Genomic DNA, 576,716 nt, shown 5'->3' with positions numbered 1-576,716 from the left:
TGTATATATGTATATGTATGATTTATCTAGATATCATTAAACTCTCCTGATCTGCCTTTGTGACTGACTGTCAAAAGATATTAGTAGATTGTAGGTTTCAAACAAAACTTAAAATGAAGCTTCTAATTTAGATAGAACTCATTGATTTTATTGTCTCTTGACAAAATGAAAATACAAAGAAGTTCTCGTGTATGGGAAGACTGCACTCAAGCCATGTGTACAAATGATAAACCAAACCCACAATTAAATTATGGAAGTTGTTAAAGATAACAAGGGAAGTGACAAGGAGTAAAATGCCTTCCTCGAGGAGTAAATAAATCAGTATATAATACAGCAGGATCTTGCAACTGTCTTATTTTTAGGCCAGGTTCTGGAGTATACTACTGAGTACATAGTGATTGCCAAGTGAATCTGAAAACATGGAAGATAAAGATTTTTCTCTCTCTCTTTCTTTATTTTTTTTTTCCCTAGAGGGATTACTAGAACTGTTTTCATAAAACATTACTATAAACATAAGCAAAGTCATAGGAGAAATGTTGGAAGCAACTCAAAATGTATCTGATCAGCAGAGGTGCAAGTTCAAGGGTCATATTTGGGAGACTGAGTAAATCAATGCCTTTCTCTTCAAAGTGAACTTATCTGAGCCTCTAATGCTACAAAATCCCTATGAAACCTGCTGATGAAACAGTCTCTCTAGAAACTAACCCACAAAAGAGAAACCTCAAACCCTCTCAAAAACCAATCACAACCAAAACACCCATCCTGCCCCTCTCAGATAATGTTACTTCTTCAGGTTGTGGTTTCATATTACCGATCTGCCGTGAGTGTTCATTGATACAGAAAACAAAATGCAGTTGTTTTCCTTTCAGATTTATTTTTAGCTAGCAGCAGACAGGTCTAGATCTCTACAGAAGCGCAGCCTAGGGCAGCCAGGTACTGTAGGACTCTACTGTGAGGTCAAAGAACTCACACCCTTCTGATGACTCACATGACAGTAACGATAATGAGATTTAATGAAATTTCCTTTTTTTTTTTTTTTTTGATTTTGTGGAGTATTAATCCCACAATTTTCAAATATTAGCCAGATTAAAATATGTCATCAAGGACCATAAATTTAGCTTGAAAGATTAGGGAATATCAGAATTACCTCTGCTTGAGTAAAGTTCCTTTAACTCTATCAGGCACAAGTGGTATGACTTGGCTTTTAATTACATGATCACACGCTATTTTCCAACAGTAACCCTGCCTCATTTAGTTAATAGGTCATCTCTGTTCCAAGAATGGTTCCAGCTTGTGTAGTTAAGGATGCTCATAGCTTACACGTGGAACCACAGTTCCTCATGCCTTAGTCCTCCACATGTAAATTAGGTATAATAATAGAATGCTGTCTCACTGGTATGTTGTGAAAATAACTTAATTGGTGTTTGTGCATCACTTGGTGACTACAGCAGGCTACAGGAAAGCCCAGGAGGAAAATAATAATTTTGTATCTAGAGAAAACCTTGAGTCACATGCATTATACAGGGTGTGGGACACACTTTGGACAATGACTAACAAACAATATGTGGAAAGAGAACAGATCAACAGTGCCATCAGATATCACACGTTGGCTGCACTTGATTTAGGCAGGTTAAGTGCATCCTGAATCATCTGCTTGAAAGGTAAAGGAGAGGAAGGAGCAGAAGCACAAGAATTAACACAGTTCAGTCTGCACACTGAAGAGGTTATTTACTGATGGGAAAAGAAAAGCGTATGTGGCCAGGGAAATAGAAAATACAGTGTAATCCAAGGGTTGCACAGAATACATTACTTTGCTATTCTCTAGCTTCCGAGTGGTATAACTTATAACCTAACCACACTCCTCTGAACACATATATCTATCTTTTAATGTATCTACTTAGATTCCATCTACTCAAAGAAACATCCTAACTGCTCTAGATTCTTCTCTGGCAGTCTTTAAACTGACATTCATGAAACAATGTATTCATTCCACCAATAACCCAAAGCATTCAAGATCCGTATCATGATCTATCCCTGCTAACGGAAACCTATCTGGTCTTGCAGCAGTCCTGGTAATTTCTCAGCTAAGTCTTTAGTCAATCATGCTGATGAGATAGCTGATGAAAGAAGGCCTCTGCAAAAATGAAAAGCCCTAGAAAAGATTAGACTGTCAAACTGAGACATCTTTGTGATCATAACTGGCAGGATAGTTTCAGACAAGTCTCATTTTTAGGGAGTTCAGGATTGTAGAAGACAAAACAAATCTCTAAATATCCAGTTGTTTTTTTATTCAGAAAGCCAGAGGCAAAGCCAAGTTCTGTATCAAAAAAATACCCTAAAATTCTCATAATAAAATATGACAAGGAAAGCAGTCAAAATTTTCACCACTTTTAGGTATCAGTTTACATATAAGTTGAAAAGAAAATCTATCCCAACAGTCCAAATGCAGTTTTATAGAAAAAAAGAATCACAGTCTCAATCTAGAAATGTAAATATATGTATCAAATGTATGTAAATATGTATCAAATTACAGCTGAAAATTCTGTATTGTAAGGAAACTGGCCAAACCTTAATGATATTTTGGTTAAGAGAGCATACTTCTGCAGCTGGTACTTAATCTGATAGTAGTTGGAAATCAGAACAAAGAAAAATCACTGCAAATATCAACAACTTCATAGAAAAAGATAGGGCCATTGGCTCAAAACAAGCTGAAGGAGAGAGGATAAAGCCTCAATATGTTTCAAAGCATTATCAATTTCATCTTGGTTCTGTGTTTTTATGTAACTCTTATTTAACTACATTTAATCCTATTAATGCTTAAAAAAAGCCTAAGATGATTACCTAAAAGGTAGGAACCTTATTTCATCCCTTCACTGTTTTCTTATCCAAATCTATAATGAATTTTATGCTCTGCATATTTCTCACACAGAATCACAGCTAAAAAAGCTGCTTAGAAATGAAAGTCTTAGATGAACTCTGCCGCCTGCTATTAAAGGTGCTTTGATAATTATTTGTAGCAATTCTGTCATGCCATGAACATCAGTTACTATGCTGCAAATAGCTGGAGTAGGTTCAGAGTACAGTATTTTCTTGTATCAGAGCCTCCATCAACTCCATCAAGCTCCTTTGCTGTCAAAGGAGCAAATTCCGTATTTCGTAAATAACTATACGACTGCAAGAATGATCAACTCCCCCTTGATCCTGAACTTGTGCAGGATCTCCTGCTCCAGCTGGATCCCTACAAACCTAGGGGGCCTGATGGGGTTCATCCAAGAATCCTCAAAGAGCTGGCTGATGTCATCACAAAACCTCTCCTGAAGGTTTCTGAAACTGTCTTGGGAATCTGGAGAGGTCTCAGCTGTTGGAAAGTGGTTGTTCTGAGTTTCAAGAAAGGATTACCCTGGAAACTACAGGCCTGTCTGTGTCAGTTTAGTGCCTGGTAAAAGCACAGAAAAGATTATTTTGAGAAATATTGGAAAATACCTGGAGGACAACACAGCCATCAGTCACAGCCAACATGAATTCATGAGAGGAAAATCCTGTTTGTCACACCTGATTTCCTTCTATGGCAGGGCAACCCACCTGGCTGATCAAGGGAAGCCAGGAGATATAATCTTTTTGGACTTCAGCAAAGCTTTGAAAACTGTCTCTCACAACCTCCTTCTGGACTCAGTGATCCTGATAGGTCCCCTCCAAATCAGCCTTTTCTATGATTCCATGAACCTGTATGAAAGGAACCACTTAGCAGTAACTGGAATGAAATGCTCTCAAAAGCCCAGCCAAAGCAGGGAGGTTGGACTGGTTTTCCACACAGCTGCTTATGAAGCAGCCTTAGCTTGTTAGTTCTTCTGGGTATATCAAATGTGTTTCGGTATCTTTCCTGACAGTTTGTGAGTGTTTTTTGTTCTCAACAGTAGAAAGCTTAATAGAAGAGAGCATTTGTAATATGATACAGCGATCCTCTATCTCTGATAACATTTTGCTCTCTGTTGCCAGAAAGATTGTGTGGAAAGTGAATTTTTGCAGTGAGGAGAAGCGACATTCTCCAAAAGCACCAGATGCAAGAAATACTTTTTTAAAATATAATGAGAAAAAAAAAATTAAGAAAACAAAACTCTCCACATTTAGCAATATAAGCAAAACCTTGTAACTTTTCTTTTAAATATGTTTCTATTCTCTGAAAATATTTTAAGAAAGTATTCTAGTGAGAATTACCCAGAAGCAATACGTTTAATTGAAAACTATAGAAATATTTTGCAGATGTACTCATAAAGTTTCTATTTCCAGTGGAGTGAAACTGAGTGAAAAAAAATCATAGGGTTGGTTTGTTTAAAAATAAATTTTCTCATGCAACAATTAATTAATATAATTCATCCATTTCTATCAAAAAGTTAATGAATATACTGGGATAGAGTGTTGACATGGAGCTAAGAAACATTGCTTAAAACTCTACCACCTCCTGCAAGTCAAACAAAAAACACAAAGCTGATGGAACACTTTCTTTGTTGAAAGATAAAACCAAAGTAAAAATAAGTATTTTCAGTTATCCCAGATTTTATTTTCTCCTGAAGTCTTTTAAAACATTTTTTTTAAATAAATGAAATAGCAAAAATTAAATGCAGAAACTACAAGTGAAATATTTCAGCTTCTCACAATTACCTACTACTTCTGCTGTAGTCCCAAATCTGTGAATGATCATTTCAATCAGTCCAAAACCACCCTTCAGGATTTTTTCTTTTTCTTTTTTTCTTTTCTCTCTCTTTTTTTTTTTTTTTTTAATTTTTTTTTAGAAGAAATTAAATGAAATATTTGTAACAAAGCATAGGGTTTCAAACAGTGCTCCCATGCACAGATGACTGTTAAATTCTTCCCCAGCTAAGTGGTCAGTGAGGATTCAGGCTAGGTGTGTTGGCCCCCTGCACTCATGGTTCCAAAATAAGTGAAGCAGCAAGTCTCTGCTCCAAAACTGTGTTGACAGCACGTGCTGGAAGAGGATCTGTTTTGATGAGTGAGATCTGAGTGGTTCAAAAGGTCAAGCAGCTGTCAGACATGCAGGAAGAGGAAGAAGGGGACCCAGTAAAAGACCTGGTACCAGATGAAGATCACCATAATGTATTTTTCAGGGGATTTTTCATCTGCTGACTATGGAAGGGGTTTTTGCTACAGTGGTTTCTCATTTTGAGGAACTGGTCACTCAGGAATGGGGAAATGGCATTGCACTGGCTGTTCAGTACAATAGCAAGGACCCTGCTCCTGTGTAGCTGTGGTAGGATCTGCCGAGCTGGAGAGCACTGAGTAACAGTCTGTAAAGATAATGGAGAGCACAGATGAGCCCTGTGATCCCATTACAGCTTTCCATTCCTTGCACCAGGGTACTTACCAGCCAGCACACTCCTTTTTGCAGAGAGCCAAGACTGAACTTATTTTGCTCTTTCAGCTGTCATGGACAAACTTCCTTGGAATAATTTAAGCCACTTGAATACCAAGTGTATCATCTGGCTGAGTATTTCATTATAGCCCCACCCAAGTTACACAACTCTGAATATAACCTTTTGTTTTGTAAGGAGAACTACCACCAACTGAATTGCCTGGAGTTTCACAACAAGGACTTTGCATTTGCATAGTTTTCCCCATAATCCATCCTGCAATATCAGGAACTCTAGTCTTGTCATAGTAAATATGGCAATGCTTTTGTTCCATCAAACCCTCTTACAGGCTAAACAAATCAGCATACAGTTTTTAATAATTTTGGAGAACATGGGAATTTTGACTTGCCTTTATGGTGTTTAAATCAATGTAACACATATATAGCTGTTCCTTAAAATCATGTTTATTTTTTTGTAGTCTAATTGCAAGTTTGTCCTGCATCAACAGGAATTTGTAAACGAAAAATCGACATTTTTTCTTAATTTTGGAGAACATTGCTACTGTCCCTAGATGAAAATTAGTTTCTCCAGGGAATTAATTATCAAAATAATCTTCAATATCCTTCATTGATTCACTTGTACTGCACAACTCTTACAGAGAAATATCTGCTGATGTCAATGTCTGGTTTTATTGTTTGCTCAGCCAAGAGTTTGAAGCAATTCTAAAGTATAGATGATGCCTTTATTTTGGTAACAAAGTACAATAGTATTTTGCCTGCAAATACAGAATTAAGAAAAGTGAGGGAGGAGTTTTGGGTAGTGGGTGGTGTGGTGGTGGTGGTGATAAGCACTGAAAGGAATAACACCATAAAGAGTTGAGACTAGGAAAGCTCTCTGAACTACATGGCAAAATGTAAAAATTGTGTAATGGTAGAGAAATACTAAAATATTAATGAAGAGTTTCTGAAAGCAACCAACCTTTTTATGTTACTGTTTTTTTTGGACATAGTTACTGCTTTTGTTTTGATACCAGAATATAAGTCAATGGGGCTGCAGAGAGTGACTAATTGAGGCTATAGCATCCTTCTTGCTGTCAGTTAAATATTTTGTCCATGAGAAGTCAAGATTTTAATATATGGAGTTTCAAGTAAAAATATAATAATATTGGAATATGGAAAAGGACAAGTCTTGGAGAAACAAAACAAAAATCCATCTACTCTGTTATGCTCTTTCTCTCAGTAGTTAATGCTGGATATTCTATGACAAGACAAAAAAAAAAAAAAAAAAAAAAAAAAAGAGAGAGAGAGAAAAGCAACTTCTGCCAACACATAAATAGACTAATAATCTCTTAATTTTTATACTACAGGGGTTTTCCTAAAATCCAATTATTTAGGTCAGCGTGATGTAGACAGTGGTATAGACAGTGGTATGAGTAAAATGAAAATATATTTGAACCTGCTGTTTGATATCCCAAGTCAAGAAATGTGATAAAAGTACTTTGTGAGTCATAAGTTGTGTAAGCAAGCAAAATAGTTGACACATCTTTCTCCCGATTGATTATAGGAGAGGTATTTGCTGTTCTAGTAACTAGAGTACAACAGTAACATATTGGGCAGCAGATTTAACACAAACAAAGGAAGTAGTTTTCCTTTTGACAGCTAATTAACTGATTGAACTTAGTGACACAGGATGTTGAGGAGTCCAGAAACAGCTTAAAAAGAGTAAGAAAATTTTGCTAAGAACAGATCATCAGTGACTGTTTAATAACATAGGGAATAGCACACTCAGAAATTCCTTGAACAGCTGGCTGCTGAAAAATAAGTGTTCAAAGTGGCAGCGTCAGACTGTGATTTCTGTGGTTTAATATCTTTAATACTGTGGCATCCACTTCTGTTAATCTGTGGAAAATGATTCTGGGATAGATGGATTTTTGGTGTGACACAGTCTCGTGAATCATTTTTGTGCTCCTGTTAAGAAATGAGAGAATACAGAGCTGAAAAATCCCATCTGACTGGCAATATTGTTTGGCCCAAGCTTATTGAACTTAAAAGTCTCCGAGTTATGAGCTGAAGTATTTTGCCAGCCTCCTTCGTGTTGGATTTAGAAGGATTTGGTGTCTTCCCACCTCTAACAGCAGCTTGATGAGTACTTGGTAGTTGTTTTTCATCTTTGTATCTGAGCTTCTCTATAACTTCCGAGCAAAGAGAATGCTGACCTGCAATTAGAGATCTTCCTGTTAAAAGCACCTGCAACCTCCCCATCCCTAATTTTTGTTACTACATTAGCGTTAACTGTTTGCTGTAAAGTGTTTAACTTTTGGTAAAATTCATGCTTGTCTAGAAAACTAATTTATTTTGAGCTTTAAACCCACCTTTCATTCACAAATACTTCATTTTAGTGGCCACACTGAATTGCTGGGACCCCAGTAGAAATGTGGACCGTAAAGGCACCCAGGCATCTTTGTTTTCTGTAATCTGGTCGAGTTTTGCCTTTCAGGTGAGTTTTCCTGTCGCTTTTCTGGGAGGCGTTACTCCATCGCGACATGACGTCACCGCTGCCGGCGGTGGGGCCGGGCCGGGCGGAGCAGCAGCGCCCTCTGCTGGTACCGGGCTCCGGGCGCACGGCGGGCAAACCCCGCGCCGGGACTCCTCCTTGCAGGGGGGGGCGCTCCCTGCGTTCCTCTTCTCTGTTACAGAAACGGGGACTCCTGCGTCCTTTTCCCTCACTTAAAATGGAGATGCAGTTCTGTGCCCAGTTGTGCTTCTTCTGGATTTCTATCGCTGCTGCACACTCGAAGGTTTTTCTGCTTTTATGTAGGAAGACTCAGAGAAGAAAGCAAAAAACACCAAAGAAATAAGCAGTGACTTAGAAAGCACAGCTATCTTTTTCTAGGCATCTTTTGGAAATTATGTGAAAATATTTTCCCACATTAAAAGAAAATCAAATAGCATATAAATATATCTGGGAGGTTGTCTGTATAAAACCAAACACTTGGGATTTGTACAGAGGTTTCCCAAAATGAATATGGGCTCAACTGAAGCAGAGATAAAGCTCTTTAGAAAGAAAAGATATTATTTAACTAAAAAAGTGAATTGAAAATACACAGTAAGCCTTGCAAGTGCCGTGTTTTTTAGCAACTAGTTAAGGAGTGTTTTGTGAGTTGCAGAGGTTAAAACAGTGAAGTGTGGTGTGACTCAGGATATCAGAAACACACTTCTATTGCAAGCACACTTTGTTTCTCTCAGTATGAGAGAAAAGGTCACCCTGCCATCTCCATGGTAAGAGCCCCAAGAAGGGCTCAAAGATTAGTGTCACCTCAGAATGTTTTTTTTACTAACATGGTAGAGCAGTTTGTTTTTCAGGAAGATTAAGTATCAACCACGACAGCCAGGAGAAGGGAGGGGAAGAGGGAATAAAGATTAAAGACTCAATAATAAGTTCTCCCAGTCTTGGCAGAGATGCTTCTCCTGTGCTGTCCAGAGGCCAGACCTGCAGCTGGAATGAGGAATGAAGATAAATGGTGTGGCTGAAGAGGAAAATATTAAATGGAAAAGGAGTAGAAAATTGTGACATGAAAAGTGAGGGATCAATGGCTTAAAATGGCTTTTAAGTAGCCTTTATTTGGGACAAAGTACCAGATCTTATAAGTGATGAATTGAGATGTTGCCAAAAAACCTTTTCTCGGGGACTGACAAAGATGCTGAATTCCCACAGCTTCTAGTGACTTTGGTAGGACCTTTGAGTCTTTGGTATCTGAAAATCAGTTAAAAAACATGTTCTTAGTCTAAAAGTACCTCAAGAAGAGGAAATAACTTCTGTAAAGCTGAAGATTCACAAAAAAAGTGATAAGTATAGCTTTTTATGATCTGACTCCAAAAATTATGTTTAGACTAGGCATGAATATAATTTATTAGCAAAAGACAAAAAAAAAAAAAAAAAAAAAAAAAACCAAACAAACCCCAAAGACATCACATATGCAGAATAGTGAGTTTGACATAAACAGCAGGAGTTAGACAAGTGTTAAAAGAGGAAAGTCTGAGTGTTGAAAAAATTCTTCAGGGGCCAGACATGGTTTGATACTAGAATGATGCATACTGTTGCAAGTTAAGTAGAAACACAGGTACTAAATAAGGTTCACAAAATATCACAAACAAACAAACAAACAAACAAAAAATTACAAAAGAATTCACATGTGGGATTGTTACAGCCTATCCAGACAAAAAGAAAAAAAAATTCAAAACCAAACACAGCAACCTATCAACCAAAAAAAAAAAACTAACAAAAAACCAACCAACCAAAACCCTAACCAAACAAACAAACAAACAAAAAAACCCCAAAAAAACCCCACCCAAAAAAAACCCAAAAAAACCCCCACAAAACAAAACAAAACAAAACAAAACAAAACCCCAAAACCCCCCCCAAAAAACACCAAAAAACAACCCAAACAAAACAAGAGACCTCAACAAACCAATGAACCAATCAGGTAACCAACAAAAAATCATAATACATTATAAAAAACTGCAAATGTTTGCAGAACTTAAGTAGTGGGGAAGAAAAAAAGTTAACAGGATTATCTAAATAATGTTTTTAATATTTACGTTTTCTGAAATCTCTCTCGGATTACATTTGTTCTTCTAGTTTCTTCTGGAAAGTAATTTCAGATAATTGTACTAGTCTGATTGCCAAAAAAACCTTTTGGACTGCTGCTAACATGGCTGTTGGAGTTGGATTGCAATGTTCCATCTAAATACAGTTTCTGAAAAAAATGCATTGAAAGGAAGGAATATATATTTCCCATCCTGATAGCTATCTTATTCTAAACGCATTAAAAAACTTTCAGCAAATTTTGGTACAACACCTGAGGGAACTGTATTTGGAATGCTTCATTTACCTTTGGAAAGACATTCCAAAGCTGGGAAGGAGAGAACTTCAACCAGGGACACCTTTTTCATCTTGATTATGTGTTTAATAGAAAAGCCCCAAAATGTCACATTGTTTCATGGAATAAGTGGCTGGTTATTTATCTCCACTAAGCTACAGATCATTTATCATGAGTCATAAATTTTGTCTCTCTCTTTTTAATAAATATGAGCTTCAAAGATTCAGAATTATGCATCATTTTCAGATTCACTGTGTCCAGTGGCTTGGCAATAAAAGTTTTTCCATTTCTTTCTGCAGAGTGTTTTATTTTTGTAGCAGATGGGAACAGAAAGGATCATCCTGACACAGCACACAGCTGCACAGCTCAGCAAACTGCCCCTGCTGCTGGGAGAGCTGTGACTCGACAGTTTCCTTATGTCTGGGTCACCCAAGAGAGAAATGCTCTGGGTGTTTCAGGCATGATCTACAAAGCCTCTTACCATTCTTGAAGCAATTCTGCAGCTTAGATAGCACAGTGCTGTTGTCAATGGGGCTGAGGTAAGGGAAAGGTGAGTACATCCTGGGAAAGGCAACTTTATTGGGCTAGTAACACAATCCATAGGGTAGGTCATCTCAGAAGCTGGAAGCAAACAGAGATGTTAATTTAAATAGATTTGTTTATGCTGAGTGCTCTGGGGGCCCCTGGCCATAATATAAAGTGTCTAAGTGCCATCCACAGCCTTTCAGCAGTTGCAATGGTAGGGCCAAATGGATTCATCTAAGGCAGTTGTCATATATCCTGTCCTGCCCTCAACATTATTGCCATTTCAAAGGTTTTGCCACTTGAGCTTATTATATCTATTTTTTGCCATCATAGATTATTATCTAGTATGAAAGCTTAACATTACTGACACACAAGGCCTTCTGCTGAAAGAAGTATTAGGGACATAGACTTTTTCTCCTGGGATAGTCACATAAAAGATGGTAAATGACAAAATAATTTAGTCATTCTTATGCTGAAGGAACATAGCTTTTTGTATCTGAAAACATCAGGATTGTTCATCTACAGAACATAGGAAAGGGCACAAGGAAGATTTAAAGGAGATCCTCAGATGTTCAGTACAAAAGATCAAAGGACCAAAGAGTTTGAATCTCTTAAATTTTCCTGTGTCAGGGAATTTTCCTGATAGCCAAGAAACTTGTGATTCTTATATCATTGTCAGGACTCCTCCCAGCCCATACCAGCTTCTCAAGGTAAGCATCTTATGGAGACAAGAAAAGCAGCTTTTTATAATATCATCACTCAGACAACAAGCACTTCAATTTTTGCAAATTTAAAGGAATGAGCTATCAGCAGGAAACACAGAATAGTTAAGGTGTGTAACAAGTACATGGAGCTCGTGTAATACCCAGATGATGCATGGCCAGACTCTATTACTGAAAGAAAAGATCATGGCCATCAGTGAGATCTGTGGCCCGGGTTGTAAGAGATTTAGAGCTTGAACATCTGTCTGTGATGTCTGTCCATCTTGTGCCATTGTGAATTTTGGTCAGTTGTGAAGAAAGGAGAGTTCACGTGCCTCTACCAATCCATCATTTTTTATTTTTATTATCTGGTGAGTGGGGGTGGGAAGCCCTACTTTTTGTTGACAAAAGCTCTTATCTGAGATTATTGCCATTCTGAGCCTATGCCAAGCCTGTTGGAGTGGAACAGACACTTGTCCCCTTTCTTCTCCTATATCTCTTTTGCTGTTTCTTGGCTAGACTCCAAAAAGGAAAAGACAGTTAGAGCAAAATGTTTTTCCAAGAGCTGTGACTTGAAGGGATAAGATAATATTAATTATCTTGAGCAGTATTGTGAGTTCACTAAGGGAGCTTGCAGAAATATTACTAAGGAGTTGATGCTCCTAGAAAAGACCTGTGCAGTGTAGCTTGCTCAGTGTGAGACAATGAAAAGAGCCTCCAAACAGACTATGGGTTAAAAACCCACTCTGCCCTGGGACAAATGCACCCCTGACAGAAATAAAATATAATTAGTAATTCTTTGATTTTTTTAAACACATTTAGACAGAGTTGTGACCTGTTTTCACTCCTCTGTCCTGAACAATGTGAACTAATGAAGATTATGATGGTGATGATGTCAGTGTCTCGTTAAACAAAAGGCACTGTTTAACAGGTCATCCGGGAAACCTGAGTTCATGTCCCTTTTTCAGGCTGTTGTTTACACATTGAAAATATCCACAGCTGTTTGATCTGCAGAATTCATTATTATATATATTATGTACATACAGCACCTCAAAGAGCTGTGTTGTTGGTGAAACAAAAGGCAAATCTATGCTGAAAAAAACCCCAAACCATTTCTTCTTCAGGAAAATTGCTGGTGTCATGGACTATCTTGATGCATACAGAATTGGATAGTTGGTTTCTCTTTCAGATTCTTTCTGTATACTTCCCAGAATTCACAGAATTTTTCCTCTGACCACCATGGAAACTTCTCCATTTCATGTTGACAGCCATAGTTTTAGTTAGATCTATTTGCAAAAAAATTTAGTTACTTTTGGGAGGGCTAAGTTTGCTAGGCATGTAGGGGATGTTAGTCTGCTGCACAGTCCTTTATCTGTGCTGTTTTATCTAACCAATATGCCCTCTCCTTGTGTTGCTCATGTTAGACACAAACTTTGTTCACCCTGTTACTGCTTACAACTATGTTGAGCAATATCTTCCCAAATCAATTCTTTCTATGGTTCATAAATATCAGTTCTGATTTCATACAATCCTACCCATCCCCTAATAGTTCTAACTTTTGCTTTGCTTATCCATGTACACAAGGAATCTGCTTTTATTTATGCTCTGATTTAGTTCCATTATTGCTTGTAATTTACCATCTGTCTCATAAAAGAGATCCCGAAAAAGCTTTGTATTTGTGCTCTTTTGTATTTCTAGACCTGCTTGCTGCTTAGACCCACACTTGCTCATCTGTGTATAGCCTCGGACACTTCCTTTTCTTCTCTCAGTTAGAAAAAGCTGCTTACTCTGGATTATTTTAACTACCTCTTGGTCTTGCCTTTTGCTGCTTTGCTGGTCTGATTTCCTGGGTGGCAGACACTAATCCTGCAGTCAGCTTGGTGCTGTGCTACTCCTGGCCCTGGGAAGGTACAACAGAGTGGCCAAACATCCCTAGTGATGCAATGTCTCATTTTACCAATCATCTTTTGTCTGTTTATAAAGGTAACACTGTGCTTCTGAATGAGAAGCAAAGGAAAGTTCTCACTAAAAGAAAAATACCTTATTTACAATACAACAATATTATCATGTTGTTTAATTACTTTGGTTCTATTGAATCACTGGTAGATATCTTTTTACCTGAGCAGAGTGTATTACAATAGTATATTTTTCAAAATTTGTCTTTTGTTTCCATCTGTCACCTAACTATCCTTCAGAAAACCTGCCTAATACACAAGCAGGGTATTGAAAAATGCTAATTTACTGTCATCATACAGTTCCTCTTCTTAAACATTTTCCAGTGTTTAGCTCTTACATTAGAGTTTCAGAAACCAGAACCATTAATCTGTTAGATTCTGTTGGTTTCTTTGGGGCTTTTTTTTTTGTTTGTTTGTTTTGTTTGTTTGTTTGTTTGTTTGGGTTTTATTTTTTTTTTTTTTTTTTTTTTTTTTTTAAATTTTATTTTTTATTTTTTTTCCCACTTAGTTTGGCTTTCTTGGCTTGGTTTAGAAAAGCCTCTTTTTCAAAATGCAGTCTCATGGGGGGAACTTACTTTAGTTAGATGCAGATGTCTTGCATATAGACTTTGTGTGTCTGAGCAACTCACTCAAGATTCCTTTAAGAAAAATGCACTTTCAGGGTACTCTTTGTCTCACCTCATCTCATTTTACCATGTTTTTAAAACAGCTTAGAAAAATCGCACACTTAAAGTTATATTTCTCCCATGCTGACATGGGAGATGAAATTAGGTAGAATAAAATTTGCTCATGATGTCACACCTAGAATCTATTAGAGTAACTTCTACCTTTTCTTTAAGCAAAATCTTGTCCTTCACAAACTGCTGTAGTAGTGAATAGTCTCTTGTGCCATGTGCTTCTTGTGATTTGATTAACCAGGGAACATTTATTATTTTAATGTCTTCAGAAACCTACACTGTCCAATACTTCATTAGATTTTGTGAGGTCTTCAACAAGCAGTGCAAAAGGGGGTTTGCATCTTGTCAGACAGCATCAGTAGTGCCAAAGATCTGTATGGTGTACTTAAGTGTCTGCTTTTAAGTGTATTTAAGAACAATGGCTCTTATCAGCTGTGTATGATCAAACATCACAGCCAAAGGTGGCTGCTTTTTACTCATTTCCAGTTCAGCACTTCCATAAAGTTGCAGTACTTTGGAACTGATGTGCTGCAGATGATATTCTTGTCCCTTTCAAAACACTGTCCTTGATGTCCCTACATTGACCACCATTATTCTACAGGTATTTTGAAGTCAATAATATCAGAAATAGCCTTCTTGTAAAAGAACTTATTTTGTTTGTTTTTACTTTTGTGTGTGTGTGTATTAGAGGTATGTCTGTGGGGTTTTTAGTTTGTTGGTTTTTTTTAAAGACTAGTCAGCCCCTTCAGATTTCTAATTATTCAGTTTCTTCTTAGTTTAAGTTTATACAAGGGGCATATGGCAAATAAAACTTCTGGACCCTCTGCCTGGATAGACCCACATTGTTTTGTGTGACTGGATATCTTTATCCTCTGGCAAAGAAAATTTATTAACTCTTTGATGTACTAGTGCAGCCTTTCACTGAGGCTGCTGCATGCACATCTTACAGAAAGCCTGTGTGCTCTGTTATAGCTGAAAGGTCATACAGTAATCTCTATAAATTTATACTTTAATAACATATAAAACTTAACTTTTTCTAACCTTCTTCTATAGAAAAGATACACGTGCATTTCTGAAAAGTAGATGTTATCCCTTTTTTAGGAGCAGAGAAAGTAAGAGAGAGAAAAATGATGGACGTTGTTTAAGACGAGTAAAGGAGGGATGAGGGGTAGAACATAATTCTGAGTCTTGGTCCAGTGGTTTATCTATTGGACCTTGATGCCCCTATGATAATTCATTAAAATTTATAAAGTGTTAATGCTCAGTAATGACACAGGCAAATATCACAGCTTAAAGTCCATTGTGTTCAATATAACCACCAAAGTAATTCTGAACACTTCCTAGGAGGGTAGATAGGATGTTTTAAGCTTGTTTGCCGTATCATAAAATGTATGCATGAGTTTATTTATTTATTACCAGAATAATTGCTGTGTTGAGAGAGATGGTCTCTCTCTCTTATTCTTGCTTTCTGCTTTTTTTAGAGGATATTTGTTTCAGTAGCTGTTTAACTTCAGCAGTGATAGACAGATTATTGCCTGTCAGTTTTTGTTTAGGTTTCACAGACTACATTGTGGTTTGCTCAGCTGTCTTAACCTCACAGCTGGTAACAGACCATACCTAGGATGCATTATTGCAAACACTCAGTTCCCCTAACTCTTCCCAAGAGTAGGTAATGACCTTGTCTTTGTCAACAAACCAGCCCAGCAAGACAAGTTATGCCCCTATGGTCCTCTCCTGACAGAACGGGAATAAAGTTATCTGGTATCCATCCAGTGATTTTCTCTGTGGCAAGATGTCAAGCCCCTGCTCCTCTCTACCACAGATAGTTGGTGCATAAAGAGATAACCGAGGGGCTAAAAGGCCCAGCAAGGGGTCATCTCTGGAGCCAAAGGGGCTCAGATCTTGGCTAAGAATCAACATCTTAGTCTGGAGAGCAGATGTGGGAAGAGATAAAAGAAATATTCTTGACTGAGAGGCACTGTTTTACAAATTGTAAAAGACACACGAATTATCAGAGATAGCAGCCTTCTTCATACACACCCTGAAAGTGTGGGAGACCTCTCCCTGGAGCCTGGACACAGGTTCCATGGTTACTTCTCTGGGATTGAGGGAAAGGATCTCGATGTGTGCTGCACCAAAAATTGGATGATAAGATACATGGAATCCTAAATGATATTATTTCTTCACTGGCTCTAACATGAACAGGTACCTTTAACTTTGTGCTATGTATAACTACAAGTAGTTTCTCTTTTCTTTTTGTCTTTATTCCTGTGCAGTATTGGTTTAAGTCTTATGTCTGTTAGTTTTCTGTCTATTAAGTAAATAATTCATTCTATAATAGACCAAATCAACTATTATTGAAGAACTTGTGAATGAGAGTGAGTTTTTGGGGTGCTGGCCACCTCAATAAAGCTACTGCCTGCTGCCAGAGGCCTGGGCGAAAGGCAGGGACTTATCTAACCCCACACATTCATTTGTAACACCAGGGCACATATTTCCTCAAGCAGGATTTTACCATATTGAATTGAGCAGATTCTCGTAGCGATTCATGCTATCTTTCTATTCCCCCAATACAGGACAAGCAGGCCAATTTAGGAAGCCAGACTCAGCAGGTGCAAAGACATTATTCATGGTGGCAAAGAAGAGGAAGGGAAAAAATAGCACAAAATATGGTATACAGAAATACAGAATAATGATGAAATAACTACTATGGTTTAAAAATAACTAATTGTTGCTTCGCGTATCTGTCTCTCAGGTCAGCTCAGCGTCAGCTGGGCCACCCTGCTAGCTGTGATACGCCCAACAGTACCTTTGCGTGGGTCCTTGGCTCCGCAGCGCTTTTGCCTTAGCTGTCTCGGCCGTGGTTTGAAAGAGGGGACACTCCGGAGGCTCAGGGAGAAAAGGTTTTATTCGGGTAACTCAGGGGCAGCCCCTGGTTCCAGGCCTGTGCCTCTGGGGAGTGACCCCGGGCCTCGGTTACAGGGGGTTTTTGTTCCCCCAAAATCTCAGGGGTGGACACAAGTTACAGAGACCAATCACACAAAGCCAGGTGGGTAAGGTCAAAATGCAATACACAACATTAACAAATCAGGTGGATTTGGGATGTGGCCCTGGGAGACCCACCAATCCCTGTCAGACACCTCTCCTGAAGGTCTGGGGTCTGGGGGATGGTGGACATGTGGGGGAGAAGTACAATGGGATGGGGGAAAACACAATAGGACGATCGAAACCCAGGGCAGAGGATTAGAGTTGTCTTGGCAACTCTTATCAACCTCTGATAAGCACAATCCAAGACAGGAACTTTACCAGGCTAGGGTTAAAGTCCAAATCACATCAAACCTACAACTAAGAAACTTATGATACTATTCCAGCACCCCCACAACTAATAATAATAATTGCTATAGTTTAAAAAGAGACCACTGAATGGGCTACCTACATCAGGTGGTTGAATGAGCTCTTGAAGCAGAAGGGTAGGTAAGTCCTAGGCAGTGATGAACACAATATATATATGTAAATGTAGAGTGACTACTAAAATTCTTTCTTCAGGTTTGTAAAAATATGAGATATAAAAGATGAGGAAGAGATCAGTTCTATGCAGCAAGTTTATTTCTGTAACTGTGGAGATAATAAATGGAAGGATAGAATATTAGTTAGACTATAATATGTTCACACTACTGTTAATGAAGTAAATTTGAATATTATGCCACTGTCCTTCATCTCCACCTGAGACTGTCAATAGGGTAAATTAATTTCACTGTGTGAAGCTAGTTTTAGGGACTTTTTAACATGAAATATTCTCTAAAGAATGTTTGGATAAGTCGAGTGCATATGAATACATCTTCCTCAATGGCAGGACAGAGTGAGTTATTGTTGGTGGGAAAAAAAAAAGGTAGAGACTGTTACAAGGTTCAGTGTCACAGGAGATTTCTGTGTTGGCAAGGGAACTGCTTGCATTAGTGTTACATCCACAGTGAAAAACCTCTCAGCTTTGAAACAGCTTAGCAGAAGCCAAGGTGAGGGCAGTACAAAGCACTGAGTGCATGGGAGAGACACAAGCATTTGTTTCACATAAAGCATCTGCTTATGTACCCAGAGGGCAGATGGAGGCTGTAACAACTCTTCTTTCCAACTTTCAGAAGCAGCAAGAGCAGTTCTGTGACTCAATGCATTGCAAGGTTCACATTTTAAGTTTGTACTCCTTTTTTGTTTAATGCGCTGATCTCTTAATGAAGGAATTAAAGACAATGAGACATCCTTGCATGGCTCACTGGAAGTCTGGATCAAAACATCTTTCTCATTCTTCTTGGATTCAGGGGAGCTTTTGTTCTGAATGTTCATAATAGAAAATGCTGCAGTGAAGCAGTGGATCAGAGATTATTGTTTTGAAATTATTATTTTTAGCAAAAAAAGGCCAGAAGACTTGAAACATCTGAGAGGAACATTAGCTGGAAGTACTCAGGACTGTGCTGATTTAATTAATTGCCTGATAAGTGAGCCAGTAAGGGTCAGACTTCACCAACTATGAAGTCTTTACCATTTATTGCTTGCTGTACACCAACCATTGGGTCCACAATGACGATATTGCTTCTGTAAGGAACGTGCAGCCATTTCTGATCTTCTCTTCTGCCCCATCCCTTTTCTCTTTCTTAAGGGAATACAGTGATAATTTGAGGGAATTAGACATACTGGTGATTTTACTACTACTGATGGTTTTGCTGTCAAAAGTGAATGGTATTATCTTTTTTTCAGAGTTAGAACTCCTAGTTAAAGTTAAATTTAAAGCCAATAATTATCATCATTCTTTGCCAACTACCACAGGCTGTTATAATAAAGAAACAAATGAAACTCCCAGTCAGAAAAGTGATCTTCTTACATAAGCCATGGGAACTTAATAATTCTTTTCACCCTGAATGATCAAACAATAAAATAATTATTATGATAAAATAATGAAGAGAAGATAATTTTCTGGTACTCAACCCAAGGTCCTCAGGGTGTATCTGCACTGAAGCACAGGTGAAGGGAAAATAGTTCCTGCCTCTGGAAAGAGATAGAGAAAAAGACTCTCGAGAAATAGGAGAGTAGGAAGAAAAGGGAGTCAGAGAGAGTAAGGAAGAGGAGGAGAAGTCATCACAGACAGAGTATGTAAGGAAAGATCTGTAATTTCTGATCAAAGAATTTGCAAGAGACTGTATAATTTATACCTCTGTTATGTAGACATAAATGTTTACAGTCCAGTTTGTGCTAAAATGAAAGAAAAATGCACATGGTACTATGGCAGTGTACTTGATGGCTATGTTTTTTAAGGTGGTTTTCCTTAGAAAATAGCATACTTTATCCTGATGGAGAAAAATCCATTTAGAAAATTTGAACATTTTTTTTGCAATATTAAAATTTTGAAAAACCGGGGATCAGTTGATTTTTAAAATTCTTTTAATGTGTTTGAACTGGTTTTGTTATTACATATGCTAATAATTCTGCCTTAGGAATTTTTCTTGTTATCTTGCAAAGTTTTTAGAAAGAATAATTTGTGCTTGAACTTATTAGTTTAAGCAGGTTCACAATTAGAAGGAAACATGAATTCTGTATATGGGGATTAGTTTGTGAATTAATGAGGTGAAGGGTCATAATTGAATAATGTTGCATTGCAATCTTTCCTGAAAATAGGTGCAGAATACGTATTTTCATTCAGAAGACCTGCAAATATAACCCTGACCACCAGAGGTCATTAAATACTAAGAAATTTTTTTTTAAAATACCATCTTCAAACTGAAATAGCCCTCAAAATCTTTCAGTTTCTTTTTTTTCCTCAGTTTCTGCAAGTTTATTGTTACAAACACCAAATAGTGCTTGATAATATCTCAAGGCTGGGAATAATCTGGGCAAATCTGCTCCTTTTCTTGACTATATCCTGTGATCAAATGACTCAGCTCCACATGCTGAAAGCTGCAGCTCTGTCTCTTGGATCTTTCTTGTGTGATAATACAGGGAGATTTGATTCATATAGGAGTTACTTGCTCTGTCTGATCAGATTATTTCCAGGAAGCATTGTTCCCTGCAGGAGGCACACGATGTGTCTGATTTAAAGCCGAGGCTGTCAGGTGCACACAGCTGTGCACTCCTTGGGCTCAGCTCCACACAGGGCACAGCTGGCACTGCCAGGGAACCCGGGGAGCCCCTTCCCACCCGCAGGAGCTCTGATCACACCGGCAGGGGCTGCGAGCCATAAGGGGCTTTATTGAACTTCATTTTTACAACACCTACCTTCTGTTTCCAAAGCAATAAAACAGGGGATGTGAAGAGACCTGTCAAACAGTTCTCTCTCTGTCTTTTATGGCTGCCTTTCCTCTATAGGAGAGAAAATTGCAATAAGGAGTAATGAGAAACCAGAATTTAGGTGACTAGTTTTTGTGGTTTCAATGGTGTTCAAACAAAAATGTGTATGACTGTCATTTTCATACCACCTTCATGAATAGAGGCTACAGTATTATTATCAGGGCAATTTTTCCTACATTTTTCTTAAATATCTCACTTTCTAAAGTGTTCTAATGCATTTTTCTCGTAGCAAACGCATTTGTATTTGTGAAAGACGTTACATGGGGAAAAAAAATATTGATTATTCAGGCAAGATGCTAGGAAATCTAAAAGCAAACTTGTTAGATTTGTTTTCTTTCTCATACATATACATTAAAATTTTTGAATATTTAGGCTCTGAAGTGTTTACCTAGGCCATATTTAAGAGTATAACACAAAGAAGCCATATATATTTCAGTAAGAACTTCAGGGGCCCAGAAAGAAGAAAATAACAAATTCAAATTATTTCTTATTTTTATTTTTTGGTGTTGGTATAATTAATTAGAATAATGAAAAGAAAATATGAATCAATTGCTACAGTACTTGGAAATAAATAGGAGGTGGGTCATAAAACTACCCCTCTATCCCAGTAAGGTGCCAAGAAATTAAAAATGCATAATTTCTTTCATGGATCCAGGAGAGAAAAGGAAGAAATACCTCCTGAGAAGCAAGAGAATAAGAACCTTAATGAACTGAATCCTGCCTTTGGATCTCACTTTAACTGAAACATATGGCAAAACTTTGGATGTGGAAATGATCCAGTTCATTCATTTGCCATATTAGATTACTCCAAAAGAGAGTAGAATTCTATTTTTTATATAACTAGATATATACAGAGACAAATCTTAAATTTAAAATTAAAATATTAAATAGGAGTATTTCAATTAATATATGATGCAAAAAGCTGCAACAATCACTTCCTAATTTTTGCATTATCAAGATGGCAATGGTAAGGATTTTTGTCAAATATTATCCCTTTTTGCAGTGACAGATGGTGACAGCTAGAACGGTAAGGGATGCCTAAATGGCACAGCACAAATCTATATGAGTAACAGTCAAATTTCAAAGCTTCATTGGTCTCCTCTGATCTGATAAAGCTTGGCACACATAAGGAAAGCTGACCTTTTTATGTCTGATCAGCTGTCTCTCAGGGATGCCAAACAATAGTTGTCTTCTAGATGTTTACCTAAGTCTTAAAAATCTGACGTAAAGCATAATTGCTGAAGACTTTTGAAGATATGGAAGAAAATGCTGAAGTCCCTTGACTTGGGGTGAGGGATGCAGGGATGGCGAAAAAAAACCCCAAAAATTAAGGAAATTTTAAATTCTATTTTGTCATCTTCACTTTTGAATCAATAGAATCAAAGTCCTGAAGGAGATGAAATTAAACTGAATGTTTGAAAACTGACCTGTAGGTACCATCTGAGGGGCTTGAGAACAATTATTCGTCAGGAACATTCTGTTGACCTGCTTGATTAATGAAACTGTAAAAACATCATGGAGAGAGAAACCTACCAGCCACTCCAAAAGACAAAGCCATTTGGTAGCTGGAAAGAATATGTAAGTTCAAGTACTTTAAAATTTAATTTATAAGTCAATAGCTTTGATGTTTTCTGAAGCACTTTTTGCTCTCATCTGCAGTGCTAAAGCATCCAACCCTCCCCAAATGATTTAGTTGTTCCACCTTATTTCTTGTTATATTCAGTCAGATATAATTTTCCAGCAGCCTCCAAATCGATTCTTACCTTTTGTCCTTCCACTACACACCTCAAGGAATAAATGAATATTTAGGCCACTAGAATACTTAGATTGCGAAGCTGTGATCCAAAGTAAGAATCAAAGTTGACAGCAGGTCTGGTGCAATGATATTTAGTCTTGAATGTCTTTGGGTCAATTAAATTTTACATGAGAGGCAAAAAAATCTAATTTTTTCTCTTTTTTTCTTTTTTTTTTTTTCCTTAAATTTCTTTTCTTTTTTCTCTCCTTTTGTTTTGTTTTATCTGAAAGTGTTTAGGATTATAGATAATCCTAAAAAAATTGCAAAAGTACAGCAGTATAAATTTTTTATTATTATTCAATTATTTTGTCTACTAATTTTCTGCTGTTACCTGTATATTTGTTATTTATTTTTAAAGTATATGATTAATTTTCATTTAAAATATGTCTCTTTTTAAATTTAATGGGGATATTTCTCTCTTTTGAACTATGCAATCACAATTTCTGTTATTTTTTGTGAATTATTGTGTGCATTAAAGAAAAGCAGATTTAATTTTTAATTGTTTCTTCTGGATCATGACTTGTTGCTAACTTTGAAGGGGTGGTTGAGGCTGGAAGGCACTTCTGGAGGTCCCTGCTCCCACTCCCTGCTCAGAGCAGGGTCTGCTGGGGAAGGGCTGTGTCCAGATGGGGTTTGACTTCAGTCGCAAAACTGGAGACTCCACAATCTCCCAGCTCAACCTGTGTTTGAACACTGTTTACATTAATGGAGTCTTTCTACTATTTAAAAGGCATTTCTCTTACTTCTGCTTGTGCCCACTGTTTCTAATAAAAGCATGCCTTTATTATTTACTGTTGTATATGTAACCTGAAATAATAACATGTTCTTTGAATATATAGACTTAGATTATTTTTCTTCCTTTCAATAAACCAGTTAAGAAGCTGATACTTATTGGAAAACCACATAACATGACCTGATTTCTGTAAATCAGCCCTCAAGTTATTTTCATTGTTAATAATTCAATTTACCAGTCTAAAGGAAATTTTAATTTCATTAAGAAGTTTAAAGACTTTCCTGAGAAGTATTCTGCATGTCCTTTTGTGGTAGGCTTGACTGCCTACAATAACCAAATGAAAAGAGGTTGCAGCAATCTCCTGCACTAGACTGAAAGGCTGCAATTAGGTCCTGAATCCTGAGCCATAAGGAGTTAGCATTGGCTATTTCAGAGAGCTGTATATAAATGATAAAAAAAAATCCCAAAAAATACATGACCACTTTTTTAGGGAGTTCAGTTCATATACGTCCAATATGTTTATTTTTTCCTAGGGAGAAGTCAGATTGTCAGTAAAATCTCCTTGAGTTTAAAACAACAAAAGATGTATTTATCTGATTATCAAAGCTGAAGTCCTTTGATGTATCAGCTTCTACTGCACTGCCAAAAGGAAACTTAGCTAGAATATTGGAGGACTCAGATATGGAGCTTTTTCTCACTTTATAAAGGTATTTTCTTACACTGGAAAAAAAAAAAAAAAAAAAAAGTCCCCCAAGAAAAGTATGGAGAAAGAAAAAAAATCATTATGCAAATTCAGCGTACTCTTTTTCAGAAGACTTTTGCATCTGTACAAACGAAACTGATTTTTTGATGTTCAGTATTCAGCTAAATTTGAAGGAAAAGCTATAAACCAGCACAGATTATGAAAATCCTTAAGTATTCCAAATCTAAAAAACATTAGTTCAAGATATATTTCAAATGTATAGCTTCTTATTTTAGACAAGATCCACTGATTACTCAGCTTCCTCTCTTGCAAACTAACAGTCATATTGCAAAAAATCATTGACGTCAGTGAAATTAGTTTTCTCAGCAAAACTTAACTTCTGCAGTTTTTTGGAAAGATTGAGCTGATAAAATTGATTTTGCTGGGACTAGCCAGGAATTGTCTGAGTTAGCCCAGTTGTAGTCCCTTCTTTCATGTTAACATACGGCTTTGTTCCACATCATGAGCCAAAATATGCATTTGCCAGGCCTGTACAAAGTTTATGTGTAATTTATTCCAAAGGCAGACAAAGTCTATAGTCCTCTTTTATCCAGAACCTAAAAATCTAGTTTAATTTTAAATTCAGCATTTCCTTCATTCTGGATGTATTCCTAACTTGTATGTTTAGAGGAGGAAGTGGTGTAAAGAAAGGCAGAGGTAAAGCCCCATGGCTCCTAGTTATTGTATTGAGAAACACTGAACACAGACCTTGGGGCAAGCAATAAAAATTGAAGCTATCTTTGTTTATACACTGCATTATATTTAGAAAGTAATTCTTTGATGTGGTGCCAGAAGAGACTTGGGAAAAAGTCTTTAACGCACAGCAAGGGTTAGCTGTCTAATGAGGTATGAGACAATTATATTAATCAGCTATGTCTTTTCTTACTGTTTTTTCTTAGTCTCTCAGGGTAAAGAACTGCACATTGGCTGTACCTCATTTTTATTGGGTCTGCCAAACTTAACTGCAAGTTAGAGTTCAGGAAGCTCCTAGAGACATCTGTCTAATATTTGTCTTGCTACAGCTGCTGATTAATTTATCTGTGTGGAGCAAAACATTTATCCCTTGTGCAAGTCTGCTTCCTTTCCTTTTTCTTAATTCCTAGGTTAAGACAGTTACAGATGTTTTTCTTCTTCAGACATTTCAAATTTGGAACCATCCAGGCATCTTGTTTCTCCTGTATATGTATCTATATATTCTTACACTGTGAATAGGCATCCAGAAACAACCCCTAATACACCCCAAAATGATTGGCTTGTAATGGGTTTGTGTGGCCAGGTTTTGGTTGCAGGGAGGACAGCGGGGTGCCTTCTGTGAGAGGCTGCCAGGAGCTTTCCCCATGTCCAACAGGGTCAGAGCCAGCTGGGTCTGAGATGGACCCACTGCCGGCCAAGGCAGAGCCCGCCAGTGACAGTGAAGGCCGTGGTGAGGCAGGCTGTCCACCTGAAACCCATGAAGGTCCACCTGGAGCCCTGGAGGATCCCTATGCTGGAGCAGGTGGATGCTCAAAACAAGCTGTGGTCTGGTGGGAAGGCAATGCTGGAGCAGGATCCTTGCAAGACCTGTGGTCACACAAAACAAGGAGTCCATGCTGAAGCAGGATGCTGGCAGGACCTGTGAGCCCACTGGGCTGCAGGAGCAGTGTGTTCCTGAAGGACTGAACCCTATGGAAGGGGCCCCTGTTTGAGCAGTTCATGAAGGAACTGTGGCCTGTGGGAAGGACTCACTTTGGAGACGTTCTTGGCAAACTGATTCCCATGGGAAGGATCCCGCTCTGGTTGGGAACAGTGTGAGGAGCCTTCCCCCAGAGGAGGAAGGACCAACAGACACAAAATGTGATAAGCTGATGACAGACCTCATTCTTTATCCTTCCATGGTGCTGTAGACAAGGATGTAGAGAAAATCAGGAGAAAACTTGAGCCCAGGGAGAATGGAGGAGTGAAGGGAAGGTGTTTTAGGTTTTGGGTTTATTTTTCATTCCCTTACTCTTGACTTGATGGGTAACAATTAAAACTGTTTTGCCCATGTCCAGAAACTGGACCTCTCCCTGTCCTTATCTTGAACCACAAGCCTTTTGTTTTCTCTCCCCTTGTCCATCTGAGGAGGAGAGTGATAGAGTGGCTTGGGTGGGCATCTGACATCCTGTCAGGGTCCAGCCACCACATGGGTATACAAGTTTAATGTTAATGCTGGATAATCTGATCTTGTTTACACTGGTGTGTTTTTAGGTACTTGTTCATATCCTGATGTCTGCCTTTTACAGATCATTTTTGTAGCTACCATTTCTGCTTGTTTGTTGGTAGTCCAGTAGTTGCCCAGCATGCTCACCTACTGTGAGATGGAGAGAGAAACTTGCACCTGCATGAAACATGCAGGAGTGCCTCAATATCCCATACACTGGTTTTCAGTGTGTCCTGCTTTATCTTGCTCCTTTCCTTGTAGTAGTCCATTTCTCATGGGTGATACCCGGAATTTCATCTCCAGAAAACACTCAAGGTAGTTTATCAACAGCAAGCTTCTTGTTTAAATGCACCACTAATTGCTCCTTTTTAAATAATGTATACAATTAAATGAGGGAGCTTGGAATTGCACAATACAGATATTCCCTTGATGCCATTCATCCCACTCAGCTGCCTGAAGGAAAGATGTATTGTAGAACCAGAAGTGAGGGGTTTGTTCTCCTTCGACCAATTGTGTGTGGCATGAACATGCACAATAAAACTCAGACTTTACTCAAAGTAAAGGAACTGCACTGCAGAAAGCCCTATCAGACAATAATAACACCTTTATTTCAGCAGCAGCATTAGTAATAGTAGGAGCCAGCTGTCTAAAGCTTCAGTCTGTAAGCTCATCCTGGATATTGTCTGAAGTGGGATTTGGAGAATACTACATTCAGAGAAAAGCAAGTTTAGAGGGATTTTGCTGATATCAGATTTGAAGAAAACCTAACATGATGTGCTTCTCTGAAGATGAAAAATCTTCCAGCTGACAGCTAATACAGGTGTCCATAGTTAGATATAACAGAGTGTTAATGTATCTATGGTGTAAAGAGAGATAAAACCTTGCTTATGATTTAGGCTCATTTATATGTGTGAGAAGTATTATCCAGAAGTTGCAGGTTATGATGGTAACAAGTTAATCAATAAGACAGAAAAAGGAGACAGGAATGAAAAGGAAGTGTTTTCATCCTGATTGAAAAGAGGGTTCTTCAGAGAGCTCAGGAAGGATAGTTACAGCATGAATTTTAGACATTTGGTTAAAGTTCATAAATTAAAAGAGTCAGTCCACAGTTTACTCCAATGGGAGAAGGAGACAGAATAATGTCTTTTTTTTTTTTTTTTTTTTTTTTTTTTTTTTTTTTTAAATCTTTCTTGTTCAAATCTCTAATGAGGTCATTTAATCTGGTTTGCATTAGCGCTGTAATTTGAGTCAGCAGAATTCTTTTGAAATAAATTTTCTTATCACTCCTGCTTGCCATAGTTTTGCAGAAAGGAAAAGGCTTGGGGTTTCAACTGAGAGCATCTCAAAATGTGAGGTACAGGAGTCTTCAGGTATTCAGCCTAGCGAAGCACACTAGAAATGATCTGAAGTTAAGCCTCCACAGTGCAGGTGGTATGGAAACTCCTGCTCTCTAGATCAGTTCTTGCTATGCTGCCCTGTTGATGCAGACAGTCTGCTAATATCAGCCCCTGTAAATGCCCACACCAGTATTGGCTGATGGTGGCACAGAAACCTACACTATTGCCAGAACCCAACCCATGTTACTAAAACTCAGTTTAGGGAGGTCAAAATTATTTTGAAATCAGATTTTTGTGAAAGGTATTTTATGATTACTATTTCCCTGAAAGTCTGTTTGAAGGTGACTAGGACAGAAGGAAAAGGTGTTAAACAATTTGTGCTTAAGTTTCTCTCAATCATTCATACTCTAAAATTGCCAGACTCTCTTAAATCTCAGAATTGTCCACAACTTGCCCTACAAATCCTTCTTGCAATACTTTGCTCAGTGATATGTATAGTCAGGACACTGGTCTAAATTTGGAGTTGCAGTCAATGCTTGTGTGTTGGATTTTCTTTGGTGGTCTGAGACTCACTTCCATCAGATGTCAGCATTAGCATTTGTGGTGGCTGCAACTGGTTGTAAATTCAGCAAACATTTTTCCCACTGCAGAAAATTCTGATTGACAAAAAGATCATGCCAAAGTTCACTTCAAGTCATGAATATAGTGTAATTCTTTAAAAAAAAGAAAAATCTGTTCCTTGTTGAACCCCAACAAAGGTATCTGCTTTACTGACAGATTATTAGTATCTAGTAGATTAAGCACTGAATAAAGAAATTAATAGTCTTATCTGTTGTTAATTTTCTCAGGCATCTTAGAATGTTGGATTTTATTCTGCCTGTGTCTCATTTTCACATCCTGATGGAAAAATCATTTTTTTTCTATCACAATATATGAGACAAGAAAAAAAGATGTATCTCTCTACAAAGGAAATATAAATCAAGTAATTTTTAAAATTTCATTCTTCCAGATGATCTTAATATTAAAGTGCATATTGGAAAGGTTGAGGCAACTCTGTGAAAAGAACACAAAATCTGCTTGGGAAAGGTGAGCTGGTGGATCTTCAAAGGCTCACACCATAAAGTATGAGTTCCTCCTACTAAATAGGAATGTGATTCCTCTGGTAAAGCTTTGAGGATGCAAATTGAAATGCTGACAGGGAGCTGCTGAAGCCAGTAGCATGGCAGAGGAGGTGTGGCAGCCCTGTATCTCCAGGTTTAGCCTGCATCAAGACCAAGCATGTATTCCCAAGAGGAAAATCACACACATGATTCATATAAACAAACACACACACACATGTATATGTTATACACCTCATATATAAATACATTTATACCTCACAGAGTGCACACAGGGGACACTGCCTGCCCCAGGGTCTCCCAGCCTGGTCACGCTGTGCAGGGAGTGACCTCTTACCACACAGCCTGATGGATGCAATGTGAGGCTCTGAGACAACTGGCTTCCTGTGCAATTGAAATGTGTGAGCAGCTCAGTGTGCAGCTGAGCAGGTGAGAAAACCAAAGATGTAAACAGGAACTGAGAAGTGTGCTTGTCCCCAGGTGAAAGCTGAGGCCTGGCTGACACAGAGATATCACCCAGGAAATCCTGTGTAGCTCAGAGTATATAGAGGATTTTTTTTTCTGTTCACTGTTATGATCTAACTAACAATATTTATCTTTTTTTTCCCCAGAAGATTGTAACCACCTCACTTATATGGTTACAAATACCTATATCTTTTTTATTGCTTTGAACTGAGCTCTAAATTTCAGCTCTCACTTTGCAGTACATTCCTCACTTCGAGATTGGAGAGGTGCAAGAGACAATCCAATCTGTTGTTAAGGGCTGTTCTGGGTGCAGGCGCCTGCCCTCCTGCCCTACCAACAGTGCACAGTGCTGCTTCTATACTATACTGCTCATGGGCCAGCAGAACTGGCAGTGCTGTAGCTCTCAGGGAGCCTGGAAAACTTCAGCCATATGCCCTTTATTGCAGCCAGATTCCTCCTCACAGAAATGCGAATTTCCCCGCCCCTCATTAGAGCAGGTGTGCCCTTGAATGCAATTACCTTCCCTTTTTCTGCTCCTTCAAAGCACAGAAGGACCATCAAGTTGCTCACCAAAGACTTTGTATTCCAGCAAGGTGCTACCAAATCGTGGAAATTTAGTTGTGCCCGCCATCAAGAATATTTCTCTTGAAGCAAATAATTTCCTCTGCATTTCAAGGCTTTTGTTGTTGTTGTTGTTTTTATAGTATTTTACTCTATAGTGACTGAGATTTGTGTGTGTGTATATACACATATATATTTAAATGCTAGTTGTTTGAGACTGCATTTGCAGATGCACAGTGGTCAGAAATTTAGCTTCAGAGACTTGTGTACCTGCCTGAACACCCACATGCATTTTTTGTTCAGTTTAATGTTAAAATGTCATACTGACATCACAAGATCTGACAACATTGACATAATGAAAATGTCAGGATATATGATGGTGGTAGTTTGCAAAAAAAAAAAAAGTAGTTGGTTTGACTGGCAATTGAGGAACTTGCAGAGCTCTTAATCTCATATAAGTTTTATTTTCCACAATGAAACAAAGCTCTTTTAATAAAAATGTTCTAATCATTAGGCTTCTGTTTACCTAGTTGTTAAAAAGTTCCCAAATTGAGGTTTATTAAAATAACTACAAAAATATCCAGTAATAAATTTTGGCCATAATTCATAAACCTCGACTTGCAATGAAGATAATATGCTTTTCACATATTTTTCGAAGATTGCCTTAAATTTGAGACGCTTCTCCCAAGATGTCTTTTTTTTTTTTTTTTCTGATAACACACTTGAAAAGTAAATGCAAAAAAGATTAAATCTTAATTGAAACAAATTATTGTAAAATGAGGTCTTTTAGGTCCAACAAGCTTTAGAGATCCATACTGAGGTTTATTTTAACAAGAATGCTAATTAATTGCTAAGTGCTGTGGTTGTTTTAAACTTTGACCATTAGCCTGCTATAAGTATTTGCTCATGTTCAGTGGTCCTTGAAACAGCCTTCACACAGAATGGCCAAACATTAGCTGGATTTTGTGACATTCCAGGGGGTGAAAAGCCTTCTTACCCTGACATTGGAGGTTGGATATCATTACACTGAGCTTGCACATACAGGTTTTCAAAGACCAGTATTGTGTGAAGACAACTACAACCACATTATTTGGGAGTTTTGTATCTGAGGAGGACAAATCTGTCTCCTCCACATCTAGGGAGTGCACTGTGCAGGATGCTGACCTGGGAAATGGCAGAGATCTACTAATTTTTAAAGTCTATTGATCCAATTGTTCATTCATTCCCTTCTTATATCCACTGTCTCTCTTCCACTTTTAATTTTTTTTCTTAATCCAAGTCTCATTCCTGTATGGCTTGTTTTGGTTTTTTTACTCTGCTGTGCAATCACCATTACTCAAAGACCTCAGGAGCTGATATATTTTCTCCTGAGATTTGGGTTTGTTTGGTTGTCTTTTTTTTTAATTCAACACTCACTGGCTTCTAAAAGAGATGTCAGAACAGCACCTCTGCTTGCATCTCCTTACCTACTCAGAGATGCAACAAGACAATAAATAAATAAAGTATCTTAAAGTCAGTCTCTGCCATGAAACCATGTATAGGTCCTTGCAACCCTGAAAAGCGTTAAAGAGGTCTGGTCACGGGAAACCAGCTTTGGGTGTATTTATAGTCTTTTTATCATATTGTAATTTTTTTGTACTCTTGATAAAGCCCATTCATCAGATAGATATAAAGAGTCTAGGAAAAATTCTTGTCACTTTGAGCTTTGATATTTGTGCATTCACAACACAGAGGAACGGCCAAACACTGTTCATCAAATTTTAAGTATAACTTAAACTGTTTTTACTCTCCATCAGGAAATGAAAGAAAAAGAGAGAGAACATTAGAGGGAGCTGTTGTACAATGGAAAAAAAAACAGCAGTATTTAAAAACCCTTTTATTTCTTGTAGGCAAAATAATAATAATAAATACGATGCAGAAGAAAAAAAGAGGGGAGTGAGCATGTAGGAAAGAAGCCATGACAGTTATAAAAGGAAATATGATTATGTTTAGTGATTTGATGAACACGTCCCAAAACACTGATCTTTGGGATAGCACAACTGGGAGGGCTGCTGTGCAACAGACAGGCTGCTTAAAAATGTCAGTGTAACAGTCACCCTGCAACCACCCGAGTCCTTGACCTGATTAATTTTGCATGGCTTGACAGAGCTTCCTTCAGGTTCATTCATTACTTCAAAGCACAAAGCTTGTGCTGCTCTTTGTGCTGGGGAGAAAGAGGGAGAGGGACAGGGCAGGGAAGTCAGTGTGGTCTGGGGGGCTCCTGCAGAGGAATCATCCCTTTTAAGGCAGAATGGTGACCTGGAAGATGTTTAGTGACCTCATCTCTTCTGTGGCTTGTATTTTCCTTCTGCTGTGCTATCCTGGGCACTCAGTCTGCTTTAAAAGGATGCACCCACCAGTGAGGAAGGGGTGGCTCCCACTGTTTGGAGGAACTGGGCTTTATTATAATTTACTAAAACACTGTTACAAAAAACCCATGAAACTGCTTGTTACTTTCCCTGTCATGCATGTAAAATGCAAATTTCGGGGCTTTGTTCCCTGAAAAAAGATAATTTTTTCAGCTCCCTTTCCCACATGAAGACTTCACACCATAAAAATGAGACAATTTGGGAGCAGGTCTTGATAATTTATGACTATTTTCCAGATCCTGCAGGTTATTGTTACAAACAGGACTGAGTGAATGATTAGGAGCCAATTCCTTAGCAGACCCCACAATTAGGATTCGAAGTAGCAAGTGAGCCATTTTTTTAACATGAGATTCTGTGAAATTAGGTCTCAGCCGAAACAGTAACTGAAGTAATTTCTGTTCTGCGTGCTTCTGGTTTTATTTTTCCCTTCCTTTTAAAATAATGATTCATAAAGCATAGTAGGGACTTGCAGTAATTTTTTTTTTTTCTGTTTCAGGACATTACTTCCTGGAAAACCAAGAGAACACATTTGCTAGATTGAGATGAATTCAATCTCACTTTTTTGGTGGTCTAGTATCCAATTTTTTCTATATTTTCCTTAAATTGTTCAGACTACCAGACAGCTGCTAACTTTTGAATTTTTTGGTTTTGTGCATTTTCATTGTTTTCATATATACAGACCAGAGCATTGCATTTTGGAATTTACTTAAATTATGAAATGTGCTTTTATTTAACAAGCATCTCTTGGTGTTAATTTGTTTTCAGTTATCTTGGAGACACTTCTTCAATCCACAGGGTCATTTTGAAACAGGAGAGTCTATAGAACTGGGATTCCTTAATAGTAGCACTACAATCCTGACAAGCTTCACTCTTAGGAACTATAATAGATAAGGAAGTATAGAAAATTCTGTTCACTTAGGATTGCAGCTTGAAGGGCTGTGCACAGGCCTTTTAAGGGCACAAAATAAGATGGAGAACAGTTTCCATCCCTACCTCACAATGACTAACTATCCCGTTCTGTGCATTCTGGGCATGCTTATTTGATACATAGGCTTTCAAAATTAATTTCAGTTAAGGATTGGCCTCACTTATTTATTTTTTTCAAGAAAATAAAAGCAGAAGTAAAAACATGAAAATAAAACCATTTGGAGGAAGAACAAAAAGTCTCTTTCCATCTGTAAATCCCTCTATTTTGAATTCTCTCACAGCTTTACTCTTCCTGCACGTGGTGAGCAGATGACTTAATTTTACATTCTCTCTGTAAAAGTGTATCACTAGCTGCATTTGCCATACTGTTGAATACATTAAAGAAACTTATTCAAAGAAAGTTTAAAATTATTTCAAAACTAGAATGTTAATGTATGCCATTTTGGAATTCAAAGGAGTGACCCGTATCAGTACCTCTGATAAATATGTGACATTGATAGTTTTGATTTATTGATGATTTTGAATTCTGGTGGAATCAAAATTGATATTGAATGCAGCGAATTTAAGATTTTTTGTATTTGAATACTGGCAAATTTAATAGAAATCGGGTCTTAATATTAAGGATACTAGATTTCTTGAAACATAATGGCATTCTATACTATTTAATTCCAGCATCTGAATTCTTCTGCATCTCAAGAAACAAATGGAATAACACAAAACTATAATGACAGGTAAGTATATTTCGTGTGTGTCTGTGTGTGTTCAATGGTATTAAAATATCTGGGGCTTTGTATTCAAATTATGAACTCTCTGGCAAGATAACTAAACCTGTTTGGAATTTGATTTGAAAATATTCATGAAGAACTGGAATCTCTTCATGTTGCTTTGACATAAGGGTGTGGTGGTGCTTAAATTCAATTCCAATTGGGTTTTTACTGCTCCAGTTTGGTTTTATAATTTGTGTTTTATAATTTTGTAATTATTACTATTGTTTAAGATGGCCTCTCCTTCCCTCTCCTTCTCTCCTTCCCTCTCCTTCTCCCCTTCTCTCCTTCCCCCAGACTTTCCCGCCAAAACCTTGGTTGTCCTGGTAACCCTATCCCATAATAGTTGTTTACCACTTTTCTGTTAAGTGTCAATCTTTAAGTTATATAACTTCCCCACCCCCTCATCATGTATTCCTCCTCCCCAAGTTACTTATTATTGGTTCAAAAGTTGTGCATCCCCTCATTATACGATGGCAAAAGGTTGTGATTGGTCCCACGCAATCCCACCCCTGTAACCCACTCAATAAAAAGCCGTGCCATTTCGAGGCCAGCGTCTCTCCTCGGAGCGCTGCCTTGGGACCACGCACCCCTTGGTTGCACACCCTGAGAGTCCCGCCTTTCTATTCTGCGCACTATCCACACCGTGGTCGAGTTTGCCCACGCCTCTGGCAAAGTGGCCCCTGGATGTAGTGGCGGCAGGGCTGACCGGAACTGCACCCAATGGAAAGCCGAACCACTGCATAAGGGCCTCTTCTAAACCATTCTATTCTAATATTTATACAATGCCAGAGGTACATGTGAGAGTATCATTATGTGTCTGGAAGAAATGTCCTTTATTTAACTGCCTGTTTTTTTTTGCATCTTGGTTGGAGACTCAATTGCCAGATGTGGATTGTTAAAAAGGTAATTAGGAAACATGAGATTAATGCAGTCTTGCTGACTTAATTAGCCTTACCATACCACTTCAGTCAGAAATATTAGATAGGATATAGAATAATGGAAACACCTCAGCCTCACTGACAGTGGCAGGAGGAAGCATCTCTGTCATCATGCCTGGACAAAGGCTCACTGAAATTTGCCTCAAATTGAACTCAACTCCAGGAAACAAATTTTGCTGATGTCTGGAGCTGTAGTGAACAGATTCATATCCTCTGAAATAGGAGTCTTATCTTGGTCTTTTTTTTTTTTTTCTTGTCCCTTTTGGATAACCTTTTAACAACTGATAGCTGACAAAGCACAAAACCCTTGCAACCAAATGTGAGCTTTAGATGCAACTTTGGAAGAATGGGATTAATTAGTTTTGGAATAGGATTATTTGGGGTAATTGAAGCAAAATTTTCCGTGGGTTTTTTTTTTGTTTTTTTTTTTTTTTTTTTTTTTTTTTTTGTCATACCATTCTATGAGATGAAGAAGACAGACTCAGTGAAAAAGTTTTCTGAAGATGCTGAATTTCAAAATGTAAGAAGAAAAGAATACCTGATGTGCACAGCATCTTTTCCTCCCAACTGATCTAGTTCCACTTTCCTTACAGGGCTGTGGACATGACCCCTTTCAGACAGCTCTGCCTGGGACATGCAAATCCCCATTACCTAATACCTTTGAGCATATGTCAGAAAACTGCTTATGACACAAGTCTAAATGCAGGTCAAACACAGACCCATTTTATAATCACCGTGTTGCTGAAAGTGCTTTTAGGAGAATTTTATTGGACAGGTGTAATCAAATAAGATACACTATTTGCAGGGTTTCATAAATAACTTTGACTAGATAGATGGAGATAATTACACTTTGTCTTTAGTAGGACTAGAGTTATAGAATATATATTGCTGAACGCAAAACCACTGAAATACCTTACAAATTCAAAATAGCAGGCAGAAATATGGATATCTCTGAATTCCACAGCTGTCAGTCTGGCTTCTATCTTTAGCAGAAAGAAAGGTAGGTAGAATCCGAAGATTATTTTAACCTCTATTCTATCTATAGGAGATCTTCTACAGCAATATACCAATGGGCTTCCTAAAACAGGTTATCTCATCTTTTCATAAGCAGTTGTACCTGATTTTTTTTTAAAAGCATTATATTACCCCAGTATATGTCACTGTTGAACTCTTTTGTTTGTAAATACTGCTCTTGTATAGGCTGCTCCCTTCTCCCTTTATCACAGCTTCTTTTAAATGACTTCTACATTCTTCTTCTATGGACTGGAGATCCGTGTGTGAGGCTGCAGGGAGAAGGTTGTAGGCAGTATAGATGCAGTCCTTACAGAAACAAGCTTTCCTTGAGGGCACCCAGTTAGGAGTAGGTATGACACGAAGCCTCTTTTTGACTGCAGTAAAGACAAAAGCTTGTCTCCATTGGGTAAAAACAAGCAGGATAATAATCCTTAGATTTGTGAAGGTCCTGAACTGCCCTGCAGAACAAGAAAAGAAGGGGATACTAAACCCAGAGCATGTGGAGTTCTTTCTGTCACCCCTATGAGGGAAATAAGCTCTTATCAAGGTAAATGAGCAGTATTTAACTGAATTCAACTGAACTAATTTATATAGCCTTAAAAAAAAAAAAAAACAAAAAAAAAAAACAAAACAACAAACTTTGTTCAGGAAAAGAATCTTCAAGAAAAGATTATAAAATTAAAGTAGGAAGAAATAAAGATGACAACAGACTTTTATGTTGTTGGAAAGACAGTAACCATGCCAACAGTACCAAAGTCAGGGATTCACCACTAGCTCTGTGGAGTATGCTTCACTGAATAACTCTGTTTGGGTATTCAAGCTGCTCTTGCTGAAAGGACTTGTTACCTGGTAGTAGGATGCTGCATCTTATGTTTTGCAAGCCAATTTTTTTGTGTGTGAGAGCATGACCCTATTTTTTTCCTTCTGTTTCTCATTTGGAAGAATTGTAATCTTTATTTCATTATTTTGACTTTTCAATTCTTCATAACGCTTTCACTCTAAGTAGATCTAGATGATCAAGGTGGACGGTAAGTGAGTAGAAAAAAAATAGAATATTTGAAATTACATAATAGATAAATAGATTCTTTGAACTAGAAGTATGTAAGAATGTGTTTGACACACTGAAAAAAAAAGTTAATTTTAAATGTTTCTGCAGTAAGAATTACTGTTTTACTCTATGGGCTACGTTTGTAGTACTTTTCACTCAGTAATCACTGTCACTACTAGTATAGTCAATAATATGATTGGTATTGCTCAATAATCAAAATCAGTTAAGTATTAATTACCCTTGCTGCTGACTACCATGGAATTTTGGATGGTAATTATTTAGAAATAAACGGGGGTTTTTTTAGAAATAAATAGTAGAAATGAGTATCACATACTAAAGTAACAGAACAACAGAAAGAAATGAGGGTATAATTCAAAAATTTATAGAAGCAAATGAAATGTGACACACTCGCTGGTAGGAGAAAACTTCTACAATTGTATTGTTACCTATGCATAGCTGCAAGCAAGTCAAGTAATGCTACATCTCAAAAAAAACTTGGCAGTAAGTCTCATGATCCAAAACTTTTGTCCCTGTGATTCAACAGAAAAGAGATATTTGAGGCAGTGAAGCCAGACCTTTTCCATGTACCTCCACCACAGGAGCTCCCTGTGTGAAATGGTGTGTCCCAGTTAGTATCTGATTTGCACTTTGGATTATTTTTTTTTTTTACTTTTCAGTGAGGAGGACTTACATGTCTGACTCGCCTTCTGGAAACTAGTTCAATGAGCTTCATTTGCCCAAATTAAAACGTCTAAATTTGAAACACTGAATCTGAACTAATCACTTCTGTATCATCTGTAGTTCTGAGGAGAAATCTTCTGCAGAGAAGTCCTTGCAGATGGCATTCCTCTAATGGTGGATATTCACATATGGAGCAGCCAGGCATCTTTTGCAAGTGCTGCTAATGTTTGATTCATCTGATCTGCTAAGAACATCTATATCAATATAGAAGATCTCATTTCAGAATTTTCTATTGCTGTTCTCTATTGTCTACAATGTAACTGTGACTGATTATTTTCCAAGGTGATGCATTGTCCCCTAAATACTACCTGAATTGAATCCAACTAAAAACTGGTTTTTTGAAAGTTGTTATTCTCTAAGCCTAGTGTAATGCTTGAAAAAAATCATCCAATATTTGACTGTGGGTATCATGAGGATTGACAAAGGCCAGAATGGGTTGGGGAAGAGTGATTGATCCAGGGTTAATGAGCTGCCATGCACTCAGCCTGTGAAATGTACTTCTGAGTCATGTTAGACTTTGAGGCAAAAGTAATAAAGGAAAATCACAGACCAGCTGAGGTTGGACTAAAGAACAAGTGCAGACCTTTGGTCCCTGGTGAGGTCTTGCCTGAAAACAGAAGTTTATTGGATTGTTTCTAGCAGTTGATTCACCCTTTTGTGTGAGGGTCTGACTCTGAAGTGGCATTTTGAGATTCCTGATCCTGACTACAGTTGCTACACTTCTATCCCTGCAAAAAGGTAATTCCATCCTAGCTGCCAATTTATGTTTGTTTGTGGACTTCTAAACCTCCATAAACTTCCTTAGCTATACAAATGTAATTGTCTTTGTGGAATGGTAGAAAGAAGAAATGTCTCACTGAGAGACTGCCTTGGGAGAAGAAATGGCTCTTTATTACACATTGGCACACAGTTTTAATCATGCTAATGCATTTCTTTTCAAGATAAAGAAAGGTTTTTCCTTTCCTTCAGATGCTCATGTCTTTAGCTTTTAGGATTCACTACGTATCAGAGATTTATTGATACATTTTTGGTAGCAGCATCCATTTCAGGTCTCCATAGCTCCAGGGTGCCACTCCAAAATGGAACTTCAAGCAGCAACTTCTGTGGCCAAACACCATGGCAGGTGCAGTGCTTCAGTGTTACTTTTTTGCTGTGAGAAAAGAAGAGGAAAGAAAAAAAGAAAAAAGAAAAGAATAAAGAGCACTTTTAATACCTTTATTTTCTTTGATAATGCCTCTCATAACATACCGTGCTTTTTCAGTAATATCTCTCTTTAAATACTTCAGTTCAATTTCACAGAAAAGTTCAAAGTCTATTTTTATATAGTTTTCCTTTCTCAGTCATTATCCATTGCAAATAATTCTTTTGTTTCCTTAAATTGAAGCTGTAATGTGTAACCTTTTCCCCAAAAGTTATTCTCTAGTTATTCAAAGCAAGAAAGCAATGATATTGTTTCCAAGACAAATACGTACCCCTAAATTGATTTATTATAAAACATTTTCATTAAATAAATGATAAAAGGATGACCAGCACAAAAACTGACTTAGTAGGAACAAATAATTTGCAAAAAGGAAATAAATAGGGATATGTAACATGAGGAAAAAAATCCCAAAGGAAAAGATCCATTATTAGTCAAAATAATGGCTAACAAATTACTTGCATCTAAGATGTTACTCCAGTATAGGACATTGCAGCCTGGTAATGACAATGGTGAAACAGCCAACTGTGAAAATGCCACATTTTTATTATTATTTAATTCCCTGCTTCATTATTTTTAAATATCTCATGTTAAAAAACATTGATAAAACACGTTAAAGTGGCTAATTACTGAGCCCTATGTGTTCTCTAAAGTCCAAAACACTTTTCTCATGCTGTCAACTGATCGTTAAAAACTTAGCTGAGGAAATAATATCAGAAAATCATTTATATTGGTATGTTTGGTCACAGCAATCCAGTCCTGATTAGACTTCACACGGAAGGCCCTGGAAAAAGCCAAACTATGACTAGAAGGTCAGCAGCATACCTAGACAAAATGATATTGAACTGAGCGTGAGGAAACTGAATTTCCTGAGTAAGGCTCTGCTGTGGTGACAACGCTTGTCTATCCAATGCAAAGTTGCATAGGTTGCTTTATAAAATACTCAGGCAATGAACCCCACTCAATTTTGACAGGAAGATTCACCCAGAGTAAACCCTCACCATCTGCTACCACGTTGGAATGAAATAATGTGATGGTTCTGCAATGACATCTTGTGTGATGTATGTGGGCTAAAGAAACACAAACATCACATGAGAATTCCCTTTGTATGGGAAACATAGAATTCAACATTAGCTTAATTGAAGTATTTTACAGTATAATGAATGTACAACAAACAGGTATTATGAGTTTGGCAACAATGACATTGAAATCATACTGTAAATTATCTATAGAATACCAAAAAGACTAAAAACAACATACAATATATATCAAATTTTTCTTTTATAGTCTTACCGTTTCTCTGAGTCTTAAGTTGATGTCTTTGGTCTGGATGAAAGGGTTAAAAGCATCATCAATTTCCCAGGTACCTCAGGTGAAGAAGTATGATTTTAGAAGTGAGGGATTTCTTCCTTCTTCTTGCTGAGAGGAGTATGTTGGTTATACATATTTCCCCTTCACACTGGCATCCACGCACGGCTATTTTTAATATATGCTCTAGCCCAGTTTATACTTTGATTTTTCTTTATTGGTCTCTGATTTCATGTTGTATCCAAATGTATTACATATGGTAGCCACTATATATAAAGTAAAAGTACTGGTTCTTTGTTTCCTTTGTTACACCTTAAGCTGGTTTTAGGTACCTACCTAACTCCTAAGGATGCCTTATTTAATATTCAGTAATTGTTCATTATTGATTTGATTATAACTCCTGAGCTTGTGTTCAAACTTTCTGGGCCTTTGCTTGCATTGCACCCTTGTATTCCTCTGCCACATCTGTGTTCCAGGGTTGTCAATAGCAGTTCATTCTGTATAGAGCAACTACATGTTAACACTCTCTATTCCTTTCAGGAATCTATCAAAATTATTGCAATAATTGGCTTTGCATGTTCCAATTGCAAAAGCTAAGCAAGTCTGAAAATAATTGGATGACAGCCACCTTGTCATTACAAAACTGATTTTAGAGATAAAACAAGTAACCTCCAGGCAAGCCTAAGATAGGCTTGCTGGACTAAGCAAGCCTGACAAGACCCAGTCCTGAGGCCTCACAGGGCCAGAAAAATGCCATCAGTCTTTTATTAGCAAAAGCAATACATATTTACTGGGCTACATGAAACTACCCTTTTCTGGTTTAGTCTTCTCTAGTTTGTAGTAATGGTCTCAACAAACACTCAGGATCTTAGCACCCCTGCAGGGTTTGCAAGTACCTTTTATTGCATATTTCACAAGGAAACAAATCTCAGGAGAATTGAGGTCCTTCTCTCCTGGATTTGTGTTTTTCATATAGTGTACTCTTCAATTTTTTAAGCCAATTAATATGCTCAGAAGTATACTTTCAACATACTCTTCTCCACTCTGGCAGTGTTTCAGAATACATGATAGGACAGAATTATGTTGCAGTAGTTCTGAAAGTGAAAAAAGAAATCAGTTATTCAGCTGTGTTCCTCTTTTATATAAAAAAATAATGCTGTTTAAGTTTCTAGTAGTGGTTGAAAGCAAATTCCTCTCCGTTGGTATATATAGATGAAAAGTTAGTTGTAGAACTAGTTGTAAGAGGCTCTAGATCATCCTCTTTGGACCTATTTTTAGAATTCAATTAAAATTCAAACAAACAATAAAATCTCTGCCTGGATATAAACCCAGGGCAAGACTCAATTGCACTGAGATGTTACATTCAGGTTAGGGATTTTAGTGTTATTAAGTCAGACACAAAAGTCTAAAATTAAGGATGGGATTCATTTTACCTGCTTCCTCTAGGAAGTAATGATGAAATGAGTAAATCTTTGAAATTCCTGTTTGTCTCCTCTGACTCTAAAAGGGGTTTAAATAATTTCCTTGATGTATACACTCATATCTGATCTAATAAATCCAGTTGTAGGTGATGAAATATCTATACCCTAAGCATCTAAGTGTAAGAAAAGCTAGATGAAGTGAATACCATAGCCTAGTAATAACCACATAGGTTATTGAAACAAATCTAAATGCACTGATTTAGCATGACACTTGGAATATCTCTATGTAGATGAGACACAGTTTTTCTCTCCAGGAAATCAGGAAAAGAATATATGTCACTAATTAAGGATAACCTTGATGTGATGGTTGTCACCTACACTCTTAAGAGAACTTTTTGTGTTTAACACTTCTATAATTAGCACTCCTTTGCCTATAAATATTATCATGTACTAATGACATATTTTTTCACAAGTCTCCATGTGTAGTCCAGTTGTGCTGCAGATTTATAAAGGAATTCATTATCATGAGAAAAATTACTCAAATGGAAGGCAAACTTTGAAAGACCAGAACAAAGAAGATCTCATGGTCTTAAACAAGTCCAATAATTAAAACAGGCAAATAAAATTCTAAGAGATAAATATCATGTTTATACACAATATGGTAGAAGTATGCTTGTTTTATCAAAGTGAAATTATATTTTATAGATGGTGAAACTCTAGTTTAGGTTGTTAAGGAAGGCAAATGATCCAAATGGCACAAGATGGGACAATGGAATATATCTTAGGTTAGAAGAAAAATGGATCTGAAAAACTCCATGCAAAGTAGGAATTTTCTCACATGCAGGACACAGTGCCTGGAAAATCCTTTTATCCAGTCAGCACAATTATGTTATGTTGTCAGATTTTTGAGAAATATTCACTTTGCTTCTTATTATATTGAGTAAATATTCACATCAATCAATATTATAAGTTTCTAATTGTAATTTATTTTAGCTTTTGTGGATTTTTTTTTCTTTTCTATTTCAACAAACACACATTTGGCTACATTCATTTTGTGTCTTGCAGAATTATATTTGAAATAGTTGTTTCACCATCTTAAAAGCTAGTTGTGTTTTTAGGAGCAAATTAATCCAGAACCATTACTTGCCTAAATTGATCTAATATACAACAAAATTTGCAGGCAGCATGTATAGAGTTTGTTGACCATAAAACCAAAGAAATGTGCTTAACTGGGTCAGATCAATTTTCATTTTCTGAAAATGGCTCTACAACAGTTAAAGAGCAGAGTTACTTCCTTCTCCTAGTACTTTCCAAACCTTGTTAAGGTTGTCAGAGACTATATGCTTGTGTAGATTTTTATTATGCACTTAAGAACCTGTTGCCTATGAATTTGCCTTAACCTTTTTTGAACAAGCTCAGCTGTCTCCACAGTTGCCTTTTGCAACTAGTTCCAGAATTTCAGTACATGCTCAGTAAATTCAAATTAATTCTATTGCTGAAACAGTTTCACACAATAAAAACCTCATATTTAGCTTTTGTCCAAATAGTTCTTGAACTTAATGGAAATCCATGTTTATAATACAAATTATAATAAAAATTGTTTATAGGATATAATTTTCCCATTCTTCATTGTTATGCGTTTTACATTTGTGTGGAAAGGTTTTACTAGTAGGATAGGGAAACAGGATCTTCCAGCAACTTGAGTCATGTCTAACAGAGCCAATGTCAGCCAGCTCCAAGATGGATCTAGCAGCAATGATGGTAGTGCCTCTGAGAAAACAGAATCCAGAAGGGGGAAAAGAAGCTGGGCAACAGTTTCTGCAGCCAGAGAGAAGACAGAATATGTGAGACACACAGCCCCTGCAGAGACCGTGGCCAGGGAAGAAGGAGGGGGAGGAGGTGCTCCAGACGCTGGGACGGAGATTCCCCTGAGCCTGTGGTGCAGATAGACCATGGTGTGCCTCTGAAGCTCATGGAGATCAACATGGGAGCAGAGGAGACCCCATGCCAGAGTGGGTGGATTCCCAAAGGAGTCTGTGACCACAGAAAAGCCTGTGCTGGAGCAGGCTTCTGGCAGGCCCTGTGACCCCGTGAGGATCCACACTGGAGCAGCCTGCTCCTGAAGAACCCACTCTGGAGCAGGTCATGGAGAACTGCAGCTCCTGTGGAGGACTCATATCAGAAAAGTTCATGGAGAGGCTCCAGGCTGAAGAAGAGAAAGAGTGTGAGGAATCCTTCCCTGACGAGGAAGGAGTGGCAGAGGCAATGTGTGATGAACTGAATGTAGCCCCCATTCCCCATACCCCTGAGCTGCTGGAGGGGAGAGAGTACAGAAAATCAGGAGTTAAATTGCACCCAGGAAGAAGGGTGGGTTTAGGAGGAAGTTGTCCTTGAGATTTGGTTTTATTTCTCATTTCCCTTATCTGATTTGATTGGTAATAAATTAAATTTCCTCAAGTGGAGCCTGTTTTGCCCATGACTGTAACTGGTAAGTAATTTTTCCTTGCCCCTATCTCGACCCATGAGGTTTTCATTATATTTTTTCTCCCCTGTCCAGTTGTGGAGGATTGTGACAGAGAGGCTTGGGTACCTGACATTCAACCAAGATCAACCCACCACATTTTGCTAGGATATGGCTCAGTAGATTAATGGGATATGACACATAATTTTCTAGGTGTTTCCTGATATCCTTTCTTTCGGTGCCAATTGCTTCAGAATTCAAAAAAGCCTTGATAATTCCCAGCTGTAACTCTATTGCCTCCAGAATATCTAAACAATCTTATGATCTAAGGAAAATTAGCTCTTTTGGCATGGGGAAATTTATTTTATTACATTTCATTTTGGTTTATGCATTTACTTTTATGACTTACTGATAATCTTCTTCAAAGATCTGGGTTTGTAGTACTATGCTTTACATAGTAGAAAAATAGATTATTTACCCAAGATATGTAATAAGCCTAAAATATATGGTCTGTTTAAGTAAGAGAGTTAAAATATGTGGTGCTTTGGTTCCAAAACAGAGATATGAAAATATTCATTATATCAGGTTGTTAGGAATAAGATGAAGATTCCCAAATTTCAAGTATAAGTACATTTAGAAAACTTACTTTTAAACCTACTTTTGGCATACCAACTTAACTATTTCATTTTGTAGTGTTTTCATCAACATTCAATTTCTTTAAAAAAGGAGGAAAAATGAAGGAGTATGACAAAACCTGTGTTCAGAGTTCATGCTACATTTCTGCAGGGACCAGGAACTAAATAACTAATTTCAAAGCAACCAGGATGGCTTTAACACCTTTCTAGAAGCCTCTGAATTTCAAATTACAAACAGCACTCAAAGGCAGCAGAGCAATAGTGCTGAAAAGAGCATTTACTGAGAAGATCTAGCCCTTTATGTTCACCTTTTTTTGCAATGTTATTCCTATCTCTGTGAATTTTCTTGTAAGGTGAAAACATTTATCTTCATAAAAACTCTGATGACAGATTCAAAATATATTGACCTTGGAGAAAGACATTTTTAATGCTGCACTTCAGTTGAAGCAAAAATACTGCATTTCATAACATTTAGGTTGCAAACATCAAGGTATACATTTATATGCATCACCCTCATTTTTTTTGGTGATGTCATAATTCTTAATAACATTTCCGAATTTTTCTTTTATGTTTAATTTTTATGAAACAATTTTGATGTGAGATGTCATACGGCCTTTTTTTTTTTTTTTCCCTTTCTGGAAAAAAGGAACAGTCTTTTCATTAGTTGCAGTGAACAATATGGAAACAGAAAGCCTGTTACTTTATAGTAAATACAAAACCCCCTGAAAATTTAATGCTGAATATATCTAAATGCCTTTCTCATGAGTTCTCTTCTATTTACTGTCAAGAGATTGCTACAGAATCTTCTGTTGATTCTTTTTACATCATTTTTCTGCAAAGATCCTGTGAAATTTTCTGTTGTGGAAATTTGGTGAGTATATTCTCCAGTTGCAGCAGAAAGTTGGAGCTAAAACTTTTTGTTTTCCAAACATGAATGCATAACTCTAAACACAGTGACAATTGCTGTAGCATTTTTCCCTTTTCCTAACCAATCCCACAGCATTATTCACCTCCTCTGGGAACAGTTCTTGCTTTGCCAGCAGAAGATAGACTATCACGAAATTACAGCTTATATCACTTTTTGGTCTGTTGGCCTGTTTTGACTGCATTTCATTTCCAGCTCGTAAAATTTGATGTTTGTAAATGGCAAGCCCATCATTCTTTATCAGAGTATGTCCAGCATAACTGACATTAATTATAAAACTCTCCATCATCTCAGGTTACTCTGTTGAAAATATCATGAGAAGAAATTGCTGCTGAGACTTCTGTCATCAATTGAACATATATTTTCAATTTGTTTGTCAAAAACCAGTATAGATTATGCCTCTGGTTATGACTTGGTGAATGTTATTTTAATAATAGATAATGGTTTTCCCTGACTACCTGAATAATATGGAAAGATAGTAATATAGAATTTTAGCTAGGGATGAGGCAGGCACAAAGGAATGACTGTTTACATCTCTGCAGCATTTTGTTCTGACCTATATTTGGAAATTGCTACTTCCTTTGGATTTAAATATAAAGCCTGTTACTTTAATAAATTATACTCACATATACATAAGTTGTGAAAATTCCTAAATGTCCAAGGGTAACCCCCACCTTGTCACATGCACACACACATACAGACACACACACATACACATACACTGCAGGAAATGCAGAGTTGTTGGTCTAACCTCAGTTCCTGAAAAGAACTGTGGAGAACATAATACTGGTTATTGTTGAAAACTATTTATAAAATAGTGCAATCATTAGGCATACTCACCCTTGGGTCACAAAAGGAAAGGCTTGCTTAAATAATTTGATATCCTTCTATACATGGTCAGTAGCCTCATGGATAAAATCACACCAGTAGATAGAGTTTTCTGGGTTTTAATAAGGCTTTTGATACTGTCCCTCACAGCATCCTTCTGGGTAAGTTCTCCAGCTGTGAGATGAACACAGTGCGATGAGTGAAGACTGGCAGACAGTCAAGGCTCAAAGGGTTTTAATGTATGGGGCCACATCTGGCTGGTGTCTGGTCATCATTGGTGCTCCTCAGGGCTCAGTTCTAGAGCCAGCTCTGTTCAATACATTTATCAGTGCTCTGGATGCAGAAGGTGAATGCACCATTAGCAAATTTGCTCATGATACCACACTGGGAGGTGCTGTTTGCTGACTCCTTTGAGGGAAGTTTTGGGGTTTTGCAGAGGGATCTAGATAGATTAGAGCAATGATTAGTGGGATTAAATTTAACAAGAAAAATGTGGCATTCTGCAGCTAGGACAGAGTAAATCCAGACTAAATATAAATGAGGAGAGGAATGACTGGAGAGCAGCCCTGCAGAAAGGGAGCTGTGATTGCTGGTCACAGAAGGCTCAGTAGGAGTCAGCAGGGTGCCCTGGTAGCCACGAAGGCAAACCCCATCCTGGAGTGCATCAAATATAACACCGCCAGCTGCTCAAAAGAGGTGATTGTCTTGTTGTATTGAGTGTTGATGTGGCCTCACCTGGAGTACTGCATGCAGTTCTGGGCTTCCCAATTTAAGAAGGATTTGTAAGTGCTTGAGTACGCTCAGAGAAAGGCAACAAAGTTCATGAAAGGGCTGTTAGGAATGTCCTACGGGCAGCAGCTGGGGTCACTGTATTTGTCTAATTTAGAGAGGAGGTTGAGGAAGACCTCATTGCTCTGTACGGCTTCCTGAGGAGGGAAGTGCTTATCTCTTCTCCCTGGGATCCAGTGACGGGACACATGGGAATGGTGCAAAATTCTTCCAGGAGAGGTTTAGAATGGACATTGGGAATAATTTCTTTACCTAGAGTGTGGCAAAGTCCTGGAACAAACTTCTAGAGAAGTGTTAGATGTCTCAAGCCTGTCAGTATTTAGGAGGTATTTGGACATTCCCCTCAGGAACAGGCTTTAACTTTTGGTCAGTCCTGAGTCAGGCTGTTGGACGGATGATTCTCGGGTTTTATGGTTCTTTCTCTGCCTGAGATTTCAAGGCTGGTGGTTCGAGTGGGTCCAAGGGAGTGTTTTTCCCTCTCAGACCTCTGAAGGTTTTGAGTCTGCTGTCTCTGCTCTCTCAGACCTCTGAAGTATTTAAATTGGGGTCTAGCGCAGCACAAGAATGATGTGTAGTCTCAAGGTTTTGGTTTCCTTGGTTTCTCATGTTGTTTATTAATTCTTATCTTATAATTCTCTGTATCTGGCCAAGATGTTCAAGCAGCTCAGACATGATGTAACTCCCCGCGTGATGGGAGGTCACTCTGCTTTTATTCAGATAACTACGTGGTTGTTATTTACCATTTTATGCCAATGTCTCTCACCTATACTAACAGGGTCATTTCTACTTTGACCAAATCCACTGAAACCACTTTGTGCCCACGTCACTGCAGATGGATGCCAAGAGAGAAGAAGAAGAACCCAGGGTTCCACACCAATTCCACCATCTTGTCCCTTTGCATCTATATTCTAAAAATCCCAAAACTACAAAACTTTCTACACAGTGATAAACTACACTACTATCTGTTACACATTTGTGACTTGCAATTCTTTTCTGTGTTGGATGTTTTTCATATGGACCAAAATCAAAGACCGTGTCTTCCTGGGCCCTGTGCCAGGCAAACCCCCCTGCACAGACCCCAGACCCTCTTTTTTGGGTCCCAGGCCTCTCTACTGAGGTCTGTGACTTCCCAGGGTGCCCAGAGGGATGCCCTGGACTCCAACAGATGATTATCATTGATCTCTTCCAACTGACATTGCCATTCTATTCCATTCCATTCCATTCCATTCCATTCCATTCCATTCCATTCCATGCCATGCCATGCCATGCCATGCCATACACTGCTTCAACATTTTCTCCCTTTAATTTGCATCAATAGTCTTTTTTTCAGTTCAGCAAAACATATTCACAATAAAGAATATCTGCCAAATTTGCTTTGTTTGAAAAACAACTTCAAGAGAAACCTTAACTTTCATGTAATTTACAGAGATGTGCCTTAGAAGTGGTGGAGATCTTATATTTTCATGCTCTGACTTGGGCTAGTTAGCCTTAAAGTAATCAATCTGCTGACTAGAAAGACTAAGAAAAAAGGACTAAAATTGGAATGGATGTCTAGTGGCAACATGAGATGAAAATTTTTGGTGCAAGGATTTGGTGAATATTCAAATTTCTAGTCAATACTCAGGCTTGTTCCTCTGTCTGGAGACATGAAATTTTTGGAAAAAAGAATTTAATTAAGACAAAACTTATTTTAGGGAGAAAGAATGATTGTTCTAACTTATTTTTGTGATCTGTCCACTCTTAACAGAAAAGGGAGATGGTGGAGAGCTTTCCATATTTTGGCTTCGCCTTTCTAGCACCATTAATAGGAAAAGAAGAAACAGTGTTTCTGTTAGTTTGAAAGAAAATAGCAATTGTCCCTTTGTGATTGGCTGACCCCGGACTGCAATGAGGCACCCACTCCAGCACTTGTTATCACCCTTCCCAGTGGGCTGGGGTAGAAATTCAGAAAAACGACATCAGGAAAACTTGTGGTTTCAGTCAAATACTAATAATTGAAGGAAATAGAAAAAAAAAATCAAAAAACTCAAACCAAAAAACAAACAAACAAACAAACAAACAAACAAACAAAAAAAACAACCCAAAAAACCCCAACCTACCATCCAACAAGTAGATAAAACTCAAAGCAAGTGATGCAAAACTGTCATTCACCACCTTGTACAAGCAGATCAACCAGTTTTCGAGCAATAGCTTCAGAAGAAAGACCAAAATACTATTTTATATGGCTGCACATCATGCTATATGGTGCGGAACATTCCTTTGATCAGTTTGGGTGATCTGGCCTGGGTGTGTCCCTCTTTTTTGTGACCTCCTCCAGCCTACTCCCTGGTATGGCAGAATGAGTACCAGAGAATCTTGACACTGTACAAAGGACTACTTGTCAAAAAGTCTGACCCTGGTGTGTTATTAATATCATTTTAGCTGCAAATCCAAAAAGCAGCACTAAACGAAGGAAGTTAACTCCATCCCAGACACATCCAGTACACCCTTGATTTTTTCACAGCTTTTTATAGTATACTATTATAATATCATATCTCCCTCAAGCCATAAAGAGAATTATTTTCAGGATGCTAGTACATCTTATGTCCTCTGCTTCTGAGTTAGCACAGCAAAAGAGAAAGCTCTGGAGAGCTTTATTTTTAGGAAGGGTAAAAAAGATAAATAGTTCATCTTTTTTTCTCAAGAAAGAGGTCTGCATATTATTAGATAATAGTGGAGCAGGTGTTTTGAGGATCAAAATATTTATGAAGAGTGAAGACACAGTAGGAAATTACTAGATGACAAGTTACTGCAGGCTGGTAGCTATAAACATGCAATCAGAAAATAAGTTGAAGTAGCTTACCCCTTAATGAGAAAATAACAAGCTACCTCATTTTTTCATTGAAAGCAGAAGTTTACAAATAGGCAGTTTTCAGAGAATTGCTAATGTACAGGATCACATTGCCCCTTAGCAAGTGCTTGTGTGTGAGAGCATTCAAGTCCATATTTTCAGTACTAAAAAATTAATCTCCACAGTGACACAGAGAGTGGGTTGGACTGAAGCAAATCATGATTAAATGAAAACTTATGCAACATGCTTCACTCAGTAATCGCATTTATACCCTACTTTGTGAAACCCCAAACAATTATAGTTGAAAAGCACTGGGATAGTGCTAATATTTGCTAGACAACACACATTAAACTTTTTTTTTTCTGCATAAATATCAAGGGTGACTCTGAGGGTGTGCTGTGCTTGTCTGTATATTCTTAATGCAGATTGGTGACTCCCAGTGCATGCACCAGGCATAGAGCATGACCAGCTCAGCAGGGCAAGGGGCAGCTCCTGCAATCTCTAGAGAGTTGCAGCTATCCCATATTCCTGCATATTGCTGGTCTAGGAGAGGGACATAAGAGTCATTCCCTCACACAGACACAATAAGCTACTAGCAACCTCTAGCTCAGTTTCTTCTGGCTGTATCTCAATCATGGAAGCACATTGAAGACTGTTGGGCTTGCCTTCATCCTATTTACACCAGGTCAGGGTCAGGATCAGCATGATGCAGTCTGGGCAGAGGCATATCAGCAGCATCACATAGCCAAGGATCAAAGGAAACAGCCTGAGCTCAAATCAGCCAAAGCCTCTGAACTTTGGGGTCTTGAGAGCTAGCATGATAGAACTGAACAAGAGCAGGAGTCACATGTTTCTCCCTCAGTCCTAGCTGAGATAACTGGAGACCACATCAGCTCAAGATTCAAAGAATGACTGCAGAGGGCACTCTCCTTGTGCAAGTCCCCACTGTCACAGAGAGAAAAACACAATTTAGAACCCAACTGTTTGAACTGCTTAGAGCCATGGAAAGCTAAGCTAATACAAAATGCTATTTAAGGTAAGGATAATGAAAAAGGATGCCCAGCAGTTGTAACCTGGAGATATGGGCCTGACACAATACTAGTTGGAGAAGGATGTTTTGTGCTTGTAGTTGTTGCCATGTGAGCATATGGGTGATGACTGCAGAGGATAAGAAGGGAGGACAGGATTATGGCACACAACAGAGACCTGCAGTTAATGAGAGACTACTTTATACTGCATCAGACTTCCAAAACGGCTGAATGAAAATGCAGTTTGTCGAATGTAAGCACTTCCTTCTTTAAATGACCAGCAGACCTAGGAGGCAAATAAGAGATTAAAGCACATTCCTACTTGCAAGCAGAGTAAAATAGGGACCACATAGGCAGTTTCATTCATTTGCACTCAAGTCCCTTTCTAGGCCTGTTTTGGTCATTATTTGTCACCTTGTATTTATAAGCATGACAGTTCTCCTTAGTACAGAACAGAAGCCAGCCCTGAGTTTGTTTGAAATAAACAGTGAAAGATTTTCATCCAATAACCTCTAATTCAGCTGTCTTCACAGAAGCAATTACTAGAAATGAAAAGGAAATTTGTTTAATCATTCATTCATTCAGACATTTCCTGAAAACATTCTCTTTGACTGTCAGTGTAGTAGATTTTCAAACATCTACTAAAAAACCCCAAAACACAATAAACGAAAAAACCCAAGCACTTTTTTTTGAGTAATCTAATAAAAATATTTTGCATTTGACGTTTTCTCTTTTTTTCTGTGACATTGTCATCCCATCTAATGTTTAGATAAATATATCAGAAAAAATGAGCAGAATGGGAAAACTTTGGCTCAGAATTTTTTTTCAGAAAGGGATGTTCTGGATACCTAATGACCCGCAGCTCAGCTTTTCTGATTAGTAAGATTGCATGAATGGATAATTCTTTCGTAATCTGATGGCAACCAGAGAAATAGATTCTTTGTTCAAAACCTCTTGATTATGAATACAGATATGTTATCTGTGATGTTTTATACTGTCCATTAATAGTGCTTCATTTAAGGAAGATTTAATTGAAAGTAAGGCAAATTTAAAAGTGTGATTTTATTTTAAAGATAACATTCTGAATTCAGAAGCTTCATCTTTTCAGACCATTTGATAGTACAGATAAAAAAGAGAAGTAATATCTACATGCTGAATCTTGCAGAGGGAAAAATATCTCTCTCCTAGATAAATACAGCTATATCAAAAGTATCTATCACAAATCAAGTGAGGAACTGAACTGAGCAAATATGTTTTTAGAAGCTGCTCTTGAAAAAATAATTTATGAAGCATTGCCAACCATAAATATGCCTTGAGGTTTGGTGTTAATACATATTTCAGTTATCACTATGGAAACTCAGAGTAACGACTTAGCTAAAGATCTATAAATACGTGAGTAAAAACAGAAACAGATTTCCAAGCAGCAGCTGAAGGCAGAAACAAATGTATCTGTCTTTTCTTATGGCAGTAATTGCCAGAGTAGAAGTACCAAAAGGTTTCCACTGGCATTTCTAGGTTTCAGCTCCTTTTGAAAACAGTAAATTTGCAGTAACAATTCAGAAGACTTCAGCATATCTTTCAACTAAATGTTTCAATGTGCAAACAAATGTCTGGCTTCGCTGGAGAGGCATACAGCCTGAAAAGTACAAACTGCTTAAAATGTTCATTTCCTACAATACAATTCAACTTATGACTGAGAAAAACAAGTAAGCATTAACTATGTTAATGCTTGAAGGAAACAAGATGTTTCTCTCCTTTAAAGTTTTGTCAAATGCATATGTAAGTATGAACTGGGAAACTTGGTTATCAAGCAGACTGAATTGTTTATGATCAATATGTAACCTTCCTTCCCTCTGCCCAGCATTGCTTCAAAGCCCGTTATAGTTTGGTGTATCAAAGGATAACATACACGACTAGTGATAAAACATTGAGCTAAAGAGCTGTAGATCGATATGTACTTGAAAAATTTTTCATATTCCTAGATTTAAAAAAAAGTATCCTAAGTAAATCAGGAATGAAGTTCTAGATCTCAAATAATGTTAGGCCTCAGGAAAAAAAAAATTAAGACCTGTAACTCAATTACATCTACTTAAAAAATTCTTGGTGCCTATTCCTTATAACAGACATATCTATATATTACTATTTAAGATGTGTTGCGTAGAACTGATGTTTTTACAAGAAAATTCTCAAACATACATATTCAAGGATGTTCAGGCAAGAGCACTAAAAAGAAAAGGTTTGTGGGGAAGGGTAGTATCTTTTATTAAGACAGCTGATATAGAGGGGAAAAGAAGATATCTTTTGGACTTGCAGACCTTTTACAAAACCCCCTGTGTGTCAAATTTTTATCTACTTTTTTTTTCCAGTTGGTTGAGCAGGAGAGATTGCATCTTTATTTAAAAATTGCCTCTTTTGCTTTGTTGCTGTACTGTTTTACCACTACTACTTCTAAAATAGTACACAAATGTGCTTCAGTAACACATAGTAAAAAAATAAGAAATTTATTTTCTTTTCTGTATTGGTCCAATAATATACAGAGAGCACCAGTCTCGCTCTAGATACTTCCAGGAACAGCAGCTACCCTGCAGTGGTTCGGCTTTTTCCAATGGGTGCAGCTCCGGCCAGCCCTGCCGCCACTACATCCAGGGGCTCACTTTGCCAGAGGCGTGGGCAAACTCGACCAAGGTGCGGATGGTGTGCAGAATAGAAAGGCGGGACTCTCAAGGTGTGCAACCAAGGGATGCGTGTCCCCAAGGCCGCGCTCCGGAGAGAGACGCTGGCCTCAAGATGGCACGGCTTTTTATTAGGTGGGTTCAGGGGTGGGATTGCGTGGGACCAATTACAACCTTTTGCCAATGTATAATGAGGGGATGCACAACTTTTGAACCAGTAACAGGTAACTTGGGGAGGGGGAATACATGATGAGGGGGTGGGGAAGTTATATAGCTTAAAGATTGACAGGTAACCGAAAAGTGGTAAACAACTATTATGGGATGGGGTTACCAGGACAACCAAGATTTTGGCGGGAAGGTTTGAGGGGGGGGGGAAAGAAAGTCTGAGGGAAGGAGAGAAGGAGTGGGAAGGAGAGGGAAGGAGAGGCCATCTTAAACAATAGTAATAAATACAAAATTATAAAACACAAATTATAAAACCAAACTGGAACAGTGAAAACCCAATTGGAACTGAATTTAAGCACCACCACATCTCCCCCTTTTTTATTTTTTTGTGATGGCTTTTAGTATTGTCTGTTCGGGGGATAGATTTTCTGTTCTGTGAGCCACCTCTCATCATCAGTCTCCGGTGAAAAAGTCCTCTGGGTCAGGGTATTCCTCGTCTTCCCATGGCGGGAGCTGCTGCATCTCAATCTTCTCGACGGGAGGAACACTGGCCCAGACGTTGTTCACGCTGAGTGACGAGGTGGCTGCAGTGATGGTCTTTTGGGTGACTCGTCGGATGATGCCAAATGCAATTCCAATTATAAGTAACAAAAACAAAATTAAAAGTCCAGTTTTGACAGCAGAATTGACCCAGCCTGAGAGTCCCCAGTTACCAAACAATTGGTCAAACCAGTCCTTAGTTTCTTGTTGGATTTCATGGACCATGTCCTGGATCTTTTTGATTGAGGATCTTACGTTTTCCGCCCTGGAGGACAAATTAAAACAGCACAGACCCGCAAACTCCTCACACGTGTGGTGGTCGAGGAGTAAGAGGTAGTCTATAGCTGCCCTACTTTTCAGCGTGGCCTGCCTAGTTATTTCTTCGTCTTCGAGGAGGTCCGACAGGGCAGCTGAAGTCAGGCTGGCCTGCTTAGACACCCAACATTCCAATTGGCCTAATTCACCCAAAGCTTTTGCCACTGAAATCCAAGGGAGAAGAACCGTTATGTCTTTCGCCTTGGACCAGTGGATGACGTCCGATTTGCAGTCAGGGTCGAGATTTGCCATATCTCCCTTTTTGACTGGTGCGTGCCGTGTGGAATTTTTCAATATCCAATTCAGGATTGTGGTTTTATTTGGTGCCAGCAGGCTGAGCTTGCCCAGGGTGCATGGGCCTCCTAAAAGTCGAGAGGGGATGCCTGTGAACGCTCGGTCACCACAGATTAAAAACACACCTTTGGGGAGGGAAAGAGGGACCACACCAAGGGTAGAAGCCATTTTTACATGGGCGACCCGCCTACACCACGGGGTGGCGTAGTAGGCCTCTTTGACTTGCAGCAAATTGGTGAATTGTTTGGCTTCCCATTGGGGGGGATTAAATACAAACTGAATGCAATTTGGGGCAGGGGACGAACCCAGGAGTTCTAGCTCTCGAGGTTCGCTTTGGGCTCGGGGAAGGTAGGCTGACACCCATTGTCGCCATAACATCAAAGGATTGATGATGGGGTAGGGAAAGATTCTCTGGGGGGCGCGGTGCCGGCGACCAGATCTTGGGGGTGGAGGCGGACGGCTGTTAAACTCCGCTTTTAAATTCAGGAGATCGGGGGGGAGCTCCGATTCCTGGAAAGGGATCCCCACTAGGCAGGACGCTATAGGGTCTTGCGCCGAGCCCTGGGACAGGCAAATGTGGTCTTGCCCCATGACTTTGGCGAGGGTCCTCCAGATGTTAGCCTCAGGCTGCGGAACCTTCCAGGACATGGCTTGACTAAGGACAGTCAGGACGATCGCAAGACGGAAGATGCGCCGTCCTCCTGGGGCTCTCATTTGGCATCCGACTGGGCTGTTCTGTAACAAAATAAATTAATTAACAAAAAAGCCAGTGAGGAATGGGGAAGGAAGGAGCGGACCTCTCTTCCTCCGGACCAACGGGCTTCCTTTTTCTTCGCCAAGTTACATTTTTCACTTGATGATCCGATCCTTTGGAGGCCCTGGGAATGTAAGGTTTCACCCACTTGGCCGGCACCCATTTAAGTCCGGTGGGTGTCGATACGCAGGCGTACCCGCGACCCCAAGTGATTAAATTGTGTGGACCTTCCATTCTCATGGTCTCCGGGTCCTTGACGAGAACTGGCGGCTTGGATTCTAATTTCAAATTTGGGTTCCCTCCAAAGTGCCTAATTATTGGGGGATTCATAAGTTCGAATGAACAATTTAGAAAATTAATTGTGTGCAAGGCCCTGGCTAATCGAATTTGGGGTGACTCCAATTTTAGAATTTGTCCCTGTTGATTGAGGACTCTTTTGATGTTTTGGTGTGTCCTCTCCACAATTGCTTGGCCTGTCGGGGAATAGGGGATGCCAGTATTGTGTTCTACTCCCCATTGCTGGAGGAAGTTGCGGAACTCCTTGGAAATATAGCTTGGCCCGTTATCCGATTTGATGACTTTAGGGATGCCTAGGAAAGAGAAGGCTTGGAGAAGGTGTTTAACAACATCCCCTGCTTTCTCCCCTGTATGGGCGGATGCATAGACTGCTCCAGAAAAGGTGTCCACAGACACATGGACGTACTTCAGCCTCCCAAACTGAGGGACATGAGTAACGTCCATCTGCCATACCTCGTTGCTGCTCAGCCCTCGGGGGTTTACCCCGGCATGCAAGGTTGGGACTGCATGTCGCTGGCAGCTGGGACACGTCGCCACAATGGCCTTGGCCTGATCTCGGGTTAGTTTGAACCTTCGGACCAAACCTGGCACATTCTGATGGAACAGTTGGTGGCTGAGCTTTGCCTGCTGGAAAACGTCAGGCAGCGGGGCCTTCGCGACAGGGGCAGCAAGAGCATCAGCCCTCCTGTTTCCCTCCGCTATGAACCCCGGCAAATCCGTGTGCGACCTGGTGTGCATCACGTAAAACGGTTGCTCTCGGTGGGAGATCAGCCTTATTAGCTTCGAGAGCAACTTAAACAGAGCAATGTTAGTCACTTCTTGGAGAACTGAGTTCTCCGCTCTGGACACTACACCTGCAACGTAGCTCGAATCAGTTACCAAATTAAATGGTTCAGAGAACCTTTCGAAGGCCCTGACGACTGCGGCCAACTCAGCAATCTGAGGGGATCCTTCCACCTCAGCAACGTCAGACTCCCACTGCTGAGTCTGAGGATCTTTCCAAGTCACCACTGACTTGTGGGACCCTCCGGACGCGTCTGTGAAAACTGTCAAGGCATCGAGCGGTCTTTTGCTCTGAACACTCCTTAAATTTAATTTAAATTGAGCATCCGAATTAAAAATTTTGTGGGCAGGCCGATGGATTGAAATTTGTCCAGTGTAACTGTCCAGGGCAAACTGAAGTGCTTCGTTCTCTTGAAGCAAGTGCTCTAACATTGCCTTTGAAATTTGGCCCGAATTCAACCGAATTGGTACGTGGATCACCTCAAAGTCGCAGCCAGCCAGTTCTCTAATACGGACTCTGGCTTTCCGAATTAGATCAGCCATCAACTCCTGTGGGCGTGTCATCCTCTTGGACCTGTGATGGCTGAGAAAGACCCATTCTATAATAAGAAGAGGATCTCTCCCGCCTCGGTCCTTCCGGGGTATGCTGGTCACCCCGTTGTCCCACTGGAATATCATTCCATGGAGGTGCGGCAGGTTCCCTAGAATGACAAAACGAAAAGGCAAATCAGCATGGCATCGATTTGCCTGTCTGGTGGACATCAACTCTTGAACCTTTTCCAGTGCTTTCCGTGCGTCCGGGGTGAGTGACCTAGGGGAACTCAGCCCCTCTCCCCCTTTCAATAAATTGAAAAGAGGTGCTAGGTCCTCGGTAGTGAGACCCAGCCAAGGCCTCACCCAGTTCAAAGCCCCACACAGCTGGTGCACATCCGCTAAGGTCTCAATTTTGGTTCTGATCGCCAATTTTTGCGGAACAATGGTCCGCTTATTAATTTCGAGGCCAAGATATTTCCATGGTGGCATCTTTTGAATTTTCGCTTCCTGCAACTCAAACCCTGCAGCAACCAGTGCAGCCACTGTCAGGTCAAGCGCATGCGTCAACAGATCGTCGTTGGGGGCGCACACGAGCACGTCGTCCATATAATGAAAGATGACGGCCTGGTGTGCAGCTGCACGCACGGGGGTCAGCAAGGAAGACACGTACCACTGGCAAATGGCGGGCGAGTTCTTCATTCCTTGGGGAAGAACCCTCCAGTGATACCTCTTCCTTGGGGCCTCTCGGTTGATGTTAGGAACCGAGAATGCAAACCGCGGAGCATCGTCGGGGTGCAGAGGAATTTGGAAAAAGCAGTCTTTAATGTCAATCACTGCCAGATTGTAATTTTGGGGCAACATGGCTGGGGAAGGCATCCCTGGTTGGAGAGAGCCCATGTCCTCGATGACCTCGTTAATTTGTCTGAGGTCCTGGAGAAGCCTCCATCGGGTTTTATCCGATTTTTGTATTACGAACACCGGGGTGTTCCAAGGAGAGGTGGTCTCCTCTATGTGACCCTTCCGGAGTTGCTCTTCCACGAGCTCATTCAGCGCCTTTAACTTTTCCTTAGAAAGCGGCCACTGCTCCACCCAAACTGGAGAATCCGTTTTCCAATTCAGTTTTTGGGTGGGGCGCAGTTCAGTGACCGCAGCCTGAAAATTTTGTGGAGGGTCAGGGAATTCAATTGTTGCCCCCCACTGGGCCAGGACATCTCTCCCCCACAGGGGTGCTTTGTAATTCAAAACAAAGGGCTGGATGTTTGCCAATTGCCCATTGGACCCCTTAATTTGCACCATGTGCTTTGATTTTTTTGCCAATTGAAGGCCTCCAACACCCTCAACTTGCTCCACCACTGTCTGCAACAGCCAACGTGACGGCCATAGGTGTTCCGGGATTACCGTTACGTCCGCCCCCGAGTCAAGGAGACCTTTAATGATGGTGGTCTCCCCGCCCACCTTTAATTTGCACACCTCCTCAGGTCTGTCATGTGTAATGTACACGACCGTGCTTATCTGGGGGTGGCAGGTCTTGCAGTCGCCCTCGGGACACACCCTTTCAGGGAGTGATGGTATTGCCTGGGCGACTATCTGTCCCTTTGACAGATAAATGGGTGGAGTCGTGCAGCGGAGCCAGAGTTCAAACCACTTGGGATCCGCAGGAGTGGTTTGGGGAACAATCTCGATCTCTGGCGGGGTATGTTTACAATCCCCCACGACTACATATGTTGTGCCAATTTTGTGCCAGGTACCTCGATTTTTAGATACCGCCACGCGGTGCCATTCATCATCACGGATCCACAGGGCATCAGACAACTGAAGATGAAAGGGCACTCCCTCGCTTGTTGTTGTCAAGGACTTTCCTGTGAAAGGAACAGGCACATTCGGGTCAGGATCATCAGGTGAAGGACTCCTCAAAGGGGAGTCTCTTGTCTTGTCCGGTGAATTCCCTCTCAGAGGGCTCCTCTGCTGCCTCTGGGAAGAAAAAGTCAAGTCCGTTAAAATGTCATGTCCGGTACAACTCAAATCATCATTCCCCATTCCTCCTCCCCCGGCTTGGGCCACCCGATTGGGGTCATTGCACTGGGTGGCTCCGCGCTCCCTTATTCGTTTTTTTGTTGGGAGCGTCCTCCCCTCCCATTTCCTCCTCCTCCCTCTTTGGCTCGTTTAAATTCCTGAAACTCCCGTCTCAGGGGACAAGCCTGCCACCAGTGTCCTTGCTTGCCACATAAGGCGCAAGGCCTGTCAGCTGAATTTCCAGATGGACGCCTCCCTTTTGGTACCACGGCCGCGTTGTTCTGATGGCAGGTTGGGGTCTCTGTGGTTGCTGCATTCACCGCTTTCCGTCGCTGTTCCGGCCTTTCAGGTTTTGCTGATGTCATCAGGGGGACCACCTCAGTTACCACCTCGACATAGTCCTGTAATGTCGGCTTGGGAATCCGTGGAAGGGTCAGCATGGCTTGTTTGCAGACGTCATTGGCATGCCTGAACGCCAACGACGTGACCAGCCTCTCCCTTGCCACTTCATCCTCTTCCTGCTGCTCTATGGCTACCGTTAGCCTTTCCACAAACAGCAGGAAGTTTTCCTGAGGTCCCTGAAAAACATCTGAATAGGTTTCCATGGGGCCGGAAGGCCGCATGGTGGAAAACGCCTTGACAGCAACCTTAGCAATCTGCGTTAACAACGGCTTTGGGAGACTTTCAGCTTGTTTCTGGGGCATCTCCCATTCTCCCTCACCCATCACATGTGACAGCGTGATCATGTTCCCTTCATTGTCCACAGCTGTGTCAGGGTCATTTGACCATCCTGGGAGAGCGTCCTGCAAGTGCCTTTTCCAGGTTGCAAACCAGAGCTGATACTCAGTTCTGGAATGCAAGCACTTGAATAGGTACTTGATGTCATGTGGGACAACCTCACTCCCGGTAACTTGGCCATCTAACAAACCAAGGAAGTACGGACTCATGCGGCCGTACTCCTTGAGGGCCTTCATGAGTTCCCTGACAACATTCTGGGACAACTGCTGCCACTTTGCCTCCTCATGCCCTCCCCTACCCCTCCTGTAGGTAACTGGAGCGATAGAAGGGACATGGGGACCATCACTTCCTGGATCCCACCCCTCCCCCTCCTTGCCCCAAGCGTGGGAACTGAAAGAAGGGGCGTGGGAACCGGGAGGCAGTGGGCGGGACTTGGGCGTCACCAAGGGGAGTGGCTTGCGACGGGAGGGGGGCGTGCCAGGGTCTGGGAAAGGCACGCCTTCGGAGGAGTGGTTTTGGGAGGAGACTCGGGAGGAGCGGCAGGTGGGGGGGTCATAGGAAGGGGTTTCAGAGCAGTGACAGCCTCGGGGAAGGGTGGAAGGGGACGGAAAAGGGTTGGGGGGGGAAAACTCGGGAGACTGGGAAGGGGAAGGGAACGGGAGCGGGGCCATGGCGGCGGCGAGCGGCGCCCCCGGCAGCGGGCTGGCGGGCAGGGCGGACAAAGAGAACGACCGCGCCATGCGGCCGCCGCCATTCCGCGCCTCTGCCGCGCCGGCGCTGCGTGCCTGCGCCTCTGCCGCATGGCTGCCACGCGGTTCTCCCGCGCGGGCACCGCGTGCGCATTCCACGCGCGCGCAGCGCGCGCCTTCCGCGTGGACGCCGCATGCGCCTGCGGCATGGAAGCCGCATGCGCCTGTCGCATGGGCGGGGCGTGCGTCTGCCGCATGGACACCGCGTGCGTTTGCCGCATGGACGCCGCATGCCCGTGCCACGCGGTCGCCATGCGGTTCTTCCGCATGGACGCCTGCCGCGCGGGCGCCGAGCGGCTTTTCCCCCGCGCCTCCCGCGCGGGCGCCGAGCGGCTCCGCGCGGGCATTCTGTGTGCATTCACTTCCACTAACAGTGAACTGAACTCGGGGTTTGTTTAGGGAGGTTTGGGGAAGGGAAAATTCCTCGGGAGCATGGCCAGTGCTCTGTCGGACATCCCGGGCAGACTGCCCTGTCTGCCCCGGGCGGGGGGAGGGCGTCCTGAGAGCGCCAGGGCTGGCGGGCTGGGGTATGCCCGCTGCACCTCTGAGGATGCCACGGCGGGGAGAAGGGGAGGGGGACACAGAACGGGAAGAACAGGGGGAAACAGAGCTTTCTCCGGGAGACTGCTCTTTCTGCACTCCTTTCATGTTTTTCACGGCAGTTTGAATTTGCCGCGACCAGAACAGGTATTTCGCTGCATTTTTGTCTCCAGACGCAGCTAATTTGGTAAGTTTTAAGATGACAGGGCTCCAATATCGGAGCTCCGTCACAACTTCCGGGTTTGTTTTTGGAAAGTGCAGATAGAGCGTGCGCACAAAACGCTTCAGTTCTGCCTTTGAAAACTTAACATTATTAAAACTGAGAACTCCAACAAAACAACGAAAAATGTCTTTCTGTTCTGCCGAGAGCCTGGCACCCATTTTTCCTTCCAAACCGTACCGCAACACAAAATAAACTGAAAACCGAATTCCAGCACGAAAAAACTCCGGTCAGGCAGCCCCCCCACTGCCTCCGCCCCGAAGGTGCCTCGTAAAACAAAAAAACCCGCTTTAAACCCCGTCTGTGCCCGTGCGCAGACAAAAAGCGGGGGGGCTCCGCGCCGGGATCCGCCGAGTTCGCCGCGCCTTCCGCGGTCCCGGTCCAGACCGGGAATCGAACTCGCGTCTCCCGCGCCCGGGCCGGCAAAAAGACGAGCACGGCGCCGCTCCGGTCCCGCGATCCCGGTCTCGGAGCCGTCTCCGACCGGGATTCGAACCCAGGTCGCCGCGGCAAAAGCGCAGAGCTCTAACCACTACACCACGGGCTCAGCCGTGTTGCTCCCGCCTCGCGGCTTCTCGATACCTGCCCGCGGCGCGCCCGTGTCGCTTCCCCCGATACCCGAGCGAGCTGCTTCCCGCTCAGAGCCGCGAAAACTTAAAACATAAAACAACAAAACGAAATAAAAACAGGAACCGAAAGTAAAACCCGAGAGAGGAAAACAACCCCCCCCCCGGGCGCCGCGCGGCTGATTCCCCCCAGGACAGTTTCTCCTGGGCTGGATTCCCCTTTTTGGGTAGGGTGAGGGCGAGGGGCTCACACGCTTACCCGTCCCTGGTTCCTGCGTGGGTACAGCGGTTTGGTCTGGGGTAAATCCGCACTGAAGAGGACTTCGCTGGGTGCTGCGAAGCTACCCTCCTCTCCCTCCCGGGAGCGCAACTGACCACCAGGAGGCGCGACGACAATGAAAAATCCGTAAAAGGTCCCGATGGACCGGATTTGAGCACGTGGCTCTCAAATTGAGGGCACAGCGTCAGAGCCGTCGCCGTCGAGCTGCCAGATGTTCGCCCACGCGTGACAGCCCCGCGTTGGGAGCCAGCTTGCAGTGGTTCGGCTTTTTCCAATGGGTGCAGCTCCGGCCAGCCCTGCCGCCACTACATCCAGGGGCTCACTTTGCCAGAGGCGTGGGCAAACTCGACCAAGGTGCGGATGGTGTGCAGAATAGAAAGGCGGGACTCTCAAGGTGTGCAACCAAGGGATGCGTGTCCCCAAGGCCGCGCTCCGGAGAGAGACGCTGGCCTCAAGATGGCACGGCTTTTTATTAGGTGGGTTCAGGGGTGGGATTGCGTGGGACCAATTACAACCTTTTGCCAATGTATAATGAGGGGATGCACAACTTTTGAACCAGTAACAGGTAACTTGGGGAGGGGGAATACATGATGAGGGGGTGGGGAAGTTATATAGCTTAAAGATTGACAGGTAACCGAAAAGTGGTAAACAACTATTATGGGATGGGGTTACCAGGACAACCAAGATTTTGGCGGGAAGGTTTGAGGGGGGGGGGAAAGAAAGTCTGAGGGAAGGAGAGAAGGAGTGGGAAGGAGAGGGAAGGAGAGGCCATCTTAAACAATAGTAATAAATACAAAATTATAAAACACAAATTATAAAACCAAACTGGAACAGTGAAAACCCAATTGGAACTGAATTTAAGCACCACCACACTACCCCACTTCTTTTCCACCTGATTAACGCTTCAGACTTGTGCTTTTATCTCCCAACCCTTTCTGTTTCCCTGACTTAATTTCTCCTCAGTTCCCAGTTTTTTCTCTCTCACACCCTATCAGTGAGAGAGGAGATATCCTGACTTTCTTGACTCCTCATTTCAAAGCTTGCCTCATAGTGAGGCCAACTTCTCTGCTGGTCATATTATTATGTTTAGATAGATACTTGTTTATAAACAGAACAAATTATTGTAAGTTTAGTGCATATTCAAGAAATCTCTGATTTGAAATTATAGAAATCTTAAATACAGTGCCATAGTATCACAGGGGATTTTAGAACAGTCTTAACTTTTGTTTCTTCCTTGACATTCTTAAAATATCTGACTCACTCAGGTCAGCCTAAAAATAAGTGAATTGAACAATTTACTTATTCAGATCTGGCAGAGCTCGAGGAGGTTTCTATTTTAGGAGCATGATAGCCTTAAATTAGAAATCACGTGTCTGGCTTGAATGCTCCTAAGAAATACACATATTGACATCCTGATTTTCTCATAATTTAGCTACCAGCTATACTAAGAACAGAAACTAAGAGCAGCTGAGGGTTAAGCTATTCATAGATACAAAATGAAAGATGAAATATATGAATTTAGAAGGGAAATCTTGGCTCTAACAGTGTCTTCTGGGGAGGGCAAATCTAAGATATGCAAACACTTATAAAGATATGTACAAACAGGCTTCTCGTGAGCACTATATAGTGTGTTCTTTTGCTACAATACTGCTTTACAACAGCTTCTTCACTGAGACAGACAAGAACCAAACTTCTTTGAAATTAAAATACAGACTCAGACACAGAAAAGTAGTAGGGCTGAATCTAAAAGATATCTGAATGACTAAAAGGACAATTTTTGATGGTACATATTTAAGTCTAAATCTGAAATCCAGCTGGCAGTGCTCAGCAACAATTCTTGGCTCCTTAGATGATCTTTCTGGTCTTGAATGGTATCATCAGTTCTGTTTCCCTTCAGGCTGTAAGTGGTTTCAGACAATAACATTCCAGAGAAGATCTCTGTTCACACTAGAGGTTCTGAACTAAGAAAGCCCTCACTATTCCTTTCAATGATCAGAAGATTGTACTGATATTTCAAATTTTCTTTGTAGTCTCTTGTAGGTATCTACCTTGTAGTCATATTCCAGAAAGCCTAATGGCTTACCGGTACCCCTGTAGTCATTTAGTCCTTTTATTTCTTCCCTCACTTGTTTCTCTAAGCAATAATTCAGCCTGCGACAGAATGCAGTTATCACTGGTCATTACAAGGCAGTAGTTCCATGTTTTTTTCCTGAATTTCAATGTAATAAAAATATTTTAAAGCTTTTTTTATTCTTCTTCTACTTTTTCACATTTTACTAATGGTAACAGATAATAGCAGCCGCAAAGGATATCTACAAGTAAATGCCATACACATTCTGTCTGTTTTTATGCTTCACTTGTTCTTTAAAGCACTTTTCATCCAGATTAATGTATTCAAGACCTCATTTTAATTATTTTTATTATGCCTGGTTTCAGCTTTCTGCATTAAAAATGTGAGTGTACAGTTCATTTAAGGATTCAATACCCTTGTTAGACTGTAATTCATGTCATCTTCCCCATTTACATTCAAGCAATTCATGGAATTTAGTTGATTTATAGAAGCATTTGGACCTGGAACCCTGCCTCTGCCACTGAATGTGGTTTTGTGTAGGGACTATTTTACACACTAAAGCATAACAGTTAGTGAGCAATAAGCCATTTCTGTTTTGGGCAGCTGCTGTGGATACTGTGTTCTGTGATTATCTAAATGCAACTCTCCTTTTCCCTCCACTTTTAAAACATTGATTTCAATACTAAACTGTCCACTCCTCAGTGCTGAAGAAGACTGCTTGGACAGTCTTTTCATGAGTTCCAAATATTAGAAGTGAAAGAACTAAGACAGATAAAGAGGTGGAAGTAACATTTTTAGTGTTTATGTAAAAATTTCTTTTGCGATTCTGGTGAAATGTGTTGTTAGTTCTTACTGTGACAGTTTGATGAAGTGAAACCCTTTTTGGAGCAGGGCAAGACAAAATTATTGTATGCTTCAACTGGAAACTTTTGCAGTAGATTGTATTAAGACACGTATTTTTGAAGAGCTGAAGTTTTGGGATTTAGAGTTAATAAGTAAGAACAATACACAAATGTGTTTAGATATTTATTCTGAGAATATTGGTGCACCTTGCAGTGGTTTAGAGCATAATATCAGTGCTGCAAGGCTCTTCTTACCTGGAGAAATAAAACCCTATTCTGGGAAGTTCCCTCATCATGGACCTTATCCTTGTGGGACACATGCAATCTAAATAGATTTTAAGCAGCATACTTACGCTTTCTGCTACATATCTTTATTAGTGAAAATTTGTTGTTTGAATGCCTAATGTTGTTCACATTCACTTCATACACTCCCTCTGCTTTGAATTCATCACTAAAATTATTCTCCCTCTCAGGTATCTTGTGAAAGTCTTGTGGACTAGGAAAAATGGCTGTTCTTTCCTTAAAGGTAGTATCATACCATAACTTATTTATTGTTGTGTGGGAGCTGCATCACTGCTTCTACTGCTGTCCTTGACATTCTTGGCTTATCTACCTATTGCTTTCTTGAGGGACAAATCACTATGGAGCCTCAGTCTGAGTGAGAACCTAAGCAGGCTCCCTTACCCTAAATAATAGCCTTCTATCACTAAACCTGTTTATGGAGCTATTGAATTGTGTAAGTTCATGGAGGGCTGTGCTAGTATTTTCCGTGGGCTCCTATCCCATGAAATGATGATAAATGCCTCTCTCATAAATGAAATTTCAGAGGAAACTAAAGAGCTATCAGATTTAGTGATCATGGTATTATCTAATTTCTGAGGTCTTGTTGGTTATTTTTAGTTGCATAGCTGACGTGATTCCTTTCAGCCTGCAGGATTTTTAAATACCACCATTTTTTTTTCTTCTCCTGGATTACATTTTAGGTTAGACAATGTGGAATAGATCTGATAAGCTAAAACATATCTTCTTATCCACTCACCACCCCACAAAAAGAAATATTTGTATGTTAGGAATGATAGTGGAGTAAGAAGTTAGACTTTTCTTACTGCAGGAGCAGTGGGGGAGGAGCTGAACAGTGATGAACAATCAGATGACACTTGCACATGAAACAGTTGGGGAAGACAAAATGTAGGTGATCTGCTAGAATGTGAAATGCTAAGTAATTTATTCAAACTTCTACTCTTCTACTGTCTGAAAAATGCAGACAGTAAGAGGTAAAAATGACAAAAAGAAATTCCCATTCATCACATATTAGACGGATATATCTTTGGAAATATCCCAATAAACATAATACCAAAAAAAAGTTTTCACAAATTGTATAAGTAAATGCTTAACATTCATACACATGGCTTCAGTTTGAAATTTGATTCTCTTTTCTACTGCTCCTGTGTTAACCTAGGAGGATTTTAAATGAAGCAAATCACAAGGCTGAAAACTGAAGTAAATGAGATAAGAACTAGGTCCTATATTCATAAGCTTTGACTACATCAGATTAACTGTTCATGGAAAGTGATCCCAAAAGAAATTCAAACAAGTTCTACTTGAAATTAGTTTTCAGACTCAAATGAATTCTGACAATTTGGTATTGCTTCAGCTTTCCTTCTAGCAACTAAATGATAGTGACATTTGTATTAAAGCCACCTAATGTTTCTCATTAAAGTCTCTCAAATCTTAGCTATCAGTGGCTTACATTTTTTAGTAAAACTTGCCACTCATATTAATATATCCTGCCTTTTATCAAGCTTTTCTTTCTCCTCCCTGACACTCTAAAAAGTTTTGTTAATAATAAATTTTTCTTTCAAGTGTGAAATACAGAATACATGGAAAGACTCAACACCTATAATTTTTTCTTGTTCTATTAGGTAGGACTTTGGATACAGATGGTGGATTATTGAAGAAGCAATCAGTGCCCTGTGAGAACATGAAATAGAATCTCATTTTCTTTTGTGTTCAGTTTGTTCCAAAATCAAAACAATAGGTTAATGAACTGTCCCCTGGGTGAAAGAAATACTTAAAGCTAACACAGTAAAAAGGTACTTTCCTTCAATGTGAGAAGAGGTTGTTGATTTATAATATTTTCTAAGGTGAATGGCAGTCTACATGCCATTAAAGATCTGCTATCTATAGCTCTCTTTTTTATTCTGTGCATTAGGCAAGGGGTATTTCCAGTATTCAAGCAGTGAATTTCTGTAACCCGTTTTGTACACAAATTATTTAGAAATGCAAATATTTCCCTCATGTCAACTGACGTGCAAGATCAATGTAATTAATAATCCATTATTTCAAAATTGTTTAAAGCAGCTGGAATAGTAGCTTAGAAACAGAAAGAAGCAACTTGTAATTTTTCAAATTAGCATGAAGTCATTCTTCTCAGCAATTCTAATTATATGTGCTGCTAAAAGTGCTTTATTCCCCTTCTTTCTAAGAGGCTTTTCTGAAATGCCAGTGAAACTGGTATAATATTTCTTCAATTTTGTGTAGATTTTTTTTTCTAATTGCATTGTGCAAGGTAAGAAAATAATTTGGAAATAGGCAGAGAGTAAAATAGATTATGGTATTGCCGCCGTGCGCCTATCTGATGCGGCTAGCCCAGGCGCACGTGACAGTACACCAAAGCTTTGGGCTCTCCACCTAAGTCAGCTGCGACCCCGCCGCAATGGAGTTGGCGGTAACAGAGAGAGGACTCTCACAGAGTGGGTACAGGAAGGTTTATTCTCCGTCCCGGATCTCTGAGAGAGAGACTCTGAGACTGCTTGTGCACCGGCTTAAATACAGGTAGGTAAGTGGGTTGGAACAAGCTGCGGCAACCAATAACAGGGAACCAGGGAGTGGCATGCATGAGGGAAAACCCAATCAGGAAAAGAGCGGGAAGGAGCCCAGCCAATCCCCAGGCCCAGGCCTCATGGAGATTGACAGGGAGGGAGCAGGGTGATGGACAGGACAGGTGGCGGGAAGGAGCAGCCTATCAGGAGCTGTCTCCGGGGAAGGCAGGGGAAGGGTTATATAACTGAGGAGTAAACAACAAAATGGAGGACAGGGAACAAGAACCAGGGGAGCCATCTTGAACCATAGGAAACAATGAGAACTGGGGTACAAAGAACTTTAACAATACATAAAACATCAAAAGAACACCCACATGGTATTTTAGTGATTTTATTGATTTTTATATCCCTATATAAAAAAAAAAGCCTATTCCTCTTGGTTATATGATTCTTCTTAAACTTTGCATGGTGAGCCATCAGATCCATTGATCTATATGTGTCATGCAATGGCTGGCTGAAAAGAAAAGCTTACAGTTGCAAGGTACTTAATAATTATAGTTGAGCCACTGTATATTGGCTTCTGAGGGTGGGAAGGCAAGGGGGTTGGACTATATAATCTCCAAAAGTCCCTTTCAACCCCAGTCATGCTGTGATTCTCTGATACAAGTAATAGTTTATTATGCTCATCCGTGCTGCACCACAGGCATCTTTGAAGAATTAAGATTTTTTTCCTTTTTTTGTCCTTTCTCTGTTTCACAGAATTACTATATTATTGATAATGTATGCCAAATGTTCTGAGACATTGAGGTGTTGCAGATACACAAAGCAGGCTATTTTGATTCATTATAACCAAAAAAATAAACTGGCCAGCTCTGTATGTAAAATCAGTGCTACAAAGAAAACATTTGGGGGGAAAAACTGCATGAGGCTTATGAACATGTTCTCAAATCCTACACTCCTGTTTCAACCAAAATAACTTCCTCTTGGTACTTACAATTTCAATAAATAAAGACTATGTTTCCTTACTCTATCCCCATTTACCATTTTAATGCACCAAACAGTAAACATTAGAAGATGATTTGAGAATTATATGTGTATATTTTGCCTTTATTAGTGTCTGCTTGTAAAATGCAAATATATCCTGGGAAGTATAGCCTTGCAGACTTGTTCAAAGTCTTGAACAAATTTGAATGCAGTAAGATGCTATATATATGAAATATTAATAAGATATATTTTTTAAAAGTGAAAACAGTGGTTTGTGAATTTTGTAAGAAATGAAATAAGAGTTTATTTAATATTTTCTGTACAGTCTGAGTCTGCTTCAATCAGAAAACTGGGATATATGGCTTAGAGTGAAAACCCTAGCAGTGAAATCCTCCATCATTATGATTTTCAATGAGATTTGCATGTTCAGGTTTATTTTAAATGTGGAATTATCATTCCTTAAAAAAAAAAAAAAAAAAAAAAAAAAAAGGGAAACTGGAATCCAAAGTATCATATTTTGATTGAAATGTTGTTCCTTCATTTTAAGACCTAAAAAGGACAATGCAATAATAAAAATTATCAGATGAAGTCTCCTTCCTTTTTAGCCTCAACCACTGTATTGGTTTTCATTTTAGATTATGAGAAATTATGCAGCATGGAAATATTGCTTCCTACCTAAGTTTCCTTGATATCATGTCATCACTTCTACTTACCCTTCAAAAGAAACCAAATTCAGAGAATTCATGGTGGCTGAGTTTGGAAGGCAGCCCTGGAAGTCACGTTATCTAACCTTCCAAGTAACCTACAGTCAGTTTGCCTAGATTGTGTCCACCTCTTCCAAGGTGGGAGTTTTTATCACTTCCCTGGGTAGCCTGTGCCCATACTCAGTAATCTTCACAGTAAAAAACATTTCCTGATGTTCAGAGGGTAACTCCTGTGTTTCAGCATGTGACTGTTGTCTCTAGTCCTATCACCAGACACCACGGAAGACAGCCTGTCCTCTTTGCACTCTCCTTCAGGTATCAATGAGATTTCCCCTGAGCCTTCTTTTCTCCAGGCTTCTCCAGCTCTCTCAGCCTTTCCTCACAGGAGAGACACTCAGTACCTTAATCATTTTTGTGACCTTTTGCTGGAATTTCCCCTTGTTCACATTCCTCTTGTACTGGGGTGTCCAGGCCTGGACACACATTGCAGGTGTGACCACACTGGTGCTGAGGAGAGGGAAAGGATCATCTCCCCTGATCTGCTGGCAGTACTTTGTCTACAGGAGCACAAGGCCCATCAGCCTCCTTTGTAACAAGGGCACATTGCTCCTGCAGGTTCAACTCAGCATCCACCAGGATCCCCAGGGCCTTTTTCTGCCAAGCTCCTTTCCAGCTGGACAGCTCCCAGCATGTTCTGGTGCCTGAGGCTGCAGGTGCAGGACTCTGCATTTTTCCCTTTATGTGGTTTATTTTGGCCCCTTTCTCCAGCCTGACAAGGTACTTTGGGATGACTACATGACCCAGAGGTGCATCAGTCACTTCTCAGTTTGGTGTCCTATCGAACTTGCTGCAGGTTCACTATGCCCTACCCTGCCCTGGAGTTCATCAGTAGTTCCTGCCTTCTACTAGACTCCCTGCCACTGATCACCACCCTCTGGGCCTGGCCATTCAACCAGTTTTCAATCCACATCACAATATAACTCTGATATGGATAAAATGTTACAATCTTACAGTAATCTTATTTACAAATCTTATGTAACTTAAAATTTATAATTTCTGAAATAATGTATTAGTTGCGTAAATTCAAAATTAATAGTCACATCCATGTAATTATTTATGTATTTGCATAAGTTTTTTTCTGAATATTTGTCTTAAATTGGATACTAAAAGTTTCAATTCCTCTCTTGTTTTTATTGATTTTACAGATCTATAACTCCTCATTAGTAATGACACCTAATAAGGGACATATGTTAAAGGAGGATTAAGTCCTTATTATGGATCTATTTTTATTATGTAGAAACAAAGTATAAGACAGTTATTTAGTTCGAATTCCTTAATCTACACATAACTATTTCATATTGCAAAAAGTCAACTTGTATATAGTGATTTTTAATGTGATATAATTTTAATTTATATTCATAGCTGTATGCTGTTTTAACCTGCCATGAAAAAGTAGAATAACCTAACAAAACCTTTTCCTTAAAATGTTGAATCCCATAATTTTTTAAGTTCCATTTCCAACATGCAGATTGTCAATGACATGACATTTTTATGTTTTTTGAAACTGCTGAAGGAATTATAAATGTTAAACAGAGATCATAAGGAAAACCAAAACATCACATTGGGCACAGCAGTCAGTGTTCTTGCCCATGGGTTGGAGAACACAATTTTTTTGTTAGTAGCAGATGTCATGCATAGTAGTGCCCAACCTTAATTATGACAACAAATTATAGCCTACCTACTGCTTCCTGCAGTATTATTCCTCAAATCTGTTCACCATATCTTCTTATTTGATTTTTTTTCTCCTCCTAATCTCCTTCCTATCTCTGCCCATTTTTCAGTCTGTCTCTCACTTCTATTTACTTACACTCCTTTCCCTCCTTCTCCCTTTTTGGAACTCACCTACCTTGTTTCCCTTCCATGATGCTCTGTCCCAAATCTTCACATTGAATTCTTCATGATTTTTTTCTCTTCATTATTCCTTTAGGCTATCTTCCTGTGACTTTTTATATTTAAGAATAATGTTTCTGGCTCTTGGATGTGAGGCAGTCAGGGAAGAAAGCCTCTGTTCTTTCTTCCTTGGGAAAAGCAGAATTTAACATTTTTGCTCAAAGACCACACAGAAAAATACCATAATAAGAAAAGTGTTGATTTTGTTTTCTGTTTTTCACATGTTTTTCAAAATCTGTGTAGGCAATCAGTGAAAGAGTTAAATTCTGGATTGGCAGAAGCATCTGTCAAGGATGAATAAGAGGTGTGAATAGAACAGCTACTTTTATGATAAACAGAAGTGTTTGTCCCAAGAATAATAACATATGGTGATATAATCTGATACTGTATCACATTGCATTCATCTAGACAGTTTGCTCATGTGGCTGTCCCCCAGACAAAATGTTACAGCAGTGGAGTTGAAGAAAAGCTGAATGCTGCAAAATGACCCATCTAAGCAATCTTTATAACCTTGGACATCTTCAAATATAAACAACAAATGCAACGGAGTCTTCAAGATACCCATTCACTTTATTAATCTTAATTAATCAATGGCTAAAGATGAACATCCATCCCTTATATGTATTATCATCTATTGTGTGCAAAATAAGTACTATAGTTGTAAATAGCTAAGCTTCTGGAAAGTGTGCAAGCTCCATATTTTAAATAGCTAAGTCACTCAGATTTAGGAAAAGCATGCCTAACATAAATAATTTCTCTTCCACATTCCAAAGCCCAAAGATAGTGAAAGAATATGACAGGGAAAGGTCATCAACAGTTTTTTGTTTTGCTGAATTTGCACAATATTTTTTGTACTGCTCTCTAATCCCTTTCCTGAACAACTAAACAAAATTTGCAATATATTACCTGAAATGTAGAAACTGCGTATAAATAATCATAGTCTGAGTGATGTAAACTTGATAAGAACAGTATTTAATTTGAACCAAAGTCTATGCAATATTGCCTATAAGACACACCCTTAGCCACTTTAACAACATGTTCAGGCCAGGCTATTGATGCCATAGAACACAGAATTCCAAATAAAAGTGACTGAAATTTTAAATGTGGTTAATGATATAGCCTATAAAATTCCAAATATTTTAATTAGGAGGGAGACTTCTGAAGTTGGTTCTTGTTGTCCAAAGAACAACTTATTACCAGATTTCCCATGTGAAAAGAGAATATTCTATAAATTAATCTTGAAATTAATACCATAGTAAATAATCAACACAGTAAATGGCCCACTATAAGTAACATTTTCTGTGATAAAATTCTGAGAAAATGTAGCATTTAGTAATTATTTTTCTGTAATGTTTCAAAACTGCATTTTTATGATATTTTTCTCAGATATTGAATGATTTGTGGAGTTTTAATCCTTTCAGCTCTGATAGCTCTTCAGATTAGAAAGACTATTATCTTCGCATTTTCTATTATGCTAGATGTGTTTCTTGGCCTGTAAATGTCTTCTCTTGTTCAGCATGTAATTTTTCTTCCTGCTTCATTTTTATATTACCTTTTTTCCTTCCCATTTGAAATATCTGTCCATAGTCCTACCAGCATTTCAGGTAATTTTTTTCATTATGTTCTTAATAAACTCCAAAATGTCAATATCAGAAATAAAGGACTATTGTTTTTATTATCAATCTTGATCATCTTAATAATACACATTGCTGCCAAGATACCATTTCAGGATGAGAAAGTTCAAGTGCCAAAAGATAATGGGTTATGATTTAAGTGACCCCTGAGTTTAACAAGAATTTTATCACATTGTAACAGTCTTTTTCATGCTTGATTTCTCCTATAATCAAAGTACCCTGAAGGAAACACTGCATTTTGTTCTGAGCTAACAAAAGGATGATAAAAACAAGTCAGAGAAAAGGAAGCAGTACAAAGAAAACTTTGATGCATTATTTTTAAAGATCTCTGTGTCAGATTTTCAGATAACTTCCATTCATCTTTCTCAACTGATTTGAAAAAGGGAAATTAATGATTTGCACAATTTTACTTCCATTTAGAACAGTCACAGAAAGTTGTAGTTTGGCATGCTGCCAATACTACACTCACTGGAGAAGGCTGGTTCTGCACATCTGTAAGGTAAAGGGACTCATGTTTGCAAGGATACAATGTACTGCTGTAAGTGTAAAAATGATAAAAAAATTATTTGAAGGAGAAAAATAGTGCCACACATCACTGTGCTTCTAATGGGAAGTCTGGACCAATCTATCAGCATTAAAAAAATAAAAAATCATTAGTAGATCATTGGTTGATATGATGGATAAATTTCTGCTATGAATACCTCTTGTGCCATCCTATTATGAGTATATGGGGTTGTAATACTTCAACCTAAACCTAAATCTGACGCTGTATGATAAGGAAGATTTCAGTCTTTTTTTCATTTAACAAGATATCATAGCAATCTAATCTAGCTTCACTGATTCCAGTGGTGCAGGTCTTGATTTTCACCAGTCTGGTAGATGAAATGAAGGATATCTGAGTAACTGTCATTCTGTGCAATTTTGTAATTTGAAAAGAATGCTTTTACACATACACTGCCAAGGAAGTATGTTTCTCCAATGAGCATATCAACTCTGAAATAGGTGTTAAAATCATTTATGCAATTAAACAACTCCTTACCATAAAAGGTTTTTTTAAGTTCAGACAGTTATGAATACTGATTTAACTAATGATTTGTTTCAAACAAGTAAAAAGAAGACAAACTTGAGAGCTCCTGATAGACTTTGCTTAAAAATTGTGGGGCATGTTGAATTCAGCTTTTGAATTCAGAATCACAGAATCACAAAATCATAAGGATTGGAAGGGACCTCTGGAGACCACCCAGTCCAAACTCCTGTCAGAGCAGTGTCACCTACAGCAGGTGACAGAGGGATGTGTCCAGGTGGGTTTTGAGTATCTCCAGAGAGGGAGACTCCATGAGCCCCTGGGCAGCCTATTCAGGGCTCCGTTACTCTCTACGTAAAGAAGTTCATCCTCATGTTGAGGATGTCTTGTGTTTTAGTTTACGGCCACTACTCCTTGTCATGTCGGTGGGCACAGTTGAAAAGAGCACCATTCTCTTGGCACCCACCATTGAGATATTTATATGTATTGATGAGATCCAGTCTCAGTCTTCTCTCCTCTAGACTAAACAGGCCCAGCTCTTGCAGTCTTTTCTCCCAAGAGAGATGCTCCCATCCCCTAATCACCTTTGTGAGCCTCTGCTGGACCCTCTCCAGTAGCAATTTGTTTTTCTTATGCTGAGGAGAATTTATCACAATACTCCAGATATACCCCAGAGGTGTTGAAATTTTTGATGAAATATAACAGAAATTGATATGTACCCACCTCACCTTGGACAGTATCCAAAACACAGATCTTTACCTTTACTGAATGTTCTGGAAGGAAACCAGTTAATTTTGGTATAATGCTACTTTGATTGACTGAGACAGTGCTGGATTTTTACTGTATTAAAGCAAAGTGATTAAAGCAAAACAAAACTTTTTTTTTTTTTTTTAAGAAATCACTTTTTGAAAAGGTCTCTGAAAAGCTCTAAAAGCCAGATGCAATTGCAAAAATAATTATGAATTTGGGAGCACCATTTAAACATGAACTATAGTTACAGCAAGCAATAGAATGGTTGATTTTCATCTTACTTTCAAAAGCCTGATGTGGAAATAAGTGATTAAAATAATAAAACTGGCAGAATTTTTGCAGAAATTTCAAGGTAGATTTGGAGAGATTAGCAGCCAGTTTTCCACAAATCAAGATAGCATTTTATATTTTCTTATTGCAACAGAGAATCTTCTCAGAGGTATACAATAATCACACGGTATGCATGATATTCAAAACATACAGATTGAAATTTGCTTATGTACAGTTCTAATTATCTCATTTCCCTGGAGGTCCATGTTACTAACAGCATCTCCGCATAACATTTGCAGCACTAAATGAGAATTTTATGTGAATAATAAGCAAGGCTTTCTATCACAGATTTTGATCTTCAGATGTAGCTCCCTTATCATAAGGGAAACAAAAAGAATGCAACATTGTTCCTCCCACTACACATGGGGGTTTGAGGAATTTGCACGAGAGTCTGCTCAGTTCAATATGCTGACAAATTACTTGGAAGGAGTGAATAAAATGAACTCCTCTCTTACAAAGGATACAGTATTATTCAGGATAGTCATGTCTAAAGTGGACTAAAGATTATCTCATGATACTGAGTGGTGAAATGAGGAGACAAAAATCGTTGTTAAGAAGTGCACTTGAATAAATGTATTCTAAGTAGATCTGTATGTTCTCAGTTATTATGCTGTTGTCAGATTTCTGAGAGCATCAGCTCAGTGTTGCATGGCAATCAAAATGCCAAATAGATTACGAGAAGGTGTTAAAAAAGGAAAAGATAAATAGAAAATATCATACTGGTTTGACATAAATGCACTGTATACCATCTCCTTTAATGCCACGTGTGATCTCTAGAAGATACACCAAAACATGAAAGTGGATTAAAAAGATAAATATACAGAAGCACAGCTACTATGACAATTCTGAAGCCCTTTTCAACATGGAAAACAGGAAGGTTAAGACATCAAGAATAATATATCAAATATAGTCTGTAATGTTCATGTAAGAATGAATATAAAACATAAAAAATACCTATTTACTTCTAGAAATTAGATTGGATAATCTTGGGTCCTTTAATACTCAGGCTATTCTATTCTCATAATAAAATTAATGTTTGCAAGGGTGTGGGTTTGTGTTTTGTTGTTTTTGGGTTTTTTTTTTGCTTTAATATTGTGACATGAGTAGAAAATCAGAATTTTTGATAGGGATCTAGACTCTAGTGTTGCAAATTTACTGTTTGTTCTATTTAGGGTAGCCCTACTGAATACTTTTTCACTTATTTGTCTCCATTAAATGGCTTTAAAATAATGGAAATTACTATATACAGAAAGAAGATATTCAGAGCAGGAGAGAATCATACTTGTCATGGAAGGCAACATTGCCCATTTTGGGGCTGTAAAAGAAAAGACAATATAGTTCAGTGGGAGAGGAAGAGAAGAAAATATACATTTATGTAGATACAATCATAAAGGAACTTTAAGATGTGAGTTGAGCCATAAAGTCTTAGAAGTTGAGAAAGTAAGCCATGGGATTGACAAAAAATCCAATTAGTGTAGAAAACATAATTTCAGTTCTTATCAGAGTAGCCAGAAACTATACTAAAATTCAGGCAAAAAAAATGTGTAGTGTTTTCTTAGTTTTGTTTTAATCGGTGTGTCTCATGCATGAGATAGTCCATTGTTTTGGAATTCATACCAATAATAATAAAACTGCAAGAACAGTCTGTGGACTCAAGTCCAACAATGATTCCAACAGCTATGGAATGTTACAATCTCAATGACAACACCCAAGCGCTTGGACACAGAGGTTCACACCGAAAAAATATGCTTTCAGGTATGAAACCTCATTCTGTTTCTAGAGACCTGGGACATCCACCTCTATGGATCCCACTGGACTGACAAACATGGGAATTCTATTTGGGTATAAACTGACAACTCAGATCTGAACATCTCTCTGAATAAGTAAAGGCAAACTAGCAAAACAAAACCCAAAGATTTTTGCATGCAGTCTATTATGTCAGCTGAAAGAAGTTCTGTTATTTCAGTTATACAGCTCTATTATCCAGTATCATAGGTACTTTAATTGTATCTATGCTAAACAGAAGTATTATATATTACTCAACTCCATTTCTATTTGATTGCTTCCAAAAAAAACCCAAAAACAACCAAAAAACCTACCCACTCTACTGATATTAGAGGAGAAAAAGAGCAAATATGCCATCTATTTTCCTCAGACACATACTTTGTAGTGTCTTTTAACCCAATTTGCCTAGTTTCTAAATGGCAAGCATTGATCCATATACTATTACAAACTGTGACCTCACCCATGTTTCAGCCCACTGGCTTACAATGAGCAAACCGAGTAATTGAATGCAATCTCAGTGGCAAAACAGCATGAAGAACATTAGAAAAGCTGACCCCTTCTCTCCACTCTCACCTCAGCAGTCTATAAAATTTATAGAAAAGCTCATCAACTTCTGCAGTGCATTCCTCAAGGAGCAGAAGGGTTGCTGAACTCTGCCTGTAGCCACTTGATGAATTCTGCAGTACTCTCCATGCGAGTTCTTCTCCTCTGTCCTACTTGTTGAAGCATGCAACAAACCTAACCCTGCAGGGGTTTATGATGCTATTGAACCACTGTTGTGTAGTGGAGCATTTTGAAGATCTAAAATGCAGCCTTTACAAAAAGTAAAAATAAAAGGTCTCTTGGTTCTGGAAGATTAGAAAAAATTAAGCTGAATTGACTAACTCTACATGGTGTTTGTAGAATGCAGGCAGACATACAATAAAAGCTCTATATACTTAACATGGGAAGAAAAGCATGAAATAACTTAATTTTCTAAAGAACAACTAAAGGTTAGCCAACCAATTTATCAATATTTTTTGTACCTGCTGTGAGCAATGTCCCCATGCACATCTTTGTAATATTAACTAAGCTTTATTGTGATGTTCCAAAAGCTATCCATGCAGTTGAGCTACAGGCACCATATTTTAAAAGCAAGTTATACAAATTAAAATACTTGTGTATAGTCAACATTTTCTGGGATTGAAAAATTAAAAGGGCAAAATTCAGAAATCTTTGAGAAGGACCTGCTCTTCCTACTGATATTTTTTGTCATTCTCACCAGCTTATAAGGATTCCCAAACTATGTCTTAAGTGGGTGAGTGCAGGGAGTCAAGGAGAAAAAAGTGTCTTCCTTTTTTTTTTTTCTTTTCTTTTCTCCTCTCCTCAGCTGTAATATCACTTTTTCTTAGCTTCACTGGGAATGATGTATGTAAACATCCATGAAGAAATATGATGGTCTCTGCTTTTCCCACCCTTCTATTTTATTTTGCATTGTCAGATTCATATTCTATTACTCTTAAATCATTGTTGTTAAACACATACAAGCATTGCCACCAGACCCTTCTCCTGCCCAGACTTGGAGCAGGATCAGGAGCTGCTAGTATTTTCATATGGTAGAAAGTCACATCTAATTAGGTAGTCATTGCTGACTACCCAGTAAACTCCTCTGGTCAAGAGCTCTGGTCTGTGCCTTCATTAAAAATAGTTTGGGAGAGGGTAGCTTAGTAAATGACATGTGAGTATCTGATGTTCATGAAAGGAATGTATTTTCCTATTTTCTCCGCTTGTAGTTATCTGGGCTTCTTTGAGAATCAGCCAGGTAGGATGAGCTGGTAATTTGTGTGAGAGACAAAGGCTAATTGCCCAATTATCCTTAGGAGGACAGCTGGGAAACTTAGTGTCCAGAGCCAATTGGAACCAATTTGTGTTTAAGAACAGATTCCAGGCTATAATGCTGGATAAATGCTCTTCCTTGAAAAGAGTGCCTTAAAGTTACCACAAAATCCCTTTCTTTAAAACACAAAAAGAAAAAAAAAACGCAAACACTTAAACACTTACAAAACTAAAACTACATTTTGTATAGGTTAGTTATTCTTCTGTTGATGCTGGCTGGACACCAGATGCCTACTGAGGCCACTCCATCACTTGTCTTCTCAACTGGGCAGGGAAGGACAAATGTACCAAAAGGCTTGTGGTTTGATATAACGGTAGGAAGAGATCACTCATCAGTTACTGTCAAGGGCAAAACATACTTGGCTTGGGCAAATAATATTTTAAATAATTATCAATCAAGTCGCGAATGAATCCCTACTCACACTCTTCCCCTCTGCAGTGTGGGGTCATTTCCACAGGAGATAGCCCTCCACAAACCTGTCCAAACTGGGTCTTCCCCACAGGAAGCAGTTTTTCATGAACTGTTCCAGCCAGTTTTTCATGAACTGTTCCAGCATGGATCCTTCCATGGGGTGCAGTCCTTCAAGAACAGGCTGGGTTCCCCAGAGAATCACAGATGGTGACAGCAAACTTGCTCCAATGTGGGTTCATCTCTCCATGGGGCCACAAGTGATGTGTTCCAAGCACAGGCTTCCCAGGAGATCACAGCCTCCTTTGGTCGTTTACCTGCTCTGTCATGGGATCCTCTAGGGGCTTTAGGGGATTTATCCTCTGTTGTCTGGAGCACCTCCTCCCTCTTCTTTCAGTGATCTCAGTGTCTACAGGGCTGTTTCTCTCACATATTCCTCCCTCCACAGCTGTTCCATGGAAAGTTGATTTCTTTCCTGTCTTCTTCTCAAATCTGTTTTCCCAGAGGTACTACCACTGTCATGGATGGGCTCTGCCTCAGCCAGCAGCAGATCAGCCTTGGAGCTGGCTGGCATTGGCTCTGTCAGATAAGAGGGATGTTTCTGGCAGCTTCTCACAGAAACTTCCCCAGTAGTCCCACTGCTACCAAATCTTTGCCATGCAAACCCATAGACTATTCTACATGTTATGTTATTAAACTATTCCTTTAGCAAAAATTCCACTTTTAAGAAATCCAGAATGCATCTACATCCACATTTTTGTAATGAGACTGCTTTTGAAATGTATGTTCTGATTTTCCCTTCTTGTAGCTTTGTGAAGCAGCCTAAGATCATGCAAACTGGATGTGTTTCAGATTAAACTAAATTGAAAGATGAACTGCAGAATAATGCTTAATACCCTCCTACTACTAAGAAACAATCAAACTCAAGGCTAGGCTAGAGGTACTGTGAAATAAAAAGCTATATGAATGTGCATACTGTGAATACCAGGCCCTCAGCACCAATTGCTGTGCTGCACATATCTGCTTGTCCTTGTAGGACCAAATGATGTTGCTATTTGCCAATGTATATATAACATCAGATGCAATGAACTGGTTTCCTGTTCCTAATTGTTTTCTAGAGTTATCTTTTATTTCTATTGAGAATAGATGCTACAAAGGGAGATAAATTTTAGTAGACTAAAACAGACCTGTGTTAATATTCCCGTAATTTTTTATTATTAAAAATTACCTTCCATGTTTTAGAAAGTTTTATCTCTTTTCATAGTGATTTTCATCACCAATTTTTAAAATATTGTTAATACAGTGTTTATATGCATAGATATAGGTCCATATATTTTATATATGCATTACAGCAGACTTGCCAAGCTTATTTTAGATTTTGAAGCTCTTTCTTATGACTTTCATCACAAAATTCATGCACATATTTTTCTAACAAGCAAGTGAGAGACACATATGGTAAAAGCAGGATGATAGAAACTCAGTAGTAGAGGCCTAAGATATTAAATTTTACTGGTAAGTTTAAAGTATATATATTTGCTAGCCTACTGTACATATTTTAATCGGGTTTGCAAGAACATACTACTAAATTTTATTAGATAGTTACTTTTTACATTGCCTGCAGGAAATCTTTATGAAATATTACAATAAAAACATGTTCCTTCAAGAGGCTGTAATGTAATAAAATGCATCACTAGTTTTGATTGCATTGATAGCTTGTAGGAAGAAAAGTCCCTTTAGGGAGATGTGCTTTGTGTTCATAAGGAAGTGGAAAAACTATTTTGCAGTGCATTAAAACCATGGGAGCCATTAAGTTTGTATAATAAAAATCTTGTAAACACTGATAGTTTTATGGTTAGTTTTCTCAACAGCTGTTTTTATATAAGAACCTGTGGATACTTCAAGTCATAACACTTTTCAAAAGGGCCATATTAACTTTTTGTTTACTCAACCTATATTTTCATTCCCCTAACTTGCATAACCATGAATTGTGTTCCAATTTAAATCAATTGTAATAAAAAATTATTTTCAATTTATGTAATAAGAAACAATTTTGGAGGGTCCATTGACTTCAGAGTGTTTATATTATTTTCTAGTGAGGATACAAAAACAAAGAGCTCTTCTTAAAGAAGCAAAATGTGAAAAAAAGCTTTTAAAAAGCAGAAAAAAAAATTGATGTCACCAGAAAAGAGTTATACATGATGTCTCCAGACAGTGGGACAGATTAAATACAGATGGATATAGGTGCCAAGTCCTGATGCACCACATTTCATCTCTTATTTGTTATTCTACCTCCTTAATTTATTTTCTTAACCTGCTCTTTAAAAATCCACTGAAAAAACCAAAAAGCTAGATAAACTCCTATACAATGTTTAAAACAATGGGCAGAATGATAAGGGAACAGTATCAAAGTATTTCTAACTTTGTTTACTTATGTAAACAAAGACTTTTTCTTGGAATCTTATTAAAGAAAAAAAAACAGAAACACTGCAATGAGAAGACCATTAAATCAACTTTTGAGTAGAAGGCCTGTGCTAACAGACTTGGTGTTGAATATCAGTGTAAGAAAATTCCTGTTGGGAAAGAAACTCTCTAGAGATTAAGCCTTTTCTCCTAGGTGTTGAGAAAACCACTGCTGCTTAGTATCTCAGCTATATGACCAACTAATGTCTTTAGCCAAATGAAAGCTTTTTGGAAGCCCTATAGGAAATCTTCACTCAAGTTTTACATTCAAGCTAGAGGAACACATAATTTCCTTCAGAAGATGTTCAAAAGCACCATCTTTTTCAGGTTAATTCAGTGCATTAGGAGGAAACACAATTTTCACCAGAAGCTAAGACTGTAGGTATAAGTTGACCGTTTAACAAACACGACGTCAGATGAAATTGAGTAATGAATTATGCCTGAAAAATCAACATGAATACATATTCTTGTGCCTTTGATTTTACTGTTGTAAGTAAAAATGACTTGCAATGTGCAAGATCATTAATATAAAAATCTCCGTTTAATTACAGCTACCTTTCTTTTTTTTCCTTCTTTAATTCACCTCCTCATTTTTATAAGTCTTTACTAATTTCCTTTCATTGAGGAATAAATGTTGTTTTTCAACACATTCTCATTTTAAAGCTTAAATTCTAATGCTGCTAAAAAGAGACTTCATGAAGCAAGCCCTAAATAAAACATTCACTCTATTTGCTGGTGTTTCAAGCATTAAATTAATATTCTTAAAGTTCATTCATTAAGTCCCTAACTTGTAATTAGGATTCAGGCCATGCTTCTGATTAGACGGGAAAAAGAAATCAGCCCACAGAGAAAGGCAGCTTTTCATTTGAATCCAATCAGGGAGAGCAAACACACTCCAAAAAGGGTTTCTGTGGTATATAGATATAATTATCGTGAAGGAAAAGGGAAAAACAACATGGAACCTTAATGAACGTGAAAGAGGGTGTTTCAGCCTTGAAAACTCCCTGCAGCAATGTTACTCTTCTTAGCATCAATCCTATTGACCAAATCTTGGCAATAGACGACAAGAAAGTTTGCTCATAATTAATCTAGTGTGCTTCATTATACTCTAAAATGTCTGAGCTGATTTATTGCATCTGGTAGATCCATGTAAACGAAAGGAAAGATGGTATTTAGTACTCGCATGCAAGCAAGCAAGCAGAAAGATTGTGGCAGCCACATTAGAAACTAAACCAAACCAAACCAAACCAAACAAATCCCACACTCTGATGTATTGTAGGGATGGAGAACACTATTAGAGTGGCAGCCACTGGCACCATTGGAGGTAAAATCACAAAATATTTCAAATATACAGCATGGAAAAATGAAAATTTCTATTTGCTGCAGGGACTACAATTAAACTAATGTATGAAAAGGCAGAATCATGTTCTTAGTTAACATAGTTCTCTTAGTTCTTTGAAATCAACTGATATCTGAGGATTGATGAAGTGTTTTTATAAGTCAGATCACTTAAACTCTAGACAGTTTTAAGGATCTAATTTTAGACTTCTGGAATTCTTGTTTGGAATACAATAGTGAAGATTGCATAGCTGCTATTAGCTTATGAACTTCTCTTTGTCAGAAGATTTTATCAATAAGAAGCAAAACAATTAATTTTGACAGAAGGTGATGTGCAAAACTAAATGTTTGCAGTAGTGACCAAATAGCTAAATCTTGCTTAACAGATTTAAAAATATATATTAGCAGTTTCTTTTAGCTAGTTGATTCACTAGCTGAAGTAGTAATTTTTATGTAATGCATAATGTAAAACATAACTGAACACCATAGATCCTGTATAACAATTAGTTTTCCCAGCCATGTTGCCCCTAAGGATTCACTCCTTCTGCTTTCCAACATACATTCTCTCTTAAATCCACCCACTACCCTGCTCAGTAGGACTGCAGATATTTAACCAACATTAGCCTTTTTGAGAAGAGCCCACAGTAGGGCTAAAATAAAAGTAATTTGTCTCAACATTACATCCACTTCTAGATTCTAGTGAATTATTACTTCTTAATACCAAAATAAAAATAGAAGGGCCAATTCTAATATTTGCAAAAGGTAAAGGTATTTAGTTAATATAATTCTTTCTAGAACTTCCCATACACATTTATGAATAATTTTTTTGTGTTTATAAAGCTAAATTTTCAGATGTTAAGGTTAAGAAGCAGTTATGTAAAATCTTTTGCGGACACTAAGATATTTCTAGTTCTGGAGCAGTGGCTGTATTAGGAGCATTTGGACAAGTAAATAATCTTTTGTCATTACTAATTAAGGCCACAGAGTTTCTGTTGAACTCGTGCTGAGCATCTTATGACTTGTCTAAGGTTTCCACAACCTGAACCAGTCTTAACTTATTCTAACAATCATCTAAAAGTACTAACATAGCTATTGTCTAACCTGTTTTAGCTCAAAGAGATTAAAAAAAATAAAACCTTGTTGGAGTTGATGGCAATTTACGATCATTATGATTGAAAACCAGTATGGACAGAAGAAAAGTGGTGAGACTGTTTGGTCCAATATGTAGTATAATTTATAACATAGGTAACATAAAAAATACAACATTAGTATAGCATTCTGCCCTGATCAATTATGGTCTCACACAGTAGTTACACGGCATGACCCTGGGTCCTTCCCAGAAGCATCCAAAGGAATTCTGAAAGTCAAAGTATTTATATTTAATCTGCTGAAACATATTCAGATTCTTTCAAATCTGTATGCAAAGCAAATCTACCACAGTGGGGAAAAGAGTAAAAGTAAAACTGACTCTAACTGTTGAATTCATAATGTGAGAAGGGGAAGAAGAAAGGAGATGGTGGTAAGACATTACAGAAAACAAATAAATTCATTGATGGAAAAGAAATGAGAGACAGATAATTTTTCATCTACAACAGAACATATATTATGCAAAATTAACCATGTAGAAGTGGGAGAATAATCATCCCTTTGAAAAGTTTAAGTTCAATAAAAGCAACAGATAGACTGAAGCTTTTTATAATACAGAAACTGATAGCCCTTGCCTACTTGAGTGTGCTGGTTTCCTCTGGAACAATCAATTTTCGATACAGTGGCTAGTACAGCTGTTGTGAAATTGTGCTGTAAACAGTATTGATAATACAGGGATGTATTTTTACCTATTGCTGAGCAGGGCTTATGCAGAGCTGAGGTCTTCTGTGCCTCTCACCCCACCCCACTAGGGAGCAGGCTGGGGGAGCACAAGGAGCTGGGAGGGGACACAGCTGGGACAGCTGGTCCCAGCTGGCTCCAGAGATATCCAACACCTTATGACATCAGGCACAGCACATAAAGCTGGAAAGAGGAAGAGGGGGATGTTCGGAGCAATGTCTTCCCAAACCAACATTCTGTGTGATAGGACCCATTTTTCCTGGAGTGGCTGAACTCCTGCCTGCAAGTCACAAGTCTCAAGTGAATTCCTGTTTTTGCTTTTCTTGTGGGCATGACTTCTGCTTTAAAGTCACTATTAAATTGTCTTTATCTCAGCCCATGAATTTTCTCACTTCTGCTTTTCTCCTTCTGTACACATCTCTCTGCTACAGAGTGAGAGTCTGTATGAAGTTTAGTTGCTGGCTGGGGTTAAATCATAACACTGGAGAGCAAATGCACTTTAAAGAGTTCTATCTTTGAAATGAAAATTTTGAGTTTGCGGAATCAAATGCTAAAAAACACTGAGAATGAAAACAATGTTACTTGGGCAATTATTCAGAATCTAAATTTTCAAATGCATCTGAATTCTGTGTAAAAGCAACTTCTGTTCAGGCTAGACATACTGTTACGAAAAGTAAGGAGAAACAGAAACAACTTGAAGATTATCTAAGTATGTAATAAATAAAAACAGTGATATTATGGAACATAGTATAATGGGAGCTTGGCATAAATTAAATAGTAATAGTCCCGTGTTTCTATACTGGAATCATAGAAACACCATAGATTAAGTCTATTTAAGAATTTCAATATGGAATAATTATCTGACCATAAAAGAAAAGGAATTCATCACTTTAGAAATTAAATGGTTCAAAAACCTTGACACTTGTCTGTGAAAGCTTAGGTAGTTTCAGTTTCTACCACTGTTAACATTCAAACAATTTCAGAAAAAAGAAAAAAAAAAAAAAAAAAAAAAAAAAAAAAAAAAAAAAAAAAGCTGTGTTTGTAACTTACTTCTCTTGGAAGAAACTCAGGTAGATAACTAATTTGCTTATCAGTTAATAAAGGCTCCTTAGTACCTTTTTTTTTTTTTTTTTTTTCCCCAAAAAAAGACTACATTTGTAAATAATTTCTTCAAGGTTTCACATTTCTGACTGATACCTTACAGAATTAGAACATTCGCCTTATGAGTACTCCTCATATATTCCTTTTTGGAAGCTACCATGATAAAATCATGAAGACAGCTCCTAAAGGAGTTTCACTGGTCCTTTCAGAGCACATATATTTCTTTGAGAGATAAGGTTACTAGCAAACTAGAAAAAACAGTTTAATAATTTGAAGTGGTCAAGACATGGGTCCCAAATATTGTCAAAATTTTTTAAATGTTGACTGGTAGAAGGACATGTTTTAGCAATTTAAAATCATAGAAGGATATAAATAGCAAAGACAAATTATTTAAAGGGGAAAGGAAGAGTAAGAATGAAAAATGGAAAGTAATTTCATAAGCTGAAGGTGATTCATAATTTCAGAAATCATTTCTGTCCCAGCATCTCTTACGCATATTTCTGTGTGATGAGGCAAAGGAGCAATGGCTTGTGATATTTATGAGACCACAAATACTCTAGGTAGTAGAGGATTGAATTAGTGGGGTAAAGAATAGATAGAGGGCAGCAGAATTCCAGAGAGTAAAAATAAACAAGTTCTCTTATTACTTTCTCAATGTTATTCCCAGCTGAATTCTAGTCTAAGTAATACAGAAGCTGAATGAGGCAATTTTACTAATGTAAAATACCACAAACAAATCACAGAGGGTTTTTTTTGTTTGGTTGGGTTTTTTTTGTTTTGTTTTGTTTTATTTTGTTTTGTTTTGTTTTTACTATAGAAAGACAAACTAGAACACAGAACAGCACTGTATTCTGTGGATGAGAGGAGACACTTATCTAGGTAGGACAAAATTGATATCTCCAGGAATTATTGAATCCAGACTTCTCTTTAGATTGACAGCAGTGCCTTAATGCTTATTAATGATTATAAATTACAATCTTACCAACATAGGTTTCACCTGAACCATTGATATGGGTGAAGTTAAGAAGCACTGTGTTTTAGTCCAAGTATCTCTGCCCACAAAAATTATCATTTTAAATTGTGTTCATGACAGAGACATTTGCAATGAAGTAATCAAGAAACATATTTTAAAAAAACCTCAGCGAAAAAAATTCTTTTTCATCCTGACGAGGAAAACAATGACATGAAGAATATCTTAGAGAAGGAACCTGTAAGTGTCAGACCTAGAATATGTGCAGAGATTCATCTAAGCAGGACGCTAGGCCTGAAAAAAGGCCTGGTGCTGTGTACAATCTATTGCTCGGAATAATCAGGAAGAGAAGAACAAGCAGACAAAAAAAGCCCAAAAGTGGAACAACTTGAAAGGGAGAAAAAACCTTGAGTCATTGTCCTGGGTTGTAGTGTAAGATGTACACAAAGTATTCTATCACCATCTTCATGAACTGTTAAACCAGGTGGGGCAGTGTTTTCCCAGGCCCCCTGCCTTTGGGCTGCCTTCTGCTAATGGCCCATCAATGCCTTGCCCATGACTCACAGGTAACTCCCTCCAGGGGTTATCTCTGTTTAATGGGCCATCAAGGACCCACTTCACACTCATCATCCCATTGTGAGATGCTCCGCCCAGGGGAAGGAGCCAAGCATTCTCACCTGGATGTAATCTGGGATTTAGGACAGTACAAGCAGCCCTTACCCACTGGATTCCCAGAGGACCAGAGCTACCAGACCTTTCTACAGGATCTCTGCTTCAGGAAGACCACCTCACCTGGACTGCTTCCACCATCCTGCTCAGGTTGTATTCTGACTTTGTCAGTGATCTTTTGTATTATTGCATTTATTTTATTTTACCTTTCTTCTTATTAAATTGTATTTCTGACTTGGAGCCTCTCACTCATTTTGCTTTCAAACCATGACAGTCATTTATGTATGAAAGCTTGTATGGTACGTTGTTTCTTTTATTGAAGTTTTCAGTAGCCTCCTATAGACACAATTTGATATACTGATAGCTTTTAGCATTTCTTTAACCTTTCCAGCAATATCTGTTTTCACTGATATGTGAGAACATATGCTTTTATTTCAGCTGAGCATTCTGAAGTCTTTGATAAAAGATTTTTTTAGTTTTTGTTTTGAAAACAAGGCTATTTTTGGTCCTAAATATGTGTTTGATTAGGCTGATCCTGTCAGTGCAAATTTAGCATTCCAGAAAGGCAACGCATTGCAATTATTTACAGAATACATTTAGCATTTATATTTGGAGTTCATAGCTTTAGTGATTAGAACAAGGAACAATAATAATAATAGTAATTTAAAAATCCAATTTGTTTTCAGATGTAAGATTGTTAAATGTGTGTAGGGAAATTATATATGCAGACTTCATAAAGGTTGTACAGCAAACTTTGCTCTTTAGTCCTTGAAGATAAACTATACATTTGGAATAAATGTAGGAGAGGTTGAAAGGCTGACTTTGACAGTAGAGTTAAAGGAAGAATTCGCAGTCTCTGAGTCCCTGTGAGCATTTTGAAGTGCATCCTCTACTGTTTCATTTCCTCTTCCAACAGAAGGACCACACAGGTTTTCTACAATCATGGATATGCATGAAGCTGTAATTGTGGCAGCTACTGGCTAAGGAGTTTAAATAATTCATATTAGTACCCCTTAGAAATGCACCGTACACAGGACCATGGTTTCTCTAATGGTTTATAGCATAAAGTCACAGGAATATCAAGGGGTGTAGGGAGAAGTTTAAAATTTTGGGGGTGGGTATAATTTTGAAAAAAATGCTATTGAACATCCAGTACTGCTGAAGGTTACCTGTCATATAATTAATTTTTACCCAGGTAATATCACTAACATGATACTTTTTTCTGTGTAGTTAAAGCCTTAAGTTAAAAAGATCATCAATAACTGAAAAATATATCATTCCTTGCTATAGCAGGATTGACTCTTATACTCTAGTCTTCATAACCAGCTTTTCTGAGCATTCAAATACCCTTCATATTTCACTGGGATGTTCTCTTCATCTCATCATTTCCCTTTAAATCCTATTATAAATGATTTTTCATTTAGTGAATTTGATCAACTTTGAAAAAAATAAAGTATGACACTCAGCAAACTTAGATGTCTTAAAATTACACTTCAAGTGCAACATATCTGAATGTTGTAGCCTCCTCTTCCTCCTCTGCTCTTTCAAAGGCAAAAATACAGGTCTGCCCACAAGTGAAATTGAAATGCTAGTGATGAACACCCCTAGTGTGCTACCAGAGAAAACTACCATTATTTATCTTCTTTTCTACTTCAAATTTCCAGTTTAAATAGCCTTTCTTAAAGGCTTGCTGAAACCTAGCACCAAACCAAACCAAATCAAACCAAACCAAACCAAATAATAACAGCACCATAAACAAAAGGACTATTGTTTTTCTTCCTTGCCTGGTTTCAGCTGGGATTGAGTCAATTTTCTTCCTAGCAGGTAGTACAGTGCTGTGTTTCAGAGTTAGGATGAGAAAAATGTTGATAAGACAATGATTTTTAGTTGATATTGAGCAGTGCTTACAGTAAGTCACACTTTTCAGTTTCCCATCCTGCCCAGGCAGTGGGTAGATGTTCAGTGAATAAGGAGTTGGGAGGGGACACAGCTGGATAGCTGACTCCCTTTGATCAAAAGACTATTCCACACCATATGACACGATCAGCACATAAACTAAGAAGAAAGGTAGCCAGTGGGGAGCAGTGCTTGGAAACAGGCTGGACATTGGTCAGTTGATAATAAAAAATTGTTTTTCATTTGCATAGTTTGTCTTTCTTGAGTTTTCATTTATTATCATTATCATTATTGTACTGGTCTTAGCTCAAGTTTTCTTACTTTTAGGCTTCACATTCTGTCCTCCATCCCATTGTCTGTGTGGCTTAATTGCTGCCTGGAGCTGAACCATGACTTATTTTCCTTTAATCTCCTTTTCCTTTCTAATTTTTGGGTAAATTTAGTTATTTTCATACTTGGAAACATTTATTTCAAACAGATAATTTTCTTTTAGGCTTCATATTTAATTTAGTTATCTATAATTTTTTGTTTCTCACTCTCAATCATACATTTGTAGATTAGAGATTAAAAGAGAAAAAATGAAGTTTTTGGGTGATAATCAAGTATATAACATGTCCTCTTACACCTTCAAATCATTAAACAGTCATTGCATGAAGGAACTTAAAAGAGAGCACGTTAGATTTCAAAAAACGTGTAGATTTTTTTTAAAAAAAAAGAAGCTGGAGAGATTGAAAGTGGATAAAACCCAACTGGTAGTCTAAGTTATAAGGACAACAATTAGGCAGGCGGGATTAGTTAGAAAATACGTATTATTAATATTATTTCAGAGTTTTTACTCTTCAATTTCATCTTTTTCAAGATGCAAGAGTTAAAAAAGTCTTATTGACAATATTTTTCTAGGGATAATTTGATTGTGAATTCATTTGCTGATCAAGATGTAGAGTATCCATAATAGGTAAAATTGTGTTGCAATGCACATATATATTTCACGGGTAAAAGAAAAAAAAAACACCCTATGTTGAAATAACATAGGACTCAAAAGTTAACAATGGTCTGGTATGCAATTTGACCCTATTGTTACTGAAGTGCAAAGTTTGTTTATAGGATCTAGTTTTGTGCTATCTGCAATCTTACGGAGAGTGCACTTAGTACAGTCATACAGGAGGTCACCAGTGAAGACACTGAACAGCACTAGCCCTTGTATTCTTGGAGTACAGCACTAGTTACTGGCCTCCAGCTGAACTTGGTGGTGCTGATCACACCACTTGGAGTTCAACAGCTCTTCAGTTTCTCTTACTCATACTTGATCTACTCCTCTACAAGAACATTATGACAGATGGTGTTGAAAGCCTTGCTAAACTCCAGATAAACAATATCTCCTGTATTTCTTTCAGCCATTCTTCTTTTTCTACATCTTAGATGCTGCACAGACCACTGACTCTCTCCTGGAGTTCATTTCCTTGACAGAACAGTTTCTACCAGCACATACTTCCCATGGGAGAGGAGTCTCCCTACCTCGTGCCAGACCCAGCGAGGAGCACCAGGCAAAACTACAGCCTCAGATGTGTGTTTTCCCTTAGGAGTTCACACTGTGTGAAGGCCTCTGACTTTCCAGGGTCTGTTTCTCCAGGGTTTTTACTGGGAACTGTGCACTGTGGCAAGTCACTGCTGCTGTCCAGGCTGTGGTCATGACCCTCGGCTGAGCTTCTGGCCCTTTTCTGTGCTGACTGTGTGCGTTGGCTGACTCTGACAGCTGCACCCCTAGTGTGACAGAAAGATCATTGTCAGTGGTCTCAGACACTGCAATAGCAGGATGTTTGGTTAGATGCCCTTCCCAGAGCTCCTTGGCATTAAATCACACCCCAGCTGCAGAGGAAGCGTTTTTCCATAGCTTGGCTCACATGGCTGGAATACTCCTTCCGACTCTAATTCTGAAGACAAGATAAACCTGAATACAACAAACTTTGATTTTCATGCATGTCCTATCCCCTAAGCAGAAGTTGCTGCATGTTCAGAAGTTAACTAAAATATTTAGAAGCCGAGTTTTAGGTAAAGCTGAAAAAAAACGTTTACCTTGAATAAGAGGAAATTGAGTAGAGTGAGTTACTTGTAGACCTCTAAATAAAAGAGTTCTTTTGCACCTTATAAGATTCTGAATGTACCTTATGATTCAATGACATTTTCTTTCTCTTGGGGTAGTAGCATTTGAAGGATATTTCTCATAATAAAATTTAGAAATTGGGAAATATATGAAATTCTGTCATCTTGGTGGCACTTGCAATGGAAATTATAAATTGTTTTTTCCTTCATCTGGAAGTAAATTTTCCTAAAGAATGTATTTTTCTTTCTCATGCCATCTCCCCCTGAAAACATGTGCTTCACCTGTAAAACATCTAAGAATTCTGTTTTTTCCTCAAACTCTGCTATAATATTTCTTCTTGCTATAATAATTTAATTTTAAACACAACATGCTCCATAATGACATTAAGCAGGTAGCAAAAAGAAGCATTTCTTTTTGCTACATAGAATATTTTTCCTATTCTCGAGTAGCTATTTTGCTTTTATTTTCTTTTGTTTCTCATGACACTAGCATTTGTCTAGATAGATAGAGCATTTCTAAGAAAGAAAAACAAATCACCCTCTTTCTTTTGGGGAGAATAAAATTAAATTAGTTTTCATAAAGTGAAAAGAGGTATTGAGTGTTCTATCTCTGACTTTTCAATCAGGTTATTTGTCGTAGTATTTGCAGAACTCAAAAGTGCCATTTGCCTCAGGAGGACAGGAACTACTTGCTGTACCTTCTAAACTGTTGGTTGTACATTCTGCTACTGGGCAGCTGATTCCATCTGCAAAGAGAAATTTTGCCTCTTAGTGTACCACATCTATTCATTGTTAATGAAAAAAGAACTTTGAATAATAGAATCATGGAATGGTTTGGGTTGAAAGGGGGAAGGCAGGGATGCCTTCCCTAGACCAATTGGCTCCAAGTGAAGATACTCCTACGCTTTTTATTTTTTTTTTTTTTTTTAAGAAATGCAGTTTTTATACAAATTTGTATTTTATACAAATAAATTTTGTATAAATTAGGCAATACCATGTTTTATGAAGTTGTGAATAAGGTGAAATAAAAGCCTTCAAAGTTTTTCCTCAAGGGACAAATATATCTATCTCTATTTAAGTTGATACCCTACTTAAATATTTAATGTGGTAAGCTGTTAGAAACTGCCTTTAAATGCAGGCAAATTTCAGTGGCATAAGTTAATATTTTTAATAGGATACCTGTATCGGTTAGATTGAAATAGAAATGGAGACAGGCACACAAATAAAATCAGACATTTAGCAATCATGAAAATATAGCATGTTTCAGTAGCTTGTTGGTAGCTTCAAACTGCTGGAAAGGGCAACACTGTAGGTCAACAGTCTCTGGGGCAATTTATTATGAGAAATGTGATGTGTCCTATGGTTGTGGTTTCCTTCTTATATACTTGGCTTATACTTGGAGTCACTTTCATACTTCCTAACACATTTTTACAGCTATCTAGTATTTCGCTGATCTATAGCTCCAGGTTATATGAGAATTTTCTGCCTTTTACTTTTTTATATACTATTTATTTGTTCTTTGTTACACTGAGAACTGCTTTTGACTGCTTCTGTGCCTCCTTCTTTAAGAAACGCAAAAAAGCCAAAAACCCCACAACAAAACCCCTGCAATCGTTAGTGGATGTTTTATAGCTGTGGGCACAAACTAGTGCCTCCTTTCTTAAGTTCCCATGGTCATACTCCTCTTCCCTTGACACTGTGTCTACTTTTCAGAGTCTCCATAGCTGTACTTGGCCTCTGTTTCTCTGTCCTGATAAAGCTGTCTATGGGAAAAAAAAATCCTCACAAAGAGAAAGCTTAGAAAGCAGTGGCAGTTCACATATTGTCAACAGCTGATTAACTTCTTGGCCATCAGATTGATGGTTTTAGAAGGGTGTGGTTGCAGAAAGTGCCTAAAGTAGTACAGGAATTGAGACCTTCCTGATTGGGCAGATGGATCTGAAGGAAAAAAAAAAAAAAAAAAAACAAACAAAAAACAAAAAAACAAAAAAACAAAAAACAAAAAACCAAAGAGACACATTTGTCAGGTACTAAAAAAGCAGCTGAAAACAATTCCTAAATTATTTTCTATGGTTTGCTGCAATATGTATTTGAAGTCTAAACCAATTCTAATAAAAACCTTCTGTGTGTTTGACCTTAAACATTTCAAGTTTGATCATAAAAACAGCACCTTTGTACAAGTGTCCATAAGGCATCCTTTCCATTATGGAGATTTTGATACTCACTTTAAATATTTTTGTCATTAATTATGAATTTATTTATATAAGATTACTTAAGTGTGTAGTTTGAAAAACAATAAATGGTGTAGTAATCAAGTTACAATTTCCAAACCAAAAACCTTATAAATGGGAACATTTAAGAACAAGTATGAGATGGACATGAGGAAGCAGAAAGGATATATGACTTCTTGCTGAATCTGAACATTATTTCACTTAAAAATCTGTAATTGAATTATTGAGAAAAAATACTTCCAGTGGTGTAAAGATTAAAAAGATTTAATGGACAACATTTTTCTCATTTTAACAGTAGGATCATAATTGTATTCAATATTACTTACCTTCTATAAATCTAGATTTAGGCTTTGAGTTAGAAATTTTGAATAAATTACTCTGGCAGGGTCATTGGGGCCTTCTAAAAAATGTCTTAATCACTTTGCAAAGTATTGCACTCTGCTTAGGGGAAAATAAAAATTCTAGTTTGCCTAGAAAAAAAAAGGCAATGCTTCAGGATGCTTCATATGCTTTCTTTTTAGCTCCATAAACACATGGACTTATTAAGACATATACAATTACATGCCTCATGTTATCTTACAAGATTGCTGACAAACTAGTGCTTGTTTGCATCTCCTGACTTAGAATATCCAGGCTGAGAAGAACTCAGTGGAGTTCTCTGCTGCAAAGTCTCCTTAGTTACTAGAGTGTCACAGCTTCTGCTTTTATCTCTGACTGACATATCTACCTTCCACTAATTTAGTCTTCTTTTACAAAATTTCTGTATAGTTTCCTTACTTCTTTCCTTGTAATTGTTGTTCTTTCTGTATGTCTCCTCTTCTTCTATGCATTAATTTCTTCTGGACCAAAGAAAAATAGAATACTATACTGACTTACAGTAGACTGTTCGGCAAGACTGTGAAAAATAGTTGAATGGGAAGTGGAACAGGCTGGTCTGTGTGGTTTTGTGTTGGAGTTTTTTGTTTGTTTGGGTTTTATTTGTTCTGTTTTGATTTTGTGCACGTGTGTGTCTTATTTTTGTGATTGTTCAAGTATGCAGAAAACTGGTTACGCCAACTAACATTATTTGCTCTCAGGGAAAGTATGTACAAAAAGTTTTTGCAATCCTAGTATTGATTTTGCTGCTTTAGTTGCTTGGCAGTAATGAAGGAGTCACACATGACTACTTACCTTTATATTTCTGTTGTGGGAAAACTAAGGGAATTTCTCTCAATATTAAATAGTAACAACAAAGTCAGGAACAAAGAAGCTGTGATTTTTCTCTGGAGAATGGACTGCTGACAGTACATTTTTGGTAAGGCTATTTTTTAATCAAATTTCTAATGCAATGATGCAGATATTTTGTCCTTAAACAATAATTTGTTGATGTTACCAGATTTTTTTTTTCAGTGAATTGATGAAAAACTGTGAGTAATTAAAGCTTGAGGGATGTGTTGGATTGATGCCTTGGAGTGGCTAAGAGGCTAGACAGAGTTAGAGAACAAAGTGGATATTTATTAAAAGCCTTCAATTAATGCACCTTGGGCAGTGCAAAAGCCTCCCAGAGGTTACAACCAAGATGGACAGTGGTCATGAGTTTTTCAGACAGATATAAGTTTGGTCTTTTTTCATATCAGAGGTAAATTGTCCAATTACAGCCTCAGGTAATGAAGTCATATTCATTACCTAGGGTAATGAAGTCATATTCCCCTAGTTTGCTTTCACATCCCCTATACACTTTTGTTTATACTATCAAGCCTGAGGCAGAGGATGTCCTTGGTTCTCAGGCCTGGAAGGGCTGTTTTGTCTGACCAAAATGTGAAGACACCTTACTAACACTCTATGTGGAGTTCAGAGTTATACACTAATGCACTACAGGGTCTGAAAAATATAAAAGTTAAAAACTTATAGGCATCATTACATTTTAATTCAGATATAGGAAGGTGCCAAGCAGCTGTTTTTCTGTCAGGTTATGCAGAGATTTCAAAGCCTTACAGTGACTCGCCTCCTCCCTAAAGGATTTTGGGCACTTAAAATACAGAGCTTATGTGGAAGAAAATAGAATAGCATACAACCAAAGTGAGAAAGATAGGGATGAAATTCCAGCAAATTCCAAGATATTTTCTTAAAAGAACATTTGCAATTGGTGTCCTGAATTTCATTTTGAGAGAGCGAATATGTGTTGATGCTCCCTCAATTGACAGTTCAAAGAAAACAAGCGGCTTTTTCTGACAAGGAGGGTTTAAGTTTTCTGATTATGCTGACTACTTTTTTCTATTCCTCTTGAATTTGAAATTGAAGCCTGGTATTCTCTCAGTTATATAAATAAATCCATAAATAAGATGAAGATAAACATGTACCCAAAATTTCAGGTCTTGCACAGAGCGAATCCATTCTTGCTTTTTCTTCATTCTGTGCAGATGTCTTCATAAGCCACCACTTCTAATTACTCAGTTGCTATTCAGAATGAGTAGCACATCTCTTGAAGCGAGACAACTGAATGCTACTTTCATAATTATTTCAGTAACATCCTCATATGAATGTCTTCAAATATTATGTTTATTAATTAAAAGTACTTAGTCTATCTAAAATTAAACTATTATTTTAATGAGAAATGTCATTTAATGTTTTAGCCAAGGTTTATATTTGCAAAATCAGCACTTGTAAGAAAATTATTTTAACTGAATTTGTCTCTCTATTTCAGTACTTTTTATTTTATATCATTTCAGAGAAATAGTTTATTTTTCTTGATGTATCTTCAGACAAGCTTGCTTATTGACAGATATCAAGGTCAAGAAAAGCCAATAATTTTTATTGGGAATAACTGGTGTTTTCAAAAATTTTATTGTGATGAGTTTCCCTAAAACTATGCAGAGGAAAATCCTTCTTCTAAGGACCTAATCCTCAATTTTGCAATGTGTTCCATCTGGTTTTGTCTTTGTAGTAGTAACAGTAATGAAATGAACCCAGTCAGGTGATTCTAAAATTGTAAGACTGTTAAGAAATGTTCTTTTTTTATTATATTTTCTTGTAATGGGCTTTAAGAAAATGAATGCTTGTTTGTCTACCTATCCAAATAGGAAACATATAACTTAAAATGAAAATGTTACTATGTGAAACATTACCACCAGTTATAAAAGATGGGAAGTTTTATAAACAATGAGTAAGACAAAAAAAAGGAAATTCCTGTGCAGGGAAAGAATAAACAGGTAATGTTCTCATCACTGCTCTCTGCTGCATGAAGGGTGTCCATCTTTAAATAACATGGAAAAAATGTTATCAGTGTTCTTTGAATCGGGGGTGGGGAAGTCTAGTTTCAGTCTCACAGGGTAGATAAGGTACAGAGCTTAATACAGAGAGAAACATCTTGGAAATTAAAATTATCTTTTCTTGTCTTAGGTTTTCTTTATACAGTTGCTTCCATTCCTCAATTGTTTGGGTTTTTTAACTCTTACCTAAATTAAAGAAATTTTTTTTCTAATAAAGATGATTCTAAACTAATAGAGCCTGTCTCCTGTACTCTCATGACAGGTGATGTAATTACCTTCTTCTTAGTTTTTTTGGGGATGACATGCTACCTGGAGAAAGTTTGAGACATCCCAGCAGTGTTAGAATTTTTTTTTTGTTAAGGTGCAAGAGTTTATCATTAGACCTCTATTCTCACACTCAGCATAATGCATCTACAACCCAGAAATTAGAGAAGTTCTCATTCTCTGGAAGAACAGTCAAAGATAACATTTTACTTTATGAATAGCATTTGATTAGTACTTGTACTGAGGTATTGTACTTTGGCAATAAATAGAAAGTGAAATCTGAGGAAGTTTTTTTTTCGTTTCACTTATGTCTCAAAACTAACTAATTTCCTTTCTTTCTATCCATAACCTTTTAGAGAAACTGAAAGCTGGTTATTTGAATGAGATACATACTGATTAAAAAGATAGTTCTACATGTTATGTTTAGGCTTATAGGCCCGTGTGCAAATCCATAATATTAACAGAGAATCTGGACATATTTCTAGGATTAGCCCTGAAAACTGTTATATTCCTTTACGCTTTAAAGATTTGCGACACATATTTTCCAAAATTTAATCTAGAATATCTAGGTAGTTTTAACTTTAGAGGCCTGAGGAGAAACAAATCACATTTTGATAACCATTGGGACAAATTAACTCATTGAAATCTTCACATTTTACAGAATGGCTTTCCGAGGGGGAAAGGGAGGTGTTTGAGAGAGGAAAGATGGCACCCTAATTCTTCTTTTAAAGAATAAAATGGAAATGACACATCTTCTAGACACATGTATGGTCTAATATTCTAACCTGAAGATGATAAGCAATGATCACATTAAATATGGAGTACTTGCATGACCAGATATTGCCTGTAATTCCAGTTCCTCTCCTCAATCTCTGGGAAAGTGATGTATTACCTCTTTCTGGAGACCATTTCTATCCACATGGATGACAAGAAGATGATCAGAAGTAGTCAGCATGGATTCATTAAAGGTAAATCATGCCTGATCTACCATGATCTACATGATCTTCTATGATGAAACAACTTTCTGGACGGCTGAGGGAAGAGCAGTGGATATTGTCTATCTCAAACTCAGCAAGGCTTTTGACACAGTCTGTCACAACCTCCTCATCAGCAAACTCAGGAAGTGTGGACTGGATGAGTGGGCAGTGACATGGAGTGAGAACCAGCTAAACAACAGATCCCAGAGAGTCATAATCAGTTGCAGGTTGGACAACTTCATGGAGAACTCTTTCCTATGGGAGAGATCCCATGGTGGAGCAGAGGAAGGACTCTTCTCCATAAACAGTGGGAGAAGCCTCAGGTGATGAACTGGCCATAACCCCCATCCCCAGTCTCCTTGGGCCACTGGGGGAGGAGATAGTGCTAAGAAGGAGGGAGGGGTGGGAGGAAGGTACTTTTAAGGTCTTATTTTACTTTTCATTATCTTTTCTGACCTTGCTCATGATAAATTAATTTCATTTCAGTCTCTAATTTGAGCTTGTTTTTCCAGTGACAGTATTTGAGGAATGATAGTTCCCAGTCTTTATCTCAACTTGTGAACCCTTCATTATATTTTCTCTCCTCTGTCCAGCTGCAGAAGGAAGTGAGAGGGCTGCTCTGGTGGGTGCCTGGGATCCAGCCAGGGCCAACCCACTACAGTCTTTTTTGGTTTGTCCCTCATGCTCTACACTGGGTGCCAAAAAAGACTGGAGTGTTGACCTTGGTTGGATCCCAGGTGCTCACTAAGCTGCTCTATCACTTCCCTTTCTAGTGGAACAGGGAAGAGAAAAAAAAGATGGAAAACAGCTATGAGGTTAAAACAAAAGGCTTTACTAAAGCAAGGGAAAAAAAAAAAAAAAAAAAAAAAAAAAAAAAAAAAAAAAAGAAGGAAGTTTTTGCACATAAGCAAAGGGAAAACAAACAAACAAAAAATCTCTACTCCCCCATCTGTGAGTGATGTTCAGGCACTCCCCAGGAAGCATGGCTTCAGCACATATAGTGGTTACTCTGGAAGGCAAGCACTGTAAAATTACGAATGTTCCCTATTCCTTCTCCCTCCTTTTACTTTTTCTGAGCTGATACATACTCACATGTTATGGAATATCCCTTTGGTCAATTTTGGTCAGTTGGACTAGTTGTGCCCCCTCCCAGGATCTTGGAGAGACAGTCTTGGTGCTGTGTCTGCGCTGCTCAGCAGTAGCCAAAACACTGGTGTGTTATAAGCACCTCTACAGCTATTAGTGCAAAGAGAAGTACACTCTGAGGGCTGCTAAGGGAAAATGAACTCCAGCTCAGCCAGACTCAGTACACTAAATCTGCATACTTTTTTAATAAATCAGTCTTGTGCTGCAATGACAAAACATCACAGTGAATAATATATTTTTACTAGTCTAGTTTATGTCAGGGCACAGATAGTTTTCTGAAACAATTATATCTGTGATATATCTTTTCTTCTGCTGATTGTGCTTCAAACATCTTCACCACACGTTTGACAGGATTTCATCTGTGAAACTTCCTAGTGGGATATTTATGTCATTCAGAAAATGCCATGTAGCTGGTGAAGAGGAGAGAGGACCAACTTGAAGTTTATGGAGAGTATTGATTTGGAAAATCCTGATATGAATAAAAGGTAATCTTCATCAAGGACTTGTCTTCTCTTTGAAAATAACTTAGCTGCATTTTAAGAAGCTCAAGCAATACTGGTTGAAGGTTATAATGCATAAGTCAAGCAATTGCCACCAAGTCCTTTGCATCTGTTTCTTTGCTCTGACAATTTTCTATAGCTTCTTAAATAGTTTCTAAATTATTACACTTTTTCAAGTCAAGATGGTTTGTAGGATGCTGTTTACAGACTGGAAACAGCATTAGTTGCAAGGTCTTTTTAAAGATCATATTCAAGGCCTTTTTTAAAAGATAGGTGTTAGCTTGCTATAAGCTTTTCACAAGAACCAGAATTATGATACTTAGATTGGTTTGAGAAGAAAACTAAACTTACAGCTTATTTTTCATTAGATTTTGAGAAGCTTATCACACAAATGTTATTTTGATCTGATATAACATTGAGTCTGATCTTACAAAGACTTCAAATCTTATTTGTTTTTAGGGTTTCTAGGCTTCTGCTGCATCATCTGTCTTTCTCTCTCTGGAGAGCCCTACTACTAAATCATTTTGCAGCAGTAATTTGCTGTAATGTTAAGGAGCCACATAGAGAGGAGATGGTTTCTGTGCTGCTTGTATTTATGAGTGGTAATATGTCAAAACACTTGTAGGTGTTTGGCAAAAGCAGACCTGCTGGCCTTTTCCTTGTTATTACGTGAGCAAGAGATGACCAAGTTTTTCACTGCAAGAACAGCTAGCTCAATTCAGAAAATTTTTGAAAGAGGTTAAACTCTGATTGCGCTAGTTGCTGGTGTTGTGCAAATATTGTTGGATGATCAAATTTGGCCCAGTAACAAGGTCAGAAAACTTTGTCTACTCTTTGGGTTCTGGTGAGAAGGGTGGTACTCAAGCAGATGGTATTTTCTCCTTTCAACAGATTTCCACAAAGGCTCACCTTCAACTATTTATGTAAAAAATGCTCTATGTGCATGTGAGCAATTAGCAAATAGCAAGTTTGGCAAAGTTTTGGCTGAGTGATATCATAGAATGTGTTCAGTTCCAGTTCTGTTAGTTGTCCAAATTAAGTTACTAAAGTTTTTTGATTCTTTTAAAATGTGCGAAACTTAGTTATTTTCCATTCTTATCCCAGTGGTGTTTGGGGACTGATTGCAGATTCAACATTAACTCAAACACATCCTTCTGAAGGGGGCTCATGAGGAAAGGAATAACTTCCCTGATTATTCTGCTTTGAAGTCTTTTGCTTCTGTAGTGGTATTTCCTGACAATAAAACTGAGAAAATCTCTGATACTTTCTTAGGTATGGGGAACTGGGTGCACTCTTGGGAATCCTGCCTTTCCTGATTGTTTCTCAGCAAAGGAGATGTTTCTGAATATGATTCAATAGAGAATTAAATTTAACCAAAGCAGAAGAAATATTTTAATTAAACATTACCAGCTGTGTTATCTACACTGTATTTTAGGAATTTTAAACTGCTGAAAAAGTCTTGATGAGTGAATTAACAAACAGAATATGTATTGTGCTGGATCTCTATTTTTGTGCAGTGCTTAGTCTTTAATGTGCTGTCTTAATATATATTTTTAGACAAGTTTTTGTTGTCTTTCATCTGCTACTATCTGTTCCAGAGTTGCCAGATGTGGGATAATGAACCTAAATACAGTTATATATACTAACTGGATTTTGTTTCTCACTTCAGGAGGATTCTTCAGTAGCTGGGTATAGCCTGTATATTTGCAACATTGACAGACTTCCACTTTTTATGAAGAATAAATGTGGACACCCTCTGATTGTAGATAGAAAAGGATAATTCAACTTAGCAATCTCCTAGTGAGGCACTCATATTTCATATTCTGTAGTAACAGAAAGTAAAGAGCACTACATCTCTTCCACATGACTGAGGCTCTTAGGCTGTTTCCCACACTGCTCAGAAATAGTTTACATGTGCTTGGGTTAATGGTGATATTATACAGCCCTTCACCTCAAAACAGATTTATGTTTACTCACTTCTGACCATATATAAAACTGTATTGCTGTTCTGTCTTATTCTTCCTGCCCCTTATTTCCTTTAGTATTAGTCTGCAATCTAGGTTCTCTACTGCCTACTCTCTGAAACCACATAATTTTATTGGTCCTTAATCACTACTGTTAAAGCAAACTGAACTTAGGTAAGAAGCTGAAATAGGACTGGAAAAATCCTTTTTGTTTAGAATTAATGAAATTGGAAGAAGCATCCAGTCATTTCAGCCCCCTGGAAGGAGCACTCCTCATCAAATGTTTGTGCAATGATGTTAATAAGAAATAGTGTTTTATTTCTAACAAAAAAAAAAAAAAAAAAAAAAAAAAAAGAGGAGAAATCCATTAAAATGATTTTTGAAAAGGGCTACTTTTCTCTGATAATCTTAGAAATGCATGCATTGCTAAAATTAGGTGGAATATTCAAAAATCAAAGCATGAACTTGATAAAATGACAGTTTTAAAATTGCTTCTGGACTATTGTCACAGTTCAATAATGCAGAGAAAGCTATAATACCATAAGATAATATATTCCAAGGTCTATATAGACTTGATACTAAACAATAACTAGTGTAAAACATACCTGGAAATACATTAATTCTAGAGGTATTTTTTTAAAAAGCTACTTATAGCAAAGTTTAATTGAAAGTTTGAACAACAAGTAAAGAACTCTTCAAAAGATTGATAAATTTCTTTTAATTCTACAAATTAGTCATATTAGTCACAGTTTCTGAGACTGTCAAGCAAAATCTCTCTGCAATTCATGTAACCACCCACAGCAATATTAATAATCATAGCATAGAAGCAGAGTTGCTTTTTAGGGAAAGGCTCTCTGACACTGGTGTTATGAAATGATCTGCAGAAAGCCAGTCGCTCAAAATTTTTGTATGTTTCTCTGTTTCTTCCTGTGCAAACACCACAGAGGATTTAATTCTGAAAAGTCTATCAGCAAAATATAAGGGGTTTATACTTCACACTGTGTGCATAAATGAACATTTTTAGAACACTTTGCAGTTTAAAATAAAATATATTAATGTGAGATGCATTCAGCTTGTTAGTTGGTTGAGGTTTTTTCCGATTCGAATGATCCTACATGTAGAATACAAAGCCCATTTCAACTTATTTGAGGACACCAAAACTGAAAAACCAACCAACCAACAAACCAACAGACTGCAAAAAAACCACTTTAGAAAAGAGGGAAAAAAATTTAAGAGAAACCATGAAAACCAGTATGTAGAATTTTAGTTTGTGTCTTGCTCTAGTTTAACAATTATAAATGCCACTTTTTACAACCAAACTAATTTTTTGAAAATGGCTCTCTTTAATTACCTTGTCCAAAAAATCTTGTGAAATAGAATTTTTCAAAGCTATGATTTCCTGAATCTTTGAATTTTACCCTTGTTATGCAAAAACCTAAATTTTGTATCAGGCTAGCCAGTCTCAGCCTTATATCATTCCAAATCTCTTTTAATAGGAAGACATACTTCCTAGGGGACTTTGCATATTCAGGAATGCATGATAAATGTCTATTGAGAGAAATTAGGTAGAATTAAAATCTTAATAAATGAAAAAGAAAAAGTACTCAGGTTCTGAGAATGACTAATTTTATTGCTAATTATATTTATATCTTTAAGATTTTTAAAGGAATGCTAGCAGTCCAAATTTAGTCAACAAACTTACTATAAGGAGCCACCTAATGCACAAAAATGTGAGGTGAAACTGCCTTCAGTTCTGTTAGTGTTTCGGTTTAGATTAGAATTGCTTCTTTTGCAGCATATCTGATTCTGTCTGCTGATTGAGTTTGGTTCAATCATATAAAACAAAGTGTGCAAAATTGATTGTTTTCAGATGAAACTGAACCAGAAGATGTACTCAAAGAATTAATGTGGTCCTAATGGGTTTTCAGTCCACAGGTCCACATTTCAGTCAATTGAAATAGAATGTCTGAAACAGATAGTGGGCATCAGGTCACAGAATCACAGAATCGCCAGGTTGGAAGAGACCTTTGAGTCCAACCCAGCCCTAACACCTCAACTAAACCATGGCACTGAGTGCCACATCCAGTCATTTTTTAAACACATCCAGGAATGGTGACTCCACCACCGGACAATTCCAGTATTTTATCATACTTTATGTAAAAATATTTTTCTTAATGTTCAACCTATATTTCCCTTTGTGCAGCTTGAGACTGTGTCCTCTTGTTCTGTCAGTTGCTGCCTGGAGAAAGAGACCAACCCCCACCTGACTACAGATACCTTTCAGGGAGTTGTGATAAGGTCAGCTCTGAGTCTCCTTTTCTCCAGGCTAAACAATCCCAGCTCCCCCAGTTGTTCCTCATAGGGCTTGTGTTCCAAACCCTTCACCATTGTTATCTGCTGTTTTGCTCTATGAAACTGCTTTGATTGTCCTTCTATATTTACTAGTCTAGAGACAATTCATGATCTATATCATAATCCTACTTTCAGACAGATGAAATTTTTTTATATATACAGGATTTCACAAAATAATGCAAAATAATGAATAGTCAGAATGGATAGTTTAAGAAATTGTATCAAGAATGGATGATTTGGTAATGAAATAGGGGCACTTCCACTTGAAGCTTAGAAGAAGCTTTCAACTTGCTGGCATAAAATTTAGTGAATTTAATAAGAGGATTTGGTGGCCCCAATGAACACATTCTATTCATCTGTGCAATAAAGAGATTGCAGAAGGCTGGTATCCACTCATGGGTTGAGGGGCAGAACAAGTTGAAGGGTGAATAAAAATTGGACTTTAAAAAACTGTGCATGCTTTAATATTAAGAGCAATACATCTTCAGTGAAAAGTGATTGTCCATGAATAAAAGATAATATGAATTTCTCCTATGGAATGTGAGATTGTCTTTATCATCAAAGACAAACATCAGTCCTGGAATATACTGAAAAACAAAGCCCTTGTTTTTGTTGAACTTCTCTTTTTTCCTCTCTTTGAGTGAGCACGGACAGTGTTGAAATTTCAGGAAGCTGAAACCCAGCTAACGTGCATTTAATTTTCTTTCTTTGTCTCAGACAGAAGAATTCATTGAGACTTAATATCATCAGTTAAGGTAAGACACTGAGTGAAAGGAAATGTAGCATAAAGGATCAAGTGTTGACAAGAGTAATGGATGATGAATGGCTGTAGGACGAAAAAAAAATAAAGAATTTAAAAAGTGTCATTTCAATGTAGTTAGATTTTTTACTGATATATTAAACCTGTTTGATATTACAGCTTCTCATGTAACTGACAGAGAGGTGACAATTCAATTAAAAAAATCAGTAACACTAAACCCATATAAATATTAAAATAAATACCTTTGGGAGCTAGGTGGTTTCAGTACTTAAATGTATTTACATATGTAATTGCATACCATTTTACCTTGCTGGCTGTAGTTTGTTCTGAATGGTTGCATTGCATTATATATTCAACAGCCTCCTAAGATTGTGTTTACAAGTACTTGACCATTTGCTTGACATTTAGAAAGGAGCTTTCTTTGCTTGTCTGCGTTTGATAGAGATTTTATGGTTTCAGAGAAAATTGGCATCACGAGAAATTCATATTACCTTTTATTCATGGACTTTTCACTGAAGATGTATCGCTCTTAATATTAAAGTATGCACAGCTTTTTAAGGTCCAAATTTATTTACCCACTGTAGCTTTAAATGTTAAACACTCCATGTTTAAGTCTGGTTTCCTACAGGGAGTTTGAAAAGCACAGCCTTTTGCAGCGGAGAAATCTGCTGGACCATAACTTCCAGATTTCCAAAACTGAACTCATATTTCGGCTTCAGTGGCATTACTACTGTAAACAAGGCTAGTGAAGTCCAGTTATAAGCTGTAAAAAAGGACATTTTTTATTTTCCTTCAGTCATCATTTTCTGTGAATTTGCAAACAGATGTGAGAATCTCAGCCTACTTCCCATAATACTAAGTGAGCCAAGATCTTGTTTCTGGCAAGATCCTGTGTAGAGGAGCAATCCTCTACAGAGTGCATAGGAAAGAATCAGCAAAATGGTTTGCTATTACTCCAAAGAATAAAGTTGTTGGGGTTTTTTTTGTTTGTTTGTTTTTGTTTGTTTTTTTTTTTTTTTTTTTTTTTTTTTTTTTTTTTTTTTTTTTCCTACCTAGCAAGACAAAAGAAGAATATTACTGAATATATTGTGAGATGTGAATTTGGATGATAAGTTATATGGTGCCTTTATGACCCTTCTGGACCTTATCTGAACAGCTCTTTTAGAAATTATTACTTTTGAAAGCTCTTTTTTATTAAGTACAACCTCTCTCAAGAGAGATGACTCTGTTTACAATTCTAATTGCAGTTGAAAGACACTTTGGACAAGTTAAAAAACAAAGAACAGGGTTAATTTAAAAAAAAAATAAATACGTGAAGTACAGAAAGTTTCCATGATTATATAATATTTTGTAGAAGATGAAGTAGGTTTTCCCATCATTTTTGCTAGTAAAGGTTTATGTATATTTGACTTGGTAGTAAAAGTCAGAAAATAATATGAAATTTTATTTCTTTCAGCCATCAAATGAATGATGCAGGATCCAGCCTTATGCAAACAGAATTCTGTATTAGTGTTTATGTTAATAAATACAACTTGAAATATATACAGATTTGTAAATTTATAACTTCATGGTTAGGAAATGTTGAGTTTTCTGCATTGATAAGTTAGGCAAATGCATTGCTCTATATTTTCATTTTCTTCCTTTTAATAATAACACATAAGCATAAAAAGCAGTCAGGAAATATGTTAGACTCCAAGAACTTGGGAATGACCTTTTAAAACATTTCCTTTTTGGAGGTGCTATGGAGAGGTATGAGACATAGCAGTGTGGGGCTCCTTCCTCAGTGGATCACAGTGCACATATGAGCTGGGGCAATGGAGGTTGAGATTCAAATCCAGCTTCTGCTTGAGGCACTTTTTACCTCCCCATGGAGTGTTTTAACTTTCAGACCATCCTGCTGTCTGAGCTGTTAGACATAACTGAAAAGATTCAAAAAAAGACCCTCTAGTCACTAGGGTTGCACCAAAGCCAATGACACTGACCGGCACAATTAAGTATATTGTGGGTTTCTTTCAGAGATGCATGAAAATTCCTAGTGTGGCTTTGCACAAGGAACCATGAACATACTCTGAACTTTTTTTTAGGATGCCTTAAGTTTCTGGGGGAATAGTCTGTAATTAATAGCAGCAGAAGGATGTCCCTTTCTGTTCTTCCCTGTGGCTCACAGAAGAAATCACAGTGTTGTGCTTCTATCTGTTTGCTATTCTGCCCCCTGAATTTTTACTTCTTTCAGGTGGACTTTCCCTGTTAAAGGCCACAGTCCACAGACTTCCCGGAAAACTCCCTTCTGAACTACATGGGCTCAGAGTGTTTCCAGTAGGAAGGATTCAAATCTGATTTACCATACTTCAATTAAGAAATTTTACTCAAAACCCTATGAGTCTGAAAGGATCACTTTTTCCTGTTCTGTGATCTGAGAAGGAAAGTATTGAACAAACTGACCTTATTAATCAGATTTTTCATGCCTCAACCCTCTGACACCTTGGGGCCTTTTAGGATGTGTATAGATGATTCAGTACAGCACTGAGCTCAGAGAAATATACTATCACATGTAGAAGTAGCAGTGTAGCTCTGTTGATGTTCCTATTTCTGACCAAGCTATTTCAATATATCACTCTCAAAGAAGAAAATATTAAATGTAATATTCCTATTAATAATGTAATATTCCTATAATATGTAATATTTCTATTGAGGTATCAAAGAAGATTTTATCCAAAATAACATAAGCAGATTTAAATTATTGACCTTCCCATCTTTGAGGAGATCAACTTCCAGGTAATATGAATTCAGAAAAAAATCCCATAGTCCAGGTTTTCTTTAAAAACACTCGAATACTCACCCTGACTGACAATGTTCTCTGTTGAGGATGGGGTAAGACCGCTGCTTAATATACATACCATAATCTATCTATCTATCTATCTATCTATCTATCTATATATATAAACTAGCTCACAAATATCTCATATTCCATTGTGTGTTCTCCTGTCCATGCTCTATTTCTAAAATATCTTGAAATTATAGGTTTGGTTTCCATTACAGATGTTTCCAGTAAGCTCATTATTGTGGGTTGGCTGGTTGCAGCACTGATGGATACAGAGCTTGTTGGCTCTGGTACAGAACAAGGGGAGTGTTGTTAACTGAAGCCATTCTTCTGACTGTGACGTGTTGTTCCCAGGCAGAAACACTGGTTGGGAGATTATTTTGAATTGTTTTATTGTAACGGTATCTTTCACGAGGAATTAATTATATGGAAATAGAGCAACGATGATATGTGACAGTAATGGCTGCTGCAAGGCTGCTCCTTTACATCTTGTTTAAGCAATGAAGGTGAATTGTGTTTGTGCCAGTTTTTCTGTCAGACATGAAACTCTGGCTATGGGAATGGCAACAGTATACGATTTTTTTTTTTAAATTCAACAGTTTTGAATGTCCTGAAGTTTCAAGGTTCTCATGTGTGAAGAGAGAAGAAATGAAAGGTTTTCTTATTGATAGCTACAGGAAATCTCTGCTGAGCCAGGGTACGCTGAGACAGCAGATAAAACACAGATGTTTACAGAATGTGACTTATCCTAAGGAAGACAAATGGACATCTTCTGAACTGGACATCTGGCTCAGATTTAAGAGACCTGGGTTCAGTTCTGCCATGTATTTTCCTGAGCAAATTGTTTGGTCTCTGTACTTTGGTACCTCATCTGTTAAACAAGGTAGAACAATCCTTTTGCCTGACGCAGCTAATAGCTATTTAGGACTGAGATTGATCCTCCTTCTGTGTTCCTACAGCAATAAGCACATTAATATCCTACTCCCTGTGGGGCTCATCAGGTCCTGCTGCAAAGCAAATGAGTGCTAATTTTAAAGCCATGCAGAATATAGCGATAATTAAGTAATATTTTTCTTTTTCAATTTATTTCATACAAATAATTAGCACAGTATGGTGCACTTTGGAAAAGGGAAGACTGTGTTTGTGAGTAATTTATTAGAGGAGACAAACGGAAGTAGACTAGTTAAAAAGATGGAGATAGAGCATGCAGTCTTTTATGCTGATGCTGTTGAAGAATTAAAATTCAGAAGCTTTTTAATGGTGCAGTAATAATACCTGAAATCTGGAGTTGGCTAAAGCACTAAGCTTGGATTTCTGCCAAATGGCATACAGAGACTGCTATGACACAGAAAGAGAGGCAGGGAAGCTGTGTAGAAAAGTCCTGTAATGCACACAGTTATCACTGCTGGATAGATCATGGGCCTGCTGGCAGACTCAATTGAGAAACTGTTAAAAACAAACTAAAACCACAGCACTCAAGAGCAGGGAAACTGTTTGTCTTACAGGGTAAGCTTTGATGCAGTATTTATCAAGAGAGGTAGGAGGCTTGGAAGAACCAAGTGGCATAATTTTCTGCTTTTCTGGCATTTTCTTTGGACTGTTTCTAAGAATGATTTATAAAGTGCCACAAAAATAATTTTGATTCAGTTTCAGAGGACTTTATTGAAATGAGAAAGTCAACACAGAAAAATAAAATTTTCTTAAGAACACATTCACCTAAAATTAGTATGGATTAAATTTCAGAAAGTCATATTGTCAAATTTACCAAGTAATGAAAACATTGAGGATAAAAAAGAAAAGTCTAATACCTGCAGGACCACTTCTATATGTAATAGAAATCAGTGTTGAACCACTAGAAGTGAGGAATGCATTATTGGCTTTATGAGAGCTTATGATGGAATCTGAAGTGAAAAAAAAAAAGAGCCTCTGCATTTGCACTTTTTCTGTGCTTTTAGAACAGATTCAGGCTTTGCAGACTAGTGGGATGTGGTAACCATCAGTAAAATTAAAGAAGCAAACTTGTTTGTAAGTCATGATAATGCAGGTTATTTTTAATAAGGTTTTGTCTCTGTAACCCTCCACTTTTCAATTTGAACACTGAAATCATGAGTACTTCTTTAGGAAGACATTGAAATAGTACAAATCAAGGGTGGATCCACTTGGTTACATTTTACTTTGTCTTAGCTTTTTTTACTTAGCTTTATTTTTTTGGTAAGAAAGAAGAATCAAGATTTTAAAAATTTATTAATTTGCTTTTTCCTGCCCTTTATACTCCTATTTAATTGCCCACATATTGAGCAGAAGTAATACAGGAAGTGTATTTCTTTAACAGAAAAGGAGAAGATGCATTTTTTTCAGATATTTCCATACAAAAAGAAAGATTTATTCAACTATTGAAAAAGGAACAGGAGTGTAGGGCAGAAGGTTTGGGGTTGGTTTGTTTTAAAATTTGAATAAATTTTTTACTACTTTTAATTTTAAATATCTCAGCAACATGAGAACTCCATCTGTCAATTTGGAATCACAAAGAAAAAGGGAGAAAAGTTAAAAACGAATCTTTAAAGCGGTAACAGTACAAGGCTTTCTTTGTAACAGCTACAAAAGTTAAGATTTAAAGTTTGTTCAGGAAGTTTATTCAGATAAAAAACCCTTTCCCATATGGTAGCTGGGAGAAGAGGAGGGCATGGATGATTTCAGTATAGTAAATCACTTGGGCCGGTATATCTACAAAGCTGTTTGGCTACACTAAATGTTTGGAAATGTAAACAGCTACAAGAGAAAATATATATACCCAATGCATATGTAATGTTATGCCTCAGGGGAATTTTTTTATTCTACATCTGTATTTTAGCTAACGTAAGTAACATGAGTATATAGTTGGAGAGATATAATGACTAGTTTGGTTTAAATGCTGGTCCCCTTCCCAAACATACCTTGTTACTCTGCTACCTAGACAGTATGCAGTATTTCATTAAAATGTTTCCAGAGTACAGGCTGACCTTGAAGGGCCATATTATTACAAATGCGTAGTAAATCCCTCTCTTTATCTCTTGTAATCCTAGAGAGAAAAACTGTCATGTCTCTAAAACCTTTGTGGGGTAAGTCTCAGTTTCTCTACATGCCTATGTTTAGAGTGAGAAAGCCTGAGCAGGTTTTGAGGTGACAGACATAGCAAGTGCAGGTAGGTAATGCTGCCTGCCCATGGGGCTAAATGCAACCCTGGGAAACACATCTCAGCTAGGAATATTGGCTCTCGGTTCAGATTTGGCCAGTAATCAAGAGCATCTGCTTCTAACACTGCCTAGGTCCCAGATTCTTGAGGCAGAAATTGACTGAGTGCTTAAACACAGATTTAGCTGCCCTGTTGAGAAGATAACGTTCTTCCTCCAGCTGAGTTCCCTTGTTATATGACTTTAGACAGATAGCTTCCCAATTCTGTTTAAATCCCTAAAGAAGTCTACAGAGCAGGTCATTGTGCTGGTCCTCACAGACAGCTGCATCAGGCGGTGGGTGGTAGAAAACAGCAGAACAAAGTGACTTTTACAAATATTTCAGTGCCAATTTTCCTCAGAGACCCATCTTGTTCTGAAATAATTTGACTCTCACACACAGGGAGACAGGCTTCAGTGCCAGGATTGTGGGATGTCAGAGACATGTAAACTCTTAACCCTTGGCTTGAAGTTATGCTATCATACACTGAAAAAAAATATTCCCAGTAAGGAGGGCTAGCCAAAGAGATGTGATGTAAAACACAAACAGGCATGAGGTCTGGAGCTGAGTTCTTCTCTCTTCCAGGAAACAAGCAAGTTATTCTTGTTTGCTTGCCTTCTTTCCCTCTGACTCCTAAATTTGCAGCTGCAATATTCCTCAGATTTAATCAGAGAGATGAAGAGTCTTCCCAGTATTTTTCCTGCACATATTACAGCCCTGTACTGAGGACATTCGGGACATTTAAGGTCAAATTGTCTCCTGGGTGAGAAGAGCCCATGATTTAATTCTCCCTTAATATTTTTTTCAGTATAGCAGTGGATTAAATATAGGAACAGATCTCATTTGGAGGCCATGACAATGCTTAATGGCTGAGCTAGCCATACTTACTTCAAACAAGTCCAGAGAAACTTTTTAAACTTCCGTGCTTAAAAGAAAAGAAAAATAGAGTGTTGCAATGACAAGCAAAAGGAAGTGTCCTTAATAAAATGCTTATTATATCTTCTAAGAAAAAGTACCTTACTGATCTGTTGTCAGAGCACAGCAATACAGCATTTATTTCCTCCCTCCAAAGTGTCAGGGACAGAGCATCAGCTGTGAACATCAAAATCAGTGGAAGTGTATGAGTTTAAAATTCATCTAAGACTTTGGCCCTTTATTAAAAGTGTTAGAGCTCTCTTATTTGCAGTTATCCTTCAGAAAATCTGGCTACTTGGGGTTAACATTCTGTCAAAAAACTATCATATTCCCACTTCCACCATCCTCCTTTGCAGAAGCAGCCTGACTTGCTGTACAAATGTCATTAGTTCCACAGGGAGCTTCAGACCTTTGAATGTCGCAGAGCAGTCTATTATTTAGTACTGCTATAAGATAATCTTTTCAACTGCTGTTTTCTGCTGAGAAATCTCAAAGATGAACCTATAAAGAACAGATGCAAGTTTTCAGTCACTCAGGAATTCTGTCAGTTAAGTGACTTTTACCTTTATCCTCCGGGACTTTGATTTTTAGACACAGATATCAAGCTTAAAAAACCTGTGCTATCACTGACAAGTTTCATAAAGGTTTGTTTCTTTTTTCTTTCCCTCAAAATTTTACAATTCTAAAACCACCTTGTGCCTTCATCTGTCTATATTTTCTGGGACGAATGTTACCAAGAACAGTTATAAATACATTCTTAACACAGATCTGTAAGCAATGAAAAATGTAAGCTGAAACAGAAGGATTTCAAAATACAGTCATATTTCCTTTTCTCCTTAAATAATGCTATCTATGTGTGAGAATTTTAAGATTAATTTTGTCTGCAGCAAATGTTCTTTTTGTACGATGTTTTATAATAACTTACTGAGTTGAAGCTACCTTTTGCAGACAATAAACTCTAGACATATCTACACATGTGCAGTTTTGTCCTAGTTTAAGGCAAATTTTGGAAGGAAACCTCTGAATGGGGTCTCTCTAGAAAAACAAATTCGAATGGCCCCTCTCCCAGCTGGTTCAGAAAAAGATTTTCTTGAAGAAAAGTGGAAAAAACCAGTTTATTTAACAAACAAAGTATTCACAAGCATAAAAAATGAATAATATTAAATGATAAAACCTCTTGCTGTTCTGAAGAGATGGCAAATTCAGAAAAACCTTCCACGGGATGTAGCTCAGCTCACTCTGTCTCTTATCAGTCCCTCCTGTTCTTGGGATAATGTCGCATCCCAAGCCCCACTGGGTTGCAGGTGTGAGCTCTGGTGTGTTTCTGGGTTTTCAGTCCAGAGCAGGGCTGAACAGTTCCAAGAAAAAGAAAAGCCACAGTCTGGGGAACTTCTCTGGCTCAGCTAGCAAAAAACAAACAAATAAACAAAAAACTAAGTAAAAAGCAAAGGACAGCTTTCTCCTGCTGCCCGTATTGCAGACAACACAGAGGAGTTTCTGCAAACAAACTGGGCACTTCTCTCCCCTTTCACTCTCAGAACCAGTCTTAAAGGTGCAGAACTTAACATCCAGCATAAACGAAACAGACAGCTGGGGATACAAGCACCATAAAGTCAACCTAGGACAGATTTTTCTCAGATAAGTTCCCCAAAAGGCCCATCGAAGTGAAAAATAATGAATTATATTACTAAGGCATGGTTTGTAAGGCTCTCTCAGGTGTAACTGCTTTGGGTGCAAAAGAAGCAAGAAGCAGTGTGGAACATGACAGGTCAGACATGTTTTTCCTGCTGCTGGGCTGAACAAAGAATATTGTCTCTCCAATTACAATACAGAATAAACCAAAATACTACTTTTTGCATGAGAATCTAGAGCAGGTCAATGTGCACCATCTCCAGCTGCCACAGTTCAGTTTTGCTGCCAGTGTCCAGGGCTCTCAGTGGAGCCAAGGAGAGCAGCGAGGAAATCCAGAGCACAAGGAGATGGTGCACTGTGTCCTCACCACTTCTCATAGCAGTATGGGTATTTACAGGAGTTTGCCATCAAAAAATACCATACCTGCAATCTCTATTGAGAACAGGAAATGTGTTTTCTACAGTAATTTTTTAAAAATTTTGAACGTGAGTTTTACTAAATTTTCAGCCAAAGAAAGTACAAGAGAATACTACATGTTGTTGGGATTAGTGTTTTCAATAGGATTCAGTCTCTTTCAATATGACTTGCATTTTTTTTTTTTTAGAGTCCTAATTTTGTCGTACAGGAAGTTGCAATTCTTATTTAAGAGACTGTATCCTGCACAGCAAGACCATCAACAAAAAATTGTGATTTCAAATAGCCAGGGCAAATTATCATCTAGCCTACTGGTTTTGTTATTCTTTATCTCTATACATCTTGTTATTATAAGTGGAAAAACATCTCAATTCAAAATCTTTATTGCATTAGGGAAAAATAAGTTAATGCTTAATGCAATTCACAAATCAAAAATCTTGCTTGCAATATATTCTCTTTTAAATCTATATAGTGACAAGTCTTGCTACTGCTTTAAAAATAGATGAAAAAGATTGCACTAATATTTCAATAATCTAATAATGAAAGTTAAAAATCAATGTACATTGATTTATTTTTATTATTTTTCTTAAGGAACTTAAAACAATTATGGAAATTATTATAGTCAAATACATGAACTATTGATTTTTTTGTTTGTTTGTTTGACTATGATAAAATAATTTTCCAAATTAATTTCTGTCATTTATTTCCAGGAAAAAGAAATACTTGTACAATTTACTTTGAGATCTCAATGGTGTTCTGCTGGATTTGGAAGCAGCTTCTCCAGTGTTGTGTTGAATATGTCAAATGAACAAATACTAAACCACCATGCTAATATTTGACAAAACTAAAAAGCTCACTTTAAGTAAATTTATTTTCATACAAAGACAGACTTCTTCACTTGAGATATTGGGATGTATAGTATTATACGAATCTCTGCCTCTTCACTTTGTAAATCACTGGGTTTCTACTTCTGTATATAGTGGCAATCAAAAAACAATGACATCTGAAATGGAAAATTGCTTTTAATCTAATTTAGATAAACATTTTACCTGCTTAGCCAAAATGCATTTATTAGAGTCAGCAGTTTCCACAAGGCACACACTTTAATAATATGTGGAGTTTGAATAAACCCCTTTATGCCTAGGCCCTGGTAGTTTTGATATATTCACTGAGCAGTGCAAATGAGGAATGAATTGTGCCATCAGACGAGGTTCTCTAGTAGGCCTACAGTGTCCTGGAAAGGTGTATAACATTTTATGTGAAAAATAAAGCAACCCACAAAACTAAAGAAACAATTAAAAATACCCAAAAAACAGGAAGAGGCAATTCTCTTCCTTATAGCTACCAAAACAAAGTTGCCTTAACCACTTTTCTGAGCAATTTTTTATTACACATACCCAGATATATTTCATATGTCCAATTGAAGATTAAGTTTCATTAGAGGTAATAGATCATGTTTAACTGCATGAAAAATAAAAATACTAAAAGACAATGTGTGACAGTTCACAGCCTTGTCATCTTAATATGAGTTATTGTGGTGCTTTCTGCAGGCTTGAAACACTACTTACATTTTATTCAACATGAAACAACAATCAATTTGAATGGCAGTGAAAACCTTGTGTAAAATTGTTGCTACTCATAAAGTGGCAGTTTGATTTTAAAGTGATGCTATATGTTTTTAAAGAGCTCAATAACTATCAGTTTCATATGATCTTGATTGTGTTATGTTTTGTTTTGGTTTTTTTCTAGTGAGCCATTGTTAGCCTTATTCATTTTTTAGACTCACTAGACAAATAGTTTTTACTGAGTGATAGAATAACAGGGAAGACAACCTCAAACATGCAACCTAATTTCTGGGTTTTTAGATTTACTAATGAGTATGTTTTACTAATGAGTATATTTTGCCATTCTGTGCCCTCTGAATTGTGGAGTTGCTGAAGACCCTATTTGCTTCTGCATTGATTGGTTTGTATGTTGCATTCTTCATTATCCTTCATTATTCCATTGTAACCTTTTATTTGTACTTCCTTGATGCAATTTAGCATTTTTAAAGGCTGCACTTTGATTTTCCCCATCATCAGGAGAATACATGTTTAGTTTCTATTTTCATATTTTAAAAAATGTGCTCCTAAATTATTCTGCTTCAGATTACTTTTCACAGATGTTTGTAGAACTAATTATGTCATATAAAAAGAGGTTTAGTTCATCAGAGAGATTGACTCTTTTTTGAGTCCAACTATCGATGTGGTTTTGAAATTTTAAAGTATACAAAAATTGCTACATTATAAAGAATAAATATATTTTATGGATAAGATGAAACTTGAAAAAAATTAGTATTTCCTAAATCCTTATAAATACACAAAGCAAATTTCTGTGTCACTGTCATCCTTTACTTTGCTACATTTTCTATTTGGAGCAAGCTAGGGAGGTTTATCTTATAAAGTATTCTGTTTGATTTTTTTGACTTGTGATAGATTTGCTGTAATTTACTACTGTACATGGAGCCAAGAGGAGGTAGATGATGTGCTCCAAATACAGAAACAGAAAATTATTCTCCAGAGAAGGAATAGCAAAGTCATTTGAAAAAATCACAACTCTTATGTCTAATACTCTTCAGAGAGGGCCTCCGTGCTTCAGTCTCATGTTCTTGGAAGCAGGAATTTTCCAAAAATTATTACCTTCCACTTTAAAAGTCTTCTTTCTCAACAGAAACATTTTGTAATGAGCATTTGGCAGTGTTTTTTAAGATAACTTTAATTTCCAATTTCAACCTCCACTGGTGCAACTTGAGCCCATTTCCCATCATCCTATCACTTGCTATTTGAGAAAAGTGAATAGAACTTCCTAGAACTCTGGTGTGAGCAAAATCAGTCATTTACTGACCTTCTTCTTACAGATTCCCTTTTTCTCTCTTTGGCTGTATGATTCATCTTTCATGGTGGTAACTCAGTAAAAGCTATTTAGACATTGGTGGGCATGCTGACACACTCACAAAATGGTATAAAAAGAAAACTTACAAATTGTAAGCAGAAATGTAAATCAAGGTATCAATAAAGAGATGACAAAATAAAAATTATGAGGTACCAGCACGTGGAATATTGATTGAAGATTGGTGTGTTTCAAGGCAGCTATTGGCAGAAATGAAAAGGTCAAGTGAAAGGCAATTAAAATGATTAAAAATATCTCATTTTCAAAGGGATGCCAGCCTACAAGACTGTGATGCTTGTAATACTCTCAGGCTTGCTTCAGGCTAGAGATCACAGAAATTAATCTGTAAAAGAACAGATGAATGACTGGCAACTAGCTAGCATTAATTTTCACAACATCACAAGCAATCTTCAGTCAGGAGCTGATCCGGTTTCATTCCTCTTATATAAGACCCCTGAGCCTGGAGTTTCTTGTCCCCAGAGTAACCATAGACATCTGTACATACACTTGTAGAAAAATATGTGTTTCATGTGTGCAGTTGGAAATTTTCAGTTCTAACAAATAGGGTTATTATTTTTATGAACAAAGAGCACTAAGGAATCACAGAGATTAAATTATATAAGTAACCATTTATTCTGCCCAAACAAGTAGTGTTACATATGGGAAATATTCATAAATCAGTATTGATTACACTTCTGCTTCTAACTAATTAGATCTACACACTTTCAGTTAAAATGTCATGAGTGTAACGGATACAAGTGCCCTGCAGGAGTTCAGGAATTTACTTTATTATGTTGCCTGTCCAATGAAAATTTCTTTCTTTGGAGAAGCAAACTCTAGTGCCTCAGGTGATAAAGCAACATTACCATACTCCATTTTGTAGCATTATGCAGACCATTATTCAAATGGAATTATTGAATGGAGAAAAACCATCATCATTAAACATTAAAATACTACAGAGGCTCCCAGGTGTGAAAAAGAGAATAATTGGAAAAAAAAAAAAAATGAAAAGCAGGAAACTTTTATTCATTGTGAGCTGTGTCTGACTCAGCATGCCTTTGAAGGGTTTTTTTTGATTAGGAAGGGAACTTGGTTCAAGGTATCTAGCTGATTGAAACATTTCTCTTTCTATTTATTGTGAGGTAAGTTTTAAGTCTTTTATATCTTAACTGTCCAAACTGTAATTTGTTAACTCACTTCATTGATTCTGCTTTACACTAGTTTTTCTAATTACCATTTGAACTTGAGCATTTGTTTACATATCAAAAAATATGTATTCCTTGATGTATTTGAGGCAAAAATTTTAGAATCCCATAGGTGTATTTTTTTCCTTTGTTTCCTTTTTTTTTAATAGGTATAGGGAACATGTCACTATAATGAAAAGAAAAGGAAAAAGGAGTGTATTACTGTTACCAAAAAGGAAAAAAAAAATCAGGTTAGAAGAAAGATAGAGGTTAAAATATCATGACATAGGACTGGGAAAGAAAGATAAGAAAGAAGACAGAATATGCAGATTCATGAAGTTATAGGGAATAAAAATTTATTGTTCAGATGGTAGCTAACAGGAGTAACTCCAATAGATAAAGTTGAGGGGTCTACAAAACATGGCGTAGTTTGAAACTCATTTGATGTAAAGGGATTATCTTTCATTTAATGAGCTGAATATTCTAAACTTAGATGGTGTTTTCCCTTTCTGGATGTCAGATGACCGCCAAAGCGGCTCTATCACTTCCCTTGTCAATTGGGCTGGAGGGAGAAAATATAATGAAAGACACATAAATTGAGGTAAGGGCAGGGAGAGACCACTCAGCAGTTACTGTTATAAGCAAAACAGACTTAGCTTGGGAAAACTAAAAGAATTTATTACTAATTAAATCACAATAGGATAATGAGAAGTAAAACAAATGTTGAAAACACCTTTTCCCCACCCCTCCCTCCTTTCCAGGCTTAACTGTATTCTCACTTCTCTATCTCCTCTGCCCAACTGGCACAGGAAAATGGGGAATGGGTATACTGCTCACACATTTCCTCTGATGCTTCTTCCACAGGGGGAGAACTCCTCACCTTCTTCCCCTAATGGGCCTTCTTGTGGGACACTGTCTTCCATGAACTTCTCCACTGTGAATCTTTCCCATGGGCTGCAGCTCCCCACAAAGTGCTGCAGCATGGGTCCCTTCCATGGGATGTCATTCTTCAGGAATAAACTGATCCAGCCTGGCATTGTGACCTACCTCTGAGGCGTGGCAAATAAGGCCATTGTCAAATGACCCCTGAAAGTGGATTAAAGCAAAATGATGCTAAATAACCAATATAACAATGAGTATTGTTATAATAAATTCTACTCAGTACTATTCAATGGATTCTAAAAATAATTTGACAGAGATTTTTTAGAGGATGAAAGATAAGTTACTGTTTTTGTGATCTAAATGAGATAATTGATCTAGATTATCTACTTTTAATATCAAATCAAAAGTAAAAGAAAATTATCGGGTTTAAGCATGAAAAGAACAGTCTTTGTAGGACATACAGGAAAAGACTTGGACCATCCTACAGTTAATCAGCTAGTGTGATCTGTTGGTGTGATGTCATGGCAAAAATATCTGACATTTTGTATGGATTTAGCAATACAAAATCATCAAGTCAGAGCTGCCTGTAATCTTTGAGTGTCAAATAATATGAGGCCAAAGGTTGCAACCACAAATAGGAATATATCACACAATTTTAACAAAAATTGACTTCAATAAATAAAGCACTTTGTCAAATGGTGAAGAAAGCCCATCCCCTCCTTCCCTTTAATTTTTGAAGTTACTAAATTTTGAAATTGTGTATCTCTAAATGCACCATTTATTTCAGGTGCAGCTCTTAAGCCACATAAAAGAATTACTAGGTGAATTTTATGCCTTTTGATAGAATCAGTCGCACAGACATATGTTCAATAACTGTTCAGATGGCAAATTTACTGAAAATACTTTTTTTGCTGTTGTGAAAAAATATTTCAATTTAACATGTGGTGCTAAAAGTGCTAATTTAAAACTATTTGATCAAAATGCTGTAGTTTTCACAAAATCTGAGGTCTAAGGAAAGCCAACAACTGTCTCTGAGACTACATTTTCCCAGTCTCTTGTGGAAAGCATCCTTCAGACAAGTAATTCAGAAGAATAATACTCCCTCATAATTCTAAATTACCACAAGTGGTTAACAGCTAGTGATTAGCAACTGGGAGACAGAATTCAAATTTTTTTGTACTTATTATTTATTTATATTACAGCATTACATACTGTTGTGTAAAATATAAAAGATTATTAAATATAATGCTGCTTTCTTCATCCTCACCTTTGATAACATCTGTTTCAAAGATATAATGCCACTACTTTTAATTTCTGTAGACCAAATCTGTATTTGTATAGGGACAATGCATAAGATTTTTCTTAGTTCTAGCTCAGTTTAAAGAATTTGATATGTCACAAGTTATGTTCCTGATCACTGATTTGTCACATTCCTGTCATATTCCTGATCACTGATTTGGTATCTGGATCACTGATTAAACCAGGTTACTTATACACAGAAATATTTAGTCATAAAATATTATTTATTCTCCTAATTAATTTTATTTTTCAGTAAAGTACCCAAACATTTCTGTGCTTCATCATTTTATGGATATAGCCAAAAAAAAAAAAATCAGATGAAAGTTACTGTCAATGGTTTTTACTGAAAGTTTTTAATTCTTTTGAAAAAAAAGAAGAGCTAGTATTTTCATATTTTCTTCTGTATTTTATTTTGTAATTCTTACTTTTTAGGAGAAACCTTCCATATTTCATATTATACACTCTTGAGAAGAGATAGGATAAATTTTTTAAGGGAGTGAACATTATCAACAACCTAAAGTTTTTTCATTTTACTTTGAAATGGTTAGTCCAGTTAAGCAATTTTTAATGATATTGTTTGAATTCATCAGAAGGAAATCCCTAACCACTTAGGAAAATAAAAAGTTTTTTCCTATCTTCTCTCTTTCATTGATGCCCAAAATTTCATCTCTTGAAATTTTGAAAATTATAGTTTCTCATCAACAATTGCATTTTGTATTTTAGTAGTTACGGTCTCTCAGGAATCCTGCTACAATGAGAATTATAAGCACCATCAAAAAGAATAACACTTTTTTCCTCAATAAAACCATCAATGTTAAAATCCTATTTGATTTTTTTCTCCACATAAATTTTAATATATGAGGATAACAGTTAACAGTATTGACTAATATCTTTTTCATTATTTTGTTTTCTTGAGAATCCATATACCATTAAAGTACAGGATTGATCTTTGCCCAAAGCAAAATCAAGCAAATTGATTTCACAAGCCACAGAATCTATCATGATGTTAATATATTACTAATTGAAGAAGTTGTTAAATAAGTGTACCTCACAGTAGACTCAAGAGCTCGACACACTTTAAACCCAAAAGTCTGGTAAAAGAAATTCACCAGCAAATTTAGTTTTAATACAGGGACAGCATTATCCATATATGAGCTAAGTCAGTGTAAAGAACACAGTATTGTCTCAGCGTCATAGATGCTCTCCCCCAAAGGGAGGGTAAATACGTGGAGCGTGACATTCTTAAACTTTGATCAGAAATTTCTAAAAACTTAGGTGACAGTGAATATAAAACCCTACCAGCTTCTCTAATTGCATATAGAGATGTAACTTTTCTTCCCCCTCTCCTCAAAGATGAGCTGTGAAGCTCATCTTTGTCACCAGGTCATGGTAATGAACACTAAAAAATGTAATGCAGAACAATGGCCTTACAGATTTTTTCCCTCATTCTAATCTAATATATTCCATAGAAAACTTCTTCTGAATATCCTCACACTTTCTGTTCTGCCTCATGCCAGTGTTTTATCTAATGCTTAAAATTATTGACAAAGTATGAGAACCTGAGTAGGTCCGCACAGCTGCTCTAACATAAAAATAGGTAAACTAACATGTAGAGCCTGTGGTGCAGGAGGAGTAAACTTGTGTGTCTTTCCTGGACTCCTTATCTGCATGCTAACTCCATCACCGGCAAAAAATCAGAAAGTTTGTTTTTAAAGATCCTGTAACCTTCATTGTTGCCTTGAGCAGTAGTGAAGAAGTTGACAGATTGCTGGTTCCTATTTGTAGTCAGCAAAACTCCTTTTATATCTCATTCTCTGCCAGAAAAGAAAAGGAAGCTACTCAGTCAAGAAGATATAGTACAGCATTCAGGAAAACAGAAAAAGAAGTGAGAGACAAAGGGAGCTGATTGCTGGAGTTCGTTATTCCCAAGGAACTGAGTACAGGCAGAAGTAAATTAGAGCTCAGGACAGTCAGGGCATGTGAAGGAGAATCACAAAAAAACACTACTTATATTGATAAAAACCCTCTGTAATTCATGTCAATTACTCTTGCTGCAAAAGTGAATCTATATTTGTCTTCTAAATACTGCATGATTTTTAAAATCAAACCCTCATTTCAATTTTTAAATTTCTTTCTCCTTTTTTTTCCATGATTTTTTTTAAAAAAATCTTGTAGCATCACTTTCATGCCTTCCTGACTTTTTGCATTTCTTTCCTTTTTGTGCCCTGTAACATTGAAAATATCTTCTTTAACTTCAGAAGCATTAGTCACTGTCAAAATCACAGTTCTTCACCAGATTTTTGTCACAGTAATAAAATAGAGAACTTCAGTCCTTGTTTAATAAAACCTCAGGTTCTATTTAGGATGAAAATCAGGAAAGAACAGTTTCCACATCCTAAATAATCATAGACATATGTAGACAGTTTTCTCCTAAATTTAGAAGGTGACATAAAATTTATTTGTAGAACTAAAAAAACCAAAAGAGACACCAGCAAAGGGGGGTTAAAGGAATTTATGCACTTCTATATACTGACAAACACTTGTATTAGGCAAAATTTCTTTACAAAATGGTTGTCAAGTGTTGGAAGGGGCTTTCCAGGAAAGTGGTTGAGTCACTATCCGTAGATGTATTTAAAAGACATATGGATGGGGCACTTAGGAGTATGGTTTAGTTGTGGATTTGCCAGTGTTGGATTTACAGTCGGATGCATTGATTTAAAAGTCTTTTTCAGCCCAAATGATTCTATGATTCTATTCCCTTTCTCCTTGTGTGCGCTGCTTGCTTCACTGAGACTGTGCCAATTAAAAGACCTTCACTGACCCAGCCAATTAAATGCATAGGATTTCTCTAACTGGCTAAGCCCTACATGATAGCAGTTTTTGCCTCTTCAGCTCTTGCTTTACTTAATTACCTCAGTCTCCTTGAGAGAGGTCTCCATAGTCAGATAACACAAGTCTATTTATTTCCTATTTTCTTCTTCCTTTCTGTCCTCTCCCATTTATAGGCCTCAAACTTACTTGATACATCTTGAATGTTAGATAAGTTCTTGAGTGTTATCACTATGACTAAATTTCATGAAATGCATGTAATTTCAACAGAAAAGAGGCCAAGTCTAAAACATTGTAGATTAATACTATAATCAATATAATTTGTGCAATAATCTGTCATACATAAATAGATGTTACTTTTAATTTATTTGTATGCTAGTACATAGATGTTTATAATATGAAAAATATTTTAAACAACTGAGCTATTTACCTTAAAATGGAGGAAAATTCAGAAGATATATACAAAAATTTTCAAACTTATAAAAGGATTTTTAAGAAGGGAATATCAGTCTGTTCAACGAAACTGTGGAAGACAGAACAAACACTATGCTGCTTACATTGCATTAAATACCATTTAGTTTAGATATCAGGGAACCTTTTAGTAATTTCAAGCTTAGGGAAGCAGTGGAGTTGCCTGAGGAAGCTGTGAAATCTTACATGGGTCTTTATAAATTCCATCCTGAACATCTACTAAAAATCACATAAATATTGTTGTTCATTTTTAGTGGCATACATTGCACTAGTGACCTCCTGAAGTCTCTTCTAGTTGTTATTCATGTCCTATTTGGGGGGGAGAAGAGGGGAGCTACAGGAGTGGCTTCTTTGAGAAGCTTCCTCCATGTCCAACAGAAACAATTCCAGGTGGATCTGAGACAGACCTTCCCCAAGGTGGAGCACATCAGTGATGGTGGCAGCACCTCAGGGATAACTTATTTAAGTAAGGAGAAAAATATTCCTCAACAGCCTCTTGAAGAGAGGAGTGCAACAACCCTGCAGACACTAAGGTCAGTGAATAAAGGGGGTGAGGAGGAGCTGTGGGCATCAGAGTGGATATTCCCCTGCAGCCCATGATGCAGAGAGACCATGGTGAGGCAGCTGTGCCCCTACAGCCCACAGAGGTCCACAGTCGACCTGCAGCCTGTGTAGGACCCCTGCTGGAACTGGTGGATGCCCAAAGGAAAGCGAGTTCCATGGGAAGCAAGTTCCTGGCAGGACTTGTAGCCCCGTGGGGGACCCACACTGGAGCATTTCATTCCTGAGAGACTGAACTCTGTGGAAAGGACCCATGCCTCTAGCCCATGGGAAGGTTCCGTATTGGAGGAATTTACACTGGAATACCTATGAAAATTATTTTGTCTCCTTTTTTATCTTCAGTTGTTATTAAGGCTTTTCTTTTCGATTTCTTTCCTTTTTGATTGCTATTACCCAAAAATGTACCTTTTTGCAAAACATTAAAGACATTTTCTTCAGCATTTCTGTTGTTTCAGTTGTTTCAGTTTTTCTTTTATAATGTTCTGAATGGATGATCCAGAATTTAAATGGAAGTTAAACACTAAAGATGACTCTAAACCATATGTTAGGTAACCTAACCTGCTACCCTGCAACAGTTAATCTGTTGTGGGTTTTGTTTGTATTTTGCTTGGGTTTTTTTGTTTAATGATTGACTTCAATTTAGATCTTTTTACTGGTTTTAATAGTTATAATTTTACTGTGAAGTATACGGTTCACTTCAGACCAATTGGCATCATATTTTACTTTCAGTACTAATTTTCACAATCACCTCTTTTGATTTTTCATCCTAGGTATTTCACAATCATAGATGGACTTAAACTGTAAGGCAGTACTTCCAGTTACTCTACACTTACATAAAACAAAGATAGGAGGAGGCAGGGTGTTATTTGAGTATTTAGAAGGAGCTGGAATAAGTGGCTATATATAACGGAACAAGTTGCAGAATGCTTTTCCTCAAACATCCTTCAGGCTGAAAGACATTAAGTCATGACAAAGTGCAAGGAAATTTTCTGCAAAAAAGTTATAGAGGCATGTTTTGGTATGAAAATTGTACACAATTTAGTAGTTCTTCACCATTTTTCAGCTACTCCAGGATAAATAAAATCTACTTGACATACCACAGTGTAGAGTAATTTGGGGATGGGGAAGAAAATTGCAAACCTGGAGGTTTTGCCAGATTGACATAAACCCCCAAAAATGGCAACAAAATTCTTCTCATCTTTGTTCACATTCAAGTATGCTTAGAGTTATGAATTAGTCATCACATAAGACAATTGAAATCCCAATTTTTCGCTTCCATGGCACCAACAAAAATGTCAGGGTTGCTTAGTTAGCCATGAGGAATAAGCATTTATGAATGAAATCTCTTGGCTAGAAACAAGGCAGTATAGACATTCCCTGTGAATGACCTGAATTGCATCCAAGGAATATATAGCTCTTTTGGCATGAGTTTCTGTTTTCAGCAAAAACAACCCTGCAAAGCTCATAGTAACATTCTTAACTAATTGCTTAGTTTTCTAATTATCAATATTAGCTAATTGCTTTGGCCTGCAGCCAATACTAGCTGGTTTTATCATTCTTCACAGTCTTGTGAATTGAGTTGTACTCTTTCAAAGCTGCCTACTGTATCAAAATCCCCTAAGAAAGCAATGCAATGGCCTCCTTTATCCTGCTCAGCTTCACATCAGAAATAAATATATTTTTTCTGTGTGCTTATAACAGCATAAGAGTGTGTAGCTATAAAATTTTGTCAAAGCTGTACACATGGAAATATTTTGTTACTTTCAGTTGAACTCCATAACACAAATTACTTGTCTCTACTTTTGCATGGCCTATATGCCTCTTCTAGGCCAGCTAAACAGTAAATATCTGAAAACAACTTACCAATTCTTCTCAAAACTCCAGTGTGCTGCATTGTTGGAGGAATTCCAAATACATTTGATTTTCAAAATGAGACTTTCTTCCAACTTTTCAAGGAAGATAATTTTCATATCTTAGGGTAATTGCTCACACAACTGAATAGTTGAATATATCTCCTTGTTTTATTGTCAGCTAAAGTATCCAATTATCCTAAAGTATCCAAAGCATTCTACCAATCTTCTGTAGTAGATTTATGTATTGTAAGATTTAATTTAATGCAAATAATTTTAGAAAGCTTAATGTTGCTTAATTTAAAAATTATTTTCTACTATTTTGAGATTTTGGGGCACAATTCAAGTATGATCCTTTCTTTGCTTTACATTGGTTAAATTTTTGGTCATATACATTTAGCTCTTGTATGCATTTATTTTACATATGTTGTCGTGAATATTTTTCCTTCGATTTCTTTTAAGCTAACATTATTTCTTTTTCCACTGTTCTTTCACATGCCAAATAGTCATTATTTTTAATTTTGCTGGATAAGTATCAGCAGAGTATAGGTAAAAATAAATCAGAGAGTTGCTTACTATCATGAAGTAGTGTTGGTCCTGATGACATACCACCTGGAAATACTAGTTTATAAAATTCTTGAATGACAAAAAATTATAGATATCTCTGAATTTTTATTTAATAAATGATTAGATAAATGCTGGCCACTTAAGGTTCTCATTACTTCATATATATACAAAATATATGTATCATGTTTTTATATCTGTGTATGTGCATATAAAATTGAATAAGTATATTAAGTGGCAAGAACAAATACAGAAAGTTTTTCCCACTTAACTTGTTTCCTTCCAGTACCTGAATTAGAGCTCTTCTGCACTGTATCTTCAAAGGTTTGAAATGTTCAGATGGTGAGAATTTTTCCTTCCAGGCCTTCCTCTGAGCATTTAAAGGAGGATTCATTTCACACAGAATTATATTTAATATACAGATGTGTGCTTCCAAGTGAATCAGTCTGAATTCACTTACAGTCAAAGACACAATTAAGTTGATTTAATTAATGCTTCCTCTTATCTGCTGTAGGCATCTTCAATAAGGTGAGACAAAATATTCTCTGTCAGTGTTCATCTCTCTAAACTGTCTAGAGACAGACCTCTGGTTCAACAATTAGACAAATCCTTCCTTGAAGTTCCCATTTAGTTCTTTCTAAGCTGCTGAAATCTTGCCAAAAAAAAAAAAAAAAAAAAAAAAAATGACAATGCTCCTGCAACTACATTTCACATGCATTTTTATCATCTGCAAAGATGATCCAAATTCTGTCAACAATTCAGGTTCTTGGGATTGAACATTATTAGTTCTTTAAATATTTTCAACAAATGTAAATTATAGTGATTTTTTAGCAAGCTCACAGAAACAAGGCCTGGATTTAATCACATCAAAAAAAATTACAAATTTTTAAAAATAAATATACATTCTTTTTAATAGAAGTGCCTTCAAATGTAATGAAAGAATGTATGGAAAGCAATATTTCATCCCCACCTATTGGTTTCTTTCTGTTTAGTTACCTTTCTCTCCAATGGATATCACCAGAGCAGAATTTCTTGGACATAAGAAAGCGTAGAGAAGGTGCATATGGGCAACCTGCTTCGTCTTCTGGGCTTTAATTATATGACTTAAATTTGATCACTACTTTAGTCAAAGAAAAATTCCTAGAAGAATCTTTAGATAGATGGCAGTAATTTAAACCAAAACTTAAAGGTCAGCACATTTTCTTTCCTTTTTATAATTTTTTTTCTATTTTCTTTTCTTTTGGCATTGCTGCTACTGCACAATGTCAGGAAATAGCCTTCCCATTCAGCACTGAATAATATTTTCACTGATCCTTGAAAAACATCTGCCATTTGGCTAAGATTGGGTTTATTCCTAAAAATACGAATGTGCAAACAGCTATTAACCTTTTAAAATTGTGCTGCACACCTAATGGCATTTCTGTTTGAATCAGATTATATATTTAGAGGCTCAAGTTGGAATCTAAAAAACTAGACCAAATCAAACATGAAAAACAGAGCCGTGATGCACCAAACTTGAAAAAAACCACAAATAAAAACCTACACAATTCAGTAATTTAGAAAATACAGCAGGTTTTAAAAAAAAATTTTTTTAAACCACTGGAGATGGCAAAATAAGAGGAACTGTGGGTTATATGAAATCTATATTTAGAATATATTTGGTAACGTTTTAAAGAGTAGAAGAGGCAGACGGTATATGGTCCCAGTGATCAGCCTTGTCTTTAATGACATCTACATGATAGAATTGGGAAACTTAATAGAATCCATTGATGTTATAATTTCAGGTGGGTTGAGTTTGTTTGCCCAGAAGATGAGGTCTGCCTGAAGAAAAATAAACCTTTGTCTGCATGTGTAGTGAAAACTATTTTGAGCAATATTTTCTTTCCCAACGTAGCACTTCACAAATGCACAGTAATGAACATGGAAATCGACTCATGAGGTAATAATTAGGAGGCATACTTTTGTTGTGTGTTTTTCATGTGCTATCAAGCCATGGAAGGTAACACCTTCCTTTAGGACCTCTAAATGCAGTGAGTAAAACCTTACATTCAACGGCATTTGAAATTAACAGAAGTATTTCTGCTGCCCTGTATTTTTCTTCAGGTTAATGCTATTTTTCTTCAACAGCATAGCAATTGCTGCATCAAATCAGTACAACTGTAGGAAGCCCAGTCAACATGTGTTGTAAAATACAATCCAATCACACCTGGGTTGTAAAATAGCCAGATCAGACATGATTGGTATATTGAATTATCTGAAGATTGCTGTTGTTGAAAAGAGAATAGTTTATCTTGTCATAGAAAAAGAAAGCTTCGTTTCCTCACATCTTGGGGATCCTATGCTAAGGAGAGAGTAGCTGGCCACTTTGTGGTAGGAAAAAATAATCAGTGTTCAAGGACAGTTTAATTTTACCAGACAGGAGCTGGCAGAATGACTCACAAATTACGGTCATGATGATGTTTGCTGTCAACAGACTTGACACTGCCAAAGATGTGACAATGATTCTTTGAGAAAGATATGTCATGAAAGTGAATTTTCCCTAAGTAAAGGTACTTATAAACATTTATATGTATGCATCTTTGCCTGTTTATGTATTTTTTAAAATATATTTTTCCTTCTTGGAAGGCAGAGATGAATAAGGCTAAAATAGAAAGGGAATAATTGCACTCTCCTCCCTCCCCAACCCCAGGCACTTTGCTTTGCCCTTGAAAGCATCCTTTCAGAGGTCATGCTGAACCTTGAGAAATATAAAATTTTTGTTTAAGTGCTCTTTATTACAGCTAATTACCAGCCAAGCAATCATCTTTCAGAACAGTCTTCCTACTGGTGCTGGTTTTCTAAAATATTTTCAAATAGCTTTACAAAATGACTACACATCACAGCTACTTTTCCCAGAAACCCACTGAGAAAAATCTAGCCTCTGAAGAACTGAAATAAGCCCTATTTTTTCACTGAATTTCAGTCTACAAACACAAATTTAGAAATACAAGTAGGACACAATCCACTTTGACCCTTCCCGCAGTAGTTTCACATTTTTTCTTGTTTGTGAGACACTGGCTGAACTGTGTTAAACTAGTCTGTTCCACTGCACAAAATGATGGAGATTTATATTATGCTCTTCCCAAGCAGAATTAAGATTAATATTAATTTCAGATGTTTACTTAATATTAAATTCTATATCTTAGAAGTGTTTGAGGACACATATCATGCCCTCCCTTTTTTCCTCCTCTTGAAAAGAAGCTGTGCTTGATGCCAGAAGCCACTCAAGGTATACCCTGAAGAGTTACTATGAATCCTAGTTTCTGAGGTGAAAAAACTTGCACATATCTTGCTGGAAAAACAGGTAAGGTGAAGAGCACATGACAAATATAGATAGTACTACCGCAAAACTCAGAGTGATCCAAAAATGCACTTAATAACAATTAGCATAAATCAGTAAGTGTAATTGCATTTAAAAAAAGGAATAATAATGATCAGTTCTGACATTGACAGTGTTTGGTTGAAATTAGCCTTTTGTACTGATTGAGACAGAAGGTGATTTTTGAACAGAGTACCTTTCAAGGCTTTGTAAATATAGCGGTATCCTGTTTCTTCTCTTGTTCTTGCCTCTTCCTTTATTTTATATTTGAATAGTCCACAGTTCCCTCTTATTGCAAAAGAATACAGTACTAATTTAATATAGAAACATATTTGTGCTTTTTGGCTACTGGTTCCAATATCAGTTAACCTTACATTTAACACTTTTTTCCTCATAGTGACTTGTTGACTATGTTCCCTGTGAAACAGGTAAACACAGTTTGAAGCTACAGCAGACAAAAAACAATCAAACAAACAAACAAAACCCCATAATGGTTTAATGGATTGACACTGTGAAAATCTGCATTATATAAATTCATAAGGTTTTCCTCTCTATCAGACTTTAAACATATTTCATCTACAGTGTTCAAAATTCTGACCATGCCTCTCCAACAGTCAAACAGGGCCTATCAAAGTCATTCCAAAAACACATGTAGGCAAGAGCAAAGTAAAAACTGTATCAGACAACAGAAGGACAGAAACACAGTCTTTTTTTACTTTATTCATCATTCATATTGTGATCAAAATTATGTAAAGAAAATTCTGCTAGTGAAACATGCTTCAGAAAAATTGTCCAGGGTCAGCTATTTTTTCCTCTCAATCTGCTTTCTTATAGGGGTCGTTTATAATCTGTCAGCTTTTATTTTCAAATTTTACCTCACACATATGAGGTATCAAATATTTGGTATATTTAAATCTGTTTGTGCCATTGCTCTAATCTTTATGCATGTAATGGTCCATTTAAATTAGGATGACATGAATGTACCAGTTTTCCTGAAAAGTGTTACTTCAGAACTCTTCAGTATTGGGATAAAATGGGGACTACCTACTACATTTCCCCTTGTTTTTCTGTATCTTCCTTACTAGAAAGAAGCATGTCTAAAACTGGTTGGTCCCCATAGCTGATGCTTGACACTGTGAGAAGCTGGGTACATGAGCAGGGCAAACATTCACAGCAGTGGATTTAACCTCTTCCTTGTCAGAGGACTACCCTTGACGCCAAAGTTACCTCGAGAAAAAAAACACAGAAGACATATCAGATTGAGAGAGTTGTTATTCATTATGATGGCCTGGACAGAGTTCTCTTAACTCTCAAAATATTTAATTCCCTCGAAGCACTGTGAATTTGATATAGCATCAACTACTCTAGCATTGCTGAGTGGGTAAAAACTAACAAGGTTTTTCTAAGAAAATAATCTTATAGCAGTGAGTCAACGCAATGGAATTTTCATTAAAAAAACCAAGCAAGCAATTTGTATTTGTGGAAGGTGAATAGAAAGGCAAGCATCACAATGTGTCTTTGTCATAGTCCAAGAAAAAGACAGGTGGATACACAGACATGCAAAACCAGCTTTAAGGTAAAGGTAGTTCAATCATATGTTTGGTTATACTAGCCACTTCAGTTAAAAACAAACAAACATGGTTTTTGCACTGTTTGCAACAAAAGAAGAGTATTTCTTTTTCTGAGTGAATTCTAAAGAATCCACATTGATTGTCAACAAACCCTGCCATGAGCCTAGCACAGGATTCACTAAGTCTACCTAGTCTGTTTTCCAAACAGCTCTCTAACTTCGCTTACTGCATGTTCATGGAAATACCCTAGAAGAATTTTCTTTGGCACAGACAGAGGTTGAAGCACCTGCACTTTTAAAATTCATTAGTATGGTGCCAGTCAGTTTAAAAAAGCAAGTAAAATAAAATAAGAAGAGCATGTTCTGAAACATTTTTCTGATTTTGTATTCAAAAAATTTTCTGATTTTGTATTCAAAGAAAAATTTAAGCAGTAGATTTCTAAAATTAATTAATACTTTTTTTTTTTTTATTTGGGATAAAATCTCACCATTTTACTTTTTTATTGGATTTGTCTATTTTTGGGCATTTTTCATTAATTTGGTTTTGTTTGGTTTTTGCTTGCTTTTTTTTTTTTTCTATTTGCTCTTTCCCAATATTTAACCAAAATATTTCTTGACCTCAATGGCTTGTTTTATCAAACGTGCTGAATCAACACTACTTTTCTAATGAAACAACATGTTTGGCCAGATATGTTACAACAAAATTGTTTTAACAACATGACATTTAAAGGCTGTTTACACGAGAAACCTCTATCATATGATTAAAAAAAAAAAAAAAAATGTTCTTGTTCACTCACCCCTTTTCTGCTTTCAGTCACATCATGTTGCTATCACTTCATTGCTTTTTGGTTCTGGTCCGAGTGGCTCAAACTCTGCAACTTGATATCAGTCAATACTGTTTGGAGATTGGGAGCTGTTTACAATAAAGGATTAAATCAAATGTCTGTCAGCAGTCTGAAAATCCATGCTCTAGCCAGAATGATTCACCTACATGGATAGATGAGACTTGGAAAAAAGTCTTATGCCAAAGCTATGACAAACTACTTCAGTGGACCATAGTTCAATTTCTAAACTGAAAAAGAAGTTAGGCTCCAAAATGCAATTGATTCTAGAATAATGAATGTGTGAGAAAGTAATTGGTGTTCAAGTCGAATATGGAAGAATTGTTTCTTCTGGTGAATGTTCAGCTCAATCTTCATTGCTTATTCCACCCCTGGTCTCCTGAGATGAGACTTCTTTCAGAGGTGCCAAATAAATCCAAAATGACTTGCAGTTCTTTTAGAAGGCAAGTACCCCTGACTTGGGTTGGATTGAACTAGAGCAGAGACGCTGAAAATAAACACCAAGATGTTCTATTAACAGCAATTTCCTGAAAAAAAAGTACCCACATTTATTACCACAAACTTATATATTTGTCAATTTGATCCTTGGACTGCAGAATAAGCTTAAGTATATTTCTGGAATTTGTGAAGCAAATCGTAATGAATAATGCCCATATCTCAGCAAGATATTAAGCTGATATGCAGCAGAACTACATATTGTGTGCTTATTAGTATCAGCTATAATGAAATTAAACCCACTGAAGAAAAGCTGGTAGGTCCTAACTGATGTCTGTTTTTCTAAACAGTCTGAAGGTAGTGTTTTCAGGTCTAATAAATACAGACCATATGTTTTAATATGTGGCTATCCCTCAAACAAAAAGCAAGAGCAAAGCAAATCACGCTTCTCTTTTCTTCCCAGGAATCAACCAATATCTATTCCTTTCAGATCAATAGCTTCCCTTACTGGAAGAATGTCATGCAAAGGAAAATTGACAAGTGGCTACCTCTTTTGACTGAGCAACCCTGAGCAGATTTCTAGGCATACTTTTTGAAAACATGTATTATAGCCTTGGCTCTGCATAGACAAGTTCCACTTTCACAGGAATTTTGTTGCCTTCTAGGTTTTTAGAGATAAAGGGCTCAGACAAGGCCTGTGAGTCTGCTATCAGAGCTGTAATTGCAGAATTGGGGCTTTTATTGCTCTTCCTTTCACCCTCCATATCTACAGGCACATAAACCTCCTTGAAACACTTGTTAACCAGAAAGCTTATGTGCTGGGCTTTAGCAGTACAGCACAGACATTATTACAAGGGAGAACTTACAGAATTGGCTGGAATACCTTGGAAAATGCTGAAGCTGGTAAGACATGGTAACACCTGTAATTAGTCTTGTCTGAAAGAGATAGGTAGATAGGTAAGTAGATGGTCAGAGAGATATAGACACACACAATTTCTAGGACATTTTTCCATTTTTTTTTTCACTTAGTTTTTCTTGAAAGTAATATTTCATGTTATAATAAATGAACATATGGAAATTCCAAGAATCTTTCAAGAAGTAATAAGACATTCCAGAGTAATGACAGTGCAGTGAAAGCTCATTTTGACTTTCAATGCTCAGTAAGTTGCTCTCTAACAGATTTCCATTTAAAGGTGCCATTAAAAAGCTGATTGTTTTAAATATATGATAGATAATATTCTCTATCTAAATAATTATTTTACAGATTATTTCTTCCCAAATAATTTTCATAAGGAAGATTACACACCTATCTCCTCACAGGGGAAAGAAATAGATATGGATTGACAAATGACAAGAAAAAAAATTCTTCGCTATTCTTGTAATGATTTTGTTTCAGTTTCATCAAAAACTTAATAGAAATACATTTAGTAGTGGAAATATAGATCAGAGAATCGTTGCTTTAGGTCACAGTACCAGCCAGAGCTCAGGGACTCTGAAACTTTCACCTTTTTTTTTGCCCATGCTTTGAAGAAAATCATGCCACTGTAAGGACAAATCTCTTACCCCATTCCATTTTTGCTTTCTGAATTTTACTTAATTGCAATACATCCAAAGAAGGGTTGCAATAAACTAAAGAGGAAAGAAAAAGAAAGTGGTGCCACTTTTTGGAATTACTTTTATGATTACACAAATACTGGTGTTTATAGCATGAAGCTGATTTAGAGGAGGTTTAGGCTGGATATTAAGAACAGGTTTTTCTCCCAGAGGGTGGTTGAGTACTGGAGGTCCTCAGTACTCAAGCCTGTCAGGCACAAGGTGTAGTTCTTGGGATATCCTATGCAGGGCCAGGAGTTGGACTTGATGATCCTGGTGTGTCTATTCCAACTCAGCATATTCTATGATTTTATAGTAGGCTAGAATGGCTCTTGTGCATTTACAGTTTTTGCCCTCAGCTAGGGAATCCAAAAATGAATTTTAGCAGCCAAAAACTAGTGAAAAACAGGGAAGCTAGGATTAGAACCTGTTCCATGTGTACCTCTTCAATGCCAAAAAGATATGGGGAGGCAAATACATTGCTACAGCAGCTCTCCATTATCAGACAATCCCCCCTTTACTGAACTAATCCTACTGTGCCTGTTAAAATGGCTTTATGGCTTTAATATACTGGAAAGTGGTAAGACCAGTGGGAGTCTGGAGATTTGGAACAGTAAACCTTTCCAGATGGAAAAGCTTCTATGATATATCAGATTCTCTCAAGCAACACAAGCAACTTTTTCAAGAGAGAAAAAACCAAAACAAAACGAACAACCCCTGTTCCCCCCTGCCAAAAACCCAATCCCCCCAACTTACCCTGCCAAAAAAAAAAACCAAAAGTGAGGGAAAAGAAAAGCAAAAGGGAAAAAAATTAAAAATTGTATTTTGGTTTTTCATTTAAATCTTCATTTCACTTTTTCAGCTGGGGTATGTGATTTAAAACTTCAGTTCAGTAAAAGAGGTCACTAAGGAGAAGGAATTTTCTCAAAGACACTCAGAATGGTTTGATCATCATTCAAATACTGAACCAAGAGTGTTTACTTGCCTACAAAGAGAATATGTTGGCATTCACTCAGTTCATTAAAAAAATTTAAATTTAAAAAAAAAAATTAAAAGAGTCCTTTAAACATAGGAATGAGTGTGGCAAGGATAGCAAACAAGATGCTATTTTGCATTGCTAATTTAGATGGAATGCATCTTTGAACTGCTTTGAATAGATTGAAATTTGAAATTTGAATTTTAAACTTGAAATTTCTGTTAATTTCTTCCATGGGATGAGCCTACGTTCCTCTTATGAGCACAATACTGGAATGTACACACTTCTATCCAAAATTATTAAAAATTATATCTAAAAAAAGTCAGTCCTGTGTGAATCATACAAGCTACAGCAAACATGCATGCATTTGTGTGTGTCTGAGTTGTGGTTTTACTCATCATCAACCAAGCCCACACAGCTGCTTGCCCACTCCCCCACCAGTGGGACTGGGGAGAGAATCAGAAGGGTAAAAGATAGAACACTTGTGGGTTGAGATAAAGACAGGTTAATAGGGCAACCAAAAGCCACTCATGCAAACTAAGCAAAACAAGGAATTAATTCACTGCTTCACATGGGCAGGCAAGTGGTCAGCCATCCCCAGGAGAGCCAGGGCCCATCAGGCATAATGTGACTTGGGAAGACACACACCATCACTCCGAATGTCCCCCTCTGTCTTCCTTCTTCCCCTAAGTTTATAGACTGTGCATTATTCTATATGGTATGGAATATTCCTTAGGTCATTTTGGCTCAGCTGCCGTATCTGTGCCTCCTCCTCCCAACATGCATCCCCTGTCTCCTTGCATGTTGCAATACTAAAAGCAGAAAAGGCATCAGCTCTGTGCAAGCATTACTCAGCAATAACAAAAACACCTCTATTATCAACCCTGTGTTCAGCAAAAAGCCAAACCACAGCCTCATAGCAGTTACTGTAAAGAAAAGTACCTTTAACCCAGCAAAATTGTAAAATCTTATATTTCTATTTTGCACTGGGATTCTGTTGTGAATCAATGCATATTAAAGACTTCTGATGGATGTCTTTGTCAAAAGTTGAATTCAGGTCATCTGACAGACTAAAGTTCAAGATACTGTTCTGTACACAATGAAAGAAATCCACCATGTATTCCTCTTCATTAAGTAGTAGGGATATTAAAATTTCTTGAACTTAAACATATATAGAATATTTTAACCGATTTAAGTACCACTGTGATTTGTATAACCTAAAGTACATTTCAGGAAAAGTACCCTATAGTAACCAAAAAAATGGAAAAAAAAATCAGTCCCCCCCTTATTATTCATTGTGAGTGAATCATCATATGGGTGACTTGTTGCTGCAAGTTATTGTCCTCAATCTCCCAACCGAGGATGAAGTTCTACAGTATGGAGTATCCCTTTGGCCAGTTCAAGCCAGCTGTCATGACAAAGCTCCCCTCTCAGCTTCTTGTGCAGATTTGCACTGGCAGAGCAGGAGACACTGATAAATCCTTGGCTTAGGGTAGGCATTGCTCAGCAAAAACTAAAACATCAGTGTGTTATCAACCTTATTCTCATACTAAATCTAAACCACAGCCCTTTATCAGCTACTAAGAAGAAAATTAACTCTATTTCAGCCAAGACCAGGGTAATAACTTTTCACTAAAAGCCCACTAAACACTCAAATAACAAATGTGTAGTCACTCCAGAATCACTGAAACTGGAATAGGTAGTTTAACCTCGGCTTCAGTACATCGACACAGTGCTTCCGACATGGTGGTGCAGGAATGTGCTTTATAAATAGTTTATGATCACAACCACTCCTATTGATCTGATGAACATGAGCTGAAAGCCTTGGGAAGAAGGAGCTAAATGTTTCCAAATGAAATATTACCTCATTAAAAAGATATGGATCAAAAGTGCTGCTTTTAAGAGGCCTTTGCATATTTCTTTCAGAAGAAAGTGCATACAGAAAAAGTACAAAAATTAGAGAAATTAGTAATGTGACTTAGGTTACTGAAAAAGTATCAAGAGTCATAGAATATAAAAATATGCTGCCCATCTTACCAATACACTGAAAAAAACCCTATAAAAATGACTATAGCTATTCTTATTTCTCTCCTCTAGTGATAACAAATACAGATTGATGCATTCTATTTCTTGTGATAAAAGCAACAATATTGGCTGTAATGGTCAATTGTTAAAGGTACCATTCATCAGGTTTGAATTCTAAGGGCCATCTGCCTTTGTATCTGACAGAGCAATTCTGCTGGGAAGAGCAAAGCTGGGAGAGAAGAGCAGCTGTGGTCAGCAGGAGGAGCCACAGCATCAAAGGGGAGATGGTACCTATGAAAATAAAATATACTTGAGGGCTGTCTAGGAATAACAGTGGCTGCTACATTGGAGGCAGGTGAGAGGGAGAAATAAGCTATGCTGGCTGCAAAAAAGCTGAGCTGTGAAGGGTATGGCAGGCATTTTGTTTTTGGGCTCATTCTTTTTCAAGAGAGGGAGAGAAAAAAGGGCTAAAAGTGAAATTAAACTTAAAATGTCTCTCTTCCAGAAAAAATTGGACTTGGCAATATTTGCTTTCCTCATGTTTGAGTTTTACTGGAGGGAAAGAAAATTACAGAAGGAAAAGGAGAAAAACCCCTGAGTATTACTGGCATCACCCATTCCTTTATGGTGGACATGTATCAATGAAGGAATGCAATCCTTTCTGTGGAGCAGTGAAATTGCACTGTGATTATAGAGCAGGCAAACTGTAGTTAATAACTATGCCAGATGGAGCTTCATCTACTGGGGATTTACTTTAGAAATGAAGAAATTATTGGTAAATATGGGCTCTGTCTTTTTAAATTTAAGATCTTGGGAAATACTGACATCCAGTTTTGATGTTTAGCCAGGAGAAACAGTTATCTTGAGGGATAAGGTGAAAGGAATGCTAATTTCAGCAGAGACATCAAAAGCTATTTGCATGCTAATCAAGCCAGCCTAAGCAAAGCCTCCAAATTCAGTGTACACTAGCTGAAGTTCTCACATAAACAGGTTTCTGCCTCATGAATGCTTGAGTACAAAGCTGTACAAAACTAAATTATTTGAAACATAATCTTGCACTTTGACACTAAAGAAGAGGGAGATGAGTTATTGAGTAAAAGCTGAATCCTATCCTTAGATATGATAGTGTTTCTGGGAGCAGGAATATTAAAAAAAACAAAACAAAACAAAACAAAAAAACCTCAGTGCAAAGTAAACCATAGATTAATTACTGAAATCAGCTTTTCTTGACAATACAGTTTATCATTAGATATTAATGAATTTACAGAATGCATGGAAGGGGAAAAAACCACAAAATCGTTAAATGCCAATAGACTGTTTGCTAGTATCAGACTCAGTCCCAAGAGTCATAAATCTACCACTGGCTTTCACTCAAAGCAGCAGGAGGAGCAAGGGAGGTCAGATTGAGTATCATAAAAAATTTCTTCACTGAGAAGGTTGTCAAGCACTGGAACAGGTTGCCCAGGGAAATAGTTTAGTCACCATCCCTGAAGCTATTTAAAAGACATGTAGATGTGACATGTGGGACATGGTTAGTACTGGATTTGGCAGTGCTGGGTTAATGGTTGGACTCAATGATTTTTAACGTCTTTTCTAGTCTAAATTATCCTAACTGGCTTGGTGTAATAAAACTGGAGAGTACTGCAAATATTGTAATAAGAGTATTACAGTGTTAGGTTATTACTAAGTAAGAGTATTACTGTTGTCATAACAGTATCTACAGTATTAGATTGGCTGGAACCCCTGTAGCCTTACTGTACCACTGTATCATCTCCTTCTGTTCCCAGTTCTCCTGGAAACACATCTCAGTGTAGCTTTGAGGATGGCACATTCCCATGGTGCCACAGAAGATTTTTTGCTGCAATCACCTTGTGCAGTGACATATGACCTGAAATTTGCTTGACATGACAGGTGTATTGGGTAGGTAGTGAGTTCTGTTCTAAAACTCACAAACGTACGCCCAAATCAAAGCCTAAAGCCACCAGTTCAAACTGCCAGAAGGTGGATCCTGGTGAACAGGACACTCCTGCTATTTTCAGACATGTCATATCTGCACCTGACATCTTGGCTATTACATGCAGTGTCTGGTGTTTGGGTGGAAGCTTTTACAAAGCAGTTAAAAGTATGTTTAGTATCTGTTACACCCCGAGGTCACTTCACACATGTTTTAAATCAGCTTAGGAATCGCATTGCCCTCAGCAGTGAATGGGAGGAAACAACAAACTTCTCAGGAGGTTTAACAGCAAATTGTACTTGCAAACTATAGAGAATAAGGTACTTGGAAAATTTTAAAGCATCATGCAGTCACACTGAGGTACTTCACAAAGCATTGACTTAGCAAAGTTACCCAGTTTCTGAGAAGAAGGAGTTAGGAGAAGAAAGATAGATAGAAGAGAAAAAGATCCATAGTTACAGCACTGGATCCAGTGTGGTCTCAGCTGCTGTGAAGTCTGAGGCAATGGGGTAGGTGAAATCAATGAAAGAAAAGCAGTACATACCTAGGTAACTTTTATACAGAGCTGCTCTTTGTAGTACAAGAGCAAATTGTTCATCCATTATTTGTATTTTTCTGATGTGCATATTGGAACATGGAATCTTTGAAAAAAGGTGGAATGAAATTTACTTTGTGTGACAGGTGTAGTTGGCAGATAGCAACTCCTTTTCTATAAAACAGTATCTATAAATGATGTCCTGAGCAGACTTTGTATTTTTTGTTTTGAAATGAGTCATATCATTAAAATTTTATAATCATCATTTTACCCCATATTTATTCAATAACTCCTTTCTCTTTCTACATGAATATGTACCCCTATCTGTATCTCTATCTATAGCTATACATATAAAGAAATATCTGGAAGGAGAGTTTTTTCAGTAATTAACAATACCTAAAACCACGGCAGTATTAACAATTTTTAAATATATGCTTTAAAAACTGTTATTTTTCTATGAATGATCTTGGGAATTTTAACAGTCCAAGAATTTTGAAAGATACTGCCAATAGTATGAGACTTGTACATGGCTTCACTGGTTGGAAAATCTGAGGAAGATATTGACACTCTTCCTTTTACTAAGACAAGTAAGTACTCTTTTTTCATAAACAAACAAACAAACAAAAAAACAAAAACAAAACCCACAAAAAATCAAGAAAAATGCAAATTTGTGCAAGTTGTTTCATAAGTTAGTCATTAAGTTTTTTGGGCACATTGGGTTTCAATACATTTGTAGTCAATATACAGATCTTAATAAGAATTTTTTGTATAGTTCAAGATATTTTTGATCAGTTATTGATGTGTATTAATGGGAGTATAAAAGGAATCCAGAATACATCAAAACAGGCCTACTTTGTCTAACCATTATAAAGTTTAATTCTTTAGAAAATTTATGAATGTAATTTGACTAAAGCATATTCAACCACAAATGTTCCCATATGTAAAGAAGAGATAATGATGACTATAAGTCAGTATTCAGGAAAAAAAATAAATCTTTTTGAGACAAATACAGTTAATAGTAAATAAAAATAGGTTTTTATTGACTATTATAAATGATTCATGTTCCTATATCTTTCTTCATTTCTTTTTAATGGTTTCTGTATCTTTTTTAAATATCCCAAGTTTGTTGAAAAGGGAGCTAAGAGAATTGATGATGCATATATCTGCAGGGAAGTATAATAAGGGTCTATTCTGGGGTACTGAGAGAAGTAGATGTAGGTGCCTTAGGGAAAAATGTATCAAGTAGTTACAAATCTGAATGCTGCTAGTTTGCAGATTTAGGATGTTTTTAGTAAAAACCCCTATAAACTAATTTTCCCTTAAAGAAAAAAGGAATCTAGATATCACTGAGATTTTGGCCTGAGTGAGACATAAACAGAGGTGACAAGTACATTGCTACATCTAGGCCATGACCCAAATGTAACTTTTTTTTACCTTTTGACCAAAAAGTAGAAAGTGTTTCTTCTTAAGCATTTCTTAATTCTCAATGCTCCGTCTAAAATGGCTTGTCAATATCTCCCACTATCTCCCACAGTGTACCTTGAGTCATGGGTATGTCTCTGAGATTGCAGTGTTTTGTATGCTTCCAGCCTCTTCCAAATGTTGTCAAAAGGCACATCTGCATATGAAAAAGAAATGTCTTCAATTAATTTTCTTCTTTCATTGCCCACTCATGATATATATTTCAATTTTTTTATTTTATGCCTCTTGAAATAACACAGAACATAAACAAGAAGCTTGAAAGACTAAGTAGAAAACTAGGAAGGATTAAATACATGTGAGACACTTTTGCATGAACAGATGGATTAGTGCATGGTGACATAGATGGCAGCTGATGTAAGGCTGTGGTGTGAGGTTTTGTATCCTCACCGCAGAGTTTCCCAACTGACTGCAGAAATATATTACTTATATTCGCTACCTGTCTTAACAGACTTAGACAAATGGTACTAAAAACCACTTCCTGAGTTTTTTGAAGGTTTTCACAGGGTTAAGACTTCTCCAGTCTGTATTTTATGAGTGGCAAATTCAACAAAGTGCATGAAGATACTACATTTCTGGAAGCATGTGTATCACATCTGCCCACTCCCTCACATCAGAGAAAGAAAATGTAAAGAAAGGGCTTACATTCAAAGATACAGAAAATAAAAAATTCTTACTCACACCTCTAAATTTTCTACCTGTAATACGATACAAAGATAAGGTCTATAAAAGTGTTATACATATTTCATGTGAATTAGGCTAGAATAAAAGATACATTGCAAGAGACAAAAGGTTCACAGGTGTGAGATTATTTTCTCTTTTTCTCATTGCAATTTCTAATTTCTGATCCTAATTTTCTAACTCTCTATTTTTATGAGCTAGCTTTTATCTCTGCATGTCATCAAAACTTCTAAGAGCTAATTTATATTTTCAGCATTTGGAAAGACTTGAAAAAGAGAAAATATTTTAGCTAGTATTTCTGAACATATAGTATTGCTGATTCTCTCTTCAGATCTGGCATTCACACAAACAAATCTTGTATCTTCTTCCCAAAGTAATATGTACTGTGTTCTTAAAACATAACACCTAGGGAATACATATTTACTGATCTCATAGCAGTAGCATTTATTTCATAGGTTAAAAATTATTTGGCAGAGAAAGCAGTAGAGATAATAAATAAGAAACTACATTTTATGAACAAACATTTTTATAAAACACTCAATTTTCTCCTTATTTCTGCCTTCTTCCTAGACTTTGGAATTTAGTACTTATAAATAACCCTCAAACCGTTGTTTAAAAATAGAGAGTTAATCCCAAACTCTTTGGGCATTAAATAGGTCTCCAACCTTGTTAATATGTGTTAACCTTACATGTGCAATAGTGCAAGGCTAGAGCCTAACTATATTGCAGAATTTCTGTATTTCCCAAAAATATACATATACCAAAGAATGCACAAAAGTAAAAATCTGCAAAATGGCAAGTTAGTTTCCTAGTGTCTATGAACCTTTTCAGAACATGCAAAGAAATTCTGAGTGAAATCTCATAAGTATGGGCATAATGACAGAAAAGAAATTGTGTAATCTTTACAAACTAAAGTGGAAAATTACTGCACTCTGTTTATTCTTTTTATTTTACTATGATCTTATGTGATGGTTTATTTAGAATAAAATAAGATAATATGCTTTAAGCCAAGCCTAAATAGTCCACTCCATTATGCAAAGCCAAGACTGACTGCTGGTGAACCTTTTAGGTGGGTCAGTCATCACAGCCAGGCTTCAGGAGTCAGGACAGGGGAGCCTAGGTTTCTCTTCTTTTTAGTATGACAATTTTTGGATGAAAAAAAAAAAAGACTGATGTCTGGTAATTTTATCTGTTTGTAAGTTTCATATGTTGGTGTTAGCCATGCCTTCTGAATGAGAATTGCCATAGGCAAGAAAACATCTTTTGAGTCTGCACTGAGGGCAGCAGTGTGCCACTGTGCTCGGGCACCTGCTGCCCCAGCACAAGCTCCCCTGTTGGAGAGCCAGAGGCTGGCAGTAAGACACAGCCCATCTAGCTCAGCCTTTCACCACTTCATAAGTCCTTTTGAGCCTTACGAGCATTAAAGTAGGTCTCATACTGATAACAAAGGTTAAGGCAATAATCTCTTTCCCTTTGCAGATAAGGACTTGAAAACTGCCTTTGCAGTCTCTCTCTCCTGTGCCGCACAGAGACATTTCTGCAGCCTGCGATTTCTCTTGGTTTAAGCAGTATTTATCAAATGGAAACATATGTATACAGTAGGTAAGTAAATATTTGCCACACTTTGAAGAGGAGCTTGCTTTGCTTTTGTTTTGTTGTTTTTTTTCCTTAGCAGAAGTATTCTTAAAATATACATAGGAACAGAAATATGATAAAGGAGCTTAATCATTTCAGCTCCCCTTGAACCGTAAAACAAATGAATTCTTAATCATGTTGCTTTGTGCTTGCTTATAGTCCCTACTGAGAGAAGGATGGAACAGCCTGAATTTAGACAATACTGTATTGTTCCTCACTACTGTTTATATATACTGAGATTGTAAAACATCTTGGGGAATAACTTAAAAAAAAATTAGGAAAATCTTGTAAATTTCCAAAGCAGAACTAGAACCCCAACTAACTTGGGCATATTTAACTTAAACTTTAAAAATCACTTGTGATTGTAAAAGAATATTTGGGGTGTTTTTTTCATGTGTGTTTTTGGGTTTTTGTTTGCTTGGTTTGGTGTTTGTTTGTTTGTTTGTTTTTGTTTTATTTTAATTTGGGATTTTTTGAGGTTTTGTTTTGGTTTTTTGTTTGTTTGGGGTTTTTTGTTGGTTTTGTCTTATTTAATTTGAGTTTTTAAAATGTGCTTTAAACTGTTCAAGAACTTTTCCCACAATTAGTGGTAACATTTGCAAGACTATGCTTTTATTCTTTTCTGACTTTCCCTCCAACATATTGTTCTTTTCATTTCCACTGTTGAACCACTGTTGAACCCTCCTATTAACCTTAAATGTAAGGGACAAGATCCTCAGATAGCATTTTTTCAACAAAATAAGTTCCACTGAAATGAACTGTAGTGTTTCAAACGAATATAGCATGTATAACTTTTCAAGTGCAATCACTGTTCCATTAGTCACCTCAAATAATGACCCAATGTTACTTTTTAAATCTTGCAAATTTATCAGCATCTATTACTTTTTTGACACTTCATGTCTAATCCTCATTGCCCAAAATTTTATTGTTCTTTGCAAGGTTTGGGAAATCCTATCCTGTGCAATTAGATATAAAATCAAGAGTAGTTTGAAGGTACAGGCAAAGAGCCAGCCTGATTTATTTAGGATGATCTTGGTTTTTTCCAACATGCACATTTTAGTACATTTCTATGTACTAAAATCGAAGGAGCCCTAACTAACATTCTGCATAAGATGAAGTAAAGGAAATTAGTATTCATTTTGTGAAATTTATTTATGCATTATGTTAAGGTGAAAAGTGGAAAGGTGCATCTAACTTTCTCTGGTACATTTCAAAAATCAGGTAAGAGTCTCATCTACTTAATACCATTTTTGAGCTCATCAGTCAGTTTTAATTTGGTCAAAGATATAATTGGGTTAGCATTTACTTAAGACTGCAGGTGGGGGTATGTAATTGAATACAGAGAAGTTGCACAAAATTCTACAGCTTTCTCCACTTATATCAAACTATTTAGCTAGTGATAAGTCTACTCTTACATTACTCTGATTCTGAATTATGATAAAAACAGAGACTGAACCTGAATAAAACCTATACAGTTAATAGAATTCTCTTCTATAAATCTAACCACACTCAGAAAAAAAAAAAAAAAAAAAAAAGGAAAAAAAAAACCCAGAAGACATTTTAACAATTTTTGAATTTTAATTTGCATTCAGGAAATTGATTTAAACTGCATCAACGAAATCATTCTTTTCCCATTATATGCTCAGACTCCACAGAGAAGAGGCTCTATTGCTATACTGATAAAGGTTCTTAAACGGAGAAAAGCTTATGTGAAAACCAATGCAGTACCTTGACATTTTCATTACTTTGTACACGCATGCGTGCAAAATATACAAACCATTCTTAATTTGTTTACCAAGATGTTTTTGGTAATAGCAGAATGAGTTGGGCAGGAAATAAACTTTAGGAATCTATTTATTAAAAAGAAAATTCTAACAAAGTAGAGTATATTGTTCTACATATATAATGCCATGTTTCTGAAACAGACATTGGAATAAAAACAAAAAATTATTTCAGAATCTCACCATCTATATTTGAGACGTATCTTTTTATTTTGGCTTTCATTTCTATTCCAAGGTGTTTTTGCCTGTTTCTATTTCTTGATTTTCTGTCTGTAGCTTCCAGTGACTTGAGTCTTTAGTCAGAATCTTCAAGCCAGTATTCTGTATTGTCTGAAAAATTAAAACAAATGTTATTTGAGTTCTGAAATAGCCATTTATTCCTTCCTGATTGTACCAGCCTTTTTAATGGCAACACTCTTCCAATTTTGCCACAGAACTACTTCTACTTCTCCATCGTTTTTTCAGGAATTCAATGTCACAGTTTTTGCAATTAAAAACAAACAAACAAACAAACAAACAAAAATAAAAATAAAATAAATAAAAAAAACAAACTGTGAAAGTTTGCTATGTTTTGGCCTTGTCTGGGCGGGCATTGGTTGGTTGGTTGGTTTGGATTTGTTTGGTTTGATTTTTTTTTAACTATGAGGGTGGTCAAACACTGGAACAGGTCACCCAGGACACCCTGGAGTCTTTATCCTTGGAATTAATAAACACCTGAAAGGACATAGCCTTGAGCAAGCTCTCAGCAGGTGATGGATCAAGAAAAACTGCAGAGGTGCCTTCCAGCCTAGGACATCCCCAGATTCTGTGCTTCTGTATGTGAATGAGGTAATTGTAGGCCATCCATCCTGAACTCCTGCTCTAGCCAAAATAATGAGAATGTTAGACAATTCAAGAAAGTCTTAAAATAGAAGCTTGTAATTGGTGCAAGTGTAGCTTTCTGTCAGCAAACAAGTGGCAGAAACATAGATTATATTTTAACTCAAAGGCATGAGCCCCTACCCATGGACTGAGATAATGAAAACAAAATTTATTATGGTAAGTTAACTAAATTTTTGTGTCTCTCAATCATTATTTGAAAGGTTACTTACCAAAGAATATTTTCAATAAAGCAGCAAAAGAACGCTCTAGGTAGGTTAAGACTAGGTGATATCTGGCTCTCAGAGTATGACCTTATTTATAGCAACTTCCACTGGAATGAAACGTTGAGGCTGACTAGATGTTCCTCTCCCTTCCACAGAGACCTCCATTCACTATTGCCATCCATCACTATAATAAAAAGGTTGTTTTTTATTAAGTAGGGAGCAATACTATTTACTGAGCTGGCCTGTTGTTCTGACTTGTTGCCAGATTTTCAGATTCTCATTTCCTTAACTTACCTCAGGGCACCAGCAGTTACGTCTCACCCGGCTCCTTACATTGCTAACCCATCCCATTCCCAACCCTTGGATTATGTCACCTTACAATACATTTTTTACTTTGGCTTATGAAAAGAAGCATAGAGAACTAATGCTTCAGTCACAGGAAACATAACTGAATTCATTTCTCACTCAATCATAGAAGACCAAAAGGTAAATGTGCCTGTCCTGATGGACATAATTTTCCCTTGCGTAAGCAGAAATTTGATGTTAATTTGGCTTCCCCTGAAAGGTTTTAAAGCTAATGTTCTTTTCCTCCTTCTCAAAATAACATCAGTACCATCTGGTTTTAAGGTAAACTTGCAGCCTAGAAGCCCCAAAGGAACACCAATATCCACAGTTCTGTGCAAACTAGAAATTAATAGGTCTGCTGGATATATATATATATCTCAAGAGTCCCATCTAATAACAAACTGCATTCTTATATATATAGTGGGTAAGTTGCTATAAGAGGAATTGACTTGTATAAAGGAGGACACCTTACCAGCGTAGACTAGAATTGTATGCATGCTCAATAAAGAAGTAAAGAGCTTAGACAACACATATCCACACATTCATAAGGTTTTAGAAACATAATAATGGAAACTAATAATAATGGAAAACGATGAGAAATAATGAAAAAGATACAAAGGTAAAATAGCTTGACAACTCTAACATGGTAAGGATTGTAAAAGGCTCACGAACCCAGTGTATTTTGAGTTATGCAGTTATAATAAGTTTTAATACACTTTCCTGTATTAAAAACAAACAATCAATCAAACAAACAAACAAAAAAAAAGCCCAAAACCAACCAAACAAAAAAGAAGAGGAGAGCTGCTTACAACTTCTACTAGCTAAGTATCTGTGCTCATAATTTTTTCTTGGGCATATAATTTATTATTTTCCTGACTTAAACTGTGAATAAGCTTCTGAAGTCCCTCTTTTCAGCCAGCTATATTGTTATATCTATTTCTGTAATCTGAACAATACTTCTTGTTTGTATTTCAGTGAGTTATTTAAAGCTATATGCTATGACTCTTAGATAAAAAAAAAGCTGAATAAACAGAGAAAAGAGATAAAATGGCTTTTTAAATAACTTCTCAGCATAATGGGTCATGTAAGAGTAATCTGAGGATTCTGTCTTCACAGGGCATATCACTGATATGATGGATGATGTGTGAGCTTCCTAGGGCAAAAGATTACTATTATTACTATCATTACTATTTACTGTGTTTAATTTTCAACTTCTGTCTGGTTTTAACATATGCTTGGAAAATCTTATTCCCTAACCATTGTATTCAATTAGCCTTTATAGCAGGAAATTGCATAAACTTTCCTACAAAACAAAATTTTATTAACTTTCTTAAGAAACATATAATCTACTTCATAGACAACATAGGCAGAATTAAGTAAATATGTCTAAAGAATCCCAGCTCATTGCAAGGAGAAGTATACCTCCTATCCTAAGGATAAGAACTCTCGTTTCTTCATATCTTAAAGTCAATCATGAATATTAAAGGTGCTCCTAGGCTACTGAGACATCTTAGCATCCTAATCTCTCCAACATATCTGTGAAACCTTCCACGGACACCTTATTCAGCAACATGGACAGTGAGATTGAATACAAGTTTAGTAAATTTGCCAGTGACATCAAGCTGTCTGGTGGCAACAACCTGCTGGAGGGAAGAGACCTCATCCAGAGAGGTTTACCCCAAAAATGCCCCATTTTCTATGGTTATTTTAAAATCCAGATTCAGTCAAGACAAAACTGAACAACTGACCACACGAAACACACCAAACAAAAAAAAGAAAGAGAGAAAACCTTGCAGGTTCTCATAAAACTGTTTCAAAGCATTAAAAACACCTTGCTGAATGAAATTTCCATGCATAAGCAGCATGTTCATTTTTTATATCTCTATATTTAATTACACTGTGATAGTGGTGCACACAATGGGAGATAATAGCAGTACTTGCTGCAAGACAAAGACACCATTTTTCATTAAAAACAAAATTATCATTCTGCACAGGAAAATGCTTTTTGTTTAACATAGAGATTTAATTGAAACACCGCTAGCAATTTTTAACATGGCTCATAAATGGGTTTAAATTTGGCTTAAGGAATCACTCATCAAAACTAGCAAGGTGCACCATGCACCTGCAAATGTCTTAATCTATGTTTTTGGATATAGTTCCCTTTTTTGTTTCTTCTTACTTTTTATCAGAACTGATCATGATATTTTATGGGATTTGAAAGTGACACTCAGAGTAGGAATGGAATCCAAACATCCTCACCTTCCTATTTCTGCACAAAATGCATGTCTATACCTAACACTGTATCTTCAACAATAACAGTAGTATTAGATCTATTTTATGTTCAGTGCTTGCCTGCTTACTTTTTCTTCAGTTGAAAGTCTTGAAGTCTTTTTCATTTCAGATCTTTAATTTTCTATCCAGTCATTTTCATGTCTGCACTTTTGTTTTCTTTAGCATTTTTCATTGATCAATATTATGCTGGTTTGTGTTTTCTTTCTTTTTATGATTTGGATTGCATGCTTTGGAACCTCTGAAGTTATCTCTAAGGCAATGGCAACTTACTGTCTATGCAGCATAAGCTATTTAAAAAACACTGACTGTTGCCTGGTATTTGTCTGAAGACTCCCTATTTTTGAACAAGTTGTAAGATCAACTTTATTGTTTATAAATAATAAAATTTGTTTATTTTTATTTTAATTGCAATATGTAAGTTTTTCTCTCTGAACAGAATTAATACAATTAAAATAAAAAGCAAATATGTTTTTCTCTCTGAACAGAATTGTTTAATACAATTAAAATAAAAAGCAAACTCAAATCCAACTGAAAGCCCTTTTCTATTTTAGAGTTATTGGCTGTTTCTTTGAAGGGAGTGGCAGAAGAAAAAAAGCAGGGAAATTAGAGTAGGAGGTGAGAGGAATAACTTACTCAGAAATAAAAAACATGTTAAAATGTCATTAAAAACAAATCACACACTTATCAACCTACTTGGTCTATTTTTCCAGTGTTCTCTATTTAAAAAGAAGAAAATAAATAAATAATAATTAAAAAAAACCCGAAAAACAAACAAAAAATACAAAACAACAAACAAACAAAATATAAAAAAATAAACCCCAATCAACCAACCAAACAGAAAACCAGAACAAAATTATTATATCAGACCTGGGTACAAAAATAACAAAAGCTACTGGATCAAACTATTAAAATATAAGCCATAAAGTGATTAAACCAGAGGTTTTATGCTTTTGACAAGATCAGAAGACACTTGCAGTGTTGACCTAAGAAAATGAGAAGGCTGTGGACAGGCAGCTCCTCCCAGAGAAGAACTGAAAAGGCTGTGGGGACAAGAATTTTTTAAAGCATGTAGTAATTTGTGGCTCAGGAAATCGATTTCTCTGCCCACTTTGACTGAACTGACAACTGTTCAAAACACTCTTTTCAGGTAGCCTTTCTTTATGCAACTAATCTTTGATGGCAATTGAAACAGAGAGAAACTGACACTTTAGTGAAGCTCTTCATTCAGCATAAGGAGACAAGGACTACTTGATGTTCCTTATAAGTGCATTATTGAAATCTAAAATTAGACAACACAGGGGAAAAAGCAACTACATCACTTTATTAACTTGACAGGGATTTTTCACTGGACTGCAAAGAATGAAGCTCTCTTGCCAAACCTACCTGAAGGAGTTTGAAGAAGGGTACATGGTAAGGCTTTTTCACCAACTATGGCAAATATTTGTAAAAGTGCAGTTTATTTTGTGTTTAAAAGACAATGGTTCACAGACCTCTGGGACATGATAAAGGACATATACATTTGCTATAAGCAGTTACTACAATTGAAGAATAAAATTTAGTTACAGATTGATTCCCTCATTGTAAGACATTCACTATAATACAAAATGTCAGACTTCCATAAATCAATCCTACTTAAATTACAGCTTTTCTTTTATATTTTTTAAAAATAATTATTTTATATTTTAAAAAATAATAAAAAAAATTAAAATTAAAAACATTCTTCATTTGAAGGAAAAAAATTTCAGTAAAACTGCCACAATATTTTGTATTTAATTCTAGTGGTTACTTACGATAATCATAAAAAATTGCCTATAAATTTTAAATGTAGTCAAACTTTTTCCAACAGTAAATCCTAGTACATTAAATTATATGTTTAAATATTAAAACAAATATCCTCCACTGTCTTTTTTTTTTTTTTTTTTTTGCACAAGTCTTTCTCAATAAGGATTAGGTTACCCCTTTTCTCTCTCCTGCCTAATGTTACCTGTATGTTTCGGTGTTTCTACCTGATATTAATAGGAAAATAAAAGTTTAAACTGTAAAGAAACTGTGAAGCCCCCACAAAATGGACTCAACTTTATGGGGAAAAAGTCCTTTAACTGTAGGATTGGGTAAGAAATCTTAGCAAGTTTCAGGTCTTGAGTGTGATTGAGACCAGACACCGTTCTGAGTAGGCAAAATAACTTGTTACTTCTCGCATGCACTCTTTTATAAAGTATTATCCTGGTTTGGATAGACAGGTATCTGCCAAGAAAGATTGGAGTCTCCCTTGGAATGTAAGCTCCCCTCTCTCTCCCTTTTCAAATTATTATAAATTTGCAATTAAAAGGCTGTCAGACAAAGATTTTGGGAATAGCTATAGCAGTTTTTTACTAGGAATATTAAAAATATGAATGTTGTAGTACAAAAGAATAAGCAAACAAGGAATCCCCAAAAACCCTGACAGAGTCAGAAATACAACCTGATGCCCTGTTGGTCAGGGTGCTGGAAACAGTCCAAAGTCAGCCCTCCTGGATTGGCAGATGTGGTCCTGTTGGGAGCAGAGATGATCTGGTGGAGCTAGGGGTCCAGAGATGGGTCTGGTCTTCCTTTGGGAGTCCCGTGGGAACACCGGAGTGCCTGGTGACACTTGTGGCTCCTTTTTATCTAGGTAGAAATGGTTTGGCTCCTTCTCCCTGGGTGGAGCATCTCACAGTAGGATGATGAAATGTGCCATGCCATTGGTGAGCTTTAATGGTCCATTAACAGAAGATATTCCCACGGGGGTAGTGGAAGAGTGAACAGAGGTAAGAAACACTGCTCCATCTGGTTTTTACAGCTGGCTTGGGAGGCAGTGGAAGGCTGAGTAGAGATAAGAAACAATACCCCACCTGGTTTTAACAGGTGGCTTGTTATCGGAGAAGGCCCTTCTGGAGTTACAGCAGATAAAGCAAAAGCTCCCCAACCAAGCTTTGTCCACCTCTTTGCTTTGGTCAAGTACTTTTAAGTATTTAACACTTAGTCTCCTTGATAACTCATGAGGAAAAAATTCTTTAAAGTGAAAAAGGAACAAACCTAATCCTCAAAAAGTATTAATTTATATGAAATAAAAATAGATAATTTCATTCTGAATTAGTGAAGAGAAGTTAGTTAATGGGAAAGAGACCAATTAGGGAAATTAGGGTAAGCAACAGAATACTCTGAATTTGTTATAAGGCAGCTCATACCCTGCATTCATTGAGCCATTCAGCCCCATACAGCTGTTTGCTCACTTCCTCTCCCAGTGGAGGAGAGAATAAAAAAAGGTAGAAAACTAGAAAACTCTTGGATTAAGATAAAGAGTTTGATAAGTGAAGCAAAAGCCATGCACATAAGCAAAGCAAAACCAAGGAATTAATTTACCACTTCTTATTGTCAGGCAGGTCTTCAGGAATCTCCAGTAAATCTGAGCTCCATAACATATAACAGAAGATTGGGAAGACAAACAGCATCCCTAAGAACATCCCTCATTTCCTCCTTCTTCCCCCAGCTCTTTATATTGATCATGTTGCTCTGCGGTGTGGGAGAGCTGTCTGGTCAGTTGGGGTCAGCTGTCCCAGCTGTCTCCCCTCCCAATTCCTCGTGTAAAACCCCAGCCTTCTTACTCAGGTGGGGTGAGGAGAGATGCAGAAAAGTCCTTGCAGCTGTGCAAGTGTTGCTCAGCAGTAGTTCTAGTCCACCACAGTGCTCCCATTGAGCTTGTTTGCCTTTGTGTCCTTCCTGTGTTGAGGTCCCCAGCACTGTAGGCAGTATCCAGACTTGCAGAGTGGGGAATGCTGCATTTCATTTAATGCATCCTGAGATACTGTTGGTTGCCTTCCCTGACAAAGCTCACTGATGGCTCATGTTCAGTCTCACATATGCTAGGAACCCCATGTACTTTTCAGCAAATTGGCATCCCAGCTTGTCCATCACGTATAGTTATAATTTATGAGTCTATAAATTGGTTATTATGAGATAAAAGGGTGCTAAAGAATAACTTGTTTAAATTGCTTTCCAAGGTGACATTGCATCTTGCTCGATTTTGTCTCGTTTCTGATGTAGCTGTTTTGAACTTGGAACCTATCCTTGTGAGAACTAATCTGCAGTGCTTTCAATAGAGCTGTAATTCATCATTTGTTCAGTTCTATTGAAAAGAAATTTGTATAATAGACTTCCTTTTCTTTTTAATAAAAACCTCAAAATTAAAGGCAAAGAAAATTCCACTAAACATAGAAAATACTGAGTTAGATATAAGTGTGTTTTGATCTAAGGCAAAATCCTTACCACACTGTCTTTTCCAGAAAATTTCTTCCTGACTTACTGGTACCTTTAATTGAATTTGAGAATTGAGAGTTGTGAGTAGGGATGTTTTAATACACATTTTTTATATTTACTGAGAGGGTTCATAAGTTATTTAGCAGTTGCATTACATGACCAAATCCATTTGGTTTTGGATTACAAGTTTTAGGCAGTTTCGTCTTGTACCGTGTGTCAGCTATTAATGATCTGCTTTTCTTGTTTTGCTACTTTCTGAGATTTGAGTTCTTTTCTTATGCTAAGTAATGAAATAAGTTTTTACTCTCACATAATTCCCGAGATAGTCTTCTACATCTGCAGTACAGCACAGTTGTGATTTTGGCAGGATTGTTTTGTATCATTGAACATAAATTTCCTTGTCCTCTCCTCTAACTTAGTCTGTTGTGCCTTCCCAGAATATACAATTCAACTGTTAGTGGTTTTTTGTTTGTTTGTTTGTTTGGTTGGTTTTTTTTTTTTTTTTTTTTTTTTTTTTTTTGTTTTGTTTTTGTTTTTTTATTTTAATTTTTTAAGACCTTGCAAATGAAAGCATTTGTCACTTTGTCATATCACTGCCAACAACTGCAACAACCCAGGCTTTAAGCCATTGAAATATGGGGAAATATCTTTGCCATGTACTGGAAGCACAGCAGTTAGAGCACAATGCCTTCGGAAAGTGCAGACCTTGCAAAGGAATGCGTGTTAATAGAGTGCATTTCTTTGAATCACAAACTACATCACCAATTCTTGCAAACTCCTAGTAACCAGAAAAGGCTGAACTATGGGAGAAGGACTACATATTTTAAGCTTACCCCCAAAGGCCTTGTATTTTCATCAAATGAAGAAGCTGATACGTTTTTAAAACATGATTTGTCTAATATTTGTGAAAGTTACAAAATATTATGCCACTCTGAAGAACACAGCAGGGTGCCTGAGGCTACCTATAAGCCCTCCTTTCCCTCCAAAAATTTACCAATGCCAAAAGTTCACCCACAGGGGTGTCATCTGATTTGACATCTCCAATACAGCATGTTGAAACTGAGATAAATTTTTATGTGGGATATTTCTTCCTCACAGTTACTCACTTAGTATTTGTAATGGAGCAAACTCAACAGGGAGAGGCACTGCATTCTGCTGCAGATGCTGCTGTTTTGGAGATACTCAGCACATTTAACCTACTTTAGCATTCACAGCCAATCACTGCTATAATGTGATCTTTACATGATGCTTGTAGCACTCATATAGCTTGTTAAGGTGCTATTTACAATCTAGGCACTCTTGTCAGATGACACCAGCATTTCCTAGCTGATAGACAAAGACCCATCACATCTGTAGTCTTAACATCCTTCCTTTTCCTCATCCCTTTAATCTTAAAAGACATTTCCTCATCATAGAATAATTTGTCTGATTGCAGTGCTTAGAGGATGAATCCTATTCATCAGCTTCATTCCTCTTTAACAGAATTGTTAAGCCTCCAGTTGCATTTATTACTGGTATCCAGATTTAAGATGTTCAAACTGAACTGCAGAGCCTATGAAGAAAAATGATCTGATAGCTGTCCAAGTGGTACTTGTTAAAAACCTTGTCCCAGTTTTCATGTTATTGTTGATACTGATGCTCTGATTAATTTTCTTCATTTGACAGTTCATCAGCATTTGCTGAGCTCTTACCATTCTGTTTTACATTAAGGCCTTTAAAAGCCCATTGTAAAAATCTTGAAAATAAAAGTAACACCCAAATATCAGCCATTGATCGTATACGTGGAATTTCAAGTAAGGATTTGTCTGGGCCCCCTGGAAATTCTGAGTATATTAGCTTATTTGTTAACAACTCTACTCATGGAAAGGAAAAGGAAGAACTACTCCTGATTAAGTACTTAACTTCCTTTTCCACACTGAAGAGTCATTGGCATAATAAAATTTATGGTTCTCTTCCCCTTAAGAATCAGAAATTAAGAGCCCTTGCTGCAGAAGTACTATCAACATGAGAAAGGAAGTTTACTACTATCTTAGCTCTTTAATCCTAACAGTTGCTTAAATAATCTGAACCAGACACAAGTATTACTGCAGAGAATAAGGGAACTCTAGTGAATAATTGTGCACAGTGATGCCATCAATGAAATAAGATTTGCAATTTTCCACAGAAACTTACATTCCCTAAGCACTAGTGGTCTCCTAGAGAACTATACCAATCTATCACAACTACATCTCTGCAAGGGCAGTGTTGAATTTTCTCCCTCACTTTGAATTTTTGTCCCTGCTACTGAGATTCTACAACAGCTCCAAAACCACACTATAAAATTCTGACAGAACAAATGTCGCTGGCTTCAGTTACTTTGCATGTGTTCAGTGTTCATGCAGGATGCTTACAGAGAGGCACCAAGGAGAGGAGTATGAAAGGCAGAGACATGAGTGTGAAATGTGCTGGGGCAAACACTTTGATGCCAGAAAGAAGCAAGTGGTGTCATGGTGCTGCTGTGTTCAAAAGACCAGTAGTGTTTGTAAGAAAGCAGAGCACCCTGTATTATTTTGGTGTTCAGGGTAAGGAACAGAAGGCAAGAAAGGGAGACATAAAGACGATTTGGAGAGCAAGAAGTGAAGCTGCGCAGAAGAGAAAAAGAGGACGAAAAGGGATGTTGGGGTGTGAGCAGGGGCCTGTCAATCCATGTGCCAGCAGCATCTGCAGAAGACAACACAGCACCTTCTGCCTCATCATTAAGCTCCCTTTTGAATGTTCTTTTCTACTCAAAGACTTCCTGAGGAGTGGGAGGGCTGAGCACCTGCCTGGTAATGGGGCTAGGGCTGCGTGGTGGTTTCACATTTGCTGAAATTTGTTTATTATCTTCGAGATTAAATTTTTGGGAGAAAAAGATGAAACAGGCTCAACTTAAAAGTAAACAGATTTTATTAACACACACTAAAAAAAAGAGGAAAAAGAAAAATGATACATTCAAACACTTTCTCCCCTACTCCAAACTGTTCACTTTCTTACTCAACGCAGAGAGAAAACTATGATTTTTAGTCAGTTGCTACTATTTAAACACAATTCTGCATCACTTTGGGAGAGGAGCTTCTCTAGAGGTTATGGAGATACATGCTACAAGAAAAGGTCTGGTGGCTCTCAATGTCACAAATCTGCAACTGACCAGAATTTTGCAGATTCTGTGCAGTTCTAAACAGTTTTCTAAGCTGCTTATGGGCTTCTGCATGTTTGGGGTACCATTTTAAGGATGCTTTTCTAGTACAAAGTAAGGATTATTTTCTTTTATCTATAAAATCATTTCTATCTCAAAAGAAATAGAGACCTCCTTTTATGCCCAGGAGCTGGGGTCTAATTACTTTCTTTCTAGAATTATCTTTGTCTCAAAGGCTGAGACTTCCTTATTTTTTTTTCAGGAGTCGGGGACATACTCTATTAAATTAAATTTAATTTATATCAGTACACACACAACTCTTTGACTAGAATTTGCATTCCCCCAAACAATATTATTATAGTCTATTTTTTCATAATTTACATTCAGAGGAGACTGGTCAGAAATGTCTACTTTCTTCATTCCTTCTTCTAATAGTTCTTATTTATTTATTTATTATTTAATTATTTATTTAGTCTTTATTTATTTATTCTTCATTCCTTCTTCTAATAGTCTTTATTGCTTCTTTCACTGACTTTGTCTCAATGTTGTCTTTCTACATTTCAAATTACTCTGTCTTCCACGGAGGAGGGAAAAGGGTTAGTGCCTTTGCTCAGAGTCTTTTTTTTCTCCTCTCCAGCTGACTTTTAAAACTTCAAGGCTGCAGGAGATGTTGGGGAGGAGGGGGAGAAGGAGCATGCTCAGGAACACTGCTGGATCACTCTCCTCCACCCCTGGTCAGATCTAAAGCAACTCAAACTTGGATCAGCTCCTTGGCGCTTCAGAAAAAAAGTTCTCAAGATTCTTTCTTCCCTTGGACCAGAGGCTCTGGCAGCCAGGCCCAGAGCACGGCTGCCACGGCCCCTGGTGCAGGGCCAGCACTGCTGATCCGAAATTCTCCTCTCCCCATCGGGGGAGCCAGGGAGAGGGGACACTGCGGCCCGGGCAGCTCTCCCATGGGCAGCAGCCCCAGCGAGGCCTGGCCCCGGGGGCCTAGCCTGAACTTGTGACTTATAAAGTGATGTTAGCTCCTCACCAGCCAGAAAAAGAAAAAGGGCCAAGTCACCTGGGACCTTTGATTTAAGACTGGATCTCCAGAGGTGAGTACAACACTCTTATTCCTCAGCCAAGCTGTCAATCTATGCTATAACTTCCGTAGAGAAAAAAAAACAACCTTCTTCACATTCATGCTAAACTACCACAGGCTGTGGGGCAGTGGGCAGCTCCAGATGGACCCACAGTGTAGATGTGTGGGGATGTATTTTTGTGTGTGCATGTAGAGGTTGGCTGTTCCTGCAGCAGGAGTGGTGTAGGCGAAGGGACCAAGGCAGCCTTGCCCCTGATAAGTAACAGCTTTGTTAATTACCCAATTCAGCCTGGCCTCTGATGAGTTACAGCTGTATCCAATAAAGATAAGTGTGATAAAATGGAGTGGGTTAGCTAGCAAGGGGTTCGTGAAGAAAGAATCTTGAGGAAGAGAGAATGAGAGGAGAAAATGATGAAGAAGAGAGATTCTGTGTAGAGAGAATCCCTGCTGTGAGGTCAGTCTGGGTCTGCGGTTAGAGCCTGTTGTTGGAACCTGCAGTCACAGTCTAGCTGGGTAAAAACCTGCAGTCAGAGTCTGCAAACTGGTACCTGCAGTCAGAGGCTGCAAGGGAAACCTACAGTAGGAGCTTGCTGCAGCTGGAGTCAGTGAATAGTTGGTGTCAGGATGGCTGAGCTGTAGAGAGAAATAAATCGGGGCCCTTTTCATACTGCGATAAACAAGAAGTTGTGCCTTGGCTCATTTTTGCTCTCGAATAAGAGGGGCTGCTGCAACAGAGTGGGTCCACAGCTAAAGAAGTTTGTAGATAAAGGTGCCAATAGGCTACCAGGAACAGCTAGTGTGTAGATGGTCTTAAGTACAGTTCCTTGAGAGTCTCATATTGTGTATATGTTTCTACATGAGTTTATTTTCTATTAACAGATCTTCATCCTGATCAGTCAACAAGAGGAACTGGAAGAGAGCTTTGGTATGCTCCTGTTTCCATGAGCGTCCATGCCTGCATTTCTCTCTGTGGTTTGCCAGCAGTGAAACCCTGGTGCTGGCAATACACATGCAACCCCACTGAGGTGGGAACAATGAGCAGGGAGCTGTGCAGCCTCTCTCCTGCTCCCTGGTTTGGCTACTTGTAACAAACATTGTTTTAGAATCTTTTATAGTCACTAATTTCACAGTTTATCTAAAATGAAAAACAGGTGCATCGCACCAATTACTGAAAATTGAACCAAGCCCCATCTATATGTGTTACCACCATGGTTAAGATGCTTGATCTAAATATGGATTTAGATCTTACAGTTGATTGATTTTCACTCCTTCATGCAAGGATTTTTTTTGTTTGTTTTTTTTTGTTTTTGTTTTTGTTTTTTGTTTTTTTGTTTGGCTGAAGGCACTAGTGCAAGTGTACCTCTTCTTCTCTGGGTACTGAGCATACATTCTAATTGTTTACCCAGGGAATTTCTGGGTAATTCAATATCCATTGGCAAATGACTCAAATACTAATGAAATCACCAAAATGCACAAGTCTTAGCCATAGACGTAAAGGAGAACAAGCTAGAGAAAACGATAAATCTACAAGGGTCACCAAAATAAACAAGATTCAAGTATGAGTCAGCAAATTGCAGGTAACAGTGAAAGGGTTTTTCTGGTATGGCACTCTGTAAACCTTAGGCAGTGAAGCTGGTGAGGGGTCTGGAGAGTAAGTCCTATGAGGAGTACTGAGGGGCAGTGTTTGTTTAGCCTGGAGAAAAGGAGCCTCACTTGAGAACTTTTCACCTGTACAGTCTCCTGAAACGAGATTGTATCTGGGTGGGGGTCAGCCCCTTCTCCCAGCCAAGCAGTGACAGGACAAAAGAACATAGCCTCAACCTGTACCAGAGTAGGTTCAGGTTGGACATCAGGAAGAAGTTCTTCACTGAAAGGATGGTCAGACATTGGAATGAGCTGCCCAAAGATGTGGTGAAGTCATCATCCCTGAAAGAATTGAAGAAAAGACTGGACATGCCACTTAGCACTATGGTTTAGTTTGTATGATGGTGTTTGGTCAAAGGTAGGACTCAATGATCTTAAAGATCTTTCCCAACCTCAATGATTCTACAGCTCTAAATATGGCCAGGACATCAATCCTGTAAAATAGAAGTGTACAAGTGTCTGAATATAAAAAAATAATTTTGGTAGAATGAGAGTTGCGTCACTATGAAAGCATGGTGAAACAGCTCTCATTCAATCACCAGTATTTTATCTTTGGGTGCTAAGTGGTACTATTGCGAATTAAGTCCCAATGTCATTGTCTCAGAGGAATCTCTGCATTGATTACAGAAACAGCTGTTTAAATGACATGGGAAGGAGAGCCACACAAACACTCTAAATTACCGGTTTACGTCACTTAAAGAATCATCCACAAAGTTGTCAGCAAAAGCAGGTCTAATACAAAAATGAAAGTATAACAAAAACCACTTATAGATGGTTAAAGTACACAGAGAACACCCTCCTTCTCCCCCCCCCCCCAAAAAAAAAAAAACCCAAACAAAAATAAACAACAAAAAAACCCCACATAAATCAATCTAAAACTAAAATCAACACAAAAATTATCTACATGGAGGGTGGGGTGAGTGGTGACCAGGAAAAGGGTAAGGATATAAAGAAATAAGGGAGGGTCTCCTGTTGTTCACTGTGGCTTTGATCAACAAATTAGGTCTAAAGGTTTTATCAGTACTTAATCAATACCATACTAAAACAAAATGAACAAAAATTCTTAAAACATTTACTATATCACAGCAGTTGCTCACTGATAAGTTTCTTACTTACACCTCTAACATATGTAAGAATCTAAGAGAGCAGCATTTGTAGTATGTTTGCTGTAGCTTATCCACACTCACATGCACACAGACCTAAATGAATATGGAAAAACTATACCTGTGAAAGATTTCCCATAAATTCAGTGGGGTATTTCTTTTGCATGCCTCTGCATCTTCTCAATGGGTTAAGGGTTGAACTTCTAGGAGTGGGGTATCAGCCCAGGCTCTCTGTTAGCATTCAGCAGTGATCCTCCAAGTACAGCAAACTTGAGAGTTTGCTGGCTTGGAAGGATGTCCTGCTCAGAGGAGATCAGGTTGCATCCTGCTGCTGTCCAGGAGAGCTCAAAGAATCTCACTTAGCATCACCTTTACAGACTTGTTAAATAGGTCATTTAAGTTGGCTTTACTCAAAATAATTTTTCATCCTGAATGCATTTTGGGTTGGTAGATTTCTTTTAAAGTTCAGTAGCAAATCATTCCACTTGTGTTGTTATTCAGGCAAGAAAAATAAGTTTCCAAACCTGTTCATTAAAAACAGGAACATTTTAGACAGCAGAAGTAGACAGTGTTTGGAGCAGACAGTGTTTCTGATAAACTCAAAAGGAGCTTAGTCTGAGTGTTGTTGATCAAGGCTGAGGCCTAATGAGCATTTCTGAGATCACAGAGCACCCCAAGGAGGAAAGGAGGGAATGCACTGCCCCAGGGAGGAACACTTTCTAATGATCATCAAACATTTTGTATTTCTGACTTGTCCAAATCACACTATGTACGATAACACCCTCAGAGCCATGCAGGTTTTGCTATGAAATAAAAGACGGGGAAGAGTGAACTAGTACTTTCAAACATTACTTTCACACACAAGTGAACATGAAAACTAATGTTTTATTGTGGCTCCAGTTACTGCATTCAAGAAAAGGCATACTGGATTTGACAATCAGGCAAACACCTGGAAGCACTTGAAGCATGTGATATTCAGCTGTCCCATGCTCAGTTCACCATAGAGTTGGTTTCTATCACCTGCACTTGAATATTTTCATTACAATTGAATGCTTACTTTGTTCTGAGATTGTACTTGGAAATGCTGTTCACTTTTACAATTCTTATCAACACAGGCTTCTCATGAACATGCTTCTGGTAAGTCAATTCTATAAATTTATTCTTTTTATTGCAGTGTATTTGTTACATTTCTAAATAGAAGAAACATTTAATGGTGAAAAAATTAAAAGGTTCTGGGACTGTACTCAAAAAAGTTACTAGATCTACTGGTAAAACAAGGAATTGTTTAAACTTTAAACAGAAATTAAAAATCATTGAAGCAGATATATTTTTAGCAATTTTCATGAAAGAACCACATCAAAATAAAGCAATTAATTTAAAGACTGGGAAAAAGATAAAATAATTTTAACATCTCCTCGTATCTTTGAAGGTAATAGTTGAGAGTAAAAAGAGCTGCTAAAAATGTACCCTAGGTAAAATAAAATAATGTTTGGGTTACTGCTATTTGAAGGAAGTAAGGTTAATATATATATCTGAACTGAGTTTAGAAAAGAAATGTGATATTACACTGGTGAGATCTTCAGTGTAGGGAATCAAGGCAAAGACTTTCCAAAAAGTCTTGGGCTTCTAGCTTGAAAAGTAAATGTGCAAAAGTATGCCTGAATTTTCTCCAAGCAAATTATCAAATTTAAAGAAAAATCCTCTCAGGTTCTCAGAGATAGGAAGAATGACAGAATGCTTTCAAAATTAGTTTGTGGGTCCACTGATAGAAATCTTTAAAGGAATAATTTCTACATATGACTGTAGGTTCCCTCCCTCAGCATTCTGAAGTAAGGCGATAACATTTCTTTTGCAGTGGACTGCTGAGCAAGCCACAAATGTAGACATGGTGAAAAAACCTTTTTTGTCTCTAGATAGTCTCAGTGAAGATTGAATCTGACAGCTGTTCTGGGAATATTCAAAGATGTGAAGAGGTCAACAGCAAGAAAAAAAAAAAAGAAAAAAACCCACCTTTTCTTATGAACTCAGCCACCTGGAATTGTAGAACAAATAAAACAGATGTTTAAACCAACACTAAAACAACTGTGAGAAAATAACCGGATGAAAAAGGAAAATTGGGATTTCATAATTCCCTAAGTTCCAACAGCTCCTCAAACCTTCCTTGCTAGTAACAGAAACATCTTTTGATGGAGTTTGAGGCTGAAGTATATACAAGACAGAACATCTGATGTGCTACAAGTACTGTCAGATACATGGGTTAAATCATTATGTAAACATTATGTTAATTTTGGAATCAGACATATTTTTAAGTAGCTACTAAATTACAGAAATCCAAGACAAGAGCAAAAGCTTGTTTTTACAAATTTCAGAGAGAGAGAATACCTGGGAGGGTGGAGATCTGGGGATGCAATTAGCCTATGCAAATCCTGAACATAGGCTGTGTCACAAATGCAATGGGCTGTAACCAAACTACAGGCAAGGTCAACCCTTTTGCAAATTGAAGTTACTGGAGAGAAGAAAGCAATAGATAAGTTTTACCATTCAAGTCAGCTGAAATTGTGCAAGTAAAGAAATTCTTCATGACTGTGGAGACCCATCTCTGATGTATTCATGCAAAGATGGGATTTGGAAGAAAGGTTAATTTTTGCTTTTTTCTTCTGAGTGGCTTTTAGAGAGCTGAATTTTGTGTTTGTAGGAGTTCTTGTAAAAATAGAGGCTAACATTTAGAATTACTGAAATGATCACCATAAGAATAAAAAATCAGAAGTTTTTAATTCAAGATGATACTATTTTAGGAGCGCAGTCTAATTAATTTATAGCTTTAAAAGGTTAATTTCCACTAGAAAAGTGATTAGATTTGTGTAAAACAAATTTTATCAAAGAAACTCAGGCAATTATGTATAAAATGTGAAAATTTTCTGCACCAGAGACTTTACACAATGCAGTAAGTCTGATTCAGGATGCAGATAACTTACACCATTCAGAATGCAGAATAATCTTTCAGATTCTCACTAAACACTGTGGCTCAATACCCTGTTATAACCTATTTTCTATGCTACAGACACAATGGAAAATTTAAATGTGGTCATACTTGAGATGGTAGAATATCAAGGAGAATCAATTGGAAGAGTTGTAGTGATGAGGCTGATCAAAATTTTATTTGTATGCTCTTATCCAAAGTTCACTGGCTTTTTTTAAGAGTCTATTGACTTCTGTGCCCTTTAAAAGGGGTTTAAGTGCCTCTTTCTGAGAGATTACTGCAGGATATTCTGCTCCCCCATGGTAAACTGCTCGATTTTTCATTGAACAGACTATTGCAACTGGAAGTAAAAATCTCAAGCACCTAAAATATAACAGCATTATTTTAAAGCAAAAGCATTATTCATTAATGCAAAAGGTAAATTTTAATTTATGCATTTGTGTTTGGAAAGAAATCAGTCAATGTTAATATCTGTCAATTTTAGATAAAGATATAATTTCTGAATTTCATGTTTTCACCCAAGAGTCTTTTAATGATTTTATGATTACACACAAGAGGTCACTTCAAGGTGAACTGATTACATTTCTATTCATCTGTTATATTCAAGATTGTATAGAGAGTTCATTTATTTTGCATACAAATAAATTTTTATGTATAAAGCTATATAAAAATTCTAGATAAACATTCTGCATAAATGGACTTGTATGTTGTCAAGCAGAAGATGAATAGAGTTGAGCTAATATGATCAGTTGCCAGAGCTCTCACTGGGCTGTGCACCTTAAGATCCAGCTGGGTTTAGGGGCCCTGGCTGCTGCCACTCCTCCTCATCTATAGCCCTTACATCAACAAAACAAATACATACAGTCAAAGAGCTACTCCACCCTTGACTGGATATGAAGTATTCTTTTTTGTGGTTCTGTGTGATAGATTAAAACCTCATTTGTCATGAAAGAAGGGTTTAAGCACACACACAAAAGCCACAATCTATAAATATAGTTGTTTAATGACTGTATAAAATATTTCTGTAATTAAAATTTAAACAACCTGTTTGTTCTGACTTTATCATTGCACTTTTGGTAGGCAAGTCAGTGAAGGCCTAATCCCAATGACAGGGTAATGTGCACTAAAATAAACAAATTTTCAGGGTGATCAGATACTTGAGAGATAATACTATGACATTAAATAGTAAGTCTCATTCTTATTTAATTTTTGAAATTTGTTATAACAGAATAGAATGATAACATTTGATAACAACATTGATAACAAAGCCTTATGGTTCAAAAAAAATATTTAAAAATACCACCACCTAAATTCTTCAGCCTTGATTGAAAATCATCTTAAGCCCAGTAGAAGATTCTTGAAAGTAAATAAACACGCCCCAATGTTTTCTTTATGTTGTGCAAGAAATAGACAAACCATTATTTACATAATTTTGATCTTATTTTGGTATGAATGGACAGATTATTGGACGCTGCACTGTCTGGAAGATTTTTCTGAAATGGTGGTGTCATCCTTGTGATGCTTAAAGACTCAAATTTTTATAGCCTTTTCTTTGAGGCAAATGAATATAAGGCAATATGTGAATTAGAGAGGCTAAAGTTGAAGAGGGACAAAGTTCTGCAGTATCTAGGAAAACTGATTTGCAATTCTAGATTAATCAGTCTTAAATATGAACTTTCTGCATGTGGATGCCAACTTAAGTTTTCAGTGTTAACCTTACATGGATTTTCTTTTTCAATACAGATAAAAGGCTGTTTTGTGAAGTTGGTATATAACCTTGACAATATCTTTTAACTTTTTCTCCAGAGTCTTAATATATTCCAGCTATCTCAACCTTTAGTATTTCAATTAAAATTTGAAAAGCAGTATGTTAGTAAATAAACAGTACAGAAATTTAAAAATGCTACTTATAGACTGTTCATCTACCTAAGCAAAAGTACAAAAAACTAGGAGCCTGAAAATTTATGTATGTATTCAGAAATGTCTCCAGTCTAAAGCAGAAATGAAAATATTTTGCTAGCTCCTTTTAAAACTCATTTTTCACAACTAGCATCAGCTTTCATCTATGCCCATATGGAAGAATACAAGCACTGAGTCTGGTTGTGTTAGACCACATAAACATTTCTGATACCTGTGTTGTAACTGACAAGCCTGTGAAGCCTCTAAGTACACACACAGACACACATTATAAGCATAACATTACAGTCTTGGGATTTAGTCCATCTGGCAGTAACTTGGCAATTTGCATGTATTTCGATGTAGCTCAAAGTTGTTCACTGAGCAGTAATTAATTTTCTCATCTACAACATATGCAAAGCCTAAGTTTGTAAGTTTCCATTACTGATATCTTTATTCCCATGTTTAAAAATAGTAATCATATACAGGTAAAGGCTTACAAGATGAAGAGTAAAAGTTAAAGACAAACCCCCACACGTAATAAATATACAAATTAAATGAGCTTCCGTAAAATTTTTTGATCAACTGGAAGGTCATTTGACATGCAAGAGTTTTATCTTCCTACTAGAGGTCGAAAGACCTGTCAGAATCAGGTCTTTTGTCGTTCTATTGTGGGTTTGTTCTGTGACCGTGGTCCATTCTTTGGGCCTTACTGACAATATTTTTTCATTGACACAGTTTGAATAATGTAGTTATCTAGCAGAAATATCCTAAAGCATTCACTAATTTATTTCATAATGCATAGAGATAAGAAATGACAGCCAGATGTTAAATATTACCCACATCACTAATCTCCATTTGATTGCAACAATGAACAACTAAGTGCTATATTTGGAAGACAGTACTTTTTCCTTCCGTAAGTCAAATTCTACAGTGAGGGTAGAAGTTCAGTCTCAAAGTTGTGCATTAGTTTTTAACAGAAGAAGCGTTAAAGCAAGAAAGTCTGAACTCTTCAAGTCAGATTTTATTGTGTAAGAAAGTTAATGTCAGAGACACTGTGGAAAAGGGGTGAGTAGTTGCATAAAATTAACTGGTTGCAACTGAGTTATGGAGTGTTGAGATAACTGAAACAAAGTTCAGCCTAGTTGCACCGCATCAAGATATGTGTGTTCTCACATCACCCATGTGAAGCACAATGTAGCATGAGAATATCTGAACAATAAAATGTTCCACATGGTGCCTGAGAGGTGTGATTTATACATGTACTTGCTATAAGGCATTAATAAAGGCACTTACCTGGGAAAGATAAGCACTTGAGAAAGGTATTCTGAAAACAAGGCATAAGTTGGAAACCTGTATGAGAAGAGATTATGTGCAGACTTTTAAAACAAGTGTTGTTTACAGGATCAAAATAATAATGTAAAATGTAGGCTGGGACACAGATAACATTTATTAATGAGCACATATTATATAGAAACACAGCAAGGCATAACAAAATAGACTGACACAATATGATGATTAGTATACTTGCTCACTTGGAAGTTGCCATTCAGATGGTCTCCTCTTCAGCAGCAAGGGACAAATTTGGTACTTGCTCTTGATCCTCTCATTCTTTTAAAATGTGTGTCTGTGTAAAAACTATCTTATTTACTTGCCTACTCTCCTTAGTATCCACACGGCCAATGCATGGCAGGCTAGACAATAAAATCATCTTTATTTTAGATTACCCCATACTGGTTTTGAATCAAATCTTTTCATATCAATTTCAAAATAATAAAAATAATAATTAATACAATTAGTACAAATAATAAATTAAATTTATCAAATTTCATATCAGCTTCAAATTAATTTGAATAATATAAGAAATTAAAGTACCCAAATTCAGTGTGATGTTTTAGAGCAGAGGAAGCTGATATTTTGCAAATTTTTAAGGGGAGTTAATTTCATCTATCACTAAAGAGACTTGTCTTGGATTCTTCTTGATTGACAACAATGACGTTTTTATTTTTTTGACAGAATTTTACATACTCTGCAAAAGTCAACAGGTGTTATCAGGCAGTCCTTTGCTTCAGTATGTTACTTACTCCAGCCTCCATAAACCTTAGGCAAGGCTGCTCTTCTGAGGGTTTGTTTTCTGTTTTTTATTTTTCAATGTAAGTTTGGAATCTGCACATATATCTGGCTATAGTTTATTCTCCTGGTAGGGTAACTTTATGTACTATAACCTTGCTTTCATCTTTTGGCTGTTTAGAGTGCATGACTTCCTGCTGGCGAGCTGTTCCTCGTGGTCTATTCAAAAAACAGACCTTTTGATCTTGATGAAAAAAACCCTCTGTTTTGCTTGGTTTTATTGCTTGTAGTGGTATTGCTGCTAAGCACTGCATTAGAGTGGCTTGTGCCTGTGAAAGTCTATATAGATCTAAGGCAAAGACTTGGCAGTATTACAGCTGGTTCTGGCAGTGCCTTTAAGTTTTATATCAAGGCGAATTTTATTAGTATTTTTTTTAAGCTGATTCAATTAGATTTTTATATTCGTGATTATGATTTAGAGTAACACCTGGATTTTGTTACTAATGGCAGCTTAATAAAGGAAGGATTTTCTAAGAAATACTGATTGTGCCCCGTATCTTCCCCAGGTAGACCCCCAAGGAAAATGGCGTTTACAACAGCAGCCATTTGTAGACAATTGAAAATGTCTGTTTCTTGAAATGCCCTAAATTATCAAAATAGCTAATTGGTCTTTGCATTGCAGTAGTCCTGAAATCTCTTTCCAGTCTGTGCTACAGAGCAGCTAGTGGTTAATAGAAGAAGAAAACTCTGTAATGAGCACATTCCTCTGCTAACTTTCTTTTGCAAAAATTGACCTTTTGCTGTCCTTTCACCCAATCTCTTTATCAAAATCTGAGTGTAAAATCACAATTTATTTACAAATTCATGCCAGCAAATTAGGACCACTTCATACAAGAACATGGGAATTTTGTGGAAAGGTCTTGGAGTAAGTTCTGGACGACACTGGAGGTGAATAGATACAAAATTTAAGACATAATGAATAGTGAGAATATAATTATTGATAGTCAACATGATTTACTGGAATATAAAAATTGCAAAGTAAATCCGATTTCACTGTCAGCCTTCATAAGATTATATATTTGGTAAATAGAGTTGAAATTATACAAAGTATTTGACTTAATATCATATAATGTTCTTGTGAAAGAAATCCCACAAGTAGATCATCAGTTGCCTTACAGACAGAGGAGTTACTACTCTGTTCTCTATCATATTCTGCAAAGATTTGACACAGTTCTGTTCAAAATTTTCATCAATGACTCGATAATAGATATAAATTACTGCTGAACAAAATGCACTGAAAGGAAGACACACAAACCCTATCAGTGGAATTACGGACAAAACAGAGCTGACTGAACTAAAAACAATGTCTTGGAGCAAAGTGGTAACAAAAATGTACTGTTTGTACTAGTAACTGTGTAAATAGCAGAAGTAGAATAGTAAATACAGCTGTGGGATATCAGATTTGTGTGATTCATATCTCTATTTTATAAGACAATGATAAAATGTTTTTAAAGGGTGGAAGGTGATACATTTCACAAAAAAACCAAATAACCAAACATTAATGACTGTGAAACATAGTATTCAGTTTGGCTGTCTTTAAAAGTCATAGAAATGGTAGAATCTTTTAGATTGGAAAATACCTCTAAGATCTTCACTCCTGTTAACCCAGCACTGCCAAGTCCTCCAATAAACTGTGTTGTGAAGTACCACATCCTTTGAATACTTCTGAGATTGATGACTCAAGCACTTCTCTTGGAAGCCTGTTCCAATACTTAATGACCTTTTTGGACCCCACCTCCCTCAACTGCTCCTCATAAGATTCATACTCCAGACCCTTCACCAGCTTTGTTGCCCATTCTTGGAAAATGCAAAAGTAAAGGTGTTGAACAACAAGGCCAGGGAAATTTCTGAGACTTTGAGTCTGCATTAATGTTTTGCTTGCTTTATAGGAGGCAGTTTTAAAGTAAATCTCTTGATACTGCTCCATCAATGTGCTTTGGGTTATACCACAGGGCCACCTCAGGCTGCATGTGGGTGAGTGTAGTGGTGTCCATTTGTGCTGGGAGTGCAGTAATTGTACCAGATGTTAATGAGAGCACATCCAGCCCAGAGCTTGCTCAGTGCACAAGGCCCCCAAACACTTGTACAGCAGATAACCCTCAAGAAGGTGTTTACCTACAAAACTAATCCTATGTTCTGCCAAAATGAGAATACAGCCAGAGTTAGAAATTACTCAAGGAGTTCTTTCTGTTTTATTAGACCTTGTTTTCCTACCATAAAACTAAAACACACTTTAAAACCTCCCCTCAAAAAAGCTCTCTTCCTGTAAGTTTCCAGGGTTTTATTTTCATGCCAAAGCAAAAAAGAAAAAAATTTCATTTAGTTGCTAGACTGTAATACTAAGTGGGATATGTTAAATCTTCTACCTGTAGAAATGAACAGTTTTTTGAAGATATATTTTACAGCTGCACTTTAGACATTTATAAAGTCTTTGACTCAATATTGGAAAAAAATGGTATATTGGTAAATGTATGACTTTCTGGATAAAAGGGTCATTTTCCTGTGGAAAAAAAAGTGTTACCGTTGGAGTTGTTTATGTGGAGATAAACCTCTATTTAAGGCTAACAGCCTCAAGGTTCAACCTTTTGCTCCATATTGTTACTCTGCAATATGACTTTTCAACCACCTTTTTAAAAAAGAAAATTACGCACAAGTATATATTTTCCAACCTGGCTGAAAATATATACTTAACTGAAAACTAATGCCTGTTTTTCCTTTTGAATTTCTTTACATCACAAGTAGAGTACTATAAAAATGTATTTTTAAAAAAATATTGAAAAGGTTTGTTTTCGTTTTCCTTTGGATAAGGTTTCTCATAGCACTTGAATATAAATTAACAGGGTGGAAAACAAGTGGAAAAATACCCAACTTTTCTTACGCTGTTTAATGTTCTGGACAGCAAGTGGTGCTGCTGTATATAGAATACATTGTAGTTAAAGATCAAAGGGAAATATGATCCCTATCAAGAAATTACTGTCCTCTGTCTCAGGCAGAATGCATGTCTGAAACATATTTATACTTATCTAGAATACTACTAGAATAGTAATATGTACACTCTTCCTATGTCAAGCACTTAGAGATGTTACAGAAGCTCTGACAGGAGAACAAAACAAAAGAAATTAAACTTTTTGTCTGATTTACTTAAATTTTAAGTTATTTACAGTTGATTCCTGAATTATTATTTTTATTTGTGTTAATCTATGATATATGCAAATTCTTAAGCAGCATCAGGGAGATATTACTTAAATTTATCAGCTTACAGTTTCATTAGGCAGAAAACCAGCTTCAGTTGGTGAAAATAGTATTACTGTATCATTATTATTATATTTTAAAATCTGCTAATATTTTAGTTTTAATAGTTCAAAATATGACTCATACTTGCCTAATGTAGTATTTAGGTTTTTTTCTGGTGCTTGCATAAATAATTATTCAACATCTGAAACAACTCTGTGTCTTTTATTATGTTCTTACTTCCAGACACAGAACATTGGATCAAGAATTATCTATGTGTGTATACATATATTATGTATGTGTGTATATATACATACGTGTATTTATGCCCTGAGTTTTTCAGAGAAACAGTTTCAGTGGCATCAAAACAATTCTCATACAAAAATATGTCCTAATAATCATCCATAGTACTTTGATGTCTTGTAGTCCATAAACTAACATAGTAAGATATCAAATTCCTATCTGAAAATGTTGTTATTATTCTGATATTTGTTCAGCTAAATGGGTAGAAGAGTTTTCTTTTTTATTTCTGCCTGACCAAACAATGAATTGCATGTTGTTATTCTCAGCTATCTAAAAATGTTATTTCTTCACATACACATGTATTTTGGACTGTGTTATTTCTACACGATAAGTTTTAGCCTTTTTTTACCCATCTTTTTGTTTTCTTCCAATCTACAAAAAATTACAAATTATCTGGACATCAGAACATGAAGCACAGAAAAAAAGCTGCACCCCTTATATGTTAGTACTCTTCAGATCCATATTGTCTGCTCTCTAAAGCCATCCAAATGAATTTTTTACCTCCGAAATGGTAACAGATGGAGTCCTTTCAAAAACAATGGGGAAAGAAATGTGAATACAACTTCAATTTTTTATGGCAACTTGAATCAGCGCCATCAGGCACTGAAGGTTCAAAGGGAAAACACAACAATAGTGAAATTCCAGGGAATATTACATCCTAATGAGGGAGAAATTTTCCTGTTTTATTTTCTATTGGACTAGGCACTGGTTACCAGAGAGCTGTATGCTACCAGCTTCCAAGCCAGAGATTATAATCATTATGTAACTCTTAGAAGTAAACTTAGTAAATTTCATAAATAAACTTATGAAACTTAGAAGAAGAAATGGAAAAACATTATTGTTTTTGAACTGCACACTGAGATGCAGAAAAAATGTAACACTTAACCTGAGCAGAAAAGATTAGGATTCACTTCTCCAATGCCTGTAAATCAGCCTCTAGATCTGCTCCTCTGCACTGTTTCTTTGCATGGCAAAATAGTTTCCTAACTGGAAGTTGTGCATTCCTCTTGTGTGGTGTAGAACAGGTATAGAAACTGTTCCTGAAGAATATTCCCTGAAGTTCAGCTTATGGGACCTTGTCCTGAAGATTTACTCCCATATTTAATCTGTGTGTCCACATTATAGGACTTTCCTCTGTTATCTTTCTACCAGCTCTGAAAAAAGGATGCATCCTCAATTCCTTTCATTCCACTTTTACTGATTTTCTTCTTTGAGATTGCTTTCTGGAAGGATGCCAAGCTAGCAGAGAAAAAGGCCAAAGTGAATCCTTCTGTTAAAATCCTTTATCCATTAGTTATTAATCTGATAATAGCACAGAACCCCATCTTTTCTTGGATTTATCATCTTGGGTTATGATAGGAGGAACTGGTTAAAAGAGATGAATACATTAAAAAAAAACCCAAAAAACCCATAACCAATCAGACCTGTGAAAAAAAATTACAAAGCTGTACAGAGTTTCTGCAATGTATATAGATTGAGTTTAATGTTAATAATCTTCCATTTATAGATGATTTCTTGTATTGTATTTTCAGAAAAAAATGATGAAATGTCCCACTTTGTCAAGATGCAAGGTTTTGAACAGAGAATATCTCCCAGGCATGTTTAGGTATGTTGGTTGAATGAGCAGAAAATCAAATGGAAGAAACATCTCACAAGAAAAACATAAACAGAGATGACCAAAGTTGACTGCTGAGCCTTTTCATGAATAAATTACAGTCAAAGTGAATTTTTACTGAGGAGAAAATCTCTAATCAGTTTTCAGTATACTAGCTTGTGCCTCATTTTATTTGCTGAATTCTGCTAGTCTTCCTTTTAAATTTTGACTATGAATCCTCCCACTAAGAGGTAAATAATGAAATAGGGGTAATGAATAGTGGAAATAACTCATGTTCAGTATTTATTCTTCTTGAATTGTTGTAATATGAGTGGTTTTTTCCAAGTACCTTTTAAGGAGTAAGAAAGTCAATTATCCTAGGAAAATATGGATAATAGATACCTCCCTCTCTTTTTAAGATATTTCTAACAGGATTTCTCATGAAACTCTGTTTTGAAGCAGAAAGTGTCTCAAAGTTCTGTCAACCTTTGATGACTATGGTAGACCTTACCTATACTTTACCACGGAAAACTCCAGAAATTAACAGTAGCTCAGGATAGTTTTGTCTAACATTTATGTGTTGAAAGCTAATTCTTTTTCTACAACCCATTCTCAAAATGCTGAAGGAAGAAACTCTTCTGGAATGAAAAAGCAGGAAACTCGATCATGACTCCTTCACTTGCTTCCTCCAAATAAGTTAATAATTTCTCTGTTGTTAAGGGAAAAATAGAACAGAAAACTGTTCCAGTCACAGGGGGAAAGCTCCCTCTTACTCAACGATATAAGGAAACTCATGGGGTTTGGCTCTTCCTGTCATGAGCCTAAGGACCAATCTGGGTAAATTCTTGTAGTCTCTCTTAAATAATACTTGGAAGAGATGGAGTATTGAATAAAGGCATAATTGTTATTGCAGGACAAACAAACAGTCGTAGTGATAGATTGCAGCAGTTTACATGACAAGGATAGAGCTAAATTGCAATTTAAACTAATTCATTAAATTCACTCCTTACAGGAAAAAGTGAAAAAGTGAAAGAAAACATATTACCCTAAATTGGAAGTAAAGCTTGTTAATTAAAGGGAAAAGGAAATTGGGTAAAAATGAGAGACTAACATAAATTGAGCTAGACTTCTGCATGAATAGGGGAAAATATATATTTGTTTGTTTACCTTATTAGAAGACTGCTATTCAGAACCACACTGTGTATCTTGCTGTCTCAATGGCTTACAGGATTAAGACTTCTCAAGCCTCTTCATTCTTATCCTTGTGGGTGCTGTGAATTTTAACAAAATGAAGGTGTTTCCTCAGATGCTTTTCTTTCTGCTCAGAAAACATGGAGTTGTGAGTGGCTAATGTCCTCTGACCTAAGGTAGCCACAGGTCACATCTCTTAGTGTAGCTCATTTTAGTAATCACATATCTCTTGACCACAGACACTATTCATTATAGATAAATTAAAAAAAATCTGAAGATAAAGAGGGCATTTGGTTGCCTAAAATGGCCATCTGCACCATTCAGATTATAGAATTTCACTAAAAAATGTTAAGGGTCAGAATCATGTTTTCTAGTGTAATTATTGTGGACTATATGATTTGCTCTGGAGATATGAAGAATTGGACAAGTGAGTAAACCTTCTTATAAAGCCTTCTGTAGTTCACTATTTCCCATTTGCAGATTGATTTGAAAATTTAAATAGAGTCACTGTTTGATGACAAATGAAAATAATATTATTTATTATTTTTGTTGGGGTTTTTTGTTTCCTTACTTGTTGGTTTGTTTTCAGCCTCTGGCTCCCTAACAGGTCTGTGAGAAGATGCTGAGGGCTCTCAGGGCCAGTCTGACAGATGAAGGACAGGATGTTTAATAAATGGTGAAGAAATGTTATAGATAAATTCTAACCACTATTATTTCTGTCTGACCTTATTTTGAGTTGTGCCTCATCTTTCTTTTGAACCTTTACATGTCACAAGGTTTTGCATAATTACATGTATTTCTCATACCACATTTTTATGTTGTAGTAGGACCTTGATATTTCAGCTAGCACACAACCCAGAAGGGTAGGGACTAGATGGTAGATATAGTGCTATTAATATTAACACCTGCATCAAAGTTCCCTGAGGGTCCTGTTATGACAGTCAAAAAATTATTTCAGAAATATGGCTTTCATGAATTATTTTAAACTGTAGTTTATAATCAAGTCACTTCAGCACTGCTTTCTAAACTAATAATGGATTGCAATGAAAGTTTGTGTAAGGTCACCTGTTATATAAAGTCAGTCCTAAACACCAAAATCTTTGAAAAGTGTTGTAGGTGCACGATTCTTTGTAACAAATTCTAGATCTGCTTTGTTTTATAAACCTGTCTAAACCAATTACTTGGTGTAAAAGGTCATCAGCAAAAGAAGTCTTTACTTGTGATTTTTGTCATCTTTGATTTAAGTTTATATATAAACATGAGAGTTGAGAAGGAAAACCATACTTCCCCTCTCTAACTTTCAGGTTCAATCTGATTCATAAAACTTGATGGGGATTTATTTTTGCCTTGCAACTGCAATTTAACTTGAACAAAAATCATATAAACACAGAAAATGCTCAAGGTGCTAATTCCAGACACTATGTATCTGGAATGATACAGAGATGCTTTTGAGATGCAGGGATTCTTCTGTCTTAGGTTGACACAGGCTGGACGCCAGGTGTTCACCAAACCATACTATTACTTCCCTTTCTCAGTGGGACAGAAAATAAGATGGAAAAAATGTTATGGTTCAGGACAAAGGCAGTGAAATAAAGCAAAAGCAAGGGTTATGTTCATGGAAACAAAGAAGAACAAATATTTTATTCTCTATTTGCCATCAGCAAGTTATGTCTGGCTACTTCCCTTGAAGCAAGGCTTCAGCACCCATAGTGTTTTCTCCTGAAGACAAACATCAGAACTTCTGGAGACTCTGAGCATCTCACTTTGCTGTGTAACTGTCCCAGGTACAGGGATAAGAGGTGCAGTCTTGGTGCTGTTTATTCTATACCACACACATCACCCTGGAGTGTGGGGAGCAGTTAGCAGGAGGGAATGCTGAGGCATCAAGAGTGGAACATTTTTCTTGCCCAGTGATGGAAGGGGAGTTGTTTTGTCATTGTTTAAAAACCATGAAGGGGTCCTTTTCCTTTTGCTGGCCTCACTCAGGAGGGGCAGTCACCCCACAAGTCTCCAGATGGCTCCTGCTGGGGAGCTCCCTCTGAGATTGCTGCCAATGGGGACAGCCCCTGCTTGGTGAGGTGGAATGAGCAGCTCGGCAGCAAAACTCCTTTCAGAGAAAATAGCTTTCACCCCTCTTTTCCCTGGTTTCCTGACTGGGGCAGGGTGTTAAACCTTGGAAACTCATCTGCAACATTGTTTCCTCATTCATTTTTCCTTACATTATTCCCTGGAGTCGCATGCTGTAGTGAGGGACACTGCTGCCATCTTGTCCTTGCTCCCCAGGGACCCATGTGGCACAGGTCATATCTTAGGTAGTGAACCCTTTCTATGGGTAAGCAATCCTCTCTGTTGTTCAATCTTTTATTATTATTATTGTGTTTATCAAGATTTCTTCAGTAAGTTGTGACTCCAATTTAGAATCTCTCCTAGTATGTTTCTTCTACTGTCAAAAGGGGGTGGTGATAAGAGTGGATTTAATTTTCCCATTGAGTTTTAAAAAGAGCACAAGGACATAATAGCATTACCAAATATTTTGATTAAATTTTATATAAATGGTTTTTAATCTGTAATTTACTTCCATTATACTTGCCCAGAACTTGATACAATTTTCAGAAAAAAACAACCAAACAAACCAACATGCAGATAAAATAGCTATGCCTTGTTTACATACAACAAAGAAATAAAATCAACACTACCATTAACACTTAAAGAAAAGATTGTGCATTTCAAAATTTCCCTTACATGTATTCACTATAACTGATTTTTTACCTCATTTCCAGGAAGAGAGAAGAAGGAGGTGACAGACATCTCTGTAAACCTCATCTCTTGGTTTCCTACGTGCCATGGCCAACTGCATGATTTGGGCCTGTGTTGCATTGCCATAACTTCTTTTCAAGTTTCTAGGGAAGAAAAAAAAAAAAAAAAAAAAAAAAAAAAAAAAAAAAAAAAAAAAAAAAGTGTTGCTGTGCACTGTTTAATAAATATGCCCACCTTTTCAGCTCCAGTTCTTTTTGTACTCCTACCCTTGTCTGCCCTGTCAGACATTTGGACTGACACAAGACTATTGGGGAGGACATAAAGCAAGGAGGAGATGAACATTACCTCAGGCACATCAAGGCTGTCCTTGAATAGGAAGCAAAGCTGTCCTTGAAAAGGATGTAGAGAAGTTTGGTCTATGCCCACAACATTCATAAATATAAGCTCAAGAGATTTGAACATCATGGTGTACAGAAAAGCTAATTTATGGGGTTTTTTTCCTTGGAGACCTGTAGATGTGGATATTTTTTTTCTGAAGCAGACTAGTTTTACAGATGACTGTATTCAGAGCAAAACTCTCTGAAGCATTTCTATAATAGCTTTACTTTGTAAAACAGGGAATTTTTCAACAGAGAATATACAGTTCTGCAGTGTAAAGATTTTATTGCTGTGTGTTTGGTATGAACTATATAACTCACAGCTTCACTATTCATATGAATTTACTGACTTCTTTATGTACAGAGCTCAGGAAATGTTTAAGGTTGAAAGATTCCTTAAAAACAAATGCTATGATCTTTACTTGATCATATAAATTACAAAGGTAGCCAGTAAAGCAAAAGTTACTGAACATTTACCTTTTGCAGGGGTCAGACCAGTGCAGAACTTCTTCATGACAAATAGCTTGCAATAAAGGGTTCAGTTTCAAAGAAGAAACAACAAAAACAATCTCTGCTCAGCAGAGATGAAGGAGAAGACCATCTTTATGATGTATCCCATCTATCTGGCAACTGTGTATAAATCTTGTATATAAATGTACTTTTTAGACAAGTAGGGTAAATATTTTTCTCCAGCTTGAAGTCATATTGGTTTATAAATATTTATATATATATATATGTGCAGGTGTAGGAGACATGGAGTGTTCAGCTACATCATATTATTTACAAGAGATCCATGCCCTCTAGGGCAGCAACTGGAGGCTGGCAGGGTAGTGCAGGGCCTTGGAAATAGCATGAACTACGGATAAGGCAACTGAAGTTGAAATATGTATCTCCATTGACAAGAATTTGAGGCGAGGCAACTAGTTCACATATACATTCTTCTGTGTTTTCACCTTAAAGCACAGTTAGAATTCTTAGTATAGATTTTGGATTCTACCAAAACTGCAAATGAAAGCTTTGATAGTGGTGTCAGTTTATTTTGATTTATGCTGAGTTCCCTATACTGTTAAAATTATCCAAGATTAATCAGGAAATTTTATCAACATCAGAGCTTGGACCCAGGGGTTGCATTACATCATGAAATTAGTAGAATCTTTGTAGTGGGAATTCTTGATGTTCATACACTCAAAATTATTATTAAACACACTATTACTGCAACACTCTCAACAGCTACATTTTATGTGGTACATTACACAGAATATCCTTTTATTTTTTTAAGCTTTCACAAAGGATATCTATACACAAACAACTAAGACACGGAACTGCTTCTTGTACTTACATGTGCTAGTAACAAGAATAATGCAGCATTTGAAATTTCGTCATTAGTGTCTGGCATAAAACTGATTAACAGCTTGGGCTGTGTTTTACACAGGAAATTTGATGGAAGTTTCTGCAAAGTATTGCATTGTAAAGCTGTTGCTTTAAAATCTAGTTGTGATCTTAGTAAGGTTGTTATGACAATGACAAAACCAGAAATGCTCACTAAGGCTGTAGACTTTCTAGAAAATTGTCCATGATATTTCTCAGTGGTGAGTAGAGTACTTGCAGTGTTGTCTTTTCTTTTTTCCACAGTAAAGCAGAACACAAGACATTTTGGTATTCTTCTCTGCTCCTCAATTATTCACCCTGAATATGGAAAATGCTTGACAGTACTACTTGGCCATTGTTATTATGATGATGGGATAAAGCATAACTCCACAAAAATTGATCAAAAATTTTATCTTGGAAGGTAAAATTAGACTCACACCAATTGTCACTAAAGATTCTCGTAGTTTGAAACATGAAATGGTATCCACAGTGCATTCAAGGACATTTAATTTCAGATTTTATTTTTATTAAAGCTTCTACGTTATTCCTGTAGGAATATATCTCAAAGGAGTTATTCCAAGCCACTTTGCATTTTTCTCACTCCATGTATGGCCCGTGTCCTATTTTATTTCAAACTGTTCAGATATTAGTCATAAAGTTAATAACTATCTTATGGAATTTTCTACCATGATGTCACTATGGATTTTCACAGTGTCATAGCCATTTAATAAAGTTTTCACAATGAATATGGAGATATAATTAAGGAATACTGAAGCCTTAAAAACCTTAGCACCAAAGCTGTTCAGTAAGCTTAGATGCCTATGTTCTGATTTTTAGATTATTCTTTTGGCACTTTCCCTTCCCAAAGTATTCCCTACTAAATGGCAGTTGTTGCTACTAAGCATTCAGCATGCCTGCTAATCTGATTCTCAGTTCTCAGTGGTATTCAGAACATGGAAAATATAGTTAGTGTGCATCTCAGAAAATGTTAATTTACATAATTTGCCTGTCATCACAGAGAAAGACCTGAACTGAAAGGACCAGATTGGTGATTATCTGCATTACCTGGGCAAAGATTGTTTTTCCTTCTGCCATTCTTAGTTCACTCACTCCACAAAATCCAATTTCTACAGCAGTTGAGACAAAGATCCTAGTTTATTTCAGAATTCAGTTTTGGTATCCTGACAAATAATTTGTGCAATTACAGAGGCACAATCTGTATAAAAATACCAAGTGACAAGGTAATTAAAGACTTAATCCATGTGCTTATACAAAACACGTTAAATTAGATTGTCACCCCTCGTTACCAGTATGAATAGATTTAAACTACAGTCTACGCTTTCCTATCCACTGATTGGATGTCATCAAGTGTCACGAAACAGAAAATTACAGCCTATATTGCTAAAGTTTGGCCAAATTACAGTAAGATGCAAGGTATTATGCTAAAGACCAGAGTCACCACTTAGAATACTAGTGATTTTCCAAGAACACAAAATGAAAGAATTTTTTCCACCTCAGCATCTACTCTTCTCAGGTTTACATTTAGGAAGTTGTTTCACCTCTCTACTGTGGAAACCATGATTCATTTTTCAGTTGCATGTAGTCCTCTATGGTTTCTGATTTTGCCTAGCATTCTTTTTTCTTATATCGATTCTTTGAGATTTTTCATGGACTATGTTGTCAGTTGTAAAAATCCTGTGGTGGTGTGTATCTCATGGAAGGAACACATTTGGAATCATTAAATGTCATCTTATGACTCAGAAGTATGAGTTTTGTTTTTCTAACTAGAAATTAAGGTGTTGTATTTATCTTCTAAAGTACTTGCAGATATCTTAAAAAATATCATGGCAAATTGTTTTTGAAATATAGCTAAGTTGCTAAAACTTGCTTGTGATATTATTCAAATGTACATATTAAAGAATCATTTCCTTTCTCAGGTGCATCATCTCAAATTGTGCTGGAGATTATATGCATGCATGCATATATGTATTTAATTGAAATATTCTTCCTTGATGGACATAGATATTAAGAACATTAAGGAATACATCTGATTTGAAAGCCATTCAGATAGGCTAGTATATATATAGGTTAGTAGCTCTCATACACTTTATAGCCAAATGTCTATAATGATACTGTTGGAACATGTGCATATGATTAGCCCATGATGAACAGTTAATGATTTCATTGTTCTTCTTCTTGCCCAGATAGTCTACCCAGATCTTTTTGTTTGTTTGTTTTCATTTATTCTGTATTTTCTTCCTTCAAGTGAGAATATATAAGTAAATTCCATTGACTTTATTTTAAAAACACTTCTTTAATTGCTTGTGAATTGCTATAAATTAATTGAAATAAAGTTTATAATTCCAGCAAAAGCTAATTGAAGTTACTATCATTGTAGATACTTCATTTTAATGAATATTCGGCCATGAATCTCATTTAGTTTCATTGGGAAGAGGTAATAGAAAAGACATTTCAAGTATTTTTGTCTTAGAATTTCCTTAATAGTCAGAATTCCTGAGGGTGAAATACATAAATTTTAAATAATGAATATTACTTGGTGTAAAGACAAGTGTAGATGCTTGTTAACCACTAATCACTGGCCTTGCACTACAGTTGTCTCCCTTTTTAAACTGGTTCCTTCCAACTTCACAGAAATACATTCTGTTTGAGGTCTGTCTCACAATTCCTTTCTATTGCTAGCTGTGGGAAATCATCATTTGACTTTTGCATTTTACTGGAATTTACATGGTATATAGCACTAGTCCTCTCATCAAAAGGACCAACCTCTCTCTTTGTTGCAACTTAAAAGTATGGAGGTCTCTCATTTCACAATATTTCTGTGTTTCCATTGAGCTGTTCTCACCTTTAGGTCCATGGATATCTTCTTTGATTCCTACTCTCTGAATTGCTTAGAAAGCATAGAGAGAGTAAAATTGGGGTCAATTCTTCTTTATCCAAATGAAGGGTGAAGTGTTTTTGCAGACCGTACACGATGCTTGAGGGGAAGCTTCCATTTTGATCTATCTTTCTTTCTAGGAAAGAGTTATAGTCTTGGGAAAAAAAAAAAACAAAAACAAAACAAAAACCAACCAACCAACCCAACAGAAAAGAAAAAAAACCAAAACAAAACCAAACAAAAAACACCCAACAAAACCAAAAAACCCTCCACCTTATTAATGTCTTCCAGAGCAGTTCTGACCTGCAGAAGACCAACAAAATGTTGTCCATTGCTTTACTAATGCACTTTACAAGAAGGTCTGCTGTGGCAGTAAGGGAAGATTTATTCTTTGAAAAAAAGAAACAAAGCTGTAGTTTAGTGAGGCTCTGACAGTGAACATTGCTCTGCTCACTTATATTAACAACAATGTCCAAACATATTGGAAATTCGTGATTACCCTGATCGTAGGAAACAGAGTTATTACTTAGGTCAATATATCAACTTGGAAAAATGAAACAGGAAGAAAAGATGATAGCCCAGCATTTATCCAGTGCATGTGGTATCATTATTCATCATTAGATATTAAATATGCTTTGATGGAAATGCAAAGGAGTCCTCTTAAAAGACAGGTTTGTTTTTTTCTGTTAGTTTATGGTTTCAAGTCTGAATCTCATTGATCTTTTCCACTTGCAAATTCCTTTTGATTTTATGTAAGTTCTGTGATTTTTAATCACTCCTGGGGTGACTAGAAATAAAGAATAATTTTGTAGTGGTTTTATATTTTTTAAATTTTATTTGACAATGTTTTTTCCACTGCATTCCAAAAGAGAATATGTTCTATAATACTCACTGTATCCTGTCAAACAGATTAATTTTGAAGAGTAGGGGGTGGCTTCTTGAAGTATAAAAATAATAAACAGTGAGTAGAAGTGATCTGAAGATAATAGGACAACTCTTAATTTATCAGTCATTGTGAAGCATTATCTCACAGTTTTTCCTTTAAGAAAAGTTAAGTTTTTTTCTTGACAAAAGTAGCAGAAACATACTAGATCCTTCTCTTTCTGTTATTAGCACCGTCTTTTCCCACATCTCCCCTTCCTGCCCTTTCCTTCTTCATCCCAACAGAGATACATGTCTTTAGTGAGTCTTTTTCAGATTCTGCAACTGTTGTTGGAGGAAGTCCAAGACATCCACAGAAAGTAACTTAGAAGGAAAATCAATTTTATGTAAAAGAGACACTTTTGGTTAATTTGAGTCCATATAAAGATAATGGGAGAAAGGAATAAAGAAGAAGAAAGCAGATTCCAATACTGCACAAACAAGAGTGGATTTCCTAATGGTTTGCTAACACAGTCACTTCTAGCTATTGTTATTTCTACATTACCTGATGGAGCATGATGAACAGAAAGGTATGCTATTTGTGAGCAAGTTTACTGAAGAACCCTGAGTAATAACCCTTGCCAACATGAAAACTTAATCAAGTCTCCCTAGAAAAGCAGTTATTGGGCCAAACAGATTCTTGACCTGCTCTTAAAAGCGTGTTATATTGCCAGATTTCATGAACCTGCACATATTTTCAGTTCTGCTGGCAAGATCTCAGGTTTAGATGATCAGTACTTGCAAAACTTGCCTGAACACTCACTATATTTCTTCTACTAGAAGAAAATTATTATAATAGAATTATATTGCTTGTACTATGCATTGCAAAAGCTTTTCATAAATTGAGCTGGATGGAGATTTTCCCTTAAGTTAGGGTAATGAGATGCTCAGAAATGTTTTCTTTTAAATAGAGAAGGAGAGCTGAACAGAGAAGCTGCCTTCAGAAATGGTAAGTGGAATATGTACTTCCTTTTGTCTAATAGTCTCTTAGGTTCCTAAAATGATTTATAATGCAATAAGTTTTTAAAATTCAAGAAGCAAGTTCAAAGTTTTAAGAAATACAGTGCATTAAAGGATTTTTTTAAGGCCAGTGGACTAAATATAACATCAATGCATTCAAGTTTTATCGGCAAGGAGTCATATCCAGTTGAATGAAAGACACACAAATGAAACTGTTAAATTCTGAGATTAATTAATTGTAAAGATGTGCTCAGAGTTTCTTTGAATACAGAAGATAAAAGAAGAAACCAGAAAGCATAGAAAGAAACTAGAAACTTGGCAGATTTTTGAGCAACAATTTTAGTTAAACAAAAGGCTAGGAGATGATAAAATGGGAGAAAACTTTGAGAGCAGAGAGATGACTGATAAAAAAAAAAGGACTAAGCCACAATATCAGCACTGTACTTATTACCCTTTAAGAATAACCAAAAATGATATTGACTTCAATAGTGTTTTAAGGCCCAAAAAACAAACTTGATGAGGCTTTTAAAAGGGCTCACAGTTGTTCATGTACTCTGGGTTAGATGCACAGAGGAAATACTAACAAGATATTCTCAAGAGATCAAAACAACAAAAAAGAATTTACTGGCAAATCAAAGAACTTTGGTGAAAGGCTTAGAGAAGCATTCAATCAACATAAAAAACTTCTCAACACATTAACTTAGTTCATTCAATTTAGCAAACTCTAAGCCCATTCAATTTTATCTACTCAATATTCTAAGAAGAAGGAATTAGAAGAGGAAGAAAGAGAAAAAGACAGAATATACATAGTAAAGGACATACATCGCTACCAATTCCTAGGTTCCAGTTATGTTCAACAGACAGAAATCCCAAGAGGAGGCAGGGTGAAGATATGTGCTTCCTGCATGTTCAGCCTTAAATATCCCTTGACACTCCTGGACCATTTCCCCACTTGGGACTTCTGGTAATTTGGCCACTCAGGAGCTGGGTTATGAGTTTGAAGCAGATATGGAGCATTGCCTCCTGTGTGCCAGTAATTGGCAGCCACTGCCAGGCTGGGATATAGGCTCTAGGGGGCTAGAGGATATGGGGCAGTTTGTTGCCTTGCCAGGGCAAGGCCCAACTTGCCCCTTTCTCACACACACGTACCCCAAAATATCTTGAGACATCAGTCCTTTCCAGTCTCAGTCTCTCACAAGTGTGGCTGATGATATCCTCATGATATGATATCCTCATATATCAGATACAAGAGTAGTGTTTTGTTATAGCATTTTATAATTTAATTCTTAATACTATAACCCAGTATTCACCAAATATAACCATCTTGTACAGTAAGAAAATTGAGATTTTTCTATTTCTAAAAGTGTACACTTAAAAAATTAAACACTTTCTTATTACCTGAAGAAAAGGCATCGTTGACTGTTTCATTCACGAAGGCTGAGGGCATATCTTTCATCATGAAAAAATAAAATTTTCATACATCATCAGTCATTTGCATTTCAGAAGGAAATGTACTATAGCAGCCAACCTTCACAGGTGAGGTCATACCATCCAGTACGTCTGACACCAGAGTTTAAAGTCTGTGTAGCAGAAGAGTTTTCTTAGATATCCTGATTCACCAAGACAAAGAAATCTTGTTCACAACTTAATAGCTCTCTGCTACTTCCTAGGCATCTTTTTTTCTGTGGGATGGGACACTCAGATTCAATAATATGAGATATCCTCAGTTTCCAAGCCAAATAAACTCTTGGGATGGAAATTATTTAAAACCTTTGAGTTTTTAGATTTTGACTAAGCAATCTGCTTGTAGACAAAAATTCTGTGTGCAAGGATGGAAGTGGAGGTTCAGATCAAATCCTAAGGATAAAAATCTGCTGTATTCTACAATTGTTAAAGGCTCTACCTCTTTATTGTTGGCAGTTGTAATACTATTGGTTGCTTTTTATTTTCCTTTTGATAACAGCATTAACAGATTTCTCTGACCATTGTGATCATATGCTTGCACTTCTGTTTACCTGAATTATACATGATAGTTTGTTGTATTTTCAGATTAGGTCATTCATGTTTTCTCCACAAATAAGGATCCAACCACTTCTCAGATATAGTGAACAACAATAAAAATTATCATTATTGTTATTATTGTTATAAATAATAATAATAATTTTGAATGTTATTCACTGTTTTGAACAGCCTATCAAGTTTTGTTCCTCTACAGAGAAACTTCAGTGAATCTAAACTGGTAACTGCTTTAATTCTTATCCTGCTTTATTTTTCTTCCCTTTGTATTAATTTTTTAGATCAAAACCAAACCAAAAAGATAAACTAAGGAACATAATTAGATGTTTCTGAAACTACTTTTTTTAAAAAAACTTTTTCCCTCAGACCTAACTGTAAGAATCCTTTATTTTTAATTATCAGTCTACGTGAGATTTTAAAATTTTGCCCTTCTTTTGCCTTAAGAGAAGATATAAGAGATACTATCTATTTATATGAAGGGTATATATTTATAGAGAGAATTTGTGAGCAGATCTGATATCAAGATCAGATATAGAAATGTAGATTCATCATGACTATCTCATGTGTGGCTTTAGTCAAGTCAGACTCCTGAGGTCCATAGTGAACTTAGGTTGATAGCAGATGGCATCAGCATTTGTGTTTGCTTAGGTTTAGTCAGAACTGCCTTTTGTCATTCTACAAAATGTACTAGATAAGTTTCCATCCATATACTGTAAGAGGACATGTTTTCAGTGCTCTAAGGAGTATTGAAAATTTGCTAAGGCAAATTTTTCTGTCACATACTGTGTATCATCCTTGGGGTTTTGTAGACAAGTGAAAACAAATACTTTTATTAAGTACATTTATATTACTAGTGTAAGATAATGTATTGAGTCTGGATAAATTTTCTTCTTTTCTTTCTGCTTTTGCAGTAGTTTCAGCAGCTCCAATATCAAGAGGGTCCAGCAGCAGAGAAGGAGCAAGTGTTTGCCTCTATGCTATGCATCTGGCTGACTCAGATGAAATCAAAAGTAGAGATCACTGCAGCTAAAAGCGTTGCGAATGGAAAATTGATCACATGATTCTAAAATTCAATAAATCATAGTCACTGTAGTCTCTATGGCTATAAAATCCTACAAAAATGCATTACTGAATGCACCTGAATATGGTAGTACGTGGGCAGCTTTCTGGTTCTAAACACTAGCTAAATTTACTTTACTCTTTGGAAAGAAGTTGATGACATTTTCCCTTGGTGGGTTTGTTTGTTTGGGTTTTGTGGGTTTTGTTTGTTTGTTTGTTTTTGTTTTGATTTGATTTTTGGTTTGGTTTGGGGTTTTTTGGTTTTTTTTCTGAATTTGAGAGATTTGGCAAGTTTGGAATGCATGATTTCTGAATTGTACACCTGAAGAAGAAGATATGTTAGGTTATAGAGGCACTTGTAAAGTATCTTGAGGTGGTGCTAGGTGGTGTGAGAAAGTAATTTAATACAAGTTTTACAGAAGAGATTGAGAAACAGAAAAACATTTCTACCTTAAATATTCTTCAAATCTATAGTAAAAAAGTAAACATGAAGTATAGAACTCCTGACTTTAAAAGAGATTGCTGCTTTACCTCGTTCAAAATAACTGTTGATCTGATCTCAGATTTTACTTATGAAATGATCTGTGAAACTCTATCCTTTCATAGCTGAACCACTGAAAATACGCCTTAATGTCCACTAAGATATGTTGCTTCGCGTATCTGTCTCTCAGGTCAGCTCAGCGCCAGCTGGGCCGCCCTGCTAGCTGTGATACACCCAACAGTACCTTCGCGTGGGTTTTTGGCTCCGCAGCCCCTTTGCCTTAGCTGTCTCGGCCGTGGTTAGAAAGAGGGGACACTCCAGGCTCAGGGAGAAAAGGTTTTATTCGGGTAACTCAGGGAGCAGCCCCTGGTTCCAGGCCTGTGCCTCTGGGGAGTGACCCCGGGCCTCGGTTACAGGGGGTTTTTGTTCCCCCAAAATCTCAGGGGTGGATACAGGTTACAAGACCAATCACACAAAGCCAGGTGGGTAAGGTCAAAATGCAATACACAACATTAACAAATCGGGTGGATTTGGGATGTGGCCCTGGGAGGCTCACCAATCCCTGTCAGACACCTCTCCTGAAGGTCTGGGGTCTGGGGGGTGGTGGACATGTGGGGGAGAAGTACAATGGGATGGGGGAAAACACAATAGGACGATCGAAACCCAGGGCAGAGGATTAGAGTTGTCTTGGCAACTCTTATCAACCTCTGATAAGCACATTCCAAGACAGTAGCTTTACCTGGCTAGGGTTAAAGTCCAATTCACATCAAACCTACAACTAAGAAACTTATGATACTATTCCAGCACCCCCACACCTCCCCCTTTTTCTTTTATTTGTGTCACTGGTCTGGAGTGTATATATCTGATTCACACTCGCTGCTGGAGTCAGAGTCCGGTGGGAATTCGATGGCAGGTGTCACTGAATGCACTGAGGGGGCAGTAGTGGGGAAAATTGCATTCATGATCAGGCTTTTGACCAAACCAGAAGCAATGGCTACAATTAAGATGATGAACAGAAACAACAGTCCGGTTTTGATCCACGAGCTGGCGATGTTAGAGAGTCCAACACCTTTAAAGAGGTTGTCAAACCAGTCCCCTGTTTCTTGTTTGATGGACTCGACCATTCCTCGCAGCTGCTGGATTGATTTTTTGACGCTTTCAGCCTTAGATGACAGGTTGAAGCAACACAGTCCTTCAAACTCCTCACATGAATGTTGGTTCAGTAGAAGTAAATAATCAATCGCGGCGCGGTTCTGAAGGGTTGCCTGCCTGGTAATCTGTTCGTCTGATAGGAGGTCACTTATAGCTTGAGTTGTTAAATTTGCCTGTTTGGCCACCCAACATTCCAAACGGCCTAATTCTCCCATGGATTTTGCTATCGAGACCCAGGGTAAAAAAACTGTCAGGGCTGTGGCCTTTGCCCTGGACCAGTGGATGATTTCCGAATTACAATCTGGGTCGAGACTTGTTAGGTCTCTTTTCTGGATTGGTACATGGAGAGAGGAATTTTTTCTGTGCCAATTGAGGATTTGAGTCATGTTTGGAGTAAACAGGCTCAGCTTGCCTAAGGTGCATGGGCCTCCGATCAGCCGAGCAGGAATGCCTGTAAAAGCTCTGTCACCACAAATAAGGAAAAGACCTTTGGGTAGGGAACGGGGAAAGGGACTGTGAGCATCAGTGGAAGGAGTGGTAACATGTGCAATTTTTGTGCACCAGTTTTTTGCTATATAAGAATCCTTAATTTGCAACAAATGATAAAATGACCTGGTGTGTTCGTCTTGGGGGGTGTAACGAAAGTGAACACAAAAAGGAGCTTTTGAGGACCCAAGAAGGTCTAATTCTTGGGGCTCTTGGGGGGCACGCGGGAGTGTCTGCAACCACTCTTTCCAAAAAGCAAGGGGATTTATAACAAAGGCAGAAGGGGCATCACCAATTTCTGTAAAGTGGTTAGCTTCAACAGGTTTTCGGTTGTATTTTTGTTGTATCTGGAGGAGTGAGAATGGAAACTCCTTCTCTTTCACAGGGATTCCTACCAGGCAGGATGACATGGGATCTTGGGCTGCTGCTGAGGCTAGGCAGATGTGATCTTGTCCTAGACTCTTTGCGAGCGTTTTCCATACATTGGTTTTGGGCTGTGGAACAATCCAGGGGGTGGCTATCGACAGGAAGCTGAGCAGCACTGCAAGGGCACAAACTGCTGTGCTGCGGACCTCCATGCTGATCATCTGGACTGCGGTTCTGTAACTTAGAAGAAAGGGGTCAGTTAAACAACCATCGAAAACACTCCTCTGGGGGAAACAGCTCTTCTGCTTCCACTTCATGACAGAAAACCCAGGAGGGAAGAGTAATTGGGCTGGGAGGACTTGCCTCTGGGCCCGCATCCTCCTCCTCCTTTTTCCTCCTTCTCCAGGAGGCCACAGTGACCTGGGGTACTTTCATTTCTGAACCCTTGGGAACATAGGGTCTCACATTTCTGGAGGGGATCCACCGCAAACCGGTGGGAGTGGAGACGCAGGCGTATCCACGTCCCCAGGTTACTAAATCATGGGGACCCTGTATCCTCAAGGTCTCTGGATCCTTGACAAGGACCTTTGGCCTTTCCCGGGGCTCCAACTGTGAGCTCCCACGGAAATGCCTTGTCACCGGCGGGTTCATGGTTTCAAAGGAACAGTTAAGAAAATTCAACGTGAACAAGGCACGGGCTAATCTTACAGACGGTGGCTCAATCTTGAGAATCGGTTGCTGTTGGCTGAGGACTCTTTTGAGGTTCTGATGAGTCCTTTCTACAATCGCCTGGCCTGTCGGAGAGTGGGGGATCCCAGTTTTGTGTTCCACTCCCCATTGTTGCAGAAAACTGCAGAATTCTTTGGACCTGTATGCTGGACCATTGTCTGTTTTCAGGGACTTTGGGATGCCCAGGACAGAGAAAGCCTGGATGAGATGCTTGATAGCATCCCCAGCCTTCTCCCCTGTGTGGGCAGAAGCAAAAACCGCTCCTGAGAATGTGTCCACAGAGACGTGCACGTATTTCTGCCTCCCAAAGGGGGCAAAGTGCGTGACGTCTGTCTGCCACACTTCACAACTGGACAAACCACGGGGATTCACGCCTGTGGGCATGGATGGGATGGCATACCTGTGACATTGCGGACAGCCAGTCACAATCGCTTTGGCCTGGTCACGGGTTAAGTTAAACTGCCTGACCAGACCTGGCGCGTTTTGATGGTGAAGCTGATGACTGATTCTGGCTTGCTCAAAACGGTTTGGCAGAGGGGCTACCTCCACAGGGGCAGCGAGAGCATCGGCTCTCCTGTTCCCCTCTGCTATGAAACCTGGGAGCTCTGTATGCGACCTGGTGTGCATCACATAAAAGGGTTGCTTTCTGTGGGAAATCAGTTTGACTAGCTTGGAAAGCAACTTAAATAGAGTGACATTGGAAACCTCCTGCAGCACAGAATGTTCTGCTCTAGAAACTATCCCTGCAACATAACTTGAATCTGTTACCAAATTGAAAGGTCCAGGGAACGTCTCAAATGCTCTAACGACTGCGGCCAGCTCGGCAACCTGAGGTGATCCTTCCACCTCAACCACCTCTGATTCCCACCTCTGGGTGAGGGGGTCCCGCCAAGTCATAACTGATTTGTGGGACTTTCCGGACGCGTCAGTGAAGACGGTTAGAGCCTTAAGAGGCTCCTTGCTTTGGACACTTTTTAATTCCAATCGAAATTGGGCATCCGAATTGAAAATTTTGTGGGCAGGCCGATGAATAGAAATTTGACCAGGGTAGTTATCTAGGGCAAACTGCAGCGCTTCGTTCTCTTGAAGCAGATGCTCTAGCATAGCTTTTGTAATTTGACCAGATTTCAATTTGATTGGCATGTGAATGCACTCGAAGTCACAACCAGCCAGTTCCCTAAGGCGCATTCTGGCTTTCCTAATCAGGTCAGCCATCAATTCTTGTGGCTTTGTCATTCTTTTGGTCCTGTGGTGGCTCAGAAAGACCCACTCTATAATAGAGAGAGGATCTTCTTTGCCTTGGACCTCCCTTGATTTTTTGAGGGTTTTGTTGTTCCACTGGAAAATCATCCCATGGAGATGTGGCAGCTTTCCTAAGATGATGAAACGAAAAGGCAGGTCAGGTTTGCATCTGTTGGCCTGTCTGGTGGACAATGCATGTTGAATGTTATCCAGTGCAATTTTTGCCTCTGGGGTGAGGGCCCTGGGTGAACTCAGTTCAGCTCCCCCTTTTAACAAATTGAAAAGGGGGGCCAGGTCTTCGGTAGAAAGGCCTAGCCAAGGTCTCACCCAATTCAGAGCTCCACACAGCTGATGGACATCTGCAAGGGTCTGAATTTGGGTTTTGATTTCCAATTTTTGAGGAACAATAGTCCTCTTCCCAATTTCCAGCCCTAGGTATTTCCAGGGTGGCATCTTTTGAATTTTGGATTCCTGTAGTTCAAAACCTGCATCAACCAGTGCAGCCACGGTGAGGTCAAGGGCATGTGCCAACAGGTCATCTGTTGGTGCAGAAATCAACACATCGTCGAAATAATGCTGGATTATCACTTGTGGCACCGCTGCACGCACAGGTGCGAGCAGGGAAGCAACATACCTTTGACAGATCACTGGTGAAACTTTTAGACCCTGCGGAAGGACTCTCCACTGATATCTCTTTCGTGGAGCCTCTCGGTTCAAGGTGGGCACCGAGAATGCAAACCTTGGGGCATCATCAGGATGGAGGGGAATGTGAAAGAAACAGTCCTTTATGTCAATTACAGTCAAACTCCAGTTTTCGGGGAGCATGCTTGGGGCAGGCATCCTTGGTTGCAGGGATCCCATGTCCTCAATTACCTCATTAATTTTGCGGAGGTCATGGAGGAGCCTCCACCTGGTCTTATCTGCTTTCTGAATGACAAACACTGGAGAGTTCCACGGTGAAGTGGTCTCTTCAATGTGGCCCTTTTTCAGCTGTTTTTCCACAAGCTCATTGAGCGCCTTTAACTTCTGTTTAGAAAGTGGCCACTGCTCTATCCAGATTGGTTCATCTGACAGCCAATTCAGTTTCTGTATAGGGCGCTCCTCAGTGACCACTGCCTGAAAAACCTTTGGAGGGTCAGGAATGTTAATCGTGACTCCCCATTGGGACATCAAATCTCTTCCCCACAGAGGTTCATCAAAATCTAAAACAAATGGGCGTAGCGTGGCTATTTGCCCGTTTGGCCCTTCAATTGTCACTGCCCTTTTTGACTGCTTGGCTAGTTGCAAGCCTCCAATACCATTTACATGTTTGGCAATGTCCTGCAGTTCCCAATGTGATGGCCACATCCTTTCTGGGACGACCGTCACATCAGCAGCTGTGTCCCAAGCTCCTTTAAGGAGTTTGGATTCCCCACTCATAGAAAGCTTACAGAAATCTTTTGGCCTGTTTGAGCCTATCTTTTTTACCACAGCGACAGTGGTGTCTTTGTCGCTTTCTCCTTTGCCACTCTCTGTGGCACTTTCCTCTGGACTAGTCTTTACTACAAGTCCTTGCACTGCAGGGATGGCCTGGGCAATAATTTGCCCTTTTGGTAGGAAGGTGGGTGGGTTTTCACTGCGGAGCCACACAACAAATCGCTCTGGGTCAGTTGTGATTGTCCCAGGGGCGATCTGTATGTCTGAGGGGGTGAACTTACAGTCCCCAATGACCACAAATTTTGTCTCCACCATGTGCCACGTGCCGGGTTCCTTTGAGACCATGGCTGTTTGCCACTGACTGTCCCGCAGGTGAAGAGGCTCAGCCAACTGGAGCCTAAATGGCCCATACCTGTCCGCTGTTGTCAAGGATCCTGATGGCTCAGGCAATACTATGTGCCTCGGTTTCCCTTGTTTTGTCAGGTCCTGTGAAGAGAGAGACAAATCTGATTTAGGTAACCTTTTTTCTTTTTGGGTTGTTTGGGCTGCCCGATTGGGATCGTCACGCTGGGCAGTTCCGCGCTCTCGGATCAGTTTTTTGACACCCTGGTGTTCTTTTTGTTCTCCCTCCCCTCATGTTCCCTTTCCTGTTTTAAGAAATTGTCAAATTGTCCCTTCAATGGACACTGATTGATCCAGTGACCGCTTTTTCCACACAGAAAACACTGGCTGTTAGCACGTGCAGGAGCGTTCTTCTTGTGTGGTTCTGGTGTTTTAGGTGTTTCCACAGCTGCAGCGGTGATTTTCTGGCGCGTTTTCCCCTCTTTAAGGGCTGGTTTCCTGCAGCGTGGGACGACGGCACTGACGGCTTGTAGCATCTCCTTGAGAGGAGGTGTCGAGCCTGGTTCTCTGGGTATCAGATTTATTGCAGCAGTGCACTCCTCGTTCGCATGAGAGAAAGCCAACTGCTGAATCACTTGTTTCTGTGCCTCCTCTCCATTAAATTGCTGTTCCACAGCTGAAGCAAGTCGCTCCACAAATTTGACATAGGGTTCTTGTGGTTCCTGAAAAATGTCTAAGTAATATTGTGAGGGGCCATCGGGCCGCATTTTCAGAAAGGCTTTGCATGCTTGATTAGCTACAAACTCAAGGACATTTTGGGGAATGTTGGTAGCCTGGTCTGCGGCTGCTTTCCAATCCCCTTCCCCTAACAGGTGGTTTAGGGTAATAGGATTGCCTGCATTATCAGTTGCTGTGGTTGGGTCCTCTAGCAAACCTGGCAATGCAGCTTTCAGCAGTTTTCTCCAAGTGACCTCCCATAGCTCAAATTCCATTTTGCTTGAGAGGCACTTGAAAATCTGCTTCAAATCAAAAGGTACAACTGTGATTCCACCAAAAGAAGTAAATAACAAGCCTTCGAAATAAGGACTATGTCGCCCATATTCCTTTAATGCCTTCATGAGGTCTTTAACAAGCGTCTGTGACAACGCTTTCCAGGTGGCTACTGTGGTTCCCTGCCCCCTGCTCCTTCGGTATGTCACCGGAGTAACTGTGGGTACCCCATCTGCATTGGCATCCCCGAGCTCCTGCTTCTCTCTCTCTCGGACTCCAGCCACTGCCTCAGGTTCCCAGTTGTAAGCTGGGGGCTGCTCCCAGCCTGCCTGTGGCACGGGTGGCTGTGGCCGTTGAAAGCTTGGAAAAGCATTCCCCAAAGGAGGTGCTGTTGGGGACACCGTGTTCCCGAATGGGGGGTAGGGCGGGGGCGGTGCCGGTGGGGCTCCCCCTGTGGGAGGTGGCTGCGGGGGGGCGGGCTGGGGCAGGGGCGGCGCCTCGCTCGCGCCGTGGGGGGGAGGGAAGGGGCTCCACGGCGCTGAGGGGTGCTGCTGCGGCGGGGGGAGAAAGGGAGGGGGGGCCACGGAGTCCGGTCTTTTCAGCCACTGTCCCGGGAACCCGGCAAAAGCGGCTGCAGCGCCGGCATTCGGTGGGGGGAGGGGAACGGGCGGCTGCGGTTCCGGGAAGGGCGCCGGCAGCCCGGGCAGGGGAGGGGCAGTCGGCAGCCCCGACGGGGGAGGGGGGGCCGGCAGTGCCGGCGGGGGAGGGGCAGCCGACAGCCCCGGGGGCAGCGGCGAGCCCCACGCTGTTGAGGTCGCGCCATGATCCCTTCCCGGTCCCAGGGGCAGGGGTGGGGGAGGTGGGGGGTGCAGGGCTTTTTCGGGACCACAAGGCTCGGGATAAATCGGTTCCGGAAAAGCAGGCTGAGGAAAAAGGGGGTGGGGTGGATAAGGAGTCTTCCCGGAGGAAGGAACCGCCCACTCCGGGGGCGGGGCGGGCAGGGGGAAGGTTCTGGGCGGAGTTGGGGCGGTGCCCTCACAGTAGGAGTGGGGTAAACCCCACCCCTGGCTCTGAGGGGGCGTGGGAAGGGGCGGGGGAAGGGGCGTGGGAAGGGGCGTGGGGAGGGGCGGGGGAAGGGGCGGAGGCAAGCCTTGTGAGGAAAAAGGGGGCGGGTACAGGGAGGGGCCAGTAGGAGGGGGCTGAAAGGGATTCTGGGAACAAGAAGGGGGAAGGGCACCAAGAGGCTGCACCTCGTGGCTGTCGCCATTATGGAGGCCTTTTCCTTTGTTCTCTGGGGAGGGGGGGGTCTCTGTGTCTCCCTTCGGGGGTTTCTCACAGCCGTTTTCGCTGCCGGACCCACCCGGGGTATTTGGGGACTGGCGGTTTTCCTCGGCGAATGAGAAACGGACTCTGGGTTTGTTGGCTGGGGAAATCGGGGGGGTAGTGGGGGGGGTTTGGGCGTTCTGGCCAGCCAGACTGCCCCGGGAGCCCCGAACAGCCCGGCCGTGGCTGCGGGGCGCGGGGGACCCAGGAATTCTCAAAATGCTTGGCGAGGGGGAACCGTGGGGGGCCGGAGCATTTTTTAAAATACCTGGGGGGGTTTTGGGGGTTTTAGGGGACTTGGGGGGCTTGGGCGATTTCGGGGAGGGGAAAAGGGGAGACCTGGGGGGTTTGGGAGATTTCGGGGAGGCCGGGGAATGGGACCGGGGGGGTTGGGGGGACTTGGGAGAGGCAGGGGGAGGGGTATGGGGGGAAGGGACTGAGGGACGGCAGTGAGAGAATGCAACTTTGTTATCTTGCATTCCTGTGATCTCTTCTAAGGCAGCTTTTATTTGCCACGGCCAGAATGCAAATTTTGCAGCCAGGACGTCTCCTGACTTCCCTAATTTTTCCAACTTTTTAGAAGCATTTTCCCAGAACCAAATGCTGTTCACTTGGTCCGAATTAACATTCGGAAAATGCAAAAACAAATACCTAATAAACTTTTTCAGTTCCTTTTTTGAGTATTTAATTTTGGCAACAATTAAAACTCCAATTAAACTTTTAAAAACCTCTTTCTGGGTGGTGTTTAGTCCGTTTCCCATTCCGACTAGCTGTTATCTTTTTCCACCACCCCTTCCCAGCAAAACCACCCCCCAAATCCCTGTGGGCGTCCTTTCCTAGGGGTAAGGGCTTCCTTCGGGTGGACCCCCGGTCCCCCCCTGTCCCGTCCCTCCTAGGGTTCCCTGAGGCTTCCCAAGCCTCTGTGGTGGGTATCCTTCCCTCCCTTAGAGGAAATATACTCACCAAGCCCTCGGGACACTGGAGACGTTGCTGGGGCAACCACGAGCCTGAAGGGACTCCTCTGGGCAGGAGCTGTTCCCTTCTTCCACCAGGGGTGCTTTTTTAGCAACCCCAGTGGCTCCGTGAAATGCTGAAGACCTCGGGACACGACAAGGCGACGTCCTCTCAGAAGGTCTCTGGGTCACAGGGTCCGAGTCTTCCTCAGGCCTCCGTGTCAGCTCCCACGGCACAGCGGGTCAAAAGGCGTCTGCAGGCCCCACAGTTGGCGCGCCAATCTGTTGCTTCGCGTATCTGTCTCTCAGGTCAGCTCAGCGCCAGCTGGGCCGCCCTGCTAGCTGTGATACACCCAACAGTACCTTCGCGTGGGTTTTTGGCTCCGCAGCCCCTTTGCCTTAGCTGTCTCGGCCGTGGTTAGAAAGAGGGGACACTCCAGGCTCAGGGAGAAAAGGTTTTATTCGGGTAACTCAGGGAGCAGCCCCTGGTTCCAGGCCTGTGCCTCTGGGGAGTGACCCCGGGCCTCGGTTACAGGGGGTTTTTGTTCCCCCAAAATCTCAGGGGTGGATACAGGTTACAAGACCAATCACACAAAGCCAGGTGGGTAAGGTCAAAATGCAATACACAACATTAACAAATCGGGTGGATTTGGGATGTGGCCCTGGGAGGCTCACCAATCCCTGTCAGACACCTCTCCTGAAGGTCTGGGGTCTGGGGGGTGGTGGACATGTGGGGGAGAAGTACAATGGGATGGGGGAAAACACAATAGGACGATCGAAACCCAGGGCAGAGGATTAGAGTTGTCTTGGCAACTCTTATCAACCTCTGATAAGCACATTCCAAGACAGTAGCTTTACCTGGCTAGGGTTAAAGTCCAATTCACATCAAACCTACAACTAAGAAACTTATGATACTATTCCAGCACCCCCACAAAGATATTTAATCATTTTTGATTCCCTCTCTTCATGGCCTTCTGCCCCCTCCTATTTTTAAAGTTTTTCCTGGGTTTATGGGGATCTATTTGCAAGAGTGTACTTCGCTTAAATGATTTGGATATTGTTTTATCTAAAGTTTAAAAAGATTATGCAGTAGAGCATTAGGTGGAAAAAATAAAGTGAAGTTTAAAGTATGATGTGTTAAATATGAAGCATGTAACTTTTTGAACCAAAAAGGTCAAGGCATAAGAAAGAAAACAGTTCAAATATCTTGCAGTCCTTTTACAAAAAGCTCTTAAACCACTTTCATGTATATGATGGAATTAATTATTTTGGTGAAATACAAGTGTTCAGGTAAACTCAGCTCTTTATTCATAAAATCACAAAATTGCAATTATTTATGCAATTAATATATATTTTTATCTAACATATAACATGTATATAAAATTCTTAATATATTCATATTAATGTTCCAATACTGGTATCACAAATTAGATAAATATTAATTTCTAATATTTTTCCTTTTTAAGAAAGAATTTAGAATAACACATTAATTAAGTAGGTGGACTTGATAATAATTTCAGTGTAACTTTATTATCACTGTATCATAGAATCTTCAGATTTAGTATTTAGTCCCAGAATACGAAACAGTGGAATTACCACAAATTGTCGATTTAATCCAGAAGAGAAGTTACTCCTAGAGAGTGTGCATTCCTTTTGAGTTAACTGTCTGCAAGTATGTGAATACTTCTAATACTTTAAAATGTCTTCAATAAAGTGAACATTTTTTATGTACACTGTCTAAGAGCACCACATAAATCTATTCTATATTGGACTGGTGTGCATATATTCCTTTTGGCTTTTACTTTTTTTTGAATCTGGGCATATTTATCTTTTTTCAGATTTTAAGCTGATGCTATTTCTTTAACTTATAATGACCTCTTAAGCAGAACATGGGTAACTAATTCCTGCAACAACTATTTTCAGGGGGAAATTGCCAGATGATTGCCTGGTCCTGCTTTGGAAATTATGAAATTGTGATGAATTAAGAGCAATCTATTAGTTTCATCAAAACCTACTAGTTTTGAAGAAGAAAATTTGTTTTAAAGAAGTTTTTGGCTGTAAAAATGCCATAAAAATCTGTATTACAAACATGGAAGAAAAACACGAGTAGTCTAGTAAGAACTGATATCATTTGGATTGGATCAAAGGGATATTATGATATTAGATGAAGAATTTAAAACATATCAGCTATTTTGAAAAGAATAACAAAATTTTCTGCCTACAATACACATATATAGTATATTATTCTTTTTTCTGCATTTGAGTTTTCTACATAAAGAAAACTTGATTATGTCTCAATTGTCTACTAGGTTGGTCAAACAACATTATTATCATAGAACTGTAGAATTGTTAAGATCACCAGGTCCAGCCCTCACCTAGCACCATCACCACGTTCACCATTAAACCATGTCCTCAAGTGCCACATCAACACATTTTTTGAATGTATCCAGGGATGGTAATTCCATCACTTACCTTGATAGTCTGCTGAAATGATTTACAACCCTTACTGTAATTTTTTTTCCTAATATCCCATTTAAACCTCTCTTGGTGCAACTTGAGACCATTATTTAATGGTCTCTGTATAGAGGGTGGCTGAAATAAATGTGAATATTATTTAAAATTTTGTGTTTAAATGTTGGTCTTTTTGTTTATGTAACTGTATTGAGTCATCTTGGTGATCAGAGCAGTGGCCAAGAGTTCCAATTATATTTTCTGAAAGCTAAACCTATCTCAAAGGGATTGTGCTATACTGAATTGGAAATATTTTTGTTTTTCTCATGTAATTTATAAATTTTGCTTTCTATAAAAAGCAAAATTTGCATGATACTTTAAAACTCAAATATTTTGGACATTTATGAAAAAGATATTCAAAAACTCTAGTTTCAGGCAATAGTTTGTATTTTCTATTTACCCTCTAGCCAAAGGCAGCCCAGGAGGACGTGGAGTTTGTTCTTCTAAAACAGAGATACTTGATTTCTGAGTGCAGATTTTTTTTTCCTTCTAGCTGAATTTGTTAATCTATTCTGGTCAACACAATGGAAGCAAATACTAAGACAGGTTTTCATGTCTTTACATGGAATATGGCACATAGAGCTTAAATAAGAAGATTAACTACTGTGTATTTTATATTGAATTTATTTTCTTCCTCCAATCCATTCCTATCCTGCAAAGAGGAAGAGCAAAGTATATGTCACCAATATTTTAAAGTCATGGAAAAAAATCAGAGCACTGCCAGTAAGAAGTTCTATTTCCATGTATTTTCAAATACAGCATTCATAAATGTTGTCTTTTTATATTAATCATTTTTTTTAATATCTCTATTTATAATTGCTTTGTAGACTTGTCTATTTCCTTTTTGTTTCTTTCCTCACTGTGTTTACTTTTTGACTAGCAAGGTTTCAATTGTCGGTGTTCCCTGACTTTTGTTCTCATCTTCTATTTTAGGATGAAAGAAAAAATGATGAAAGAGAAATTTTCTTGTGAGAAATGCGCATGGAAAAAGCACAACCTTACTGTGAGCTGTTTATCATATTCACAGGTTTTAGAGAGTCTACAAGCAACATAAATATAAGAAATTAATTTTTGACAAATGAAAATATAAAGAAGATTTATAAAAGCTCTAGTCTACTTTTATCTTCTGTTGTTACCCAGAATTTTAATTCTTCTTGCCTGTGAAACACTTCGAAACAGAGTACACCTTAGTTTTTAAAATAGGTATTAAAATAGTTTTTGCAAATAACTGATTCAGGTCTTGCCTTCTTCACTGTAATTCTTTAGAAATATTCCAACTACATATTTCATCTTCTTAAGTGAAGCAAAGCACTTTTCTTCTGTGTTCACTTTCTGGGTCCCATTTTTGGCTGCAGCTTTGAGGAGATGTTTTATCACCTAATTCTCAGGGTGGGGAGTACAGGATCCCTACCAGTATTTAAGAATGATTAATCCACAATGCTTTCCCCTGTGGAGAATGCCCAGCCCAAAGGTGCACAGCATATTCTGAGGCTGAACAAAATATTTCCTGGTCTGCAGTCAGCCACCTTGCTTTAGAGAGTCTGAGAGTTTAAGAGTGTGGAAAGACGCCATTCACTGTCAGCTGACGTAAGTGCCAGAGAACAGCATAAGTACATTTAATTTACTAATGTAGGCATATCATATGACTCACCTTCTAGCTGAGGGAACTTTCTCATTATGTTACTGTCAGATTCTCTTCTGTATTCAGAAATATTTCATTTTTGAATATAAACCAGCCTGAATTAAAACAAAGATTGCCTTGGAAGTAAGAGGCATTTGGACAACGCTCTTAGTAACATGCTTTACATTTGGTCAGTCTTGAATTGGTCAGACAGTTGGACTAGAAGATTGTTGTAGGTCCCTTCCACCTGGAAATATTCTATTCTATTCTATTCTATTCTATTCTATTCTATTCTATTCTATTCTATTCTATTCTATTCTATTCTATTCTATTCTATTCTATTCTATTCCATCCTATTCTATTTAATTTGTCTTCACATTACCTTCATGGTGTTTTTGTCAATTGCTTACCACTATTTAATGATTTACAAATCCACCTCCTATGAGTCGTGTTTTTTAAAATAAAAGACACTTGTGATGTTTAACATGTCAAATACAGTGTTTGATTTAGACACCTAACTTCTTATGAGTGGATTTCCAGACTGTCAGGATCTTTTTAATTTTCTGTCAGAGTCCTTTGAAATGAATGACTCAAAGTTTTTATATAAGAGTTGCTCCATAGCAAGAGACCATGTTGATTCCATTGAAGAGTGTTTATGACCCATATGAATAGTTATGTTTTTATTTGATTTTTCACTCTCTATGATATCCATTTTTAAAAGTAAAATTAAATATTAGCTACACTGTTAATGGCATTATTTCCTTGTTGGGATCTACATGTTAGGTGTAAGACATCATGATAATATATATATAACTATATATATATTATATATAATATATATAATATATAATATATAATATATAATATATAATATATAATATATATATATATTATATATATATAACTATAGATATTCCCTGAATGTACCAGTGCATTTGAACAGTTTAAAGCCTTGCAGAAATCCAATACAATATTCTGTTTTCTTGTCCGAGTTCTTCACTGTTTTCATTTTTCTAAATTTTATTTTTTAAGAATTTTCTCTGAGCATTTGTGTACAATAGCACTCACTTTAGTTCTCTTTACCTATACGGGCTTCTATAAGTCTCTTAAATGTCAGCATGCTCATGCTCTTATAAGGGATAAAATGTAGGAAAATTGAGTAGGAATGTCACAGCAGCATTTCAGTAATACTTTGAAAATTTTTAATATAAAATCAGATTAGTATTAATACAAATGAGGAGAAGAAAAGATACCCAGGGACTTTAACATAAAACAAAGTTTATATTTGTACATTAACTCGAGTTTCTTAGTTGTCATCCTTTTTATTTGAACAATCAAAGTATGGTATTCTCTGTGAATGTAAAGTCAAGGATTTTGTCCTACAGATAGGGTTGCTGTATTGAACCTATTTTACAGAGGAGAGAAAAAAGTAGCTTTATTCCTAGCCAGAAAAGATTCACCCTTCATGTTTATCTTCAGAGGGGTATCATAAAAGAAACAGAGTTAGATCAAGGCAAAAAGCATATTCCTTGAATTGGCCTGCTTTCAGGTAATGAGTGGTCATACAGTTGGAGTTCTAGATATTCTAGTCCTTCTATATCATAATTTTAACAGTGTGGAATTGCTGTTTGTATATACTTTTAGCATAATTTTTAAGGTATAAATGCATGTCAGACAATATTTGGCTGGCAAATTATGCCTGAAAGTTTTCTTTAATCCTAGAAACAACAATTTTTGATCACCTTGAAGGTGGCAGTAGGTGGTCAACTACATTGTTTTCAGAAAGACCTCTTAAGTAGAGTATGAAGTGGTTGAGGATCCATAGAATTGGGACAAGTTGTTACATCCGAATTTGTCAGTTGACTTCACCATCATTACTTTGCTAAACGTTAACTCAGATATGGATGCATAGGACAGCTATGAGTGTTACAAGCATGATCTTGAAATTGTGATTGACCTTTGGTTTTAAGGTCTGGTCTTCAGTTTTAAGGTTTCAAGGTTTCATGAGTCTGTGAGAACCAAGCCAAAACTAAACAGTTGACTTTTCACACCAATCTGTATGAAATTTTTTTCTAACTAGTTTCCCAAAGTTAGGAAAGAATCCTTAAAGTTATACTACAAATCTAAATGGGTGACAATGGATTTGGATTGACTTGTCCATCCTATTTTTTTCTTTTCTTTACATATTTTAAACTTTGTTACTATGGTTTTGATTGTGGACAACCATAAACTGAGGATTATTTTGCAGTTCTGTAGAATTTTCCAGAAGAGATGAGAAAAGAGAAAAGGTGAATGTTATCAGCAAAAGTGGAAGAGTTTCACAGATGAAATTTTTTCTCTGTTGTAATGCTTATCTCTGTCAATGGTTTTTCTTAGGCCAGTGTTTTTAAAAATGAAATAACTGAAAAAATCTAAATACAGAAGTCAATTAACTCTAAGTGTAACATTAATATATTGCCTGACCTTATCTCAGCTAGTTGTATGGTACGCTTTGGTCAAAGAGGACAGTTCTCAGAAGGCAAATAGCAGCAGCATGGGGCCATTGTAAATTGACTTCTACAGAAATTGACTGTAAATCTATGCCACTGGAATTAAAGCGTGTAACTGAGGGATTGATTTATAGAATCATAAAATATCCCTAATTGGAAGGGACGCACAAGGACCATTGAAGTCCAGCTGAGATTTCCCTAGTATTTTATTGAAAACTTTAAAAACTATAATTCTGTTTTCTAAATTCTGCCCTCTGCAGCAGCATACAGCTCTGTGCATTAATTTTTTTTTTTTTATTTTTTTTTATTTTTTTTTTTTTTTTTTTTGGGGGGGTGGGGTAGGAGGTGTGGGTGAAGTGCATAGACTCTGGTGTAAGTATGAATATATTCATTTATGATGCCAAGTCAAACCTCTTACCAATACTAAGGTCTTTATTTTGCAATGGTTGTCTGTCAAAGTAGGTAAGGTCTGAGTTAAACCTTTTATTGCACATAAGTAGCCATAAGTAGCCATTTAGCATGTCTTTGAATTTCCCACTGCTAGTAACAATAATGTGCATTGACAGTTGTAAATTTTCATCTTATCTTTAAAATAGGACAAAGCAGATTTATTGATTTTTCTCAAGACGTATTGTACTTTTAAAACTTGCTTTCTAAGTGATCAGCAGTTCATGACAAAGTGAAAAAGTAAAACCTTAATGTCAAACTTCTGAACAGTAATCTGACATGAACTACTAAGGCTACTGCATAAGCACTGCAGTCTGTCTACGCCTTTTCTCTTATGTGTGATTTTTCAAATCTAGTAACATTATATGAGACAGCTTTAAGCACAACAGGCACCTCTTCAAAGTTCTTAAAATAAACATAGTTAGAGTGTATTTACCAATCCATGTAATATAGTTCTTTCAATTCTGACTATTTAAATATGTGTAATGTAGAGATTTTTTTCTTTGATAAAATAAATAAAATATAGAAATATATTTTCTTATTTTTTCTCACCTAATATGTCCTTATTTTAAATAGTATTCTCATTTTTTCATTTGAGAAGTCAAAGCTTAAAAAAATTCTTCAAGTTTCTTACTTTTTAGGTCATGTCTTCTGTTTACTAGAGGTAGCTTGTTGGCTAGATAAATTCTATCTTCTAGGCCCCAAAGATGCCTAAAGAACAAACTCAAGCCAACTGACACAACAGTGATTGAAAAGGGAATGGCCTAGCCTAAACAAACTTCGTTCAAAGGATTTGTTCTTGCTTTATTAAAGTTCTTTAAAAAGTTCTTGTCATCTGCTCAGGGCTAATTTATGACACCCATCCAAATTTTTACTTCACTTAGCTCTGCTGGCATGAAAGCTTTGGAATATTGCATAGACCAGTTCAACTAAAAAAATAGGTATCAATATAGAACATTTGATTAATTTATAAACTGGATAACTATAATTAACTTTCTTGTTACTTTTGTTTTCTTAAATACAGGAAAAAAAACCCAAACCCAGTGAAGAAAATAAACACTGACCACTTTGCCAAAGCCACTCTGTATCTTTCTTGTATGTTGACTTTCATCTTGGGAACTTCAGCAGGTATTCATATTTTTCTTGTACTCCATCATATTAAAAAGAATATAGTCAAATTGTCTTTCAAGTATATGAGATATCTATCCACAGCTGTGAAGAAAGAAAACGTTTTTAACATGTACATTTTAAAAAATAGCATATTTTAAAGTATTTGTAATTTAATTGAAAAAAAATCCATTTCACCTAGCAGTTTCAGCCTATGAATCATTTCCCATCAAAGAAGTATGTTTTTGATCCTTAATATACTATATTCTCAAAATATGGAATTCCTTTTTTTCTTCCTTTCCCTACCCTCCCCCAGGAACTGTAGAGAAAAAAAAATGGAGAAGAAATACAAAAAACATTAGAAGCAAAGAGGAGTAGTATAATGGTTACTCCTATAAATAAATTTGAGGAAAAAATTACATAGTAAACAATAAAAGATGACGTAAAATAAAAACATCAAATAAAATATATGTTAAAAATTCCTTCTTGATTAGATTCTGGTAGGCACTGTGGCACTCATTAGTCTTGAGAAAGAATTCAGTTAGACAGTGCTTTTATGAATTCATGTAGTGGTTAAGGGGGTCCTCCATGCATGTTACCATAGCAGTAAGATTAGATAGCATTGAGTCATAGAGAAAGTAAAAATAAAGTCAAGACTAAATGAAATGGAAGCGGAGTAGTTGAAAGCTGTGTTTCCAGCTTTAAAGTTCAAAAATAGGTTGAGGTCATACAAATCTGAGTTTAACTCTGTACAAAGAATTTGAGTATTTTTGTATGCAGCTGTTTGCCTTTCCCTTTTATATTTCGATCCTCAATCACCTTTACGGACTTAAAGAAAGTAATACCCATGGCCAAAGGTAAACAGTGAGGTTCTATAATGAAGAAAAAAAAATCTTATTTTAAGCAGGTTTGCTTATTAACAAACAAATAACAAACTCCAATACTATATAGCATAAAAACTGAGAAATTTCAGAATTAGTAATTGTCTGATGATTGTTTCAGCAGCCTTTTGCTCAGTACAGCTAGTGGTTTACTGGAATAGTTGAGATTATAATAAAGTGATTTCTCGCAGCAGGGTTTTGCTGTTTTCTTTTTTTTTTTATTTTCCCAGATTGAATTTAGAACAAGCTAATGTAGATTTCATTGGACTACTAATTACATTTTCTTTCCAAATGAAATTGTGAAGGAAATTATTTGATTTACTAGCTTAAAAGATGAGATGTCATGTACAATTTGTATGTTCCAAGATAACAACTTTATGGGTACACATAACTGAAATTATAAATGTCCTAATATTGATGTTTAGATTATACAATGGGAGGACATCAATGATATTCTTCTCTTTCAGCATGGTGTATAAAAACTAGCTGAAGAAATAAAGTCATAAGCACTCAAATTATAAAAAAAAGCAAAATAGTCACCATTAGGAAGTGAGTGAAAGGCAAACAAAATTAAAATATTGTTCTTATGTTTTTGCTTTGAATTCTAAAGGAGTGAATTGCCAAAGAAACAAGGCATGACTTCTAATAAGAATTTTAAGTACCAGCAGCTGTGAACATTTTTGATGCCAAAGAGTCCATCAAACACACACCTTTGTCATTCAATAGCATTGGCTTTGATTCACACATTCCTTTTACTTCTGTTTGCCTCAGTTCCAGAATCATTTTTATTCCTCAGAAGTCTTTCCAAACATCATTGGCTACCTCTGCAGAGGCTCATCCACTGACTTTGGCTTGTGGGATTTTTTGCACTTTCCCTGGACTGGGGATTTTAAGTGTTTAAATGACAGAAATTGAACATTGCCTTCTGAAAAAAAAAAAAAAAAAAAAAAAAAAAATCTTATAAAAGGCATGAAATTCTGGGTAAAAGTCTACAATTGAAAATAGAGTTTGAGTAGAATAAAAGCTTGGATTCCACAGTCATTCACAGTTTCTGAAAAATTGATGGTTGATACGATAATATGCTGATATATCACCCATGAGAGGAAACCTTCATAGCTGAAACATTCAACTGTGCTTTCACCCACAATTATTAATAAAATGGATTTTTTCTTCAACATAATTTTTATCCAAGAAAAAGAGATTTTGCCCTCCCACAGGCAGTGCTAGTCCCTTTGTACAGGCCTATGAAGTGAGTCTGACTTCATGAAGGCTGACAAAGCTGGAAACTGTCATGAAGTCATAGCTGTCACCTGGAGAAAGTCCCCTGCAGTCATTTTTATGCCAAACTTTGCCTGAAGTGATGTGTCAAATTAGCCAGGGATGAGGTCATGGAATTTGCCGATCACACATTTTCTGATTTAATGGTAGTTAAACCCAGCTGTGCTGAGCCAGAGGTATGGTATAACTAGGTGACATGGTCAGTCAGTCAGCTGCTGTTATATGGTGAGCACAGAAAAAGATAAGTGAATGGTTTAGCTAAAGAAAGAAGCAGATTTTATATTACCTGTGTTTATTTGCCTAACTATATATATCCAACAGGCTATCCTGGTTTCAGCTAGGACAGGGTTAATTTTATTCCTAGTAGCTAGTACAGTGTTTTGATATGGATTTAGAACAAGAATAAGGTTGATAACGCACTGAAGTTTCAGTTGTTGCTGAGAAGGTCTTATCTGCAGTCAGGGAATTTTTAGCTTTCCGTACTCTGCCAGTGAGGAGCTGCAAAACAGCTGTGAGAGAGCGTGACCAGGACATTGGACCTGAACTGGCCAAAGGGATATCCACTCCATAGAAGGATATTCCACACCATAGAGCATCAGGTACAATATGTAAGCTGGGGGAACTCTATGAGGACTGACCATCACTGTTCAAGTACTAGCCAGGTATCGTTCTGTGGCGGATGAGAAATTGCATTCTGCATCACTTGTCTGTCTTGGGGTTTATTCCCCCCTCTCTTTCTCTCTTATTTTCATTACAATTATTATTAGTGTTGTTATTATTCAATTGTTAAACTCTTTTTATCTCAACCACAGTGTACCTTTTCTGTCTGATTCTCTTCTCCACCAGCTACTAAAAAGAAAATAATTTGAGTTGAAACCACGACAGAGGCTTAATAGATACATGCCAGCACTGACAACCTCATCCATGAAGAACTCAGTATGATGGTGATACTATATTTGTAGACAATGCTTTAGACAATAATTCAGTATTTGTTGCTTACCAATTCTCCTGTCTAAAAGTATTTTACCAAGTGATATAGAGCTGCTTAACTGTACAGTACAAGATAAAGAAATAGGGTTACCCCTTCCCCCCCCTTTTCTTTTTTTTTTCTATTTTAATGTAGTGCCAAAAAGTGAGGACTTTATCCTTCTAGTGTTTCATATGTCTATTAATTACTTTTAGGATGATATTCAAGATGGTCCTGGATGTAATTCCCTCAAGAAAGCAGAATTTAATTCCATATTCGTGCTATAAAACATTAAAACAAAATAAATGTTGAGAAATTACAGCACAAATGTTAAAATTTCACATATCATGCCAAAACTAGGTACAAACATAATAAATACTGAAGACTTACACACAGAGTGTGAGTGTGTCTGCAAAAAAAAGAAACAAAATAAAGAAATATAAGCCACAGAATTCATGAAAGACTAAGTAATTATTCTAGGCATCAATCAAAGCTTTGCTGATGAGTGCTAAAATGCAAAGAACAGTGACTTCTGATTCTGCATTATAAAGGATCCATTTTTTTAAATCTCAAAGCATTTTATGAAGGCTTTTAGTCCAGCAGCCAGTTACCAAAAAGATAATAGGCTAGAACACTAAGCCCTTAGAAACTTCTTTGTAGAAATGGAAGGTTGTATAATGATTTTTCAAAGGTGAAAGAGTAAATATAGTTATAAGCCTATAGAAAAGCAAAATACATGCATTTAATAATGAGTTTTAGTTTTTACTGTATTTTCAGCGTCAGACTGAAAGCTGGAGCACATGGATGGGAAATTCATATTCAGATTAGGAAGCATCATGAGAGATATTTGATTCTCATGAGAACATGCATTGTGGACCTACTTTTATGCAAATGAAAGAGAAAAGGAAAAAAGTCATTCCAATTCAAAGAATTATCCATGGTTTTCCCATGAGCCCCTAATCAGAGAGTGCTATATCCATGCGAGATTGAATTAATTTTGCATTTCAGGTTAAAAGAAAGTTATTTTTCAAGCTTTTACACAGCCATTGAAACTATTTGTTCTCACACTGTTGTGTTGATGTGTCCTTCTTGTATTTTTCACAGAGAGAAAATGAGACCTAAAGGAAGTCAGCTAGTCTTGCCTAGACCATTCTGAGGTTTACTGACAAGTGCCTTTGGAAGAAAAGCTGCCAAAGGCTGTTCCTTTAGTCCAGAATTTTTCCAACTGGAAAGCAAGAGTGTCTCTTTTTTTATCTTTTCCTATTCTTGCCTTATTTATTCCCTCTGTGGGAAGGAGATGAGGTTAGGTGGGTTGCAGAAAAGGGCTTCACAGGAATGGAACACTTCTTTGATTTTGGATGACCATTATGAAACACAGTAGCTTGGAAAATGCTATATGAGATGGTTCAAAACTATTCTGCTGTTACCAGTTAAACCACAAGGGCTACACTAGGAGTCACAGCCTGAAGAGAGACAATGGTGGTGGAAAAAAGTTCTTTGGACTTAGCAATTGTTATGAACAATGTGAACAGCCAGAAAGGTAACTTGATTAGAACAGGAAAATTACTGAACAGAAGTTGTCTGCTAAAATACTGACAGGGAAAACACCTGCCAGACTGGAAACCATCTCTCTTGGCCTATGAACCAGAAGCATCCTTCAGAAGTGCAGCTGAAATCTTTGGAGTAGAAATGGGTACTTGAAGACCACTGACATCCTGAGATATCATCGATTACAGAAAATACAACTGTAATGGAAGCTTAAAAGAAAAAAAGCCAAAAAACAGTCTGGAAAGAGGGAGAAACATCCTAAAAGAATGAGAATTGAAAGCTTTCATGGGCTGTTTTAATTGCTAGAGCAGGAAAACAGTTTAGAAAAGCAAAAGTTGGTCTGAAAAGAAAAATCAACTTAATCTCTATGCTGCCTCAGATAACGACACCTGTTGGCTGCTTGAAGTGTTGGTGTCCTATGCATTCTTATATGCCTAAAATACAAAAATTACTTATTTTTTGTCCAAAATTGATACTGTCTCTTGGAAATTCATTGTTGACTCCAAAGTCTGCGGTCATCTCTGAAGTGAGACTGTGTTACTCTGCTGGTCCTCTGCATTCACACTTCTGGGATTAGTTCAGTTTGTTCTCCCATTTCTGGGATGGTTGTGTCCTGCCCTCTGGGAATGAGTTATCCTGCTCCTTGAGAGAGTTTGGTCCTTTCTGAAATCTGTCTAATTTTCTTGACACTGATACTGTATATCTCTCATAAGTATATCCCCTGTTGTATTGTCTATAAACTTGCTTCACTAGAGATAAGTTTGTAGTAAATCGTTACAGTACTTGGACATTGCTTTTACATTGATTGTTGGTATAAAATTGATTATTTCTATTATTGATTGTTTATAGGAACTTATAATAGCTTGATAAATATATATTCATTTTATTAACCATAGTTATGCTTGCAAGTAGTGATTTCTGCGAAAACATATTTGCTTCTGGTGAATTGTATGGCATTTTTTGTAATCTGAAATAAAACAAAGAAACTTAGAGGAAAAAAGCCTCTGTAGTCTTGTGTGTTAGAGAATAAAATGAATGCACAGTCACAATCTTGGAACACCAACGGGCTGGGTAACCCTCTAGATTATGACATTGATATTATACAAAGAACAGAGCAGTCAGCTCTCTGAAAATCACAATTTCAACCTGTATCAGTTTTGCTGCTTAATGTCTTCAAGTTTGTATTCACAGTTTTGAAGACTATAATTTTTTTTCCACTCCATTAAAATCTGAGACGATATATTCTTAGACCTGATGGCTAAGGTTTATGAGGTACTCAACCCTCAGCTCTGTCAATCCTTTATGCTGGTACAAAAATTATGCACAAATATGGATTTTATAGCAGTTTTATTTTAGTGAACCTCATTTGCAAAGCACTTTATTTCCCATATTAATTCACTGTATAGGAAGATTAGAGTTAAATAAAAGGAAGCCAAGAATTTGCTTTAAACACCCCTTTAGATGAAATCTACCCAACCTCCATGTGTCTTAAAATAACACAGGTAATGTGTTACACGAGTTAAAATAACACACAATAACATGTAAATCTAAATCATCATCCAGAATAATGGGAACAGGGCAGTGCCCTGTAAGTTCTTAGCAATAACCTATGTGTGTTTGACTGACATCTGACATAGCCCAGTGCACTTTGCCATCAAAGTCACACCAGGTGTGAGTAAAGAAATAAGAGGTTTTTCTGTAGACTTCAGAAGATATTTTGCTATCGTGTGCTGCAAAAAACAACTGTAGAGTTTGTAAGGTCTGCATTTCCACCGTTACTGATTAAAGGAATGTCTCAACAGAGTACACGAACATACGAACAACAGGCATTAGATGTCAGTTTCAAACAAAAACTACTCAGGTTTCAAACTGAAAGCTTATGAGGCATGCATAGATTCAGAATAGTATGGAATGAAAATTCAGGATATCACAATTCTGTTAAGTAAACAATGAATCTCACCTAAATTCGTACACAGAGAATTATCAGATATGTTTAAAAGGTTTAGTGAGTTTGGTAATTAAAGTAAAATCTCTCATTGATCACAATCAATTAAGATTCAGTCTCATCATATTGAACATCAACAGAGATGCAATGAAAACCCTAACAGCAGTTCTTAATAATGGATCTAGTAAACCAAAAAAAGAAAACCATTTTAGAATTGTAGCCACTTGTTGGTTTACTGGTTTAAGTTCTCAAACAACTGAACTGCAAATGTTTATTTTTTTCATTACACACTTGAAAGAAAAACCACAATCAATTTATTAAAATGAACAGTTGCCTACGCAAGCATTGCATTTCAAAGAATTCTTCTTCAGACTTAGCAATAAATTTGCCATTATTAATTGTGTTGCAACCCATTTTTCAAAGCCTTTGAGCAAGGTGTTTGATTACTGTGATTATTCTGGCATTAATATTCAGTCTAATGCAACAGTTGTCACGTTTATATTATTTATTTCAGCATGTTAATGTACTGATTTAATCCACAGCCAATTTAAAAGGAAAACTAAAGTCAGTATTACAAATGCTGTCCTTAAGTAATATTTAATATTCTGGATATGTAGAGATGATAGGACTTCTACAGATTTCATGAATGTGAGGTTGAATTATAATTAAGTCTCTGAATGAAATGCATAGTTGTTATTCCTCTGTACTTCCATATTATAATGTAGAACTTACAAAATGATGGCTGTAATAGAGAAAGTTATTTGTGAGGTTTTATCCTTTAAGTAGAAAAACTAACAGGACAAAGTAAGTACAGACATAGCTGATCTTTTTGCTACCAAATGCAATCATATACATCATTATGAAATATAATAACGATGTATTCCAGTGTCTGAGGTGCCCTAGTACCCTGGTCATAATAAGGGTAAGGGCATGTTCTTTGCAGCTCTGAAACCTTTCAGCCGTGCTGCTACAGCAGTGCTTTACTGGAGCCCTTTTGGTCTTATTTTTCCTTCTGTTTCCATACTGTTATTCTCAAACTGTTGATCTCATGGGCTTGCACCTGCACCTGTGTTGGTATGGTGGGTTATTGTGGGAAGTGGCTAAGACTGATGTACCAAGGAGTCCTTTTTACATGTCTATTCTTTCCTGTTGTTTGGCAGATTTCAGGTAATTAAATCTTTTTTAAATCCAGTTTTCTCCAATATAGACAAAACCAAACAGCATATGGTGAAATAGACTCTTAAATGTTTGTCATTATCCAATAATAGTTGTGCACAGAAGATTTAACACATAATCAATATTCAATAATCATACAACTCGTATATGTCAACCTATGCTAACACCATCACAAACAGGAACAGATTAAAGCAAACAAGAGAGGGTCATGGCAAAGTTATATAGTTCTAGGGGCTAAAGGCAAGACAAAGAAATCATCATCACAGCTGTCATGTTCCTCCTCATCACTTCTTTCACTGAAGAGAACCACCTTTGGAGGATGCTCATCTGGGATCCTGTCAGTGCTCTTCCAGGCCAGTTACTGGTGAGTCTTCATCTTCCCTTGTCCTTGCTTTTGCCCAGTTTTCCTCCTTTTCCTCTCTCTCTTCCCCTTTTTTTATTCTTCCACCAAAGTAACTTTCCCCATTAGAGTTGCTGTATGCTGTCAGCTGTTGCACCCACTAATAATTAACTTGACCATGTGGCTGTGGCTATTAAAATCTTAGACTGTTCTTATGACATTCTGATTTTTAAATCAATGGGCTGTTCAAGGAGAGAAAATATCTTTACCAGATCTCCCTCCAAATGACTTTAATTTTAATTTTTCATTATCATACTGACTTTGTTAAAACCTCTTGGTGACAATTTCTTTGAACATTAATAAATTAGTGTTGAATTAAAGATGACAGAATATTTCTCCCATAAGACACACCAGAATTTGATTTTTCCCTTTGATAGTTCTTTAAAAAAACCTAACGTAATGAAATACTAGTTTCACCTAAAAATTGTTGATAAAGCAAATATTACTATTTGTATATTTTGAGTAAAATCTTTTATGTTTCATTCATTTTCAAAGGCTATTAATAGGCCTAGTCAAAGCCCACGGTTATTTTCCTAGATTAAAAAGGGTAAAAAAAATTTAAAAGTGCTGCTCAGTCTTAGTTGTAAACACAATAACTCAAAGATAATGTGAGGATAACCTTCATGTGACCAAGTGTAGGAATGTTTGGAGAAAGGCTTTAACCCTTGTTCAGAGCTGGAATATTTGATCAGGTGCTATTTCTTATTGTTCATTTTCCTGCATCTACTGCAGGGCTATGGTGTAATATAAGAGGTCCTGGCCCAGTGTTCCCAAGAGCACTACCATGTGCCCTCAGTGATCAAAATAACTAAGAATAAAATCAATGCTATCATGTTAAATTTTAAAATAAGTATACTTTGGCTTAATAAATAACTAATAGACACATATAAATAAGTACTATGGCAGAATAAGTAAATAACAGTAATCTGAAAGATGAGAATGTGATGAGGAGAAAAAGGCATGAATTCAACAAAGGGGAGTCATGCTTGACAAGCTTATTTGCTTTCTATAAAAAAATGGCAGGCTTGGTAGATGAGGGGAGAATGGAGGATATTGTCTACCTGGAGACCAGTAAGGCTTTTGACATGATTCCCACAGAGGATTTGATGATGCAAAGATGCTAAGGTGGGTTGAAAATTGGCTACATGGCTGGGCCCAGAGGTTTATGATCAATTGGTACATCTAGTTGGAGGCTAATGACTAGTGCTGTACCCCAGGAGTGAATACTGGGTGCAAGCCTGTTTAACATCCACATTAATGATCTGGATGATGGGATGGAATGTACACCAAACTGTGAGGAGTGGCTGGCATGCCAGAGGGTCATGTTAGCATTCAGCGTGACTTTGACAGATTGGAGAAACAGGCTGACAAGGAACCAGCCTCTCGCACTGGTACTGGACTTGCACATTCAGCAAATGCTTAATGCAATACATTGATGCAAGTGCTTGTTATGCATTCTAGTAAGAAAGGCACTCAGGGTCTGTCAGATATTGATTAAAATGTAATTTACTGGACATAACAGGAGAAGGAAAAAGGGGATAACACGGATAACCTTACATTCCTTCAAATGGTGAGAACCCCAAGTTTTATAGGATTGAACAGTACTCCAGTAGTCAGAGCATGGTGTTCTGCACAGATGCTTTCTGTGCTGTTTGCCAGCACTGTTATCTTTAGAGGTTTTATAGTATTTCCTCATTAGCAAAACCAGCTCTATTCATCATTTCTATTGTCAAGCAGAGGAACAATCTATGTAAACATGCTGCTTAACCCTCAAGATAAGAAGATACATGAGGTGGCACAAAAGCCAGGGGCCAAGAGGGCTTTTGGACCTCATGTTACAATTAATCAATGAGGTTCATCTGCAGACCACAAGTGTGTACAACACAGCACAGACCTGCACATATTCAGGTCAGTTGCTCAGGGGATCACTGATTCCTGGATGCACAGTAGTGTTTGGGTTAGGACTGTACCCCGGCTTAGCTATTACATTCTCCCACATTATTGTAAGCACTCTTGACAAAAAAAAAAAAAAAAAAAAAAAAAAAAAAAAAACAAAAACACAAACAAACAAAAAAAACCCAACCAACCAAACACTGTCACAGTGTCACAGTCAATCAATAACTTCACATCATAAATTAGTGTCAGAGTAACGATATGACTATTTTCAGCACGGTGCACCAAAAGGATGGATAAAAGAAAGGTTAGAGTCAAAGGCTGCAGTAAATCTGAGCAATGGAGGCTGCATTTGCAACTGTTCTGACACTCTAAAATGCAATTTATTTCTAGACGACTTGTCTTGACTTCATCCCTGAGAAGATAAGCTGCAAGAGTTTGAGGAACTATTGTCCTTCTAGACTAGACACGTAAAGTAGTTTCGTGTTCATTATCTCAGGCATAATCCTACAATTTTGTGCATCCTGAAATGATATCTAATTAAAGATTATTCATGAGCTGGAAAAAGGGGAACATTGCATGACCAAATCCTACCAAATTTGCAGGCAGACTTCTTCCCTCTTACATTTTAATGTAACAAGGGAGTATGCATTATTAAGAATTTAAATATAGAAGTGTTCAACAGTGGCACAGCATTGATCTGCACATGGTATGAGCTACTACAGAGAGCACCTGTTGTGTAAGTGGCACAATTAAACAAAAGAATGAGTGTAAATTATCCTCCCACATCAAGAAAAGAGTGCTGGGGTTAATAAGATGGAAAAAATGTATGAAATCTATCCAAATTAAAGGCATTCTATAATTAGAATCTTTCTTGCTGCATTATTCATTATAATAGAATTAATGGGGAAGAAATGTAGATTTATCTAGATGAAAAAATCATTTTCATTCATTTCTGTATCCATATAAATTATACAACCTATGAATTAGCTAATAATCTATTACTTGTCATAGCAGTCATGATATTACTCCAGTGCCAGGGTTCTGAGGGCATCACCAGCCCTGACTATCCCTGTCCAGCTGGGCTTTGGGACTGCATCTACCCTGCCTACATCCTAGGATCCAATTTCAGCTTCCTAAGATTTCCCTTATCCTGTCCACAGGCCAGTGTCTGAACAGGAAACTCCTAGTGACTGGGTAGTACCCCAAATTCAGCTGCTTTGACTTGTGTCCCTTCTTTCTGCCTCACATGAAGGATTTCAGTGTTCCTACTGCTGCAAGTAAAAGAGATTTCTTTAGCACATCTATTTAGTTAAATGGAATTTCTGACTACTTTTGTATCTATTTTTTTTTTCTAAATTCCAGTCTCATCAGCTACATTATAGCATTACTGTTCAGCTGGCACAAACACTGTGATGATGTCCTGCAGTAAGTTTAACATTTTTGCTTCCATCTCAGGATGGCAAATTCTGCATTTCTTTTCCCCATATTTGTTATGGACAGTCATATACACATGGTCTGCACAAGAAAAGAAGGAAAAGGGCATAAGGAACAGTGGTGGCAAAATTCTGAGTCTAAATTGTGTTCATAGTTTCATGGGGATTTCTGAAACTACACTCAGAGAGCAGAAAGAGAGCTTTTGCATTCCTCCTCTAAGAGTTCATGAACTTCAGAGAAATAGCATGAACCAACTGCTTAGTCTGCATTGCTTGGCTAAAAGCTAAGAGTCCAGTTTGCATTGCTTACAGAAATTGTCATAGTGATTTGTGAGTAGGGTTTCTCTGATTTGGATCTTGCAATCTGGTACCACTGCAGAAGTAAACTATGAATCTGACCTCGATTTACATCTGATGAGATTATCTGATCTGGAAACCTTTGGGAATGTAGGAGATTGCTCCTACATCTGTTGGGGCACCTGTGTCAGTCTTTATTTCCTTCTAGTTTGATTGAGGAGCTGGTCTCCCCAGCAGCAAGGCTGAATGTGTATTAGTAATAGGCAGCATACTCTGTATGCAATTTATACACATATATCCACTGCTGGCCACACAGCGAGCACAGGTGCACCCACAGAGACTCATGGACACAGGTAGTATGTGCCTGTGCTCCTCTAACTGAGCAGGAAGAGGGGCCAGTACTGAATGCCATTAATTCATCTCCATCCTGCTCACCTGGAATATATGTATGTATGTGTATATATATATATATATATATATATATATGAAAAAAAAAAGTCTCCATTTATATGTTAGTGCATGTTTGTTTATATGTACAGCATAGATCCCTCCAGAAACTAGACTTAGGTTTCTGGTATGCCCAGAAGCTGTACCTGCAACCCAGGCTCCCCAGTGGAAGGCATGTAGGAGACATACAAAGTCCACTCTCTTTGCTGATAAGGACTGTCTTGCCCTGCCACATCTGCAAACACACAAAACCACATGCACCCGCAGCCATCACTGGCTGGGACCCCTCTGATCCCCAGCAGCAACCTCCAAACCCATGGATCTTACCCTTAGAGAATTCTTAAAACACAGCTCACCTGGCTTGCTCTTCAGCAGTGCCCTCACACTTGTACTCCTGCATTCGCTCCAGGTATTCCATCACAGGCACATGTGGCTTTGACCCCTGGAACCACCCTGGTGCCTGTCACTATGCTTCACTCACTCAAGTATCTCCAGTAGCTGCCACCAGGGACACACAAATTATCTGGACCCATGTTTTGACTCCACTTGCTGGCACTCAGATCCCTCATAAGCACATACACACATGGGCTTAAGAGCCTATTACTGGAAAAATAACTGAAAGTAGAACCTAATGAGAAAACAGAACAGACTGCAGTGATCAGGTGCAGGATGTCTCTAGATTGTACAGAAAAGACCGTACTTACATGTGACTGGGCCTTTTTATTTCCTTATCTCTTAATTCGCCTGCCATGGTTCCTTCCACAAACCATGTAGATCCTTCCCTTATATCACCTTTGGTTCTGCCCACATATATCCCATAAAAACTCATGTAATCCCAAAAATCTATTCTCCTGCAACCTATACTGTGCCTAACATCTACAAGCAATAACCATCTTTTAGTCCAAAAAGGCGTTGCAGAGGGTTGCTCCCATTGTCTTAGTGCGTTTTATGCCTGAACAATGGATCTGCTGGTCCTGGAAAAGTCCTGTGAGGAGTCTGGACCGGATGTTCCTTCTCAGGATTCTGTAGTTTGTGTCCCTTTGCCTTTAATCCTGCCTGTGTGCTCCCATGTACCTGTGGAGATGGGCCTTTGGTGGTCTGGTGGTCAGTCCTCCTTTGACAAGCTTGAGAGCAGCCAGGAGAGGTTAATTTATCCCACTGACATTATTTCCTTTCTACTCAATTTATGTGTGCAGAAGAGTTGCTTATCACTACTCCTAAAAATAGCCTTCACTACGACTCAAACATTTGAATGTGAAATCTTATTTATTACACCTGATTTAATGAAATATTCTGTTTAAGCTATAGGCTTATTTTATAAGTACAAGTCCCTGTGTTGTCTTTCTGCAGTGCATCTGTAAAGAAATGGCTCATCTACCATGTTTTCAAATCACTTTGTGTCACCTATGATTCAGAGAGGCATTCTATGTGAGTACACTACGGAACAGTTTTAATTGAGGGATTAATCAGCAAAGGATCATTAATTAAATCTTTATTTCTTTAAGACTATTTGAGAGTATTAAGAACTACACTTGGGGAAAATATGTTCTGGAGAATTAATCCTATCTTCATCTTATTTTATCTTTTGAGTTTTATATATTGCAGAATAAAATTCAAAGACTATAGACATTTTTTTTTTTCCAACACAATGCACTGCTTTTTGGGAGGTTTCATTCTGAGCACAGAATTACTGAATCATTGCAGAATAATGCATTTTTCTATGCTGCCAATAGAGAAAGACTGATAACTTGCCCAGGTTTTCTGAATTGCTCCCTGGAGGTACCTAATTTTCCTTACTGAGTGTAAGGCATCATTACTGCCTGCTACTTTACCAAGTAGGACAGACTCTGCTGCCTAGGAATTGCAGTATACCAGTTGGGCACCCATAATACAGCATCTAACTCTAATTCAAAATAAAGAGCACCTACCCTGAGCTTCCTAAACCAGGAAAAATAAAAGTCCACTATATTACTTACTATTTTACAGTCGAAGCTTTATGATCTTCAAATTCTAGAAATATTCCAATGTTTTCTGATGATGAGTTTGCTTCTTCAGAAGCTGCAAAAATTTCAAGTGTAGTCTTCAATGCATTAAAGAAGTTAAATTCCTTCATTGAAAATTTCTATTGATTTGGATATGGTTTGGGGAAAAAAGTTAACAAAATCAGAATTTATGGAAAGTTCATTAAAAAAACCTGAAAAATTTCTACAGTCTTGTGCCAGTAGTGAGAGAAATATTCCTCAGGTTAATGAGGTTTTTTTATGAATATTCTTGTCCCACTCCTAAGAGGAATGAAGCATCCAAGATCCATAAAAGCCCATGGTAGGAAAAACGAAGGAATGAAAAATGTCAGAGGGACAAAAAATCTTGCAAATTTTTTTAGTAAATTATACCCTTGTCATTGAAATTGGTGCAAGCTAGTGTCTTATCGCCTAGTAGTAAGAGAAATACAAGGAAAAAAAAAAACATAAGAGACATATTAAAAGAAGGGAGAGAGAGAGAGAAAGTGGAAAGGACCTCATCAGTCCTGGGTGCAATGTTGATCTAGCCAGAGTCCAGAGTCCTGGGGGTCACCACCCAGGCTTTGTGAGGAAACCTTTTTACGGAAAAGTTTTCTCTGTCCCAGGGTTAAGGTTCTTACTTGCTATGCAAGAGTTAGCATGCACCGTCCATTCTTCTAGACATTTCTGGAAACTGATATAAAAAATTCAAGGACTTTTGCTGCTCTTCATTCCTCCTTTACTGGTCTTGCCCGATACCTGACTCTTTCCTGATCTTGCAATGTCCTTTGCTGTGGTTATCTCCAGGACCCAGGAGAGGCCACTTGCTACAGGAGAGTGCTGCCCCACCTCCATATGGCGCCCTTCTTCAGCCATATCCTGATCTTTCCTGCCTGCTTCCGTAGCATGTTCTTGTGCACCATGTTCTTAGTCCTTGGTTGACTCCGCAGCTATTGGTGTTGGAGACACACACATTAGCCCCTTATCTTCTGGGCTTCTACAAGTGGAAGTGGAAGTTAATATTATTTTATGTCACAAATATGCAGATTTCACAAAATGGCATACCCATTGTTGCTATTGTGACCATAAATGCTGAGTAGGTGATACACACTTCTGAAAAACCTGACAAAAACTTCTCACAAGTGTCTTAGTATCTCTTGGGAAAAGTATCAAGTCAAGCCTGAATGTATTTAATATATTATAAAACATATATATATATATATATATATATATATATATATATATATATGATATCCCTCCATAATCTTTTTCTCCACTGTACCAAAGCCATAATAGATTTTTTGGAGTCTACTCCAGAGAAACTTTCATTTAATCATCCACATTAGCTAGAGTAATTACAATATTCAGTACCTGACACTTCTAGACCTCCAAATAGAATTACCTTGAAGTGTTATTTGTACTGGCATCTTAGTATTCAGAAGATGCTGTGCAATTTCTGCCAAACTCCTGAGATTCGATAGCTGTAATGTCTTTTATCTGACTTCCACTTTCTTTCAATAAAGAAAGTGAGGGTGTATTTTCTTTGAGATATGTAAACCTATAAAATGGGTAACATCTAAGCAACAGAGCACTAACACTAATAAAAATCAGAGGCTGTGTGATCAAAATTTGTCAGGTATCAACCTGTCATGTACATTACTCATTGAAGAAAAATATCTCAGGTTAATAATTGTTTCTGATTGTAAGAGTAGGATATTGCATTGAACATTGAGGAACATTGAAATGTTGAGTTATTGACTATAATTCTGAGGTAACACCGATGATTTCAATATGAATGTTTACAGGAGACAAATAGGTCTTTATGTTTGAAATGCAATCCCCAATACATTAATTTAATCATGATCTTTTTCACTAGTGAAACTCTGAATGTTCAGTTGCGTCTAGACTGAAACATTATGATATTTAAACTGATGAGTCTTTTGTGTTGTGCCTATTTCCACATAGAATGCTGCAATGAAAATTTTCAGGTTTGCTGTGTCTTAGAGGAATACCTGGAGAGTTGTTTCACTTACTACACTAAAATGGCTAATGGGGGACTGCAGATAGGACAGCAGTCACACTCTTATCTCATCAAAATCTCTGCTGTTTTAGCTGAGATAAATCACATTGTTCACTTTGCAATTCCCACTATTAAACATTCTCTTTCTCCTATGCCTTCACTCCATTTTGTAGCTCAGTCCACATTTTATGAAGGAATTAAACATCCTTCCACAACTTTCTTGGAGACTTAAGGTTTAGTCATAATATATCATTTAATGGTTGTTCATAGGATGACAAATTAATTATGTGATATTGTAGGGACAATAAATTCTTTTTTTAGGATACTTAGATGGCATGATTTCTTTTGTGGTTAAATTCCAAACTATTCTGCACTACCGTTATATGTTACATTGGGATTGCAATAGGGAGTGACAGGCTAGGAAGGAAATCTAATCCTCTCTCAAGAAGAAATGTAGATTTTTCAAACCAGAGATTAGGTCTGGATTTAGGCAAGCCTTCTTGGGTAATGGAATGAGTCAGAAGCATTGATGAGAATGACAGTGGGAATTTGCCAGTGCCAGTACCAGTCTGATATTTGTTTACATAAATTTGTATGTGCTTTAAATGAGAGATATATGATCAATTGCTTTCAATTTTGCAATGTTTTCAGACTTTTCATTGTCCATCTTACCTGGGGAAGATGTGTCTGGAGGAAGGGATGAGTAAAAAACAAAACAAAACAAAAAAATGGAAATGGCATATGACTTTTTAGTCACTAAAGTGTTATTTACTTACTTGTCTTGCTAGCTTTATAGATGTCTGACATCGCCTGTGCTGAATATTATATTACCACATGTTCAGGAATTATATTTTTATTGCTCAACATTTCTGAAAATAAACATAAAAGCACAGTGAAAAAATAGAAGTTCTTAATATAAATCTGGACAGCTGTCATTAAAATAAAATATTAATATACATTCAAAAACTTTTTAAAGTTTTGGGGTTTTTTTGACAAGCCCAAAACCTTGTAAGAAATGAAAGTTATAACCTAGAGGAAAACATTTGAGAATCAGAATATTCTTTCTCTCTGTTTCTATTTCTGTAAGGTCTTTATTTTGGACTGCACAAAACCTGAATACCTGAAGTAGATTTCTGACAGTATATACTTCCGACATTATGAGATTTAAGATTCCAGTTTGAAATTCATGCACATTTGAATTAATGATAGATTACATTTGAATGAAAAAACATTGTTTTCCAGTATAGCACAATATCCATGTCCAAATTTAGGTATAAATATTAATCATCTTACCATTGCAACCTTTCTCTTTTAAGGTTTAAAATTATGACCTTCCAGTACCTGAAGGGAGCCTACAAGAAAGATAGAAAAGCATTTTTTTACAAGAGCATATATTAGTAGGACAAAGAGGAATGGCTTCAATGGAAAGATATCTATAGATATCAGGAAGAAATTCTTTACAGTGAGGTGAATGAGACATGGGATGTGTGTGGCCCATTCCTGGAAGTGCTCAAGGCCAGGTTGGATGAGGCTTGAAGCAACCTGGTCTAGTGGGAGGGGTCCCTGGACGCAGCACAGGGGTTGGAACTAAAATGATTGTTAAGGGCCCTTCCAACCCAAACTATTCTATTGCTTCTTCAAGTGAATTCACTGGCTAAACCTTAAAATTTTGTAGGGATATTTTACCATATATCTAAAAGTAGTGTTACTGCCCACTCTTTTGAGTATCAATGTTCTTTGAAAAAGTTAAAAAATGTAGGAGAAAAAAATAGGTTTGTTGGAAATAGAAAATAAAAATGTCCATAGTTTTGTTCTTACTCTCTAATAAACATATTTGTTTGATTGGTGTTGCACTCTATCTGTGAATTGCCTACTTTAGGTTGCCTTCCATGCAAATAATTTCTGTCAATAAGATATTCTCATGAGTTAAAGTTTTTACTGTTTATGAGGTAGTTTCAATAAATGTCAAAAATTTATTTTAATAAAAAGTGACCTTCTAGAACTTGTTGAATACGCTGAATGATCAATAGAAAGAATTTCCCACTTTCCGGCTCCATAGCTGTGGAACACCATTGTGGTTCCTTCAACAGGGACTGTCTCATGAACAAATTGTTTATAATTATCACACTTATTATGCTATATGACAAGAACAAAACTTTTACACAATAGGAATTTAATGACCTCCAGTTTATATTAACCTCCAAGTACTTTTCTATGGAAACCTGGAACCTCGGGAGGTGGGATGTCAATAAGATGCTAATGGAGTAAGCCCCATTGGTTCAAGAAATGAGACTGAAAAGGGCAAGCCCCTCCCCTGTAATTACGATTGGACACTGGCACCAGGTAAAACCCTATGAAATGCCAGTTTAACCACACCCCCTGGTCTCTGGATGCAGCCTACAGTCTGATGCATTAAAAGGATATCTCTGGGCTATCCATTGTACCCACCTTATTTATTAGCCATGTTCACCCAGCCATACTGGGACTGGGGTCACAGGGATACCACCCCCTTGTGACACTTTTTGTAACTTTTTTTTATTTATGAGGAAAAACAAACAAACAAAAGAAGTAAAGAAACAAAAAAGAGAATAAAAACAGCAAATGTTTTTAACAAAACACTAAAATACTGACCTTGTTTTTTTTTTGGTTCAGAAATGAAACAACAATTTCTATTTGAGAAAATTTAACACTCGTTGCAGCTAAATGGAATAAGTATATTTAGAAATAATAAAAATATTTTAAATAAATTACATATCATAGAAATAAATTAATCCTATTATTTTAAATTATGTTCAATGGTTTTGATAGAAACCATAGGAAATACGTCCTGACTTTGTCTATATCTGTTTTTTATTTTAAAACTTACACATGAGTGAAGGGTACATACGCAGGGAAAAAGATAACCATCTAATCATGCTAAATAAAGAATAAGTCTAGCTCAGTAAAAATAAATGAGACCATTTTGTGAAAACAAATTACACTCAAAACTAGCGATCGCTCAAATTTCACCAAGATTACATATATTCAATTGAGCATAAATAAAGACTGCATTTTTTAATTTGAAATTTTCTTTAACAGCTGCCATGTTTGTTTTGAGAGAGAAACATGATTTAGCTTAATCTAGTTTTGGCACAATTTTAATTTAATACTGACTAACAATATCAAGTGTTCATTCTGCTTTATTGCTCTAGCCTTTCACATGGAACGACTGTCAGACTATGAAATTCCCAAAGCAGAGTTTTTATTAGTACTTCACTATTAAATAAAGCACTTTCTACCCCTTTAATCAGTTTTCTCTTAATTCAACAGGGGAACATTCTCCATAAAGATTCCTTTGAATTTCTGTAATATCAAACTATCCTTTGATTTAAAAGGTTAAACAGTTCAAGTAATTTGATAAAGATTTATATTCAGCTAGAAAAATCCGAGAAATTGTGACAAATTATTAATTAATATTGATTCAATAAACTGAATTTGTTAATTTTTTTTGTGGGTTATTCAGAATTCATTCTGACAATTCAAATTAATATTTGAATTTTTTGCATTTTTTTACTTATCATAAGAATATTTATTCAATTTTTATGGCTTATCTATAGGCAAATACTGGATTTTGATATACTTCCTGGATTTGAGCAAGATTTTAATGTGCAAATTATCTTCTGCTGTTAATGGCATCATTTGAACTGGAAATAATACATAAACTTAGTAAAATCATCATCCACCCCAAAATTATACTGTCACTGATTAAAGAAAAAAACAAAAATCACCTCCTGTAAAATATATTACTTCCCAAAGGAAGGAGAGTGTGCAGATGACACTCATTTTCATGGACTGACTGAGACACATTAATGCCTCCTATTAAAAATGAAACCTGAAGACATTTGAAGTTTTTAATTGTTTTAGGCCTACCCCATTACCAGAATGAAAGCAAGGGATTCTTAAAATATGACGTCAGTTATTTCAAGTTTTCACTGTGACATGTTGAAGCTGTTCAGCATTTGAAGGGAGTTTGTAAGAAAGATAAGAACAGATGTTTTAGTGGTTGTAATGGTTTTACAATAAAGGAGGCTTGGTTTAGACTCAGTATAAGGAAGAATTTTCTTACAGAGCATGGGGAAACACTGGCACATGTTGCCCAGAGAGATGTGTCGCCCTGATTTCAGCCTTCTGATCTTGTTTACATAATTCTACTGGAGTTTCTCTCATATTTAACCTAAACAAAAGTAGATTGTTTTTGCATTCCTCTCTGTGATGAACTGCTGGTTTGACCACTGGGGTCAGAGGGGTGTTCCTCTCATCCCCCAATCCTTGATCAAATTTCAAATCGTATTTAAACCCCAAATCATAATAAACCTTCTCTTTCTCTGCTCACTTCACAACATGACTGGTAAGTGTCGTTCTTTCGTGTTGTGCTTGCAACAAGCTGGATGCCCCATCTCCAGAAACATCCAAGATCAAGTTGAATGTGGCTCTGTGCAACCTTATTAAAATGAAGTGCGTCCCTGTTCTTTGCAGGAAAGTTAGACTACCTTACCTTTGAATGTGTATTCCAACCCAAATTTTCTATGAGTCTGTCAATCTACAAACTTTCAAAAGTGATGTTATCTAAGCATTTTCTGAGAATCTGATTGTTTATATAAATTTGTGGAGGGAGCAAACCAACAAAACACAAAAGCCCAAACACAAACTAACAAAAAAATTTGAAAGCCAAAACTGGATTGCAAATGTAGAATTTTGAAAGAATTACCGAGCATTCTGATATCTGCAGCTGAAAAGAAGGATGCAGTATGCCCTCATGTGTCACATGTTATAACATTACATATTGGTCTGTAAGTATGAGAAAACAGAACATAAGTAAACAATAGACAACAATAAATCAAAATTAAGATAATTGCTACTTCAGTGTAAGAAATGTGTTTTTGGAAGCCACTTGACTTTGCAAGTAGTCCGTGTTCTATAATGTGTCAATGATAATGTGTTTAGAGTTGGCAAAGAACAAATTTGCAGGTCATGTCAAACTACATTAAGTTGTTTGTTATGAGCTAAATGAATGACAATAAAAGCTTTATAATGTTTAATGCTTGAGCAGATTTTCATCTAACTTCTCTCTTACTTTTTTATCTGTCAGAATAACAGTGTAGCTCATTAGCCTTTTCTTCATCACCTTTGACTAGTAAAGTGAGAGTGAGCTATTTAATAAAAGTCAAAAAAACCCTAGGACCTATGGACATTAGGACAAAACGTAGACTTATTTGACAAACTCACAAAATTATTCTGCATTATTTTTATTGGGAAAAGTGAGAAGAAAAAGGAAAAAGAAATGTTTACTTAGCAACACTTAAAATCCCATAATTTATTACTTTCTTCAACAAGTAGCATTGGAGTAGTTTGTTTTAGGAGAGACCATACTACTAGTAATTTATTTAAATCAATGGAAAGTGGGTCGGGCAAGCAGCACATCAGCTAATGATATGTTAATTAGATTATCACGTCCATTCTGAAATAGTAGAGTCCCTGTAGAAGCACTAGGCAGAGGATACTATAATTTGTCTGATGAGGTAGAGTACTTCAGCTTTGTCTGTACAGAACTACTGAACATTTCTGTTATAGCATTGACAGAATGCTAATCACTATTCTATTTTCCTACTGGAGTCACTGTAACTTACAGATGAACTTTAGACCAGATGGGGAAGATTTGTCTGCTTTTATTTAGTAAGTTAAATGATAATATCTTAGGCGCCTAAATTTGAATTGGCTATTTCAAGTTATTTTTTGCCACTGCTCTTCCACAGGTTTTGGAAAACAAAAGCATCTTTTCCCTTATGATAGAATTTTGCTGGCCACACTAACATAAAAAAAAGAGGCAGTCAGTGTGTATGCAGCAAGAATAGTGAAAGATTTCATGAACGTCAACTGTTGCATCATTCATCTAGTAATTTTCTACCTGACATCTTCCACCATGTCTTGTACCAGGAGGACAAAAACACAGGATTGTTTTCAGACTCCAAAAGAAAAGGCATGACAGAAAATATTACAATAAAACTGCTTTAATAACAAGATATAGAAAAGAAAGAAATAAAAACAACCAGTATATCTTCCGTCCCTTTAGGTGATTTCATGTAGCACCAGATGGGCCTCAGGCAGCCAGCCACGGCATGCTGTGCAAAGCCTACCCATGGGAATTGTCATTTTCCCTATGCAATGGCTTCTGTAGTGTAACAAACAAAACCATACAGCTGGTTTTGACAGACAAAAATGTTATCTCTTAATGTCCACTACAGCAATATTAGCTCCACATCTACAAGCTATATTTAATCACAGTGATTGTACAAGGTATATCAGCACAATCTCTTATGCTCAGATAGATAGATAGATAGATAGATAGATAGATATACAGGGTTATACTGTGGTGACTTACGAGAACGTATGGGTTTCTCAAGCCCTAAATACAAAACCTAGTATGGCTATTTTGGCTTGCTGTACATCTCTACCTCCTTAACTGTCTTAACTCTGTCTTCTGCAAGGCTCCTAATACATAACATCAATAGACATAGACTCCCAAGCATCAAGTGCATGTTTTTATTTGAGAGCAAGTGATTCACACAGTCTTTCGAACTTTTGTGAAATGACCAGAATTGCACACTATAGGGATGCAATAACTTATTTTAAAATATTATTATTCATATTGATACCACTGACCTTACTCCAGAAACTGAAAAAAAAAATCTCAGGTTATTTGGGAAGATACTTCCATTATAAGAAAGAAAGTGAGGTTACCAATGGTAAGCCACACTTCTTAATTCTACTTCTTCCCTATGCTGTGAATACAAGTACCACAAGGCAGAGAATGCAAAAAAAAAAAAATTTGGCGTTAGGGCTCAGAACAAAAGGTATATGCTCATAACCTTAGAGAAATTATTTATGGAAGAGTATTTTTTTGCTTCTTTGTCTGGAAAGTTGTAATGTTTATTGGCTTATTTTGATGAATAATGTTACAGGGAGGTTAAGACTTGAAATAAGATGTGGTCATCTCTGACTGATGATTGCCTTGTGAAACAAAAAACAAAACAACCTACTTATGTTTCCTGTCTTCATAAAAATATGCAAAGTCATAGAAGAGATTTTCTTGGTTCTCAGCTGACTGTGACCTTTCCCATTACTGAAGTATACTGATACAGCTGGACTTTTGTTGACAGATAAAAGCCTAAAAAATGTTATGACTTGACAGAAGAGCTAATAGATCATCTGCTCCTGCTCTGTCTACACATTAAGTCCTTGCCTACTATAGATCCTTTTCCAGAATTTTTCCTTCAAGTGCCTGTGTAGTATCATCCATTTCTCTCGTAGAGTATAACACTGCAAAAAGCCTTAAAAATGTTCACAGATGACAGAGGATATCAGAAAGCTAGAGAGACTAGTGATAAAAGAAAATGAACCAGCCAGGAAACAGGGACTGCACACAGCATTTGTAATAAAGGATCAGCTAGCTTCCAGGGTTATATAGACTGTTTTCAGGGATATAACTTTGCGACTCAAGGAATTGCTCATGATCTATGCTGAGACATTTTCAAGGATATAAAGCTTCAAAATAATGAGATCAACTACTCTCAAACTGTAGAATATGCTTTTTTGGGAAATGAGAAGGTTGCATCCTATCCAAGTAGTTCAAAGAATTGTTTAAGTTACTAGTATGGAGCAGACATTGAGAACAGACAAAATATTTTGGGAATTATTAGAAGACAGTTTTGGAATACATATGTTAAATAATACATCTGTTTTATGTACTGTTTATGAATGATGAATGGTCTCTATAAAGGCACAAGGAATATAACCTCAATAACCATATTGAGAATATGGGAATTTTACACTGGTTTTTTTCTTATGAAATATGGTGCATAACTCCTGTGTAAATGTGGGGAATCACATAATGGAACTAAGTCATAAACAGTTTACTTGTGGAATAGACTGGAATATTTCAGTTGGAAAGGAACTATAACAATCATCCAGACCAATGGCCTGACCAATTCAGGGCTGACCAACAGTTTAAACATATTGTTAAGGACACTGTCCAAATACTTCTTAAACATTGGCAAGTTTGGAACATTGACCGTCTCTCCAAGAAGTCTGCTTTAGGGTTTATCCACTCTCCAGGTAGAAGAATGGTTCCTGGTACCCAGTAAACTTCCTCTGACACAGGTTTGAACCATTCTCATGAACTGAATTCAGGACCAGGTGGCTCGATTTCTACTGTTATTATTAAAGACTGGGGGAAAAAAAAACCCTCAAATCTGCCTTGAAGGCCTCTACTTTTTCTCCATGCATATTTGTTAAATGACCATCTTCAACAAGTATTGGTCCAATGTTTTCTCTAGACCCCATCTTGATACTAATAAACTTACAAAAGCCCTTGTTGTAATCCTACCCAATGGCCATGGCACTTTAACTTCGTGTGAAGCCTGACCTGACTTCCAGAGGTGATGGCAGAAAGACTGACATTAAATCTGAAGTTTTTTAATAAGTATGTGAATATGTAGGAGCAAAGGCAGTTAGTAGTATGCAACCATTTCTACACTGCAATAAAGGGAAAATATCAATGTTGTTTGAGAAATTTACTCTGGAGTGATAAAAAAAAAAGAGTATGTTCATATTAAGGTTCATCTGGTAAAAGAGATGTGATTTTTCTTCTGAGAAAATATTTAAAAATGCATCAATGCAATTACTTCTATGTGGGAGTAATTATAAATATCTCCTAATGGATATACTGACACAGCATTAAAATGCACATATAACAGTTAAAATCATCCTTTCCAATGATGATAAGTATATGCAAAAGCACATAGTCATAGCAAGATAATAGATAAGAAGGTAATTATGATTCATATGAACATGGAATATCACTGTAATTGCATATTGCATGATGTTGAAAGATAATTAGTCCAGCGAGAAATTTTAATATGGATTGAATGTGCTGAAAGAAGTACTTTGCCTCAAAAGTAGAGAATAAAGACTGGATGCTCTTTGCCCAATTCCTATTAATCTTCTGAAGATCAGTGGTTATGTACCTCTATCTTTCAAAACTCCTCTAAGAAACTCAGCCTAAATATGTCTTGGGGTTTTAAGCAAAGGCAAAAGAGAAACATAGCTTTTATCTGACACGCAGAACAGAGAATAAATTATTAACATACACAAGTATAAAGAACTATTAGAAGATAAAGTGAAGGAAAGAAATATTTAATCTGTAAAACAAATACTATTTCTAGACAGTGCTTCCTGATATGTGAGAGATAAGTAAGACTTTTAATCCTTCACTCTATTAAAAATACAGTTCTAGTGGGGAAAAAAAATCCCACTGTAGCAATAAAATGTTTAAAATACTCTAATAGGTCTTTCATACCTCTAACTTTTCTGACAATTTTGTGACTAAACAGTATTTTAGGGATACCATTTTAGTTGTATTCATATGGCAGTTACTCAGATAGAAAACTGAATTAAATGATTCATTGCCTCCATGGCAGACGGGTTGGAACTATATGATCTTTAAGGTCCCTTCAAACTCAAACTATTCTGTAATTCCATTATTCTATTATTTCTGTGATTTCTATCTGTATAAATGGACTAATATCATGTTGCATCTGTAGCAGCACACTCTGCCTGAGCAGCCAAAATTCTATCTTGTTTACAAGTTATTAATGATGGCTTGAGCAAGGACGGTCTGCTGACCAGTGATAAGATAGAGCAAAAACGATCCCTTGTTTTAATGTTGAAGAACTGTACAGCCAGTTTGACCAAACTATCAGACCCATCTACAGGACGTGCAAGACAAATCTTCCTGACTGAGGCAGGAACCAGAAGACATGTGCAGTCCCAGATACAAAGTGAGAGTTGGAAATGTTGAGCAGAAGAAGCCATAGCTGATAACACCTTTTTCAGCAGCAATGCATATTTTACTGAATAAACCAGACAATACATAATCCTGAAAGGTATGTGACTGACATTTAATCACTATACTAGAAAATATCCCTGTTTCATGGTAAGGACTTTTAGCATATCTCTTGAATGTGTGTGAAAATAATTCCCTTGAGTGGGGACAGTCTTCAAGGTTACTTCTCAAGACCAAGCAAAACAGTTTTATCCACAGTTGTTCACATAAGCGAGTAATATCAATCACTACCTATTAAGTATTTTGCTAGCTTTAATGTAATTGCTTCAATATAATTTATTTAATTTATTTGTTGCAATATTGCTTCAAAAATATTTTATTACACTAGTAGTTACAACTATCCATACTGTTTAGTAAATAATTCTTATAAAGGTATTTTATTTAAACATTATCACTATTGTAATCCACTTAAATAAATAAATAATTGTATCTATATAATTATATTTGATTTTTCATCCTTAATCCTCTGGGATAAAGTTGTTGAAAAGTTTAATTGCACCAGTATAATCTTTTAAACATAAACCACTGACTAAGTCTGGGGCTAAGATTGGAGCTAACTGAGACCCCTCTGTGAGAATGCAAGGGAGGCTTTTCGACCTTGTGACTGAACTGGAGGGTTTCCCCAATAAATTTTTCTGAAGCTCCCATTCTGTCTATGAGAGCACCTTCAGTTACCATATTATTAACTGAAGGGCATCCCTATTCTGATATTTTATACAAAGGTTAAAGAATATCTTTTAATACTGTTATTCTTATGGTCAGAGTTTCTGCTCTTTCTTCTTCATTTTGAAGATAAAAGTTATGATTTTCATCATATATTCTGCTTATTTGCATGGTTAAAGCCAAGTTGTAAACTTTCTGTCCCTGCTTCTAAGCATTGCTGCACTTTTTATGCAGAAAAGTTTGAGGAACTGATCCATCAACTGCAGAGAGATAGAAATATATAAAAGTTAGACAATTTTAAGTGCCACAGAAGTCAAGTTTGAAGTCTTGGAGTAGAGAAATTCAGACTTTTTAGCTCCCTTCATAGCTTCACTCTTCTCCTTTTGATGAACTATGAGTCTTAAGGAATGCAGGAGAGCTGTCTTTGTACTTTTATTGGTCCACAGTATGTGTCAATTTTTCCTTTTCTGTAGGAATAGATCAATGAACAGAAATATGTGATTGCTGTAAAAATGTGTGCCGCCATTACTGGTGGTAAATGTAGTAATATGGACAGTTGCTCTTGTTGCAACTTGGACAGGAATTTGTTAATGCAAATTTGAAGTTTTTGGCTCTGCTTCTATCCTGAATAAAAAAAGCCTTTAGTTTATTGGAGGAATCATCACAAGAAAAATTATTTGCATAGAGAGTTTCCATATCCGTCTTGATTGTGTTAAAAAAACTCTTAGGATTTTTTTTTAATTGACATGGTATTGCATTGAATTGTTATATTGTATATCAAAAATATGTTCATATTACTCACTTTGTAGAACTCTTAAAATGAAAGCTTTGTTAATTTCTTCATTTATGTTTTCCTTTGTAAAAATCTCATTTACTGACTGCATTAGTTACAGGCCTCTCTAGTGAGGCAGACTAACTATGAATAAACTTAGCCCAGCAACTAAGGAATATTTTCATCTGCTCTCTATCATTGTCAAAGGTTATAAGGCATTACAGTAGGTCACGTAATTTTTTGCCCAGCTGAGGGCTGCAAAGAGCAACATAGACACTCAACAAGCAATTTTCAGCCAAGCTGAATGACATGTAGGAAAATTTAGGAAGGATATATCAATATACATGTTTGAGTCATGTTCCATGACTCAAACAGCCAGTTTTGCAAGGATGATAAGCAGAAGACTGTGTGTCTCATAAATGTAAATAAAAGCAATTCCTCACAGAGTGCATTGATTCAGAGCCAAAATGCGACTCCAGTTTTCATTAAATCTGATCATCTGTATCCTATAGGCTGCTGCATGTGCCATAGGTCTTCCTAGAAATAGGGCAGTGCTTAAAAATGTGTAAAGTCCAAACACTTAAAAAAGATAAACCAGTTATCAATTTCTTTTTTAGCTTTGAATAAATAAGAATCTATCAATTAGAAGTAATTTATTTTACTTTGTAACTTTTCCATATAAACTAATCATTGTGAACATTTATGTCCATGTCAAATCAGCAGAAAAACCTCAAAGGATTAAATACCTTATCAGTTTAAAAAACAGTGTATAATGGCATTCCTATACAAAAAGTCAGTTTTGTTTTGTTTTGTTTTGTTTTGTTTTTCCTGATGAAATGCCTCCATGCTCAAGAAAGAAGAATTTTTGTAACACAGGAGAGAAAGCTTTGGTGCTACTGTCAACTCTGATGAAAGAGAATAAGGGATTTCACCTTCAAAGCTGAAAGAGAAATGAATAGGTAGTGATAGGAAGGATAAATGAGAAGCCAATGCAGTCATACAAACACTCATCCTAAGAGGGCTGACAGGAGCTATTAGGATTCACCCCACAGTTCTCATTTTCACATTAGCAGGGTGAGTGAGCAACAAAGGCTATTGATGCAGCCTCTGGGCATGGGCTTCACCAGCGGCACATTGTGTGTTATGGATTACCATTGTGATGCCCCTGATGTGAATTCCAATAAAATATATCTCAAAAAATAACTCAGTGTGTGTGTGTGTATGTGCATCTGCTCCCTTTATTATTCCCATATATTCCCAATATGTTGTCAAAGTTATCCCACAACAATAAATAATTGTCGAATTAGATTATTTGATATTGCCTCTCCTCAATTTTAAATAATAATCTTACACGAATACTTTGAGAAAATGCATGCAGATATGCATTTTGCAACCCAGCTTTCAGCATTCAGACATGCTAAATCATCAGAAAACTTCACCCTTTGCTCTTAATAAATATTCTAACTGGTTATCTCAGCCTTCTCATGGGATGAGTGTCTTAAGTAGCAACTGTCTCACTTGGCAAGATAGGAATTCAGGAAGATGAGCAAAACTCCAGAGATTAAGCTATAGTAAAGACAACATCTCAACCCCAATGACAACTCAAGTTTTGGGGTATTTTTTTGAGAGATGAAATGCAACTCATATGCTAGTGAGAGATTCTCTGGAAGTGCTTTAACCCTTGGCCTTAAATTGCACCAGGGAAGGTTTGGATTGGATATTAGAAAAAAAGAAAAAAAATCACTGAAAGGGTGGTTAGGCATTGGAATAAATTGCCCAGGGAGTTGGTGGAGTCACCTCCTCTGGAAGTGTTCAAGAGGTGTCTGGATGTGTCACCTGGGGATGTGGTCATACCTGACAGCACTTTTAGACTATAGTATCAGAGGCAAACTGACCTTAATTTCTGCCCTCAGAAAAATGCAAAAGAAATAGTTTGCTTTTATTGAGCTTTTAGCTTCACTGTTGCCCTCAAATCTTTACTGTTGTCAGCAGCCCTTTTTAATTAGATGCCTAAATGCAGTTGCACCCCATTTTTCAAACAATGTCAGATATTTCCTCTTGTGGGAAAAATGGGAAAGAAAAGGTAAACCATATGAGTTTGCTGCAATGTGCATTTTGAGTTTCCTAAAGTTCTGTATGTTTTTGTTACTAAATTTTTGTAATGGTTTATCCCTACAAACCCCCCTTTCCCACATCCCTGTGGTTTCTCCCTTACAATAGCCCACCCTCAGTTCATTGTAATCCTTCCCTGATAATACCCACTGCCACACCCTAAGGCTTGAGTGCTCTGGTAAAAGCTCAGCCGGGCATCAGGTTCTCCCCACCCTCCTTTTCCCTAGATGGTCCTCCTGTTCTGGGTCACATCCCTTTGCCCCTGCTATTGGCCCTGGGTTCTCCCCTCCCTGGGGAACACCCACAAGGTGAAAAGGGGAAGGCAAGAGCCCCGGGGCTCCCTGGACAGATGGGCAGGAGCCCAGAGTAAACATCTTTGCTTTACAAGTTTGAGCCCTCCTTCTTCCAACCATGACCATGTTTCTGTCTGAGGTTTGGAGCCACAGATATAACTCGTTTATATGGTTATCTGAAGAGCAGGGCTGGCTGGGGAGCAGCTCAGAAGTAACCATATGAATTAAGAACAATTTAACAGTTAAAACTAAATATACTACTAATAAATATACTAATAATAATATTATATGGCTATTATTGTTACAAGTCATTATTATTATTATTATTAATTAAAAGGGCAAAGGAATAAAACCCAACAGAAAAAATTGAGAGACAATAAAACTGCTCATCACCTGCTGACTGAGGTCCTGCCTGGATATAAACAATGAATGGTCCCTTCTGGCCAGCTCTCCCCAGTTTATATACTGAGCATGATGTACTTCCTCAGCTTTCAGAAGACCCCAGCTTGTTCAAAAAAACCCAATTCTGCACATTAGAGCAGTAAGTGCACCCACAGGCTCCGTCTGTCCTTGCCCTGAGGAGTCTGGCTACACATGCTCAGGACAGCTCTGTGACAACCTAGTTGAGTGTCATGGGATCATACGGTTTGCAAAGAGCTGGGGCAGAAAGAGCTAAGAGATAGACAGGGTTTTGGTGTGTTCTACCCATAACATGCTTGTTGTGGAGCTACAGAGATGTGTATTGGTTAATTGAAAACAGATCATCGTACTTAAAAGGTAGAGGTGCACAGGAAAAGGTCCAGATGGACCTGTGTTACAAAAAAGATCCTCAAGTGACACTAAAGGGATGATGCCACTTAAAGGCGTCATTATTGTCAGAGTGATAGACCAAAATCCACCCTCTGCAAGCTGAAGGAAAATGACAGGAAACACTCAGATGTACAATAGGACCTACAAAATTTTCATGGGGGCCAGCAAAAGGAAATTCAGTGTTTTGCACCTGAGGTATCAGGAACTGTGCTTCAGTATAAGATAGGAACTGCATGGATAAAAAATAACCCTGTAGATCAGGACCTGATATTCTCTTGGGACAACGTGTTATCACTGAGCCAAGTGTGAGAAAGGCTAACTGCACATCAGTACTGGGCTGCAAAGATGAAGCCAGAATAGTGAGGAAAATTATTATCTCCCCTTCTCAGCATCCAGCACCTACATTTTTCATTGATCATATGATCAAGGTAAAATTGTTTTAATTATTCTGTCTTCACTTAATAGCGAATATAGTATTCCTGAAAGCTCATGAGTTTGTTGCAATCTGCTTCTCTTCAAATCAGAGATCTGAGTGTTGCAAGAGTGCTATAAATGTTCTGATAACTTCAGTCCAACACTGGATTTTTGGATCTAATTTTGTAGCTGTACAGCTCAGTAGCAATAGTTAATTGGTTTGATTGACCAGGAAGTCTGATGTTTTTCTGAGCATTAGTGGGTAACAAAACAGAATCCTAGAAGCACTTTCTGCACTGGAAAAACATGCCTGATTGCTTGCATGCAGAAAAGCAGCTATTTTGAGAAATTTATCAGCAACAGACAAAGTGTAGATGCAATTTAGAAGTGTACAAAATAGGATTGTACAATTAAAACTTCCACACTGAAGGTAACTTCTTCAATTAAGAGGCAGATCTTGAATATTTGGGGATATTTTTTTTTTTTAATTTGACAATTAATGAATATTTTAAATGTACTGTAATTTACAGTAAAATTCAAGGAATTCAGCAGATTTGGTGCCAACATTGAGTACTTGAAAAGAATCATCGAGAGATACAATTTATTTTTATTTCTGGTTGTTGTGATTGTTATTGGTTATTTTAACTTCTTTTTTTTTTTTTTTTTCTACAGCAATATGTAAATAGCAGGGAAAAAAAGTGCTTACAGATATCGTTGGAAGTCAAATGATATTTCTTTCAATCTATTTATTCAGCATCATGCACTTAAAATAGTCAAGTTTTGATTGGTGGTCCCAGAACTGCTTCACACCCTAGCAGGCAGCAAATGCATGATGAATGAGCTTTAAAACCGTGAAATAAACAGCTGCCAAAATCAAAATCAACAGGAGAAAAGACCTAAATCCAACAAGGAAATTGAAAAACGATGTATCTCTTATCTTCATCTTATATCTATAATCAGTTTGATAGATGAGAAATGTTTCAAAGTTATTGCAGTGGCAGCTTTAAAGGAAGACTTAGAACTAAGAATAACTTTATGACTACAAACTGCAGAAGTAATCTTAATGAGATGATCACTCAGGAAGGAACATGGCAAGGAATCAAACGATAAGTTGCATGGTTTTATGAGCCTTTAACTATGGACAATTAACTTACATTTCTTAACATTGTAATGGCAACAGTATGAAGTGCCCTTAATCAAAAAGCTACAGCATTGCACAGTTAATAAACATGCAGACATAATCTCTCTCTTTTTTTTTTTTTCAAAACATTTAGCTAATTATTCAAATACATTCATTTGTTTCATGTTTTGTCAACATTCAGAAATGCATATGGCATTTACTGAATCCCAAAGAAAACAGCAGGAACTGCATTCATTTCACTCTCTGATTTTCCAATGACAAAATTAGCTTTTAATAACATAACTGGAAATTTGAAGATGAATAATATGTATCTAATAGGCATGAGAGACAGTATTGTAAATGTTTACAGACTTAAAGACTCAAACTGAAAATGTTCAATCTAATGTTTTTATAGGATTGGTTAATTCTTTCTGTTTAAGAAGGAATGAATGAAGGAACCCCAAAAGGAACAAAGAAAAGTGCACAATATACATACTTATTGATATTTATAATATTGAATTCAATTTATCTTAAAAAGTTGTCAGTGGTCTACTAAGTACAGCCGTATCCACTTTCCTGTTATGAATTGTTTGAGATGCTATTCATTTACTCTTCGTGGTATCTTGATTCCACAGAATACCTGCGGTGTCATGAAAGAGCCCCTGTTAAAATGCCAATGGCAAAAAGTAGTTTCAAGCACTTTCTATGATCCAGCAGATGTTCCTGATCAGAACAGATCAAATCTGCCAGCACATAGATATGTTTGGAAGACAGTATGGTGGAATATCTAACATCTCCATCTTTCACCCACGACACAATTCTTCACAAGCTGTTCAGCTTGTATTTAACCTGATACACTCAAAATCTTCAAAACAGCAAAAGGGACACAATTTAAGAGTAGAGACAAGAATTAGTTATTAGTATAATTAAAATCTCAGGAATCTAGTCAAAACAATTATTTGTCCAGATTTAATTATTAGAATAAAAGGCCCAAAGTAGATTTCATCATCATCATCATCATCACCATCATTATAGTAATATAATAGTAATGCACTTAGGATTGTTGCATGCTCATTCTTAGTATTTACTCATTTTCCAGCTGTTATGCTCACCCTTCTGATGTCCATTTCAATTATAAGCCTGACAGCAACAGTTTTGCTGGTGAGCATAGCAACGGTTGGATCAGACAGTAAGTTTTCTGGGTTCTTTACTGCCTTCTTATTTCTCTTCTCTGTGCCTCTTTTTGGGGGGCAGTTTACCAGAGTTGATTTGTATGTGTTTTCCAAAGTGCTTTTAAGCCTTTTTCTCTCTTCTTTTTTCTTTGATTTGAAATCTACTTCTTTTGAGGTTTTTTTTTTTGTTTTTTTTTTTTGTTTTTTTTTTTTTTGGAGGGGGGTTGACTCCTATAAAAATGTGGCCCTTATAGCAACTTAATAATCAGGAGGAAAAAAAAAAAAGAAAAACCAAACACCAAAATAACCCAAAAAAACCCAAACAAAAAAATCCCAAAACCAACCAACCAAACAAAACAGACAAACAAAAAAATAAAGAAAGCACATTAGAAAGCAAAGCTTCAGGCAGATCAAGAGAAGTTTAAACAAAGTAAGCCTGAGAAATTTCAGCCATGAGACCTTGAATACTCGCTCATGTCCTGGTAGTAGCAATGTCAATTGCTAGGCTACAGAGGTAAAAACTTCAAAGAGATGTGTTGCTTTAATCACCCTCCTGTTCTCTTCTACAGGCTGCATGACATCCTTGCTCTGAACATTTTTCTTTCTATTCAAACTATTCTTTCTATTCTTTCCATCCCCAGTTTCTGGGAAGAACTAAGTAATTTAGCTGACAATATTTTTGCTGCAAACATATTTCTTGGAACATGTATGTGGTGGTGCTTAAATTCAATTCCAATTGGGTTTTCACTGCTCCAGTTTGGTTTTATAATTTGTGTTTTATAATTTTGTATTTATTTCTATTGTTTAAGATGGCCTCTCCTTCCCTCTCCTTCTCCCCTTCTCTCCTTCCCCCATTCCCCCAGACTTTCCCGCCAAAACCTTGGTTGTCCTGGTAACCCCATCCCATAATAGTTGTTTACCACTTTTCGGTTACCTGTCAATCTTTAAGTTATATAACTTCCCCACCCCCTCATCATGTATTCCTCCTCCCCAAGTTACCTGTTACTGGTTCAAAAGTTGTGCATCCCCTCATTATACGTTGGCAAAGAGTTTTAATTGGTCCCACGCGATCCCACCCTCGAACCTACTCAATAAAAAGCCGTGCCATCTTGAGGCCAGCGTCTCTCTTCGGAGCGCTGCCTCGGGGACACGCATCCCCTTGTTGCACCTGTTGAGAGTCCCGCCTTTCTATTCTGCGCACCATCCGCACCTTGGTCGAGTTTGCCCACGCCTCTGGCAAAGTGGCCCCTGGATGTAGTGGCGGCAGGGCTGGCCGGAATTGCACCCATTGGAAAAAGCCGAACCACTGCAAGCTGGCGCCCAACGTGGGGCTGTCACGCGTGGGCGAACATCTGGCAGCTCGACGGCGACGGCTCTGACGCTGTGCCCTCAATTTGAGAGCCACGTGCTCGAATCCAGTCCGTCGGGACCTTTTACGGATTTTTCATTGTCGTCGCGCCTCCTAGTGGAAGCAGCCTTCAGGTGCGCTCCCGGGAGGAAGAAAAGGATAGCTTTGCAGCACCCAGCAAAGTCCTTTTCAGTGCGGATTTACCCCAGACCAAACCGCTGTACCCACGCAGGAACCAGGAAGGGTAAGCGTGTGAGCCCCATCGCCCTCACCCTACCCAAAAAGGGAAGATCCAGCCCAGGAGAGACTGTCCTGGGGGGACCAGCCGCGCGGCGCCCGGGGGGGGGTTGTTTTCCTCTCTCGGGTTTTACTTTCGGTTCCTGTTTTTATTTCTTTTTGTTGTTTTATGTTTTGAGTTTCCGCGGTTCCGAGCTGGTCCCAGCTCGCTCCGGGATCGGGGGAAGCGACACGGGCGCGCCGCGGGAAGAAACCGGGGCCGCGAGATCAGGAGCAGCACGGCAGAGCCCGTGGTGTAGTGGTTAGGGTTCAGCGCTCTGACCGCCGCGACCTGGGTTCGATTCCCGGTGAAGCCGGTTGCCCCGGGAGCGGGATCGCGGGACCGGAGCGGCGCCGTGCTCGTCTTTTTGCCGGCCCGGGCGCGGGAGACGTAGGTTCGAATCCCGGTCGGGACCGGGACCGCGGGAGGCGCGGAACCCCCGCTTTTTGTCTGCGCACGGGCACAGACGGGGTTTAAAGCGGGTTTTTTTGTTTTACGAGGCACCTTCGGGGCGGAGGCAGTGGGGGGGGCTGCCTGACCGGAGTTTTTCGTGCTGGGTTTTGATTTTCAGTTTATTTTTTTTTGCGGAACGGTTTGGAAGGAAAAATGGGTGCCAGGCTCTCGGCAGAACAGAAAGACGTTTTTTGTTGTTTTGTTGGAGTTCTGAGTTTTAACAAGGTTCAGTTTTCTAAGGGAGAACTGAAGCGTTTTGTGCGCATGCTCTGTTTGCACTTTCCCAGAACGAGCCCGGAAGTTGTGACGGACCCCCGATATTGGGAGCCCGTGGTTTTAAAACTTACCAAATTAGCTGCCTCCGGAGACAAAAATGCAGCGAAATACCTGTTCTGGTCGCGGCAAATTCAAACTGCCGTGAAAAATATGAAGGGAGTGCAGAAAGAGCAGTCTCCCGGAGAAAGCTCTGTTTCCCCCCGTTCTTCCCGTTCTGTGTCCCCCTCCCCTTCTCCCCGCCGTGGCATCCTCAGAGGTGCAGCGGGCATACCCCAGCCCGCCAGCCCTGGCGCTCTCAGGACGCCATCCCCCCGCCCGGGACAGACAGGGCAGTCTGCCTGGGATGTCCGACGGAGCACTGGCTATGCTCCCGAGGAATTTTCCCTTCCCCAAACCTCCCTAAACAAACCCCGAGTTCAGTTCAGTGTTAGTGGAAGTGAATGCACACAGAATGCCCGCGCGGAGCCAAACGGCGCCCGCGCGGGGGGGGCGGGAGGCGCCGGCGCGGAGCCGCTCGGCGCCCGCGCGGGAGGCGCGGGGGAAAAGCCGCTCGGCGCCCGCGCGGCAGGCGCGGAGCCGCGCGGCGACCGCGTGGCAAGCGTCCATGCGGAAGAACTGCATGGCGACCGCGTGGCACGGGCATGCGGCGTCCATGCGGCAAACGCACGCGGTGTCCATGAGGCAGGGGCACGCGCCGCCCATGCGACAAACGCACGCGGCTTCCATGCGGAAAGAGACCCCGCCGCCCATGCGACAGGCGCATGCGGCTTCCATGCCGCAGGCGCATGCGGCGTCCACGCGGAAGGCGCGCGCTGCGCGCGCGTGGAATGCGCACGCGGTGCCCACGCGGAAGGAGCGCGTGGCAGCCATGCGGCAAAGGCGCAGGCACGCAGCGCTCGCGCGGCACAGGCGCGGAATGGCGGTGGCCGCATGGCGCGGTCGTTCTCTTTGTCCGCCCTGCCCGCCAGCCCGCTGCCGGGGGCGCCGCTCGCCGCCGCCGCCGCCATGGCCCCGCTCCCGTTCCCTTCCCCTTCCCAGTCTTCCAAGTTTTCCCCCCCCAACCCTTTTCCGTCCCCTTCCACCCTTCCCCGAGGCTGTCACTGTTCTGAAACCCCTTCCTATGACCCCCCCACCTGCCGCTCCTCCCGAGTCTCCTCCCAAAACCACTCCTCCGAAGGCGTGTCTTTCCCAGACCCTGGCACGCCCCCCTCCCGTCGCAAGCCACTCCCCTTGGTGACGCCCAAGTCCCGCCCACTGCCTCCCGGTTCCCACGCCCCTTCTTTCGGTTCCCACGCTTGGGGCAAGGAGGGGGAGGGGTGGGATCCAGGAAGTGATGGTCCCCATGTCCCTTCTCTCGCTCCAGTTACCTACAGGAGGGGTAGGGGAGGGCATGAGGAGGCAAAGTGGCAGCAGTTGTCCCAGAATGTTGTCAGGGAACTCATGAAGGCCCTCAAGGAGTACGGCCGCATGAGTCCGTACTTCCTTGGTTTGTTAGATGGCCAGGTTACCGGGAGTGAGGTTGTCCCACATGACATCAAGTACCTATTCAAGTGCCTGCATTCCAGAACTGAGTATCAGCTCTGGTTTGCAACCTGGAAAAGGCACTTGCAGGACGCGCTCCCAGGGTGGTCAAATGACCCTGACACAGCTGTGGACAATGATGGAAACATGATCACGCTGTCACATGTGATGGGTGAGGGAGAATGGGAGATGCCCCAGAAGCAAGCTGAAAGCCTCCCAAAGCCGTTGTTGAGACAGATTGCTAAGGTTGCTGTCAAAGCGTTTTCCACCATGCGGCCTTCCGGCCCCATGGAATCCTATTCAGATGTTTTTCAGGGACCTCAGGAAAACTTCCTGCTGTTTGTGGAAAGGCTAACGGTAGCCATAGAGCAGCAGGAAGAGGATGAAGTGGCAAGGGAGAGGCTGGTCACGTCGCTGGCGTTCAGGCACGCCAACGAAGTCTGCAAACAGGCCATGCTGACCCTTCCACGGATTCCCAAGCCGACATTACAGGACTATGTCGAGGTGGTAACTGAGGTGGTCCCCCTGATGACACCAGCAAAACCTGAAAGGCCGGAACAGCGACGGAAAACCGTGAATGCAGCAACCACAGAGACCCCAACCATCCATCAGGACAACGCGGCCGTGGTACCAAAAGGGAGGCGTCCATCTGAAAATTCAGCTGACAGGCCTTGCGCCTTATGTGGCAAGCAAGGACACTGGTGGCAGGCTTGTCCCCTGAGACGGGAGTTTCAGGAATTTAAACAAGCCAAAGAGGGAGGAGGAGGAAATGGGAGGGGAGGACGCTCCCAGCAAAAAAACGAATAAGGGAGCGCGGAGCCACCCAGTGCGATGACCCCAATCGGGTGGCCCAAGCCGGGGGAGGAGGAATGGGGAATGATGATTTGAGTTGTACCGGACATGACATTTTAACGGACTTGACTTTTTCTTCCCAGAGGCAGCAGAGGAGCCCTCTGAGAGGGAATTCACCGGACAAGACAAGAGACTCCCCTTTGAGGAGTCCTTCACCTGATGATCCTGACCCGAATGTGCCTGTTCCTTTCACAGGAAAGTCCTTGACAACAACAAGCGAGGGAGTGCCCTTTCATCTTCAATTGTCTGATGCCCTGTGGATCCGTGATGATGAATGGCACCGCGTGGCGGTATCTAAAAATAGAGGTACCTGGCACAAAATTGGCACAACATATGTAGTCGTGGGGGATTGTAAACATACCCCGCCGGAGATCGAGATTGTTCCCCAAACCACTCCTGCGGATCCCGAGTGGTTTGAACTCTGGCTTCGCTGCACGAGTCCACCCATTTATCTGTCAAAGGGACAGATAGTCGCCCAGGCAATACCATCACTCCCTGAAAGGGTGTGTCCTGAGGGCGACTGCAAGACCTGCCACCCCCAGATAAGCACGGTCGTGTACATTACACATGACAGACCTGAGGAGGTGTGCAAACTAAGGGTGGGCGGGGAGACCACCACCATTAAAGGTCTCCTTGACTCGGGGGCGGACGTAACGGTGATCCCGGAACACCTATGGCCGTCACGTTGGCCGTTGCAGACAGTGGTGGAGCAAGTTGAGGGTGTTGGAGGCCTTCAATTGGCGAAAAAATCAAAGCACATGGTGCAAATTAAGGGGTCCAATGGGCAATTGGCAAACATCCAGCCCTTTGTTTTGAATTACAAAGCACCCCTGTGGGGGAGAGATGTCCTGGCCCAGTGGGGGGCAACAATTGACCCTCCACAAAATTTTCAGGCTGCGGTCACTGAACTGCGCCCCACCCAAAAACTGAATTGGAAGACGGATTCTCCAGTTTGGGTGGAGCAGTGGCCGCTTTCTAAGGAAAAGTTAAAGGCGCTGAATGAGCTCGTGGAAGAGCAACTCCGAAAGGGTCACATAGAGGAGACCACCTCTCCTTGGAACACCCCGGTGTTCGTAATACAAAAATCGGATAAGACCCGATGGAGGCTTCTCCAGGACCTCAGACAAATTAATGAGGTCATCGAGGACATGGGATCTCTCCAACCAGGGATGCCTTCCCCAGCCATGTTGCCCCAAAATTACAATTTGGCCGTGATTGACATCAAAGATTGTTTCTTTCAAATTCCTCTTCACCCCGACGATGCTCCGCGGTTTGCGTTCTCGGTTCCTAACATCAACCGAGAGGCCCCAAGGAAGAGGTATCACTGGAGGGTTCTTCCCCAAGGAATGAAGAACAGTCCTGCCATTTGCCAGTGGTACGTGTCTTCCTTGCTGACCCCCGTGCGTGCAGCTGCACACCAGGCCGTCATCTTTCATTATATGGACGACGTGCTCGTGTGCGCCCCCAACGACGACCTGTTGACGCATGCGCTTGACCTGACAGTGGCTGCACTGGTTGCTGCAGGGTTTGAGTTGCAGGAAGCGAAAATTCAAAAGATGCCACCATGGAAATATCTTGGCCTCGAAATTAATAAGCGGACCATTGTTCCGCAAAAATTGGCGATCAGAACCAAAATTGAAACCTTAGCGGATGTGCACCAGCTGTGTGGGGCTTTGAACTGGGTGAGGCCTTGGCTGGGTCTCACTACCGAGGACCTAGCACCTCTTTTCAGTTTATTGAAAGGGGGAGAGGGGCTGAGTTCCCCCAGGTCACTCACCCCGGAGGCACAGAAAGCACTGGAAAAGGTTCAAGAGTTGATGTCCACCAGACAGGCAAATCGATGCCATGCTGATTTGCCTTTCCGATTTGTCATTCTAGGGAATCTGCCGCACCTCCATGGAATGATATTCCAATGGGACAACGGGGTGACCAGCATACCCCGGAAGGACCGAGGCGGGAGAGATCCTCTTCTTATTATAGAATGGGTCTTTCTCAGCCATCACAGGTCCAAGAGGATGACACGCCCACAGGAGTTGATGGCTGAATTAATCCGGAAAGCCAGAATCCGCATTAGGGAACTGGCTGGCTGCGACTTTGAGGTGATCCACGTACCAATTCGGTTGAATTCGGGCCAAATTTCAAAGGCAATGTTAGAGCACTTGCTTCAAGAGAACGAAGCACTTCAGTTTGCCCTGGACAGTTACACTGGTCAAATTTCAATCCATCGGCCTGCCCACAAAATTTTTAATTCGGATGCTCAATTTAAATTAAATTTAAGGAGTGTTCAGAGCAAAAGACCGCTCGAAGCCGTGACAGTTTTCACAGACGCGTCCGGAGGGTCCCACAAGTCAGTGGTGACTTGGAAAGATCCTCAGACTCAGCAGTGGGAGTCTGACGTTGCTGAGGTGGAAGGATCCCCTCAGATTGCTGAGTTGGCCGCAGTCGTCAGGGCCTTTGAAAGGTTCTCTGAACCATTTAATTTGGTAACTGATTCGAGCTATGTTGCAGGTGTAGTGTCCAGAGCGGAGAACTCAGTTCTCCAAGAAGTGACTAACATTGCTCTGTTTAAGTTGCTCTCGAAGCTAATAAGGCTGATCTCCCACCGAGAGCAACCGTTTTACGTGATGCACACCAGGTCGCACACGGATTTGCCAGGGTTCATAGCGGAGGGAAACAGGAGGGCTGATGCTCTTGCTGCCCCTGTCGCGAAGGCCCCGCTGCCTGACGTTTTCCAGCAGGCAAAGCTCAGCCACCAACTGTTCCATCAGAATGTGCCAGGTTTGGTCCGAGGGTTCAAACTAACCCGAGATCAGGCCAAGGCCATTGTGGCGACGTGTCCCAGCTGCCAGCGACATGCAGTCCCAACCTTGCATGCCGGGGTAAACCCCCGAGGGCTGAGCAGCAACGAGGTTTGGCAGATGGACGTTACTCATGTCCCTCAGTTTGGGAGGCTGAAGTACGTCCATGTGTCTGTGGACACCTTTTCTGGAGCAGTCTATGCATCCGCCCATACAGGGGAGAAAGCAGGGGATGTTGTTAAACACCTTCTCCAAGCCTTCTCTTTCCTAGGCATCCCTAAAGTCATCAAATCGGACAACGGGCCAAGCTATATTTCCAAGGAGTTCCGCAACTTCCTCCAGCAATGGGGAGTAGAACACAAGACTGGCATCCCCTATTCCCCGACAGGCCAAGCAATTGTGGAGAGGACACACCAAAACATCAAAAGAGTCCTCAATCAACAGGGACAAATTCTGAAATTGGAGCCACCCCAAATTCGATTAGCCAGGGCCTTGCACACAATTAATTTTCTAAATTGTTCATTCGAACTTATGAATCCCCCAATAATTAGGCACTTTGGAGGGAACCCAAATTTAAAATTCGAGTCTAAGCCGCCAGTTCTTGTCAAGGACCCGGAGACCATGAGAATGGAAGGTCCACATGATTTAATCACTTGGGGACGCGGATATGCCTGCGTATCGACACCCACCGGACTTAAATGGGTGCCGGCCAAGTGGGTGAGACCTTATGTTCCCAGGGCCTCCAAGGAGTCGGATAATCAGGTGAAAAATGTCACTTGGCGAAGAAAAAGGAAGCCCGTTGGTCCGGAGGAAGAGAGGTCCGCTCCTTCCTTCCCCATTCCTCACTGGCTTTTTGTTGATTAATTTATTTTGTTATATTTTAAGTTACAGGAGAGACCAGTCAGATACCAACTGAGAGCCCCAGGAGGACTGGTTTGACCAACTGTTTGGAAACTGGGGACTCTCAGGCTGGGTCAATTCTGCTGTCAAAACTGGACTTTTAATTTTGTTTTTGTTACTTATAATTGGAATTGCATTTGGCATCATCCGACGAGTCACCCAAAAGACCATCACTGCAGCCACCTCGTCACTCAGCGTGAACAACGTCTGGGCCAGTGTTCCTCCCGTCGAGAAGATTGAGATGCAGCAGCTCCCGTCATGGGAAGATGAGGAATACCCTGACCCAGAGGACTTCTTCACCGGAGACTGATGACGAGAGGTGGCTCACGGAACAGAACATCTATCCCCCAAGCAGACACTACCAAAAGCCATCACAAAAAAATAAAAAAGGGGGAGATGTGGTGGTGCTTAAATTCAATTCCAATTGGGTTTTCACTGCTCCAGTTTGGTTTTATAATTTGTGTTTTATAATTTTGTATTTATTTCTATTGTTTAAGATGGCCTCTCCTTCCCTCTCCTTCTCCCCTTCTCTCCTTCCCCCATTCCCCCAGACTTTCCCGCCAAAACCTTGGTTGTCCTGGTAACCCCATCCCATAATAGTTGTTTACCACTTTTCGGTTACCTGTCAATCTTTAAGTTATATAACTTCCCCACCCCCTCATCATGTATTCCTCCTCCCCAAGTTACCTGTTACTGGTTCAAAAGTTGTGCATCCCCTCATTATACGTTGGCAAAGAGTTTTAATTGGTCCCACGCGATCCCACCCTCGAACCTACTCAATAAAAAGCCGTGCCATCTTGAGGCCAGCGTCTCTCTTCGGAGCGCTGCCTCGGGGACACGCATCCCCTTGTTGCACCTGTTGAGAGTCCCGCCTTTCTATTCTGCGCACCATCCGCACCTTGGTCGAGTTTGCCCACGCCTCTGGCAAAGTGGCCCCTGGATGTAGTGGCGGCAGGGCTGGCCGGAATTGCACCCATTGGAAAAAGCCGAACCACTGCACATGTCTGTTCTGCTTTCAAGTGAACTGATCAGGATGGGCTGAAGGTATTGCTACTGGCATATTAAGCACTTTTCCCACAAGAAATTCCTCTGACTTCCTCAAATTCCTCAACGCCAACGTTTTCTTACTTTTTTTTCTCTAGTAGGGTGAGGTTTTTTCTGCTTTGTTTCTCTTTTAATAATTTGGCACTTTGCTTCCTGATACCCTGCCCCTTAACTGATATCAGCAGCACAGACAGATTGCTGACACCCTGCTTTTGACCAGCACTGGCTGCATAAACACAAAAGACCTTGGCCCCTCAGCAGTATAGGCAGTGTAGGCAGGTTGCTGTCCATATTATTCATGCAAGATAGGTTCCTCTCAAATCACACCATCATTGCTGGAGCCAAAGAGTGCCATAACTCTTATCCACAATCAAAATGTTTTTGCACAACTGGCTGTTGCTGAGATTCCCTGGACACCAAGTGTCCCTGACTGTCCACTGTAGCATAGCTCTTTTACAATGTCACATTTGCTGTTGGTGATTGAGTTGCTGTATGGGCTTTTTGTTGCTCATCTTTCCTACTGCCTCAATAAAGCTTTGTTTTATAACATGTCAGATTCTATTACTCTTTAGACTGCACAATTGCATCTGAATTAATGATGATTCTTTGATTACAGTGTTAGGTTGGAGATTTTCTTAGAGAACAAGGATATGTTTTATATTTGGAGTAAAATTTGAACTAACCAGCCTGGGCCTCACTCTGAGGCCTGTGAAGCCTGTGGCGTAGTTAGAAATTAGTTGGTGAAATTTGTGACGCAGTTAAAATTAGGTATTAAGGTGTTAATGGGAGATAGTGGGTTTTCCAGGTATTAATAGGTATAGTTATTAGTGTGAATCCTTTAGCCACCTTAAGAAACAAGTGAAACAATATCTGTTTACATTCTTTTTCTGCTGTGTGCCAATGGAAGTGTCTGCATTTGTACACTATTTAGAAGAGTATATAACCTGCCATTTTAGATGAAATAAATGGAGAACGTAGCATTAATCACAGTAATTGGATCTGCATTTTTGCTCCCATCCAACTTCCTGTTATTTTTAAGGGTCTTCCCTGCTTTTAGTGTTAAGATTTTAGTTATATTAACAATTATATCTATAAGATGTGTTTCCTTTTTGACCATAAGAACATGTTGAACATAACAGACTATGTCTCCTTTAAGGTTCTGAATGGGTCTTATACTGAAATTGTTACCCAAAAGATGATAATGGCATAATCTTGTGAGTCATATATTAATCAAAAAATCACAGAATGGGTCAGTTTGGAAGGGACCACAGTGGGTCATCTGGTCCAACCTCCTTGTTCAAGCAGGGTCATCCAAGAGCACGTAGCACAGGATTGCGTCCAGCCTGGTTTTTCAATATCTTCAGTGAGGAAGACTCCACAACCTCTGTGAGACTCTGTCCCAGCATGTACAGTGCCACACAGTAAAGAAGTTCTTCATATTCAGGTGGAGCTTCTTGTGAATCAGGCTCATTGCCTCATCCTTTTGCTCAGCACCACCAAGCACAGCCTGAATCCATCTTCTTGATACCCTCCCTTTAGATACTGATAGACACCATGTCCCCTCTCAATCATCTCTTCTCCACACTAAACAAGCCCAGTTCGCTCAGCCTTTCCTCATAAGAGAGATGCTCCAGTCCCTGAATCAAATTTGTTGCCCTCTGCTGGACCTGCTCCAGGAGCTCCATGTCTCTCTCATACTGAGGAGCCCAGAACTGCACACAACATTCCTGATGTGGCCTCACCAGGGCCGATTAAAGGGGCAGGATCACCTCTCTGCTGGCAATGTTCTTCCTAATGTCCCCCGGGATCCCAATGGCCTTCTTGGTCACAAGGACCCTGCTGGCTCATGAATGCTTGTTGTCCACCAGGACTTCCAGGTCCTTCTATGCAGAACTGCTTTCCAGCAGGTTGCCACCAGCTTGTACTGGTCCATGAGGTTAACACTCCCCAGGTGCAGAACTCTGCATTTGCCTTTGATGAATTTTAGACAGTTCTTTTTTGCCCATCTTCCAACCTCCTGAGGTCCTTCTGATGAGCTGCACAGCACTTGGGGGTATTGGCCACTCCTCACAGCTTTGTGTTGTCACTGAACTTGTTGTGGAGGTATCTTTTCCTTCATCCAGGTCATTAATCAACAAGTTAAACAAAGCTTGGCCCAGCATTGGACCTTGGGGAACACCATTAGTAACAGGCCACCAACTAGACCCTGTGTCATTGGTTATGATTCTCTGGGATGACTCTCAATCCACCTCACTCTCCACTCATCTCACTCACACTTACTGGATTATACAAGGATGCCATGAGAGACTATGTCAAAAGTAATATAATAATAATACTTTTATGCTGAAATTTAAGGATGCATTTGAAAAGAACACATCTCTCTCTGGCAAGTTTTTTCTTCACCACCTGTGTCATGTCAGACTTGAACATTTGGTTCTGAGACACCAGATTTCGCCCTGCCGAGAAAAGGAAACTTTGTCTCCAAAGCACAGCTTTGAGTATAAAATATTAAAGATAGAGACTGGACTTTGAAATAATCAAGTTCTGTTACCATAAACTCTTGTGTTATATACCATTCTTTGTGAGTATATAGATCACAATATCTCAAGAGAGTGCTCGCTTGCCAGTCAAATTATTCCTAGTTTTTCAAGATTATTTTCCCATCCAGTAGAAGAATGCAGCAAAAATGATTACTGAGTGGCAGTTTTCAGTGCAAACAGAACATGAAGCAGTGGTATTACTTGCCTAATGTGATTTGAAAGTCTTATCGAAACAGCAATTTTCTATCATATCTTATTAGTCTTGCACTATGTTGAGGTAGCTGGTATTCTTTAATATGATTTGATATTCAGTAATGGAATGAGACTTTTCTTTTACCATAACAAACATCAGTGCAACACTATGGTGATATGAAATGATGTAAAATTCCTGATAACAAATTTAACAGCCCTTTTACCTAACTGAAGCCATTTTTGGTACAACTAAACCTTTACTTTTCCAAGACCATGTTTATGTTTCTCAAAGGCAAAAACCAAAAATTATTTGCAGAGAGACAGAACTGTTTTTCCCCTTCTGATTACTTTTGAAACTCACTTGATGGCATCAGTGTTCTTTTTCTGAGGATTTTTTTTTTTAGAGGAAAGATGTGAGAAAAAATATTGATCAAACTGACAATCATGTAAAGGATTGTGTATTCTTGGCAATGTAAGTACTATTTAGACATATGTACATTTAGGATCATCTTAAAGATAATTTCCCTGGCACAGAGTATATTTATTAATGGTATTCTTCAACCCCAAGTGGAGCCTGAATTTTTCACTGCACAATTCTTTATTTGATTTTGTTTGGTTATTAAATTCTAGAAGAACAAACATTAGAAAAAAGCAAACAAAAAAACTCAAACATCTGACCACAAGAAATAATTCTTTACAGCAGATTTTTTGCTCTAGTTGTATAATTTCTTGCCACTGTATTTTTGTTATTATTACCCAACTGCCAAAATTTAAGAGTTATCATGGAATAAAATTCTCTAATGCATTCGAATTATTACACTTACATTATTGAAAAAGAGACAGTGTTTTGGAGCAATCTTGATTAAGCTTTTCCTTACCTTTGAGCATTTGCTTTTATAGCCTTATGAGAATTTCTCTAAATAAGGCTACTTTTGTGTGTGCATAATGTATAATTAATGACAAATTTTCTCTTGGTGTAAGAACTTATATGGGGTGCATATATATCTCAATAATACTGCAGAAAGAAGTGAATACTTTACAATATATTTTCATTGCTTTTAATTCCAGAAATAATAATTTTATCAATAGTACTTGTAATAGTAAAGTGTATGTGTTTTTCTTAGAGAACTGTGAGCCAGTTTTGACTGGCTAATCAGCACCTTATCCACAGGATTTGAGACTGAATTTTTACTTTCAGAATTTGTCATTAATTTTCTTAAATTAAAACTCATTTAATGACTGTGATCGCTTATTTGGTTCACAAGTACCATGAGCTGATCAGAGAATTCACAATGGAATTATTTATTTGACTATCACCTAGATTAAATCATTATCAAACACCATCCACTTCCAAGCAAAAGGATAAAAAGAAGATATTTTAATTTCACCTAAGCAGGGAAAAAGGAAAATTGTATACAACAGGAAAAAAAAAAAAAAAAAAAAAAAAGAAAAAGATAGAAATATTATAATGAAACAGGTTAAATAAACCACAAGATAACTTCTTGCACCTTGATGTTGTTTGAATAATTGCATTATTTTTACTCTTTATTTGTACCTGTATGATTATGCACTACAGCATTTTCCTGAGCAAAGATATGTGGAAAATACAACTAAAAAGTTGAATGAACTAATCAAATTTCAAACAATTTCAGGAATCCTACTGATGCCTGACACCAAATACTTAGTATCTGAAGCCTCAGGTTTACGAATGAGATTTTTCTGAACCATCAGGTATTGGATCCAGCTCAGGCTTATTCAAGGTAGACAGCTTGCGAGGGATCAACACCACAGCTATAGACCTTATGATTATTTGACTCATGGAAGAGCACTGGGAAGAAAATTTATTGAATTGCTGCTGCTGAGTAGCAATTGGTTAGGCTATTCTCTCTGAAATAATGGTTAGAGTAGGAAACAGAGAGGAGGAATGAGACTACTGAAAGGGAAGGCATTATGAGGAAAGGCAAACTAAAGCAAAAAAGGAGAAAAGATCAGAGAAAGAGAAGAAAAGTGGTATCCACTTTAAAAAACTTGAATAAACAGTGTACTTTCAAGTTCCTTTTGGAGAACAGTACCTAAAGTAACAGCGAGACCTCTAGTGTCTCAGACACAAGGTGCTGCTATAATCCAAACCCATAAATCGTTTTCAAAATCCCACTAGGCACTCATCTTCATCTTTAGCTGCCTACAAATCTTTAACACAGCAGTTTCAGCCTCTTTTAATTGCTCCACTGAGTTTCCTACCTCACAACCATGGAGACTGAATAAATGTATGTAGGTTTTGAAGCAGTCTGATACCTTGGTAATGAGGTAAGAAGGAGCACAGCAGTATCACAAATGGACAGACTAAAGATAGCTTTATTAACAGCTCAAATGAAGGTTTCTGCTTTAGACCACCAGCATCTTTAATCTCTCAGCACTGTCAGAAATACCAATAGCTCTTTTGATCTTCTAATGTATTCTTAAGTGAAGTTATTGCCTAATTAATACTGATGAAGAAAAGTTTAATTTGAAACAGAAGGTTTTGTGTGAAGGATATATCCCAAAGGAATTAGTTCTTTGGGATTTATCTGATAGAAGATTTATCTTATTTAGCTTCTAAATGTTTCCTGAAGGGTTTAATTGTACTCTACTCCTATATAAAAAATACTAAAATATATTTTCCCTCCAAAAATACAGTTTTGACATGAACTATATTGAAGGAGAGAAAAAAAAAAGGCAAAGAAAGGCAAAATGGCTTTCAGAAGTCTCTGTCCAATTTTATTAATACTGAAAAATGCTCTATAACTGGAACACAAAACCAGCTGGTCGCAAAGAGCTTGATTTAGCTCAAGTACAATTTGAAACATCTTAAAAGCCAGCCACAGCAACAGGAAATATGGTAGGTGAAATATGAAACCTGAGAGAAGTGAAACCATCTACTCTTCCTTGACATGAGCTCCCACACCTAATCTCCATCAGAATCCTGAACTTTTGGCAAATACTATGTTGGGAGGAAGGACTTAAAAGCAAAAGAATAGCAATGAGGACAGAAGATTCACTCAAGTGACCTTGCAGCTAGGAATACCAGGGCCTGGAGAATAACAATGTGGGAAACTCAAATATGCTACTGCTGTTTATTCTCTGTCTGTTTTGAGAAGTAGAATTTCTGCGTAGAGATTGTCATGGGTTAACAAAGCTCGGCTTTTAGTTAATGGAGAAACAGTTCTCTGTGAACCTATAAGGACCTGTTAATTTCCTGTGGAAAGGACAGGGGCCTATCAGAGGCCAATTTTTAGATACTGACATATTGTTTAACCACTGAGGAAGCTGGATGCGACTTTGTGAATACACATATAAAGCTGACACTGTGTCTGAGCCGTCCCTTTTCCTCCTGGCCAGAGGAGCAGGTAACAGTGGACCCCTGGAGCACTCTGTGCCAGGCCCCACTGCTCCTCCCTGTTGGGGGGCAAAGCTGGCCCAGCCTGGCCGTGCCCCTGGGGCTGTGGCTGCCGCAGGGGAGGGGGAAGCCAAGGCTGTGAACATCCTGCCGACCCTCAGGCCTGCCCCACATGCCAGCTGGCCCGGGGAGATGTCTGCCCAGCCCCTGAGAGCAGCTATGGGCTAGGCTGGGCCCTCCCCGATTGTCACCAAGGGGGGTGGGCAGGAGGCATCTACCAGCCAGGTCAGGTGTGAGTTCTCTTCCCCCATCCCCACGGCTTTGAAATCCTAGCAGCTCCCCCCTGGCAGAGATTCCTTGGCCACTGCAGGCCTTGGGCAAGATATTAATTCTTTCATTGCACACATGAAACTTGCGGAACACTGATCCTCTCTAGAGTGTGAGAAAATGTCAGAGTGGGTGACATTTAAAGAGACAATATGAAGATACCAGGGCTGGTGAAAGAGAAGTTGTACCTTATGTGATGAGGAGATAGAGAAGATGCTTTGCTATTTTAGGCTGAAAGTAATCTGTGAGCCACGGTAACCGATGTAATATGCTAGAATATTTCTTTAAATCATGTAAATTTGGACTGGGGAAAATGATTGTTCAGACTGTAGATAAGCAAAGGTATTTGTGATGGACTAAGTGAATATTGAGTTAGTAGCTGTGATCCTGTGATCCCATGAGATGTTTAAACAGAGAGAGATGAAATAAGAAGCCCTCTATGCCAGTGAAGAAGTGAAAGGAGATCTCTGTTCCAAGAGAGGAAGAAAATCCTTTCCGTTTGAACTGTCCATTTTAAAATGTGACCCCAGCTGTGTCCATGACCTATATGCAGCTCAGGAAAGCTGCCTAAGGAAGAGACTTCACAAAAGCAGGTGACAACTAGTTAAGACACATAAGAGAACTCTTCTATGTTGTCAGTGGGGAAATTCCACGGTAAATTAAAGAGAATTCTCTCTCCAAATGAACTGATGAGAGAGTATTCCACGGCAACTAAGAGTTCATACCTTTAAGTTTGGGCCTGCTTTGCTTTTCTCCTGATCTTATCTCACAGAGAAAAAGAGTAAACACTCAGACCACTGTACTAAATTTGGCAGCTAGAAAGAGGCAAACATGAAACCATTACATTATTGGTGTTTCTGCCTGGTTATGGACTTAAAGGATCACAAGATAATGTAAGAGTTGTGTGAGACTTGGAGGCACTCTCATGGAAAAGCTTGAGCACCCTGTTTTGGGAGAGAGAAGATCAAAGCTCAGAGGTCATATAAAGCACAGAGATCACAGCATGGTAGTAAACTCCATGTGCACAGGCTTGTGATAAATTGGTGCAAACATCAGACTTGCTGCCTGCTAGCATTGAGTAAGCCAGGTGTTGTTTTGGAATCCTCTGTCTATCAAGTTAGTTTTTGGTGGACACTTTCAAAAGTAATTATTAAACTATGATTTTTCTCCCAAGGTGAGGTTTGTTTCTGAAAACAAAATATTTTGAAAATATATAATTTGTCTATTCTCTATATTATTTAAGTCTCCAGTATTAGAGATTTGCCTTGCAAGAACTTCTTATGTTTATTATCTTTTGTTGATCCCACTGTCAATGTTTCCATTTGTTCTTTGTCTCTCTTTATTATGCCTTTCCTTCACTCTGATTTTTAAAAGTCAATCTCTGCCAAAAGACTAAGCATAAATATCTGCCCTCAAAACCACAAAGAATAGCTGGAAACCCTGTGGACTTGATCTTGGACATAATCTGAAAAATCATTTAATAAAATACAGTGAAATGGAAAATTGGTGTAATTATTCATGATCAAATTTTTTGGAAAGCTCATTACAGATGATGCACAATTACTTATCTTAATGAAAATCTTTACCAAGTTGAACTGAATCAACTATAACTAGACTAAACTAAATCTACTACTTCAAACTAGTAAGCAAAATACAGGCTCTGCATACATGTAGATATGTATAAATATATAAATTAGTATATCAATGTGTATTTAAATATAAAGTCCACATTAGCACTTTGTTGATATAAGAATTAAATTCATGATTCATTTCCCAGACCACAGGAAATAATGTAAATATATACATGCTCTCTAAAAATAATACCTCTACATCTTCAAAGTGGTCAGGTATATCTAGCAAGGCGGAGATTTGTTAAGTTGCAGATTAGTTTTCTGAAGAAAGAAAAGAAAATTCATCTTGAAATATGCAAAAGGAAAAAGAAAATAAAAGAAAACAGAGTTGGAAAACGAGGGGTTCAAACAGATGATCCAACTGTAGCTGTGCATTACAGTTAAAACAATGTGCATGTTTCAAGCTATGTACCTCCAAGAAGTTAAATATGTGATGATTCCAAGAAAGTATTTCTACCCTATCTTATATAGCCCGGTAAGGACCCCTGTATTGTTGCACCTTTTAAATTACTTTTCTATGGCTTTTTTTGCTTTAAAGAATCTTCATATGTTCTTTGTTTTCTTCCTGATATTATATGATTTTTTTTTAAATCTCAGAATCTTTCACTTGCTGGAACATTCAATAATCACCTCCAGATACACTTACTCTTTTTTATTCCTAACGCTTTGAAATATATTTTTCACAGACTGCCAGAGCCTTCCACTGTGAGTGGAGCACGTTCAGTGCCTACAGAAATCGAGTACAACATCCGACTCCCATTTCTTGTGTTTACCATTCCCAGGTCTCAGACTAGAACAATATTTGCTGGCATAGAGAGTTCTCAGGTTTTTTGTTTTCTTTTCCCAAGATTCAGGCTGGTGGTTCGAGTAGGTCTTTTTCTGCCTCTGTGACCTCTGAAGGCTTTTGGTCTGGCACGAGAATGAAGTGGAGTCTCAAGATCTTGGTTTTCTTGGTTTCTCGCGTTGTTTATTAATTCTTATCTTACAAGTTCTTTGTGTCTGGCCAAGATGTTCACAGCAGCTCGGACATGATGTGACTCCCCCCGTGATGGGAGGTCACTCTGCTTTTATTCAGATAACTATGTGTCTCTTATTTACAATTCTATGCCAATGCCTAACACCTGTACAAGAAAGGTCATTTCTACTTTGATCCAATCCCAATATTTGAGATGATCAAAAAATTCTGAGAAAACTCTTGTGAAGAGTTAAAAGGAAACTGTCATTTAATTTACCATTGCAATTCTGGCTGTAAAAGAACAGTGTGAAAACATCTTCAGAAGAATAGTGCCATGATCTGAAATAAAAATCCGTGACTATGTAATTACACAGTCATGGATAAAACAATTTGCAAATACCAAAGAGAAGATCATGTTCAAGGCTGCTGATCAATATTTTGTTCCAGCCTGTGAGAATGGTAATGTTCTGTTGTCCTTTACTAAGGTTAGACCCAATGTGTTTTTGTCTCTATGTGCATTGAGGTGAGTTTAAATACATTTTGAAGAGTTATGCTTTGTAGTGTGACAGTGATGGAAAACTTACATGAAGACAGTTGGAAAACAAGACATTAACTCTGGAAAACTGAAATCTGAAAACTGTTTAATTAATGATTGAATTTATTTATTACTTCTCTTGTTGTTCACTTATTTTGTGGAACCTTGGAACAAAAACATAAAAAGCCCTTTACATTTTTAATACAAATTGTACTATAAATTTAGAACTGTCCCTTTTAGAAAGCAGGAAAATAGAAAAATATTTTAAAAGCTTTTTTATTTCTCTTTTCAGTGTGTCAGTTCAAGTAGAGGATATCATGGAACCCTCAGAAGTCCCTTAGTACATACTTGAGACATGTGTCTTTTAGAAAACATGTGACAGTATCCATAGGACTTTTTCTGTTATTTATGGCAGTCTCTACAGCTAGCATTAACAGAATGCAGCTCTTGAAAGAAAGGGGAGATTGAATTATTATCACTCTTAAAATAGCATTCTCTTAACTTTTGTTATTTAAATTGTATTTAAATTTCAAGGATTACCAAGTTGCAGAGGAATGCAAAATGAAGTTTAAAAAGCTTTCTCTAAACAGGTTTTTACCCACTTATACAAACACAGTTCAGGAGTAGGAGAAGATGGTTGCTAAACCTTTATGTTTCCAAATAGGTTGAATGCAAAGGGTTCAGATATTCATTCCTCAAGAAGAGCATTGCCTGCTCCCATACATATATTATTTGCCTTCCTTTCGATACTGTTTACCTTACTTTCCTTTTCCTCTGCAGCATACTTAATCTTCTGAGAAAGAAACACAACTCAGATTTACTGTCCTGTTCAAAATGCATAAAATTACATAACAAGGAAACTGAAGAAGATATATGGGGAGGTGTGTGAGTGTGTGTGTGAGTGTGTGTGTGTTGTGTGTGTGTTCAAAGAGCCTTCTAGTTGAGAGACAAAACAGTAAACTTTTTTCAAATAATGACTTAGCACAATAGGCACAGAGGTAGCTACTTTGAAGTGGTATTGCTTCCCTAGAGGGTTACGTGTGCTAGTGCATATTTCATTCTGATCTCTCTTTGGGACTAATTCACACATATATGGTACAAGTACTTGGCATCTGTGGGTTTGGGTGAAGTTCCCCGTCTCCTGATAAGAAAGAATGATGGACTATAATTGGTACTTTGCTAAAGGCTCTTTATTAAAGATTCTGCAAAAACAGAAGTGAGCCATAGGAGAGAGTCAGCCACATGTGTTTTAAAGGCAGATTATTAATGTTAAAAATAAGTTGGTGCTTTTTTTTTTTTTTTTTTTTTTTTTTTTTTTTTTTTTTTTTTTTTTTTTCAGTGGGTGAGACCAGGACAGATTTTGAAAATGCACAATCTGTATTTTTAGATTCAAGTGTACAATAGCAGGGTGGATTATTGAAAGAATGCTGATTAAATGTATAAACAACTTCTTCCTATATTCCTGTGCAAATGTCAATCTGTATTACAGACAGTAAGAGAGGATGAGTCTCTCTGGCAGCTATAAGATATTGTCAATGTATTTTAAATACTCTGTTTCAGGGATTATTTTTTAAAGCAATTCAAAGTTTTTCTAAAATTATCTGACTACTGAGGACAAAAGAAACAATAATTTGTATTCATATAGGGATGTCTTTCTTATGCTGGCACCATTTATTTCTTGAGGTAAAGCATTACAAACTGACTACTGTAATTTTTTTTCCAGAAACTTAAATCCAGAATTGTAGATAGAGCTCTGCTGGGGATTATCAGTGGGATGGATGTGTCTGGCATGAGTGTGATTCTTGGTTTGGCTTCATTAAATGAGCCATTACCGGGAAAGACAAGTTGTTGAACACTTTTATTGCTTTCTACCTTTTTATCTATCAAATCAATAATACTGTTTTGTAACTTTGGCTATAGCACTGGTTCTAAATCTATTTCATGCCTGTTGGAAAGAGTTCATTAGCTTTAAAAATGATGGGGAGGAAAAGTGCTCTTGAGCTGTAGAAGTGGACTTCTGTTGTTTTAGAAATGTCAGTATCATCTATTCTATGTGTTGATACGTAAAAATAAATAAAGAAAACAGTCATTCTATAACATTTTTTAACGTCCTCATATTTAAAAACAAAATAAAATAAACAAAATAAACAATAAAACCCCAGACCAGCAAACTATGGGTAGGGTATAGACAGTGACACAATTACTGTCTACAAAAGGGTTTATTTTCAGAAATCTCTCATTTTCCTAGTAATTTCTTATCATATTAATAATTATTATGCCATAGGTCATAATCAAGTAATTCAGATCCATGGGAAGAGGTCTTTAATGTCTATTATATACCACAAAATGCCTCCAGTTAAATGAATATGGTTTCCCATTTCCTCGGCATTACGCTGGTGATTTTCAGAGATGTCCTTAGTGGGTGGCTAAAGAGAAACCATGTCTTTACTCTTCTGATCACTAACACCCTCTTGAAGAACTGACCCTCCCACCATGTGACAGAGGAGAGAACACGCTGTCTCTTTACGTCATGCCACAGCAGACTTCTCTAATACACTGGTTGATAATATCAGCAGTATTAGCAGGATTTATTTAAAGAATAATGTAAAAAAATCGGTATTTTTTCTTCAAAACATATCCTGAAATTTTACTACAATAAATGAATAGTTTTTACCATAACTCTTCCTACCACACCTTCAAAGAATTGGAAATAAAGCATTTTACTACATTAGAAAATGCCCACTCTTTAAATAAAACACTTTTTTTTTTCCCCAAATGCTTGACAAAATATTCTGACTATTTCCCAAGTATAAAATATCTCATTTATACCTGATATGCAATAAAATGAAATATAATTTTAACACTACAGATATGTCATAGAAACATTCATACTGGTCTTATTTAGACAAAGCATTTGAAACATTCTCTGTAATATGTGTGATAATGAGTTCTACCTTAATAGTGCACAAAAAAGTAAAACATCTCAATAAAATGTGAATAGATTTTTTCAGACTTCTTCATGCTGAAGATTAAGTTTTAAACTGTCAGACAATAGATATTTGCTTTGTCAGATTCTTTGGTTCTGATATTCTTTGACATTATTTTAAAGATACATTTGTGGCATCTTACAGTAGGGTGCCTGTGAAACTTATTCCTCATGTTTAATATGATTCCTTACTCATCAGTTTATCAGAAGTAAGTAATTTACAACAAAAGAAAATTGTACCCCAACTAATTTTTTTTATAGTGAATGTGCCATCTTAATAATAAGTAGAAATTATTTTAAAACTAAAAGATTTCTTATATTTTAGAAGTTGAAAAACTTTGCTTGTAGATAATAATTAGCAGGAATCTCATCTATTCTGATTGCATATTTCACCTTCACACATTTTACAACATTGCTGCAACTGTTTTCTTGTATTTTACTCATCTTTCCAGAGATTAGGCACTTAAAGCAAAGGTATGAAAGATAGCAGCTTTCAGCTTTTGTTTTTGTTATTGCTTGAAGCAACTCACTTAGTTATGTAATTTCTGCAGTAGTCTCTGCAATAGCAAAGTCAGCAAGGAATATCTCACCTCAACATCTAAGAATGAGCTTTTAACTGAAGAACCTTTAGAGTGTATTAGACCAATAATGATATGCATACAAACTTGCCACACGTATAAATGCTTTATAGTTTTTCACTATATGTTGATAGCACTGTAGAAGCTAATTTTTTCTGGTTTTTTCGTTTCTTTTTTTTTTTTTTTTTTTTTTTTTTTTTTTTTTTTTTCATATCTCAATTTTTCTCTTTCCATGACACATTTAAATTATGTTCGAAAACTTTGTAATCATTAAAGAAAGAGAAGCACCTCCCCCCACCATGAGAAAATTGATAGCATATTGAGGGAAAAAGTACCATTTTTTAATAAAAAAACAGCATTCTTCTGCTTTTTATAAAAGCAGAATTTAATTAGATTCAGTGAATCCCAGTTTTTACACACAGACATATACACATGTAAATATATTTTACATTTAACCACACAGAGCATATACATGCACATACAACTCCCATACACCAAGTTCAAAATGACATCAAAAAACTTCTAAAGACTACTATTAGATGTCTTATAGTATTTCTTTTATCTACTCAAGGTTTGGATTCAAGAGGAAAGTCCCCCTGAACTCCTCTCAGCTAAATATTCTTAGCATGTATACTTGAACATGAGAGATAAGGAGGCCAAATGATCCCTAAGATTCATTATTTTCTGTTTATTTCAATGAATTATTATATTCAAGTTAAATTGTGCCCTTTACACAACACAGTGACAGTGAGATCTATACCTTTATGAATAATTAGGGTCATCGGGAAAAACATGGAAATAATTTTGAGTATAAAAAAGCCACAGCAGAAATATTCTAGTTGAATGAAATGCTGATGAATGTTTTGTGAGGAAAAAAGGACTATTTCCTATAGCATTTTAAATTTAAGACAAGGTTTTCCTACTTAACAAGAGCTTTGAAATTGCAGTAATTGTGCATCTTTTTTTAAGTGAAGAAATAACTTCTGTTTACATTTGCCACATTATATCATACCATCTGGTAAGGATTCTGAATTTAATGTAACTCAGAGAGAGTTTCCTTAGTCTTTGACAAATAGTATCCAGTGAAATCTATTAAAAAAAACAAAAAAAAAAAAAAAAAACAAAAACAAACAAAAAAAAAAAAACACAAAAACAAAAAACAAAAAAAAAAAAAACAAAAAAAAAAAAAAAAAAAAAAACAAAAAAAAAAACAGAAAAGAGGAATTGTAAGCTGTGGAGAGCTTGACCAAGGCAGAAATTCAGTGAAGGGAAAATTCAATGCCTGCACTGGACCTCATGGAGCATAACAATTCTGATACAATATTCAACTTTTCCATCAGTTAGCACGTGTTTCCCTGCAACTTGTATGTATCCATCATTTTACCAAGGATCATACATTCTAATATCAAAAAGTCATGCAAGCACAAAAGCTTCCAATTTGATGGTATTCAATGGAATATGTTATTTTATAAGGTATTCAGATAAATAGTAGTGTGTAATTAAGAAAAGTCATAATGAGTCTAGGTAATGAAATGGAGTAAAGCAACATTTTTTTCCTAGCATATACAAAACAGTAACTTAATACTAAGCAGCAGAGATTTAATGTAAATATAATTATTAGCATTATTATATTTAATTATTCCTGTTACTGCAATCTCTATTTGCACTTCAGGAATGCTAAAAGTTTCGACTTGTGAGACTGACTGTGGTACTATCCTAATAAAACTAGAAATTGTGATAAGTGCTTCAGGGAGCTTTAAACCTAGGCATAAAACCAGAAGAACTGAAAGAGATGAAAAGCAATGCATAATACATAGAAGTTTCATGGGTAATATTTTCTGTAGGGTATAAATTTAATTGTTTTCAAATATACCTATGATGGGAGCACATGAGTGAAGGAATGAAGATGTGGGATGAGAAATCTGCTGACGAGGGGAAAGGAGACTGGAGTCTAGACTGACTGAGGTGAAAGTTAATCTCCCAGTGATGAACGAAAGATGATAGAGTAGGAGTAGGCTATGAAACTGAAAACGGGGAAGAGAGAGAGCTGACACATTTATAAACCAAGAGAAAGATCTGCAAAGCAATATTGTGAAAAGAAATGAAAGGAACGAGGCTGCATTTCTTAGAATAGTAAATTTGTGTAAGACATGACAAGGTGGTTCAAATTCTAGTGAAGTTTTTTGAGATTTGATCCCTTAATCAAGCCTTAAATTATCATAGTTGAATGTTATTTTAAGCTAAAGGAGTACTCACACTAATTCAGTAATTTTTTAGAATTTTTTAGGGATTTTCAAAATTCTTATTTGAAGAACGATTTAGTAAGCAGGTGTTCATGTGTTTCTTACACAGTTTTTGTCTGTGTCCACAGGTTATTCATGATTTTATAGTAAGCCTAGTTGCTTTCAAGTGCTGTAATGGTGCCCTGGAAACAGGTCTCTCTTCCTTGTTTAACAAAATCTCTGTCTTGAGGAAGATAGGTGACAATAGCTGGGTCTCTTGGACCTCCCTGCATGCTATCACAGATATGCTTTAAAACATGGGACTCAATGTCTTGGTTTGGAAAGACAGGTATCTGCCAGGGGAAACAGAGCCTACATTAGAATGGGGAATGTAAACCCCCTACATCTGAATTATAATTATTTCCAAATTAAGGGGCTTTCAGGCAAAGATATGGGAATAGGAATACGAGTTCTTTACTAGGAATATTAAAATAAAAATGTAGTAGTACAAAAAAAGCAAACAAACGAAAAAAGAAAACACTAACAGAGTCAGAATACAACCTGTCAGTCAAGGTGTTGGTAGGAGTCCAATTAAATCCTCCTGGAGTGACAGATGTTGTTCTGATGAAGCAGATATGATCCTGTAGAAGGGTGGAGTTTTCCTCTGAAGGCCCAGTGGTGATGAGATGTGTCTGGCCTTCCTCTGGGAATCCAGTGGCAACAGGCTGTCCTGGTGTTCTGAATCTTAGACTTTATCCAGGTAGGAATGGTTGGCTCCTCCCGCTCCATGGAGTATCTCACAGTGAGATAATGTAATTGTATCCGTCATGTGGTGAGCCTTAATGGCCCATTAACAGATATTGCCCTCCCTCCAGATACTCTCCTGGAGGGAGGATGGGTCCTGGAAGAGATAAGAGCTCTGCCCCACCTCGTTTTAACAGCCGGCCCATTAACAGAAGACACCCACCCCCTCCCCCGTAGAGTTATGAGGAATGAGTTATACAAGAGATAAAGAAAACACCTCCCCAACCAGTTTCAACAGATGACAATAGAATACATACTTTTAGTTACATCTTCATTACAACTTAAGACACCCAAGAAAATAATTTTATAAGACAAAAAAAGTATATTTTTTAGGATATTACAAATACTTTCTAACTACATCAACTCAGGAAAATGAACTCACTAACTGAAAGCTGTTCCTTTTGATTCCTCAGAACTGAGCAGTAGTGCTTGGAAGAGTCACAGACGTGTGGAAGAGCTTATGGTATGCTCTGTTTTAACATAAATAATTCAGAATGTCAATATGGGTAAAGTTAAGCTTGGAAGGCTTGAGAGTTTTTTGGGAAATTTAATTATTTGGAACCATCTGTGTCCATATGTGTCTTCATGTTACTGTGGCAATGCTACTTGAACAAAAAGCCCTATATTGTTTTCTGTTTTGTTTCTTCTAGTTTGGCAAGAAAATGGTGCTCCTGTGTAAATGTAATGGTTTTCCTGCCAGAGTACACAGGATTTTGGCATTGGTACATCAGTCACACAAAGTGCTCAGCTAGTGATGGCCTCAAAAAGCAATTTTCTATTAATACTGAGAGATTGTCATCATGTTAGTTAAATTTCTAATAGTAGAAACCAAAATGTTTTCAGGAGGCTATAGAAAGTTCTAACATTACATTGCTTTTTTCTAACATAATATTATTAGAATAAAGCAGTAAAATGTATTAAAAGTATCCATAGTTATTGTCATTTCCATAGGGCTGCATAATTTAAATCCAGTACCTGGTGAATAGGATGGTTGAATCTTTAATACCAAAGAAAAACAAAGTAAAAACATAAACTAAATTAAATTCATGAGGCAACCATTTTGAAAAAATCTTCAAGTGGAAATGTAAGCTTGCTTGAAGGAAAAGTCATCCATTTTATGTCCGGAAAAAACAGATTTTTGTGGGAAATTGCTTCTATCTTAGCTAAGAGATTAAAAAATTACATTATAAAATGGAAAGGTTTTGCTCAGTTATAGCTGTGGTGTTTGCACATGATATGAGTTTTAATGATATTTTAGCATTTTTTGTTATACTTAGGTTCACATATATCAGGCTTCAAGTTTCAGAACTTTGATTTATTTCAAAGTGTAAGGTTTAATTCATTCAGAAATATTGCTCAGTTCAAGAGGGAATAGCAATGAATTTGGTTGCTAACTGAAGCTGCATAATATTAATCTTTCTGATCAGGAAGCATGGACACACACACAAAAATATACATGTGTTAAAAAAACCCCAACCAAACAAAAAAAACCTGACAACAACAAAAGGGGAAAAAACCCAATCCGTGGGTGCTCAGAGAACTGTCCTTTAAATATTTGCTATTCCTTCCTTTTTATAGTCCTGCTGGCAATGCAGCTATATCTTAAGTCATTATTTCCTCTATTTTCTTGTCAATGCATATAAACACTTGGATTAGCAGACTGGAAGTAGGTTAAAAGTATGAAGAAAGTGGCTCACAGTAATTTGATTCATTCTTTTCAGAAGAAAAGAAGTCCCACATAAAACAAAATTTTGTCCTTTCTGTCTAATACTTAGTTTTTTGAAATGAAAAATGCTCTTAAGCAGCTGTGAGTTTTAGAAGACTTGGTCACATAGTTACTGTGGGCAAAACTGTTACCCAGTGTTTTGTGGACTTTACACCATCAATGAAAAAAACCCTACTAGATTTTGCCACTGACTTCTGTGAGACATAAACTATTTATTTTTTTTATCCTTGGAAAACATGAATAAACTGTTGGGCAGAGTGGAAAAAAGGGGAGAGAGAATGAGCACATCAGCAGGTCCTGTGGGCCATGAATATAGCTTAGCAGCAAGATTCCGTGATCTTAAATTTCAAAAATTTACCTCAGTCAGACTGAAATAGTAAACCCTCCTTTTCTTCCCACCCAGTTTTCTGGCAATATGTCTTTCCAACATTGTCTTAAGAAGAGAAGTCTAGCTTCTCATAAGGATTCAAAGAAAGATTTGCTTTCAGTTGCCTTTGGCTAGGCAGTTCTTTTCCCCATTCATGGAAAGCCTTCATTTTCTGTATAACTACTCTCTCCAAAAGCCAAATTAGCTTTGTTTCAGCATAATTGTTATGATTAGCTCTAAATGTTTAGTTTTCCAACAGACATAATGCAGCGTAGGAGAATCTGTAATAAGCTGTTCCAGAAATATTTGCACAGAAATGTTCTGGAAAACATGAAAAAATTACATTTCCAAAGCCACATATATACTAATGTCTTTTGTCATCTTCTGGGATGAATGATACCACAAGCATATTATTTCACAAGAACCTATGAAGGAAATGAAAGCCAACCCATACCTACATAAAGGGAATTTTTTACAAGAATTTTCACCATGTTTTAAAGTTTTCAAAAGTTGCAAATATTTCTTATGTCTGTTGTATCTTGGTGGTAGTATTGGAGAAAAAGGGTTGCTTGTTTAGTATTTATCCGTTTCTTTATGGTTGTTGTTCTCTATGGAAATGCAGGAATGGCATGTGTCAAATAACTCCTGTTCACTGTTCAGAACAAAAATGGTTATTTAATTGCAGACTCTTTGAAATATTTGATCTCTCACAAGAACCAAGCAAGATTCGTTTTAAAAGCTTCAGTGCCTATGATCTAAAGTAAAGTAGTTACTCCTGTCACCCTTTTACTTACTGATCCAGATCTTCAGCTAATATAATCTGGGAAGAGACCCATTGGGATCTGTGAAGATCTGCTAATTCATGTTGCTGAAAAAAGTCCTATTAAGTGCTACTCTCTGCCTTGATTTGTCCTCACTTATTTCAAAACTCTGCACACTGAATGTGGGTCATGTTGTGGGTATTTTATTCCCATGTCAAGTTGGGGGTTTTTTTGCACAAATCATCTCATGCTGATATGAGAGAAATCTCTTGTATACTTGGCTCTCAATGTAAGCTGGAAGACAACAAGTAGGGACCAATCTAATACTTAAATAGACAATAACTAAAGCAGAACACAGATGATGGTAATTTTTTCGTTTATAGGGAGTGAGATGAGTGTCTGGCTAAGACTATTAAATATTAAATACCCGATGTGTAAATTAAGATCTAACAACAGTGAAAAAATAAATCATAATCTTTCTTTATGAACGTTATAGCAAGATGGTCAAATAAATAAAACCCACTAGAATGTTAATCACTATAAAATAGTTTAGGTAGGTAAAAAATATAAACCTAAGAATGAAAATAAAAGATTAATGTGCAAATTAGAAATAAATACTACCTTTAAAAAGTCCTTGCAAAGGAAAAATATAGTGCCTGATAAAGTTTGCAGAAAGTATATTTGAAGAATTTCAGGTTTCTTAAAGTTAATAAATGAGCTACCAAATAAGCTAATGATTTACAAATTGTTGACAGAAAATTGGCCTAAATTGCAGACTTGTCAAGAATGTTTTATGGGTGTGAGTTTGTGGTAGTATAATGGATAGTCTTGTTTATCCCTATGTTTCTGCATTAGGGCTCTGATTCAGTTGAATTTTAATTAAATTTCTTTCTAATAAGATATATTTATCATTATCTATCACAATTTGTAAGAAAGACTTTAGTGCCCATATCAAAGTTCAAATGCTGAAAAACATTGAAGACAAAGTGATTTGTGTATCTTTTAATACCTACCTTTCAAACAAGCATGCAGAAAATAGACTCTTTGTAGGGGAGGAAGATAAGATTTTTCTTGTACAATGTACTAATTGTGTAAATTTTTAATGCACAACAACAGACTGAATACATTGTCTAGTATGAATTATTTATAAAGAACAGTTTTGGTCATCACAAATTGGCTTCAGGTAACAACACAGAAATGGTCTTTCACATGTCTTTGTGGATAAAGATTTCTAAGGAGATCTCCGTAGTTAGTAGCCTTTTACTGGATGTTACATCTGACTTTCCTTTGATTTATAGGCAATTACTGTGTTCAGAGTTAAACCAGCACAGACCAACAGGTTTGGGTTCAGACAAATCAGAAGGCAATTTGCCACAGCCTGAAGAGACATCAGATGTGTCCCTAGAGACAGAGGGGCTGTTTCAGTGTGCTTGAACTAGATGGTAAGCTTCAGTCTTGTAGAAGTAGAATGTTTCAAACATTGCAACCATCAAACTCAGTCTTTCCATGATTGCTGTCAGCCCACATTAAGGTGTATTACTAAGCAAAGCGATGGCTCTTACTCATACCACTCTCAGTCTTGGACTTAGAAGTCCTTGATGTTCCCTGTGCGCAGAATCATAGAAACATGTAAATTGAAAATAGGCCATACCACTAAATGCTATGTCCAGTTGATTCTTTAGTACTTCCACTTCCACTTCCACTTCACCACATTCATGTAAACCCTATACCAGAAAAACCCATTGATTTTACTGTTAGAGGTACCTTTGCCATTCGACCATATTGATGGATGGCTTAATACTGTTCTGATGGCACACTCATGATGCCAGATCTTGGGAATGTCTTACGGGAGTTTCAGTGGTCCTCCAAGCACAGTAAGTCAGAAAAGTAATTTTTAGTGCACTGATGTCACAACTTTGGCTAACACTGGAAACCAGAAAATAGACCGTCTCTTTTAACAGTTTCCTTGGCTTATATGTCATCATGGATGTTTTCTCATTTTCTCTGTTAGACTTGTTGAGCTTTTCTTCTGCTGTTAGCAATAGTCTTCAAAGAGGAGGAGAGCCAAGAAAGAGCTTCCATTATGTCCAGTTTTGCCTTATGCATGTTTAACTTTCTGTACCATGTGCTACTTACCTGCTTGCCCTCCAGATATATGTTTACTTATGCTAAGGACAGCATCATGATATGAAGTGAAAAGATCATGGAAAGAGTTGAAGTATCCTGGCATGAATCTGCAAATATGACAGAAGGTGGGAGAAAATAGCAAACATAGCCTGAAACAGGAAAATTATGGGATGCTGATCCAAGGCATAGTTTTCAATTTACAAGACTCAAGTAATGTAATGAAGAGGTCCACGCAAGGGGACATGAATATGAAGCACTTTATTACCAGCTAATGAAACCAAACTCATAAAAGAATTTCCCCCTGGATATTTATTTTGGACATCCTAAACTGAAGTGAGCTCTAAAACAACAGATTCAAGCTTGACATCTGTGAGTGTGATCTTTACACTGAAAAATGGTAACACCTCAGAGGTGATTAATTTTGTGTTTTTCAATCTAGTCTAGAAAGTCAGCAGTCTAACAAATTCACTGTTTTAGATTTTATAATTTTTAGTACTTCACTGCACTGTAAGAGAAACAGAGGGAAATTATCAGCACACTAGGAATCTGTATAGTGTTCATTGTGACAGTGGCACTGAGCTGCCATGCTTGGTATCAACTTTCCTCAAATAACTTTGTAAGGATGACTTTCCAGATTAATTCTAGCATTGACTCTTTGCTTTAATTCCACTGCTTATGGTAGCTCTTTGGGGCTACTTAGTGAGCTACTACTACAGAGACACTAGAGATACTTTCTTTTTTCTTTTTCTTTTTTTTTTTTTTTTTAGAATAAACACTCAAACACTTTATTGGACTACAGCAGAGCAGCTACCGTAACAGTGTTTCGTGAACAGACATTGTGCAGCCCTCTATTTCGTAAAAGTACTTCTGCAGTTATGTATAAATGTTTCTCGGCTTTGAAATGTTCCAAAATATATGGACACTAAAGCTTTAGATTTACAGTATGTTTGTACCACAGTATTAAGCATAAATAAAGACATGCAATAAGGTCTTTCCAATTGTCAAAATGAATCCTTACACAACATTGAAATAGTTTCTTAAAATAAAAATTAATTGTTGTTCTTAGTCCATGGCAATTAAATTCCAATATGTTGATTGTAATGAAGAAACTAATAAAAAACCATTATAGTTATATTTATTCATCTTTTAGGTACTATGCATACATCTGCACTCCTATTCTAGACTTCTGACTTCAGAGCTACAGCTATAAATTTGCTATATAACCATTAATTTAGGATGTGTCCTTACTACTTGTAGGGCTTCTTTCACTGTTTAATTGTTTTGCCTTCCTTATGAGGACAGACTAAAATATTTCACGGGATTTTTTTTTTTTGGAAAAGCTTCAGTTTTCCACTTACAGAGCTGTGTTTTGCAAGTTCTCTTTTTTAGAGTTTCTACAATGTCACATGGGGTCTTCATGGTAGGATGTTATCTAAAGAGCAAAATGTCCAAGATGATGAAGTAACATAAACAGGAATATGATTCAAAGATAGTAAACAGTAATTACTTAGGAAGGCTTAGCCATCTTCTGTATTCTACACTAGCTGATTAATGGGAGAGTATTTCCCATCCTTCTTAAATTTTTTTTAAGGAAAATACAAGAGTATTTAAAAACTATGTCTTAGATGTCTCTTTCTTTTTCCTACTGTCCTTGAAACTGTGTATTGGCAATTTTCTGTCTGAAAGAAAATAAACTGCACCTAGATTAATTCTGAGTTATCATGTCTGGGTGTCTCCTATTATCCCATGGTATCTTCTATTATCCCATGTAATTTAGTCAAGTTTTGTCCTAGTGTTATGGTAGAAAAGGTCAGTGAGCTTCTGAAATTATCTCATTTTGTGAAGTGAAGCCTGAAATGATAATTAATGAACAACAGAAATGTTTTTGCATGAAGCAAACATGGGGCTTAAATATTACATGTATTATATTATGTTATGTTATAGTATAGTATATGTTTCTAATATTAAAATGTCTAGTTATTTTTGTATATTATTCACACAAATTAAAATAACACAGATTTCAAGATTCATCTTGTTAGAATTTTTGAATTTAGCATTTTACTTTGGTAAAGTTGTTGTGTTTCCTTTAGCTTAAAAATGCACAACAGTGTATAAATTTATCCAAGAATATGGAATCCAGTTTTTATCATGTGCTGTGCATTACCTGCCAATTATTAATTACTCCATTCATTGGTAGCATAATCTCATTACTGGAATGGATAACTTTTCTTAACAATATTTCAAAATCCTCCAAAAAAAATTGTTAGCCCAAATACATGTAAGTGGTTTTTGTTGTTTCAGTTTTTTTAAAACTATTATTATCGTTTTTTAAGAACTTAAAAACATCAATAATTTTAAAGCTGTTGGGTCAAGAAGCAGTTGGGATGAAGGAATATAACTCAAGGGCATTCAGTACATTTTAAGTTCCTCTATGAGCAGATGAGAAGAAAGGGAAGAATATGAGCACTAATTAAAGATTAATTTAAATGAGAAATGCCTTTACAAGCTCTTTTGTGGAAGAAAAGAAATGCCAGCATGAAAAAAAAGGAAGGCTGCCTGAGGTAGAAGGCTGAATTACAAAACTTCAACTGATAACAGCTTTTAATATTTAACATCTTTAGCAGCATCATCCCCACTTACACAAAAATGAGCAGAAGCTTCTCTGCAGAAAAGTAATTATTCTCAAATTCAAACTATGTTTGAGGTGAACTGACTGTTGAATCCACATGAGCCCAAGGTTTTTTATTTTGCACAGCTTTATTTAATCACATTTTGTGTTTCCATTCAGTGTTAAATTAAGGCTGGAGAAAAGGCCTTTCTGTGGTCTCTGAGTCTGATCATATTTGCTAGCATTACAGACAAGAAATGATTATAAGTATAGTTCTGACACCAATAAATTTTTCTTTCTAATTCACTCTATCTATTGCTGTGTTGTTCAAAGAATATCATCAAACAAAACAAAACCCCAAAAAACAAACCAAAACAAACAAAAAATAAACAACAAAATCAAAAGATTCTTCAACCATATAAATAACAAAGAGAAAAGGGTTGAATTGAATGCAGATAAAAGCTAAACATGGCTTCCAAACAGAATTAATACTTTGCCTCATTTCCTAATAAAGATGATGATACTGAATGTGGGAGAAAGGCAGGAAGGCTTGTGAAAACAGGGGCAAGGAAACAGAAAAAAAAAAACAAAAACAAAAGAGGAGGTAAAGAAGCTTACATTGCTTAGTACACTAATAGCAGGGAGCCTCAATAAACTGTGCTAGAACTGACAAAAACTGCCAAAGCTAGCTCAGGTCTGACAGTGGTTATTTTTTACAAATCTCTCATGGTACTTTACAACTGAAACAGTGTGCAGCATTTCTTCTGAATAGAAAGAGAGGTGAAGAATGAGGAAGGAAAAGACAGAAATAAACACAGTAGAATGATCTTAAGGCTATAAAAATATGAAATGAGTCTCTAATGAGAGTAAATAATATCAAAAGACATTTTTCTATATGTAAAAGGAGCTTAAATGCAACATGGACTTGCATAGATTACACTAAAATAAATTGACATCTTTTAAAAAATGAATTATTTTCTAGAAGATATTTTAATTAAAATCTACTTGGAGGACACTAAAATATTTAATTCAGGTATTTAATATGGTGCTATAAGAGAAACTTACTTGGGATGCAAAAATAGGAATTTAGCACAGAACCAGTAAACTGATGTGGGAATTGATCAAAGACGAAGGAGTAGAATGTAAAATTGAAAGGAGAAATATCTATAAAGATGTAGATGATCATTCTGTTTTCATTATTTCTATTATATTTTCAAAAATGACTGTGACTTGAAGAGTAAATACTAATAAAATATATTAATGATAAGATCAAGAAGACTATTAACTAAAGAAAATCAGAAATAACTGAGTGACCTTAAGGACTAGCATTCTACAACTGGGAATAAATAAAGCCATTAAAAGAAATAGATGGTGCGCCTCTAAAACTCTTTTTTTTCTTATAACCAAAACCCAAACCCAAACAAAACAAAACACCAAAAAAGAGAACCCAAACAACAAACAAAAAACCCTCTCCCCCAAAAAAACTTCAAACAAACAAAACTCCCCCAAAAAACCCAAGCACGTAAGACAACAATGTAAAGTAGCTACACAAAAAATAGTTTTTGATCTCAGAGCAAAAGATTTCTGGAAGAGATTGAGAAGTACTAACCATCGTTCAACATACTGATTGTTTCACATCTGAACATTTTATAATCAAGAAAAAAAGACCCACTCTAAGTAAAGCAAGTGAAACACTCTAAGTTAAGCAAGTAAATAAGATGACTAAGAAGTAGTATCTTTAAGTAGTTGCACACTAAGTCTGCATTCAGCTAGAGCTGAGAGATATTCACCAGTTCAGTGAGAAAACATGTAACTGTACTTACTTTTACTCCTGTGCCTGAGAGATAGCCTGGGACTGGGTTATACCACCTGTCATGGTGCTGATAAAGCTAGCATGCAATTGCAAAGATCTATTTTGAAGATGTGCTTTAAAAGTTCTTCACATCGAAAGAAGAAATCCTTTTGCTTACTAACCTCCTTCCAACTCAGAAATAACAAAATAGAGCTGAGGGAAGGAAAAGTTTCAAGAATAAGTAGGGAGAAGTGACAGATGGATAGTGGTCATATGACCACTGGCAGGAGAGAGAGAAGCAAGAGATTTTGAAGAAGGACCTTTTGGTCCATCCTTTTATCCACCCATCCCTACAGCATGGCAGAATAAAATTGAACATTCCGTGTACTCCACAGAAACTCCTGGAGAAATTAGATGAAGATAATTTAGGTATGTACTGTGGTTCCATGGGTCTAGAAAATCTCTTGCTTATCATAAGCAGAAAGTTCCAGAAAAGGTCAGGAATGGATATAGACTTCCTGCATGCAGCTTGAAAAAAAATAACCAAAACTTCAGTGACAGTACATTTCTGGGGAATCGCCAAATAATTTGCATGCTTTTTGTCACGTTGTAAGTGACAATACTTCTTCAAGTCATAATATTTGCTAGTGTTATCTGAATGCATTTTAATTCAAACACAACATTTTTTCCCTTGCAGATTTATGAAATATTTAGGGGGTTATATATGTATGCTTCAGCTGTGATACAGGGATTTAAGAATAAGTTGGCAGATGTATGGCCTGCTGGCCTGTCCAGTGAAAGGTCAGTGTCAAGTGAAATGAATCTCATTAAAGTCAACTGTTTCCCTACTACAACCAGAAATAAAAAGAAATTGCATTTTCACCTGCTAAAGAACTTGAAATACTGCTACAGCACTGTTTGGTGGTGTAATTTTCTCTGACAATTACATTGATCAAGGAATATATTTTTTGTTATTTAAAACTGGTTTCTTACCATCCCTCTCTAGCTTTGCACAGAGTAAGATTTAATATCAGAGCCTGAAGAAAATGAAAAATCATTTACTTTTATCTGTTGTCATGCAAAAATTTTGAAATCTTCCCAAGACTTAACTTTGAATTTTCCTGTGCAGTTCAATCCTTTGCAGTTCAGTTACTTTAACTACTACATTTTAGTCTTTACATTTGCAAATATGGAGACTTGAACACATAGATGAATTCCTTTAGTCCATGGAAAGGAATCTTGAAACAACAATTTGTGTTCTGTGAAGCTTTCACAGTCATGAATTTGAACTTGAAACTTTCAAGTCACAGTTGTTCTTATAAACTGCTTTATAGCTGATAATTTCTGCCAAATAATAATAATTAAAAAGACCTCAAACCAAAACAATGAACAAAAACCAGCTCTCTGGCCATTTTGTTTATTTACATCTCTAGAGAAAAGCAGGGACTTGTTTCTAACCCTTAACTGGACTTTATATTTGATTGGGTTTTTTTTCTGTGGCCTTCGGGACTCTATTCCCCCTTTGGGAAAAGAAGAGTGAACTACTACTCTTTTATTAATTCATGAGAGACATAGGAAAAAAAATTCCTACAAAGCAGATTTATTTTCAGAAAAAAAAGATAAATTTAGGTTGTGGAGGGAGAAAGCATTTATATCTTTAAAGATATGCTGTGGCCTCTTGACTTCTAATTGTGTGTAAAAAATAAGCAAAAAGCACTTTTTCCCTCCCTCCTTTCCAATAATCAGGTAGTAGAAGGAAAGCATACTCTTATTGCAAAAAGAGTATTCTGACAGTGTTCCTGGGACACTGAGAGACATATCCAAAAAGAAAGAATATTCTTTGGATTCCCTGAAAGTCAAACAGTACTTTAGATATTACTATTGGTTTCTTATGACCTCTGTTCATCATACTAATACTAGCTCTTGCATAATCTTGCTAAGATCTGAGGTGAGAAGCTATAACCTAGTGAGGAGGCAAGATACAATATTTTTCTGGTTTTGTCTAGGGTAGAGTTAACTTTTTTCACAGAAGCTAGTATGGAACTGTGTTTGGAATTTGTGCTAGAAACAGTATTGATAACACAGGAGTGTTTTATTTATTTCTGAGCAGTGCTTAACACAGAGCTCCTTACTCCACTCCACTGGTGAGCAGGCCGAGGGTGCACAAGGCATTGGGAGGGAATACAGATGAGAGAGATGACCCCAAGTGACCATAGGGGTATCCCACACCATATGCCACCATGCTCAGCATGTAAAGCTGGGGGGAAGAAGGAGGAAGGGAGCACATTTAGAGTGATGGCTTCCCAAGTCCCTGTCATATGGGATAGAGCCTGGCTTTCCTGGATGTGGTGGTGCTTAAATTCAATTCCAATTGGGTTTTCACTGCTCCAGTTTGGTTTTATAATTTGTGTTTTATAATTTTGTAATTATTACTATTGTTTAAGATGGCCTCTCCTTCCCTCTCCTTCTCTCCTTCCCTCTCCCTCTCCCCTTCTCTCCTTCCCCCAGACTTTCCCGCCAAAACCTTGGTTGTCTTGGTAACCCTATCCCATAATAGTTGTTTACCACTTTTCTGTTAAGTGTCAATCTTTAAGTTATATAACTTCCCCACCCCCTCATCATGTATTCCTCCTCCCCAAGTTACTTATTATTGGTTCAAAAGTTGTGCATTCCCTCATTATACGTTGGCAAAAGGTTGTGATTGGTCCCACGCAATCCCACCCCTGTAACCCACTCAATAAAGAGCCGTGCCATCTCGAGGCCAGCGTCTCTCCTCGGAGCGCTGCCTTGGGGACCATGCACCCCTTGGTTGCACACCCTGAGAGTCCCGCCTTTCTATTCTGCGCACTATCCGCACCGTGGTCGGGTTTGCCCACGCCTCTGGCAAAGTGGCCCCCTGGATGTAGTGGCGGCAGGGCTGGCCGGAGCTGCACCCATTGGAAAAGCTGAACCACTGCACCTGGAGATCACAGAATCCCAGGATAACAGGGTATGCTGTGTTCGAAGGCACCCAGAAGGATCTCTGAGTCCAACTCCCAGCCCTGCACGTCACCATCCCCAAGAGTAACACCACCTGCCTGAGAATATTATCCAAACTCTTCCTGAACTCTGTCAGGTTTGGTGCTGTGACCACTTCCCTGGGGAGCCTGTTCCAGTGCCCAACCACCTTCTGGGTGAGGAACGTTCTTCTAATATCTGATCTAAACCTCCCTTGACACAGCTTTAGTCTATTCCCTCAGGTTCTGTAACTGATCACCACAGAGAAAAGATCAGTTCTGCCCCTCCTCTTCCCCTCATGAGGAAGTTGTAGACTACCATGAGACTGAAGGTCTCCTTGCCCATAGAAAGTGGTGAGTAAATTCCTTGTTTTGTGCTCTGTGTAAATGACTGTTACTTTATCTATTACACTATCTTCTCAATCCATGAGTTTTCTCACTTTTAGTCTTGTAATTCGTTCACCCATCCCGCCAGAGGTGATGTGTGAGAATCTGGGTGATGTTTGGTTGCCAGCTGTGATTAAACCATAACACGTTTACTGTATACCACTGGAATTACTTAAATGCTCTTACTGGCTTCCATCCTCATTTAACTACTCAGTGTGTGCTCTCAGTTGGACAGCAGCCTTACAACTTTAAAGTAAGTCAAGTGGAGCTCACACTAGGCACAAAATGCTGTGCTTTCAAAGACAAAGTGAAAGTGCATGGCAATACAGTCACAGTTATCAAAAATCATGACACTGATTATGATGTTTCATTTTCAATTATCATTTCAACTTGGGTGAAAAATCTATGTCTATTCTTTCACCTTAAGTTGTTCTAGGGCATAAAGTTGTTGTTCCTTCCTAGCAGGGCAACAACTTGTCAGGAAGCAGTTATACTGTTCACAGTACCACTTTGAAAGAGTTAAGGCAGAGAAAAAAGAGACTGAATTTTGACACTGGAGATGTTATTTATTTTTGATGCTTAAATCACATCAGTTTCATTGGTATTATAAGAAAAATTATCTAGGGATGACTAATTGAGACAAACAAGTAAATCTGGCTGCATACCTATTAATCTATCTTCAGTCTGGAACTATATTCTGAAAGCAGTTGATATTCTGTACACGAGTAGGATTTTTGTTGTTCTGGCATACAGGAGTTCTGAGGGACTGCTTTTCACCAAGAAAATGAAATTCTTGAATTCACTATAGCAGTGCAGCTCTTTTCTTGTCTACTGCAAGAAGCATATGCATTAGCTGGAAAAAGAAAATCAACAATGTTCACTTTCCATCTTTGTAAACAGAGAATTTTGGGATGTTTATGAAACAGAAGTGCTCCAACACTTTTGAGACACTGTTTGATGTTACTTGTCTGGCATTTATTAACACAGAGCTCACAAGATGAAATCATGTTGGATCTATGCCTCTGCTACTTTCTACTTCCAACATGGTCATTTTGTATAAAGTAGATGAAAATGAAAGGAATGTCAAAATGTTGCCTATCACAGAAGAACAAGAAAGAAGTCAGAAGCAGAAATAAAATAACGAGAAAGAGGAATGAGTAATAAAAAAGAGGGAAAATATCTGGTACAAAATTCCAAGGAACCCACTTCGTTTGGTTGGGGTTTTTTTTCTGGAAAAAAGTGCCTAATTTTGCTTTAAGCACAAACTTTATATTTCAGTGGACTGAATGTTGGGAGGGAAAAAAAATGGAAAACCGGCATATATTCCCAAAAGACTTCCTCCATATTTTCCCTCGAATATATAGAACAAAACTTAATTATCAATGTGCACAAAATAATGGTCATGGGCGTGATTTTCTTTCAAACTGAGATTCACTGACCATTTTTTTTTTAACTCTGAAACTTAAACTTGTAATGTACTTGCTGTTGTGCTGTCTCCAGATACACATGAGAGATTCCCCAACAAATGTTCTGGGCATGATGGGAGCTGGGAAAATGCTAATATACTTGTGTAACACTAAGTGTCTCCGCCCATGACAGGGCAGGCTGGGACTAGATAATCCTTAAGGTCCATTCCAATCTCTTAACATTCTATGATACTACAATTGTCATCATTCCCTAACACAGCTGTTTGGCCTTTGATTCCTCTTTTTTCTTCAGTGTCTCCTGGCTGGCCTCTAGACTGCAACACTTCTGTTTTGTCCTTCCTTTTTCATGCTTAATGAGACCTTTAGCACCATCTAGCAGATAAATAACATGGAAAAAAAAAGCAGTTTAGAATCTTTTTTGTTGTTGTTGTTTGTATAGTTACAATGATGATAAATATGGACAAAAGTGGTCCCTTAATGCCCTGCAGTTAGGACCTTCCTCTTGAAAATTGTGACTTTTAGATTCTAATTCTTTGCATTTGAGAAGGATGAGGAACATATTTTAATCTACACAAAGACAGGGCCTCTTTAGGTATTTCCCTTCTGCCTCTAAATCATAGCTTGTTAAATGCTTCACACTTCAGGTTGGGGAAAATCTGTATCTTTTGAGCTAAAATTGAGACACCTAGGAAACTTTTCAGACTGCCTAGGCTTAGGCTTCTGATGTTCAGATGATCAAATGGAAAGTAGGGTAAAATAGGATCTTAGATTTTACCTTACATTGATCTAGGCAGGCTTACTAGATTTTTAAATATTGTAGGTGCTTGCTGTGACAACCAACAGGACAAAAAAAAAAAAATAAAATATTATTTCTATATAATAAAAAAGAATTATTTTCAGGGAAAAATTGGACATTGGGAAATAATTTTAGGCACTTAATAAATATTTCAGGAAAAATGGAAGAGTTAGGAGACAGTAAAGACGACTTTCTTTTTTACAGGTTGAAATTTCAATTATTCAAAATGCCATATTCTGATATTTTAAATATGGTAAATATCTGCAGCCCAGTTGATTTCAGTAAGGATGTTCAGCATCTCCCAGAAACTGCCTTAAACCAAATAATTTGGGGCATAAAAGTATTTTTAACTAATACTCTTTAAATTCCACCATCCTCTGACAGAAAGCCTAGATTTAAAAATAAAATATCTATTAATTGGCTGTTTCTATGTCTGAATTAGGACCATTATTCTGGGGAATAGGAAATTTGAGAAAGACAAATGTATGTTGCTTATTTGTTTAACAATACGAAAAACCATGATTATTTAATTTACACAGTATAGAATCTGGAAAACAAGGATTATTGTGCATCTTATGGACTCATATTCATAGTACATGCTTTTTCTTCACCTGTTTTCCCTTCTGCTTAATGTCGTTAGCCATGATAGCAAATTTGCTTATGGTTTAAATTTTAAATCAAATTATGGAAAATTATCATCTTTGCTTATCAGTACTATTTTAGAACAAATTAAATTTTCTTTACTTTTCAAACATCAAACATACTTGTGTTTGAAACATAGTTTAGCCCTTCCTTCACCTAATTTTTTTTATGCTTTCCCTCTAGAAGCTCATTTGAATTAGAGAAGATCAACTGTTTTCCCTGGAGAATATTATCTATATCCAACAATAGGAATTCTATACTGGTGACCAAAATGTCCTTGAAATTAGACTGCCAGGACTAGCTACAATTTTTCACAGTTATAATTAATTAATCAAATGAAGTACTTTGTTTCTGAGATATTAATTATATGCATCCAGCTCATACACTTTGAAGGTTATCTTGCATTATGAATTTCCTAACAGAATTTCAGTACTTATTTATGGATTATGGGTGCTTCTAACTATACTGGTTCAAAACCAAAATCTTAAAATCACACATATTTTTAGGTAATACTAGTTAAAAATAAGGAAATATTACATGAAACTTAAAACAGTTCAAAGAGAGAGTAAGCAGACAAAGTTTTCACATGAGAATGATGTCCAAATTCTGCTTAGCTATAACTTGATTATTTTTCCACAACAAAACCATTTTCTGTAGGCAATGGAACATACAGAAGGTCAGGAACATCTGGTCACTACATATAAGTACCAGAGTCACAGGAAATAGTCCTTGTCAGTAGCATAGTCCCCAAGCTCAAGTAGGTTCACAGTGTGTTATTCTCCATTAATCCCTGTATATATTATACTATCATGTTTGCTTTGGTTTTGCTTTGATTTCTGTGGTTTATTTCTGTTGTTGCTGTTGTGGGTTTTTTTGGGTTTTGTTTTGTTTTTATTTTTGTTTGGTTGTTGGGGATTTTTTGTGGCTTATTAGATTTAGTTGTTTTGTTGTTCTTTTGGTTTTTTTCTCTGTGTGTGTAGTATGTTTAATGAGCAAATGTAAACACAGATGAGCTTTCACCGCCTCTTAATTGCCTGGTAGCACCTGTCACTAAAGACAAGTAATGACAAAGGCCATGCAGGACTCTAAGAACAATCTTGAAGCAGCAAAGTGTTCATTTTATCACTTCATTAATATATAGGAACCTATGAAATTAGGTTCTGTCATTCACACAAGTGTCTTCAGGTTTAAGAAGAGCCATTTCATAATGGCTCACAAGTAGTACAGAAATTGTCCACATGCCATTGAAGAGCAGGAAACCTGAAATGACACACATGTGTACTGGAGGAACATGACAGCCCATAAAGAAAATCTGCTCTTTTTGCTTACCGAGTGGTGACTTATTTGTGTAGTCTTATCCTCAGTATATTGGTAATGCAAAACCATTGTGTGCTGGAATCAGGCTGACCCAACAGAGCAAAGGAGTCTATCTAAAACCACACCAGGTTTAATCCTGGAATCAGAGCTATTGTAATTCATTTACTATGTTATCTGGTAGTGCTTGTAAATAACTTTTATAGTTCACTTTTTATGTTTACATGTTCAAAGAAAATTAATTTAAAAAAACCTATTTTTCTGAAATGGAATAGCATAATATTTAATGAAGGCTTGCAATTTTCATTGTGGAGAATCAGCAGAAAGATGATTTTCCACATAAGGAGAAACTTTAGAAATTTTTTCTTGTTTTTGGAAAATAACATCAATTTGAAATGGTAAATTTGCTGCTGAAGAATATTTCTCACCAGGCTCTTAAAACACATAAATTCAGAACATGAAAAGTGCATTGATATCTATCAATTTAATGAAAAATACAGAAGCTGTAGACATATACATTACTCTGTTTTGTTGGACTTTGTTTCTTATTCTTTAAAGTAGATTTTATTGATCTGTATTATTCATGGTATGTTTCAAGGCAGTAGCAGATCTGTATACATGACAATGAATTGGCCTCTTAATGTTTCTAACTATTTCCCTCATGGTAAATTAGTTATTTTCACAAGACCAGAGAACAATTATTTTATCAGGTACTAGAATTAAGATCATGTAATTAGGTTGGCAATTGTGGTACAGAGATTAGGTTATTGTGCTTCATTAATTAATATTAAAATAAAGTGCCAGCTACAACATAACTAGATTGTTAGAGTACCGGTGTTCAGGGCATGCGGACATTCTTTGATCATTGCAGAATTTCTCTGAAGGTGACTTCAGGCTAGCTGTGTACAAGTGGAGTGAATTAATTTTTTTGGTGAAATTCAGTGGTGTAGGATGTTTTAAATAAACCCTGAAGAGTTTAGGGACTTGAAGGATATTTCTTAGCAGAAGACTTCATACATTCCTTTGTTGAAAATCTCATCCTAATAATTCATTGCAGTGATATTCAACTTCTCATCACCTGTCAGGCAGATGGATTAAGTTTTGGGCTGGGCTAGTTTACTATCCACGAATTAGAACTTGTGGTCTTAATACAAGTAGCCATAAATGGTAGCAGGTTAGGTGGAGGAGGTATTGGCAATGATTTCCAAGCAGTGCCTGGTTATCCAAGGCAAATTTCATCACACAGTGATTTCCTTTTCTTCTGTAGGTGAAGATTGCGGTCACCATCACGTGTGAGAGTAATTTGGTTGTGCTGAGCAGACAAAGCACAGCTTATCAGCCTAATCGGTGTAGCCTCCCAGTGGACTTTCTAGGTACATATTACATTTAGACTCAAAACAAGTAATTACCTCATTCTGAATGCTGGAAATTAAATCCCATAACTGAACAGAAATAGCATACCAATTCAATAGCATACCAAAATTAGCCATCAGATTAGGTCATATTTTACCTTCTTATCCACAAGGTTGTAGAAAAGGTAGAGAAGTACCTGCTGGATACACCCTAGATTTATGTATAATAAGATATCTTTTTTTTTTATTGCATGGCAGGTCATATTTTATGTTATACAAAAATAATTAACAGTTCTTCTGAGTGAGAAAACTCAGCAAAAGTTACAAATATTGACTTTAGGAATTAGGCATTTAGCCCAGCTCTCTGTGTAGAGCTGTTCTGGGAACACTGTAGACTGAGAGGCCAGTTACTGTGTTCATTATTCTTGAACACTGAAAGCTGGAATGGCAGTTCTTACCTTCCAAGGCAATCAGTATTACCTGTCAGAACGTCACCAACAGTTCTGATTTATGGGTTAGTAATTCCTCTGTTGTGAAGTAGATGGTTTAGATTATCCTAAGATAACATTAACCTTAATATAAAGAAAAAAAAAATTCCTCCAAATTAAAATTATCTTCTTCATATGCTAAATTTGCCACTAATTATTGAATAAATACCTATGGAGATTAATGAATAATATTGCAAACACTGTGGGGAAGGTTTCAATTCTCTACAAAGGACCTACAGTTATTTTGCCTTTCACTAATATTCCTCTGAATAAGAATTCTTATTCTCAAATTCACATTTTAATTGGAACAGAAAGGCCAAGCAGCTTAATGTGAGCAAAAAGGTGAAGGTTTAATTTACTACTATCAATAGAGAATGTATCAAATATTGAAAAAATTTCAAAAGGAAGTATTGGCGAATTATTGTCAGGAACTTAATCCTTAATTAATTCTGCATTTGCATGTTTTTAAGTTGAGTTTCAGTTAGAAGCATGAGGTATATGTTGTTGTTGTTGTTATTAGTATTATTATTTATTCTATTACTCAATAACAAAATGTGGGGTTGGGAAAATGTATAAGATTGTGATGGAAATATATTTGTATTCTAATAGAGTAATGAATGATCTGTCATTATTAGTAGCCAGGAATAGGATGGCAACTCAACCAGAAAAAATAAGAAAGAGCGTGACAGCCTGTCATTGCCTAATGAAGCTGAGACATTAAAGATATTGAATCATAGTATTTTACTTGTACACCTGGATTCTCTTTATTAAAAAGGCATTTGCCTAACGATGCAGAGCGAGGTATTTTCAGTAAATGAAGATGGTTTTCCTGATGGAAAGGATCAGGAGAGAAATAATGCTGTATTACCCAGACAGTGAGCATTAGTTCTGCATGTTTTTGTGCACACATTCAACTTAGTGAATATGAGTAACTCTGTTGTATTTTACATATAACTATTCATGAACATAAAATTACTGGTAAATTTAAACTATATGAGATTAAATTTTGGATAAAAGTGATCAATCCATATAGATTTGAAAACCTGGTGTACTCCTCCATAGACAGAAATTTTTTTGCCTTCAGCAAAAAATCCTTCACGTGGTTCAGAGGGATTCTGTTCTAGACAGAAATAAAGTCAAATAAATTAAGAACAGCTGATGGGTTTTCCATAAGTAAGAAAGGAGGGAAATTAATCCCATGAATGATTCACTGCAAATTACTCACTCGACTCAACCATATTCAAGGAAATTGATAGTCAAAATAATTGACTATAATTCTATTAATTTTTTCTTGCTTATTCACTGTGAGAAAAATATATATCCTAGAGTAGTACTGGTCAGAATATCTTTATTTGGATGCAGCAGAAAATTCTAATGTTTTGTGCTCCTGAGGAGGAAATAAAACAATATGACAAGTAGCAATAATAGGATTTTTCTGATGCTTGGACATGCATCTTGCTGAAAGGGGTAAGGAAAGTCATCTTAATTTTTAGAAGGAACTGGTATTTGAAGAAAAAAATATAAATCTGGAAATTCTGAATAGAAACCATTTTTGGTTTTTTGATTGTTTATTTGTAATTTAATACATAGATTAAAAAAATATTTTGTACATGTAATTTTGTACAAATTTATGATGATTTTGTCCCACAAATTTGCTTAAACTGCACTTCCAGTTTTTGAAGTTTTTACCTGGAAACAGAGTACAAGTGCGTCCAAAATTGACAGTGATTGCAGAATAAAGAAAGATGTAGGAGTAATCTTGCCATTGCAGGTTTTCTGCATATATAAAAGGGTCAATTAAATGTGCAGAAGAATTTTTCTAAATTCTATATTGAATTATTTCTTTGCACATTCAAGGTCAAACAATGATGGTATATGGAATCATCCTTTGTCCTGTTTGGCTATGAGATCTTATCTCTGAGAGATAATGACTGACTTGTTTTAGGTTTTGGAATTCTGTGGCTTCTCAAGTCTTTGGACTTGTCTTATCATTTTATTGGCAAGAGACAAATAAATTTTTGTTACAAAACTTATTTCCTTCCAGAAAAATGTTGATGGGAAAAAATATAAAAGGAAAATAGGAAAAAATAACACTTCCTGCTTGATTTATAGCAGTACTCCTTTACACCCAGCAAAGAAAATACTTGATTAGCAATGAGTCACCTTAATTTTGCATGTGTGTTTTGCTAATGAAGAGTTTTAAAACAAGTACCAAGTGGTTTGAGTTTCGAGAAGAATAAAATACACACTGTTTTGGTTTTATCAGACAATTTTGTTTTTATCAGACATAGCTGATGGAGAAGATGGGCTGAAATATTTTGTTGTACTTTTAGCTTCAGCATTAGTGTATCACTAATTACTTGTAATTTTTCTCAAGCCTCTTTTTTTTTTTTTCTTTAGAAAAACATTTTTGTTGAGGTCAGCCAAATGTTACAAATTTCAGCAATTATTGAAGGAAGGTCAAGTTGTTGCTTTCAACCCTACTAAAGCCTTCATAATAGTGTAATGTGTTAATAAAAAAGATACTGATAAAGTGAATATTGGATGTGAGAAATTTTAGGGGATCTATGTGTTAACCAGGTTAATAGGAACTTATGTTACCTCCAACCTGCCTTGTGAATACTTGTGAGATGAGAGAAATACCTCATTCCTTCCTGAATACCCTGTAGAATTAACCCCCCTTACCAGTGGCAGCTTATTCTGCCTGCTAAGTCAACTAAGTGAAGTTAACATGAAACACCACTCTTCTAACCCAAATATTCTGAAACTGTAAATATCAGCATAATCTAGCAGGCAATACTTACCTAAAAGTCTTCCTACATGTTAAATGTTCAGTTCCTGAATAGAGTCTTAGCTGCTAAATAGAAATGTGCACGGCTTAGTTCAAAGTACAGTATAATTTGCAACAACAGAATACATAGGTATTTATTTCTTCAAACTGACTAGTACATTTTGGAAAAAAGGTATTTCCAAACTGAAGAAAAATTTAAAATATATTTGGAGAATAAAAATGTATACCATTGCTACTTTTTGTTTTGTTCTCCTGGAAAATTTCCTTATTACATTTACTAGATTCTGAATTTGGAGCAATATTACTTCTCAGGTGGATCCTTTTGCCATATTGTGATATAATGAGGAGTCCTAAGAATTTCATCACATTTAATATGATGTATATTCCCAATAATGAATATATTACATTTGTGACCACAGAATATCTTTATCAATAGAGTTAATGTATAAGCCAAAATTTTTTATTCTGTTCAGAAGTAGGTTAATAAAGAGGATAGCTATAAGGAAAAATCTTATTAAGTAAGAAAATTAAATAGGGAATTCAATAAATTAGTACCAAATACAGAATATATTTCATTTTCTATTGATACTGCTATTTCTACTTTAACTAATGGGTGAAACAATTGTGTTTTGTAAATGAGTAGTCAGTTATGAGTTGCTGTTTTATATTAATTCTGCATATACCGTACCACTTTTGGAAGTCTTTCTGGGCAATATGATTTCATGATTTCATGATTTAATGTAAAATGACCAGATTTTGAGAAGAGACTTGGACCATCTGACATTTAGAATCACTCTCAGCCTAATTTTTTTTTTTGTGAGTCTATTTTATAATTCCATGAAATAAAAAAAAAAGCAAGTTTAACACTATTATTCTTATATTTGCCCTTCAGAAAAAGGATCTAATAAAAGAAAAGGAAATTTTTCATTCAAGCACTGGTGTATACAAATTCTTTTTTTCTGTTGTTTGCCTATTCTATTTCTCCTGCATAAAGTTCAATGAGACAAAGAGTGGAGCTGCTTTCTTTGTATTTTCTCCAATATTTATAATCCTTTGTGTGCCTGACCACTGAATATATCAAGCTTGTACTCAGCAAGTAAAGATCTCAGAAGGAACAAGGACAATCTCTCCATTTACCTACACTGCTCTAGCTCCCAGATGCTCTTTAGCATGGTATTTAAATCCTACCATTATTTCCTGTTTCAGCACAATTAATCCTCTCCTTCTGTCCAGCCTGTTTTATCTTCCTCCTATCTTCTTTTATATTTCAGCCTCTTTTGCATTTCATCCCGGCTAAGGGCTCTTCCTCTTCTCGGTTTTATCATTCCTTGGTATTAAAGTAGTTCTATAGTGGCATTATTTCATGTTCTTGTCATGTCCTTTTCTTAATTTCCTACAGCTTAGCTATGTTTTATTATCTTTTATTACAGCTTGTATGATCTCATCCAATTCTAACTACTACAGAGATTTGGTGATCAGATTTGGTGATGATATTCTCATGAGATATAGTCCCATGAGAGTTGCAAAACCAAAAAAAAGCATTTGATGGTTTTCTCCCCATTTTATAAAGATATTTTAATGTCCCAATAGAGGACAAATATATCTGGTTGTTTTTTTTTTTTTTTTTTTTTTAATTTACTAATGGTTTTTTCAAGTAGACTGGGAATATCTATACACTTATGCTTTATCTTAGTGCAGATTTTTATCTGATGTTCTCTGCAAGTATTTATTGTCTTCATCTTACAACAAACTGATGTTGATGCCGTATTATGGCATTAATTTCTAAATAGAAGTTTGGTACAATTTTTACAGTTGAATGTATGCCTGCTACATTTATTGAAGGATACTTGGTGTTCCTCACAGTCCTTGGAAAGCAGAGAGAAATAAGGTAAGAATAAACAGCTTTAACTACCAGAGGTGTTTTTATTACAAAAAGAATAGAAGTTGGTCTTATATAATACAGTAAAAAACAGCAACAACAACAACAAAAAGCATCAAAAGAAAAGGCAATTTTATTAAAGATTCAATCAACATTGTATAATAATAGTGAATCATTGTATCTGAGTAAGATATCGCTATTGTGACAATAGATACATCCCACTGGTGTGCCTGCCCAAGACAAATACAATTAGATAAATTATAGGCTGTTTTGGAAATGGTTTTCTCAACTTTTGCTGTAATAATCATTTTTAGGTTTGTTTACATACAGTTTTAGGCAGTTCATCAGAGGATAAGAGTAGAGCTGTTGAAAAATAGTACTTTGATATTTACCTATAATTTTCCATTTTTATTTAGGAATATATCTTGGAATTTTAAAATATTAACAAGATAATCATACAGAATAATAAAGCTAATGTGTTTTGGGTTTTTTTTACCATTTTTTCAGGCTCCCAGAGTGATGTCATCCAGGAAAAAATTATGGAAGGTTCAGTTCAGACTGGAAATCAGGACAATTATGGAAAGAATCTGTGAAGCATATGTTACATTTGTCATAAAACAGAGCCATAACTAATGTCTGAGGAATGAAAGAATTTGTTACAGGATGAAATGAGCAGTCATATAATACAGACTTAGGAGCTTTTGGATCACATATTCTTCAAATTCTTGAGAGATGTGTATAGCTGAATTTCTTGCTACTCAGTCATCTGATATGCAGATGTAATTAAAAGCGTATATTAAACTAACCGTAACTAAGAATTTAGATTTCAAAGTATCTGTTCTCACAGATGCACACTGGTAAGTTATATTGAAGAGAGTGTTTATGATGAAATTGCTTCTGGCAAAGATGCATGAGAATGTTTTTTAATATGCCATTAAAAACTTCTCTATCCCTTTAAACCAAACGGTTGTTCACCTGAGCTATCAGCTCAATAAAGATGTTTCACCACACAGACTTACCTATCCTGGGCATTTGATGAGGAGGGCTGATGGGTCTCAGCAGAGGTTACTGTGCTCAGTGATTTGCATGTCACAAGCTCTCATCTCAACATGGAAATCAAGTCCATTTTTTACTGTCATTCTTTCCACTTTGTGCTCTAACCCTCTGAAAGCATCTTCCCCTAGTGAAACTCATACCAGCCACTCACATTGTAATTATCCGAGCAGCCAAAAGCCCAGTGATTTATTGGCTTTATTCTAGCTGGAATAAAATGTAAATCTGGATAATAGCTGTCATTTTCAGGTTCAGAGCTGGGAATGTGAGATAGAGATTGATTTTTAACTGTCCATTTCCTTAGCTCAGAACATTATGCAGTGTTTCATTTTGGCTTGTGCTGAATGTCTGTCACTGCAGACACAACAACATCTGACCACATCAGAGTGTCTTAGCCCTTTTCAATTGCTTTGTTCTGGCACCTCCCAGAAATTCTCCATCAAAATAATTTTTAATTTGTGACTATGTGTTTTCTAGAATGGACAATATTTAGTAGGTTGTGGGTTTTTCGCCTTTTTCTTTTTTTCCCTACACCTCTCCCACCCTTCTACCCATAGCACTGAAAATTTGCAAGGTCAACTTGTCGATTATAGAAATTTGCCGGTAAGTAGTAGCAAGGGCTCTTTACAAAGATATATCTATGAGCAGTGAAGCAAATATTTTTAAAAAGCCAAAGAAAAAATACAGTGCTCAAGGATTGCTGTTATCCTTATAGTTTTTTATGAAAGTGAAAGAAGTTACATAAATAGACTACAGCTGGAAAAAAAAAGCATTTGTGTGAATCATTAAGGCAGAAAGTAGATATTGAAAAATGAGTTTCAGTGAACAAAAATATAAAGATCTTTTTACAGAAAAGAGAAAATTGAACTTTTTTTTTCCTAAAAATTTCAAATTATATTTAATCTTTACATAATAATATGATATTTGGCTATGTTCTATATATGAAGTATATTACATACTTAGTAGAATTTATTCTGTAATTGACAAGAAGATTAGTTTTTCATAATTAAAACTTCTTAGTCTCCACTGAGATACGCACACACACAAGAACAGTCAAAATCTATTAAATCCTTCTTCCTTTAAACATAGCCATCCTATTTCTACCAATCTCCATTTTCCATTATGCTGTGAACATAAGTGTTCTTGACAAGAAGTCTGTGCAGTCAGTAGTATTCTAGTTGTTACCAGATCTTTGATGAAATGTACATGTTTAAAATACAAATGATACCTCTTCAGATTTGCAAAACAAGATTATTTTTTACATAGAAGCCCATCAGCCCTCTTTTAAAAATAGGAAATAATTTATTTTATCTTCCAATTTTTTTTTTTTCTTTTTTAATTAGAGTTCACTTGTGTTTGGGTTTTAACTATGTTCTGGCAACAAACTATTCCAATGCAGTAACTCCATTAATTTTTCTAGTCTCCTTTTACTACTAGAAACAACTGAATTGCTAGTTACTAGGAGAATTGCTATTGTTTTGATTTGAAACAGTGATTATATAGAATGATGATTTGTACATTAGCAGACGTTAGATTATCAGAATTTTTTTACCATTGCAGTGTGTGGGCCTAGACAGTGACAATCTGTTGTTGTTCGTACTTGGTAAGTTTTTTGTTTTAGGTGAAGTGATGCTAGAGCTCACTGCAGTTATCAGTACCTGTTTTTGCAGTAGTCCATCATTTCACTAGCACTGTGGATGTTCTGCTGGCTGACATGTCATATTGCTCCCTGTTTACCACCTGCATAGTATTTGAGAGAAAGTGCCTTTCCCCACCAAATACGTTTTGTTTGGGTTGTTTGTCTGTAGAAGCTCATTCTGTGCAATGGTATTAAAAAATAATATACTGTTGGGTTAGGGGAGGTGACTTTTTAGCCCTTTGCAACAAAATAATTAATATTTTATATTCAGTTAGTTCAGTTTGGAGTCCTGGCTCTACTCCTCTAAAGCAGTTTCACCTTTGCAGATTGATAACAAGTTTACATAACTTTTCATAAAGGTAACATTTGATATTATTGAAAGGAAGATTCTTAGTGTTCTTGTAGAATCTGAGGAACCTCTATTTGTAACTGTATGGACCATAAAACATAAATAGATTTTGGAAGTTGGCATCGTCAGCATTTCTTCACAGTTCCAAACTGATTGTGTCTGTGGTCTGGTATGTTTTTATACTTGAGCAGATTTATCCCTTTCATACATATTTTTAGTTCTCTAGGTCTCTAATTTTTTTTTCCAGCCTGAGTATTTCAATTGCAAATGTGAATAAAGAGATAGAAAGACTATGAAGAAAGTATCCTAAATATAATTTTTGTTACGATTTGTAGATTTTCAACCCGTTCCATTCATTTGTTAGGTGCACTATTTGATCTCAATCATACTTAACAACCTCGAGTATAACCTACCATGGTTTTGACATTCTTCCTCATCATAGACAGAAAGTTATGTACATTCATTTTTCCTAAGAAGAACATCTTCTTGAACAAGTTGGAACAATCTGTTTTGAGCCCTCTACCTCTATCTGTTTTGAGCCTTCATTGTAAATTTTTTTCCTTTGGTTAATAAAGCAAGATAGAAATCCATGCTGGCTAAAGTTTCACTCATTATGAACACTTCTTTTGCTATTCTTATCCTTTACTACTCCACAAATGATAGATTTAGGTTAATGAGGTAATTTCAATTCACAATTTAGAATTGTTTAAGTCAGTAGAGATATGAGTATCTAAACTGAGTTCTACACAACAGAAAAAAAAATACACCTGAAAGATCATATAAGGAATGCATTAATTTGATTTTAGGATTTTCAGGTATACCCATGTGTTTACTAAGTGACACATACATGCAAGAATATAACTATCTCCCTTTATTTCCCTTCCCTCCACTCTTCCTAGCCCTTCCTTTCTTTCATTTATTAATTCTAGCTTTTATTGGTGCAGCTTTGTCTTAGGTTTTCCTAAGGTGTCTGAGGAAAGAAAACAACCCAGGAAAATGTTTTCTTGATGGTTTGGTATTGACATGTGTTCCGTGGTGTTCTCTTCCTTTAATTTTTACCAAATTGTGTAATCCAGGTTGTTAGGAAATTCAGAATACTATATATTTCAATCAGTGTTGGGTCTCTTTCAGGTGCTACATTTTACAGACTGAATGCAAGGTAAACTAAGCAGCTGCCTCAGGAGAATCCCACATTTCCCTTTCTTTCGTTGCTTAAAATAGAATTATAATTAAAGAAGAAACTCTAAAATATTATTTCTGTAATCTGGCCTGCCATTAGGTAGGAAACTGTGAACACTTTGTAAGTTTTAACCCAAATTTGAATCCAGCATGACAGAAGCCATAGGTCTTCAATAGTCTTTATTTATTGCCTTGTAAAATTTGCATTAACATACATTTTCAATACTAATAGACTCTGTTGTGCCCTAATGATTTTTGGAGTCTGATTTAATAGAACAGTCATAGCTCACCAGAGCAGTTTACCAAAACTTTCAGAAGCACAGTATTAGCAATTTCTGTTTGCTTCCCTGGTCAAAGTATGAATATTTTTAATGATTGATAGATAGATACATAGACAAACAGACAGATCAATGACAGAAGTTAAGGAAATGAGGATTATATCAACCAACCAATATCTTTGCCATTTCAGGATTCTGTGTTCTCTGGAGAACATAATAGAGTAGCAATGAGCAAATCTAAATCAGAGGAGATGATATATTTCTGTGAGGAAACAGTGATCAGGTGTGGATACAAATTGCATCTCAAAACTTAATAGTTGTTCCAAATTTAAAAGTAAGAAATAAAAAAACCCTCATTAAAATCAAAGCAAACAATTATTTTTAGCAGACTTCTTCATGTCAGACTAAATATTAAAGTTTTTAAATATCACTTTAAAGGTGAAATGAAAGTTTTTCTTGAAGACAGTATTAAAACTCAGAGTGAATTCTGTAAGATTAGGCTGTATGTGAAGAAAAATCTTAAGGAAAAAAACAAACATAGAAATCTGAATTATCCCCTTGTGGCCTGTGTGAATGATATATTTTAGTCTGAGAAGCCAACTTAAATAGAACTGCTGGCAAAAACTAATACACCAGATTTATTTATCTGACTGCTGCTTTCTCCAAATGGAAGCCTGACTTGCAAAATTACTTTCAGTTTATGAAATGTTTAATGTAGTAATATTTCTTTTTATGATGATTTAGAATAAACTGAAATCTTACAAACCAATATTTACTCAATAAATTTCCTTGTGCTGAAAATTTTCCAGTCTATAGAAACTAATTTCATATAGTGAGAGAGAAAAAAAAAGTGACATCTGCTTATAACAGGAAGCTTCTCTGATTCAGTTATACATAACTGAATTCTGTCTGATCTGGAATATTAACAAGGATTTATAAAAATTCTGTCATTATTTATAGAATACTTTCTCCAGAAAATCTCTTGATTTCATAAAAAACACATAGAACAAGGTCTACTAACATATAATGCATTTGAAGTACAAGATAATTCATTTGTGATTGCATATTTCTGTAATATCTTAATGTCACTTCAGTATTTACAACAACTGAGGGATAGAGGATCAAAAATGTTTTATTCACCAACACAGATACATTTGTTCACCTCCCATGACATTTTAAATAACTTCATGTATTTAACAGTAAAAAAAAAGTAAATTATAGTTTCCAAACCTGGAAGCTTATTTTTCAGTTCCAAATATTCATCCAAGATACTTTAAAAACTGGACTATACCTTTAAATGTACATACCAAATAGAGTTTTAAGTGAGAAGCATGACCATTTGGGTTCTTGTCATGACATAACCCCAGCTGGTAACCAAGTACCACTGCAGCAGCTCTGGCAGAATGCAAAAGAGAATTTAAAAAAGATACAATCTCTGAGTTGAGATAAAAACAACTTCAGCATTTAAACAAAATAAAATACAATATATTTATATCATTAATTATATTAACAATTATATTAATGATATTAATTAAATTAATGGTATTAATTATAGTAATAATGTGGAAAGGGAGATAACAAAAAGAGAGGGAGAGAGAAATCCCAAGCAGACAAATAATGCACAATTACTCCCCACCTGGACTGATGCCCAGCCTGTCTCCAAAGACCATTCAGCAGCTCCTTGCCAAGTTCTCCCAGTTTATATATTGGGCATGATGTTCAGTGAGATGGGATTTCCCTTTGGCCAGTTGCAGTCAGCTTTCCTGGCCGTGGCCTTTCCCAGATTCTTCTGTACCTGCTCAGTGGCAGATGATGGAAAACTGAAAAACCTTGACTTAGGAAAAGCTTGGAGACAGTTAAGCTCAGGAACAGCCAAGCCGTCACTGTGTTATCAACATTATTCTTGTACTAAATTAAACAAAACAAAAAACAAAACCCCAAACCAAAAAACCAAAACAAATGTACTCTACCAGCTTCTAGGAAGAAAATTACCCTAGTAAAAACCAGGACAGATCTTCATGACTATTTGAAATACAAAAAAAAGAAGTACATTTTATGATTCTGTTAACCTTTCCTCTTGCAAGCTGAAATACCATTTTGTTCTTTACATCTATTATAAACCCATTATATTCTTAATTATAGTAAATTAGCATTATATTTTTGAGTTTTTAATACAAAAGAAATACAGTAATATATTGAAGATAAATATTCTCTACTTTTCTGAATTACTTATTTCAGCAATTTTTGTGCCATCTTATAACACTATGGGACATTCTATATTGTATGTAGTATGCCTTTACTGAGGTCAAAGGGTAGCTGATGGATTTGTCATGACTGTATAGAAAAGGCCTGTGGATATTGACAAAAGTTATCTATTTCATCACCCTACCCTTAAAACACCAGTTTACATACTTTACATTTTTTAAAAATAAAGGTGTATTTACTTATGATATAAAACTAAAGGAAGAACAAGAAAGAAATACGTGTGTATACATATTATAGCAAAAAAACCCTGTATGTTGCAGGACAGGTACAGTACTGTGTTAGAGCTTCAATCTCTCAGAAATTTTGTGGATAGGTGCCTATATGCTGTAAGGGACATGTGCTACTGAAGTGCATGTATTTGTTCATTGTGTAGAAAACCAGCACAGAATACTTTTTCATGTGTTCCATATAAGCTGAACCCACAACTTTTGCAGAACTTAGTCAATGAACAGCAGTTTCTAAATAATTCTGCTGGATTTAGAGGACATATGCTGTAGTAAGCCTTTTAAATATGAGTCTCAGAGCTCATACATTTTGTTTCCCCCCCTAGAATATATAATATATACATAAATATTTTACCCAATTAATTTAGTTCTGATCTTCTGAGCTGAAAGCTATGAGTTTATATCATGTGCTGAGTGGATCCTCACCATGCTGGGGATGTACTCTGCTTACATTTTCATTACTGAAAGTTATAAAATTCAGAAGTTGGGGCAATTATAAAAAGCTGTGTATTCTTTCATTTTCTCTTTGCTTCTTGCAGAGCAAAGGCACTAACATAAAACCTCTCCTGATTATTTCTTTGGGCTATATGGGTAATTACAGAATAGATGATGGAATAGCATAAAGATTGACAGAAAATCCTTAGAAGCAATCTAAGTTTGTCTTTTTTAATGTATATGCTCATTAGCAGTCTGTCCATTTTTTATGCAGAAGTTTCTAGGATGACTCCAGGCTGTTCTTAGACTCAAAAGGGTCCTCAGTAAACTGCAAAGTAAAAATCTCTTTTTTGCTGCACTTTCAGAACTGTTATGTTACTGTCAAAAGAAATTCTTTTCACATGTCAAGGAATCTAGTACCTTAAACAATTATCTTTTTAACTTCTTCTTAACCTTAATATCTGTTATTTATAGTTATTGCTTACAGAGAAAGCATATATGCTTGTACTTTACCTAGGTAACATCTGTGCATGTATTTGCTGTTTGCTTTATATGTTGAAATAATTCTTAAAACATACTATTTTCCCATTTTTTTTCTCCTGTTCCAATGATGTCTTCTATGATTGATATGACACTATTTTCAGTGAGAAGTGGGAACTGAATTCTGGCTCCTGTGACGTAGGACTTAATGATGTTGTTCTCTTAAGCTTTTAGTTTTAACATGAGGCTTCTGAAGGCCACATTGCTACGAGAACTAGAAAAGTAAAATTATGCTTTTCACCAGCTTTTCATATTATAACGTTAAGTTTTGTATCAACGCAGCACCTAGGGATCAAAGTCTCATTTTACATACCATTATAGAAAAACAAGGCTATGGAAAAATGGGTCCCTATTACAAGTGATTTACAGAAAAACATATGGCTGGCAATTGTTTGAACACAGACGCTCTGAAACGGTGGTGAGGGTTATTTAAGTTTTATGGAAAAGGGTAAGGAAAGAATTTCTACAGAGAAAAAATGACTAATGTGTAAAAAAATTCTGTGGGATGGTGTTCTGACATTCCCAGTGAGAGGGGCAGCATAAGGTGCCAAAGGTAAATGAGTACATGGTGACAGAAAGTACCATATCAGAGGATAATTCCAGATGCTGAAGGTGAAAGAGATATTAGGTAGGTTGGGGATAATCCATGATGTGTTTGAAGAGAAGTGGTGTTCTTGACTCCGTTGAGAAGCGTAAGCCAGCAGAGTGTCAAAAAGAATGACACTGTCAAAGTGACAAGGTAGAGAAAATCACTGCAGACTCACTTGAAGTGGACAAAAATTGTGCTAGGCAGCAGTTTTCACAAAAAGGAAAGAAATGGATGGTTCAGAAATTGACAAGTTGACAAGAGACAGGATGGCTATTTTAGGTTTGGGGTCTGATAGCAAAGGCTGGTCCTTGATAAATGAGCACACACGGAAATGAAGACCAAAAGAGCTTTGACCTGAGCCAAAGATACATGAAAGAAATGGTGGAAAGTAACAAGACAAATTATATGATCAAAAAACATGGCATCTGGGAAAAGGGAATCCAGAGAAAACAGTTAAAGTTTGATGATTTTCTGTATTTCGTGGTGAACATTAGTAACCACAAAAAAGTCTTCTGTAGTACAATGCAATATGATCAAACATAAAATATTTGTAGCATAAGCATAAAGAGATCTATTTATAGCTTTTAATGAAATTTAATGTGTAAATAAGTGTGTAAAATCTATATGTATAAATAAACATGCAAATAAACACATGCATGTATAAAATTTAATTAAGTGGCAGATTTTTAAGGTTACCTTGCAGCAGGCCCTTGGTGGTTTTTTTTTTACCACCTATGTTCAATATTCAGTTACTAAAGGAATTACTTGACTCTTTGGGTTCTCCCTATATTTCATTACGCTCCACAAAAGCTTCCATGTTTCTGTTAAATCCTTTTTTTGTGCCATGTCTGAGTCCCTGAGCAACTACAGGTTAGGAACTCAGTTCTACCACCTGTTAAGCTAAGCATGATTACACTAAGTTCAGCTCGTTGTCTTGGACATTCTGTCCTTGAGTAAAGAGACAAGGAATATTGAAAAAGGATTGAATCACACATTTTGTGAAAAGTATTACTTGAACCACTTGTATGTCTATGAACATATATCTGAAAATATGTCTTCATAATCTTCACTAACAGTTTTTAGGATACCTTTGTGAAATACTCCTTTAGTCTGCTAAACAGACTAAATAGTTAAAATTTAGTTTTGCTAAACAGACTAAAAGAGCCTTCCCACATTCTCCAGTCCACCCATGTCTCCTTGCAAGTACCCTGGATTTGTAAAGGTCTGTAGAACTTTAAATCCCATCTTTCTAAATTGATGAAGCAACTACATCACATCAGCGCAGAACTTGTTACAATGCAATATAAGAGTCCATTTTAAAACAATAACTCTGGCTGATCTTCCACACTTTGCTGATATTCTGTTATTAATCATGGCATTTGGGAAGCAAAATCTTTTGGTCTAACCATCAAATGAAAAGATTGTTAATAAGCTGCTAACTGCTAATCATATACAAGTATTCTAACTGTGAAGTGAATGACTCCATTTAAAAATTATTGTATCTTGATATAAACATAATTTTCATAGTGTAGTCATCTCTGATCATAATGAATGGAGACTACAGTCATCTCGTCCATAGGAACAAGGAAGAATGGATGGACATGATGTGGTGTGTCCTCAGATAGTTTTTGAAATATATTCTCCTTCCTTACTCCTTAATCACAGCAGAGTTATACAGCCATGTGCTTTAGCTAGACCAGCAAATTGAAATCAGACTATCCTTAATTTTTGTTAACTTTTAGCAATATTAGCAATAAAAAAATAGCTGTTTTTTTCAATGAACATATTGGGAAATTTTGGGACGCAATAATTTTAACATCTGGAAAAAAGTTGATTTATTTTTTTTTAAGTCCACCTACTGAAGCACTAATTCCTATATTGTGTAAATGTTTTGCAGATTTTCCCCTGTCATGTCCAGGAAAGTATGCATTCATTGTCCTGGTCATATCTTATTTTTAATGGTGTCATAATAAGTCTCATTTAAAATAGGCACATGTTTACAGTAGAAAATCCCTCTGAAAAGTGTTTGTCCAAATCAAGAAAAAAAAAGAGTTTGCATAATGAACATGCTGTAAGCAATTTTACAAAAGTCAAAAAATGGCATCTTAATTCCTCACAAAAAAAAATTTTTTCTCTGCAATACTGTAATCTGGCCTTTTCATATAGAGCTCTGGTCTTACATTTCCTGGAGGCAGCTGATTGCCTTGACATGTCTTTATAACAGATGATTACAATCAGAGCACCATGTAATTCAGTATCTGTTTTCAAAGAATAAAGTTTAATCTAATAATGTTTTATTAAATTCTCAGTTCCTGTAGGACTGCTTTGGAAGGATATTCAAGGTAAATCATTTTATTTGGGAGCTCACTCAGCTTCTGGTTACTCTTATCTTTTCTAATGAAAATGTATTTCAATTCAACAGTAGATTCACTATTTGTTAAATTTTGGTATTTTGTGAGTGGGAGATTTTGTGTGTACATACTAAATTTTCAGCAGAGACTACATGACCTGAAACAAATTATTTCTTTCAATAATCTAAAATATCAACTCTTTTCTGCTTGAATATTATCCTTTAGAGGGGAAAATATTTTAAAGTGCTACAGTAGTGTGGTATCTCAGTGAACTGAAAAGGAAATTTTCATAGCAAAGAATATATACTTACTAAGGCTTTTTAAAACCCTTCTTTTTAAGGACAAGAAAAAAAAAAAGTAAATTTTTCCAAAGTTCCTTATTAAGTACACCAACTCTCCTTACATAAAAGCATATAATTTCAAGGTTCCTAAGGGATCTCTAGGTGTGAGGAGCTGCACTCACAGGAAGAATTCATACTTGTATCAAGTAATTTATAATCAGTATAGATAGATCAGCAAAGAATGAGAGAATTAAATCATTATCATAAGAAAATATTTTTCATAAATGAAATGTTAGCAGCTTGATGAAATCCCAAGGGTAATAAAATAGCTGGTTGCAAATATTTCAGGAAATTTGAGAATTCTGACAACTGCTTTTCATTTCTTAACTGAACAATTAATATTTCCCTTCCCTTCCCTTCCCTTCCCTTCCCTTCCCTTCCCTTCCCTTCCCTTCCCTTCCCCTCCCTTCCCATTTATGATCGTTCTATTTAAATACGTTTATGACTTTTAATCATGAAGAATACATATGTTGACTGATTGACTATTGTATAATTCTTGTAAACAAGTTTTGCTTTAGACTCTAAAATAAAAATGATGATAAGAATATTACAAAAAAAAAAAAATAAAACCAGATTGCTTAAATCTAATTTTGTATCATATTTTTAATCTGAGTTTCACAATTTGAAATATGTGAAGAAAATTTTTTCCCTACTTTACATCGAATATGGAGGAACTAAAATTTTAAAATGAAGTCTGTTTAGAAGATCCATCTTAGCCTTTTCAGGAAAGAAGTTCATGGTTTTAGAGCTAAATTCTCTAACTGTACCAATAGATTGCATTTGCTCCTTCATGACTGTAACAGACATTAATACAATCAGTGCTTGCTGTGTAGACACAGTTGCAAAGACCACAGAGTGGATTGCAAAACTTTCCAGGAATATGTGCGCCTTCTAGGTCAGTTAAATCTCTGCACTTCAGGATGTGCTGACATGACACTACTCATGCTTGTGTCCTTCTGTACACCAGCATGAATGACTAAATTTCGGTACGGCCTTCATTGTCTTTCAGGACCTTCATGTTTCAGCTACTGGATTGACTGGACCATGTATTTTCTTCTTTATTTAGGAATAAGAAAAATAAATTAAATACTTCTTTATAAACCATAATGATATTTTGTTGTGTTCAGCTGTTGGAACTAGTGGGGAAAAATAATCACAAAGGTAATATATATGATAGCACCTTGGGAAGACTGAGACTTTTGTTGTGAGATATGATTTATCTTTAATTATTGTGCTCTGATGCACTGTCTACCTTCAGGATTGGTTGTCTCATGCTGGGTCTCATTGTGATAAATCCAGGAAGAGAGTTACATCAGGTAAACAGAAAATGAAGAAGCTTTTTTAAAAATATCTTAATCCTATTTCAGATTTTGTGTTTTTCTTCAATTCATGCTTTTTTGCCTTATGTATCTTTTTGAAGAAGTGGTCCTTGGTAATTTGCAATATAATCTCTGTTATAAAAAAAGTAAAATATGTAGGCACTTTATCTTATTTTTTTTCAAATAGAATAATACATTTGTAATAATTTTAGTGGGTTTTTGTTTAGGTTTGTTTGTTTGGGGTTTTTTTTGTTTATCTGTAAAAGTGTGCCATTTTCCTAGATTAAACGTTAAATTTTTGCTGCCTTCTCAAGCCAAAAACCTGACTGCTTCTGACCTGCTGAATAACAGTTTGTATTCTTAACAGTCTATGCTATATGTGCTAATAAAAAATGTTTGCTGACATTTGTCGAACTAAATATGAATTACAGCTCCAATCTGCAGACACAGAGCACATCCTGTTTCAGAACTGATGAGCACTGGCTGAAGATATGATTTGTTTTCTGAAAAGACAATAAAAAGTCTACTGATGTCATTTACAGAAGGGTAGATATCTCCACAAATTTATTAACTGGGCATTAACCACTGAAAACCTTAAAGTAAAAAAGCTACATTTTGAAGAAAGTGAAAAAAAGATATTGTTCTGCCACAACTATGTGGGGAAAATACATCAGGAGACTGAACAGGTGAGTGTAATAATTTTAAATAAATAGCATGAGTGTTTCAAATAATATCCAGAGAATATAATGCTCTTTAAAAATTAACTTTCTGTATTCCTATGAATTTGAATAACTACAGAAATATATATGTATCTAAATTTCTACATAGTATTTTAAAAAAACCTCCAAAGAAGGCCCTCCCCAGTTTCAGTTATACAGCACAGCATTCCAGGTATGACCACATGTAAATAGATTAGTCCATTTGCACAAAACCCACAGCTGCCCGGCATTTTCAGAGCTGTCAGTGTTGCAATCATTTTTGATTGTGTTTTCTTAGTAAACAAATGGAGGCAGAGGTTCAGTTACAGAGTTAGTCATGAGCAGCAGTGGCATTGAATTCTACTGCAGGCCAGGGTTAATACCCTGCTGCTGGAGCAAGAAGATAGCAGAGCAGCAGGACCTGGGATCTGAGTTGTAATTGCCTCCTGAGGCTGAGCATGATATGGCTCTGTTCATCAGATCTTTGGAAGTAACAGGGAGAGAGAAAAATTGTCTCTAAGAGGATTGGTCCTAAGCCAAATATAAATGGGGAGCAGTTGTAAATAAAACAACCTGACAGTTTAATACTTTTGCTGGAAATATTTTTCAGCCTTATAAAACAGTGAAACAATAGTAGTGGATATTTACTACTTATCCGCTATTAAAACATTTCCTCACAAAGACCTTTTGGATTTCCATGTATTGATAAGTAAGTAAAAATCTCATAAAGAATAGGACATGATTTTATTACATTCCTTCTCTGCTGCATCTTTGATTCTCTTATCTTTCCCAGACTTTGTTTTATTTTGTTCATTTGCTGCTTATTGTTTTCCTTCCAAATATATGACTTATTTGCAAGTCTGTTGCATTTTAATTTTTACTTTCATTTACATTTATGTATCTTACACATTTCTAAATAAGTTTTAACTTGTTTGTTTGCTTCTTTGTTTAATCTTTGTCAGGCTGGCTTACTCTTTGTCTGGAGATTGACTTATTTAAGAATGACATTTCTAGCAAGATGAACATCATTGTGGCTTTATGTCATGAAAAAGAGATAAGCATAATACTCTAAGACTAGTCTATACTATGGTTTATTATATTAAATGGGTATAATAATATATTAAATGGCTGAAGCATTTCATGCAGCTGCGGATCTTGCATTTCTACATTTTACATTATTAACCCAGTTCTTTTCACAAGGGTCCTCATCCTTTTCTAATTTAGAGATTCCCTAAAAGCTCCAGCCTATGTCCACAAAGATTTACATGCTTAGTTCTTCCTTTTAGTTTCTTTTCTGTGTCAATATTTCTGATTAGGAACACTTCATACCTGGCTTAACTTGGCCCTGCAAAATACTTATATTTCTCTTTCATAAGGAATTTTGTGTATCCTTTATCTTTTTCTGAATCAGATTAACTAATTAGTTTATATGGAGGATTTTTCAAGCATTTCCATGAGTCTGATCACATAGGGACTATTTAAATTAGGAAAATCTGGGACTTTCAGATCTATAAAGAGATGGCACTGAAAAAATATGGTCTCAGTAGGATGGGGACCCAGAGAGAAGGCAGCAAATATCCTGTCTGGAGGGAAGATCATGGAAGTAGAGAAAGTTCTTGTACACTGGGGAGTAACATGGAAAAAAATGACCGGAGAAGACCCTGGCCTGTAATGGCCAAGGCTGACAGCTTCAAGCAGCTCTATGTCATTACCTTTTTTCCCAGTAATTTTCTTCCCAGTACCCCTGGTCTGGGTCTCATAAAAAGAGAATTCAAGACCTGCAGAACATAATGTTATAGGTGAGTGAGCAGGTGAAAGGAGAACCACTGGGTGTGTGAGAATCAAGTGCGTGAAAACCTCAAATTTTGATTCTTAAATGCACAACACTCTCCAGGTCCAATACATGTTGCCATTTAAACAGCCTCATCCATGTAGTAGGCAAAAGCCACTCTTTATCTGGCCCCATTAGTTCTATCCATTGTAAGAGAACTGTAGAGATCAGAAAGCAAATATGTAGTTTCACCACAGCTAATTTATTAATTGAAGAAGGCCCATGGATATTTAATATTCAGCACATAAAAAAGACAATTGCTGTCAAATGTTCAAAGGGTAATTTATGACAAGATATTCATAGTCCTAAAAGTAATAAATAGAAATCAAAAATCATTCAGATAAAAACTGCAATAAATACCAGCTTTTCTGCTTTGGTTCATTATAACATCGTGTAATGCACAGAATCGCAGAATCACAGAATGGGTCAGGTGGGAAGGGACCACAGTGGGTCACTTGGTCCAACCTCCCTGCTCAAGCAGGGGAATCCTAGAGCACAGGACACAGGATTGTGTCCAGGCACTGAATATCTCCAGTGAGGGAGACTCCACAATCTCTCTGGGCAACTTGTTCCAGAGATCAGTCACCTGTGCAATAGAGAAGTTCCTCCTCAGGTTCAAAAACTTCCTATGAATCAATTTCTGTCTGGTGCCTCTTGCACTATTGTTTGGCACCACCAAGCACAGCCTGGTCTGTCCTCTTGACACCCTGGAAAGGTTATCAAGCAAATCATCATGCTTGTTCACAAACACATGGAAGACAACAAGATTACTGTGACTTCTTTTTTTTTATTTTCTTTTTTGGATACACCTGAAAAATCTGAAGTTTCCAGGAGGAGATAACTAACTAGAAGGATAGGATGAGAGGAAAGCAGTGGATGTTTTTATCTTGACTTTAACAGGGCTTTTGATGCTGTCTGACAAAACAATCTCAAAGTAAAAATGATGACTCATGGGGAGTAGGACTAGAAACTGGCTGAGCTGCTGGACTTAAAGGATTGAAGCAGCACAAAGTCTAGTAGGAGGCTAGAAGAGGTTGGTACTTTAGCCAATACTGTTTAACACCTTTACTAGTTACCTACTGGATGATGGCTCTAAACACATCCTTTGCAAGTGTGTCGATGATGGGAGAAGCAGCCCCATGAGCCCCTGTTGACTCTCTGGGGGCTGACTGGGTGGAAAGGAACTGTGCAAAGCCAGTCAGGGGTCCCCTGGTGAGTGCTAAAGTTGAACATGTGTCCATAGGGCAAGAAGAGTGACTCAGTGATGCTCTCAGTGACAGGAAAAGAGGTAATGGGCACAACTGAAATACAGGAAATTCTAATTAAACAAAAGAAAAAACATCTCTATTACTGTGACAGTGGTCAAATCAGGCCAAGTTTTTTGTGGAATCTACATCCCTGGAGATAGTTAAACTCCAGCTTGGCATGATCTTGCGCAATCTGCTGTAGCTGACATTGGTCTGAGCAGGCTTGTTGAACTGGTGATGTCTGGAGATACCTTCCAGAAAAGCCACTCCATGATTCTATGGGAGAACAATATATAAGGCATAACAGGATGAGAATTTAATTAATTCAGTGCCTTTTATTATAAAATACAGAATTATTTTTTTTTCTTTTTGCCTGTGTAAATTTTTGGTTGCAATAAAGTAGAGAATATTATAATTTTTACTGAACAATATAGAAAGGTTTAAAAACTTAAAGAAAAGAAATAATTATTTTCTTTGCACAGTTTTTTAATATAGCTTTTAACTCAGACAAAACTCTGAAAGTTCATCGTCTGTTTCATCTGACATAACCTCTCCACTGGGGTATACTGCAAGTGTTCTGATTCCTCGAGTGTAGTTCCCTCTCCTGGTTTTTCCTATGACACCTTTTAAAAGCCACGTTCCATTTCCTAGTGTTTCAATCTTGCATACTTGTAATTTTGGAAAAAAAAAAATTTCACTTCTACCGCAAGGGGACCTACATCAACTCTTCTTTGATGACAATTTGACAAGTTTTATCTGTTCTGTCTCAGCAATATGTATTTGTGTTCTCTCTACCATTTCCATGGAAAGAGGTAAAAAAAAAAAAAAAGGAAAAAAGAAAAAATAAATTGTAAATCTTAATAATCCCTCAAAAAATCATAGAATAATAAAACGTTAAGGGGTTTTGAAGGGACCTTAAAATTCATCATCCCAACCCCCACTGCCATGGGCAGGGACACTCTACTACTAGACCAGGTTGCTCAAGGGCTTATCCAACCTGGTCTTGAAAACTTCCAGGGCTGGGGAGCCCACAACCTCCCTGGGCAATCTGTTCCATTGTGTCATCACCCTCACAGTAAATACTTTCTTCCTAATGTCTAACTTGAGTTTCCTCACTATTAGTTTGGACCATTACTCTTTGTCTTCTCACTACAGTTCCTGACTAAGGGTCCCTCTCTGGATTCTCTGTAGGCCTCCCTCAGATACTGGAAGATGCTATGAGGTTTCCATGCAACCTTCTCTTCTCCAGGCTGAACAGCTGCAACTTTCTCAGCCTGAAAATTCAGCCTTTATTCATCTCTCTAGTTTGTTTCAGAGATAACTTCAATACTACTACTACAGTTTCAAAATTATCCCTCTGACTTTAAACATTTATTACTTTATTTTTACAGATGTTTCCTTGGATATTTTTGGTAACTTTAGTTTAAAAAACCAATTATTATGTGTTCTTATAATCATAAATGTATGATTCTCTCACTCAGGATATTAAAGACCTGTCATATGTCAGCTAATTTATCTTTTATAGTGAAACCGTGAAGTTTCAATAAAGTTGGCTCTTCTATAATTTTGCAGAGTTATCAAAAGAGTATCACATTTTTGTTGTTCTGTTTTCTATAGATTAAGAATATTGGTTAAAACCGCTAATTTTTTCTGGTTATGTATGTCTCTACCAAAATATTGCAGTTGCAGAGATAAACTTTTCTGATAAATAATGAAGTTTCTGTAGTTTCACAGACCTGATTGACAATATGGTAATTTTACTGGGCATAAACCTTCAATAAGCTTTTGCTACAAGCTCTGCTTTTAATGACTTTGCCAAACTCTCATGTAATTAATCATTGACATTTTTTAAAGATATTATTCATAAGGTTGCAGAAAACTTCTAGTGAAGTAAGTTTTGTACAAAAAAAGTGATTTTTTTTTTGTTGTTTAATAGTAGGGTATAATTAAAATTTTTCAGCTTTTTAAACTTAAGACTTCGTCTAAGCAAAAGCAGCTGTCTCATTCTATCAACAAAAGAGATAGATTAAATGGGCTTCCTTGTAGCCTTGCTCAGCCTTGTCCTAAACATGCAGTGCAAATCAATCAGGATGCTTTCAGATAGAAAACTTTATTTAAACGATGATGTAATTTGCATGAGAGCAATTTTATATATGATTTAATGCATCCCAGCATGCTTTGGTGCAGTCAGTATCTTTCCAAAGTTATTTATTTTAGTGTGCATACTTAGTCACTTAATTCTTTCACCTTATTGGTGAACAATTTCTCCATTGACATGATATGGTGATGAAAAAGAGAAAATAAATACAGAGAGATAATCTTAATGAAGTAAGTAGTCCAATACAAAGAAATGTCATCAATACTAGGCATACCTTCAGACCAAGTTCTGTGAATATTCGTGAACATTACCAACAAAGGCTGAAGCTGAAAAACCAAACCATGATAACATCAGATTCAGTGTTTGGTGCAACATCAGCAGCAGTAAATGGGATTGAGATTCTTGAGCACTGGGATGGGCCTGAGCAGGCACTCCCAGCTTTGTTGATTTAACAGACCTGCTCTTTGCCACATTAATGACATGAGTTGGTTTAAAAGAAAGTCTTATCTTCTCCTTTTTTTTTGGTGTTCGTCTGAGGCAAATGCCCAGGAGTGCCACCTTTCTTTTCCTCTTCATATACTACTAACACTGTAGTTCACAGCTTAGGTCTGCGTAAATTAAAGACTTTACAAACATAGAACAAAACAAAGGAAATGAAAAGAAACATAATGGCCTTGCTTAATCCCACCTGAAGTAGGCACAAGACTAAATTAGAAATCTGTTTTTCAAAGTTCAGTTTGTAGCATTGGCAAGAGATAAATGGCTTTAGGGAACAACTCAGATCCTGGTGGGCTGAAAAGCTCTTTAGAAATTCCTGTGTCTCATCAATGACTGTATGCCTGGAGTCTGTTAAACATTAAAAGGCTTTTTATTTTTTCCTTTTCCCCTAAATTGCCTGGAAAAGGAATGGAAAAAATATAGTCTGAACTTTGATATTAAGCACTGTGAACAGTAAAGAGTAAATCCAACCAGGTAGAGACAGCTCAGGATAAATCTAAATCTATATTAGGTCTCTCTTTCCTCTCCTTCTCTCTTTAAATGAATAAACTCTCTTTAAAAAAAATGTTACATTAATCTTAAGCTTAGGCACCAAAAGTAGTTTGAACTGCTGTTTTTTCCCAAGACAGTAAAATTAAAGGTTTATTTTGTTCTTACTAGTTCAACATTCTAGCATCAAATTGTTTAAATCTCACTACTGGTGACAGTAGACTCATTATCTAAAATCAGTGGTAGATGTCCTCTGGTTTCTGTCTCTTTCTACAGGCCACTGATCCTAATATTATTATTCCATGTGTAAAAATTCAGAAGACCAAGTTTTCATCTCACTTTAAAGGACTGAAGATGGTTAATTTGAAGTATTTTAATTGGCCATGCATGACCAAAGCTAGCTGATTAAAATGTTTCTTCAGGGTTTTCATGAACATTCACATTAAATATATTTCGGTACTATTTTATTCCTGTAGTTCAAAATCCTTAACTAATTTATCTCATATTAAATTTAGATGCCAAGTAATATGCAGTCTAATTGGAAAGTACATTTTGAATGCTGAGAAAAATTATTCTTTTGCATAGCTTATATGGCAACACATTAATAAAAAAGTGTGAGTGAAATGAAACAGGAAAGAAGAAAGAGATGGGTTTTAAAAAAAAAGAAGAAAGAGTTAGTTGAAACTGGGAATGAAAATGACAAAGGTACTGGAAGCATACTGTTTGAGGGAGGCCAAAAAGCAAGAGGTAGTAAAATGGGAGGTAGTATTTGACCATAGACTCTTCAGACAACTTTCACTGACTTCCTATAAATTTTATTCTGTTTTTTAGCAATAAGTAGTCAACATGTTCTGAACTAATGTCCTTCCCTTGACATTTCAGTTAGTCTATAATTTCTTGATTTTAAATGCCTTTCAAACTGATACATGAAATTTAATGTAAATGAAAGTAAGTTGAGATGGGATACTATTCACATTCGTATTTCAGCTTTTGTTTTGCCTTGGTAAAAGGGGGAAAAATTAAAAGGCTAAAAACAAGGACAAGTGTGCTTGAAATACTCTGTTTTAAAGCTGAAGTATGAATGCTTTAAATTAAGATAAAACTATGTGTAATACTGAAAAAATGGATTAAATCTTTAACCTTGTACAGTGCAAGGATGGATACTATATATAGTGCATTTTTACAAGTCATCTTGTCAGAAATATGTGTTCCACAGCATTAACATAGTGGTAGCTGCTCATAAATATCATGATCTCAAGGTCACATCAAGAGGCACAAAATATAATTTTAAAGTTTCCTTTTGTTCTTTCTTAGTGGAGGATGCTCTATCCTCTCAGTTTGGGACATATAACTCCACAAAGTATTTTTCATTATGGTATTTCTGGAAGCTGAAAGACAGAACACACTTTAAGAAGCAATGTAATTAGTAATAGGAACCAAGGAACCAAAGAGGCAAACGAAAATAAAAGCAACTTCATAATCATTTCTCCTAGAAAAAGAGATGTGTAATTTATGGTGGTAGAAGCTGGATGATGATAGACTTCTCAGAGCAAGTGTTGATGATTGCTTGTATTTTTTTTAGACTTGTTACCCAAAATAGCTGATATGTGACTGTTGTGCTGAGCTAGTATGCCTGTCTATGGCAGATGCTAGTCACAATATCAATAAGCTGAGAGTGCAGAGGTATCCTGGAGAGATGATTGATTTTCAAGGATCATTTCTTGCCCGCTCAAGAACGGTCCAACCCAATGTAGAGCAAGTCAAAGAAAAGTGGCAGAAGGACTGCATGGGTGAGCAAGGAGCTCCTGATTAAACTGAAACAAAAAGAGGAAGCATGTAGCATATGCAAGCAGGGACATATGGCCCTAGAGAAGTATAAAGACATTGTCTGACCATATAGGGATGGGGTTAGGGAAGCCAAAGCCCATCTGGACTTAAACCTGCTGAGGGATGTGAAGGTCAACAAGATGGGCTTCTACAGCTACAGCAGCAGCAAAAGAAAAACCAGAGGAGATGAGAGCCAGCTGCTGAAGGGAGAAGGAGACCAGCTGGAATATGACAGGGAGAAGGCTGAAATAAACAATGTTTTCTTTACTTCAGCTTTTCATCAGTAAGAAAAGCTTCAGGAATTAGGAATATTCAAGATGTAGTGTTTGCCGTATACAGTCATATACCATGTGAAGAGGAGGTTTTGTGTAAAGGTAACGTACGTAGTCAAATGCCATATTAATAGGGATATTTAATACATGCTCTAGAACCAGGCGGAGGACATTCATGAAAAGTCAGATGTGAAACAGACTGGAGGAATACTACACTACCTTTTAAAGGCAAATGTACTGTCTACTCAAATCCAGGATTAAAAGTTATGTATTTTACTAATATGTCTTTTCTTTCCCTTCCATCTTTCAAATTTTCACAGAAGCAGAGAAAGATGCAGAAAGATAGGGCTACTTTTTTCCCCCCACAAATATAATGTGGCACAGTGTTGTGGCTTAATCCAGGGTGGTATCTAAGTACCAGACATTCATCACATGTCCGGGAATAACATAATATGCATTGGTCAGGAGTGTCCTTGCCTACCTTCCTTCAACCTGCACCAGAGTACAGAGAACTCTAGAGGTCTGATTCACCTGCTGATGCTGCCTATTGATCTCCTTTGTCTCTATAAGCTACTTTTAAATTATAACTCTCATAAAATTGCTTGAAGTTACAAAGTGTGTAACCAAGTTTAGCTGCCCATAACTTGATTAAAGGCAATCCTAAAACCTGTCAGCTTAATGCTTTAAATTTGTATATATTTTGGTGACTATTCTTTCCTTGATCATAAGCACATGAATGTCACAACTTCCCCCTACTAGCAAGATTCTCTTTAGACAGCTGACTGAAAGAAAGGCTCACTGTGTGATAAATTAACATGTTAGGAGAATGCAAATCTTTCAGAGCAATGCTAGCATCCAGCTAGCTACTGAAATATTACCCGGAGCAGTGTAGAGAGGCTCTAGTAGGTGAACCTGTGTGCTGGATTAATGACCTGTGGGTGTTAGTAGCTCCTCAAATGCTGTTGCCTGAATGACAGCAACTTTTCTGAAAATCACCTCAGTTAAATGACTCCTACCTGCAATACTCCGGTCTCCAACAGCTTCCATCCTCCTTTTGGATTGATTTGCAGTCCAAAATGATCAAGCTCCTTGAAAGCTTGCTTATAGGAATGTAAAGTGCATCAGAGTGCTCAGACTAGGTCAGTGCCCTCAATTGCCAAAGTTCGATGGAAAGTTAAGAGCAGATGTTGGGCCATTGTCAGTGTACGAAGCAAGAAAATTGGATCTTTGACACTGAGAAGGAGAAACAAACCATTGGTGATGTCATTCAACATACTAATATACCCATAAATATACATTCTACTTAACTGTTAGTGAGGAATTAGAAGACAAAATTGTAGAACTATTCTAGCATTAATACTGCCTTGTACTGCCCACACTATCATTCCTTCGATGTTATATTATTGTTCAGTTAACTGACTCCAGCTCACAGGTGTGGTCACTACCTGACATATCTCTAAATGCTTTATTCATAACCATCAAATTACACTCCTAAGTAACAAATGGCTGGATCATCTTGTGGTCTGGAACCCCCTTCGTTACCCATGTGCTTCTATGTCACCGGAAAAGCTTGTTAATACAAAAAAACAGGAAATAAACCTGTGTTTATCAAATACCTTTTCTTTAAAATGTCAGTAATACAGCTTCAGGAAAACATGTACTGAATATAATTTTCTTTATTATCCAAAACATAATTCAGTCTCAAAAATCTGAAATCCTTCTCACATTTTGACATCATCAGATGCTGCAGTAGCTTACAAGAACCAGCATGCCTGCACTGAAAGTAATACATTTTTCTCTTATCTCTTTGTATAGCTCTCTCCATGGTAGGTTAAGTTTCTTTGCATATTTCTTTATGTTTAACTGAGACATTAATGAAAATCATACAATATGGATTGATTTCCAGAGCCTAAGTATTTTTTATTTCTGACATCTCTGAATATATATCAGATATTCTCCATGGTAGAAGGAAGTATCTATCATAAATAGATATAATTAATATTAAATTTGCACTAAAAGAAACCCAAATCCAAAAAACTGAAAGTTCAAAGTTTTGAAAGTCATGTGAAATAAACAATAAGTATAGACATAGGGAATAAAAATATATTTTGTTCACAGATTTCATGATAATTCATGTTTCCATTGATTTACCTGAAATTATTACGTGCTTCTCATTTTTGCTTTATACTTTTATATAACTATAAAATACTAAACTGTGGAAAAGTCTACTATGTTTTTTTGGTTGTGCCTTTTTTATTTAGAAAACTACACTCTTGCTGTAAAAAATCTACATTATTTTTTCAAAAACATTGAACTTGAATGTCAAACAAAGGGTATATAGTGGATTACTTTATTCCCTTTCTCTTACAGAGAAGAATGATTTTGGTTGCAGAAAAGGCAACTTGAATAAGCAAGAAAACCCCTCTTTTTTTGAGATACTCATGTTTATGAATCAAAATTCGTTTTTTCTCTACAATTTTTCTATTATTAACAATTTTTAGATCTTAAATAAAATAAATGTCAACAATTTAAATGGACATGGCTATGATTCTTACAAATATTGTAAAGTTTCATAACAGTCTATTTTTTAATGCAGATTGGCAAAAAACGTTATTTATGATATCTTAGTATTTAAAGCATCAAAAAAATTATTGATCAATAAACGTAACAAGTTTATTGTTATGAAAGGGGAAAAAGATAGTCATGCCCTCAAGAGCTAGGGATGTAATAGACAAAAAAAAATTAATATAAAATTAAATTCTTTTGTTCAATTGCCTTTTTTTCTCTTCAGGTTTAGGCACTACATTGTTACTATTGTCCAAGTCCCATCCTATGTCTTCTCTTGGTGGATTGGAGATCATGGAAAGAGGCAGTACAGTATTTCTGTGTCTAAAATGCCACTGTGAACAGAACTATCTTTTCATTTCTGGTAGAGTATGTTTTTAAAGAGAATTATGTTTCAGCTACAGTGCTATTTCTCAGAACTGCCAGCTGTCTAAATGTATGACTGAGACTTTTCGTAGTAGTTTTATCTTGTGATTCCCTGTTGCAGGGATTTATTGACTAACATAAATTCTGTTATGTAATTGCCCAGCTACTAAAACACACTACATCATTCTCTGCCTTTCTTGTTGGAGCTGTTCCACTTGAAATAAATAAATATTCACTGAGCCAGAACAAATGAGTGATTGCCTCTATACACCAGTGATTAAGACACTTGCTTGGAAAATATGAGACAGATTGAAGTTGTGGCTCCAATTGTTAATTATACAAAGTAGAACAGCTCTGACTTGTCCTTTAATTTTTAGCAGTTTACATGGATTGCATGTCACATACAGGTACTTGAATCCCAGTTCTAAATCAGGCTAATAAGAAATAACTTGACACTATGTGGCTTGTACAATTGGGACAATTGGATGTACTGAGAGGGAAGGAGGAGTCAGTACTTTTCTACTACATTAACAAAAGCACGATATGTGTTCCAGAAATTTCTAAATTACAAAGAAGGATAATGAAATTAAATCTTTTGTTGAACTGCATTTGATTGCTCTTCGTAGGAACTATATATTTATTTAAAATGTTGTAGTTAATACTACATTGGCAAAATATATTTTAATTGCAAGAATGTACTTTGAGTCCCTTATTCATTATTGTATGAATATATGTAAACTGGATGTGAGTGTGTTACAGAAATGCTCTTCCCATAGCCTGTCAAGAAATTTGTTTACCATCACTACAAAAATAGGCACAAAACCCCCATGTTTTTTGGGTTTTTTTCCCTTTTTTATTTTTGAGGAGGAGGGAGCATGGAAGAGGAAATAATTAGAAAAAGTATACATGATGAAAAAAATCTGCCTTAAAGATAACTTCAGACATGTATAAAATAAACTTATACCTGAGAATGTTTTCTAACTGAGAGGGTGATCAATACAAGGAAAAAAGAGTATCTCATGTTCAATTTATATGACCCATTTTAGGCCTGAATATGAGGGTAAGATAAATCAAAGCCTGAAAGTGGCTATTTCTTTTCATTTGCTATAAACCTGGTCTAGATGACCAATTTAGGGCATGCCTGTGTTGTAAATTGCTGTTAAGATGAACCAAAATCCCTCTTCTCCTGGCAAAAATAGCTGTACAGAAAAGTTTGTCCTTTCTTAATCCCATTTTGTTTCAGTATTATCAGAGTGTTGTTATAACACGTCTAAGTGATTCCACCTGTTGCTATGCAAAGTTTTGTATCCAGTGAACTGAAGTGTATATTTGTTCCTGCTATTTAATTGCAGATATGTACATTATTTTGGGAAGCAGGATCTATGATAATGTTGTCTACTATTGTATTTAGGTAATATAATAGTCAAGGGTTATTAGGAAAAAATTAACTTTTCAAAGTCTATGTAATTTCTATGTATGTTTTTCTTTATTAATATGACTTATCTACATCTTATTTTCAAAAAAATATATTAAAAATAATCAATATTTTTTAAGGTTTCTGTTGCATTATCCAAAGCGTAAAATTTCAAATTCTAGCAGGAAAGGTCTTAACTAATATATAAGATGAAGGCATGTTTGATAACACAGAATCAAAAGACTTGAGCCACTGCCCAGAAACATGTCTGCTTTTAGAGACAGCTACTTGTTGGATTCATAGGTAATTTGGTTTTGAACTACTATACTTTTTTTGAGCCTCAGAAATTCAACCTGTCATTCTCAAGCTTCGGAAAACCAGTTTCTTAAGACCTCCTGCATTCTTACTGCACCTGATTTGAATGGTTCCTTAATAATCTACAGATTCCTAATTTCATTGTAGGTAATGAGATTTACTGTGATATGGTCCTTTTCAGAAAGCAAAATGTTTTTATTTACCTTTTTGATTTCAATACAGTGGTTACTGTTTGAAGAGTAAACAGGACAGTTACATTTCAGCAGCATAAAATCATCTTGACACATACTTGAAAATAAGGGAGACAATTTTCAAGAAGTTCAAACAATTGTCTACATAGTGCTTCAACATGTCAAAGGAAAGTTAAATAGTTAAAAAGAAGCAATTAAAGTAGACATAGGAGTTGGAAAAGAGCATCTGTGTGAGGGCAACATTTTCTAGACATCTTATATTGTACCTTCCCTAATAGTTTAAGGTGTTTATTGCAGACTAATAAATCCAAGGCTGTTAAGCTGATAATACTATTATTATATGATGATTGCAGAGTAAAAATATTTCAAGAAAAAAAAATCAGTTTACCCAGTAGTCTATGAAGAGGTAACATAGTAACATGTTTGTTACTCTACCTCAAAACTTGGTATGACACATACATATATTAGAGGCACAAAAGATACATTTGCCTGTAGCAATTTACTGTACTCAAACTCACATGAAATACTCTCAGTGACTTGAAACTGGTTACTAAAGTAAATAATACATGAATCAGTGACAATTATAATACACACCTTAACCTGGAAACATCAAGATCTAAATATAAAAAAAATCTGGTAATTGATTAGCCATCTATCAATATACCCTGAATGATTCAGTCCTTGTGTGTCTAACACATATCAATAAAGCCTATTTTATTTTAAAATATTTTGCCATTTTCAGCTACTTTATAGACAGTTACTTTGCACTACTATTAATTGCATTTCCTGCAATTAATTTTTTTGCTCATACTAGACTATTACAAATAGATGTACTGTCCATCACTCTCATACTGGCAAGAACTTAAAAATCTAAATTACCAAAGACATAAATTTTACTAACATTAATATATTTCAATTTATGTTGCGATTACTTTCCAAAAATATTATTTAAATATGAGTCTTTATGAAACTAATCTTTAAATTTACTAAAGAGTAAGATTACAAAAAAAAAAAAAAACAACTTGTGGCACTGATGCTTTAATTTTAATACCTTTTTTGGTACCAGGTGACTTATTCTATCAACCACCCTTTAATAAAAATGTCAGATTTACCTCCAATATGCTCAGAACCTAATTTATGTCTATACATTTAAAGTCTAGATGATATGAATTAAGACCTTGCATAATGAACTATGTCAAAATAAGCATGATGTTAATTCTAGTTTACCATATGGAGCAGATGGGAAATATGAACAAACCAGATCAAGAAACTGGATGCAAAGTAACTCTATGATGTCTACTTGTACAACTGTACAAATTATTTTATAAGACTGATCATGTGTGGTGCAGTTGTGTGCTAATGCAAGAGTGTCCTTTTCCCCAAGGATTTCAGTGAGCAATTTGCTGCTTTTCTGTATCATGTATAAATATGTCAGTTTGCTTGGAGCTACTCTCAGTATCTCTGACACAGCAACAGAGCAGAGGTGTGTCTGACCAGAGCAGAAGGAAGCTTAGACACTTGATTTACCTTATTGCTACAACCTGAAGAACTTATGGTCTCAACAAAAAAATGAGTAAGGGTAGGGGGGAAGCTGCAGGAGACCACCAAGAGGGAAAAAGCTATCAAATATCTGACATAGTCCTGTAAGAGCAGCTCTCTGTGCTTGATAGGCTATACGCAATGAGAAATGTTTATAGCACGTTGAGGAACTGGAAGAAAAATATATTCCAGAGCCTTACTTCTCATACATATATGTGTTTATACACATTTTTTATTTGCATTCTTATTTGGGTATAATTTCATGAATTCTATATATATCAAAGCTAATGCTTTATTTGAACCAGATAGCCTATCTGAATTTTCTAATTTTCCCAAAGTATTAGTGTCCTGGAGTTTGAAAAGTGACCTCTAATAGGCAACATTTAAAATTAGTATTTTTCTAGTGCACTCAGATGCCTAGTCAGTAGCTACTATCATTTTACTGAGAGATTAAAAAAAGAGTTGATAATTTATTTTAAAATATGCTAGATTTTTTGTTTATAAAATGATAGAAATAAATATTTTAGACTGCCTTGTAATTAAATTCAAAACTGGTTCAGTCAGCTACTAGATATTATTCTTATTACAGGAGACATTGTCTTTCCGTAGTTTAATATTTAACAGAAATCCACTGGAGCCAAGTGATTTCCCAGTTAATCTGGTTGCCATCAGAATTAGAGAGGAATCACCATTTCAGCCTATGAGTCAGTTACACATTGCATTTAGCCAGTAACTTTAACAGCTGATTGACAGAAAACAGTTGGTGCTGCACCAGGCTAATCCTCTAACTCAGAATTTAAGACAGTGTTATCCTGAATTATACTGACACAAAGACTGCTAAAAGTCTTCTAATTCTCCCTGAAGGGTCAAGAAAATATTATTTTTTCTTTGAAAAATGATGAAATTAGAAATATTTTTGAAACTCGGCTAGGAAAATATGGACTTAATTGATATTAAAAACACATCATTGACAAAAATTAAAATACTTTATTGGATCTCTATTTGTGTAATAGGTTGGGGGGGAATTCTGTGGTTATTTGGGAGGTCCATGAGCATTGGGGGTTTTTTTGGGTTATTTGCTTGTCTTTACTTGCTTCACAAAATTAAAGTGAAAGCTTAAAATAAAATTTTTTTAAAAATTAAAAAAAATAGAATTCTTTACTAGTGGTGCTTACTTTTGTGTTGTGGTGATATTTATAAAATAAAATAATTGAAAAATAGGAATCTAATTGTATTTCAGTACCCTTCCTCCAGCCTGCACTAATCCTTGCTCCCTGAAACTATTTGTAAAAACTCTAAACATCGGAATTTTTTAAGCAAGAAGAAGAAAAGGCAATGAAAACCACTGTCAGGAAAAAAAAAAGTCTTGACATATTTTTCACCATGGAACAGTTTCTTCTCTTCTTCAGCAGAACAGAACTGCTTGTTTGAGTCCTGAAACTGACAAAATTGTCTGAATGGGTGACAGGTATCTGATCTCATCAATTCACTACTAGAAATAGGTGCATTACACCCCAGGATTTCTAATGTGCTACAGGGCTCTGTAATCCATAGGAGCTGCAGAAACAGCAACTTGTATCTGTCGTATGGCTGGGACTATCTGTCTCTCAAGCCAGAATCTCCGTTTCTAAACGACAGCTGTACAGCTCTTTCTCTGAGGCTGTCCAAAATGGCACCACCCCTTGGCCTTCTTGCTAAACATTGCTTAGAAAAAGGCTATAAACTGCCACTTTACCAACTTGTCCAATTTCAGTTATAGCCAGATACCATCTCCCTGGTGAATATGCCTGCCACATAAAGCATTGCAGCAGTCACTGCTAAGAGTTGTAAAAAGACTTGTTTTTTAGATGTTAATTGTTTCCAGGTAAAAACAAAATCATATCTACAGAAGAAAAAAATGTAGCAGTGTTGTCTGCAGAATAAAAATATCTCACTTTGTACTCAAAAAGTCTGTGGTTTGCAAACACTGAAGTATACTGAGGGCAGACTGAGGAAGAAACTGATGGTCTTTCTTTTCTTTATCAGTCATCTGCTGTCAGTCACTGTCAAAGCCAAGACAATGAATTACATGGTCTTTTTGTTCTCTTTTGTAGGGACTTTTTTTTTTTTTTTTTTTCCAGTCTTGAGGAGAAAGAAGCAGAGCTGTAAAAGTCCCTTCCAGAAAATTTATTGCATTTGGGGATACAAACCCAACCTGACAAGTTAAGATCAAGGTCACAACTTTTCCCCTGGACTATTGACAGTTAAATTTAAGGGTCAAAATAAAGAAGTGAGTTAGGTATCCATAGTTCTAATGTGCAGACCTGTGGAATGATTTCTTTCACAGAAGTGTGGGATGTCCTGGATTAATCCACATGGCTTTCAGGTGCTGCTACTGGAACATGGGTCTTGTGTCTGCTTTGTTTCATATGCCCTAGATCTGTGTGGTAGTCTAGCAACATTTGAAGTGACACTGCACATCAAATTCTAGGCAAATGCTTTACTATTCCAATCAAAAAGTGAAGAAAGTTTACAGAATTATGCAGACAGTCTTTTTATTGATGTGAATAGATCTCAAGCCTATTAGCTACATATAGGTCTTAACTGACCTACTGATTTATACATATTTTTGAGAATTTAAAATTACTAGTTTACCTGAAGACTTCTGAATCTACAATACAAAGCTGAAAACCTATGGTGGTCTTGGTAGTATTCATTATTTGAACACAGAAACCTAGTGGCATTTCCAACTTGATTAGCTATTTAAGACACCCAGGGAGGTGTGTAGGACAACAATTCTGTTGGAAACATGCATCTTTCTGCAATAGCAGCCTAAGCCCAAGAAGGATACTAAGAAGATGCTAAAACAGCACTAAATCATTAAAACAATCTGATCATTTAGGAAGAAAATTTGAAGTTAGATGCCATTTCCTAAGCATCAACATTGTTTCTGGTGTGTGCATGTTGAAGAAATCCAACTGACCTCCAGCTGCCAGGCCAGAAAGGTTCTTACATAGACTATGTCTTTCAGATATGCTAAGGCATTCAAACAGCCCTAGTCACCTCCATTTAAACATCTGAAGTCCTCTGCTACTAATGTAGCACAAAACATAGTCATATTTTAAAATTTATATCAATATAAAGCTGAAAAAAGGAAAATATGTAAGTATTGAATACAGTATGAAGCCGGAAAGTGCATTGAAAGCTAGGAAATTCCACTTTAACTTTTGAACGTAAAACCCTCTGAGATAGTTATAAGTAAATTAATATTTAAAGAAATTCAGCAAGTAAGTATACTACTGTCAAACATCTAAAAATCCTTACAGCACATAGATCAAGTAATGTTGGTTGGCAATTTTTCTACTGGAAGAGGCTAGCAAATAGAAACAAACTATATGTGACTATAAAAGATGCCTGACAATATTTGGACACACGAAGGAAGGATATACAGTAAGGGAAGAATGAAAAACCCTCCCTGGAGGGGAGATAATTCTGTGTGGTTTTGTGTGGAGTTTTGACTATTTATTTAAAAAAAAAATCAAACCAAAGCAAACAAACAAACAAACAAACCCAAACACACAAATACACCTTGGAAAGATATAATGAAGACATGTTAAAATGACCAAAGATCAAGACAAGTTTTACAGAATAAGTTTTTGAGTAGCTTTATTTTCTTCTCTCTTAGATAATCAGGGGAAAAAAGACAATAGAGAAAATTGAATGATACAGTCCAAAGAACAGCAAATACTCATTAGCAAATGGCTACAGACTGTCAGAGAAGAAATTTCATCTGGTAATTAGATGTGCTTTGCCAAAGAGGCTGAAGTTCCAAAATAATCTGTAGAAGAATAAATGGTAGAAATAAGTCCCATTGTGACAATATCACAAAATTCTGAGTGCAAAAGAATGAAATTCTTTGGCCCAATAATGGGTTAGACTTCTGCCAGGAGATCACAACTGGTGACTGAGCTATTCATCTTAACTCCATACTACTGTTTATATCACAATTCTGTGCAAAATCTCAGCTAATTAGTGAGGAAATGCAAAGACAAATTTTAAAGAAAATTTTATCTGTAAATAGTTGGGCAATGTTTACAAAAAACCATTCAAAGCAAAATAGAGCGGGATTGAGGGACTGTTCTCAACTTTTCAATTTCCTAAAGACCTGCTAACATTTTGCTTTATCTCAGTGATGGGAAAAAATTGTGAACGACTGGTCTATTAGTCTGAAAACTAACAGTTTCTTTTAAACACCAACAACAGCAACAACAACAACAAGAAAAAAACCAAAAAAAACCCCCAAAAAAACAAAAACAAGCAACAAAAAAAAACCCCAGAAAATCTTTTCATCAGGAGAGTAGTACACACTTTGTTGTGTATTATTGGAATCTGGGTTTTCAAATAGCTGTTCTGTCACTAGGGTTTTCAATCTCTGTACAGGGAGTGAACCCAAAAAGGACAAGGGAAAGACTTGCCCCTGACTACTACCAGCTATCTGTGAGGGAAAGAAAATTTATATGCTTCTATAAGAAATGATACAAATGATGTCTTCCAGCTTTTAAAATGAGGATTGAGGAAAAGCCAGATTAACAGAACAAGAACTGCAGGGCATACTGCGGTCCTTATCGGACTTCTCCTTTTAAAAAAAACTTGTAGATTTCATTGGATTCCATTTCAAGTCCCAGATAATTTTCAGACATTGCTATGTAATTCTTTTCTGTGTGGGTTCTTGGCTTTCTAAACTATTCAGGGAAAGGAGAGAAAAATAACCAGTTAAACCATCAATTTCTCCTTATTAAACCAACATGAAATAATTTTACAAATTAATTTTATTCATGTTGTTTGTATGAGCACACATTTCAGAGGATCTGTAGTTTCAGTTAAACTGAAAGGATGGATCTTTCTGCAAAAATAAATTGAGATAGTTCAAATTCCTTTCTGCCATCTAATGCTGAAGCCAGATTTACAGTTTAGTTTTTATAGGTAGAATATCAATACCTCAAGAGGTCAAAATACATAATTTGTCTGGTTTTTATTGTTGGTTTTTATAATAAAAAATAAATTACTAAACTTTTAATACTATATATGGAATCATTAAGCTGTTACTTTCAGAATATTGTAAAATCCATAGAACTTGTAGCAAATTTGGAAATTGCTGCCCATATATTAATTTTTACATATTCACTCTCTAAAGCAACCCACAGACCAGACATTTTGGCCATATCTATAATATGTTGACATTTATGGTTGACAAATTTTCTTTTTTCCCTTTTATGTTTTAAAAAAAGCAGGGAAGATAAAATCAGAAAGAACAAGAATTGAAAGAAAAAAAAAGTGGTATAAAACAACAACAAGTAACTACTGCTGTAGCCAGTGAATCAGTTCCCATTGAATTCAAGGACACTTAAGCAGACAGTGTGATCATTTCAGAGTGTCTGCACATTCATATATTATCATGTACAAACCTAAAGGTGCTTTTTCAGAGAATTCTAGTACCATCTTTTTTAGCAACATTTGCTGACTTTAAACGATCCCACTTATAACCCAAAAGAAAAATACAAAAGTGGTGCTGCAGAAAAGAGATCCTGATATACATTTCAGCATGTGTTTTTAAATCCTCTGACTGAAACTCACAATCCTTTTACCAGCTTAGAACACTGATAGTAATTCTATTACCACTGCAATAGCCATCCCTCTCTAATTCTCTAGACACAATTACTGTGCACCATGCAAGATGAATACAAATTAACAGAAGAAAAAACACCATGGAAAAGAGAAAATCAGTGTGGGCTGTGATGTTCCTGCAGGGGATGCTCTTGCACTCTCAAGTTTAGCTAAATGAGCTTCCAGAAACAGTTGAAAAAGAACAGAAGCAAGAGGGGGGAGGGTGTCATTAAAAAAAAAACAAAAAAAAACCCAAAAAAAAAACCAACCAAAAAACCCCACAAACCCAAAACATCAAGCAATGTTCTGTATATGATTTTTATTCTGCCCTTGGTAATTCATACAGATACAATTAAAGTTTTAATTAACACTGTTATCTAGGGTAGGTTTTTTCATTGTATGTAGCTATTCACAACTTTAAAGAAAGCATTCACTGCTTATATTTAGAAAAAGAAATTGTTTTTCACTTTTTGGTCAGTAAATGTTTCTATTTAAACTTATGCTGAATTATAATGGAAAAAAATAAAGTTTTCTTTTCTTTAATAAAATTTCTGATTTCTGCCACCTTTGCAAAAAAGTACATGTACCATAAACAACCTTTAGCAATGTGCATAGAAGAAAATAAGGTGGAAAAAAACTCTTTGATTTTTTTAAACATAAAACTAGAGAAGTTGAAGACTACAGCTGCAGTTTACCACCACCTCTGCTGGAAGCATATGGCATGATGACAGCCTATTTTAGTTTCCACAGAAGAGAACTTAAAGGTGAACAATGCTACATAGTATTTCAGTTTTCAGAAACACAATGCTATGAATGAGTTGGGAAAAATGACTGTTGATTTTTGATGCTTCCTATTTTGCCTTACTCCACATATAGCCTTTTTAATGGGAGGCTACCTTCCAACTTTCTTAGCTTTTGTAATGTTTGTAAATCCTTACATCCCATCATGGTTTATAAATCTGAGAACATCTTCCTGGCTCAGTGTAATGCAGAATTACATGAATGCTGTATTTTCATAGAAAAGGACTTCCTCTACTGCTATGGAGAATTAAATGAGTTATGGTTTTCTAGTAGCTATATCATTAAAAACCTTTATTTATTAAAAATAGCAGTCTCAAGAAAGGAATTGGACTGTTCAACTTGGGTACTAAATTGGACTTCTATTTTTATCTCCACTGAGGCAAGTGCCCAGGCTAGAAGAGAAAAATATTGTTGGAGGTTGTAGAGACAGGTATCCTCTTCCATCTCAGTCAATGATTTAGGCATTTTATTCATATGGGTTATTTTCCTAAGTGCTTTATTTTACATCTAGGTTTTATGCTAATATTAAATAGACTCTATCCTGCCCTAACTACCCTAACCGCCTAAGAAGGAGGCAATACATTTTCTCTCATTTTAATATCACAAGATCTATCTAGAGGTCTGCCACAGCTATGCTGCGAACCTACATCCCTTCATCACCCTCTCATCTTATACTCAGTTTCATTTTGTATTTATTAATTTTTTCTCTTACAATTGTGAAATACATCAGTAGTGATCCTGTGACAAGGCATATTCAAGTTATCTTCTTCTCAGAGCCTTTTAGGCAGCTGGTAGATAACAGTTTTGCCATTTCTCTTCATGGGAATTGTCCTGGGTTGTAGCATAGGATGTACACAAAGTATTTATTTTATCACCATCTTCATGAGCTGTTGGAACCAGGTGGGGCACTGTTCTTCCCAGGCCCCCTGCCTTTGGGCTATTTTCTGTTAATGGCCCATCGATGCCTTGCCCATGACTCACAGGTAACTCCCTCCAGGGGTTATCTCTGTTTAATGGGCCATCAAGGACCCACTTCACAACTCATCATCCCATTGATGCTCTATCCAGGGGGACAAGCCAAGAATTCCCACCTGGATATAATCTGGGATTTGGGACAGTACAGGCAGCCCTTACCTACTGGGTTCCCAGAGGACCAGAGCTAACAGACCTTTCTACGGGGTCACTGCTTCAGGAAGAGCACCTCACCTGGACTGCTTCCACCATCCTGCTCAGGTTTTATTCTGACTCTGTCAGTGGTCTTTCGTATTATTGCATTACAGTGGTCTTTCGTATTATTGCATTAATTTTATTTTACCTTTTTACCTATCTTCTTCTTAAATTGTATTTCTGACTTGGAGTCTCTCACTCGTTTCGTGAAGGAAGGAAGGAAGGAAGGAAGGAAGGAAGGAAGGAAGGAAGGAAGGAAGGAAGGAAGGAAGGAAGGAAGGAAGGAAGGAAGGAAGGAAGGAAGGAAGGAAGGAAGGAAAGGAGCACTGCTCTGCTGTTGATTTCAAAAGCTTCCCACCTGCCATAGGGTTCAGTCTTATTTTAGCTCAACAATGTTAAGCTGAGTTAACAGACTATATTAACCACACCTGGGAAACACCTTGCCTTAAATTTCTCTGAAGAGCTTTTCACTGATCTAATTCTTGTCCAAGCTACACAAGATATAAAGTTCTATTTTGTGAATCTGAACTACTCCTCAAAAGAGTGAAATTTGTATGTTCTCAGAAAAAGCTGAAATATTGCCTCCAAATTCAGTAATGTCTCAAGGATATATTGGATACTGGAAATGCTTAGTGTCAGTATTTTCCATTGTATGTCTTAGAGGCAATTCATACAAAAACTAATAGAAAAAGTAAAGCTAAGGTTCAAATTTTTCTGAATCTGAATTGGTAGTATTTTGTATCAAATTATTCTTTTGCTATACCTACCTTTTCTATTTCAAACAAGTTTCCTAATATTCCTACTCCTGTTAATTCAATTTTTAATGCAATAGTTTAAAAAAAATGTGTTTGAAATCATTATCATAAGTTACATGCTTCCAAGGAATCTCTTTCCTTTTCATAATACTGTCTCTTTCTCTCAGAAATGTAGCAAAAATTCTGAATGAAACAGCAGAGGAAAGCTAAAAGGAAAGGTATGATAGACTGAGGAGGCAGAATCAAGAGACTATTGTATATAGTAGAGGCTAAATTTTCAAAAACACTTCAGAAAAATTTCCTTTTTTGAAGGAGGTCAGCCAAATTTCCACTTTCTTCTTCTAATTTAGTCTTACCACTGATTTTGAAAAAAATAAATTGTTCACAGTGATCTTTAGTTGTCCTTATTTTGTACTTCAGTCTCAGTAAATATGACCATTCTCTTTTTTTTTTTTTTTTTTTTTTTTTTTAGGAGAAAATTGTTTTCTTGTTTCTCCAATAAAATTGACTAGTAAATATACCACCTAATGTAGCACCACAGTAAACTTAACTTTAATTAAGTATTTCTTTCTGGCAATGGAGCATAAATTTGTTTTATGAAATCCTGAAAACAGTCTTTGCACAAAATTTACATACCTTTTTTTTTAAAGTGCAAAAATGAGATTCAAAATATTGATAAATTTATTCAAATTCACTACTACAAAGTTAAAAATATAATCTCTGTTCTTATTTTTATTTCTTTACTAAGTATTTATTGTTTTACCCGTACAGTGACAAAAAAAAAAAAAAAAAAAAAGAAAAAAAGAATTGGAAAAAAAATGAAAAGGAAAGAGCAAAAGAAATGAGTATAGCAAAGTTTGCTGGCCTTTGAGGCAGATCCAGTAAAGAATGATGGTTCCTAAATGTTTTCTGAAATGGAATCAAGGTTCACAAGCTGTAGTTGTGAGACAGCGGGTGAGTTAGAATCTTTGGAGTAATAAATCAAAACCACTCAAATAGTGCAACATCAGTACTTACAGTTATTTAACCACAAAATTTTAAACTCCACTTCCTATTATAAATTATTTGCTCTTACCAGTTCTGGATGTTATGTCCAGGGGAAACTCAGATAATAAAATATCTCCAGGAATGTCTATCTGAATAGATTATAGAGCTTTCATGGATTTTGTCAATTTTTAGTTTGTTGCAGTTCTGTTTGTTTGTAAGGTGTTTTTTTTGGTGTTTTTTGGTTTTTTGTTTTTTGTTTTTTTTTTTTTTTTTGGTTGTTTTGTTCCTACATTTTCTCTCTTTTTTTTTTTTTTTTTTTTCTCCTAAATTGTCTAGGGCTGAATCTTCTTTTTATAGTTTGAAAACTGATCACTAGGAGACTTTTCCAGCAGGCAGGAGAAGTGTATTAAAATTCCTCAGTACATGGAGGAGAATTATCTTTGATTTCCCCCTTCTCCAGAAGTTTTCTGCCAGTGAACTGCCATTCAAAAGGTAGTTCCAGCATCTCTAGCTTCAGCTGGCTTAGCTTTCAAGGAAAGTAAAACCAAATACAACAACACAAAAGATCTGGATAGAGTCATTCCAGGTCTCTTTCTACTTTAACAAAGAGGTACCTTGTGATACCTCTGGAGAAGTAAGTTCAGAGAGTGAATATATAGAATAGAAAGATTCTCAGGGACAATCCTCTTTGGAATTTTCTCTTGGCTGTTTTTCTGACCTAGTGCTCAACATTGTGGTTGTTGCGAATCTCTGTGTTGGTGACTAAATACTTCCAAGTAGGAGACTGAAGCATCTAAGGCCCCAAATGGACACTGAAGAACAACAGAGCCACCCACACACCTACACCCTACACCTTTCTTATCACATCACTCTCCAACCTTCTGGCTTCTTGCACTCAGTCGTACTTTTCTGGCTATGCTATTCCTTTCAAGCTTTTATGCATTCTGTACCTGGCTCGTACAAAATGGTCAGAGGGGAAAATGAAGAAATTACTGTTCTTATTACCACATCAGTTTCCAGATAATTCTCTGGAATTATCTGAAAATACACCTAAGCAGGCACAAGGATAAACAGAAAAATCTGTAGGCTCATAACACTTTCGAGAATTTAAAAATTGAAACAATTTTTGAGTACTGTGCCTAAGGTTGTTCACAAAACTTATATGTATAACAGTTTTTCCCCTTTCTTATGAATTAAATACCAAGTTTCATGATGATGAATTGGTCCTATTTTCCACCTTTTTAAATCTGTTTTTCCTAATTTTCACCTAGTAGGATGAAACTTTTCTAATAACTTTTTTTTTTTTTTTTTTTTTTTTTTTTTTTTTTTTGTCAGAAGAGTAGATGACAGATTTTTTAATTAAGCTGATTTATTCAGTAGGGCCAGGGGAAAAATAGTGTTATTTTTTACATTATGAAATTATTTCTCTCTTTTTTCCTTTAAATAACCCTTTGGGTAAAATGGTCCAAGGTTGCAAAATGAGATCCAGTATAAGAATAATTCTCACTAATATGTAGCCTTTTATTTATTGCTTACAAAATTAGTTTATCACACTTTAGAATTATTATCCTGATTACTTAAAACACAACGATTTATATATCCTCACAATATCTGTTGGGATTTGTGGTTTTGTTTTTATTATTATTTTCACTGTAAACATCACAGAATGAAATGTCTTCTTAATTACAGAGAATTTTTTACAGAGAATAATATTTCTGTGAGCATATTATATCATAAAGTTAATAAAAGTAGGCCCTTTAGGTATGAAAACTGCTTAAAAAGTAATTTCATTTTGAAAAATTAATTTTTCTAGGGCTTGTTTTGCTTTTTTTCTTCTAAATGCTGCTGAATATCAACTTTCAAGTATTTGCATCTTTTCAAACAAAAGTACAGGAATACCCACCTTATCTGCATTAATTGGGTCCTGGAGGTAAACTTTTTTCAGTCTACATATTTTCTTGCCAGCAAAGGTGGGACATTTGGGTCACTTTTACATATCTATATTGTTTGTGTTTACCTCAGAGCTAATTTATAACTTCATTTTTTAGCCAAGGAAGTAAAATGACACTTTAAAATTAGTTCATTTTATCTCTCAGTGGATGTGAACCTCTGAATTCTGTAGGGTAACATTTCTCTCTAGTGAGTTAAAAGGGAGTCTAATTAGGATCAAAAGTAGATATTCATGAGACACGTGATAGCTTAAATCAAATTATATCAACAAATATGTATGAGATTTGTATTTAACAAGGAATGGTATTCTATTCCCCAAGATCAGATATTTTAGAGTCAGATAACTTGAAATCGGATCCCTTGAAGCAATTTAAAAGCCAGCTTCAGAGATTTGCATAAGTTCAAGCTGTACCATTAAATGGGACCAAAATTTGGTGATTTCAAACTAGTTGTAGTGAGTCTATTGATTTGATTAATTGACATCTAATTTGACAATAAATTATCTTCAGGAAAATGACCCTATTTTTAGACATATATTTAGCTAGTCTCGACTAGCTCTCCTATAGGTTATAGAAAACTATGACTCTGCAATAATCAACTTAAAATCTTGGTAGCCAGCTGAAGGAATGTTTGCACAGTTCACAAAAAAGATCTGATATTCTGACAAATTTACAAACAGTGCCTTAGGCACCAGCACCAGTGTGGTTCACAGTAGAGGAACACAACATTATTCTTAGTCATGTCCTCCTAGACTTTTAGACAATAAATAACAAGGAGTTTTAGATGAGACAGCCGTGCAAGCTCAGCTGGGTTAGAGCATTGATCAGATAAAGTGAGATAACTTAGAGGACTATGACTGGCTGATGGAGTGAGAAGGAGTAGGGGGCAATGTGCAAGGGAAATACTGCATGGAGCAGGCTATGGGCAAAGAGAGACTTCCCTGACAGCCTGTTCTCTCATTTCTCATGTCCTTTTAAACAAAATCTCTACACATTTTAAGTTGTATTTCTAATATCATCACAGAATTCAAGTTTTCCACATGATTGCAATCATAGGGTAGCAAAGGATCAAGGGTGTCCTTGTTTGCATACCTAACACATTTAGTCAGAATTGCCTTAGGTGGTCAAAAAACTTCTTTAACACAATAAAGTTACTCGAGATATGTGTTTTACTGAAGTACTAACTGTCTCCACAGAAAAGTGTTTGACTTTTATAAGAGTTCTCAAGGTGGGACTTTCAGCCAGCCCTGAAGTTTCCCTACAGGCAGTCCCTGCTCTGAATAGACTCATTAATAGATGTTCTTTCAATGCTGGAGGAAGAATCTGTCTGTTCTAGGGACTTCTGAAAGTTGTTACTGCTGCAGGACCGAGTAAACTGAGCACAGATTAAATGTATGTAAATAGTCAGGAATGGACACATAGGATAGTCTGTTGGGAGTATTTAAGATACATTACTTAGGGTATGAAATATTTGGGATGTGGTTTGCAAGTAGTTTAAGCTAGTTAACATAAACAGATCATGCATAGGCTGGAGTAGTCACATTTGATATGGGCCAACTGGTTAAAAGAACTCACCAGAGCAGCAGTTCAGCAAGTCAGCGACTCTTTCGTGCCAACACAAAATGGAGACTGCTGCCATCACCAGCCAGGCAGTGAGTGACAACCCTGCTTCAGAGATTCGAATCACCACAAATGCTACCTATTGTAAAAGCTGCAATACATCAGTGTTATAGCAAACACCCAAACCATGCCTGGCTGTGCAACACCACCTCATTCTTGTACAACAGCCACACAAATTCAAAAGCATTGGCCCCACCCTGCAGCGAGTGAGGAGCTGCCATAGCTTCACAGATGGTAAATGATTCTAGGACGTCCATGGCAAAATTTGCCTCACAAAACTGTTATTTTCCTGGCATGCAAGCCCCACCCCCAATTTTGGTTACAGGATTGTATCCCTTCCTAATGTCAACAATTTTCTCCCAGCCCTTGTCCCCATCATGCCTTTACCACAAACCCAGCAGGTACTGTATACCTTGATTGTAATGATGCCAAATTTATGTATCAAAGCTTCTCAGAAAACATTTTACATCCTTCAGTTGTCTCCCTAGAATTCACTTTTAAGCTAATACTGCATCCTGATTACATTGCACAGTTTGACCCTAGATTATGAAGACAAAGCCAAAATGTACTTTAGCCCATATAGTACACATTGGAAGCTTTCCTAAAATTCCCATTACAAAATATAAATAGAGATGTGCTGTTTAGTCAGCTTTTATTGTTTGAGAACCACAGAATCTAAATGAAAATTCACTGTCAGGAATTGCATTTGGTGTTGTTATTCTGTGGCAGCCCTTCATATTGTTATTATGGAGCAGGCACCTAATCTGCTTAGCCTTGATCCAGACTGTGAATTTGCTGCTCGATTGAATTCTATGTTTAGTGCTGATGATACTGTGGTATCATGAACATCATAACATAGCTGCCAAGAACTGATGAGCTATGTGGAGATATGAGAACAGTGAAAGTCAGGATAAGCAAAGATATGTAAATCAGTGATGTCATACTCCAAGAAACACAGAGGAGAAATAAACTTTCATGAAACAGTGATTCAAATAAAGAGAACTTAAGGTTTGGAAGAGACTACTGTGCTGACCTATTCTTCTAATGTTTTATTAAAATTCAGGCAATTCATGGTATGTGCCTGGTTACAGGAAAGGATTTTTGAGCCCAGAGTGACAAATAATTGTTTCACATTATCATATTTTCAATTGCAGCTGGTATCTGAGGTTAATCAACGATAAATTAGAAAAGCTGATACTTCCCTTCTTCCCACTCCAATACGTGGGAAGATGTTTCAAAAATGTTAACGTATAAAATACTTCAATCCTGCTGACATAAATTCAAAAGTGGTGGTTACTTCCAGTGTTAATTTTTATTTTTCAATTTTTATTTTTCAATTTTTCTCTTTTTTTTTTCTGTCAAATTTCTCCCAACTTTAGTTTTATTAGATTAATTACCACTTTTAGATAAATTATTAAATTATTCAAATTTAAGCTGGTCCTCGTTGTGGAAGAAACAGCAAGTGACATTTTTCCAAACTTTTCCAAATTAGTCAACAGGTTATGTTTTAATCATCAGCTAACATATATGTATCTATTCCACTATATTGAAGACAATAAAACAGAAGAAATGAGTTTGAGTTCCTAAAAGCAATAGATTATTTTTTCTTTATCTTGAGGATTAAGGGATCTTTGTGATTTCTAAACAGGAAGCTGGAAAGCAACGCTGTTTTGCAGCAGTGCAGTCATTTCAGAGCACACAGAACAAATAAGCAATCTTCCAATTCCTAGAGAGATCAAATGTTAGAGGACAGAGAAGCCCTTGTAAAACATCCCTCTCCAGCTTTCTTGTAGATCTCTTTAGGTACTGGAAGGTGCTGTAAGTTCATCCTAGAGCCTTCTTTTCTCCTGTCCTGAATAACCCTGGCTCTCTCAGCCTGACTTCACAGAAGAAGTGTTCCAGCCCTTGGATCATCTTCATGGCCCTCCTCTGCACTCACTCCAGCAGGTCCCTGTCCTTCTGACTTTGGGGGCCCCAGAGGTGAGCACAGTACTTCAGCTGGGGCCTCACAAGAGTGGAGTAGAGTGAGACCATCACCTCCTTGGCTTGCTGCCCACACCTCTTTTGATGTAGGATAAAATCAGCTGTCTGAGCTGCAAGCCCATAGTACAAGGAAGGACCAAACATTTGGTCCTTCTTTTTTAGAAAGTCAAATAAATGCATAAATAAAACACAACCCCAGAATTTGCAATACTCACAAACATCTCTCCTTATATCTCACACAAAGCTTTAGTAGATTAAAGGGGGAAATGTTCCTTTAGCAGACTGTAAACAATTCAGAAAACCATTATTTAACCAGTTTTATTTTATTTGACTAAGGCTATTTCATCTGGTCCTTTTGTATTCCTTGGATAAAGCTTTCTGTGACAGCAAGTTTCTATACCAAGTTGACAATGCTAAATCATAGGGGGTGGGTTTTTAATCAGAGAATTGATATTTCATACACATTTCCATGAGTGCATTAACCAAGTATGTAAAAGATTATATTAGTTTTCACATAGCTATCTTGAAGTGTTTTGATAAATTAGTCTCATTTCTGCACTTTTTGAGTAATGTCAAGGGTTTAATTTTTTTGAGTTTATGACTCAGTAATTTTGCATCCCCTTGAAGAAATGCTGTCTTAGGTGAGGACTCCAGAAGACATATAAACCACAATATGTTAGAAAAATGCACAAGTACATCACTGATAATGGTATTTTTTATTTTGCTTTAGCAAGACCTAGAGTATTTATGTCTCAGGCCTACTGTTTGCAGATTTAGAAAGGCTGACACTGGATGTTATCAATGACAAGCACGTTAAGATTTTAATTTCCTACTGTTTTATTTTTGTCTTCCTCCTACTTCTGAGAATTATTGTTTTGTTTTTTGGTTTTTTTTTTAAGATGAAGACAGCATAACAGAATCCTTTTTTCTATTCATAAATCCATTTAATTGATGCTCCACAGCTAGTCTGCCGTTATGCATGCAGAGGGAGTCAATTACTTAAATTATATTAGCTACAAAAGAAAGAAGCTATTTTTATTTTGAATTTTTCATAGATGAAGTAATTATTCATTTACATACATATAAATCAAATTTTGAAGCTAGGTCTGTAGATGTTCTTATCAGGACTTTTTACTTTCATATTGCTTAATTTAACTAACTTTTGATAGTGATGTCTAAAGAGCTTGAAATATAACAATATAGTCCTTTTTGCAGAATGTATTTTCATAGAGAGATTAAAACCAGAAGACAACTTCCTTTTCCCTGCATTAACTCTCCCTTTTCCCTAGTCTTTTTATTCAATCTCCTTTCCTCTTAACCTGTAGATGCAAAATCTTCAACCTGGGGAATGAATGCTGTGTATAACTTTATCCATATTTGGCTGCAATCAAATTTGTTTTATCTCATTTTGTTTAACAGCACTGCACTCTGTGTTCATATGTGTCCTTCCGAAGGTCCCTGAAGCCTTTATTTAAGCAGCTTGAATCTATTCTTATAAGTTGGGGCTAAGACCATTTTCTTTTCACAAGGTCAGGTGTCAGAGAATTTTTATGCATGTTTATATGCATTTTATAGAGTAATTGATGTTATATCATACCTATGCTGCTTTTGACACCCTGCGGCTGTATCTCACCATAGCTGTTGCAGGTACAGTTTGTGCAGAGGCAGAAGGTGAAACCCCTGGGGGAGCAGGAGAACACGGCACTGTCCAGAAAATGGTACCGAAGAGGGCACAGAGTAAAGAGTGCCTTTACTCTGAAGGCTTATCCACAATGACTTAAGATAGCCTGAAATGAATTTAAAAAACTAACCAAACAAAACAAACAAACAAACAAAACCAAACACAGACAAAAAACAACAACAACAAATTGCAGAAGATCAGTAACCATGATTAACTTAAAACCACGGAGATAGTGACTGGTCTAGTGACCCAGCTTGCTTATTAGGCCTGGTTTTACCTCAATGTACAGATTTACACTGATGAAAGAAGTATAACTAATACAATTTATCTTTTCTATTTTGTTTTAAGACAAAATCTTTTAAAAACAGGTGTTAGATAATTTCAAAATAGAGAGGTGAAGAATTTCTCTGTTGTTTTTTAGTAATATACAACCCTAACACTTATTTATTGTCCTATCAATATTACATCATACAGCATGTAGAGGTGCATGGACAAAGTGTCAGTGTAATTTTTAATGGGCTTTTAGGTTATCCTTATGGAATCCAGTTCACCTACCTAATGAGGCTGATCACTTTACTCAGCTGAAATGGATAGGATAGGTAAACTATTTACCTTACTCTTTTCTTCCTTTTTTTTTTCCCTAATTAAGAAAATAATATCTGATGCTGTGCATATATTAATCAGATTTTGATTCATAGGTCTACATGCACTTATATTACTCACTTAATATATATATATATTTTAAATTGAGATTCAATACTTTCCTACATTTATTCTTTGGCATATCTTATAAACTGCATCTTGTTTTTCAAACCTTTTTCCTAGTTCCTTGGGAGTCCTCTAAATTCTTATTCCTTCAATACCCTGGCAATCTTTCCCAGTTTTGTACACTTGAAAATTTAATAGATAATCTATTACCTGCATTATCAGGTCAACCCTGATGATATTCTCTGGCTGCCAGTACAGGTCCTCAGTTTAGTCATCGATTTTTTGTTCCAGTGAAAGAGTGGTGATGTTATCTTTTTTGAAACATTTTTGCATGTTACAACCACTTTCCACCAGATGATGTTTTCTGAACTTCATTAAGAGAATGTCATACAAGACAGCATCAAAAAATGCACCAGAGTCAAGACATGACATCTATTTTGTCTCTTGCCACAAGGCTGTTCCTGTGTCATGGGAGGATATTAGACTGGTTTGACACAGTTTGTTTTTGACAAATTCATGATGGCTGGAGGTGTTATACACCCTTGTGTAGGGCATTGCCATAAAATAAGAAGAAATTGTAAGTACTAAAGGAAAAAATGTTATCTGAGTTATGTATGGGATATTTATTTTCTTCTTCCAATTTATAGGAGGTTTATTGATTTTCAATCTTTTCAGTCTCTCTGAACCCTGTGATTTTCTTTGTCTATTTTGCATAGGTATTTCCACTCTAAAAACAGTTGGAATAGCATCTTGATTGCAGGGTAAGTGGAAATATACAACCTTTAAATGAACACCAACTATTTTGCATTGGTCAGTTGCATCTGATGCCACAGGGAGGTCAGTGATTAAATAACTGGAAAATTGACGCTGTAGGGAAGAGATTCCACTACCAAGGAAAATGAAACTTCCGATTTTGGTGGGTTTGCTGAATGGTATTCAGAATCCTGTGCAGAGACATGATTCAAAGTATTCTTTACAAGAACATTTTCATCTGAAAAGCTTGGATATCCACACCTCACAGACATTTCCAACAGAAAAATCACATTTAACTTAAGCTGCTTAAGCTGATATAGGGCTTACTCCTTCACTTAACACTGTGCAAACCCTTTTCAGGAGCACAACATACAATTCAAACAAAAAGTAAAAGTAAACAGGAAAGGAGAAGTAAGTGTTAGACGTATTTAAAATGCTTCAAATAATATAATTAATCTTATATTGTAAGGATATAAATATGAAAATTAATACAAAGAAAAAAATAATAAATACATACAAAATGTATGATTAAGATAAACTACATGTGTTGGAACATAAAATGTGATTTTATAGTGCTTTGAGGATTATGCTGAGTATGAAATCATTATTAAAAATACGCACATTTTAACTCATTAAAATAAAAAATCTCATTAGGATTTATATCTATTCTATAGGAATTATAATTGTTAAATTTTGTTGGAATTTGAGGAACCATGACTAGAATGTGAAAAAAAACCCCAAAACAATAGTACAGCATACAACTTTTTTGAGCTCAGGCTACTTCTCAGATAGTAATGCAACATTTATCACACAAAATTCAACCTAAAGCTATCATTTTATGACCTTTAAAATTTATAGAAGACTACAATACAGAAGATAAATTAACCTGCTTTTTGTGCAGAGGAGGCATTATGACTAAGAGTAAAACACAACCCTTCCCTGAAAAATACTTGGCTTGCAGTAATACATGAAATGTGCCAGTGTTCTTTTCCTGTAAGCAGAATCACCTGCTTAGTTAGGCAGTTGTTTTATTTCTCCTCAGACCTGCTCTACTCAAACATTATTGAGAGCCATTTTGGCTGCTAGAAAGATTTGCTAGGGCATGTTTTCTTGGCTGCACAACAAAATTTTATTTCACGTTAGCAAACTATATTAAACAATATGGTATGTCAATGGTTTACTTATTTTCACAACTCACTAGAAGCAAATACCAACGGGTAATGCATTAGGAGCAAGATCACATTTTCTCATCCTTTTTGAAAAGACTTTTTTTCTTTTTGGTTGTTGTTGTTTGTAAAGTTTGTGTATTTTGTGGGTGACAATATGGGACCTCTATCTTAAGCTCACTCAGTAACATACTATAGTGCTCACTGGCCTTGTCTCTGACTTTTATTCAGTCTTAATCTCTTAATTGCATGTTCTATGTGAACCACTGTATCAAAGCAAACTTATCCTATTTATGCCCTAATTTTAAGTGTTGTTTTTTCTTTTTTAAAAAAGCAATTATCTCAGCTTTTATTGTGGTTGAGTTCTCTCATATATTAACATCATCAATTATTATAAATGTTAAAAGGTGATTTTCTTCTCTTTAATAAACACTAAGTTATAAACGTAGACAAAAATCCACCTAAGAAGTTCCAAGACAAAGATAGTAACATCATAACTTTTCTAGAGAACTTTAGAAAGTCAAGTAAGTCTTTGAAATGTTAATATTTTTGTGAATCTTGGAGGTTTCAAAAAGAGAATATTGGTATAGTTGCATAGAAGTGTAATCTAATTACTCAGTATGACATTAGCCTTGGTGAGATAGATTTTAAATACTTTTCTTTGTAAGAACATTTTCTAGACATTTATTTTAGAGATTAAATCAAAGTTGATGACAACATAGAAGCCTCATCAAGGTGGTTTTAAACTGAAATCTCCTCTCCTCATAGTACAAGAACCTTTTCTTAATGTAATTTTAAATTGAAAGGCAAAGAGGAAACAGCTATCGAAAAGGATTAGAAATGTTCCACATTGTCCCATCAAATTAGGGCCACAGACAGGCTGCATCAGAAATTTCATTTGTTGTTTGAAGGGACAAAATTTTATATATCATTAATCACTTACAAATTAATTAAACTTCATGTCAGGAAGAAAACACTTTTGGCAACTATGCTGTGCAAGACATTACTGTACTGACAGATTTTTCTAGCTGGATTCAAGGATTCAGTCATTACTAAGACTAACAGTTACCTTATTACCTATTGCTCTGTGTGAGAACTGACAGCTATTTAGCCTTGCCAATTAATATACAAACATGAGAAAGCCCATTATCTCTGCTTCTTAGCTACTTGGGGTCATGTCATTTCAGACTCTAGAGATCTTGGCTGGGAGTAATATTTGGACTTGCACAGTCCTTTTACACATTGAAAAGCTTGAGAAATAGTATTGTTCACAGATAAATGGAAGCTGGAACAGCAGGAATCATTGTTCATGGAGGAGAGGTATTTTCACTGAATTAAGACAGCAATATCCCTTGAAGGAAGGTACTTGAAAGGGTAAAATCAAAGGGTTTAAGAGAAACAGAGACAGATTTTGTCTGTTTGTTTGAAAATCACAAGGTAACAATTTCCTATGGAAAAATATTTTTATATTAGTAAGAGTAGGTGTATGGGGAAGTGTCCTAGACACAGACAAGGGAAGATGTCCACTCCATGTTTGTTAAAAAGATATTCTTCAAGATATATATTGGAAGAAATTGTATAAGAGTGCATATTTTATACTCTTCCTCTTTTCCAGAATCCTTGTTGTTATTTTTCCAAAGAGGGAGAAACACTCAGCCTCTATTTCCTTATAATAAATACCTAAATTTCCTAAAATTTGGGACTATGCACTTAGCTGGTGCAGTCCTGAAGGGGTATATTTCAAAATTAAGATCAATTTATGTTTTCTAAGAAAATCCCCTATGTCTATAAAATTTTAACATAAGTACTTTAGCACTTTAGAAAAATATGTCTTTTTTGGAAGTATGAGCATAAATTTTCCTCTATACTAGTTTTAAAATTGCTAGGTCTTTTATTGTGATCATATGTAATGTCAATAAACTTTTTTTGTTATTAATTTATGTAAACAATCACCGAAAGGTTTGAGGCTGGAAGACTCATCTGGAGAACATTTTGTCCAATATCCTGTTCAGAGCAGGGGCAGCTATGGCAGGTATCTCTAGCCTATGTGAAATCTTTACTTTGCCCATCAAGTGTTTATGCACATGAATAATATCCTCCTGAGTTTTCACTCTTCCAAGTTGAAATCTCCCAACTCTCTCAGCCTCTCCTCACACATCAGATGGTCCAGTCCTTTATTCATCTTTGTGTCTTTTCATTGGATTCACTTCATTATGCCCGTGTCTTTCTCATACTGAATGATGGGGCATTTTTTCCTTTGGCATCAAGCAGATAGTTGAGGAAGAAAAATATGACAGAAGAAAGAGTACAGCTGCCAGAAGTGACAGGTTTCACAGAGCAAAGTCTTCTATTGGCTTGTAGAAGTATCGTGGCAGGGCTGCTGCTACGCTAAGGTGTTGAAAATAGGTAACAATGTCTAGAGAGAACCTGTAATACACAGTAAAAGAGGACAAATCTTGTGTATTTAAAATGTCTGGGTGTTCCTCTATGAGTTTAATATTACAAAAAAAGAAATTCATTTATTACTAAGCAAATAGACAATATAGCAGTTCTTAATGAGAAAATGACATTTGATACATAATGTGAAAACCAGCTCTTGTCACTTTCCCTCTTGACTTCCTAACTGAAATTTATCTTCTATGCATCTATCACTGTATGTACCTTACAAAAATTTTGTCTACAACAAATAAATATCTTTATGCAGGGCTTTCAAAATGATTAATCAAATTTTGTCACTTACAATCTTATCTGCAGATGAGAGAATCATAATTATGGCACACAATATTAAACTACTAAACAGAGCTGTTCTGTGTGAATCTCTGACCTTATTTTTCTCTCTACCAGCACAATGGACTTTAGGGAGAAACAAAAATAATGGCTAGAACAGCAGCTTCTGGCCTCTGCAATTCAGTATCTTGCACAGATTAGCAGTTATAAAAAGTAGACTAAATTACGAAGGCAAGTGGAAGTTTAAATAAAATCCACTTTGATCATCCCCAAAATGATATATCTATGTATATATCTTGCATGAGGACTGTAACATATTTCAAATAGCCTTTTCCCTTGACTTTTCATTTTCCCTTTCCTTTTCCCTTTCTTTTCTGCAAATCATTATCGTTTTACACTAAGCAAAGCCAGTAAGCACACAACAAGACTATGACCTTGCCATTCATTCTACAGGAGAACAGATAAAAAGACACTCAGGATTCCTTTAAGTGTCCTAGTAGGAATTTACTAGAAAAGGATGAGAGACTCTGCCCCATGCTAGAGCAAAACCACCCAAGTCCTCCTGTCTCAGACAACCTTTTTGTTTTATTATAATATGTTCCATCACATTTTCTGAGATCCTGTCCAGAACTCTTCTATTTTGGTAGAAACTTGAAATGTAACAGTAAAACATCTTAATGATACAAACATGTCAGATTACTATGGTAAACCTGGAAAATTAATGAAATATTGACAGTCTGCACAGAAATGTTATTTCAATGTTTGGAGAAATCTCAGCCATATGTAGTTATGGAAAAGTTCACTGTTTTGAATTACACCAGTATTTTAAGCACTATTTAAATTCAGAGAAGTAGAAGTAAATGAAAAATTAAACCTCATGCATCTAGGACTCTTTCTCAGTGCATTGCATTAGGGCAGCTGTGTTTACAGTCAGATATCACCATCATTGTATGAGGACACAAATGAAGGCAGAAACAAAAACAACTGAGTAAGATCAAATATAAAATTTTAAAAATCACTTTTTTATTTTCCATGTGTGCCAGAGGTTTTTCCAGAGCTCCCTCCCTATGCCTGACTCTGATCAATATCAGTTTGTAACAGAAATAAGAGAAATTACATCAAACTTCCAATGAAATATGTGAGATCAGAGTTGGGAAAAATCTTTTTTCTATATTATTTGTGTGTAAGAAGTGATCATAATGTTAGGGAGTTCAGATTCTAAGTCTTTACACTTGAGTCTAAGAGTCATGAAAAGTTTTTCATTCAATTTTCCTTTGAATTTCTTCCCAGAAGAATGGTAGCTTTAGTGTGATCTCTGCCACTCTTGCAAACCTTATTTTTTGTCCAGAAATACAGCAAAATTCTCATTTTGTAGTTGCATTCTTCAACAAAAATTTTCAGTTAAGAGGTTCTTCAAGATGACTTTATGTTTCTTTTTCAAGAAACATGAATTTTTTTGATAAATTTGTTTCAACCCAAATGACACTTTTAAACTCAATACATGTATAAATTAATTTGGGGTTAAATTTTATTGAAAACAACTTGTACCTTATCAGGATTTTCTAAGAATTTATTTGATGTTTTTAATGGATGCCAACTGCCAACATGTATGATCTTTTCCCTGTTCAGATAATTGAAAAATATGGTATCAGTTTCCAAAAAAAAAAAAAAAAAAAAAAAAAAAAAAAAAAAAAAAAAAAGTAAAAAAGCTCTGAAGCCTTTTCTGACTTCCCAGAGCTCTCTACTTAGTGAGAGAAATGAAAAGAACATTTCTGCTATCTTAACAGATTAGGTTGATACCAGGAGCTATTTATGTTCAATTATACTGCCTCATTTATTTAGTGAGTGGGCAGATTTTGGTAATTTGTTTAATTACATAGTAGAATGATATTTATTTCATGATATAATTAAAAAGGTTGAATTGTAATATAATAAGATACTCACTGCATGTGAGTAATAACATTATATAATTACAGATTTCTCCATATTTCTGTGTGTTCAGCTGTATCAGTGTGGTGAGAGGTCTAGAATAAAAATATGGACACTTGAAGAAAACTAGAGTGTGAACTTTCATTGTAGGATAATCCTATCTATGAATGGTGCTTTGTATAAAGATAAATTCTGAGTAGTTGAAGATCACAACTCAAGACATTTTCATAAAGAAATATAAACTCTCGGTATTTACATAGAGAACTATTCATTGAGTTTCAAAATCAATTCTGCAAATATTTATATTTATTTTAATTAATTTATTGTATTTTTTTTAAAAAAAACTGTTGAAACTGTATTTATTCATGGAGCATAGAATTCCCACATGAAATAGGTGCTCTTTAATAGTCTCCAGTCTGTTTTCTGTATTTTCATTGTGGGTAGCATGACCTCCTCCAAGTTCTGATCAGTGCCAGACTTTACCAGAGATTTTTGCTATCAGACCTGGTATTGTCATTATCTACCAGATTTATAAGAACCATATCTTGTGATGCAGCAGGTGAGTTCTCATTCAGGCTTGCTATAGTAGCTGTAGCCTAAGAATGGCTATGCTCTATGTAAATATATGTCTATACACATAGAGAATAATTTATCAATAAGCCTATATTCCTGTTTGTTTGGTTTTTTCTTTCCCTGCAAACACTCAAGTTACTTTCCAATGGAAGCTGTTCCTCAAGGTTGGAACAGACAACTTAGGAAACTGGTAAGGTAATTATTGTCTCTTTGCCCCAACTTTTCAGAAAGTGCTTCACTTTAGTAATACCACTAACTATTTTCAGCAAAGTTACAGTTTCTTTTTCTGCTCAATTCAGTTCCATATAGCATCTCAGATCAGCGTGGAGTTACCAAATGCCAAGCCCAGTCATAGAATCCTTAGCAATCTACAAACTATGCCTCTCTGGAAAATTTTCAAGGATATGCACTACTTGTATTTTAGCTTTTTGATCAAATACATGTTTTATCTTACCTTTGTTTGCTAAAGGAAAAGACAACATATGTGTCATCTGAGAGTTTTCCTAGAAACATATAATAAGAAAATCTTTCTTGAAATGCCTTTTTTTTAAAGCCAAATATTAAAATAGCCAGAAGTTACATCTCTGAGAAATTTCTATGTCTTTCTTACCACAAAGGTTGAAGGAAGTTGCTCTTTAAAAAAAAGGTGCATCATTCCCTTGATTCCTTGATTCCCTTTTGCACTATGTAGGAGAAGAAAGGGCTCAGGAGTCATGGAAAGAAAATGAAAAAAAAGTGTTAATAGAAATCCATTGATGACACATCCAGACAGAGTGGAACTAACAACTTGCCTATCCCTTGTAGATACACTAACACATGGACACTTTGGATATAGTTTGTGAGAAATATTATTTAAAATGAGATTTTTTTCCCAGGCATTTATTTAGGTACTAATACACCATCTTATTTTTCAATATAATTGGTTCATAATTAGCTAAAAACAAAACAAGAACCAACCAAACAAACAAACACACAAAAAACCAAAAAAAACCCTATTGATGATTCATGCACCATGCATTTTTTAGATTGCTTGGTACAGACTTATCTTTCCCTCTTCTTTTCTCAAAGACAAATCTCCAACACAAATTCCCAGCAGAGATTTTATCTTACCTTTCTGAGTAGCACTCTCAATTTCCAAATATGGGAGTAATCTATTTGTAAACTACATATTTCATACCTTTAACAGGTATTGTGGTGTGGATTTTTTTTTTTTTTTTTTTTTTTTTTTTTAATTTCCTGGAGTCTGAGATTCATTTGCACAGGTGAAAGATTCACCTGTTCATTTTAACAGCCTTGCTCTGAGAAATTTTTACAGATGACTGAGGAGGGAAAGTCTACATGCTCCAGTGCATAAGCAGCTCTGAAACACACATAGTTTTGATGGAGTTTCATCTTTACTGAGTATTTGAAAGCTTATAACACTCGGGTAAGGCCAATTTCTTGCCCATACAAATTTAAAGTCTAAAGTAGCCATTAAATGTACTGTCTTGAATATCTTCCTGAATAGAATCATAGAATCTTTGGGTTAGTAGAAATACTTTGGGTTGGAAAAGACATCCAAAAATAAACTAATCCAGATTCCAAATAGATACAAATTATGTCTGAATGGAATGATAGTCTTGAAAATTTTATATGAATTCCCCTGGGTTTGACTTCAAATAAATGTATTTATTATTATAGTTGATATTTAAGGTATGTGCTGGTCAGACATGCTGTTTCGAGGTTGAGGTACTTAATGACTTTGAGCTTAATTCATGATCATTGGTTAAATGTCCTTATTCATTAAGGACACAAGCAATTTCAAGTATTCAATAAATTCAGTAGTATTTAAAATAACCAGGGAGATTTTATGCGTAATTATAAAAGAAATTATGAAGTAATAGCACACCCTCAGAAAAGGTGAAAAAACAGATGTATCTATGCTACTGGCTTCTTATAAATATCACTTCATAATTCTATCACAGATTCAACAAAGAAAGGGAAAAAAAGTCTTTTTTGAAGGAGTTAAGGTTTGGAATTTCAGCATCTAGACTAGCAAAACATATATTAATAAATGTTATTGAGGTATTTTTTTCCTTCCTGAAATGAAAATTTTAATTTTTCATTCATTAATAAATTAAAGAAGTATTTTTTTACAGAACGATGTAGAAAGAAAAGTGACCATCAAGGCCCAGTGTGGAGTTTCATAACAGCAAAAATAACAACTGCAGAGAAAGAAATAAATGTTTGGTTTAATTTCAAGCTTTCTTTGGTCTTCTACCAGTCACTGTGTAATAGTTAGGAGGATACAGAATCATAGAGTTGAGTGTGAAGGAACCCTCAAATACTTGCTAGTCCAAGACCCTACCATGGACCAGAATGCCTTTCACAACATCATGTTCCTCAAAGCCCCGTCCATCCTGATCTTGAACAATTGCAAGGATGGCATCCACACCTTCAACCTACGCCTGAGTGTCACTTCCTCATCATGAAAATGTCTTCCTTTTTTCCAGTCTAAACCTAACCGATTTCAATTTAAAACAATTGCCCCTTGCCTTGTTACTATAGGCCCTAGTAAACTGGTCCTATCCTGTTTTATAAGCCCCTCTGAGTATTGAAAGGCTGAAAGAGGGTCTTCTCAGGACTTTCTTCTTCCAGACTGAGCAACCCCAACTCTCTCAGCCTTTTTTCATAGGACAAATGTTTCAGTCCTCTGACTATTTTCACAACCCTTCTCAGGACCTGTGTTAAAAGATCCATGTCTTTTATGCCCTGGATGCAATAGTCCAGGTGGGATGTCATGACAGCAGAGCAGAGTAGGGGAATCTCTTTCCTGGACTTGCTGGTCATCCTTCCTTTGATGAAGCCCAGGATGCAATTTGCTTTCTGAACTGTGAACACAGACTGACAACTCCTGTCTAACTTTTCAGCCACAAATATCCCCAAGTTGTTCTCTGCTGGGCCACTCTAAATTCATCCATTCCTTAGTCTGTCTCAGTAATGGGAGTTGCACCCAACTAAGGCTCAAAACCTTGCACTTGGCTGCACCCTTTAAGCTTTTCAAGTTCCCTCTGAATGGCATCCATTCCCTCTAACAAATCTGCACCACTCAGCATGGTGAAATATGCAAACTTTCTGAGGGTGAGCTCAGTTCTACTGTCTGTGCCATTCATGAAAATAATCAGTCGTCTTGATCCTAGTACAGACCTTACCTTGGGTAAGCACTCATTGCTGGTTTTCACTTTGACACCAAACTGTTGGCTATAATTCTTTGGATGTGGCCATCCAGCCATTTCCTTGTCCATCTAACAGTTCATCCATCAAACCCCTATCTCCTAAATTTAGCAGCAAGAATGTTGTGGGGGGATTATATTGAAAACCTTACATATATCCAGGTAGATCACAGCTGTGGCTATTTGCTTATGCAGTCCCTCCACCACAGAAGACCACATGATTAGACAGATATCTACAATTACATGGATATCTATAATTTACATAATTTAAACCTGAAAAAAAAAAAAAAAAAAAAAAAAAGACAGAAAGAAGAATGGATTAGTACAGGCATCAAAACTTCTGTGCAATATTCTTCAGAAATAAAGTCTAATTGAATTTTGTGAATTTTTCATGTAAAAAAGGCTAAGGTTTAAGTCTTTTGTTTAATCATTCTCAAATTTCATTAATAAATCATATGTTATTAAACATTAACAGAAAAGATTTCTACTTAAATAAATGCAACACATTAACAAAGTGTCTGCTGTGGTGTAATAGAATAGTGCACTCACATATTGTAATACTTTAATAGAAGACATGTATGCTTGCAAAATCAAAGCTATGCATAATACACAATAACTTTAATTCTCAGTATTAGCTGGTATGTATAACTCCACATGCAAAACATTTTTGCATACACACAAAATTCAACATAAAGGAGAGTAATTTAATAAAACTTGAAGAATGGACAGAAATTGGGAAAATAAACAAGATTTGAAAAGATTTACGAGAAATTATATTTAAAAATACATACCTTCATGATCAAATGTATTAGTAAGTATTTAAAAATATGTCATTATAAATCATAGTATGCCATCCAGACACTGCACTGTGTAACAACAACAAAAAAAGATTCCATTAAAAAAGCGCCTTATTTGTCTGAAAAGGACATCAGACTTTTACCTTTGCAACATGAATACATGAGAAGAGGCTATTCCTTTATTTTTTAAATCAGACAACTGCAGCAGAAAACAGAATAATTTGCTTTTCAATCTCTCCCATGATCCCAAGTGAGCTGATAAATATATTTCTTTTCAAACAACCACTCCCCATTCCCCCTTCATTTATCTTTTTTTTAAATTATTTAATTTAGTAGACGAAATCAAGATATTGTGCACATAATTTTACTCATTTTAACCTATTTTTTAGACTTCATTTGCTCTTTTGCCAAATAGTTGGATATGACAACCGCCCCAGGCTTCACCTATTATTTTGAAAGTTCCTGAAAGTTTTCTCTTCCAGCAACCTGTGTATAAGTCTTTTCAGCCTCAACATATTTAGAGAAAGAAAAAAAAAGAAAAAAAAAAAGAAAAAAAAAAAACCAGAGAAAGCCACACATTTTACTTCAGCTCAAATCATCTTCAACATATCTTTGGGTGAAAGAAATTGGTATGCTAAAGTTTCATTCCTAATCTGCATAAAAAACTGAAAGTCTTGAAGTCTCTTGTGAGACATACTCTATTTTTTACTTAATTATAAACAGTGGTTTTGAAAGCAAAATCTAGCTGATTGTCTTCTGCAGTTATCTGTATTTAAATGACTTACACTAAAAAGGAACCTTCTAGCAAATGTCAGAATAAATATGGGTAAGAGAAAAATATTTACTCCATTTAGTCATCCATTCATTTTCTTCTGTCCATTTCTTTACTTTGGCATCACACTTCACAGCTTCCGGTGAAAGCTGTATGATGCAGCTCTTCAGTAAGTGGAAGTTTCATTTATTATAAAAATAACTCATTTCATACACTTCATGCTATATATTAGATGAGAGGGGGAGCATGTGACTAGATCAAATGATCATGTAGTTTTACTTGCCTAGTAGTACACATGGACAAAGCACTAACAATATTCTGCTTCTTATAGCATGATAAAAATTAGGTAACTCTAGCCTCATATTCTTATTTGGTTGAAAATTCTTCTAAGGTTTCATTAAAAGTATGCCATATATTTAGTATTTATGCTAAAAGCTTTACTTCATGAGCTTATTCTCTGAACTTGTAAGCTGGATTTTTATTGTTTGTTCCCAGTGGATCTGACCTTAGAAAAGCCTGGATTGCACACTAAAACATTATTATTTTGAACCTGAGAAGCATCTTTGTATAGCCAAACCTGGAAAAGGTGAGAGTATAGGAAATCTTTCTTACATGTAAGAAAGATCTTACACCAAATCAAACACCAGCACTGAGCTGGTGGATAATTTTCTTCATTGGAATTCTTTTTCGATCCCTGATTTTTGCAGATGGAATTTGAGTTTTTGAAATTCTTGTCCATGGAAAGAGTCAAAGTTGGTTGATACCTCTTGTGGGCAACTCTCTTTCTATCCAAAAGAACTTTAAATATTAACATTTACACAGAGCTTTCTATTAACTGATGGAAAGATGACCACAAAATTCAGAACATGGCAATGATATCACGGATGTCCCATTACAGCTGTAGATGCTGGGATTAGAAATTATTGATTTAAAGTGCATGCGCTGAGAAAGCCATGGCTGCCTGGAAATGTCCAAGGAACTTGGGCCAGAGCTATATCCATAGGTCACAACTCTTCTGCTCTTTATGAGGAGATGTATTTTTGTCCAGAGTTTGTCCCATCCAAAAGGTTGATTTGAGATGTCATGGGAACAGCCTGAGTGCCCAGAGTTATATCTTACCACCAAACTTAAAACCCAACAAGTCATATTGCAAAAACTACAGGCACAAAATTAATGTGTCTGACAGTTTGCAATTCCACGGAACTTAAATGGAAACTTTAAATTAAATAGAAGTCATTTATCCCTTAAAAATTTCCAGTTTGAAATCTTGGTGCCATATTTCATGTCAATATTCATTGAGAAGAAAAAACTATAAAGTGGCTTCATATTTCTTTGTATTAGAAAACATTAGATAACTTTAATGTTGTGGCTGTCATAGATATACAAGAAAGACTATGCCATTTCCTGTGACAAATGACCATGAAGGACTGAGGAGACTAGAATAGTAGGATAAAAATGCCCCAGTAAATTTTCAGATGAATAGGAATCTTTTCTTCAATGTAATTTGCAAGTATAATTTTTCTGTGATTCCTTACCTGTGTAGTGGCAGAGCACAGCAGAGAAAACAGCTGTATGAGGAGCAATGAGGTCAATGAAGCACTCAGCCTAGTGGCAGAGCTGGGAGATGAAGTAGAAAGATAAAGAAGTATTAGAGATTCTGAAGAAGACGTTCTCTGGTGGAGCTGCACTCTACTATTCCTGACACAAACAGATTCTCTTAATTCCTTTATCAATTGTAAATTGATCACTTTTCCAATCTTACGTTTCATTTACAAAATTGTTTACTGAACCTAGTAGAAATGGAAGGTATTGAAAGAAGTAGGTATATCTGGGTTTACATATAAAGGCTAAGGGATTTGTGGGGTTTTATACTCTTAGAAGTGAAAGTATTACAAATACTGATGTATCGCAGGCCACATTTTAATATACTAAGAGTAATCATGTCTTTACATTATTTGTTAAAATAAGCATAGACCCTCTAATTTTGTTAAAGATGAGCAAAAGATACTCCTTTCTGCGTTTTAAGCCCTCTAAAGATCTCCCTGATAAGACACAAATCCAGTTCCCCTTGGTTCTTCCTCACCCCATTCCAACTCTGCCACCCTCCTGCCCTTCTATCTGTGTGCCCTGGTTGTTCAGGCAAGCAAATGAAGCTGGAGTAGGAACTGAAGTGTAAATACAGCTCTGAGCTTTCTCATGCCTGAATTGTTTCTTCCATCTGAACAAGCAGAATCTGTAACTTCGTAAAAATATACTAAAATTGGAAGTCTCTTTATACGGAGATTCCATCTACACAGAGTTCATCCACTACAATTTGACATAAAAGTTATAAAAGGAAAATTGAGGCATAACACACAGATGATTTTTTCATTCCTGTAGCATTTTGCCTGAACATTAGAACTTACTAGACACACATAAAATATGTAATATACCCATAAAACTACTGCTTTATCAAATTCTGCAATGGAATGTTTTCCCCTGCCTAGACCTGAAAGTTCTGGTTGAAGGGATTTCCTTGGTCAAAATTGATTCATGACCTATCTCTGGAAAAGATTTAATTAAAGAAAAAACTCTAAAGCAGCAGTTTTATTGAAACACAAAAAAAGTGCTTATTTGCTTTTACACTATCCAAATTGATTCTTTATTAATGTTTTTTTCAGTGTTTTTAATCTATTAACATGATTTTCTTCTCACCCTTTGTCTCTATTAGTTGCGTCCTGTATGAAACATGTTCAAAACCTAAGCAAGATACGTCAATTGATTCTACTTTAGATACTCTTCATTGATACTTCAAAAATGTTCTAAAAAATAATTGTCTTTTAGAGAAAACTAGTCTTCTCCTTCTTTTGAAAATTTATTTTTACCTTATTCCAGCAATTTCAAATTTCACATATATTTTATTTTTACTGAGATTTTCTGCAATTACTACACTTACAGATAGGAAAGATATGATGGATTTACATAAGAATTTGTAATTTGCAAAATAGGAGAAGTCATTGCTACATTAAATTATAATCTCCTACATATCTTTATAATAACACTTGAGCACCTTCAAGTTAGCAGTCTGAAGTGCAGCTGCTAGTTTTAAACAGAAATGCATTTAATATGTTTGACTTTTTTGAGAATTGAAACTTTAAATTTTAGATACTTTCGATACTTCAACATTTAGATTGTAATAAAAAAGCAACACAAAAAAAGATACTGAAATTAAAAATTGTTTAAGTAATTACTTCAAATATTTTAAATTATCAATAATAAATTATTTAGTTTCCTGTTATGTAATATGAAGTTTTTAATCAATTGCCTACTATGAATTTGAAAATATTGAAATAACTAGGCACTGTAAATTTAATCAGTTCATGTGTCAAAATGCTGACAGCTAAGTATTATGAAAGCCTAATCCAAGCTTTCAATAATTGAAACTCATCCATCAGGCAAATGGTTTAGTTAAAGATTCTCTGATTTATGTTTTTTAAATTCAATCACAAAACAAGAGAAAAAAGATGAGCACTAGAAGAAGTGGCAATTTTGTTCACCTTCACTAACATGTCTTTTATAGTGCTAAACCCCTGTAAAATCTAAACCTATGCCATTTGACACCAGGTTGCTTTGCTGTGTAAAGATTTTTTTTTTCATTGTTTCACTTCTTCCCAAAGTGGTTTTTGTATTGGCTGCACTATATCATGCTGATCAAATACCAGTCTGATCTGACAATAATTCCCATCACATCAGATCTCTTCTATTTTGATTCACCATTCTCTTACTTCTTCATTGCATTTCTCTTTTCTTTGCCTGAGTCATACCCTGTCTCATGTCTACCTGCATCTTGCAAAGATGTAGCCAGAGTTTCCAGCAGTACAGGCAGGTCAGCACAAAGCTAATACACAGATAGGGAAAAGTGCATCAAGATAAGGCTTGTCCGCAGCACAATAAAAGGACAACTTTTCAATTCATTATTTAGTTCCCTTACATTTTTAGTATTTGTTCTTTAGGATCACGCTGAAGATCTTATTTTGTTGAGAGAAATGGGCAGATAGATCACTGAACTTCTGTCTTCCTCCCTTCTGTGTTTCTCATCCATTTTTCAAAACTGCCAGTTTCTTGTAATGTGGTTCCTCCTGGAATTAAGCATTTGTCTTCTGCAAATTTTTGCAAACCTGTTAACATATATTATTATTCTGAATTTCTTAAAAGAATTTTTTTTTTAATATAAAAACAAAGCCAATGTCACAAGTTGCATATTTTACATAAACTAGACATCATGAGAATATCTTAAGTATGTCTCAAAAACATATTGGAAAACTGTTGAAAACCAAAATTATCTGGAATTATTGAGCATACTTTAAAAAATAAATGAGGTAATTACCTACTCAGAAAATAAAGGGGACAATAATCCCCTGTTGTATCTAGTGACAATGATCTTATATTTTGTTTAGCACAACAGATTTTGAAAAACCAGAACTGTTCTGCAGAGCAACTTAATACTTTTCTATGACTAAAGCAACACTAAATGACAAAATTAAAAAAAAAAAGAGAAAAAGAAAAAAACCCCAAAACAACCCATAAGCAAACAAAAAAACCCCAACCAAAACCAAACCAGGATTAAAAAAACCCAACAAAATCAAAAAACAACAAAAACCAAAGTACAATAACAAAAAACACCCCAGAAACAGAAATATAAGGTATATAAACAAGAAAAAAGAAGAATTTTAAAAGAAAAAAGAAAAGCTAAAGCTTTTCAATAGAAAATAATAGAAAATAGTAGAATAGAAAATAATATTTCAGTTGGATGGGGCCTGCAATGATCTTCCAGTCCAATTGCCTGACCAATCCCCAGCTGATCAAAAGTTTAAGCATGTTCTGAGGGGGATTGCTCAAATGCCTCTTAAAGACAGACAGGCTTGGAGCATCAGCCAGCCTCTAGGAAGTCTGATCCAGGTTTTGACCACCCTCTTAGTAAAAAAATGACTCCTAATGTCCAGTCTAAGCCTCCCCTTGTGCATCTTTGAGCCATTCCTATGTGCCTTGTCATTGAATCCCAAGGGGAAGCGGTCAGCACTTACATCATCATTTCCCCTCTTCTGAGAAGAAGGGTCTTATTTTCCATAGTTAAATTTTTAATAATGATATCCAAGAAAATAAGTTCTAATTTTATGCATATACTTATAGAATCACTTTCATAGGCCTATAAAAAGGAAGAAGGAGCAATGTTTTACTAGAAGTTTTATGAAAGATGAGCAGTCTGCACAAAGGTTCCCCTTTTTAATTTCTGTTACTTATTTTTCATTACTAGAATCCTTGGCTACTCTTGAGAGCTCTTGAGCTGAAGAGGAAATATTGAGGTTCTGTTTGAACATAAGGAAACACTTACTGTGACACTGGAGATTGCTTAGAGCCTACAGTCTCCCTCTTCAGAAGTTTTAAAAGCTGTCTGAAAATGAGCCCAGGTAGTCTGTTCTTCATCGGATGTTTGAGCATTAGGTTTGGCTGGGTGGCATCCAGAGGTTGTTTTGAACATCAACTATTCTTTGAGTCTTTGAAGCCAGTGAGAACAGAAAACTGTAACTTGCAGGCCAAATATTTCCCTTTGAGAGAAGCATCTCAGTGACAAGGTTCCCCTTTCTTTATTGACTAGGTAAGAAGATAGGACTGTGGAGGATGTTCTGGATCATGTGGTTTGTTTCTATCTTCTGTAGCCAAATACACCATACAGCAATATCCATAAACACATCAATTCCTTATATAAACCCTCTATATATTTACAAGTTGCTCCAATTTATTTCTATCTAAATGGTCAGTATAATAATCCTATTTTCAGCCAAGATATTTCATTAAATATCATTACTTATTTTTAAACTTGAGTCATGCAACTTCTCATGGTAAATTTTATCCATTCAATACATACAGGGCATAGCTCTATCTGTCTATTTAGCTGCATATCTGGATTTGCATAGAAACAGTGAGAGGTACTTGTTAGCATAATAAAATGCTTTCCGAGTCATTGCTGGATTAGCCAGTGGCAAACTGCCAGCATATTTCAAGTGAGAAAGCTGTGAAAAGCTGGAAAAGTTTCCTTTCTTCTTAATGTTTATCTTTCAATGGATTTCTATAAATGTTGCACTAATGTGGTTTGGTAAAGATAAAACCCACCTCCTCTGGTTTTACCCTTTTGATTGATACGTGATCACAAGTGAATTCAACAAAGAAAGGTATGTAGAAATACTTCTACTCTTTCACATTTAGTAAGTCAGTGTCAGTGTCTCTACTATGAAATATTTGCTACCAAGCTTGCTGCTGGTGTTCTGACATCAGCAGGCAGTGTAAAAATCTGGGTCAAACCATCTTGCTGCAGAGAACAATTTTTCTCTAAGTTACAGTAAAATTAGGGAAACAAAGAGAGTCCACACACAGGAATTTTGAGGTATTTTGTTAGTTTATATGTGGACTAAGGAGTAAGTCCACTTGGAGCAGTACTCCTAATAAGCCTCTCAACTAGAAATTAATAATGGCTAGCATCTTAGAAATTCAGGCAGTGCAGCATGTACTGTTTGATGATAAATGGACAGAGAGATATCCTCTGAAGTGAGCAATCTCAGTGTCTCATATACACTTAGCTTTCTTAGGGCCAGATGGAGAGAAATGGTAGTATAATGACCTTCTCCCTATAGATTCAAACACCTGCAATCCAGCAGGCAATGCTGCTAATGTACTGCTGGCCATATAATTGCTGAACAGGTGTCTTCCAGGCAAAGAATGCAGCAGGACCAAGCTTCCAGGGCAGCTGCATTATGAGCATTTCAGCCTGCTCACTGAACAGACTGAACAGTAGATTAAATTATCAAAAATGATGAGGTTTTTATATATATATGTATATATATAGGCATCTATGGGAATCTCTATCTCTCATCTATCATTTAATTTTCCATTTTGTAACTGGGAGTAGTGCACCTAGGGAGGAAGGAATGTGAACAGAATAAAATTAAGAAGTAAAAGTACAGATCATTACGTACCCAATCCAAAATACAATGGAATGAAGCTTGGCTATTAAAATAATATAAAGCAGATGGTGAACTATCACCCTGCTTTTAGGAAAACCATGGATTGTGCTTATTCTCAGTGTGGTCTTTTTTATTATTTTATTTTATTTATTTATTTATTTTTTAATTTGTAAATTAATATAATTTTTTTATTTAATCTGTGCTATTTTCTACAGACATTTGCATTTTTTTGTTGTTGTTGTTTTTGTTGTTGTTGTATTGGCTGTGATGTAGAAACTGCTTTGGAAACCTGAATTATATTACTTTAAGACAAGTTTTCTACAGTACTGCATTCTTATGGGGATGTAGTTTTAAATGCATGAAGATATTGCAGTTCAGCTTAGTATAAGCCCTTTGTGCGTAGGAGTGTGCTTTACCAGCAATGTGCACTGTGGAAAGAGCAAGAACTGATGCAATCAAAGCAGGGTCACTTAGGAATACAGACAAATACTGGGAGACATGGTCTTTTTATCAGAAGTCTGGTCTTTTCATCAAAAAACTGCACCACTTCTGTATTTTATTATACTTCCTCTTACCACAAGTCACTCATTTCCTGAAATACAGATTTAGAACAGTGAATTTTAATCTCTTTAGATTTGCTGATTCATTTACAGTTACCCTTTAGAGTTGTAAAATTCACACAAAACAAATGAAAAGTTTCCCCCAAAGGAAATATTTCCTTAGTTCCATTTCACGGGTTGCTCACTAGTTGCTGGACTACTTGTTTATTACAGTGAAGAAAATGTGACACACATTATCTCTGCCTCAGAATTGGCAAGACTTCTTAATAAAACACAATCTCAAAAATTATTAATGCAAATAATGCCTATATAATGACAAAAAATTCCATGCAAATAGACCCTCAGAACAGGCTCAGTCACCTGCACTTTTGAATATCATTTAGGGCCCTGGGAGGATGTTCAATACCACTGCCACTGGCTTATTTCTCCCAGGAGTGCAATATTGAATCTTCATCAGGTATGGCATGAGGGTTAATTATGAGACTTCATGTTTCTCTCCAGAGCTCAGGAAACTGGAGTGCTCTGACTTATTACTTTAATACTCAGCTGCTGTTGTATCACTGCTCCCTTTATGTTTCTGTTGCTCTTATTTTATTTGCATCCATTAATTATTACTATTATTATTACCCTTATGTACCCATATAGACCCTCATTTCTCTCTTTTAAAAATAACTGTCTTGCATGTTCTCCAAAATTGTAAGAGGGGATTTTCTTTGTGAACCTAAAAATCCTGTTATTCCAGTAAAACATATGTCCTTATTGATATTTTATTCTATGTAACACACACACACACAAAACCAAAACCAAAAACAAAAACAAAACAAAACAAAACAAAACAAAACAAAAAAAAAAAAACAAAACCAAAAAAACCCACAAAACAACCCAAAAAAACCCTCAACCTCCCCAAAAAACATCTTCTTAAAACTTATGAACAGCCCGTGATATAATGTGTCCTGTTATGTCTTGAATAATACAGAATGAATTTGTCGAAGACTGTGCTTTTAGAACACAAATAAAATACCAGTATGTTCTACTTACATATGTGGTCCACATTTTTTCCTTGCATGGAATATGCATCTCCCTTTTAAAATCAAACAAAATCTATAGGTCCTTGCAAGGAGTTGTTCTTATTTTGCTGAGGGTTTGGGTTTTTTTTTTTCAGCTTTCTTTGTGAATCATGACAAAACTTTTCAGATGCAAAACTTAAGATCAGAGATTTAAATCCGTATGCAGCACATTATGATTCAAAGAGTAGAGTTTGAGCTGAGTTTTCTTTCTTCAAAACTTCTCTCATGTTGTTTGAGTAAAACCTGTTCAGTTTTCCAAACACTGTACCCTACACATGGTAAGCCCTCTGAAACACATACCAAAAAATTTAAACTCCATGCTATTGTGTTTTTAAAAACCCACAGAAATAAAATTCTAATAAGGGAAAAAACGTGTGACCAGGTAGAATGGACAATAATTAAAAGCACACTTACAAAATTGATTTAGTATTAATTAGCCAGAGGATATTGTTACAGGATTTTTATTGTTTTCATAATAATTTTTGGAAACTATTTTGTTATATACATAGTAATAGAAAATTATAGCTTCCCCAAAATACATATTTTTATGGGAACATACTAGATTGAACATAATTTTAATTGGTGAAATGATCTCAGTTTCAGAACCAGTGCCCCTGTGCTAAATAAATTCAGGTCAAATCTAGAATGGAATACCTGCCTCAGTCAGAAGTGACTCCTGAATTTACACATCTTGCTTGTGGTGAGACCTATTTCTTTTTTGAGGAGGAAGTAATGAAATCACAGTCATTCCCATCAGAACTGCTCTACTTCATATAAGTAGTCTTTGGGAGAAAGGGAACAAAAGGAACCTCTGCAGACTTACTTTGAAGTCTCTTATCAAAATCAGAACTTAGTTCTGTCATCTGAACTGAGTAACATAACCAAGGCATTTTCTTGCTTTCTTAAAAGAAGAACAACACAGTTATTTCAAAGGTTTCTGAACTGTTTGAAACTATTTATACTATAGCTCTGTTTGATGGTGAGGGAAAATAATTTCCCATCTTCACCTCTCACTCTCTTGCCAATATCACATTTTTTCTTGTTTAAATATTTACAGCTAACTGAACAAACAATCTATACTAGCTGATGTTTTGACCAGCTAGTCAGTGGCCAGTGTACCAGTGTGCATGTAATTATGTATTTCATAACATTTTTTCATCATTGCTATAATTATTTTAATATAATTTTCATCTTTATTTCAATTATATTTAGTTACACACATAAATGTAAGTGGTCCCTGGTCTTCAATAATTTGTTTTCCTCTATGTGTTCATAAACACTGTTTTTTCATTGAGCTATCAAAACAAGTCCAGAATGTCATTTAGACTTTTAATAGATAGATGTTCAGATGGCATTCCTCAGGTGAATTTAATTTCATATTCATGTGCTATTATGTGTTTCCTTTTTTATTCTTTTGGGGTTTTTATGTGCAAAAAAAGACCTCAACAAAGTTATCATGCTATCAAAATACTGCTTCCCTTCCCCTCCTTCCCTGTACCCTGAAATACAGAAACCAGTGTAGGGAATTATAGTTCTGACCACTCTACTTCCACCAGTTTTCAACTCTGTGATTTCCACTCTAGTCCATTCTTGAGATTTGTGCTTGAGGAGAGTCCAAGCAGATCTGCAATAGGAATGTAGTGTAGTTTCTAACTTAACATTCTTCAAAATTCCATAATACAATGCCTTTTAATTATACAAATATCTTCTGAAATATTCAAATTCAAATTTTAATTTTTAAATTATTTTTCAAGCTCAGTTTGTATTTCTGACCTTGAACACCAGTCAGTAGTCAGTAAATGGAAGACTCTTTCATCTTCCAGAAGTAGGAATAACCTATGATTGTCCTAGTTCTGCTAGGACATGATCTAGTAAATACTACTAATGTTACTTTCTGGGTCTACTATTCAGCTTTGCAGCCTGTTGTGCAGTGTTTTGGGTGCTTGTAAACTGCTTCTGTTATTCCTTAATTAAATATATAAAATCCACCTTTTCTATAAGTTAATTATATAAAATCCATTACCAAAGATCATTTTATTCATGCTACACTCTACTAGATTTGAAAAGTTTACTTACTGGCGAGAATGTCTAAGCATAGAGAACTGAAATATAGTGTAACTGAGTGCTCGAATCTATTTTAGTCAGGACTCCAGTCCAAGAACTGAGTCAATTCAGTGCAAGGAAGAGGAGAGGGCTGCCTCTCTGGTTTTAACAATGGTCATGAAATGTTTGTGCAGAAAGTCAAAGAAACAGCAGAAAGGAAAGAAAGAAGATATGGGGATGAAATAAGATACCAACAACTGGGTACAGAGGAATCATGAGGTAAGATATGAAGAAGCATGTTTTTGGACTTAAAAGCTATCAGTCTAGGAAACTGGAGAATGTAAGGACTGGTTTTGCAATGGGGCATGAAACAGATACTAAATGTGACAAAAAATAAAAATAAATTAAAATGTTATCACATATTTTTAAATATAACAAATATAACTATTTTTATGAAAACTTATGCTTGACATAAAATATCTTCAGTATAATTTTTGTTTCTTTTTTTATGTATTAGAACTCATAGAAAACTCATGGAATCACAAATATCATTGGCTTAGTAAAGAGTGGTATACTATTTGTTACAATTATCATATTTTCCTAGTAGGTAATTCCGTAGGAAAAGATGAAGCTCCCACTAGGAAACAGGCAAATAGAAGTCCATTTCTTATAAAAAGATTAGAAATAAGTTTGAAACAGAAGGCAGCAATCCTTCTATATGAATTCTGCTAATTTCTAAGGTAAATGAAATTTATTCCATTCCTAGCAAAGTTTGAAAAAGGACAATCCACGAGAAAACTACTCCATTCCTCAGGGGGAAAAAAAAAAAAAAAAAAAAGAAAAAAAAAAAAAAGAAAAAAAAAAAGAAAAAAAAAAAAAAAGAAAAAAAATAATTAAAGTCTTCTCTAAACAAAAGTTTAGAAGAATAAGTATTTAAAAATGGTTTTATTCACAGCAAATAGCTGTGAATTATAGGCAATAATAAGAAATCAGAACTGTTAATAATAGACAGCTCACCCATTATTGAAATTGATGCCTCAGAAATGTAAATAAAGACAACTAAAAATTAAAGAATCTAAAATAAATCCTTATAACTGACAGGGTTCAACTACATGTGTTTGTTACAAAGCCTTTGAGACTGGAAACACTTGAATTGTATTTGTGTTTGTTTGATTTTTTAACACAGTACAATTTCAGGAAAATACATGCAATAGACACTGAAATCAAGGCCATTTTGCTGAATTGGACATATTGTCAGTTGCTTCTTAAATCAATCACAGTATCCAAATAATAGGATTCTATTTTTGTATAAAAATAGCTTTTCTTTCCAAACATATATTTATAGAAGCCAGTAACTTTTCGCTGAATCAATACATTTTCATTTACATCAATACATTTATTTCTTAACTCCAAATTTTTCAGTCAGAATTACTCACCCATCCAATGCATATTTCCAGACAACACATATCCATTCAAGCTAACCCAATACAGCTGCATCTGCTATTCTGCTATGAAAAAATACAATGTTTTTCCATGGAATTGGATTCATATTATTGAAAACAACATATCCAAAGCTATCACACTTCACATTAAATCAGCATGGTGCAACTGCAACCAAGATTTGTCATTTATTTTTCAGCTTCTGCTGAATGCATCCTCACATATTGAATAGGTAGTGTTTTGCTGGTCAAAACCCAGAGCTAGTTGAATATATATATTCAGGTATTTTCCAAGTGGAGCTCAAATGCTTGCACTAGTGATGGAAAACCAGGCCTCATTACTCAAGCAATTTTGCTTTCCTGTAACTTCCAATTCTTAGGACTGACAGGTAAAGGGCAAAAGATTCTGGAGACTAACTCCTCAAAATCTCATTACAATCTCTTTCTCTTCTCTACTTGCTAAGTGCAAGTTGCCAGTAGTGAAAAAAGTGACTATTCTGGATACAGATTCAGAAAGTATGAACAGAGATTTCTATTATTTCTATTTACACTGTGGATTGCCAGGGAGAGACTTTATCCACAGGAAATTAAGATTTTAATTTTTAATTTTTTTTTTAGTTCAAAGTAAACATGAGGGTATGAAGAGCTAAGATACCTTCTTGTATCTGCCTTCTTGAGTCAGCACTTTTTTTAGTACTCTTTCATGATTCCTACACTGATATTTCATTCTGTCTACCATGGAAACATCTTCTGTTATTCAGTTCTGAAGATGAAAAAAGATGAGCACTTTTTCAGACCAAGTCACTTTTTAGTTATCTTTGTTGATACAATATTTGTGTTTGAAAAAGTATTTGACAGTACCATATATTTTGCCCTTCCCTCTCTCCTACAGAAGTTAAAAAGCTGATGAAGAAAGAAATACAGTAAAATAAATCGCTTGCCTATAAACTCTCTTTCCAATTAACAAATAATTAAGATGACTCTTTTAAGTGTATGTAGTATAATTAGAAAGAGAACATTTTTATGTATAGTGTTTATCAAAAATGTTTTCATGCTGTTCAAGAGATTTTTTTTCTGACAGTGGTAAACCAAGTAAAACAAGAATAGTGACAGCTGCAAAAGGAGAAATGAGTTCCATGTTAGCTTTTATTTAAAATAAATGATTTTCTTTTCCTTAACTCTAGAACCCACCAAAAGTGACTGATTGAGAAGATTTTTAGAAATTTAGTAAACCATGAACATTTCCTCAAAATGATTGTATAGTAACAGATTAAAATATCAGTCACATATGCATGGACCTACTCCCGTCTTTGCAGCCTTTTTGCAGTGGAGAGTAACATCCAGTGAAAGAAAACCACAATTATGCTTTCAGATAAGGATTTATATTTTCATTATAATGTTTGACCTTAGGCTGCAGATATTTATTCAATACAATTTCTTATAACGACCATACCAAATGTGACCTTAATGATACTCCACAGTTCTGCGATGCAAATTATAATCTCTTCATGATTCCTGATTGTGCAAATGAAGCCTAATTAAGTCTTTTCTATTCAGGGAAACATTAAACATTAAAAGAGGATTTTTTTTTTAATTGGAAAAGCAAGGTCAATATAAACAATTAAAAAGAATTTGTTGCTGAGCACTCTGAAAATGTAATTTCAAATGCTTTTTATTGGATTCAATTTAGGGGTTCCCTACTGGTTAATTTTTGAAGTACATTTATGAGAACTGCAAAATTCCCTGTGTCCTGGAATCTACTTCTTCATTAAATTAAGATAAAAGTGAACTAGACATACCTTAATAAATTTTGCATGTAGCCTTTTGCTCCATAAATCAAGATTTTTTTTGCTAGAGCCATCTTTTCTGCATTTGTCCTGAGCATACATATTTGTCAGTAGCAAATGTGCACTGCATAATAAGGGTTGACAGAAATTATTTTGAGGTACTGTCCAGAGAAAATAGAGGTCTAACACTTCAATTTTGAACAGTCCTTCTGAGGAACTTCATCTAATTTGCAAATACTTTCACAGATTACATTTAATTTATAGATTTGTTAAATTTCTTAGAATAATGTTGGTTTTCTCTATGTCTTATATATATTATTTGGACTTTAGATAAAGCTCTCCTGTACCCAGATACAGTAACATTATGAATAGAATAAAACACACAGTGGAGAAATGGAAGTGAGGAATCTAATATTCAATTTCCTTGGGTGGAATTCAACATAATTTGGACTGTGGAGGATTGCTACAATACAGTTACTAAAATACTGACAGAAATACTGACATTAAATGTCACTGGGTTTTTTTTTTAAAGTTTTGACTTTTTAAAATTGTATTTTTGCAGCTTATATAACTTTGTAGTTATATATGTTTATGGTAATAAAGTTTTCAACAACAGATTTTCTGACAGCGATTATAATGACATTGTGGCTTTAGTACTTCTGAATAGTACAGTTAATCTAAATTCATAAATCTAATGGCAACAAAACCCTTCAATGATCTGTAATAATCTCTTTTCCTCCCTTCACCCTATACCCTATCTCCATGACCCAATGGTCTACTCACTGCAAATGTTGGAATTGTGTCAGAACATTTTCCACCACTAAGGAAAAGACACTGATGGATACTTTTTTTAAACTAATCCCATTCAGAGAAGGCCTTCAGAAAAGTTTTCCTGTCCCTCCCTCCCTCCTCCTCTTCATTCTGCTTTCCTGTCCTCCCATCCTTTTTTTTCCTCTTTCTGTCATCTCATTTTCTTTTTCTCTGTTTCACTCTCTGTATTCTCTGCCTTGAAAAGTTCTCACCTTCTGACCTTTTATTCTGATTAATCTATTAATTCCTACTAGAAATTCTTGTTCCTTGTAGGCTTCCTGCGCTGCAGAGGTGATATTACACTAGACAATATTTTAACTTCAGAAATTAAGAAAAAGAAAGTACACATTAAAAAAGTAAACAGTTTTAAAACTTTTGAGGTGCAATTTCTTTGCACCTCAATTTCTTTGTAAGCAGTGATTTAGACCTTTCAATCTATCCTTATGTAAATCTATTGCTTTGCATTTAAATTTCTCTATTGCTTATCTAAGCTTGTTTACAAGAAATGGCTTAACTTGTGTTCTTCCTCCCTCCCCTCAGTTCAAAAATAAAAAGTATTTCATGCTCATAAACCTCAAATTTCATGGTAAATATCACAGAAATATTTTGTATCATCTGATTTTAGGCTAAGACTTGGAAATTTTGCTACCAGATATGTATATATATTTTTATATATACATTTGCCTTATAGGTAGGGATAAGATGGAGTTAAACTGTAATCTCTGCCTCTCAACTGAAATTCACAAGGCTAGAAATTGAAAAATGAAATTTTCTCTTCCATGTCCACAACAACAACAACAACAACAACAATGAAAAAAGCAATTATAATTTCTGCCCACGCAATATTTTACATAAATCTCATTATGGCATCTGGACAGCTATTACTCTGGTTATTCAACAACCTTGATGAGCTCTTTTTAAAGATGATCTAGCATCTATTTTTAGTATAGCACAAAAGTATGCTTTCAGGATGTAATTTTAATGTGTTGTCATTCCTCTCACATTTTTAGTACAAATCACTAAAAGACATGCTGTGAGTCTCATCTCAAACCTATTTTAGTTAATGGAAAGAATCTCTCTGACTCTAATGGATTTGGACCCATTCCTTTTTCATTTGGGTAGGTTGCTAAACTCATCCTTTTTCCAAGAGTTTTGGAAAAGGAAAGTATTTTCAAGATTGGGTCTGCATTTTATGTTTTGATTTCCTCTTTTTGTTTTGCCTCAAGGATGAATGGGAAATGTCTTTCTGGGGAAATCGAGTTTTTTTCCATTTCACTAGTATTGGAAGGGTGACAGTTAAAGATATTCAATGGGTTCATGCTTGTACATGTACATACACACACAAATTATCATATGAAAAAACGCATCAACATGTTCTTCTGTTCACCTCCCAGGAATGAACAGTACTTAAATTTCTAGAATACCCAACCATAATTACTTTGCAGACTATCAATCCACAGTTATGGAAAAATTATTACACAATTATGACATCATGATATTACCATGAAAGAAGGTAAGTCAGATCTCATGGACATGGGAATACGATACTTAAACTTAGGAGGAAAAAAAAACATAATACATAATAATTTCCTCGATAAGAAAGTTTCCAGAAACTAATTTGTTTTCTGTATTTTATCTCAAAATGAAGAGGAAAATAGCATAATCCCTCTGAGATAGTTAAAAAGGTGTTTTGACAGTGCAGCATATGCAACCAAGCACTGCCAATGGCTGTCACATCAACATATGCCCAGAGTTTCCTTGGTACAAACTGTTCCTGGCAGCTGCAGGCAATGTTATTACTATTAGAGCCATTTTATATTTATGTCCTTACTTGTTTTGAAGCGCAAGAAGAACTGGTGAGTGCTATGGAAAAATAATTATAAAGGTTGTGTTTGTGAGAATGTGTAAGAGGCCTCTTTATTCCAATTACTCCTATGAGAAACATGCACAGTAACAGACTGAATAGCCCAGTGTCAGGCACTTTTCCACCTCAGGCCGATGCTACCACTGCAGAGATGTGCTAGACAATGGGAAGGGAAAAAGTTCTGTCTCTCAGAGAATAGCATATTTAAAATATAAAATTTCTAAGTAGAAGGTAAAAAAATATTCTTCACTCTAAGGGTACAATAGCATTCTCCATGTACTGTGAAGGTCTAGATACTGAAAGGGTCTTAGCTGTCAAGGTAACTGCATTCACTGGCAGTTCTGTAAACAAAAGTAATCATTATGGCTGACTTTCAGCACCTGCAAATGTTCATGGCTAAAGACAGTCTGAATGCATATATGAGAAATACACACATGCCAAGCAGCTAAATGGAGGATTGGTTTTGTAGTTAAATGTGTTAGACTGCAAACATCTCTGTCAGAAAAATTACTTTTCTGTTTTAAGCTGGTTTTCCATATCAGCATTTTCTGGTCCACCTTAAAAGAATATATGGTGAAAAAAACCGACACACTTGCAATTTTAATGACGATAATTATTATAATGATTCATTTGGGGTTAAAAAATGGATTTCAATGTGAATACAATGAATATTCTCAGGAAAGAAACAGATCTCAGTTTTTCCAAATCAGAGGCCAGACCTGGTTGCCTGCCTGAAGAATACAGTGTGTTCTAAGTATCTGAGGTTTAACTGTAACACACAAATGGTTGTGTATTATCTGCATTTGAGGAAACCAGTAATTTATTTTGGTTCTTGTTTAAAACCAAGATTTGAGGTGATACCTGTATAGTGTCACAGGAATAGCAGGGATGGCTGAGCTGAATTCTCATGAGAAGGCACCTACTGTCCCTGTCCTTCACCCATGACTTTTCTTTCATCCTCAACTTTTAGACAAATGCTCTATTTCTTTTATATCACCTAATTCTCCACTACTGCCTGGAAATCAGGTTAAATAGGTTTGAGTTAATGTTCTAGCAGAAAACTATTACTGAAGATATTAATTTTTAAAAAATAGTTGGAGTTTCTGTTCTACTCTTTTCATCAGTTTGGATTTACATTCTTCTATACTGTAGAGGTTTTTTTAAAGACAGATACTTTCAAGAGGTTTTTTAAAGACAGATACTGTAATTTATGTAGCAGCCATTAGAAACATATCTTTACAACACAGCATTATCTAGTTGCTGCGTCCTTGGCTTTCAGAAATTTCAAAAAAAATCTGACTTCAATGAAAACTTTAAAAACCTATATTCATTTCAATATTTCATGGGATATATGTGTGATATATTTAATATGGATGGGAGAACAACAGTGTTATTTGACACAGCCTGAAGTAGTGACTGAACTACCTCATATAACAAGAGGTTAAGCATGCCATCAGTGTTGGTCTGATGCTAATTTACTGTAAGAGAAAGCAGACTATATGGAACAGAGGGAACTACAGCTAATAACGAGATACTGCTTTGCTTCAGAATCTACAGTTTTTGTATTCTATACCCTATACTGCAAAGACTACAGCTTACAACATAGTGAAAATAAATTTAGGAAGCAAATTTTGATGATGAAATTAAAGTTGGATCATAAAAAAGAAAGGGGGTGCTCTATAATATATTATTTTAAAAATTAAGGAACTGTGTCCTGTATTTTTACAGTAATGCAATATTTACCAGAAGTAAAATATATATAGAGAGATGGAAATAGGTCTCTTGTCCTTTAGAAATGCTTAAATGTTGCTGGAACTACCATTTTTTAGGGGGAAAATGCAGGTGTAAATGTTTAACATTAACAATTGAATACTGTAAAAAATTAAATAGCCTGTTTATTATTCTAAAATTATTTATGTTTATAAATTTTTGTTTTAAAAGTAAGAAAAATTTATCATTCTCTCTTTTTTTTTTGGTAAAAACATATATGATACTCTGAATTAAAAAGCACCAAAAAGATAGTTTAATTTTTATTCTGAAAAGACACAGGAATTTAGAAAGTCATTATAGATTAATATTTTTTAAAAAAAATACAGATTTGATAACCCTTATTTTAGCTCTGCTGAAAACTTCTAGGGAATTTAACAAGTGCTGAACAGAGAAGTGAGGCTTTGTTTGTTTTAGTTAAAAAATAACATCTGCCTTGCCTTTCTAGCAACAGGATCCATTCACATAACCATTGGAGCCAATTTAAGAAAAAGTCAGTCTGTCACTCATTGCTGTTTAAATCAATTTATAGATGATATTATCACGGGAACTAATCAATGTACACATTTTCTTAAAATTGGCAGCAGTGGCAGGCATCCAAGAACATATTTCAAATATAATTGTCGAGGATACACCTTTGCTATTTTGAGTATTTTATATATAAATACAGTAAAATAATTCACATCCATAAAAGACTAAAAATTATGCATATGTTTTATAGCATTTGGGGAAATATTGACTGCAGATCTTCAATGAGTCGTGCACTGTTTAACAATGGACTCTTTTCAGAATGCAAAAGGTCGGTTGTAGAAGTCCATAAATAAAACAGGGGCCTACTATTTGGAATAAATGATGACATGGCAGCCCCACAGTGCTGAATAAAGTTAGTGCAGTGGGCTGATGCTGGCAGGATGCCAGGCACCCACCAAAGCCATTCTATCATTCCCCTCCACAGCTGGGCAGGGGAGAAAAAATATAACAAAGGGTTCACAAGGTAAAATAAGGACAGGGAGAGATCACTCACCAGATATTGTCACGGGCAAAACAGCCTAGAATTAGAGCTATTCAATGAATTTATTACTAGCAAAATCAGAGCAGGATAATGAGAAGGAAAGTAAGCTCTTAAAACACCTTCCCCTTGCCCCTCCCTCCTTCTCAAGCTCTACCTCCTTCCCCAGAGGCACCGTGAGGTAGGGAATGGTCAGCTCATCACATGTTATTTTTCCTGCTGCTCAGTTAAAAGAATTGTTCCCTTGCTGCATCATGGAATCCATCCCATGGGAGACAATTCTCCATGGACTTCTCCAATGTTAGTCCATCTCACGAGCAACAGCTCCCTGTGAACTGCTGCAACATTTGTCACTCTTCCACAGGGAGAGGTCCTTGTAGTCTTTGGAGCTGCCGAGCACTGTCTCTGCCAGACATGGAGGAAGCTTCTGACAGCTTCTCACAAAAGCAACCCCTGCTATCAAATCTTAGCCATGCAAATCCAACACAGTTATTAACTCCCAAACACAGCAGCATTTAGAAAAACAAAAACCAGAAGACAAGCCTTCTGAAGAGATTCTCCAAGTTATTCCATAGATGAAAGGATCTCAAAGGATTCACAAAAGCTATACTTCCTGGAGTTTACTTTGCATTTCTCTTTTGCTGATTCCTGATGCTTCTTTTCTGAAGTTGTGACATTCAATAATGCTATAAAGTCACGGTTAAAAAACTCAAAGTTTCTTCATTTAATTTAATCCTTTATTTCTCTAGCAATGCTGTTAAGATTTTTAAACTATGCTCTGGAATTTAAGCATCAATTTCCTCCTCTATTCCATTTTTTAATGTTTTTATGGACAGGGCATGCAGTGTTTTAGTGTTTTGTCCCTTTTTTTTTTTTTGCCTGTGTATCAAAGGTCTCTTCTTTCACACTTTCTCAGAAGCTGAACATCTATCTTGATTACTGATCTAATACTGTAATCCATCAAGTTTTTACTTTCTTCTGCATAGTCTCAAAGTACTTTTCAGCAGACAGTGAAGCAATGAAAAGACTGGAGTCTTCAATAATAATAACAACAAAAAGAACAACTATTTTACAGTAAGGTAATGCAATTTTATCACCTGCTCATGCTCATCTGAGAAAGTAAATTTTAGAAATTTAAATAGAATGGAAAGAAAGTATTTTTCCAAATTCAACTTACTTAGATGTGTCAGAGACAAAATCACCACCAGCAAAAATTAACTGGTAGGCTATTGTCTATTCCCCTTAATTTACACACTCAGCTGAAACATTGATAGCAGACTTCTTCAGGTTAGACATCTGACACAGAGTTAATTTTGTAGCAAGTACACAAATAGCAGGAGGTGAAGCAAAATAACTTTACATATATATTTAAATGTCAAGGATGTTGATCAGACTAATAGGCAATTTTAAATCTTCTGTACAGTAGGAATTCCTCCTAAATTATCAGGAGGAAAAAAATATACTGGATGTGAAGAAGCCCTGATGCTGGTAGGAAATGAAAGGAATAACAGCAAAGAGTAATTTAATGTCTACTAATCTGATATACTCCTTGAAGGAAAAAACCCAACATAATGACAGGATGAATTTAGAATAGTCTGAAAGACTTCACTGAGTTTAGAAGTGACTTGCTTTAATCAAGACTAATATATTGCTGATTAATTCCTTAATTGTAGAAGTTTTTTCTAAGAGAAAGGCTATTAGTTCTGCATCTAGGAATGCCAAGTTAGCTCTTCTGAATATCTGTTTAGGAATTTTTTTTTTTTTTTTTTTTTTTTTTTTTTTGTCCTCCTGAAGTTTAGTTTGTGGAATATTTAAAATTACTGCATCTTATTACAAAATAAGATTCATTTCAGTAATATAATTTTTGAATGGATTCTAATAATTCAAGGTTAATATTGACAGATTCAAAAGAGATTTAATACATGTTTCAAAAAGCTCAAAATTTTATTCTTGAGTTTTAGGTGTAAATTTAAAGTATTTCATGAGAATTTGAGCTAATGAAGAATCTAGAACTGACACATTTATTTATTTATTTATTTATTTTACTTTGTGTTCTTTCAGTGTAAAGAAAGAACTGAATAGATCAAATTGTTGCTTGGTGTCCAAGAAGCAGCATAATGGAAAAGTTGGCTGAATGGTATTCCATAATGTCAATTCCAATGTATTGTTAAGTAGAAGAACAGGAATCTGTTATAGAAGTTATCAAGACTAAAATAGAAGTAAAAGAGTTAATATAAGATTTAAAAAGAGTGAGATATGGTTTAATGCTGTTTCAAACAACCATGATGCTTTCATTAGAAGGTGACTCACACTTTTCTGAGGAACCAAAAATTATTTTTATGTATAGTGACCCCTAGCCTTGTCATTCCAAATGTTTAAGCACTTCACTCTGAGAGTGCAGCCAGTGAACACATGTAGCTCAGTTCTCAGTGTAACCCAAGCAATAGTTTGCAAAGAAAAAGAATAACATTTGCATGATTCTTGGTCAGCAGGGTGCCAGAACAAGTCTCCTGGAAAATCTGAGTAAGACTTGTTGTCATCCCTGGTAGATGCACATCTCTGAGCAGCCATGGTAACTTTTCAGGTGAGACGTTGGGAGATAATGGCCATGTGACCAGTTAGCCATGGGAATGGGAGACACAGAGGCAGCTGACCTAGAAACATTCCTGTCAGATGATCTAAGTTATGGCAATGCCGCTTTTCTGTTTTGTTTTCATGGTCATACTTATTGTCTTGCTTGTCATGGTTACCTTATGTTAACTTTGCAACAGATTCTAAATATTCTTTTCCTGTAAGTGATTATTTAAAAATAGCTGCTCAAATTATCTTCTCTCTAGTATTTCCAGACAGAAAGTGTAAACGGTTTTAAAAATATTTTCAAATTACTAATAAACACTGTCTTTACTGCTTATTTTAATTTCGAGGGGGGGGTGGGGGTGGGGGTGGGGGGGTGGTTATTCTACGTAATTTCCCCTCTGCCTGTCTCACAAAATGTATGACAGCCAGAGAAATGCTGATCTTAAAACACACCAATGTGAAAAATTAAAAATCTTTATTCCCACCCATCATTGATTCATTTTGGAAAATATTTGACTAGGGTTATATTTTCCAATTTTGACTGCTTGAAGAGCCTTAACAGAGACACCTTAACAGAGAAACTAGTTTAGAAATGCTCCTAGAAATGTCTGTCCTGAGTACAGCTCTCCATCAGAATCTCCCAGGAACAACTGAACATTTTATGAATAAATTACTGTAATGAGTAGGCAGAAGTCTGTAGTGTTGGATTAGTTTCATTAATACTGAAAATATCTCTATTAGCCCAAGAGTGGATCTAATGTAAAATTTAATGTTAAATGAGTGCTATTAGAGTCACAGCTTTTGTAGCAGACTCAAGAATACTCATTTTCTTACACTGTGTGCTGTAAAATAGATGTTCTCTTCATATGGGTATTATTTGAACAATGTCTCTTAAGCATTAAACTTTAGATCACTAATTTGTGATCTAAGCATGTACATTTTAAGAGCTGTACATTTATAATGTACATTAAGCATGTACATTTTAAGAGATGACTTACAGTAATAGGTCTTATTTTGATTGGTTTTGGTTACTTTATTTAGCTGAGAGGAGTAATTATTCCTGATATTATATGCCTTTCTGGTAAATAGACAAATATCCTTCAAGCTCTTATGTAAGACTTGAGAGGAATATGTTTTATCACTTTGGCCCTGAGACCTCCACAAGTCCTGACTGCCCCTGCTAAGCCCCCACAGAGGCTCCCTCCCACCCTGGGCAGGACCTGTTTCAGCCCAGCTGTGGAGCCATCAGTCCCTGCCCCAGGCATTTTCCATGGTTGTTGGTCTCCAGCCCTTTGTAAGGAATTGCTGTGTTGGTTTGTGCATCCAGCCTTGTCTGTAGTTAGTGAGTGTCAGGGGGGTAAAAGGAGGCCTGACAGTGGCAGGAAGGGCATTCCAAACTCTCATCTAAATGAGTCACTTTTTCTGACTCTTATTGAAGTTTTTAATGCAATATGTACCAAACATTTGCTGAGTTGTCCAGATACATACCTGGAAACTTGGACCTCAATTTTCAATTATCTCAGTAACATCTGACTAACTTCCCTGTACTCCACACATAGAGTATTACTTTTTCCTGATAACCTTCCAGTTGTGTGCCTTTCTGCTCAAACTTGTCTGAGAGTAAACAAAGGCATTTCTTTCATCAATGTTAAGGATTCTGTATTTAGCTTTATTTTCTTGCAGAAAATGTAGATGGTCTTGAAATATGCCTCTTCCTGATAAGTTTTTTGCAAATATGTCTATGGAAGTCAGCATAGCAGTGACATGGCCACTACCAATTGTCTGCTGGGTGGGTATAGAGGTAAGTGGAAGTATTTTTTTGGAAAGCACTAGCACGCATGAGATAGCTGGAGCACACTGTCAACACAGTTGTCTCCAAACAGACACTGAAGTCAACAAAGGGTAAACATGTAGCTGGGTCAGCTTCAGCAGGCACTTGTGCCTTGCTATGGCAAACAGTAGTATTAGCAAGCATGGCCACACTCATATCAGGCATTGAATAAAGTGATTTTCAGCATGAACAGCAACTGGCAGTAGTTGTAACTTACATTTGCTCCTTTGAAATTCATTGTTGCTAAAAAGAAGCACAAATATTGCAAAACACAAATCACAAAGAAATAAAGACTTCTCACTAATTTTCAGATAACTCTTGACTTTGTCTGAAAGGAAAATGGTCTTCAGGAATACTTTGTTGCTAAATTTACTGTTACTAAAAGAGCTTTTGTGAGATGCGTTTCCTTTGAAAGAAAGGTAGAGAATCTTTTAAAATAAGTTATCAGCTGCCTATTTTTTTTTCTTTAAATATTTTTAATTCAAGCCTAAATTTTGTGATATTCTGGTTTAGACTCTTCCTGGTTTTGGAAGTGTTAGAAATAATAAAATTTAAGTTACGGTGAAAAATGTAGTTAAAGAGTGTTTATGCAATTATACTTATAGTATTATACTATTTTACCTTTTTCTTTTTACTTTATTTCAGTGCTGATGATAACTTTGCACATCTGGTGTGGTTCATTTGCAGCTAGATGAGGCACTGTCAAATGATCCTGCTGCAATCACACAAAACTTACACAATAAGCATCTGACCATCTTCATCCTATTTTTTTTTCACATTGGCCTATTGCTCCCCTTTTCAAATAACCAGAAAAGCTTTTATCTGATGACATTGTACATTGAGTGTCACAAAAGAAAACAGAGAAATATATTAGAACCTATGACTGCAAAGGTTATGTTAAGAATATGCTAGAACAAGTTAAGAGCTGTAGTAGGAGAAAAACAACATATCACTGGGGTTTTTTTTGTATTTCAAATTTCCTTTGATTCTATGAATTTCACTCTTTCATAACTTCTGTTAAAAATGTGTAAAATTTTTGATTAGTTTGTCACAATGTGGGACCAAACAACTGGGTATGACAGATTTAATTTTTCTGCAGAAGACCCATGTCCCTTGACACAGTGGCTGGGATCACCCAGTCAAAGCCAGAGTAAAGGTTAGGAAATACATCACAGTCAGTATGGCAGGAGGCATTTGATAACACCACAAATAACCTTATCCTTGCAAAGATTTAAAAACAGGAGGGAGGGAAAAAATGAAACAGGAAACTTTTTCAGAGCTTGATAACTCCTTTCAAGAAACCCTTTTCTCACTTTTCTGCGCCAACGCCTTTCAGTTATTAACTTTTTTCCCTGCTTAAAATTAGTGCAGTCTTTCTGGATGAAAAGACAAACAAATAATGAGACTTTCCAATATGAAACTTGGTTGATGCTTTGTATAAAAAAATAATTAGATTCTAAAACACAGCCTTCTTAGGCATGTCCAGAGAGTGATATATATAAATTGATTTTGATGGATCTAACAGCGAGGTAATCCAAAAAGCTGTAATGATAAAAAATACCGTTCTTAAAAATGTTGGTAATAGTAACAATACAGGTCCTAAATACTACATTAGCAGTCCCATTGAGAAAGCTAATGATTTCTCCCACTTATCTTTTAGAAATGCAGTCTTTTTTGAAGACAAAAGTCAAGTTATGGGACATAGCAACAGGCACAGTGTGATTTTGCTGGCCAGGGGGTAGAATTCTACCAAAAAGGTAATTTTAGGTAGAAATCACTGATGTTATAAGATCTTTTAAGCTGAAGAGTTAAATACTAGATTCCATTCCAGCCCTGTTGCTCCCTTCTTTCTTGTCAACTGCAGATTCTTAATCACACTAATCAAGCAACTATGATGGAGTCAGGTGACATTTTAATTGCTTAAAATCTGCCATTTAAAAACATATTCTTCGAAATATATTTGCTTCATGGCATGGATTTATTAACCTTACTTTAAGGATCAGAAACCTTAAGGGAAGATCTTAAATAGAAAGATTTGGTGTACTTTTTTTGGCCATTTTAATTGATTTCTTGACATGAAATTTAGCCTCAACATTGCAGTAACATAGATATGTGCTTTTAATTAAATCAAAGCTTTCGATTTCTTCAGATGGCCATGAAAGACAGTTTCATGTGAGTTATTTCCCAAAGTAGCAATACTGCTTGTTTCTCTCTGAGTAGCAAAAATAATATTACAGAGAACATCATGAATAATGCAAGAAGTCTGATTTAACACCAGGATTATTTCTGGCATTCAGTATCTGTGAATAGCATATTAATAGCATATATCAGTTTTTATGATTGAATGATAGAAATAACGAACTGGCACTGGGCCTTTGTGATTACTCGCCAAAAATGAGATCTGCTCCCTAAATCGAATAAATTTTATGTTGAAGTTTAAGCAATTCAGTGAGTTGGACTAGAACATTGGCTTTTGCTTTATTTTCAACTGTTAAGTGAATTTACATGAGACTGGTTATTGTAATGGTCACAAGGAAGTAAAATGTTGCTAATTTAAAAATGATACAGCATGTAAATGTAAAATAAATCATAAAATGTCATAAAAATGACCTATGACTTTCAGAAGAATGTGATGAATTGTGTAGCAGAAATAAAGCAATGTTTTGTCTTGACCATCCCCACAACACCATTTTCAGGTTCTAATTTAGCAGGGAGAACTCAAGACTTGCAGAGCTGTTTCAAGTTTCTCAGCAGTATAAATAACAAAAGAGATTACCAGAAGAGGAGCCCTGGAAAACAAAATTTGCTGTTGCTGTTTTTCCTTCAGTCCACACACATGAATGACTTTTTTTGGCAGCAGCCTGCCTGGCTTTTCCTCCTGTACAGCAGGAGGACAAACCATCTTTGTTCTGCTGATCACTGCAGCCTGGTGCCCAGACTACCAGAATAACTCTATCATTTATCCAGATCTGAAAGGAGTTTGGGGATAAAGCCAATATTCATTTAATCCATTAACCCCACCCCTTTTTAAAATCCTCTCTCAGATTTGCATCCAGCAAAGCTGAAATATGAGCCTGATTTGTAAAGAAAGATGCATATGGAAATGAAAACCTAATACATCAAGGTGTTCTACAGCACTGCAGCATTTTTCTCATAGAAAACTGGTGAATTACCAGTGAATTTTTGGAACTAAAGTTGAGCATTGCAGAGGCAGTTATCACAAATGTCAATTAGTTTGACAATACCTCTGATTTGAATACTCTTTTCAAGCACTCCTCAGTCCTGAATTAAGGTCATAAATGCAGAGATAAATCTCTTTAAAATGTAAAGGTTCCTACCAAACTCTGCAGCAAATACAAGCATGAACACTGCAGTACAGAGCAGTAGATGTAAATAGCTAGTCTTAATTAGTAAGCTGTTGTGGCATTTGATTTTGTATCCAAGAAAAGAGCAAAAATCTCAACAGGAATTTGTATTTAGAACTGCTGTTATATTAGCAGCTTTTAATGTCAGAGATTATATCTAAATTCCTATTAGAGTGATTTTTAATTTTTCTTTTCTGGTATCGTTTTAACTGGTTAAAGAAGGAAAAAAAGATGTAGTACTGCCTGGTCTTCTATCTTTACTCCCAAAATATTTAAATGGTGGGAATAATGAAATACACTGAAGAAACCTAGTCTAAAGGGCTTAGCATTTTTTCCCCTCTCTGTGAAACATTTCTTTTAGGGATTTTTTCTCTAAATCTGATTCCTGTTCTATTAGACATAGATAAATAGCTGCTTTCAGCCACAACAAGCTAGTTTCACTAAGCACAACTATGGATTAAAACACTCCATGTGTTCTCCCAGCTATGCAAGGAAATCATGATTCTAAACAGAAAATGTCCCTACTTTGTTGATTTGGTTCTTTTATTTTGCATTTTGCATTTATGATGTCGTATCATAGTTACTATAAAGATTAGATTTTTTTCTTCTAAGAGGTGTAAGAAAATCAGAAGACTGTGTTTTAGTGCATTTTTACTTGTGGGGAAAAGCCAAAACAGAACAACTGTGTATTCACTGTATCTGAAGTTGAAGAATATAATGTTGTGGGCAGTTTCTTATGACTGAAAGCAGAAGGTAGTAGAAACCTTTGTTCTTTGATTTGCAGCTGAAATACTTTTTCCTGTCTGTTCTTTTGGGAAACAGGATGGAAACTGTAATTCTTCCCTGGCTAGTCCAGTTTCCAGTGGCCATTTTATTGCAAGCTATATTTAATTTACCTGTGAGAGATTACATGCCCATTTTTCACAATGTGAATACCTATACAGTGAAAAGCTGTAAGTGCAATACCTTAAAACTTACACCTGTTAAGTCCAGTGGAAAGGTCACTGTGTTGCCAGCACATACACATTTAAAATCTTTAGAATTCAGCTTTCATTTTTCTTTTTTTCTCAAAGATTGTATAGGCCACTTCTCTGAGATCCTTTTCTTCTTATAAGTCAAAGCTCTGTTCACTTTCTTCAACTGTTAATTGATTCTGACATTTCCTTTTGAGTTGTAATTGCTTTTTGTAGCTTTACACAGGTTCATCTTGCTTTTTATTCAGGGGGTTATTGTGGTTTAACCTCAACCAGCAACTAAATACTACACAGCTGCTTGCTCACTTACCACCCTGCCACAGGGCTGGGAGGGGGAAAAATGGGTAAAACTCATGGGATGAGATAAGAAGAGTTTAATAACTGAAATAAATACCATATCAATAAAAAATAACCATATCAATAACAATAAATTATTATTATTATTATTCCAGTATAATAGTAATGAAACCAGAGACAGCAGAAAGGGAGAGCTATAAAAGCCAAGACAAGTTATGTCCAAATCAATTGCTCACCACCTGATGCGCCGTCTGTCTCTGAGCAGCAGTTCAGCCAGTTCCCAACACCCTCGGTTAATATACTGAACATGGCATTCCATTATATGGAATAGCTTTTGGCCTGTTTGGGTCAGCTGTCTTAGCTTGGGCCCTTCCTGGCTTCTTGTGCAGCTCTGCACTAGCAGAACACAAGACATTTAAAAGTCCTTGACTTAAGGTAACCATCATTCACTCAGCAACAACTAAAAAATCAACACTATTCTCATCCTAAATCCAGCATTGCACCAGCTACTAGGAAGAAAATTAACTCTGTCTCAAATGAAACCAGGACAGGAAAACAAAGAGAGAAATCCATCCAATCTGTCCTCCCAGTTGAAAGAATCCAAAAGTGGCTTCCAATAGCAAGCCACTGCTACAAGCTATTCAGCTTCCAATGAAAATATTTCATAAAAGAAGACATAGGCATCAAAATGCTACTTGTCCTGTCATAGATCCCAACTGTAAACTTTGTACATTTCTGCATAGTCAAATATCTAAACACTGTTTTTCAACACAGTAGAGATCTGCAAAAACTCAGGAGTACAACTACGTGTAATACAAGTAAAATATGATTCAATAGTATTAATTTTATTATTATTTTATATAAAAAAGATTAATTTAATTATTTTATTATTATTATAATTCTATAAGAAAAATAACTATAGCTATTTAAAAACATTCTATGTCCTTATATAACTACTGAGAATATTTAGGTTCCTCTCGGGTAAATTTTAAAAGGTCAGTTTTCACAACTTGTTCATCTAAATATTTTAGAAAGTGTGTTTTAAGCTTTTGATGCTATTTCTCCAACCACCCAAAAAAATGTAAAACACTGTGGTATGTTTGGTGGTTGCCAGCAGCTGCTCTGTGTGGGAAACGTAGAATCTTATTTAATACCTCCTCAGAGATGGCAAACAGATGGTTTAATGCACTCTTGAAATGTTTGTGCTTGAGATTCAATTATTTTTGTTCAGTTAACAGCCTATTCCTACATTCAGGATAAAATGATGTAACATTCCTGATCTTAAGGCCATACACTGGTACAGGCAAACATTTAAACATTATTATACAGTTTGATTAAGATTCCAGTTTTGTTTAAGATTTCCAGATCTCTGAGATCATCAAGTTCAACCTTTGAACACTGCCATGTCAACTGGACCGTAGCACTAAGTGCCAGAACCAGTCTTCATAAACACCTCCAGGGCCAGTGACTCCACCATGTAGCTGAGCAGTCCATTCCAATTTTTAATCACCCTTTCTGTAAAGAATTTGTCCCCAATATCTAACCTGAACCTTCCCTTTCACAACTTGAGACTATGTCCTCTTGTCTAGTTGCTGGTTGCCTGGGACAAGAGGCCAAGCCCCACCTGCCTACAACCACCTTTCAGGTAGTTGAAGAGTGAGAAGGTCATCCCTGAGCTACATTTTCTTCAGGCTGAATGACCCCAACTCCCTCGGTTGCTCTTCAAAGGATTTCTTCTTCATTTCTTTCCCTCCCTCTGAGTGTCCTGACTAGTAGGGATCAATGTCTGATAAATATTAGCCAGGGCCCAGCACATTGCTCAACTTCACACCTCTCTGGAACTGCTACATCATTTTTTCTTCACATATTTTATCACTGTAGGAGTCCTACAGTTGTTTGGGGTGAACTTCAAAAACCATTGTGGGAAGGAAGTCTGCAAAAATTGGCCTGTGTTCTCACATTCCTTGCCACTCATGACTATTCACTCTTCAAGGAGATCTCCAAATAGCCTCCCTAGAAATCTCTTTTTTGATTCTAAGCATGATGCAGACTGCACTGAGGAGACTTGGCAGGCTTAGAGACAAGAACACATTTTCCATACAAACTAAAGGGAATTCAGAAGTCTCAAATGCTGTTGTAACAGGCCTGAAAAAAGAAAAGGAGGTGGAAGGTTGAGGAAAATCACCATCCTCCCCTATTTCCTGCACAGACTGTGTACAATTATTACTGAATTCCCAGAGGTAGCACTCAGGGCCAGGGTGGGAAAGCAACACTGAATACACATTCCAGATGACCCTAACTGCCCTTCATGTTATCATGCCATAAAATTATATCCCCCAGTACATCAACAAAACAATCCTGATCCCTCTCCATGAAAAGAGCTCTGAAAAAGAGCATCATGAAGAGCACATAGTGTATATAGGGAAACATATGGGGGGTTAAATGCCACATCCACATGAACAGACCAAGCAACACTGTAACTAGCGGCTCTGTATCTAACAACAAATGTGTATATCAAATTTGTTTCCAACCCACTCTGGGCAGATCTGTTCTTATCTCAACCCTCTGTGCCACAACACAGTGTCAATTGCAACTGCCATGGTTTAGGAATGGTTCTCCCCAGTTCAGTGTCCTCACTGATACTCTCTCAGACCAGACATGTCTCCCCACTCCTTCCATGTGTCTTCCTGCTCCAGGGATGGAGTTGAGAATTGGAGACATAAAAGGTGAAAATTACAGATTGAGAAAAGAGCAATTTACAGGAAACAGCAATGAGATAAGAAAACAAACAGTAACAATATTAACAAGAGTGTGTAAAGTGAGACTGATTTACATACAAAATGCTTATTGAGCCTGACACTATGGGAGGACCCCAGCCAGCAGCACCCCACTCCAGTGCTCCATCTGCCGTGCTTGCTTCATTGGAAAGCTACACTCTTCTTGGAAGCCAGAGAGAGTCCTTTTCCCCCAACCCAGCAAAGACAAAACATGGTTTGAAGCAACCTCTTAGATGTGCCCGCAGACACACCCCCTCCTCTACTGCAAAAAAATTAAAATTTTCGTGGCAGAAACTAGGACAAATATCTTATCTAAAAGTGCCCATTTTTGTTATAAAGTTTTAATGCTTGTCCTTTGTAAAAAGTCCCTCTCAGCTTTCTTGTCACCCCTCCTCAGGTGCTAGGCTGCTACAAAGTCTCCCTGCAGCCTTCTCTTCTCCACGTTGAACAAAACAAACTCGGCTTGTCTGCAGAATAAAGGTGCTCCTTTGACCACCGTGTCCCTTCTCTGGACTCACTCATCTCCTCCTCCAAAGCCGAATGCAGTACTCCAGGTGGGTCTCACCAAAGTGGATTGGAGCAGCAGAATTAACTACCTTAACCTGCTGGTCACGCTCCTTTTTAATGCAGCTTAGGATATAGTTGGCTTTCTGGGCTGCAAGTGCATGTTTCCAGCTCATGTCAAGCTTTTCATCTGTCAAATAGCATGTTGCCTACTCTGTTTGTTTCAATTTACCTTGGGAGGGAGGGTGAAGTAATTTGATTGTTCTGAAACAATTATTAACATGACAATAATTTACACAAGTCCTTAACACTCAGAAAAAACCTGCTACTAAAACAAGAATTAAAATAAAGTAAGCATGAAATTTCAGATTTATTTGGAGGGAGCACACAGCACTCAACCTTCTTTAAGCTACTTATTATAAATAATTTAGTAGAAGTCATATACATCTGTACATGAGTTGTATGTGTAACTAACTCAGTGTGAGATTTCAGAATAGCTAGAAAACAGGGCATATTCAAAGGTCAATAAAGCAATGTTAATATAAATTTTCTTTTACTCTACAAATTTTTTCACTCAGTGGTCTACTTCTTCTTTAGAAACCTAGTTATTTGCCTCAATGGTGGAACCAGGGGGTGTGGCTTTCTCCCAAGTTAGACACAAAATATGTCCTTTTTCAATTAATGCTGAGAATATCAACGCTGACTCAACAAAATCCTGTACCCAATGCTCTGTTGGGCTATTACTTGAATAGCTAATGACAATATGTTGTACTTTTTCTAAAAAAATTAAGAAAACAAAATCACTTACACTGATGGTTACACTGATGGGAGTATATTTTCACTGAAAATCTAAAGATATGGAGGATACTTTAAGAATATAGAAAGTTAAACATTGAACAAAATTTTGCTGTTTCATTGTTATCAAATGAGAGGAAGATTGCAAAGGCATTTGGTTTGGTATGAAATGAAAAATTTCATGGAACATTTTTATATTTTTATACATCAAACTCTGATGTAAAACATTTTTCTTCCTTCTACAGTCTATTTTTTGCAGGCTTAATGAAAATAAATTTTTAAAAAAATAAGAAGAAAAAAAGCCCAAAAAACAAAAACCTTCCCACACATTCCTTTTCACAGAAAACTCAGTGAAATTTCAATAATTGGATCAGACACTGGTTCGTTATTTCATCTCTATGTGTGTGGGTTTTGGTTATATTTTTTTCCCCAATGAATTTAGCTTTGTTCTGAGTGACATGAAATTTTTTATGGGGAGTACCTAGAAGAAATGATAGAAAGACTCAAAATACGAACAAGAATTAAAGGAATGAAAGGAGAGAAAAAAAAATCCTATTTGCTATTGGAAACTTTTAGCTATAGTCTATTGGAACAGTATACATACTAACAAGAATTATTCTCCATGTGAGTAAACAAAGAAGAGTATTTGTTATTGTTTACAATAGCATGTTCATTAGCTTACATAAACTAGAGACCTTATAAGCCTCTTCAAATCAAACATTTTTTTACCAGGTATTTTAATTGCTGATACCTAGGCAACCATGAAATAAATTACAAGTTGCCCTTGCATGATTTAAAACTGGTGTGAGATTTGCCACAAACAAAAGAAATATTTCTCTGCTGGATTTCTTTCTGCATCATTTACTCCCTGCAGTTTAGAGCAGATTAATGTGTTCAGAGACTGATTGCAGTAATTACTCTGCCCTGCTGCTCTTCTATATTATGCAAACAAACGCACATGATGAAAGGGAGAAAATGGACAAGAATAGAGAGTCTTAGGCTCTCCTGATATACAACTTAAAACAATAGGTCATGAATAAAAGCTCAAACTTTGAGCTAAACTTGAGTGCAGTTCACAAAGATAATGATACATATCATTAATTCTTTTTCATGTTTGTTTGAATGACATTTTATGTAATAATTTTCCATTAAAATTGTTTTTTAATTCATTCTCTTAATTTAGGAACTTTGGAATGGTGACAGATTTTTCAGTGTTGGTAAATGTTAAAGTTCTTTTGAAAAGCTGCTTCCAAATTCTTGTTTGCCAGTAGCAATCATCAGTGGAAATAATTCACTTATATTTCAGTTACAGCAAATGACCATTGTAAATAGTTTAGTTTTGCTTTTTTATTCCAAAAAAGAGTAAAATAAGAATTTTTTAAAAATATGAAAGAAGATTGTAAAACCAAACAGGAAGTTTTCAATGGTAAACCCACAATTCCTACCAGTAATATGCTGACAATTTGTATACAGTATGTGTGTCTAAAATTTACACATTGATACACACTAATGATATCACTCATATTTTTTTTTTTTTTTTTTTTTTTTTTTTGGACTGCACTTTACCTCTCTAGCCCACTGCAAGACATCTGGTCAATCTGTCCCATTTCAAAAAAAAGGCTCAACCTGGTGACCTTCAGGGGTCTCTTTCTACCAATGTTTTTGTGGGCTTATGAACCCAGCCTTCCTGGAAACAGACTGAAACTCCCATTGCCTTTGTAAACCTACAATCCAAAACTGTCAAGTAAGTGGTCCTGCATTGGTCAAGTGGGTTAAAATCTACTGCTGGTTATGGTTTACATAAATGTGACAGTTATGGCAGAGAAGTTGACAAAGTTCATTCTTAGTATTGTGTAGGTTGGTTTTTTTCCTCACCTCCTTTTTTTAAAACTTTTGTGAATAATAATAAAGATATGCATAGAATGGGGATGGATGTACTTCCCTTTCTTGTTGCTTATATTTCCTTCCCTGGGTAATTATCAAGAAGGGCAGCGTAGTGATTTTTTGTAATTGATACTAAGTAGCCTGTATTTGTAAATTCCTCTGTTTCCAAGCTAGAGGACACCTCCATTTTAGGAGCACCTAAAAAGATCTCACAACACTGATGCTATATTAAAAATTAATTCCAAACTTTCAACTGGTAGAAAAATCTTTTTTCTTCATTTCCTTTGCAAATACTTTTCACTATTTTTGTGCTCTATCACTTAAATGTCTATTAAATGCTGTTTTGTAAATATGTTTTCCCATTAAAGTAATGATCTTTTAAAAATTAATACACAATATTATATATACATACAAGGTATATATTATGTATATAATAATATATAGAAATGTTTTATAGCTATGCAGATATATTGACATATAGACATGCAGATATAGCTATAAATACAGAGAAAACTTAAAACTTAAATTTCATTCAAGAAAGACAGAAAGGAAAAAAAAAAAATCAAAAATTAGCCTTGAAACAGCATACTGAGAAATGACAAACTTGTTTTTCTGCCACAAGGAGTTATGTGCTAAAGTCATTGGCAGTCAGCACGATCTCAGATAAGAATGCATATTGTCTCTTATAGGATTAGAAGAATATGTGTCTGCTTTATCTAGTTGCTTCCTTTGAGACATACATCTTACTTATATTTGTCTCTTCAGACTCATGCTTTAAACTCCAAGATCAGATTACCTTCTCATGTATCTAAGTATATTTATGGAAATTTTTGCAAATTCAGCTAGAGCTTTGTACTATATTTTTAAAATTGTCCAATGATGCTTGTTTCATCATTGTACTAAGACAAAACCAAAACACAAATAAACAAAAAAAACACACACACACAAAAACCCAAAAAACCAAAACACCCCCAAACTAAAAACCACCCAAAAGCAAACCCCAAACACAGAAACAAAACATAAACAACATAAAAATTCAACCAAAGAGAAGGAAAGAGTTTTTATGAGGATGTCAGTCTGATGAATGTGGCTCACTCTGTAAATGGAAAATGAATATTTGGGGCACAGGTCTCAGGAAAACCATCTGTTGTCAGAAATCCATAACTATTGCAGGGCTAGAATGATTCTAGAAGGTAAAAGCCATATAATCCAGTGGCCAATAAAGGTACTGAATAAATGAACTGGATATACTCTGCCTGTTCTGTTTTCACTTTCATAGCTCAAAGTTTATTTGCACATAAAAATAACCCTTTTTAGCTTTTCAGTATCTCCCACTAGAAAGCTTTCTGTTCAAAGTTCACCTATCATGAAACTTGCATCTCAACCAGAATACCATTACATTCAATCAGACTGCAAACAGGTTTAGTTCAAACTGAATTATGAGTTCAGTTAATTTGCAAACAAATGCTAGAAGTAAATCTTTCAGGTTTTATGTGCTTTTGGATATTGTTACTATGGTTACTAAAACCATAGCATGGTCTGTATGGTCTTGAAAATCCAAATTTTATTGCATTAAGTTTCCAGTTAAGGCAAGCTCTTCGCAGAGAATCAGGCTGGAGCAGTACCTTGTTTATACACTGAGGTCTTCCCCCCTTTCCCTGACCCCTGTCTCAGGCTATCCTGCCATTCTTGCAGTCATGCCTGTGACTCATCTCTGTTAATCATTTGTTTTTCGTGGCTTGGGAAATATTTATGTATGTTCTGTCTTGTACCAGAACTTTTCACCCTTGATCATATTACCATTTAGAATAGGTGAATCAGTTTAGCAGGGAGATGTTCAGAAGTCATTTCTTCCTTGCCTTCATCTATTAATTACAGCCTGCCATCTCGGATTTCATAAGTGACAGCGTGAAAGTTCCCAGTCTGTTCTAGTGCATCCTCAAATAAATTTTACTTCAGCAGCAGTTGAAAAGCTCTCATATCATGCTGGAGCATCAGGAAATAATTTCTCTTGAATTCTATTTATGAGGGCTTAAGCCATTACAGTTCAAATTCACACTGTAACAAATTTAGACTGATATTCACATCCTCATTTGTGATTTCTCAGAAGACGATTACCAAGGAAAATAGTCTCATACTATCTTTCACATTTAATGAAATAGATGTGCACACCTACTCCATTACACTATAATGAAGCCCTATTCTTTGATGAAGACCAGAAACAAGGGAAATCTAGCTTAAAGTGAGTGGTGAAAGCAACATTTCAGAAACAGGCTTTCCTCTTTCACTTTAACAACCTTATTTATGCTCATTATTGTGAAGCTTTATTTCCTTTAGTAAGTAAATGATAAGGTATTTTACAATTCTATGCCAAACTAGAATATTGATGGAAGGAATTATAGACCTGAACATCACAATGTCTACACTTCATTCTCAGATACCTTTCTATCTATTTTTTCTTAAGAAGATACCAAGTAAAAATTATTGCATGCCTTTTACCAAAGTTGAATAAAATGGTAGAAGTCAAGTCCAGACACAAAAAGTCAGACTCAAATCACTGGATATTGATAAGCACTTGTTGTGGTTTGACTGAAGTCAAAAACTAAGCCTCACAGAGCTGCTCACTCACCCTCCTCCTCTGGGACTGTAGAAAAATCAGAAGAGTAAAAGTGAGAAAACCTGTGGGTTAAAATAAAAATCACACATAATGGAGACTTAGGAAGACAATACCATAATTCCAAATGTTGCCTCCTTCCTCCTTCTTCTCCCAGCCTTATGAACATGACACCTCGTGGTGGGATATCCCTCTGTACAGTTGGAGACAGCTGTCTCAGCTGTGTTCCCCCCAAACTCGTGCATCCCCAGCCTGTGCTGGAGGGCTGGGGTGAGAAGCAGAAATTGCCTTGGCTCTGTGTAAACACTGGTTAGTAGCAGCTAAAGCATCCCTGTATTATCAACACTGTTTCCTACCCTATCCAAAGCATAGATCCATAGAGCTACTTTGAAGAAAATTCATTTTATCACAGCCAAAGCCAGCTCACCACTACCTACCCTTGCAAATCTACCTTAGATTTATCACAGCATGGTAGATCATATATTAATATCTTAACCAGGAGAGCCACTCTGCTGTCTTTTGCTACCACTGCTTTCTTTGGAACCCTGAAAACTATGTGCAGGTATTACATAAGAGAAAAAGACCCTACATTAAGTTAAAAAGTATACAGACCAGAAAATTATATAAATAAGTCTGTAAATAACCTGAAATGTACTAAATAAAAACAAAGAAAAAAAAAACCTTCGAGAAAACTTCAAGTGAAGATGGCATTTTTTTTCAAAGGGAACATCTAGCTTTTCCTTTTCTTTCTTTTATTATTATTATTTTATTTTATTTTATTTTTTCCCGAGGCATGGGTGGAAAATTCCTTATCAAAACAATTTTTTGCTCAAATAAACGGACATAATAGCGTGATGTTTAAAAGCAGATTGGATACTGCTCTACTGACAACTTTAATTTTCGCTCATGTGTTGTGCTAGAGTCAATGACTGATTACTTTGTTAAGAATACATCAGTGCAATCAGATAAAAATATTGAAAATCTGAAAAATAGAAAAAAAGTATGTTAGCCTGTTGCTCAGCTGATATATTTGCTAAATTATGAATCAGGCTTAGCCAGAACTTAAAACTTGTCAATATCACCTGATTTTTCCATTATGCAAATAACATACTGTGAAATCTAACTCAATGGTGGTTTGATTTTATTTTTGTATAACTATATCACTCTTTTGAAATATTTGAATTTTACATAGTTTCATTAAAAAAAAAAAAAGGCAATTTAAAGCCAGCAGTTACTTAATTCAATTTTGAGTTTGTTATTCAATCCAAAAAAGACTGAGTGAAGGGCTCAGCCTTGGGTTTTACAAGAAGCTCTTGTAGTTTAAATGAAAATGATATTTGTAATTTCCACTAACTTTTGTGCTTGCCTCTGATAAGAGATATTTTCCCTGAGCTGATCATAAGATTAATCACCTTTAGTCACTATCCCTATTAATATTTCTATTTTATTATGTATGAAACGGAACAGCAAATTTTTGTCTGGGGACATAATATAAAGTATTCAGTCAAGAATGATTCCAGGGCAGTTAAACAAAGCTTTGTGACAAATGATGAAGAAATAACAAAATCTCAGCCATGGGAGGTCGAGAAGTCTCAAGTAGTTGATTATTTTATTACCTTTTTTCCCCCTAATGCCTGTGCCCAGATCCAGAATGAATCTTGGTAGAAAAGGATGATATCGCATAGCCTTGTTGTTTCTAATTTTCTGGATTTGATCTTGGAAATATTTTGTTGCAACTCCCTGAGTCTACAAATGTTGCCTTGTGAGAGTCAAACTGAGTTTTTAATATGAAAACCATATGCTACTAATCTCAGAAATGTCAGTGATGAGTGCCTGTAGACCTGGGAAGCTGCAAAGAAACAACAATCACATTATCATGAGGAGATAACTGTTCTCTCCTTGAAATGCCTTATATAGAACAATCAATATCTTGTTAAATGAATATACTTTTCTCAATTTTTCTCTCTCATTTTTGTGTATACACAGGGAGATGATTAATTCACATAAACTCTATCTAATATAAATTATTTTCTCTGTTTTCCATTCTTTGGTCTTTTACTCAAACTAATATCAGGTTTGCAAACTACGGAGTAGATTATAGCTTTGCTTAATGATACAATAACTAATCCCTATACTTTTCTTTTTAATTGTTTTCATATAACTTTTTAACCTTAGGTAGGTAAAAAAGTAGAGTGTTTTTAAAGCATTCACTATTTAATTATAGGGCACTTAAAAAAAATATTGCTGTTAAATGTGTTTTCTTAAGATATCTTGATGCTATTGTGATTTCCCATGAAATGATTTTCATTTATTCAGAAAGTTTTACTTTAATTATAACAGGTCTATTCTGAATTAATAGACATGACTCAACAGTGCTTCAGCATCCTGTCAACATTAAAGAGGTTTAATAAGTTCCTGACAAAGACACATCACCTTGAAGTGAACCAGACTTTATCAACTCAACTTTTTTACCTCATTGGCTTCTTAAAAAGGCAACAAACAAGGGGGAATTCTTTTCTCTGACTTTTCAGTAAATTCCCTCTAGGCAATGTAGGATAAAAATCAAAATACTTAATAATAAAACTTCTAAAAATAATGGGTTTTGTTATTATATAGATTAAAAATCTTTGAAAGGGAACAAGGGAAACACTGGTTTTTTTCTTATGATGACATATGATTCTGCATATGCACTTCAAACTAAAATTTGTAACTAGCCAACACTTAGTAGAAGTTCCTTCAAGTTTAAAACTTTAGCCTCCTGGTGATAATTTTTGTGTTTATTTCCATATTATTCTACAATTATGTTGTGTTAGTTTAATATTCCTTGTTTGTTATAAATATATTAATGTACCTTTTTCTTTTAGTCTAAAAACTTCTCTCTTTTTTGGTGTCTTTTATATGCTTAAATATTTACTCAGGTATTTATAAAATTGTGTTTCCTTTGGTCTGATCATCTACATGAAAGACTGTCCTCCAATTTACATTCAGTTTTCCATGACCCACCACTTAATTTTCTGTAACAGTGCTATCTGGAGATTATTCCTTTCACAAACAACAACAGTATCTTTACATTAGATCATAATTATTCTAATTTTCTAAAATGCTGTGAGAATCAAGAAGCATAATACTATGAATATTATTTACTCAGACCCTTAATAGTCATCTGTTTTGTTCTTCCTGTTTATAGATACTGTATTCTTACTTCTTTATGAAGTATTTGGGGTTTTATTTCTCTAACTGGTGACTTGTGCAGCATATCAAGTAACACTAAAAAGGACAGCCCATATGGAATCTTGAGATGCAAGAAAACAGGGTGATTTAATTTTTTTTTTCATCAAATGCCATAAAATATAGCTCTCCCAGTGTATAAGAAATGAGATTACTAAATTTTTTTTTTTACTGTTTAAAAGGTGGCAATAGAGTAAAAGGTAACAATGATGTTTCAGAAAATGTATGAAACATTCTATAGCTGAAAAACTCTGGCTTAAATATTACTGAAATTTCACATGCTGCTTGCACAGTTTATATGATGCTGCTGTACTCAACAATTGAAAACTCATAGGATTTTACACTAAATTTGATTTTTTTAATCTACTTGCTTTTACCCAGCTGCCAGAACACCTTTTTATATGCTCCGAATCTATATATATCCAATAAAAGAACATTCTATATATAAATTCTCCTTCAAATACAAGATTTTTGTAACACTGCACTTTCCTGAGTACAAAATGATCACTTTATAAGTTTCAAATCCATCAAAAGTCATAGTCTGTTTAGAACAAAGGTGATGCTAGTGACAGCAAATACATGCAGACTGGAAAAATAGGGGCAGGATGTCCCAGTAGAGGTACTCCATGGCGATTGACTTCTTGTAGTTTTTTCCCCATAAGGGTTGGAGGCTGCCTGCTGTAGGTTACCAATTTCACATCCTTTTCCTTCATAAATGACTAGTGGTAACATATTTAATGTTTCTGAGCAAGAAACTCAGTACAAATTATAACCAGAAATTTCTGTATTCATGATTAAGACAGCATACTAAGTTGTTATTATTTTCTTTCCCAAGAAAGATCTGGGGTATTCTCAGTAAATTTCATCCTTTAAAAAAAAAAAACCAAAAAACTAAAAAAAATTCTTCTAATAAGTGAGATTAGATTAACTTCAGGGAAATCATTAACCCCCTTACCAACACCTTTTTGTTTCATGCAGTCTTTTTGACAAAAAGTACCTGTGAAAGTAATTCAACAAGATTTATTTTCTTTCCAAAATATGAGATAAAAAAGGTGTGCTGGAATACAGATAGACATAAATATTCATAAAAAGAAAGGGATTAAGGAGCTTTGTGTATTTTTTTTTTTTCGGGGGGGGGGGTGGTTTGCTGTTGTTTGTTTGTTTGTGTTTGTTTGGTTTTGTTGGGTTTTTTGTTTGTTTGTTTTTTGTAAATAGTATTTTTAAAAGTTTTAGATTCTGGACTTCCCTTGTATTTGAGTAAATAGTTTTTTGTTAATCTTTGAACTTTATGTGAAAATTTCCCTCACTTTTCTTCAGTTAAATAGTATTTCTTTCATTGAAATTACTGGTTTAGGCTTATGTTCTATGTTCTTTACTCTTATTTTTAATATTTTCTACTCTTTATTTATTCTTTCTATGTATGAGAATCAGGTCATTAAAATGTTCAAATTATTTTTATCTGAAATTCCAGTTAAGGAATTATCTCCAAGGTAAAATACAAACTTGATATTAATATGAATTTTTCTTGTTTATTTTTTACTGTGCTGCTTCTTCCTTTAAAAAAATACTTATGTCTTTCTGACTACACGTGCGATTTACATAGTTGCATTACATATCAGAATACTCGAGAGAAGAGAGAAATATATAATTTAATTTTGTGTGCTTGCTTGCTACAGTTGGGCCAAGATCCTTATAAAATAATCAAAGATAGTTTAGCTGGAATGAGGTTCAGTATGGACTGAAATGATTTTAAAAATCCAATTATCACCTTATCAGATTCAAGGCAGTGAAACTACCTTTGCAATATCTTCCCTTAGCTTTAATACATATAGAGTTTGTTTGTTTATATTGTTTGATCTAACCTAGTAGTAATTTGTTAAGGCTGAAACACATTGCTTTTAAAGAAGACTTTCCAAAGATACAGGAAAAGTCAAAAGATGGTAATTACGCACTTTTCAGCCCATGTTCCCTCATTTCTTTTTATGGGTAAGGACCATGATCCTTGTTAAATCTCCATTAGAACAACTGAAATTTGCTGTGATGCCTTAGGAAGGCTGAATAGAAACAGAGACTGGACAAAGCTAGAGAATAAAGTAGGTATTTCTTGAAAGGTCTTTAAGGGTACACCTTGGGCAGGACAAGAGCCTGACCAGGGCTACACCCAAGGTGGACTAAGAATGGTCACAAAATGGCTGAGCGATCATGAGGTCTTACACTTATGTAAATTTTGGTCCATTTTTATATTGGGGTTTAATTGTCTAATTACAGCTTCAGGTTATGGAGTCCCATCCTTCTTGTTCCTCCCTTGAGTCCACTATTTTTAATGCTTTTGGGTCTGAAAGTTGTCATTGGTCTTCAGCAGGAAAGGATTTGTTTTGTCTATCTACTCTGTGAAGAGAGTTTAGTGGCACTTAATATGAGGTTCAGAGCTACACTCCTAGGCAGCACAGAACCTGAAAACACGAAAGCTAAAACTCAAGGCATCGGCTGTAATTTTTTTTTTTTTAATCTAACCCTGATAGGCAGCATATAGTGACTTAATTACTCCATACTTTTCATAGTCACCGTTCCAAAAAGTTGATGTACTTGAATGTACTTGAGTGTAAATAAAACCCTTTATAGCTGGTGATCTACCTTTATGGTAAAAGTCATGTAAATGAGATTGAGTCCAGATACAAGCCTCCATTGATGACTGGAGGACAGTCTTGTTAGGGGAGGAAAGAACACACATTCACAAAATTGTGTGCGGTGCTTTATTTCAGAGCTCTGGAAGCTGAGGGGTCCGGACAGACGACCCAAATCTTGGTTTGTCCAACATGCTAAGTGGTTACAATTTTATACCTTTCTTGTTACATAAGGATTCGTGTTAATCATTAAACCCCATTGTTCCATTGATTCTATCCCGAGGAACAATGGTCTGTGTGATTCTTGCTCAAGATTCTGGTTTGAGAAAATACTCATATTTAATTACCAAACTAATATCATAATCGACAATTCTAGCATGCGTCATCGGTACAGATCCTCCTGACCTAACTTTATTCTTTTAAGGTCTATATGTTCTACCAGTGTTCCCCCCTTTCTCCCCCCATCACCTGAGCAAAGTTATACTTGATTTAGTTAAAACAATAGCATGGAATAACATCCTGGTTACAGTGGAGCCGATCCCCTGTTCTCAGGCCCTTGCTACTTCAGAAATCAATTTAACCCTATGCCATCAGTCTTAGGAGTGCATTAATGAACTTGTTTCCTTTTGGAAAAAGGAGAGGAACCTCTTTGGTCACAGCCGAAAATTATGCTTTATTCATGGTGTGGCTATACCTATAACATAAGGGAATGTATAGGTACCTTCCTGGGCCTGATTTAGCATCATGAGAAGTCAGTAAAAGAAATTCCAGTGACTATGAATGACACAAGCCTGCAGTATGTTACTTGGGAATGAGTTTCCCATTTAGACAAGTATTCAAACTATCTGTTTTTCCACCAGTTCTGATTCTCTCAAGAGCCGAATACACATCATGCCTTTTCCAATGTTTTTGTCAGACTGTCAGATTACATTACCAAATGAAAAATTGACTTCTCTGGTGTAAAACCAGTAAGTGACAGCATAATTCCATCTTTGTGCTGTAAGATGAGAACTCTACAAAGCAGGTCAGAAATGTGATTATACAAGAAAATTCACCTAAGAGCTTTCAAATTAAGTTTTTCAAATTCCATAACCTGATGTCAATTTATAAGAACAGGTTTAATATAGATGAAAATATTTTTACTTTTGCTCAGCTCTTTTAACTCAAGAGCAGATGCTGTTGTATGGTTTGTTTTTTTAACTTGGCATAGTTCTGAAATTATAGATGTGCATTGTGGTGCTGAGTGACACCAATAGCTGTGTTTATGCTTAGTGTCTTATTCAAAGACAGTCGAGAGCATTGCAGAAGATAGTTTCATATATTTAACAGTGACAAAAATGTGTGTTTAGGCACATCAGAAACATCAGAACTGGAAAGGGGCAGCTTCCATCTCTGTGGTTCAGGTGAATATCTTCATTAAAGTTGGTACTGTTATAATTTTGTCAGATACAAACATTCCACTGAGAGGTTGTGTGACTTCTGAGAATTCAATGTAGTATGTTGAGCTGTACAGCTGGCTCACACTTGAATTTGCGTCTTCATCCTACGGAAAATTCTAATTAATTGGTTTGGCAGAGTGAATGCTGGGGTCTGTATCTCAGTAACTTCTCTTTTCTGAGAAATATATTGGCAAGATTATTTCAGCTTAATACGTTCTCTCATTTAAGTTAAATATTTGGTGTCTCGGAGTGAGCTTGATTGTCCTTTAAGACAGCTCTGGGCATGTCTGGTGCCTTTTTATAATGGATAAAAAAGTGTAAACTACTTTCTGCAACGGGGCAAGGCAAATATAGTAACTTCTGACAAGCTGTGACAATGTACAATGTATCATCTGTTCCTTACGCTCGAGTGAAAATCTGCATCCCTGCAGAGAGGCAAGTTAGACACCTGGCAATAGCTGCCTATGTGCAAGACACTTGGTAAATTTTCTGTGGTATAAAGCACTAGTGGTGGAAGAAGAATGACCTATCATATATTTATTGTAGACTAGAATATATAGAGACATAGCTGGTAGTTTGACTATGTACAGCCATGATAATTTGCTTTATTATTAAAGCGTGTTTGGGTATCCATGAAGACTGTTACATAGTGATTGCTTATGTATGAGCTTTGCTGTGTTAATATAAAGTGATTACCACATTTGGGTTGAAATTAAAAAAAAAAAAAAACAAACAAACAAAAAAAAAAAAAAAAAAAAAAAAAAAAAAACAAAACAAAAAAAAAAACCTCACACTTTTGAAATCTAGATTGCATATCAGAATTCTACATTAATGGATTAATCCTAAAAGCCACAGTTAAGATTTTTTTTATTTTTTCCAGTCCTGATTGACTAAAAATATCTTTTCTTTTTTTCATATTAGTTAGTATTTGTAAAGTAATGCTGCGTGTGAATTTGCAAAACAGGTTGTCACCTGTACAAAACTAGAATATATATGTGTATAAGTAAAAATCAGTAGAATATTTTCAGAAACAAAAATATATGAATAATTGTCATGAATAGTGACCATTTTTTGTTTTCTGCTTTTATTGTGAAACTATTCAGAAGAAAACTTAAAAAAATTACATAAGACTACACATTATTAAAAACTACAATTTTTAAATTACATCTGAACAGATATACTATTATACATTCTTGAATTCGAGGGGAAAGAAATTACTCCTCAAACTTTTCAGAACAGGCATTGCATGCATTTTTTCTATGATTTGGTTTATTCATCTAAATTATTTCATACTAGTTAGCAAACCACAATCAGATTTTAATGTCTTTGACAGAGCTGACTTGCTACAGTAAGTTAAGAAATAAAGCTCCATACTTGTTACTAGAGCTATTTAAAATGTAAGAATGTTGGCAATAGTTTTGATATGATACTCTATCCTTCTTTCTCCTATCATGCTATCTAACTGCATTCAGTTCCATCATTCCTCATGTCTGCTCTAATAATCCATTTCAGAAGGAATCCAAGCTGTCCACTCTATTTTTCATCTATTTTTAATAGTGCAAAAAAGAGGAATAAAAATTACAATGGAAAGTATTTTGAAACTGTGCTTTAGAATACAGGTTTTCCTATGCTAAGAGGTAGTCTTCCATCCCACCTAATTAATTCAGTCTTGCTTTTGAAAGAGCATACCCATGCTCCTGCTTTTATGCTTTTCAAGTCTCTTGAAGTACCTACAACAAAAAATTTGCAGATGATTTTATGGGCTGTGCTCTAGTTCAGATCCTCAGATCAGATGGTAGCAGCTTCACTTGAGCAAAATCTTTTCCCATTTATTTCTACTTCCCTGACTAATATCTATTCTTCACTTGCTATATTAACTCTGATCAGATTTTAACTCAAAGCCTGTCATTCTTTTCTAGGTGACTTTTGGAAAGGCTTATTGATGTATTTATCTTATGAGCTATAAAATGTTTGCCTCCTTTTTTATAAGGGCAATTGCCCAGGTGTTCCAATCCGATTGCTCTTCAAAACATCAAGAGTGACCTCTGGTTCAAGGAGGAAATGCAGGTTATAAGCAGGAAGATAGAGTTTTAATTAGTGTATCTATAACTCCAGCCACAAGATCAATAATTAAATCAGTCTGGTCCAATTACTATTTCGATCAGATTCAGATTTTATAGTTTGCTGTGTAATACTGTAGCCATCTTACTTCTTTTAAGCATCTAAAGAGCATCTTATGAATACAATCTTGTGTCCATTGTACTATGAGAGAGCACTAGAAACGTTCTTAAATGCTTGGTGTTGTACAGCAGGATAAACAGGGCTGTGTTTGACAACCTCAGAGTCTTTTAGGAGGTTACATCACTGTTTGCCAAGGCAGAGTTTACGTGGGACAACACCACCAGCATCACACTGTCCAGCCATACATAACCTGGAAATACTCATCAGGATGGGGTTTTTATAGCTGCACAGTGATTTCTGTCAAAAGGTCTCTATTATAGCTGGCATCCACATGCATGCACACATCTGGTGTACCCTACCCCACTGAGAATTACTTTCCTGTAGTTGAGACTGTGTTCTCAGTAGATGCTTATAGTAATATTTTATTCCTAAACTGCTCCTGTTGTATGCATGAAGCATTGGTATGCTTGTCCTATTCCATATTAAAATCACCATCTCAACATTATTGCAGGGCCTTTTGAGGACTATTTGATTTTCAGTGTGTTGAAATCCACAATATTTGTGACAGAAAAAATTTTAAAAAGAAAGGCAAAACAAGAAACCTCTGAAAGAGCAAACGTAAATTCAGGGAGAAAATTTTTTGCATAATGCTTCATTTGTCAACAGTACCTTAAAGACTTTTCCTGTGCTGAAATCAATATTTCTGTTGAATAAGAAATATACCTCTTCCTACTAGTCAAAACAATTGTTTTGAAGGAAGTAGCATTTAGTATAAGATCAGCATGTTTTCTTAATGTTTTGCTTGATGATGTTGAGATATATTCCTATAGCATAGTACTTTTTAAAAGAAATAATTTAAATATGAGTGTTAGTATATCAAATATGCTGAGAATAAAGGGAATAGAAAAATTGGGCTTTCTAGCAATTTGATTTTATCGCATATTTCCCCCAACATGCAGGAAAACCCCCATGCTGTTTCAAGGACATTTATTTGGATGAAGATCTTTGAATAATCTAGGGAAAAAATTACAGATGTCTTAGTATCAAAAGAACAAGGTTTGTATGATAATGAAGATTTTTTTTTTGTCTATGCTTTATGTAGGTAGATGAAAACGTTTTCCAATGGTGACATTACAAAAGAAAAAATATTTTTGAGGACAATTTTTAGTCTAATGATAAAAAACTTTCTAGTTAGAGGAACTTTAATTAAAAAACCTACCACTTATTAAAAACTTTTAAATTAAAAAAAAAAAAAAAAAACAAAAACAAACAAACAAAAAAAAAAAAAAAAAACCCCAAAAAAAACCAACCAAAACTTTATGGAAAATTATGAGGAAGGAATTAATGGCTTCAAATTTAACAAGCTATTTTTTTAGACAGATTTAGATTACCCATCTTTAAACCCATACTAGGAGAATATTTGTGAAACAACTGACAGATTCCTTCCTAATTGCTACTACAAGAGAAGAAACCTATGGTTTCTGCTGTCAAATTATAAAACTTAATTGCTAGGTTGGGCCTTAATAATGGTAAGCCAATATTTAAGTATTTGTGGTGCACAAAGCAGCTTCACTACTGAAATACAAACAAATTCCCCATGTATCCACAATGCTTTTAAAATAATGTAAGAAGTGAGAATAAAAAGACCCTATTAAAAAAAACCCAAACACAATAATGTTGAAGGTAATAGATAGGGATGTTAGGGACTAACACAGACCAGACCAGAAAGTGCTGCCCAGGGAAGCCAAGGGCACATCACTGCCACCACTCTTCTGGTGCCTGTTTTCCAAACTATTGTAGACGAACTTTTCCCTATTCTTCCAAGTTGTGTGGTAACATCTGCCACGATGTAGCTGTCCTTAAATTAGTGATGTATAAAATAGATATGATTTTAGTCTTCTCTTAGATTTTGAGACCACAGAATGAAGCCAGATTATAATATTAGGCATTCTTTTGGAGTTATGAAAGCTAAAAAGTAACTTGTGTGCTGTATGTATCCATACCTTTGGTTAAGATAATTAATGTTTGATTAATTTTATATAATTATTATATTACTTTTTGGTATTTTATTTAAACATTAGGACTACAATATTTAAAAGGAAATCAAATGCTTTAGCATTTTAAAGCATCATAAAGAAATGGCTTACCAACAAGACTTTCATGCAGCATTCTTCAGACATTGGTTTACAGTGATTTTCACTAGTTATTTACTGGAGGTCTTTTAAGAGTCATCCTAATACCTAGGTGTAACACTGATCTAATAGCGATGTCCTGAGAGCTAATTGACTCATTATAGGTAGACTGTACCTACTAAATTATAGTAAAAGTATTTTCTAACTTTACATTTAATAGAAAATAGCTGGGACAAAGAGAAGAAAAGTTTTTGATAGCCACTGGACTTCTTTCTGTCCAAATGATCTTATGTTGTGTAGAGTCTCTTTCTAAAACAAGCCATTGAAAAATTACATGGTTCTGCTTATACTTTCAATAGCTTCTAAAGGCTAAAATCCTCTCAGAATGACAGCCATGTACAAAGGTGAGTAGTACTCATGTGCATTAAGAGCTGATCAAAGAGTAAAGGTAAGTCATACACCTAGGCAACAATTAATACCACTTCAAGTTAAAGGAGATTTTCTTCCAATATTGTCATTTTGTAGTACGCACATTGGCTCCCATTCAGTCAAACATATACCAGACCAAGTTATTACTTTGAATAGACAAAAAATGTTTCAAAATCAGAATCCCCTGCAGATTAGGAAGCAGCTGTGTTCATTGTGTCCTTCAGGCTTGTTTTCCTTTAACAATACTGGGATGATCCCTTTTTTTCCCCTCTTTCTGTTGCACATATTCTACACAGTGTTCAATGCTCCACAGAAGCACTTATATCAGGAGAGAAAGTAGCCTGGGCTCTTTAATGCAGATCATTAAAAATAAGTACATCCTTCCTTTGGCTGTAAAGGGAACCCAAGGCTGCTTTTCTTTCAAGTTAGATAACTCCTTCAATAGCAGTTCCCATCAGATTTCTCCTGTAAATGCGCAGAACTTCTCCCAACAGAAACACTTATCTCTAGAATCATTAATAATTGCTTCCTACAAATTGGAAGCAGTTATCATAGGAAAAGGAAATTTACTCATAGTCAGATGGCTACTACACAAGGAATATAAGATCCAAGTGTTATGTTATTGTGCCTGTGAGAGTATTGCACCTGTTATGGCCTTTAGGTAATCACTTTGCTCTTTACTTTCTGCTCATTCTATTTCCCAAGGCTGTTACCTCCTTCTTTCTTAATTTCAAAGATTTCATCCAGTTTACGAAAAAAAAAAAAAAAAAAAAAAAAAAAAAGGTGTATTCCTAATATTTACAAGCCATTATACCATTTTTTTTGCAAAAAATGGGCTCAAGGAGTCAGCAAATCTCAAGCCTCTAAGATGAGGAGACTGAGGACCAGAAGGGCAGGATGAGCTTTAAGTGCTTGAGCTGTGAATTCAGAGTATAGGAACAAATTGATCAGTACTACAGGAACTGAGAACTATGTTGTTGCAGGTCAGCTACATCAGAATTCAGTGAAAGAAGTAAACTAATAAGGAACTGTGAAATAGAGTAGTATTATGCTAGTCAATATTTTGCGAAGAGCTGAACAGAATTTGGATCTTCCTTGCTAATTTGTATGTCTCTATATTTGGAAATATTAGGCCAGGAAAGAGAGGGCTCAGAGCTCTGATGCTCTGCTATTTTACAAGAGTCATTTCCAGCGAACAAATCTGCAATTTTCTAATATGAATTTTGGATGGTTCCTTGTAATATTGAAATATTCTAATTCCAGTGTATTCATAGCTTTAGTGATTATGATTAGACTGCGGCTTTTCTACCAATGTATGTGCATTTTTTCCTTAGAATGTGTATTTAGAACACCAGTTTAATGCTTTACAGTAAAAATATCCCATATTTGAATAAAATATGCAGCATAGATTTCCTGGAACTGAGTATATTTTACACATTGTTAATAACTCTCAATGAATTTACCACAGTAGAAATCTGCCTCTCAAAAGCTCAAACACTAGTAGACTCTTGCAATTACCAAATGGTATAATTCATGTCAATGTGTATTTGAATTTGTCAATTTGACAGATAAAATTTAGCAAAGATTGTTTTGTCTCTAAAAATCAGGTGTGAAAAAGTATCTTTCTCTCATTGAACCCATGGGAAACAGTAGAAAATTCATTTTATTAAACAAAACCCAAACGTTCAAAAGTTTCAGTGAGAATGCAAATCTTTGAACATTATTAGAGAGGAAAAAAAAAGGTGCACAATGTAATAAAGCATCCCCCACCCCCGAGTAGGCATCTCTGTATAAAAAAAGAGTTTCAGTTTACCTCTAGACATTTTAGGAAGTTTACCTAGAACTTTCCATACCCTTCTGACAGTGATTGGCCCAGTGCCAAGAGAGAAGAGCCTGTTGGACCTCTTCGCTGTTCTTCAAAATCCTGTACCTCTCCCTATTGGCAGCAAGCCAAATTGTCCCTCCTAAAACATTAAGTATTTAGGAAGGAGCACAAAGGAAATAAAGGGCTTTTTGGAATGTTTTTAGCAGGGTGTCAGAGGTTTTCTCAGACACCTATGCATGGCTTTTCTTTTGTTTTCTGTAACATTTGTTATTTTTCATTTATTAAACTTTTTATTTTACAAAACACCTCTGAAGAGCAGTCTCGCTAAAACTATTTTAAACCTATCCGCAAGGGCTGGGCCCTCAGAGATTGATACATTTACACGTGTCTCATAACACTCTGGCCACTTGTTTGTTGCAGTGTGCATTTTGGGTTTTCTAAAATGTCTGTAATTTTGTTAATAAGTTTCTGTAAGTGTTCATCCACCCCCACCCCGCTTCCCTTGATCACTGTAATCAACTCACATAATCAGCCCTGACCTTCCCCTTTGTATGTCTCTGATAGCTTGGCCTAGTGCATTGTATAACTTTGTATGTTATCTATGGACACTCCCTGGTACTTGATGGCTCTGGCGAAGCCCAGGCCTTGGGTATCATCCACACCCCTTTTTGCCCTGTTTGGTAAAGTCCAGCCCCCCTGTACCTAAACCCCTCCCCCTCATTTCCATCTGTAACGCCCATGTTGATAAGGGCAAGCCAGAACCTTCACAACCACTCACGCTTTTACCCCCTGGGCCTTCGCCCCGAATAAACACCTTACTAAAGTAACACCAAGTGTGAGTCCGCTCCATTCTTCCAAGCAAGGTCACGTCTCTGTCTGAAATCTGGACCCAAAGGATTAACTGGTTTGTATGGTATCTGAAGAGCAGAGCTAGCCGGACAGACAAGCTCGGAAGGACCATACTTGTTAAACTGTATCAGTACAACTTCTTAAATTTGTTGTAACTTCCAAAAAGAATTCCTACTTAAATCATAATGTTAAGCTCGCTTTAGCAGTCAGTTGGTTTTTATGCATTTAAAAGCAATATTGTCTACTTTGTCTTCTTTACAACCCAAGGCAGGATGGAGCTTAGCCCTACCAATGTCTGAAAATTGTATCACCAGGGTCCCCAGGGTGAAGAGATTCCTAAAGAAGAAGGTGGTCCAATCTGGATATCTAGCGTTGGAATTCAACTCTGTCCATGTTGGGATCTATATCTGATCCCATCACTCTTGATACCCTTTAGCAGCTGGTGTGTGCATTGGCACATATGGGTAACCAAGGGCAACCATCAAACTGCAGCCAAAATGGAGAATTTAATTTCATTACCTTGCTGGCAATGCCTGGCAGCAGAGACACACGAGGACACAAGTCTGTTCTCTCAGTTCATGCAGACCACAGTGGACATGGGGCTCACTGCCGACCTCACAATATAAAAGCACTCACACGTCTGTGTGAAAGTGTGCTATCTCTCCACAGGGTTTCTGCTTCTCAAAACAGGTACAGGATGAACATTAGGCACAATAAATGTAGTTTCCTACACTGACAGTTTTAGCATTCCTAGGTGCAAGGTCACTTTGAGCAAAACTGTTTCTTCCTCCTCTTCTGCATTTAACCCTTTTCTCCTAACAGTCAGTGAACAGATGCAGGTGTTCTTCAAACATGATTGATTTCACTTTAAATACTTAAATTTGGCTGTATGAAACAAATCCCTGAAGTGTACGCTGCTCTCTGTGGAGAGTCAAGGTTACTAGATTTGATAATATATCTGCACTCAGACAAGTAGAGTTGGATGACCCTCCCTGATGTTTTATGGCAATTTTGACATACAGCTACATATATACTGTACTTGATCTAGAGGATTTTTCTAGGCACACTCATCAAATTCTTCTGGGCTGAATTCAGTTCAGTATGAAATCTGAGAGAGAAGGTACTACAGGGAACTGCTCTAGCAATTTTTGTCATTTTCACACTTTTTTTTTAAAAGCAAAACTGAAAGAGACAGGGAAAAAAATTGAATCAGTTTGGGATGGGTGGGAAGTGCTTAATTAATTTGTGATTGGAAATGCATAGTTATACTGATTTCAGCATTTTTTTAATATATCTCACTTCAGTCTATAGTAAAAGACAGACAGTAGAAGCAAAACATCATCAAAAGATCTGTTTAAAAATTCTTTTCTTACTCTTTAGAAGAACAAGTCTGGTTGCATGTGAAAACATAAATGGGATATCAATTAGGTGCTATGTTTCTCTACATCAAGCAGGTTATATTCCTTATATGATTATATGATTGAAGTTGGAGGGGAAAAATCCCTGAATTTCATGATATCCTCCTTCCGCTCTTTGACGAGATTTGTGTTATCCAGATTGATCTCTTGGCAAGCAGCAATTGTCTTAAGTAATTTAATTATGGAGGTGCAGACACAGTGACGGTTTGGATTAAGACAACATTTAACACTGCAGTATCTGCTTTGTTGACAAAATTAACAACTCACAGTCAAGTCAGCAGTACCAATTGAGTATATTGCCAAGCAAAAGGCATTCAACTCTTGTTTTCCAGAAGCCACACATATCACTAAATGCAATATACATGGGTACAAGGAAATCTATCCTGTTTATTTTACTGTAATCAACTTACACTGGTTGTTGTGAAGTATCACACTGCCCTTGGGAACAAAGTATAATAGTCCAAATTCAATGTATATCATCTATGTCTAGTAAAAGCATATTTCACCTTCTGATCCTGCAGTGGTATTAACACTCATGAAACCAAATGTTCTTTACCAAGGAATAGAGGGAACTGAAAACTAATACACCAAAAAGAAATTAGCAATAAACAACATAAATTTTCAGCTCAGTGGATTTATTTGTCGCCGTAACTCTTGTTCAGCCTAGTGAATGCCACTGTGAAAGCAGTATCTGTGTGGATAGAAGGAAATAGCATGAGAAAAAGCTGAAGGCAGGAAGATGCATAGGTTAGCAACAACACAGAGCTACATGTTCCACAGTAAGCTGTGACCTGAGCCAGACTGCTATGCTATTATTTTTCCTGGTATTCTGAAACCGTGGAGAAATAAATTTTGAAGCATGTGTAATATGCTACATTAAAGTGATAATGTTGCAACATAAAAAGCTCCCTTTTGCATCAGGAATTATTGGGAACTGGTCTAGCTGCTCACCATCGGAGAGACTAGCAGTGGGCTGCTGATGTACTCCAGCTGCTGCCCCACTGCAGCTCAGACTTAATGTCTGAGCTTCTGTTGGCGTCTGAGGACTCCGGAAGCTGAAATAGAAACATTGGTCTTAAGCAGATGTCAAGAATATGTTTTGAAAATTTTTGTTAGATTTTGGTCAAGGATCAAGAGAAGGTGTGAAAGTACAGTGAAGATCAAGTTTTCTTAAGGCTTAGACCCCAGGAAACAAGTCATTAACAGTGACCTGTTTTGTTAGACCCACTATTATTCACAGACCACTGACATAGCTGTAATTTTTCTAGTAGCAGGAGACAATGTTTGTAATGAATTTGCAAATTCTCAAGACTGAGGGTTAGTTGTAACAGGGATTTTTCTATTTCTATGGCTATTTTCATTTACTTTTGTTTAACTTTGTATGATACCATCATGATTTTACAATTCTAAGAATGTTGTACAAATATTGGTATGTTAGAATGGTAGAAGGCTTGAGAAATTATACCCTGCATAGACTTACAGAACATCAGGAAAAGAGATGGAAGACAGAAGTGTATGTTTATTCACCCAACACTACGTTGTTTTTGCTGCTAAAAATTCAAAATGTATCATTTCAATATCTGAAATGATTACAACTTGGCTAATTATGATTCTTGGTATAAGCTGTAAAGACATCAATTATGCTAACAATAAATTATTGACTTAATATATAGGGCATGCTTTCTTTTTTCATATACAAAGTTACGACCATAAAACTATTTATTCTCTCCTAATTGCCCATGCATCAGGCATTTCCATGGAGGAAATGATTGATTTTCCAAAGCTGGAATGAACTGTACTTGTTAACTTTTCAGTAACAAGAATTAAGCCTTGAAAGTATTTTTCTGCAGAATAAAGATGGTGAGATCAATCGTACCTATATTATTCAGTCACTAATAGATCAATTTCTTTATGCTCAGCCTTTGCTGCAACGTGTTCCTCTCCAGTATTGTTAAGGCGTATCAAACTAACAGGAAAAAGGATTTTTTTAAAAAAAGTAATCTGTTCAGGGCCTGACTCTATATCAAAGTAAATAAATTATCTTAGGAATTTAAATGCATGTATGAGAGGATATGTATATATATTCTATATGTATATAGAGAATATATGCATAAATGTATATTTTTGGTCTTCCCACCCCACTTTTTTTTTTTTTGTTAATACTGCTCAATTTTTCTTCCTGATTTTAATGATTGGCCTCAGAGGAAAATAAATTCCATTTTTCTCATAGGAAAGAAATGATTCCTAGATAGACTGTTACAAGAACAGACAAAAAAAAGTCAGTGAAAATGCACAAGATATTACAAATTTCGCTTTTTTTTTTTCAAAAGAAGCAAATTTTAATGAACCATCTACATGCTCTGGAAAAAAAGGGTATGAGCTCCAGGTTTTTGACTCCTCCACCTTAATATATTTTCCTGGCTCCTTTCTGCTTCTTTTAAAAATGTCCCTGCTTGTCCATGTCAAAAGAATCACCATTTCAGTGTCTGTTGGGAAAAAGACTCTCAATGTAAAATTCTTGGTGGTTAGGTTTCTTAAGGGAATTTTCTTCCCATTTGATGTCATGGAAATAGCAAATGGGCCTTGATTAAGAGACAAAAGAACAATGCCTTGTTGTACTGTTGGAATGGTTCTGGGGAAGGCTGGGGTCTGGTGTGGGTTTTTGGCAGTTTCTTAGCTGGGGATGGTTCAGTCTTTGCCTGGCTTGGAGGGCAGATGGGTTTTGGTGCTGAACTTTCTCCTGCCCAGAAGACTTGCTGCTGTTACTGAACCTCCCTTGATGTTTCTCCTTACCCGTGGTGGGCTGCTGCTTGCAGGAACAACCATTGGACTGTGATTTTTTGGCACCAGACCTTGCTGGGAGAGACCTTCACCAACTGCATGGGTGTCTCAGGGGAAAACTGGGCCCATCACCTCTTCCCTCTCTCTGTAATGGAAGCACTAAAAGAAAAGAAAATAATGTTAAACCCTTTAGAAGTGCGAAGATATCTATTCAGGTTATTGCAAAGTAATAAGCTCGATGTGAAATAAGCAGACTATGTGGCAGATAGAATAGACTCATCTATTCTGTTTTCAAAATTTTCTACTTTTATGTGCTTTTTTACAATCTTAACATATGAATCCTGATGCCAATAATTTCAAGCTATATTTAAGAATATTAATGTTTCAACAATCATAATTTTGAAGCAAGCTTTGTAGCACCAACTGAAACTCTAAACATTTAGAAGATATCTCGTTATCAAACAAGAACTTGATATTAATTCTTTTGGTTATTACTTATGATTAATAACTTCTCATTGTGTATGCCTTTAGCTGTCGATGCTGCATTTCTCTGTCTTTGAGTATTTGTTCAAACACAGATTTTTACATGCATGATAGCACTATTTTCTGTTTCTTGAATATAATCTTTATTAAGCTACCAAATCCATTTATTTTCAATCTTGTTTTAGAGGCAAAACAATACATGACTGGAAAATTTTAATGCATTCAATTCTATTGTGAGTCACAGAGCATTTTACTAGGTACATATGAACTTTCATTTTTTTCTGCTAAAAAAAATTCAACCTGTTCAATGCTTTAGGGTCAATTAGCTATATGGCATGAGAAAATACCTGGTTAATGCAAAGACTACTATTTATGAGAGACCAAAAAGGAGTTAGTATATACTGTGTTCCTACCATATGGAATTAATTTGAAATTATGATAATAGCAACCACACTTTAAGTGGCTGCTATGGTGTGTCACAGAACTAGCTTATCTGCTAGAAGCTAATTAAGGGAAAGACATATGTTCTTATGGAAAGAAAGAGTAAGTAGTAAAAAATAAAAATAAACTATGCTCAAGCCTCTACTTAGCAAAAATCCTAATGATATTAGTTATCACCTTTAAGAGTAACTTTTATAACCCTAAAAAATATTGTGTTGGGTTCATGTAACAACGGGCCTGTACAGGGGTGGCCTCTGTGAGAGGAGATCAGGGACTGTCTCTGTGTGGGACAAAACCAGTTCCAACCAATCCCCACTGTTGCCCAAAGCTGAAGCCATCAGTGACACTGGTGGTGCCTCTGTGATAACACGTTTCAGAAATAGTAAAAACCAGTATGCAGCATCTGGGAGAGATGAGTATGAAAATGTCAGGGAAACATTCCTGCAAACACTGAGATCAGAGGAGAGGACTTCTCCCACATACCTGAACAGAGATTCCTCTACAGCCCATAGAGAAGAATATAGAGAAGTCTCCCTGCAGCTCATGGAGGACTGTGACAGAGGGAATTTTCACACTGCAACTCTTGCAAGATACCACAACAGAGTAAGTAGCCATGCCTGGAAAAAGCTGCAATCCATAGAGAGCCCACACTCTTGCTATAGTATAGTATATATAGTATATATAGTATCCTTGCTATAGTTACAACTATAGCAAGCACTGCACAGGAGTATGTTTTCTGGCAGGAAATTCAGCCCATGGAGGACCTGAACTGAATTAGTCTGTCCCTGAAGGACTCTTCCCCAAGGAAAGGGCTCACATTGAGGAGTTCACAAAGCCTAGATCTTTTGGGAAAAAACAAATGCTGGTGTTGAAGAACAGTGAGAGGAAGAAGGAACAGTAGAAGTAGAAGTGAAGTGGTTTGTACTGGTTGCAACCCCAGTGATATTCAGGAACGCTGTTTGGGGAAATAAAGATGGTTCTCACTACATATTACTTTTGAAGAACACAATTATTCTTAATTTTTTAAGGATCTCATAACTGAATTTTTTATAGAATTTCTTTTAAATACTTATTTGAAATTAATATTTAATTTTAACCTTGAAAAGATAATTGAAATACTGGAAACTTGGACATGCAAATATAAAGAATTTTGATCTTAATAAAGAACGTGGTCTCTGGCAAGATTACATTCCTTGTGATATAAATAAGAATGATACTTGAAAGTTATACAGGAGAGTGTATAGCTAATTAGGACAATACTGAAATGTGTTGCAGTTCTCAAGACAGGTTTGTTACATGCTCATTCAATCTGTACATGATTTTGTGAAGTAGAGAGTGAGTATTGGTGAATTTAGTCTGTATATCCTGATTAGATTTTCACAATTCGGCCCTGGTTGAATGATTTTAAAGTGCTACTTTAGTGGAGAGACCTGTGAAAAAAACTGAGATCTATAATTACATCTGAAAGGGTCATACGGATGCATATTTTGTGCATCTTCTAAATAAAGTGTTTCAGTTAATCTGCATTTATCAGATGAAGAAAATGTTTGAATATTCTAAAAACCTCTACCATTCATTAAATCTTGGCTATTCTAACTCCAAATTCTCAGAGCTAGTCATCAAGTTAGAGTGAGTTTGCATTTGTTTCTAAGTGGCAATCAAAGTGGAAGGCATGCACTGAATCTAAAAAAATCTAAGGGTGCCTGTTTTATCACACTTTGCCACAAAAAGGGGGATCAACAAACACTGAGCTGTGAAATTTCAGAACTTCTCAAATTAATTAACCTATTCATTTCTGGTCTTTGACTGATGATGGTTTGTGGAGATTGGGATTTGGTAGTTGTTTTTTTTTTAATCAAATCAATATAATTTGCATTTTATACTTTTAAAATATCCATAATGCTTTCCTAGTACTTATAGTTCTGGATGTGCATAGTTCCTCCTTGAAGGAGTACTCCATCTGTGTGATGAATCACTGGCAATTTACATTGCGATAAGGAAGAATCTGAGATCATAGAATTTTTCTGCTTCTAGTTATTGATCCAAAATAGCTTAATGACAGATATAAAAAATTCTTCAGGAACAGAACAAAATCCTAAGAACAAAAATCCTAATTCAGTTGCCATTACAAATATTATTTTCAATAACATTGGCTACTTAGAGTACTTTGTTTAATAAACCAGAGAAAGAATATTTTTTTAATCTTATGGAAACTCTCAGATATCTTCCACATCATATGTAAAGTAAATAATGTTTAAAGATGTAACTGAAGCTGTGAATATTGTTGAATGATCAAACAGTGTGATTTCTGGAATTTTAAATCCTGCATAAGAATAATGTATTTAGGAGTTCATTGGTAGCCACAATTTTTCTCTTTTCCTTATAAAACTTGTTTGCTACTTACATTAGTATTCAGGCTTTCTCAGAAAGCATGAAAACATTGTCAAGAAACAATAGAAGTGAAAAAGGTCTTGAGAAAATAGTGGAATGCTATAGATATTTGAAAAATGAGATGGTACACACATGACAAAGAGCAACAAAGTATGAACTTTATTACGGTGTTGGTAAGTAGCTCAAAATTCATTCAAATAACACAAAAATAGCAGAAAAAGAGATTTCTGTAGATACTAGATTTTTTAAAAAAATGCAATATAACATGAATACAGTAAATGCAATGAGTCTGAATATTGTCCGAGGAAGAGGAGAAGGGATTTTAAAAGGTATATTTACAAAATTGCTTATTCCTTTCTTTAGCTGGACTACTGAACAAAAATAACAATGCAAATAACATGCTAGAAAACTAACTTCCTAAATAGTTAAACTAGATAGTAGCAATTTTTGCAGACAGCATTTCTTTATTTAAATTCTTTTAGGTAGAGTCTCTTGTATCAGTATTTTTTTGAACAATGCATGTTTTCCCTGCAGGAGTACTCTCATTCCTACAATTTTTCAGTTTCTTCAGATGACATCCATCTCCTTTACTGCAGATGCTGACAGTTTGCTATAAACTGAAAAGGTACTGAATGGAAAATAAAACAAACCAAAAAGATTCCACCAAAACCCAACCCATAAAAAACAGTGCTATTGTTGTATAAATATTTAATTTCAAATTATAGTCTTAAATGAGTTATAAAATTAACATAGTAGACACCATCTTACGTAAGATTACATATAAACATAATTTCATAACAGCGTGTGATGAAAATTATTTATACTAGCTATTTCTTGATATTTTGATACTAGTTATTTCTTAAATTGGTGCAGGTTTGTGAATCTACTTAAAGGAATAGCATAAGGACATAATTACAGAAATATTTGTTCTAGTCCTCGTGTGTGTATATAAATATATATTGAAACCATATCAAATTTATTGAAACCATATCAAATTAGGTCAACATCTATGTTACCTGCAATCTGTCTTTGTTATTTCTCAGTGTATATATAGTAAGGGTTGTAAGTATGCTTGTGCAGTGTGCAGCAATGCCCACAATTCTTATTCCTATGCTTAAGACACCCTTTTTACCAAGATACTTCAGAAACTTCATTTTTTTTTTAATCCTGAGATCTAGTGAAAGCAAACAAACAAACAAACTCCAAAATACAGTGTTGGTTCATTATTTTAATGAACCAACAAGATTTTAATTTGCTCCAACTACACTACTTAGAAAGCTTGCTTATGAGTGTAACACAAATTATTTTTTCCTTGACCTATATTTAATGTTATGCATGTCCAAATACTAATGTTGGCAATTAGTCAATTATCTTTTTTAGTTGCAAACACCATATTGTTCAGAGCTTCAGTGTAGTGACAAGACACATATACCACCCTCCTTGACTGACACGCTTGCAATGCTATCTGTCAAAAAAGATGAATGATGTAAGGAAAAATAAACAGATTTATTTTACCTGAATGACAAACAGGAATAAGTTGACAAGGTGTGTTATTGACAGAGCTTTAATCCACCAGAAACATAAACACAGCTCTTATTTTATGCATACTTAAGTTAATTTTATTTTTATTTCTGTCTCTCTTTCTTGTACCTAGGGCCTATGTACCTTTGCATTTCAACAAAGAAATTATTTTGTTGATGATTTGACAGAGTATTTGAAACAAATTACATCAAATTTACAAGGGATGTCTCAGGTGCTTTTGTTTCTGAGGGGTTTTTTTTACTTGTTAAGGTAAAACACACACATCATGAAATTAGAAATTCTCAAAAGGCTTATGTTTTTAGTTGTTGCCTCTTTTTCAACATATATTGAAATATCATCTCTTTTTAATACTCTGTATGAAAGAGCTGTTTCTCTTTGAGTAGTAACACAAAAATTTTCTAGACTTAAGAATAGGTGTGGTTGTGCTGCAGTTCATAAATTCACCATTAGATTGGACATGTAGATATGTCCTCATTTTTTACTCTGTCTGCAGAGTGGCCCTGTGGCTGTGAGCTACAACTCTTAATCAAGATTTATATTCATTGTACTGCAGCAGGAAGAGCATGGAACAACTGACTCTGAGACAAGTATTCTTCATATTTATTTCTGTCTTTACACACATATATTTTATATATATAAAAAATGGGTGTGTATGTGTGTGAGTATCAGTATATCTCCTTATAATTGGCATCTATGGTCATGAAGTCCCATCCCACACAGGGTTTTTTTCACCAGAATTTAATATTCTGATATTCTTTCAATAGTGAATAATATGTAAGTACTTTGGTGGATTTATTGAAAGATTTCAATATTAGATATTCATAGACTCCTATGCATATACATCCTATATTATCACTAAGAGAAAGATACTCTGATACATCTAAAATTACTATGAGTGAAAAGGTTTTGCATCTTGAGAAAATGTGCTTTGTCTACACATCTGTGAAAATAGATTTTCTGTAATGGCATAATGTCATGGAATCATAGAACCTTTCAAAGTTGGAGGGACCTTTGGGTTGGAAAGGACTTGTAGAAGCCTAGAAGAGAGGCTTTTCCAAAAAGGTCTAGAAGAAAACTAATTTGCATAGAAAGCAAGATACTTATCTCCAGGGTGAAGAAAACTTGGCTATAAATAGAGACCCCCACAAAATCCAGGTGTGTGCCCCCAAGACCCTGGACACCACAACAGGTGAATGGATGTTGAATTCAGAACTGGTGAAATTCCTTTCTTCTTTTTCTACTCTTTATTCTCTCTCTCTCTCTAATCTCTCTTCTCTTTCTCTTCCATCCCTTGCTCAAAATTCAGTGCTCTGTGTTTATATTAAAAGATAGGGGACTAATTAATACAAATTTCCATGCCAAACACATGATTTCCTAATAAGACTCTGACTTCTATTGTTCCTTTGGCTTGTATCAGTCTTGGGTGGTCCCTTCTTCCCAAGGGTTGAACACCACAGGAACTTAAAGATTATCTAGTTGAACAGACACAAACACACGCAGACAGTCGAGGGCAGGGGTGCCACCCACCAGGTCAGGTTGCTCAGGGCCCCATCCATCCTCATCTCGAACAATAAATCATGAGTTAATACTTTTTTATCAGAGCATTATCATAAAATATATGGATAAAAAGTAGAAGAACAAATTGGACATAAGAATAAAGCAGACATCAAGTATACAGCATAAAATATAAATACCAAGTAAGGAGTAAAATAAAAATGTTCTGAAAATAGAAGCAAGCCCCAAAGATTATGGTGGAAGTTTAAATACGAACAATGGAAAATAATAAATATATTGTGTGGAATGTAATATACAAAGTGAGAAGAGTTGCTAATGGGAAAAAATTTTCTGAGTTTTGAATCCTTGCCTAGTTTATCATCTTTTTATTTTATTTATTTCTATGTTCAAAATAAAACGGGGCAATTCCATTTTCATGTATGCTTTGAAACTGCCTATTATCTTTGAATGAGAATAACAGGAGCACATCCAGTTCTATACATATAGTCCCTCTGTGATGTAATTATATAGCGGGTGTATACTGTAATGATTTAGGAGTACATTTATATATTGAAACTCTTAAAAATGTAATAAGAAAAACCTCACAACCAACCACTCAGATTTTGATATAGACAAATAGGTTAGTAATCTGTCAAAACCCAGGTCCAGAGTCACCCGTATTTTTAAAAAGAGAACCCTCTTCATATCTCCACAGAATAATTAGCAGTTTGTCCAGCATTTTTCTTAGTGGGAATATCACAGTTCACAAAGCTGTTAATAGCATCCTCTGCAGCTCATGAGTTTTCCCTAGAGGACTTGTATCAAAGTGCTGAGCAAGCTTAATGATACAAAGTTTGAGATATGAAGGAATCATAGCTTCAGCTATTCTGGATTCAGGTTGTATCGGCAAAAATACATCTGAATAAATTCACAATTATAAAAAAATTAAATTCATATTTATTCATGTAACTTTGCTAATACAATAAAAGAAGAACAACATTTGTATTTGCAACACGTACATCAAATCCATGTTATGTTTGCTTTGGCTTTGTAAAACTTTCTAGACTGTAGAATTTTCTAGGATTCAGATGAGATCCTTAATCCAGTAAACTTTGTATTAGCATAACTGTTACAACTAATGTCAGCTCAGTACCATCACTTAGATGCATTATTTTAAAGTGTTAAAAAACCCAAAACTCTTAACTACAACTTTTAATTGCTTAACTTACTTTTTTCAAGTTTAATGATATAATATTGAATATGAGACTTGGCAAGGAAAAAAACCAAAACCTAACAAGTAGACTTGACAAGTTTGTTTGTTTTTTTTTTTTTTTTTTTTTTTTTTTTAATAGGGAGAAGTTTGAAGTTGTTTTTTGTTTATTTTTTTTCTTTTTTTTTGTAGGAAGAGATTTTACAGAATGACAGATTCTGCCATAATAGGATTACTTTTTCAATGAATTTATTCTTGTTTCCAAAGATTTTGGTGTTTTTTTTTTCCATGAACAATCTGTTGTACCATTTTGGTTTAAAGTGAAAAACACAAAAATAATGATTTTAAGGAGACATGTACATGTGTGTGGTACATGTAAGTGTCTAGTTACATATATTTAGAAGATCTCTGAGCCATTTTCTGAGCTAGTGAATATTTACAGCCAAATTGTTAGTCAGTCTATCCCAAACTTAGATGTACTGGTACCATAAGGCTTTAGGGTGCCTCACAGCAAGCAGAGAATAAGGATACACCCAGACCTTGTACATATAATTTCATTTATATGTATGATGGATGAAGCAGAATTCAAATTTTGAGTACAGCTAGCTTGGAGTAGAGTAGTTCATCACTTCAGGTAGGGTTAATGTTGACTAACTTCTGCAGTCTAAAATATAGCAGTTGCATCAAAGCCCTTTATTTAAACGTTCGGTATAATATATGTGATAGCCAAAAGTAAAAATATCATCCAAATTTTGAGACTATGTTTGTTCTGGACTCCTTGCCATAGAGGTGAAGAAAATTAGCTGAACTAAATAATGTACTTCATAAAACTGCCAGGAGCATAAAAGGATCTTCTGATTGGGTATTCTGGCAACTGCTCCCTTAGAGAAGGGCTTCTCATCAGTCTGGCACCTCATTTGGATCAAACACAGCTCTCGTGCATCATCTCCCTAGCAGTAACTTTGTTAGGGCAGTTTATGAGATTTTCTGTTAATGAATATTGTGAAGAATTATGTATTATTTTACATAAATGTCATGAAGTTTAATTGCCTTTTAAACACAGACCAGAGGAGAGATTTAAAAACTCTACAACTTGAAGTATTTTCTACTTTATACCTTGAAGTAGGAAATTAACAGTCAGAATTTTGAAAAAGGTCAACAATGTACATACCTAAAACAACACTTGAATTTTATTTCCAAGGCACAAGCAATGTGGTCGCATGAGACTTTTATACTCTTCAAGCCCTGGGCTAAACATTCAAGTTGAGAAACTTGAATTGTGTTGATATAAAGTTACATTTATTTTTAGGAACAGCGCTCTCTTCGGGGCATTAAAATCTTGGCTGTGATGGCAAATGCGCCCTTATTTGATGTTGATAAAGACGTACAAGTGCTTTTATTTTCCTAATGCGTGGTGAAGGTTTTCTGGTTCATCCACAGTTCTGCTATCCTAGGGGACGCAGCCAGAAGCATACAGAACTACTGGAGCAGCACTGGGCTAAGAGTCTTGCTGCCTGAAATACATGGTGAAGGCTAGTCCTTGTTCTCTCTTTAAAGAGAATTAGAAAAGCAAACAGCTTATTCCTGTTGGATTTGAATGAAAAAAGAAAGATCTGGAGCAAAACCCTATTTTAAACTTTAAAACAAAACACTATTTTAACCTTTCAACATAGAAAATAACATGAAATTTTCAATCAAGAACATTTTTTTAATTGCTTAAATGTCAAAACAAGTAAATTTCAGAGTAGTTGAAAGATATTATGAAGCTAATTTCTTATCAAATGTCTAACTGGGAGTTTTGAGGCAAGTCAAAAACACAGTTTACATCTAAAATAACAACAAAACACTTATAATGAAATTACAATTAGCTGATATTTGGAAGATGTTGCACTTGCTACTCAATTCATTTCAGGCTATCTTTATAATTAAAACCTTCCTTTCACAAAATTTAAAGATGTGTTAGGATGTACTAATAATTTTAATTTATATTTTATAATCACCCAAGGATAATTTTGTTCTCAACTATGACATTTTTCAGGCAAAGATAATAACAAAAATCTACAGCAGTTTCCCAACCCCATAGAATCAGAGCAGACAGCTGGCCTTGGTGATAGATGGCAACAGTTGCTGAATAATGGGTAGATGCAGTGTGGTTTATGTGAGCTGCTTGAGAGGCAAGAAAGGCCTGTGTTTCTCTTCTGCTCTGGAACATTCAGATGACAAACACAGGAATTCTGATGCCACAAAATAGACAGAACTTGAGGAAAATCTCTATTGAGCATCTGTGACTGCAAACCCACAGTTTAGTGTATTTGCAGAAGAATATGAAGTTAAAAAAAAAAGTCCTTATATTGAAACACAGTGACAGAACGATGACTTTTTTGATTGATATCAATACACAGTACTGATCGTTTTTCCTAAGACCTTCTTCAAGAATTTTCCTAATCTGTTCCAAGGGATTTTCATGCTCTGTGCATGTAAACCAGGTTCACCTGATATAAAATTAGATTTTCAGAAATGTGTAGATTTATATAGACAATTATGTCAGGATTGATTTGTTGGTGAACAAAAAGAAAAGTATCTTTGAGCCATTTGAGAAAGGTATCCTAGTCATCTCCACAGTTCTGGCCGATCCAAGACACAATAAAAACTAGGGGACCTAGAGCCCTGCCTGGGTATCAGCTATAGGCCCCACAAGGCCGAAAATGACATTGCAAATATGTGTTTAGGCAACTAAATCTAGATCCAGATTTCACAGCTGGTGAATAGGGTAATATTGTAATTTACAGAAATTGATTTATTCCATGTAGTTTGGGTACCTATTTTCGGATGAAATACGTTTCTGGAGATGTTTATATCTTTGTTAATGAAAATAGTCAATGACTTAAAACTAAGGTTTTGATTCAACCCAGTACTAGACACCTCAGCAGAGCTTTCTTCCTCCTTGCTGAAGCATAAGATATTATTCTACCCAGTCTTGACAAGATAGCACCTTGCCTTGAGGTCAAGCCAACTAAGACCTGTTAATGTAGTCAGAGCTGTGAGCTCTGATAACAAAAAGGAGCTTTCCTGGTTTGCTTATATGTGGTGGTGCTTAAATTCAATTCCAGTTGGGTTTTCACTGCTCCAGTTTGGTTTTATAAGTTGTGTTTTATAATTTTGTAATTATTACTATTGTTTAAGATGGCCTCTCCTTCCCTCTCCTTCTCTCCTTCCCTCAGACTTTCCCGCCAAAACCTTGGTTGTCCTGGTAACCGTATCCCATAATAGTTGTTTACCACTTTTCTGTTAAGTGTCAATCTTTAAGTTATATAACTTCCCCACCCCCTCATCATGTATTCCTCCTCCCCAAGTTACCTATTATTGGTTCAAAAGTTGTGCATTCCCTCATTATACGTTGGCAAAAGGTTGTGATTGGTCCCACGCAATCCCACCCCTGTAACCCACTCAATAAAGAGCCGTGGCATCCCGAGGTCAGCGTCTCTCTCGGAGCGCTGCCTTGGGGAACACGCACCCCTTGGTTGCACATCCTGAGAGTCCCGCCTTTCTATTCTGCGCACTATCCGCACCGTGGTCGGGTTTGCTCACGCCTCTGGCAAAGTGGCCCCCGGGTTGTAGTGGCGGCAGGGCTGGCCGGAACTGCACCCTTGGTAAAGCCGAACCACTGCACTTATAAGTTCCAAGAAGAAGGAATTTTTTAGTCCTCTTGATCATAATGAAATGTAAAGGAGGACTTAGCTGAATGAACAGGAGTCTATTTAGGAAAATATGGCAAACTTTACTAACTATATTGATTGTTTTGCACTCATTACAATGGGTGTTTAGATATGGGCTTCACATGTACATAGATTCTACTGCTTATACTGAAATTCAGTGTATTTTATACTGAAATATAAAAATCAAAATTTTTATATTTGATCTAAATAAAAATAGATCTCAACTTTGCTTTAAATGTTGAGCATATTATAGGTTTGTTATTCTGCCACTATGAAGTGGATGAGGAACTAAATCTAAATTCTGGTTCTTGTAATTCTTAGGTCTTACTTGAGCTCTCCATCAGTTTTATGTTTTTGACAGATGGTTCTGCAAGACTTCAACTTTTGAATCAGACAAGTGCAAGGAAAAGTAAAGCATTATTGTTTCTAATAATGACACTATTTCACTATTTGTAGATGCTGAGTGAAACAATTTTCCATTCAACAGTTTACAGAATTCATCTGCAGATTACAAAACCAAGGCTGGATCTTGTCAGTGCATTTCCAATAAATTGAATCAACAGCTGTTCCAGAAATATTCACTTGCTAGTGGCTTTTCCTGATATTTGACAAGACAAATTCAAGTCAATATAACATATTTAAAATAAAAGGTCCCAACTAAAATCCAAATAAAATCATGTTATTTGTCATAAATTTACCAGCATTATGACTGTTGGAAGAAACCTCTTCCACTCCTGACCTTTTGATATCAGCTGATTTTCTGTGTCCTGTTCATGAGACAGTGAGTCCCTTCAAGTATCTCAACGTGGTGGAAAACATGTGGAAAATGAAACATTTGTTAAGGTTTCTCAGGCTTTGCCAGTTTGACAGCAAGCTAAGCAATGCTGCGGTTTTGTCTGTTCATCTTAAATCCAACTTGATTGATGCCATAATAGATTAAGACACATTCAAAAACATTTGGTCATAACAAAAAAAAAAAAAAAAAAAAAAAAAAAAAAAAAAAAAAAAAAAAAAAAAAAAAAAGCAGAGGTTTAAATATTAATACTAATACTACTAATACAAACAAACAAGAAAGACACAGACCAAAAAAACCCAAACCAAATGGGACACAATTATATGCAAAGTGACACAATATATATGCATAGCTGTTTTAATATTATATCAAGAAGATTTAACTTACCTTATCTCCCTAATTTACCACTGTTCTCCTGCTAGAGATGATACTAAAGGTTTCATGATTTTCTTTATATCTTATGAAAAGGTTATATCTGATCACCAGATTACACATTCGGTCTTGCCTGTGAGCTACAGAATCTGTCAGGAAACACTTTGTGTAACACTTTATAAAAGTTACATACAAAATATACCTTAATAAAGATAACTTTATCAAATGTCCAGATTCCAAATATTTAAAGTGTCCAGATAGCTTCAACATATCTTTCAAAACTCATCTTATTTCTTCTTTTTCCAGGTGATAATTGATCTTGAGAGTCTTGAGAGGTGGGCCCTTGTGAACTTCATGAAGTTCAGTAAGGCCAAGTACAAGGTCTTGTGCCTGATTCACGTCAGTCAGTCTCCAATGTCACTACAAACTGAAACTGAATCAGTAAAGAACAGCCTGAGTAGTTGGATTTCGGAACAGTAGTGGTTGAAAAATTGGACATGAGACAGCATGATATGTTTGCATACCAAAGCCAACCAATTCTTGTGTTGCATCAAAAGCAGCTAGGCCAGCAGGTTAAGGCAGGTGATTCTCTCCTTCTACTGTGCTCTAAAGAGACCCTCTCTGGAGTGCTGTGCCCAGGTCTGGCATTCACAGCTCAAGAAAGGCATGGCCTCTCCAATGAACACAGGCAGGGAGAATTGGGGCTCTTTAGCCAGGAAAAGAGAAGGCTTCAGGGAACATTTACTGCAGCCTCTCAGTATATAAAGGGGGCTTCTAAGACAAAGAGGGACCTTTTGGGAAAGACTGTAGTGACAGGACAAGGGTCAACAGTTTTAAACTGAAAGAGAGAAGGGTTACATTGAACAACCCAAACCATTCTATAATTCTATGAGTTCATTGACAATCTTGTAACTTGATTGAAACAAAAGGCTTTTCCTCTCTCTTAAATATGAAAGAAAAAAAAAAAAAAAAAAAAAGCTTTAGATTTAGGAAAAAATTTAAACCTTGCCAAAGTATTCAATGGCATTTTAGATGTACTCATGATGTTCACAAATATTTAACAGGTGAGTTACTTCAAAAAGACAAGTTAGAAGCAGAAAAGGATGGGTGCTAGGTCAGTGGATACTCACAGGGTTTTACAGTTGCTTTTAAAGTAAAGAGTAAAGTTTAAGTACTAAAGGTAGTCTCTATTACAACCACTTTCCTCAAGGAGAGATTAAAACTCTGTTACTCTTGTTGTTGTTTTATATATACTATTTTAGAATAGTTTTGTAGATATTTTACTTTTGCTTTTTTTATGTCCTTTATCAGCATGGTTTTTAAAACAGTGAAACAGGAAGAATGCATATTGTTAATTTCTCACTTGCATGACTGGTATTGCAGTAATTTATCATATTACACTATACATTGATTTAGGCACATAGTCAAAACACTTTCAGTGAGGGAACCTTGGAATGCCTTTTAATGCCATTGCAAGGAGGCTACATAAGACTACTGCAACTTCTCTTTCTTTCTATTTTAAAAGTAGCCCACAGATCTCTTACTGATATATGGAAAACAAAGTAGAAATTTATAATTACATAAAAAAATCAATTTAGAAAATTTTAGGATATTTTTGAATAGTGCTCAGTAGATGTCAAAAAATGTACATACAAACCTAGTATGTACATTTTTGACATCTACTGAGCACCATTCAAAAATATCCCAAAACAGAATAAAACAGATTCTGAGTTGTCATTTTGTACTGGCACATATATACATATATTTAGAAACACATCATGCTATTACCACTGCTTATTAGTGTCACTTTGGACACTATTATCTGTCATGCCAAATATCAGTTTGCATTGCAGTGTTTGCAAAAGGATATGATACTTGTATTCCACCTGGGAATGGAAGCTATGCTGATTTTGAGGCCTTCTTTGTGGAACTACATGTGAAAACACTGGGATACATCTGGCAGATTTTCAGCCAAGACATCAGACAGGATGTCTAATGCCAGCTCCACTGCCTGGGAAAAAGGCCACTTTGTGGCACAGGCCATTCCTTGTGTTGTCGTTGACAGTCCTGTCTGTCACCTCATTCCAAAAACTACAATAAAACTATAAGAGATGTAAGTACAAATGCATCTTTACATCCAGTTAGCAGCTGGGTTTGTATTTCTACTGGATGGACAATGAGGCAGAGCAATGTTGTGAGTAAACCTTTCCTCCTTTCTGACTGTCTTGGCTTGTCTGCTGTATTCTCCTGGTATCATATTAAAGACACCTATGTCCACATGAGATAACACCTCATTCACAACATTTTCTAAAATCTGCTCTGTCTCATGGGTTTGTTTGTATTGATTTATTGGACTCTGCATAACAACACAGCCTTTCTGATGTGCAATGAATAAATAACTAGAGTTATTCTTTTGTGCCTAGGACCTGTCTCAGAAACAGTAATGGGAGCTGGAAAAGTCACTTAGGCTATTACTCAAATCTCATTAAAAAACACTGGATGACATATTTAGTTGTCAGAATTAGTAGATGACTGATTCATATGTTGCAAATAATTTATCTGAAGTGCAATTGATACTGATTGCTACTGATTCTGATGTGTTTATGAGGTTATTTAGTTATTTGCTGGTACCCCCATGTGATCATATGAAGTATATGGCCACCTTTATCAAATTTACTGAGTGAAATTATAGAAATTACCCCAAATAAATTTGAAATAGCAAATAGAAACCAACTTTTCATGTGTGCATGTTATCATGTTTCCAGAATTTCCTTTGCAGTCAAAAGCAATAACAGCGTGTTCCGATGAAAGAATATGATAGTCAAACATATAGAATCGTGTCTACATACAATAAATGTGAATTTTTCAATAAATAAAACAGAGTTATATCAAGTCTTTCTTTTTTCTCTTAGAGTTCTGTTTGACAGCTTTGTTCCTAAAGGGTCACATCTGAAACTAGTGAATTTTGATTACAACAGTTTTATGCAGACCTATATTTATATTTAGGAAAGATAAAAAGAGGCAGGATTATATACATTATATCTACCTTTGTGGCATCAGTGTTAGCTCAATCCACTCCTATGTAAAAAGACCAATGACAGTGATTGTGGGTTGACTATTTTGGCCTTGGAGTAAAAAACAATTATTGTATGAAAATCCAGTTCAGTTTTTGAGGAAGATGCACATGAATCACAAGCAAATAATAAACAAATAAATAGTTATTTATAAACATGTTATAAATAATAAGTGTATGTAAAATAGGAAATTATATAAGGGTTAAGAAGAGATGATATAAGTACAGATATGGATATAGATATAGGCATTTTTTTTCTTTTTAGATATATGGAAGGAATAAAAAAAGGATCTGCTCATATACTAACCAGAAAACAAGATAAATACTATTGCCTCCTTCTGTTGGATTTTTTATTATTTCAAAGCCTGTTTTACATGTAATCTACAGCTAGCATTTTGTCTCTGCATATATTATTTCACAAGCACTGTGGTGCTGAAGCAGCAAAACTGACACCTAGACAGCATAGTATTAAAATGTGCAACCATTTCTAGAAAGCTGTACATGGTATGTCACAGCACAGTCAACTTGCATTAGCTTAGTAAATCTGTGCTACATCACTGATCATTAGCTCCAGTTCATCCATTGTGGTGCAGAGATTGCTTATTGTGTTCCCAGGGCTCTTTTATATGAAAGAGCAATAGTGCTGTCTGCCAAAATGGTCTTGCCCTGTCAGAGTAGTTTTAATTGAGCTGAGCCTTAGGAGCCTGCCCAGTGCTGTTACAGGAGCTGAGAGCCATTTGGTGAATAGCACTCTATGAGATTATGGCTGTTAGGAGTATAATGGACAGTTACTGTGATATCCTACCCAACCAGAACACTATAAACATGTCCATAGGTAGTCATTTCACCTAGTTATCCTGTTTCCTAAAACAGTATGGGTCTGATGCTTTGTGTCTATCTTTATGTAAAAATTATGGATTATATTTGAAGCAAGTGTTATCCATTCTGTGGTCATAGGAGGGAGACAAAAGAAGGCCATCTCTAGAAAGCAAACTTTTACTATTTAAATTTCTTCTGCATCTTAAGAGTAATCATTTTATCCATGCAGAATTAAAAGTAATGATATTTACATATTTTATGTATTTTTTCCAATGAAAGTATATTAATGATTCAATGGAAGAACTAGTTGACAATGAAAATATTTTGTTTTCAAGCTTATGAGAGATGGTTGCAAATAATGACAAGCATAAAAAGGTATAAATAGGCACCTGATAATTTACATTTTCAGTTTCTTTATGTGAGTAGTTTGAATACTTAAAAATATATTCCTTAATTTAAATAACTATTTTTTGGTTTCCAATTGATTTACAAGGCAGTATATCAGATGAACAGCATGTCTGGAAAGAAATCAAATAATAATGATTTCCCATTAAGCTTATGAATATTTGTGTATATATATAAAAAATCATGAGTCATCAAAATGAAATTAAAAATGCAAGTTCTTTCTGGAGATGTTGGACAGAGGACATAAATAGAAGTGACCTTTATTTCATGTCTCTGACAGATCATCAGAGATCAAATAAATAGAAATGGTGATGTCTTATGATGATGGTGGTGGTCACTTGTGCAACCCCTTTATTTCCATCTAATAGGCTTTTCTTTGTCAGGCAGAAATCTGTGACTATGAGGCTCATTGTGCTTCCATCCTGTGTAGGTGATTGAATATGTTTGCCTAGCTCAGAAGACAAGCTGGAGAATCACCAGCTTGCCATACAATGGCATTGTGAAGACCAGAATTTGGAGCTATTTTTCAAAGACAAAAAACAAAATTACTCAAAACAAAATCAAACCAAATCAAACAAACAACAACAACAAATAGAAAAACCAAAACCAACTGACCAACCAACCAAACAAAACCACTCAAAACTCAAGCTCAGGCTTAGACAGTTGGGGATAATCTTTAAACAACACATTTTTTATAGAGAGTGGAGAGGAAAATAGGTCTAAAAAGAAATATTTTTCTAAGGTCTTTTTTAACTTCCTCTAAGGGCAGAGTGAATAGCTGTTCTGAAATGACTAATTCTTTTGAAAAGAATTTGAACCATGCATATGGAGTATTTTCAAATGGTGAAGAAATATTATCAACCAGCCAAAGACAGGTACACTTTTTGTCTTCTTTAGGTATTTATTTTTATACAATCTGAAACAAAACATGTTTGTTCTTTAATGAGATGTAGATTGCTCCACATATCTGAACTGGAAATCTGTCTCTGCAATGTTTAAACCTTGTAAGAAAAACATTTATACTGTAAATATACTTTTTTTTAAGTCACAAAATAAAAATAATTTCAAAAGTGGGTGTTTCTAATTCTCTATGCACTTGTGAGAATCTCTGGAAAACTACTTCTCTAGTAGTCTACCTCTTCATGTAATCTACCACTTGTCTATTGAAATGAAGAGAAGCCATAAGGATAGCTGTTTGTTCCAAAGCTTCCTGGCCAATGGAGAAGACAGTCCCAAGTTATTTTCCTCCCACACTCCCCTTCCATTCCTGCCATCTCATTTTGTCAGTGTGTTTTGTTGTAATCGTATTATAATCCTCAATGGATCAATAGAGCAAACTGCATGGTTAAAAATGTAAGCTTTTTTTCTGTTTGTCTTCCTGTTCATATTTTCCTTTCCACTCCTTACCTCTCCTTTTTCCCTTCCCTTCCCTTCCTTCATTCTTTCCTCACTTTTTGTCATTATAGTTATTTTTCTTAGGGCTAAAATGGCGTTAGCTGCCACAGCTAATGTTGAAGATTACATAGGAATCTCTCTGATAAAGATTACCACTGCACCAAAAGACCAAAAAGCAGGATATTTGACAGACACCTCAGTCTCAGCAGCACTTGCCCTGACCAATCTAGATCTGACTTGTGCAGCTGTAGGGGCCCCAACTGTAGCCTGTGCACCTCTAGAACATGTTGGTCTTGAAATGACCTACAGGAGCACTTGTCATCCCTGCAGAAAACCTGTAAAATGAAAGCAAGCAGTGTGAAGTCCCTGATGGAAAGGGTGTGTGAAACCCACTCTTAATCACTTTTCCACCACTAGGGAATCGGTAGATTGTGGCTGAACGACTCTGTAGGGAGAAAAGACGTATCAGTCTAGGTCAAAAGTGAAATGCCAACTGGATGGAGAAAATTAAGACATTGTATACCAGCTATTTTGTCTGCCTATTTTTATTCAATCTCCATCAATCTCTTCCAAGTGCCTCTAAAAATGGAGAGCTAGAAACTTCCATGCTTCAGGACTTTTAATTATAAGTAAATTGGGCTGAGGAGGGAAGGTGGTGTTAAATAGTATCTTGTGAGTAATTTTGTCATCAATGGAGAATTACAAAACTGTTCCAAATAACATTACAAACAGCCAAGATATAAAAATTCCAATTTTTTTAGCTGTCTTTGGTAAATTAGCATGCATTTTACGAGCCAACGTTTTTGGGGAGAAAGGACTGTGCTTTCCTCACAAATTAATTATGCAAAGGGGCTTAGACAGAAACACTTGAATTGTACTGATAGAATATTTTGGTTTGTTTCCTCTGAGTAGGAACAACAAAAAATACATGGTATATTCTATAATAACAATTTGTGACATTGTTTTCCATATCTTTGACGCTAACAAATTGAAATAATGTTTTCATTTCTATTGTTTTAATAACTTCTGCCTCAGTTTTGAAACCAAAATAGAAATTAAAGGAAATATCATTGCAAAAGCTGATTACATATTGTATAAGGGACTTCACCAAAAGAAAATTAATATAAAAGAAGCTGTTAGGTTGTCAGACCTATATAGGTCCTTTTCTATTCAAAGGAAGAAACTGCTGTAGACTTGAATATCACTGAATGACATCTGTTGAAACATATAACTAAGAGTACATAAAAGGCCTTTTCTTTGCAAAAGAATAAAAAGGACTGCAGTTTAAAAAGAACCCTGGTGATATTTACCACCAGCTATTTTCATACAGCATAATAATAATAAGTAGGACTATATAATACAAGTATATTCAATTTCAGGAAATTAACTTTGAGTGAATTAAAAAGCTTGTGAGCAAAGTACGATGCCCTAAAACAAATTGGAAGAACTTTGGAAAATATTCAAAACTGAACCTTAAAGTCTGAAGGAAACACTTAAGAGGCAACTTAACTACGAGAGATTCCATAAATTATTAAGGATGAAAAAGGAAGTGAAACTGGAGAATAAATAACAAAAGCAATGAGGGATATTCAGGACTAATGAAAATAGGTTGATAAGAACTATGTTGATAATAGCTTACAAATTTAAAGGCAGTCATAATTATTCTTACGTAAAATCTGTTAAATTCCTGTAACTATGGTTTGATCTGAAACTCAGTGTGGCTAACTTAATTTTCTAATACTTTGAGTAGGTAGATAACAGAAAGAAATTTTTCTTTCTTGTTTATTGTCAAGAGTATTTAACACTTCAACAGCTCTCATGAAACCAAGGTTAGAACAAAATATTCTTCTTAATGGTTTCAAGCCTATTCCTTCTCAAAAGGAAAAATAATGACAATAAGAGGAAAAAAATACAATAAGATTCACGTCTCTTCAATGTAAGAGAACAATGTCTGTGCTTTTGTAGATGATACAATCATTAAAGTTCTGTGAAATTATTTTAAAAGAATTCCACAAAAAAAATTTCCAAACATGGAAAAAAAGGCTTAAAATTATTCTTGTAACATTCTGTGATGATCAAGTTAAGTGTGAGCTGTAGAAACAGAATATAGATGGAGGAATTGTGGCTCTAGTAAGGCTGCTAGATTATGGATTAATTATGGATTAAGTGATAGGTGTAAATTGAGTCTTCCAATGATACAAAAATGTTTGTAACTGGTAAGAGTATCTGGTATACTATTTGGGATTTTTTTTTTTTTAATAATAAAATTAGAGCTAAAAAAACCTTGACAGAGTCTTTCCAAGGGAAAATTGACCTTGATAAAGAATTGTCCCACAGGGAGGCAAGAGAGACAAAGAGATCTCCCAAGGGGATAACGGCAATGACAATAAGAGCTTCAAAGGGGAAGATGAGCACAACAAAGATCTGCTTCAATGGTGAGAGTATAACATCCAAGAGTTGTCTCAGGGGGAAGATGACCTCAGCTACATCTGTGATACTCCCTTGAGTATGGTGAATGAGGACCCCCATATTGGTCCCAAGAAGGTGCCCCAAGGTCCCAGCAGTGTGACTACAGAGGCAGCAGAAGAGGCAGTCTCTGACCTGCACAGAACATCTCCTGCCCCAGCAGATCCTACAGACACCAAGCCTGCAGCTGCTATCCTCACTGGAGGTCCTGAGGAAGAGAAGCTCCCAAGGGAGCAAAGGCAGCAGCTGCTTCTTCCTTCACCAAGCAGGTGCCAGCAGCAGGGACAGAGAGCCATCCTGCTGCCCTGCACAGCCTCTACTGCCCACACAGCCCCTCATCTCTCCAGCTGGAAACCCAGGCCCTCAGAAAGCAGTGGGCTTTCTGCAATGAATGACCCTACCACTGCAGGGGGAAGCTCTGGGCTCTGCAAGGGCTCTTTCAGTGGTTCTGCATGGTGGGATGGCTGGAGGATTAGTGCCCAGCACTGTGAGTGTCAGACCAGTCCCCAGGGATGGCTGCTGGCCCAAAGCCTTCGTGGTATCCTGAGGGAGCAACAAAGGGTGAGTAAGCATGTTAATAAAAGATGCTGATTTTACAAATGTGCTCATCTGTGCCTAATCTATCTCAGGAGCAAGACAGGTTCAGGCCTGGCACCAAAGATTTGAAACTCAATAGCTGTGTGGTTGCTGTGGCCAAGATGGACACCGGCTGCCATGTCAACCATGACATCCAGATTACACTGCGCAAGTGATTTCCCCCACAGAGCAAAAAGGTGGTTGATTTGCAGGTGTCCTTGGGTTCCATTTTCTTTGAAATAAAAATAAACTTTTTCTCTTATTTGGCCAGATCTGTTTTTATATCTTTTTTTATTTTTAAGGTCAAATAAATTCTACAGACAGTAAAATATTTCCTTTTTTAAGAGGTAAAAATTTAAAGGAAATTAATTTGTACCATTTTTTTTTTTTTGCAGCGAAACGTGCACTAAACAATCATAACATCACTACCAGTGGGGAGGGGAATCCACTAATTCTAAATATAAGCATTGAAAAAAATAGAACTATATTTTTTGTCACCAGTTGAACACCATGCAGCAGGAATTCCTTCTCAGCAACCTGGAGATTGAAATATCGGGGAATTCTGCTCAGCTGTTACCAACATCAAAACTTTCCTTGAAAGCTTGCCTCATGGCAGGGCTTTGCCTTGTCTACGTGGGGCAGAGTTTGTCTCACCACAGTGGGAGCATGTATCTGCAGCTGCAGATCACTGTGGGCCTCACCTGAGTGGAAAGGATGCACACAGTGTGAGAATTGCACTACACTCCAGCATGACCTGGAAGGTGGTGCTGTCTGGTCACCCCAAAAGCTCATGCTGAGGAGTGTGTAAGGAGCAAACCAGGAAAGTCCTAATGTCATGTTGAGATGAGGTGAGAGGGAACAGGAGGGAGCATTGCCAGATCAGAGGGTGGTGAGTTACTAGCACAGGTTGCCCAGAGAAGTTGTGGTTATGTCATCCCTGGAACTATTCAAGGCTAGGTTGAACAGAAGTGACCTGGTCTAGTAGAAAGTTGCCCTGTCCATGGCATGGAGTAGGATGAAATAACCTTTAAGATCCCCTCCAATCCAAACCATCCCATGAAACTATGAAGAACAAGGGCAGCAAGTTGGGCGAGCCCTCAGAGCAGCACTGGGGTCCTGCACTCAACTTTCCCAATTTCTCCTCCATAACCCACAAGACCCTTCCAATGGGCCCACACTGATCAGTCTGTTCCACCGGAAAGGGCCCACACTAGGACAGTTCATGAAGAACTACATCCTATGGAAAGGAAAACATGCTGGAGCAGGCGGAGTGTGTGAGGAGGAAGAAGCAGCAGATGTGAACTGGCGATTGCAGATTCCGTGAGAAATTTTCCTGTCTTTTTTGTCTTATTTTCTTCCCCGTCCTAGTGAAAAGAACTGAGAGAAGGGCTTGGTGGGCATCTGGCAGCCAGTCAAGGTTAACCCACCACAGTGTCTACAAGGCAAAGTAGCAAGGGCAATAGTCTGATGTCCAGAGAAGCAGCATGCAAGACCTGAATCCCCTGCAAGCAGCAAGCCTACCTAGCAGTAGGTCAGGTCAGTAGACGGAAGCCTTCCCAGAGCAGAGAGTCACCCACTTCCACACTGCTGTTTCCTCCTAACATCAGCTCCCTCCCTCTGAGGGACAGAGATGTCCATTTGCAATCCAGAGAACAGTCTTTGCCTGGCCCTCCTAGGAGGTTTGAGCACTCTTGTTTGCATGGGCTCAGAGAAGATGGTTACATATTCCTGGATGCTGTGCCATCTGCCCTTTCACAGCTGCTTGCCCTGTGGGAAGACAGAGATAGTGCTAAAGGCAATCCTGCCTCTGATATATTGCAGCTGTGTTAATTACCAAAGAATGGGAACAGCCTTACACTCACAGATGGGTGTGATAGAAGAGTGAGTTAGGTGGTCGTCAGGTAGTTGCAGTATGCTGGCTGTGCTGTAAGGAGAAAGGGACAGGCGATCTTGTGAGGGACTGATAAGCTAAGCCACTGTACAAGGGACAGACAGGGTGAGGTGGCTGTGCCAGGGACAGGAAGCAGTGACCTGGGACTGCAGAAGGAAGAGAGAAGAAGGAGCGAAAGAGCCAGAGCTGTGTGGAGCTGCCCATAGGATTGTTACATAGAGAAGGTATGAAAGACTTCTAGATAACATGGTGCTAATACTTAAGGCCCTCTGAAGTTTTTAATGAAGCACTTTGAGTGTGTGGTCATCTCCACTACAACATTGCCCCTTTGACCCACAGTCAGGGGCAGCACCTCTGACAGCCCCAGCTCTGTGAGATGCATCAGGCAGCCCTGTAGCCCTGAGTCTGGGTGGCTCTGCCCTCTCTCCAATACAGTTATGCCATGCCTGGTGTATTTGCTCCAGCCAGCTGGGACTGTGCCCAATGACACATGAATCTTGTTACTGGTCAGTCCTGTGCTGCCTTCACCAGCATCTCCAGCTCTTTTCCATGCCCACATACAGATATGTGTGTTAGCTGCCTCTATTTGTTTTGTATTTATTGCCTTTTTATATTTTAAATCAAAGGACTCTCCAAGTCAGACCCGTAAATCTGAAATCTTTGCTACAGACTGTGAGAGAGACTATTTTTTTTACTTGATTATTGAATCCAAGATTCCTTCACCTACCTCTGTTTGCATATGTAAGGATGTAAAATGTTTCACTTTGAATGATTGCGCTGTATTGAATTTAGGCTCAGGCTTTCCTAGAGCAATACATCCCCATTTATTAATATCCATGTAATCCAGTTCATTCTATATTTAATACCAGTTTCTATCTTCAAAATATAGTCCCCTACTTCTGTAGAAATCACTGTTTCAGGGGATTATAATTTATATGTGCTTTTGGATATATGGTTTTGTCCCTGATCTGTACAAGTTCTGAAATAAATCAGAAGATATACAGCCAATATAAAATAATTTTACTCTTTTGAAAAGAAAAAAAGATAATTCTTGTAGCACAATGAGTTCTATACATAGCTTTATATTGCTTGTATTATCATTGCTTCATCATTATTTCTATTATTATTCCTTTTGGTTACAAAATGAATGAGGGGAAAATGAAACAATATCTTATTACCTTATGGCATAATAGTGATTCTTGCTCACAACTAACAAACATGTGTCTTAACTTTGGCAATCTCATAGATTTTATATCTATTAAATATGCTTAGTGGTATTATTACACATATATTTCACTTTTTTTCTACATATATTTAGTAATTTTTCTTAACTAGTAAGTTAAGCTGAATGAAATGTTTTCACATGTTCTATAGAAATATACTAATCCCAAATTTTTAAAAATGTTTCATGGGAATGTAATCAAGATTTAATACATCAACATGTCCAAATAGTTTGTTCCAATAAAATTTAAACAAATATATTGTAAAGATAAAGTAGGCAATTTTGAAGCATTTTGTTGGGTACAAACCCTTTTCTCCTCTGTACATTATACACATTTAATCTTGAATTGCACCCAAGCAATATTTTAAAATGGTGATCCTCAGAAGGAAATGCTATATGTTTCCAGTCTTTTTTAGAATATACGCAAGACTTAAAAAAATAGAGAAAACTTCCAAAACTTGTGCGTTTGTCTTTCTAATTTTACATAAATTATAAGATAAACTTGGGAGTGAGAAGCCTGTTTACAGACAATGAAGCACATAAAAGCAGTGCAATCTAAATGGAAGAAATTGATTTTTAATATTGAATGAGCACATTGATTCTCATCCTGAAAAAAGAAAATAGCCTCGTTGAATATGGTCAACAGGAAATGAGGTGTCTTTTTGAAGCATATAACACAATGACCTGATAAACACATAATCTCCTCAAGAAGCAGATGCAAACAGCTACGCCACAAAAAGAAACCCAAACAGTGTCCCAATAATTACAATAGATACTGTTCTTCATTATTCACTGCCACAATCATCATTGCATCTTTTTTACTGAGAAGAGAGATAAAGATGATTGAAATGAAGAGCATTTCACATCACAGTGACCAAATAGTATAGTTTTTGTATACAATACAGTCAATGATTTATTGGTTGAAGGTTTTGGCAGGTGGGTTTTTCTTTTTGTTATTGACTCTAATTTTTTAGTTCTGCCAGATGAGATTTTCCAGAAGAGTGTAACATTGGTTCTGAAGCAGCAAACACATTTGACAAATTCAGGAGTCGTGTCAGGTAGCTAACACCTACAAAGACTAATGCTGTCATGAAAGAAAATCATCAGCTTTTAGAAGACCTACGAAATGCAGCCAAATGTTATGGTGTGTTATTGTGTTAGTGTTTGTATTTGTTTGCCAATATGTAGATGCCAGTTCTGTCATTTGCAGGAACTTGAGGTGATGGTCCTTTTACCATTTTGCTTTATAGCCCCCTTGTTGGTTTGTGATGATTACTGCACTCTGTTAAGAACCTCAGGAGACAAACCTGGTAAACAGGTAAACTGACAAACATCTTTGAGTCTTATTTGGAGAAACAGCATTGCTTTGTCTAAATATTCTGTTATTCTTTTAATGAAAAGCTCAAGGTGGCAGTCATACTTTGAAACAGTCCTTGTGAATCCACTTCATTGCCATGGTAAAAAATCTGCCTTTTAGCATTTCTTTTTTCTGAAATATATAAAAAAAGATCTAATGTCCCTGTTAAATTGCTAATTCTGACCTTGTTAACAGCACTCTTCATGTGTAAAAAGAAGTACTTCAGGAGTAGAAAAAAAAGCACTCTTTAGAGATGCTCTAGCTGTCATTACTAGGCTTAATATGTAACAGCAATTAAAAAAAAAATCAACTAACAAACCATAGAAAGAAAAGAAACATCACTCCCCAAAAAGAAAACACAGCACCAGAACATAGTGTGATCCATCTACCAAAATACATATAATTTCCATGGCTACCAAATGAGATGGAAACTTTGGGGGTTTTATCATGACTTGAGGTATTTTAACTGTACACATGGCAGATTTTAGTTGTTTTGTTTATTTTAGGATAGTCAGCAACACACATCTTGTTAAGTTTAAATACAGGTTAAAATGTAATTAGTCACAATTAGTCATAAGAGGATTTTTTCGCATTGGATTTTTTGGGAAAATTTGTTATCTCTTTATTTTTTTTATGTAGACAGATGGTCGTTCACAAGCATGAAATTACACCTATTCATATGTTTATATACCAAAATCTCCATTCTTTTCCTTTGTTGAGCAGAACAGAGAAGAAAGGTTGAACAATTTTCCAATTGTCTATTTAAATAAAAACAACTGAAGTTTAGTTCCTTAATAACTGAGTAAGTAGGGATGCCAGAGTCCCAAAAAAGATATGTTGCTTTTTTCTGTATATATTAAAACCGTAGATGCAATAATTGTAAAATTATTATAGCTAGGGATGCAGAAAATGAGTGCTGATTGAGCAAGGTTGACACAGGTCCTTTAAACAGATCAGGATGATTTTTTTAACTTTTTGTTATCTGACCAGGAACCCGTGGAAAGGCCTTAGACTGTGACTTACACATTTTATGGATATTTAGTGAAATAACTATATTTTAAAATTAAAAAAGGAAACAACATCCTGCCACTGCCTTCTCCCCTACTCCCAACCTTGAATGGAGTGGATTCCTTTTCAAGCTGGAGTAATTCCCTTCACAGCATTAAATGTCAGAGGTTTCTTCTAGAACTGACCTAAAGAGATAGTAAGGTTTCTAGTCTCTCTTCCACTACTTTTAGTCCCTTCCACAAATAATCCTGGGTTCAATTTCACTTAAATTAGGTCACAGTTTCTCTAATAGTCTCGTCTTTTATTTAAATTTCTTATAATTTGAATTTTAAGCTCATAATATCCTCAAATAGATAATGAGATGCCATTAGAGAAATGGTCAAGGCCCAATGCATATTTTATGACTGAAGGATTACTTCTCCTAGCCTGTGATCATTAAAGGAATATGCATACAGTTTTAGTTGTGAACCTTCAAAACCCATATAAAAAGAAACGGAACTGTTACAGTCATAATTTGATGCCAGTTTCATTATAACTTTTAAAATATTACCAGATCACTATTACCACTAACGGATTTAGATTATCCACTACCGAGTTTGAGCTCAAACGTGAAGTGCTGCACAAAACATCCCAGAGCTGTTAAGTACAAAAAATAAACACATAAAATTAGAAATTTAATCAATTTGAATAGACAGATACTTTGTAGACATTTGGAGGGAAATTGTGTTGGTTCCTAGGGACTTTGGTATCTATATGTGGTACTGTACAGTATTACCCTAATGGAGATATGATTTAAAGCATAGCTCAATAATCTCCATTATGGTATTCTCGCAGCACTCGATCCAATTTACTTGCAGGGAGGCACACTAGCTATCTTTCTGGCTTCTAGGAAATCCTCAAAAAAACCCATAAAATCTTAGACATACCAGTGAAGGACCTTTTGATGGCATGACATACTCTATTGCACCAGGTATGAAGGCAAGTCATCGCTGCTGCAGAATGGTCTCCACTTCAAGAAAAGCTAAAGCCAGCAAGACTGGCAAAATTTCAGTATTATTTGTTTTCCATGGACATTTTGGAAAACTTTTTTCTTACTTTGGGATTTATTTTTTATCCTTATTTATAATTTCCTTGATATTATTGCCTTGGTTTGAAAAGAAACATTTTTTTTCCAATGGACTATTTGGCACCAGTGTTTTAAAGGGCTCTGGATCAAAACCTTGATTCAAAATGCAGAATTGGCCTCCATGAAAATCTACTGTGTTTAATTCTTTCTTATAAGGATCAGATACTCAAGATTAATTTCAGGTTCAGACTTTTTCAGTATCAAATAGGAAATCAAGAAATATATAGAGAAATAGATTTTATCATATAAGATTAAACATAGAAGCTGTAACAGATTTAACTGAAATAGATACGTTTCAGCTGAACAAAAGAGCTAAAGAGATTTTATTCTGTGGAGTACAAGTCCATGCCAAGGGCGGTGGGAAGGGAAGCTTGAATTTAATTTGAATATAAACTAATGCCCTTGTTCAGCTTCATTTAAAAACTGTTAGCATTTCCAGCTCCCAACTTTAACAAAATGTCAATAATTCATTAAAATTAAATTACAATCACAATATTTTAATTTAGGTGAAGTAAGGGAATAAACACACAATCTGTTAATCAAAACTAATGTCACTCTCCTTTCCTGTGCAAAATTCTCCACATGAACAAAATTTAAAAAAATATATTGTAATATGCATAAGAATTTTGGAATTTTTCCAAATACTGGTAGTTCATAGTATATTTACCACTTTCAGACATGGCAGGTGGCAACAATATTTTCTTAGATTATTCAAATGATTATTCAATTATAAAACTGGTGTGATTCCCACTAGCTTAATGTCCCATTTAACTCATATGGGTGGCTCTGAAACCCACATAATAGAAGTTAAATATCAATTCTACCTAATGAAACTCCAGTTGCTCTGTATAATATGTTGTCTACAAACTTTTACAGTGAAGAAGTCTTCAGGGGTTTTTGTTTGTTTGCATGTTTGTTTGTCTATTTTTTCAGATACTTTCTACAAAGAATGAAAGAGAGTAGTTGGTCCACACTGCAGAATTCTGAAAAGTGAGTGGACCCTTAAGATAAATGGGAAGCTGGACAGGAGCAAACACAGATCAAATCACTATGATTAATGCTACATTCTCCCTTTATTTCATCTAAAATGGCAGGTTATATACTCTTTAAGATAGTTTACAAATGCAGACACATTTCCATTGGCACACAGCACAGAAAGAATGTAAACAGATATTGTTTCACTTGTTTCTTAAGGTGGCTAAAGGGTTCAGACTAATAACTATACCTATTAGCACCTAGAAAACCCACTATCTCCCACTAACACCTTAATATCTAATTTTAACTGTGTCACCACTTCACAAACTAATTTCTAAGTATGCCACAGGCTTCACAGGCCTCTGAGTGAGGCCCAGGATGGGTAGTTCAAACCTAATTCCAAAATATCTACAATTCTGCAGATGCATAAGAACACAGAGTTCTACATTAATGCATAGACTGTGAATTTATCATTACACTGTTCAATTACCAATTCAATTATTATCATATTCTGTAAAATGAACCTCACAAATAAAACACAAGACTTAGAGGTAAAAACATGTGATGCTGAAACTAGTGCTGTGCAACTTCTCATCTGGCAGCTCCAGATATCTCTTATGAAACCACTGAAACTTCTCTGCAATCATTAAAGTATGAAGATTTGGGCTATGTGAAGGTTTTTTATCCAAGCCTGGCACTAAGCACATAATTCATAAACAATTCAAGGCAGTAGAATTCTTCCTCTTACTTAAAAAAAAGTTCCATTATTTCTTCAAAGGGTTTTCTTTTTTGGAAATGAATAGGCTTAAAAAGAATATCAGTTGCAAGCACAAAAAAACCAAACAAAAATAAAGAAGAAAAAAATATTAGGGCTATCTTGTCCACTACTGAGGGAAATAACCAGAATTAAACTACAGGGAAGTTGTTTCAAGTATGAAACTATTAACCTGGCATGTTTGTTACTCTGATTTAGTCTGTTAGAAAAGAAGTTCTTAAATGTAAAATGCAAGAATAACAAAGACAAGGAGAGGAGAAGAAGTAATTAGAAGTTCATACATTTTGAAGGAAAAAGACATTTTAGATGTTCCCCACTAAGTGAAATTCATTCACAAAAATGTATTCTGTGGGGCTTAAATATGTGAGCTAAGAATGCAACAGGCTTGATCTCTCCTGAAAGAATGATCATTATACATGTAGACATGATCTTGATTGCATGAGACTGTGGATTCCTTTGAAAGTTTCCATTGCTGCTAAAGATTACCTAACACTCTGAGCCACCAGGGAAACAAAACACGTGAGCGCACATCTGATTGCATACACATACCTTCATTTGATTTAAGGGGCTTGTATCTGTAAGAGTAAACTCCAGTGAAAAGCTTTAATGGCTCATGTAAGGCTGACCATAATTTTTCTCTGGTGAGGAACTGACAGTGCTACTTGACTTCTGTCAAATAACTTGATTGCAGAATCATTCTCAAAGGTGAATAAATGTTTTAGAGAAGACAAGGTCTGTAGGCTAAAATAAAGTTGATTCTTCTTTTCTTCTGAGACAATTTAGAGATGTATTATTGTGAAAGAAGACTGAGACATAGGTTAAGAGAAAAGGAAAGATTAAGCATCTTTTTATATGGTATATATAATATAAATATACAGCATTGGCACAGTGCTAGCAGTTAATGTATTCCATAGTTGTGTACATTAAGGTGTACCAGTTTATCTGAAAAAAAAATCTCTACAATTCTTTTTGTATGGTTCTTTGGTTTTTTTGTTCTAACAAATAAATTTGGACTTGAAATGAAAACAGACATGATAGAGAAAATGTACTAAAGATATAAGGTATTTTATAAGGAACTTTAAAGATATCTAGTGCATTTATATATTATAAATTAATAATTCAACTTATGGACCTTATTGAAGCTAGTAAGGTATTATTTTTTACGTGTGGGTAATGTAGTTTAAGTAGGAACAGTCATAAAAGACTTCTGACTTTTAACATGTGACTTACATTACTAATATAAGACTTAGAATTTACTTCTACTTATTCATCAAATATACATCAATGCTCTTACTCCTTTTACTTAATTTGTGTATAGTACACCTGAGTTAAACAGGAATATTCACAAAAATAAAATACATATGTATGTTTACATAGAATGGAAGCAATGTTCAATTATAGATTTAAAAATTTTTGTATTGCTAGTTAAAATATCTGACTTAACAGTTCTTTGCCCAAGAATTAATTAAACCCATTTGATATGTTATCAGGCTACTTGTGGCCTTCAAAATACCTTAATAATGCTTTAGACAGTGGTTGCAGGGTGAGAGATGGGCACAATTATTTTACCTGGGGTTTCATATTTTGGTTCAGTTTCTTTTGATTTGGGTTTTCTCTATTTTCCGTGGAAATAGCAGATCTTAAATTATAACTTTTTTCTTGTCAATATTATGATGACCCATAATTTGATATTACTTTATGTAGTGGTGTGGAATTGGGTTTTTAATTTTTGTATAATATTGTTATTAAGGTTTTGTAAGGTTTCATTTCTATCCCCACACATTCCCGCTTCTCTTGATCACAGTTGTTAAGTCACCTAAAGGGTTCCCCTTTTCCATTGTATATCTTTGATGGCCCAGGCCCAGTCTATTGCATGTTATCAATATCCAGGGCCAGTGCTTTTTCTCTCTGCTGATAGCCCAGGCTAGCTCATTGTATACCATTATATCTTATCTGTGAACACACTCAAGGTTCTTGATAGCCCAAGAAGGCCAGATGGCCAGATCGGCCTCAGGTAACATCCCACCCCCTTCAACCCTAAATGGTAATGTCACATCCCCTTTTTTTGGGTCACTACCCTTAATTTTCATTCAGTTCCACCCCTGTTCATAAGAGCAAGACAGACCCAAAAATTAAGCTCTGGTCTTCACTCTCGGACACACACTCAAGCTTTGACCACCTGGGCCTTTGCTCTGAATAAACACCTTCTTACCACCGATTCTGAGTAGCTCCATCTCTGATATAAACACACTTCTGCTCAGAGTCCGGACCTGCCTAAAACATCACCATATCACGACAGAGCCCTGCAAGCTGGAGGGCAAACTGGGAACAGTGATACCTTTGTATCAAATAACCTGCCCAATGCCCTTTAGATGAATTCCATTAATTGAAAGATTGGGATACCTAATTATCAGGATAAAATAGTTTCATGCTGCTATGTCAAGTCATAACATAGAATCACAGGATCAAAGAATAATGTGTGTTGGAGGAGACTCAAGCGATCATCTAGTTCCAATCCCCCTGCCGTGGCAGGGGGGATACAAGGATACAATCACAACCTTCATCTCAACCTAAATCACAACATCCTTCAGGGAAACTAGAAGGAATATATCTAATATATGCCATGCCATCAAAATAATTATAAAATCTAACCACAAATTTTGTATTAGTATGTTTTTTAAAAAGCAGACTGAATTTAAAAATACTTTTTCTTTTTTTTTCCCATTTAAAGGCACACTTAAGCACTAGAATTGCAGGTGTCTATGTTTGATGGTTTAATGTGCTAGCTGCAAATAATTTACCTAAATATGGTTAGAGATGAAAGCAGCATGCTTGCACTCCTGCATCCACATTATGTTGTATTCTGCTGGTGTCAGCCTCTAGGTTCTCATTGCCAAGAGCAATTCTTTATTTTTCTTTATTCTTTCCTTTTTTTCCCCCTTTGGTTTAAGAACATGGGAAGTACAAACTATCAATTCTTCACAGCTACTGAGCAAACTGCCTCTAAAATGTTCTTTTAATAACTTCTTCAGGGAAAATAGCCTTTCAGTCAAGGATACCTCTAATTGTGTTGGATTTACTTGACATTTTCCTAGGATCTTAAGAAGTGATGAGGAAACTGAATTTGACAGTAAAGTGAAATTTTTGACATTCACTTGGTCTCTAGTGAAGTTAAAATACTGCTATTAAGGAACTACTACCTCTCAGAATGCTGCAATTATTTTTCTCAGCATTTTTTATATGCCAAATAAGGAATGCAGATATCCTTCTCTTACAAAGCTTCTAGCAACATATTGTTTCTTTTTATTATAGAGAGGAATCATAAGTAATACAGACCAGACAATAGGAAGATGAGACATTGCTGAAGCAGATTGAATAGAATTAATCTTGAAATTATCCTCTGAAGAGAACAACCAGGTAACTTTTAAATAAGCATCTGTTTCACAGTATGCAGTTTCTAGTAAAATCGTGTAATTTATGCAGCATTCCAAATTGCTTTTTCCAGTCTACTTTAAAGTTCAAGGTTGCAAGACTAATATAAAAGGAGCAATTCCTGTCAATGTTTGGCTTGAGACTCATTCTGTGGCACACAAGCCCAGATTTAAGACAGTGTAAAGTCAGGTCACTTTATTCAAAGTTATCAAATCAGTTGCCATAACTATTTTAATTTTCAATAAAGGCTAATGAGCAATACCTCAAATATTTTATTTCTCCAATTTCTTCAATTTCTACTGTTTTTCTTCCATTTTTCCTCATTGTCTCAAGGGTATGACAGGAACACTCATATAGATAACTCTTAGACCTAACACTGTCAAAACTATTTTTACCATGTAGCTGTTTAAGATGTTTCCTTAAAAGTAAGTTTATGCACAAACCACATGTCAGAGGAATAACATTTATGGGGCTTCTCTCCACTGTGCAGGTTCAGATGGTCCTGTGAGACACATTTCTGAGAGAATTTTTTGCCACAGATCTTATACTGGAATGGTTTGATATCTGCATGCATTTTAATGCCAGATTACACTGCTTTTTTGCATAAATGTCGTGTCTCGGAGTAGACACATGAAATAATTTGTGTGTCTTTCAGTGATTGGCGTAATTTTCCAGATGCTGAAGTACTGTCATAAACCTACATTTCATAAGTAATCTAACATCACCATTGATATACATTAGCAATTAATGGAGATGCCTAAGGGTGTAAATCAGCCTTCGGTAAAGTAAATATCCTGTGAGATCGAATGCCCAGACTCTGCCATCTTTATGCATGGAAGGTAGTTACACAGTGAGACCTGAATACTCAGTTATGGTTCAAAATGTCCAAGGGTTGAAAGATTTACTTATATATTTATTTATTTTCAAAAAAACTCAAGAGTTTCTTCAAATTCTATTTTTGTAACAAATATGAACATAATGTTTATTTTCCAAAGTATTTGTTTGATAATTGTCTATTTTTAACAAGAAGGCACACTTTTAGAAGATTAAGAATGGTGGAAAAGGCACATTTTCTTATTTAGAAGACAATAGGCCAAATTGCTATTTGTGATGAGCAAGTCCATCTCCAGAGAAGGCAATATGGCTATTCCCACATATGTGGCTATTTCTGCTGGATATGTATGTGTTCTTGCCACTAATATCAGTGAAACTGAACACATAATGATGAGAAAACCTCATGCTCCTATTGCTTATTCACAATATTTTGTTTTACTGCTATTTAAAATATGCCTCTTCACTTTGAAAAATAAGATTGTACTCCATCATTGTATCCATGAATGATAAAATGCCTGAATGGAAAACCAGAGTAGTTCTTATTGGTACATTTCACCACCTGAATGTGCTGTTTTTCTAAATATATAGAAAATGTTCCCAGTGATGCCAACAGTTCTTGTGGGGTTTCGTTCATGTTTTATGTATATTTTCAGTTCTATGTACCCCAGTTTTATTGTTCAAAATGGCTTCCCTGGCCCTGCTCCCTATTCTCCATCTTGTTGTTTACTTCAAAGTTATATAACCTTCTCCCTGCCTGCCCTGGAGACAGCCTCTGATTGGCTGCCCCTTCCCGCCACCAGCCCTGTCCATCACCCCTACCCCCCCCATGCCAATCTCCCTGAGGCCTGAGCCTGGGGATTGGCTGGGTCCTTTCCCGCCTTTTCCTTGGTCCTCCCTGAATGGATCACCCCACTTGTGTGCCACTCCCCGGTTCTGTTCCATTGGTTGCCACCAGTTTTCCCCACCCCTGAAACTGTATGCATAAAAGCCGGTGCCTTGAGCCACCCGGGGTCTCTCTCTTGGGAGATCCAGGGTACTGAATAAACCGTTCTTTACCCTCTCCTTGAGAGTCCTCTCCCTCATTCCGCTCGGCTCCTTTGCAGCAAGGATAGTCACTGACTGAGGAAAAGAACCCACAGGTTGCGGTTGCTGTCTCGTGCACCAGTGGCTAGCCGTGGGGAATAGGTGCACGGCGACAAGTTCTAATAATTAAAGCAACAGGTATAAAAGATGGCAGGATAATGTTAAAGTAGGAAACATTTTTAAATATTGGTATGTTCTGAAAATGTGAAGAGATAAACAGTGAAAAAGATGATTGGGATATTGTGCAAGCTCCATCACAAAACGTGTTACTAATACATCAGGCAAACACCTGCCAAGAATGGCACAGATAGAGTGATGGACTAGATACCCTCTGAAGGCCCTAAGGTAACTGCAAATGTAAGCTTAGAAGCAGCTGTCTTGTCACATTTTAAATAATGTTATTTATAGCTCAGTTCAAAGTAATTTAAAAATTTTGTATGTCTTTAAAGACAAAACTGGAACAAAAAACTTATGGAACACTTGTGAAAATACTCCTGGATTTATCATGTAATTTTTGTTTAAAAATTAAACTCTTAAATGAAACAGTGTTTTGTGTTTATGAGGAACAGATTTTAATTTGGAAATAAATAGGAATCTCATGTAATTTTAAATAGTTTAGCTTTTTTTTTTTAAAGAGACAAATATGAAAAATACTGTAGAGGGTTTTAGGTTTGGAGTAATTAATAAGTTTAATCAACTAGTGAAAAAGCAAATATATATTTATAATTGATAATAAATTTGCATCTAGTCAAACCAAAGAATGTTTTGACGTGATATAACATGAATAAAAGTGAGTTATCATTTTTAGTTTTTAGCTTTTAAACTTCTTATTCTGTCACTGCTCATTGGCCCACTGCAATATTTCAATTTGTGTGAGGATGACAAATTCCTGCTCCAGGAATTGTGCCCATTAAAAGCAAAGAATGACAATTTACATTTTGTTTAGAAATTTCTTGTGGACTTTCCCATTACTAGAGGATGAATTGCCTTAAAAAAATATTCCTCTGGGGAGGTAGACAGCTTCTGAGAAGCTCCTTCCCAAGAAACCCCAATACTAATCTATAAGTGTTGTTACAAAGAGTAATCAAGTAGCCTGAGTACCCATCATAGACTTAGCAATAGGATTTGGCTTGGATATAGGCAGCAGTTCTAAGTCCTTAATAAAAAGGTTTTAAGCCATATCTCCAGTGCCTATCTAGGTTCTACATAGGAGTATTTCAGAGAATAATACTGTTCAACTTCTTACTGAAGGTATTTCATAGACAGAAATATGTGGACACGACTCAGAGGACGAATATATGATATAAATTTAATTCCGTCTTAAAGACAATTATTTGGTAATAAAGTTCCATGACATTCTGTTTGGTCTAGGTTTTTGGAACTGCTTCTCTTACTAGAATGTGACTGGTTGAGATTTTTGAGGTGGAAGAAACAAAGTGTATGGTTCGGCTGTCACCCGTTTTTTCAGACACCTGCACTGAGTGTCTAACATGAGAGACTGCAATATGTTGAAGAAAGGCTGCAATCATGCTTCAGTCCTTCTTCTAAAGTCTGGCATTTCATACAGAGTTGTATTCATCACTATGTCTGAAACTTAAAACCAGGACCTGAAAGAAGTATCAGAAAGAGGATGAAAACCACAAACTACATCTCCATAATTTCCAAATAAAGTAGGTATCCCCAAACTACTTTCCACGCATATATTGCTATCCTGAGACCCTCTACCATTCAACTTTTTACCTATCAGACTGGAGGGGACCATTCCTGAATATCACTGTCAAAGGAAAAATATATGTCCTATGTAACTTTCTTTAAAGAATAGCACAATTTGCCTTTGGTGGTGTGCTATTGTTATTGCCAATAGTTTATACTTGTTGTCTTCATATGTATGGTTTATATGGTTTTGTGCTTTTGTGCTTTGCTAAGATATATGCTTTACTCTTTTTTTTTTTTTTTAATTTTTTTAATTTTTTTTATTATTACCCTATCCATTTTCAACAAGAAGTATCATGATTTATTACTAGATATGCAAGGACAGAACCTCATTTACTCCTGACAGACCTCTAGTTACTAGGAATGAATAAACCACTGGTGTGGGATTCTATCAAACAATAAAATTTAATAGGAAGAACATTATGGCACTGTAATGGCTCCCTGCAGCTTCAACCAGTCCATGTCCACTTGGAACAAAACAATTCAAGAGTAATTGTACATTGCAATCCTGTTGCAATGTACAGAACTGTATGTGCACAGAATTTTTCATAACGTCAAGAGGACTACATCTTGTCCCCACAGGCAACTGGTATCAGCCACTAGTAAAAAATAGTAGGAAAAAAACCAACATAACAGTGACTTTCTTATGACAATGCCAAACTGTGTGCCAAACTGTGCACATTGTGCCTGAAATGTAAAAAGGTGGTTAATTGCACTTATTTACTTTCCTTATTCCTTTTATGAAAATATGTCTGAGCAGATGCAAAATCTGCTGTGAAAAAATAAACAGTGGTTAGCCTGATGGGCTGTTTTTGCACAATTGTATGGAATTTTTAATAAGTTTTTTTTCAATAATTATATAAATATAATTTTATATTTTTATATTTAAAGTATCTTTTTTGAAATGAAAAAGTGTTGTATAAAACCATATTTTAATCTTAACAGTATCAATTTACTAAATTCTGCTTACACATTTACAGATAAGATTTTATTAAACTTTCATTATGATCCTTTTTTTCAAATCCTAATTCAAATTATTACCCCAGAATTAGTTTTTCATCTACTTATTTATTTTCATGGAAAAAGTGAACCGATCATTTTGAGATTTATTTGCTGTGCAGAATTGTATAGTGTAATTTATAGCAGTACATAGCTTGATCACAATGTGCCTGATGTGGTTTTACTTTTGTCGTGAGATTCATGATTTAACATTTGAGCTTCTAATTTGCCGCCTGGATCACATGCTTTGAAATTATTGCTTGGATGATCTCAACTTCTGTGGGGAAATTTCACTTAAACATCTGAAAAAAGTAATGGTGTGATTATTTAATAACACATATAGGCCTGAGTTTCATCTCCTGAGAACACACAAAAAAGCCCTTTTCTTTTGTGGTATAAAAGGAATATTAGTATGGAAGTCCATTTCATTAAATCAGTCTATTCGCAGAAGAAAGATTTTCCTTATTTTAAACTGTACTTATAATGTAACCTCTGGCAAAGAGTATATTCTATTTTCCATGATTACTTTAAAAACAATACTCAATTTGATAAAGAACTGAACTTTTAATAAAACTGCAATTAGCATATAACCTTAAGAACAGATATTCTGTTTATATGAAACTTTAAGATACAAGCCTAAAATTTTCTCTTATAGACTACCTTGACACAGATACGTACACATACTTTAAATATATATATATTTCATATTCCAATCTTAAGATGATATTTTAGTATCCTCAGAGACCACTTCCTCAGACAACCATTATTTTCTGTAGTTTTCAGATTTTCAGGAACAAGGAAAAAACCACCAGCAGTTACTTATCTGTGCTTTTTCCATATGATATATAAATTACCAGGAATTTTTTTGTCCTCTTGGAATCAACAATAATTTTTCTATCAATGTGAGCAGAAAAATTATTCACACAACATTTTAAAATTAATTTCTAATTTTAGTCATGTAGAATTTTTTTTTTTTTTTTAATCAGGCTGGAATGACTATTAGATTAGAATGAAGTCATATCATACTGCTGTCTATTTTCTTTGTACTAGTGTATAGGCTAAGGTTCATAAAAGAAAATCACAAGTTGGTTGCACACCAACAGTGGAATTTCAGAGAATGGCTAAAGTGTCTTTCTTCCATACTTCAGAAGATATACTTCATCCTGCATTAAAAATCACTTTTCTGTTTGTCTGTGTGAGTATTCTACTCTAACCTAATTTTCCTACTTCACTGATCACAGATGATTTTCCCATTGCAGTTCCCAGCCACAAGAAGTACTAATTTAAATTGTTAAAAATCTTTATTTTAGACCCTTTCACAAAAAGTTACAGGCTTATGGAGGATGCTACAGTTCTGACTGTAACCTTCCTTATAATCTTTTAAACTGTGTTGTAAGAGAATGTATAGATCATGAAATCCAAGTTCTAATACCATAAAATATATGGATGTCAGTACAAAGGTTGCAATAATCACATAGAGGCAATTGCAGATGACTAAGCACAGATTTCCCAAACCAAATATATTTATTTGTTCAATGTATTTTCAAATAGGTCTGACACATAACATTTTCATTTCTGATAGTGTTCTGCAGAGCCTTCTGGCCATCGCTGCCTACCCTAACATGGGAGGAATACAGCTAATAGAAACTGCTGGCAAGTGTGTAAAAATAATGAAGAGGCTTCAGACATTGCATTTTCCATAAATTAATTCCTGTAATCCATATGTGTTTTTTACAGTTCAACAAATCCTTTAGAGATGAAAGCTTTAATTTAAAATCAAATAGTATAACAATCGCACATTTTCTTGTTGCCCAAAAATATCTATTGGTTTTTTCTTTCCTTCAGCAGTTAGTTTCTTCAAAATAAAATAATAACTTTTGTTTGCTGAATTTCAATCAGATCCAAGAAAGAGAATTTACCAAGGGAGATATTTGAGAAACCCCATGCATCTTTATGACACAGACTTGTTTGAATACCTCTGTTTGCATTGTCTGCTTCCATTAAATCTGCCCTCTGGGTAAGATGAAAATAAATAAGAAATGCAAATATGCATTAAGTTTTGTGTCACTGGCTTACTTTTTTATCATTTCAATAGACATTTCAAGGGAAATTTTACCCAACAGAATAAGACATCTTACAGACAGGTGTTAGATAGAAAATCCATGTCCAAAAGGGATGTATAAACCATACAAGGATTTCAGTTCAGTTTGAGAAAATTTTTTCTGATGATACTTATAAACACTATATGTCTTTTTACTCAATCCTGGTTTTTGCCAAAATTCAAAGGGTTCAAACCTCTGCTCTTTCTCTCTTGTATTTACGATCATGAGGAGGTTTTGGCAAGACCTTCCACAGATGTTAAGCAACAGTTAGTAGTGGTACAAATGAACTGAAGCCCAGGCTTTCACATTCTCATCTTCATTCTACCTTGACCTTGCATCATCCAAGTATGCTGATCTGTATATTAACTGCAATACAGAAAAATTGACATGGTGTCCCCCAATTTCTATGTACAAACACCTACACACAGAATAAATGTCTTGGGTTTTTATCATACCTTTGTATACTAGCAAGGGAAAAAATTATATGCTGTGTAAGTTGGTTACAAAAACTTGAGCGTTTGAGGATCCCAAAGAAATTAAATTTTGCAGATAAACAACATCATTGCAGACACTGCTGTTTCTTCTAAATTTTTCTGCAACTTATTCGAACTGGAAGTAAGGGAGCTTTTTCCTTCTAAAAAAACCTATACTAAAAATAGTTTGTTTAAGCCCCACATTCAACATCAGAGAGAAGACTCCATATGAGAAGACTCTCATATGAGCATCTGAATGAGGACAGGTTTTGTAGTTTAGGCACGGTATTCCCCAACTTAGTGTTCCCACTGATACACCCCAATACTATCCTGCAGGCTCCCTTCTCCCCGTCCCCTCTCCTAGCAGAAGGATGAAGAGAGTGGGAGGCACAAAGAGGTAAATATCACAGATTGAGATAAAAACAATTTACTAGAAACATCAATGATATAAGAAACTGAACAATACAAACAACAATGCATAAAATGCACAAGGGAGTGATTCACACAGTTTCTCACCACGCAGGACTCTGTGCTACCCAGCCACACACTTTGGCAAACCGGGAAAAACTCAGCTCCCCTCCATCCTCTCTGTGCATGGCATGAGGTGGTATCAAATAACCTCAGCATGCTAGCCATGCCCCTCCTGGCTGCTGCAAAAATTAACCCTGCCCTGGACAAAACCAGAACAACAGGTCATGTCTCACTGGATATTTCCTACAACTTCATGTATGAACATTTCAAAATGTTCATATGCATGTGTTTCAGATGGTCAGCCTTCTTTAATGGTTCAGTCATTCCTCTCCTTTATTTATATCTGGGACTAATGTTACTCCATTCTATATGCAGGATTCAGAATTTGGAATTTCTAAATTTCTACTCATTAATCACTGCTCAATAGTTCAATCTATTTTTAAGGGTGGTCAGATCACCAGTTGCCCAGAGAAGTTTAGCAGTTTCCATCTCTGGAGGTGTTCAAAACCCAACTGGACACCATCCTGGACAATCTGCTCTAGATGACTGTATTTAAGCAGTGAAGTTGAACTAGAAGATCTCAAGATGTCTTTTCTCACCTAAACTAGAATACTGCGATCTATGGACAGAATGAACTGGAAGTATTGGACAGCTTTCAGAGCTGATATCATGGTTATTAGGGAGACTTGGTGGAATGAGTCCCATGACTAGAGTGCTGGGATGGAGAGCCTGTCATCTTAGGATGGATAAGACATGTGAGGTGGAGTTCTTGCACTGTACTTAGTGGAAAGGATTGATTGTATAGTTATTATAGTTAGTGATGACATATCTGAGAGCCTCTAGGTGTACATTAGGGAAATGGGAAGCAAAGGAGAATTTAACAGGGTGTCCACTACAGACTGCCCAGCCAAAATGTAAGCACTGATGAAGTTTTCTACATGCAATTAGGAGAAATCTCTGGATCAGTGATGCTTGTTCTTCAGGGAGCTTTCAAGCTTCCAGACATAACCAGGAATATTATGCTTCTTTAAAAAAACAGTCTTGGAAATTTTTTAAGTTTTTAGAAGATAATTTCTTGTCAAAACTACTCAGTGATCCAATCAGGAAACAAGCTTTTTAGGACATGTTATTTGTAAATAGAGAAGGACTCAAGGGGAATGTGATGGTAGGTGGCTGTCTTGGTGATGGGGATCATGAAATTATCAAATGAGCAAGTTAAATTTTTTTTTTCAGTAAAGAGAAAAAGGACAACAGAGTTGGTACACTGGACTTCAGTAGAGCAAACTAATCTACTCAGAGAGCATTCATTAGAGTACCCCTGGGAGTTTGAATTTGAGGGCTTAGGAGTTCATGAGTGCTGGTCAGTCTTTAGGAAATACTTCTTAGAACCATGGGAGCAGGCAATTCCACAGTGTCTTAAGTCAAACAACAGGGGCAGAAGATCAGCTTGGCATAATGGGGAACTCCTCATGGTTCTCAAGGGGAAAATGAAGTTGCATGATCTCTGGAAGTGAAGCTGAACTTCATGGGAAGATAATACAACTGTGGTTGATATACAGAGGGAGAAGACATGAAAGGCTAAAGATCAGCTGGAGATGAAACTCGTCAGTGTTGTGCCAGACAGTAAGACCAGCTTATAGAAATATTTATTCCATTAGTGTAAATGTATTCAAATATATTTTTTTTCTCTCAAGGACACATTCAAATTGCCAAACTTTTATCATCTCCTTAGCTGTCTCATTTTTCTGCTTAATCAAGAACTTCACTTTCAAAAGGACAGAACTTATTACTAATGTGCACAAGAAGGTTATGAAAAACAAGTGTCAAAGGCAGGGAGTAATGGAACCTGGCTAAAAATCTTTGGTATATTTTATTTCCTTTCTGTGTATTCTGATCACTGTGCTATTAAGAAATGTTAGCTGTCAGATATTTCAATAAACATTGACTCATCTAAGTCAATGAAGAATATTTGCATTTTTTAAATATTCCCTATGCTTTTAAGGAATAGACAGACTACTACATCTAATCTAGTGCACTGTTACCTTATTGAGGTGCATAAGTTTCTTCTACAGCTAATAGATGGATGAGAATTCCTAATTTAAACCTTATTGGCTCACTACACATGCACAGCTTTTTGTTTTTTACTAACTTTGTACTCAAGTGGTTATATGCAAGTAAAAATTAATTTTCCCAAGTTCATGTCTGTTGTGTCCACAGCAGATATGAAAAGCAAGTTCTTGTATTTATCTTGACCCACAAACTTTCTCATTCTCTTGTATTCTTTTAATTTTTTTTCCAGTTTTGTCCTTCCTTCCCAGCAAGAAAGGGAAGTGAGTGAGTTTCTGGGTAGGAGTTTGTCTAGTAGCCAAAGCTCATCCATCACTGCATGAAACTCTAGTGAAGCAAAGGATATTTTCCTCAGCTCAGTTCCCCAGCCTAGAAAAGAGACATATCTAAGCTTCACCCAAAAAGAGTTTTTTGGATTTAATGTCAATAATTTATGCAAGTGTTATCATTGCTGATTAAGTGGCACATTTTCCTATATTATTTTACATACTCTCTGTAAGAGAGCTACTGCATTTAAAGCAAAGGAGCATAATCATTTGAAGAATGTAGTGTTAACATATAAATCGGCATACTGGTAGAGAGACTTGTATGAAAATTTTAAAAGCAATCTTTTAATAGTTATAATGAGGTTTACAATGGATTTTACAAAAAAAAAAAAAAAAAAAAAAAAAAAAAAAAAAAAAAAAAATCAACCCCCAAACTCCTAACAAACAGACAAAAAATTCAGGTTGTAAATATTGTAAATACAGAATTTTAAACAAAATTAGCTGTAGTATTCATGTAACTGGAAAAAAAAATCAATAGAAGAATATGTAGCACATGCTTTTCCAACTCTTTCCATCCGTCTTAAAATTAATTCTTATAGGTATAAGATGCCTTTACTATGGTTCCTGTTGATGCTTTACTCCCAAATTCCTCTGCTCTTGAATTTGATTTTCACAAAATTTGACAAGCATGCAAAGTTACTGCATTTTCAAGACAGTGAGAGTAGGGACCCTGTAGGATTGGAGCCCCACGAGATAAAGTTGTTCTATAGTCTATTAATAGTGTAAGGTAAAAAAGGTAAAACCCAAGTAATTCAATTTCACTCTTCTCATGGATTCGCTGAAAGCTCTGTGGTTGATCAGAAGGATTTGTATAACTGATGTAAATGGAAAGGGAAACACTACAGGTCATATCCTGTGGATCAAAAGTTTATTTGCCTGGAGCAAACTTTCACACTGTTTGAAAGAGATGCTTAGCCCTGGTGTTAGCCAGGGGACATTTGGAGTGTGTGACTAGAAAATACAGAACTGTGAAGCCCCATGTTCCTCAGCAATGCAAATGAAAAAAGTCAGAACAGACAAATGACAAGCCTGCAAGGTCACTGGACCTTGGGCTTGAATCAGGAAATAACATTAGAAAAAAGTAAAGGTTTTCATGTACAAACTGCTCACACAGGACATTCTCTTATAGTAAGCAAGATATTTCAAATAGGTTCACTACAAAGTTTGAGGTAACCAACAGAAATGAACCATATGGCAAGCTGAGTATAATCAGTGGAACAACTCAAGGATATGGCAGTGAAAGACATTGGTTTAGATAAAATTACTATTTACAGCTCCATTAGTCAAAGATTTGTCTGAAATCTTAGGTGTTAAAAAAAGTCCCATATCATTGGTCAAGCACATAGTTCCACTTAAGCAGGAAGATTTGCTAAAATATTGCATCAAGCTTAGAGAAAGATGGTCAGCTACCCAGAAAAAGACAGAAACAAAGAATTCCTAGTGATCATTGTGTCTTTATGCCTGTTCTTGGAACATGTGCATTTTTGACTCATGGCAAAAAAAAGACTTATACACAATACTCTCAGCATAGGGGGAGTGGTAGAAAAGCATAAGATGAATAGCAGACTGTCCTAGTTTAAAACCATTATACAGGGTGGAGACTCCAAAATTAGTTACCTCTTTCTTAGCTTTAACAACCCCCCTTTCACCAATAAGGAGAGACAGAAGCAAGAAGATATAAGTGAAGAAAAAACCAGCAGTTTACTAAAATGAAAATAGCAACAGCTAAGAGAACAGCAAAAACTACTAAATACAAAGGTATGGATATAATGGTCCCCTGGGAACAATGGAAACAAGATTGCACAGAAGAACCTCCTACTGCCCAGATGGTGGCCAACATAGCATCCTGTGTGGCCCATACTCTGGACCATGTGGCCAAGAGAGAGAACAAAGGAAAACAGCACAGGAACTGAGCCTCTGACGTTCCAGAATTCTCTCCTCCCCCAAACAACAATCAATACAGAACAGAGAAAAAACAAAAAACATGCAAGAACAAATTTTTGTCCAAAATGAGTCAATGCTGTAAGGCCTCTGAAAGAAACTTCTCAGATGTTATAGCACCAACCTCCCCAAGCTGGAACTTGCAGAGAGAGGTTCCAAGTTCCTGGTGTGGTGCAGAGGCTGTGAGCAGCAGCTGGAATTGGTGAAGCGGGTTCCTCCCAACCCCCCAACAAATGGCAGGTGGCAGCAGCAGTGAAGGCATAGCAAAATTCTTCAAAGCCTAGGGAGAGCAGAAGAGCTTCTGCCTTTGCCACATCAGCTTCTCAGGTTGTGACTTGGAGACCTGCCCAAAGCAACCCCCTCAGGAGCCCAGAGAGAACAAAAGAGTTTGTTTCGTATTCCCGATTTTTAAAGGGATGCCACACCTCCTCTTTCCCATGAACTGGGGTAAAACATTCCAGTTCTGCTTCAGCCCTGAGTTTTAAGGGACAGTAAAACAGACTGGATGATGTAGAAAAAATGCAGAATGTATTTTTTTGGTCACCTAGGCCACCTAGGAAGCAGACATAAATAGAAATGTATATTTGGCTAAACCCCTACCTAGATTCAAACAAACAAATAAACAAAAAAAAAGACGTACAAAGGAGATCTGGAAGACAGGTAAACCATAGAATATAGGAATTCAAGGTATATACAAACATTATAGTGAAATCTTCCATGGGCTTTCTGGGAAATGGTTAGGCACTGCTACATCTCTGGATAAAGGCCAACTCTACAGTGCGTCAGACAGAATTAGAGAAAACAAGAATCAACCAGCCTTGAAAGACACCATTTCATATAAAGACCTGGAAGAGTACATAGAGATTTTGACAGGGCTTTACAGGGTCTCACAATGAATCCTTATAAGCAGCAGGGCATTTACAGCTTCAGCTAGGGGGGTTGGAGCACATGGCATATCAGGAAATCTGAGAGAACTGAATTTAGTCAGCTTGAAGAAGTGTGAGCAAAGGGGACATCTACTTGTTTCCTTTTACTACATTATGAAAGCTCATAGAAAACACAGATTAAAAAAAATTCAGAAGTGCATAGCAAAAAGACTTGGAAGAAAAAAAAAATGCTGTAAGGGAAATTCTATTTGAAAATAAAGAAATTAATCTTCACGATGATGCCAGCCAAATGCTGGAATGGTCTGTCCAGATGGGATATGGAATTTTCACCCTTGGAGGTACTGAAAACTCAGCAGTATGAGGCACTGAACAACCTCATCTGTCTCTGTACCTGGAACCAAATTTGAAGCTGTCACTGTCTTGGCTTCCAAAGCCCCCCTTGCCTCCAATTTAATCCGCTTGTGTTTCTCAGAAACACAAGGGTAAAAAAGTGAAGATGCAAAGAAAGTATGAAGAGTCAGGAATTATTTATGTTGAAATAAGTAAGAAATAAAAAACACAATGAAGAAATTCCTAGTTAAGAAAAAAAATACAAATTCTTAATCCTGAGGTTAGCTCAGTTCATTAGATTATGGTGCTAATAACACTAAGGTTGGGGTTCAATCCCCATAAAGGCTATTTTTTTAAGAGCTGGACTTGATGGTCCTCATCTCCTCTATTTGGGAATGTTCTGTGATTCCATGTCTATGCATTCCAGAACACCTTTTAAAGGAATTGTTTAACTCACTTACAGAATAGATTTTTATGTCAAAATAGACTTTTAAATTTTCTTTTACTGTCTTTTAGGGGAGCTCATGTAACATCAGTATTCTTTATCTACAATTATCAATCTTAAAGTCAAGATTGCTGACGACTAAAAAGTACTTTGGAAATATTAATGACTACATCTGTAAGTCATCTCTGTAAAGAAGGTGGTGTTAACCTTGTAAGGCAAAGGTTTCCCTCCTTCCATGTGCAGCTCCATAGCCCACCTCTTGTAATACTGCAGCATGCCTTTCACTTCTAGTTTGTAAACCCACATCCTTCCCCTCTTTGTTCTCCTGTTGCAGTGTTGGACGACTGTATCTAAAGTACTTATGCCCTCATATCCCCGGATTCACATAAAGCTTACTAGATAACAGTAGCAATTGCTAATAATTTAAACAGCCAATAAGATTAAATAACCAAGAAGAATTGTTAATACAAAATTTACTCACAAAGATTAGTAATCAGTGAGAATATGCAACCTCTGCACCCTCTCAAATTATTTTTCAATCAATGCTATCAGCATTATGAGCAAGAGCAGCCAGTAGGGAGACTGAAAATTCACAAAATATGAAGAGGAATCCCAGAAAACCCCACTCTTCAATGGGGATCATAGTACACGTATTTCCAGTGGGACATTGCAGACCATTTTCTTTTCTGTCTTTTTTGTTTGAGTTGGTGGGAGTTTTACTGTTGGTTTGGGTTTAGTTTTGTATTTTGGGGTTTTTTTCACTGGGTTGGTTTGTTTTGCAGAGGGTTTTGTTGGTTTGGGGGTTTGTTTGGTTTGGGATTTTTTTTGATTTTGATTTTGGGGGTTTTTTTTGCTTTTTTAGGGTTTTTTGGGGGGTTTTTTGTTGGTTTTTGGGTGGTTTTTTGTTTTGGTTTGGTTTGATTTGGGTTTTGTTTGTTTGTTTGTTTTTGTTTTTTTGGTTGTTTGTTTGGTTTGTTTGTTTGTTTGGCTTTGTGTTTTGATTTGGTTAGGTTTTCTGGGGGGTTAGGGGGGTTGGACAGGGAGACAGTCCCTAAAACTAACCTAGGTTGTTAGGTTCAGTGCCTGCCATCCAATATGGAGGTTTTTGGCCCTCTCCATATCTCCTTCTTTTCTATAAAAATAAGAAATAAATTTGTGTTATATAAGCAAATACTGGAGGAACTAATCAACTGTTTTAACATTTTATAATTGTTGTATGAAAAAGATACTAAATAAGATTAAATCAAACAGACGAGTTTAATGTCCTTTGCAGAGATGTTAGTCTATCTTGAGTAACTATAAACTTTCTAGAAGCTTGTTTCATACCCTGATTTTCCTTAGAGCTGTGCATTTATTATTTAACATTAAATGCAAAAAAAACCCCAAAAAAAACCTGTGTCTTTTTTTGTAGTTTTTAGCCTGACCTCTTTCTGAAATAAATTTTAGCAACAAATGGCAAAATTTTTAATTAAAAAATCTTATGCTCCTAATGAGTGGTTTAGAGTTTAAGAGAGCAAAAATCTTCACTGCCACCTTTACAGCAAAAAAGAGATACACCCAGTCAGCATGGGGATAAGAAAAAATGCCAGATTGATTATCTAAGCATAGGACACATCATATGAATTGTATGTTAAAAATATATGCTAAAATATTATTCTTTTATTTTATGGAAATCAACAACAATTAGAACTGAAAGAATATGTTTGAGGATTTTTTAATCAAAGAGACTTGTTTTTATAGATGGCCCATTAAGTGGCAATGGAATATACCATTTCACCATCATTTCAGAAAATGTAGTGTAACAACTAATTATTCTTATTCTTATTTACCAGCCATAAGGCTACACCTTGCATAATGTTTTATAGATTGAATATTTGCCTTGATTGGTTTTTATAAGAGGTATTGCTTTCCACCTCACTTTCAGTATGTTGGACTATTCTTTTTTGACTTCCTCAAAGTTTATTGCTGCTGAATCCTTATATTAATAATCTAGAGAGTTTTTGTCTGCTTGGGGGATTTTTAGACTCTAAGGTACATTAGAAGTGTCTCATATTCATAACTAAAGCATTTATGATTCTCTTTGTAGTGAAAAGAAGAATACCTGGAACACCTGTTAACTAGAATGGACTGCTGAGGCATGGACTGTTTTCAGACTCCTGAACTAAACATATTTCCATCAGAAAGATTTTACAAATGTTGATGTAGAAAAAAAGTTCCTTTGGACTTTTAAAAACAGAATTTCAGGGACCCTTGCAGCCCCTTCTTATCACACAGCTTAATATATAGCTTGGAGAAATTGTGGTGCCCATGACTTTCAGGCATTCTACTTACCTGCATGAGCTTTGAGAAAACTCAGGAATCCTGCACTAATCTGAAAAGATAACAGCTCCCAGGAGCTGGAATGATAATTGAGAGAAAAAAATGCATGATTTCCACAGAACTCTTCTTTATCATGATCTTATTTCAAAAACATACACATATGTTGTTCATCCCATACAGATATATACATATACACACACACATACATACATATATATATATATATATATATAATTGACTTATATTTAATAAGGATGATTTTTTTTTTGTCCATTTATGGGCAATTTGTTTCTGTCAAATGATATCTCTTGCATATAGACAAATCAAACAGAGTAGAAAAGAAGATTTTTAAATTTACACACGTTCTCAAATATGAGACACCCCACTCTGATGTAATAACTTAGATGAACCCTTAAAACATGTCTAATTTTGAAAGCTGCTGTGAGTTTTCTACCCCTATATGTAACAATTTACAAGCTGCTGTATGACTTTTATAGAATATAGTTCAGTGATCATATCTCTGCCAAAAATGCCATTCAAGCCTCGGGCAAGGTTGTATCTGCTCTTAACTTTATCTTTCCTAACATTGGCATAACTCAGCTCCACCTCTCTTCCATGCTGTGGTACCAGATCAGTACTAAGTGTCCCCCTTCCCTTCATTTGTCCTTACTGATACTTAGATACTTAGCAGTGCACTAGACTGCTCTCCAGATGAGCCTGGACTCTCTTCAAGCTCTGTGATTCATTAAAATCTAAGATGTCAGCATGAGCCAGATGGAACACGAGGCACATCTGCTGAATAATCACATTTTGAGCTCAACTTTGTGAACTTTCCTTGGGCTATTGCAAAGCATGACACTTGATTATGAATAATAGAAATAGAAAGAATTATCTAGATGATACTAGTGTAGCTGAGAAACACAAGTATACTCATAGATGTATTAGTGTAGTCAGTCAAAAGATCAACAGAGAAAAGAATGCCAGATACAGAAAGGTTTTTCAGTCTGGAAATTCAACCCATCTCATTCTGCTTAAATGTATCTCATTTCTCCATTCCAGAAAACCTGCTTCCAAGTTGGGTTTATTAACACAGGTTAAAATGTCAGACAGTATGAAACAAGCCACTATGTAGACAAGATACGTCAACATACAATAAGCCAAGTTAACCAGTAACAGCTCATATCAGTCCTATTGGCTTCTCAACTCTGGCAGCTGACTCCATCCCCGAACGACTGTTTAAGTGAGTTTTCCCCCAAAAGTACAATCCTAAATTGTATAATCCATGAATTCAGAGCACTCTAGAAGCTCGTGCTCTGGCTGTTAAATCAGTTATCACACAGATGTTGAAATAATAAGGTGAACATTTGGAAAGAAACAGTACTCCTAGAAGCTGGAAAAATCAATAGAAAGGCTATAAAATGCAATGTTCTTTGTGTTGAGTTTTTTTTCTAAACCTGAAAGTCTTCACATTAAAAAAAAATAAATAAAAAAGCAATGGGCTAATTTAAGCATTCAAATTATTTTACCATTTTACATGTAAACAAATGCTAATGAATTTGGTAACATTTTAATTTTAAATTTTGTTATGGTGTCTGCTGGACTCTGTACACATTTCTAAGTCATAATTTGTATTCTTGTTCTGTTGAGAAGAGTTAACAAATCTAATTTAGCCTGGAGCAATTGTTTCACTGTTCCAGTTCAGTGAGAAGTTTTAGGTTTGGAAACTAAATTAGATTTTGTGAAATATAAAGTCTAAATACTGAACTTAACAAATGATCATTCTGTAGTTCACAGCTATCTGGTAAGAAAAGCTCTGAAAAGGATATTCTAAAAGTTTCTCTGTATTTCAAATCAAAAAAAAAGCCCAGGTCTGATCACCAACTCTGTCTAAAACAAACCATGAGCAATATAACTCTTGGATCATTTACTGCAGCCATTGGTTAAAAACGTAATGCATTGAAACTGTATTTATACTTTTTTCATGGGTTGGTTGTTTTATTCATTGGTTGAATTTTGGCTGAGATCTCAAAATCATTTGGTAGAGTAGTATTCTCTAGAAAAATTTACTAGGAAACATCTTTATAGTAATTGCACAGTTGATCTAAAATGCATTACCAAGTATCAATCTCTATCAGAAATTAAACCAGTTTCTTTCACCTGTCTCTTCACATATGAAATATCCTGCTGAAGTTCTGCATTGAGATAGAGGGATTTTTATCATCAGCTCATACAATTTCTTAAGACATTAGATCAGAAGCTTTCAGGTACTTTTTGAAAAACTTTGAAAATAAAAAAGGTACAAATGAAGAATGAAAACTGTCTGCTTCCTACTACATTTTCTAGAGGATGTTTTATGGTCTTAGGTGAGATATCTATGTTAAAAGACATCAAATTGTTTGGTACAGAAAGTTTAATACTGAATTAGTAATGACTCACTGGGAGTTGTGCTGAAATTTATGTTCTGCATTCTAAGTAAAAATGTTTAATTGTGTAACTGAGGAAAAATTAAAGGCTTGATATGGTGGAGATTTTCAATCTTATAGTCAATCTGAGGGAATGATGGAATGCTGTGTTTCTATCTAGTTAAAATATCAGTCAAGAATGTGATAAGTTTCCTTTTTGAGTTCCTTATCCAACTGCTACAGGCCTGAGCAAAAACATCCTTTGCAATGCAGTTGTATATCAGAAGGGGAAAAAAATATTTTATAAAGTATTAAAAATTGTTAAATACTAAAACATATTTGTTTCAGCAGAGAGTCTTAAGTCATCATAGAGGGTGCAATTTTAAAATGAAACAAGGATTCATAGATTTCATTTGTTTGGTTAGGTTTTGATAGTTTTTGTTTCTTTTCCCACAGAGTATTCTCCTAAATTAAAAGCAAGGTACTTGCAAGACCTAAGGAAAAGGCCATTTATGTTCATGTACAGAAGAATAAATTTGCTGTAAAAGGTTATGATGAATACCAGTTATAAGATAAGGAAGAACTCTTTTCCACAGGAAAAGTCCTTGGCATGCATAACTCCATATTAAAATACATTTAAAAGATAAATACAAATTACTATAATTCCAAATAAGCCTTGACTTGAAATAGGGGGGTTTAAGGTTGATTCAAATGTTCCATTGGTGATGAATGAAACAATTTGTTCATTTGTTCTTTGTACTGAAGATCCCTGAAACTTAATCCTACAGTTTCAGTCATTTCAGAATTATTAAGCCCAGAGAAGTGCAGTCATGCTGAAAGCGGAATTCTAGAAGTTAATAACTTATAAGTGGTTTTTAGATTAAGAATTATATTTGCATAAATCAGTAATTATATGAGATAGTAAAATGTTATATAAAATTTTAAGGGATTACTCTTTCTTTGCTGTGGAATTGCCAAGTGTGTACATTATTTTTGAAACACAGCCTAAGTGCATTTCTTGCTTTCAAGTGTTTGAGTATTTGCAGCAGCTTCTCACGTTGCTTCATGTAAACAATATTGTATTCTTAGAATTTATCAGTATGTTTTGCATTCTTGTTCTCTGAGAGAGAACTTGACTGATGGTCATATTGACCAATGGAGTCAGGAGGTTGTAACCTCTTTGGGCAATCTTGGCCCTCTGTACAAAATGTATATAAGCTTTTGGAGTCAGATAATAAAGAGCCTTCCATGTTTCACCAAGCTGCTCCCTGCCGACCTCTGTGAAGGTCTGCTCCCATGTCGCAACGTGTTGCCCCTCTAAGGGCAGGGGTAACACCTAAGCACTGACAGTCTCACTAAAACTTTTGATTCTTGACTGCAAACACTTCAACATCTTTCCTATCTTTAGAAAGAAGCAAGATGCTGTAAGTATGGGCTACAATAATTTCATTGCTCTATCTTGTTTGAAAAATCATGGCAAATAGACAAAGTGTCCAGTGACTGGAAAAAAAGGAGTGTCACACTCATTTTTGAAAAGGATAATAAGGAGGACCCTGGGTAATACTGACAGTCATCTTCACCTCTGTGTCCTCTGAGAGCACAGAATACATCCTGCTGGACGATGCACCAAAACATACAGAAGATAGGGAAGTGATCAAGGACAGTCAATATGGCTTCACCAAGGGTAAATCAAGCCAGACTACTTCAGTGGCACTCTCTGAGCCTTTAATATTTGGAATATTTTCCAAGTTTTGGATGCAAGTACTTATCCTAAATGGCTGCTACTTGAGTTTCAGGATGGATCTTCACATCGACTTGTATGACCTTTTTTCCAATAGGATGATGACATGCTAAGGAAAAGGGCAAAATGATACAAGCAGTAGGTCACTTGAACTACATTGACAGGGAACAAAATCTTGGGATACAAAATTATGTGCGCATGACTCACAGTTAGGGAAAGTCTTCGAAAGTTACTGGCAAACTCATGACAGTAATTACCATCATACCTTCAAAATATTTAAACTTTTAAGGTCCATTTTTCTGAGGAAGAAAAATGGGTTTAAGATTTACAGAAAATGTTGGATTTCTTCTATTAGGAGTCAGCAGACATAAATGTTCCACTAGAAATGAACTTGGCCCATTGTGCTCTTCCCTGGCTTAAAGGCTAGACTACTAAAAGCCAGTAGGTCTATTTTTGATCAGAATCAGACTTTGAACCTCATACACTTCTGTTAACTTCAATGGATTTACTGTATTTTTGTATAATGAAGATCAGAATTTGTCTTGTGGTCTGAATGTAATTTAAAAGAATTATGCAGAAAGACAAGGCAAGTAAAGCTCCTGTCAAAAGGTTAGAAAAATCAATGCGCAGAGCAGAAAATAAAGTAGTAAAAAGGGTATTAAGACCCTCAAGAGTTGAAATGTCATTTTGATGTAGAGGAGAGGAATTTTACTGAGAAACTGTGTTATGTAGCACAAGGTGTCTGTATGAATAGGCAATTAGCCTCATGACTGTTGGAAAATTGTGGTGCACAGTTGTGTAATGTAGAACTTTTTTGCAACCTTGGAGTAAGTCTGGCCCTTCTGACTTAATTACTCTCTTCTGATATGAAAAAGTGCTCCAAGGCTCCCTTTCCACTAAAATATAAACATTTAGTTTTCTTTGCTGACCATGTATTTGACAGTCATGTCCTTCTGCTTAGATGAAATCAGTTATATTTTTCATTTATTTTCCTTTCTGTAATTGCAATTGATTTTTTATTTCAGTTAAATTAATTTATGTGTTATGTGGAAAGTTCTATTAGGAAAGTATTTTCTTAGAGTATGTTTCATTATAAATCATTTAATGATTAGCCAAAAAATCTACTACTATCTTAAACTTTCAATTTTTTTACATATTTTCCTAAATATTTATGAAAGTGCATCCTTATTTCAAATAGGTTGGTTTTTATCAATATTTCAAAATTAATTTAAATTAAGTATTAGAACTTAAATGCAATCAATGCCTTAAAATATTAGTAACAAAATGCATGTGACATTAATTTTTAACTACAACACTTATCCTGACTGGACTGATAATGCAGTTTTTCTTTTATTTCTGTAAGCTTAATGTAAGTATCATATTAATTCCTCGTTGTATAAAACTCTGGTTTCAGATAAAATTCAAATCTTTATCTCACTTTTATACGAGATTGTCTCTTTTCAAACCTATCAGCTGACAGGAGATTCTAGTACTTAAAGCACTGTCTCAATGTATTATTCCACTTTTTTTTATTTGAAAAAGAACAGAACCCTCTCTACCCTCTGATAGCTCTAGATAAATTGTAGCTGTTTTAAGTCCTGAATGATCTTCATTTTGGGTAAATTATATCAGCTAGAGGAAAGCCTCTATTTAAGGAAACCACATCATTAGAATAGGTCTTGAGTTCCCATCATGGAACCTTCAGGAACTCTTCTAATTAGGAAAGCTACATAAAATTCATTTCCAGTGGAAAGAATTGTCCTCTGAAATACATAAATTCTAGTTTTCAAGATATCTATTAAAATAAGACAGAATTGTGTGCCAAGAAGACTTCAGGGCTAGCAATCGGGGGATTTGTCTGGAACCACTTGATTTAATTAAAAATGTTTTTATGGGATACATCGCATGGCTACCATGTATCATCACTTTTTTTCCTAGCTTTTATTGAACACGCTATCATCAATTTTGATGAAATTCACCTCATTGTTGGTCACATTTATTATCACTATATTCAAAGATGGCCCCATTGTTACTTCTAAATATATTCTGAACACTGAACAGAAGGTCAAATATCAATTTATCTGAAGTAGTTGCCAGAAATGACACTTGCAGTCTTGTGAAAACATCGAAAATTTCATAATGAAAAGGTCATAACATGTTATCAGACATCTTGCAACGGAACCAAAACCAATTAAATTTTAGTTTTAAAAAGAGATGAATTGAATAGTAATTTTACCATATCTGAGGATATGCAGATTTTTCAATACCAACATTAAGTAGAAATTTTAAATAAAAATTAACATGGAGAATGCTGTGGTGTTTCTTCCAATCATAAAATACTTATTTATGTCAAATAAGAAAGACACTAAAGACTATAATTCCTGGAATATTAAATTGGAAGGGACCTCAAGATCCATCCTTTGTTGTAGAAAGTAGTCTAGACAAGATGGCCCAGCATCCCACCTCAGTATTATCTATTCAATGCTAGGGAACTGTCCAGTGTTGGAGAAGATGAAATAATGTCTAAATCTAAATATACTTTACCTGACCTTGAACAAATAGGAGTCATAGATTCTGCAATTGTGTTCTCAAACAACAACTTGCAAAATCTATCCTGCAGCTGACACTGACTGGATCAAATTAAAGAACTAATCTCATTACAAAGAATTGCAATTTTTTTGCGTATAACACTTCCCATCCTATAAATATATTCCACTTTTATCAGTAAATCCTTATCCCTGCCCCACCCACTAACAAACTAAAATATATGTTCTATTGCTTTTCTTATCTTCTAACAGATGCTTTCTAACAAGATTCTGAGGTAAAAGTTTAAAAAATAATTGTAGCATGACACCATTTTGAAGAGTGAAAATATCCACAAAGGAAATGCATATTAGTGGAGTCACAATTTCCTTAATCATTAATTAAAATCTACTATGTCAATGTGGCACACCCTATGTTTATATATCAGTATTGACTGATTTTTCATAGGCAGGTGTTTAACTGCTGTGTAACTATTGTAGATACCAGTTTCAAATTTTTTTTAATAATTTTTACATACCTTTGGAAAAAAATCTCATGCCAGGGACATTAGTAATAGATAGAAAATAAAGTCATAGAAATCTAAGTTTAACCCTGCACTTATCAGCACTGTCACTGAGGTCAATAAACAGTCCTATTAACAGACACGCCAACATGTTGTTGATGAATATAAAGTATAGGTCTGTATATTTCTTTCCTTATTATATGATGTGTTATTAAACTAACTGTGTATTGATAAATAGAGTAGATATGGTGCTGAACAGCAGAGAGGCTTCACATATCTCCTGCCCTGATTGCTACAGGACAGTGACATGTCTGCAATTATAACAATGTAGACTCAGTCTCCCTTTCCTCTTTTCTTTGCAAATTACATTAAAGAATTTTCTGTAATTTATCGATATTTTGCTACACAGATTGCTTTTCTAACACAAGTTAAAACACACATATATTCAGAACAAAAGCAAAAAAATATTTCCAGAATTGAAATTCTTAGCAGATTTTTCCATTTAGATGCAGAAAAGGAACTCTGATTCAGAAGAGAGCAAGTTTAGAATTTTCTCTCAACTGCATACAAAGATTATTTTGCATTGTCTTTCCTTGAATAAAATGTAGAAAATAAAATTATTGTAAAGGTAGATTAAACTTCATGCACTTATTTCACAGTATGAAGCAGAATTCCAATAAGAAACACGGTAAAAGCTGAGACCTGCATATAAAAATACAGTATAAATTCCTCCTTCATCCATCTTCAGGAACAATACACACAATTATCCATTCTTTCTTTATTATGCAGTCCTCTACCATTATTCAATATTGTTCCTAATGCTTCTACTATTTCTATTACCACTATACAAGTAAAGATTGGATTCTATTTTTAGTTCTCATCTTGAATTGCTTTTTGAGTCTGGATAAGGTGCCTGTCTTTATTTCTTCTTCTTTTAAGAGAAAAAAAAATATTATGAATAATGGCTTCCTTTGAATACTGCCTTTCTTTTGAATAATGCTCTGCAGGTAAAGCAGCTTCATGGCTTGACCTAAAGTCTAGTGGATTCATGAGAAGCTTTTTATTGACTTCAGTGAGTTTGGGGTCAGACTACTTATGCTACAATGAATCATACTGAACAACCAACTTTTTATTTTGGGAAATGCCACCAGATTTATACCTGAAATTAAAATAATAATATTGTTTTATTACTCCCTTCAAATGATACATTTCAAATTTAAGATTCCACATTGAATGCCATATGTAACCGACCACTATAGAGGAAAAAAGGAAAGTTGACATGTCCTAAAAACATTATTTGAATGGATCAAGTTGGTACTGCCACTAAATACAGACCCAAAAACAAACAAACAAAAAAAGGTGGTTTTTTTACTGGAGGAAAATAAATTACAAATGAAAAAAAAATGAGACATAGGATTGTGTTTCAGCATGTATTGTCAAGTTAACTTTCTAAGGTGTTAAACAGATTGGTTTCAAGTGAAGAATTCTCTGCTAGATTGTGCTACTTTTCTGCTTTTCTTGTATCACAGAGATCAGAATTACCCCAACAGACTTGTCAGGATTATAATACCAGTGAATACTGGATTCACTGTGGACATCCACAGGCTGTGGGAGGCAGCCTGCTTCACCATGGTCTTCCCATGGGCTGCAAGAGAATCTCCATTCCAGTGCCTGAAGCACCTCCTCGTGCTCCTTCTTCAATGACTTTTGTGTCTCCAGGGAGGTCTCTCTCACATATTCTCATACCTTTCCTCAGCTACCGGTGCTCAGATTTCTCCCCCTCTTCTGAAATACATGATCCCAGAGGTCATGTCACTGATGGGCTCAGCGATTGCCAGTGATGGATCCAGTGGGAACTAGCTCTGTCGGGTAAGGGGGAAGCCTCTGGCAGCTTCTCACCCCTGCAGCTCCACTGCTGCAAAAAAAACCAAAACCCAATTCAAAACCACAAACCCACAAAAGACAACACCTGTGCTATCTGATCCTTTATCTGAACATCTTCATTTAGTGCAAGATAAATAAAATGCTAAAAAGTGACCAAGACAGTTATGAAAGAAGCAAGTAAAAAAAAAATTAAATGGACTGCACTTAAGTGGTGGAAATTCACTAGAAGTTCAAGACTCCTGATCAACCAAAAAAAATCCCATAATCTAAGAAAAGCAGAAGTGTTGTGTCTAAAAAGTCAGCTGTTTTTCTATTTACCTTGTGAGTAATGTCTTTTGATGGATAATACAGGCAATGGAATTTGATTCCTAATTTTTAAAAATGTTTTAAATTAACAGGTTTTTTATATTTTTATAAGCAGATTTCTTGAATAAACATGATATAAGTCAGTAATCTGAAGTATATTTACTTCCTGAAGGAGATCAAATGTATTTGTTTCTGTTTCTCTCATTTCACTTTAACAAAGACAACAAGAATTCTAGCAAAGTATCAAATGAAGGTATGACAAATTTACCCTTTTCATCCTCAAAATAGTTATGTACTAATCTAGTTATATTTTAGTTAAATATCCAGTTATTGTTTCTTTTTTTAATGAATTTTCAGTTGACATCAGCAACTGACATAATCACAGTTGTAGAATCTATAAAGGAAACTGTGTGAGGCATTGCATAAAATATCAGAACCATCTGAATGAAGCATTGTTCTATAAGAGAGAATTGTTATTTAAAATCTTTACGTAGTAGAGTATACAAAATAAAAAATTAAAAATGGCCACTGAATGTGGAAATTAACATTTGATGGCAATCGCTTTGAATCACTTTGAATAAAAGCAGCAGAAAAAAAACTAGGGAAAGACACTAGTGTGGTGTCTGTGACTGAGTCCTGCATTGATTCCAAACTGCAGTTTCCAGACAACTTCCAAAAACATTCTTGTGTGTGGCCAAACAGCTAGAGGCATCACTGGCATGTTTGAAGAACTTATCTGACTATCTGACTGAACAGAATAAATGCACAGGGGCTTACTGGGTGTAATGTCATGCCCCAAAGAGTTAAGTAGTAAAGGCTGGAAATTTTTCACCTTTTTGAGATTTTTTATATTAAAAACAATATTCTAAGATAGTTGCAGAGGCAGAGGGATGTTAGTGAATTTAGGACAAAATCAAAGAAAATCTACTGAAGTAACTTTAATAACAACTATGACATGATCTAATGCTGGAGAGATCTCAGACCCATAAGAGATTAGAGTTAGAAACCCAAGGGAGTGTAAAGTTAAATTTTCATACTGGTTCAGTTATTAATAGAATCTTCTCTTCAGAGCTGACATAATTTATAAAGCACATTAGGTTTTTCCACCATATTTATATAACAACAAAACCAGTGAAAATAACAAACAAACATGTTTTATTAGGGTAAGGAGGAAGCTAAAAAAAGAAATAACTCCTTAGTATGTCTGGATCATTTCCACAGTACTGCCATATGGCAGATTCAGCTAGTGTGCAGCAAGGCTGCAATAATTTGTGATTGTTTTAGGCAGATCTGGCAACTGTTTACAGATAAGAAGATAAAGATAATAGAAGCTAACCTTTCAGTGAATAGGGTGCTATACTCTCAGCATGCACAATCTTCCAGTGGTCCTAAGGGTCTCAAGGGTGAAAAGTGGCTCAAGTGGCTTAAAATGACCACGGTTGCTTTTTCTCAATGGACATGGCCAAAGAATGACTGACTCCCTTTTTGCTTTCTTTGATATGAAGAAAGGTAGGCAAAAGATGTTTGAGTGAATCCTACATACACAGGTGAGGAAAGAAGAGGTGACTAAGTTGCCAAATGCAATGAAATCGCAAAAAATGGCCACTAGGTCTGTAAGTATACAGTCTACCTTTGTAGGCTAATACAAGAATAAATAAAAAAAGCAAAAACCCTATAACTCACCAGTGGTTTTGCATAACAAAACAGCTCTGAAGTACATATGAATACTTACATAAAAAGATTCATCCTGACCCATGCTATTGATTGTTTTATAAGATTCTAGTTCAGTCACAGTTCAAACCAAAAATATGTACTGTCCTGGTCTTGTATTCTTGCTGGTGGTAGGACTAACACTCTTCTGAAAAAACAAATGAGGCAAATTTTAGAAGCAAACTTCTCAGAAAAAATTAAAGAGTATAACAAAATACTTTCTGAAAATGGTGATTGTGTTAGTGCAAGGAAAGTAAGCAACATGAATCTTTAATTCAGAATTATTTTCCAGAATATACTGGGTTAAGATGCACTCATCAGTTATCCACTTAAAACTCTGGGAAACTGCGCTCAGTCCTTATTTATGCACTCTAGAATTCAGAATAATTCAGGCAACAATTCATAATTATTGCCTATTTTTTGGGCATCATAAAGCAAAAAAAAAAAAAAATTGTACTGCATTTTTTTGCTAGTTTTCCAGGAATGTTATAGCGTAACCAAGGTTCCTCAATTTTAAAGGATAGCAGAGGTGACTTAAAAAAAAAAAAAAAAAAAAAAAAAAAAAAAAAAAAAAAAAAAAGTCTTGTTTGCTTGATATTTTTGCTTTTATATTTGAGCTTTCATGAGACTTCCATGTAGAACATAGAAAAAACAATATTTTAGACTGCTTTTCTTTTTTTTATGTCACAGTCTCCAGGTGAATAAAGACTTCTAATTTCTATTTCTAGTAGAAGTATTGATATCTCAACATATAACACTGATAATTATTTCTATGATTAGTTTAGTGCATATCAGCACAGTATTAAGGGACTTAAAGATGCCTAGAAAGTGGACTTTCAGTTTGAAAATGTCATAACATTGCTATGGCCCAGTGTAGTTGAGCATCCAGTGTACAAGAAGTCTGATGTATACACTATAAAGATGTTCTGCACAAAGTCTGCTCACATGCTTCCTCCCAGTTTTGCAGACTACGGATCAGTTATTAAATAGAATACTGCTTTGCTAGACCAGTGATTTTCAATCCTTTTTTCTTTCTTTTCAAATTTGCAGATAGATAAAATATTTCCACTGGAGAAACAGACCTTCAAATAGCAAATTTTAAATCAGTAAAAAATAAGCTTATTTTTCAGTCACCTTTCACATTTTTCTTGGTGTTACCTGATTAATGTTCAACTCAGAAACTAAAAATTTAAACCCTCTGTGGGCTGATGTTGTAGAGCAGCTGAAGAAAAATCTACCCTTAATAAAGGCATTGAAAATTCTGCATTAAATTGAGCAAGGTGATAAAGACATAGGAGTTCAGAGAAACAGAAAGTCATAAGGCAATCACAGAGGTCTGTTTGTGGATCATTGCATTCACCTTCAGGAGAAGTAGCTATTCTAAAGATTCTGTTTTCTGTGAAAAAATGGATTTCAAGAGGGATTTCAAGCAGATCAATGGTGTTGCTTTGTGGGTATTTGTGGGAAATCATCCCAGCCAGAGTAAAATAACAGGAATATATTAAGCTTTGTTTACTTTATGTTTACAATATGCACTGTATTACAATGTAATTGCTTTAGCAGTGTATCTTGTAGAAGCGATAATGGTTCTAGTATTTTTTACTGAGTGTTTGTCATTTAAACACTAATTCAATTGCCTTTGCAAATATTTGCTTTCTAGCTGTTTCCAGGAAGCTCAGCACAGTGCACCTTTTGAATCAAAGCAGGTAATCCCTACCATTTCACTCAGTGCCTTCCACAGGATTACTTGAAGAAGTAAGCTTTAGGTGAGGAATTTAACAACCTAGGAACTATGTCTTATTAAAAATCCTTGTTTTGCTTTTGTCCAAAAGCCCTTTGTCTATGCTTCAGATTGAACTAAATAAAGTCACTATTTTTTTGTTTCTTAGGATGCTGAGCATATACTTTGATAGCATGTTTCAACCACTTCCTTGTTTTTAATATTGCAGCTCTTACAACCAGGCATTTGTGTGAAGTTAATAATCATCAGGGAACATGATTCTAAGAGGTTCTGTGAGCGCGCATGTTGGCAAATGTCAAGCCTGTATACAGCTACCTTGCAGATGTTCTGCAGTTTCCTTAAGTACAAGTACACCTCTTAGAGCAAACCCAGACTCTGCAATCACATGCCCTGATAATCCTAATTATCTTTAATGGGACTCAGGAGTTAGTGATAGCAACACCTTGATGTTCAACTTCTTAATTCAGTGTATGACATCTTGCCTCTATACTCATCAGTCATACAGTTTAGAAATAGAAGAAAGAAATAGCTGGTGTCTTTCTGAAAGACAACCTTCTTGGCTACAATAAAATCAGGAAAAATCCTCCATTTTCGTCAGTAATTTTTTTTTCTCCAGTCCTCGTGTCCAACAATGAAACCTAATTTCTCATTTGACTTCTCTTTTTACTGTTAAAACACTACATTTTATTTTGATTTTGCCTCCTAGATTGAAGGCCTTGTCTGATTCCACCTTTTCTCCTCATTGAGAAGAATATACTAATTACAACTTTGTGGTAAAGTTCACCAGAATCACGTAACACTCTTGACATTATAAAGTACCATGAAACATCAGTGTTCATAAGTTGGTTGACTTGCTCCCTTAAACCTAAGTACAACGTCTTGTCAAGAATCACAGAATAATTTAGTTGGCAAAGGTTTCCCAGATAAGTGCACACAACCTTGGATGGGTCACTGTCTTGTCAACAAGACCATAGCACTAAATGCTGCTCCTAGATGTTTCCTGAAGACCTCCAGGGATGGTGACAGCCATCCATGTTGTTCCCATGACTAACAACCTTTTTTGTGAAGAAATTCTTTATGTTATCCAACCTGAATCTCCTCTGGCACTGCTTGAGGCTGTGCCCTCTTGTCCTGTAACAGACTTCCTGGGACAAGGGGCTGACCCCCACCTGGCTACAACCTCCTTCAAGGAAACTTTAGAGAGCCATAAGGTCTCCCCTGACCCTTTTTTTCTCTAGGCTAAATAACCCCAGCTTGCACAGCTGCTCCTAGTATGACAGTCTCTAAGACCTTCACCAGCTCCCTTGACCTTCTCTGGATGCATTTCAGCACCTCAATGTCTTTGTTGAAGTGAGGGGACAAAACTGAGCACAAGAATTGGGGTGTGGCTTCACCAGGGCTGAGTACTGAGGTTCTTAACGGAACAGATCTGTCACATAAAAAATGTCATAAACACACTGCAAACCAGTGTAATTTTGTACAGAAATAATCTATTCAGTAATGTGCTACTTTGTTCTTTGATATGGTGTTTAATATTGAGAATATTACTTTGCAAATAGCTGAATAGACATCTGTACACTTCCATAGGGTTTTACATTAATGTTTTCTCTTAGTGCTTCCATTACAGAGGTATTTAAAAAACAAACAAATAAAAGGCAGATTTTATTTAAATTGTGATTGGAATTTATGTATTCTACATACATTTCAGCAGTTTTAATAAACAATAGAATCCAAATTTTTATTTTTTGCTCTGGGATTTTTCGAACTGTTTAAGAAACTAAGAAATATGTTCTGTCATATATCTGAAGATGGACACAATATTCAGAATTTGCCTGTCATTACAGAGAGAAAAGCCCTGGATATCTTTATTTCCTTATGAGTTTGCTTGCAAACTAAAAACCCTAGGCAAACCCATTAATACCTTTACAAGAGTTAACTGGCACAGTGGAGTAAATCACCTAGTTAAATTCAGAATTCAATGTTAATTCATGATGCCTTCATTGCACTGTGTTTGGGACAACTAATTAATCAAACACAGCTTATGTTGTTGAAATGATCTGACTAAATAGGATTTAAACTGATTATAATTTTTAAAATAGAATCTCATTATCTGGCTAGATTTGACAGAATGTTTATGTCTATGTTTGAATTGCTAATGTGCAATTAGAAAAGTAATCGTGTAAAGTATTAGAACACTATGTACTCTGAGAATTATTTATTACTCCTTGAGTAACCTCTCTGATATAAAAATAAATTTCCACTAATAAATGATAAAAAGCAGAATTTCAGTATCACATTTACAATACCTCTTTATCAATGAACATACAGCCTAAATTGAGCTACTTTGAAGAAAATTCAAAATGCATTGCTAAAATGGAAAATAAATGGAAAAAATACAAACTGCAAAGGAATTTAATCTGTTACGCTACAAGGTCGACTTTTTTGATGATGTGTTTGGAAGCAATAATTGCTCCAGCACATATATATTAAGTATCTCTGTGAATTAAATTACCATGTTTTGAACCACACATACATACCCACCACCACACACAGAGAGCCACAGAGAGATCATGAGGGATGAGATAGAATTCCACCATCTTGTGTTTTGTAGTGGTGGTGCATACTTGCCCCCTCCGCTCTTCTTCCATCCTGCTAAACCCAGGATGCCCTGGGTTTGTGCCCTTATCTTTTGTAACCATATCCTTTGCATCTTGCCCCTTTTGCATTCCTTGTCTTCTTGTAAATAATTCTCAATTGATTCTAATCCAATTTTCTTGTGTATTCTTCCTCTATGTAGTAATAGAGTGAACCTTGCCATTAAACTCTGGTAAAGTCATGCCTTCACAAATTCATATAAAACCTGCTTTTTGCCAATACCTTCGATGATGATTCTCTAAGTGACCCAAGCACTCATTCAGAACATGCATGAAGCAGTGGATCTAATCAAATCCAGCTTAATTTATAATGTTCTGTGACATGCATGGAGAATGTAGCAGAATCCTGAGCTAAAAATAATTTCAGGTGAAATAACCTGTCAGATGTATCCCAGCGGCACAAATAGCTGCACACAGCCACTGAATCCATGGTACAAGAGCAGTCCATAGAGTCAATTCAACACAAGAACCTTCCTGGACCACTTGGATGTTAAGCCCTCAGCACCAGCCATTACCTGTTTCACTTTACAGGTGCACAGTTCTTGCCAATATAGACACTGAAGCCAAGGATACCGATAATAATAATAGAGGGTTGGACTGAAGCAACACAGTCCAACCACTGTGGTTACTTCTACGTTGTTAATTTATTTCATCTAAAATGGCAGGCTATATACTCTTTAGGTAGTTTACAAATGCAGACACGTTTCCATTGGCACACAGCACAGAAAGAATGTAAATAGATATTGTTTCACTTGTTTCTTAAGATGGCTAAAAGATTCACACTAATAACTATACCTATTAACATCTGGAAAACTGACTACCTCCCATTAACATCTTAACATCTAATTTTTGCTGTGCCACAGACTTCACAGTTGGCCTTGATGTGGGGTCCAGGATGGGTAGTTCAAACCTAATTCCAAAATATCTACAAGACACAGCCATTCTTGTTCTGCAGTCAGTCAATAGACTTCACACACAAAGAAATGTACAGCTCCCCCTTGGGTCAGCTGCCATGACTAGAAGTGTAGAGAGAAAGTATTCGATGGCTATGCCTGTATTGGTAAGGACCATTTTCTACATTAATAAATTCTAAGAAGAATCCCTAGAATAGTTTTCTTGCAGGCCAAAGAACATTTCCCAAGGCTTCGAGAGTGTGTTTTAGCATTTAGCTCAAAACTCTTGATGTTTGGTCTTGAGATGCAAGGTTTTGAGGACAAAGCCCAAGAGAAAAGTGCATTCAATAGCATGAATACAGACATTCCCATTCAGGTGGCCTCAGTGCCTGTTACAGGGACATAGTTTTTCCTATGGCCCACAGTGAGGGTCTGTGAGTGCACTTGACATGAAGCTTTTCAAAGAATTTTTTGATCCAGGCATATAATGTAAAAAAAAAAAAAAAAAAAAAAAAAAAAAAAAAAAAAAAAAAAAACCAAAAAAAACCCACCACCACACTGTGATTTCTCCTCTCTTTCCATGTTTATATGGTTTCCATTCTTCAGAACTTCTGTCAACTTCACAGAAAAAAAACCTTATCTACGTATGGACAAGGTGATTGCTAAATTTTTTACTGTATTTGCTGGAGACAATTTTAGTAGTAGATGCTACAATCGATTTAAGGATGCAAAAAATGAGTGAATGGGTTCTTCTTCCCACAATGTCTTCCCATTTCTTCTTTGAAATAAACTAATTCACATGTGATTTACTAATTCACAGGTCCTTCATGTGAGTTTTAGGTGCAAATGATTTTCTCAATTGCCTCAGCCAGACGTGTGACAGTGGCATAATTAAGGAGACAAAAGTTATTGTTCACAATTTGCAAAAAATATGACATGTTTACATTAAAAAACCAACCAACTAACCAAATGCACCTCCTTCAAGGTCACATAGAGACCATGTGCTAGAACTAGCATTCTGTCTCACATTTCAGATGCACTAATGTTTTACAGTTAAATGATGGACTCCATGAACCAGTTTTAGCTAGAACTTTTCCTTTAGAAAACATTTAAAGTTTTATTGTTATTGGATATTTTACTAAAAGTACAGTCTGTAAGATTACCTTGGGAAATCTGACTGATAAATTTAACATAAGCTTCTTTAAAAAAACGCACAGTGACATCAATATTTGACACAGCTGACCAGTCCCACACCACAAAACCCATATCATATTGATACATGAAACTAAAGAAATCTCCACTTGGAATTTATTTAATTAACATAATTCTCTTGCATCCCAAGATTTTAATATTAAAACCACTTATGGTTCATAAATTAAAAGGATGAACGGATTTAACTCTTGGTTAATACTTCTCCTTATTTGCATATTTCTGTCTTTCTGCTTTTGTTTTTTATCTTCTCCACCAGTTAAACCACAGAAAGAGTCAATAAAATTCTATGCGTGATCTAATGTTTTAAGCACTTAAGTTTTACAGAGGAAAATTAAATATGAGTATCTACTATATATATCTACTTCTATATATCTTCTATATATATATTCTTGCCAAAAGGCAAGTAGCAGAGAAAAGATATTAATCTGTATATGCCAAATATACTTCATACAAATATATATGCATACAAAACTGTGTCCTAAAAAAGATTTAATTTTGTGTCTTAGTATTGCTTTTATTTCCAATCTAAATTCTTTAATGTAAATTTTACCTTATTGATCATCATGATTGTAATTTTGGAAACTTATTTACAATTGATTATTAGGAATCAGGCTGTAAATATTAATTCTAAGGAATGCATTTCCAGAAGTTAACGTGCTAAAAATAGAAATGAAAAGACAAAGGTCTTTAAAAAATGTCATAAGGTCTTTTATTTTTTTATCTTTAATAATGATAATCGATATTATTATTATAAATCTCTGTTCATTTACTCAAGTTTCAGCCATTCTAAATTTGTCCTGAGATATAAAGCCAAAGTGATTTGATTATGAAAAAAGAACTTTAGGTCTGTAATAGTACTGATTTTCTGTTTCAAGTAAACCTTTACTTTCTAATGCTTTTCTTTTTCCCTAATATTTCTTCTCATTGATTTACATAACATGGAAAGATAATTTCCTGATGTTATTTTAAAATAAATAGTATATTAGGGCATTATTATTTTCATCAATACTACAATGAAACATGAATGACAAAATGATGAAATCAAGTAATGACCAGGAAAAGAAATCTTAGTCTCAATTACACAGTGTTAGATATCTGTCTTCTAGTAGATAATGAGAACTGTCATTGACCTTATTCAAGTCACTTCTCACGTTTAAGGTACTTTTTCATTTAACAGGTTGGGTCAATTCACAAGATTTAATATTGACTAAGATGTCTGTTCTTATTGGCAAATGAATAAACTCTTCACTGCTAAAGCTGACAATAGAACTGCTTGAATTCCTCCAATTTCAGATTTAGAGCCCTTCAATTACTACTTCTTACTACATTCACTAGACTTAATTGTGATATTTGTTTAAAAGCTCAATTTAATTATAAAATGTATCTATTCTTTATTTCCATTCTTAAATGGCCACATGTATTTACTACAGTATTTAGTGTTAGATATGAAAACTGGTAATGAACAAATATGACTTTCACATGAACAAAGTTTCTTTTTTATCCTAGTGTGCAGAAATCCTCTAAGGGAATGAAAGACCAAATCCAGTTAGCACTGAAATATCTTTTATGATCTTAGATTTTGGAAAGGAGAATCAAAAACCTGCTGAAAAAGTACAAATTTGTAAATCTTTCCTACATTTCCAGTCATCTGCCACAACCATTGGTCAAATAGGGACAAATATATTTGGAGACAAAGGTTTTCTGTAGTCCTTCAGAGTCCTTCAGTCTATTTGCGTAATAGTATCCAAGATAAACTACCAACTGAGTAATACAGCATGTGTGTATTTTTCAGTTTAAAAAAGCTAAGATTGTGCAAAAGATGGAATAAGGAATCCTATAAGTGCAAGAGAGTATTTTCCAGAGATCATAACTGAACAATTGTTCTTTGTTTTAAGAACAACCACTTCTATGTCCTTCCTGCCATGGATGGCAATGCCACAGTGAGAAAGAGCAAAAGAGTCAAAATGTGTGACTGTCTATAAAAGCAAAGGTTAAGTATTTGCAGAATTCAGTGCATGAGTTTTTCAGCTACTGGCTGCTTCTAGCACCTAACTAAAGAGAAGTTCTTGGATCCTAAAGTTAGAAGTTAATGTTCCTCATTTAGTGAATAGGAAGGAAAAAAAAGGAAAAGATGATGCATCTAGTAATAAATGAACCTAGTAATAAAGGTAGGTGCTTAAATTTAGGCTGTAAAATCCCTCTGCCATTTTACACCTTCTTATTATTGAGTTTAAATTAGTTTTTTGAGTCTGGTCATCTACATAGCTAAAAGAACAAACTTTGTTGACAGCTTAACAAGCCATAGGCAATCTGAAATATACAGTCAAAATAATTTATTCTTAAAGGAGAGGTTTAAATTCAGAAACATATATCTTAATTCTACTGTCACCTTTTATTTTTAATCTGTTTCACAAGTATCTTCTTATCTCTGTTATTTGTTCTAGTACTTCAGAACACACATCCTTGGTGCTACAATAACACAGTGTCTTGGTTTAGGAAAATTTGCACACATAAATGTGAAAATTATGACGCATCTTCAACGAACAACAACAAAATTATCTCTGAAGGTTTTTAATATTTAATATGTACCTGTGGAACAAGTGGCATGGAGCTATCCTTTAATAAAGAAAAAAAAAAAAAGGAAAAAAGTTAAATAAATCATTAAAAATAAATATATAAAATGAAATATAAAAATAACTCAGGTTTTGAAAGAAAAACTCTGATGTTTGGCTCCATAACTTTACTTTTTTCCCATTTTCTAATTTCACAAACTCGACTTTATAATTGATTAAATCAATAATACTATGTAAAACTTCTGGTTTCTAGAGCAGTCAAAAATGGAAAAATGCTATTTAAATAACTTTTAGGTAAACATTAATGGAATTAGATAATCAGTGAAATATTTTATTACAATGCATTGGGATAAATATATTACTGATATAATGACTTTTTTATGACAGACTACTATAAGTGAAGGCAGACGGCACAATTCAAACATTTTGTATTGTAACTTCATGTAATACAGGAGCACTTACAGTACCTAATACATCAATGCTCAAAAGCAGATAAGGCAATAAAGTTCACATATTCAGCCAATGGCAAATTTGTTTAAAAGTCAGTTTTAATAAGGTTTCCATTCTTTTTGCTGTCCCTTGAGGACTGAGGTTCCATTTTAAATTAACATTTTATTATGCTATGTGGTTTTAACAGTGTTATTACATTAATTAGCTGATCTTGTTTACCTAGGTTGACCTTTTATTCAGATTTGGATTCAATATAGAGTTCAGTGGATAGAAACATCAATTGTAACTTCAAAATGAATATGCCTCTTCTTTTTAAAAATAGTTCTTTACACTATATTTAATCTATTCCAATTGTATTTCTCAGTGAAGTCAGGCATTCTTCTAATGAGTTATTTATCATGGTCTACAGAAGTGCTTACCAATGCAGTTGCCTCCCTAGTCATGTGGAAAAGCAAATTGAAATTTTATAGCTCACACATATGAGATTCACAGTCTTTTAACATAGCTCCTTTTAGCAATTCAGAAATTTAATTTTCTTTCCTCCATTAAACAGTGTGCCATTGCTCAGCTGCTTTAGAGACAATTAAGTACAAAAATATTAAAGTTGTATCTCTAACACACTATTTGTACTTCCACTGCTAACGCATTAAAATTGACATCCTATTCCATGATAGTTGTAATCTTCATTTTCTCTTAAAATTTAGATGCAATAAGAGTATAATTGCATTTTTTTAATACATAAGAGGTAGACAGCCAATGGCATAGGACTAAGGAGAAGGTTAGATGGTCTTGTGGAAGATATTCCACTCACTTGTCAAGTAACAGGAGATGTAGGGATGTAATTTTCATCACGGGGAATTATATCTCTCATACTTGCCCAAAAGACTGTTACCTTGGCCTTTCCTGCAGACAAATCTCTTTTGTCTATTTATTTTCACTATTTTGATAAGACTGACGGAAGGATTTAAGTTATAGCTTGCACCAGTAGGCAAGTTAGAATTTTATTATATATAAACTAGTGGACATAAAACCCCAACCAAATAAATTTACAGTGTATTTTTCTCATCATGCTTGCTGCAGATTTTGTGGGTTTTGCTTCCTGAGAAAACTATTGGCTGCAAATGCATCCAAATCTAAACCCTATTCAATTGCTATAGCAAACTCTGGAGATGGTAATTTAGTTATAGTTTTGTGCAGTCAAATTTTAACTTTAATTTAGAACTCCAGAAAAGACCTTTACAGAAGTTCAGTTTGGTGTGAAAAGTGCACTATTTTCATAAGTATCTGCTGAAACAAGTAAGGACAAAAACTATTTTATTTATTTATTTTATATTAGGTAATTTTTTTTTGGTAATTCTTTTTTAGGTAATATTTTTTGCTTGTTTTCTGAAAGAAAAACTGAAAATAAAAGATTCGAACAAACAGAGTAACAGGTTGCCCTTTTATGGAATACCTTGTATCTGTTAGATTTTTTAACAGACTTTTTTTTCTCCTTTTTTAGTTTAGTACTCACACAAGACAGAAAATTAAGATAAGGAAGGACCATGTATAAACACCATAATCCACAATCTTTAAGTTACTAATATGTGTAGCCTTTTTAAGTAGCAGCACAACCCTTCTCAAAAATCCCAGCAAGCTGAAATGCTTACAAAATCAATTTTTTTTTTTGGTACACTAGTCCTTCAGCTGAACAAATGAAAAAAAATTTCTTAATGTTAAATGTAAGAAGAGGAAAATTAATAGAAAAGTTAATTAAAAGTAATATTAATAGTAATAATAATACAGTGAAATAATTATCTGCTGTGGAATAAACACATCTGTTTCTTTTTGCCCATGCATTAATTCAGTGTGTATTTGGGGGAGTGTTTATGCATAAATCAGCTCCTCATTTGGTTTTCAATGCTAAAAATTGCTTTTAACACCTAATTGAATATTTCAAATAACATACACATGCCAGCACCTTGTTATGATTGGTCTAGTGGTTTGATTTATAACTGAACTTCATTTGATATACTCAGTGGTTTGAGTCACTGATATCTCCATACAGCAGTGACTTTTTCAATGTGTTACGTAATTATATGCAACCATCAATTTAATTAACTTTCCTCCTTTTATTTCTTTAAACTTCGTTACTAAAGAAAACAAACTTTGTCCTTTACATAAAGGACTTGATTTATAAACAACTACTTACATTCCTTGTATCATAATAGGCCAAATTACCAATGAGTCGGAACAGGCACTTGAACTTAGTGTTTGTACAAAGTTTTTAGAAAGGTGAATATAAACTTTTCTGAAACAATATTATTTATCCATTTGTGACATTCACTTACATCTTTTGGTACCTGCCAGTGTGGCTGTGGTGCAATACACTGATAGATGGAAAAATATTGTTTTAAAGAGAGATATCCAATAGGTACTATTTAAATATCTAGGATACCTCACTACTGGTGAGAGAATTAATAGGTACAGATCCTTTTCCACCGCAACTAAAAACTTAAGCATCAATATTACTTGCCTTTATTTTATTAAAACTCTTCTCACTCAATTTCTTTTATTCTTGGTTTGCTTTTTTTTTTTTTTTTTACCTCATGTACTTCCAATTCAGGCTTTGAATGGTGAGTGATTTGGAAGCAATGAGAACTGGACAAAGTAAGCATGAATGTGATGTGGGAATGAATAGACACTTAATGTGACTGGATGTACTATGGCATACCCACTTCTTCTGTAGTTCCCTCCTGCTCCAGCTATGAAAGTTCTTTTGTAGCACTTGAGTACTCATGAAAGAAAAGAATAAAAAGGAATTAAATGTCTTGTCTCACAAGGTGAATTCACAAGATGAAAACAGTTCAGTAGCCTGCCATCCAATTTATCTTCCAAATTTTTTTCTGTAATCTTGCTCTTAAATTTTGCATATAAATATTCTGTAAGCATAGTCATACTAAAGAAATTCCAGCTGTTATTTAATATTAATATTCAGTTCATCACTGCTGAATCTTTATGAATGTTCTTAAAATGTGGATATCTAGACCTTCAGCTGTATTATTCTCCCATTAAAACAATCATCAGGAAATTCTAAACTCCTGGTTAATAACTTTTTTCTCTTTGACTATTAATACAAAAATATCACCATTTTTTCTATTTTATATGTCATGAGGGGAAGAGCGAACTGACTTTCCCTCTCAATGAAAAGAATAAGTGATTTTTTAAAAAAGAAGACAGACCCCCCTGCTTTTAACTTCCTTTAGGGGGTACCACAACCTTATTTTTACTGTCATTTCCTGAACATCTTCAGCAATTTTCCACAAAGGCATTTTAGAAAAGTAGTAAAAGGTAGTCTTGTCTGCTTTTGTCACATTTATGACTTCACTTGTTGTTTGATTTCTTTTTTAACCTTTTGCATTATGGCTTTTGTTTTAGCTTGTGACAAGACAGAGGGGGAAGAAGAGATAAAAGGTGGAGTTGCAACTCTTCTGAGCACTGTGAGATTTAAACTCAATGCATGAGGGTGTTATTAAGACTACATTTGGAATGACTAATGCTTTTTTATCTGTAGTGTGCCAAAAGAATTCATCAGAAAATTAAGTAAAACTGGTGATTTTTCACTCAGTGTTTTCAGGTGGGAAATAAAGCACAAGACAAAATTGGTATTGTTAATTTACCTGACCCTAACAGAAACATAGAAACCAAAATATGGATTATGAACAGAACATGGAATGTTTCACTACCTTTAGTTTTTTTTTATTTTTAGGTGATAACATGAGAGAATGCTAGAAATATGATTTTAGTTTCTTTTTGATAGGACAGTTATAACAAAATTACTACTATTCTTCACAGAGATACCATTCAACAAATAATTTATGCACATTAAATTTCCCTTCTTAAGGAGAATAAGACTTAAATTCTAACTCCCTCCTATGTCCCTTTTCAGTCAAGGACACAAAGATAAAGTTAAATTCTAATGAAAACACTGACAGGTGTTATTTCTTTATTTTTGCATTGTCTATAGCAGAATAATAAATAACTCCATTACCTTGAATATTGTACCATATTATTAAAGTTGTACTATCCTTGTGAACTCTAAATCTGATTATTGAATTGGACTTTCGAGTACTGCTTATATCTGAGTAATCAAATATGAGTCAACAAGGTAGACTAAAACTCAGTTCTCTGACTAGATTTAAATTTAGAGACTAAACAGAATATCTTAAATCAGAGATTTGAACCTTATACATAGTCTTCAATGAACGGTTTCAGCACATTTTAATAATACTTCTTTAATCAATTGCAGATAGTGAAAAGGTGGCTTTGTCTAGTCTCCAAATTCAACTAAATGCACATGTAAAATTATTCATTACCTCCTTCAGCCTAGCAAACAAACTTCAGTGATATTTTGAGGTGAATGGATTTCTCCTATTTGTAATACATCCCTTATTTCTTTCCAAACCAAAAGAAATTCTTTACATAATTTTAAATTGTAAAACTTTAAAACCTTTATTTTATCATTGTTTCCTAGGGTTTTTGATAAGATTATTTTTTGCCTCAGGTAAGTATAAAATATGAACCTTTTAACAGATAGGTTCAGAAAACAGCTTAATGAGCAAATTTATCAAGAAGAAATAGAATCACACATACATGAATCAGAGCTCCATTCAACCAGGCCTTCAACACTTCCAGGTGTTCTAGGGGTATCCACAACTTCTCTGGGCAACCTGCACCAGGGCCTCACCTTCCTCAAAATAAGTGTTTTTTTCTTAATATCCAGTCTAAAACTACTCTCTTTAATTTCAATCCATTCACCCTCATCCTGCCACTTCATGCTCTCATAAATACTTCTCTTGCTCCATCTTTCCCATAAGTTCCTTTCAGGTACCGGAAAGCTGCAGTTAGGTCACTGTAGCAGGATGTTCACAGCTACAGGTGGGCTTATCTGTCCTGCCTATCAGCTGGTGCCATAGCTCAGGGTATCTTTCCCATCACAGGAATTAGCTGATGAAATATCTCAAGCCAGACACCTGTCTGCTAGTGAGTTATTTCTGGTACCACAGAGGTGGCATTCCCTCCATGGAATGTTTTCCCTTCAAGTTTTCTTATAAATACTTTGCATTGAGAGCAAGGCTGAAGGAAGATGAGCTTGAATTTCTGATTTATAGACATTTCACTTTACATACTGTAAAAGATACACAAAGCTTTTACAAGCAGAAGTCTTCTGTACATTCTCTGGAAATGTGTGGGGCTTTTCCTCAGAATCAGGATGTCACATTGTGATTACTGTCTCTGGAGTTGAGTGAAAAGAATCTATGTACCCCATCATCAGTTTGGTAGTAAATTACATTGACTCCTAATCTATACTATTTCTTTGCTAGCTATGATATAGGTACCATAGCTATAATCTACTAGTTGTTCTTTGTTTTAACCTGTGCAGTAAGTAACTCTGTTCAAGGCCATTTGTCTCTTAATCTCTTGCCTGTTCAATAAATAACTCATCATATAACAGACCTTATTGGCCATTCTTAAGAACTTTTGAGCCAAAGGGGTTTTAGGTGTGGGTCACCTGAATAAAGCTACTGCCAGAAATCTGGACCTAAGGCAGAGCTTGTCTAATACCTTCACTCAATCCCTAATAGTCACTCTGAAGCCTTCCTTTTTCCAGGCTGAACAATCTCAATTCTGTCAGGCTTTCCTCATAGGAGAGCTGCTCCATCTCTCTGACCAACTTTGTGGCTCCAGCCTTTCACCAGTTTTGTTGCCCTTCTCTGGACACACTCCAGCATCTCAATGTCCTTCTTGAGAGGTGCTCAAAACTGCACACAGGAGTCAGGGTGTGGCCTCACCAGTATCAAGAATAAGTGGATGATCACTGCCTTGGTCCTGCTGGCCACACCATGCTGACACAAGATGAGATGCTGTTTGCCTTATTGGCCACCTTAGCAAATATTTTCTTTCCACGAGTTGCACTTCTGGTCTGTTTCAGGAGGACTGAATCTCTTAACCAAGTGTAAAAATTTTTCATTCTATCTTAGCAGAGTATGAGAATATAAGCTGGCAATAAGTAATTTCTGTGAGAATGAATTTCAAGACAGAAAGAGACTGAAGAAAAAATGATGGAATGTCATAATCAAGATGGCCATACATTCAAAGTGCTTAATTAAAAACTTCAGAGGGCCTCAAGTATCAGCACCACGTTATCTAGAAGTCTTTTATACCTTCTCTATGTAACAACCCTATGGGCAGCTCCCCACAGCTCTGGTTCTTTCTCTCCTTCTTCTCACTTCCTTCTGCAGTTCCAGCTCACTGCTTCCTGTCCCTGGCACAGCCACCTCACCCTGACTGTTCCTTGTAGGGTGGCTTTACCTTATTTGTCCCTCACACAACCCCCTGTCCCTTCTTCCTCTCAGCACAACCAGCAGACTTCAACTAACTCTGTACCACCTAACTCACTCTTTTATCACACCCAGCTGGGAGGGCAAGGCTGTTCCCACTCTTTGGTAATTAACAGACCTGCAATATATCAGAGGCAGGATTGCCTTTAGCACTATCTCTTTCTTTCCACAATGGAAGAATGTTAATAAAAAAATCTTGAGTTTTGCATTATCCATACTATGTAACATAACTGGTCTCTTTTTCCCAAGACTGATAATACTAACTTACATAGTTTTCGGTATGTAAAACAAACAAATCAAGATGAAAGCAAGACCAAGGGGGAAGAAAAAAAAGCAAAGGGAAAAACCTAACAACCAAAGAGAAAGCATCTTAAGATGCAAGGATTAAAGTTCAGACTTTTTGTTTGTAAATGAATACATTAACCAAAAAATAAAACCCTGCATACGTATATCTATTCTCTTTCTGGATCAGTGGGGTTTCTAGAGCAGAACAATGCATAAGATGCTTTAATTTGAATCTATACAAATTAGGTCATGAGCCATTCTGATACCATAATGATAGAGCACAAAGCTTTTACTTTCTTTCAGAGGTGCAATGTTTTAATACCCTATGAAAAGTAAAAGCTTAATTAAAACACAGTAATTTTAAGGCTTTGAGACTGTCTACAATTCTCAATAAATTCCTTCTGCTGGAAATACTTGTACTTTTATTGTGTTTTTGCTCACCCTATGCCACAGGTCTCTTCTGCATAACAGGCAGAAATTATGGGTTGTGTGCTGTCAAAGCTTTAGCAAACTGTTCACCTGAGACTACACCGGGGCATCAGTAGCTATGACAAATTAGAACAAGGTAGTTTATTTATTGTTCTGAATCATTGGTATAGCAAACAAAATGAGTAATAACATGTGTATTGAAACTTTGGGGTTTGAATTTTATGAATTTTTTAGGAGCTCTCCACAAAATCAAATTCTTTTTTTTCACACATTGCAAATTTTGAGCATGTGGCATGCCATCATGAACAAAAAAAAGGGATAAAACTTCTTTTTTGCCAGTGATCAGTACAATGGCTACAATATGATTTGACTTTTGTTATTGTTGTTTTGTTCAGTGTTAGCTTAAACTTCATGGTAGCAGGTAGTAAACAAAGTAAAGACTGAATTATACAGGTGTGTTAATTAGGAGCTGTTAGGCAGTAGGTTTGAACAGATGCTGTTTTTGCAATTCACTCTGGCAGATACAGGTGTGGAAAGGGTACTTGCAGATAACAGGTATTCATTTTCTGTAACTACATGAGATATATGCTATGTTCTACTTCTGCCCTATCCTGTCATCTTACTACAGGTATTTGCATTGCTGACTATATTTTGTGCTAAAAATAGCAAGTCCCAGGACAGACAAAGCCTGTAGAGAGACTTGACAATTGGTTAGATCTGATTATTATATTAAAATGTTAAAATTCACCTCATTACACAGAGTACTTGCCTCAATTATTTATCCCATTAACCTGAGGCTAAAGATGCTGCATATGATACCAACTTTTCTAGAGGCTAATCTCAATGGATCTTTGTCAAGGTTAAAGGCTTGTCTCAGTATAGGCTGCAGAAATGCCTCTATTATCAAAGCCTGACACATTTTTTTCCTTTTTAAAAACTAAATTAAACTTCAGAATATACTGTTTAGAGGCAATGTCTCTACAATGTCTTCTGTTACAATTTTGAATATTTTTAAATGCTCATATTATGAAGTCATCATAAAAGGACAATTTAGACAGTGGAGCTGGAAAACTAGTGAGAATGTTCCAAGGGTTTGTTGTCAGGTGCTGATGTTAATCCATTCTTATTTTGTCAAAATTCTATTTGCGTGTTCATGTGAGAACTTCGAGTCAGGATTCCCACACCTCATTATGTCTTTTTTCCATTTTTTAACCTATTTTCACCATCCTAAAACCTTTGCTTCCTTGCAACTCCCTCCTACCAGATAAACATCCTATTCCAAAGACTTTTTCCTCACTGGCCCCAGTTTTGTTACCTTTGCCTCCTGTGGGGGTTTGGAGCTGCTGCCAGCTCGCTCCTTCACCGAATCCGCATTCAGGAGTACTGCTTAGTACCTTTCTGATCCTGTGGGTCTGGCCTCAGGCAGAAATGTGGCAAACAGTGTGGAAGAAGAAAGGAGGACTCCCACATGGGCTTCAACTAGGCTTCATTCCACCCAGAGGGCTGCCCATGTACGAAGTGAGGTTTTGCCCTCGGGTTTCAGCTTAAGCACAGGGGGCTTGTAAAGGGGCAGGGGGTGATCTAGAACCAATCCCCCAAGGGAGGAGGAGTAACCCAGAACAAAAAGACAATCAGTAGGACAGTCTTACACATAAAAGAGGAAGGGGAGCCAAGAACTTGCCGAATCACCTCACAGCCCCACCAGAATTTTCCAGGCTTCTGGGCAGGGCTGCAGGTTGACAGATAGGACCCACAACCAGGGAAAAACCAACAGGGGTTTGTTTTAACATGAGGGTAAGGGACAAATCATTACAAAACAAGGAACAAAAGCATGCAGAACTTCGGTAAAGCTCAAACGCATCACAAAAGCCTCCAGTTTTGGTATTCCTGGTATACCTGGGGAACGTCAGACTGATGTTTTATTACTGACAAGGTTGCCAAGCAATGTTGGCCTTGCATGGATCTGCTTCCTGAAGGTCCTCTCTCTAGTTTTCTATGAATTTGGAGACTTTCTCCCTTAAAAGCTCCTCTCTTCCTGCTATCTATTCCTAATTGTGCTGTTTGTAATTTCAGTCAGTTTATCACATCATGTTTTTAACTGCCAATAGTTTTCCATGCCTTATTTACCCTAAATCAGGGCCTAGTCACTTAATAAATAATTTCCCTGCAGTGCTGCTAAACTCTAAATTAAAATTCCACTGAATAGAAGAAGTGATCAAAAGTCACTTAAAATTAGAAAATACTATAAAAGTAATAAGCACATTTTGCCTACAGGTTTAAATGCCATGAGACACTGGGAAAAAGTTCTACACACGTTAAAAACAGTATGCATCAGCTCCTTTCAAAATAGCAGATAAGCAGAGAGGAAAGAGAAGAATTGGAAGAAAGCAGAAAGACAACTAGAAGATTTAGAAATCCAAGAAGACATAGGAAAGATGGGAATGAGAATGTTTCTGCTCAGAAGTTAGGAAAGACACTTCCTAGTTTGTCACTAGTTCTATAGTAAATTGTATTAGTCCACTTTTTGCCTTCAAGTAACAAATCAAGGTTCTTCTGTGCAATTAAGAATTTCTTCCATGGCTCTCCTGTCTTACTAAATAATTCAAGTTCCTTTATTTAACAAGGCTTTTCTTGTAGCAAAGTACAGAAATCATTCCAAAAGGTGGTGGCCTGATTAAATTATCCTCTGCTAATTTGTCTTTAATAAGGGCAGAAAAATTGTCTGTCAGGCTATGGTGGCCAAAAGCTGATGCCCACACAGAGGGATGGGGGAGCCCTGGCAGCCCCACAAGGGACTGGACTGGCCCCTTCCCACTGCCACGGGAGCCCCAGGGGAGCCTCAAGCTCGGTGAGACCCAGGAGGAGCAGGAGAGGTCCCTTGGTGTGGGAATGGGGCACAGAAATGGCTCATGGTGTTAGCTGGAACCAACCAGTCCTCATGCACAGCTGTGCCTGAGCTGCCCTGGTCCTGTCTCCTCTAATTAAACTCTATTTTTGGTAGCTTTCCTGGGCGAGAGGGAGGATATCAAACAGACATAAGGAAAGGGGAACTGTTTTACTTCCAAGTAGGAAATATTCAATCTGTTCAGATATTCCAAAATAATGGACTTGCTTTCTTTCCAAAGACCTAAGCATTTGCTTGAAATGAAAATATAGAATATTACCTTTGTATCATAATAACCATAACACTATCTTATATGTTGCCTTCTTTATTCATGTTCTAACAGCTTAGAAATACAATAAAATGGGTTTTCAATGTATTTGTGAAATAAAAATCACTATTAAAGGATTACAAATAAACAATATAAATCCTTTTAAAGAATGCTGAAGTTTTATCTGAGATTAAATGCTAAACTATTTTAAGAACTTAAAATATTTTCATGCTCAATTCTGTTTTAATTATTGAAAAATTGAATCCATTGGTCTTGCATTTTCCAACCTGCATGAAGTAGTTTCTAAATAATAAAATGGAGTCTATAGAGTCCATTTTGAAAGAATAAGATATTTTATTAATTTTAAATATAAAATGAGATGATTTATAATATTTATTCACAGGCCATAAGAGACTGATTCAAAAACTGTTGAAGGCATATGACTGTATCAATTGATTTCAGCAGGTTTTCAATCAAATCTTCAACAAGAAATGATTATGGTGTCTGACTGAAATATGAGTCAGGCATCCCTCAAAGATTTATTACAGTGTCTGATTAAGACTTGAAAAATATAAAAAAAATTAATTCGAGGCTTATTCTATAAAAAGCTAATTCAGTACTGAATTCAAAAGCATTGCAAAATGTGTGAATCAAAGAAGTAAATGCTAGATCTAAGAAACAAACTATCTACAAGATAAATTTGGAAGTATCAGGGTGAGGTTCATCTCTGTATTCAGACACATAAACATGAACTTGTAGGCACACAAGTTCATGTGGGGTGGGTAACCCTGAGCAGAGAAATGGTCACTGCCATTAGCAAGGTGGAAACCATGTTCCTAAATGTAATCACATATCTGGACTCCTTCTGCTTCTACAGAAGAGCTTCAGTGTCCTGTGGGTTGTGTATTGCATCTCTAAATGCTGACTTCATCTATCACTCTTCTGGCACGTTCCCTGTGTTTTTGCAGCAACATCACAATCTTATTAGAGCTTATAGGTCTTGCAAAATACCCAGTGTAGGCATTACCTAGAAGAGAAGTTGAATAAGTCTCTAGCCTCCATAGATTTGACTATGTTGTCATTTGAGACCTACATATATTTAAAAGAGATTTTACAAGCCATGTCCTGGAGGAACTTTAATACTGGTGCATTCTGTGTTAATGTGATTATTTAGCTTTTACATTAATGAGTGCCCCAATGTAGAGGGATGTTCCTATTTGTTTATTTCGTTTTGAAAAGAAGGATCTGGCACTTCTGTCTGTGCAACAGCTAAGCATTAACTAGGAGGAATGCACATAATGCTTATTATAAGATAAAGGCAACACATTTCTACCTTGCAAAAGTTTCACTTAGGTTAATGATATAATGAGTAAAAATTCTGGCTGTCAATCAAGGCTTGACTAAAGCAATCATTAAAAGGCAAAAAGTCACTGCTTTTTATAGGTGTGTATAGTTCATTGCACCAAAGATAAATAGTGCAATGAAAAAATATAATAGTCAAGATACTTGTCCAGACAATTGTGGATAAAGTAGACGTGAAAGTGTTTAATTAAATGCCCAAGTTTTTCTGACAAATGCACTCAGAAAACAATGTATTATGTTCCTGAAAGAGAAAATAAGACACATGGGGAAATTTCCATGTACCAAAACTCAAGTTCTTTTTTTCAGATCTGTATTTATTATTCCGGATAGACACTCTACTAAAACTGGAGAGATGCTGAATCTGGAAGTTCATTAATATGTGATCTGAATACAAACTGCCATTTTTAAATAAGGGATTGAGTCTGTCTGCATACTGGTACTCTCTGGGAGCAGATGAACTTATCTTGCAATGTAGGGTGACTGTGCTCTTGCACTTAATGAAGCTGACTGAAAAAGTATTTTTTTTCATACTGGAAAACCTAATCCTTATAAAATAAAGAGGTCCAAGCTCCAGGAGGTTTCTGTACAATAGCACACTTCAGCTGAAAATCTGGCAAACAAAAGGGGGTGTCTCTAAAATTTAGAGAATGCATTAATTTGTAAGTTGTAATTTACACAGATCATATAACTGGAAGTGAGAGAATTTCAAAACTGATGTCTTTTATACTTCTGAGAATTATGAGTTTGATACTGTGTTTTAAAAATGGAAAAAATTCAGAGGTTTACTGAAAAATCTGGATTGAATATTTTATTTTATTTTATTTTATTTTATTTTATTTTATTTTAGTTGCTGGCAGGTAGTAAATTCTAGCAACAGACTATAGGAAAATTTTATTAATTTTAAGTTTGGCTTTCAAAATCTTAATCTTACTCTATCACTTGGTTTGACAGTAATACAAATTCCAAATACATTTACAAGTAAATTTTTCTTGTATATTTGAAGCAAATTAATCTACTTGCATATTAAATACAGGAACAGAGCTGAAATGCTTTAGTCTGTCACTTCTAAGTTGTTAAATATTTCTGTCATTCAGCTATTTTTTGGATGAATTTTTTCAAGATATTTCAATTAAAATCTTCCTGTTCTTCCAGCTTCTGTCCCACTAGGTTAATTTGACACAGTTCTTTATAGTCTTTCCCTTGGTCCTAATATAAAATACCTTTCATGTTGTGACACCAATAAACACACCTCTACACTGTAAAATGAACTAGAAAGCTCTCTTTCTAAAGAAAAGTCCTCCTACTTTTTTTGAGCAAAGCAGGCATTTCCAGTCTCACCTTTCACTTGAAATGGTGTTGATAATTTTTTTTAAAAAATCTAAATCAATCCAAAACATAAATAATATGGGAACAGGAGTTAGAGGAAGAAAAAAAAAAATAGTTTGAATGCTATTCTAATATTAACATCAGAACTTAGGAAGAGAAGAATATAAAGGGTAAAAATGTCTGTGACGGCTGCCAAGCTGCTCTGTTGCATATATCCTGTGTAACAAAATTCAGCTTAGGCCCTTGGGCTAGTTTGTATAGCTGGGTTTCACATGATACAAATACATAAACACAGGCTGGACAGAGAAAGGAATGAGAGCAGCCCTGAGGAGATTGTGGGCGTGTTGTTTGATAAGAAGCTCAACATGACACAGCAATGCACACTTAGCAGTCCAGAAAGGCAACTGTGTCCTGGGCTACACCAAAAGCAGCATGGACAGCAGATCAAGGGACATGATTCTGCCCCTTTATTCCACGCTGGTGAGACCTCCCTGTCAGAGACTGAAATATTGTAGTTTATTAATTAAACATTTTCATGAAAGACTTTTGTCTATTATAACAGAACTATATGACAGAAGCTGCACAGGAGACCATGACCTGACTGAGGCTCCACATGATGACAAGATAAAGTAACAACTCAGGGCTGGGGACATTCACAAAGCACAGGCTTAACACATTCAGGGTGGAAACCTGCCAGGTTCACACACATCCTCACAGTGAAGGGTGGGGAGAGACAGGCTTTGGGTGTGTGCTGGAAAGCCTCTGGTCAGAGGGGCAGTGACCACCCATCCTCCCCTGTGCAGAGGAGCCCAGCTCAGGGCCCTTCCCTCGGGAAAAAGCTGCATCCTCGTGAAGGACAGCAGAGGGGTGTCATGGCCCATCAAAGACCTCTCCAAAGGGGTCCCAGACCCTACACCAGAGATGATGCAGCAGATCTACAGTGCTACATGAGACAGTGTCAAACTGGACCCCTGCAGAGGAGGCACATGGGCATTCCCACCTGACCCAAAATGTGTATTAATCCCCTGGATTCTCTACTCTGGCATGGCACAGGGTGGCAGTGGCAATGGGGCACACTCACCACCAAGATCAGATGGGGAGCAACAAGATATTGTTCTTTATAACATATGAACTTTTAAAAAGTGTAAATGTGTACAGACTGAGCTGTATATTTTTTATATTTCTATATTCCCCTTACATTATGAGAGCTCTGGGCAGAGAAAATAAATCAGAAACCAAACACTGAGAAGGTCACAAAAGAACATTTTACAATTGTGATTGCTAAAATATATGGGGCTTTAAAATTTGAATTCTCCATTTGTATGACAGTGTCTGTAATGGGAACAGAAAATACTTTGAGTCTAATCTATTCTCTTGACAATTTAAATATTAGTGTTACACAGTTGTTATCTTGTACTTCTCCAATTCCATAAATAGGGAAGATCATAAAGATAGTGAAAATGCATTATGGAATTTAAACTTCTCACATTTTCCTAAATAGGTGGACTAACAGAATATGTGGATAAAATGACATGGCTTTCTTTGAAGGAAAGACTTTAGAGTAATAGTTAACCCATTCATTTTTGTGAGGTTTTTGCTTCTCTGTTCATTTCAGATCATGTTAACAAAACATATTGTTCATTTAGCATCTGACAATTTAAAAAAAAACAAAAACAACACATAATTTTTCTGTGATGGTTCTCTTTAGAAGCTGAGGCCAGAACTCTGAGTTAGTTTTGTTACTGTTTTAATAAAGGATATATGTTGCTTACTCAGGCTTTAAAGTATTTTAAACCTGGAGGTTAAATCTCAGTTTATAAATCTTCAATGAACTGGGATTAGATCCCAATATTAATACTTGGAAAATTGGTTCTCTCTATAACCAATATAATTGGTTCTCAACTAATATGTTGCTTTGCTTCTGAGACAATTTTGTTAATTGAGTTCGTAAATTTCAATATCTATAAACCTGAAGAAATTTTTAAGTGGCATCCATTAGCAACATCATGGATTCATGCATTAACACAATGAAACTAAATAAAGTGATATAAATTACAGTCCCTTCATATCATACATTACAGAAGCATTTTTCCATATTATACAAGTTCAGCAACAATAATTTCTCCAGGGTCTGATCTTGTCCATCGCCACTGTTCTTGGATTTGCATCTCAATAAGCACAGCCTGTTTCTGAACAGGATAGTTATATTTACAAATAATGAGATGTATATGCAGAGAGTAGTTGTTGCTATCCAGCCATTTGCAAGACAGGGTCTGACCTGCAGAAGTTGTGGTGTTCTGATCATTGTTATTGTGGAGATAGATATTTTTGAGATAATTATGAATTAACCATAATATTGTATATATTCAGCAGAATTGTTGTTCCTCTCTAAGCCAAGTTATTTATAGCTCACTGAGACCATTAACTTACTAACAAAATCTTCTTTATAATGACATTTTAACTGCAGATGTGCTCTCTGAAACATTTAATGCCTCGGTTACCTTTTACTGAAGCTCTTATCTAGTCTGAACTGGAATCATTCTACATATTTTCTTGGATTTTTCTCTCATAATTTTCTGATTTTTTTAAAATTTTATTTTATTGTTGTGGCTGTTTTAAAAGCAGTCATGAATTTGGTTTCTAAATTCATCAGGGTGAATGAACAGAAAATTTGTAACAGGAGCTACTCTGCAACAAAAGGATTAATTTCTCCATTAATGTTAAAATTATATTACTTACCTTCATATACTTGTTTTCAAAATCCAGATTTCTGAGGAACATGGATCACTGTAACATTAGAACCAATTAATTAATTACAAGAATACCTGAGCCTAAGTCTCCAATGCATTTGACATATGAGGGCTTTTTTTGTTATTAGGGATACTAGTTAGAGTAAAAACACTTGTTTCATTCTTTTTGCACTTGGATTCCAGTCCTACAAAAATTTACACAAAGGAAGAAACTTAAGTGCATCAGTATACAGCTTTCCTTACACCATCTAGTTTTCAGTGTCAGAACTATAAAGTATAACTTCACTATTTAAAAATATTTTTACATATTTTTAAAAGACCCCACTCTAATACTCTTTCACCATTTTTTTAGCATTTCCTACCTTCAGTTTTTTTTTTTATATTTTTTCAGAAAGCGAAGTTTGTTCTTTTTTACTAAACTTTAAGGCTGCTTTTTTTATTTTTTCTTTTTTTTTTTTTCTTTTTTTCTTTTTTTTTTTTTTTTAATATTGACTTTTGTAGACTTTTGTCTTTGCACTTTCAAAATGGTTGGTCTTATCTTCACTCAACTCAAAACATTGATTTTGTACATAAAATTCCCTTCGGGATAAAGCCAACCAAAGCAGTATCAGTGATGTGATAGAATTTTAAGCACAATACAATTGCTCAGTGTAAATGTATTCTAAGCTATTATTTGAGGACAGCTTAAAGTCTATGTTTCATTGCCCACAGGGCATGGATAGAGCAAAATCCAATCAAACACCTGAGAAACTCTGTTCTTCAAAAGATCTGAGTGATAGAGGTTGGATTCACAGTAAATCCATCTTTGACATAAATATCCAGGCTGGATTTCAATTACAGTGATTTTACAATCCCATTTGTAAAATTTTTACTTTGAGTTCTTTTTTTTTGTTGTTGTTGTTTCTTTGAAAATGTAATTTGAGGTAGAAGAGTTTCAAGTGATCCATGACTATCAAGTTGTCTCTGTTAATAATAATACAGCTTTGAAAAATTTTAAATTTTGGACCCTCATGTCAAGATGCCATAATGTATCGGAACATTATGTTTATACAATTTTATTACTTCTCTACTAAAAAGCTAATATTTTTTTCCTGTCTCATCTGTAAACCACAGTTTCAAAACATTGCTTTTAAAATCTGAGAGATAAAAGCAAATACAATATTTATAAAACAGCATATTTATAATACTTTGTTACTACTTCTTTAATGGACAGCAAGCAGAACAAGAAGTAATACAAAAGGTGATATAAAAGTGACTCTCGCTTTTTTGAAATTTTTTTTAAAATTAAATTATTGAAACAAAAATGGAGTTGCAGGAATGCTCAATGCATTTCTTTTTCCTGCAGAGTTGTCTCAAGGTTTTCTATTTTCTTATAAGATCAAACGGAGGATAATCAGCCTTCTTCTTAACTACAGATTTCATGTACTGAATCAAATTAAAGTAGTGCAAAGTCTTAAGATAAGTACATAATTGCCCGTGAGAGATTTGTGTAGGAGCATTTCCTAGTGAGCTGTACCATCTAGCTGCCTGTCATTACAATTTGTACCTTGTTTCATATTTGATCATAAGCTCTCAGGGAGAAAACGTATTTTCAAAATATATGCATACGTTATGAAGCAAAGCAATCTGTGGGCATGATGAAACATTGGACTTCATTAAATATTTCCACAGATGGTTAACTTTTTAAAAATTAGATTTCCTAACATAATATAAAGTGACACAGCTAAACAAAAAAGCAAACAAAACTGTTAATTGAAATAGGTAATTTTTTCTATTGCATTAAAGAATACAGTTGTTTTGGAACCAAATGTATTTAGAGTCTTTTTATACTTCTTATATATATTGCACATGTTTAGAATAAAGCACAGGTTTGTTTAAATACTTTTCTGTCAGACAGCTTATTAGGCTTCCCTATGACCTATAAACAGACTGATGTTTATAGTCTCAATAGTCTCATCACTGTCAGGTTGTAGGAAGGATCAGAAAATCCCTTCCTTGTTGTATAGTTTTAAGAAAAAAACACAGGACAAAAAGGAATTGTATCATTTTTACAGCTGTAAGAATGTATGTTTTGCAATCCTTGTCAATATGACTCTTTTTGCTTTTGTCTTTTGAGATACAGAAGTCTTTCTTTCTTTTTATTTCCTTTTTTTTTTTTTTTTTTTTTTTTGTACAATCAGTTATTTTCAGAGCACAAAAATCATAAAAAAAATAATGAAGTGATACCTCAAAGGATGGCAGTTTTATGTGTTGCAAGGAGGACAGATTGTTCATTAACTTCATATTCAATACTATTCTTCCTTTTCTTTCAAAGTGTACCCATGATGCTCATAGCAATCAGTGCTGGAATGAACTTCATTCTCCTGCTCCTATGTTGAGACAGGATCTGCATAGAAAGATGTGTACTTTCCTTTTTATCTTTTGATCTCCTATGCTATTTAAATTATTTCAAAGCATAGCTGATGCTTATTCTACTATGTGATAATAGCATTAGTTGCAGTTTTAGTTGATGACTAAATAATTTTTTGTAAAAAGTGTTTAATAAGAAGAGGACATTGGGCAGAAAGCAAAAGGTATTCCTAGTCACTTTGAACCTCATTTTCAAGTACATTTTAATATATTTTTTCAGAAACAAATGCCTTTGCAATTAAGAGGTTCATTATTTTCACTAAATTCTGGGTCCAGTATGAATTTTTTTTTTTTTTTTTTTTTTTTTTTTTAATGAGAAAGATATTTGACCATTTTTCTATCTGCAGTTTGATACTATCATTGGTTAAATGAGTTCTTACTGAATGAGCTTGTTGTCATTGCATACATATGCAATTCTTTCCTCATGACTAAAATCTTTTCCAGAGCAGACATTGTAAACTTGGTATTCAGTCACTTCTTGTTCCTAACACCTTCCAGGATCCCAATCTGATAGAGTCCACAAAAAGCACTGAGTCTGGAATTCTGTATAGGCATAATGAAAGAGAGTTTCAAAATGCCGCTTAGAAAAATAGACCTCTTCATTGTGATATCTTTAAAGGTAGATTTTTAGGACAGCTCTAGAGCTGTTATAATCATACTGAATCAGAAAGGAAGATTCTCTGAAGACATAATTTTATTATCTGTATGGAATCTATGAAGTGTTTGCAGATTTGACTGAGTTTAAAGTGAGGTATTTTGATTGCTTGAAAAATTTTACCTAAAGTTCACTCCCATTAAGCTTAAACAGGAGTTTAGCATTTCTTGTAGGCAGTGAGCCAACAGATCTGTTCAGTTCATCTGTCTCCAACAGTCCTTGTTTAACTGTACTAATAATGAGATGAAAAAGGAAAAAAGAACAAAATCTTCCTTTCCTTCCTAATCATCAGAAGAAAGCCCTGACAATCACAGAAAGCTTATTCAGTTGCAAGTTTGTTTCAGTATTAAAGCCATTACCTAAATAACCAATTTTTTTTCCTGTCTTCTCACCTCAGAAAGACTCTGAGTGGCCAAAGGTGTAATTTCAAAATTTATAATGTCCTAGGTATTTGAGAGAAAAACAAAAATGCCAGCAGTTGTAATGTCAAATGCCTGTCCTCAGAGTTGTAAAGCAGTAAGATGTACTGTAATGAAATAGTTCTTTAAAACATTTTTGTATTCCTGTGTATTAAGATCACCTTTACCAGGATCTGGTTACTGACTAGAGTAAGATGAAAGTGAGGAACAATGGAACAGGGAAGCTGAATGTTAGTCAAGGTAGAAAATTAATCTCATTGAATATGCATACTTACATCACAGCTGCTTCTGCTAGGTTAATTTTCTGAAGAATGAAGAAAATAAAGCACTTTGGAAGCTTATTCATCCTACCCTGACACAGATGTCTAAACCAGGTCAGATTAATACCTGGCAGATGACTGTTGAGCATAAACAGAAAGGAGAAACTTTGATGTAGGCTTCTCTATTTTAGACACCAAGGATATTCCTCAAAGAAACAAAAAGGACCATGAAGCAGGTTAAGTTGAGATGAGGGTATATTTACTCTCTCATCTTGCTAGCATGAGTCCTGCTTTACGATATGCTATTTTGATCCCTCAACAGGTATGATCTTGATATTATGAGGGAACTTTTCCCCAGCAGCCTCAGGTTTGATTTTGGTTATGTTATGTCTGTTTAGATTCTATTTATAACTCATTTTGTGTTTACTGGTTCTCCATTCCCCATTCATTGTTTCTCCTTTTTTAATGAGTGAACTGCAGTTGTACTAAATGTTAATAGGTGTGTATTTCTCTTTTCTTTCCCTCAGTGAGAACTGCAAACAAATGTAACACATTCTGCCAGTGGCATTGGGGAGGACACAAGCTAAGCAAGATCCCAAGAAGTATTCTCTTTGTAACAGATTGGAGCTCTGAAATCAATATATTTTATGAAGCAATAATACTGAAAAGAATTCCCTCTACAACTAAGCTCAGGCTTCTTTGAAGTCTGAAAAAGTGGTGCTTTTTTTTTTTCATATGAAATGTTATATTTCTGTATCAAAACATTCTCTTGAGAACAGAATATGTGCAGGGTAACAAGGATCTATGAAGCAAAATGAGATTTTCACTGCAAAACAAAAGTTCATTTCAATTTCTTGAGGAAATAGAGTGAAAAGAACATCAGCCCTTTGTCACCATTGCAATTTCAGGAAAACAGTTTACGAGAAATTCACAAAAGGTTAATTAGGTAGGGTGGGAGTGATTTTGACACCTGATATAAATCAGCAACACTATATGAATATGTACAATCCATAAATTATCTAGAAATCTTAAATAGTGATGGGCCCAATTTTTACTGATTTTAACTAATAAAATGTTCATGGTGTTGAAATTATAATGTTTCACAGTAATTAGGTATTAGTTTTGACATTCATTTGTGACTAGGAGCTAAACAGAGGTGTTTCTCTGCATGAAACAGCCAGGATATAGGGATTAGAAATATCTTTCACTGGCTCTGAATGGTGCAGACCACAAAGTCTTTTATTCATTGGAGAAAGGACTGAAAGTAAGCATAATGATCTGATATGAATTATTAAATTTTTTCTTTGAATTTAAGCTTTGTGTGCTGCAGCAGAGTTTTCTAGGTAAAAGATTTTGACACATTGGACAATGGGGAATGTGGAGATTTTTTATTTGATTTTCTTTTGGCGGGAATTTTTTTTACCAGTTTGAAAATTCCTGTTTCATGAAAGATAGGCAACAGTACAACAGACAGGACAGTGTCTCTCCTTCAATGTACTACTACCTCTCTTTATGAACTGCAAGCCTATAGGAAGGGAAATAGGACTATAATTTAATTTTAATTTCAAAATATCTGTTAATAGAGATATAATAATTGTGTGATAATTGTAAGAGGGAATTTTGAATAATAAAGATTAGTATTTTTAAAGAGCTCAGAAATTGACATTATATTGTTCTAATATGAAAATTAGATTAATGCAAACAGAAATGAATCCTATAAATATTTGTAAAATGTTTCTGTGCTCCTAAGATTTCAGTGAAGCAATTTGTTTCATTAGCAGCACAGCAAGGAGAAGCAGATGACTTTCAGTTTTGTCTGGTTTGCTACCTGTCACCCTTTCCCCATAGCAAGGGTAACACTAATTTTCCCTTCTGCTCTCTGCTGTCACCAGAAATTCTCTCCACCAAAGAAAAGAAAACAGATGATACAATTTGGCAAGAGTTGTGTGCATTTGTCTGGCCAGGAAAAGAAGCTATCATTTTGACACAGCCAGAAAAAAATATTCATAAATTGCATTTCCTCTGGTTTCTTCCTCAGTGCCTTCACTAGGACTCCTCCAAGATGCCACAAATTTTCAGTAAGATTATAGGTACTCAATTGCCTTTGCAGTATATTTATAAATACTGTTTGAATTGTCTACAGTCTGTGACAAGAGGGATCTACAGACAAAATTGATAGACACACAATCATATTGAATATGCCCTAAAATTTTGCTAAAGTTTTACTTTTATTTTAAAATTAGTACATAAGCATCTATAAGGGAAACTTGTAAATCTTTTAAATTTAGGGAGATATCATTAGTCTGTCAGGAAACAATTATTTATTATGCAGATCAATTCTGACTGAAGTCAGACCATTTGACAATATTGCCAGTGATGTAACAGATTCCTTGGCAAAGCTTCTTAAAATTAACATCAGAAATGTTTTCAAGCTTGTGTTGATTTTGGCCTGCCACTCCACTTTGCTCTTTTGGCATGAGAGACTTGCAGGACTGAGCTCAGATCCCCACACTCGAGTTTGTCACTGTTGAAGCAGCACATTTGAACAACAACATTGAAATGTTGTTTCCATTCCCTTTCTTGGGTTTGTTTTTCCTTTTTTCTTTTTTGCTTTTCTTCATTATCTTTCAAATTGTAAAACATTGTCATTCTTTATACAAATTGTTATTATACCTTCCCTGAAACATCTTATACTCCATATTAATTCAGATATTGATCTTGGAGCTGGTCAATTTCCTATGTTCCAACTTTTTTTCTTTATGAACTACAGGACTGAATAGTTCATTCTCACAGGGAAAAAAGTGGTTAAAAAAAATCCTCACATAACAATTGCTCTCTGACATGGAAAGAATGCCAAAAGACAAGAGATTACACTGGTACATCCCAAAGAATTACTCCAGAGAAAAGAACCTTATTAATGTAACAACAGAAGAGGTCACATTCATTCTAGCAAACCAAATACAGTGATTGAGACCAAATTTCTGTACTGGTTTTTAAACTAAAAGAAATACTGTTTATTTAAGAGAATAGGTTAGTGTTTGCATTCTCATTTAGATGGAATGTCAGTTTGTTCAGTCTGGAAAAGAGGAGACTGAGGAGAGACCTCATTGCATTTACAGCTTCCTTGTAAGGGGTAGAGGAGGGGCAAGCACTGATCTCCTCTCTGATGCCCTAGTACAGAGCTGAAGGGAATGGCCTGAAGTTGTGTCAGAGGATGTTGAGGTTGGATATTAGGAAAAACTGCTTCACCCAGAGGGTGGTTGGGCACTGGAACAGTCTCCCCAGGGACATGGTCACAGCACTAGGCCTGACAGAGGTCAAGAAGTGTTTGGAAAAATGCTCTTAGTAACATGGTCTGATTTCTGGGGCTGTCCTGTGCAAAGACAGGAACTGGGTTTTGATGATCTGTGTGGGTCCTTTCCAGCTCAGGATATTCTATGATTCTATGAAACATTTGATTTTCTGGGCACGCAATGGCACACAGACATATATGTCTATTTATAAGAATAAATGTTTATGTATGAAAACTGTTGAAATCACACAATTACATTTCAAAAAACTGAGATTTTATAGATCACTAGCATAATTCAACATAAAAGAGTACTGACTGAGTTATCTGGAACTACCTGAACACTTGCAACCATCTTTCTATTGTTTTGAGAGAACCAAATTCCTTACAGCTTTGGTACCAATGAACAATGACTACCAATACATCCCAAAAAATAAAGTGCCTGGATTAACAGTCCTTAAACAAGAGAAATAAGTAAATTTCAAATCCTTCATGTCAAGGACTCTTTTCTAGATCCAAGAGTTATAGGATTATCTTGGCTAACTGCTCTCATAAAAGACTTGCCTTAGGGCTGGCACAGGTCTTGCTTAGAGCTAGTAAAGAAATCAAGGAGAGAACTAGTGGTAGTGGAGCACAGATGATCTTCGCAAAGCTTGAGATGGTTCACTCTCCTGCCCTCTATTTATCTCATAAGGACTCATGAAAACAGGAAAAGGAACAATCTCTTCTGGCTAAAAATAGTGGAAAAACAACTAAATACAAGCTGCTGAGTTCTGAGAAACCAGCAAACTATGCTGACAATAGTTTCCTGTATCTATGAGAATTATAGCATAGCTGCAGTCATCATGAGAACATAGGTTTGCACAGCCTACCATCTTGAATTGTTAGGCTGGTTCTCTTTCCCCAGCATAACTTTGGGGAAACCCTGAGTATGATTAGAATTGAATGAGATTTCTTTTTTTCATATTCTACATTTCTGTGATTTCAAAACTATTTATCTTAAGATAGAAACCATAAAAGAAGAATACATAAACACTGAAGTAATTTTGACTCTTATTAATTCAAATACTTCAGTTATGCATCACTGAAATATTTTTACTTTGACTTTTTTACTTAGTATTTTTTTTTCCTATCATGTAAAGTAATTTATTTTATATAAGTAAAACATGATAATATTTCACCAATTTTACTTCAGACCATATAAAAAGCCTATCATTTTCATCCCGCACCCTATCCTATCTCCTGTCTATCTGGTTTATTTTCTTAATAAAACGGAACACAAAATACAGGAATATCTTTATTTGTCAAATTATACTACCCAATCATAATTATGGCAATATTTACTAGTTGAATTATACTTCTAATTCTCATAATTACTATTCAGTATGCATTACATCAAATATACAGAAGAAATATGTCATTTTTGTTTCACTATATATCCTTCAAGATATGTGCTTCAAATTTCATTTTGTGATGAAATTTTGAGCAATAATTAAATAAGACTGAGCTGAGCAACACTGCCTGAAAAATTTGTAAATGTGCAGAGCAGAGATTTATGATTTCCACATATATTGCAGATCACTGAAATAAGATAGACGAATATCCAAAATGTCATTCTGTCAACACTTGACATATCAAGCCAGAAGAATATGTGAGTATGAAAACTGTAATGCACCTTAGGATCTAAATTATAGTTCATAATTTTCAACCTCTAAGCACTTTTAAATGAGATACCCTTCATCTGAATGCTAGGAAAATGTTCTGTCTTACCTGTTGATATATTTACAAGGTTGAATTGGGTAATCTGAGTAGTTCCAGTGAGAATATAAGAAAAACCCCATGGATGTCTTATGAATAACTGATCATAGAAAAATAGGAATAAACAAATTTTATCTTAAAAATCCCCAGTCAACCAGCCAATCAAATTTCATCTGCCCCCAGCAAAAACAAAAACAAAACCCAAACAAACTAAAACCCAAAACCCAAAAAAAATCCCCAAAAAATCCAAACAAAAGAAATCTCCAAGAAAACCCTCAAAGACATTCACTTGTAACTTCTAGGTGATCTAGACATAAAATATTTTTCCCCACCTGCTTCCCTTCCTTGTTCTGAAAGATTTAATTTGTCACACATCTTCATAATTTCTTCTGTTTTTACTTGTTTAGCACTTTCTTTGTCTTTCCACACTTGAAAACTTTGTTCTGCTCCGACAACTTACAAGTCAGGAATTTAGCATGTAAGAAAGTGGATGCAAGAGTGAAAGCTACTTCATATCCCTGCCCCAGTTCCAAACAGTACTGAAGATGTAGATGGATTCTCAATATAGGCATAATGAACTTTTATCATTTAACCTACCATTAAAATATTTTTCACAAACAGACTTGGACTGCATTAATGCCTGCATCTGCCTTTCATCAGCCTTTCATCATTAATGCCTTTCATCATCTTTCACTTGTTTCAAAGCTGTTTGGCTTATCATTTCAACTTTTCCAGAGAGCTGGAGTAGTAGGAACTTGATTTTGGCATGAGAACCTCATGACGTTCCACAGCCCTAACCTGGGTTAGGGCAGCTCCAGACACGAGTACAGATTGTGAGAAGAATTCATTGAGAGAAGTCCTGCAGAGAAGGACTTGAGGGTTCTGGTGGACAAAAAGCTGGACATGAACTGTCAATGTGCACTTGCAGACCAGAAAATCAATTGTATCCTAGGGTTCATCCAAAGCAGCATGGGCAGGAGGGTGAGGGAGATGATTCTGCCCGTCGGCTCTACTTCTGTGAGGTCACACCTGGCATATGGTGTCCAGCTGTAGGGTCACCAATAAAATAAAGAGGTGGGACCTATTACAGCCAGTCTTGAGAAAGGCCACAAAGTTCCTCAGGGGGCTCAAGCACCCGCTCCTAGGAAAACAGACTGAGAGTTGGGGTTGTTCAGCCTGAAGAAAGATCCAGAGGCACCCAATTTCAGTCTTTCAGTACTAAAAGGAAGTTTATAAAGAAGAGGGATAGTGACTTTACACACAGGCAGATAGTAATAGGACAAGGGGGAACAATTTTAAACTAAAAGTGGAGAGATTCAGATTAGATGTTAAGGAGAAATTCTTCACTGTGAGGGTGGTAAGGCACAGGAACAAGTTTCCCGGAGATATTGTGGGTACCCCATTCCTGGAGTGTCCAAGGTCAGGTTGGATAGGATCCTGAACTCTACCCCAGCTGAAATTACCACAATAATGAAAGCAATTAAGCATGTATAATTTTTGCCAGATAGGTTTGTGAAGTCCCCATCCAGAGAGGTATTCAAGGCCCAACTATAAAAGGCCTGAGGATTCTGGGCCTTATTTAGTACTGACTAAACTTCTGATTTGGCACACAAGGCTGGCTTGTGGAACAGAGACCTGCAGAGGACTTTTCCCCTCTGCATTATCTTATGGTCCTGTAAAATGGTAAGAGAAGCTGACAGAACATCTAATCCTGTGATATTGAGACATTTCTTAATAATATTCTGAATAATATTTTTTAAGTATTGTATGCAAAATTATAACATGGCTGGGTTTTTTATGGAGTTCTTGATCAAGTTAAAGTAAGATCAGTGGGTGTTTTGATACTGATTGGAAAGTCGTGGTAAAAATGGGTAAAATATCTTAGCCCACATTTATCACAATAATGCATGTTTACATGTGTCCACCATTCTTTCTTAATTACAGTTGAAACACTTAAATGACCTTACACAGCTCCAGTTTTAAGTGAGGTTATCATATGCAGCATTGAACATATATATGCAGCTTTTTCATACATTAATGTGCAATATTATGAAATATGTAATAAATTATCAATTTTCACCTAGTGGGGAATATTTTGTTCATTGGTATTGCTTTTTAATAAATAATCTTAAAAAATTAGAGAATTTTCTTTGGGTACTTTAGGTGGCAGTGGAAACTTTTGTAGCAGGAGTACAGCAACCATAATGTTATGAGAACTACTGGGGAAAGGAATCTCTTTCCAACTGAAAAAGTCATATTTTCTGAGAAGATAAACTATCTGTTTCTGATGCTTTTCTTTCAAATTCTTTCTTGAACTAAATGCAAATTGGACCATAACTTGAGAAAATTATCAAAAGAGATTTTCTAAGTGTATATATATATATATACACACATATATATATATACATATGCATATAAGAATCATTCTAACCTCCTTATACATAGTTTCTGGCTTTTTTCAAAGCATTTTCTCTGATATATACACATACATTTTTTCTGAAGAGAAATTTACAAGCTATTTTGGATTTAAGAAAACTCAGTTTTATTCTTCAGTATATAGTCAATATAATGTGCTCTAAATGACAAAATTGTAGCATTTATTCTAATCACTACTACCTAGGAATTCTTCAATATACTTGGAGATTCTTCTTCCAAGTGCCATTGCATATATTTTACCTTTGCATTCACATGCCTACAGATGCAGAGATGACAGCATCATGCTTTTAAATTTGAAAAGTGTTGTCCCAATTGAAACCATTCTGCTTTGTGCTAAATATGAATTTGCTGAAAGAATATAGATTTAAAAAGATAAAATTTAGAGATACATAGTCTAGATGTAGTAGCCCAAGCCTGCAATGCATCTGCATGAGTACAGCTATGTTATCTAATGAGGAAGTGAATAGACATACAATCATACAATAGATACACATATATACAATTATACCTGTTTATAATTGTATCACCAATGACAGGAGAAAACAACCAATCTCAGAGGTCTCCCATGAAATATGGTTGTCTTTACTGTAGATAGGATTTCTCAAAACTCTGGTTTAGGTCAGAGTTATACAGTACACTTGCTAATACATTAAAAAAAAAGTAGTCGTTGACACTTTATTGTGAAAGCTATGACTTTAAAGGGAACTTAGGGTTTAGAGTGAATAGTTACATGATCATTAGTTACTTCTGTAAGTTCCTGGGTAAGTAAGCTGATGAGCTTCTTTTATTAATAACAAGACAGTTTCTGTCTGCACAGTGGTGGTATATTATTTGATCTGTGGAGCGACAGCCTTACAAAAACTAAAAATTAAAAAGTAACCTCATCATGATCTGTGAAGCCTCAAGAACTATTCTTATGCAAGGCCAAAAAAATGAAAAAAAAAAAATTAAAAGTCTATAAGAAAGAATTTTTCAGAAATCATAGAGTTCTTTAATCATCCCTTGATGAATGTAATTTCCATCTACCAAATTTTTGATATCTCTTGATTTCCTGTATTGTATCACATCAAGGTACTGGCACTAAACCCACTGAGACATTTGCAATATAAGAATACAATACTATCGGTATACATAATACATAATAATGCATTTCATGCGTTCCAGTGAAAATACATTTTAAGAAAATTAATTGGAATTAATAATTTTAAGAATTATAATTAAAATTAAATAATAAAATTTATAATTTATTATAATTAAAATTAAATTAATGATTTTAAGAAAATTATATGAAAATAAGGAAAATACTCAAAGATCAAATAATATTACTACCTTTGTGGGACATGCTAAGAACTATTTTCTACATGACAATCTCCTGTGAAGGGGTCCCCTGCAGCCAAAGGAAATGTATACAAGAAAGTGTTGGATAACATATTAGAAACTAATCACTAATTCAATAATAATTAATATACATTAGAAGTAATAAGCCTGTCAATTTATGATGGAGTCACATTACATTTGTTACCTGAAAAAGTGACTTGAGTTCTTCAGACTTAATTTGAAAATGGCTGATAGCATTCAGCATGAGGCCTACGTTTTCCCAATTTTTTTTGGCAGATGATGTACCTCTTTATGCCCCTTTCTTGTTGCCGTTAATATCCCTTGATACTTTCAGGTCCAGGTGAGCTTTGGCTCTCTGAACTCCATTACTGCCCTCAGAAAGTGTTCATTTATTGCCCCTGCTCCTGGTCACCTAAGCCTACTTCCAGTATTCCTCTTTTTGAAGTGTGACTTTAGTCAGGAACTCGCTGTACAAACACTGAGGGGGTGCTCTTGCCACCTTGCCTTGACTTCATGCTCTTAGAGGTAGCCTATTTTTGGGATTGGATGAGGTGATCCTTGCATGTCATCTAGATCTCTCGGATTCTATTATCCGTGACTGTATTCCTTAGGATCCTTCCAATGAGGTCCCTTCTCTCCTGAAATCCAGAGCTATGATCATGATTTAGCCCTGCTCTCTCCTCACAGGAACTTCAAGTCCTCTAGGACTTATACATTTTTTTTAGTGTAGAGACATATATTTGATAAAGTTTCACTAACACAGGAAATTTATAAACATTTTGAGATACATTTTCTATAATGTGACTATAGGAAGAGTATATAATAATATGCAATAACAGAAATACGTGGTAAGTATTAGGAAATACAATGTACAGTAATTAATTTTAATCTGAGTTTTTCTGCAAAGATATAAAATACAAGCTATGAATGAGTACAAATGTACATAGAACTACTTCAATCATACTTGGATTCTAATTTCTCCAGCTATTCCAACTCTAATACAAAGAAACTATATGTCCCAAATACCTCAATGAGAAAATGCTTTGAAAAATTTGAAGAATGTAAAGATTTTGATACAACTTGCATATCCCATTTGTTCTTCATGTTGAGTGCTTCATCATGGAAAGAAAGTAACATTAAGTAACATAAGATACATGAGACATTATTCTGAGGAAAGAAGTTATTGGTAGGAAACTAGAATATTAATTCAGGCAAAAGAAAGTGAAAACAAACAGTGAGTGAGGAAAAGCGCTATGCTTCAACTACACCAGCTGGAATGAAAACTGTAGTATCTAAGCGGAACATGTACTAGAATTATTCTTTGGATCATTAGTCCATTCAACACATACTGAAGAGAAGCACATTAATATAAACAATATACAAAATTAATAAGTTATTCAAGAAGACTTCATGAGGTCATATTTTCAGACATGCAGTTATTTTTAACAGAATAGATTGAATATATATTGACTGGATGGCCATACAAGGTGGCCATGAAGAACTTCTGCAAATTACATTACCAACCAAACATCTTCTTAGTTTCTTTGTATTGTCACGAAAAATAAACTCCATATTTAAAAATGATTAATGCTGTGAAAATCGATCATTAACAGCATTTACTTTAAAGCATCTTTAGTTATACTGACTTGTATTGTGTGGATAATCTCTAAGGTAAGAGCATACTGAATTTGAGCTACTTGCTGAATCCCACTGGATGGAGAACCTGTAGGAAAAAAAAATAAAGAAAAAAAAATAAAAAATAAAAAATAAAAAAAAAAAAAAAAAAAAAAAAAAAAAAACCCACCCCCCGCCAAAATAGAATAAAACCATAAAACAACCAAAGCCCCAAAACCGCTCCAAAAACAACAATGTCAATTTGGGACTGGAAAAGCATGAGGTGAAAAAAAAGCTTTAAAATTTTATTAGTTTACTTTTGCTTCCCATAGAGACTTATGCATTAATCTTGGTAAGAAAACAATGAAAGACTGGCACTGAATTTCTTTCAGCATTTTTATCTTACCTCATAATACCATTTTATTGGGCATTCTTAAAACCTGAATACATTGTTTTGTTTTCTCAGAGTCCAATGCATTCTCTGAAGACCTGCAATGAAATCCTCAAAAGGATCAGGTGCCGATGTTTGGGATATTTTTTAGTGATATTGCTAAGAAATTGTTCGGAGCAATTGGAAATTTACTATGGAAATTTATTTTAAATTCAAGTACTAAAAACATAACCCATGCCATCATCATATTAAATTTTATTCAATGTTTTGTATTTCTGAATTATTGGTTGACTAATATTAAAGCTGTAATTCAGCTTCTGTTGCATGCACTTTCCCTGAAATCAGTAAGAATTTTAACTGCATAGTAAATTCAGCAACAAGTCTTGATTTCTGAACATGCTTGGAGGCCTATCTAGCAGTCTAATCAGCCAAAGAGAATAGTTTTTCCCTAATTTTTAAATTTGGTGTAAAGTTTTGTGTCATCTTGTCACTGAAAGACTTTTTTCTCCTTTTTCTGCCTTTCTCATCATCTTTCTCCTCTGCTTCTGCTCACAGATCTTCTCTTTTATAGTCTATTTAGGTTCAACCTGCCAATTAGCCTTCTCAAAAAAAAAAAGTCACTCTGGTGTCTGGGAAAAATATGTTTGTGGGTAATTTCACTGTGTTAATTAACAAGTGAATCATCTCCTGAAAAAAAAAAAATGTAGCTGTTAAGGGTTATTTTGTTTTGCTGTGGGTTTTTTTTTTTGTTTGTTTGTTTGTTTGGTTGGTTTTTTTTTCTCTAACAACAGTCATTTCTGCACAATAAATTTCTCTGTTTAAGAAATATGAATAATTTAAATGGTCTAGAGCTTATCTTAATACAGGTATAGAAGTTGCGTATTGAAGGGTTAATATTTAGCCTATTCTATTCTGTAAAGACAATTATCTGTGAAATGAGAACAGATTTATAATACATGCACACAGCTTAAAAAAGTACCTAGATAAGTTGCTATGTGATGATAAAATATGAACAACAGGGATTGAACTTGTTAAATAAGAAGTTTCAGAGTTCCACTTCCAATAAATGGATAGTTACTCCTTTCAGAAATGACCCTTCATTTAGAACTATTTGGATATTTTTAGTGTTCTACACCATCTCTTTTTGAACTCTTGGATTATAAGGCATTATGAAGCAGTAACATAATATTACTTTCTTCTTCTTTTGTCTAGTGCAATTTATATTTTATGTTTCACTGTTTAAACAATGGTTTGTCTTGGCCAAAAATCTTGTATGTAAAAGCAGCAAATCATTTTTAAAACAGATTTTTAGCTGCAACTCTTTCTGAACAAGTGATTTGAACCTCTTTTATACTACTTTGTCTTTTTCAGATGTTTGGGGACATCTATCATATTGAGAAGGCTTTCCAAGTGGAAGTGGGTTAATCCTGTACTTTGACTGCTATAATAGCTTGTTGTTTTATGGGTTTTTTTTAATAAAAGGTACAAGTCTGAAATGTCAAGGAAATACCTAGCAGAGAAAGGAAAAATTTGGACTCAGTGTCTCAACAGTTGTGTTACTAAAAGCAAAACAGTTCTCTTTAAACTTATTTTTAAGTTCTAAAATCACATGAAAGATACAGAAGAGCACTTTTTCAACAGCTCCAATCTTTTTTTACTGATATTTATATAAATCTTCAGGATTCCCTTAAGGCAAATTCATGAAAGTGCCTGGAATATCTACATATTTTATATATTAAAAAGAAAAAACAAGTTATCTCAGACATTTATTCTTAGACAAAGTTCAAATACAAGAAAAGACTAATGGTTTTTGACATGAAATCTCTCAGACTATCAGAAAGCTGAAGTTACTAGCTGAAGTTAATGAAACACTAACTTCGCATAATACATATCCCGTGCTGAGCATTGGGTGGTAAGTTGAATTGTGCAATTTCTGTCTATTACTGAAAAGTGTTATTATTTTAAAAATACAACACAAACTGTGCCAAAGATGATGAGTCCATCAACATTCCCAACAGCTGAGAACTAAACACTACACCATCTGCTAGCGGAAATAAGATGGCATGCTAAACTGTTCTGGTGGAATACAAATTAAATGTCAATTCTGATTGTTGCTCCTAGTAGTCAGGGGATTTTTTTTATTATTTTAATCCAGTTTCGTCACAATCATCTTTGTAAGAGAAAAAGGTCTTTTGAAAGCATCCCCTTTTACCATACCTGTGAGAGCAGAATAGACAGAGGTTGATTGAATCTTTTTATGTACTTGATTTCCCTTTCCTTTCAGACAAAAAAAATATAAGAATGTAGTATATAAATGCAAGTCAACGTCAAATTAGCTGGTACAGATAACTGTTTTAATAGTAACAAAAAAGAAAGAATTAAGACTGATAGAAGAAAGTCAATTCACTTCAGATGTGAATTATGAAAGGTTTTGGGGCTTGATTAGTTTTCTGAGAAAAGAAATAGCAACAGATAAAATGAGAAAATGTTACTGCCAGAACTGCCTTTTCTGCATATATGCATTATACATTACAGACTATATTGAAAAATTATGTTAAAAGAATGTCAAAGTTCGAAAGTTAGGGATTTCAGAATTAAGGATGACAGCAGTCTCGATCTTCCTGCCTGCGCAAATACAATTTGATGTTACAGTCTTTGCATACACAATCAGATAACATTTTAGCCCACATCTCCTGTCTCTTTCAATAAATATTAATTTTGATGCAGCCATTGCGGAGAGCTTCCTCTTCTATTGGTGTACACGCTTAGTCTGCTGCCATTTGACAACACTGCTCATGCTTTTCATCCTCCAAATACTGTTTACATCTCAAATCTCTAGTAACCTGTGCACTGCCTCTTCTGTTTCCAGTTTATGAACTGTCAACAGAAAGTGATCTTTATAGCCAGTACCACAATATTTTCAAAACAGCCTTTGCAGCAGTGTATCATCTTTAGAAAACTGAAATCATGCTAAAGAACTTGATTTCTTCAAAGGTACTGCTCCATTTTTTCTAGATATTTTGTTCTCGAAACTGATTTAATTTTCTATGAAGATATCATGTGTATGTTTCTCATATTTTTTTCCAATGGAAAAGACCTCTCAGATCATTAAGCCAAACCTGTAGCTTAGCACTGCTAACACTTCCAAGGCCACCACTAAACCATGTCCCTAAGCACCATATCTACACATTTTTTTAACTCTCCCAGGGACAGTAATTCCACCACTTCCCTGAGCAATCTGTTCCAATGTTTGACCATACTTTCAGTAAAGAAATTTTTCCTAGTAAATAGTTTAAATCTGTCCTGGTAGGCTAATGGCTAGACTCAATATTATTAGAAGTCTTTTCCAGCAATAATGATTCTATAGGTTTGTTGAGGGTTTTTTTCATGAGTCTTTTTATTTTGGCCTACTATGAAATGTGGATCCATATCACTTGTCTCAACATACAACTGACCAATAAAAAAGAGTAAGTAATGAAACAAAAAAACCCCAAGCCACTAAAACCCAAAGCCGATAAGTTTTGCAAAGTTCATTCCAGAACAGTTTTTGAATGTGAAATGCAGTTCTTCCAGCTGGCTACTCTCATAAGCCAGGAAAAAAACAAGCAACCAAAGTGGAGCCTCCACCTTCAGCAAACACTGCCAGGGAAAAGAAGAAATTGGCTTGGGTTTCCCAAACTTTTAAAGAGACTGCCACCTCCCGACTGTCCCACAACTCTGGATCTGACCATATTGGGTCTTAAAGAGACAGTAACATTTTTTAGGCACAGCTAATAATGTTTTGGGTTACTCACAACAGTATACTATGAATCTATTTTCATAGAGGTAGATATTAATACTACTGTTCTTCATTGCTTTATAATTTCACTAGTAGCTGAAAATATAGTAGAAAACAATGCTGTCAAAATTATGCTGTCCACTGCTTTGGAATTACATAGAAAACTTGAGAAAATTTCCTATAAACTACTCTTTTGAAATACTACAATAATCTGGAATTGTATACAAGCCCTAATAGTCTGAAATAAATTTATTATCAGCCACCTCTCAACCTGACTTCATAATTACCTCTCAGTACAAGGATAAAATAAAGGTTTATGCAATAGCTATAGCTTTTGTCTAGCTGGTGATCAGGGGTTGTGAGTGCATAAGTAGCACACTTGGGTATGTTTTTCCTGGCTGCTGAGGAATTGCACAGCGAGTCTCTGTGAAGATAAGGTAATGCATTGACTTGTGATTGATGGCAGTCCTATTCATTTCGCAACAAAGTGCTTCACTCACTGTTGCAGAATTTCCAGGTAGGGATCTCAGTCAGTTCTGGAGATCATAAATGAAAATGCCAGGGGGAAAAATATAATAAAAATGAGAGATTTGGTTTAAATATTTACAAGTGACATTTTAAAGTGATTTTTATCTGAAGTATATTTACATTTGCTGCTGGTTGAAACTTCTTGATTAGTGATGTGTGAACTCCTTATTTATCCCCCTGAGGACTGTCACCTAAAGAAGAGCTAATGTAGATTTAAGAAAACACAATAATTTTTAAGAAAATGTTTCTCTTTATGGCATCAGATGAAAATTGGTTGACAAAGTGCAGCCAGGAGAAAAACTTGTTTTCCACACCTATGACTTGCTCTGGGAAGAGGCATTCTTGAATTTGTGTAGCATTCCTTTAAACAAAAGATCTTACTCCTTTATTTAGACATCACATCACTTGGTGAAGAAAAGCTCATAGATTTCAAAGTCATGTTTAGAAACAGCTAAACCTCCTATTTATGTAAACAAACACTTGTGTAAGTTTAAAATCAGAGTTGCAATTTTGGAAGACTTTTTAAGCCCTTTGCTAAGGATATAAGGGTTATTTTTTCTATATTTTTGTGTATGCTTGTCTATGTATATGCATCTTTCTGGCTACTATGGGAACTTCTGGGCCATTCAAATCTACTATGAGCAGTGGTTCATATAATGTAATGCCCAGGATATGTAGATGTAACCTGCTCAAACAGATTTTCTTACTCATTTTCCAGAGGCCATCCCTTTCTCAGTCTTTATGGCTTATTGTGCATAGAACTAAAGACAGAAAATCTGTTTCAATTTAAGAAACAGACTTAATTTTAAAAAAAATATTTTTAGAAAAAATCCCAAACATTTATTTAGATTAAGAACAGATAATGATCACATTTCCAATTTGGGGACTTATCCTGGACTGAGTTAAGCTTGTGTTTTGAGTTGTATTTACTAATCCTTAAACCCCACTACTGAAATCTACAAAGAAAGCAAATTACAAAACCATATTTGATTATATCAAATATGTGTATATAGAGAATCTACTTAATTCTTTTATACAAAGGAAAAGACAAAAATTTTCTAATCAGGACATTCAATACAATTTTTTTAAATTATGAAATGTCTCATTTATCGATGCGAAATATTTATTTAAAAGAACAGAGTTGTAGTATTATTATGTATTTCTCTTTCCACGTGGTCATTTATGTTCAGATCAATGATCCGACTGAGCACAAGTAGATGCAGGCATGCTGCAGACTTATACAAATAAAGGAGACTCAAAGGCATGGCAGCTGCTGGTTATGGATTAATGTAAATCAAAGCTGTTAAGATCTAAGACTGATAAAATTGCTGCTAGCATGGCCCAAAAGTAGAAGTACAGCTGTATGAAAAATCTGGAAACAATGCTGGAAATAAAAGAAAAATAGGCTCAAACAATAACAAGTAATCCAAACAAAGTAAATTTCTTAGGTCTATTAAAAGTATGTGACATCTTTCACATTTGTGGTAAACCTGGAAAAATGCAGACTATGGTAATGAATCTATAGCTAAATGTAGAAGTAAAAAAAACCAGTGAAATGGAAAATAAATAATTTTAGATTTTTAGGAAAGAAGATCTCTTCCAACCCAAGACATTCTGTAATTCTATAGTTTTACAATTTAATCATAAAAAGCTAAGATGAATTGGACAATGGTCCATATCAGGACACTCTTACAGATGTGATTAACCAAGAAAGAGTACAACATGGATGAAATTCCAATGCAGTAGTGGAGACAGCTCCTGCTGAAATTGGACACTGAGGAGGTAACATGATTTCTATCAGAACATGACACTTGAAAACCTGGGAAAAGTGTATGGAGAGGCGACAGGCATAAGTCGGAAGCCATTTAGTGGCAGAAAAATGTTAGTTGACTGTTTTGAGATTACTGTAGAAAAGTATGTAGATATCACTCAGGCTGTGGGAACCCCAAAATCCCCTCAGGGAAACTTCCAGGCTTTGTCCTGGAAAAATTTACCATAGAGTTTCCCTGCCTAAGCTGAAAGAGAGGATTTCCCCCATGGTGCCCTGCCGAACTACTGACAATCTACCTTAGACTACCTTAGATTGCTTCCCCCATTGGCCACTTAATCCTGCCCACCTCAATTTTTCATCCTTCACCGTCTTTATAGGTTGCTGCCCTTTGTACGGCCCCAGTGCCCTCAAACCATTGGTTTCTGGCCCCTGCTTAACCACCAAGCACTGCATGGTCTTTTATCCCTGATCCCTTTGGCATGCTGGAATAACCCTCTGCTGGAATATATCCTACAAAAGGCCCTTCCTGTCTTTCCTCTGCTGAGCTATCTGTGGCGTGTGTGCATGGGCCTGAAATGGCTGTTCCTGTGGCCTGCTCTGAATTGCTTTGGAAGGACACACTTCAAGAAAGTAGCAGCATTTCTCCATCCTGCCTCACTGATATGTCAGGGTACCTCTGAAAAGAAAATATTTGTTAGATGTGTAGAACAGAAAATTGATAGGGTACGTTACTCAAAGTAGCAAACAGGTTTGGTTTTGTTTTCAGTTTGAATTTTATATTTTTATTAAACATCCAGCATGGCAAATATGGATGTAAATTTGACAATCTCCATGTAAGCGACAGCAAAAAGATCTGAAATGAAGGGATTAATTATCCATGTGTGTAGATAGGCTTTCACTCATCCATCTCATAGGAGGAAAAAAATGGTTTCTATATATCTCAGCTTCAGCATTCCACACTTGAGTAATGAATTGTGTTTGTGTGACCAGGTTCTGGTAGCACGATGGCTACAGGGGTGGCTTTGGTGAGAAGCTGCCAGAAGCTTTCCCATGTCTGACAGATTCAAAGGCAACTGGCTCCAGAATGGACACACCACTGACCAAAGCTGAGCCAATCAGTGATGGTGGTAGAGCCTCTGGGGTATCAGATTTAGGAGGGGCAAAAGACCTGTCCAACTGCAGCTGAACAGAGAGAACTGATAGTGTGTGAAAAAGATAGTCCTGCAAGCAGTGAGGCCAGTGAAGAAGGAGGGACAGGTACTCCAAGTGTGAGAGCAGAGATTCTCCTGCAGCCCCGTGAGGTCAGTGGTGGAGCAGAGATCCCCCTGCTGCCCATGGGGGGCCCTCACACTGGAGGACGTGTACATATGAGGGAGGATGCGGACGCTTGGGAAGCCCACACTGGAGCAGGAGAAGGCTGTGAGGAGTCCTCCCCGTGAAGGGGAAGGGGCTGACTGCAGGCCCCATTCTCTATCTCCCTGCAGTGCTGGGTGGAGAGGGGAAGGTAGGCAATTTGGGAGCAAAGATGAATCAAGGAAGAAGGGAAGTGTGGAGGGAAGGTGTTCTAAGAATTTTTTAATTTCTTATTCTACTGTGATTTGATTGGTAATAAATTCAATGAACTTCCCCAGAAATTTGATAAAATTACATATAAAACTTCTCATTTCTTCCCTTTAGAAAGCAAATTTTACTTCAGTTAGATCATGATCTTAGTTCACTAATATTCATAGGAAAAACATGATGGCCTTAAATCTTCATGCTTGTCTAAATTATTGTATTTTTGTATTTTATTCTTCTATTGAAGAGGTAGGGTGGTGGTGGACTGTACTGTTTTTAGGTAATGACATTATCCCAGACTAGCAGAACGAGTGGTTTATTCAGACCTTACTGTTGAAAACTTGATGTAAAAGAGAACTTTTTCTGTATCATGTATTGGAAAATGGATTATAGAGTGTCTAAGAATTAATGCAGTTGGACTTCCCCAGGTCAGAAATTTCATAGACTATTTGCATTTCTAAGAAATGAAAACTCAGTATTATTACTCATGAAAAATGTAAGAAAAAGATCTCTGATGGAGTAGCCATTATTCTGTGGAGAGAGATCTTGTTAGTTTTATTCAATACATATCAGACTTTTTCTGGTAAGACTTCTCAGAGTTAGTGCTGAAATCCTCATAATCTTTAACATGATAGAATATTTATTTTCTATGTAAATTTCTAGTACTATCATATCTATTCTTTGTGCCTATTAAGTGTGCAGAAAATGATCTATGATGTGGGATGATGCTTTCTATAATAATTTTTGTGGCTGAATGATAGGTAGGAATGCTTATCCAGTTTTGTATTGAATTTACTCTTTTTGATGTCAGGCTACTAGCACACCTCATTGAGGCATTTGCATCAATTGAGCTGTTCAGGGCAAGCTGAGCAGTTCCTCATAAAAGGTAAGTGTATGTATTCCTGATTTTACCCCTTTTCATAGATCCATGAAGCTTTTTTCTTGTTCCTAGAGTGATATCCTGTCATGTTAATCTTGAAATTAGCCATAAATTTCTCTGGCATATGATATTAAGCGTCGCATTCTTCTACAGTGTTTTTGCAAATTCCCAAATCATAGTTTTTTCTATCTTCAGGGAAAAATTTGATCCATGCATTGAAGCAGTTTTCTGTTATTCTGATGCTAGGTGAGAGTTTTTGAAGGCACTAATTTTATGTTATTAAAGAGTAACAAAAGTGGCTATTCTTTCAGCAGCTTTGAATTTAGAGCATTGAGGAAAGTTACCATTCAGTCAGGAGTTGGATACAGATATTAAAATGGGACATGGGATCCCCTAGCACAGATCTGGGAACAAGGAAAGATTGTTTAAATGTGCAGCATGTCAGAAAGAACTACTCATGAAGTAAATTCTCAGGGAAAATTGACCATTAGTCTTGTTCATTAATGACTTTGAGGCATTATTGGCTAACTACTGTGGGACAGCACAAGCACTAGCACATCTTAGGAATAAGGTATTTCAATGATATACTGGAGTTAGTAAAGCTGAAGAAGCACTAATTTTTTCACCCTGATACAACCACTGAGATGCCTGAATGTTTGCTGAACAAAGCTGAATGAAGTTAAAGACTTAAACTGCACACTAATAGAATGATGAGAGCCCAGATCATGAAGAAGCAGACACAATCTTACTTTTTGTTACTGCAGCAAACAAAAATATTCATTGAAAGAAACATAAAATTTTTTGGGGAAAAATTATTTTGACCAAAAATGTTAATAGAAATCAGGGAGATAACAAGGATAATTATAAAAAAGCACCTCCTCCCTTCCCCTCCCCACCTCCCCAAAATAATTAAAACTGAAGAGAAATTAACCTTTTCCTGTTTTCCATACAAAGAAGGAGTAGACGAAAGCTCATTTGTTGACAGGCCAACATTTCAACAACTTCTGTGAGGAATGGAATGTATTATGTCACATGCCATTGTTGAGAAAAATATAAATACATAATTTTTTTCTGTAAATAGGTAGAATGATTCAGTTGAAATGTGAAAACGTTCTCTCACACATGCAGGGTTGTTTCTGTGGTTTTCTAAAACTCTACTTTGGTGTGTGATATGCTTTAGTGAGTGAATATGAAATGAATGATGAACGTTTCCTGCAGTCCATAGGCAAGCCTTCATTGCATGATATTCAGCTTACGGCCTGATATCCTGTGGGAAATTAAATGAGCATATGAAACAATCCTATAATTACTTGAGTCAAAAAATATGAGTTTCTCCTTAGCTAGAGAAGTTGTTTTAAGCTCACTGAGAGAACAGTCTAATGTCAATTAATGCCTGAAAATTGCTATATAAAGGGTCTCTCTTGAATTTCCTGAAAAATACAAAAATGAAAGATGCTGAGTTTCTATAAAATCAATGCAATGGACATATGCAAGTTTGAATCCCAAAGTTTTGAAGAAGTGGATCACAGAGGGCTCTTTACAACTATTGTTCTCTGTTATTTCCAACTGAACGTAAGAGATGGATCATGTCAGACTCACATTTTGTGTTTATCTGTGGCTGGCTTGGGAGATTGGAAGTGTTAGTCAACAGCTCTCTGAACACGAACATGAGCCAGCTGTGTGCCCAGGTGGCCAAGAAGGCCAGTGGTATTCTGGCTTGTTTCAGAAATAGTGTGGCCAGGAGGGTGAAGGCAGTGATCAATCCCCTGTAGCCAGCACTGTTGAGGTCACATTCTGAATACTGTGCTCAGTTTTGAATCCCTCACCCTGAAAAAGACACTGAAGTGCTGGGGCATGTCCAGAGAAGGGCAGCAGGGCTGGTGAAGGGTCTGGAGCACAAATCCTATAAGGAGTGACTGAGGGGACTAGAGTTTTTCACCTGGAGACAAGGAGTCCTGAGGGGTCAGTCTTTTTTCCCAAGTAACAAGTGATACAACAAGAAAAAATGGTGTCAAGTTACACCAGAGGAGGTTTAGATTGGATATTAGGAATAAATTCTTCAGTGCAACAAATGGAGGTCTGGCATTTGAAGACACTCTAAAGGGAAGTGGTGGAATCATCATCCCTGTAAGTGTTCAAAAAGTGTGTTTATGTGGTACTTGGGGCCATGGTTTAGGGGTTAACATGGAGGTGCTGGGTTAATAGCCGGACTCAATGATATTAGAGGTCTTTTCCAAACTGAAGGATTCTATGGTTCTATGAAAAATTAGGTGTTTCACACTGTTTAGTTATGCCAGCTAAGCCTGTTTGTAGAAAAGCTGCTCCTGTCTGTCAGCCAAGGGAGGTGAGGGTTTTTGGTACACTGTAAGGCAAGATAATTGAGTATGTGACTGCAAAAGAGTTCATGTCAGTATAACTTACATCAAAGTTATGGACTTGGAGCTGGTATTAATTGTAGGCAGTAGCTACTCTAAAACAGGAGTACAATTTTTTTTTTTTAATTAACAATTCTAGCTGCCACAACCACTCTAGAAAATCTTTAAAGACTAGACCTAATCTGAATCACAAGGTTTCTAACTGATAATAAAAGATCTCCATTACTGTTTGCTACCTTTCATAACAAGATTTCATCAGTTCTTACTAACTAGAAGGAGTATAAGGGCAAGGAAACCGTGAGTGACAAATCAAATTAAAATACAACATACACAGCATACAGCATGAAATCAACCACACGGCAGTAGAATTAATTGTCAAAGATATGTGTAATTTTTTCATTGATTGTTTGCTTTCCAATTTTTTGGCCTCTGGCTTTTTTTTTTTTTTTTTTTTTTTTTTTTTTTTTTTTTTTTTTTTTTTTTTTTTTTTTTTTTTTTTTTTGTGTGTGTGTGTGTGTGTGTGCGTGCGTCATGGGGGAATACCTCAACTGGTGAAGAAGGAACAAAAATTCATAGGGGAATGTTAGTTAAGATAGAGTTCAGTGTTGTACTGAAACAGGCTGAAACAGGAAAGATTCCCTTGTGTATGTGTGGACCATTTCTGACTCCTTTTTAAATTAAATATGACTCAATTAAAATTTTTTGCATTTTTCTGGGTTTTTTTTTATTCACTGCTCATTTATAGAGAAAAGTATTTTGTGAATTTATTGATTCAAGTGGTTTAAAATTGTACTTTTCAGTGATAAAGTGTTTTCAATTTAAAAAAGAAATTAAAAGAATAGAAAGAGAAAGAAACAAATTAACCCAGACCCTAAACTATGTTGAATGTATGTTTTATATATGGATATGCAAAGATAAATATGCTATATATCTTTATAATTTTTTATCTTTATAATATGTAAGAAATATCATGTGGAAAATGTGATAGTTTCAACTCACAAAGAACTAATTATCCAACAGTATTATGAAACTGCTTGGATATACTTTTACTAAAGTAATTTTAATTAGGGTCAAAGTAATGCAGCAAGAAGCACAGAGGTACAAAACATTTTTCTTTCCTTGTTTAAATTATTTTTGGTTAAATGGCTGGTTAAAATTATGAAATGAATAATCCACACCTATTAAACAAAAATGGTTCTTGAAACAGAAGTAATTATTGTGCAGCTCCAATCTGAGTCATTGGTGAATGCAAATGAAAACTTATGCTGATGCGATTCTGGTATTGGCTTACATAGTTTAATTTTTTTTTTTTTAATGAAATTCTCAAAAAAACACCATTAATTAGGACTGAGTATAATTTTACTCTATAGAATATTTATTTTATACAATGAAATTGCATTTGTTTTTCAAATAATACTATGTTATTTTATCTATCAAGACAAATTAAAAGTATGCTAAGATTATTCTTTAGGAGTGAAATTACACTCTCTCATTTTCTAAAAGAAGATGTTTGTATGCAAAATGCTTATTCAGAAATGGAAAATTTCCTCTACTCTGGTACACCTATAGTTGTGACCAGAAGTTCTTTAGAAGCCTACTGACTACTACTTGAGACAAAAAACTATGTGAGATCCTACCTTAAAATTTTAACAATATGCACAAACAAGTTCCAGCTCCTAGGAATATGGTTTGACTCTAATTCAATTTTACAAATGTAGCGTATGAATGTAAAGTAGCCTATGACTAAAATACTACATACACAATTTATTCACTAAAAGAAATTTAAAAAGTCATGCTTTTCTTGTCAGCTTTGAAGTTTTAAGTCAGAAGCCTGACATTTATTGTTTTTTAAAAATCTTCCTCCCTTCCTTTTTCCTTCTTGACTTTTTTTCCTCCTTTTATTTTTTTCCCTTGTGTCTCTTCTTGAAGTGAACATTGGAAATGGGGTAAACATTCTTTCCTTTCTGTTGGGACCATTTTTCACCCTAAATGTCAGGAGCTTGCAAATAATTTTAATTTTCACCTTGTCAATCTGTAGAGGCTAAATTTCCAGAGTTAAACAGTATTACTGAAAGTCAGAGGGGTTGAAGGATGCCAGGATGTGGTGCTGAAATCTGGGATCTGCTAAAGATTCTGCCATATACTTAAGGCATGAAATTGAATAACTGCAGTTGTATTTGTTTGCATGGCTCCTAAACTTAAGGATCTGAACTGCACATTCACACTTATGGTTACTTTTCAGAGTGTAACTAGATGTCCAACTCAGCACAACATTATTGCATGGTTTTGTCCTAGATTTATGGCAGGTAAATCTGTGACTTTCACAGATGAGCTGCCTTTGATACTACAGTTTTGGTGTCCTTTTTCATCATAAGAGTATATTAAACAAGGAGAGCTTTACACCAAAATCATTTTGATCCTGAAACTCATGCCTGACAGATTCACAGAACAGTTGGAGTTGGAAAGAATGCCTGGAATTCATGTAGTCCAATCCCTCTGCTAAAGCAAGTTCTCCTGGAGCAGTTTGCAGAGGATCACATCCACATGGGTTTTGAACATCTCCAGGGAAGGAAAGTCCACACTGTCTCTGGGGAGCTATTCTGGTGCTCAGTCATCCTTAAAGTTTCTTCCTCATGCTCAGATGAAATTTCCTGCGTTTCAGTTTGTGCCTATTGCACCACTGTAAAATCCCCTTGACACCTGCTTTTAAAATACTAGTATGCACTGATAAGATTCCCTCTCAGTCATCTCTTCTTTAGGCAAACAAGCCTAGCTTTCCTCATAAGTGGGGTGCTCCAGACTCCTAATGATCTTTGTAGCTCTCTACTGGACCCACCTTGTCTGAACTTGTCCACATGAACTGGGGAGCCCAGAAATGAACCCAGGATTCCAGGAGTGGCCTCACCACCTCCCTTGGACCTGATGGCTACACGCTTCCTAAGGCAGCCCAGGATAACACTGGCCTTTTTTTTGCAACAAAGCCACATTGGTGACTCATGGTTAACTTGTTGTCCACCAGGATTCCCACATCCTCCTCCCCTAAGGTGTTTTCTACAGGTCGAGCCCTAATCTGTACTGGTGCATGGGGTTATTACTTCCTAGGTCTTTATATTTGTCTTTGCTTAATTTCATTATGTTGCTTCTCTCTGCCCTGATCTTCAGCTTGTCCAGATATTGCTGAATGGCAGCACAGCCTTCTGGTATATAAGATAACCCTCACAGTTTGTATCATCGTTGCTGAAAGTACACTCTGCCCCTTCAGCCAGGCCATTGATAAATTAATTGAACAAGACCAAACCCAGTACTGATCCCTGGAAAACATCATTATCTATGGACATCTAGTGTTGGAGTCCAGGGCATCCCTCTGGGCACCCTGGATGGTCACAGGCCTTGCTAGAGAGGCCTGGGACCTGAAAAAGAGGGTCTGGGGTCTGTGCAGGGGGCGTTGCCTGGCACAGAGCCCCAGGAAGACACAGGCTTTGATTTCAGTCCATGTGAAAAACTTCTAACACAGAGAAGAATTGCAAGTCACAAATGTGTAACAGACAGTCGTGTAGTTAATCACCAGATAGAAAGTTTTGTAGTTTTGAGTTTTTAGAATGGAGCTGACTGGCAGACAAGATGGTGGAATTAGGGTAGAACCCTGAGTTCTTCTTATTCCTTGGCATCCATCTTCTGAAGTGATGTGGGCACAAAGTAGTTTCAGTGGATTGGGTCAAAGTAGAAATGACCCTTCTAGTATAGTTACTAGACATTGGTATGAAATGGTAAATAATAGCCATGTAGTTATCTGTATAAAGGCAGAGCAACCTCCCATCACGGGGGGAGTCACATCATGTCTGAGCTGCTGTGAATACCTTGGCCAGACACAAAGAATTTGAAAGATAAGAAATAATAAACAACGCGAGAAACCAAGAAAACTGAGACCTTGAGACTCCACATCATTCTCGCGCCGAGCACAGACTCAGACCTGGACTTAAAACCTTCAGAGATCACAGAGAGAGCCAAGAGAGAACAGAGGCAGAAAAAGACACACTCAAACCACCAGCCTTGAAATCTTGGGCAGAAAGAAACCTAAAAATCCGAGGTCTAGCTAGACCTTATACCATTAATCACAACCCTCTGAGCTCTGCCATTCAGTTCTCCATCTCCATTGCTACTCACTCATCTAACACAATCCCTGAGTTTACCTCTCAGGATGTTATGGGAAACAGTGTCAAAAGCCTTGCTGAAGTCAAGGTAGACAATATCCACTGCTCTCCAGTCATCTACCTTGCCAGCCATTCCATCAGTGCAGTCTATCAGAGCAGTCAGGCACGACTTCTCCTTAGTGAATTCATGTGAACTACTTGGTAACCTTCCTTTTCTCTACAGGCTTAGAGATCTTATCCAGGATGAGTTGTTCCATCACCTTTCCGGGGATGGGGATGAAGCTGACTGGCCTGCTATTTCCTGGGTTATATTTCTTGACCTTTAAGAATGGAGTACATTAGCTTTCTTCCAGTCCTCAGGCACCTTTCCCATTCTCCACAATCTTTCAAAGATGACAGAGTGGCTTTAGCAATAAGATCAGCTGTCTTCCTTAGCACTTCCAAGTGTTTCCCATTGAAGCCCATGAATCTATCTAAATGAACTCTAATCTGATCTCCTTCGACCAAGTGAAAATCATTCTTTCACCAGACTTTCTCTCTTGCATCTAGGGGCTGAGATTCCTGAGGGCTGGCCTTAGGAATGAAGGAATTAATCCAAGAAGGCATTCAGTAACTCTGATTTTTCTGTATTCATCAACAAGGTACCTGTCTCATCCAGCAGTGAGACCACATTTTCCTTAGTTTTTCTTTTGCTACTGATGTACTTGAAGAATCCCTTCTTGTTGTTGACATCCCTTACCACCTTTGATTCCAAACTGACCTTCGCCTTCCTTGTTGTATCCCTGCATACTCTGACAATGTTCCTATATTCCTCCCAAGTTGCCTGTCGCTTTTCTTACAGTCTGTAAGCTTCGGTTTCAATTCAGCCAGAAACTCCTTGCTCATTCATACAAGTCTCTTACCTGCTTTGCTTGTATCATTGGGATGTAACAATCTGGAGCTTGAAGGAAATAATGCTTGAATATTAACCAGCTTCCTTAGGTCCTGTGATATCCTACCAAGCAAATGTATGAAGAGCCAACATCTTCTCTCCAGTGAAATCCAGTGTAAGAAGTTTGCTGCGTGCTCTCCTTACCTATCTAAGGATCTGGAACTCCACCATTTTATGTTGACTGCTGCCAAAGTTGCACTTGAGCTTCCCATTCCCCACCAGGCCGCCTTTTTGGTGTAAACAAGGTCTAGCATCATACCTCTCCTTCTTGGCCCCCGTATCTCTTGGAGAAGGAAGTACTCATCAATGGATTCTAGGAACCTCATGGATTTTTTTATGCCCTGTTATGTTGTCTGTCCAACAGGTTTCAGAGAGTTGAAATCTTCCATGTGGATCAGGCCTTGTGAATGTGAGGCTGTTCCAATCTGTCTGTAGAGGGCCTCATCAGCTCAACTCAAGAGAAACTTTCCAGGAAATAATTACCTACATTTTTAAAAGATATGTCAGATTTTTGATATTGTCAGAGATGAAACAAAGTATAAGAACACAAGACAAAATTATTGCTGCTTAGAAACTAAATGTTAGAATTCTAGGATCAGCTCCATATCACTCGCTTCCTGGAGCCTCCTTTCTCTCTGGCTGTATACTTGCTTCATAGTGCCTGTTTTGTGTTTGCTCTTGGTGCTCTGTTCGTCGACCAATTTGAAAGATAAATGAAGTATTAAAGAAGCAAGAGCAGCTGAGCCACTGGCTTCATCAGAGTGCTCAGGGACCATCTTCAGCTTTTGATAAGACTGTCACAGCTTGTGATTGCATCTCATAAATGTTTCTTAGTTACCACTCACAATCAAATTCAGAATGCAGGGACTGTGGGAAAGCCAGATAATGACCTTGGCAAGTGTCTAGGAACAGAACTGAGAAATTATTTACAGCACTTGCCTTCAAGGGATAATTTGGCAAAAGAACTACAAAGCAGGTTTCTATGGGCAATGCTGAAATTAGTAATAGACTTAAATATTAAAGCCCCCTAAAAATAACCGCAGATGGAAAAAGGGAGAAAAACCTCTGGGACCTATTTTCCACCTCAGCTGGCAACATACAATTCTTGGTTTAATAACAAAAGACATCTTATTAAATTATATTACGGTGAATCTGTTGCTTGGTGCAGGTGTCAGGCTGGTAGTGTCGCTAATACCTACTCTAGCCACACATGCTGCTATGAAAAGCCAGACAATATTTCAGTACAACTGGCATTGCATGTATTATCTTTCAGTGTTCTAAGATCATCTAATTAAATTAAATGTTTGTAAAAAGTGCCTTCAAAGATTTTATAATATTCAGATATATTTGTTACACATATCCATAGAGATAGTCAAAGATCGTCCCTCCAAATCTGTATTCAGAAATTATATGGCCATTCAATATGATTTAATGTGATGACAGTTTGGCTCCTCAGAGTGCAAGGACTGGTGTGTGTGCAACAAACATAATTTCAGACCATACTTCTTCAGTTTATAATAAATTGATTTTTCAAATGTTAAAAAAAAAATGTGTTTTAATACTGCAATGGGAAAAGACTATTAATCACTGACATCACTATAATATTACTAAACTAAATGTCCAGGACAAAGATCTCCAATGTTCTGTTTCATACCAGAATAAATATTCTCATTCATAGTTTGTCAATAGACTTTATGAAAAAGCTTAATATACAAATAAACCATGTTGACTCTAATGTTTTCAAGTATGCTGACTTTTTTTTAAAAAAGGGACACTGGTTATCTAGTGGTTTTGTGCCATTATAATGAGTTTACAAATACCTGTGAAATACCAGCTAAAGAAAAAAATTACATTACAGAGCACTGAATCTGAAAATGACAAATAAAAGGTACCATAATCCACAAACAGTGTAAGAAAATATATTCTGCTCATATTAAAACTTTTTTATAGACTGTGAAGGTGCTAGAAGATCATCAATTTCACATAAGAAAATGCTCCTCTAAACATTGCTATAAGAATCATCAACTTCTGTCAGGATTAATATCATCCCTTCTGACCTTGTTCTGAAAAGCTTTACAGTGTGTGGCTGGGGGACATTGGCTCTAATGAGGCAAAAATTCTCTGAAACAAACTTATGTATCTTTTTCATCAATCTTTAAACTTCAACCTACTCTCTGTTCAGGCAAATATGATAAAAATTATAATGAGTAAGATATATCTGAAAGAGTCAAAACTTGCTATTTCTGCCTACTGAAACCATCTTTAAGATGACTTTCAAGTGAAAGTGCTTGTATCTTAGATTTCCTTTTGTTCATCATCAGGAAGTATTGAATTTTACTGGGACAGTGTTGTGGTTTAACTCTAGCCAGTAACCAAGTATCAGCTGTGTCACCCACCAGTAGGACTGGGAAGAGAATAGGAATTAGGCAAATTCTAGTTAACTTGTGGATTGGGAAAACAGGGAAATCTAAAGTTTGTGCACACAAGCAAAGCAAGGAATTAATTCACTCCTTCCCACGGGCAGGCAGATGTTCAGCCATTTCCAGGAGAACAAGGACCCATCGCATGTAATCATGATTTGGGAAAACAAACACTCCAAAACATCCCCCACTTCCTTTTTCTTCTCCTCAAATTATATATTGAGAATGATGCCCTATGGTCTGGAATATCCCTTTGGTCAGTTGGGTCACCTGTCCTGGCTGTGTTCTCCTCCCAGCCATCTATGCAACCCCAATCTCCTTGCCAGTATGGCAGTACAAAAACCAGAAAAGGCCTTTACTTTATGTGGGCTCTTCTCAACAATAAAAATATCCCTCTATATTATAATCCCTTTATATGCAGCACAAAATCAAAACATTGTCCCATACCAGCCACTGTGAAGAAAAACAAGTACCTCAGCTCAAACCAGTACAGACAAATCACCCAACAAGTACTGCATTTCTGAGCTGATCAAAGTATGTATTTATTGTAGGAGCTCCCCTTTTTTTTCCTCCCTGTTCATCTTCCTTACAGACCAGTTGTGAGCTGTAATTATTTTCTCATTAGCTGTAATTGCTTGAAGGATTTCTAATATGTATTAAGACAGACTGAGAGGATTTATTATCTTATCATGCTGGGTCACCTCGTATGTGCTGCCATTTATTCACATGGTACAATTATCTTTTTGTAATCCAGTACCTCACCATCCTTCCAGACTACAAAATACAAGCAGGCTTTGCAAAGAATAGTTGTAAGTAATGGGTGCTGAAGAGTATGAAGTAAGGAGTGGCTGCACTATTGCAGAAGCTTACTTATTCCCTTTCTTTTCGTGTGTCATTAGCATACTCATCCTTTCTCTTCCCTCTCATGAATATTTCTATTGCTAGTTATGAGATTTGACTCCAGTATTTCTTGAAAGTAAGTATCTCTGGTCTTTTCTGCATAGTTCTGACTAGGTCTTCTCTGCATAGTTTCAGACATTCAGCCAGTGTGGTAAACATCACAGTGCTGCAGTGCCAGTCTGTGAGCTTCAAATACATCATTGTTAAGGCAAACCACCAAAAAATCAGAGCTATGTTCCCTGAAAATCATAATGCTGTCCTAAAATAAGGTATTTATTCAACAAATCTGTATCTTACTTCTTTGTTGATTTTCTAGTCTTTAGGTTAAGTCTGTTCAATTGTTGACCTCTTTTTTCAACCCAAAGAGGAAAATATTAAACTACTATAACAGAGTTGTATGGATTTCAGGAATATTTCACAGTTAACATTGGGCATTTGTAAGGACAAAACCCTGACATTCTGCTGTGGCTAGTGCATACAGATTCTCACCCAGATAAAAGCAAAACAAACCAGAACAAACAAACATACAAAACAGTAGAAAAATTGGATAGTAGGGAACCTCGAGGCTGAATTTAATCATAAAGACTCTCTATCCTGCATAACCTTCATTCAACTTTGCCTTGTCAAAGTCTGCTAGTAATTTCATGCTTATATGGTGGGATTATGAATATGGTCATTCATCTGTGAATATCAGGGATTCAGGTGAATTAAAAGCTCTTCCACAAACATTCATACAACAAACACCTGTACAAATGTCCATGATGAAATTCAGATTGAAAAGAGTATAAGGGTAGAGCTTAATTTCACAGCTCATTGAAGTCTTTGAGAGCCTTTAAAGTGAATCCAATGGGTTTGTTCAAAGAATGAAGTAGTATACAAGAGTACTCAAATATGTCCCAAAGGCTGTAGAATTTTACTCACGTTAGAATGATAAGTAGATAGACATGACTTAGATTTGTAGAACAGCTAAGTGAGGTTATGGACATGAGCAGGTTACCCTGGAATAACTAATTATGATGTATTAGCTATTTCAAAGTATTATCCTTTTTGAAAACACTCATCCTGAAGCAGACAAAACACTGTATGACGTGATATATGCCCAGAGTGAAATGAGGTTAAACTTGTTCAAGAATAGACAGAAGATAAATACATTACAGAGAAGTACCTTTTTCAGTTGTCCCAAATAATAGATTTTTGGATCTTGAGGTCTTATTTTGAGGCTTTTGAATTCTAGTAGTCTATAGTCCAGTAATGTCAACTAACTGGATCAAATTTACCATTACTTAGATTGAGGATGAAGAAAGCATCTGAAACAATTATGAAACTGAGATTCAAGATTTTATAAAACACTGAAAAAAATTAAAATCAACCTGGGATTTGGCTAACAAAGCAGAAGACAGAAATGGAACTAAGGTAACATGCACATTCATTTAACTATAAGTGGATGCTGTGTTATAAATCAAGAGGAGCAGAGTTCACCAGTCCAACGTGTTATTATTACCTTAATATATTTGCTCAAAGTTCAGCCATGACTGCTGCAGGTGTAATTTCTTTTTTAGAAAGCAGTAATTGTAAAATTGTTCCATATTTTAGCAGCCTGTATTACAGGACTTTTAAAAGTATGGTATTAGCACAGTTTTCAATGCTAATTTCCATTTTTATTACATTTGTTCTACTTCTATTCCAGAAAACTACTGAATAGTCCCTATGGGCCATCACTATATTTTAAATACAGATAAAAATACACATAAGAAAAAGGAAAAAGTTTGATTGCATGTCAAATTTAGCATCCCTTTTTGAAATTACTGCTTTGTGTTACAGATTCCTGGAATAAGAATATGGCTGATAAATTATTCCCTTTTATAGGTTTCATTACCATTTTTAATCTCTTTTTTTAGATTCTGACTCCAGACAAGAGATTTTGTATAAATGAAATAAAAAAAGCTTACATAGAAAATATATGTATACACTCTTATATGTATATGTACAATATACATACTGAAGATGGAGGATCCTGGACAAAATTTAAGTGCTATATCAAATTGCTGTGAAACTGGCATTTTACTGCAGGAGTATTAAATACCAGAACTTTCTTTTCAAGCATATTCCCTGGATATAAAAATAGAAATGTAATAGAAGTGATGTGTGTACTGTCATGTGTGCAGCAAAAATATCTGATCAAAATCACCTCACTAAAAAAAAGTTTTATGTGCATTGCTTCTGTGAATTTTAGTTGTTATATTCAAAATCTCTTATGTAGACAGAAAATAAGCCTGCCTTATGTGCACATGTACATGCATATGTATATATATAGTGTATGTGTGCATATGCATGTGTATATATACAAAAGCAAATGTTTATTTTTAGAACAATAAATATCTTAACAATCCAGTTCAGGAATAGGATAGACCTATATTCTACAGAAAATATAAGAAAGGAAAATAGCATAGTCAGAATACTTCTACAGAGAAAATCTCTCTGTAGTACTCACTACATTATTAAAAATAAACCATGCACAATACTTAGTCTCTGCGCTTTACCCTGGTTTCATGCACATCCTTTCTTTAATTTTCCCATGCAGCTATGCTGCACATTGTCTCTGATTTTTTGAAGACCCCTCCTATCATACCAGGCATGCTTTTGTCTACACACCAGTCATAAATGAGTAATTAGAGTTATAAACATCTTTACAGTGAATGGGTGCTTATTACTACTATCTATATAAACTGTGGTTATATCACATAAAGATGAACTGATGCAAAGCAAGGAATTCCTCATCTGAATATGAGGAAGACCTTCTTTACTGCATGACTGAGTACTGCAATAGTCTGCCCAGAGAGGTTATCTGGGCACAACCCTGCGCCTTGTGCTCTAGGATGACCCTACTTGAGCAGGGAGGTTGGACCACGTAGCCCACTGTGGTCACTTTCAACCTTAATCATTCTGTGATTCTGTGAATGTAAGAAAAAATGAGCCATAGACATCTGATCAAACAGAGAAAATTTAAATTATGGTGCAGGAAGGTCAAGAAAAGTCAAAGAGGAAATGTGACTAAACTCAGAAGATTTGCAAATTCAGTATGAGGCATGCTACTAGCAATGGCAATACTCTACTACAGGGCCACATGATGATAGTGTTTTTCTTTTTTATCACTGAAGGAAAAGGTTGATCACAATGATGGGTGAATATTGAATTGCAGTATGGATGATGAGAGAACAATATGCGCTCAATTTAAGGAATTGTCGGATGCCAGAGAACTTGTATATACTGAAAATTTTCATGTGTCCTGCTGCTGCAAGTCGAGATTTTGTTGGAAGCATTATCTGTATAAAACTATTATCTGTGAACTTATCCATGTATTAACCATATATGGAGCACAGAAGGAGCTAAGGGGGAATTCCTAAGCAGCACAAATGACTCTATGAATTCACGTGGATTATTTCACAGAGAGAGGGAGAAGAGAGGTATCTTGGCTCGTATGAAAATCTTGCCCAGAGCTAAGGAGTTTAATCAACATTTGATAGTGTCAGGCCTTAGACTCATTTATACATGCATAGATCCACTGACAGTAATACCAACACATCCCACATTTGTATCTGTTGAGACACCGAACAATTCTGTACCGGAAAATAGACCTGTTGGTTCAATGTGGGTATCTTGTGTTCACTTGAATGTAGGTAAAAGGAAAACACTTGCTGTTGAAATCATGCTTATCCAGTAGGATATTAATTTATGATTTGTAACATATTCTAGAGGAAATAAAGTCCTTAAAGCTCAAATGTCAGTAATGATATGAAGACATAGTAATTAAAATATAGATAAGACTGTTAAAATAACACAAAATACCTGCCATTAAACACTTTATTTTGTATTTATAGAGCTAAGGAAGAAACTCTTTCAAATTATTTATTATATTTGATAAATTGTGCAGTTATTCATGAGATATGTTTGATGACTGGAACAAGTGAAGAACTTTGATTTGAACAGACTCTAGTGAGGTGGTATAAATTCTCTGTCTTTAGGGCTGGCTACAAATCATACATGTAACCTCCAGAGCATGTTGATATCTGTCTGCAAAACAACATACATCAAGAGAGGCAACTGTAATACTTACAGAAGAAGAACATACAAGAACGTGAAAGACATAATCAATAGTTATCTCAGACTGAGTTGTAATAAACTTAACACCAAATACTTAACATAGCCACAGTTTGGCTTTGTGACATGACTGAGCATGAAGAGCCTGTAATCTCCATTTAATTACTAAACTGACAAACTACCATTCTTAGGCTATCAACACAGCAGTGAAAGATAGATATGAAGAGAGGAGAGGATAAGGAGACTAACTATTATATAACAAAATCTATTATGGACTACATAAATATCAATGGAAAAGGATAGGTTTAGACACAATATCATCTCTAGTATAGCCATAAATCTTGCTGGGGTTTGAGGTAGGAATTAAAAAATCTTTACATGAAAAATACTCATGGGTTTTGGGATTATCACAGTATTATCTTTACTGTCAGAAAAAAAGAAAAAGGCAAAACTATTCTAAATTTGCGGATTAAAGGATATGGTGCTCTGTGTGCCTACCCCAACACCTGTTTTCATTTTCAGCAAGTAAGACAGAGGTGTTTATAAATATGCATTGCACAAAAATATTCATTGATTCTTTGGAAATAACAGTTTGTTGGGAAATCCTCTTCATACATTCAAAGCATTAAATATATGCATTTCATAAATAAGTACATAAATAGACACACAGGTGGGTAGAAACAAGCAGGAATTTAAAATAATCATTGTGCAAACTATCTAGCATTCGTGCAGCAAATATATAGAACTTTATTAATTAGAGAGAGCTATGTCTACACACAAATACCATACACATTTAAAAAGACAGGGATATGAAAGATAAGTTCCTATATCTGAAATCACTGTTACAGAGCGCTCTAGAGATATTTGGCACATCTTGGAATGTTGCTGTTAAAAGGGTTTTTCCTAGCTAACCTCTAAAGGTTAAAGAAAAGTCTGGGAAAGCCTATGCTAATGACTTATCATGTTTATTATGGCACATTACAAAAATACATTACTCTCAAAAATAACAGTTCAATGTTGAAAAAAGTACTTTTTTATGGTGGATAATATGGGGAGCTGCTAACAAACACTGTGGGCTCAGATTAATGCTGAGAAATTGAAATTTTGATTTCAGTGAGTATATTCAAGTCCATGAGGTCATGAATGGTGCAGTGAGCCTGAAGGTGGTATGAATAAAGCTGTAAACAAAATGTCATTGCTTTTTATTACGGATTTCCTACTTATTTCCAGTGCCTCCTATTAAATTCAGAGAGAAAATATTGATTTTACTGGAAGTGATTAAGTATTAGGCAGGGTACAAATAGTTTGTGACTATATGAATTACATTTTGAACTTTAAAACTTTAAAAAGCCAGGCCAGGTACCTGACACTGTCAAGAGCACCTGTCACACATTTTGTCTTGGTAAGGGCTGTTGAATGCCCACATTACAAAGCCAAATTTGAACTTATACATCTGCCTGCCAGAGGTAGAACATCTCCTTGAAGACAGGAGCAGCCTTCTACTGGAGAATTTCAGAATTTCTCATAAGACATGTCCAGAGAGCAATATAATTTAAAAGTGAAATATTGTGTCAAGTTTAAAACTTGACTATACAATATCCAAAAAATTATTTCTGTCAAGCTTACTTTGGGTATAAACACATGTAAGTTATGTTGCATAAGTAAGGTGACATAGGCCTTTATGAAGTAATTCTACATTTTATCCATAAGGGAAAGAGAGAAAGAAAGAAAGAGAAAGAAAGAGAAAGAGAGAAAGAGAGAAAAAGAGAGAGAAAGAGAGAGAGAAAGAGAGAGAGAAAGAGAGAGAGAAAGAAAGAAAGAGAGAGAGAGAAAGAGAGAAAGAGAGAAAGAGAGAAAGAGAGAAAGAGAGAAAGAGAGAAAGAGAGAAAGAGAGAAAGAGAGAAAGAAAGAAAGAAAGAAAGAAAGAAAGAAAGAAAGAAAGAAAGAAAGAAAGAAAGAAAGAAAGAAAGAAAGAAAGAAAGAAAGAAAGAAAGAAAGAAAGAAAGTTATTTTGAGGAGAGCATGTATTTTGTAGGGGGGTTGTGTATTTTGTAGGGGTTTGGTTTGGTTTGGATTTTTCTGCTTCAGACTCAGTTTTCTCATGTTCCAAATGCTTTCCAGAATATAACAGGTGTGTGTTCCACTTATGGAGGGTATTGTTACTGATAGAACTGGACTTCTAATATTAGCTACACTGTAGAAAACAATATAAGCTATAGTAATGAGAATTCTCTTTTTTGCAATGTTATTTCATTATAGAACATGATTTAATATATAAATATACCTATAAATATACCTATTCATGGGGGAAGCAGCTATAACAGAGTTCTAACATTTTCCCAACATGCCAAGATAATGTTTTAGTGTGAACCATGACAGGTAAAATAAAAGCATAGATAGAAAACTTTGACAACTTTTGGATTAAGAGAGTATTTGTCATGGTTTTAAGCCCAGCTGGAGTAAAACTGCCACGCAGCTGCTTTCTCAGTCCTCTTTCTCTTCCCCTCCCCAACCCCAATGGAATAGGAAAGGAGAAATAGAGCAAAACTTGTGTATTGAGATAAAAAACAGTTTAATAATTGAAAAGAAGGTAAAATACAATCATATTGGTAAATAGTAACAATAATAGTAATAAAAAGGGAAAAAAACAAGTGATGCACTGTACAACTACCCACCATTCATTGAATGATGACAGACACCCCTTCCTGAACCTAGATCTGCCTCCATTCTGGGTCCTATGGTATGGAATATCCCTTTGGTCAGTTTATGTCATGTGTCTCAGCTATTCTCCTTCTCTGTTTTTTTGCTTATCTCCTCACTGGCAGAGCATGAGGGGTCCTTGACTCACGATCAGCATGACAAAAAACCCCACAATATCAGTGTGTTATCAACACTATTTGCAGTAAAAATAAAAAAAATATAAATAAAAAACCCCAATAAAACCCAAAAACCCCAGCATTTTAACAGCTACTGAGAAAAAAATTAATTGTATCCTAGCTGAAACCAGGGCAGTATTTCATGCTTTCTGCAATCATAAAGCCTGAACTTTTGTTCAGGGCAATTTAGTTATGTAGCTGATTATGTGGGGTGTGTTTTTTTTTTTTTTTTTTTTTTTTTTTTTTTTTTTTTTTTTTTTTTTTTTTTTTTGTTACCAACAGGTGGTATTCCGAATACTTTTTCTTGAAGAGTGATATTACAAAAACTGAAAGTTACTCAGAATTAATTACTGGACATGGTAAAAACTAAGGTTTGACTTTTCATGTTAAAACAAAATAAAATAATTTACTATAAAACAGGGTGAAATATTTATTAAATATGTAGTCATTTCTGTTGCCTTAGCTTTGTTAGTCATGAACTTCACCTTGAACTTTGGATGAATAAAAATGATGAATAAAAATTCACACAGCAAGATTCAGTTCAAACTGAGATATGATCAGCTACACGAGAAACGGAGATTTAGAGAAACTTGATTTGGTTTCATTGAAAACTTACAAACCTTCAATTCAAATGAATTGAAGTTTATAATGCATGCACAAATCTGTGGTGGTTTGACTGGCTTGATGCCAGGTGCCCACCAAAGCTTCTTTGTTACTCCCTTCCTCCACTGGACAGGGACTAGAAAATATAATGAAAAGCTCCTGATTTTAGATAAGAACAGGAAGAGTCAGCAGTTACTTTCACAGACAAAAAAACCTCAACTTGGGGAAATTAAATTAATTTATTACTAATCAAATCAGAGTAGCATAATGAGAAGTAAAAAAAATCCTAAAATAACTTTCCTTCCCCCACCATTTTGCCCAGGCTTAGCTTTACTCTTCTCTGCTCACCATCAGCGGCACAGGAGGGGAGGGAATGTGGGCTGAGGTCAGTTCATCTCATATTGTCTCCATCACACCTTCCTTTTTGGGGGGAAGACACCTTACAGTCTTCCCTGGTCCAGCTGGAGCTCCTGCGCAGTCCTCAAAGAACTGCCCCAGTGTAGGTTCCCTGCAGAGCCATCAGTCCTGCCAGTGAACCTGCTCCAGCATGGACTCCTCTCTCCATAGGGCCACACATCCTGCCAGGAGCCTGCTGCACCTCCCATGGGATAACAGCCCCCATCAGACACCCACCTGCTCCAGCATGGGGTCCTCCAGGGGCTGCAGGTGGATCTCTGCTCCACTGTGGAATTCCGTGGGCTGCAGGGGCACAGCTCCCTCACCATGGGCTGCACCACGGGCTGCAGGAGGATCTCTGCTTGTGCCTGGAGCACCTCCTTGCACTCCTTCTGTACTGGCCTTGGTGTGTCTTCAGGGCTGTTGCTGTCACATATTCTCACTTCTCTCTTTGATTACAATTGCTGTCACACATCACCTTTTCCCCCCTTCTTGAATCTGTTATCCCACTGAGGTACAGAGGTACTCCCACTGTTGCTGATGGGCTCAGAATTGGCTGGCAGCAGGCTCATGTTGGAGACAGCTGCCTTTGGATCTGTTGGACATGGGAAAAACTTCTAAAAATTGGCACAGAAGTCACCCAGGTAGCACCACACCACCAAGACTTTGCCATGCACACTCAATACCTTCTGTCAGAATACACTCAATCTGTATTTTAAAAGATTCACATATACATTACCAAAATAAATGGAATCAAAAGGTCTTGCAGTTACATAGGTCTTCCTTTGTGAATATTTAAATAAGGTAATATTTGTACAGTTAGTCTCATCATAGAGTACATGTTTGTATCACTATTTCAGAACACAAAGTTCTCAATGCATGACTGTAAAAATAGTCAAAACTCTTTCAGTTCAATTTTCAAGCAAATAATACAGTCTCTGGTCAAAAGCATAAATGGCACATAAAGTAATTATGTAATTATATAAAACCTGAAAAGGTTTGGAGATGTATATTATTTTTAAATATACTAATATACCAACATTAATATGAGCATCATACATTATGTATATTTATTTATAATAGAAGAAAGCAAAATTATTTTGCCCATATTGCAAAAAAAAAGCTGAAATGCAAAAATAATTCTATTTCCAGAATTGTCATTCATATGAGAAAAGCAAGAACACTTTAAAGATGTAAATTGCAATTTCATGCTAAATAGTCTCTTGCTATGAATAATAACAGAAAAACCCCAATTACGTTTAATTTAACAAATTATATAAATTAGCATTTCTCAAAAAATCACTGTATACCATAAAAATATAGTAGACACAATACTAACTTTTATGCTACAGCTACACATTTGCTTGAAATTCAAGCCTTGAAAGAAAATAACATCTTTTTCTTGTCTAGATTTCACACCATTACAGTAATTCTACTTACTCATGCTTGTCATTACTTACTAAAAGTATCTGGCAATTTTCAGTATTGAAATGCATATGTGTTCCAAGAGAACTTCCAATTTTCCTTCATTTTACCTCTTCTTCATCAGACGTTTGCCTCATTAACCCCAAAACATTTCATATGTAGTGCACATATCTATCAGACTTTTAAAAGTGTCTCATAAACTGTCAAACTCATGCCCTAAACCTGCTTGTTTGTTCTCACCCCAGAGTTTTGGAAACAACCCAAGCCAGACAGCCCTCAGATCCTTTGCCATGCACACCACGTAGGTTGAGCCAAAGATCTAAAAGTTTCATGACAGTTTCTTCTCTCCCCTTGTCTCCCCTACATCCATTTTAGGGGATTTAGTGCCTCATATAGGAACATGACAATGAGATTAAGGAAAAATAATATCTAATATTTCAGAACATCATCAAGGTGACAAAGTTCTAGGCCTTCATGTTATAATGTGGTCCGGCCAGCAAGGGGAGCAGTTAAAACTTCTGCTTCTGTGGCAGCAAGATCGTTATAAGGCAAATTTTTGCTGAAAAATAACAAACATTGAAAGGAAAACTAATAACTCCTTTAAAAATAATTTGCACAATTAACTAAGTGCCATCTTCTTTTACTGAAATAGCATTTTCTTCCCGTATAGTTTACTAGAGCAAGAAGTACCTCAACCATGAATGTGTTTATTTCCCAAGTATTCTTTTTCCATTAAATGAGATTGCAGCTTCTAATATATTTGTATTATCAATATTTGATTTTGAAAATTTTTGAATATTTTCTTGGGTAAAGTCTTCTGTTTGTTTTATTATTCAGTCTGTCACAATACTATCAAGCAAAGTGCCTTCTCCTTTTCCATTTTTCATTCATACCTTTCAAATTCAATAATCTACTTGGCAATTTAAATACTCCTGTCTTTTTCCTAGGTTAACATCTACAACATCATTTTATATAACTACTGTTTTTTGTCTCAGGAATGTCGCTGTTCTGCTGTCTTTCTATTATATAATTTAGTTTAATGGTGAAGATTTTAGCTTTTCATGTCTATTCAATTTTCACCTTCTCTGTAATTATCAATTTTTTAAAAATAAAAAGATTACAAAACTCAGGTTTTACAGGTGCAATCTGAGCCCTCTGTGAAGATTTCTTTCTTTTACTCTACTCACATTGATTTCCTCCCAGGCTTTCCATTTCACTGGTAGGATTGAGACATTTTGCTACAAAACTAATATTGTTCTAAATTACAGTGGCCCTAGAAATAGATAACAAGAATCAGCTGACTTACCCTGTTTTCCATCTGAATATTAGACAACTAGATGTGAGTTGAGTGGTGCATCTTTCTCCCCATTGTCTGATAGGAATCTTGGGTCAACAACTGATGTTTATGCATCTCACTTAAGATTGAAAATAGGAGAGATGGTAGAGATTTGGTGACTGAATAGTATGATAATAACTCACTTGTTAAACAGTAAAATTTCAGTTATTCTGTGGCATCTAGACTCACCATAGTGAAGAAAGTGGTGAGAATTTCTAGGCTTCCCAATTCTGTTTTCTCTGAATCTAACTTTTGTTGCCACTTAGAGTACAGCACTGTTGGCTCAGTGAGTCTAAAGCCCATGGGTTGAGGGGTCTCTATTTGTTTGTATTCAAGTGTTTTCGCAGAGAAAAAATGTATATAGGGAGGTCTCAAAATACTATGTCTTCCATTTATGAGTGAGCTACCACTTTTAGATATTCTATGGATTTTCCTCTTCCTTCTTATGATAATCTTGCCAGTGTAAGCCCAAATATGTGAAACTTTAAAAAAACTTCATTTTGTTTAATCAAGATAGTAAATATTAAAATTGTTTTTATAAAACATTGCCTGTAGTATCCTCATAGTGAATCTGGACTCAAGTAATTAGTAGTTTTGTGCTTTGTTCTTGGAATGAGAAGCCATCAATAATCTCTCAAGTCTTTGGATATCTTAGTGCAAATACCTGCACTTCTAAAATTAAATTTGTCTAGTATTTTCTTTGTTGAACAATTAGATGTTCTAACTGAATGGAACTAGGTTAGTTATTCAGCTTTTACTATTTCCATCTCTGTAAAATATATTACCACTAACTCCTTAGTGTTTTGGCAAATTAGTAAAGCATTGTGTACTTCTTGGAAAACTTAACACTTGCATTCTGTAACATATTACATCTCCCTTTGGGTTAAACTGACAAGGTTCTTTGATATTACAGAGGTACAAAATGAAAAGGTCAAAAAATCTGACTTATCTATGTACCTGGTATAATGAATTCTGATCAATTAAGTCAAGTTACACTCCTTTTATATAGCCAGTGAGATCTGAAGTTATGCAACTAAAATTATTCTATTCAATCTGCCCTGCATTTTTTTTCACTTACATTATGCTAATAGATATATAATTCATACCATTCCTCAGGCAGTTACCTTAGTTTGATGTTAGTTCCAAAATCTCAGTGTTCACAAGGTAGTTTTCTATCAAGACTTAAATAAATGGTGCAATAAGAGAACAGCTATCGTCTCAATTAGATCCAAATTGCAAGTAACATAGCAGAGTCGTTAAAAAGTGTTTGATTTTATGGAATATGATACATAAAGTATCGCAGTTTTCCAGAGGAGCAACCCAAAACTTCAATGCATCAATGATTATATTAGCTAAGGAGAGGTTCTTCCTCAGCAGATCAGTGTAGCAGATGAAACTGTGATGAAAATATACTTTAAAAGCGACACAGTATTTTTTCCAGTTTTCTGAGATATGGCAGTTATCTTTCTTGAATGAAAGTTGAAAAACTGTGAAATACATTATATCCTATGTATACATAACATTATATGCATTATAAGCAATGTCACATATATAATATATAACAGTATGCATTTTTCAAAGAAGTGTCAGGGGGAGATGTATACTGGTTCCTCTGGCACTGTTAAAATATACACACATGCATGCATACTTAAACACACAGTATGTGTTCCTTTGCAACCCATGGCCATATTCTCCTTGTAAAGAATATATTTTTCTACTGAAACTACAGCATTTACAGTTAAGAAATATCTTTTGCTTCAGTTTTATGACACATCTGGGAAAGCAGGAGATTTTGCGGTGGACTTGTTTCAGGCTTCCAACCAAAGCTGGTCAGGGTTACCTTCATCAATCGTGCCGGCAATCCAGGATTTGTTGATTTTGACCCTTATACTGGTCTTTAATGCACATATAAAATAATAAAAAAAAAATTTGGAAAAAAGGAGACAAAAATATAGCTACCATTTACCTAGTGCAGTTCAAGACTACTCAAATATGTTTCAAGATTAGCTGGAGCACTTCTCAGAGCTCCTCGTCCAGAACTGTCTCCTGCAATTAGATGTCTATGTCTATTCTCATTCTCTTTGCACTGAAGGATGAGGAAAAGCTTTTTTTATCTAGTAATTAAAATGTTGGCTTGAGATATGAAGACATCTTTAAGAAATCATATCCATTTCCTTTACTCAGGAGGAAAAAAAAAGACAAGAAACTTTAACACAAAGCAAAACAAAGTCCCTATCCTGGATTGAGTACCTTGCAATCTTTGTACTGGTTGAGTTTGACATTTTCAACATATCCTATCTATATTTAAACATTTGTGTAAATAATTGAAATATCAATACTTAAAAATGTAAACACTAGAATAATTAAGCTGTGGCCTAGTATTGAGAACACTTATGTTGAAGGAAGGATTCCTGGATTCCATTTCCTTCTCCCCTTGTCTTTTTTTTTTTTTTTTTTTTTTTTTTTTTTTTTTTTTTTAATATACCATCTTAGATAATATATATAAAAGCAGTGTGGCATATTAGGGTCAGTTCATTGGATCCAAAGAAGTGAGGAAATTCCTGATATAGAGAACCATGATGAAGCTTGTGTTTGCTTTCTTTCTTTACTTACTATTTATTTTTCTTTTTTGCCAAGAGAAGCAGATTTTACCATGAGAGACAGTGTCTCTCTACATAGTAAAGTCTAGATGAATACAGGGACAGAATGAAAGCATTCCTTCAGAGAAGGGAGAGGGATAATTTTAAATGCCATTAACTAAAAAACAGGACTGCAACCAAATACTTGACAAATGTTCTTACTTCTGCATTGTGTTACACTACCAATGTATTGTATATTTATCTTGATAATATGGTAACTATTTTCCTCTCTGTTTGTCTGTTATTTACAAAAAATTGGGAGGTGCATCCATATTTTGGTGACAAATGCAAGACTGGATATCTGTAGGAAATATAGCCATAAACATTATTTTTTTCTGTATCACTTCTATTTATGAACGTCTGATAAGTTATCAGTCCTGCAAAGTCTGAGAAAAACCTATATTTTCCCAGAGATAGAGAATAAGCAACTTTAAGAGACAGTAAAAATCAGATTTCTTGCAGAAGAACCACAGCTGGTCACGTTGGAGCAGCAGATTTTTTTTCCCCTGAACTTTGTGTAAATCCTACTAATTTTTAATTTCAGATTTCTGTTTTCTCCCTGTGTAAAGGCAGTGGTTTAATAGCTTTTTACAATGCTCTGAAGATGAACAGGTTAAAGAGAATAAATATTACTGGCACTTTGACAAAATTAGCACCCTTTGACCACTAGGTGCCATTTGGCTTCTTGGACAGCCAAAAAGTAACTGAAGAGGCTGTTGTTTTGCATGGACTCACCTACAGCAAGTCCAGGAGCTTGCTCTGCACTGCACTGTGGCCCTTGTATTTATCCAGGACAAAGCTGTAACACCTGCTGCCTACCCTGAATGTCCACAGCAACCCTGCTCACAGGATGAGAGCAGATGGTCAGTGTGCACAGAGTGTATTCTCGCTAGCTCAGAGCCACTGAACAGGAGCTGTGCTTGTGTACTGCTGGTTCATCTGGGCTTTCTGAGCAGCAGGCAGACAGCTGGAGTTCCTGCCCCAACAGAGGTAGGCAGAACCCCAAAATCCCCAATAAATGGTCCCATTCCTGTGTCATCTGTGAAGCCAAAAAATCAAACTGAATCTGAAGCACAGAACACAGCAGTAAGAGGTACATTGTTTGTTTGTTTTGTTTTTTAATTCCCTAGTAAATCCATGTATTTAAAATAATGTCACTGATTTGTCTACTGCTTATTGGGTAAATTGAATCCTTTAAAACATTAAAGACTAAATTTCACTACACAGGAAACTAAAACTCCATTAACTCCTGTACGGTTTCAGTGGATCATGAAAGAGAACAAAGAAAATAAATAATGAACAATGCTATGAGTAAAAATAGGGCTTTGGGAATGTTATGGAATGGGTGAGAGAAAGTGGAGTTGGAGAAGTCAGTGTAAGTCAGTCATGGAGCATCACTGATATTTTTGTTTGTTTGTGAAAAGATAAATATGGGTTTTGTGAAATGAAATGAGGCTTTGAAAACACACAAAAAAGTTAGGCCAACACTTTCTGAAATAAAATTAGCAGTTTACTTGACTGTGTTTACATACCCTTTTAAACAGCATTCCTGTGGATATTATATAAAATGAGTTGACTGCAAATGATGTTTTCTCAGAGGCAAAAGTTAGTGGAACTAGATTTTAAGCCATTGCGACGTTTGAGAAATCTGGGCCAATGAAAATTCATTTACACAGCTATAAAGCAGAAGCAACTACCCAAGTATTCAAGCAAAACCAAACCCGAAAATTTTAGTTTAGACAATCCAACACTCACAGAGCCTATAATGTAAGCGAAAGACAAAGTATTATTGCTGGAATTTGCTTGAAGCATAAATGTCAACACAGAATGTATGTAGTAAACATTGAGAGCTATCCATGCACAAAGTGTTGACACAGAAGATAATGTCTTTGAGTACACTACTACCTAGTGTTTGCTTAGATCAAAATGCAGCATAGATCTGACAACTATGCCCTTCTTGCCAGGAAGAAACATAGCAACAATTTCAGTTTTAAAAGCAGTAGCAAATGCCTTAGTTTCTTAAACAAAAATAAAATAAAACAACAGAGTGTATCAGGCTTTCAAGGGGACTAAAAAAAAAAAAATAAAAAAAAAGGAGAGTTCATCTCCTTTGGAAAAGTGGACACACAATTCAGGAAATGTTAAGGATATTGGTAGGTTATGTAGAAATAGAATTAGAAAGGCAAAACTTAATGTGGCCACTTCTGTAAGGTATAAGAAAAAGGATTTTTATAAATGCATTTATAACAAAACATGGCCAAAGAAAACTTCCATTCTTTATTGGACATGGTGGGGAAAATAGTCACCAAAATAAGTAAAAAGGTGAGATGATGCCTTCTTTGTCTCAGTCTTCAACAGTAAGACGGGTTATCCTCAGAACAGTGACCTCCTGGTCACTGGTAGACAGGGATGGGGGGCAGAATAAACCCATGTAAGGCATGAGAAGGTATTTAGTGACCTGCTGAGACACTTAGATGCTCACAAGACTGTGGGACTGGATGAGATTCATCCTAGGGTGAGGAGGGAGCTGGCTACCTCAATTCTGGGAGCATGTATACAAATAAAGTACTAGACAGGAGGAAACATCTCCGGTTACAACTTTTGATTGCTGCCCTCCCTCTGTCTTCATTTTCCAAATCTTGTATTAAGATTAAGATTCCTTCTGTCTTTTTCATAGACACCTCCTCACTTTTTTAGTTCCACTAACAGCATTTTTCCTGGTGCCATACTGAAGGAAATTACTGAAATTATCAAGGTATTTCAAAGCCCAAACTGGCCTGTTACAGCAGTGTATTGAAATATTGTACTGTCACAAAATGATTGAAAGCTGCTTACTCCTGACAAGCATTGTCTTATGTTTCATTTCTACACAATTTGAATAAAATATTAAATTCCTTAGTGTTGTATAAAGCTTCATAACTTGTGAATTGATAAGAACACAGTAGATGTAAAAATGCTATCTTTTAGCATATTTCAACTTGAAACACTAAAGATGTTTAAAATTATTTCTGCAGATTGAAGAGAATCATATAGGTTTAATCAGAGTTTGTTAACTATTATTAACATATCTGAAAAAAAGATCTTAAGATAATCAGAAAGATATTTTGTACATACATACACAACTTGAGAGATATAGATACACATATATAAAAAAGCATTTTTTTTTCTTTTTTACTATTGCTATGCAACATCAGTTTCAAAGTCTCCTGAGAAATTCAGAAATGCTAAGGTAAAAATGTAAATAGGAATGTAGGCCAAAATGTATTAAGACTGTATTGAAATATACTTGGATGAACATTTCTAATTTTGTCAATATAGAGTAGCCTCGAAATTTGCTCTAAATTAATGACATTGATGGAGTTGCTTCAGGCTTTGTTGTATCTAACCTTGCTGATCTGTGTAATTTCTCCTTTTCTACAAAATAAAGTTGCCAGATTATCTCATAGGTGGGCAGAGAAGCTCACTCAGAAATTTTGTGCTGTACTGCTATCAGTAGAAGTACTGCTGTGTTATCATTAAAGGAATGTTTATGACTATTGTTTCTGCCTCATCTTGGACTCTTAAAACTTGGTTGTAATTTTCATGGAGGGCACAATACCTACAAGAGTAACCATACAATGTACTGGCCCTACAACAGACATCCTCTTTTTCATCTCAGTGCCTCATTTACATTGTTTTGTGAAAGCCTGCATCTCAAGAACTCTTTTTTTCCCCCATTTTCCTATAACTGAATCTTTATTTTCATTGTTTCAATCTCAGTAAATAACATGAAATTTCCAGAATGATGAAGTTACCTAACTAGATCTTTAGTTAATACTAAAAATGTATACTAATATGATGATTAGTTAATATAGTTAATACTAATATGTATAAATAAAAATATTACATTATTAAAATAAACCTTCCATTATACAGATAAGAACTTGGTGCATAGGCAACACAACTTCAGTGTCTGCCTGAGCAGAAGCTAAAGATAGAGAATACTACAAGTGTTATGAATTTGAGTTATTAAATAATGGTTAAAATTACTAATAGATAATCCAACATGGAAGCTCTTAGAAACACTTTCAAATTGTATACTAAATGAAGGTTTTTAAATGAGAGACTTCAATATTAAATGAGGACTCCGCAGGAATCACAAGTGTGTCTTTTATTATCAGTGCTATAAAAAATACTAATCAAATTCTTGATGATGAGACACTTAAAGTTCTACCTACTTTTAACAAATTAATTCTGAACATTTAATTTTAACTGAAGTGGAAACAGCTGCTTTCATTTAGGACTAGGTATTAAAAATAAATTATTACATTCTTCTTTAATGATTCAAGATGTTCTATTGGATGATACATTCTTTATTTCAGCAACTTTTAAAATATAGCCAACTAGGGACCTTAGCAAAGGCATAATTTAAAGGAATGCTTATTTTTAACTAGAAATTATAGTGAAGAAATGTTTCTATCTGTATAGATCTTCCATGCTTTCCTTCTTTCATATTTTTTCCCCTCTCAAAAGATGAAAACTCTAGCATCAGCTTGTGCAAGTGACTGAATACAGAGGAAAATAGCACAGATTTGCAAAATGTTTTCCTATTATCATTTCACTATTGTTGTCATTTGAACACTGTACCTGTTACTCTAAAATAGGCACAAATTTGCTGGATCCCAAATTCTCTTACTATGAAATCTTAAAAGTTTGCAGACCAAAGGATTTGAAACAATTGGGCCTGATAGTTGAAAATTGACATAAAAGAACGTGTCTACATGCAAAAATGATTATTCTGGTAAATAAGAGTTTGTATATAAAATGGATTCATAGCTAAAAAATTATTCTTATTTATTGGTGTTTCAATAAATGTAAGCTATTAATTTTTTACCACAGCAATTTCTACTTTTCAGTCAGAAAATAGTGAGATAATAGCAAGCCTCAAAAGTTTCAGTAATTTAAATTTTTTGATGTTCATTCTCATCAGCCTCTGTAGACATTGACTCAGACTTGTGACTTTCATGATGGTAATTTTATTTACACTAAAAAGAGTTTCATTCTATATGTTATCCCCTTGAAATGAATTGGACTACAAAGGAATGGGTGTTTACTCAAAGTATAAAGCCTAAGGGTCTACCCATCATTGATGTAATTTTGTTAGAATACTGTCAATGAATAGTGCATTTACATGAAATCCTTACCCATATTATTTGAACTATTTTGACATCTAACTTTGAGAAATTTTTCATAATTGAATATTCAACACTGAATATGTTTTATGAATTCAGTCTTATAAAAAGTCGTAGCAGGTTAAGAAATGTTGTAACAGTTGCAACTTGAATATGGTATGATTTGGTCTTGGCCTCAAAATTTTGCTCTTTTCCTTGTCCAAATTGTCAGACATCTGTGAACCCAGAATGATTCCTAAGATGAGTTGTACCTCCAATTGATTTTGTTGAAAAAAAAAAAAAAATCATTGACAACGCAAATAAAATAAATGTTGATACTTAAGAACTCTATGAAATGCGTGTCTCTATCAGATTCTCTTTGAGATACTCCCTCTCCCCCTAGTCTAGATTTCAATATATATTTATCCTCAGAGTTATAATAAAGAACATAGTTTAAAAAACTTTAAAGTAAAAAGAATTAAAAAGAAGCTGTTCTCCTTAGGCTTAAAATCCATACATATATATATATGTATATGTGGGAAGACATAGTGCAAAAGCTAATCCTGCCTCTGATATATTGCAGCTGTGTTAATTATCAAAGAGTGGGAACAGCCTTGCCCTCACAGCTGGGTTTGATAAAAGAGTGAGTTAGTTAGTAGAGAGTCAGTTGAAGTCTGTTGGCTGTGCTGTGAGGAGGAAGGGACAGGAGGTTGTGTGAGGGATAGACAGGGTTAGGTGGCTGTGCCAGGGACAGGAAGCAGCGAGCTGGAACTCCAGAAGGAAAAGAATAGAAGAAGGAAAGAAAGAGCCAGAGCTGTGTGGAGCTGCTCATACATTTGTTACATAGAGAAAGTATGAAAGACTTCTAGATAACATGGTTACATAGAGAAAGTATGAAAGACTTCTAGATAACATGGTTACATAGAGAAAGTATAAAAGACTTCTAGATAACATGGTGCTGATACTTGAGACCTTCTGAAGTTTTGGTTGAAGCACTTCGAGTGCAGTGGCCATCTCATTAGTGACGTATGTATATATATAACAGACAATATATGTGCATTAAGTGCTGAATAGACTATTTCTTTCTTAGGAATTGTACCTAGGCAGTATATATTTAATACATCAAATACATGAAACTAATGATTTTATATCTGAGACTTTTTTCCAAAACTGTGGAGCAAATCAGTTCGGTGGAGTTTCTGATAATGGACCTGTGTTTACATCCTAAAAAAAGGAGTAGTCCTCAGAAAAAAAATCTCCCCCTGTGTAAATCAGTGTTCCCAATCAAATTTAGGGGACAGGAAATACTCTTTGGTTCCATATCCTATCTGAAGGAAAAGAGAAGTGAAATTCACTGTAGTCTTCTGCAGAATCACGTGGAATCAAATTCACATCCAGTACCTTGAAATGCCTAGGTTATAGCACAGTCACCAGAGAATTATAATCAATTGTCTAAATCACCCTATTGGTACATTTGCCATAGCCCATTACAAAGTTAATGTCATTTTGCCGAATATACTTTGAGTTTAGATGACTGTAGTCTGTCATCTTTGATTTCTGTTCTTTCCAGAGTGGTACAAAAATGCTAAAGTGATCTCTGCTTTGATGAAGAACTTAGAAATGCTTAGAATAATGTAAAATCTGGTTTTTTGGCTCGAGTTCTTCCTTCCTGATGTTTTTTCTCTCACATAATTTGAAAGTATTCAGCTCATTTAGGCTGCAGGGGTTTTTTGCTGCAGTTTTCTACTTTTAGCATTTTCATAATGGTTTTTCATTTTTTTCTCTCCTCGTCATAGATAATTAGGCAGCACTTTTATCTACTGACATCAGCTCATCAAACAGAAGTAAAATCACTGAACATTTTGTCAGTGAGAAACTACCCCAACACAAGAAGGGTTTTGAGATTTGTTGGTTTGGGTTTTTTTATTTTGGGGGGTTTCTTGGTTTGTGGTTTGTTTTGTTTTGGGATTTTTTTCCAGTAGTGTCCCTTTGCACTACATTCATGCCCAGGAATGAGAAGGTTACCTGTTATCTAAGTGTTTTCTATCTCTTCAGAGATCTCCAGGAACACCAGAGTTAAAGGCTCCAATATATACATACCTGTCTGTGGTGGGTACTGCATAAGATTTCTTCTTTACAACATAAAAGCATAACTCTAAAAGGGCATTCATGTGACTTTAGTGTACTGAAATGCAGGATATATTTATCCCTATGAATCTTTCTCTGTATACTTTCTTTGCTTCTCTTCCCCTGCTTCATTACAGACATTACAGAATCTTCTGAGTTGGAAAGGACCTGCAAGGATCAGAAAGTCCAACTCTTAAGTAAGTGGCCTGTATGAGAATTGAACTCAAAAACCTTGATGTTATTAGCACCATGGTGTAACCAACTCAGCTAATCTCCTTCCTTTCACATGTAGTAGTAAGCTGTTAATAACATGGGGGGGGGGGACTAAGTAAAAATTAGCAGCATAATAAAACAATGGAGAATTCTTGCATACAGCTATTTTGTCTGTCCCAGAAAAATGGAACCTGCTATTTGAAATTGGGAGCTTTAAGATGGAAGTTTTGTTTGAGCATATTCACAAGACAGAAAATTGTTTCCTCAAAAACCTCCTTTTTCAGACTGGTGTGGAGGCTGAAGCAGCTTCCTTTAGCAAGCTTTCTTTGCTTTCTCAGTCTTTTAGGTCGTTCCTGACTGATTTAGAGCCAATAAAGCTATCACCTAGCTCAGTAACAGAAAGAGGGAGTCTCTGTTTCTCTTCTCTAATAATTCTCAGAGCATTGCCTTACTCAAGTGTTATGGAATACATGCCATGTACCTTATGATTCTTAGTTTCCCTAAATTTTTTATGTGCGAGAAAAAGTCAGTAAAGCTAGATGCTTCAGAAGGCAAACAAATCTATTTCTGAAGGCACATAATCTTTTCTAAAAGCAAAATTACTGACATTAAAAATAGAAAAAAAAGGGACCTATTGATGTCCCACACCTCAAATTCACGACAGATGCTTTGTCCATGATAAAATGAGAACCTGAATGTGCAGCACCAATAATTCTTGAAACCTCATCACTGAGAAACAGAATTTAACTTTTAAAAATAGTATTATACTGTTTTAATGCTTAAAGAAGATAACTGCTTTACTAATTTTAAGAATGCTGTACAATGAAATGACATTGCTGTCCTTTGGTCTTGATAGGTGTGCCAGACACCCCTTTCTTGTCACATTTATTGGTAATCGGATGCAGTGGGAAAATACTTCTTTTGATTTCTGAAATAGGGGTCATAGAAAATATTTTAAAATAATCAGAAATATTTAAATGTATCCTGGAAGTTTCACTACTCATTGATAAATTAGGTTCCTTTTTGAGTTTGGGGGGCTTCTGAATGACATAATCCAAACTGGAGCTTAATGTTTTCTTTCACACATCTATCAACTAAATACCCATGATGATATTTAAAAAAATACCCTAATAACTTGGCTATGTATTTTAAAGTAAAAATTCGTGAAAATGCAAGGAGATGCTAGCAATGGAGTCATATAGTAGATGGAAATCTTTATCCTCACTACCAAAGTTTCTTTTCTTTTGTAAGTACAGTAACCCCTTCCAAAAATAGCACGTACAAAACTTTTTCATGTCAAGAGTAATCACATCATCTCACCTAAGGAACATCTGTAACCGCTGTGGATTCCAGATACACCAAAGCCAAAAAGAGTGACATATGATCCTGCCAAAACTATGACCATAACTGCACTGGACACATACAGAGTCTTGTCATCTGTAGAGGCTAAAATATCATAGAACATTTTTTTATTATTATTATTGGAGAATAGCCTCTGGGTATTCAGTATGTCTGAACTAGCCTGTCCTAGGCCTCATTTTCCCTGACTACTCATTTGGTCTTCTTAGGAGATGTTCATATGGAGAAGATAACTCCATCATTTCTACCCAAAATCTTCTGAAGCAGGAATGCTACTAGATATTTGGCCAGCAGTCTTGCTTCATCTTGTTCTCTAAGCATTGCCTATAAATATATTCAGTTTTATTCTCCAGTTACGTTTCATCAGTCTCACTGTTCCTTTTCCCTCTTTTTATGCCCCATTTTTAAATATTTTTCAGTCACAACTCAGGGGATTGTGTAAGCTGTCTTTTCCTTGTTGATTAAATGGCTCTACCATTCAGACTCAATACCTTGAAAAACTTTTTTTTTTCTTTTCAGTCTAGACTTCTATGTACTTTACAAATAAATTTTGGCCTGTGCTTGGAAGCTTTGTAAGAGAGTCTGAAGGGACTTATTTGCCACATAGTGAATCTCTGATGAGCAGCTCACTCACTGATCCTTAAACACTTGCTCTTTCTCAAGTGAAGGGATTCTTCAGCATTTTATCTGGTTTTGTGATTCAAGCATTGCTCATTTTGCCACCACTGCTTTCTTTTAACAATATCACAGGCTTGTCCTGATGCTGTTTCTATGGTAACCTGTCCTCCTTTCAATTTGTTTGACCAGGCAGCCTACAATGTAATACAATTGTGCAACTGTAACTTAAAAACAGCAGGTGACATTTTAAAACAAAAGCAGTGCCAGCAAAATCTCTACCTCCTGTCCCTATAATAAATGTGATCTCCAAGCCTCTAGATTTTTGAGTGGCAATAACTTTTTTCAGTTATGAAAAGTATGATATAATAAAAGGAAGGAAAACATACACAGTGCAACAACTGCTACCATGACATGATTGGAATAAAACTTGAGAAAACACTAAAGAGTATACGTATATTATTTTCTGAATTGCTAACCTCTGGGGTTTAACCTTGAATTTAAGTTATTTTAGGAACAACAAAGAAACTTCTATTTCTGGTATTACATGATATCTAATATATAATATAATATTATACATCATAATACAGCTTAATATAAAATAGTATAATAAGGCCATAATGTTCATATATAAATTACTGACTCATAGCATCTTGTGACTCACAGTGAAAATAATTATATTTTATTGTGTGCTGACAAAAATGTAAAATTGCATTTTTTAAAGGGTTTTCTTTTTCCTTTGTTTGTTTGTAGTATTGGAAAAAGAAATTGCATATTGTGAATGCTTAGGACCAGAGTCATTCAAAATAGGAATTTAAAATTGACCGATATTGCTTCATGCTGGCTTTCATACAGAGATCTTCAGCATGATTAGAGCTTTCTCCTGAGAGGCTGCAATGGGGTAATTGATGCCGTTAGTCATTCCTAGTTGCTTCTTTACCCGTGTTGGAGTCGCATTCCTTTGTATAATGTTGTGGTGTGCATTTTGGGTTTTCAATAATTCTGTATGGGTTTTTTATTTGTTTATAATGGCTTGTTCTGACACTCCCATCCCCAAACCCCCTGGTGATCTTTCCCTGGTGATAGACCTTGTCAATCACCTTGTAAAGATCTGGAAGATTCTAGTGAAAATGCCCTGTGATTCGGCAAGGTACTCAGGCACCACCTTTCTTCATTGTTCTGTTAAGTTTCCCTGTTCTGGGTCACACCCTCCTCCTCTTTGATTGGTTCCGAGTTCTCCCCTCCTCGGGGATGCCCCGGGGTACTTAAGGTGAGCACAGAGGGCCAGAGCTCACTTTTTCACGTGGGCAGCTCCCTGGATGGAATAAAGCCTGGTGAAACCACATGAAGAGTCCACTCTTTTCTTCCACGCTGTCGACCATGCTCCAGCCTGAGGTTCAAACCCAGTAAACCTTCCTTATATGTAGGTCAGAGAGCAAGCTAGTCAGTAAAGCAGCTCAGGACACCAACAGTAGAACTCCTATCATATATGTCTTAACTTAGACCCTTCATCAGTTAACTGATGAATAAAACCACATGGTCCAGTGACTCACAAATCCTCCTAGGCATACTGTCTGCGTGAGCAAAAATTTTATTGAGATTTGTTTTATGTTTAATAAAATATAAAATTTTCATTTTCTGAAGCACATAGCAGAAGTAAAAGCCCCGAGGCTTTGCCAAGTGGTCTGAAATTAAACAAACTTTCCCAGGATTTAGCTTTTTTACAGGAAATAAAGAGATTTTGAGGAAAAATAAAATATCTTTTATTCCCTTATAAAAGGAATCCATCTTCTTTTGAATCCTGAAACACTGCTTATCATATAAAATAAAAAGTCTTGCATAGGACATTACTGAAATTTCACTTTCTTCAGATTTTGATAGGGAACATCCAGCCATGAGGAGGATACAGTCTGAAATATATAAAAGCTGTGAAACTTTTCAATTAAAAGTTAAAACTAAGCATGGCGCACTGACCTTAACTGAGGTGCTGCATGGTAAAGAAAATTTACCTGAGTTTTGATTGCTCAGTCCTGTTCTATGAGTAAATTTGCCATCACAATATATTTGACATAAAACTGTTTCAGACTAGATCAACAGAAATTATTTGTTTAAATTAAAAGAATTATCCAATTCTTATGCCTCTGCTGATATTCTCTGGAGAAAAAAAAAAAAAAAAAAGCAGATGTAAGATGAATTTTCCTTATTTTCTTGAATGAAAATACAAAACATACTCTAGGGGGAAGCTGTATGTGCTGAGTTTTTACAGCTGGCTTCAGCATTGGTCCAGATTACTGCGAAACTAGAAAAAAAGAGACGTGGTCCCTCCATCTAGATTTAGCATCTACAACATGTTGTTGCCTCTGAAATTCTAGCCTGGATCAGGGACACGCTGAAACACACCAAATCTCCTGATAAAATAGAAAATATGAGATGAATTGCTGAAAACTTTGGGAAAAAAAAATCGGAATCCATACTCTGTGTATGAGATTTTTCCATTCAAAGAAGTAATATTTTTCATGTTAAGACATATAATAAAGTACATAGCATAAAAGAAAACAAAAGCAATTTCATTAAGAAAATATATCATGACAGAAGGTATGATTTCATGATAGGACCATTTCAAGGAACGGTGCATACAAAAAAGCACTCTGTAGTATTGATGAAATTTTTTTAAAAAAACCAAAGATTGTTTTTCCTTACAATGTATGAAATTATTCTGGAACTGCAGTGCTTTTTTAGTGATCTGCTTAAAGAGAAAAAGATAAAATTTAAAAAACCCCAAATCATAGAATAACAATAATGAAGAAAAATTAGCGTTGAGGACTACAAAGATCAAGTATCCAGGAAAAGATGGACATAGTACCAAAACAGATATAAAGATTATGTAGGCATATATATGTAGATATGTCTATATACATAGACATATATATGCCCATATTTTTATAATATTAAATAGTATTTAACAACATAATACTCAAATTGTGGCAACATAATACTCAAAGCAATTAATATAAGCCTACTGTCATTTGGTGTCTTATTTGGTGCATTTGTGGAATTTTGGTAGAGGATAAAATTATCCTCTAGCATTTTGTTGCTGAATTGAGCTGAGTCTCAGGACAGGCTAAATTTAAATGATAACAAAGAAGCATAACTTTTTTTTTTTTTCATTTTTAAGATGTAAGTACATGTAGGAGGAATACCTATAGTATGTAGGAAGACAGCATTTTGCTTGCAAAACTAAAGAAATATTTGGGAACTAGAAAATACACAAAATAAAACTAAACTCTCCATAAATATATCATTTTAAAATACATCACAATTGAATTTCATTTTGAACAGTGATCTGTGTTGTTCAATTAAGAAAGCTCTCATGCTGAAGCCAATAAGTGTGTTAGGTTTAAGTATATTTTTCATGCACAGCCTTTTTGATCAGCTATTTTCATAAGTATCTCTTCTCTGAATTCTATTTCAGAGACACAGCAATAATACTGAGTTTCATTCCAGGTAGGTTATTCCAAAACCACACTACAGTCTTGCTCTGCCTCTCAGGATATCTTCATTCCTTTTGCTTTCCTTTGTCTTGTTTTTCCAAGAAATTAAAAGATAGTTAGAAATGGAGGAAGGTCTGGAAGGGCCTCAAGTGTTAGGGTGTAAATTTGAAAAAAAAAAAAATTATTCTGCAAATATTCCCTACAAGTGAGAAGGATTCCATACTTATTATTGAAAAACTTAACTAAATTTAAGCAAAAAAAGGGGATCTTGAATGACATTTGAATGAAAAAGTAAGTTAATTAATGTCTTGTCCCATATTTTTCAGGTCTAAAGCAATTTTATTTAACTAGTAGAACAAAATGAGTGCCACATGCATTTAGAAGCAAAGTGAATAATAGATACCTAATCACATACTGCTGCTTTATAACACAGAAAAAGAACACATCATTTAATTGTATTCAATTTTTGCATATATCATGAGGATATTTTCATTTTTTCTTGAAAGACAAATGTTTTTTCATAGTTTTCTGGCTTTAGATAGATATTATCCCTTTGTATTTAATTCTATACAGAAAAAAATTAAAGAAAGAAGAAAAACCCCAAATATTTGTCAAAATGTAAGATTTCACAATTTTAAATTTGGAATTTAACTCAAGTTTAAGGTCCTACTCTGGATGCTATGAAGTGAATTCACTGAAATTTTATTTCATAGAAATTTTACTGTAAGTGTTAATATTTTTTATAATAGAATATAATTTTTTATAATAGAATATAATTATTTTAAAAATTCTTATGTGGAATTGAAAATAAAGGAAAATTTCTTTACAAAAGATTTTTTTAATAAATATTGTATGGCAAAGGATAAAGGTGCATGGATTAGCAGTCTAAAAGTGAGTAAAGAGTAACAGCTTTGTTAACTTGAGCATTAATACTTAATCCACGTTAACAGGAAGGTTAGTTCATGCTCTCCCTAGACTTCTAGCCCAGCCAGCCTTACCCAGAGGTCCACGTTTCTGAATTTGATTTGATTAAAATTTTTACTGGGACAAAGTACTTACTGTTTGTTAAATAGGCTTTTTTTTTTTCCTTCTGTTTCTACGTTTGTGATTGCATTATCATGTTATAAGCAATTAGAGAGGAAATACACCAGGAACTCAGTTCCATGTTCTTCAGTCAGAACAATATATACACGTTCTTTAAAAACCTAAAATATAAAACCTAAACTAGAGATTTTTTTAAACAATGTATTATACAATTCTATCCAACATCTCCTTTCCTGAAGTCGTTGTTTCTTATCCTGCTTTAAAAAAGCACCGCCAAAATATTGTCACTTTCTTCTCTGGCAAACATTACCGTATTTAAACACTGCATAATTTTCTTGCTTCAACCTTCTGTTTTCAAAGGTAAGTGACAAATTTTTCTCTTTAGTAGACCTTTCTTCTTGACTTCTAATCACATTTGCTGGGCTACTTAATATTTTTTGAGTTGATCTGTATCTTCATTGATGTGTTATTCTGAATAGGTACTTCATTTAAGATCTGTTTGGGCATAAGAGAACATTACTTTGAAAGTCTGAAAGAACTATTCTCTACCTATTTTTTCCTCTTTTTTTCTTGACCGTTTTTTTTTTTTTTTTTTTCTTAAGAACATTGTTAATTTGTAGTTGATATTCAGCCTACACTTCTACATAGGCACAGGAACTTATGTGATGTTGATGCTTATCCAGTCTTTTCCTCATGAGGCATATTTGCTATCAATTGCAACTTCAGACTCTGCACAAATCTTTAGGTGGATTTTTGATGATTTTTTTAGAATTTTTACTTACTTGACCAAATATTTTAGTAGTAAGAGTACTTGCAGCCATCCTGTTCTCCCTTCCTCTTTCCGTATTAATTTTCCAGAGGATCATCCCCAGCTTTGAATATGGATACTCTGTACTGCATCAAGCTGTTAATGAGAACTTTAAACAGTAAGAGATCCATAAGAGCTCCCAAAAGTACCACTAAACATGGAATATTTATAGAATATAGATCTTTGTAAAATATTCTTTTTTGGGAATATTTCATGAGGTCTTCATTATCCCTTCCATGATTTTGCATAGTCTGAGATTCCCTTTATTACATATAAGAATATTATATTCAATCAGATATACTTTAAATAAGTAAATTATCTTACCAAATAAGGTAAGTAAATAAGCTCATTTGAATATCCTTTTTTCTTGAAATTTCTAAATTCTATAGTTATTTAACTTGCATTTTAAAAATTGTCTGCTGAGGAATGTGTTTATTAATTTTCCATGTATAGGAAATTTAAATGTCTGCTCTGCATATCCTTTGGTCCCGGTTCACCTTCATTTGAAGTTGGACAGTATTTTCATGCTTTACTTATCTTCAATAATCCCACCTGGTTTCTATGGATTCCTTAACTTAAAAGTCAAGTGACTCTAATTTGCTTTGGACAGATTTCTCACTACACAAGAATGATCTTTATTAGACTTACTAAACTGAAGAAATGTACCTAACGATTTTTAAAAATTGATTCTTTTTCTCATTCTAGGTTAACCACATGTAAACATTTCAACAACATTAATTTCTCTACTTGGATAACTACAAGCTTTTGCTGTTCAGTGGGCATTTTTTTTACAGTGCATACTGATGCTAAATAACATTATAAACTTCATATGGGCCATTTTTAGCTTTTAGTATCTTTTAAGCACAGTATGACTCCCACTAATGAAACTGTACTTTGATATTATTTTCCTTTTATTGCCTTATATTCCATTCATTGTAACTCTGAGTCTTGTCCTTCTAACTTCTACACATTATAGAAATTCTTATATAATAAACTCCAATAATGTGAAATCATTTTCACATTTTATATATCTCTATGTTAAGTTTCAGGTCAATTGAGAGCACATGAATTAGCTGTTGTCCTTTCCTGCACTTCTCTGCCTTCTCTTCAGCTTCTCTAATCAACACTTGCACATCTAATATTAACATTATTTTAAGAGATATCATTTAAAAATATTGTTTTCTATATTATTTTAATCCCAAAGGGTTTAATATAGTTTCTTTGTTATTTTTAGTCTACTGATAAAGATGCTATCAAATCTAGAGCTACTATAAGTCTTCTTTCCCTTCCTGAGAAGGAGGAACTCTTTTATTCTACATTTATAGTCACATACCTCTCCTTTGACACAGTGGAAATCTTCCCTCTTTTCAGAATCTAATGAAGAGTCTGTTTCTCTCTGCTGTCTGTATCAAAATTTGTTTTTCACGAATTCATTCCAATAAATTACTGGATTATTGAATTTCTTGAAGACCCAGATGTATTTGGCTCTGTGAGGGTTCAATACCTCTGACAGTGTCCAGCACCTCACAGAAAATGGCCTAAATTACTTTGCAAGATGGCATGGTCGAGTGTGTCTTGAAAGAGTACAAAGGTTTTAATAAAAGAAGAAAATAATACAAAAAAAAAAAAAAAAAAAAAAAAAAAAAAAAAAAAAAAAAAAGAGAACAAAGCCAAACACACATCCCACACACCTGCTACAACACCTCAAGAATGCACTGAGAAGCCTCATGCTCTCCCTTAAGTATTGGACGATTTGGGTGGGTTTTTTGGCAAACAGCCCAATAGAGAACAGCTCCTTTTCTGAGGAGCAGGTGAAGACACTTCTCCTTGTTTTTGTCTTGGTGTTGAGCCAATTATTGCCAGGAGAGCAAAGAAGTTTCTGGGTCCTTGTGCCTTATTAGAACAAGAGGTGAGTCTTAAACCTTTCCCTATACGGAAGCACATGCTTGGGTGTGGGGTGCATTTCTTCACTGGATAATCTATAATTTATATTGGTTTTGTGAACACATCAATGTAAATCAGACATCTCGTTACTGTAATGTTATTCCGTTTATCTGATTTTTTTTGCTTGTTGGAAACAAGTTATGTCTCATTTCTCTTAAAAGGACAATAAAATAAAATCCTCTTAGCTACCAGATTCCCTGTTTGAGAAAATTGTTATCTGACTTCATTTTACTGACTTAATTCACAGTAACCAAATAGCTCAGTCACTCATCCTGAATTGCACATTGTCTTTTTCAGTAATGTCTAATATTAATATACTTTATGTATAATAAGCATACCATAATTAGTAAATTTAAAAATTGAAAGAAAATATCTATTACCTTTCTCATTGATACCCCATATTGATCACTAGTTTCTAAAAATGTATGCATTTTTTCTTCATGACTCTCAGGATCACATGCAAATCAATTGTAAAGCACAAGTATTTGTAGAGTGAATAATGAAAGTATTTCATTAATACTTTGAAATAGGAGTTCTATGCAGAAGATTAATTTTATATATTAGTAAGTAATATTTGAGAATTGTATTTCTCCCTAGATGTTGCCTGGTCATTTGCAATGGCTGCAGAACATGAAATTTCAGCTTGAATAACTGAAAATAGTTTTTTTCTCTTGGGGACAGTCTTTAACATAAAAACTACCTCCAGAAGTGATGGGACCAAGACTGAAAGATTGCTAGTATTGTTAATTTCATTTTTCATTAAAGCTTCAAGTGATTTGCCCAGAAAGAAGACTTGTTCTAGCATCAGTTATAGAAGATTTCTCTTTATATTTCCCATCATATTGTACAAAATACATTCAGGCACTGATTCGCAAACTTTATTTTCGTAGGAAAATTGAAAATTTTTGAATGTGTGATTACGTCTCATAACATAATAAACTAATATATTGGAATTTATTTAATTCAGAGAAAATACTTCATAATTTATCAAACAAAATTACCATGATGCTGTTACTGTGCTCTGTATCAAAACTGAAGAAGTTTTTTTTCGGTCTTAATACATTTGCAGCTTTGACAGACATTAAAGAACATAGAAAATACTGAATCAGGTTAAGAAAATATTCCACCTTTAAACATTTACTTAATCTTCAGAGATTAACTTTATGAGTCACGAATAGTAACAGCAATTCTGTCAGAACTAATTTTAAATAGATAGGGATATTTTGTATGGAAATGAGAAAGAAGGTTAATCAAAAGAAAGATCCACTCTTTCTTCTATGTTAATATCACTTTATTTTTTTTTTTAAACAGAAATGCATCTTAATGACCTTTTGATTGCAAAATGGCATAAAATGTATCATCCATATTTCATCACATCTAACAGTGATTAAATTATTATATAAGCAAAAAACCAAAATGGTCACTCTGAACTAAGGAACATAAACTCAGGTAAAAATTATGCAAAATAAACTGACTTTGAATTAGCTGTCTGTTTACAACATTTGGCTATAATATTGCATATTTGGCTATAATATTGCATATGCCATTAAAAGAATATGTACTTGCAGCCAGAACAAAAAATCCAATATATTTGTTGGCATTTTAGGCAATGTGAACACTGTGGTTGCTGTTTTCAGAGAAAAAACAGATAATTAAATTTCATTATGAAGTGAAAGATGTAGTGATGTTAGTACAGTGAGAGGCTAGACAGAAAGGAATAATCACAGTTTCAATTTGCATGAGCAAAAAGTAGTGCAGATGTGTGGGAAAAGAATTACTTAGTCTTCTTTTCATTAAAAAAGCTATTTTCAGGGGAAATTGTTGAAGAAGGCACTGTAAGTAATTCTTTTGATTTACACAGCAATTTTCACATATTAGTTAGCATTATCAAAAATATATTTATTTGTAATAGCTGAGAATAGAGCTCTGAAAGAAGCATTCTAATTGTATTCCCCAGTTGTTGAAACTATTGGTTTTAGTTGCTTATTATGGAGTTTTCATTGTAATTCATAGAATCCTTCTTAAAAATAGTTGCTTTTCTTTGTGTTTCATAACCATCCTCCTGAAAGATTATCCCATAGCTTTATAAGTATATTTATGTTATGGATACACTATTATGATTATTATTAATTTTAATACACGTTCCAGTGACAATTTAGCATAGATAACCTAGGGACAGAAAATCAGACAATATCCTGCCTTGTGTTTACGTTTATGGTCAGAAATCCAGTTTACTTGATTAAATTGACTGAGGTAGTTTAGTTGCTTAATGTGACAGAGTTCACATTACATCTATTTTTATTACCCTGAATCAGCAATGTAATTTGGATCCCTCAGCCTTGCTCTGCTTTGCCTTGCTTTGTTTTGCTTTGCTTTCTCCTCTCCGAGAGAATATTCTCTGTTTCAAAGGTGTTTCCCACATTTTCATTAGTGTTTCAAGTTCTTTACTAGCTTACTCAGCTATGAGTCACCTGACAGCCTGCCTATCACTCATCTCCTTTCAAGATGACACTGACCTTCAGTATTATTCATTTCCCTTCCCTCAGAGAAAAAATATTTCTTCAATTTTAGTTCCTATGCATTTCTGGTTTTAATTATATTTTCCTATGAACCATGGCTGTACTTGGCCTGGCTGGGGTTTAGCTGGTATGAAGTTAACAGTTTTTCATAGAAACCCTTAGGATGCTGTGATTTGGATTTTTGACTGAGTGTGGGTAATGCACCCACATGTCATCTAATGCTGTTGCAGTGCTTGCACATGGGCATGGCTTTCTGTGGCTGTCCCTGCCTGTCCCCCAGGGTGAGCAGGTGAGAAGTTGAGAGGCAACACAGACAGAAGAGCCGACCCAAGAGAGCTGACCTGAACTTGCTGAGCAGCAACTGCAGAGAGAAGGTTGGTGCTTTCTTCCAAGTTAGCCATTACACAGCCTTGCTGGGCATTGGTTTTCATGCAGGCGGTACTGAGTGACTGCCTTTGCACACTTCCCCCCATTTCCCATTTCTATCACTTATTAAACTACTTTATCTCAAATCAGGAGTGCTTTTTCTTCACTTTTGTGGTTTCTATTCTCTCCCCCTTCCCACTGAGGGAAGAGGTAAAGTGAGTGAATGGGGGAGTGACTGAGGGAGTGACTCTGTGTGGGTGCTTAGTTGCTGGATGGAGGCAACCCACAATAATTCATAGACGTCCTAAAACTTTAAATATTTCTTCTTTGTACAAAAGTAGTTATCTAATAACATTATATGAGTTGCCCTGTTGTGATCTATCTTTGATAAAGAAAGATTGCATTTTATTTATTCTTTCTTTTATCTCCAAATTTTTGTTATCTCTTATTTGAGATCTGGAGAGTCTGTGTTTTCATGCATTTCCTTCTTTCTCTTATTCCAGTCTTAATTCTTGGTCCACCCCTAGCATGATATAATTCAAAAATATTTCTCAGTGTATCTGGAATTTAAGCATAATTTCCTTTAAATCATGTACACATAAAAGCAAACATTAATGGTCTTAATTTACAAATGTAGGAGGAACAAAATATTCTACTGTGAGAAACTGGACAAAGTATTGACAGCAGATACGTGACATACTTCAGTAAGACATCAACAGCATGAAAGCAGTACAGCATCTGGGCCATTTTCTGCAAGTTGCATTCTATATGACATTAAATGCAGGAAGATAGTTGAAGGTAATTTACATTTATCAGGGGGATCATATTGCACAGAATGAATTCTATATTAATTTTGTGTCCACATGTAGACAAAATTATTTGTTATTAAAAGGACAAAGTTATCATTTACTGATCATGGAAATGAACTGAACTTTATCCAAACTAAGAAGGAAATCTATATTGATTGTAATTAGTCTAAGGGAAAGTAAATATTAAATGGACCAAAGATCTAATGAGTATCTTGTCTTAAATTATAATTAATACTTAATGCTTAGAGAAAAATTCCAGAGAAGAACAAGTAAGAGTAGTACCCCCACTGTATTCTCCTACCATTTAGCAATTTACACCTCAAGAGTTTTCTGAACTAGTTAAGTAACCATGAATTTTTTTTCTGCCCTCTTCTGAATTTATGCCAGTGTTTAGTGTTTGCAGCTTCCCATAGCAAGGGTCCCACAGATCAGCTGCATATTGCATGAAACATGATTTTCATTCACGTGTTTTGAAATTACCCTCTGCTAATTTCTGGTGATATTTACACTACCAGTACAGGAATAAGTGTTGATCAATCACTGTCTATCAATTTTCTGGTATGATCAGCTCCATGAGTATTTCAGATTCCCACCAATAATCACCTGCTTTTTTCTTTGGAGAAAATTCTTTCAGTCTGTCCCATCATTAAATCTATGTCTTATCACTCTTCTCCAGGATTTTTACATTTTTACTTTAGTTAAAGGTATGAGATAGGAGTTATTCACCACCCATATTATTGAAACATGGGTGAGCAATGGGAATTGTGTTCTCCCTTCAGCTGCAGAGTCCAATTTACCTGTCAGAACACACAGAGGGTTCTCTCTCTCTCATGCCAATACATATTTCCTATATTTAGTAAATATATAGAACATAGAAATAGCTGCCTATTAGTGCAGGAAAACAGGAACTGTTCCTGACAATTATTTCCTTAATACTTAAAAAAAGTTATTCAATTTTGGTATTCTTTTTTAAAGAAGTACTGCAATATTCATTGCTGATAACAGATCCTTCAAAATGGGTTATAAATAATTTCCAGGGCAGGTAAATTGTTTCTCTTTGTTCTTTTTCTTGTCAAATCAACAATAATCACTGAACAGGCCAAAATAATATGCTAGAATGAACATTTTTCTTCTGCCATACTTTGTACTGGAAACCATTCAATCTGTTGTGCTTCCTTACACAAATGGAAATATATTTATTTGCATTAGTAAAATACCAATGTGTTATTATTTATTTGGACTCCTTATGAACTATATCCTGTGTAGATTTTAAATGCTATGTTATTTTCTTTGTTGATTAGACTTCTTAAAGTTAAGTTATAAAATGTTGAGGAACATTTTTATTAAGACAATAGCTGTTTTTCAAAGGTTACGTAACTCATTATTTCAAAATTTCATTTTCTAAATGAATGCAGTTTGACCTTTTTCCTTGTTCTTGAGGAGTTGGTTTTGGTGAGAGCTGTAAAATGGGATTATTCATTAGTTAGATACAACGAGCAAGGTATTGGAAATTGTAATGTAGTAAATGTTCAGTTTGCTATTAAGAAAATCTTTCAATGGCTTTCAGGAAACATGGCTTTTTTAATTCATAATGTTGCCTCTAAATTTTTAAGAACAAGTAAAAAAGCATCTAACTTCCTACAGGGGCTAGACGGAACAAAGAGACAAAGAGAAACCTACACTAATTAATTAGCACTGTTCAGTTTCTCTGCTGAAATAGTATAGAGAGACAGTGAATAGAAGCATAATGGTATACAGCAGATCCTACTCTAGGAACCTGCACAAATGTATTCATAGAAATGAAACATTCTGTTATAACTATTCTGTTATAACGTGCTGACCTGAATTAGATTGATATTCACTTTAAACAAGTAAACAACAAAGACCCTTTGACATCCCTTTGCCATCATTTAAGAGCAAATTCTATAGTGCCAGTACAGTCTGAAAGCTATTTTAACTACACACAACTAGGCAATGAATACTGAAATAACAAGTTGGAATTCATCTCTCAAGAGAAGTTTGATATATCTCCATTTTTTACAGATTTTCTACTGAAATTTTCTCAGATTTATATATCACATAGAAATATGATTTTCTCTCTGTAAAAATACATACAAATACACCACATAAGTATTTAAAGTTCCAAGAATTATTTTATTTACTTATAAGGATCTGCCTCTGGCACAGAAAAATAAATATTCAGCAGTTCTGTTTCTTGACTTTTAATAGAGTTTCAGTTGAACAAGAACATACTTTTCTTTTAGAATAGGAAGCTTAATTCTACTCTGTTATGGCTTTAACCATGATGTTAAGGAGAGACTTTCAGAAAAGCTTTGAGCAGGACATTTGGGACGCAAAACATTTAGGCTTTGAGCTTGTAAACTAATAGAAACAAACAGACAATGATGCTGAGGAATATTTGGGAGGATTTGGGGGTGTGATTTATGAGTTGGTGTTTTTTAATATTTTTGGAAGAATTTGTCTGTGCTTTTTTAGTAATTTTGTTTGGTTTGTGGGTTTTTTTTTCAATAGCAGTGTTTTAATCTTGTATAAGAGGTACTTTTTTCATAATTTGATCTGTAGGTGACATACAGAAAGCAGATTTCTCATTTCTTCATTCTGAATGATGATGGCTTGATTCAAAATGGGGTAAAAGCCTTTGGTTCAACTGCATTATATTTCAGTAACTTCCCATCTCTGGAGAACTATGATAATAAATATATAAATATTTTAATTCCTTAATTTCTAGAATTGCATAGGAGTTTTATATTTTTTTCAAAGGTAAACCACATCTATTGGTCACCAGAAAACATCTATCTTGGTATAAAATTACCTACATGGATTTTCTTCTAGTATTGTGAATTTAACTAGCTAAAAGTCTTTTCTATTTTGTCATTGCATTTGTCATTAGATATGGCATTCTCCATCAGATCATTTAGATCCTTATTTTAAATTGGTACAAAGTCTTTTACAAATTTAGTAAGGAGAGAAATAATTTTAATTGTCTCAAATTCTCTTAAATTTTACATACATTGATTACAAAATTTTGTTGACATTGCCAATTTCTGTAATTCTTATACTGTTCTTTGAAAAGGCAGCATTTAAAAGCAATCATAATTCCAATGTCATTTTTTCATCATTACGAGATCAAACTTATCTTCCTTTCCCTTCTCTTTTCTTTCCAATCTTTTGAGGGTTGAGCTAAATTTCTTCTGTCTGTTACAGCAGTATTGCTCTTATATTTCCAAGAAGTTTGGCATGAGAATAGTGGTTGACAGATTTTTAGGTCTCACGCCTGATATCTGGCAGTGTCTTAAGGACAGACAGGTAATTTGTTTTGTACCCTTGACTGAATAATATTCATCCAGAGTGTTCTATACATGGGGTGGCTGTACTGTTCTGCAGACAATCAGCAGTGCTTTGGCCATGAAACAAGTTGACAGCATCCCAATCTGTTTTGCCAACTTTCAGTTTTCCTTACATTTTAGGCTGCTGGTTCTGGGAATTTGTCAGCTAAAGAAAATCCTTCCCTCCTATTTTCTCTGTCACAAATGGGATCATTTGTCAGAGAATACTAATGACACAAAAGTGTTTGGATGTACATTGCACCTTCCATGGGCACTCCAGAAAGCTTTTGAAAGCATTACCCTCAGTGAATATAAATACCAGTGTAATGGTATAATTTGTAAATTACATGCTGTGAGATCTCATGGACCTGTCTGTGGATGGCAAGTTCCTGAAGGGAATAACCTTGGCAATTTTACTTGCTATGAATAGGCTGACACCATGGTTTCATCCCAGCCAGCAACCAAGCACCACGCAGCCACTAGCTCCCCTCCCCACCAGCAGGATCGTAGAGAGAATTGGAAAGATAAAAGAGAACAGATACATTGAGATAAAGACATTTTAATAAGAAAAGCAAAAGTTGTGCACACAAGCAAAGAAAAACAAAGAATTAATTCACTGCTTCTAATGGGCAGGCAGATGTTCAGCCATCTCAGGAGTGTCCATTGTGTGTAACTGACTTGGGAAGACAAATGTCACCACTCCAAACATCCCCTTATTTCTTCCTCTTCTCCCCACTTTATATACTGAATATGATGTCATATATCTGGAGTACCTTTTTAGTCAGTTGAGGTCACCTGTCCTGGCTGTCTCCTCCCACCTCTCATGCACTTACAACATCCTGGACAGTGTGGCTGTAAGAAAAGAAGAAAAGGCCTTGTGTCTGAGTAAGTCCTGCTCAGGAATAACAAAAACATCTCTGTATTATCAACCCTGTTGTTGACAATTTGTTCAGAACAAATCCAAACCCAGTCCTATACCAGCTATCGTGAAGGAAATTAACTCTGTCTCAACCAAAATCAGCAGGAATGACAAACAGAAAATAGTGATTTGATGAAGTTAGCAGTCGAGGAGCAAAGAAAGATCAACAGGCTTTTAAAAAATTTTCAAATCAATATTGGGAGCGCAAGTCTCAATATTTGGGACACATTTGATGGACACATGAGAGGTTTGGCACATCCGCCACAGAGGGATTTCAAATGGGGGCAGAAAATAGAATCCTTCTCATATTTAAAATAAAATTGTTATCAGAGACAGACTTTTTGTCTTACATTTTAAATTATATTATGTCACAACTTGTGATGTCCTTACTATGTAAGTGCAGCCTTACAATTTGTACTCAGTTTGTAAAATGTTTGTGAAGCCACATTTCCTAATATCAATCAAAATATTTTACCTAAACCAAGATGATTTACAGGGTACTTAAAGATGATTTCTAGAAGAAATATCAAAAACCTATGTATTATACATCTCATACTGCTGTCACTCCTTTAAACCACTGCATGAAATGGAGAGAATTTATATAAATCACCAGAAAACTATGCCTAATGTAAATGAGAGTCTGTTTCCCCATCTCACAGTCATTTTATGTTTGGAGAGGTTTCAGAGATAGGCTGTGAAGTAGAATGATCTGCTATAGTAGTACAGACTATAATCAATGTAAAATTATATTAAATGTTCTGTATATCTTCCTAAATCAGCTCTGATATTCAAAAATGTTAATCCTAATAGGAAAATACTAGACCAGCCCACTGATCCAATTCAGTAAGTTTTAGGATTCATCATCAGAAAATCCTTCCTGTAGAGGGAAGAATACATCTCCACTGAAGCTGCACTCAGGGAATTCTTAATTTACAAAGAGGCACTCATTGTAACATTTGGGGGCAAAGTTTAACAATTATAAGCCACCGAACAACACATAAATACACACACAAAAAAAGGTATGTTGTTTAAGCAACATTATTAGGAAAGTATATGGCTAAAAGTTTAGAAGAAATTAATTTCAGGCATAACTTTCCCCTTTGTTCTGCATATCAAAAATATCTTGATAATATTAATTGTAACAAAACAACTGCCTAAACAACATCACATATTTCCTTCTAACAGCCTGTTCAGTGCATTGGGATCATCCCACTGCCTCTGCAATTGTTTTTTGTGGCTGTAGACCCTTTGAGGAGGAACCACTTCTCCCAGTTCCCATGGAACATAACCCCAGATAGCCTGACATCATAAGCTGAAGAAACATTAATTTGAAAATTATAATATATTGCAGATTATGTACAGAGGACCCTGCTGAGATCGTTGACCTCAAACAAAAAAGACACTCTTAAAAGTACACATGCTTTGGTTCTGATACACCTGGTTCAACAAGCTAAGAAGCTGTTTGGTTTCTTGTATAGTCACAGTTGATGTAAAATATTTTTTCTTTAAATACACTTCTGAAAAGGGAATGGGACTTTTCTTAAGGCTTGTGAGATCATCACCCAGACTGAAACTTCTCCCCAAATGCTTTATGCTATTCATGTATTTGATGCCTAATCAAGCTATCAATTTTTGACACTTCTAAGTATTGACTTTTACTATACAGAATGTCTCCTGATATGGTCAGGCAGAGCCATCTCCTAGCTGGAGAGTAAACACAACATTATGTAGTGGCCTAGAGCTTGGTCTCCTTAAATCTGATAAAAGGATGGGGGGTCTGGAAGGAAAAATTTTCCTGGAAGGAAAAATTCATAAATTTGACAAAGACTTTAATGTTTTAAGTAACAGTCTATTTCTCTATCTGTCTCTGTGTGTAGCTATTGTAACATGAGACCTGTTAAAAGAACTTCAGTGGATGAAGCAGGACTCCTATTTTGCTGCCAAGAAAGTTGAAAATGTTAGCTCTAAATATTAACGGTTTCTTATCCTTTTCAGTATTTACTTTGTTTTAGTTCATAATACAGTTCCAACCAGGAACAGATTGAAAGCTACTCCATGTGTATTTTTTGTTCTTTTCTGCCTTTTAAAATGAAAATTTAATTTCCTAGATTTCAGCACTTTCCCAGCTTATCACAAAATAATGTTCCACTTCTTTCTTTTTCACAGGACGATAACTGAGAAAAGAGAGATGATAACTGTTTGGTGCTGGCTAATCAGAACCAACCTACAACTGAGCTGATCATGAATTTTGTGCAGCAGAAGAAGAATAATACTTAAGGGAATTCTATGGTAATCTGTAGTTAAAAAGAAATCACATTTTCAGCATTTTGTGCTCAACATGGATATGTTTTACAGAGTATCACACTGAGCACAGCCACATGGTATGAATCCAGTTTTTAGCATGCTTTTGTGAGGAAGGGAATGTTATGTCAGTCACAGTAATTTTTGGCACAGAAAATAACTTTCAGTTCATGAGAAATTTTCTTTTGCTTGAATTGGTCAACCCAAAAGTTTCATTAGCAAATGGATTCCAACTATTTGATATAAAAATATATTTTTATGTTTCAAGTATAATCTAAAAAAAAAAGAAAATCTGTGGATTTTAATTTTTTTTCTCTTCTTATATTCTTATATTCTTCAGCAGGATCTGAGGGTTGTCTGGGGTTGTCTCAACAGCCCCTTATATATTTGGTGATAAGTTTCCTGTTCTCACTGATACCTCTAGATCTTAACAAAACATCCATAGTATCGTTTAGTAACAGAAACAGAGTCATCTTTTGTTCTCTGCCTCCAGAGTGTGATTAGAATTTTATAAGTGTTGTACTACTAAAACCTTGGACACTATTTCTGATCTCCTGGGCCTTCCTGACTGACTTGATCTGTCAGTCAGAGCGGGGTTTCCCAAGTCTTTACTTCTGAGAGCTCAATTTTACAAAACTGCACTAAAAAATCTGCCTGAAGCTTAGAAATTGTAAATGTTATTTCCATAATTATATGGAAATATAATTATTAAATCCATAATTACTTTTTTTTGTTGTTGTTTTGTAATTTGCTTTCAGTTCATATGTGCTTGCACAAAATGATTTAAGGATACAAATTAAAATTATGTTTATGAAACCCCCAAATAATAAATGAATTATACTTTTGCCGTTTTTATGTGTCATGTCTTGACAACAAATATTCGTAGAATACATCAGATATCATAATTCTTACACTGGTATTCTCTCTGTAAAGGATTAACAGCACAAAATGTATATGAAGCTATCTCTGTCCAATGAGACATGCCAAAATTCTCATAGTTAATAATGCTAACATATGTCTTTATGTATAAATGTGATGGATAGCTTGCCTAAGTGCCAAACTCCACCCAGCTCCTCTCTCACTGCCAATCCATAACAAGATAGAGAGAGAAAATAAGATCAAAAAGCTCATGGGTCAAGACAAAGATGCAGAGATCAGCCATGAAATATGGTCATGGGTAAAACAGACTGATTTTGGGGAAAAAACTGAGTGGAGTTGTTGGGCAGGAGTGGTGCTCCTCAGAGCTGGGCATTGGGACCAGCACTGTTTAACATCTTTGTTAGCAATATGGATGGTGAGATTGAGTGCACCCTCATCCCATTTATTGACAACTGTGGGGGGAGGCTGACATGCTGGAGGGAATGGTTGAGCCTATATGGACCTTGCAAAGTTCAAAAAGGTCATGTGCAAGGTCCTGCACGTGGGGTTGTGCAATCCAAGCATAAACACAGGCTGGGCAGAGAATGAATTGAAAGCAGCTCTGAAGAGAAAAATTTGGGGTTGTTGGTTGACAAGAAGGTCTACATGACCTGGCAATGTCCACTTGCAGCCTAGAATGCCAACTATATTCAGAGCTGCTTCATGTGCAGCATGTCAGGAGATCAAAGGCAATGATTCTGTCCCTCTTGTTCAGCTCTGGGGTCCTCAACACAAGAAAGATCTGAACCTGTTGGAGCAAGTTCAGAGGAGGGCCTCTTCTATGAAGACAGCTTGAGAGAGTTGGTTGTTCAGCCTGGAGAAGAGAATACTCTGAGGAGACCTTATAGCACCTTCCAGTATCTAAAGGGGGCTACAAGAGCTGGAGAGGGATTTTTGGATTTTTACAATGACACATAAGGATTAATGGCTTTAAACTGACAGAGGACAGGTTCAGATTAGCTATTAGGAAGAAAGTCTTAACTGTGAGGGCCATGAGGCACTAGAAAAAGTTGTCCAGAGGAGTTGTGGATGTTCCATCCCTGGAAGTATTCAAGGCCAGGTTGGATGGAGCTTTGAGTAGCCTGATATATTAGAAGGTATCCCTGCCTGTGGCATGGGGTTTGGAAATAAAAGATCTTCAGGATCCCTTCTAACTCAAACCATTCTGTGATTCTAAGATACTATGTACTGAACATCTCACATTGCTCTCATACATCTCAGCTGAACAAAGCTCTTCTTTTTAGTCAGGTGATATGTAAGTCTGTCATAAGCAGTTCCAGTACCTACAGTGGCTGATACATATGCTTTATCTTGTGTGCCTATTTTAGGATGAAATGGATAATCATTCAGAGGTATTTAATTTTTTCTATTTATTAAAATGGGGACATCTGTCTTAACCACTGGGTACAGTGCAAATTGTAAGTTCAATTTTCCTGGGTTATTTTTATGTTTATTCATTTTTGATTTACCCTATTAAAAGCAAAACTAAGAAGACCAACAAGACAAAGCCCTTTATTGAGTCAGGCCTAGAGTAATATCTTTAAACATTGCAGTTAAAAACTATTGCTCTCAGAAATTAGTCCTAAAAGAGGCAAAAATTCTATCCACTTCTGTTATTTCTCTGAAAAGGGAGAAGAAAGAAAACAATTATCATCAAAAACATTGAGATCTCAGCTGGTGAGCTGGAACAATAACAAACACATTATACTTAAGCAGAAAACAGCAATCTTTCATTCAATAGTTTCCAAAATTATATGTTAAGAATTTTGAATTTCCTTTTTCCCTGGTTTAATAGAAGGGAAAATATTAACAGATAAGCCCGTGTGATAATATGTAGGTTTTTATTCCTTAACCAACAGGCATTTGTTACTGAAAACAAAATTGTTACAACACAGCAAAGTTCCTGATCAATCCTTACAGTGCAATGCCCTCCACTGTGAACAAATAAATGGTATGTGTGAAAGATAATTAGATAGTGGCTTGGAAATAATATTATATCATCATAGCAGAGAGTCACAGGTCATGCCCATACTGTGCAACAGAGGGAAGTGCAGACTTCCTCAACTGGCCCTGACTGATTCACCTCTGCAGCAAGCAGCAGGAGAGTTAAACCCAAGCTGTATTCTGTTTGGGCTGATTAATCATGCTAACAGGGATATAGTGTTACTGGGACTGAATCATAAAAACATGCTGGGTGTTATGCTGCACCATGGAGAAATGATTGCTTGAGCCAATGAGAATGAATATCTCTATCAAAATATTGTATTCTGAAGCACAGTCTTTGTAAGTTTCAAAGGGGACTTTTTCCAGAATTTGTTTTATTGCAACAAAATAGATTTGGGTTGGTTCTTTCTTTTTCAGGAGGAATTATATGTGTGTTCTTATTAAAATAAATTAAGAGATCTCTTAACTAGAAATAAATTTTGGAATAATCCAATCATTGTTTCTTCAATTTTTAGTGTTTCTTGTGATAATATGATTTTAGTTTGCTTTGAATAAACTGTCTTCTGATGTTGCCATAAAAACTCTTCTATTTCAGGGCTTTAATTTTAATTCCCTAATTTCAAACACAGTTTTCAAAAACAAGTCAGTTATATTTCGTGCAGGTATATAATCACTAAATCTTCAGAAAAGTTGGAAAAGTAAGATTATAAAGTGCAGCCTTTTACTGAGAATCGCCTTGTTGAGTAAACCATAGCTCTAAGTGCCATGTTCAGTCAGTTGTACCTTGAATACTCCTAGAAAAGATGGCCACCTTCCTTGGTGGCCCACTACAAAGCTTAACTACCCTTTCAGTGAAAAAAAAAAATTTCCTTATATCTATCTAATCAAAGCCTACCCTGGTACAGGTTGAGGATTGATTTCCTCTTGTCCTATCACTTGTTACCTGGGAGAAGAGACTGACGTCCAGTTCACTACTTCATCTTTTCAGCTTGTTGCAGAGAGTGATACAGTCTCTCCTGAGCCTGCTTTTCTGCAGGCTAAATGACTACAGAGACTCAGCTCCTTTTCATAAGGCTTATCTCTGCAGACTTCTTACTTTGTTGCTCTTCTTCCAATACAATCCAGAGCTTCAAGGTCTTTCTTGAGGGGCCTGAAAATGATACAAAGTATTTAAAGTATGGCCTCACGGAATACAGAGGGGTGATAACTGCCCTTGTCTGCTGGTTACACAATTGCTGATACAAGCCAGGCCGCCACTGGCTTTCTTGACCACCTGGGCATGCACTGCTCACATTCAGCTGCTGTCAACCAGCACTCCCAGGTCCCTTTCTGCTGGGCCACTTTCCAGTCACCCTGCCCCCAGCCTGTAGATGTGCATGGAGTTTTTAGGACCCTGCAGGACCTAGTACCTGGCCTTGTGGAACTTCATGCTGCTGGTCTCAGCCCATTGATTCAGCTTGCTCAGAAAACTCTGCAGAGCCTTCCTGGCCTCCACAAGTTGACACTCCCATCCAACTTGATGTTGCATGTCAACCTGTGGATGTCTTCTATCCCCTCACTCAAGAGGTTGATGAAGATATTTGATGGGACTGGCCCCAGTACAGTGTAGGAGAAGGGAATACAAGCGGCCTCACCCCTGATAAGTAACAGCTGTATCCAAGAAGGATGAATGGGATAAAAGAGGAGTGGGGTGAGCTGGTACAGACAGGATCATCATGGAGGAATCTTGAGGACTATGAAGGAGAGAATCACGAAGCAGGATCCTGGGGAGAGAGAATCCCTGCTGTGAGGTCAGTCTGGATCTACAGTCAGAGCCTATTATTAGAACCTGCAGTCACAGTCTAGCTGGGTGAAAGCCTGCAGTCATAGTCTACAAACCTACAGTCCTAATTCAGCAGGAAATAACCATCAGTCAGAGGATGCAAGAGAAGTCTACAGCAGGAGCTTGCTGCAGCCAGAGTCAGTGAATATTTGGAGGCAAGATGGCTGAGCTGTAAAGAGGAATAAATCAGGGCCCTTTTCATGCTGTGATAAGCAAGAAGTCTGTGCCTCGGCTTATTTTTACTCTCTAATAAGAGGGCTGCTGTGACAATACTGGGTCCTGGGGTACACATTTGTGTCCAGCCACTAACTGGATTTAACTCCATTCACCATATTCTTTGGGTGAAGTTCCCACTTTTTCCAAGAATACTGTTATTTGAAGATTATGAAGTGGAAAAGACAATCATTTTCTATCTTGTCAAGACAAATTTAGGTATGTAAAGGTTTCAAACAAACTCCATTCTAAGTTCCTGAGTCAGAGTAGAGCAGCTATTCAAACACCGGTTCTCATACATTATCAATTGCTTTAGTTCCCTTTTCTTGTCAATATTTTGGAAATAGGATTGGACAGACAGGCATATGACTGCAGTCTTGTGTCCTGAGCAGAATAATTTAATAGTGATAATAAAAGGAAAAGGTGAGCTATTCTGAGCTTGCACAATACTACTGCTTATACAATGCCAGATGTGTGCAAAGCACACTAAATATTTCTTGTGCCATAATATTTGTTTCGGTTTCTTTAGTAGAATAAAAATGATACATATTTTATACGCTTATGAATGTGAAGCTTCCATAAAGTACATTCAGTAAGTTGCCAAATAAATCAGGAACATATTTTAAAAATGTATGAACAGTTGCCTGCTTTCATATATAAATTCACTTTTAAAAAATTTGTATATGTCAATATAGTAACTGAATTAAAGCTGTATATCCAACCTGCAGTCCTCCTAGCTTTCCTGTAAATCTTCTTAATTGTCAGAAAAACAAACATTTAGGTGAAAACTTGTGATAATGGAGACTTCTTTCTACAGTAACTTTTTTTTTTTCACTCTGACAGAGCCACAAAATGACATATATGCTCTGAAAATACCTCTTACATCAATATTTAATGAAGTGTGATTACTTACTTCTTTTTCTTGGTGTGCAGTAAAACTAAATGTTTCCATTGTAATTTTCAACCTGTATCCACATTTATTAACACAACAGAACATCACAGTAGGGAAGGGAGGAACCAAACACAGAATCATAAATGCATTTTGCAAATAAAGCTGTCGCCAATTCCATGTTAGTGTGCTCTTAGGTTCAGTTTTGTGGTTCTCTTTTGCATTCACAATGATTATTCACAAAGACTAGCTAAAATCTTCCTAGCTATGGAGATAGTTTTCATGTATGCAAGTGATTGTTATCAGCATCAAAGAGAGCTACACAGTCATCAAAGGGAGTAAAGGCTGTATTTAGGGCTCATTTATTTTTTTGTACATGGCAAATTTCTATATCCTTTGCCATAGTTTTAGAGCACTCAGTATGGGGATGGGAATATAAAACCATGTTGTAATCCTGAGATTGCTTGAGTAATGGGTTTATCCACAGTGTATGCTGAGATTGGTGTTCTATGTGTTGCCATCTGACACTGTTCAGGTATCAGGGGATCCATTTACTTGGTTTTTTTCTGGAATAATGACAAAAAAGATCCAGCCAAAGAAAAAACATGATTTTAGGCGTATCTGAGGGTTTCTTCTAATGATTGGTACAATGGTTGATATTACTCAAGTAGGGCAAAGTTATTCTGATGACAGTATTATCCAGACCTTACAAATGTGTAAAGACAGCAGGGACTATTTTCACTTCTTGCTGTAGCCCTAGCCCAGATAAATATATAAGCTTAATATACATAACTCAGCTCTTCACTGTTGAAAAAATGCTTATGTTGTAATGATTCTCAGCAACTTCAGGCTGAAGAAAGATGAGTCTGAGATAACTCAGACATCTAAATTGCTATGAAGGACACAGTGGTAGACAATCACGAAGATGTGAATGAAACTATTGCCCTCTTCCTCTGAGTCTTACCCGTCTTTGGGAATATCTTCATAATTCTGAATAACACCAATGCTACTGGGAGTTTCTAATTTCTGTTTTTTTGCTCAGAACAAACTATACTTAAGAATTGCAGATCATCCTACAGAAATTAATAATATTTTTGTTAATGGTGCAATATCATAATGAGAATTTACCCTATATTATTCCTTAAATCAGAATATAACATTGTTGTTTTGAAAGAAATTTAGTGAAGTGAAAAATTGGACAGGTTGCAGAACTCAAATGGTTGTATTTAATTCTATGAAGCCAGGGTGACTCTTCATTACCTGTTTTGTTCTTTGCAGAAAAGGACCTGGAATTCCAGTGGACAAGTTAAACATGAATCTGCGGTGTAGATTTGTAGGGGAGAAACTCTGCTGAGCATCAAAAGATGAACCAGTTAGAGTAATGCCATCAGGTTCAGTGTGTTGATTTCTCCCCTCCATTTGGCACTTGGGAGAGTAATTCATCAGGATGAGAATCATCAGGATGCTCAGAGTCTGGAGTATGTGGTGTGTGAGGAAACACTGAGAGCTGGGTCTAAGGTAAGAGGAGATAAAATCGTGCTTCAGCTACTCAGTAGCAAAGTATAGAGGGAAAAGACTTAAAGGTGCAGAGTCCTCCTGAAGTTGCACAGTGATAGGACAAGGGGCAATAGAGACAAAGGATGACATATAAGAAATTTAAATTAGATCTGGAGATGTTTTTTCAATGAGGGTGGTCTAACACCATGACAAGTTGCTGAAGAAATTGTGGAACCTTCATCCTTGAAGATACTCATAACTCAGTTGATCAGAGCTGGGAGCAACCTGATCTATGCTGGTCTTTCTCTGAGCAGGTGGATGGACCAGACGTTCTTCACATGACCACTTCAATCTAGCATATTCTAAAATTATATAATTATATGATTATAGAAAAACTTTCAGGTTTGGAAAGTTATCCAGTGCTGTTTCTGTGACATATAATCTGCCAAACCAGTCATTTCCTTAGAGAATTTTATTAAATTGGTCAAGAATGGGTCCCCTTAATGAATTCATGCTGACTATCCTTGATAATTTCCTTGAGTTCATATGTCTAGAAATGGCTTCCAGGATTAGCTGCTTCATGAAATGTTGCATGTTTCAACTGCATTTCTAAATTAGTTAAATTAATACATAAATTAATTGCACACATTTGCCATGTATACAAATTTGTATTTGGTTGATATCCTTTGAAATATAAGATCATTGAAAATTTAATTCTAAAATTTACGTTTGAAGAGGTACTAGATGAATCCTTATCCTACAGTATATTGAGGCACAAATTTACGTGGCAAATTTCTAAGAAAAATATCTGTTGATAAATCATCCGGTGTACAATATGCAATTCAATTGTAGGTTGGCATAAAAACTAGGTTCAGCATTCTCCCTAGCAGAGAGAAAGCAGTACAAAATCTTTAACATTTGCAAGCTGTTACTCTTAACTGCCTTATACACTCAAAACTGAGGTTTACTGTCTGGAGACACTTATAGGAAACTAAGCCAAATAAATCAAGATGACTGTAATTCTTACCATGAATCCTTACTGGCTTCTTTCCAAAATAACTATAAAATGTTGCAGTTGAGGGTTTGGCTTTACTGTATATTTGCCTTTATTATTACTTCAATTCACATACTGAAATCCCCTATTTAGCTTAAGAGATCCTTCAGAGTTGAGCTAATTTGATCAATATTGCTAAAGTGAATGTTGCTGTTGCTCAAGATAATAATACTTAGGGGACTACAGCAAAACTTCTCACTCTTTATATATTATGTGATTCTTTTGCAGTGATTTCACTCACCCTGCTTTTATCAAATTTCAGTAACTTAAATGTGACAATATGATTGAACCTCTGTAGTGCAGATTGATTGAGCAAAAAAAATGGATGTGCTGTTCCATTAAGGGTGGTAACATTACATATGTAAATATCACCACTGGAGATGGTGTTTAGAGACCAAACTCCACATTTATTCCAATCTTGTAGTCAGAATAAGATAGATAAATTAATCAAGTTAGATAAATTTAGTCTTCAGTTTGTAACAAAATTCTTCCAACTCTCAGCAATGAAAATTATATAAAAACAAAAAGTACGATGGTAGACAATATTTAAGGAAATTAGCAGATGTATCTTATTAGTGTTACAGTTATTATTTTTCAAGTATATATTTTGATTATGTCCAAACTGAATATGTCTAAATTACTATGATTGCAGCTTCAGGAATCAAGCTCTGTTATACATATGTAAAAGCTCTTTTGAAAATTAAAGTGGAATAGAATAGATTATTTTTAATAATTTCAAAAATCACCAATGTTTTGAGTTAGTAGTTTTACAATTTCTTACCTCAAATGTTAAATACTTATTGGAATAATGGTGATTTTTAAATCAGACAACAAGAATGTGATTTTCATGTAACAAAACTAAGTATACATTTCTTTATACAGATGAATATATATTTTATGTAATACTTGTATGGATGCATATTTTTTTCCATGTTTGAAACAAGAGTTATTAGTGACCAGCGTGCATTATTAGAAAAACAGAGAGATGGAGAGTGATAAATGATGGAAGCTTAATTTCTGCTTTAATATGAAAATATTCCTAACTCTGTGCATCTCTATTCCTTGCTATGAAAGCACTGAAACTGGAGAGAAGAAATGTTGTGATAGGAAATGTTATTATATTGAGATATGGGGATATAACAATAACACAGTAAGTAGTGTTGCTTTTCCATTAAACTATAAACAATCTTTTTAAGGAGAACTACTTTGTTATTTTTAAGTGGAAAATGTTTTTTTGTTGTTGTTTTTGTAAACATATTTAGGAAAACAATTTGGTTATGTATTATGAAATCTTCAAGTATATGAAATGGAAAAAAACCCAGAAACTATTTAATCTGTCTTTTTTTTCCAATTGTGTCCATATTTTCACCCTTTGATGGGCACAGCCTTGATTGCTGAAGTTGGTTCAGTGTTAGAGATACCACGGAGTACCTAAGCCGTAAATTTTAGGTCCTGCCACCAAAAGATTAAATGGTATCCACACATAAAATCTTTGCTCTTTCACTGCTTTTATTATCAAAATAGATATTTTATATAATACTAGGTAAAATTCCTTGAATTATTAATGGGTCAGAAAAAATAGAATATAGTGTATACTATGTCTGTAGAGTAAAGTGGAAGGAAGCTAAGAGGAAATAATTGCATCTTGGAAAAGCTCAGCTGTGATATCTCCTGGAAAACGGCTGAAGGCGTGTCTTTTTTTCACCTTATGTAATAATTTAATGCACTCAGCAAGACATTATAATGGAGGAAATATTATTATGAGAGAAGGTTATAAACATTTGGTATATTCTCTAGAAGATTTCTTTCTTATATTGATAATTTTGGACTGCGACAGATGATAGTGTATATAGTGATAGTGTATATATCTTATTATTTTAAGATGAACAAAGTTTGCCTCAAGCCACAACAGTGATCCTTAAAATGATAGGAAACATTTAATCAGATGAAAGATGCTCTATTTATGCTGAAACAAAGTATGTAGTTAAGTTTAGAATGATTAGAATGTTGGAGTTCATGCATCTTTCTTGAACCATGAGGCAACAGAGGAAGCAGAATTTCCTTTTACCTTCAGAGGTTATTACATATAATCTTAGGGTAAAAATCTATGATTGAGTCATGGTCCTTTAGCATTTCATGTTGTTTCAGGAGGGTGTCTACATACCGTATGGGTGGCTTTGTCATAAAATGTATTTACATTAAGTAAATTCTACACAATTAATGTAGGAATACAAGCACAGCAGAAGGTATTTTGGTGTTTTGTAGACATTTGAAATCCCTGAAGACTAGCTTAATCATGGCTGCAATGACTCAAAGTCTCTCAATAGCTTATATGAACTGTCCAGTTGTGGTGGTCAGAGAGAAGATAAAAGCAGGACAGCTGGGAAAGAGAGTAGGAAGAAACATCCCCATGGTCCCAAAAACTGAATATGAAAGTAAAGGGTAGCATTGGCAACAACTATTAAGATCTCTCACCTGAAGTTCTACCTAGTTTATTCCATTTTCCATTTGTATAGATTTTTGGCTTATTCACTTTATTTTGACTTTGATCTAATGTTATTTGTCTAAACAACTTGTTTGCACTCAGAGATTAGCCTAATTCTGTAGTAATTCTTCTTGTTACACTGATTTTCCTAACAGCATCCTTTTCAATTTGTCATAATTTATCCCCAGCCAGCAACTAAGCCCCTCCCCCTCCAATTGCTCAATCATTCCCCCTCGGTGGGATGGAGGAGAGAATTGTAAGGTTAAAAGTGAGGAAACTCATGGGCTGAAAGACAGTTTAATAGGCAAGGCAAAATCCACACAGGAAAGCCAAGCAAAACAAGGAATTCATTCACCATTCCTGTGGGCAGGCAAGTGTTTAGCTATTTCCAAAAAGCCAAGCTCCATCATGCTAGCAGTGCTTAGGAAGACAAACATCATTACTCCTGCTTCCTCCAGTGTTACATGCTGAGCATGATGTGATACGGTGTGGGTTGGTCCTTTGGTCAGTTGGGATCAGCTGTCCCAGATGTGTCTCCTCTGAACTCGTGCACCCCCAGTCCCTGCATAGATGGGGTGGAGAGAGAGGCAGAAAAGACCTTGGGTTTGCATGAACACTGCTCAGCAATAATGAACACATCAACAATATTTTCAACACAGATCCAAAACACAGCTTCATAACAGCTACCACAAAGAAATCTAACTCTATCATAGTCAAAACCATAATAAAATTTTAGATGAATAAGAAGGTGATGTGCATGCCATATTTTGTTGCATGCAGACAGGCTATAAGTTGCAGTGTCAGTACACATGTAAACTTTAAGTTTTAAGGAAAATATATCTCATTGGTTTCTCCTCAGTGGGCTGAAAGGAAACCAAATCGGAACAATCCTCTACCAACTTGCCATGTTTACCTGTTTTATGATTGTGACAAATAAACTCGTGCTACTTTTGTCACTGATGAAAATAAAAAAGTAATGTATCACAGACAGTGAAACTTGAAAAGAATAAAAAAAGGTGGAGTTCATTGCAAAGTCCTTGAAACAAGTCAAAATACTTACGGTGTCCACAGAAAGAAATGGTTGGTGCTACAATACAGGAAATTCCTTTTATAAATTTCATGGTTTCTCATCTTCTAAAATCAGTTCAGAAAGATAGCTTTTCCACTACATGAAGAAAATGATTAACAACTCTTTATGCTGAGTAAGTGAGCAGGATGATGAAACATTATTAAATGGTTCAGAGAGTACTTGTTCTAGGCATGCAGCTAAGATCCCACTTGACACTGGAATGAAAGCCTTTAAATCTCATAGGAGCTTTCCATCAAATGCAATGGCTTTTATCTCAGGCCTTAGAAAAGATAGAGGTGGTGCTTGTTGTTCTTTTGGGAAGGGGGGGGCGGGGTTGGGGGTTTTTTTGGGTGTGTTTTTTTTCTTTTTTTTTTTTTTTTTTAATTTTCATTTTTTTTAATTTGTGTGTGTGTGTGCATTTATCTCATGACAATATCCTTCATTCTATTAGAAAGTCATAACATTAAAAAAAAGAGCATTAGGGAAGGGATGAAAAGAGAATATTGAAGTATAAAATATATTCATTAGTAAAGACTGAACATCTAGAATCCAGGAAATATATGTGGCAAATGCACTATAAGCCACTGTACAAAACCTATGGCATGAACATTTTTTTTTTGCCTTTTCTGATTTCAGTTTTCTGTGAGTTGATATCTAATATTTGATATCCAAGAGGAACAATTGTATGTGGACATTTTATATTTTCTCTGCTTCTGAGAAATTAAAGTATTTGTGAAAGTCTTCAGCTACCATGAATTTCAAAATGTAATTATGTCAATCACAACATCATGGTCCCAAAATAAAAAAATAAAAAATAAGAATTCTTCTAATACCTCAGGTATTTGGCAGTTGGGTACCTATACACCTCCTAGTTCTAAGGCTACAATCAGATTTTGAAAAACTAATATTAAATCCATAAGAAGAGATCCTTTCGGATTAAAAAACAAAAGAGCTGAAGGGGAAATTAACTTTTTCTTAAAAAACAGTTGAAATCTAAAGATTCTCAGCAGATTATAAGAAAGTAGCTACTGTGCTAAGTTGTTTGCTTCTCCAAAAATGCTTTCTTTCCAAGGGTCTCCTTTGCATTTCAATAAACTCATTATTAATAATATCTTGATTACAATTTTTATATATAAAATATGGTATAGAGTTTATTGTCGACATTCGTTAACTCAAATTCAATTTGTTCTATAAACAGAATTTGTTTATCTAACTGACTAACTGGCATCAAATTAGGTCAAATACTGTTGACACAGTTTGGAGCTGTAATTGGTTTCTCTAATTGGTAACTATAAACCAGAATGTAATCAGCTCAGAGTAAGTACACTATGCTATTAACCAGTGAAGTTTGGGATCTCCTGGGAAAGCTTTGCAAACTCTTTGTTACAAACAGGATTAAAAGTCTCTCAGCCTTGTTGTGCTGTTTTGAAATTCATTTTGTAGAGCCAGCCATAGAGAGATGTAAGAACATATTTTTGTCAAACAGCAAGCAATAATGTTGACAGCTCTACCTTAATCTGGAAGCCTCTGCCTCAGAGAACAGATTTGAACATTAAATACTTTCCCTTACTGTAACTGAAAAATCAGTTTTCAGATATAGTATTCCTGGCTGAAATGTGATGAAATTATATGTATCCTTTAAACACTTCTATCTCTAGTTAATGGAGTTATGCAGAAGGGCAAAAAACCCAGGTTACTTTAAGCCTAAAAAGCTTTATGTAAAATCATTAAAAAAAAAAATAAATCTCCCTGCTTGTTTAGGATGATCAAGTATATGTTGTATTCTGCGGACAAAACTCACAGAAAAAGTATGTGACCACTTCCAGCGACTGGAGTCAAACTGACCTTAATTTGCAAAACCTCATTTTCTGAAAGTAACATTGTCCATGTGACTACTAGTTGAGGCTATACTCTTTCTTTGCCCAATCCATAAATTCTATGGATATGCAAATAAGACTAGAAGGAAATTCAAAGGGTCATCTATTCTATGGATATGCAAATAAGACTAGAAGGAAATTCAAAGGGTCATCTATTCCGTCTCAAGGGTAGGTTCTGAAAAAGCATTGGTGGGTTCTGCCTACATTTTTCTAATACTCTCAAAACTAAAAGTTACACAACCGTCCTAAAAAAATCCAGGCTTTATTATACTTTTCTTTTCCTTCCCTTCCCTTGATTTATGAACTTCAACATTTTATAAAATTACATTTTCTTTCACCTTCTCAGTGAATTCTTTCCAACTTCAGAGTCAACCTAGAACACCTTTATGATTTGATTGTTGCTCCTTTGTATCAATTATTAATAACGTCTTTCAAACAGCAGCAGGGGTGAGAATTTACTATTATGAACCTTGCCCAAATATAGCCAAAAAAGCTCTGAGATACCTCATAGAATCACAGACTTTAGGGTCATCTAGTTCAAATCCCCTTGCCATGGGCAGGGATCCCTTCCACTAGACCAGCTTGGTCAAAGAACCATCTAACCTGGCCTTGAATATTTCCATGGTTGTACAATCTACATCTTTTCAGGTAAAGTTTTTCCCCTCCTTCATGACCCTCACAGAAAAGGATTTCTGCCAATATCTACTCTACACTTGCCCTCTTTCAGTTTGAAGCCATTGCCCCTTTTCTTATCACTTTCTGGCCTCATAAAAAGTCCCTCTCCAGCTTTCTTCTAGGCCCCCTCCAAGTACTGCAAGGCATAATATTAATATACAGGTACAGAAGTTATTTTTGCGTTGCTGCGGTCAGTTGTGTCAGATCCTTCTTGAAGTTTGGGACTTAAGTAACAAATAAACGAGAGAGACTAGACATTCTAGAGTAGCCCAGCAACATTCTACTATGAGCCTGGGTCAATCTAGTATAAAGAGTGGCTGTCATCCAAAGAGAAACCCTAGCTGAAAGTAGTGCCTGACAAGCTGTCTGGGGTTGCAGTTATACTCAATTGGTTTTTTGCCCTCTTTCTCTATTAGTCTTCTTATGAGATAGTAAATGTGTAGAGACCTGTATAGTGATGAATCAAACTCAAGAATATGTGTTTGTCTAGTAGTACTGTGTAAGCATTTTGTTGTAATTAAACAACATCTTGTTCTGGGCTACTCATTAAATCACAGCTATGAATTTAAATTTCTTAGGGTTTGGGATTTTTTTGCTAAAATCCTTCTAAAATTGATAGAGGGAAAATGTTGCTAATAGTATCTTTCAAGTGAAGATAACATTATCTATGTGTGAATATTAAGGAACTTAGATATTGGATGCTCAAGGTTAAATTTTTTGAAAGTTTCCAGTTTTCAAAAAAAGTAAAGTCTTCCTTATTAAATCAGACCTTTTATGAACAGAATAAGAGCCTGTACTTTTCTTTTTGAAAAGAGTAGTTCTTGTAAACCAGCACATAAATATATTCATGAATATTTTAAGTTGAAAGCATTTCTAATTCTTTGATTCAGGATGTAAATTTATATAGGTTTTCCAGTCTGTGGGGCACAGAAATAAAATGCAATTAAAACAAAAAAGAGAAGGCCATAAGGCACTCTGAGAGATCATCCAATCTACTGGAAAACTCCAGCAGAAAATTGAAATATGTTGAAAATTTGTCTATAGAACTTCTCACATCATATACAGCCCCGTATTAATTATTTAATTTATAGATCATAAATACATCAGTTCCTATAAAAAATAAGAACGGGTATTTTTTCTTTTATTGCCAACATTTTTAAAAATGTCTCTCTTTAAATAAAAGAGTTCTGAATATTGAAGCATCATGTCATATCTAACAAATCAAATATACTCTGAGAATTAAACCTCAGTAGATTTGTTTTATTTTTTCATTTCAGTTTACCTGCAGTCCTTCAGGTTAGATTGGTTAAATCCTAGAATGTACCATAGCTTGGAGTGTATAAACCAAACATTCAAATTCTCTTTATCTTCCTTACATAATACTAATTTGTTTGCTCTCAACTCTAAATCAAGAAAGAACAGTGAAATATTAATAATGTCCATATTATTCACCATGTAAAACGTATGCACTGAATGGGCATTTGAAGTGTTGAATACAATAGACACATCTTAAGGGCTGTTTCCTTTTACTGCTATGTCTGCTTCAATTCATATATATGGATTTATCTTTAGAGAGGAACTTTCTGGTAATCAGTGATCTGAGAGGGTGTTATGAATCACAGTGAAGACAAAATGAAAGGGTCACAAGCCTCATTAGGTAGAGTCTACAGGGATTATTTTAATTTTTTTTAAGGTATCATTGTCAATACCTTTATAAGGCAATTAATAGTTTGACTTTAAGGACTGTTTCTAAGGGACCTCAGATGACATTTTTCTTCATAATATTTATGCACTCACGGGCATAACCAGATTTTCAACGCCAATTAAACAAAAAGTACATATGTGCTATGAATTAAGAACCTCCTGAGTTCTCATTGAAAAATAAGCTATAAAAAACAAAACTAAATGAAAACAAAACAAGAGACTCATTTTTAAATTAGCAGTAAAATGCCTTAGTACAATGTAACTTTTTTCAGTTGCAGCTGTTTAACAATTTGGTCTGATTATTTAAGATTAGATTGCTTATTACCTGTTTCTTATTGGACACCTTTGTTCACGTCCTTTCTATATCTTTTTTTTTTTTTTTTTTTTTTTTTTTTTTTTTTTTTTTTACAATCAACGATATAGAAGTAGTCTTGCTTGAAATCAAGACCCACGTAACTCAAAATTCTATTAAAATTTGGAATTCAAATTGTGTCTACTGGACACATGATACTTGGAAGATGATAAAAGAACTCCATCCCAAGAAAGCGGTGGAGAAATATGGCTATACCATAACTCTGAAAACTGTAGGAGTGTCCTCTTTGCCACAGCAGCAAATGAGCAGGACTCTAAGGGTGAGGTAATGGTGAAAGGAATAGGAACCTAGGCAACATTTTCTTATATTGCTGATGAAAGGGAAGATATTTGTTTCGAGGTTATAAATGTGTTGCCCCAAGTTCTTTAGCTTTTATATGGAGAGAACTCTCACTAAGAAAAGGGAATGTCTGGACGATAGTTCATTTGACAAACTGAGGAGATGTCATCTCTGAAAGTAAATTTCCTACTCCAAACAGCAGAGCTTCTAATGATACTAGATAAAGGAAAGTGGATAAAGAGAAAAGGAGGTATAGAAACAAGGTAAAAGTGTGAACCTTACACTCCTCATGTGAAAACAGAATGACCAGGGGTCAATTTCAAGCATTGCAGCACAGAATCATCAGTATGGAAAACAGAAAAGGAATTAAAATTCATGAATTGTGTAGAGTTATGATATCAGTGGGGTTGGAGAGTTTTCATGAGATAGTACAAATGGCTGGAGTGCTGCATTGGATGGATACTGGCTCCATTACAAGAGCATGCAAGCTAGCAGCAAGAATTATGGTATTTCATAAAGATTAGTTGAAAAGCAATGGTAAAGTTAGAGAGAAAGTTCCATCTTTCAGGTGCACAGTCCTCCTGAAGGTGCACAGTGATAGGATGAGACACTGGACACACAGGTTGCCATATGGAAAATTCCAATTACATCTGGATATGTTTTCCTGTGAGGGTCATCAAGCAGCATAAGGGGCTCCTGTAGATGTGGAAGCTCCAACCTTGAAGATGCTTACAACTCAACTGATCAGAGCAGTGAGCAGCCTGATCTACACCAGCCCATCTCTGAGCTGGTAGGTGGACTAGATGATGTCTAAAGGCCCATGGCAACTTGCGTTATTCAAAAGTTCTACAATCATTTTGCAATAATTAAGAATTTAGATGTATGTGATTTTTGAGAAATAATAGTGCTATTTGCCAAGGAAATAATTCAGTAGGGTTCTGAGGTTTCCACTTT

This window comes from Zosterops lateralis (genome assembly GCF_965231275.1).
Source record: "Zosterops lateralis genome assembly, chromosome: 2".
Lineage (NCBI taxonomy): Eukaryota > Metazoa > Chordata > Aves > Passeriformes > Zosteropidae > Zosterops > Zosterops lateralis.
The sequence above is the reverse complement of the archived record's forward strand: the minus strand, read 5'-3'. Positions refer to the sequence as shown.